The sequence below is a fragment of the Parasteatoda tepidariorum genome, chromosome 9, assembly GCF_982258835.1.
Source record: "Parasteatoda tepidariorum strain Cologne lab strain chromosome 9, Ptep-v5.0, whole genome shotgun sequence".
In the NCBI taxonomy this organism is placed as follows: Eukaryota; Metazoa; Arthropoda; class Arachnida; order Araneae; family Theridiidae; genus Parasteatoda; species Parasteatoda tepidariorum.
Window position 1 is genome coordinate 66,739,855 of NC_141763.1, and position 487,587 is coordinate 67,227,441.

Here is a 487,587-nt window from a genome sequence, read left to right on the forward strand (position 1 = left end):
TTTTCTAGCCTTAATTTATTCTAACTGCTATAACTTTTTCGATTTTTTTTGACTTTCGATAGGATACTTTATTTTTTAACAAAATTTTTTTTACAAAATTTGAAAAAAAAAAAAACCTTAAGTATTTTAAATTAACTTACTGGTTTCAATAATTTATCAGATTACTAAAAGATGGCAGCATAAGTATTAAAAGTTTTACTTGTAATTGTGCTTCAAACTTTTACAAGGAATAAAATCACTAACGATACTCCCTTTTAAAACTTCGCGGAAAAGATAATCTGCCCCGTGGCAATGATTTTTCTGGATTAGATAGATGAGGGACGGGGATTTTTTCTTCATTCCAGGTACAAATTTTTTCCCTTTTTTTATACATAGTTATGCAAACATTCGAATCATCGTCGAAATGAGCAAAACCGTTCAAGCAAGAATATTTGCAATTAAACTTCGAGATTTGCTCAATCAAAGTTCGAGTTTTTCTGGTAACAACTTTCCCGCCATTAAACTAATCAAGAATTTCGTTTTACGTCTTTTATCCCGGTCTCCCCTCTATACCTTAATTTTTTTTAACTTACCGCACTCGTCTTACGTCTCTAATGATAGATTTCAACTTTTTCATTACTCAGACGATAAAAATTTACTTGGTCGAGATCGAAGTGAAAGTTCATAATTTAGCCTAAAGCCTCGACATCTAGACTGATTCGAAACTAGAAAATTTATCGTTTGCAGTTTGAATTATTCCTTTATCAATGTATATGGAATTTTTTCTTCATTCGTAATGTTATACATATGTCACGATCTTTTTAAATAACCCTTCTCTGTCGTATAACCTATCTAAAATGATAATGGATTTTTGATAGAACATGAGTTGTTGTATTTGCTTATTTAATCACAGGATGGGAGAAACCCTTGATGGAAAATATATTTCACTAATGGAATGGCAACTTGGAGATTCAATTTAGATAAATTTTTGTTCCTGATTGTTGATTTCAGAATATTAAAATACGTTGGCACTTTTAAGGAAACCTGTTGAACTTACTTTTTCCCCGAAATAGGTTTTTCCAATTCAACTTAAAGGGTTTTTTTTTTTTTTTGCGAAATTTGGATGTGAGAAAACTTTTTAGAACCTTCGGGCAAGGTGAAAAGAACATATTTCAGTTAACAAGTTTTAACAGACGTTAAATTTAAATGTTAAAACTTTTACTTTTATTTTTATACTTTCTTATGTAGCTAAGAAATGTGTTCAAATAAACATTTAAATTAATTACTGAAGCAACGCATTTTTTATCGAAACGTAATTTTTTCCCGAATAGTTTAAGAACTCATTGATTCGATGGAACATACAGAAAATAAGATGCATCTTTTTTCATTATTTACTAAATAACAATGCAATCACAAACAGTTTTGATTGAAATGACGCAGTTCTTTTAAATGAGCGTAAACGGATCATAAAGACGCTCTACCATAACATCACAGCAACACATTTAATGAAGTTTCTTCTTTTTCTAGTCACAATAGAGCCCTCTAGCAACTCTAAAAGAAAACATCTGTTTGATGCTGATAATTTTATGAGTAGCACAGTAAAATTTAAAATTTAGTGTCTCTGTCATATTGTTATTTACACCTGATTATTTTTTTTTAACTATCCATATGAAAAAATCGGTATTGCTCTGGATTTTTAATGACAGTCCACTTTTCGACTTGATCAACTTCATCGACTAGATCATATTTAGTTGATGGTCAGATCTTTAACACCATCATCACAAATGAAAAGTTTTAAGAGTTATAAAGAATCAGGCTAACATAAGCATCAATAAAAGAAGCAGCCCATCAAGATCATATAAAAAAAAAAGGAAAAAAGCAGACGGTAATTTCGGAACTTCTTGGAGTTGATTGTTTTCCAGACGGAGTTATCGCATTTTATTTTCTCATGCGTGCATTTTTATTACCATTTGCACAGTATTAATTTAAGGTAGTTTTATGTTCCCTTTATGATTAATTTATTCATAATTACTGTATTGCCGAGAGACATTAATACAGATATGAATATTCAAGAAGGAAAAGAATTTTGTGTTGTCTTAAGATACGTACATAGGTTGAAATTGAAAACAAATCCAGCCCATTGGACGACAAGAAGACAAATACAATTGATAACAGTTTTAGAAACCTCTGACTTGAATTATGACGTTTATCACAGTCTATCCTGGAAAAAAAATTAACCAATGGGTAACCAGTAATCGTAATTATAAGATCGCAATTTTTTTCTTTTAATTTTTTTGAAGTGAGAGAAAAATCAATATTTCTAATTTATCAAAAAGCATTTATTTAGTAATAAATAAATACTATATTTATTCTTCGATTAGTTTTGGAGGATTAATGGCGCATGTAAAACATACAAATTTTAAAAAAAAATATTCAAATGCTAAAAATTTATTTAAATGGCCCTGATTTATTATGAACTATCATAGTTATAATTTTTACGTATTTCAGTTGTGAGAAATCCGAGTGATTTATATTATATACTAGCTGAATACCCGTTCTTCGCGCTGGATAAATAAGTTCTGAGAAACACTACGAAATAATGCTCTAAATTGAAAGGCATATACCGAAACAATTAAAGAGTTGGAAGGAAGAACCAGGTAAGTGACATTTGTAGGGGAATTAATGAATCAGAGAAAGTAAACTTTTTTTTCGTTCTAAAAATGTCATTTACCTAGCTCTTTCACTAAGTTTTTCAATTAATGTAGCTAAAATAACTAAAAATTTCTTTATTTAATATTATTTGTTGCCTTCATCTGTGGCTTTACGTTATTAAAGTAAGCAAAACTCGTTTTTTGTAGTTCATCCCAATAGAATAAAGATAAAATGTATTTAGCATGACTTGGCATGATGCTATTGCTCGCGGTCAACTCATGACAGTCAAAATTTACCACTATCAAGTAATTTTCTCCGGTACATATCCCTTTCGAGGGGACGTTAAACACTTATTTCCAAAGTATCCGTATTAAAACGGTATTCGTGAGCTTAGTATTGATGCAGTCTTAATAATCACCAATTATACATTAATATAATATTTTAAACCTATATTAGTATATTTGGTACTTATTACATAATCCTTCAACAAATAAGTTTTGAGTAAAATATATTTGTCAGTGGCAGCCAACAAAAGCCAGATTTTTTTAATAGAATTCTTTTTAGAAATTGATAAGGATTTTGGAGCAGAACCATTTCTTTACCTAACTTTTACGTTACTGTTAAAATATGTATAAGTAGTAGTAGAAAAAAGTTCTTTTAATTCGAATTTATTAAAATATTAATACACTATCTTTGCTACCATTGGAAAGAATATTTTATGAAACTACTGAAAACCTGTTGTAGAATTCTAAGCAAAACTGCATCATAAAATCTGTAGTACATACTACCGTTAGTAGTACATATTAATTAAGTGTCATCTAGGAATGGCGATTTTCTACCGTTTTCCTGAGCGAATTTCCTCGTAACCTCTTCTCCATTAATTTTTCAACACATAGCACATTTTATTTCAATTAATAAATATTATCAGTATTAATTAAGCATTAGTGTTAATAATAATATGGCGATTTTTTACCGTTTTTAACGAATAAGTATCTTTTCGCCATTATTTTTGCTTTTAAATACGGAATATTTTTTTTATTACAATTAATATGTATTACTAACACAAATTAAGCATCATTATCGTCAATATTAGAATGACGATTTTTTACGGTTCTTCTAGACGAATGAATACGTTTACTATATTGCTTTTGCTGTCTAGTACATAGCTTATTTCTTTTATTTTTTCCATGCATCTATTACTGAAATTAATCATTGGCGTCGATAATAATTTGAGGATTTTTTGCGTTTCAATATTAGTATGACGATTTTTTACGGTTCTTCTAGACGAATGAATACCTTTACTATATTGCTTTTGCTGTCTAGTACATAGCTTATTTCTTTTATTTTTTCCATGCATCTATTACTGAAATTAATCATTGGTGTCGATAATAATTTGACAATTTTTTACGTTTTTCTTAAACGAATTAGTACCACTTTCTCATCAATTGGGTACTTGCACTACAAGAAGAAGATTACAGATACCCTCGCATGTACCGATGACGTCAGCTCCAGCTGGTCGTTTCTAAGCACATCGCCGTATTAAAGCTAAGCTTTCTCCACATATATTGGTATTTTAATTAACGTGAAGTTATCTAAATACAACGCCCTATTGCACATAAATTTTATTGAAATATAATTTTTTTCCGCTTTCGTCTTCTACTTAACTTAGATTTAATATTTTTTATGCATTTCATTGCAAAAATAAATTTTTTTTTACGTACGTGACAACTTCGATACATAATTAGTTTGTTTATGCTCTATACGGTTTCACGTCTGGCTTTGTGTTAAGTAAGATATAAATAGTGAAATAATTGAAATATTTATGAAAGAATCTTTGCAAAAGAATATAAAATGTGTCACATAAGAGAATCGATACTTGATGGGCTTGACTTCTTTGAAATAGAATAGAAAGAACTGTTGCTAAAACAAATGCCACGCCTCAACAACCAATCAAGAGCGAAATACGCAACTTTCTCACTTGCTGGAAACCCATTTTGTTTTTGAATACATAAATATTTTTTCTATACAATTACCTTTGGTTTTAAAAAATTAAATTCTTAGAAAAACGTTTTAAAAGAATTAACACACAGAAAAACGCGTGGTATTCGAATGCTAAACGAATTTTTTTTGCAAAATTCTTAAGCATTATCTCTAATGATTTCACAAATGCAAAACGTACCAAGACAAAGATAATCATGTTAAACACGATTTATCAATGAATTCTTATTATTGAGAGAGAAAATATGACAACGACCTATTCCTTTCTCAAATAAATTCCCACTTTTTCTTTCATCAAAAAACCTTTTGAATATCCTTAAAAACAAAACCGGAAGTACTTTGCATAAACCGGAAGTAAGTATTGAAGAACCCCCACGCATCATTAATAAAAAGAAAAACTCCGCTTAAGATTAACGATTCCCTTTACCAAGTCAGATTAAGAATTGTTAAAGAGGGGGCTAACTTATTTTCTTCTACAATATTCTAGAATTTTTTTCCCCCCAACTTCCTCATAACTAGAATCTTTTCATAAGCGGTGTTATGTTGTCTAAATGTAAAAAAAGAGAGAAATTCCACCATTTGTTTCTATGAGAGTCTATAGGGGAGGATTATGGGAGCAGTATTATGTTAATACTTTTGGGGGATCATAAGTAAAAGGAAGTATGGGGAAAAAATTAAGCTTAGCTAAAAAACGGGAAAAGTAAAACAGTAAGCAGACGTGAATTAGTTTTGCAACTAGCTGCTTTTTCGATTGCATAACATTTTTGTGGCTTATTTTAATGCTATATTTTTATTGTGACACAAATAATATTAAAAGCTATGCTAACCTTTACTTGAAGTCTCCATATTATAAAAATAAATTGTTGTTAAGACCTTAAAAATGGTAATTTAAAAACGGTCAAACGGTTCAAAATGGTAAAACGGTTCAAAACTTTCAAACAGTTCAAAATGGTAAATGGTAATTAATGGTTAAGATCTTCAAAAGGTAATTTTTAAGATTGTAAAAAAGTGTCTTACGACAGCGGTTCCTAATTTTTTTCGACTATGGAACCCTAAATGATAAACCTTTAGTCAACGGAACCCCTGATTTTATAAATTAAATTCATCAGCTGTTGTGAAAATGCAAACCTAAGAAAGACTACTAATTATTAAAAGCTAATGACTGCTAAAGAAAATAGTAAATTATAAAAGACAATTGTGAATTTAATAATCAATGAAAGACTAGTTTATTTTAAAAATATTTAATAAGAGGAATGAATTTTTTTCGTCATTTTATCATTAATTATCTTAAATTAGGTTTTATGTCCGACAGTTGAGTTCGTAGTCTAGGAACAGAATCTAGTTTAGATATAAATTATAAATACTTATAATGCTACGGAAAACTGTAAATTGTAAAAGACAATTGTAAATTTATTAATCAATGAAATACTAGTTTATTTTTGGATTATTTCCTGGAACTGAATCTAGTTTAGATATGAATTATAAATACTTATGCAATTTTTTATAAATGCATTTTCTTTCAATAATTTATTCAATACATTACTAGAAAAATTATAAACATTTTTTTAACTAGAGTATTCGCCATTTCTTATCCACTGGCATTTTACTTACATAATTTTGTAAAGACGCCCGAAATATAAAGCAAACTAGCTGAATACCCGTTCTTCTCAAGGGGACAAAAATGAAAAAGTAAAGAATAAATTAATCAGTACTGAGAAACACTGCGAAATCATATTCAAAACTGAAAGGCATTTACCGACACAATTAAAGAGCTTGATGGAAGAAACAGGTAAATTAAATTTTTAGGGGAACAAATGCATATGAGAAAATAACAAAAAGGAGTGCATCACTATGGGCATGCTTAATGTAATAGAACTATTTTTGTTTTCACTTATATTTTAACATAACTAACCACATCAGTTTTTAGTATAATTGCAAGATTTTTATTTTAAATTAGGCGGTGGTAAATAAAATAATGCATATAATTATTAGTCCCTCTGTATAAAAGTTTCCTCTGAACTATTTTATTACCAAATTGGTAATAAACTAGTTCGGAGGAAAAAATTTTTCGTTCTGAAAATGTCACTTTCCTTGTTCTTCCACTAAGTTTTTCTATTAATATAGCTAAAAAAATTAAAAAAAAATTTTTATTTAATATTACTTGTTTCCCTTTTTGGTGACTTTACGTCTTTTGTAGCTTATCCCATTAGGATAACGATAAAATGTATTTAACCTCACTTCGTAAAACACTTATTTCCAAAGAATCAATATCAAAACAACTTAGTATTGGTGTGGTCTTAACAATCACCAAAAATATCAATATGATATTTTAAACCTTAATTAGTATATTTAGTACTCATTACATAATCCTTCAACATTTAAGTTTTCTGAAGAATACATTTGTCAGTAACAGCAGTAGTATATGGGGGGGGCTAGAGGACACTTTTGCCCTTCCCTATATACTACTATTGATTTCCTATTTTTTATATTAAAAAAATTTAAAATAGACCTATATTTTACATTTTTTATGAAATATTAAAGAAAATCAGCATATTTAAAAATTCTTATTTTTATATTAATAATTTTTATTTTATTAAAACCTTATTGAAAATATCGTTTTTTATTTTACATGTAATTCATAATCGTAATATTTATTTTTACCTTTAAAATCAAAAATATATTTTCCACTATTAATTTTTCTTATAGCTTTATCAGATAATTCACCATGACATTTCGAGAGATAAAAATCTTTCTCATCATTGTCTACTTCTAATCTAGCTATAATAGAGTCACCGTATTTTGTATTTATTTTTCTCAGCGATATTAAATTATATTTACCTATCTCGAGTTCATTTAATTTGTATGTTTCAGGAAATCGTTTGAGGTCATTAAATTCTTCCATTTATTTAAGAACATTTTTTGTAATATAATTTTATTATCTATATCTAAAAAATAATGGGGTCATAAAGTTATGCCATAAAGTTTTAACTGACGTTTTCTAGAACAAGGATAAGGAACTTGATCAAAAAAGTCTACTAGGTCTAATAATTTTTACTATTAATTAAAACATCACGATAAGAATAATTTTTACTATTTAATTAAAACATCATTAATTAATTTAGAAAAAAATGGCAAAATGGCCTACCGGATTGATGTACTGAGACTCCGATTCCTACAGCTGTTTACGAATTCAGGAACCAGAGTCCCAGTACACCAACCCAGCCTACGTGGCCGACATTACATATACATTATTAATACATTATTAATACATAAACAATATTAACACATAAACAATACAAACAACATTAATACAAACAACATAATACAACAACATAATAAACAATACAAACAACATTAATACATAAAAACATCCAGGACATGGAGCCACAAGTCTCCGCCCACCTCGATGACGCTCTGTGGGATGTTTTATAATATGGCTTTATAATGATCCCCCTATTGACGCTTAACGCAAATAACACTCCTGCTACTCACGAAAGCTTCTGGGGATCGAACCAACTATCTACGTGATGCTAAGCTTAGACTTAACCACAGAGCTACGGGGCCCCAGACTGAAGAAGAGCTTTTATTATTTTAACAAGAGAAAATGTAAAACTTTTTGATTTCCTTTGAAACAGTGGTGTCATCTAGTAGTATAAAAGAAAGACTGACATTAAATTAATCTTATTATCTACATCTATTTATAATCTCTAATTTCATATGATATTTTTTTAATTATTAATATAAAATTTTACCAGTAAATATCTTATGTAAATAAATGGAATCAGTTTATACAGAAATATTTGAACAAATTAAGAATAAAAAAATAAGTTACGATTCAGAAGAAGATGAATTTTTTTATGATACGAAATATTTTGATATTTTTTTAAAACAGAGATACAATTCTAGAATTAGTTTTTTTAAAAGGTTAAAACGGAAATTGAACTTGGTTTTTACAGTTGAAACAGATGAAATGTTTTTAAAATTTTTAGATTATATGTATTTTAAAAAGAGTTTAAATTATAAATATTTTATGAAAAAGATATGTGATTATTATAATATTTCTAACAATATTAAGTTAGGTAGTCCTAAAAAACAAATCATTTATGATGAAATTTGGAATTCGTTTCTTAAAGAGACAGAAAAGTATTTATAAAAACTCCATTTAATAAATGGAAGATAAATTTTGTTGCGATTGTAAGACTTTGAAATCAGTTGACGAATTTTACAAATATAAAAAATATTTATTTAAAAGATGTATAGATTGTGATCTTAAAAGAAAATATATATATTATGAATGCGATTGTGGTAAAAATTATACTTATTCGCATAAACAAAGACATTTTAGAAGTAATTTTCATATAAAACGTATGAACTCCTTTTTATAAAAGTATTTATAAATTTTCTTCCTTATAAATGAGTAACATGACAAAGGAGTTCAAACACTTGAGTAATGTACTCTCAACTTTCAGTATTAAAAAACTAAGAGAATTGATAACTAAATTTAAAATTCCTGTCCTGACTGATAAGAAATTGAAATCAAATATTATTGAATCAGTAGTTTCTTATATCAAAAGTACAGGAAATTATAAATCTATTTTATCAGATTATTTAGGATTGGATGTTTCTTATTATATGGAAAACAAAACTAAACTATTTAATAAATATCCTAAGTATAGAAATGAATTAAAAAAAGTTTTTGATTCTTATAATTTAAAATATAAAGATGGTAAATTTATACCAAAAGTAGAAAAAAATATAATAACTGAAACTAATTTAAATGCTTTGTATAGGCCTCAAAAAATAAAAGATAAGGTAAAAGTAGAGGTAAATCTTAAAAATTTCTTTAAACCAGATTATAAAATTATTGAATTCAGAGGTCAATATATTGAAAAATATAAAGTTTATAGAAAACAATATAGAGTGGTAGGATCTAAAATTTTACCTGAACAATATTATAATATTTTAAGAAATATATTTAAAAGGGCTATTGGAAATATTACAGGAAAAGTAGATGTAATTATACATAATCCTAAATTAAATGTACCTTTTCATGATAAAATGATGTCAACTAAAACTGCTTTTAATGAATACATTGATAAATTATCTAACCAAATTGAATATAAAGAACTCGATATAACAGAGTGTATATTTGATTTTAATGTCATCGAATTACCTCAAGGTGGTAGACACAAGGCTTTAAAAATGTATTATGAAACAGATCCAGCAAAAAAGAAAAGTATTTGTCAAATAAAAAATGATGATAATATATGTTTGGCTAGATCAATTGTAACAGCTTTAGCTATCCAAAATCCTGAACTGTTAAGTGATAAATTATGTACTGAAAAATTATCAAGTAATGAAATAATTTATATTAAAAAAGGTCGTGTTTTACAAAAAACATTAGCTATAAAATTACATGATGTATGTAAAATTCCTTTAGAAGTGTGTAGTTTAGAAGAAGTTAAAATATTTGAAAAATGTTTAGACATTCAGATCAATATAGTTTGTAGAGAAAATGGTAATGAAATTATATATAATGGTGATTATAAATCAACATGTATTTTTATATATAAGAATAGAAATCATTTCGATGTCATTACATCAATGACAGGATTTTTAGGTAAGAATAATTATTGTAATTATTGTAAAGTGGGTTATAAACGTTCAAATCAACATAAATGCCCTTTAAAATGTGATAGGTGTTTTGTTGAAGAATCTAATTGTGAAGGAGAGGAAATATTTTGTAAAACATGTAATCGGAAATTCTTAGGAGAAAATTGTTTTGATAATCATAACAAGAAAAATTCAGAAGGTTTTACTGTTTGCAAATTACTATGGAAATGTCTAAAATGTAAAAGAAATATTAATAGAAATGAAAGGAAAACAGAAGAACATATATGTGGTGAATATCGTTGTAATAATTGTTGGAAATGGGTTATGAAAGGTCATGAGTGTTTCATGAAATATGAAATAAGTAAAGGAGGTGTATGTAAAGATAATTGTGTAAAAAATATATGTAATAAAATAGATTGGTGTAAGAAATGTAAAACAGGAAAATACTTATTTTTTGATGTTGAAACCAAGCAAGATACAGGAATTCATGAAGTGAATCTAGTTATATGTCATGATTTTGATGGAAATGAAACAGAATTTAAAAATGAAAACGATTTTTGTGAATGGTTATTTTGCGAGGAACACGAAGGATATACAGTTATAGCTCATTATGGAAAAGGATTTGATTTTCAATTTTTAGCTAAATATTGTTTCAAAAAGCATATTAAAGTATTTACAATTTACCAAGGAAATAAACTAACATATATGAATGCTTATGATTACTATATAAGATTTATTGATTCTATTAATTTTACAATGTGTGCACTCAAGAAATTTCCTAAAACATTTGGTTTAAATGAACTGGCCAAGGGTTATTTTCCTCATTTATTCAACAAACAAAAGAATCAAAATTATATTGGTAAATATCCAGATAAATATTACTATGGATATAATTATATGGTTGATGAAGACAGGAAAAAATTTGATAAATGGTATGATTCCATTAAACATGAAACTTTTGATTTCCAAAAGGAATTTATAAAATACTGTAGATCTGATGTAGATATTTTAAGAAAAGGTTGTTTAGAATTAAGAAGATTATTCTTAGTAACTGTGAATATAGATCCGTTTAAATATGTAACTTTAGCTGGTCTATGTATGGCCATTTACAGAGATAAATTCTTGAAAGAAAACACAATAGCTATTGATGAAATTGTCATTCAAAAAGATCAGTACAGTAAAAAATCAATAGCTTGGTTAGATTACATATCAAAAAAGGAAAATATTAATATACGCCATGCTTTGAATGGAGGAGAGAAAAAATTACAATTAGGTGAAAAATGTTATAAGGTAGATGGATTTTATAAAAATACAGTATTTCAATTTAATGGATGTTTCTGGCATGGATGTACCAAATGTTTCACTAGAACAAAAGTAAACACAGTTAATCAATTGCTCATGGAAGATTTATATAAACAAACTAAGAAGATCAATAAAAATATAATTGAAGCAGGTTATGAATTGGTAAATATCTGGGAGTGTGATTTTGATAATAATAAGGATATGAAAAATTACATGAAAAAAGAATGGAAGAGAGATTTTATAGAACCTTTGAATCCTAGAGATGCTTTTTATGGTGGAAGATGTGAACCTACCAAATTAAAATATGAAATGAAAAGTAATGAAAAAGGTAGATATATTGACGTATGTTCTTTATATCCTACTGTAAATTATTTTGATAACTATCCAGAAGGTCATCCAATCAAAATATTTAATCCTAAAAAATACGATGAAAATTGGTATGGATTAATAAAATGTAAAGTACTTCCACCTAGAAAATTATATCATCCAGTATTACCTTATAAAGAAGAAAAATTAATATTTTCATTATGTAGAACTTGTTCTGAAACAATAAAATGTAATCATTTCAAAACCACTTTAGAAAAGAAAAAATGTAAGCAGTGTTATGAGATAAGAAATTCTGAGTGTAAACACACTGATAACGAAAGATGTCTAATAGGAACGTGGACTACCGATGAGATCAGATTAGCTGTTAAAAAAGGATATAAAATATTGAATATATATGAGGTTTGGCATTTTGAAAATAAAACAAATGAATTGTTTAAAGAATATGTTAAAACGTTTTTAAAGATTAAACTAGAAACATGCGATAAATGGAAAAACAATTTCAAAAATGAAGAAGAATACAGACAAATAGTTAAAGAAAAATTAGATATAGAATTAGATAAAATTGAAGAAAATCCAGGTTTGAGATTCATAGCTAAAATATGTTTAAATTCTTTATGGGGTAAGTTTGGTCAAAGAAATAACATGAAACAAACTGAATATGTGATGGAAATTAAAGATTTTTATAGAATTATTCTAAATGATACTATTAAAGATTTGAATATGAATTTTTTGAATGACGATTGTGTGGAAATGAGTTATAAAATGAAAGATATATTTGAAAAAAATAACTTCAATACTAATATATATATAGCTGCTTTTACAACTAGTTCTGCCAGAATTAGATTATATGAAATGTTAGATAAATTAGGAGATAAAGTACTTTATTATGATACAGATAGTGTAGTATATATAGACGACGGAACCAATAAAATTGAAACGGGATGCATGTTAGGAGAATGGACTGATGAATTGGGAAATGATAAATATATTACATCTTGGATAGCTGGAGCCTCTAAAGATTATGGGTATAAATTAAATGATAAATCTGTATATGGAAAAGTAAAAGGATTTAAAATGTCTTATCAGAGTGAAACCATATTAGACTTTGATAATAGGGCTAAAATAATAACAGGTGAAACAGATTATTTGGATGTAGAAATCAATCAGTTTAAAATCGAAAAAGATAGAAATATTTCAAGTATTAAAACAAATAAACGTTATACCTTTGGATACGATAAACGTAGACTTTTAGATAATTATGATACTGTACCTTTTGGCTTTTAAAAATGATTCCTAAATTAGTATAATATTTTTTTCATCTATCCAACTATTAAATTCTTCAGGGTAACCTAGCCATTTTACGAATAACTTATTATCTTTTCTTTTTATTACTTTTTCAATCTTATATGTTTCATTTTTCTTATTATATTTTACTAATTCTTTTTCATAATAAGTTCCTTTAATTTCTTCACCATTTAAATCTTTCACTCTATAAGTTATAGGATCTGTTTTCAATATTTCAGATATTATAAAAATTTCTTCTGTAAATGTAGGATGATAACCTCTGGTAAATGTTTCTTTATATTTTGAAATTCTAACTTTATCGCCTATTTTAAACTTTGGTTTCTTTATTTCTTTTTTAGAAAATAAATTATTGTATACGATACTTTCATTTTCTGTCCGACTGGCTTGTGAGGGTGTCATTTTAATAGATCGATGATAAGAATTATTATAATTATAAACTAATTTATCTAGTACTTCTAAGTATTTATTTGTATTATTTGTAGCCATATATTTTCTTATTTTTCCATTAATTGTTCGATTAAATCTTTCAACAATAGAACATTTTATTTCAACATTTTCAGTAGTAAACCATTGAATATTATTATCTTTGAATAATTTTTGAGTATCTTTATTAATAAATTCCGTACCTTTATCCGTTTGTAGTTTCTCTGGAATTCGTTCTTTAAATATTAACTTGAAAGCATTTGATACTTCTTCGCCTGTTTTTCTTTTTATTGGAATAGCCCAAGCATATTTACTAAACATATCAATAACTGTTAAAATATAATTAACTCCACTATTATATTTACTAAATGGTTTTATAAATAATAAATCCGCTTGCCATTGATCATCAATATGTGAAACGTAACATCTCCTTCTTCTAAATTTACGAATAATTGGTTTATGTCTAGTATAAACATCTTGTTCATGTAAAAATTCTGTAATTTGTTTTTGAGATAAACCTGTTTTTCTCTTTAATTCATTGATACCACAATAACCTTTTTCGGGATCATAATAAACTGTTTTTATGACCCCGTTTTCTTTAAAAAAGTACTTTTTTTAGATCCACAAACTTCACATATACCTTTCCTCGTCAATCTTCCATTTTTAGAAGTTTCTTCATAAACATCTTTAGTATTAGTAAAATTTTTACATTTTAAACAATAAATCATACCCATACCGAATGTTCTTTTGGCTTTGATAATAGGTTTAACAATTCCTCTTTCTATTCTTTCCCTGATTGTAGGATTTGGAATTGTATTTAACTCTTCTATCATATTTTTATCACATACATCATTTCTAGTTTTAGTATCTTTATTTTTAAGGTAACAAACATCATGTTTATATGCTATTTCATCTACTCTGTTAATGGGCTTACTCCATTCTTTATATGTTAAATCATCGTTTAATCTTTTCTTTCCATGTAATAATTGTGTTCCAGGTCCTGTAAATTGATGTCCTGGTAAATGCATTTCAAAGGGTAAATTATTAATTGCTGAATTGATAAAGCCAGATCCTTTTTGACCACATTCTTTACAACAAAATTTGAACTTTCCGTCTTTACTTAATTTTCCAACTTTGAATATATTACTTTTACACGTCATTTATAGGCAATAAAAAATTATATGTATTTGTAGCCATTCAATTGAGTTATAACTTTTTCTGTGAATAAAAATTCTTTTCTCCAAATATTCTTCCATTACACAAATTCTTTATTTCGGTACCTCATATTAGGATTGACTAAATCTAAAACTAAAAAATCATATGGTTTTTTGATACAGTTCTTATACATTTTATTAAATTCTTCTTTTGTTAATTGACCATCTATTTCTCGTATTATTTGTTTAATTTCTTTTTGTTTCATATCGAAAAATATAAAATAATTGCTGTTACTTCTGATGGTTATAGGTATTTTATAATAGTACTGACTTATATAGATAAGGGATGTATTTTTCTTTCTTCCTCGTATAAAAAATTCTTCTATAGATTGTTGATCTTTTTCACATATACAATCATCAAATACAACTAAATTCATATAGGAAGGATCCAAGTCATCTACGGTAATAAAATCCTCTAGTTTGGAAGAAAACAAAACTTGATCTTTTTTAAATTTTTTATATTCTTTCAAAACTTCTTTTTTATTCTTTAAACCTTTACATTTTTTAATATCTTCTAATTCTACATCTGTAAATTGAATGTATTTTTCTTGTAATTTTTTATACTTAGATTCAAATATGTCTTTTGTACACATGTAAAGTCTATCAAAATGTAAATAGTCATAAATTAAATTGATTAATAAGTTTGATTTTCCACTGTTGGAAGAACCATTTATGATTAATCTAAAGGGATGTATAGGCAATAGAGGATGTTGATTTGGATCTTTAAATTCATCTGGTTCATTATAGTCTTTAATTACAATTTTAGAATACATTTATTAATTAAAAAATAATCTACTACGAGTAAAAAATAATCTACTACGAGTAAAAACTATTATTAAAATAAAAATATTTTTTTTAAATAATTTATTCTTTTAATGGTTCATATAGCGGTACTCGTGTATTATGACAAATTTCAGCAAGAAGTATACAAACTATCTTTTCTTTGTTTGAATTATAAAATTCTTCTGGTAATATATTACTTTTATTTTTTATTAAAAGACAGAAATCTATTTTAGAAACAAATTCTATTACAAAGTCTTTATCAATATCTTGATATTGTATAATATAATCCCAATTTACATAATCTTGAAATTTTCTTATAAGGTTCATTGATAATTTTTGATATCTAGATACAACATTCATATTTAAACGGTCAGAATAATTTTCTATAAATCTTAAATCCAATTTTTGGAATCTTGATATTTCATACCAAGTCACTTTATCTAAATGTCTCTCAATAAAACGGATAGATAAGGTTTGGTATCTACATATTTTTTCCCAATCTACATCAGAGGCATGTTTTTCAATAAAAGGTTCATTGAGTTTTTGATATTGAGAAATAATATACCAATCATTTGGCTGTACATATCGTTCGATTAAAACTTCAGATAATTCAGAAAATTGAAACACATATTCCCATCTTAAATAATCTGCTAAACTTATAATTACATCTTCTGAAAGTTTCTTTCTAGAAAAGTCGTTCCAATTAATTTCATTGGCCATTTATTAAGAAGAAAAATTTATCTTTTCAATATGTAAATAAGGCTTTAATTTACAACCTCCTCCTGTTAACACTGATAATGTTAAAACTTCATTTAACTTTCCATACGCAAACATAGTTATTGAATCTTCATTAACATTTATCTCTTTATCAAGAAGTACTTCTTTCACTTTTTCTAAACGTATTTTTGGCTTTTCATTCATTTTGTCACAGGCTAAAAAAATTGTAATTTTCATATACATGTTTTGTGATAATTTCAAGTTTGAATCTAAAAGTTTTGAAGTAGTTTCGTTGAATTCAAAAGTCTTGTAACCCACACCTGTAAACTGAACAAGTCTATCTGTGGTAGCGCAAAAAGTTTTATTATCAACGTAATATTTATTAGCAACGTCAGTATCATTTATGGGCCATTTTACACTCGATATTCTTTCGTTGTGAGCATAATAACTTCTATTAATTTTATCCCACAGTATACAATAATAATCAAGATGTTTTTTGGTAACCACATCGCCTTCTTTTTCAGGTTCTTTTACATTTGATATGATTTTATTTTTAGCATCAAAATTATTTTCATCATGTATTAAACTTTTGTCTTTTAATTCATCGACATATTTTTTAGTTGAAGCATCATTGTCCTCTAGAGGAGTAGCTATATTTCTAATACATTTATTTTTAGAATTAAAATAACCATTATTACGAATCAAACACTTATTTTTTAAATCATCTACATATTTTTTAGTTGAAGAATCATTATCTTCCTGAGGATGTAAAACATTTTTTAAAAGTTTACTTTCCATATCATAATTACCATCATTCGTTAATTTAAATCCTACACCTGGAGGTCCTAAAGGTCCTTCTTTTATTTCATTGTCGTAAAGTGGATAATAAGCAGCCATTTATTAAAATAGAAAAAATCCTTTATGTTTTCAGAGTTTTAATCATTTTTATATCCTGAGTTGACATATTCAAGGAGCATTTGTTTCTTTCTTTCAAAATAAAGTAAAAAACATAATTTTTAGTAGTATTATTTCTCAACCTCCAATTGAATTCAATCATTAAATTACTCAAGTTCGTATAATTTTCATGGTTTACCAAGTTAAAACAAATTATAGGATACTTACTGAAATTTGAATAGTTTATCATACAACCTGTTTCAGAATTTATATTATTCATTCCTGATTCTAAAAGAGCATAATATAATCGATTATAATCATTTTTATTAAAGTCCATCATATAACTTACAGTGGGAACTTTAATGTTATTAATCATTAACCAACATTCTATCATATCCAAGTGATCAAACATCATATTATTTTGATTCATGTTTTCATTTCTATCTTCATATTGAGGAATGACATATAAACTCAAAACTTCATCAGATGTAGCAGGAATAGAATAAGACCCACTGGAATTTTTATAAAATACATTTGATTTGATAATGTTATAATGATCCCAATTTATTTCTATAGGACTATTTGATAATTTTAATTCATTGAATTTTACAGATGCGGAATTTTTAAATCTAACATAAGGTAACCAAAGTGATAAATCTTCAACAAGAACCTTAAAATCTGGATTTTGAATATCTGTATACAACATATTTTTACTATCATTTCTCTGAATTTCTATTTTAACTTGGAAACCTGTCATTACTTTTTTATATTCGTTAAAGAAATCAAATATATACTTTAAAGGAATCCATATTTTTACTGTTTGACTATTTTTAGTAAATTTACATCTTTTTGAAAATCCTTCATTAAAACTTTCATTTAGTTTAAGGTTTTTAAAAAAATCAGTTATTTTGGTAGTATCTATCAGAGTTCCATTATATTTGAAATTGTTTCTATCTACAGAATCAGTTGTATCTACATAAAAGAACATGTTAGTAGCTTCCGATGTTGAATAATCAGGGGTGAAGTGTATCATCCCTAATACTTGATTCATAATGGCTTTATAATTTATAGTGGATTCAACTTCAGTATTTCCTATAATCAACCTGTTTGAATTTATGAGACCTCCTCCATTCACTAGAGTAACATTTTCATTACTTATTACACCTCCATCTCCTTTTACAATTTTTAATTCTTGTTGCAGATATCCCGCAGAATATAAAATATTAGCATTTGTATCATTGATAAAGAAATTATATGTAGCATTTTCATGAATATTATTTCTATTTTCACTTTTTAATTCTCTATATTCAAAACTTTCAACGTCATTATTATAATAATAACTAGTGTCTTTCAAATCGTAAATTTTATCCATTTATTTAGGAATAAAAAATTTCAATCCAGTACCATGTTTTTTATTTTTAGAAAATATTTCATTCAATTTTTCTCTCACAAATTCCTTAGATTTATCTTCTACAATAGGACTTATAAAGTCTGAAAAGAAGCCTCTTCCTTGTATTTTTTTACTCTTTCTGTACAATCTTTGTTTATTCATTTATTTAGCAATAAATTTGTACTGTACTTCTTGTTTATTCAAATCAATTAGTTCACCTCTATGATTTGTAATTCTCATTCTAATTCGATTAATAGAATCAGATTTAACCGGAAAAAATATTAGTTTATCAAATTCTTTAGTATATAAACTTCCAGGAGGATTTGATGATGTAAAAGAATAAATAACTTGAGATTGAAACTGATTTATATAAGCACCATCCACTATATCACAGTGAATATAAATATTATCATTACCATTAGCTATATCAGCAATAAATTTACCTTCTTGCTCTTCCTCTTCATATATTTTGGGTTCGAATCCTAAAATTTTGTACAATTCACTTTTAGATAAATCAATTTTATAATTCTTCTCGAGTTTAATACTAAACCTTTGTCTTTCTTCTATTATTCCAAATAATATAGGTGAATCATTTCCAAAATATTTTACCATATAACGATTCAAACCTCTTATACTATAATGACCATTTGGAATAATAAAATCTTCCCATTTGGCTCCGTCAAAATATGAAAATTTATTGTTTTTCTCCGTAATATTATTCCATGAAATATACATTGAAAAAGACTGAAGAGCTATCTCTGTAAAATGAAAAGGTCTCGAATACTCAATGGTGAAATCTTCAGATTTATCTACGTTTTTCGAATCTAATATAATATACTTCATTTATAAAGAACAATTTTTTCATTTAATTTACTAGGTTCTTGAGTAAATGAATATAAAACTTCAAAAGGAGATTTATTTTTATTTCTTTCAGTTATATATTTCATACAATAGAAACCACATCTTACAGAACTCGGACTTTGTAAAAAACTATCGTTATATCTAATTTCTTTTCCAGAAGTATTTAAATAACTTAGTATGTTTTGAGGAAGAAAATCATTTTTTATTATTCTATTGTTATATTTATATTCTCCAAAAGGATCAAAATATTCAACAAAATTATATTTTGGATCATTATAATAACAAACCCAATGAGTTCCAGGACCTGTAGATACATCTAAATTTATAATTCCGTTTTCAAATTTTCTTATCTTTTTAGGTAACATATCTATAGTAAATATACCTCTAAATCCTTTTTCATTTTTCATATTGTTTTCAATCATTTTGTTGGATATTCCCATGGCTGATAGACTCCCTTTCCACAAGTTTTTTTTTTTTTACCTGATCCAGAAATTTTGTCCAATACTTTTTTAGTACCCCAACCAGCTGCTCCACTAGCTGCTCCTAATGCTAAAGTAGAAAGTAAAGGTACTAAAAATGGTAAAAACCCTCCATTCTTTTTCAGTTGAGTCTTTGATATTTTAATTCTTTTACCTTTATCAATTTGGTTAATTTGTGTAGCTGTTAAATGTAAATCAAAATTGGGTGTTTTACTTTTATCTATTTGTAAACTAAGTTCTTCACCATTTTTATAAGCTGATTTCAATTTAGAAATCTGACTGTCGCTCAAGTATACTTTTTTTACAATATAATTACTCATTTATATACTAAGAAATTTTCCATAGTATTCCTTTACCTGATCGTTTGTCATAGTTCCCTCTCTTAAAAGTAAATCCAACAAATCTACAGTTTTATTATACAATTTTTTACTTTTAGAACCTTTACAAATTTTATCTGTCAGATCAACTAAGATATTCAGTTTATCTTCTAAACCTTTTCCTGTGTAATGTCTACCTTGTTTAATAGCTGATAAAGCTTCTAAATATCTTTTCATCATATTCATTTTATAATCAGCATTATCAATCCTTTTCTGATACTCATCTTTGTTGTTTGTTAAATTTCTATTTTTGGTTTCATTTCCTTTTTCTCTTTTAAATTGATCTCTTTTTGCTTTTGCCCTTTTAATAACTTCTTCAATATCTTCATCAGTTTTATTCCACATTATTGAAGGTAATTCAAATTCTAATTCGTCTAATAATTCTTTATCTAAATTTTTGTCTATATCTATTTTTAAAAACATACTTCCTACATCTTCAGTATAATCTTCCTCTGACTGATTCTCTATCTGAGGTAAAGATCTATAGGTCTCATTCATAGTGAAAGATAAATTATCAACAGCATCTTTTATACCTATCAAGTTTTGTTGTCTAGAAGTTTCTAGTTTTTCCATTTGATGAAGTACAGGTTCGTGAAAATCGGCCAATGATTTTTGTATTCCTATATCTTCTTCTAATTTTATTTCATTATTTTTCCTAATTTCTGATTGTAGTTTAACTAATCTTAGATCATTTTTTAATTGCTCTAACAACTTTTTATTTCTCTCTTTTTCAATACTTTCCATTTATAGGTAGTAAAATGTTCTTAAATAAATGGATAAGATTACAGTCAGGGATTTATTTTTCCCAGTCGTAAGATTGTAAGAGAGATAGCATGTAAAATAAAAAAACGATATTTTCAATAAGGTTTTAATAAAATAAAAATTATTAATATAAAAATAAGAATTTTTAAATATGCTGATTTTCTTTAATATTTCATAAAAAATGTAAAATATAGGTCTATTTTAAATTTTTTTAATATAAAAAATAGGAAATCAATAGTAGTATATAGGGAAGGGCAAAAGTGTCCTCTAGCCCCCCCCATATACTACTAACAGCCAACTAAAGCATATTTAAAAAAAAAAAAAAAAAAAAAAATAGAATTCTTTTTAGAACTTGATAAGGTTTTTGGATCATGGCCATTTCTCTATCTAACCGTTAATTTACTGTTAAGATATTTATAAGTAAAGGAGAAACAAAGTTCTTTCTATTCTAATTCATTAAAATATTAACCTACTGTCTTTGCTACCACTGAAAAAATATTTTCTGAAACTATGAAAACCAGTTGTAGAATTCGTATTAAAACTGTACCAATTACCATAATACCAGTAGTAATACCATCAGTAGTGAATAATAAATAAGCGTCATCTGTAAATGACAATTTTCTACGATTTTCCTAAACGAATTTCCAATTAACATTTTCCCCTTTAACTTACCTTTTCATTACATTACTTATTTTATTTTATTTTAATTAATTCACATTATTAATATTAATAAAGCTTTAGTGTTAATAATAATATCACGTTTTTTTATAGCTACCTCAAATGAATAAATATATTTTCTTCATTATTTTTGCTTTTTAGTACATAAGAATTTTTTTATATCAATTAACACATTACAAACATTAATTAGCCATAATTCTCGTCAATAATATGGCGATTTCGTCTAAGCGAATCAGTACCACTTTTCCATTAATTTTGCCTTTGAATAGACACATATTTTTTTCTATTCAATTACCATTTATTTTAAATAATTATATTTTCTGAAACACATTTTAAAAGAATTGATATGAATAAAAAAGGCGCGTGGTATCAGAAACTATAAAAGTATTAATTTGGTGACGCAGATCACACGTGCTACCACGTAATGTTCTTTATTGAATTTATCTGACATAGCGAATTTATAATAATTAAATAGTTAAATATGCGCAATAAACTATTTTTTTTTACAAATAGAGTTATAAGTTAGAAATTATCAATGATGTTTTCTTTAAAATCTGTGAAATGCTGAATCAGTTAAGGTAAAATTTAAAACAATGACTAACGCATAATCAATCAGAAAATTCCATTCGTTTTTCGCTCATCCAGCTCGAACAGTTCATCGTAGAATGTTCTAATGTTGACAGTGACCTTTCTTGTACTTGGAACTATCTATTCGCCAAATTTCATCGCTTTCGGTTGGATAGTTCAGGAGTCTATATAGGACACACACAACAGACAGACATTCATTTATATACCTATAGATAATGATTTATTGATTAAATCTAACTATAATGATAATGAAAAAGTGTTAAAATGTTATGCTTTCGGAACCCTTTTACATCTTTCGCGGTACACTATGGTTCAGCGGAACACCATTTTTGAACCACTGTTCCATGAAACACTACAACTAAACATTTCCATAATTAGAAAATTTCAACAATTTAAATTTTTTAACTGTTTTAAATGCTAGACAATATTGGGCATCTGATTAATTTTGCATAACGATAATTTATCTTTTTTATTAGCCATCCATACATACTCTCAAATTTTCGGTTCCACTATTAGCTTTACATTTCTCAATACTTGGAACTCTTTTATGACAGAACATTGATTAATCCCATACAGTGCACTTTCAAAAATGCAAGGTATCAAAAAATTATGATATGATATGTTATGGTATAATATTTCACGGTAAAATTGGATTCTACGACAAAAATGATTTAATAATATTACATTTACGGCAAGCACATTCACAGCACACAGTACTACTGTTCAAAGTTTTCAAAGTTTACAGCACTGCATATTACAGTACACAGTACTATAGCGTAATTACATTCAGTATTTACAAATGTACCTAACCTGAAAATTATAAAAGCGTATCTATAGTTAATGACATTTATTTTAATTAATTGTGATTAAAATAATGCAAACGTAACAGACAAAGAGAATTACCTTGTTTTTTCATAATTTTGATATTAAGCATATTTCTTATAAAATAAATGTTTTTTTTTAAAACAGAATTATTAGATTAAAAGAAATAGAATTATTAGATAAAAAGAAAAAGTGCACACAGTAGTCGACGCGAGAAGGGATTCGTATCGACCACCCATCACTGGGATCGAACCCGGGTCACCTCATTGCCCTATCCCCTGAGCCATTGCGGATCTTATTTGTTTGTTTGGTCTCCGCAGATGGCCAGCCAACCCGCGAAGTGATTTTACGACTTTTGAATGAACCTACGCGAAATAACTAGTGCAGCACTCCGTCATAGAGTTGAAATAGATCCATCACTCCATCATGGAGCTGAACTCTATGCACTCCATATGTCCAAGAACCCAGGTCCATCGAGCAGGGTAACCACCGACCGCCACCCAGAAGCAATGCTTGTGGCCCCGTGCACCTATTGCCCAATCCTCCAACCCACCTCCTTCTGGAAGGCCCAACTTTAGTTGATAAACTTACCAGGAGGTGAGATTCATTTTTGGGAACACTGGCTCAATACTTTCGTGGAGCCCTAATCCCAATCTCAGCTCCAATCGGATAAAATACATGACTTTTAATCTAAAATGTTAAGAGGGCGTAAAGCTGTAAATAAGATGAAGTAAAAGATGTTGGGAAATTGCGGCATTAGTAGCATTTATTTACCATCTACGATAATAAACAAGATGAATCAATATTATCTAAGGTTTGCACACTTTTAAGCGAAAAGAAACGTCCTTGCTACTATAAGTTTATATTTATTAATTTTATTTATTGACTTATTTTGCATTAAAAATTTTTCTCGAACATATATTTCTCTCTGCGTCTCTGTTGCAGTTCATTAAGAAAAAAAAAAAACTACACAGTTGAACTTCCAAGTAGTCTTAGGATATATTTAAGTGTTCCTGGGACTATGTTTCGTTATAATAACCAACTCGTAAATAATAATAATAATAAACAATACAGAAAAAAAAGCTTCATGTAAATATCTTCTTTATTTCATGCTGATCTATGAAGATGAAATGATAGTTTGATAATTTTTTATCCTTCTGCATTCAAATTTTGATGACGCAAAATATATCTTTATATTTAATATATTTCAACTATCCCTATAAATAATTCGCTTCTTCAAAAATATTAATTAAAGAAAGAATACGGGTAAAAACAGCCTTTTCCCTTTGACAACTGGCAGACCGTGCGGGCTGTTATACTTTGTACAATTATAAAACAATGTATAGACAAAACAATTACCCACGAATCGTAACGAAAATTCAATTAGCTGTCTGAGATCAATGGGGAGCTGCAGAGCAATGAGTTCGTGAGGGTGAACCAAGCATTCAGAGCAATGCTACCGAAGGCAACTGGATCGCTGTGAATTATGAAGACATAAAACTAAGCTGGAACTGGTGAGCTTATGAAAGCGAACTGTCAAAAGCTGCTAGTGAAGAATAAACTTGTCACATTGAAAAAAAATTTGAAAATAGCATATACTACAGCAAGAATTTTTTATTTATTTATTGATATAACAACAAATATGAACTAGATATTTTATCTGTAAAGAAATAACAAATAAACGAAATTTTTTTAAAGTTTAGCACATTATTTAGACATTATATTTAATATTAATTTAATAACTGATAATGATACAGCAAATACTGAAAGAAAAATTATTGATCGATAAAAAATGCTCTTCAATTAAACGAAGCAAAAGAAAAAAAATGCTAAATATTTACAAAATTTTTCAGCATATTCATAAAATACATAATACCTTCTTTTATTATTCTACTTTAAAAGTTCTATAAATCATTTTCTTTGGTTTATTTCCAAGCAAATAATATACCTGTAAAAAAATATCAAATTTTCATTAATCAGTTTCAAAATGTAAAGCGATCTTTTACAAACAAAACAAAGCGATAAGAAGATTGTAAAATCATTTTACTTTCCCGATCTCCTAAGTCCCGTAAATCTCCCGTCGGTTTATTTAATTCCTCTTTTAAATACTAGAAGCCTTCTTCATTAAAGCGTCCATTTGTTTTCGATCTTAATCCATTCCATTATTCGAACTTCATAATGTCATAGTCATTTCAAATATCGTCTGCTTTCTTTAATCCAAGAAATATTAACTCAACTCTGCGAAAAGGCAAAAATTAAAAAACGATCGTATTTCCTGTCGATAATGCTCTGCTATCGTTTGCTCCAAAGCTTGACGAACGCAGTCTTTTTGTCTGTAATGATTGAGCTCCTCTTTGGCACTTTATTATAATGAGAAAAGATTGAGCAAAAAACGTTACTTAAATGATTACTTGTTTCCGCGAGATACTTAAAGTAATTCCTGTACTTAAAAACTGCTTTTTTCTTCGGTTCTTAAATTCAGGAATCGAGATTTGATTTCATCATTAGTAATGTTTGAACAAAAGAGGGAATATATTTGAATCCTATTCTTGTCCATTTCGTCTGTAATCCATGGCATTAGCGACCTAAACAAAACTTTTTACCCTTTTCGGGAGAATTTTTTTTTTAGACAAAACAATCTTATTTCTTTCTATAACAAACAATTGCATATCATCAATCAGATGATGTTTTTTAGAAACATTTTAGAATGTTTTTCCTGAAGTGTTTGATTTGCATATCTATAAGAACGAGTAATAAATCCTTGCTTAATTTTTTAAAGCGATTTAGGCAGAATTATTCATTAATAACATGCTTATTATTGTTGTAGAATCCAGCATTGAAATTGTCAACAAAAAAGGGCTTAAACAAATATTATAAATCAAATGAGATTTTGTCGTATTTTCGATGAGCTTTTTTATTCATATTTCAGGAAAAAGCACTTTTTGCATTTCTATTTTTAAGTAAATTACAATTTAAGGCTTGCACAGGCAACATAAGAGACATTGACTTTTGTACGTCAAATTTTGTTAAATTCATAATATTTATTTACTATTTTTTAAAAAATTAAATAAATATATCAATTAAAAACTGTAACACTAAGCTCAACACATATTACATCATTTTATTTTTTTCTGAAATACTGGTATCTCTAGTAATATTATTAGTAATATGGAATTTTTATTTTCAATAATCAAAACATTTTGGTTGGATTTCAAAAATTGCTTTAAAGCAATATTATGAAATCATATAGATTTTGTAGAGAAAAAAAAACACCATGCATGGAAATACATCAGATATCTTTATAAAAATATTTATTGCTCATAAAATGTAATTAATTATGTAGCATTTATAATAATTATCCACCTTTTTAAGATCTATTCAAAATGTTCACCTTTGCCATTTATTGAGACTTCAAAAATGAAAATTGCATGAATAATGCTGTATGGTTTCTTTAATTTCTGACTAAAGGAATAAACATTATTAATGCAATACTTTTGTTTTGGTTTTATTTTCCTGTCTGCCCTAATTATTCACACAAATTTCGGCAAAACTTTGGGAATCTTAATTCAATAATGAGACGAAACCTCAAAAATGCAACGAGCGCCTGGGGAGTTGGAACGTAAACATAGAAAAATTATTTTTCATTTTGGCAACAAGTTTCGTATTTGTTCATCGTTTTCAATCAACAGGTAAGTGAGAATATAATCCTCATTCCCTTTTTAACTAATCCCATTTAACTTTGACATAAATGAAGTTTTTTTTGCGCCAACAGCCTTTTCTTTTGTAACAGAAATTACGCCAAAACCTTCATTAGTCAAACAATGATATCTTGGGAGCTGACACCGCCGAAGACGCCAAAAATATTCTTTCATAGTATGTTTTGCCCCATGTCTTTCTTTAATTGCTCTCCCTTATTAGAATCGGCAAGCAAATTGTTGCCACTTTCTTCTCTCTAATTATTAAAATTAACGAAAGAATAAAAATATTATTTCCTGCATGCGGGAGTAATTAAGTATTATGAGAAACTTTCGAGTAATTTCCATTCCTTTCGGTTTTCCGAAATTCTCTTTGTGCACGGCGTTCTTCTTCTAGAAAGCGAATCCGCAGGAGAAGTAAAAAAATAACTCAACTCCACTCTTGATATCAGACGATAATCGAATTGTAGCTGAATTTGGAAGGATTACTCCGATCAGCTGCTAGTTTATAATCGCATTATCACCGGTTCCCTTAAGACAAAAGAAAACAAAGCAACACAGCGCGCGCGGAAGTCACCCCCCTCCTCTTTTAAAAATCATCCCCCCCTGCCATTTTCTCTCTGTTGCAAGTTTTCTTACTGAGGAGGTTTTGCAAGGAATGGAAACAAATTAGTTTGTCAACGCTTGTAAGGAAAGTGTTAATTCATAGATGCTTCTGTTAATTGCTTGTAATTTTTCTTCAGCAGCGGCTTCCTTTTAAAGTTCAACAGAAACGTAAGTAACTGGGTTAACGTAACTTCAAAAAGTTTTCGCGCGCTTTTAGTGAAATGTAAAGAAAGAGAAAGCATAGAAGGTTCGTAAAATTTCCTTGAAATTGGAGTTGTAGCAATCAACTTTGCATGAATAGAGAAAACTGAAAAATTTTCTTCCCTTTTCTACATGTTTGTTTCTATTTGCTTTCGAAGAAGTTAGAACTAATTTTAATTTTCGAACTTTAATTTCATGCTTTTGATGTTTGTTAGGCCAGTGTACGCCTGTGAAAACGAAGAAAAACAATTCAATTTGAAATTCTCTCTCGTTCAAATTGATATCTCTTAAATTTTAGAATTTTTAGAAATGCAATTAAAACGCTACCCTTTGCACTTTTAAGTACGATACGTAGTTAAAGTTCTGAAAAATAGTGACTTACTTGCAAGTTAATCCAGACACGCATCTGATACGAACATTAATTACAATATGGAGAAGATTTATCTGTGTTCCTGTTTACTTTTTATAGAACTTTTTAATAGAAAATTTATCTGCGTCTGTAGAAATAATGTTATACATTCGTTTCAACCCTTAAGAAAGTAGAATTATTCCCTCTGATGAATTAAAATATAATTATAATTTTTAATTTAATTTGTAAACGCTGGGAAATTGAAAGAACTAAGAAAAATGGGGACATAATTGAAAATAGAATGCAATTTTTTTGAAATTAAATGTTAAGCATACATCAGTGGTAATGAAACTTTTTCACTAGCAAATATCGTTAATTAAAAAAAAAATATGTACTTTTAACCTAAAAATTTTATATCTATATTGCATATAACAGATAAAATAGCGTTCTTGAACATAATATGATTAAAAATACTTCAAAATAGAAATCGTGCTTATAGAACTAGTAAACTTAGTTTCGAATCTTACCTCAAACCATAGTATAATATTTACCATTAACCAGATCATAAGAAATAAGTTTCTAAGATAAAGTTAAAATTTTAAAAAATAAATAAATAAGTAAAGTATTATTCTTATAAAAACTTGCAAAATGTAAAACATGTATAATAACGTGTAAAATGTAAAACATGTTTAATAACATGTAAAATGTTAAACATGTATAATAATAAAAAAATGGAATTTAAAGTTAAAAATGACACTATTTGTCACTATTTATCAAATGTGAAAATTTTTTATTCCGTTGTACTAATTATACATATTTCTACACACCGTCGTAATTTCAAGCTTATAAGTCTTATAGTTTTTTAGTTTTTACGTATTAAAACAAATTGTAACGTTAAGTTGAACACCCAAAGCGGAGGCGTTATCGGGCTCTATGATTTCTTAACTTATATCTATCTATATATCTATCTATCTATCTATATATATATATATATATATATATATATATATATATATATATATATATATATATATATATATATATATATATATATATATATATATATATATATATATATATATATATATATATATATATATATATATATATATATAATACATTAATAATTTCTTGTCTGTCCAAGAATGTAATTTTTATATTTTTTAAATAAGAACATCCCTTTACGTTTTGTTCGTGAGCTACGGTAGAATATCGAATAAAATATCACAAAATTAGTCTTATATTGCAATTTACCTCAAATTCTCGCATTCAAAAACATAGCACTATGGTGTAATGCATTCAAGCTGTTTCATTCTAAACGGCCCATTACTTTCCGACCCATGCCCCATATCTCTTTCACTTTTACGCCCCATGTCATAATTTGTGACCCTAAGTAAATGCCCCATGTATGAAGCGTTTCGAACGAATAGCAAGCCTCAATGTCGGAATGATGAAATATGGCAGTAGTCACTTGAGAAATTATGTTTTGCGTGTTGGCCATACATGTTTTATAGCGCCATCTGTGGGATAAAGATGATTAATATTGCCAAAAAATATAGTTCAATAAGTCGATAATGTGTCCAAATATTCACAATTTGCAACCACATAAAAATAATAAATCATGTGTTTCGGGAAAGAAAATATATTGCGCTTTCCTAAAATATGAAATTTCCGTTTAAAATACAAAATATATTTCGTACTGCTCATTTTATAATTACACTGCAAAATACCTGCGTAAGAAAATCTGTATTATTGGTTAAAGTAAAGGTTCCATTTTATAATAGTAAGTATTCGTTTTACAACGAAAACTATCTATGATACACTAGAAAGTATCCGTTTAAAGTGGAAAATGATCGTTTTATCGAAGATATTCGTTTGACAGAGAAACTATTCATATTGTTCTCATAGTATCAATTTAAAGTGGAAAGCTTTCGTTTTATCGAAGATATTCGTTTGACAGAGAAACTATTCATATTGTTCTCAAAGTATCGATTTAAAGTGGAAAGCTTTCGTTTTATAGAGAAAAATATTCGTATTACTGAGGAAAGTATTTGTTTTACAGTGGAAAATATCCGTATTACACAGGAAAACATCTGTTTAAGTAGGGATGAACATTGGTTTTAGAGTGGAAGGCTTCTGTTTTACAATAGAAAGTATTTGTTTTATCGTGAGAACTATTCATATTACACTGTAAAATATCCGTTTAAATAAAAAAAATTCGTTTTTCAGAAGACATTCGTTTTATGATGGAAACTATCCATATTACACTGGAATGTATTCATTTAAAATGGAAAATATTTGTTTTATGGAAGGTATTATTCTTAAAGAGAAAAGTATTAGTCTTACAAATTAAAGTATTTGTTTTGCAATGGAAAGTATCCGTACTAAGTTATAAACCATCAATTTTAAACTTAAAAGCATCTGTTTCCTACTGAAAAGTAATTGATAGAGATAGTTATTTTTTTCCTGTAAACATTTTTTTCTTTAATATTGAAACTAGAATTTTTTTTTTCGTGTTGAGCAAATTTAATAATAGTAAAATAATTGAATACATTGTATTGATTTGAATAATTCAATATGTATTGAATTAATAATTCAATGCATATTAAAGTATTCGTTTTGTACTGGAAAGTATCCGTATTAAACTGGAAACTATCGATTTTAAACTAAAAAGCATCTGTTTCCTACTGAAAAGTAATTGATAGAGATAGTTATTTTTTTCCTGTAAACATTTTTTTTTTAATATTGAAACTAGAATTTTTTTTCTGTGTTGAGCAAATTTAATAATAGTAAAATAATTGAATACATTGTATTGAATTGAATAATTCAATATGTATTGAATTAATAATTCAATACAAATTAAAGTATTCGTTTTGTACTGGAAAGTATCCGCATTAAACTGGAAACTATCGATTTTAAACTAAAAAGCATCTGTTTCCTACTGAAAAGTAATTGATAGAGATAGTTATTTTTTTCCTGTAAACATTTTTTTTTAATATTGAAACTAGAATTTTTTTCCGTGTTGAGCAAATTTAATAATAGTAAAATAATTGAATACATTGTATTGAATTGAATAATTCAATATGTATTGAATTAATAATTCAATGCATATTAAAGTATTCGTTTTGTACTCGAAAGCATCGGTATTAAACTGGAAATTATCGATTTTAAACTTAAAAGCATCTGTTTCCTACTAAAAAGTAATTGATATAATAGATAGTTTTTTTCCGGAAAACATTGTTTTTTAATATTGAAACTTTAAATTTTTCTTTTCCGCGTTGAACAAATTTAATAAAAGTAAAATAATTGAATTTTTTTCGAAATAAGCCTGTTGTAATTGCAAATTGTTTTTATCAAAATGAATAAGATCCAAATTAAAGTGTAAATACTTACCAACCTTTTCAAAATAGATTTGGTTTTTAGATTTAAAAAATGCACAACCTATGTTCACTTAAAGTTATAATTAAAAGTGCTTCAAAGTTCAACTACTAAAATCTTTATTTAATTATTTCAATCTCACAAAATTAATAATATTTCACTAGAGCATTGTGGAAAATGAAAAGTTCTTGAAGTCAAACAAAAACAAAGAGCTGTATTTATTGCTTGCAAGTGAACTTTCTCGTAAAAGAGAGATTGTGTTTAATTAAAATAATGCAATAATTTTAATGTTTCTAAGCGCTTGTGTTTTAATTACAAAGTAAATGAATATTACTTCGTTTAATTTTAATTAAATTTTCGAGCCTTTTACTTATTTAGGAAATTGAATCACTACGTTTCAACTTTTACTAAGAGATTCTTTCTAATTAATAAGAAAAACAATCTTTCATGAGTTCTGATTTTCCTTTGTAGCTGAATTTATGAAGACGTAGATCTATTCTGTTAAAGTTTGTTGCACTGTATTTCCTGCTTTAAATAATACTTTTTAGTAAATAAAAGATTTCATTATATTTAGAGATCAATAACTGTAGTGTTTAGCTGCAGCGTTTAATGACATTTTGAATTTCGATGATTTTTATGATTGCTTTCATAATTAATATAACATTCACCTCGCATATGAGTTAATTCAAATTTCAAATTTTCGGAAATATTTAAAATAAATAACAAATACTTATGTTACGAAAATTACTTTTAAATGAAGAAAGTTTTTAAAAAACTTTTAAGCTACTTTTTTTTAGAAAAGATTTTTTTCACCATATTCAGCAAAAGCTCGATATAGCGAGTAAGCTCGATATCGCGAGCATATAACGAAAAGCCCGCTATTACGACAAATATTTAATTCACCATCCGTCAAAATGCTAATATTAAGGATACAAGCATTGTATGCTTATATTATACAGCTAAATATTGTTTACTTTCAGTTATTGCGATAAGTATTTTTAGGTTTTTTTATTTATTTTTATTTCATTTTATAAATTTATTTACTTATTTTTTTCAATTCCTACTATTAGTTCTCACTCTGCCTATATCTTGTTTAAATTTTCAAACGTTAATAAAATACTTTTAATTCATCCACTTTTAATTCAAATTCATTTTTTTAAACTTCTAGAGGAATGACACTTGATGTTAGTACAGTTTTTTTCATCAAATATTAATTTATTAATCAAATTTAATTAATCAATTTCGAATCGGATTTAGAATTTAATTTTGAGAAAAAAGTTTAATTACTTAATAAAAAGTAACTAAAATTGAATTTTTATTTGTTGGCCTAAGTAGGTATTGATTTTAATTTTTTATTTATTTTTTATGTTACTTGCTTTGCTGTTTAAGTGAGCAATATTAAAAAATAAAGGACAAAATAAAAAACGTTTTTATTTCATTATATATTGTATTATTAAAGAACTTTTGTTTATTTCTTTGTAAAGTGGAGTATTGTTTATTTCTTTATTTTTTATTATTACTATTTCATTTTATTATTATTTTTATTTCATTTTATTTATTTTGTTGCTTAAGTGAACAATATAAGGCAATAAGTGATAAAATAGAAAACGTTTTTATTAAGATATTTTTGTTAACTTTAAGATATTTTTGTTAATTATATTAAGACGTTTTTGTTAATTTTCAATGCAGAAAAGGGAAAAAAGGATCATAATTCATAGATTTTGTAATAGAATTTCTCCCACTCCAACAATAATGGTAACCTAATTTCTACCCTTAATGCAATATGTAGGTAAATTTTCACGCATGTTCCATGAAGCTGTAATAGCGTTAACGTTAGAGTTAGGAGAGAAAGTGATATTTTGAAAAAAAATCTCTCTATGGTTTGTCTACGTAAAGAATTCCCCTTGCCGTTTGTCTAGAGCATTTGCGGTGACTAAGGTTTAACTGTTTTACGTAGGGGTGTTGGGTTATTATTTAAGACAGGTTTGGCTTGGTTCGGCGAGAGAACGAGTACCAGAGGAAAAAGAAGCTCTCCACTTTGAAATGCACTTGTTTTTGTTTCCATAACATCAGATGGCCTTAAATTTCGTGGTGAGAGAAGTTCTTTCGATCGATAAACTATTCTTTCGTAACGTAATTACTAAAATGAAAAGCATGAGTACATGTACAATCTCAATAAGTCATAAAAAAATTATCTAAAACTCACATTCATTTCTATTAAAAAAAAATTTATGTCATTCTATTATGCAATATTATTTGGATCAGAAATATTCCATGGTGAGCTTTGCACCACCGCAGTGCTAAGAGAAACATTTTATTGCAGCTTTGTTTAAAAAAAATAAAAAAAAGCATGAGTATATGAGCAATTTAAATGCGTTATAAGATATTCTATTGCACACTCATATTCATATTCTCAACAAAAAAAAAAATTATTGCAGCATTATAACATAATTCTTCTAAATATTTTGGTAACAAAATTTTTCTTGGGATCAAAATTATCTTAATACACTATTTTGTAACATCGAAAAATATTATAGGGCTATTTCACGGTAACTTGCGTAACATTCGCATAAGCTTTATTGCACTGAGTACTTAGAAGCAAAAAAATAATACTAATACACACATTAAAATAAAGTGATTTATTAAAATTACTATCAAAACCAAAAGGAACCTAATTAGAGTAATTAATATTTTTCAATTTAAACAGTGTAAAAATCTAAAATTAGTGTGGTAACTTACGTTAAAGAAGAAGGAATCGCATAATTTTGCAATATGCTTGAATGCAAATTTATGTTCTTTTACAAACGTTAATTGATTTAGATTATATGCATCACTTTACTGACCTTCTTAAATATTTCTTATGCCTATATTTAAGATTTTATTTCAAAAGTTAAATTAAATATAATTTTTTAAATGGGTAACTTACGTTACGAAATTCACTTTGCATCAAACTTTGATTCCAATAATGTACAAATGCAAATTAAGATATTTAAACAGTATAGTGCAAGGGAGAAAGAGTGTACCTGAACTAAATTCAGAAACTTTTGATTTGCACACTTGATTCACACATTACTATGCACGCTTATAACGCCCTCTGTTATTAACTAGTACAGAGGCTCAATTCTTTTTATCATGCTTTCTTTCTGGTGGAATATTTCATCTCTTTTAGCCTGAGGCAATTTTCAATAGATTCCCACAGCAACCATTACACTGACTTCAAATTCTAGCTTTTCAACAGACATAACCACACCAGGATATAACATGTCCTCGTATCTAACGATATACCAATATCCAGCTTTAATCTTGGATTCATCATTTTGTTTTTCAACATCTTTCACTAAAAACACCTCTTTGGTATGCTTTCTTGTACTTTTAAATGGTGGATCTGCTTAATGTTTTTAATCTGTGGAGCTTTTGAGACTAGACAGATGAAACTTTTTCTGGCGCTTCTTAATATCTTCTGGTGTAATTTCTAACAAATTTATTTTTGTTGAATGTTCTTGTGTTGCTACCGCAAACTCAGAGACATTGGTGACAATATGTTTTCTTCTCAATACGACATTTCTCACACTCCTTTCAATAGATCCACCTTTCCCATCAACGGAACCTTTGCTGTGTGACGGGGCAAAATAATTCCACGTCAGTATTTTCCCATAATGAAGCTCAAGAACAGGTAAGACCGAAGCTATATATCGATTCTTGAACTGGTATTCTGGATTTTTTTCTCTAATCATTTGATGCATTTCTCGAACTGAATGAAGAAGATGCACTGCTTTCTTTCTGCCACCTTTAGCATCTCGAATTATAATCACATCCTTAACTCCTGGTGCTTGTCGAGAGATTTCGTCGACTTTGACAACATATGAATGCGAACACCCAATTAAATAGCTTAATGCAAAGATTTTCAATAAAATTAATATCTTGCGGCAGTGTTTATTTATTTTAACTTCGGTATTGCAACGGGATACATCTTATTTAGTTTATATGCTAATTTTCAAGAGAAATAAACTCATTTCACATTGGTAACTTACATTACATGCAAGTCCGTAACTTACGTTACACATATTGATTAGTGCACAAAACAATAAATAAATAATATTTGAAAGGAAACTATTGCTGCTTATTTAGTGCTAACCTCTAAGAAAGAAAAAAATATTATTCTTACTTTTGGATTAAGTGTTCTTTTTTACACATAAAAACTTTTCCTAGTTTATGGTAACTTACGTTACATGCATTAATGTTTAGTTGAAATTTATATAATTAAGTGAATATAACAAGAAAAACTTATTTTAACACTACACAATATTTCTATTAAGTGTAATAAACAATATTTATTCTTTGAAACATTTCGAAAGGAAGATAATGTTAACTTACTGATTTTCAAAATCTGGCTATATTTTCCCCCCAAATCAGAGCAAGCAAATGCCAATATTCAATGGGTTGCCAACACTAAAAAACTAAAGTCTCAAGAAAAAATTATTATAAATTATCAAACTTCAAACCTTTCTAATTCAGAAAAAATTCAACATAATAACATTATTCTTATTAAAATTTTCCAATACTTTTCCCCTTTTTCATGGAATTGCCCTATACCATTTAAATATGATATAAAATATTGTATACAATCCACTATTATTTCAATTGAAAAGATTTAATCCAGTATTGAATAGTGCTTGCTTTATCTCACAAAGAATTTAATCAAAACATTTGTTCGATGTTCCCATGCACTTTACTTATTTTTCGAATCCTTGCTATAAAATTAAAATATGTTCATTAATTTTCCCAGTTGTTCCTCTTAAAATCAAATTAGTCGGCAAAACCTTTTGCAAAGTACACCCTTTTTACTGTCCCAGAAGAGTTTCTTTTCATTAAACAAAACGCGTACTTTTCCCCGTCTCCAGACGTCAAAAAATAATGATAATTTAATTAGTTTCGAAGGAACTTTTCCTATCAGGAACTTTTAAAGACATCTTGTTGAGTTCCATTTTTGTCCATTCACAATCAACAGATTTCTATAATGAGTGGCAAAAATTGTTGCGAATGTTTCAGTTCAGTTTTATGAAGCACTGTAACCCTTTAACTCAATTAAGCAACTGGTTCCTTAAATGTTGCTTAAAAATTTTTACTGTCCGTTTCTAAAACAAGTCCCCTAACTCTTTCATTAATCAGAAAATATGGGAACATATGTCCGCTGAATTGGCACCCTTTGATTAAGTCATGGTCTTGGTCCTTGGAGCAATAACAAATACTCATCTGAGTATTCCCGATATTCTCATAAACATCATCCGGATCCTCGTATCCGGCAAGAACCCATTAAAAACGTTTGGATAATTACCGGATTTTAAGACTTCCAAAGGTACGTAAAGACAAGGCGCGCGAGGAAGCCCATTAATTAACATTATTGCAAGGGCCGCCATGTTGGCTGACGTCACTGTCTACTCTGGAAACAGGCATTTATTTAAGGCAATTTGAAATGCTGTGCAAGTCGCTGGCGACATATTTGGTCACTATAACGGATTTTAAATTTCTGTTATTTCCCCTTTTATAATAACTGTATTTGGTAAATTTGTTTATTACATTTATTAATTTAAATTTAACATTTTTATGCACAAATTAAAGTAAAATTTTATTTATAATTTCTAAAATAGTGTAAGGAAATTAATAAAAAAAATTGTAATAAGAATTGATCTTTTGTTATTGCGTTTTTCTTAAATGTTCTTGTATTTATTTAATTATTTTTCCATTTTCTTAACATCAAAGCGATTATAGAGTATTTATGAAAAATAATTTAATGCATTTAAGTAATTTAATTCAAAATTACAAACCATATTCATATTCTAAAACAAAGCAGTTCCTTCAGAGAGTAAAATAATGAAGAAAATCTTGCTGAGAAACGCAATGGTCATGAGAAAAGCTTAAGGGTTTGGTATCTAATTGTAAAAACTAGTAAATCACTTTTAAAAAAATTTTATTAAAAAAAAAACTTTTGAAATCCTGAACTTACTGCTTTTAACAGTAATTTTAAAAACACGAATAAAAAATAATAATAATTCAATGGTAATAGTACTTGTAAAACCAGGCAGCTGTTTTTCATAACAAATGTTTAAAAAATTGCCTGTTATTATTATTATAATTTATTCTTTTAGAAAATAAAATTCATAAATCGCCTTCTACATAAAAAAAAAAAATAAATAAATAAATCAGCTGCTAAAATGTTTCGAAAAGAAAAAGATGTATAAATCGACCTCTATAAGTCTCCTTTAAAAAAAAAAAGGGGGGGGGAGGGTGTTTTATGTAGTTCAATGAAGATCAGATTGATGTATTTGATAGTTTCGGTTGATTAAAACTCGAAATTTAAAACGATTTAAGTGGTGACGTAAATACGAGGACAAGATCTGATTGGTTTTAAATAGAGATAGGTTTTATATCTATCAACCTGTAATATTTCTTTTTCTGTGAGTGCCGGTTTCTAAATTATAGTTATAACACTATCATTTGAACTAATTGTTAAGTAATAAATTTTTCTCATATGAAAAAATTCACTCTCATATGACTCATCAAAAATGTGTTTGTAAATGCTTAAAAGTGTAAGTGTGAAAATTTATCCGCTCAAACAATACGACTCGGTATTGAAATCGATTTTTATAAATTAAATATAACAATGTAAAGATGATTAATTTGTAATAATTTTTGCTTTAAAAGAACCTGGCCAAATAATCAGACGCACTATAACATTCTGTGTAAAATCCTAATTATAAGGAGATACTATACAACTTATACATTGTTTTGACGCAGCTGAATTAAGTTATACATAGTTTTGACGCGGTTTGCACTTGTTTAAGTTCGGTTTGCACTTGTTTAAGTTCAGCTTGCACTTGTTTAAACCGGTTTGCACTTGTTTAAGTTCGGTTTGCACTTGTTTAAGTTCAGTTTGCACTTGTTTAAACCGGTTTGCACTTGTTTAAGTTCGGTTTGCACTTGTTTAAACCGGTTTGCACTTGTTTAAGTTCGGTTTGCACTTGTTTAAACCGGTTTGCACTTGTTTAAGTTCGTGTGTCGATTGATTAACATTGTAATGCAATACATATAGGAAGTATATAAAAAATCTCATGAATAAAAGCCCATTATATGTATGTTTAAATATAGAAGTATTGCATATAAACTCGTTAAAAAAATGTAATTATTAAAAAAATCACAGTTAGTCTAATAATTTGGTCTAAGTATTATACATAATACACTAATATAATACCTGATATAATAAATATTCTATATTTATATAATATATCGTCTAATTTGTCCAATCGTCGAATTTATATTATCTATCGTCTAATTTAACCAATTGATACACGAACGTAAACGAGTGCAAACCGGTTTCAGTCACGTAAAAACTATAAAACTGTATAGTATCACCTGATAATTAAGATTTTACATCGAATCTTATAGTGTGTCTAATAATTTGGCCAAGGACTGTAATAGAAAGCATTGAAAGACTATACAAAGTGGATCACATGTTCAAAACATAATTATTAAACTCTAATAATGTTACAATTATTACGACATAGGTCGGGATAGCCTGGTTGGTAGGGCACTGGGCCTATGTCCAATAGTTCGTGGGTTCGATCCCCACCGGCGGAAGACTCCCTTGTAGTAAATGGTGACTGATGCACTTTAAATCTGTCGAGTCGCAAAGTCCTCCATATTCCCATAACAAATCAATGCCTCTGGGGGTACTGATCCAGGAGTTTCCTTATCTTCTGGATTGGTTCAAAATTACAAAGCTACGGCGTTGAACATTAGTAGTCTTAAACCCAAAATCGGGTCTGTTGTTCAACGACGGATATAAAATATAAATTATTACGACATAAAATGAATTTTTTTAACCTAATAAGTAATTTTAACTTAATAATTAATTCAAACTTAAGAATGATTTTCAGCATCATACAGAATTCGTCTAAATAATAATAACTGATTTTAGGAAATTAATTTATGCATCTTAATAATATTTTTTATTATGTGTCCAAAGATGTCGTCCAAGTACCTCTCAATATTTTCTTCCAAGTCATCGAGCGGCATTTATTTTTCCTATAGACGCCATAAAGCTGCTAACGAGGCTATCAGGCCCAACTGTGACCTGCAGTAAAGCAACTAATAAGGGGGTGGAGTGCTGAGGCATAAAAAGGCTGTTGTTTCAACAATTGTGCCACGATACGAAAAGGGGGGTGAGGGTTGTCAAAAACATAGGGGGTGTTCGAAAACAGAATCATCACCATCATCTGCTCGCTCATTTCGTAAGAAATTGGGGATGAAGATTGGGAATGTGTGGATCAGTGTGATAATATTTCGGACTGCCTCGAGATTTACGAGGGCTATTGTTTACGGGTGCTTCTTTCAAAGGGTGTGAGAGTCGATCTTCCAATTAGAAATAGAAAAATAGAACGGTCAAAGGATTTAAGGACTAATAATATCAGATTTTGTGTATCGGATGTTTAATTTGTTACAAAATTGGTTGACAATTACGTTAGATTGTTGCTTCGGTATTAGCGGGGAGGTATTAACCATAAAAAATAATTAAACGTTGGTATTTTACTTAACAGAAGTATAATGCGAAGGTTTTTCTTTTTTTCGTCCACTTGGGTTTTAGGTTAAATTTGTTTATTTTTGTTTTCTTTTTTATTTTGATCTTTAATATGTTGATACAAAATTGGTTGAGAATTATGCTAAATTGTAACCTCTGTATTAGTGAGGAGATATTATCCATAAAAAATAATGAAACAGTGGCATAATAACGAGTTCTTTTTTTTTTCTCACCAACTTGGATTTTAGATTACATTTTTGTTTCGCGATTTTTTTTTCTTCCTTCTTTTGATCGATTCTAGTGTTTCCCAAACTTATGACTTTTGTGTGCCCTTTCTATATTTTTTGTAACGCTGTGTACCACGAAAAAATTTTTTTCTCCTTCTTTTGATCGATTCTAGTGTTTCCGAAACTTATGACTTTTGTGTGCCCTTTCTATATTTTTTGTAACGCTGTGTGCCACGAAAAAAAAATTGAATGTATTTTTTACAATAAAAAAATTGCACTAAAGTTAAAAATCACAATTGGCTGTTGACACCACTAATTAACTGTTAAATCTGCAAAAAAAAAGCCTATAGGAAAATCCGTAATCGTAAATTTTCATGGCTAGCTTTGCTTTTAAATAAAATTTTTTGAAATATTTGTTTGTTGTAAGATATTTCGCATAAGAACTTGTATCCCCTATAAGCTGTTCCCGTACCCCTGGGGGTACGCATACCACCACACTTTGGAAAACACTGGATTAAATGAAACATCTTCAATCTGCAAGTCTATTTTTATTTAAAGATCTCTTTACTCACCATATTGAACTTATGGTTAAATCTTTAATTTTTTGCTCGCTCGATATTTTATAGCTCTTAACAAGTCTTTGATGACAGAGTATCATTCAAAGCTAGAAGAGCCGTTGAGATCATTTTGATCTTTTTTTCGCTATTTTTTGTGTTATTTTAGAGCTTCATAGCTCATTTTTTTACTTCTACTGAATTGTTTCTAAACATAGCATATCAAAATTTCCTGCCTTTCTGTTGATTAGTAAAATAAATAATTATGAAAATACTTAAAACATCCAAAAGGGATCATAAGAAAACGTTTATTTTTGACGTTTTATGTCTGTTTTAGATTTTGCAGAACTGCAAACATTATAAAGATGAATTGGAGAACCGAAATTAGGGTCCACTAAGTTGAAAAAAAAAGTAGCATACAACAGTTTTCGCGAAATTATGGTATCTTAGATTCGTTTACTGAAGTAGCTTAGTTGAGTTCTTATTAAATTATAATTTCGTTTTTGTGACTGAAAGAACCCATGTCTATGCTGATTATAAACAATTATAATTGTTATAATCGTTAATAAGAAAGTATCGTGGAGGAACAATTGTTGTCATGAAAGTAATAATGAAAATTCATTGCACGACTTTCAAGCTATGTAATTTTAATTTCAACTGATTTAAAATTTGAAAATAATTTTCTTAATGGTTATCTTTATTTGTAAAAGTTGAAAAATGGGCAAATGAATAACAACCTGAGGAAAGTATAATGCTCCAATTATTAAACACTCTTAAACTGCAGGCGCAGCAGCATTACTGTCTTTGCGTCAGTAAAACTTGCAAATTAAAAAAATACATTGCAGAAGTAATACGGTTGAACAAAAAATAAAATTTTCCTCCTAATTCCAGTGTCTCTTCTTCGTCATGACATTCATTTTTTGCTCTAGAAAATAAAACTATATAATTACTATATAGATGAGAAAGAAAAAGAGTATCAGTATTCTAAATAGTATTCGTGCGAATGTGTTAACAGATTGGCACAGAGAAGAAACCAACATCTGCCCCTTACTTCAATAGTACGAAATGTGAAGTAGGTTTAGCAGACTAGATGCTAAATAATTATTCTACAAGAGGTGAAAGTTGCAGTTACCTTGCATTTCCTTACAACGCTAGTGATATTGCTGTCCTCAATGCTTGAATTGTTTTCAAGGAATATTTTGCCCCCCCCCCAAAAAAAAAAAATATTCACTTCAAATTCCTTCTTAAGTTTGTTGAAGAACTACAAATTAATACCTTGCAAACCAGACATCTCCTAATTTTTATAATTCAGTTTCTAAAATATAAGAAACATGCCTTTTAACATCGCAAAAGCGCAAGACAAAACGAATACTAGACAGAAGAAATGCTAGAAAACAATTAGTCGATCTTTTATTGTCACTTTTACGTATCTGGTATATACTGTATACGCCTACGCTAATGCCTAACTAATGATTGAACTTAACATTTTAAGAAATGTTGCGCTATTGTGTATTATTTATATATTTATATCGTTTGTTTATTTAGTATTATTTGCGCATTTGCGATCAGTAATACAACAATAAAAAAAAGAATTTTTTTTTCTGTAATCTCTTAAAAACTTTTGCAAGCTGTAATTTTTAACAATATTCATCATTTAAAAAATCATTTACTTTGAAAAAACATCAATTTTTTATGAGAGTCAAATTTACACCAAATGGCTGTTTTAGGTAATTCCAAAATCCAGCTGTTCTAGTGCTAGCAGTACCATAATTTCAAAAATTTGTGAAAAATATAAAGTTGCTGGTTCATTATATGAATAACAATAGCGCTTGATAATTTCTAGAACTTCTATGGATTATTTTTAAAAGGTAAAGCAATATAATGATCCGGTTAATAATTTTGAATAAGTAATCAATACTGCTTGGTTATCTGCTTTTAGAGTTTTTAAAATATAATTTTATTATTGCTTATATTAATAAAAACCAATTTATGTGATGCTGCAAAATTATCTTAATGCAAATTGCTCAAAACAAAAATAATGCAGCAAAAATTGATAAATACTTAATCAAAATTGGTGGCAAGGACGAATCACTTTTAAAACTGTGCTAAAACTTCAAAAATGGTGTCTTTAGGATTGTTTGTTTAATGGAAAATTGAAGTAGCGATGACGTCATGAAAAGGGAATATTTTTAAAAAATGATCACCTTTGATGAGTGCTGTGACTTAAAAAAGCTTTTGTGCTTTCGTGATGGTGTTTCGAACGTTATAAGTGATTACTCACCTGTCAGAGTTCCTTTTTATTCTGAAAAAAATCGTCTTTGGTGGTGACACAAAGAGGCTGTGGAAAGGGGTGTGTAAATAGTAGTTTTATTAAACAAAGTTGTTCACTTTCGGTTTTCTTAAGTCGAAGTTATTTTATTGTTAAAAGATACTTTTGTCTTTAAATACCTATTTCGTCAATGCGTGTTCCCCTGTGATCACAATAAAGTATCCTTTTTCAAAATTTCAAGTTACACAAGTCTGAAATGGCGCAAAACAAAGACGTGGAATTTAAAGTTAAAAAACATTCCATAAAAAGTGTTTAAAGTATTACTTTAAATACACTTTGTCTACAAATATGCATTTTTTACAAAAATTGCACAAAACTAGTTTTATTTGCCTTAAATATTAATGTTTTTAATATGTTGCTTTTCATTTTTTGCAAAACAGCATGAAACTTTTCTTAAGATAACTGAGCAAAAAGCACATTTTAAGCAAATTTTTAATATTTTGAAATTGTGCTAGTTCGTTTTTAACGTCTTAATTTTCCATAATGAATCAAATTTCTGGAATGCAAATACAATGTTGATAAAAATATTTTTATATCTAACTAAAATTTGCGTATAATAGTGTATGAAGATGACATAATTCTAATTTTTTCTGAATATCGTTCAGAAAATATCAGCCTTTTCATTAAATAGCTATTCTTATACACTCACAGGCTATCCCCTACCCCTCCCTACATACAAGTTCCAACCCCCAGATATTAATCCTCTTTAGCCATTTAAGAAGAATGCTAATTAAACATATTTTTCTTACTTTTTTCAACATTTTGTATTAAATTAGGTCCAAATCAGTGAAACAATTACAGTTAGCTTTTTAATAATTTATGGTAATGAAATGCAACATAAAACACTGGTGCTTTTTTTTTTTTTACGTTAAAGGCAAACTTTTTCCAACACGAGTCACTTCCAAACAATAATTTTCAAAATTGCACTTATTTACAGTTATTTAGATTTAAGAGAAACAGTTTTTTCATGATTGAAATTTCCTTAATTTACAAAATCAATTATTGATAAATTTTTGTATATTCATGAAAAAAAATATTTTTTCAAACTACTTTTTGGATTTTATATTTTACTACAAATATAATTCCAATAATCTAATAGATATTTTTTAGTAACTATTAGACTGTTTTTAATAATTAAAAAGTATCAAAATATACTTTTGCTTGCAATCAGAGCGTCAGAAAAAAAATATAAAAATATGAAACCGGCGTCTCATCTGAGTCAAAGGGTTAAAATAATGGATTTGTTTTATTTGTTTTTCCTTTAAACACTAATTTTTATGTTTTTTTTTTATGTAATAACTGTTCTATCCTACTTAGTTTTTAAATTGCACCTTTGTGTTGATTGTATTGATTTTTTAAAAAATACAACTGGTATATAATTGTTCTTTAATAAATTCTTTCCCGTAATACAAATAGCTTTTATATATCCACAATTAGAAAATATTTTTCCTCCAAATAAATTTTATAACAAATGAAATTACGAAATTCTTTAAATGCGAGTTCAAAAGTTATATAGTTTAATAGAAATCATAGTTACTTTATATTTCGAAACACTTAGCGGTACGAAAGGGATAAGGTACTAATTCCTCATATCTAACCATATAGAATAAGTTTGACTAGGTAAAACCCTTCATCAACAAGGTCCAGACTTTATGATCAATGCAAAGCATGAATATGATGGAAAGGCAAACTAAACTTTCCCATGTTGAAATTTCTGCCATAGACTTTGAGTCTAAATCTTCGCCATTTCGATCCTAGCCAATGGAGCGGACTTCGCCAAAGATAATTAAACAACTTTTATGCTCCACAATTAACAGCTTTAAGACCTTCACAGTGTCAAAGGCAGTCAAGGGATAAGAAAAACAGCTTCTCTGGACGCTTTCGGCTTTTCCCACATTGAGCAACAGCTGCGATTAAAAACCGTAGCATGTTGATGAAGTTTCTGTCGTTGGCGCGATAGTAATTCTTGGCGCTATTAAATAGGACAAGTGTATAAGTTCTAGGAAACCATGGCCTTTAAAATGTGGAGAGGGGTTTGCTTTATGGGGGTTTTCAGTGCACGAAATTTGTGAGGTACTCATTGAGAGTTCCTGGGGATTTATAAGTGTTGTTGTATTAATTTTTGTTATAATTTGTGGGAGGGAGCCTGCGTGCGTAAAATTAATCTTTCGGAATTAAGACTGTTAATTATAGTTATTTTATAGGGAAGTTTTATACTTTTTGGTGCGAGGATTAAATAAATAATTGAGAATAACAGATTAATAATTAATGGGGAAAATTAATACTCGTTAAAATGGGAACGAGTTCGTTAAGGAATCCGTAAGAGATTTTAATTTGGAAAAAAAAAATTCTTTTGCATTTCTTAAAGATTATTTAATTGCGCTATAAATAATAGTACTTAGAATGTTCTAAATAGAGTTTGTTTCAGTTTAAGAGTAATTTTAAGACGAAGTTTCAACATGCTATTTATGCTTTAAATAATAAGAATACTTTTAATACAGACTGGAAGAAATTGTTGTTACTGTTAGAAAAAAAAAGGGGTGGTGTAATTAATTGTTGTGTTCTGCGAAACAGTTTGTTCATGCCTTTTCTCTGAATTTCTTTTTTATAATATCAACAAATTACACTAAATTTTAAAAGTGTTTTAAATAAATTAACAAAAGGTAAAATAATTTTATTTTATTACACTTGAAAAGGAAAATGTGGAGCTCATTACTATTGAAAGACGGGGGGGGGGGGGATTTTTAGCGATGAAAAAAATTTCATTAAGTGGCACACCTTACGTGTTTTGTTTTAGGTCAGACAAAAATAAAAATATTTTTTCCTGTTTTGCACCTATAAAAACACCTTTTTTTTTGGAATTTTTATGTTTCATTATTTTTTTCTTTTTAGTTTTTCATATGTTTATTTTAATCAAAAAAATTTCGAAATCCTTTAATGCTATAAAAGGGGACAAACAAGAAAATATTGAAAATTTTCTTCAACATATTCTCAAAAATCTCTGGCAGTATGAAATACTTTTTTTTTCTTCTAAACAATAGACTACTCCATAACTATTGTGAATTTCTTAACAGCACCATTTATGCTTGTTAATTGAATTTTGCGCAAAATGTCAATATGAAGAAAAACCAGTCTCTTAAAATAAAAAGCGCTTATTATGTAACTTTATAAAACTTGAAAAGTTACCCTATCGCTTCATGTTTTCGACTCAAAAAATATACAGAAATAGAAAATTATTCATAAGTCTTAATGATTTTCACCTAAATGGGAAAATGTAACCAAATTGGCAATTTTTCGGTAAATTTAATAATTTTTTTATATATAAGAATATTTGTATGCTTTATAGTACAGTTAATCCTTCTTAAAAATGCTGTTTATCAAGTACAAAAAATTGAAGTTTGTGGCCGTAATAGTCTGATTGGTAGGTCGCTGGGCCCATGTCCAAGAGGTCGTGATTTCGATCCCCGCAGGGCAAAGATTAAACGTGTAGTAAATAGTGACTGGTGTGCGTTAAATCTAGCGAGTTACAAAGTCCCAAAGTTCCCATGATTAATCAATATCTCTGGGGGTACTGAATAAGGGATTGACCGTTAGATCAAAATTACGATCTGCGGATGAATGAATGGGTCCGCCCTATATGACGTGTGCGTGGCTGAAGTAGTATTCTTAGTCATAGACGACGCAAAAAAAGAACAGGAAACGAACCCTATGCCTTAGATTCGCTTGGTTTCACCAGGCAGGCTTGCTGATATTGGCCAGTAGCATTAGAAACAACAACAAAATTGAAATTTTGCTAAGGGTTTAATGCCCTCAAACTGTTAAACTATTTTCTTTTTACTCAGTCCACCAATGCTTATAAATTTAAAGACATTTCGTAAACATTCAAAAAATATAGAAAAAACATGCGCGAATAAAGAACTATGTTGTACTATTAATGCAGCATAAAATAAATTTAAAGGCAAAAGGCGTTTTATTAATTTATTTTCACGTAAATTACACAATTTAGGACAATAAATAACAAACAAATGAATAGTTTTCCCTAAGTAACCTTTTTATAATTTAACATTTATGAACTTTTTAGCTCTTAAACGCAACTTTTTGCTCAACAAATATCATTTCAACCACTTAAATACCCCACCTTTTATAGTAATACCCAATGAAACTCTAAAAATAAAACTAATCTTAAAATATTCTTAATCATATAATTTATCTCGCTGCAGTAATTTAGCAAGAATACTTTCTAATGTTCTTTTTCTTTTAGAACGATACATTATGAGAAAATTTCGTAAATTAAAGAGTTTACTCAGTTCATTTGTCCATCATGAACTTTCACACGAAATTTTCACGACTCTCTGCTTAATTTGCTTCTTGTGCCACTAAATAGTGCTTGCAAATAAGTTTTTTTTCCCTCTTACTCGAAAAAACTTTTATATCACGCAGACCATCTAACAAAAACTCGCCAAGGTAATTTTTTTTTCATTTTTTACTTAGTGTAAGAGCTCCTATTAACAGTTTGTTAATTTGGTTTCTTATAACGGTGAATCTGAAAAAATAAATATTTGTGGAGTAAAGAGAAAGTGTTTAATGAACAAATTCCTCCTCATTTTCTTTCATTTTTTTGTTTTTCGCCAAGCGTGATATCGTGCCAACACGCTATGTGTGACACTTTCTTCTGGAGTTAAAAAAAAATTTCATATACGTCAAAAATTGCTGTGAAATGCTTCATTAAGGTAGTTAGATATTTTTGTTCCACGCGAATAGAAGACATTAAAAAGAGGATAATTTTTTTTTCATCCATAGAATTATTTTTCACTCTAAGTAAAAAGTTGTTTAACGTAAATTTTCTTTTTATTGTTGCGATAGAAAGTGTTGGTTTATATATTCTTTATTTATTTACATTAACTTTGATTTTATTCTTGCAATGCTGCATGTAATTAATATGTTATTACATAATTGATGATTGCTTGGAATGTTTGGGCTTAAGGATGCAGATTAATTTATATAGTGATTAGATGCGTTGATATATTGAAAAAATAAATATTTGTTAATATGTAATATAATAATAAATAATAAAATAATAAATAATATAATAATAAATAATTTTTTAATAATAATTAATTCCAGCTTGACCAAGCTAACTGTTGTTTTATTGCATGCTAACGTAATAAAAAATTAACTTCATTTAAATATTATAATAAAATAAAAAGTTTTTCAAAACCACTTTTCAAAAAGACTTGGAAGGTGTAAAATAATTTAATTTTTGTCTAACTTAAAACAGAAAACGTAAAGCATTTCACTGTCGAAAAACGTGGGGGATAGATATTAGGCAAGTTAGAGTATTAGGCAAGTATGAGTATTAGGCAAGTACTGCATCTCATGATTTATACTTTGGGTTTAAAATTTAAAATTGTTTCTCCTTCCAAGAAATCTCCTTAAAAACTTATTTTTTAAATTTATTATTTAATTCCTTGTAATTTTAATTATGTTTACTACTTTTCGATAGACAATGCTATAACTTCTTCTTGTAGAGGTCAGTAAACAATTAAAACCCGTGTCACCAATCAGGGCTACAGCTACAGCTGAAATTTAAGCCCTCTAGCTAATCATATTGTGGTCGAAATTTCGATTCGCGATAAATTCTGCTGCGGCGTGAAACTTCCATTTTCATCCAGTTCATAGCAATTGAAAATTGAGCATTATTTTTATTAACGATAAATGCAGTCTTAAGCGGTCAGGAGGCTATTATAACTTGTATTATCACAAGACTCTGTGCTTCAGTTAAATGTTAAGCGCTTTAGATATTTAATAAGGGTTCAGAATTTTGATTCGTGATATATTAGATTTTGGAAAATTAAGTGAAATAAATCCTGCTTGTGGTGCGCAGTTTACAATTATAACTTCTATTGGCTTCAAGTTTGAAATTCAATTTTTTTAATGCCACTTACAGCTTCTTTGACAGAGTTTTCTATACTAATTTCCTAATCCTCGCCTTTCTATTCAAAACAGTAGTGAGTCAAGAAATGAACCCTTTTAAGAATGAACGTACAGTTAAAGTAACAGTTAATGGGGGACCAAAGAGCATATATTATTGTTGTAAGCAATGTGAAATAATGCATTACACTCAGGGGTGCAAAATTCTAAAGAGAATAGATGTCGGGTTCGTAATCACCTCATGATTAAAACTGGGGGTATTTATTCAAAAATGGAAACGAACTGCTTTTGTGCATCCTATTAGTTGTTCTGGGATTGCTTTCTAATTCGGAAAGAGCTAAGATAGATTGACGTTTACGCAGGAAATTCTTTTAGAGAACTCTTATTTAAAATTGCATATCTTGAAATAGTCAATCAAAATCCCATCCAATGAAAAACTGGGTAAAAAAAGAGGGGATGTATAAAAATTGCCTCATAAATTAATAGTCTTTAATTGCTTTCTTATTATGGCAATGCTAAAGATACTCAAAACTTTCAATGAAATGCTTCAATGCAAATACAAGTACAAGAGCAGCGATGGCTCAGGGCATAGAGCGTTCGCCTTCCAATGCGGCGAACCGAGTTCGAATCCCAGTCGATACGAATTCCGCATCCGACTTGCACCGACCACAGTGCTGACGTGAAATATCCTCAGTAGTAGGCGGATTATAAGTTAGAGTCCCCTTGCCGTCAGGTTAACTGTGGGAGGTTCTCGTGGTCTTTCTCTCCAAGCAACGCAAATGCGGGTTAACTACATCAAAAAGTCCTCCACGAAGGCAAATTTTTCCCAATACTCGATCCAGGAGTTCCCTTGTCTTCTGGATTGTTGTACAAAATGACAAGTCTACGGAGATGAACATTAGTAGTTGTAAACCCATAAAATTGGGTCGGCTGTTCAACGACGGTTATAAAATAAAATAAAATAAAATACAAGTACAAGGAGCCAAAAGAAAAAAGATGTCCCATTGAATAAATTTTGTTCTATTAATCGTATTTTCACGTAATGAAATAGTGACTTAATTAACTAGTGCTGTGTTGTGGTGGCTCAGGGGATAAAACGCTCATCTCTCAATGAGGTCATCCAGGTTCAAATCCCAACGTTAACTGGTCAATATGAAATCTGCACCCAGCTCTCACCGACCACAATGCTGACGTAAAATATCTTTGGTTGTAGACGAATCATGGATTAGAATCCCTTTGCCGTCGTGGTGGGAAGTTTTCGTAATTTTCCTTACAAAAGTGCTCCATGAAAGCTAATTTCTCTCAATGATTGATCTAGGAGTTCGCTTGTCTTCTGAGATGGGTTCAAAATTACTAGGCTACGGAGTTGAACATTGGTAGTCGTAATTTCAGAATTCGATCGGCTGTTCAACACTGGTTAAAAAAAAATAATAATAAATTAATTAAAATAAATAAAATAAATTAATTAAAATAAATAAAATAAATTAATTAAAATAAATAAAACAATATTAATATTAAAATAAATTAATATAAATATTGTCAAGTTACAAAATAAGATGAAAAAACATACTTCCGCTTATTAAACACATAATTTTTTTCTGAAAATATGTATTTTTATCTATAAAAATATAGGAGGTAGCCTTACTTTGGAAAATATGTAAGTTGAATTAGAGAGCGGTCGAAAGTTAAAGTTTCAGAATGCTAACTTCATTTTTTGAGTATTTCGATAAATCTAAAAAGCTTAAAACGATTCCAAAACTTTTTACACACAATTAAAAACACGTTAATCTAAATTTAATTCCATCAAAAATTAATTTTTAACAAGTATTTATTAAATATCGATATTTGATATAATAATAGTTGCAAAATTTTTGAATTGAAACTTATGCAAATTCTTACACAATTGTAAAGCTATTTTATTTTAAATTACGAAATACAAGATCTGAACGAAATCGATCGAATAGATTATTTTGAGTTATAAAATTTCAAATAGGTCGTGGTGGCAAATTTTCTTTTTTCTAAGTCAGTTCAGATAAAAAAAAAAGGAATATTTTTTTGTAATAGATCGGTAAAAAAAAATCTTAAAGAGAATTCGAAGGGTAAAAATCATATTAATCGTTCATGTAGAATAGTGTTTCCCAAACTTATGACTTTTGTGTACCCTTTCTAAATTTTTCGTTACGCTACGTACCACTAATAAAATAATTAATGTATTTTTTTAAAAATATTTTTTCCCTCTTTTGGTACCAAATTTTGTAGATACTAACCAGCGATCTATATTCTATGTTAGGGATAAAAATTATATTTTATAAAAATAATCAAAATAAGTAGAATTTATTACAAGCCTTTACTGTAAAAAAATTGCACAAAAGTTAAAAATCACAACTGGCTCTTGACACCACTAATTATAACTGTTAACTCTGCAAAAAATAGCCAATCGAAAAATACGAAATCGTAAATTTTAATGGCTAGCTTTGTTCTTAAATTTTTTTTTTGAAATTTTAATTTGTTGCAATATATTTCGTATAAGAACAAGTACCCCCGCTAAACTGTTCCCGTACCCCTGGGGGTACACGTATCACACTTTGGGAAACACTGATGTAGAACATGCATACATTTAAAAAAAAAACTGAAACAGGTTAAAAACTAAGTTAACCGAACTGGTTTTGAAACTTTAACGACTCAAGTGATAGTTTTCATTCATCAAAAAGCTGATGAAAGCGTTCATACAAAATTTTAAATGCAAGTGCTCATAACGATTTCCCATCAATTCAGAAATACGCATATAAATATTAACTACTTACACCGTTCTATGAAGCACCCCTCCACCTTAAGTATTAAGCATTTCTCAGAACTTTTGCAATAATTCTCAAAGAATAATTAATAGCCAGCCTAAATGTGAAAATTGCAAATCAGTAAGAAGGAAAATATGATCAAGGTAAGGAGTCAAATTAGTATTCTATCCCCTTTGTGGAAAATAGAATAAATTTTCTTGAGAGTGGTCATGCAAAAGATTTCGTTTAAATGCATCTACATTTCGGAGCTTTGTATTTCTATTCAAGCTCTGGAATGAAATATGAAACACTTGGCCAATCTAAGTGAGGAATCGAAGAATTGAACTAACTGTAGAGGGAACAAGACTCAACAACTTATTGAATTTCTTGACTGGTTGCGAGAATTATTTATAAGGTATAACCTTCTGAAGTTGCGACAGAAAATACAAAAGGATGAAAATAAATTATTAATAAAAAAAAAACAAGTGTTAGGTAAATATAGAAATCACAGTTTTAGAGCAACACTCAATTTTTTTAGCGAAGTGCAAAGTTTTAATCTGATTTCAAGGCTGAATTTTAAGCAAAATGAATCGGAGCTACGACAAGTCTTAAGCTGAGTCCAAATCTTACTTTAAAATTAAATGCTAAATTCTGAGTGCAAAGCTCGTTTGTATATTTTAATTTTAAACTATAATATCTTGTTAAGAAAATTGGCTGGGTTTAAACAAAGAAATATTTAGAAAAGTTATTAAAATTTTTTTAAAAAAAAATTGCCATTTTAGCGCGATTTATCACCTTACAAAAAAATAAATAAATAACTTTTCAAACACTAAAAAGAGCGTAAATAAACCGTAGGCTTGCTTGCTTTCGTATGCCTGTTTTAGGCAAAGGGGTGCGATTGTTCTTGTTTTTCAGTGGCGCTATCTATGGCCAAGAATTCGACTTCTGCCACACCATGCGTCTCACCCGTTTATAGAGCAGACCCATTCATACATCCGCAGATCGTAATTTTGACCTGAATCAGAGAACGATTGATCTCCAATCCAGTACCCCCAGAGGTTTTGATTTGTTATGGGAACATGGAGGACTTTGAGACTCGACAGAATTTAACGTGCATCAGTCACCATTTACTACACGGGGATTCCTCTGTCGGCGGGATACGTACCCACGAACTCTCGGACATGGGCCCAAACCGTAGGCTGAAGCTCTCAATTTCTTAAGTTTGATCTGATGAAAAAGGAGCTACCTAGATTTCATAGTGCTTTAAAATGCAAAATTTATAGATCAATATAATGCCCGCCGCATATTAAAATCATGTCCGTTCTGGAAATATTTAATTTTATAAGGAAGCTGATTTTATTGGAATGTCTTATACTTAGAAAAAGAAAACCTCTAATTTGAACTTACTAATACAATGAAAGGTTAATTTATTACTACATTTAAATTTTAATTTTTTGAATCTAAATTTAACTTATGGCCTACTTTATAAATATATGTTTAAATATCATAGTAATCAAAATCATTTTAATCACATTTCTTCAAATAAGAATAACGTGTGAGTATATAAATTTTGCTATCACTTCAAATATAAAAAATTTCCGGAATATCTAGAAACGTTGGCAGGCATGGAATTGCATGAAATGGTTGGCAGACTTGAAACCACATCACATCTGATTAAAACTAATAAAATAAAGTTGATGAGTAAACAAACTCTTTTAACTGCAAACAATTAATTTGCAGTTATTCTAAAAAAATATATAAAATCATAACTGCACCCAAAGAATTGAATTCGAATTGTATTAAAAATAATTTTATTTCATAAAAATATTAACGTTCATATGCAGCTACTGATGGTTATTAGTTAAACAGGACATTGTTTTGGGTTTAAAGGAACATAATTGTTATCACTTAAATACTCTTTTACTTTCGATATTAAAGCATCATCAACTTCTTTGAGGTCACAATATTTTTCAAACATGTCGCAAACTTCAAACAAGGGATGGTATCTAATCCCTTCCTTGGGCAAATTAACTTTACCTCCTTGGTTTCTATCAAGAACAGCAATACAATCAGTAACAATTAATCCTTCCTTTCTTAGAACCCTAGCAGTTTCTATAATACTCGAACCACTGACCACTACATCTTCGATAATTAGACAGCGATCACCCTGCTTGTAGATTCCTTCTAGAAGTTTCATGGTCCCATATGACTTGGCTTCTTTTCGTTTCATTATTAAGGGAATGTCATGCAGCACTGAGTAGACAGAAGCAGTTGGTAAAGATGTATAAGGTACTCCACACACTAAATCCATTGTGATGTTTAGTTCGTCTACTTTGGATTTTATAGATCCGACGATTTTCCGGGCTATCTTAGGGTAGGCTATAACATGTCGAAGATCGATGTAGATAGGTGATGCTCCACCGGTTTTTAAGTTAAAATTACCGACTTTGAATACGTCAATGTTCAAGAGCTCCGTTAAAAGATCTTCGTTTTTAACCATGACTTTAATTATCTTGTGTCTCACTCGAAACCAAATGGGACCTTGGAATTAGTTTCCCCGGAAACCTGAAAAAAATTTAAAAAATAAATAAATAAGGCACAAATTAAGGAATAACTAGTTCTGCAACGTGAAGTTCCAAGGATAACGCAGCAAACTGAAGATATTTATCTCATTTCGTTTTATTTAAATCGTTTTTAAATCATTCATCATTTTTGGTACGTCCTGTAGAAAAAAATTGCAAGAATTGTTTTTCAAGTAGGGCTTTCAGGAAAAAATTCGTGCTGTGTACAATATAGCATGCAAAGAAAGAGGGAATATATAAATGAATAGAGCCATCAGTAAAATAATACTGCAAATACATGCGTAGTGCATTACAAAGTAAAATTAGAATTGTATATTTGTATATAAACTTTTAATTTGGATATGGCCATTGACTATGGATAAACTGCTCCAACTTCACGTGATATTAACTAATAAATGTAGGGAGATCTAACGGAGCTACGGACTGAGTTTGACACAAAAAAAAAAAGCGGTAGAAAGCTGCTTGAACTTATTTCATAATGGCAAGATGGTATATACAGTTTAAAATTACAGCTTTGCCTCATGTGTAAGAAAGGTATTTAAATTGTGGCTAATAAGACGAAATATTATTGGATTAATAGTATTATTTTTTTTTTAAAAAAAAAAGAATGGTTTAATATTAAATAAGTGATATTTTTTGAACGGACTTAACGTTCATCACTGTACAATGTTTTTTTTTCTTCTTTTTTTAAAGCAACAATTATTTTTTATTTATTTAATTTTTAAGCAACAGTTAATTTATGTATATATTTGTTTTTCTTGGCCCCAAAAACGAAGGTATTTTTCTCTCAAAGTCGGCAACAAATAATGTAATTAATTGTAAAGTACACAATCAACCAATTTCCATCGTTAATATTTTCCAAATAATGAATAAAATTATTGAGAAGTTTAAAAAAAAATTATAATGTTTAATGCGCGCAATTTATGATACATGTCACACCAATATCTAAAGGTAAAGTATTTTTTTAAAACCATGCAGATATAATGCTGTAATCCAAAACTTTAACGATGTTTTCGAATTCAGGTAACATCTTTCTCAAGGAAAAAAAATTAAATATACAGAAAAATTTTGGTTCTACAAGAAATTTTTAAAATTTGAATCATTTTATAAAATAATTGAGGCAAACATGAAAACATACTTCGCAACGAGTTTTAAGTTTAGGAAAATAAAATTACGTTTTTATTTACTTTCCCTCTCTTTAAAAAACTGATTTTTATTTATGAAAGTTAATACATAGTATAATTAAATATTATCCTGCTCATGCTAGCTTTCGAATCACCAATTATAACGGACGGATGATAATTGGTCTTTCCGAGATGAGATGAATAGAAAATTTTGAAAAAACAATTTTTTTAAACTCAGTTATAAAAATAGCATATTGTTCACAAAAAAGTGTTATTTTATGTGACGACAGAGCTTTCGTTAAACAAGACGTCTGATGTGAAATGTTAAGGATTAAAGTAGAAAGGAATGCTATAGAGCAATTAGAGACAGTTATATTAGAGACTAATTAGTTGGAAATTATATTAGAGACATTTTCAACCTTTTTCAATTCTCTCCTGGTAAAGTCCTAGCACAGGCTGCGTAGCCAAATTATTCAACAAAAAATAAGCTTTTTTCAAGCACTCAAAAAATATTTTAAAGCACTTTAAAAAAATATCATAACTAGGCAGGGTTGGAAAGATTTTGACAATTGGCGGTTTTATCTTGTTTTAACCGTCATGTCAAAAAAAAAAAAAAAAATACCTTTTGGCATTGCTTATGACATTTGTCAAAAATCATTAAATCTTGAATCATGTAAAACGAATGGCGTTTTCATACGCTACGGACTGACAATACGCCGAAATAGATTGGGTTTGAATTAATTGTGAAAACGCTGAATAAAACAATGTGAACTGGGTCTTTTTGCATAATTCGAAGCGAAAATTGGCATTGTAAAGGAAAAATCTCATTTTGAAAAAAGGGAAAATTAAGCATTTTTTAAAAACACTCAATGAAAAAAGCACCTTTAAAGGCTTTTAAAAAACGAAAGTCAAAAATAAGCACCTTTAAGCACTTTTTAAAAACGCCACGCACCCTGTAGCATACGTTACACGCTTGGTGCTAGACCTGAAAATAATCATTCGCTACGTGGCGTATCCACAAAAAAAAGAGGGGATTTGAATTAAACTAGGAGGCTTCGCCCCCTGCTCGCTGTCGCTCGCCAACCACAAAACAACTTAAAGTCCTCAAATTTAGCATGAAGTTGTAAAATGTAATGAAAGAGGGTCATAGCAATAATGTAAGTAGAAGTAAAGTTAGTACTGTAAAATTAAAACAATATTTTTAATCAATGAGCCAAGTTCTTCAAGAAGCAGTTGTAGAAGTAGGTTGTTTATTTAAAACTTTTTATAGAATTTCCTTAAAAACACAATTGTTAATCTGGGCATTTGGCGATACAACACTTATAGAATTGAAGGATTTGTTACGTCAAGTGCTCAGGTATCATAATTTTGATCTAGTTGCGCTTCTATGTTATTTTGATTTATGTTGCTAAGTTAACTTCAAAAAATTCTATGGCTGGCAACAGCATTTAAATTTTTTAAGTTGTTTATTTTTATATCTTTTAGAATTTGTTCTTTTTTTAGCGAAATGTTTTTTAACCTAACAGAATTCTTTGCCGACTGTTCGCTGTATATATGAAGAAAATAAAGTAAATATTTAAGTGTTGTGAAAAGAATCTTATTTAGTTGTACAAAGTACTTCATTAAAAATGAAAACTGTTGCCACCAGCGGAAAAGAAATACAGCCAAAATTTGGGAGCTACGTAAGAGAATTATATATAATAGATAATCAACCAGTCACTTTTTTCTATCACTTTTTTTTAGTTTTTGAAAATAATTTAATGATAAAAATTTATAAATGCAGAAAGACACAGGAAAATAGAATTTTTTATTAAAATGTCGAATGTTTTCATTCAAAATTTTGATCCTTCACAATTGGGTATAATATAACAAAAACACAACTACTTTCACTTAGTAGGAATAACATTTACCATGACGCAATGCTAAATTCTATGCCACTATCCACATAAATGCCACTATCCACATAAATCAATTATTTATCAAAAATCGAATATCAATTACTTTTCTTTATAATGCAATAAAATCTGGCGAGCAGCTATTTAAACGATCAAACACTTCGTTTGTTTATTTGTGGCTTGAAGTTAGGCTCGCAGAAAATGCCGTTCATGGGTTAAATTTAGTAGGAATAACACAACTTGTGACGTAGGCTATAGTATACCCAATTGGGTATACTATAGTCTACGTCACAGGTCCTGTTATTCCTACTAAATTTAACTTGTAAACAGCATTTTCTGCGAACCTGATTTCTAGCAACAAGTAAACATTAAATGAAGTGTGTTGTTATAAGTCGTTACTCGGCAGGTTGGATTTGTATTAATCTAGTTCCTTTTGAAATAATTTATTTTGTCGTTTTATCTAAGTTTATGAATTTAGTAAACATATTTAAAACTCAGCTTATTAATTAAACTAAAAGGTAAATGTTATTCCTAGTAAAATTTTCGAAGTAGAAGTAGTTGTGTTTTTTTCATATTATACCCAATCCATCAATTTTTGTTGAAAAGATTCATCTGCCTCTTTAACTATATTACATATTTCAAAGTTATAATGCATACATTAAATGTATTTTGCCTCCTCAAACATTTTTTAATAAAGTTCCTTAAAATCAGTATGTTTAACTAAATTTTGTCTTATATTTATATATTTTCATTGTTGAATTAACTTTTTATTGCCGTAGATTATTTCTGATATGAAATTTTCAAAAAAACATAATTTAATCCAAGCAAAAAAAAGTTTGCGGAAAGTGGCTATTAAATTAAAAGAACCTATCGATATCGGTCACCGACTCATTAGGCTTGTGAAATAAAGTGGCTACTTAAATTATTAAAGTCTACTGGCAACTAACTGAAAATTTAAATTTTCTGCTCTACTTCGTGCGATTTTGAAGAATGTCGCCAACACAAAAATGATGCGTTGAAGCTTGTCGCCAAACTGTTTCCAAACTGTTCCACACTAATTCCAAAATGATAATGCAAAATAATCACTGAATCTCGCCGAATATACAACTACAGATTGTAAATTTTTCCCCCTCCCAAATTTCGTCAATGGGGCCAAATCCTAGATGAAACGCATATTAGGATCAAGCATCCCTCATTATGTACATGCTTGAATGTTTTTTTAAATTTCAATTAATACCATTGCTAAAATTGATAAAGCATCATTGGCTTCAACGAGAGTATGGTAAATTTTTTAACGTTTTTTCTAAACGAATATCACATCTCTACATTAATTTTCTTTTCGGTACAATGGTAATTGAAATAAAAAATAAATAAATAAAGTTAAGCAAAATTAATGGAACAATAGTAATTAATTAAGGGAATAATAGCGTAATTTATTAATTATGCATTTTAATAAGTAATTCATTTTTTGCATTTTTAATTTCAATCTCCGTTGCACAAAAAAGTAAAACTATGGGAGAAAAGGTATCGCCATTTCATTTGTAAGGTCGGTGCTGCTCAATTAATTTTAGTACTAGGTACTAATTCAAATAAAAAATTAAGCTATGTATTAAAAAACAAAATTAATGGAGAAATGATACTTATTCATCTAGGGCAGGGGTGGCGAACCTTTATACACCAACGTGCCATTTTTTCTAAAAAATTGCTTAATGAGGTCGTAGACGTGCCGTCAAATAATTTTGACATCGTGATTATTGGGAAAATAATAATACTAAATACTATCAACTTAAAACTCTTTATTTACATTGAAAAAAAAATTGCAATGTTTCAGTTATACACGTAATTCAACTTAAAGTAACATTAATGTGACTTCTGATTAGATTCAGATTAGATGACCAATAACTTATATTAGGTTGTAAGATGTTAGTTTAAGCAGGACTGTTGATTTTTTTCACTAGTTATTTATTGTTAACTCGTTTTTTACGGTTATTAATTGTTTTTCTAGTATTAATTTTTAATTTTTCATTAATAATTGTTTATTATTTTGTTTGTTTTTTGTGAATTTTAATTTAATTGTTACATATGCTTCATAGCGTAATAACATTTGTGTAATAACAATTCATGGTGTAACAACAATTGCGATCGGTGGAGTGTCCAAAATATTGTGTCGCGTGCCATAAATGGCACGCGTGCCATTGATTCGCCATCCCTGATCTAGGGGAACCGCAACCATCGCCTAACTACTATTGATGCCATTGAAGCCTAATTAATCATGGTATTAGGTAAAGTAATGGGTGCAGTTTTAAAAAGCACCAAATATACTAATAGTACATTAAGATCTATGTCAGTGTCTAAGATACCTATGTTAGTTTTAATAAGTACTAAATATACAATATAGGTACTTAGATACCTATGTTAATATATTTGGTAACTATAAAAACTGTTCAAATACAAATTGCAGTTTTTATTGTATAGATATTGTGGAAATAGGTTTTTTACGACTTCTCGAATGGTATAAGAGACGGAGAAATTGTTTGATGGTAACTAAAAGAAAACATGACGGAAATGATAAACTTAATGTGAGTGGCAACAATATATATAAATATCTGGCTGTGTGTTCTTTGTAGACTCCCAAACAATCAAGCGATGAAATTTGTCATACAGATAGTTCGAAGCACGAAGGTCACTGTACACATTAGAACATTCTATGACGAACCGTTCAAGCGGGATGAGCGAAAATTATGATAGGTTAAGCATTAGCCATTGTTTTAAATTTAACTATAGACAGTTCAATTTCTCAAATATTTTAAAGATAACACCATTGATATATGCTCGCTTATAGTTTTATTTGATAAAAAAAAGTTCTATCTCACGTACTTTAATATTTAATTAATTTATATTCGCTACGTCAGATAAATTCAATCGGGTACTTGCACTCCAAGAAGAAGATCCCGGATACCCACACTTGTGACCTACGACGTCAGCTGATCGCTTATGAGAAAAATGGCGGCTTAAAGTTGATCTCAGTTTCTCCACAAAAGTTAGAATGCTAACTATCGTGAAGTTAATTAAATACAGTACCGTATATTACATCGAATTAGTAGAAATATAATCGAATTAGTAGAAATATAATCGCCTACGTGGTTAAATGAAATCACTATGTGCTGAAATTAAATTAATTATTTGTCTACGTATTTTATTCTAAACGAGTTATATTTTTGTGTCGTGTACCTGGCAACTTCGATTCATAATTAGTTTGTTTACATTCTACATGGCTTCGTGCCTGGCTTTGTGTTAAGTACGAAAGATATAGTGAAAGAATAGAACTCTTAGTGAAAGAATCTTTGTGTAAGAATATAGAATGAATCACTTAAGAGGATTGATACTTGGCGAGCTTGGATTATTCGCAATAGAATGGAAGAAACAATTGCAAGCGTAAACAAATGTCACGATTCAATAGCCAATCAGGATCGAGATACCCACATTACGTCACTAGCAGGTATCCCATTGACACCATTATCGTCGTAGTATTCGTGGACTACGTCACCAAATTAATATTCCAAAAGTTATTTGATACCACGTGTTAGAGTAATTCTTTTAAAACGTATTTCTATAAAAATAAATAATTTAAAATTAATGATAATTAAAACGCAAAAAAAATTAGCTATGCATTTCAAGGCACAATTAATGGAAAAGTGGTACTGATTCGTTTAGGATAAGCTTACAAAATTGCCTTACTATTATAGACGCCAATGATTCTTAATTAATTTAGGTAATGTATGTATATTGAAATAAGCTATGTACTAAAAAGCAAAACTAATAGAGTAAAGGTTAGGTACTAATAGAGTTAGGTTAAAGGTACTTATTCGTTTTAGACTTTAAACGAGTAACATCCTTTAGAACCGTAAAAAATCACCATACTATTATTGACGACAATGATGCTTAATTAATGTTGTTAAATTGAAATAAAAATAACTAAATAACCTAACAACTAAAAAGCAAAATGAATGGAAAAGAGATACTTATTCGTTTTGAGGATATTATTATTTATTCACTATATTACTGATACCAATGCTTATATTCTCTTATAAATCAAAAATACTGATAAATCTGTATAAATATTCTACCTAGAAATATTACTCTCTATCGATGATTAATTTCTCTGCAGATTAATAACAAAAAATGTTTCAGACTGAACAGTGTCGAATTGAGTAAAAATAAGAAATATTTATGAACCATGACTTTATTATATTATTTAAAATATATATATATTTAAACAATAGCAATGGTTAGGAATTACAGACTTACTTTTTCTCCTTATGAAAACTTCATTATAAAATTTAAGAAATGAAAGTATTTTCAGAAATCAAAGTGCAGATAACAAATTACAAACTTAGATACTTTTGTAAAGGAAACTTAGAAACTTTTTGTTAAAAAAATAGAAACATTCATAAAGATAAGGAATTGAAAATTTATATCCTTTTTTAATGAACGTAAGCAAACTATTCGAAGAGAAGTTTCTATTATTTATTCAAAAGAGCAATGACTTCTATAACTTGAATGCAGATAACACTGAATAAATTTACACTTAGTTACCTATCTTCGCATTTTATCTCTTCCATCTTTGTCTGTCTGTCTCTCTTTATATATATATTTATATATATATATATACAGCAAAATAAATAAATACAAAAAAACACGTAGAAAATTACGAAAAACAATAAGTTTCATTTGGGCTGATGAAAAGATTATATCTTTTATTTTCCGAATTTTTAAAAAAAATTTTTATCCTTTTTTTCCGGATTTTTTTATTATTGTTTTTCTTTCTCCCCTTTTTTTCATATGTCTGTAATTTTCCTTTGTTTTATCTTCATATATATATATATATATATATATATATATATATATATATATATATATATATATATATATATATATATATATATATATATATATAAGTTCAAAATGAAGAATAAAACAAAGAAAAATTATAGACATATGAAAAAAAGGGGGTGGGAAATAATAAGTAAAAAAAACAACAAACATTTTATTTAAAAAAAAAAAAAAAAAAAAAAAAAAAAAAAAAAAAGTGAAATGTTAATTAAAAAACCGGAAAAAAAAAAGATATAATCTTTTCTTCAGCCCACACGATTATATCCGCAAAACAGAGTGCTTTCTGATATTGTATCAATAAAGCCAAAGCAAAATATATTAATACAATAGTGTGAGGAGCACTCAAAAAAAATTTTTTATAAAATAACTACATAAAAATAGATCATAAAAAGTAAATATAACATGTAAAAACAGATAATAAAATAAAATAAAAAGAAAAAATAAAATAAAAAGAAAAAACATTAAAAAGGGGGGACTATAAAGCGAGTAGCAAAATCATAACAACTTACATGGACAGTTATTTTTCAAGAATGATTTAAAAATGTTTTCGCAGAAAGATTGCCAGATTACAAAATATGAAAACAAAAGATGAAAACAAAAGCGCAAATTGAGTGTAACAAAAGGGTTCTAAAGTGTCGTTCTTACTGCACTGCTGAAGTGATTTGTTATTCTGAGTTTTGATTTGTTAGTTACCAAGGATGGGCCCGAAATGGATGTGCACAAGGTAATATTATACTGGATAATTTTAAAAATTGATCATAATATCAGATACAATATCAGAAAGCACTCTGTTTTGCGGATATAATCGTGTGGGCTGAAGAAAAGATTATATCTTTTTTTTTCCGGTTTTTTAATTAACATTTCACATTTTTTTTTTTTTTTTTTTTTTTTTTTTTAAATAAAATGTTTGTTGTTTTTTTTACTTATTATTTCCCACCCCCTTTTTTTCATATGTCTATAATTTTTCTTTGTTTTATTCTTCATTTTGAACTTATCTAATGAGTGCTGTTTACTTGCAGCTTAAGCGCAATAAATGTTACTTATTGTTTTTCTTAACTTTCTTAGTGTTTTCTTGTATTTATTTATTTTTATATATATATATATATATATATATATATATATAAGTTCAAAATGAAGAATAAAACAAAGAAAAATTATAGACATATGAAAAAAAGGGGGTGGGAAATAATAAGTAAAAAAAAAAACAACAAACAATATTTTATTTAAAAAAAAAAAAATAAAAAAAAAATAAAAAAAAAAAAAAAAAGTGAAATGTTAATTAAAAAACCGGAAAAAAAGCCGGAAAAAAAAGATATAATCTTTTCTTCAGCCCACACGATTATATCCGCAAAACAGAGTGCTTTCTGATATTGTATCAATAAAGCCAAAGCAAAATATATTAATACAATAGTGTGAGGAGCACTCAAAAAAAATTTTTTTTATAAAATAACTACGTAAAAATAGATCATAAAAAGTAAATATAACATGTAAAAACAGATAATAAAATAAAATAAAATAAAAAGAAAAAATAAAATAAAAAACATTAAAAAGGGGGGCCAGATTACAAAATATGAAAACAAAAGATGAAAACAAAAGCGCAAATTGAGTGTAACAAAAGGGTTCTAAAGTGTCGTTCTTACTGCACTGCTGAAGTGATTTGTTATTCTGAGTTTTGATTTGTTAGTTACCAAGGATGGGCCCGAAATGGATGTGCACAAGGTAATATTATACTGGATAATTTTAAAAATTGATCATAAATAGTTTTAGAAGATAGATGTTTATTTAAGAAAAAATATAAAATAGAAAAGAGAAACATAAATTGCCTGCTTTGTAAATAATTTTAGCCGCAGATTTGCACGATATGGATTAGTACATAGAAAAATTATTTAAATTATCAAAGAAAAAATTTTAATAGATAATTTTTAACACAGATTTGCCCGAAATGGATTTGCACATATATATATATATATATATATATATATATATATATATATATATATATATATATATATATATATATATATATATATACTAAACTAGTAATAATATAAATTTAATCAAAAATAATTTAAATATAATTTTAAAAAAAAGAAGAAAAATTTAAATAAAGTTGTGTGTTTACAACACGCAGTTAAGACAAACACACAACTTTATTTAAATTTTTTTTTTAAATTATATTTAAAATATTTTTGAGTAAATTTATATTATTACTAGTTTATATGATTTCAATTTGGTTTTAGCTGCCTTGTGCGCTGTTCCAATTTGAATTTGAATTAATGTAGTTATGGTTATTTTTATTTTTCTACCTCCTGTTTAATTAATTTCACTTAAGAATTTGAATTTAGGTTTGGATGGATATATATATATATATATATATATATATATATATATATATATATATATATATATATATATATATATATAAAGGCGAATATCTGAATGTATGTTCGCTAATAAGCACAGAACAGGAGCAGCAATTTGGATCAAATATGCAGGCTAAAATAAGTTATAGAAAATTTGAGGAAATGTTATATTTAACCGCCACTGGTGATTTTTAACTTCAATGTGTTTATTCTTTTTCGTCCAAACGACATTTCAATTTCAAGGCTTTTAGATTTATTAAATTCTTTACTAAAACATTTCAATACTAACTATAAATAGAAATAATTAATTGTTCAATTCTTTTTTTTATCTCGAATTTTAAATTCTCATATTTTATATAAATCATTTAAATAAAAATATCATTAACTTCATAAAAAAAATCAGCATCTGTTAAAATGAATCATCATCGGTTATCGGTACCATGAAAGCAAGTTCGCCGACAAGTAGAACAACACCCGGTTCTAATTTTCACAGGTCACCGACTGCCGAAAATACAGATCAGTGCATCGAATATCGAATATGACAATATCGTGAATATTGTACAAAGCTATAATTATTGAATACAATACTGTGAATGTTGCTAAAATTTATTTGGGTAACAAAATTACTGACACCAATTTAGAAATTAATTAATTGGGAAATTATCGCTATATATTTTTGACAATACAGCATGGTATTAAGATTTGTACTTATTTTATTTATATTAGGTGTATTTATATTAGGTTCGTGTGAGTAACAACTCGAAAAAGCATTCGCCAACTTCGTTATAACGGATGGCCGTAATAACCGATAAGTAGAAGATAAATGGTTGAGTACCAATCGCGAATAGATGCCCCAAACGTAAATAAATTACATAGTTAAGCACACAGATTTAAGACTTAGATCAATTAAGTCTCGTGGGTCTCAATATTGAGAAACAATTTTAATAGCAAAAATCTTTCGTCTAGGTTTACAAAAAATAAAATGAAACTGGATGACAAGCTAAAATCCATTTTAACTTCAAACTGAATGTGTCAAATAAATGTAAACACGGATTTTAACTTTTTAAAGTAAATTCTCATTTACTTGGTCATATTGTCTTTTAGTACTTGAACAGCACCATTATGCAAAATGATTTTCTTAATGTTTATTTTTTTGCTTTAAAATGTATTGTTTACTGTTATTGTTATTACTTGTTTTGTTATTGTTTGTTTTAGATCTATGTATTCTTCTAACTTAAAATTATAACAGTTTAAGTTCGTTTCGTTTCGGCGAAAAAACCCTTCATTAATAATTATAAATAAGTGCACAACTTTATTTTGGTAACATTGCTTATTTGATTTATTATCAATCAAAAGCACCAGTTTTTTAAATGTTAAGATATGTTGCACTAATCATTTTAATAATAAATTCACCACGATACCACAGACGAAGATGTTAAGAGACAAAAATTAAATCCACACTCACTTGAGCAATAGGAATTTATTTTTGCTTATTTGATTGATTATCAATCAAAAGCACCATTTTTTTAATGTTAGGATATGTTGTACCAATCATTTTAATAATAAATTCACCACGATACCAGACGAACATGTTAGAGACAAAAATTAAATCCACTTTCACTAAAGCAATATGAATTTATTTTGCATAGTGTCCTGATTTAAACGATTATTTTGCATAATGTCCTGATAGTACGATTTTAAATCTCGAAATACTTAATTAAAAAGGCAGACCAGCTCGTCGCCAGAGGCAGGCTAGTATGTAATAAAATAAATACATCTTTATAAATCAACACCACTAAAATTCCTTATCAACACTAGAGATTTTTCATAATCACTAAAAAGAATCTCAAAAATCAAGTATCATTTTTCAACACATTAAATTTTTTTGCACTAAATATAAATTAAAGCAAAATAAACGTTCGTTTATTAACTCAAAATATCAAACAAAAGTAAACTCACCGTGTATATGCGTAGCTGTCGCCAAATAGAAAGACTACAGCGCCACAACTTTACACGTGACGCCAACGGATGTGACGTAACAATGATTAAATTAGAAAAAATTTCCCCAAGTCGTTATTACGCCTAACTTACGTCCAAGGTTTTCTTTCAGCCGTGTTAACACTTGAATACGATTGAATTTGATGACAATAAAATAAACTTTATTGACAAATGTAAACGTTTACTTTGTAGGCGTACGCTTTACTCCGAATCAGTGGCGAAATAAAAATCAAATGAATGCCATAGCGAGTGAGTTGGAAGGGGGGGGGGAGTAGAGGTAAAAACCGGTACGTGAAATATTTTGTCTCCGTCTGTTGTGAGCCTGAATAAATAAAAATTGTTCGATAACATTTGGAACGTAGCAGTTTTTAAGAAAATAATTTTTTTAATAATAATTTATAGTCAACATTGAAAATTTTATTTTTTTTCTTCTTCTTAAAAACTTTTACGAATTCTCAAACAATATATTTTCATGTAATCTAGTTTTTCTCATACAATTTAAGGTTCTTTTAAGAGCATAAAATGGTTTTCAAATAAACTTAGGCTATAAAAGAAAGTTTATAATTTTTCAAGCGTTGTTTTCAAGTTCTAAAAAATATCACAATAAAAAAACTATAATAATAATAAAAAATTAAAAAAAAACTGGAAAAGTTACTTTTTTTTTATTTGTCTTTTTAGTTATTATAATTTCGAAGTACCTTTTCTTCTTAACAATACGAAGAACGAAAAGTAAATTAAACTATAAAAAGACAAAAGTTTTCCCCATTTTGAATACATTTTCAAACCATTCCAACACAAAAATCATATCGTAAAAATTAGTCTTTCTAATAAAAATGAAGCACTTTCTGTTACATAAATAATAAATCTTAGTTTTAATATAAATCTTAATTCAAAATAAATCTTAATTTAAAAATAATTCTATCACATGTAAAATATTGTTTTATTAACTTTATTTCTAAAAGACTTCTGACACTAAAAGCATAAAACAGGAAAATGAAGAAATTTTATTCCGTTTAGAATATCATTCCTGTAAATTATTAATAACGACTTATTAAACGGAGCACTTAAGTTTTTCTGCTTAACTTAGCTTATTTCATTTTTAGTGAAACTTTTTTCACCAAATTTGCTACAAACAAAAGGAGGGATAAAAATAAAATTCGGGGGATAAAAATAAAAAATAGAGAAAAAAATTCTATAAGGTTTAAAAATAATTTTGATTCTTTAAGATTTGTAGATTTACAAACCTGTTAATTTCGTAGAATTTAATTTTCCTCATAAAATTTTTTATTATTTATTTTTTTCAGATGCATAAGAAATTTTCGAAAAATATTTAATTAAAAAAAGTTAACTTTATATACATAACTTTACAAATATTGTTCGGGTAAGCTATTAATAATAAAAAAAAATAGAAGATTCAATTTTGTCTGCTTGTCTTTTAATTATTCATATTTTGTTTTAATTTTTTCACCAACAATGCTAAAAATGGATAATATTGAAAAAACTCCTTACGATTTTTATTTTTTAAAAGAAAACAAAAAGCAGTCAATAAGACATTGATGAATGTGGGAAGGATTGGTGTTTCATTTGTGTGACCAAACTATTACATCATGCTTAAATTTGAAACACGTTTTTCTCGAAACTTTATTTTCCATGCAAATTCAATCAATGACAAATAATATTTGTATATTGTGTGACAATAAAAAAAAATAATTTTGTCTTCCTTCTTATTCGCGTGATCGACCAATGTTTGTTTCCAAAGACTTGGAGAACCCTTAAAATTTCCTGTTGATTTGACAACATCTAAAAAGCAATTACTATTTAAAAAATTTAAATTTAATTAATGTATATTAATTAAATATAAAATAAAAATAAATATTAGATTTAGTTAAATTAAGTTTTTATTTTAGATTTAATTTCTATTTTTGAAAAATAAAACAATCATCACTTGTTTAAAATATCAATTAACTGATAATTTAAGTTTTAGTTGAAAATTTGTTTGAAAAAGAAATAATTCTCAGAATATGTTAAATTAAACAGAAGGTATCTAATCACAACATTTATTTAACTTTTTAATTTAAGATTTATCTTAAAAAGTAGCATTTAGTATTTTTATGAACAAAAATGGACAAAAAAAAAGCGCGAAAATACTCAAAAATACGTTGGGGCTTATTTATTTTTGCAAAATCATCATTATGTGTTCAGCGAACAAATACATATTTACTTTTTAATTAAAATTTGTTGCAAAAAACAATGAAAATAAAAATAAGAATTAAAAATGAGTAATAAAAGAATAACAATGAAATATCTTTTTGATTTCGTTATTCGTACTCGTTTTGGTAATCTTTTGATGCAGAATTTTTTTTTGAATATATTTTCCTTAATTTTTTTTTTATTTTCTATTAATTTAGGTTCAAATAATTGAAAATATTATATTTAGCATTTTAATAATTTATAATTATGAAATACAGCATGAAACAGCCTAATTAATTTGTGTAAAAAGTGAAATCGTCCTAACACAGCTCACTTTCAACAAAAATTTTTAAAATTGCACTTATTTACAATTATTTAGATTCAAAAGAAGCAGTTATTCACAGCTAAAATTTTTTAAATTTACCAAAAAATCAATCATTGATACATTTTTGAGCATCAATGAAAAAAAAACTTTTTTTAACTACTTCTTTTGGATTTTATATTTCAGCACAAATATTATATCCATAATCTAATAGAATATTTTGGTAATTATTAGACTGTTTTTTTATAATTAAAAAATACCAAAATATTTTTCATTGTTATTAGAGAGCCAGAAAAAAAATATAAAACGGTCACCTGCGTTCCATCTGCGTCGAAGGGTTAATAAGTTTAGTTTGCTGGCGTGAATATAATTTAATGATTGGCCTATTAACGGTAAAAGGAAATACAATCTGTCTTGTTATTAAAACATCCTACTGCTGGTCATTCTTGAGCAAAATAGAAACTTTCCTCCCAGTGATTTAATTCAAAAGTAAAATTAACTGGGATGAAAAATTTCTACTCTACTCCAAGACTTTATTCTTGATGATTTCGTTTGACTCTATCAGTTTCAACACTGTTTGCATGGACAGTATCTGAGTTTGAATCACGATCTTTTCAGGTTCTGCAAAAAACTGTAAAAAGAAACACCGTAATGATGCTGGATATCATGCTGTAAACTGATCTGTAAGGAAAGTCTGTTGCCTAATTGTCATGAAAAAATATGCATATAATTATTCAAATAGAAAAAAATGAAATCTTTTAATTTAATATTACATTTATATTTTATATAATTCCTTTCACTGTAAATTTATTCATTTAAAATAATTCAGTTATCTCATTTGAGCTTAAACTATTGGTTCTATGATAGATATTTTTTTTACAGCATTATTCATTTACATAAATATTTGAAACCGATAAAAACCAAGGATAAAAAGTTTGCGAAATATTTACAGCTTCAAAAAAATATCTAGTGCTAAATTTCCACCATAAACTCATTTTAAATTTCTAAAGTTAATATTAAATGAGAGTTATAACCTTGACGATAGTTAATGACGATCTAGTTAATTCATAGATTCCTTACTAATTCCTTGTCAAATATTGTACAACTTTCAATTATAATTACTCTTTATGATTTGATACAGAAAGCGTGTGCACTGTAAGGCAAATATATTCTGATTGAATAGACGATACTTGTGACCATTCTCGTCTGCCGAAAATTGGAAGCCTCCATTTAAACATAAATAATTGCTATTAAACTTTACCTCAACTTTTCTTATTATAATATTATTAAATACATTTATTTCAACATTGATTTTTTAAAAAAAATAACTCTTTGTTTTTATTCTCATTAAATTCACTGTAAAAAATAACTGTTAATTCTGCAGGAAAAAAGGCATATTTTTTTTACAGAAAATTAAAAAAAAAATTAATATAGATTACCCTTGCGCTACAAAAAGAATCTCGTTTTTTTCTCATATTTGACGATTTAAAGCTGCTTCTTTTTTTTAAAAAAAAAAGTTATTTTTCCCCTAATCATAAACGGATTGAAGCTGTCAATTTATATTCTAGTTTTTGCCATGCAGTTTTGCAAATTGTAAGATAACTTTTTGTTCATTAAAATCATTTTACGATTATTTTCTATACTTTCTCTCACTTTTCAGGAATTATTCCGTGGTTTTGAACATCGCATAAATAAAAGTGTGATTCGACCACTGTAAAAAATAACAAACAATGTAAAAAATAACCTTAAATTCAACAAAAAAAGAAAGACTTACTTTATAAATACTTACATAGAGTTTCTTTATAAATACTTACAAAATATCCGTCCGTTGCAAAAAAAAAATTCCGTTTTTTTCCCTTTTTTTGCAGATTTTCTCCCTTATTTGACGGTTTAAAATTGTTTTTAACAAAACAGTTTTATCTGTTTTTTTTACCTTAAGTATAAGCAGATTAAAACTGTCAATTCAAATTCTAGCTTTTGCCTTGCATTTCTGTTAACCTTAAAATAACTTTATATTTATTCAAATCATTTATGATTATTATTGATACTCTATCTAATTATTATCTGTCTTCAGTTATAATTTTCTGTTAAGTTAAACTGCCAGAAATTTTTAAAAGAGTGGGCCAATGAATTTTTAAACTTTTTTACACTTAATTATGATTTAAATAAGTAAAACCTTTAAGCTTAAGACTATTTAAGAATTTCCTTCATAATCAAATACTAGACCTGCTGTGACTCAGTGGACGGAGTGCTTGCCCGATTCGAATCTCGGTGTTGCCTGGTCATGAGAACTCTGCTCTTGGCTCGCCCACACCACAATGCTCTCATAGTCATTTTTATTAAAAAAATTTTGGTTAAAATATTATTTCTAAAATAACAGTACTTATCTGCGTAAACTGGTGCCCGTTCTTAAATAACAGTATTTTTCTGTGAAATAAACTGTTCTATTCTGGCACACCTGCAAATTTAACAGATCTTTTTCATAGTCTTCGCATTGCTTACAAGATGGCTTAAATAGTCGAGATACACAAGTACCGAATAGACTATACAGTCGTATCATCTTCATAAATTAAATTTCTACATCAAAGCTAGGTACTTCAAATCTTAAGTATAAATTAAAATTCTTTCCAGCTTGAACCGTCAACTACTAAAAACTCAATTAATTTAATACCAACACCATCTAATGAATAGCAACTGTAAATTAACTTGAGCATCACTATAAACACAATTTTCAATAGAAATTCATAAATTTATATACATACAAAATAATCTATTTTCTAAAGTTGCAAAATAGTTTAAACATAGAGTTATTTCTTAGTGTTATTTTTCCTTTAATTCTACTGAAAAAACATCCTACCTATTAAAAGAATTTAGTTGAAATCAATGTGAAATAAACGTTGTAAAATAGACAGGCAACTAATTAAAAAGAATTGCAAATTAAAAAATTAATTTAATTTAAAAATAATCAAAATCCTGAAAAAGGATATCTTGTTGAGTGTGAACTAGTTAACAATAAATTTGTTTATCATTAAACAGGTTGAAAACACATCCTTTAGTTTCGGTGAAATGAAGTGATGAAACGATAAATATCCCATAGAGCCAATCATTGATGATAAGCTAATCATTGATGATAAATATCCCATAGAACCAAAATAGTTCATCCGGTGACAATTTTAATTTTGAGTAACCAGATAAAACTATTTCGCTTCCATTTAGATATTCATTGCTTTGTAATTTTCTCCATCATTTTATCTTGGTTGATATTAGTCAAGTTGATAAGTAGTTGATAAGAAGTAAAATTCATTTTTTTCAGAAATTAATTCTAGGTTACCTTATTTTTTCCTTCATCTTCCCATCCAGCAATTTTCAGTGTTTTGATCACCATTTCAGTCTAACACCAAATCTTGGCCTGTCCTTTATTTCGAATGCCAGCCGGTAGGTTTGGTTATAAATACCTTTTTCTATTTTCGTAATTATTAAACCAAAACTTAAAGAATATTAAAAATTATCTACAATTAAACTTTTTTGAAACAATAAATTGTTTAGGTCAACAAAAAATTTAAAACAAATTAACATGCTAAAGCAGTCAATTACCTAACTGAATAACATCCGTTCTAAACATATTTGATTTGTTAAAGAAACAAGCACGTCATTTTAAATTTATTTTTAAAAAAGAGAAAAAAGCAATAATAAATAAACAATAATAATGAACAATAATAATCATACTGCTTACCGTTATTATTCTTTGAATAATACTACAGAATACAAATATGACCGATATTAAGGAAGTAACCATAGTGGAAGAATCATAGTGAAAGAAGTTACCATAGTGGAGGAACATAGTGAAAGTTACTTAGTTGTTAGTATTATGAATAGAAGCAAATCTATTCTCCCGGTGATTTTTAAATAAGAAATTACCGTAGAGAAAGATTCGATTCCATCCATTCAATCTCGATTCCATTCAGTCCCATTCTTTAAGTCTGAATTCAATTCCATTTATTCAATCTCCCTTCGATTTCAATTCATTCAAGCCCAATCATGTTTATCAATCCATTTAAGTCATCAAACTCCATGAATTTAGTTTCAGTTTCATCCATGAAAGCTATCAAATTCTATCCATTCAGTTCTGAAAACTCATCCACTTTACCAGTAGGGAACCGATTATCCGGAACGATCGGGACCATCGCTATTCCGGATAACTGATTTTTCCGGTTTTTTGAATCGCTACAAAAAGCCGTTTTTTTTTAATTGTTAAACCCAACTAAAAAAAAAATTTGGAAATAATCTTAAAAAGAAGAAAAAACGATGAAGTAATACACTAATGATTATTTACAAAATGATGGTAAGGTAAACATCTTTCAAAAAAGAAAGAAAAATCCTAAAATCTTATGAGGAAAAAAAAATTTTTTTTTCAAAAATTTCGGGAAAATTTATCGAATTTCGTTCCGGTTTTTTGGTTTTCCTGCTTTCTGATTTTCGGATAACGGGTCCTGTACTATAAACCCTATTTGAAGAGGAGGGAAATCTGAAAAAATTAACAAATAAATAAAACAAATAAATAAAATTCTTAAAAAACATTGGTGCTGTATTTGGAAACCATTTTGCTGACGATCTATTTTCTTAATGAAAGCAAATCTTTCACCCGGTGATTATTGAATCGAAATTACCGAAGTGACAGATTCGAATCCATCAAAAAATACACAAAACAGGCACGATTCCTGATATTTCATTTCTTCAATATCGATTCCATCCGTGAGAACCTTCAAATGCCATACACTGAGTCCTATCACATTTTTCCATTCATCAAAGTAAGATTTAATCTCTATAAATAAAAAGATCAAACAGAAGTATTATCAAAACATAGGTATTGTATTTGAAAGCCATCATGCTGAAGACTCTGCTGCAGACAAATTCTTCAATAAAAGCGAATCTTTCACCCGGTGATTATTCATTATAAATTACCGAAGCGAAAGACTCGAATTCATCAAAAAATGCTCAACATAAAAGTTCTGTACTTCGTGCTAAACAAGATCCAGCCGGCAAAATTGAAAACATACGGAGAGTCAACAACATTCTTCCCAAAAGTATCTGTAGATTTGTTTGCAATAAAAGCAAATCGATCACCCGGTGATTATCAGATGTAAATTACCGTGTGAAGGATTCATGTTTATCAACAAAAATTACAGGCAAAAGGAATTACAGATAGCTTTCCGATTTCTCAACCTGTATCTGGAAATTTCTTGTAATAAAGTAAAAAAAGTGATTATCAGATTTTAAAATACTATTATTCTGTGATTATCAGATATGAATTACCGTGTGAAGGATTCAAGTTCATCAACAAAATTACAGGCTATAAGATTTACAGATAGCTCTCCGATTTATTAACCTGCATCAGGAGATTTGTTTGCAATAAAAGCAACTTAATCACTTCGTGATTATTAGATATGAATTACTGTGTGAAGGATTCAAGTTCATCAATAAAACTAATCACACATAACTTTTCAATTTTTTGACTCAAGAAAAAACTTAAAGTACCACACTTAAAGCTATTTTTCAAAGGCTCTGTGGTTGCATGAAATTATCCTTTTGTAGCGAACAATGTTATATTTTTATAATTGTTGAAAGTTCACGAGAGTTATTTATGCAAGTTACGTTAAGTTCCTTCTTTAATCAACGCATTCTAAATTAATTATGAAAACGGCACACAATGTCAATATAAAGAAAAGATATTGTTTTGTGAAAATGAAAAACGTTTGTAATAATTTTTTTAATGTTTGAAAAGTTATTTAAACACTGAATTATCTTAAGCTATTTGTTCAGTCAAAAACCCTGATAATTCTTTTGGACTAGAGGATAAATATAGATTGCAATTATAACTTTGCTTCGATAGGCATTTAAACTGTGGCGTAAGAGCTCGGAAAAAAGATCTTCAAAAATATTTCACAAAAATGGTGCAAAATTCAGAAAAGTGTAAGCTGTATTATGACGTAAAAAATAATGACAGAAGGCTTGACCTACTTTTTGCTGATTTATTGTAGCCTCGGATAGTTTAACATCAGATTGAATTAAATGCTCAATTTTATGGCCTGAACTAGAATGCAGTTATGTTGCTTCTTTGTTGTTTTTAAAATAATATGCAAAAGTACCTCATTTTTAATTTATTGTGCCTTCCAATAAATCTTAGATGTTTTCTTTCCAATAGATGTTGTGTGAGTGTTTTTGAAATATCGGAAGTATACTTACCACCGATTAACTGCTTTGGTGATCAAGAAGAAGCTGCTGTTATCTATCCAACGGATGCAAAATGTCTCACCCGGTGATTTGCATAAAATTACCGATGTAACACATTTTTCCTCCGCAGAACTTGAAAAAATTTTGCATCTTAAACTAGTTTTGCATCTTAAACTAGTTTTGCTTCTTAAACTAGTTTTGCATCTTAAACCGCTTGCAATAATCATAAATACATAATGGGTGAATTTATCTCCGAAGGAGACGTGCATTTTACCCGGTGATTATACAATTTAAAAAGCACCAGGGCAAAATACCCAGCTCCTATGAAGAAATCTGGATGATATTCTACTGTGATAAAGAATTGAAAAAATGGAATTGCAGAGTACTTAGAAAATAACGAAAGGTAACATGTATTAATAACGAGTATAAATAACGTATATTATAAATAAGAATAACGAAACGAAAATAATAACAAGTTCTACCTGAAAACTATCAGACAAAAAACGGCCCATTTTTGTCATCAAATATAAGAGACGGTAGATTGCTTTTAATTGGCTAGATTTTAACATGGTTTTTCGAAGCTCAATCGCCCAAGAAAATAAAAAAAACACAGTTTATGTGTTTACACTTGAATTAAAGCTAAAATTTTAAATTATGTATACCATCTTATAATGAAGAATTATCTGGGTTTTAGAACGGGAAAATAACCTTAATATTTTAAAAGTTAATAAATCTTTTTAAAAATCGCTAATTTGCCACATTTTTTCAACCTGATAAAAATTATCAAATTCACTGCCTTATTCTCAGTTTTTGAACATTTTCATGAGGCCATTTAATGTAGCATTACAATAAGTTTTTAAATATTGAAAAAATTAAACCACAAATTCTTTTCATTTTAGCAAAACTGTGGGGTCCTTTTTCTCTCCATATTGACGCTTTGTGCAATTTTGAGAATAGGCATAATGTGATGGCTATAGATTGGCTAAATTTGACCTAACAATAATAAATTTATCTTTGACCTAAATCTAAATTTGACCTAACAATAACAATTTGACCTAAATAACTGTTGCAAACTCACAGCATCTATAAAAGTAGCATATTATTCTTTAAAAAAAAAAAGAAAAAAAAAGAAAGAAACATAATTTTGTATGACGACGGAGACTTCGAAAAACAGTCTTAATGGCATAAAAGCCAAATGAATTTCTTGTGTATTAAAAAAACAAACAAATATTGTGATTCTAAGTCTCTTTTTGATTAAAACAATAGAGAGTTCTTTTTTTCTTCAGGAAAGTAGAATAATTGTTTTAATCACTTAAAAAAATAGCGAGCATTTGATGAAACCCTTTTATTAAAACAGTAACATTGTTTGTTTCTTTAACAAAAACTGTTTTAGTTTAAACCTTAACAATTTTGGTAATAAGTTTTTCTCGTATATTTAAAAAAAAATGGGCAAATAACAATTCATTTAATTGTTATTTCACCCTATTCTAAAAAACATTCAAATAACTATAAATATGATTGTATTCAAGCTGTTAACTGCGAGAAAACCGTTTATTAACTGCTTTCACCTAATATAGTTAACAAGTGGAATTTTTTGCAACAACTAGGCCAACATAAGAAAGCCACATCGTTACTTGCAGCTAAGTACATATTCTGTCAATCTCAAGACTGGCAGAATGGGGGTTTTGATCCAGCGATGACACCACAATATTTGATACATTCCTTTCAACACACGAGCACTTCCCATTTTGTGATCCTGGACTCTTAGAATACGATACTCTCACTCACGAAAAGATGGCAGCACCATAAAGCTGCTTAGCGCAAAAATGTCTTCCATTTTGCATCGCTTACGATAGGGGAAATAACTAATTAAATCACAAACAAACAAACAACAAACTAATTAAACCACATTTTGACGGTTATTTGTCAAATATAATTCAGTCGCAATCCAACTCTAATGCCCATTACCTAACGAAAAGTCTAACTCCAATGTCCAGTTAAATTTCTTTTTTACGGTTTTGAAACCATGCTATATTACGTTTCACCTTAAGTTGGCACTGCAGGAATGGGTAGGAAATGTAATACTCCGCCTTTGAAAAGTAGTTCTTCGCTATTTCGGAATTAATTGCAGTTTAAATGCGCGTACAAATATAAATAAATGTTGTATAATAAGACAACTTTATCTTGAAACACGCATTAGAAGTTTTTCATGTTTAAATGTATTTAACTTATAAATACCTTCTCAGTAAAGCGAATGTTCAAAGAAGAAGGAGGTGTTTTAGTTTGGCGCTGGATTAGTTTTCAAGGCCAAGGAATTAGCGCGTTGGTTTGCCTTTGCCTAAGTGACCTATCTCTTGTGCAGTTCTTATTCCGCTTTCTTTTTGTATTTGATTATTTAATTTTCTAAAAAATAATCTCATGTGTACAATATTTAATGAAAATCTTTTTCCCTTCAGAACGAATGAAAAAAAAAACCCAAATAGACAGATGAATATTATTAAACTGATGACAGTTGAGCATATTTGCTGTGTAGCTAATTCAACATGTAATTTTATTATTATTTTTTCACGACAAAAGTAAAAATTGTTTTCGCTTTATTCAATCTCTGTAAAGATTCAAATTTTGTGTCTTTTGCGCCATCTGTAGCTCTGAATCACAATTCGCTTTTTATAGGAACTTTGATTATGGGATGGCGGAAATTTAAGATTTTTCGTTTGTTTAATTCAAGGGACTTTTAAATATTATGTGAAATACAAATTCCATAATATAAGTGTGCAAATCCGTTAGTTATAAACTATTTAAATGCATAGGAATTGAAATAATTTCAAAAAATCTGACAAAATATTTCGAGACTAATTCTACTATACTTAAATAACTAATTATACGGATTTTTCTCTTAAGCCTCCTTTCCCCCGCAAAGATCCTGAAAAGTAAAGGAAGATTCTGATATTTTAAAATATGTATTTTCTGTTGAAGAAATGCGCCTAACCACCCAAGTAGAATTTCTCCTGATGAGAAATTGTGGATTGAATTTAATTCAAGGCGACCTCACGATGAGTTCGCAGAAGGAACTGTCAACTGTTAAAATATTAAATGAATAACATGATAACCACCAGGATAGGTTGTTATCATGTTATTCAAAGAGTTCCTGTTGAGTCTAAGAGGGTGGGATGTGGTAGATGAAAACATAGAGGGGGGGGGCGTACAAGCAGTGCGCGCCCCCTGTGTGAGTAATACTAATTTTTGAGAATTATTTTTTTTAGGTAAGTTCTTTTGTCTCTTAGAAGCAAATATATTTCGGAAAGAAATTATTTTTATAGTAAAAAAAACTTTTCTGAAAACGAAATTTGAATTTTTTGTTTATAAAAAAAAGAACAGTAAATATTAAAAAAAACATAGGTATGATATTTTTCATGATCAATAATTTCCTGCCTATGCTGACTTTCCCTTCCCCCCAAAAAACAATAAGGTGTTTAATAAGAGGGATAAATTAATGTACATTAATCTACAAAAAAGAAGAATATAAAAATAAATATTTAAGACAAAGTATTTATGCGCATCTATGCATTTCATTTTTTTTAATTAGATTTCAGCAAAAAAGAATCTTTTTAAATATATATTTTTTTTCTGTTGCTTAAAATTAGTTTCGTTTAGTTAAAAAATCATAATAAGAAAATCTGCTTTTTAAATACTAATTAAAAAATCATCTTACAACTAGTATCTTAAAATAGTAATTATTAGAAATTCTCTAAAAAATCGTGTTCTTTTCCGTATTCTGTTCAAAATTTTAGTAGTACGATTCTTGGTTTTAAAAAAAAAATCGGCGTTTTGCTTTCTTAAACGCCAATGATAACGGCTGTAATCCGGTCTACCTGCCTTTCTCTCCAGTGCCAACTTAAGGTGGAATGGACTATAGTTGACATGATTAAAAAACCGTAGAGTTTTGTATTCAGGTTTTCTTAATCATATTGATTAACATAGCAATAGGTATTAAAAAAATATAGGTGAATTTGAATACAAAGAAAAATGTTTAAATAATTGGTGGAGTTAAACTTGCAATTGAAAAGCTGAAGAAAGAACATGTTAAGCAGATTTGAAAAAAATAAATTATACAATGTATACAATGCATTGTAAAAGCTGTTTAGAAAATAGAATTTTGCATCTAATACAGCCTTGTTTAAGATGGCAGAAAAATTTATTTTCTACAATTACTGTAGATAATAACCTATTTTTAAAATCGGAAATTTAAATGTTTTCAAAATGTTACTTAACATACACTTCCACTTGACTCTTAAATAATGTTCAAGTGAAATATTCTTGTAAGGTTTAAAGACTGTACAAGCAGATTGAGGCAATTAATATTTAGCAACGAAAACATATTAAGTATTCTACAAAAATGGTTTTAAACTCTATTGGCAAGTATTTTGATCTAGGTAGTAGTATTCATGACCTGAATAATAAAAGGATGCATCAGCTATAACTATATTTCCCCATTATACTACATATTTTACATAAAAATTTATTAAAATTTTGAAATATAATAATAATAATAACTTCTTTTAATAGGTAAACTTTGGTGACCCACCTATTTACCTATATTTATCATAACACATTTTATATCGCAATAAAAAATATTAATTAAGTAAGAGTGTCCATATTTAACTTGAGCTATTGGTGTGTGATCTAAATTCTTTCAAGTTTTGAAAATTAAACAACCGCTTGATTGCAGACTTTCTAAACAAACCTGTTCATAGTTTCTACGTGACGTCATAATTTTTATATAATGAAAGTTTTTTTATCAATATTTTTAATACTGCCAAAAAACCATTTACTAAAACAAAGATTAAAAACCCTGAAGAACTATAATAATTAATTAACGAATTTTAGAAACATAGGAAATATTTACTGGATCTGATAAAACTAGTCTGCCTGACTTCTTGCATCAATCAGAACCTTAAATTTTCTAATGCATATTTTAAATAAATTTTCTCAACTTTTAAATAAATTTTCTCTCTTTTAAAACTCAAAAAAAGAAGGAAAAGATAAAATAAAATAACAATATTACAGAATAACATTATCCATTATAAATAAAATTTTGCAATTTAAGTATTTATTTCAAAACTAAATCATTAGTTAACAAAAAAGGGAGATATTATCTTCACTATTTTGTTTAAGGTTACGCCCAATTAAACTTTTTCAACGGTTTCAACCACTTCAAAGATTCTAGAATGCGCTCCAAGAGAGGAACTCAACCAATTTTTTTTATCTAATCCAAAATATTTCAAATAATTCTTGAACTGAGCACTTGTAAAGTAATAAAAATATCGCATACATTAGAACAAAATGTACATGCATAAAATCTCAGTCATTATGTTATAATAATTGAGCTCTCAAGGAAAAATGTAATATGGCACGAGAAATTTTTGAAGATATATTTTTAGTATAATGTTTGATACTTATAGATGACTATAAAATGTCCTAATTGTAAAAATGTTGAATAAGAAGAGAATAATTAGAGAGATTTTTAGAACCTACTTCAATAAGTTAATCAGATTTCTGCGAAAGCTAAATTAGTACAAATTAAAAAATGCATAGAACTTCAGATTTCTACTAAAACAGTTTAACTTAATACAATTAATAACGTAGACATTAAATTAAATTTTGTTGCTTTTACAAAAAAATTAGCAATGTATTCTTGCTATATTTACGTTATGTACAATTTCTTTTCTAAAAAAGTCTTTTTTTTCTCCAAGAAATTTACTTGCAATAAATAAATGCTATTTCTTACGAGAGAAGCAAGCTAAATTGACGAACAAATTAAGATACTTTTTTAAAGCATTTTGTAATGCTAATTTAAAACACATAACAATCAACTTTTTTTGCAAAATATTGCAGTATTCCGCCAAATCTTTAAATTGAAATTTCAATGGTAAAATATAATTTGTTATTTTTATTCTTAAAAAAACTTTTTTTTTTCTAATTCATTATTACTTCACCCAATTACGAATTGAAATTTTAAACAACTAATATATTGAACAAAACTGAATTGTTTTATTTATCTAAAAATTTTTAAATCAAATTTAATTTCTAAGGATATTTGTAGAAACTGGCAACTTTGCAAATTATAAACATTTTACAATTTAATTACTACAATTTCGATAATAAACTTATATTTCGGAAGAGCATTTAAAGTTTTTTAACATACCTTCAGAAACTATTTAAAAATTTACAAAAAATTTAGAAAAAAAGCAATTGGTTTGATACCACTCAATTATTTTAATAAATTTTTTTCCTTAAATTTTAAAAATTCTAAAACTTAACAGTGTGGAATTTTTATAAAGCTCATTTATAAGTATATTAGAAAATTAACACCACTTCCTTTATTGAAAGTGCATACATATCTTTGCATTAATGAACAACTGAGAACAAAAATTTACATCTAAGCATAGCATTAAATGTTTTCGTCAAAATAATTTAAATTTCACGTTTCTTTTTTTTTTCTGTAGATTTTAATAAGCATATTAGTTACAATACAAAATACACTATAAACTAAATATATTATTTGTTTCCTAAAACCAACAGAATATTTAAGTATTACTGCTGAAATCCTATTAATTGAAACTTATTTTACTTCTATCAAAAATTTCTTCAATATAATTTCCTTACAATCAATAAAATATAAAAATTTGACCGAAATTACCTTACTTATATACTTATATAGTGAAAAACAAACAAACAAAAAATAGTCATGCAAAATCTAACTTGAAAATTTATCTCGTCAATTAGCTCGTCTCGTCTCTTAGAGCACGCCATAAAAAGTGTATTATATACATTATAAGCTTCTAGGAAAATTACCGTGCTGAGTGATAATTAAATTTCTGATAAAAAAGACATAATTCTGAACAAATATATATGATATTTAAATCATTCATTTGGTAATTTTACCGTTCACATAACAAGGATTTACAGGAAGTTTTGGTTTTCAAAATTATAGATCTTATTAGCTCACATTTAGTATAAATTCAAAATCTAAAAAAGAACTATTGGTAACTCTGAGGCAATGTGATAAAATTTTCAAATTTTACCACATTTACAAAATTTAATCACATATTATAAAACTATATTTATTGTTAATTTTATCAAAATCATTACCAAAGCGCTTCGTTAAAAACTACCGAGCTTTTTGGTATTCCCATAAAGTTAGAAGAACTGTAAATTTTAATATATTCATGTAGTAGTGACCATAACAACTTTCTTATTAGCGTACATTTTTATTGTTAAACATTATCAAGCGAGACATTAAATTTTTAAGTGCCTAAAAAATTAGCAAACATTATGGCTTACTTACCCAAAGAGAGATTTCTATGGCTAAATCTTTGATCACGGAACAGAAAAAATGAAATCTCAACTTCACTTGTTTTAGGTAAACAGTTGGTATAACTTTTCTCAGACAAAGAGAAGAGTTGAAGAACTAACATTTATACCAGTTTTAGGTTTGATAAAAAAGGGGTGACCATGATCTTCGAAATGACGCATCCCTTTATCGAATGTTTTTACTTACAGATAACAATTAGAGGTCAGTTGTAATCCCACCCCATATGGCTATAACCAATCGTGAGAAAATCTTTTAATTCTACAATTTTGAAATAAAGTAATAATACAACTATAGTAATCTATAGATATATTTTTCTTATATGATCCATAAAAACGTTTATTTCTTTATTTATTGGAAACACTTGAATTAATATTCCTTTTTTAGATTAATAAAGTAATAATTGAAGTAATGTTAAAAAGTTAGTTTGTCGTTGAGCATTTATTTAGATTCATTTTGTTAGGTTGTAATTTTAAGTAGTGTTGAATAAGTTAGTTATAAGTTAAATATTTATCTATCTATCTATATATATATATATATATGTTACGGTCAATGAGAATAGTCGGTTATTATTAATACTAACCAATCAATATTAATAATAACCAAACATGCTGCTTAAAGGGAATAATTTAAGCGAGTTTATCACATTAACTAGTTATTATTAATAATAACCATTAAAGTTTCTTGGTCAATTTCATTCTTTCGAGTTTTCGTTGGGGATTATACGTATCGTGATCTGCGACGTCAACTACAATTGCCAAGGTGCAAAAATTTTAAACTGTAAAAATTAAAAAAAAGAAGAAAAAAAAAACATGTAGATGTTTGTCCGGGCATGAGTACCCTTCAAGTTAGTTCCTTCCTGTGATGCTTCTTTTTTTTTTTTAATTTTTTTTTTATTATTATTAAAGTTTTCTGTTGCCCGGAAGTTGCCAAGACTTGTGATTATTCTGACACAGATACGGAAATCTCCCTTTTTTTATTTCTCACTTTGACGAAAAGAAGCGATTATTATTAATTTTGACCACTTAGTATTAATAATAACCGGACTTATAATTTTAACCGTAACACATATTCTAAGGGGCCAAGTTAAGGGGCATACCTATGTCCCAATGCTATGGAAACCGTTTAATTGCACTGATCATGCTTTATTGGTTATTATTAATAATAACTGGTTAAAGTGAATAAGTCACGATATTTCTCAGTTTGACCAAATGAGGCTGTTATTATTAATATTAACCGGTTTGTAATAATAATAACAACCGGTTTATATGTTATAGGATTTTTATAATAAAAAATTTTACTTGCAAATAATTTTTTTCTTATTTGATGATGATTTTCGATAGAATAGTTTTCTACGTCCAATTATAAATGAAAAGCAGCATGAAAGCTTTCGTTATTTTAATTTAAAGAATTTTTAGAATCGTTTTTTTTTTCGTAAGCATTCTTTATTTTACGTTTTATAGTTTCTAAATAGTGATTTTTATTTAAACTTAAAATTTTTTGATAAAAATTGTCAAAAAACTTTTTTTGTAAAATTAAATTATATAAAATTATGAGTTTATGTATACTTTTTGCTTATTTTAATGTTTGAAGTAATATGATTCTTAAAACTATGGCATGTAAAGTTTAAATAGCTTTTCATGTTACATCATTAAATTTAGTAAAACGATTTATCAGGTTTTAACTCTAATAAGAAGATACGTAGTTTTTTCCTGTTCATTTACAAATATTTTTTGATGTGTTTTGGATGTTCCTTCTCTAAAAAAAAAAGATATACTATTTTGTTTTTGCTTGCATAGGAAAGAATATAAAAAGTTTTTCATTTTTAAATTTAATTAGCCACAATAAAGAAGGAACGTTACAATGCTACACCGGAGACGTCTTCAGAGCAACTGAATGACTGTTCATATAGAAATCGCAGAAATTCGTCTTATGCAGCAACGCCCCCTATAGTTCATTAAGATCGCGAATTGAATTGAAAAAAAAATATATTTACGTATTCAAAAGTAAAATTAATGGGAAAGTGGTACCAATTCGTTCAGGAGGAAAGTAAAAAATTGCCATATTATTTTTGACGCCAATAATTAATTACTTAATTTAGGTAATACAGGCATATTAAAACAAAATAAAAAAGCTATATACTAAAAAGCAAAATTAATGGAGTAAAGGTTTATTTATATGTCTAGAACAGTGGTTCCAGAACTTTCTTGTCTCGTAGACCCCTTGCCATGTTTTTCGATTTTGGGTAGATATTGATTTTTTGCAAATTCATCAATTTCAAATGTATTTTTGACAGCTGGTATAGTGCTACTCACTGTGGAAGATTTAAATTTTTAACTTTAATGAAGTGTAGTGTGAAAAACTTAAGAAAGAAACACATGTCAATTTTATACATCTATTAATTAAATTCAAACTAATTTAATTACTAATTTCCTTTAATTAATATGTAAATGGAATAAATAGTGTATTGTAAAACCCGTACTCCGCTACTAATATTATAATACCTGAAATAAGTTTGTATGCAAAACCGTAGTAGTGTATTGTCTAGCTAGCTAAAGAGTTGACACAGGCTAAACTACAATTTACGATGGAAAAATACTTTTTTGTTACAAAATAAAACCTTACAAGCTGACAAAATAAAAACATGCACGGGCGGAGCTGCAGGCAACTGCTAGTTTATAATAATTCAGTTTCATACATCAAACAATAATCCTAATAACTTAAATTTCAATAAAATTTATATTTCATAGCTACTTTTATAAATTATGTAGAATGCAGATAGATATATGTCTTTATATTATAAAGTAGTATAATGTAAGTAAATAGGTACTATCAGTGTATGTTGATTGTTCCATTCATGAAATGCCAAAATTAAAAGTCACGACCTGCTTATATGAGATCCACTATCGTTAACGCTCAATTTTTTTTTACTTGACATGGATCCCTTGCAGGTTGTCGTCGACCCCTGGACGTCGATATAGACCACTTTGGGAATCACTGGTCTGGAAGAACCGCAAAAAATCGGCATACTATCCTTGACGACAAAGATGCTTAATTAATATTGGTAATATGTATTAATTGGATGCATGGAATAGAATTGTAGAACAAACCAGGACCAACAAAGGACTATAGAGCTATTTTGCTGATAATTGATTTGGTTTGATTGTTGTAATGTCTTCAAAATTCATTAAATTAGAAGAAATGTCGATAAAAAAAATAGTGCGTGGAGTCCCTCCGCGCGGAAGAAGTTAAACTTCGTAACCTGCGACGTTAATTGTAGAAGAATCACCAGTCGTAGAAGGATCACTAGTTCTATTCAACGACTCTTTTTCCTTCTCCGCTCGCTTCCGTGCTCTGTAATCACGGTAATATTGTGCATTTTTCCCTCGTCGACCTCTTGTACCAGTGGAAGTGCTTGTGGTTGCCTCCTCGTCTCACCATGGAAAATGTATTTGTATTAATAATGCATATGAATGCGTTATAATTTAATTTCAAAAGAGAAAACCTAACTATCATTTGATATTCACAAGAGACGTACCTTGACATAATCTTAAATCCGTCGCATTGTCCGTGGGGTTGTTTTCACTCATTTTTTGCATTTGTTATCCACTAAATTTGAAAATAAAAAATACTATCCTATTAAATTATATGTGTATATCTAATCAAACTAAAAAAATATCTATAGAAAAACAATACTTTTATTACTTTTATGCTAGTGAGAACCAAAGTAATATGGAAATAAATGAGGGAAAACTGGATCCTACCACGTGATTTCCCGGTCAATAAAAATGTAGCGTTAAACGTTTAACGCAACCTTGTTGGAAGTCGCATAAGAAGTATAACTTCAAAAAATCGGGGAACAATTTCCATTGTAGTTCCAAAAAAAATTATTTTCAAATTTTTCATTTTTTTTATTTTTATGTTTTTTGTCGCTTTTAAAGTTGAATTGGCAAGCTATATAATTTCCCCAATTTGGCAAATGGTTAATTAGCAAACTATCCTAACAATCCAACTAGTATAATTACTATTTATGACTTTATTTCATAACAGACAAACTAAAATAGGAGAGTTAGCACAAATAAAGGAACCGTATATTATAAAGAATTGTACAAAAAGTTAAAAGAAAAATATATGTATAGCAAGTTTTTTCTCCGGCTACATATATTTAGTGTGTAACTCTTGTGTTACAAGACAATTATCTAATCTGCAATCTAGTTCATTCCATGCATTTTGTAGTTTTACGCTGTCAATGAGTTCCGATGCTACACGATATCTTAGAGCATGGCATAAAAACCATTTATTCTGTTAAAATTACTTTTCAGTTTTATATTTTTTGCTAAATTGTGTAACAATAAGAACTACAATTTTAAAAACCAGAATTTCCGGTAAGCCATTATCATATGAACAGAAACCGTTACCAAATGAATCACTTAAATACCGTATATTTTGGTATTAATACCAGAATTAAGTTTCTTTACTAGAAGTGTCTTTCAAATGAATGAACGTTCCAATTGAACGTTCATTCATTTGAAAAATGCAACGTTCATTTTTTTTCTCGATAAATTTTGGTTAAAAATCTTAAGTAAAAGTTTTCCTATGTACAGTAAACGAAAGAGAAAAAAAAAATTAAGTAAATAAAGGTATGAACTGGAATAGCTTTTGTTGGAATGATAAAATATTTTAAATAATAGTCAAAAAAGTTCGACTATTACGGTACACAAATTCTTACGTCACTTTAGGCCGTGTAATTTTAAAGGTCATATTACAAGTTTTGGGCGAATCGAAAAATTATTGAAGAGTTAAAATTTCAAGACATGAATTTTTTAAAAATTTTATATTTCAGATACTGATATAATAAAATTTATACCGTACAATTCTAATTTTTTTATTATTAAATATTATAAAAATATTAAAAAAATATTGAAAGTAGTTTTTACACTGAATTTCCTTTTGATTAACGAATTTAATTATTGTGTGTAAAAAATTTTCGATTCACATTAAAGTTAGACAGATACGGCAAAATAAACTAAAAATTAAGTTTCAATAGAGTGAAAATCCGATTATTAAAACAAAATTTATGCAAGATAACATATTTGCTTGACTCACTGTTCAGCTAAACCAACGGCGCCAGTAATTTTTAAGTTTGTTGGAGAAAAAAAAATTTCTACAATATATGCGAATTGCAACAAATAGGATTTATTTCTTGATGAAAATTTTTATAATGAAGTTGTTTAATTTAAGTTTAAAATTTCCTCCCAAAAAATCATTATAAATCAGTTTTAAAAAAAATAGCTAGCTTTGCAATAAACTGAAATAAACCTACATACTGCTCTGAAGAATGTATAGAATGCATAGAATGTAAAGAATGTATATATTAACTGTATAGAATGTAAGGAATGTATCGAATGTACGTATAGAATACTTCGATGTTAAATGTTACTTACTGTAATACTTAAATGTTAAAAATGTAAAGAATGTTAAATATGCAGTTTAAGTTGAAAACAAATAGATGGACGCCATGCTGGACTTATGAGTTCGACTCATTTAAAAAATGAATTTAGGAGAAAAACACCTATGTAGTTTTGTGGTACAAGATTCATTGTGGGTGTCTTACTTAAGCACAAAAATATTTATTTTCATGTGTTTTAAGTTATTTAAAAAAATATTTATTTAAATGGTAATTTCCTTTTTGATTCTTGAAATACTAATTTTCATAAACATGCTAAATTTATAACTATTAATTGTTTTGTTGATGCATATTTTCAAACTACTTTGTTAAAGCATATATGAAATAATTTTTGATAAAAACTTAGCCTTTGTTAAGATTATTATTTATTTTATTTTTGGTAATCTTGACTATTTAAAAATATCGTGGTGTATTTCAATTATAATAAAAAAAATTGTAGTTTTTTATTATTATTTAACATTCATCTCACTTTTGCTAAGAATTTTTAACAATAGCTGATAGATTGTCTTTGTCTTCTCCCCCCCCCCCTGCTTCTTTTTATATACCTTAGTGGTAAGGGAAAAATTCCAGTTCTTAGAATTACAACAACTGAAAACTCGAGTACTTCGATATTTTATTTGATTTAAAAAATTTGGTTAATAAGTTATATCTTTCAAGGAAAGATATTTGTTTCTTAAAATTCTTCAGTGGTTTAAATCTTTTTCCATTTTTATGTTAGAACAGTTGATCTACGTCATTTTTGCTTTTAGATTTTACAGAAAAGGAAAAAGTATTTTTCGCGAAATTTAAAGGGTTGAACAGGAAAGATTTTTAAATTAAAGATAATTTCCGTTACTGATAGCTTTTATTTACTCTAATCTGAACAAAGTATCTTTCTTACTATCATTATTTGCATACTGACTGGTCTTAAGAACACAGATATCAGCTAAGAATTCGATTAGATCTTGTATCAATTGATCTCTTGTAGAAAAATCAACTATAGATAAGATGTTAAGAAATGGTTTATCATCTTTTTCGTAATTATAAAAACAGTTTCTCTTTACTAATGCACGATAAGCAAAACACTACTGGATTTAGTCATTATTTCATTCAGATTTCTATTATATATTAGAGATATTTCATTATTAGTCCTGAATAATTATAAATTAATCATTGATATCTCGAATGTATTGGATGAACATACAAAATGTAAAAAAATGTTTTAAAAACTTTTAATTCCAATTACAGTCTTGCTATCCGTTAGTGAAGCAGAATAAACAAAATTGTAATGTATTTAGTCACTGTTTCATACAGACTTTCATTGTAGATCAGGGAAATTTTACTATAAATCAAAGATAATTATAAACTAACCATTGATATTTAAAACATATTAAATGAACATATGAAATGTTACGAAATGGTCTATCACCTTTTTTTGAATTGTAAAATTGACTCGCTTTCGTTTAGTAATCCATGGTAAACAAAACTGTAATAGATTTAGCCACTGTTTCATACAGATTTTCATTATGTATCAGGGATATTTTTAATATTAATCATAGATAATTATAAATTAATTATTGATATTTCCAACATATTAGGCGAAGATTTCTATCATTGGGCCGACTCCTTTGTTAGGCAAACTATATTATTTTGTAGTTAATGACAGCTGACGTTCTCTGTTGACTGTTTAGTATACTTCGTAAAGTTTGAAAAACGCCATCTTGACTGTTTAGTATACTTCATAAAGTTTGAAAAACGCCATCTTGACTGTTTAGTATACTTCATAAAGTTTGAAAAACGCCATCTTGACTGTTTAGTATACTTCAAAAAGTTTGAAAAACGCCATCTTGACTGTTTAGTATACCTCATCATAAAGTTTGAAAAACGCCATCTTGACAGTGAGTTAATTCACGTTCATTTCCTATTCTTCTACCTTTCGAATTTAAACAAATAATGAATAACAATAAGATGTTAAGTGTGTTTTATTATTAAATTTGTAATAATAAACTAAAAAATAATGTGTTTTATTATTAAATTTGTAATTTGTAATATTATAATAATACTATTAAATTTGTGTTTAATTAGCATTATTTAGGCACATTGATAATTTTTTTGATTTTTTTAAGAAACAGAATCTACGAATGTATTACTTGCTTCATTCGCTTTAAAAGTATACAAATTGGGAATACCGGTTGGCATGCTTTAAGCGCACCCTATTTTCAACATTAGCCAGATGTGAATGAGAAGAAACAAAAGTGAAATTGATATATAAAACTTAAAGTTGCCAACTAAAGAAAAAATGGTAAAATAAAAGGTGAGAAACAAAACTAGAAATACTGCAGTAGTCGAAAGAAAAAAAAGAGGGAAAAAAGGTCAAGAAAAACCAGAGTGGCAGAGAGAGGCAAATTAGGGCAAAATGTATTTCCAACTGCGAATTTCTACGCGTTTTGAGTGCGTGAAATATGTCGGCTGTTATATCCGATTTGTACATTTTTGAAGTGAAGGAAATTTTTAATCAAGCAATATCTTACCATTTCAGTATTTTGGGATTATATATTATTACGCATGTCTTACAGATTATATGGAAGAAAAGCATAAAAAGAAAAAGAGACTGTTGTATAGGTTTTAGTAACAAGACATAAAAAGAAATTAAATCTAAATAGTATCTAAATTAGATAATTATCTAATACAGTCAAACCCCGCTATAGTGAACCTTCAAGGGACCGAAATTTTGGTTCACTATAACCGGGAGTTCACTATATCTGTTATGCGGGCAATTTCACTAATGGTTTCCAAACTCCTCCCTTTTATTACACATTATTCAAATAAATAACTGAAAAATATTATGCAGTCGCAAAGAATGTGTTTTTTTTCATTTCTTCGTCTTGCGTACAAAAAAAAATTAGTAATCTTTAGCTGATGAGCAATCCTCAACATCAGATATGGAAACACTTCCCGAATCTCAGATAATTTTTCCTGAATTTCCGTTATTCCGCTTTTTAAACCTGCAATTCGAGCACATAAAAGTAGTCTCATAAAATCGCTTTGCAAATTCATCGACATTTGTCCAGATACTGGAAGATAGCGGCTTCTTCGTTTGGTGGACCACTTCAGTAATGCTTCTTCAACATCCTTGTGATCTGCTTTTCTCCACTTTTTTCTGCCATCTAAATTTTTTTCATGAGAAAAAATTAAATGCCCATTTTTCCATATGTTACAAGCTGCAGATTTGGATAGTTTATATTCCCTGCAAATATCAGCTTGATTGCATCCATTTTCAATTTTTCTGATTATGCTCATTTTACCATCAATGGAGAGTTTTACGTTTACTGCTCACCATAGTTAAATTTGAGACACTTGTTTGCAGGCTTTTTTTAACTGAGCTGAGAGCAAAAAGGAGATGAAATGAAGGTCTTATCAACACAGATTAGCATCCAACCCTTTGACCAATAATGAATAATTACTCAATCCCTCTGACAGAAAATACATATTCATCCCACTGACACCTTACAGGTGCATCATTTGCCTGGGTTGGGAACATCTGTTTGGTTTGTTTAGGGATGGGAAAGTGAAATAAAAGAAGCAAACAATAAAAAATGCTTATCGCTACATTCCTCTATATAGCTGGTTCTAAAAATGAGTATATGTATTTATTTTGAAGTAGAAATTTCAAAATTATTGCAAAACATTTTTAAAAAAAATCAGTTGATCACTGAAAAAAGTTCATTATATCCAACTTCCTCACTTTTTTGGTTCACTATATCCACATAAAATAACATTATACATGTATAGCAAGGCACGGGACCGAACATTTTGTTCACTATATCCGGGAGTTCACTATAAACCGTGTTCACTATAGCGGGGTTTGACTGTATATCTAGTTCAAACATTTTATTGCTACCTATATCTACCTGTTCTTCCTAGAATTCCCAGGCCCTATGGCGATGACCGATTTCTTTCATTGAGCCGATGTCAGTTATTTTTATTTTTTTAATATTTACTTAACACTTTAGTATTACATCGCGTATGTGCTGACGTAACATATCGACCACAGTGCTCACGTAAAATATCCTCAAAGGTATGGGTTTCCGTCCGCTTGCCATTAGGCTAACAGTTAGAGATTTCCGTGGTTTTCCTCTCCATGTAACGCAAATGAGGGGTTAGTTCCATCAAAAAGTCCTCAACGAAGGCAGATTTCGCCTAATACTTGATCCAGGAGCTCTTATGTCTTCTGGATTGGAATCAAAATTACAAGGCTACGCAGTTGAACATTGATAGTCGTTAACCCAAAAACTGGATGGCCTATTCTACGACCATCATATACGTAGTATGGAATGAAATAATTACCTGGCGAGTAAAAAGAAATTCTTTAGCCAAATTTGGTACCAAAACTAAGGAACCCAGCAGTAGCAACATTTCCAATCTAGCTTATTTAGTCTTTCAGTTAGTAAACATTATCTAACTATGAATATTTCTAAATTGAAGACCAATGGGGAGAATGGTTTATGCCATTCTTCACAAAATAACGATTGTATAACCATTTGTTGCATTTTAAGGATTACTGATTTTTGCTCAAATCAATGCAGTTTAAAATCGATTCTTCCTGAGAGTTATTACATATTGAAGATAGGCCATGCCGGGAAAAATGGTTTTTGCTCACACTTAGACAAGACTAAGAAAAGCATAATGCAGAGGACGACGAAATGTGGATAAAAAATAAAAATTATTGACTATAAATATAAAGGATTTGAGCTCGGAATCTCTCGCATCCGAAGCAAAAATTGTGAACATATAGTCCGTGACAAAATTATTAAATGCAAGATTCTATGTAAAATCTTGATAAACAGATGATACTATACAGCTTTATTGTTTTTATGCGACTGAAATCAGATTGCACTTGTTTACGTTCGTGCATCAATTGGTTAAATTAGACGGTATATAATATAAATTTAACAATAGGATAAATTAGACGATATATTATATAAATACAGAATATTTATTATATCAAGCATTATATTAGTATAGTATAATGATTAGATCAAATTATAAGACGCACTGAAGTTTTTTAATAATTACATGATTCGCACGAGTTTATATGCAATACTTTTATATTTAAACATACATGTCATGGGTTTTTATTCAGGAGATTTTTTATATACTTACATACTTTCTATTTGTATTTATTTTTAACGTATTGTATTACAATGTTAAGGCCTGTTTAGACGATCCAATTTCTTGGACAGAGATTGATTGATATTGATGGAAACTTGTTTTGCTTTGAGCTTTGATCGTGTAAACAAACATCCGAGAACTTGGTCCAACTTCTTGGACGATAGTAGAGCATGTTCTACTTTCCATCCAAGTTTTCACTGCCTTAACCAATCAGCGTCTTAGGTTTTGTGACGTCAACAATCAGGCAGCAAATTATGTCATCTTCTTGTCTGTTTTCATATATTTTAGTACAAATAAATTGATCTGTTGCGGTTTATTTGTGTAATTATGATTTTATTTGAATTTATTTAGTAATTTTAAACTTAAGTAAGTATTATTTTATAATGTTGAATATGAACAATGCGCATGCGCAAGTTTTTCTTTCAACGAATCAGCGACATTCAAGAACTTGGATAGTGTCAACGAATCATCCAATTTCTCGGATTCAAGAAATTGGACCGTGTAAACAGGCCTTTAACCAATTGATACAGGAGCGTAAATAAAAGCCAACCGGTTTCATCGGAGTAAAAGCAATACAGCTGTATAGTATCAACTTATAATTATAATTTTGCATAGAATCTTATAGTGCGTCTAATAATATTGTAGTGCACATAGCATTTTAAAACACATAGCATTTTAGTATGTGGGGAAATTATTGGATCACTTAAATTAATCGTTTTTAATTGTATACAACAGTTTAGGAAAATATCTATTTTATATGTAATTTATAAAATGTGATATTATAAAATTTATCTTGATCATTATCTACCCATGGGTCGCAAGTTTAAGATAAAAATTAAGAAGTGACGAGTCGGATTGGGGAAAAATACTGTTATTTAATCCTCCTCATGGCGAAAAAAAGAGCTTTATTAAAAAAAGGTAAAATAAACTACTTGGGCTCGGCCGGGATTTGAACCCGGGACCTCTCGCACCCTAAGCGAGAATCATACCCCTAGACCACCGAGCCACAAGGTTTCCTGCGATACTGTTTATCATACGTGAACTTTGTTTTTATTCCCGCACACAACTCCGTTAATGAACTTATCGTACTTTCTTTAGTCATATATATGCAAAGATAAGCCATTTTTTTCAAAAGTGCTTCTAAAAATAAATCTACTGACCTCTTTTGGAGAAACGTTCTTTCGGGTGAATATGACAGACAACTATTGATAGTTGGATATGTGAAAGCTTTTGGTAGATCTTGTCTCAAGTTACAAAAATTAAAAAAATAATTATTAAAAAAAAAGAAAATTAGATTATTTGAACAGAAAACCGGTCATAATGCCGTCATTTTCTAAAAATAAGTCTTAAGAACACTTTAAATTTCACAGTGCAGGTCAAAATTACAACGCTATGACGTGACCCAGGTAGCAAAATAATACTACCTAACATTTAGAAAGATGCAAAATAATACTGCCGGGCTAGAAGACGATAGATACCAGAATCCTATCTAATAATATATTTCAGCTTATATTATATAAGATTAAATAGTCTACAATCTAACATTCGAACTTAAAAGTTTCTCCTTGCATATTCCAAAAATTAAAAACAACACAAGATAATAACAAAAAATACAAAATCAAATATTATGTAGCATAAAAACTGAAGGGAAAATAATATTACGGCGAACGTTAGATAATATTAGTTTGCATAGAATCTAATATTATATAATGCAGAGCAAACGGATACCTTTTGTATCTTTCTTATATTAGAAATTGTGCAACATAAGGTTAAATTTTACTGATTTTCTGACCTAATATTAGATGCCACTAGGGGAATGAACATTCAATGTCATAAAGCCTCTATGTGAATCGCAGTTAAGAAACAGAGATAAAATTAAAACATTTATGATTTATCAACTCCTTATTTAGTTTGGAAATGCGTAATATTTTAAAGTATTACGAAGTCCTTTTATTCGTTAAAGTTTGATTTATCATATACTAATTTAAATTTCATTCTGAAAGCTGTTACGCTACTAAGTTAAGCAGTTTACTGACATTATAAAATTTTAGAAAAAAAAAAAAGAAAAACTTAAAGTCGACAACTTAATCACCTTTTAACGAAAGTAAGTACATCAATTAAAAGGGTATATAACTACTATGCCTCGGGTGGTATTTGAACATGGGACCTCTCACACCCACAGCGACAATCATACCCCTAGACCACCGAGTCACGTTAAACTCTTTTATTCTATTTATGAAGCATAAATGGATACTATTCTAAACAGTTTATTATTATTTTTTTTAAAAAAAAGAAAAAGTCTCAAAATTTAAGTTCTGCTTGAAAAAAACTCTTTCCTGTAAAAATTTTGCATGACTTAGAAATTTTGCCTCCTTACCTTAAAAGTTGGAAGATTTTTTTCTAATTAATATCTAATCGGGCTCGGCCGGGATTTGAACCCGGGACCTCTCGCACCCTAAGCGAGAATCATACCCCTAGACCACCGAGCCACATTAAAATCTTTTATTTTATTTTCTAAACTTACATGGATACGATTCTTATCAATACATTATTTTTTTAACAAGAAAACAATCACGAAAGAGAATTTTTTTGTTTGAAATCAACTATAACCTGAAAAATATTAGCATGATTTAATTGTTTTGCCCCCACGTCAAATAAAAAGAGGAAAGCCCTTTGAGATTGGTTTTATCAAGAGAAAATTATGGAGATATTTGAAGATAAAAAGTAGACAATTTATTCACCTTGCTGCGAAAGTAAGTACATCTATGAAAAGGATAAGTAACTACTAGGGCTCGGAAGGGATTTGAACCAGGGACCTCTCGCACCCTAAGCGAGAATCATACCCCTAGACCACCGAGCCACATTAAAATCCTTTATTTTATTTCTTAAACTTACATGGATACGATTCTTATCAAAACATTATTTTTTTTAACAAGAAAACAATCACGAAAGTGAAATTTTTTGTTTGAAATCAACTATTACCTTAAAAATATTAGCATGATTTAATTGTTTTGCCACCACGTCAAATAAAAAGAGGAAAGTCCTTTGAGATTGGTTTTATCAAGAGAAAATTATAGAGAAATTTGAAGATAAAAAGTAGACAATTTATTCACCTTGCTGCGAAAGTAAGTACATCTATAAAAAGGATAAGTAACATCTAGGTCTCGGCCGGGATTTGAAACCGGGACCTCTCGCACCCTAAGCGAGAATCATACCCCTAGACCACTGAACCACGAAAAAATCTTTTATTTTATTTTCTAAACTTACATGGATACGATTCTTATTAATACATTAATTTTTTAGCAAGAATTTTTTGTTAGAAATCAACTATTACCTGAAAAATATTAGCATGATTTAATTGTTTTGCCACCACGTCAAATAAAAAGAGGAAAGTCTTTTGAGGTTGGTTTTATCAAGAGAAAATTATAGAGAAATTTGAAGATAAAAAGTACACAATTTATTCACCTTGCTGCGAAAGTAAGTACATCTATGAAAAGTATAAGTAATTACTAGGGCTCGGCCGGGATTTGAACCAGGGACCTCTCGCACCCTAAGCGAGAATCATACCCCTAGACCACCGAGCCACATTAAAATCTTTTATTTTATTTCTTAAACTTACATGGATACGATTCTTATCAAAACATTATTTTTTTTAACAAGAAAACAATCACGAAAGTGAAATTTTTTGTTTGAAATCAACTATAACGTGAAAAATATTAGCATGATTTAATTGTTTTGCCACCACGTCAAATAAAAAGAGGAAAGCCCTTTGAGATTGGTTTTATCAAGAAAAAATTATAGAGAAATTTGATGATAAAAAGTAGACAATTTATTCACCTTGCTGCGAAAGTAAGTACATCTATGAAAAGGATAAGTAACTACTAGGGCTCGGCCGGGATTTGAACCCGGGACCTCTCGCACCCTGAGCGAGAATCATACCCCTAGACCACCGAGCCACGTTAAAATCCTTTATTTTATTTCTTAAACTTACATGGATACGATTCTTATCAAAACATTATTTTTTTTAACAAGAAAACAATCACGAAAGTGAAATTTTTTGTTTGAAATCAACTATAACGTGAAAAATATTAGCATGATTTAATTGTTTTGCCACCACGTCAAATAAAAAGAGGAAAGCCCTTTGAGATTGGTTTTATCAAGAAAAAATTATAGAGAAATTTGATGATAAAAAGTAGACAATTTATTCACCTTGCTGCGAAAGTAAGTACATCTATGAAAAGGATAAGTAACTACTAGGGCTCGGCCGGGATTTGAACCCGGGACCTCTCGCACCCTGAGCGAGAATCATACCCCTAGACCACCGAGCCACGTTAAAATCCTTTATTTTATTTCTTAAACTTACATGGATACGATTCTTATCAAAACATTATTTTTTTTAACAAGAAAACAATCACGAAAGTGAAATTTTTTGTTTGAAATCAACTATAACGTGAAAAATATTAGCATGATTTAATTGTTTTGCCACCACGTCAAATAAAAAGAGGAAAGCCCTTTGAGATTGGTTTTATCAAGAAAAAATTATAGAGAAATTTGATGATAAAAAGTAGACAATTTATTCACCTTGCTGCGAAAGTAAGTACATCTATGAAAAGGATAAGTAACTACTAGGGCTCGGCCGGGATTTGAACCCGGGACCTCTCGCACCCTGAGCGAGAATCATACCCCTAGACCACCGAGCCACGTTAAAATCCTTTATTTTATTTCTTAAACTTACATGGATACGATTCTTATCAAAACATTATTTTTTTTAACAAGAAAACAATCACGAAAGTGAAATTTTTTGTTTGAAATCAACTATAACGTGAAAAATATTAGCATGATTTAATTGTTTTGCCACCACGTCAAATAAAAAGAGGAAAGCCCTTTGAGATTGGTTTTATCAAGAAAAAATTATAGAGAAATTTGATGATAAAAAGTAGACAATTTATTCACCTTGCTGCGAAAGTAAGTACATCTATGAAAAGGATAAGTAACTACTAGGGCTCGGCCGGGATTTGAACCCGGGACCTCTCGCACCCTGAGCGAGAATCATACCCCTAGACCACCGAGCCACGTTAAAATCCTTTATTTTATTTCTTAAACTTACATGGATACGATTCTTATCAAAACATTATTTTTTTTAACAAGAAAACAATCACGAAAGTGAAATTTTTTGTTTGAAATCAACTATAACGTGAAAAATATTAGCATGATTTAATTGTTTTGCCACCACGTCAAATAAAAAGAGGAAAGCCCTTTGAGATTGGTTTTATCAAGAAAAAATTATAGAGAAATTTGATGATAAAAAGTAGACAATTTATTCACCTTGCTGCGAAAGTAAGTACATCTATGAAAAGGATAAGTAACTACTAGGGCTCGGCCGGGATTTGAACCCGGGACCTCTCGCACCCTGAGCGAGAATCATACCCCTAGACCACCGAGCCACGTTAAAATCCTTTATTTTATTTCTTAAACTTACATGGATACGATTCTTATCAAAACATTATTTTTTTTAACAAGAAAACAATCACGAAAGTGAAATTTTTTGTTTGAAATCAACTATAACGTGAAAAATATTAGCATGATTTAATTGTTTTGCCACCACGTCAAATAAAAAGAGGAAAGCCCTTTGAGATTGGTTTTATCAAGAAAAAATTATAGAGAAATTTGATGATAAAAAGTAGACAATTTATTCACCTTGCTGCGAAAGTAAGTACATCTATGAAAAGGATAAGTAACTACTAGGGCTCGGCCGGGATTTGAACCCGGGACCTCTCGCACCCTGAGCGAGAATCATACCCCTAGACCACCGAGCCACGTTAAAATCCTTTATTTTATTTCTTAAACTTACATGGATACGATTCTTATCAAAACATTATTTTTTTTAACAAGAAAACAATCACGAAAGTGAAATTTTTTGTTTGAAATCAACTATAACGTGAAAAATATTAGCATGATTTAATTGTTTTGCCACCACGTCAAATAAAAAGAGGAAAGCCCTTTGAGATTGGTTTTATCAAGAAAAAATTATAGAGAAATTTGATGATAAAAAGTAGACAATTTATTCACCTTGCTGCGAAAGTAAGTACATCTATGAAAAGGATAAGTAACTACTAGGTCTCGGCCGGGATTTGAACCCGGGACCTCTCGCACCCTGAGCGAGAATCATACCCCTAGACCACCGAGCCACGTTAAATTCTTTTATTCTATTTTTTAAACTTTCATGGATACGATTCTTATTAATACATTATTTTTTTAACAAGAAAACAATCACGAAAGTGAAACTTTTTGTTTGAAATCAACTATTTCCTGAAAAATATTAGCATGATTTAATTGTTTTGCCACCACGTCAAATAAAAAGAGTAAAGTCCTTTGAGATTGGTTTTATCAAGAGAAAATTATAGAGAAATTTGATGATAAAAAGTAGACAACTTATTCACCTTGCTGCGAAAGTAAGAACATCTATAAAAAGGATAAGTAACTACTAGGGCTCGGCCGGGATTTGAACCCGGGACCTCTCGCACCCTGAGCGAGAATCATACCCCTAGACCACCGAGCCACGTTAAATTCTTTTATTCTATTTTTTAAACTTTCATGGATACGATTCTTATTAATACATTATTTTTTTAACAAGAAAACAATCACGAAAGTGAAACTTTTTGTTTGAAATCAACTATTTCCTGAAAAATATTAGCATGATTTAATTGTTTTGCCACCACGTCAAATAAAAAGAGTAAAGTCCTTTGAGATTGGTTTTATCAAGAGAAAATTATAGAGAAATTTGATGATAAAAAGTAGACAACTTATTCACCTTGCTGCGAAAGTAAGAACATCTATAAAAAGGATAAGTAACTACTAGGGCTCGGCCGGGATTTGAACCCGGGACCTCTCGCACCCTGAGCGAGAATCATACCCCTAGACCACCGAGCCACGTTAAATTCTTTTATTCTATTTTTTAAACTTTCATGGATACGATTCTTATTAATACATTATTTTTTTAACAAGAAAACAATCACGAAAGTGAAACTTTTTGTTTGAAATCAACTATTTCCTGAAAAATATTAGCATGATTTAATTGTTTTGCCACCACGTCAAATAAAAAGAGTAAAGTCCTTTGAGATTGGTTTTATCAAGAGAAAATTATAGAGAAATTTGATGATAAAAAGTAGACAACTTATTCACCTTGCTGCGAAAGTAAGAACATCTATAAAAAGGATAAGTAACTACTAGGGCTCGGCCGGGATTTGAACCCGGGACCTCTCGCACCCTGAGCGAGAATCATACCCCTAGACCACCGAGCCACGTTAAATTCTTTTATTCTATTTTTTAAACTTTCATGGATACGATTCTTATTAATACATTATTTTTTTAACAAGAAAACAATCACGAAAGTGAAACTTTTTGTTTGAAATCAACTATTTCCTGAAAAATATTAGCATGATTTAATTGTTTTGCCACCACGTCAAATAAAAAGAGTAAAGTCCTTTGAGATTGGTTTTATCAAGAGAAAATTATAGAGAAATTTGATGATAAAAAGTAGACAACTTATTCACCTTGCTGCGAAAGTAAGAACATCTATAAAAAGGATAAGTAACTACTAGGGCTCGGCCGGGATTTGAACCCGGGACCTCTCGCACCCTGAGCGAGAATCATACCCCTAGACCACCGAGCCACGTTAAATTCTTTTATTCTATTTTTTAAACTTTCATGGATACGATTCTTATTAATACATTATTTTTTTAACAAGAAAACAATCACGAAAGTGAAACTTTTTGTTTGAAATCAACTATTTCCTGAAAAATATTAGCATGATTTAATTGTTTTGCCACCACGTCAAATAAAAAGAGTAAAGTCCTTTGAGATTGGTTTTATCAAGAGAAAATTATAGAGAAATTTGATGATAAAAAGTAGACAACTTATTCACCTTGCTGCGAAAGTAAGAACATCTATAAAAAGGATAAGTAACTACTAGGGCTCGGCCGGGATTTGAACCCGGGACCTCTCGCACCCTAAGCGAGAATCATACCCATAGACCACCGAGCCACGTTAAATTCTTTTATTTTATTTTTTAAACTTTCATGGATACGAATCATATTAATACATTATTTTTTTAACAAGAAAACAATCTCGAAAGTGAAATTTTTTGTTTGAAATCAACTATAACGTGAAAAATATTAGCATGATTTAATTGTTTTGCCACCACGTCAAATAAAAAGAGGAAAGCCCTTTGAGATTGGTTTTATCAAGAGAAAATTATAGAGAAATTTGAAGATAAAAAGTAGACAATTTATTCACCTTGCTGCGAAAGTAAGTACATCTATAAAAAGGTTTAGTAACTACTAAAGCTCGGAAGGGATTTGAACCCGGGACCTCTCGCTCCCTAAGCGAGAATCATACCCCTAGACCACCGAGCCACGTTAAAATCTTTTAGTTTACTTTTTAAACTTTCATGGATACGATTCTTATCAATACATTATTTTTTTTAACTAGAAAACAATCACGAAAGTGAAATTTTTTGTTTGAAATCAACTATTACCTGAAAAATATTAGCATGATTTAATTGTTTTGCTACCACGTCAAATAAAAAGAGGAAAGCCCTTTGAGATTGGTTTTATCAAGAGAAAATTATAGAGAAATTTGAAGATAAAAAGTAGACAATTTATTCACCTTGCTGCGAAAGTAAGTACATCTACAAAAAGGATAAATAACTACTAGGGCTCGGCCGGGATTTGAACCCGGGACCTCTCGCACCCTAAGCGAGAATCATACCCCTAGACCACCGAGCCACACTAAAATCTTTTATTTTATTTTTTAAACTTTCATGGATACGATTCTTATCAAAACATTATTTTTTTTAACAAGAAAACAATCACGAAAGTGAATTTTTTTGTTTGAAATCAACTATAACCTGAAAAATATTAGCATGATTTAATTGTTTTGCCACCACGTCAAATAAAAAGAGGAAAGCCCTTTGAGATTGGTTTTATCAAGAGAAAATTATAGAGAAATTTGAAGATAAAAAGTAGACAATTTATTCACCTTGCTGCGAAAGTAAGTACATCTATAAAAAGGATAAGTAACAACTAGGTCTCGGCCGGGATTTGAAACCGGGACCTCTCGCACCCTAAGCGAGAATCATACCCCTAGACCACTGAACCACGAAAAAATCTTTTATTTTATTTTCTAAACTTACATGGATACGATTCTTATCAATACATTATTTTTTTAACAAGAAAACAATCACGAAAGTGAAATTTTTTGTTTGAAATCAACTATTACCTGAAAAATATTAGCACGATTTAATTGTTTTGCCCCCACGTCAAATAAAAAGAGGAAAGCCCTTTGAGATTGGTTTTATCAAGAGAAAATTATAGAGAAATTTGAAGATAAAAAGTAGACAATTTATTCACCTTGCTGCGAAAGTAAGTACATCTATAAAAAGGATACATAACTACTAGGGCTCGGCCGGGATTTGAACCCGGGACCTCTCGCAGCCTAAGCCGGAATCTTACCCCTAGACCACCGAGCCACGTTAAATTCTTTCATTCTATTTTTTAAACTTATATGGATAAGATTCTTACTAGAACATCTTTTTTCAAAAAACATTTTTTCAAAATTTGACTGGTTTTTAAATATTGTTTTTATTGGATTTTCCCTATGAATGTCCAGTTAAGAATAATTTGATGTGCTTTCATTTTGAAACCACGTTTTTGTTTGCAATTTATTTAATTATCCAATCATTTGTTCAATTTTGGAAATTTGTAATGATGTGTTTGTAATATAAAAAACAACAGCATTACGAAATGTAAATTTTGCAATTACGAATGTAAAATACGTAATGTAAATTACGAATTCTGAAAGCATAATTCTTTTAATCTATTGAACAGTTATTATTATGAAAACTACAATCATGCACTTGAATTTTTTTTTCCTCTCAAATATCCGGATCGCTGAAGGAAGGAATTTTTTATTCTTTCTTTTTTGCTTAAAGTAGCTAAATAGTTTCTTAAAAAAATAATTATTAATTGTGTATAATTATAATATTTATTAATTATAATAAATAATAATTATTAATTCTTGAATAAAGATTTGTATATAATTTTATAAAATGTAGTAATGTAATAATTAGTAACATATTATATCAATGTATAATATATATTACATGTAAGACAAAAATTACGACTGACTTTATATGTTGTTTTATTCCTATCACTGAATTACATCACTAACTTTTTCTTTGAAGCCATTCATATCTCTAATTATTTTTATCCTTAATATTTTATCCCGAAATAATCTTATCTTAACTTTGGTCAGTATCTCAGAGTGTTGGGGAAAAAAGCTAACTCACGCAAATTCAGACTCAACTATACAAATTTTGTTTGCACCAGCAGATTTGAAGTTAAATAAATTTCAATCTTTTATAATGATGTCCTTTCATATTCCTTGATCATTTTGCAATAATTTTGAAATGTTTCCTGAAAAGTAAAAAAATTTACTTAGTGGAAAAAAACTCATTGAATTTCTTCAAAGAAAATAATGAAAATTTTAATCTTTTTTTGATAACTTAATTTACAAAATAAATTAGTAGGAAATGTTAATTACTGGGTTGAATTCAGTCCACTCATCTTTTCAAGACCGATTTCCGTCCTCAGGTCTGAAGAATGCACCCATGTTACTAAAGTATCATTCAATATATATATATATATATATATATATATATATATATATATATATATATATATATATATATATATATATATATATATATATATATATATATATTATAATAATAATAATAATAATTATAATAATATAATTATCAATATTATAATAATAATATAATTATTAATATAATATTATAATAATATTATAATTATTAATATAATATTTATAAAAATATAATTGTCATCATAACAATTATAATAATATAATATTAATATTATAATAATAATATAATTACTAATTATGAATAATAATTATTAATAATTCTTGAATAGAGATTTAAGAACGTTAAACCTAGCTCTGAGTTGTACTATTTAAAAGGTCCCATTTGTAATGAAAGAACTATTGTTTCTCGCAAAAAAAAAAAAATGATGAAGTGTTAAATTTTCTTTGGCGATGATTATTAAAATATTCAAAATGTATCCATGCTTTTTAATCTGAACTATGTTGCCTTACTAAAACGAAATTCTTTCTTTTCCAGATATAAATTTAAACGTGATTCTCTTATCAAAGTTATCTTGATAGTTATCGTTCCAGTACACATACTTTCCCACTTTATTCAATCAATTTCAATTATCTTGAACTCTGAGTTTTTGAACTTTCTTTCACCATCTTATCATTTGTATATTTACATTGTTACTGAGAGATAATCTAAAAAGAATTTTTATTCTTACTCTTGCAGAATTCGTTCCGTTATCGCTTCCTTAAATTCTCACTGAAACAAATTATATAATATTTTCGTTTAAAAACTAGTTGGCGAAAGGAGAAGAAGAAACTTTGCATTTCAAATTTGACTGAGTAAATTTCTTTTTCTTAGCCTGAATTGATATTAGAAGCTGGAGCTGCAGCCAAAAACATAGTTGCTATTATTCATTTCAAACAGCATTTCAATACTTCATTTCAGTGTTCCAATTTTAAAAAAAATATAACGAAGTTTTCTGTATAGTTTGAGAAATTATAATCAAATATTTCAGCAAGTATATTTCGCCAAGCAGAATTGGTTACTTCTTTTGACATAATAATTAGGTTTTAACATAGGAAGGAGTATACTTCATAAAGTAATAAAATTGGGGTAGAGGCTTAACAGTGGCAACTAAAAAGTCCTTTCTTCATTTTTGCAGATAATTATTTTAAATAATTGCAGTATTACAAAAATTTTTCGGAACTTTTTCATGTGGAGAAGTATTACTAGAAGGGCATAAAAACGATTCTCGACCCAAACTTTTTTTTTCCATTATTTTTTAAAAGCCATCTTCCTTCGCCATCATTAATTTCAATCAACACTTTTGTGCAAAGCGTGGATAGTCTATCTTTTTAACGAATCACTTTTTCAAATTTTTTTTAAAATAATTGTTATTGAACAGCCGACCCAATTTTGGGTTTACGACTACTAATGTTCCCGGAGCCTTGTAATTTTGAACCCAATCTAAAAGACAAGGGAACTCCTGGATCAAGTATTAGTGAAAATTTGACTTCATGGAGGATTTTTTTCATGGAACTAACCAGCATTTGCTTTACGTGAAGAGGAAGACTATGAGAACCTCCCACGATTAGCCTGACAGCAATGGGACTAACGAATCAATTTTAAAAGGGTCTTGTTCATATCTCTGAATAATCTTTTCACTGACATGATTATTTCAAAGACCACTTATATCGCAGAGAACTTATTCAGCCAACACTATAAATTCAACATTATTTTTGTAAATTTTTTTTTGATTAGGACATGAAAATAATTCCTAACTCAAACTATTTTTTTCAGTATTTTGAGCGAGCCAGTTTACTTGTTCATATGTCACAGCGCTCGACATTTACTGTAAATTTGGCATTTTCTTTACGAAAATTAATTCAATATTTTGGTACAATAATTTCAAAAACTCTTGACAAATGTAATATTTTTTCTTCAATTTTTGATAATTTTCATTGTTGTTCCTTTTCAAACCAAATTGTTATAACGATTATTTTCAACAAAAATACTTTCCTAAATAAGGAAAATTTCCCGAATGAAACTTTCCTTAAACATTTTAAATTAATTTTTTTGAAAAGGTATTTTATAAATTCAAAATTAACGTTGCAAACACTTCATTTCTTCACTCCACAGTGCAATCCAAGTCCTAGCAATTATTCAACTTCTCAGTTAATATTTTATTTAATAACATAGTTACAGGTAGGTAGGTACTTTATTTGCGTCACACTAGAGCTGCACAATGGGCGACGGTCTGGGAAACATACCTGAGGATGATCCGAAGACATGCCATCGCAATTTTGATCCTCTGCAGAGGGGATGGCTTCCCTGATTTGGTCTGCGTGCGAAGCAGAGCACTGAAGTTAATTTTAAGTTAAATTTGGTAACTTTTATTGATATTTTAAATTTCTTTTAAATTTGGTAACTTTTATTGATAGAGTATCATTAAATAGCACTGTAGCTTTCATAAAAGATGGAAAATAAAGTGAACTGTTTTTTTTTCCTTCAATATTTTTTATTCTTGATAATTTTTTGAGCTTCCATGGACATTTTAGTTCTTACCAAACTTTTATGGATACATGAGTGCCACTGTAAAGACTGAACTTGCATTTTAACTACTTAGCACAGTCTAGCGTTATTAAGTAGATTTTTTCAGAAATTTATGTTATGTTTAAAACATTGTTATTATTAGATTTAAAACTTTTATTGATAGAGTATCATTAAATAGCACTGAAGCTTTCATAAAAGATGGAAAATAAAATGAACTGTTTTTTTTTTCCTTCAATATTTTTTATTCTTGATAATTTTTTGAGCTTCCATGGACATTTTAGTTCTTAACAAACTTTTATGGATACATGAGTGCCACTGTAAAAACTGAACTTGCATTTTAACTAATTAGCACAGTCTAGCGTTATTAAGTAGATTTTTTCAGAAATTTATGTTATGTTTAAAACATTGTTATTATTATGTTTAAAACTTTTATTGATAGAGTATCATTAAATAGCACTGTAGCTTTCATAAAAGATGGAAAATAAAGTGAACTGTTTTTTTTTCCTTCAATATTTTTTATTCTTGATAATTTTTTGAGCTTCCATGGACATTTTAGTTCTTAACAAACTTTTATGGATACATGAGTGCCACTGTAAAAACTGAACTTGCATTTTAACTAATTAGCACAGTCTAGCGTTATTAGGTAGATTTTTTCAGAAATTTATGACTCACTTTGCACGAGAATTGCCAACATATTATATCAATAATTTCAATTTTTATAAATAAAATTTTAAAAATTTTCTTTATTTTACTTGTTTATTTTTTACTAACAAGACAAAAATAGCATACATTGTTTTGCTACTATCACTGAAATACACCACTAAGCTTTTCTTAGAGCCATTTATATCTGATTTCTCACTTTATCATCATTAATATTTTATTCCAAAATAATTTTATATTAACTGTGCACAGTGTCTCAAGCTGTTAGGGGAAAAGCAAACCAGCAAATTGAGATTCAACTATTCAAATTTTGTCTACGCAAGCACGCCTGCCAACATTGAAGAAATAAAATAACGGAGATTTTACTAACCGACCCAATTTTGGGTTTATGACTACTGATGTTCAATCAGTAGCCTTGTCATTTTTAACCCAATCCAGAAGACTCCTGGATCAAGTCTTGAGAGAAACTCGTCTTTGCGAAGAACTTTTTGATGGAAATAACCGGCATTTGAGTTACATGGAGAGGAAGAGCACAAAAACCTCCAACTGTTAGCTTGACGACAAGGGGACTTAAACCCGTGATCCGTCTACCACTGAGGATTTTTCACGTCATCACTGTGGTCGATAGAAGCTGGATGTGATATTCGTATCGACCAGTCATCGTTGGGATTCGAACCTGGGTTCACCTCACTGGAAGGCGAATGTCGATCCTCTGAGCCATCTTGGCTAGACTAATTAACACTCAACATACTTCAGTACTGGTAATAGCATCATCTGGTGAGGAATAAGATAAAATATCCATTAATGGCGAAAAATACTTATCAAATTTTTTTTTAATTTCTTCAACAAATACGGAAAAATTTGAGAATATACAGGTAAACAGGAGATAGTCGTAAGTTGCAGGAGTCTTCGCTAGAAAACAGGAGACTTGGCAGGTATGTACGCAAGCATATGTTGGTATAAAAGTAAATTTAATTCTTTCATAATAATGTCCTTTCATATTTCTTGATAATTTTTCAATAATTATGAAAAATAACAATGTTTCCACAGAAAGTAAAGAAAAAAAAAAATTTTTTTTATTTGAAAGGAAAAAATTGGTTAATATTTTCAAAGAAACAATGAAAGTTCCATTCTTCCTTTTATTTTTTTTTGGTAGCCACTTTTTTTTTGGCAATTCTAAAAAAAAAAAAAAAAAAAACTAGAGAGAAATATTAATTGGAGGGTAGAATTCAGTCCGCTTATCTTTCGTCAAGACTGATTTCAGTCTTAAGAGCTGAAGAAGAGACACCCTGTAGTATCATTCAACGGTATAGCAGTCATGAAAGATGGAAAATAAATGGAATCTTTTATTTTCCAATACTGTGAAACTTTTCTGGATTTTTTTCTCAAAAACGTAATAATTATGCAGGAAGTAATTTTGTACTGTACAATTGCCTTTGCTTAAATTTACTTTTATTTAAATTGCTGCTGATAAATTCTTAAACCTATATAAAGTAAAGATACTTATAATTAGGTGATAGTTTTGTGACTTTTTTAAGGTTTGAAAGAGACAAAAAAAGTGCTTATCTTCAGTTTATCTGTAAAAAAAGTCTGGTAAAATATCAATTAAGCACGAAACGGAGAAAAGGGGTTTGTGATTTGCTTATTTTTGCTATTTGCTAACAAGAGGTAAGGAAGGGTATGAGCAGCCTACACTAAAATCCCAACATTATAATTTTCTTAACAAGCAAAATATATGTAATAAAGAAAAATTACAAATAGAAAGTTTCAACTTTCAAATGAAAGTTCCGGAAAAAAAATTTGGTGATTTTTGTTTCTTTTTTTTCTCTCCTTTGAATGATATAAAAATAATAATTCTGAATTGATTACGTTGCACTAATTTTAAAGCAGGGTGGCCAGTCAACAAAAATCCCGGAAATTTTCAGACTAAGGAAAAATTCCGCACCTTGTCAAGATTAAAAATGATTCTAGTAGTTTGCAAATTTACGCACATATTTGAATTTATTACGCCTTAATAGTGAAATTTTCATGAACTGAACTAACATGAACTGAACTTTCTAAACTGAAATTTTCATAACAAAAGTATTTTACATTATGTTTATTATGTTATAACATTATGTTTAACATTATGTTATTATGTTATAACATTATCCTTTAATTATTAATTCAGGCTTTAGGTATGCCTTCTTCTTAATATTTATTGTCCTAATGTCGGTGCAAGACTTAAATTAGTCGTTGAAAACTAAAACTATGTTACTAAAATAACACCCATGACGAGAAAAAGAAATGAAAGTTCGATAGAATAAGTTTTAAACGACGCAATTTGATACATAAAAATGTCAAATAATAAATTGAATTACTTAATTAAGAAGTGGCGTTCAATTCATTGAAATGAATATGAAACAATACTAATTGCTGGTATTGCGAAAAAGTTAGAACTAAAAGGGTCTTTGATAATTCAGGATTTTTCGGGGGGAAATTTTTTAATTACCTGAGAATTTTAAATTCTTCCCCCCTTTTAGAATGAGGGACCGCCCTGTAAACGTGATCAAATTTTGTAAGAAAGAAACCGTGATTTTTTTTCCTTTCCTTTTTTAAAAAGAAAATCAATTAGCAAAGAAATTACGGCAAAATCAGTTGCCGTTGTGAAGAGGAGAAGTATTCTTGTCAATTTCAAGTTTGACCATGACCAGCTTTTAATGAAATAGTTTATTGATCTGATGGCATTAACTGACATTGAATAAAAATATTGCTACCAGAGCTACTTTATACTAAATAGAGCTACTTTTTACTAAATAGAGCTACTTTAGAAAGTAGCTCTTCCTCAACCGTTATTCTGCACCAAAAGGATGAAAAGTTTGCACTTTTATGGATGGCATCTTCTTACAACCAGTTTTTTGGGAATAAATTTTTGTCTTACACTAAACAATCTTACAATTAAGTACGATGTACCGCACTAGCCATTTTCGACAATTGGAAACTGGAAGTTTAAATCATAATTACGCATAATTACTCCATTACTAAATTTCATAAGACATCTCAAATTCCGGAAATCGCTAAAATAAAATCTGGGCCACCAATTTTCTATTGAGTATCAATCACAGGAATGCTAAGCGTCAGATTGCTCAACATTTTGTTCATCAAAAGGAAATGATATATTCGACACTCTCAAAAACATGGGAATAGAATACTTTAGTCATATTTTAGTTATGTACGTGAACTGTTAAAAAAAACTTTCAAAAAAGGAAACTTTTCTTTATCTTAAACATGTGAAGAATAGCGAAAACACAAAAATAAACACGCTAATTTAAGCTGAAATTTTTATTGATCAGGATAAACAATACAAATTAGTGATACAACGAATAATTCATACTTGGCGCAATACAAAAAATGATCTGAAATATAATAAGTCTAAATGTTAACAAAACTAAAACGAAATTTATTACTTAGAATTTATTCATGTTGACTAAAATATTTTAATTGATAAAATATATGTCAATTAAAATTATTTAACCGATACGTGCCTGTTCTTAATTCCCCTAGCTAAGTATCAGTAGTTTGCACTATTGTTTCCTTCAACAGATTGAAATCATACTGATTTTAGTAAATAAATTGAATTCATGTAAAGAAAAAAAATTAAAGTTTTTCAGTACTGAATTGGATATATTTTGAGAGAGCAAATTGAATAACTATGGTAACAATTAGAATAGAAGTCAAGAAAGAAATTCTGATCTCCCAACCATATTTCCACTGAAAAATATATCTGCAAATTTCACACCTCTGTGATATTTATATTTTACCCCCAGAAGCTATTAAAATTACAAAACGTTATTTACAAATTACATACAGTAAAATTACAGTTATAAGAAGTAATATATTAGGTAAAATAAAAATTAAATTTCAAAATATTTACGAAAAGGCTTAAAAATTTCAGTTTTAGTTTGCTTTAGAATTATTTTTTAAATAAAGGAAAATATGAAACGAGTAGCACATCCGATATGAAAACTTGTTCCAAATAATATGATAAATCATACCGAAGACAATTTTCTCGTCGAAATTTGCATTTGTTGATTAAATTCAGCAGAATAACCAAGTTGGAAAATTTGTAACCGAAAAAAAATTCACCAGTTCTTTAGATCATTCGCTTCTTCAGCTCTGCTCCATCTTAAATTCTGCCTTACTACAGGATAATTGCACATATGATAGATCAGTCTTCAAGTTCAAATTTTCCACCCGGTGATTAACAAATATAAATTACCAAGGTGAAAAACTTGCACTAGAAGAAAGACTTGACAGAAGAAAGACTTTCTTCAGACTTGATGGATTTAGGCTCTTTTGTGCTAAAGTCCTTATCTAGCGTCCATGCTTTGCCGATATTTCAACAAGTTCTAGAGATTGCATCTGTCATATTGCCCGGTGCTAAATCTATTACCAGGTGATTGATAAATATGTACCTCCTAGGTGAAAAACTTGCACTAGAGGAAAGATTTCTCCAGACTTGATGGATTTAGGCTCTTTAGTGCTAGTCTCCTATCTAGCATTCATGCTTTGCCGATTTTTCAACACATTCCGGAGATTGCTTCTGTCATACTGCCCGGTGCTAAATATATATGTAGAAACACAAAATATAAAACTCGTTCCATGACACTAATATTTTCCCCGGGAATTTTTTAGTTTTGACACTAGATAAAAGAAAGTCGAAATTTTCTACTAGAACGAAACAGAAAAAGAAACTTTGAAAACATACCTAAGTCGGGAATCTTTGAGCTTCTTATGTCTGCTTCGACCATAATGAGGAGAGATGACGTATCTTTTCAAAATGTAATCGTTCTGGACAGGAACTTTTGCTTTCGAAACTGAACAGATCTTCGATCTTCATTGGCACAGTAATGGAATAAAATTTAGTAACTGCAATCTGTAAAATACTAATACAGTATATTTAAACTCTAAAAGATTTGTCAAACAAAAAATAGTAAGTGTCAATTGACAATGAGGTTGGAGAAATTTCACACTTTCTTGAATGTCTAGTAGATTTGCTTCTGCACAGAGGCAAATTTTTCACCCGGTGATTTTCAAATATAAACTACCGCAGCGAAAAATTTCATTCCGTGAAGAAATCAAAACGAGCACTTTATTTACAATGGAAATACTGTAAGTTATATTTGGTTAAGTAATAAGTTATGATAGTTTATTGAAGAAAAGCTTAGCCTAGGCAATTAAACTAGTTTCTACTGAGACATGTCAAAAAATGGCTAACAGACACGTCAAAAAAGCAATCATAAGAAGAAATAATCACAAGAAATATTTAGGATGTATTGAAAAAAAATATACAGCTAAAATTTTAAAACAGAAGCAAACTTTTCACCCGGTGATTTTCAAATATACAAACCACCGCAGCGAAAAATTTCATACTGTAAGAAAATTAAACCCAGCATTTTGGATGCAGTGGACATTTTCCTTCCAATAACTTATGCCGGATTTTATTTTATTGTAGGAGATAAAAAGATTGGAAAAAAAATTATACCTTTTCAAAATAGAATCATCCAAGAGTTGTAGTTTTCGCTTTCAAAAAGGAATAGCATAATTTCTAATCATCGTTCAAGTGATTTTAAATCTTTAAAACTTACAGTACTAAACTACTCTATAATAATAAGTATAATTAAAATATAGAATAATGGAAATCAGGCATGTTTATATTGAAGAATGGCAATGATAAAGGACTTTTTCACTCGGCTAACATTTTTGCGGATGTATTTCTTCTCAAAAGCAAATTTTTCACCCGGTGATTATCAAATGTAAACCACCGCAACGAAAAATTTTGTTCTGAAAAAAATTAAACAGAACATTTTATTTGCGTTAGAAATTTTAGAAGCCATACAGGAATTCTGTCTGAAAACTAAATGCTAAGGAAGTTTACACTCAACTAAAAGTTCTAACAGATTTATTTCATCACAAAAGCAAACTTTTCGCCCGGTGATTTTCAAATCTAAACCACCGCAGCGAAAAATTTTGTCCCGTAAAGAAAAAAACAGAGATGAAACATAACATTTTAGTTGCATTAGAAATTTAGAAGTTAGTAATTTCTTTGATTAAGCAAAGTACCTCCCGGTAAAATCATGATAATTTACTGAAGAGGAGCTTTGCCTAAACAAAGAAATAAGTTTTTGCTGAAGGTACGAGTTCTTCAATCTTGCTTCAGGCGGTGCAAATTGATTCTGCTTTCTTCAGACTGATGAATTTCTCAGACGAGTGGAACAGTAGCTTAGGCTCTCGCGAAATCCAATATTTTAAATGGTGAAATTTAATAAAATATAATCTCATCAGAAAAAATATTGTTTTTCACGAAAGAACTTAATACCATCGAAAAGAATAAGACTGAAGGCTTGATGTCTCACTACTCAAACGAAAAGACAATCAGCAAGCCTGTTCATAAATACAAATTGTAACAATTGGCGGTTGAAAGGGGCTACAGGTGGCGTAAAGCAGAATTCTCTACCTATGGCAACACTTCGCATTCTTTTACCGTTAGCGTGTGGAGAGTCATAGATGAAGGAAGTACGTCAGTTTATTTCTTGATTTTCAAATAGATAAAAAATCTTTTAAATTAGGAAAGTATATGGAACTGAAAACTACGTTAAACATAGTTCTAAGAGAAAGCGTCATGGAAATTTCAAAAAAAATATTTTTGTCAATTAAATATAAAAAATATTAAGAAAAGGAAAAATATCGCAGTACATTCCTATACAACTGAAAAGAGGAAGGGTCAAAGGCTTGGAACCGGTCTGGTCTTCTCCCCTGAAAGCTTATTCAAGCGTTGCGATTGCCTATAGCTAATTTATTACTGAATGTGAAAAAAGGTACTACAAGAACTCAAAATACTGAGATTCATGGTAAAGCCATTCAGAAAATGAGATTTTGAGAGGGAGAAACTAGGTGCAACAAGCAGTAATTATCTGGATCCCTGATAACAATAAAGAATTTTAAAAAAAAAAGCATAAACTTTTAAAAACTGTTAATATATTTAAAAATGCGTACCATTTTGAGGATTTTAATCTCCATAGATTGCAATATTCCACTCTTACTTGTTATGGACACTAAAAAAATAAAAATACTTGAAAGTTTGATTTCAATCATTCAGCACTTGATACCATATAAAAACGAATATATTAATTACATATATTATCCTTTCAGCAATACAGATCAAGTAAAATAGATTTAGTAATATACTAATCTTAATAGTAATAGACATATTATATTGGAACAATACAATGGACATATAAGGAATTCATATCTGCATGAGTTGTTTGATTACTTTTAAAGCTAGTACAATTTTCAAGAATTAATATCAAGATTATTACACAAAATCTTTGTATCAAAGTTAATTCACAATTTTGAATTAAAAATAGAATTTAAAAAGTAGTTTATATACATACAGATAACGAGTAACAAGTGTCAATTTCATAAATACCACTGAATTGACTTCGTCATAAAGTTGTTCGGTCGTTGTTCTGATTATTGTAAACAGAAGCATGGCTATGGCTACTTCTTTAGTACTAAATTCTACTAAAACATGCAAGCCAAGGTGTAAAATTTGTTATTTGCAATTCTTTTAAAACTGAGACAATTTAACTGACAAAGTAGAAATAATTGATCTTGTTAAGTAAATACATCAATTCCATTAAAGGTACAAATTAGCAATGCCTAAGATTAATAATGAAGAAATTTTTATCCTTTTGCTTTTCAAATATTAACTATATCTGCGAAATTTTTGTTTTAAAACACCAGGATCTCAATAAGTTTAATTAGAAAGTTAGATACAAAGATAGACGATTTTTCTAAGGAAAAGTGTTTCGAATGATGTTGAAAAATTTCCCCAACTTGTTGTTAAATATTTCTTTGTAAAAAGAAATTTTTCACCCGGTGATTTTCAAATATAAACCACCGCAGCGAAAAATTCCATTCTGTAAAGAAAAGTATGCACAATAAAAGTTTACGTGTATATTTGTTTATTGAAGTCCACTGAAACATGTCAAAAAATGTCAAGCAATCATTACAGTACCTGTCGAGAAAAATATTGGATGATTATGTTGAAAATTTTATTTAGATCAAATTAAATACAAAGACATGAGTAAAATAGTTTTAAAAAAAAGCAACAAAAAAAAAAATTTTTGAAACAAACGTTTATAACTAGTAGAAGGCAATTTAACTTCAACGGAGTCATGTTAATTAAGCAATCTTGTCACAAAAAATATCCATGGTTGAACTTGTAGATTTGTTTCTTTACAGAAACAAAATTTTCACCCGGTGATTTTTAAATTCAAACTACCGCGGTGAAAAATTTTGTTCTGTAAAAAACGAAACAGCATTTTAGTCACAATGGAGATTTTAGAAGTAAGTAATCCCTTCGATTAAGCAATGCACCTCCCGGTAAAAGTTATGAGAATTTACCGAAGAGGAGCCTTGCCTTAACAAAGGAATGAGCTTCTGCAGAGCAAGGTAGTTCGTCAATCTTTCTTCTGGTGGCTCTAACAGAATCTGCAGTTTTCTTGCTGAGATTATATAGTTATCAATTGAAACGTCAGTACCTACATGAAAAAATTAAATAGAAACAAGTAAAAAACTGAAACTTGTAAAAATATTTAACCACATTTTAAATATCCGTAGCAGATAATGCTAGATCAGTAGTTTTGGCTTTCACGAAATCCAATACTTTAACTGGTGAAATTCAATAAAATTTTAAACTCATCAGAAAAAATATTGTATTTCATAAAATAATTAAATCTCTTCGAAAAATATAGAAGAGAATCTATTAACTATTCCTCTAACAAATTCTTGATTAATCAAGACTCTCACGAAATCTAATATTTTAGGTGGTGAAATTCATTTTAAAATTTAATCTCATCAGGAAAAATATTATATTTCATGAAGAAATTCAAGTTTGTTACTGTTTATGAATTCTGCTGGAGGTTTGTTTCATTTCACACTGATTTCTGCTGGAGGCTTGCTTCATTTCTTACTGAATTCTGCTGGAGGCATGCTTTATTTCTCACTGAATTCTTCAGAAGGCTTGCTTGATGATTACTCCATTGAATCTTCTGCTGTTGAAAAATCAACTCAAACAAAATGAATATTTTAAACGATGATTTTGTTTAAAAATACAAGTCAACCGTATGAAATATTCTTTCCGTCAGAGGCAAGCAGCCCAATAGTTATCTCTTTTCACAAATGATTAAAAAGTAAAAGACACATACAAAAAAAAAAAAATCAGAAAAATTTAGCTGTATGAAGTTTCCAATACTTTGAACTGCAACTCAAAGCAGGACAGCGGGGTCATAATTGTCCTTTTTTAAAATTCGAAATTTTTTTAAATCTAATTCAACATCAAACTATCTGAAAGGACGTATGTTAAACTGCTTTTTGGTGTTTACCTCCAATCGAAATAAATTAACAAAATACCAGATTCTGTATAATACTAATACAAATACTAAAGTAACCAGATCAAAAAATTGCTTCCCAAGATCAAGTTCTAAGATCAGGATTGAACAATTCGTTTGGGCAATCTAGAAATTAGATAGGAGAATTTTAATGACTAATCTATAAACACTACTCGACCGACATTTTTTGAATAGCTTCTACTTTTCATGAAGAGCAATAATTTACCCGAAAATTTGTTGCAACAACAATCACAAGAGCAAAATATAGTTTTCCATCTTTTATTTTGCATTCAGGAAGCCAGAACATCGGATTTTCAATTTGGGAGATAAATAAGGTAATTTGGGTATATGCAGCAATTACATCAGCAGGTGGATTTCTAAGTTACATATGTGACTTACCATCCAGAGTGCAAGGCTACTATTGGCGATTTGTTATTATAACTACAAACTAAGTTAGAAAAAGTGAATAAAAGAAAAGATCAAGTTGGTACATACAAGTTCAAAAAATCAGATATTCTTAAAAATTTATAAATTATTTATAAAATATTTATAAAACAAACTTTTATAAGACATATTTATAAAAATACTCACTCCAATATCTTATGCAGAGGATTTTCACTTTCCATCAATTGCAATATTTCACCCGGTGATTTGCTATAGCTAAAATAACCAGAGTGAAGAATCACATTGCATGGAAAGGCCATTTCAAATCATTCAATTGGTTAACAATTGGTTGCTTCAGTGCTTTCCTGCTTGAAATTAGTTAAAATATTTATAAAAATCCTCCTCCCATTCTTCTTATGCAAAGGATTTTCTCTTTTCATAGATTGTGAACTTCACCCATGATTTGTTATAGCTACAATAACCAGAGTGAAGAATCACATTCCATGAAAAGACATTTCAAACTCTAACTGATGCTATGTAAAGGACGACCATCCTTACATTTGTTTTCTTGTTGCTTTGGGAACTTTTTAACCGTTTAGTTAATGATGTAGGCGTAATGTTATGTTTCATATTTTGCATCTGGGCACCTTCATTTACAGTTGATGTTCATATATTATGCTCCAGATTTTATTGTCCAGCCCTATAGGGCATGTATTTTCTGTTAATTTATATTACGAAATTAGTTGCAGCTTGGAACTCTGTAAACAGTACAACTTTACATGTGTACATTTACACCCACGCTACACAGGGTTCATTATTCTTCATTCAAGTTCTCCTTTGTTCAACAATCTATTCGCGTTTTCATGTACTGATATGACACAGATGTGCATACCGAAATTTTATTTATTTCCAAGATGATCCCTATTGGGGCCGGGTGGCTACTTTAAATAAAATTAAATTATTCAACATATTAATTTGCAAATTACATGTACTTTAGTGAATTTTTAATTATTTTAATAGTTGCGTAAACGTGTAATGCATAAAGTGGTATGTATCACATTGTTAGCGAATTGACTGGAGAAAAAATATTATCCCTATATTTTTGCATTGGTGAGAATTCATCTAGTTCATTGAAGAAAAGTATTATTAGAGTGTTAATACAAAATAGTTTAAAGAAACCCATATACCTACAAGTGAAGAGTAGCAATAGAAAAATCCATGGATGCGGTTTCATGTAATTCATGTAACCCAAGCCATAACAAAAGTAGCAGTATTTTATCTTTAAATCTGAAGTACTTTCGATTATGAAAATAATTTTTCTGACGGTTATAAAATTTACAAAGCATTTTTGTAACAAGTTATAATTGATTTAAAGACACAGATTCCATTTAAAGATCCTCAACATAGAACTTATAACGACAAATTTTGTTTTATCACATAGTCCCATTTAAAGTCCATAAAGTCAGGACTGGAAAAGTGTAATCAAAATGCAACCAAATATTGCAGGCCTAATTCCATACTTTCCTTTCTTCCATACTTTCCTTCTGCAATAATTTGCCTTCTGATATTTTGAAAAGAAATTTAGCATCTGGAACTTCATGGCACACTCTTTATTAATCCTCTAAGGTCTTCTTTAAATCTTGTTATAGCTACTTATTAAATAAATATGAAATTAAATGTATCTACATATACCCTTTACTCCTCTTTTATTCCTTTAACTATCAAAATTTTACCTTTTTCTTACACAAAAGCTCATAAATTTGATGGTTCTAAATTTGAAGGTTTTAAATTTGATGAACATCTAGACAGGATGCCCTTCATTTTGTGTGAAGTGTGTGAACTTGAAATGATCGACAAAGTAGTTAAAATCAAAAATTATTTTATTTAAGCTTAAAAAAATATTTACAAAATTGCAGCTTTGTATGAAAGGAAAATTCATGCATCCCAGTTCCTATAATTAAAAAGAAAAAATTGTAAGGTAATTTATTATTTAAGGTAGGTATCATTAAGAAGTGAGATGCGATTACAACCCAAATTGACAAATTTTAGATTTCTCAACAAAAAAATTTATTGAACCAAATTGAATTTGCAATCCCCCAATTTTATTACGTGAGCATATTTCGCGTACTTTTGGATTCACTCTAAGTTAAAAACATACAAATTAAAAGCATTGCTTTTTTCTTAAATTTGCAAAAAAAGTAAAAATTTAAATTTTTGTTGCATCTGGTGCTTCATATAAGATATAAGCACTCATAATCCTCCTCTTTTGCCAGCAAAAATAAGCTAAGCATATGTACCCTCCCTCTTTAAATGCTTTTCACAATATTTGAATGTCTCCATAGCATTTACAAACTACTTACATGATATTTACTACATGATACTTTATACTAGATGCATGATACTTACATGATATTTGATGTCTACACTTATATTTGCCAACATGTAACACTTAACTTACTTCCAAGCAGCGTTTAAAGATGTTCAAAAATTATCAAGTATTTAATAAAATAAAAAAGTTGTCAGAACAATCTGAAACTACACCCTAAAGAATTTGTTCGAAATAGTTATAAAATTTACAAAGATTAATTCAGAGCATTGTCGAATTCGGGCTTGAAATTACGAACAGAAATTGCAAAAAGAAAAATAGGTTAAAATGTTATGTGGTTTAAAACTGTTTTATGAGGTAAAAAATATTAAATTTAATTCAACAATTCATTATTGTTGCATAATTTTTGTTTAATCTGAAACATTGTTTAATAATTTATAATACCTGATAATCTACATTTTCAAAATGAATATCTACAACAAAAATGCAGAACAGATGATATTAAAAAAGCTATAATATTACAGAAAATGTAAATTTTCCTTAATGAATATTGGAAGCTTTGATTACTATTACTGTGATTACTATTACTACTGTTCAATGAATGAATTCTAATACACTAAGTTCTAATACACTTTCGTATGAACTAGACTAGAGAACTTTCGTCCGTGTTTTTTTATTTACAACCATCTTATAATTAAATGAGTTTAAAGAAAGGAAAAATGACAAGAAGCACGTATTGCCCTATCCGAAAGAAAATCCCATGCCTGAATACTAAATAAAAATATAAAACACATAATAAACTGAAATAGATTCATTCATGACTAAAATTTACCTGGCTATTAAAAAATATCAAATCATTCGGCGAGTGATTCTTCAGCCTTTTACGTTATATCTGTTACAGTGGAATTAACCTAGGAAGATAATTAACACCTTAGACACAGAATAACAGAATTTTATATCATAGGGGCATAAATTCGCAACAAAATATCCAACAAAATTCGTCAAAAAGATTTAGCCTCAGATAATGTTTTCTTATGAATTTCAAAAAATTAAAAATAGTTATTTGAAAATTTAAAATAAAATTTGTAAAATAGAAACTGAATGGATAGAATGGATAGGAAAAAAACCAGTAGATCTTACGAAATTTAAATATTATAATAACTGCAGCATAATATATTAAATATTTTACATATAGAGAATTTTAGGGACTTTTATTGTCTTCAAAGTACAAGAACTTTATTACACTGATAACTATAAATGGTCTACAATATTTTACATTTATGATTGATATTAAATGAACTTTAACTTGAAATGCTTCTTATTATATTCACTCATAATTTTGAATAGTAATAGACAATTTATTATTGATATTTTGAAACTGGTCACTATGAATAAAGTTTTTAACTGTGAATGAGCCCTTCATCATTATGTAATAGTAATACTTATTTAAATACTTATTATAAGTATAATACATATTAACAATAAATTGCGTTAAAATTTTATTTCTATAGGAAGGACAGGAGAAATTTTAATAAATCAGATGACCAGGAAAAACTGGCAAAATCCATTTGTCTACTGGTAAATCGAGTAGAGTTGGCAGCTATGAAACTAGCATTCGGAATACAGGACTGACATAGAATGAAATTGTTGGTAGAAGTTGTTTTACATTTAGATTATAACCTTTAGATTATATATTTTAAGCATAGAATTTAAACCTTTAGATTATGCATTTTTAACAAAAATTAGTAAAGATAGTAATTACCATTGGTCATCACTGGACAATGCAACGATCAATAGCGTTTTGGACTGTTGTGGTAATAGTTTCTACTACAGCTGTAGATATAGTTTCAGCTACTGTTGCAGCCCTAAATAAGAAAAATTATAGAAATGCAGTGTATCATAGTAAAAAGATAATGGTAAAAAAAAATTTAAATACACTATTTTTAAAATAATGAGGTGTTGGTTCTGCATGCACTGAAATCGCTAAATATGAAATGGGTTCTTACTGTTCAACTTGTTCGGTTTCTTCCATAGGAGCCTGTACAACTTCAGTAGTAGATTCTCCTGCCTCTGACCTAAATAGAATATTCTTTAGTTCTTCTATTGCAAAATTCACAAAATACATATTTTTATGTACTTTTATTTACCGGGTAGTATCTGGATTTGCTGGAGCAGAAGCTTGCACAGAGCTTCTGAAAAATAGGAATAGTACTTGAAATTACAAAAAATGCAAAATAAAATTGCAAAAATTACGGAATTCATTTTAACATTTAGATTTTAGATTAAACTGGATTGAATGTAACGTTTCAATCAAAGCTGTTTTTATAAGAAGGTATGGCGATATTGTATCAAACTCAATCGACAGTTTTATCCAATTGCTCCCATTTTGCATTTTTCAACTCACTAAATAATTGTACGTAGTTTTATAGTAACTTTTGTAGCAAAATGTTTCAGAATTTAATACCAAATCTACTAAATGAATTTGAAAATAGCCAATAAACTTTGATTTTTGTAAGAAAGAAATGGGGGAAAGGTACCTAGCATATTTTAGGATACATTAAATCTATTAGAATTTTATTCAGACTATTGAGCATTAAACATCTTTATTTTCAATTGTTATACTTCATAAATATTAATTTCAAGAAAATTTCGTAATCAGAATTTCACGACAATTTGAAGAAAGCTATAAAAACAAAATAGGAAAGATTTAGTTAATGCAACCCCTTAAAAAATTGCTTTATGTTTTGTTTGACCATGATCAAAAACATAAAGGAGGAAGAATTCTGTCAAGAAAAAAAAATTTGAAAATTGTCAAGACAGGAGAAGTAGACATCATGCAATAAAAAATTAAACAGTCTGATTTTTTTTTTAATAAAGAAAATTGAAAAATACGAATTGTTAAGAAAAGAATTGTTATACTCACTCTTCGCTTAAACTCAGACTCACTTCGTCATCAGACGTTTCCGGTTGCTTAAATATATCTCTTGACTTAACAACTTCATAACCAGACTTTTTACAAGTTTTGGCATAAGCTTCATTCATCTGAAATAAAAATATTCATCTTTAGTGGAGGGTTTACTGTTTACTGTTACTTACTGTTTTTCTTGATAAAACAGATTTTTTTTTTTAAACTTGGAATGAATCTACTCTTTAAACTGAAGATTTAATCAACAATCTAGAATAGCAATTACGCTAGTTTTAAGTATTAATGATTCTAAGCAATGGCTGAAAAAAATCTCTTTTTTTCTTAAGAGATCGCTATACCACGTGAAAAATTTCTCACGACCAATTCTATTTCTCCTCTCCATACGGAAAAAATCAGGTTTGACAATCCTAGAGTGATTTATGAAGTTTCAAACCTAGAAAATGAATATCGAAATGCAAACAAATTATGAGAGAATTTTATTGTTATCAATCGAAATGCAAAAATTAAATTGAGGGATATTTTGAAAAAAATTGTTTAGCATTTGAAGCTGCATGGCTTACTCTATGCATGTCAGAGTTTACTTTTATCTTAACTGATAGCTCTAATTTTAATACACCAATATAGTTCTCTAATTTATTCAGCAATTGAGATGAGGCATAATTTGCAGAAAAGTTTAGTACCCTCTTAAACGAAATGAACTAATCTTAAATGAACCCTTCAAGGAAATTAGAATTCGGTATTTCAAGATTTGCTTGAAGTTGAACTTTAAAAATAAAATGTTTTTGCAATTTATAAACTACAAACGAATAAACCCTAGTTTAGCAACTTTCAATCTATTAGTATACACTTCTCTTAGATAGAATATTTCAAAAGTAAACATCTTTCCTTTTTTAGAGAAATTTTCAGTTTTCCTTCGGCAAAGGACAAACAGATACACTGAGCTGAAAATCTGCTTTCCTAGCGCAACTTTTAATCAGTAAACGAATTAAACCACTCTAGAATTCCTAAAATAAAAAATATATTTTCCAAATGAATGATTTGGATTGATTGTAGTGAAAGGAGTTATCACTCCATGAAATTTGATTTACTTATATGGTTTGGATTAACTCATAATGTAAGCATATACTTTTTGTACAATACCACGTGATTTATACACAAAGCGATAGTGGTGCAAGTTCAATTTTGGAAATTTGCCTTAAAACACATTGTTGATAATTTAAATTATTCGTTTTTTTCTTCTTGAATCTGGACAGCTGAATTTAGACATTATCTCTATGTTAATAAAAATCAAAAAATAACCATACCAAAAAAAATTGCAAAGAGAACTTTGGGAAAAAAAAAGAGTTCCTACGCAAGATAAAAGCTCATAAATTTTTCCCAAAATCTAGGAATTCCTGAAATAGCTTAAATATAAGGCAATAAAATTCAAACTAATAGTTCAAATCACTAACTGCTGTATTTTCCATTTATGATTTTTAACTCTTTCCTATATGTCGTATATGATTAAACATCATAAATTTTTATTACGTTTAAATTTCGCAATTATTATATTTTACTCACTTTGTTACTTTACTGATTTAATAATTTAACTCTCACCTTCTTTGATATATTTTTTACTTTGTTTTACTTTATTATAATTTTAAATAAAATATTTTAAGAATCTTTCTTGACTTGTGCCACTATTGCAATTAAAAAGATTAATTTGGGTATAAAAATATCAATCTCTTTACCATATTAACACCTTTCCTAAATCTTTGATAAAAAACGTTTCCTTACCAGCATGTTTGCCTAAACGTTGTAAATTCAATTACAAAGACTAGATACATCTTTGGTAATGAGGTATTTGCTCTTGTTTTTAATTAGAACTTACATCTTCGCATAAAAATATTCATAGAATATTTTTATCATAAAAGCTACAGCAAACAGAAACGTAACCTTCAGATTTAGACATATTAATATTAACTTCGTTTGTTCTTATAATCAAAAGAATAATAACTAACTGAGCTAAATGAACTGAATAGGTTTGAAGTTTGGTTCGTTCGGTTTGTTTCATTCGGTTGATTCATTAAACGAAAAAAACTTATTTGCTAAGAAGAACCGTCTTCACTACATTAATTATATCAGCAAAGAACATTCCTAATTTCTAAGGAACGTGGCCATGTCTCAATTCAAGAAAAGTAGTGCTCTAAAATAATTTTTTTAGAATTACACGTACTTATTTACAGCGCAAATTTTCAAAACTCTGCAGTCATTTGAAAATCATTTAATTATTAATAAAGACTGAGAAGTTGGGTGCACTTATGTACCAAAGAAATTAAAATTTAGCACTAGAAAGACAAACTTAGTGTATATTGCTCAAAAGCAGTCAAAATTACTGGATTAGGAAAGAACAATTAATGTGTAAAAAGATTTAAAATTAATTTTCAATATTTTTTTACATTATTTACAGTTATATAGCAAGTTATTAGTAAATATCAATAAAAAAAATAATTTGTTGCACAAAAAGTCACAAAATTGAAATTGCCTCATTTCATACCTGCCAACATTGGAGAAATAAAACAACGGAGCGTATGCCAGTGATATTTTTTAGGCTACGAGTTAAGTTTTGATACATCATGTAAGTCAAAAAGTGAAATTCAAATTTGGAAATTATATAAGCACTTACATTTATCAAAGTAAAAAATTTATATATTAATCTTAATCTAAAGACGATTTTTTAAACCATTATTTATAATTATTTAGACTATTAACACTTAACATACTGCAGCACCATCTGTTGTGTAAAAAGAGAAGTAGTTTTGCCATCAGTCGATATTTTATCCCAAATTTGAGAAATTTGAAGAATAAATTGGTAACAGGAGATAGTCGTAAAAAATAGGAATCTTCGTTAGGAAACAATAGACTTGGCAGGTATGTTATATACATCATTGTTTTTCTAATTGAAATTAAAAAGCAGTCAAAATGACTTCGTTGGCCAATCCAGTGTTAAAGACAAATTCTCAACGCAAATATTCTTTAAAAAGGAAATTTAAAAAAGAAAAACTCATATTTAAGCAAAGAAACTTCTTGACCTAATCATTGAACATTTTTATAAACAGTATATTTAAATTGTCTACAACTTTACAAACACTAAATCATCGTGATTAACAGCACTAAATCTTTATAAATTATAAATATTGCAGATCTTTATATTTTTTTATTTTTTACACAAGTTAAAATGCATGAAAAAAATAGCAAAAAATTTAAAAAAATATTATTTTTGCTTAATGCAAAATTTTTATTAACTTGTGTAAGCTATCAATAAGAACTCATCAGTTGTATCATTTAACACTTAACGGCGTTCGAAATATTTTAGTTTAATTTTATACATTTAAATTAATTTATACTGATTTCTACTATATACCACTTTATATTCAATCTGAATAAGAGGCAAAAATATTCTGCTCAAAGGAAAAATTTTAAAACAGTTTCTTTCGGTTAACTATGTGTAGTACCGTATTGTCAATAACTTTTTAAATCAAATCAATCTGGAAAATTTAAATAAATTTTTAATATATTTAACTACTTTTGGACATAATCTTTTGAAATGTTTAGAAACATTTAAACACAAAATCATTACATGAAACAATACACAAAGTAGTTGAGCTTATATCACAATTTTAGCTAACTCGCAAAATATTCCAATTACCCAATTGAATTCTTATTTTTCTGTACTTCCCTAACTTCTCACAAAACTTTCCATCCACCCCCATTCACTGTAATTAAAGAAATCTAAACACTCTTTACAAAATGATCTTTTCATTAGAATCTTCAACGTTGTTTAATTCATCCTTAACCCATCAAGTCTTAAAACTATCCATAAAAAAACGCGAAACTGTAGCCTCGTTTCCCAATTAGCAAAATCTACCCACAATCCTCTTCGATTTTAATTCGATCCTTGGATGGTAGAAAACAAATCTCAATCCTTAACTCGATTAAAACTTTTCGGGGGGGGGGAAGTGGGTGTTGCAAATTAGCAATACTTAAAACGAGGCTCCAGATTTTATGCCACGATGGACAAATAGCTAAACAATGGAGGGAAATATTTTGAAAGGGGGTGTGCTATTAATCACGTATCCTTTATTGGGCACGTGGGAATAAGCAGACGGGCTTATTGTAAGTTGGCTAATTCGGGAATCCTTATTTGAGATTTGCTTTTAGGATGGCGAGATTGGCGACAAAATTATAAGACCATATTTGCTATATTCCAACTAACTAATATTTTTAAAATAGCTTACCAGATTCAAAGCATATTTTCAGCCTATGCGCAGTCATCAGATAAAAGAATTAAAAATTAAATCCATCTTACATTGCTGCATTGTTTTAATTTGAAGTAGATTCGGTGTAGAGAAAAAGTGTTAATAGATTCCGTATATTGTTAAAATTTAAGCTATAAGACTTATAGTTTTACATACAAATCAGAAACTCGCAGCCAAGATTTTTTTTGAAAAACCTCGAAGCCTAGAATGTTTTTAAATAAACCTCGAAGCCTAGAATGTTTTTAAAAAAACTGGCAGCCTAGAATGTTTTTAAAAAAACTGGCAGCCTAGAGTGTTTTTAAAAAAACTGGCAGCCTAGAGTGTTTTTAAAAAAACTGGCAGCCTAGAATGTTTTTAAAAAAACTGGCAGCCTAGAATGTTTTTAAAAAAACTGGCAGCCTAGAATGTTTTTAAAAAAACTCGCAGCCTAGAATTTAAAAAACTCGCAGCCTAGAATTTAAAAAACTCGCAGCCTAGAATTTAAAAAACTCGCAGCCTAGAATTTAAAAAACTCGCAGCCTAGAATTTAAAAAACTCGCAGCCTAGAATTTAAAAAACTCGCAGCCTAGAATTTAAGAAAAACTAAAATTTGGTCAGTCAAAAATTATCAATATTCTAGCCTAACACAAAATGTACGCATTATAGCTCATAACATAGGTTTCGTATAAAAAAAATCAAATGTCTGGATAAAATGCTGCTATAAAAACTGAGCTATAAAAGAAAAAAAAGCGATCGAAATAAGTAAAAAAGAAAAAAAATTCAGACTAAATTACACTTAATTATTAACTTTAAAACTATAATACTAAGAATTTCTTCATAATATTTTGTACTTTATTACCCACATTTTTGCGAATTTTTTCATTATAAAAAGGCATAATTAACATGAGAAAAATTTCATTTTAAAGCGATACAAATCCAAATATTATACACTACATTTGGCAACCCTATACTTCTGACAAATCATCCAAATTAGAAAATACGGACGTATTCTTTCCCACATTTTCAACAAAAAGATCTAAATGTGATACAGGAGGAGCCTACCCCTGTTACCGGAGAAGGTTATTAACGACATAATAACAAACCCTATTCCATCACAAATTAATGAATTTCGAACAAAATTACTATAGCCATTGCCCATTTCGAATTCCGCGTACAATTCCAAATTAATAGAAAGAAAACTCATTTCCAAAACCTGATTACTCATCTATTCTTATGGTCATCGTAGAATAATCGAAAGATATTCATAAATGCAAAATGAATTAAGTATTGGAGATTTTGATGGAAGCAAAATTTACGCCAAATGTCTGTAGTAACAATCAGACGTATATAAAACATTTCTAAATGTTTGATGCTCAGTAAATGCTTTACTCAAGTGGTAATTTAAAGAGTTTCGTAATCGTTTGCTTTTCCAATTAGAGCGGGAAATGTTTTTGGGGTAGGGATAGAACTTTTGGAACTGTATTTTTGTTCGAATGAGTTTCTTTTGTATGTCTTTTAGAAGATCGAATTAACGTAGACCGATTGAGAAAAGATGTCTACGAATCGTTATGTCTCAAAAATTAGAAATAGGTTTTGAAAGAAAGATAATTTTCTTTGGAATGAATGGGAAGTAAATTTATCAATAAGCGCTGCGAAAATAAACAGCTGACGGAAAAGAAAAATAAAGTAACAGTCTTCGGAACAAAAAAAATGGATTTTTGTTGGTAATAATCACTTGAGGAAAATATTCAGTTTTGGTCCTAATGCTGAAAAAGATTAATAAGTATAAACGTTTGCAGTTCAATTGAGAATCAAAAAACTTTATTTTAAATCTCATTAATAAACATTCAAGATTTTCGTAACAAATTAAATATTAAAAAGCATAATAAAAGAAGTAAATATCGGACATCTTACTGATCTGAAATGTTACTTTTTAACTAACTAGGCATATGGACTACAGCTATGTACAAAATAAATTTTACAGTTTAGTACCAATTTGTAATTATACTTTTCAGTAACTCGAGAAAGTTTCAATTTATCTTCTATACATTGCGTTAAAATTCGAAACATTGTTTTTTAAAACTTTTTCAGCCATCACTTATAATAAAATAAAAAAAACACTAAAAATTCTTTGTAAAACATCTTTAAACAAACTAGTTTCATAATTGTGAGTATTGATTGTGGAATTACAAAACAAGGAGCAAAGCGGAAATTAACATTTAGAGTTCTAAATTTTAGATAAAGTCAAGAAATGTTATTAAACTTGCGCAAAAAAATACTAAAATGGCAAGGCGATTTACCAATATTTAAAAGATTAATGTATTACTACATAAAAAATTACTGAATACATATAAAAAATTAAATAAATATGAAATCATTAAAAATCAGGTAAATTAAATCTTTTGCATTTACATTAGCTTCCCTCACAGGAACTAAATAATTAATATGATTTGATTCGAATGTTAGAATTCAATTTTTTGAACAATGAAAACTTGAAATTTAGCTCATTAGAAAATCTAGTCAAGATTTTGGTACACTAATTATACTTTTATTTGGTAAACAAATTAATTTGGTTCACCAATTTATCACACTAATACCATTAATTAACAAAAACTTATGTTTTGTTCAATGATGATTGTTTAAGTGCAAATAGTAATTCTTAATTACGTTTAACTTAATGCGTTAATGCATTAATATGTTATCGTAGTAATACATTACCTTAATTCAAATAATAGATCTTAAAGATACCACTTTTTTTTCTTAAATTAAGATACCACTTCTGAAAAACTAAAGTAGTCTATAGTTCGAAACGAAAGATTTCACGATATTATAATTCTTTGTAAATCTGATTTATTGTTAAAAATTTTCTAGATATGACTGCACACTATCAAGCAATTAGGGGTATTAAAAACTGGAAACAAATTTTTTAAAAAAAAAATGGACAAAACATATTTTAAACAGAAAATGTCAAAATTGGAGATAAATATTCAGTAAATTCTCCCTATCCAGCACTTTCCTGCGGAATCACTCTTAAAAAGGTAAAAACACTTTTACGTGGCTAGAAGAGTTCGAATAAAAAAAAAAGATATATGTACATACACTTTTTCCAGTTATTCGTCACGATCTTAATTTAATAATTATGACAAAGCCGTTTTTACATTTGAAGTTAACAAAAATATGGCATCTGTATTGAAAACTTTATTCTCATAATTACGTTAGTTCTAAATTTACAAGACCAAATGAAATTCCTCATCTAAAAAAGTTATTATCCCTCCCCCTCCCATTTATCTTACTCCCTCAGATTTATCTTACAGCTGATATAACTCAAAACAGCCTTCTGAAACTGCCGGTCCAAGTGAAACGATCTTAATTAACTCCAGTAATTATCACTAGTTACGGCCAATCCAACGCCAAAACTTAATATCGTCTTACTACCCATCCGCATTAGAGTTCACGGCCCTTCAAGTATATTAAATACCATATTTCGTGGAAACTTCAATACTCTAGAACACTATAGAATCCTGGAAAACTGTGAAACTGGACTCGCAAACGATTCCCCAAATATCAGACGATATTCCGAGTCATTTAAATCTGCCAATTGCCCAAAAGAGGCTAATTATTAGCGGCAACAGTATCCTCTCGTCTGCGCTTAATTGTACGAAGATGATGAATGTTGCCACTTTTCGGAAGCTTAATTGGTCTTCGCAAATTTTCCCTCCGCAGAGGCGGCAAGCCTTGGGTTTAAGAGGTTAGAGGAAGTGTAAACAGAGTCGATTTATGATTCCGGAGAGGAGTGGTTTCACTTCATTTCGAGTTTGAGGAATTAATTGTTTGAAAATCAGAATGCATTCGGTTAATTTTAGAAACTTCTCGTCTTGCGCTATGACAAGTTTTAATTTTTGTTTCGGAAATAGGAACATTTATTAAATAAGCTTATTCTATTATCCTAGCAAGAAATTTTAAATAAGCAACTTTAAATAATATTCAGAAAAATCTAGTTTATTTTATTGTTCTGTATTAAAACAAAATTAGCATTAAGTGTACTGAAGTGTAAGAGACATGAAGATGTTACATACCTTTTTAAATAGAACTTCATAAGAAAATGCATAGACTGAAATACAGTAGTGGTTGTAAACGCAACAAGGGGGACCAACCACAAATTAAGAAATTATGAATCTATATTACAAATCTATATTAGAAAAAGATGCCATTAGTTATTAAAATGCTGATCTAAGGTTGAAGCTGTACAGGAATAATTTAGTTTTTTTTTTAAAGTGGCATTAGTTCATTTGAAGCTAAAAAATAAAAATTTTTGCAGTCTGAATTTTTAAATTATAGTGTTAAACACATCACTCAATCAACCTTGGACAAGATTTTTAAACTTATTCCTATACTAAATTTTAAAAGCATCAGACTTTCCTAACTTCCTAGTGAACTTTTTCTATTTTCAAAAATAAAAGCACACTTTTCTTCGTTTTTATATTTGTGAACTAAACACACCAATACCTTAAACATCATTTCATCTGATGCTTTACCTAAACCAGACTAAAAAGAAAACGTTGGACTAAAACAAGTGATCAGACATCATTAGAAAGATTTCTTCAGGTGGAAACCGCAAATGAAAAATATCAATGTCATCACTTCAATACCTTAAGAAAATTAATTTTGAAAAACAAAATTAAAAACCAAAATATAAAAGCAACCCTAGCTAGTCACCAAAATTGAATTCCTATGCATACGAACAAATTATTAAAATTTGAAGAAAATCATATACGAATCATGATAATCAGACATCATTCAGGTATCATTAAGGTTATTCTTTCAGGTGGAAACCGCAAATGAAAAAATATCAATGTCATCACTTCAATAGCTTAAGAAAATTAGTTTTGAAAAACAAAATTAAAAACCAAAATATAAAAGCAACCCTAGCTAGTCACCAAAATTGAATTATTATGCATACAAACAAATTATTAAAATTTGAAGAAAATCATATACGAATCATGATGATCAGACTTCATTCAGGTATCATTAAGATTATTCTTTCAGGTGGAAACCGCAAATGAAAAATTAAGGATGTCATCATTTCATGTGTAACAAAACTCTTTCCTGCGAAGTATACACAAAATGTCTAATTTTTTAAAATTAATGTATGAAAAATTTTAGGAAATGGTTTAATATACAATTAGGTATTAAAAAAAAATAAAATTATAAAAAACAAAGAATTAAAAAACAAATATGAATGTTTATTTTTTGAACAATCCCAAAAAAATAAAATGAAGAAAGATACCATTAGAATAAAATTTCTATCAACAAAAAAAACTTCCAAATTTTTCTTAAATCACTTTAAAAACTTACAATTACTTTAGCACAACAGCTTTTAAATTAAAGTATTCGCATTTATTAAAACAAATGTAAAGCACATTCCCTTCACAATCCTTACAAAAAATTAGATTTAAAAATTTTTTAGTGTAATTAAGAATAAACTGTTATGGAAGTTAGATATTAGCCGTAAGTAAATGCATCTTTTTTTCATCTCATTATTTACGAAAAAAGAATTCATTCTACGCTTTACAACTAAACTCCAATAAAATATAATTTTCGGCCATGGAAAAACGCTTTCGAACAAAACAAGCATATTCCATATCGTCTGCTTGCAAAGTTAATTACGGTCACAAATTCGTTGCACCTGTCGTTTTCCAAAACATTCTGGACAACTAACCGCCATCCTTTTCTGCTTTTTTTTCTCAGAGCATCCACAAAGAATGCAAAAAACAGCCCCTACTTTCTTAAAAGAAATGCTATTAATGGTGGTTAACAGGCCAAAAACAAATAGGACGGTAATAAAAGCCAAGTTTGCTTTTTGTTGTCTTTTTTGCACATGTATTTATTTCAACCCTTTGTGATATTTTTTTTAGACCTCTCCCTCAATAGCGGAAGGTGAAAAGGGTGATAGGGAACGAAAAAAAGAACGAATTCTCCCTTGCGCCAGATGGGAAGAAAGTGATTATAACCATAAGTTCTTCTCATTGAAAATTAACGCCACATTCTCTAAGAGCAAAATTAGAGGAAAAGCGGACTGATAAAATTTCCGGCATAGCATCGAAATTTAAGAAAGACAAATTAAAAATTTAATATCACATCAAAATTTGAATAAATTACTTATATTCAACAGCGATATAAGAAATTCTAGAAATATCGTATGAATTGTGTCAAATTAAAAAATTAAAAAAATTAAGTTTGCATAAATATCAGGTATCATTTTAAAAACTATCAATTTTAGGTTCTTTTTTTTTCATTTAAAGGGTGAAGCGCCCTGTAAAATTATTTTATTTTTATAGTTGCAGTATTTCTTTAAGTGTTAAATTATTTCTTTAAGTGTTAGTGAACGCCTCAAAAAAGTATGATTTTACTATTATTCATAGTTCGAAAAATCATGCTAAAACAGTTCTAAGTATAAAACATACTAAATACAGTAAAAATTGTGCTAACACAATAAAAAATAAAAAAGTTTTACACAAAAAAATAAAAACATTTTTGCCCAATAAAAAATAAAAACATTTTCGCCCAATAAAAATAAAAACATTTTTACACAATAAAAAATAAAAACTTCAATAAAGCAACACAAAACACTAAAATACATTTTTATTTAGCCTCTTGTAAATATTAATTATGTGTTTGAAAACATACATATAACTTAATACTGGCTGAGCATATTATTTGGATTGATTAACAACGTAGAACGATGTTCAACATCAATGTTTATCTGTGAGTGAAATAATGATAAACTTAAACCACTTTCGAGCGAAAGGCAAGGAAATCAAATGCCTTTAATTTTTTTCCAGCTTGTAACTCTAAGCTGTATAAAAGTAATTAGTAGAAACAGCTTTAAGAAATGCCAGAAAAAGTGTTTAAAGAATAAATTCTTTCTCCCCAATATGCGAATGCTATAAAAACATTGAAAACAAATGTAGCGTTGAAGATAAAAAGCTTCCTTAATGTAACTTTGTTACGTTACCACTTACGCAGATTGTTTTTTCTCACACAAAAAAAAATTAGTCTTGAATGACTTTAATATTAATAGCGATGATAGAAGACTTTAATAAATAATTAATGCTAGGAAATTAGTGCGGGTTTTTTAGACAATGGCGTTAATTGATTGATTTTTCTAAATTAGCTCTTTAGTGGTTTCGCTGAAGATTATTTTCATTCTTGCTTATATGTTCTGTTTTCGGTTGAAATTTGCTTTTCTACGGGTGAAAAATAAAATTACTTTCTACGAATAATAATGCATTTAAGAAAAACAGATTGATTCAGTTTAAAACTATTTTTTCTACTGAATGCTTATGATTCAAAACCAACCAAGTAAAAAGAGCAGATATTAAGTAGCTGCTTAAGTCAAGCCTTAAGATACTTTTTGAAAAGGGTTCGCTCATGCGATTTTTTACTTACCTAAAAGAAAAAAATTATTGCGTAACTTGAGAACAGCAGAATATTTTTCCCATACATAATTTGTATTTTGACATTTAATAAAAATATGCTTAATTCGTATGATAATTATTTAAACTAATTTTAAAGTAATATTCGTCTAAAATCCAAGACTGAAGCACTGGATCTATGTATCCCTTTTTACACTTCGTCGCAGAGGGTACACCGGTGTCAATTTTATATATTTTTTTACACTAATTACAAGCAAAACTATTTAATTTGGTATTTAATAATTACTAAAAAATCCGTTATACTATCAAAATCATATTTGTATTAGTATAAAATTCTAAAAAGTAATTTTTTTCATTCAGATTCAAAAATTTATCAAATTAATTATATAAATTAAAGGACAAACACATAGATTGGATAAAAACCAATAGATTTTAGAAAATTTAAATTTCATGATAATTGCTGTATAATGTACTAAATATTTTACATTTAGGGAATTTTAGGGATTTTCATAGTCATCAAAATAGAAAAACAGCATTATTTTCCAGTTATAAGTGACATTATGTCCACTCATAATTTTGAATAGTAAGTCATTTAATTTATCAATTTAAAGGTAATTAATTTATTAATTTAGTTACCAATTGATTTATTAATTTAAATAGGGAGTTCTGAATTAAAATAAAATTGAACATTTTAGAACAAAAAAAAAGTTTAGAACCGATTTCTATCAAGTATGTATTTGATTTCTATGAAGTAGTATTTATTCAAACATTAAAACAAGCAATAATCTGTGCAAAAATGCTATTTCAATACGGATTTTTTAAGGAACCGAAGTCAATTTTATGGAATTAGGCAAAAACTGGAAGAATTTATTACTAGAGGAATTGTTACTAGAAGAATTAGACAAAAACTAGAAGAATAATTAAGCAGGAGATCAGAAGAAATATGCGAGAAGAAACAATCCAGCAGAGTTTGCAGCTGTTTTTCTACAAGGAATAAGTCTCTTAGATCTAAATAATGCGAAATTTGCGAATTGTTTCTCGAAATAACTGCGAATTTGAAAAATTACTGTTTGGAAGTCAGCCGTGTTTGGAAAATTGCCTTTAACTCAGAAAAAGACAGTTGTTTCAGGTTGTATATCAAAACCACAATTTATCAAATGCAAAATATATTTTTCACTTATTTGAATCTAAAAATTAACTTAAAATTATGAAAAAATGGGAAGAATATGTTTAATAAAAACTCTACAAAGGGTTATACAGATTAGTTAATATTTCTAATCAGCTCTATCATGCTGCCTGCCATGTGTTAGGTCTTACAGCAGTATTGGCTCTGAAAAAATAAACAAAAACAAGCAATAATTTCCTCGTTTAAACCTAATAATGTTAAATCATATATGAATTGCAGAATTAGTGAAGGTTTCAGATTTAATTAATGTTTGGTAGATAAAAGTTGTACTTTACATGGTCTGTCCCAGCAGTCATGGCCCCAAAAGGAACTATGAGCGATAATGGAATATGTAAAGTTTTGGCCTTCATCAGCCAATAGCTGGAGACCTTTTTGTTTTAGGATACAGTGGAGAGAAATAACTACACTGGTAGCTTCCAAAACCACAACAGTTACAAACATCAGACTCGAAAGCAGACGTTGGTAAAAGCAATGCATCCAATGGCATATTATATTTATGAACTTTCTGTAATAATTAAAATACAAAAAAAAAATTTTGCATCAAGAGGCAAAATATTTGGAGAGAAAATATACATTTTTCAAAAGGAAATTTTTGGTGGAAACATGATCGCAAATTTATCAGAAAATTTAATAAGGAATTACATTTTTGGTGCAACATTTATCTGGGGGAAAAAAAGTCCAGACGTAAAACTCTTCATAGTTATGCAAGTCTCTTTTGTAAGAACAGATTTAAAATATTGTCTATTCATTAAGCTGTGCATTATTCTCGAATAGACAAAACTTCACATTTGAGTTGTCTTAATGTATAGTTTTGCCCATTCCTTGCATTATAAGGGGGAAAAGTTTTAAAAATAATCAACTACAAAGAGCCGAACTTTTCCGACTATTTTAAAGTAAACGAGACAAATATAATAATTTAGTGTATTTTTTTGCAGTAATCACTGAATAAATGCACTGAGCATTCATGTCTACTTATTTTTCACACAATTGATTTTTTATCTTAGCATTTCAAAAAACCGAGAGAGGAAGGCAGCAATATATATGAAAAAGTAGTACTTTTCTTTTTTGAAGAAAATCATTTGAAGAAAAAAAAGGAAATTTTTTTAAAATATTCAAAACAAATTCGAAATTTATTTTAATTTGATGACTATATTCAGACCACTGACTTTTTCAGGACTGATTTCAGTTCTGAGGAGTGTCATCCATGCATTTAAGTTATTTTCTCAAATTTAATCTATTTATCTCTAGCTATGCATGAAGGTTAATAATTACTAGATTCTATTGACAAAATCAAAAATTTATGCATTGTATAAATATTTTAATGCTATTTTATGATTAATTTAAAATCCCGTTTAAGCAGTCAAGACTGTCTTCCTTACTCATACTTTAAATTAACTGCTATTAGATTATTTATACTCAATTTACTTTGCAATTTAAATTCAAAATACCATAAATTTCTTTACACTAATTAATGTAAACAACTTTAGTTGAACTTGCAGGCCAACATTAAGGATAAATAATGCTCCCAAATAAATTAAGATAACAGAATTAAATCTTCAACATTTCACAATCATAATTAAGCGCGCACTAACTTTCCTGAAATAATAGGTTTCTCATACTAAATTGCAATTAGATTTTTTTGGGGGTTTAATTTCAGCAAAAAATTAAGGTTTTTTTTATCTTAAAAATCTCTCCTAGGGCACCCCAGGGAGCAGTTTCCGTCACGACAAATGAGACAATAAGAACCAATATCCTTCATTCTGCGTAAGAGAAAAAAACTGCTAAGTAGTGTTTAAATGTATACACAGGGTTGAAAAAGCGCAAGAAAAAAATTGGGGCCTCGGGGGTAGGGAAAGTATAAATTAAGGGGTAGTGGAAATAATTTCCAGGTTTGAGATTAAGAGCTTAAAAAGAAATATAGTTTAAAAGAGCCATTAAGAGCAAAATGGAAGGGTACAGTAGCCAGAGTAATTAATTTAGTAACATTAAACTTTAATGTTTAATGCAATAGAAGAAAGCTCCCTTTCTGGGGCTTATCTCCCAATATAAATGGGGAACAGGATTATAGTGGTAGATGAAATTGCTTTCTTATAATGGATATCACTGAAAATAAAAATTCTTGTTAGAGTATATCAGGATTTCATCTAGGCATAGAATGTATATCCAACCCTTTTTGAGAACATTGTGAAATTTTAGGCAATTTTTCTTCTGCTCTTTAAAACCTTGACAAACCTCAAGCAAAAGTTTAAAAAATATTTTTTAAGTTAATAAGAATAAAAATTCTGCTTGGTTTTTATTGCTAATGTGTATTTTCCAAAATATTTTCAGCCGTAAGGAACCTCATGGATCTTCATAAGATTTCATAAAAGTTTATACGGAAACACTACATATTTTTTTTAACAAATACAAAGTCATTCATTTCATGAACTATAAAATAAAATTGACTGCAATATTCTAAATCTGTGACAGATTAAACCTTATAAAAAATGCTTATATTTTTAATCTATGGTATCAGTTTATTTTATACTCATTTGAGGAAGTTATTTTATTTTAAAATTTTAAAAATCTGAATAAAAATAATTCAGCCTATTTAGTAGGAAAAACTAAAGCAATGAATTAGGACATTGGCAAACCTCAAGCAAAAATTCTAAAAGTATTTTTAAAGTTAGACATGAATAAAAAACCAGGTTAATTTTTTTTTCTAACAATTGCATTTTCCAAACTTTTTATTTTTCCAAAAATTGGATACTATTAAAAGAGCAAGGAATACTTTGAATTCACGGTTTACATAACTACTATAAAATAATCCTCTAAAATGTATAAGGGGTATTATAAACGGAAAAGTTTATATAAGCAGCATATCAGAAAAATAGAAAATCTAAAATTGTGCAATTTCACGAACATGTGCTTATCGTACAATTAATGATATTTGCCATGGAAATAGTCAAATGCAATTATAATAAGCAATACACAGAGAGATTTAAAATCATTCTTATTCTGAAAATTGCCTTTCTCAGCAAAATATTATTTTCATAAACAAATTCAATAGTTGAACATGGTTAAACATCATTGAAAGGCAGAAGCCCTTATGGCTCGTAAAAATAAGGAAAAGATAATTCCGTAAATGGAACTGTTATTTCTTTCTTTTTTTTTACCTGGATATAACATAAAAGGCTTACAAATATTGCTATTTTCGTTATTAAATCAAACAATGTCTTAACTTCATATTTTAAATAAAAATTAAAATGGGCAAAAACAATTTTTTTTCAATTGCTTATGACTTCCACACAAAATTGAGCTCCAATAGCAAGAAAAATCGCTAATAACCACCATTTGCTTACATTTTTTTTCCATACATTCCTGAACTATTTCTGCACTAATGAATTACATATTTCACTAATGATGTATTTTAATCACATTTAATATCCACAGGATTAGGGTACTAATTATGAAAAATTTCATGGGCTATATTCTAAATTTGATGATTTTGAATAATTTAAAAAAAAAATTTTTTTTTTCCTCCGACGAAACTGATAGAATTGAGACCGAAAATCTACTCAAAAATTGGACGAATAGAGCAGTAGTTTGCGGCAAAATATTTTCTTGTTTATTTGAACTATTTTCTTGTTTATTTGAACTATTTAATTTTTAAAAAATGCATTCAACGCTTACCAAAAAATTCTAGTTTTGCAAAACAAACTTTAATTATAAAATAAAGCATAAACAAAATCTAAGTTCAATTCTCCATCCAAAAATCAAAGAATAGATTTCATAGACCAAAACGCATCTCAATTACAACTTTCCCTTTTTCCTTTCTCCAGGAAAGAGGAATAAGAGGGAAAGAGCACTAATTAACATTAATTACCGTTATTTTCCTCTCTTCCCTATCAGACGTGCGAAGTGGAGAGAAAAATAATGCTTCAGTTTGGAGTCTGCAATTAACGGTAAAGTCCCTTCACGGAGTCGTCTAATTTTTTACACTGATTTCTTTTTCACAGCTTTTAGAAACAGGAGAAACTACTTCTGTTCATTTTTATTTTTACTCCTGTTATTATTTTTTACTATTTCCTGTGGGAATAACACTTGCAGGAACCGAGGCTTGAGACATCTTCACCCCTTTCCGAGAATATGAGGGGCACGTCACATATTGCAATAATGTATTTGTAGATTGATAAAAATTAGAATAGTGTATGTGTTTTAAACTGCAGCTTACAACTGCGACATTAAAAAAAAAGTATGAATTAAATTTATACGAAGAAACAACTATTAGATAACCATTAGAAAATTTTACACTTTTCCCTTAAAAATGCACACTAGGATTATTCGATGAAATTTCAACTGTAATGAAATTATAATATCATCGTACACTTTCAATAAAAAAGCAACTTCTGCCGTGATTTAATTTCAATAAAAATTAACTAAAGATGGTTAATTGAAACAGCTATTTTTCTTGGTTGCCATAAGCATAAAATTAACAGGTCAGGTATTGCTTCGTTATAAAATCTCATTTCAAACAATAAATTGTATTTACTTTTATTTTAAGCATTGGGTAAAACTGTTCAATCCACATAAGAACTTATAATACTAAAAAAAAATTAAATATTTGTAGGAAAGGCATTACTATTTAATGAATTCTCTTTGGTGAAATATACTAGAGTATTTAATGAAATTTAAAAAAAAATGCAGAGAAAGTTACAAACAGGAAAATTTACAAGGAAAAACTATTGTGCTCACAAATGGGTCTTCACAGAATCAGATACAGGAAGCATGAATGGGAATTCAAGTGCATACATTTGTAGCGAATAAACAAAAACATGAACTGAAAATGGACTCAACTCTGTTCGCCAAAATAAAAATGTTCCAAACTTTAAAAAGTAAAAAATGTTCCAAACTTTAAAAAGTAAAAAATGTTCCAAACTTTAAAAAGTAAAAAATGTTCCAAACTTTAAAAAGTAAAAAATGTTCCAAACTTTAAAAAGTAAAAAATGTTCCAAACTTTAAAAAGTAAAAAATGTTCCAAACTTTAAAAAGTAAAAAATGTTCCAAACTTTAAAAAGTAAAAAATGTTCCAAACTTATGAATATTTTTCCAAACTTAAAAAAATAAAAAATTTTCCAAACTTTAAAAAATAAAATTAAACTCAATTCAAAAAACTGTACTCGTAACTAGATTCGAAAAGATTCATTTGACTGTACTAGTTTCAAACCACATTTTTCACCTTATTCAATTAGCAGAAGATCCCCTAAAATTAAATCATGTTTGAACAATAACAGAAAAAACTAAGCAACGAAAATCGTTTGCTAAACGTAGCATTTGAGACGGAGGCCAGATTAAAAGAACTTTTTCGTACTTAAGAAAACGGGGTGTAATTAATGTTGATTAAGATAATTAACTTTTCAATGTCAACTTCCGAACGTTATAATTAGTCTACAAGATATGCAATTATTTAAGCTAATTGCAGATGTTCGAAATGCATATCGTCAGTTGATTAAGAAGACGCCAAATACTTAATTGCAGACGTCGCTGTGGCTTGCTTTTTCTAAACATTTTTTGTAAACACTTTTTTCTCAAGGAAGAGTATATTACAACTAATCTTTTTTCAAGAGATTTAATCTTGTAAAATCACCGCCTCCTTTGGCCCCATGTTCGAATTTATAATCATAGGGTGTAATTTTTGCAAGCAAATGTAATAAACTAGTGTTTTGAAAGGCTAATTTTTAGCCATTTTTTTTATAGATTGAAGTTGATAATTATGCTCTTGTTTAAAGAAAAGTTGAAATCTTCGCTAACATAGCATTTTTTATCCCAAAATGTTTTCACTAAATACATATTGTTAAGGGTTTTTTATTCTAAGATTAACTGACACTTTAAAAAGTTCTTTTAGAATGTTTTGTGGATGAGTTAATAAGCATCTGAAATTTAATAAAAAGTAGGTTTAGAGTAATTATTTATCCGAGAAAAAAAAACAGGGCCTCAAAAGGAAAGGCTTTAGAAAAAGCTTAAGTATAAGATATCTTGGCTGCGTTTTTGTTCTCATCCTGAAGTTTATTAATTGTACAAAGCTGAGGAAAGCGAAGATTATTGAAGTTTGAAAATATTAATTGTTGGCCTAACGCCAATTAAATGTTTTTGTTCTTTTTTGTTTCGTGAAGTCAATTTCCTGTTCTTATGAATTCCTTTAAGATTAGTTTTTTAATGCATAAAAAAATTCGATTCATAATTCATTTATTTTTTAAAATTAAAACTGGCGTTCTTTTACTAGAAAAGTAAATTTTTCAAAAATTCAAAATAAGCTGTATTATCAGACATTAAAAAAAATAACTTAATTGCTTGTATGTTCTCCTAAAACTAACGCGGAACAAGTTTGATAACTTAAAGTAAAAACTTTAAAAGAATACAACGCCTTCTACATTCTTACACCTCTACTATATAAAAGTTTCTTTTTTAAAAAATCAAACTAAAAATTTGTTTAAAGACAATCGTTGTGCAGAAAGTAACAAAATAACGTTTACTTAAAATGAACGTTTTATTAATATTTATTGCTTTTTTTAAAAATGATTCTAAGATATTATTTTAATGTAAGATCGGGTACATTAATAACTATAATTTTAATGCAACATTGCACTGCATAGTAAAATTGCGAAATCAAACCCTTAAGTATTCAGTGCAGGGTGAAGAGAAAATTCTTACAGTAATTAAAGGGGGAAGCACCTAACGTCGGTGCAAAAAGAATTAAAACTCTTTCGAAACGAAAACATTTCGAAGAACAGCATGAAAGAATTAGTGTATGCACATCTTTACTCAACTAATGAACGTTAAATAAAGCAAAAGGAATTCATAAAACTTTAAATTCGAAATGTTTAGATAAAATTAATGATTAGATCATATTCAAATGTCAGATAAAATAAAAAGGAATCAAAAAATACCAAAAAATCTTAATTTGAATTACCTAAAAATCTTACAGAAATAAAAATTCAAGCAAAATTCTTTCAAAATATTAATTTCAGTTCAAATATACAAAATGTTCTTTTATAGGTTAAAATTCTCACAAAAAATAAAAATTATGTCGATAATTTTTTAGAGTTCGCTGAATTAGGGAAAGAGATTTAAACTACAAAAAAGGAAAAAAGTAAGAAAATATTCAGCATGTTTTCAGCAGCAATATTCCGAGTTTCTTAAATTACTACAACACAATCACATTTTCTGAGCAGATTAGTTACAGACCCGTTCTAAGAAACAGAGGGGGGGGATAACACGTGAATGGCATTTCCTTTGCCACAGTGGACAATGAGGGATGGAATAAGGGGAGGAAGGCCTCAAAAATGACACCGAAGGTGATAATTTTCTTCAAACTGACTCAGTGACAAATGATGAAAGAGTACTACCCCTAACAATAAGGAAGCTTTTGAACAGGTACTGATAGCAAGCAAAAATACTTTTACAAACCTGAAAATCGAAATATGTATGAAAATTCAAATTAGCTGTTAAAGACATTAAGTAGTAAACGACATCTTTGCTGTTTAATAAGCGTTACATAATTACTTTAAGCGTCACATAATTACACGATTACTTTAAGCATTGCGCAATTAACTTAAGTGTTACATAAATACTTTCAGCGTTACATAAATACTTTCTGCAAAACGTACAATGAAACGCAGGAAACTCTTTTTTTTTTTTTTTTTTTTTTTTTTTGAGTTTTGATCTTTACCGAAATTACTTTTATTTAGATCACATTACTAAACTTTGTCTCAAATATGCATTAAAATCAGATATTTTCATTCAAATATTTTTAGGATGTCGTTGCTTTCCTTTTAACACATCACATCTTAAGATTTGAAAAACTGACCTATATTTCACGATTAATTATACAAAAATTCTATCTTTTAAATTTGAAAGCATTCGGTATTCCACCAGAATTCATAAAAGGATACGAAATTAAGCTCGAATTAATTAAATTAGGATAATTAAGAAACAAGAAAAAAATAATCGTATCATTTTCTTAAAATTTTTTGCAGATCTGCTTGTTTTTTGAAGGCGCTCATAACATTATAATGCTAGACATCAATCTGCCGCCACCACCATATAATAGTGGCCAAGCCATGGAAACGAAACCGCATATGGAGCTAATTTGTTGGTCTGAAATTAATATTGAGCAATGCAAGATGTTATAGATTAACTACCACTTTTTTAAAATAGTTATAAATTATATTTAAATTTCAATCACTCTAAAAACATTATGAGCTACAAATAGTTATTTAAACGATTTAATCATTGGAGAAGTTTTCTAATCATGATCACGAAAACAGAGAAATGTCAGCATAATTCTTTGCATTTAAAATATAAAATTGAAAAGATTCAAACCACTAAATGTGTTTGCATTATTACAAGTATTTTATTTACTAAAAGTCGCTATATAATCATTTTTTGATCTTGTAAACTTTTTGAATAAAACCTAAGAACAACAATGGCAGTCATAAAACTCATCTAGTATAGTAGTTATTACGTTGTAAATCTCCTTGCCATTGAATCACTGTCCAAAACCTGATCATAATGCAATACAAATTATTTAACTTATTAAACTTTTGAAACTTTTCAAAAAGAGAATTCACGAGAGGAATAAAAATTCTAAGACTTCCTTTGAAAAAACAAGTCAGTTTACTTCACTGCGCGGACACTCTTAAAAAGGGGAAAACACTTTTACATGGTAAAACGAGCCAGAAAGAATATATTTTTAGATCAAAAACAATTCCACCCTCCTATTTCATAAGAATTAACTGTTTCATCAAACAGGGAAGACCATATTATGTCGAAACGAAATTCTGAAAATAAACATGAAAAAAATAGACGTGAAGAATTTTAAGACAATATAAAAGATTTTTTTCCGCTTCACAATGTATATATAAAATTATAAACTTGTTTTACTCTTTCAGGTCGAACAAAAGATCAAAATTTGAAGAAAAACTATAAATATAGTAAAAATTGGTGATATTAAAAATTGGCTAATATATATGTGATTATAGGCCGGCATACTCAAAGAAGCCTGAGATTTTTGGTGACCCGGACGTAATGCAATAAGCAAAATAAAAAATAAATTCACTTTTGTAACATTTTAGAACTTTTTCGATCCCAAAATATTAGTGACTCAGTAAAAATTTACCATTCAAGAAATTCAATTTATTTCGACAAGGAAAAAAAAATAATGTGATTTTTTCCTTTTCTTTTTTTTTTTTTTTTTTTTGCGAATAAGTGTACTTTACGTGGTCACATAGGGTAAAGGAATGGTTAATAGCAGCATTTACTTGAACAAAAACTACTTTAAACTTTAATTTTGATACTTACTAGTCAATTCAGACAAACTGTTTGATCAATAATTCTAAATTTGTAAGACACTATGTAAATCATCTAGATTTGTGTAAGACACTAAGTGCTTAGTTTAAACACTAACAAAAGTTTAAAGAAAACTCTAGCAAAGCAATAACTCAGTTCATTAGAAAAATTGTAATTCAATATACATTATTGCCATTCATATGACTTAAATTTGAAGAAGGAAAAAATATTAGACAAGAAGTTAATAAAGTTCGATAGCAATAAATATTCTATTTCTATAAAACGCTTTAATAAAAAAATAAAAACTTAAACTAAACACATTACGATTGAGATGTCATAGAATTGCTTGAAAAGACTTACTTTTATGGAGAGACGAAGGAAACGAAGGAGAGCAAGGAAACTTGGAGAAAAACTCCTTAAGCAAAATTTAAAGTTCAACTAATACTAAATATGAGTTTGAGCAAGCTTTAAGAAAAGGAAGATTACCCCCTGGTGTGGTTATCTATAGTTCCTGGTAGACAAAGGTAAGGCCCCTCAGATTGGATGAAATCAACGGACAGAGTGACCGTTACAGTGTCAAGACTATCATTTGCTGTTGTGACCTGTCCATTAACACACCCCCTTTTCAACTGTACCACCTCTTTTTTTTGAATGTCTAATTTTGAAATGGGGGAAAAAATCTGGTTTAAACTAGGTTTTCAGTGGCTTCCTACGTTTTTCTTTATTTATTTTCCATTGTAGTTAAAAATAGCAATAAGTTAAAGTTTTGCGGCATTCTGAAACTGATACACTTTACGTAAAAACACCTGAAATTTTTAATGCAAATTACTGTTATCAAGGATTTTCAGCTAAGATTTTGCGTAGTTTCATTAAAATTTCTTATTTTTTAAAAAAAATTAAAATATACGAACAATTAAATAAATTTAACTCTTATTCATGTTAGCATTTTGTCCTAACATTTTATTAATTTTTTTTTCCAAATATAAAATATTTTGGTGTTAGCTATAACTAATAATCGAAAACAGAAAATCAGCAAAATAACAAAAAATAGTTCTGAAACGGCAATTTTGGGTTGAGAGAGGAACTTCATGCAACCAAAAAGGATTTTCAACAATTCTCCTTGTTTGAGTTCCTTTTTCGCCATCTTGAATTTTAGATTAAATTACAAAAATACATGCCAATTACATCTTTCAGTAAAATACATTTCTTAAAATCTAGAGAAAATACTTACGTTTATTAGATTGCGAGAAAAATGCAATTTTTTAAAAACAGCGATTGTTCTCAAACATTAACGCAATAAAGCAACTGTGCGCAATTATGGATTGATTGGTAGATCAGTAATGTGCTGTTTGCTGGTTTAATTCATTTACTTTAATTTTTGATTAAACCGATAAAAATTCAATACGGTTGTGGCTAAAAAAAATTTAACTGAAATTATACAAAACAAAGATATTTTTCAAAGCCCTAAAGTCCCCTTCGCAGAGGATCAAAATTGTGATCGCATGTCTTCGAATCATTCTCAGGGATGTTTCCCAGACCGTCGCCAATAGCCCATTGTGCAGCTCTAGTGTGACGTAAATGAACAATAACAACACCAAAATCCTAAAGGAGAATAAAATTATATCATTAAATAGAAATATAGAATAATATAGAGAAAATTACCAGTGCAGTGTCCGACATTTTTTGACGAAATTGAAAGTCCTTTAATTTTCGACTGGACGCTTGGGCTTGAAACTGTAAGCATTTATAAATATCAAAAATAGACTAATTTATGGTTACACAACATATATATATACGAACTTGTGTGCATATCGTGTCCTACAAGCAAAAGACTCGGCACCCAGTTGAACACCAAAGTCAAGCATCACTATAAACTTTCAGTTTAGCGGGTAGGTAATCATTTTGATCAGCCGACGAAAGAACCGAGGGTCTGCGTTATCGGACCTCGTTAAACTATTCTATCGTGAGTTGCTCAATTTCGCGTGCAGGTGTAAGACTACCAAACTAGGAATGCCATGGCCTTTACAGAAGAACAAAATTGTGATGCCATGTCCTTGGATCTTCCTTAGAGATCTTTCCCAGACCGTTGTGAATTAGTTTATTGGAATTTCATGAATTTACAGACTTGGGTGCTCAATTTAGGTTTATAAACCTTTGTATTTAGAAAGCTAGCACGAAGATACATCCCGGGTAACAGCGAGATTCGGACCCGCTACCTACCTTTGCCATTAGTCCATTGTGCAGCTTAAATAATGTAGTTGTGCGACTTATGGGTGCCAATCGTCAGGGCAAATGAATCATGAGAAAAAATAGTTTCTAAATTTAGTCTTCCAGTTAATATCTGTTTTCAATTTGTTCTTTAAATTTTTCGAAATTTCTTTCTTCCTTTCTTTAAAAAAAATGTGACAAATATTTTCTATTAAAAGTAAATAAAAAAAATATTACTTTTTCTTAATTTTTGCTATGATCCCCCTCCTGGTGTTTCTAAATGATGGGGAAAAGATCTTTTTTTAATGAAAGATAGTTAATTAAGATCAATTTTAATGAAATTTTTAGAGTCAAGATAAAAAATTAACGATGAAGTGAAAATAAGTAGAGATATGAAGGACTTCAAAAAAAAAAAATTAGTGTTGTTGTTGTGTTCATTTACGTCTCACTAGAGCTGCACAATGGGCTATTGGCGACGGTCTGGGAAACATCCCTGAGGATGATCCGAAGACATGCCATCACAATTTTGATCCTCTGCGGAGGGGATGGCACCCCCTCTTCGGTAGCCCGACGACCTGCACGGGAAGTCGAGCACTTTACGGTAGAACAGTTTAACGAGGACCAATACCGCACACCCTCGGTCCCTACGCAGGCTGATCCAAGTGGTCACCCACCCGCACACTGACCGCAGAGGGTGATGCTTGACTTCGGTGATCTTCTGGGAACCGTGTCTTAACGATCAGTCCACTGCGGGACAAATAGTTAGTGATGTACATATTTAGTGATTATTATAAAATGATAAACTAAGTTAATTGTTGCGTTAGTTTGCTGTAAAAATAGACTAATGAAATAATGCGTCGGTCATTCTCGTGGAATGGCACATTTTGCAGTCAGTGAGCTATTTTTGAAAATTCTGCTGAGCAACGCTAGATCGTATTAATTAGTCAAATAAGTTGAGTGTTGGCTTTTTTTTTAAAGTGGCACCCTTGGGGACGTAATACTGAGGGATAGCACAAGTAGGGGTTACGGTGAGATTCGAACCTTCTACCTCCTCACTACAAAGCATCTGGAGTGTTAATTTCGGGATCGGTAGTTCAGAGGGGCCTAAAACTTTAACGTCCCGAATCCTTATTCAGAAATCCCGCAGTGGACTAATCATTAATACACGGTTCGTAGATCACCGAAGTCAAGCATCACTGGCTAAGGTCAGTGTGCGGGAGGGTGACCACTTGTATCAGTCCGCGTAGGGACTGAGGGTGTGCGGTATTCGTCCTCGTTAAACTGTTCTACCATAAAGTGCTCGACTTCGTGCGCAGGTCGTCGGGCTACCGAAGCGGCGGTGCCATCCCCTCTGCAGAGGATCAAAATTGTGATGGCATGTCTTCGGATCATCCTCAGGCATGTTTCCCAGACCGTTGCCAATAGTCCATTGATCAGCTCTAGTGCGACATAAATGAACTACGACAACCTTATTCAGAAGTGTAATTTTTTTCGATATTTTGTTTCATTCTTTCAATTTTTGATGAAAAAATAATGAATATTTTGAGGAAGAACCTAACTTACCAATATTTCAAACTGTGCTTCAAAATTTGTATTAACACACTATTCCTGCGACTTGCTTAGAATGGAACAGCTTAGAATTGTATAAAACGTAAAAGTTGCGGGTTCGTAGCTCAGCGAAGTACTTGGCGACGCATTTACTCTAATACTGCGCTATTTTTCTGAAATTTCTTCAATATCTATATGTCTTTCGATTTGGCAAAAACAGACAAGCAGTGGCATACAAGTATACAAGTTTAATAATACTTTTGCGAGCTTTGTTTATTTTTCGGTAAAATCGGGTTATGAACCTGAGACTTTTTCAGTCTGTACAAATAGGTAATTTTTCAAACATTACACAAAAATACATTTTGTATTTATTTACTCTATATTTGAGTGATTATATATATATATATATACATCTATATATATATATATATATATATATATATATATATATATATATATATATATATATATATATATATATATATATATAGAGAGAGAGAGAGAGAGAGAGAGAGAGAGAGAGATTCGCGTGGATTACAATGGTGGGTTTTGGCGTAGGGATGTGGGGATTTGACACACGGGTTTATCCAGAAAAATATGAAAAAGCTACGTATTTTTGATGGCTCCTGATATTTAAACAGGGATTCTGAAAGAACTGCAAGAATATCCTTAACTTAATCAAACGTCATTCAAATGAGAAAATTTAAGTGATTCTGTTATGTTCCAAAGATGCCGCCATTTTCACGATAGGTAATTTTCGGGACTTTCATAATGAGTATTTTTTTAAGAATTATTATCCATTAACTTCAGAAAATAATCTTTTAATTGGCATCTTGGCTTTTTATGGCTCTTTGAGAAAGAACGATTTCTACGTCTTAAAATTATTAAGAGACATCTACTTTAAACTTATGATTTAATACAGAAAGACTCGTATGAGGTATTCTTGACTTTTGGAAATATTGATAAACATACATTAGCAGGCAAAAAAATTAAGAAAAAAAGTGTTTTTTATTAATAAGGATCAAGCAAAATTTAAAATGTGGTGAAATTTGTAATTAATGACACAGACTTGCAATATAAAATATCAATTAAAATTTAACAGATAACACTCCATACAGCTTTAGCATTTTTTCATGTACTTTCAACTGTAGTTGTATTAAAGCAATAGTATTGTACAAAATAAATTTTTATTTAAGAAATGAAAAGTTAAAACGTGTGGCATACGACTATGATATGTAATATTAAAAGTTTGATTGATTATTAAAAGTCAGCGATGTAGTTTAAATATCTTAAATATTAGCATCAATATATGAAAACATAAAAACTGTGTCATGCAACATTGTTTATAAAATCAATGTCAACGTTATAAAAGAAGAAAGAACTTTGCAATATTTCTTAATCTCGTTTAATTAAATATTTTTGATTAAATATTTTTAATTAAATACTTTTAATTAAATACTTTTAATTAAATATTTTTAATTAAATAATTTTAATTCGAGAAATTTATTTTATTTTATTTATTTTTAAAAAACCTCTTCATTCTAATTGTTTTTGTAAATAACACATCTTAAAAAGATTCTACAAACTTCTTTGATTGATTTAAAGGGTACTTTTTGTTTTAAATTAAAATGCAGTAAATGTTTTTAATCTGATAACTGCCTTTTCTTTCGCAGTTTTCGTACTTATTTGTTAATAAAAAAAATCTTTTTTGAGAAAATGTTTTTAGAGTCTGTTATTGACGCAAAGAGAAGATAAGCAATCATTTTGGTTGAATTTGTGATTACCATTTATTTTGTATTGCGATTAACCTTAAATATGTTAAAGGAAGAGAAAAAACCGAAAAATTGTATAATTTAAAGTTTAAATACTTCTGTCTAAGGAAAAAAGAGAAGAAAAACAATAGAGTGTGGGTTAAAAAATAATTTTGTTAAGTAAAAAACAAAAACTCTCATCTCTAAAAAATTAGATAGAAGAGGGTTACATTTATATTTTTAATTTATAAAGAAAATTACCCGACATGAAATTATTCAAAGAAATATAAATTCAAATGAATGAATTATTTTTCAAGTTTAGTTAAAAAGAAATCGTTAGTATTTTATTTTTTACAAGTCAAAATGTGAATACATTTTTATAACTTTGAAAAAGATGCCCCTTTTATAAAAGTTTTGACAGCTGAATTGCTATTTCAAACTTGAATGTCTCCAATAAAGAAAGGAAAATTAATGAATACAACTGCATTGCCACTTGCACTGAAAGAACATGCAGAAGGAGATTGCAGATGCAGTTTTCATCAAGGGTGGTCACTTTCAAGAAAAGCAGAAACTAGTTTTACTCGGATGTCTCCATGGAGACTAGAGACAGACCTCCATGGCTGACCTTAGTATCCATGGGTAGGGTGCATGAAGGTTGATTGAGATAAACCAAAATTTGGAAGATCTAAAGTCGTTAAAAATACAAAAGTGTTTAAGAAAATTTCAATATTCTTATTTTCTTGAGGAATATTTAATTGAGTCATGATTAGAGATACATCATTACAGAAAAATTATAGGGTGTTAGGTTTTAAATTATTTTGCACACGCAATAATAAATTTGCTACAACTTATGAAATTTTAAGTTCTACTGTTTATGCAAATCAAGCTTCTTATTTTCTGGTGGAATATCAGACTGAATCGCGGCTACAGAAAACTCTTTTCTGAAAAATTATAGGGTTTTACGTTTTGAACTATTTTGGGGAGATAATCACAAATTTGCTACAAATTTTGACATTTCAAAAGTTCTACTGTTTATGCAAAAAAAATAAAAATAAATTCTTTTTAGGATAAAAAAATGATATTAATTAGAATTTTACTGAGTGAAATTTTTTGATTACATCGATCAATTCGGAAAAAGCTTAAAATCTATAGTTCAATACATTATTCAGTTAAAGCAGTTATTTTATTATTAAAAAACGAAAAGTATCCCATATTCGTTGGAATTATTTAAATTAAGCTGTTTGTTCTACATATAATAATTAATTTGTTCTACATTTTATTCAATTATAACAGTTACTTTTATAATTTAAAAAAAAATCCTCCTACATTTGTTGGAATTATTTAAATTTAACTGTTTGTTCCACATTTTTTCAATCTTCTTTTTAATAATAAACTGCAATAATGCTAAAAAAAATTTGCTATACTTCTTCTAAAAATATAAAGCTTTAACGAAATTAATCATGGATAGACAAATTTTTTCTGCAGTGGAAAAAATACCTTTGTGAAAAAAAAGTAAGTTTCCTTCAAATGGAAGAAATTGTTTCCCGTTTCAAAATTGTTTGAATTTGAATGATTTTGACTGAAGATTAATATCTTTAATTGTCATTACTACCTGTTCAAGCTACAGATTTATAAAATAGGTAGACTGCTACACGCGGAAACCAGAAACCCTATCACGTGACTCGTTGGTCAGTTTACTCGTTTTGTGGAACCCCCCAATGTTATTTCTAACAAGAGGCTTATCTTTTTCCATAATTTCCAAAAATTTGCTATACTTCTTCTAAAAATATAAAGCTTTAACGAAATTAATCATGGATAGACAAATTTTTTCTGTAGTGGAAAAAATACCTTTGTGAAAAAAAAGTAAGTTTCCTTCAAATGGAAGAAATTGTTTCCCGTTTCAAAATTGTTTGAATTTGAATGATTATGACTGAAGATTAATTTTTTTAATTGTCATTACTACCTGTTCAAGCTATAGATTTGTAAAATAGGTAGACTGCTACACGCGGAAACCAGCAACCCTATCACGTGACTCGTTGGTCAGTTTACACGTTTTGTGGAACCACCCAATGTTATTTCTAACAAGAGGCTTATCTTCTTCCATAATTTCCTTAATTATAATCACACAATGAAACACAAAGCTAAGATTTTCTCTCTAAAAATCAGTACAACTTATAAAATCCAAAAATAATGATTGTGTATAGCAAATGAATTATGTGAGTTATTAGATAGGGTCAAATCTATTGGTGTATACTTCATTTCAGTTTTTAAAGTTTGCAGTGGCAATATGAGTTTATATAAACAAACATTAAACTTAAAATTATTCATAATATTTTGTTTATGTTGTAACAGATTGTAATAACTAATTTCATTATCTGCAATTGTAGGCAAAATAAATAAATTTTTGAAAGAAAATTATTGATACTCAATTAAGAAATGCAAGTATGTAATGGAATATAAATACATTCATTTCTTGAAATTATAAATCATTTACAGTTTCAATTTAATTAGACTAGTAATTTATGAGCTGTTTGGAAAAATCTTTATTTGAATCTATTTTATCAAATAATTTAACATACTTTATGTGATTATATTTGCAAGTAACAAATTCTTCAGCTAATATATGCAAAACAATTTCTCAGTGAAAAATTGAGAAGGAATTCAAAGATTCGAATTAAAATATAAATACCTTCATTTACCGCAATAACATGTACTTTAAAGATATGCTTAATTTTTAAATTATGAATCATTTATTAGAAGTCATTAAACTTTGCTCAAAACATTCTAAATTTTTAATCAAGTTTTTAAATGCTAGTGATAAAGTATACGAATGAAAGTTGAATAATTTAAATTATTAGTGATATAGAAAATATCGTGATATATCGGAAAATATCTCATTATATCATATAAAAATTATCGATATTTTTTTTAGGTATTTTAGATTTTTTGTCATATCTTCAAATTAAAATTTTTGATATTGACCATCAAAAATTCACATTTGTCTTTAAGTCCATTTGACCTAAGGTCACCTTGAGATCAAATGAGAAGCTCCAATACTTCTTTATTGGTCTTCCTTATGACGATGACGTTTAGTGATGAGGAAGACACGTGGCTCCCTCGTGGCGGATACTAAAAAAACCATTTAACTATTGAAGCCATTTAACTAGTACCACACACGTGAAATGTTGGATGTATTTAGTAGTGAAGCTGTAAGTAATTTATTATAATTAAAAATTATTCATTATAGATAGTTCTGAATTATATGTTTCTTATTCATTTGTCTCTATATATTAAAAAGACGCAAGCACCACCAACAAATATTATTGTGGGTGTTACTTTAAATTGTATACTAAATGACTTTTTTTTTTAAACACAAAAAATTTAATAATCTTGAAATTAGAAACGTAAAAGGAGCTCAATTAAATAAAAAAAGAATTTAACACTCCGTAATTATTAGCCGTTGAGCTTGTAGTAAAAAATACCATTGGACGACTCTCCAGCCCAAGGAAATACATTTACAGAGTTGAAATTTGACTTCTTTTTTGTTCGATGTTCACAACAATGCTAAGTGCTTTTCCCCTCTTTAAGTTATATTTCTACTTTTTTCCCCTCATATTTTTTTGCTTTAGTTTACATTTTGTAATAACGTAGGTGTATAGGAAAATGAACAAGAAGTACCATTACATAAAAAAACATTAAAAATAAGAAGAGAAAAAAACAAGATCGAATTATAAGTTTTATTATGAACTATGAAACTTGTAGTAAGAAAGAAAAGAATGCAAGACAATCTTACAATAACCGAGCGGAAATTTGACGTGCTAAGAGAGTTATTTTCATTTATTAAGTTAACTTTACTCGTGTTTTTTTTTAATTATTTTTGAAGTTAACTTAACACTTGTTTTTTCTTTCTTTAAATAAACTTAACACGTGTTTTTTTCTAAGTTAAATTAATACGTGTGTTTTCTATCTTCCTAAACTCTAATTTGTTAGAATGCTTTTACACCTTAAAAGGCTATTTTGTGATTTTTTTATTTATTTTTATTTAATCAGTGACTATATATATATGTAAAGAAAATTTATCCCTCTGGAGGCTTTCATTTTATGAGCTCACACTTGTCTTGATGTGGCCAAGCATAAATCTTCACATTTATATCAAAACTTTTACAAATAAAAGATGTAAATATTGAAATGTTATATTCTATATGGTTATCTTAATATATTGTTCACAAGGTAAAATTCTAATTTATTGTTTCCTATTGTGTACCACATTCTATGTGCCTAAGCTTAATTTTTTTTTTTTCAAGTACGTTTTTTTTTTTTTTTTTTTTTTTTTTTTTAAATCAAAATAATCATTTATTTCGCGACGATTGACACATAAACAATATGTTCTTATTTAAAACTATAGTAATCAATAATCATACGTTTTAAAAACAGTATTTTTCTTTTTTTTATTTAAGTATCGTCTTCGGTTGTTGTTGAGCCGAGAGAATGTAGATAGCATGCAGCCATCTGAAATTTTAAAAATATTATCAAAATTATTCATACATTTTTCATTTATATCATCTAATAACTATCAATATGTAATAATTAGTGTTTATTAAGTCGAGCATAAATAAGTTGTTTGGGAAGTGGCATTAAAAGAACAGAACTAAAACTCCAATATTTAAAAAAATAAATGTGTAGCCAAATCTACCACTACAGATTCCAAATTTTATCGCCTTCCCAAACATCGCCAGTATCGCCAAATCCACCGCGTAACATATACTAGGATTAAGTCATCTTATTTTCAATACATACGCCACCATATGTACTTATTTTCAATACATACGCCACCATATGTATAGTATATGTATTTTTTTTATTGTCAGTATTAATTTAGAATGCTATGATTAATTGAATACACTAGAGAAAGCAATATAATTGAATAATATTCTAGATAATACAATCTAACCCCGCTATAATGAACCTCGGATACAGTGAACACTCGGTTGTAGGGAACATTTAGTGATCTGGTTTGGACTGTTATTAAATTAGCATTGTTTCATGCACTTATAGTGAACAGCTAATAAATCAGCGATTATTGAGGACTAATTTTTTGTAGTTATCGAAATAAACAATACTCTTCAGTTTAAGTGTTTACTCCAAAGGTATATGACCTTTGAGCCGCGATGGCTCAGGTGATAGAGCGTTCACCTACCAATGAGATGAACCGGGTCCAAATCCCAGCGATGGCTGGTCGATATGACTTTCGCATCCGACTCGCACTAGCCACAGTGCTGACGTAAAATATCCTTAGTGGTAGACGGATCATGGGTAAGAGTCTCCTTGCTGTCAGATTAACCTTGTGAGGTTTTCGTGATTTTCCTCCCACGTAACGCAAATGTGGGTTAGTTCCATCAAAAAGTCTTTACGAAGACAAATTTCTCTCAATACTTGATCCAGGTGTTCTCTTGTCTTCTGGATTGGGCTCAAAATTACAAGGCTACGGAATTGAACATTATTATTAGTCGTAAACTCAAATTTTGAGTCGACCGTTCAATCACGGTTATAAAATAATATGATCTTTAATTTAAAATGAAGAAATTCACGTTATAAAGGAGTGCTTAAAATGATTAATCTCAATTAAATGAATAATGCTTGTGGTTCCAAAACTAGTCCATGGAAGAGCAAATTGGTTGTCCAATGATTGGAATTACAGCTTTTTTCGAAAATAATGTACAGCAATCGGATAAGCACTTAATGAAAATAAAATAAAAACTCCGAAAATGACGAAAATTGAAAAGATAAACGTCTAAAATTTTCTAAAAAAGTTTTGATATAGGGTGACAATCACTTCATTATACAGGGAATATTTTAAAAGTTATTAGCTATTCCTATTAAAAGTTTCGTTGTAGGAAGAAGTTCGGTATAGGCAAACTTCATTGTAAAAGGACTACATATTTAGTTAGTTAATAATTTATAAAGTAAATTGCGTACTCTTTCCGTCACTGTTTCCAACAATGGCACAGGATTTTTTTCCCTCAAAGATTTTGACTATAGTGGACTTATTACTTGAGCTCCAGATGGTTCAATATAGCAGGGTGTGGCTGTATTCTGATTTTTTTTTTTTACTTTGATTTGCTGTTTAAACAACAGACCTTATCACAATTAGTAGAAAAAGCATGACTCATACAGAACAAAGCTTTGATTTTTTTACACATTCTTGTTCGCTTAAAAATTAAGTCTCCGTAGAAGAAACACAGATTTAATACGCAGCAGAATAGAGATAATTTATACTTATCTAAATTATTTTCCGAAAACCTAAAATATAGTATTATAATAATTTCACTTAAAATAAAAAATAGAACAAATAAGAGTGCAAGCAATTGATATTCTGTTGAGCTTAATAAACATCGGACATTTCATACAGATAGAAAAAATGGACAGATTATATCAAATATTCTTTAATATAAGAAACGTATTCAGAACTATCTATAATTAATAACTTTTAATATTAAAATATTTTCTCATTAACAATTTGAGAGCATCACTATTGAGTATTCCACATGATGGTAACAGAAAATTAAAATTCAAAAGAAAAATGTATAAATAAATAAGGATTTAAAAGAAAAAAACATTTGAAAAGATAAGAAAAGAAAAAGAGTTATAAAATACCACATTTTATTATACAGGGTGTCCCAAAACAACCGCATAAACTCTGCACAGTTAGATTCTTCGTTGGGAGTACATAAAAACTGCCCAAAGAAGCATTCCTGTACGATCCATAGCTTACGAGAAAAATACGAATAACAAAGTATGACATCACTGCCAGTGCAAGAAAAAAACACTTTATTGGAAATATATACACTGCGTGCTCAAGCCTGCCTCGACATGCACGGTGGACACTTTGAACATCTGCTTTAAATTGCGCATAGTATACTGCTGTTGATATGTTCAATAAAGTGTTTTTTTCTTGCCCCGGTAGTGACGTCATACTTTGTTTTTCGTATTTTTCTCGTAAACTGCGGATCGTACAGGAACTCCTCTTTGGGCAGTTTTTATGTACTCCCAACGAAGAATCTAGCTGTGCAGAGTTTATGCTGTCGTTTTGGGACACCCTGTATTTATTCAGAAGACTTAAGAGGGTAAATTTAAAATTTGCTTTCAAAAGATAAAAAAGAATATGGAATGGTTTGAAATATAATGTATATACACTTACATATTAAAAGTAGGCATTGAAAGGGTTATTTTTTGTACTTTTAAAATGAAAATTACATTATTTTAAGTGCTGCATAATTAATTTAATGTATTTTTGTTTGTCTTTGAAAATTCATAAAGATGTTTTTATGAGCCATGCGGTCATGGAGGTTCAGCTTACAGAAATGTTATGACCAACGTCATGGCAGCAATGCGCACATTGTAGAGTTTTAATCAGAATTGCACACAATGCCACCTTTACTTCGCGAATGAATCTACAAATATACATTAAAGTATAATACACACAGGTAAAGAATACAATTGAAAATAATTTCTAAATCTGAAACAAATTTTTTAAAAAAAAGTTTTTTTTAGAAAAGATATGGACAACTAAAAAGTTTGCTTTGCAGTTAATTTTTTGATAAAACCATAAATATTTAATAGTAATAATTTTATCAACAAATTTAATAAGATTTAAATTGTAGATTAGTATGCTCAAAATATCTTTTTTTTAAATTTCCTGAGCTAAAATTATATGCACTTTTACATTTAAATCTCTCTTTAAATTTATCTTTTCGGGAAGGTTTCAATCATTTACTGAGCACTTCATACACACTCCCAAGAGCCTTGGTGGCTCAGGGTATAGAGTGTTCACTTTACAATGAGAGGATCCAGGTTCGAATTCCAGTGACAGTTGATCGATATGAATTCTGCTCCCAAATTGAACCGGCTATAGTGCTAACAAAAAATATCCTCAGTTGTAGAGGGATCATGGGTTGGAATCCCCTTGCTGTCCGGCTAACCATGAGAGGTTTTATTGGTTTTCCTCTTCATGTAACGCAAATACTGGTTAGTTCCATCAAAAATCCTTCCATGATGGAAAATTTTCCCAATTGCTTCATCCAAGAGTTCTCTTGTCTTATGGGTTGAGTTCAAAATTGGTAGGGAGCTGAACTTCGATAGACGTAAACTCAGAGTTAGGTCGGATGCACAGTGCCGGTTATAAAAAGGAAAAAAAAAAATTTCAGGTTCGAAAGTTTATTAGGTTTTGCTTCTGGTCGTCTATTCTTTTGGCTCAGATCTCCTTTTGGCCTTGTATAGCATACGCATCACTAAAACACTTTGTCATTTCTTGGTGAGAATAGATCTGTAATCTTTCCTGTTACATCATCTTTGATAATTCTTTATGCCTTAGATAGTGTCAGGCTTATTCTTGAGTTTTTAGATGTGGCAATTCTTTTGTTAACATTAACAGAGAGATTTTTTATAACTAAAACAAGTACATGGTAAGTATAAGATAGGTTTTGACCAAAATAAATAGATAACAGTATAGGCAAAGACCCTGATTATATTTTAATTCAAAAATAAAAAGACCACTCATCTGTTACTTCACCAACAAAATCTTCAATTATTACTTGAGGCAAGCTGTCTTTTGACAGACAATGTAGATTGTACAGATTATTTGCTCATTGTGAGATGTGAAATCTGTACATTTTACGAAACAAGATTACTGTGTAGAAAGAAAAAAAAAATTTAGGGATATTTTGTTAATATAGGATATTTTTAATGCTTTAAAAAATATATTGAAATATAAAATTCATAGGAAGACTTTGACCTACGTACACTGCAATGTAAAAAATGCAACTAGCTCCATTTTTGCTAATTAAACATTACAATTTCACAATCCTATTTTGCATTTCCCTAATAAAATTTAAAGTAAGCGTAAATTGCACTGTGTGGAATCAATGTTTTCACTACAGCGCGAGAACGTGAGAATCTCGCATATTTTCTTCTTTTCTCGCATTAAAAAATGATTACCGCGAGAAATTCGCGCACTCTATAAATTAATTTAAAAATTTCTCGCATTTTGGAAAAAGCTTCGAATTACGCCGTTTAGAATAAAATCCGTTTCACGTTTCTTCCTGGATTTTTCATTATTTTCAACATCTGCTCCGTTATCTAGCTTCCCTATTTACCAGTAATGTTCAGAACCTTTTCGAACAACAGAACACAACCCCTTTCAGAACACATTTCTCTGTAACCACGTGTTTACAGTAGGTAAGGTTTCTTCATGTAAGACGTTCAAATTTTTTATGTACTAATGTAAGATGGACAAATACCTTGTATAGGCAAAATCTTCTATGATGATGCACCAAAAATATTCAATGCTTTAAAAAATAGAAGACGTTACAAATATATTATAATTAAAGAAATGATTTTTTTTTCAAGCGTTTTTGTGTTTTTTTAGTTTTTAGAAATCAGACTTAACTTTTTGAAATCTGACTCTGTTTTCGAGAAAGGATGAAAAATTCTCACCCATTTTTTTTCTATGATAAAAAAAACACTGGTTGAATACAAAATTAGTAGAAAATATTTGAATTGAGTGTCTATTATTATTTTGTAGATCTCACACTTTTTACTTTACTTGTAATGTCGCAAAATCAGTTTAAGATATATTTCCTTAGAACGTAAAATGTACTGACTTTAAACAGGAGAGCCACTCTTCAGTCCTGAGGACTGAAATCAGTCTTGTGAAAAGATCAATGGGCTAAAACCCACTCACCTTACTAACATCTATTTCCAATTTGTTTACTTCCAATTTTCTAAAAAATTTAACTATTTTCGGCCAAATGAATAAAAAAAAATATAAGATCATTTTTAAAAACATGAACTTTATAGAAATAGGATATAACTTAATGATGCAGACTGGAAAAATAAGTTGAGGTATGAATAACACCAAAAAAAATTATGGCGTAATTTAGAGATTAGTGTAAAAAAATAGGTTGACTGTTATTTTTGTTTTGTTTGTTGTTTTACAACAAACAAAACAAAAGTAAAATGAGGAAAATAAATGTTTCTTTTAAAAAAAGTAGTTAAGTCATTGATATAATATATGGATCGCTCTCATCCAGAGTGAGCTATAAGTTTCTGAAAAATTCTGCTAAATAAAGCCAAGCCGTGTTAATTTATCAAAAAATGAGTTCTGTCTTAAAAAAATTTTTGGACTGCTTTAAGAATAAAAAAATTCTCAAAACATAACGATAAAAAATGTTAATGAAAATAGCTACATTAAAGTTGCTACCGATCCTTGTGCCTAATATTATTACTTGTATGTATATATAAGTGTATAAAAAAGAATAAATTACTATTACACAACTAACAGAACTTAATATAAAAATAAAATTAATAAAAAATACATTTTTTCTTTAACTTGATGAAGCAATTAGATGATCTCAATAGGTTATGATCAGTTCATTGATTTTAATTAAGTTCAATATGTGAAAAATATACATATCTTGACACGCCTACAAATCACAAACTAAATTAAACAATTAAATTAAAAATAAGTAAATAAATAAAAATAAATAAATAATAAAAAACATAATCACAATATTAATTTTTAGCAGAACAAAAATGTCACTATTGTATAAATTGCATAAATGTCACTATTGAGTTTGAAAAAAAAAAAAAAAAAAAACAGGATTAAAATTAAGAATATTTTTTGACAATTGAAATTTGGGAAAATAATTATATTTATACCAAATTTAATTTTTTTTATGATAAATTAAAATTTTTGAAGAAAAATTGTAGGTGAATATTTATTTACTGAAAAATATATAATAATGGGATTTTTTATTATCACATTTAATGCCCAAAAGATACATTATTGTGTCACGAAATCATTTTTTCAATTAGAAAAATATTTCCTCTTTTCCATTTACTTACTATTTTTCAAAAATATTGCAATCATTGATTCTTATGTTTAAGCTAAGATCAAGTGTGTAGAACCACGGGAATAAGAGGATCGAAATTGGTTCGTAAGTTCGTATTATTACGATAATCTAAATTCGAAAAGTAAAGAGGACACTATAGCACGGGAAAAGCTTTTCTTCACTAACTCTTTCTCATCTTCATAAGTAATTCAACCTTTTAGAAAAATTAAGTTTAGGCTAACCTAGAGTAAGGCTTGAAGTTTCAATTAATGAAAAGAAATTTTCATAAGGAAAATAAATTATGAGAGAATAACTTAGGATTAGTTAATGGGGAAATCCCCTTCCAATAATTTTCTTGCATTTTGATTATTTTTTCAACAATTGAAATTATATGGCTTACTAGCTGAAGCAGAATTTGCGATGAAAAACTTCTATCACGTCGCTAATCCGCTATGAAACCCTTCATAGCAAAGTATTTTTTTTCTACCTACAGTAGTAATATAAAATTTAAAGTAAAGAACGTAGTGAGTTCTTGTAAAATATGGAGTTTTGAATGCTGATTTTTTTTCCTTCAAAATATCAAAACTAATTATGTAAAGATTTTACGTTAGCATTTTGAAAAAAAACAGACACTTTCAGCATTTTAAACTTTATGATTTGCTAATAGTTCAACCGAATTCGCTTCTTTCTAGACTATAAAATTTAAATTAGTAATGTAGGAAAACGTGAAGAAGCTCTTCTTTTGTGGTACAAATAGCTGGAATTGATTCAAGGCCAACCAGTTTTGACCTTTTGACCGCAGTTCTAAAAAAAAAAAAAAAATTAGAAAAGGACTGAAAGAAGATCCATGTTTTCAAGGAATTTCCAAGAATGCTATAATTATGCAGCTACAACATGACAACTTTGTCACAACATGACAAAGAATTCGACAATCATCTGTTCTGTTGAAGATAGTACTTGGCCGTTGTAAGTACGATTTTTGAAAGATGTCTTCTTTTGAAATATTCTAGTTTCACATGAAGTCAAACATGCAAAATGACCTTGACATTTCATGTTTCGTCTTTACATTATCCTTCGTCGCCGGTCTCCCGGTGTCTCGCAGGTGTGGCTGCATGTTGAAAGGAAAGGCATGTTGAAAGATGGAACCATTTCCATTCTTATGGAAAGAGGATCCTTTGTCATTCTCTGTCGAAAAGGAGACTAGTTGTGATAATTAGTCACAACTAGCTGTCTCCCTTTCGATTTAATTTGAATAATAATCTGCTGGAAAATTTAGGTTCCGACAAAGAATGTATAATGTGACATGCGAAGATACTTTCTATGGTTCCACGAATTTTTCCATGGCTTATATCCATAAAAATAGCTATATGGTGGAAAGAAAACTTACTTCCGAAACTCCAAAATAATATTTATTACGATTAAAGTTAGAGGGGGAAAAAATTTCGAAATAAGAACACGAACAAAATGAAGTAAAAGTTGAAAAGTAAATAATATGTGGAAAAATTAAGGTACAAACATAACTAAAACTATTTGAATTAAAAGTTTACACAGTTACGAATTAAAATTAATTGTCTATATTCAAAAACAAGAAAGGATTGTTTGTGTTCTGTATATTATGTGTCTAATTCGTCATTTTTTAAATGGCCAAACAAAAAGCACAACACAATATAAATTTTCCTCAATTCAAAATCGGGGTGCATACACCTTCTTCAAAGTCCAGTATCCTGCCAAAAGTTCTTTCAATAACAAAGTGGTCTACAGTTTTTGGCATGATGTTTTTACTGTGCTTACTTACTGTGCTAACTTACTGTGCTAAATAGTTTGTTTGCTTTTTTTCAAATCGATTAGACTGTAAAATGGTTCACATTGAATGAAAACATTGTTTAAATCACAATTTAATGCCAGATAACATCCCCTATCAAATTGCAAAAAAATGCGGCAGTCACGGGTACTCATTTGTGAAGTCACGTGTACATTTTGAAGCGTCAATGTGCAGTAAGATCAATGTAAACCCATAGTAACAACACAATTTGACGACAATCAGTGGTTAACATGAAACCACTATGAAACATTCAAAGTTGTAGTGACGTCACGAAGGGACGAGTGGCATATTCATATCTGAACCTAGTCATAGTGATGATAAGAGATCAGATGTGAATGAATTACATATTCGTCACAACGTGTCGTCACTGCAAAATTAAGTGTTTCATTGTGGTCTCATGTTAACGTCTGGGCTAATTAATTAATTATTTATTAATTTGATTTAATTATTTATTTATTTTTTGCAATGGTAACGGTATTATCTTCGTTATACCAAATGTAGCTCAATGTATTATCTTAATTGTATCAAATGCTTAAATTGGTCGCTGGGGTTTAGGTAGTTAAAATTAATAATAAGAAATAAAAATAATAACGATTATCTCCACATCTAGGCTTACTTCCTCAGTCTGAATCTATTGATTAACTGCATTTTTAGACAAGTAAAAAGTTCTTGGGATGTATTAGTACGAAAAATCATTCTATAGCTATTACAATTTTTAAATTCTTGTTTCTCTGGAGTAAAGCTAAGACATAAGATGTAAATTGAAGATATATAGATTAAAGATATACGAAACTACGAACAAAATTTTTTTCTTTCGATAAATAAAATTTCAAAAGTAAAATCAATACAAAGAGAGAAAAATCGGGATAATTCTTCTACAAGCACTACAGTCGATTGCCAGCAATGGCTGTCTCAAGCGTTTTCATTCGTTTTGATCAGTTTTTTTATACTACACGCATGCGTAGTATAAAATAGAGTGCCTGTATTGCACTCTAGTATAAAAGAACTTCCTTCAATACTTATATCTTGCAGAGTTTTTAACTATTTTTTTAAAAAAAAACATTTTAATTAAATAATTTTGTAGTTAATTTTAAATTGCTCTAAAAATATTGTTTGATTCCATTGAATATTTATAAAGTTATAGCAAAAAAAAAAATTTTTTTTTAATATATAAAAATGTCCTTATCTCTATAAATATTTACTCTAGGTTTACGAAATTTTATGCTGTTATTTAAAATAACAACTAAGTAAGTAATCATTGCAAGTTACAAGGCTATTGGTTGATTTTCTGGTATAGAGTGTTAAAAAAATACTTGTTTTTTTTTTGTTGTTTTTTTTCGTAATTTATTTTCAAGCTCCCAAACCTCTGAAAGCTTTAAATATTATTGATAAGTATGGAAAATTGCATGAACGAAACATCTCTAAAGTTATAAATTAATTCTATTCTTTGAGCATTTCTTGAGAAATTTGTATATATATATATATATATATATATATATATATATATATATATTAGGTTATTCGATTAAAAGGGGAATGCATTATACAATTTTAAGTGCTTAATTTTTATGAAATTGTACTTTTTAATGCTATCTAATGCATGTTATAGTGTCTTATCATATTAAAAAAAACTCAATTTTATGATCAATAAACAATTATGATTTAAACTGGCTTTTTTAGTATTATAAAATATAAATGTCATTTAAAGTTATATAAAAATAAATTTGTGCTAATGAAAAGAGCTATGCAGATACTATACTACTTTAGTATAATTTTGCTTCTTCCGAAACGATCTGTATTTGAAGACTGTTTTTATAACCGTTTAATTTGTCAATTTACCAAAATACGATTTTCCCCTTCGTTTTTTACCGACTTTCATAAGTTTGCGTATTTCTTACGAATACTTTTAAATTTTTAAAAAATTTTTTTGGTCTTCGAAATTTGAGAACTTCTAAATTAATTTGCTATTTAAGTTTGGCATTTTTGAAATTTAAAAGTTGCTAAGTCTTATAGCTTTTTTGCAGTAAATCAAATTGTGACGTAAAATTGAGAATTAAATGAAATTATGAATGGTGAATTAATTTTTATTAATTTGGATTAGCGGCTCTTAACAATTTCTTAATAGAGTAACTATTTCTAGGTGATTTACTTCTGAGAATTTTCATATATTGTTTTCAATGCAACCAAAAACTGTGAAAAGCAATAAATCAAAAACTATTACGCAGTTCTACAGCTATAAATAGTGGTGAAAATTTCAATTCTCATTCTAGCCTTATAATTGTTGGTTCTGCTAATCCTTCAACGAGGAAAACCTCCTCAAAGAAAAGCTGACCAGCCGCTGTTATACTTAGTAATGGATTTGAAAAAAAATTAATTTTTGCAGCTCAGTAACTGTAGAGAATAAAGGACAATTTTTAGAATATTTATTTATTTCATTCTCCTAGAAAAATATTTCCTAAATATCCTTTTTTTCTCCTCTGGTGTCCTCTATATCTTTGGAACGAAGTACCCTTTCTGTCAAACTCTCCCATCCCTCATTAAATTGTCATAGAGTTTACTTTTCGTGAAACTTGAATAGAAACTTCTGAGAATAATTTACTGACAAATGGTTTTGTGAGAAAATACATTGGCGGTGTTACTTGCGTTATTTTCACTGCTGTTGGAACTGTGGGAAACTTTTGCCAACAATGCGGTACAATTGATGTTTGGTTAGTGTCTTGACAGATAATCAATTTTCTTGGATGGTCATTTCAAAGTGTACCGCTCTCGGTAAGCTGTGAATCCTACTTGATGATGGTTAAGGTTAAAGAAACGTATTTAGCTACGGAATGAATTCGGTCAACTTTGTTTATTTGATTCTTATTACCTCCTTTTTGTGTGAAACAAATGAATATAGTAAGAAATAGAACACGTACATTGTTTTTCTTCTCAATACATCTGTATATAATATAAAAACATTCATATCCAACACAGTTTTTTGGTGCATATTAATTGTCCGGAAAATCCTATGGTTGGTGGGATCTAGTTTTCTTACATTAATTTCCATTTTGCTTTGGTTATCATCAGCAATAAAAATTGTAAGTCGAAAGGGTATTATTTTCCTAGAAATATTTTTCCTTCCCTAATTTGCAGATATTTGCCAATACTGCTATTATTACATTTTTGACTTCGAATGTTTAAAAGTTAAAAACTAAGAATTTTTTAAAATTTTTTTTTTATCATTATTACTATAACGTAATTCTATGTTACATTATAAGATAACGTTGTTTTAATCGGTTGCTAATGTTATGAATCGCTTCACAATTACTATTTTTTGTGCAAATTACGTTAATATAAAATTATAAATTGTAATTAAAGAAATTCGTCAAATGATTTAGAACTTAATAATCAGATTCATGCACAAAATTTAATTCAATATATCTGTCCGTTTGGTAAGTGAAAATATTAAATTGCGGTCGTGAAGTCCTCAAATTACAACATACTTTTAATACTACAATACAACATACATACTACAATAACAACTACATACTTTTTATTTTAAATATTGTTTTAAAAATGAATTACTTAGAAAAATTAATTATGCTTACTAATACATCGTAATAGAATATGGAAAATATTTGGAGGGGGGAAGCAGGAGGTGAAGCATGAACAAATAGAATTCTTTTTAGCGCATATATTTGAAGTGAATAGTTTCAACTTTTGTAGAAAAATGGATATGCTGAGAAACCAAAATAATTGCGAAGCAATCATCGAAGTTGGTGAGCGGGAGAGAACAGGAAGCTTAGCCCCCTAGAATTTAATAAAATAGGCTTTTAGGGCCTAATTTATAGGAAACGAAACAATGGTACTTATGTAAAAAAATTTCTTTGTCACAGTCGGGTTGTTTAAATATTACTTAAGCTTTTAAGGAGAAAATGAGGTTAAGGTTTAGCTTAGTTTTGCAGACAAAGAGACAGGATAATTATAAGTAAGAAACTCAAGTCTCACTATTTTAATTTCTTTAATATAAAATAAATAAATAAAATGATGTAACAAAAAATTACACTTGGAAAATTTTCAGATTTGAAATAAAAATTATATTTGATGAAAGAAATTGCTGTAAAAAAAATTTTTTTTCATCACGTTTTAAATTTTTAATAAGTGAATTAAATCATAGATTTTATTTCATGCACAGTTTTTTCAGTTGAAAGTTCATTTATTTGAACTGAAAGTTCTTAAAACTAAATTGTTACAGTAAAAATAAAGTTAAAACTAAAATTAAAAAAAAAAAAAAAACGGACAAAGGGAATAGCGATTTTCACACATATGTATGGAACGGGTTTGTAAGTTTTGTTTCATTGATAAGGGGGTGGGTTCCAAAGCTATCAAAGTCAAGTTAATGTAATTTTTCAACAGAAATTCGAAGAAAAAAAATTTAAAAAACATCTTGCAAATTCTATTACAGAGTAAAAATTTACTTTTGTCACTGCAATTTTATTTTTAATGTTCTTAATTTCTTAAAATACTTTTCTTAATTCTATCCATACTTTATTAGAGAAAGGAAAACAGTTAAAATAGCGAATAATTCATAAATTTTTTTAAACGCGAGGCATGCATCAAACGAGGAGACTTACTGAGAGATATTTAAGCTCATTAAAATAAAATTAAATTAAATTATAATAATAAAAAATATTTACTAATTAACTGCTAGGAGGCACCCGTGTAAAAACCGAAACTTTTGGTGAACTTATTCTATAATTAATTTTTTTCTCTTCTATATTCGTAGTTGTGACATAGTTTCAAAGTTTCGAATATTTTCTGTTTTTTTAATATTTTCTGTTTTTTAATTGTTTTCTCTTTTTTGAAGGCTCCGTCATAATATGAAAAGATGCTTTTTTTAAGAATAATATGCAATTTTAATAACTACTGCAAGTTTGCAATTGTTACTCATGACTATAAGGTCAAGTTAAGCCTAACAAAAACCAGCGCTGTGAACGCTTATTTTGAAAATGGCGCAAAACGGCAGTATAAAGAAGGTCTTTAGTTTTGTGAGAAAGAAAAGCGTTTGTAGTCTCAATTTTTAATACTTAAAAACCTATTCCAATGCTGCCTTACCTGGGCTCTTAAAAATTTGCAAAAACTAAGAATGAGGCAGTGATTTTGATAATGTTCATTTAGGTGGAAAAATGTCCACAAATTGACAATTTTTAAAGACGTTCAATAACTTTTGAACTATTTAAGCTATTTATCTGCTCTATAGCCCAGATATTTCTTCACGGCAAGATTATACATATCACTTAAAATCATCGCATTGCTTTAAGTGTTAGAAACTTAAACTATGGTTTTTTTTTTTTTTTTTTTTCCCTTAGCGATAGAACTTCGAAAAACAGCGTTCATTACCTCATGTTACGAAATGGAAACTGTAAAAAAAAAGTAAAAATAAAGTTACCAGTTGTATACCTGGGGGTCATGGAAGTTAAGGCTCTACGTTTTAGTTACGAATGGCATGAGTGTGGCAGTGTGGTCAGCAGGGCGCACAGGCCACCTTTACTTCCAAAACAATCTCATGCTAATTGAACTAAAACTGGATGGCTTCAAGCCACCCTTGATCCAACCGAATAAGAGCGGCTATAATAAAAACAATTAACAATGATGTGGCTCTTATGTAAATTAAGCAGAGTTGATGTGTGGTATGTGATGCATTTATTTATTTATTTTCAAAATAAATTATAATATAAACTTTAAATGGATAAATAATTCACATTGCATAGTTAGAGGAAATAGAAACCGTGAAAATAAAAACTTGTGCCGAACTGTTATGCAGCGTCCGTGTTTTCTGTGTGTTACACGAACTTCCCCCTCTCCCCCCCCCCAAAAAAAAATAATAGTTCATTAATTTCCATTGAAAGGTTGTATAAAATACATAAACTCCGAAAATAATATTAAGTAACCAACATGCTGAACCGTTGTTGTTACATATCTTTATTTATTTATTTAAAATAGTTCTTTTCATAAACTTAAGGGACAAATTTCTGAACTTCGGAGACAAATTTCTGAAATTTTAAATTTAGAAATTTTTTTTTCGAGTTTTGCGTGTATTGCACACTAAAACATAATTTGATAACAAAAAAATATGAAAAAAAATTTCTTTAAGAATATATGGGGAAAAACTAGTAAAAAAAGTGCAAAAATCGACCTACTTTATAAATAACATAACTTTCTCAAAATTTATTATTTTTGCTTTAAAATACTCATAAAATCTCCATTAAGGAAATAATCTATGCATTAGACATAATATTGATATTTGGAAATGTTGGGGCTACTATCGTAACTTATTCGGCAAAAAGAGCTAAAAAATTCTATTAATTAATTTTATTTTAGCCGTAAAACATAAAATAATAGTTGAATTAACTATTCCATAGTCTATTTCTTAAACATATATTTAGAAAACATTCATGCAAAATTTCAAGTGATTTGAACTAATGTATTTTGTGATATTGCATTTAGAATGAAGGAAAATATCGGAAAAATTAGTTTTGAGAAAATGGACAAAAAAGTATCAATATTCAATGTATCAATATATAATTCATTATACAACAGGAAATATTATTAAAATAATATTATCTGATTTTTCTAATTTCCAAAAAATATATTTGCATTTTTGTAGATGATTAAAAAAATTTTTTTATAAAACTATTTATATCAACTCGAAATAAGAGATTAAATTGTATTTTCGTATTTGCATATACACTAGTTATGTAATAATAAATCAATTAATTATACAACAATAAAGCAATAACTCTTAAATTAATACATGCTGTAAAGTTACAGAAACCAGAAAACGTAAAAATACTAACCAATACCAAACTGCGAAGCGACATCCTTGTTTTTAAGTAAGATGTATGAGCTTCTTTACTCATTGTTAAAAGATTAAAGAAAATTTAAAAAAAGTTCAGAAAATATTGTATAACTACAAAGTGACACCTTTATAGAACGCAGTCACTTCGGGTGTGGTATAAATGAGCCCTTCTAATTTTTTTTTTTTAAATTGTTAAATTTAATACTTACTTGACAGCTAGAGAAAATAGAAACTGTAAAACTAATGATATTTGACAGCCACGTGGCACCCAAGTAAAATCTAGAGACTGACTAGAGCATAGACTCTTGCCAAACTTCTTTTAAAATGTTTTTTAATTTCTTTTAATTACTCCATTTGAGTCGCGGTGGATCAGGGGGTCGAGCATTCGATGAGTGATCCAGGTTCGAACTTAGATAGATGAATAAGTGCCAGGTGATAAAAACAGATGGTTGACTCGCACTGAGCACACTGCTGACGCAAAATATTCTCAGTGGCAGACGGATGATGGGCTAGAATCCCCTTGCCCTCTGGCTAACCATGGACGTTTTCGTGGTTTTCCTTGCCATGTAATACCGATGCAGATTAGTTCCTTCAAAAACTCCTTCACGAAGGCTAGTTTATCCCAATGCTTGATGCAGGAAGTTTCATTGTCCTCTGAGTTTAAAATTGAAGGGCCATGAAGTTGGACTTTGATAGTCGTTGACTCAGAATTGGGTCTGCTATTTAATGCCGGTTATAAAATAAAATAAAATATTAATCCTAGTGAAGGTAAAAGCCATAAAACAATAATAAATAACTTTTATTATTATTATTATTTGTTTATTTATACACTAGGCACTCGCATAAAACCTAGAGCCACATCGCGAAATTTGCCTCTTAAAACAAGTAATTAAATATTTTTAACTATTCCATTTCCTTTATTTTTTTGAAATAGCTCTATTTATTTATTACTCCACATAAAAAAATTAGCAAAAATAAAAACAGTAAAAAAGAGACTCAATTTCGTTAATTGTATGTGGATTTTTAGTAAATTTGTTTATTTAATTCATGCGTCTAGTTCAGATACAAAATCAAGCTGAGTACACTTTCAAGGGGGGGGGGGCTGGAAAATCAATTTTCCTCTCAGCTGTAATTCAAATGTAAATCAAATCCGTTAATATTCAATAGAATAATATGCCAATCTTAAAAAAGAAATCTGTTGAATACACTTAGTTATACCCTCATTTCTGAATCAAAAATAGTGAATTTGCAGTTTTTGCAACTGGGCAATGCATTTTTCTTTAGTATTTTATTCATTTCTATATTCAGAATATTTACTGAACAATCAGCACACGCTCTTGACCACCCTAGTTGAAGTGGCTGTAAACCTATATTGGATCAATTCAAAATTTTACCATGATGTTCTAAGTATGTGGTCCAGGTTTGCACACCTAAGCAGAAGGTCATTATTTATGATCACGTGATGAAGATCTGTTTATTATAGCAAACCTCACACGAAGATAAACTAGGCCACAGTTATGATACAGGTACATCTCTCAAGTAGGTAGGCTTTAACATATGAATAAAAACCAATCAATCAATTACAATCAGCCAATAGCTATTGATCAATAACACTACATAAAAATCTAAATTCCTTATCTAGATTCCTTATCTTGCTATCTATATTCATATTTAATCATTATTTTGAAACTTTTGATCACTTTCTTGAATTCTCATTATTTTTTTGAATACAGAGTTTTGAAGGAGTGAAATTGAATTTTGTTTATTCTGATTATTTTTCTTGAATTATTGGCTTCGAATAATCTTTAACATTATTAAATTGAAATTATATTTGAAGTAAGTAAGTGCATAATGCATAGGTGCATTATTTTATTTATTTCACTTGATAAGCGTTTTTTATTCAATAGATCACAAAAGTACAAAACGAAAAGAAAAAAACACGGATTACTTTCAATAACTTTTGATCTAATGATCGAATCTTCATGTTCAAGGATTTGATCTTAATATTTTGAGTGGTGACTTGGAATATGCTAATTATTTAGGGCATACGATATTTTAAGTTACGAAATCAAACCCAAAAACTTACTTTCTCTAAATAAACAAACTTTTTTGTCTACGGATTTGGATTTCTGACTCCAAAAATATGGGGGTTAGTCCCAAATTAGGAAATATGATCACAATACTCTGGTAAGGAGAAAGGACGGTTTAAAGTTTGAACCCCTTAATGTTAATATAGTTTTTGCGTATTTCGCTATATCTCGAGGACTTTTTTAACGAATTGAAATATTTTTGCACACAATTATAAAATTCGTTTATCCAATGATAATTCCATGAAAAAAATACATTTTAGTAAATATTTATTATTTTACTTAATAATGGTAAAAAAAAAATTTTTTATTGCAAAGTGCGCATTTTTTATATAATTTTTAAGAATGCAATTTCACATGGTAAAATGCCAAATTGAAATTATTTGAATAGTTCCTAAGAAGTCAAATTTTTGAAAACACGCCTTTCTTTAAATTCGACTTCTCAGAAAGAATTAAGTACCGTTATACTATATAAAGTACCGTTAAGAAACTATTAAAAAGAGCTATTAAGTGTCGTTATACTACATAAAGTACCGTTTATTATATCATGTATGCAACGGCATTTATTTCTTAGCACATCGATATACATTTATTTCTTAAAATCGAAACATGCATTACTATTGTTATGTATGCAACATTTTGCTTAAAACACTAGTTTTGTTTGTTGGATAAACAAACTTCATCACAGTGACCCTTCCAGTATAACGACCAATACGTTAAGTCCTGTTTGCAATATCATAGGTACAATATTTATTTTAAGCGCATTATAATGTTTGCAGGGACTCGTTTATTGCAATGTAACAAACAAAAATATGCATTTAATTCTGCAAAATTTTAAATAATTATTTCTTTTGGTGTTAACCATAGATTGAATATGAAGTATTTTGAATTCTTTTTGAATGAGGGGAAAAAAATTACAATATCCTAATTCAGGGGCCCTCAAATAAATTTACGTGATTCCAAACTAATTAAAAAAATTTTAATAGATCCAGAAAAAACTTATATTCCTTACTAGTTTTCTACAGAAAAGTGTACTTCTATCTTTAGACTGTTATCTATATTTTATTTTATTTTATAACTATCGATGAACAGTCTGCCCAATTTTTGGACTTACGACTACTAATGTTCAACTCCGTAACCTTGTAATTTTGAACCCAATCCAGAAGACAACGGAAATCCCGGATCATTAATTGGGAGAAATTTTCCTTTGTAGAGGACTTTTTTGGAGGGAATTAACTCACATTTGCGTTACATGGAGAAGAAAACCACAAAAATTTCCCATGGTTAGCCTGAAGGCAGGAGGACTCTAACCCATGATCCATCTACCACCGAGGATATTTTCAGCCAGCACTGTGGTCGGTACAAACCGGATGCAGAATTCGTATTGACCATCCATCGCTATGATTCGAATTAGGTTTACCTAGTTGGAAGGCGAGAGCTCAATCCTCTGAGCCATCACGGCTATTGTTATCTACATTATAACCATTGGTGAACAGCCGACCCACTTTTCGGGTATACGACTTCTAATGTTCAACTCCGTAACCTTGTAATTTTGAACCTAATCCTGAAGATCAAGTATATCTGGATCAAGTATTGGGAGAAATTTGCCTTCGTGGAGGACTTTTTGAGAGAACTAACTCGCATTTGCGATACATGGAGAGGAAAACTACGAGAACCTCCCACTGTTAGCCTGACGGCAAAGGGACTCTAAACCATGATCCGTCTACCACTGGGTATATTTCACGTCATATTGTTATCTATAGAATATATTTTGTACTAATTCATTTGAGTAATTTATACTTTCGAAAAAGGTTTGGTGGTTCTATTTCTGACCTAGACTGTGGTCCGCCTGCTGCTCTAAAGCAGCAGCTGCCTTTTAAAGGTGTTCCGAGTAACTCTTTGGTTCCGTGGAAGGCTTACAAGAGTTCCAGGAGTTATAACATCTTTCTGAAAAATCAATTATGATTATTAAAATCTGTTATGAAATGTTTATTTTCAAACAAAACAATCTATTTTTTATTTAAAATTTAGGTCTTTGATATGAAATTATTTAAGCAAAACATCAATGAAAGAAAAGGAGTTTTTTTTCATTTTTAAAAAATGTTTTTTCATATAACAATTCATTGAATAAATTATATAAACGATTAGAATTTATGAAAAATTCGCATTAATACTGTCAATCAAACTTTTCAATTAAAGACAATAATAACATTCAACAATTTAAAAAAAAATTTGTTTCTTTGATATGCATTTTCAACATAACAATCATTTAACGTTCATAATTCTGTTTCACTTCAACAACCACAATTTAGCCAAATTCAGAGCTTGACTACATACCGCTTCAGAATGAATTCCGAATGATGGTTTGTCTAGCATGAAATCTAATTTTAAGACTATTGTTTATTAAACAATAAACAAATTAACATTTATATTTTCAAAATTATTAGTATTGTTACGTTGATTAGATTTAAATTTACTAGTGAACCAAATAAACTTTATTTTTTAATTAGCTGTTCCACCAAAAGAAGTTTGATTGTGTAGGGTTTCACAGCCAGAAAAATTTGGAAACCGCTCTTCTAGATCAGCGGTTCCCAAATGAACTCTAAAGGTTCCGTGGAAGAGTTAAGGGGTTCCGTGAATTAGTACTTTTTATAACCAGTGATTGGTTTTGAAACCTCCAACTGTATTAAGGTCTAACCTATAATACTTAATTTATTTAATCTTTCGGTGTCCTTCTTGAATTATTTCAAATAAAATGCTAATGAAATAAAAATGCATTTCTTAAAAGAAAATATAATATTTCTATTTTCTAATAACAATATAATAGACAAGTTAGGAAAAGAACAAGCATTTATAAAATATTTCATTACATTATTTCCTATCGTGCTTTTCAAATCAAAACAACAAAACTCTTTAATAGAGAATTATGTTTTCCTAATAACCATTTTTAACGTTCACAACAGTTCTTTTAAGTTTTCATTTCGAAGTAAACCATAATTCGGTTTATTTTATTCATATATTATGTTATTTTCAGGTTATGTATATGCATCTAAAGCAAATTCATAACTAGACTGGGCATAAAACTGTCGAATATAAAACCTAATTTAAGATTATTAATGATAAAACAATGCTCGCTTCATTCCTCTGATTAAATATTTTAAAAATAGTCTTTTATAGTTTATAACGTTTCCTGTTATCTTAATAAATATTATTTCCGAAGTCGGTGTTCCGCAGAAAGAAGCTTGGTTTTTTACGGTTCCTAGGTTATTAGCCGGGAAAAAATTGGGAACCACCGTCCTGGATTATCCAAGGTGGTCGTAATCTTTGATCAAAAAGTTAAGGACACTATGGGGCACGGGCGCGTGACGTCACGATCTTTCTTTACAATCAATTGGGTGGCGAGCACTCTAATGTAAGTCTATGGGATTTTGATGTCATTAAGCTAATTTTATATTTTCTTTAAATTTTTGAAGTATTAACGGTCTATTTTCGTGTACAATAGAGTTATAATAAACTGTATACTAAGTTTTGGCTAAATTGTGTCATTCTTTGTATGAAAAAAGTTTAAATTTTTGTGGGTGGTGAGTAAAAGTTCTGTTTCTCTTTACAGTTGTTGTTTATTATGATGTATACTATAAATAATAGTTAAATTTTTGTTTAAATCCTAACAAATTAGATTAACTGTGATGCCTTCTTCATAAATAGGTCAGAATAATTATCAAATGTTTTTTACCAAGTGATGAAATAGCTTTGTTTTATGATTATTAACTTCTGGGTGGCAGAGCTGAAACTTAAATATTTTGCTGACATTCTTAGAAATTCACGTTATTATTTTAATCTTATATCTAGTAAAAATAGAATTAATTTATTTTTATGTATGCCCCAAACTTCTTAAAATATTCTAGCGATGTTTTGATAATATTTGTGTAAAAAAAAATTTGTGTTCTCTGGGTGAGTGAGTCTTCTCCTTAAAAAAATGTTTGTTTTGCATCAAATTAGAAATAATTGTTGATGTTTTACTTTAGATATTAATTAAGTATAATGCTTGTATAATAGATTGGTCAAAATAATGATAAAAATTTGCTTCAGTGTGTGCAAATTACATTGTTTTTGTAATTAAATTTCTGGGTGGCAGAGCTTTGAATGAATGAATTTTCCTGATATTTTTATTAATGCACATTATTATTTAATTATTTCGTTTATTAACGGTAGAATTAATTAATTTTTTTAAATGTCCTAAATTTATTAAAATAATTTAGTTAGATTTTGATGATATTGGATTAAATAAGTCTTTTGTTCTGCGGGTGAGAGTGTGCTCTCTCCTTAGAGATGTTTGTTTTGATTCATATAAGAAGCACTTGTTGATTTTACGTAACAATTATTTATTAAGTATACATTAATATAATATATTAATTAAGTATAATGCCTGTATAATAAATAGGGCAGAATAGGGATAAAAAATTTGCTGCAGTGTGCTTAAATTGCTTTGTTTTTGTAAATAAACTTCTGGGTGGCAAAGCTTTGAATGAAAGGATTTCTCTTTTTTTTAATTACATATAGGTACACATTATTATTTAATTCTTTTATCTGTTAAGAATATAATTAACTTATTTTTATATAGGCTCTAAACTTCTTAAAATATTTTTGTTAAGTCTTAATAATATTTGAGTAAAAGTTATTCTTTGTTAGTAAGTGTGTTATTTTTTGTCTCCTTAAAAGACAATGTTTATTATGCTTCATTTAAATAATGATTGAAATTTTGATAATAATGAAGTAGATATTTTGTATTGTGTTCTTTATAAATGGAGCAAAGTATTTTATTAAAATTTTGTTGCATTGTGTTAAAGTAACTTTGTTTGTGTTAATAAATTGTTGCATGGCTGAGCTTCTAATGTGTTAATTATCTTAATATTCTTGTATATACATACTATTCCGTAATTCTACAATACATTCCTTAACAGATGAATTAAATTAAAATTTATATATATACATTCCAAGAATTATAAGCTGTTTTAATCAGACTTAAAATAACTATGTTTTTAATATGCTGGGTGGGTGAACATTCATTGCATATATTTTTTATTACCTGTATATAAATTTATCTTATATTACTTAAATTAAGTTTCATTTTAGGTTCTTTAGGTTAGACTTCCATAATGGTTCATCATTGTTCTGCTTTTGGCTGTTCAAATCGCTTCGTAAGGGGTTGTGGAATTGGTTTTTATCGATTTCCATCAGATAAAAAACGACTGACATCATGGATCAAAGCTGTTAGCCGTGAAAACTTGATGCCAGGAAAAGATGCTCGTATTTGTGGAGCACATTTTCAAACAGGTACTAAAAAAAAAATTTACTTCTTAGTTTTAGTATTAATACTTGTTTTTTAGTTGCACACATTTCATAAAAAATTACTGCTTATATCATAATAAAAATTCTATGCATCCTTTGTTCACACATGAAATTGAAAAAAAAAAACAACGTTTTTCATGCTAGATTTTGAGAAAATCAACTTGACAACTTTTTTCCTTCACCAGGCAACACTGTCAGTGCTGAAATAAAATTTCATTAAATTAATAGAAAAATTTCTTTTCAGTTTGTGGCTTTTCAAACAAATAAAAATCACAATTTTAAATTTTTTTTCACGTATGCTGATTTTTCTATTGCATGTCGGTAAGTGAAAAAGTTGTATTTAAGTCTACATTATTTTAAAGATCATGTTTTAAACCGATCTGTGTCCAGGTTTGCTTACCACACATTATTTCTTAATTTACCTCTTGTTTTCTTTTAGCATATTCTTTAAAATATTTTTGCAAATGAAAATAACAAATGCTTTTTCTCTTATTTTTCCATTTTACTCAACACTTTTTAATTGTTGCTCGGCTGGTTGTTTTACACTGGTCTGTTATTGATTTTAACTGTTAATTATTCAACTTTTAAATGATTTTCTTTTTAATTTTTATACACAATTAGCTTTTATCCTTGATTTTGCATACCACCATTTTTTAGTATTTTTAAAAACACGCTTTTAAATTTTGATTTGCAAATATTTTAAAATTTTAAGGATTTTATAACATTTACGTCCCTTTTGGACGAATATATTTTAATGATTTTAATCTTAGGGTATATTTTATCTATACTTGTTATTTTATCAATTTTGTCTTTTTACATCTTTATCCTATCTTTTATCCACAAATAATTTTATATCTTGAAATTTTATGCATGTAAACGGCTTTGTACAGTCGATTTTTATTTTTAAACATAATGTTTTAAAATTGTAACGTTTGTAAAATTTTCATTTTACTGATTTATTCAAATTTTATGTCCTTTAGGACAGGCTAGTACTAATGTGTACTTTTATCTTGTGTGTAATTCTTAACTTTTTCCTTTTACCCAGCAACTAGCTCTAGCTCTCAATTCGATCCTATTGATACCTTTATTCAACTGTAGTATCTAGTAAGTAAAAATGAGTTCGTGATGTTACAAACATTTCGTTAGTATAAGGGTCTGTTGGCCTGAACGGTACAATACCAAGCACGATCAATATTGTTTTAATTTGTTTTCATGTTAAATTGTTGAACGATATGTAAAATTATAAGGGTCTGTTGACCTTCTTTCTGATGTGTTTCAATGTTTTCGAGGCTTGTTGCCATCGCTGTTACTGTAAAATTTTTAACATTTTATTTCTATATAATTGCTGTCAAATTAAAAATTGTGGTTCCACTGCATTCGGCGAATGGGCCTCTAGGCCGCTGTAAAATTTCCTTTTCTCTTATTAGGTATGCCATCACGTGATGCAGATCATCCCGATTATGTGCCAAATGTGTTTTCGTTCAAGAAAGGAAGAAAAACTGCATCCGTAAAGTGCCATAAAAGAAGGAAAGCACTACAAATAAAACGTAGTGAGGTACTTAAAGAGGATGATGAAATTGAATTAGTAGAGCCAATAATTTGTGAGGATTATTCTGGTATGTCATTTTTGTAAAAAAAAAAAAATTTAACACGACTTATGTTAAATTGATTTGTGTTTTTACTGTCATGTGAACTCAACTTATTGATTCGCATCTTTTTTTTTCCCCATCTTTTAAGTAGCATGTTATTTTATCTATATAATAGATCAAAAGTCTGTCCAGACATTTGGTGAAAGGTCAATTTTTGTAAAATTGTGAAAAAATTACCCATAATTTGTGAATATAAAATAAACGTTAAGTTACATTCTTTCATCCAGGGTCCTGCTGTTGTTAATCTTTGCAAATAGGGTCCTGTTATTGTAGAAAACTTTTTTAAAGGAGTTTTTAAATTGTAAAGACATACAAGATTATGCTCAACACTGTAAAATTATAATTTTAAAAAATAAACAGCAATTGCTGCTACTAAATTAGATATGCAATATACAAATATTTAGTATTTATCCTATACTGCTGCAGCAGAATATTCATTTCAGACGTATAAAGAAAGAAGCGCCTGCCAAAGACAAAACTTAATTCCTTTGCATCTGTCTTTCTCTCCCCCCCCCTCCCTCTTCCTGCGAAGGGCTTATTTGATTAACAAAACAATAATGAAGAGAATTTGTGAAGGGTTCGATTAAAAGATAAATTATTTTGTTAAGGGTCCGTTATTATGAAACAATATTTTGTGAAGAGTTAGTTTTTATGGAACGATATTTTGTGAAGGGTCCGTTAACAGACCCAAATTTCTTCTAAACAGAACCCTGTAGATATGTTAATTTAAGGAAAGCTTTTAATTAAATTTGTTTTTTTTTATTGCAGTGCCAGAAATGACTGATCAAGAAAAAATGTTTGAATCATTAAACATTGAAATAATGAACTTGAGGGCTGAAAAAATGAAGCTGGAGGAAGATTTGAAAAAAATTTCAAATTTAAACATCCTAGAAGATGAAAGCAAATTGAATTTCTATACTGGCCTGCTTCTTGGAGTGATGGCTTCTGATGTGCCAGACTCCATACAAACCATATCAAGAATTGAACAGCTGTTAATTGTTTTGATAAAATTAAAACTTAATTTATTTGCCACAGATATTGCTTATAGATTTGGGACATCCAGAAGGACCGTTGGAAGAATCTTTGACTTATGGTTAGAGCCACTTGCTGAGAAATTGAAATCTTTGATAAAGTTTCCCAGTAAGAAGGCTCTGAAACAAAATGTCCTCAAACCTTTAAAAACATCCAATTATAGAAACTGTAGTAAGATCAATGATCGTACTGAAGTGGCAATTGAGAAACCAAGCAATTTAAAATCGCAATCACAAACCTACAGTTTATATAAACATGGGCATACCATCAAATTTCTGGTAGCCACAACACCTTCTGGATGTATATCTTTTCTATCTAAGTGCTGGGGTGGCCGGGCATCAGATAAAGAAATAACAATCAAATCCGGATTTTTAGATCACGTTCAGCCAGGAGATGTTGTTCTGGCTGATCGAGGTTTTATTGTAAATGATTATTTTATAAACAAAGGAGAAAATTTAATTGTGCCTGCTTTTAAAAAAGGCGTAAACCAAATTAGCAAGTTTGATATAATGCGATCTAAAAACATATCTAATGTCAGAATTCATGTAGAAAGAGTAATCAAACAAATTAAACGCTTTAATATTTTGAAGGGAGTAATTCCCATTTCTTTTTTAAAATACATAGATTTTGCCCTAATTATTTGTGGAGCATTATGTAATCTAAATAATTCAATTGTAGATACCATAGAGTAAGGCAATATTTTCCTTAATATTTTAATTTGTAAAATTGGTGCATGGTACTTTAAAAGATAGGTTCATTAAAATTTTTTATTTATATTATACAAGTTATTGAAACAATTTTTTTTATATTAATAGATCAATTTTCAAGTACTGCTGCACATTCTTATATTATTTAAAACTATATCTGGATATTACTTTAAAACTATAACAAAAAAAATTTTTTCTCCTATTTCTTTTAGGATAAAATTTTTTTCTCGGAAAGTTTATCTAAAATTAAAGCTGCATTTTTGTTCCTTAATTTTTTTACATCACCTAAAGTAATCTTATTTACTTTTTTTAAATTTTCATATCAAATATTTAGTATATAGTTGTAAGAAAGAATTGGAGATACATTTAATGACTTTTTTTTATTTAATCATCTTAACTGAAAAGTAAATGTTATGTACTTATATAACAAATAGATTTGCTCTTGGAATTTAAAAGCTACATTACATTGTGTCTCCAATTTTTATATGGGTGATGGTTGCATGGATATTTGCATGACAAAAAAGGACTAACAGAATTTTTTTTAATAGTTGAACTTGTGCTTATTATTTTTGATTTATTACGTTAATACTTTTGATTTTATGAAATGTTGACAAAAATAACTGTAATGCTAGAAAATTTAATTTTTTTTTAGTTTAAGTTTCTTATCCAATAATTCTTTAATAAATTTTTTTCAATATTAATTAAATCTTAAAAAAAACTGCATGTATGTGTATCAATTTACTAACATATTCAAAGTAATATTTTCTGTTATTTCAAATTTCTTTGATCAAGTTGCATGGTTACTTGTTTTGGTGCTTTTTATATCGTAAGACGAAATTGGAGCTTCATCGAAATTAATTTTGTGAAATTATAAATTTTCTTATTGATGCAATACTTTAATTTTAAACTTAATTTAGGTTCTTAAAATGTAGTATTGCATGTTTCGGTAATATTTAGATTATTTCAATAATGTTAGATTCATCTCCAATTTCCTATTACATTTTAATTTCATATTGGTGGTGGTGTTTTACTAACATTTGCATGCTAAAACATTTGTTTACTGGCTTTGGCCTTGATATTTGGAAAACAAAAATATTTGATTTACTTTATATTTAAATCAGAATACTTTTTATTTTATTTAACCCTTTGTATACAGACTTCCAGACTTCTTCCAGACTTCTTTATTTTGTTTCACCCTGTAAACTGCAAAATCAACAGAAGTCCATATAATCATGTCACAGTAGTCTTCTTCTGTTACTGCTAATTGCCCCTGAATTTGGAAATAATAGCTGTGGTTGGTCCTGATTTTGCCATCAGTATCTAGAATAAAAGAAGAATCATTAATATTAAATGCCGAAACATTTTTATGCTTGAAAGGGCACTTAATTTCCACTATCCCTTTTCCACAACAAGAACATAAAACATGGGCATCAGGTGAAGCTCCTAAATGTGGAAACTTGCTGTTGAGGCAGAGGCCACTCCTGCGATGCTGGAAATTCGTGTGGATACTTTTTGCCTTCTGCACGTACATTCTCAGTGCAACCTCTTCATTTTTGCGCCCCCATTCAATCGCCTGAGTGCGTAATTCAGAACTAAAAATCAAATTGAATATTTGATCAATTTATTAAAAACAAAAGTAAATGAATTTCAAAACAAGGAAAATAATTACCGAGGAAAGATGAACTTTTGAGCATAGGAACTAGTTAAAGTTCTTCGTTTGAACACCTCTCCAAATTTCGAGACTGTAATGCGGCATTGGCGATGTTTGTGGCAGTGTTCACAGCTGCTTTGCTCTTTGGTCAGCAACTCAATCTCTTTACAACGACTCTTGCAGAAGTAGCCCTTCAAATAACTATCTTCATCTGGAACATTGTGGCTCATAATGTGTCTTACACATTCCACAAGAGTCATTGGGGCTTCTTCATTCTCTTCATCTGAATCAGTGTCCTCCGAGTCTGAAAATGAAGTAAAATAAACAGCATTTGGAGCTATCTTCTTCAGATTCTGGATATCACTAATAGTTAGAGGAGCCACTTGAATAGGTGAAGTTATCCCAGAGTTTGAGGAACTTCCCACATCAGACCATTTTGTTTTCTTCAAATTGATGCGTGAAATAGGAGCAAAGTTTACCTAAAAAAAATTTATAACAATAACTCTCTTTTTTAAAAGAACTACTGCATTTAATTTATGAAAAGTTTGACAAGACAAAAACAAGAAGAAACAACCTTTTTAGGATAAATATTGCATTTGACGCAAACATTACAAGCTAAAGAAATACATGAATAATAAAAGGATGAAAAATATCTTAGGACCTATCAAGATTTTGTGAAACCTGTATTTAACTTTAAAAAATTTGTAGAGATTTCATGCAATAAGAGTAAAAGTTTTATAAATAAAACTCTGTTATTCATTTCAAATATGTAATTCAATTTTAATATCAGCTAATCACTTCATACCTTTTTTGAAACCTTGCAATTTCACTGACAAGCAGTTTCTGTAGGAGCTTGTACATTCAATCCAAGGCGAACTGTTAGCTCAATTTTGAATAGTAAGGCAGCAACATGACTGCAAGTTTCTCCTAAACTGAAAGACATTTATGTTTAATTTTTTTAAGTGAAACATTTTTAAATATAGAACATTAAGATATTTCTAGCCAGAAAATGAAATAATTATGTTGAGTTAGTTCATTCTATAGAAATTTGCTCAACAAAGCAAAAAAGAAATTTTTTTTTCATAGTATTAATTTAAAAATGTTAGTTTTGTCTTTTAATTTTTTCCTGAAAAAGAGTTGGAAGTTTCAAAAGTGTTCTTGTATTACTTACTACAAAACAAGATTAATTAATAAAGAAGAAAAAAAGAATAGTACAGTAATCATGGAGTAATAAGGGCAAAATCATAAGAAGTCAAAGACTTAAATTACCCAGCAACACATGTGCAATGGCCACATTGAATTCTGCCATCAGTATGAGCCAAGACCCATGGCTTGTAGTTAGCATCACGAACTCGGAATGAGGGCTGAACTTCTCCAAAGACAATAATATAATCTTTCAAGCCCTTAGGCGTAAAAAACATGATATTACATACTTTACCTAGAAAAATAATCAGACCGTTATTTTTTTTAAAGAACATTGATTTATAAATTGCTATTCAATTGTTACAAAAACTGAAAGATTAATTGTTGCAGAAATGGGATAATGATGCCTTATATTTCAAATGCAGATCAATTTATGCCAAATAGATCCTTAAACAGTTTTTATATTCAAATTGTGTTGAGCTATGACATTTCTATTGCACAGCATAATTATTTAGTAATTTTCAAGCACACATTTAAATTTTTAAAAAATACAAAAATAAATCAATACCCTATTGTAAGGTTTCAAATTACTAAAATGAAACAGCCATAGGATTGTCTGTGTATAATTTTATACTTGGCCAGATAGTAGTTTGCATTAATTTTATTGCATACAACAATATTTAAAATACTTCATATACCACAGAAGAATTTTAAAATAATTAGAAAATGTTAATGGATGATGCACACCTGCCAATGGATAAAAAATTGAAAAAGAAAAAAAAAAGACTAATTAATAACATGACTTATCTTTATTTACTCATACTTATTACATAGCAAAGAAGATTACTAAGAAAAACCTATCCTTTGAAAAAGATAAGTAACATTCAAAATAAAATCAAAATATAATTTATAAATATTTCATAATGAAAGCCTGTTATTCTAAGTTTACAAGACCACATCATATTTTGATTTAAAATAAAGCTTAAGTAAAAGCCTGTTTGGAACTTACCTGAAGTTACATATTCATATGCTGACAAAGATTTATAATTCTTCAAACAGTCAAAATTATAGCCTCCTGGGTTTGATGTGAGATAGTTGAAGATATCTGGATATGTAATTTGAGGGCAGTACTTAAAATTCTTATAGCATTCAGTTTCGTTGACAGAGTAAGGGTCCTGAATAGAAATATTTACATTATTATTTTGTATTGTTAATTTGTCAAAATATCTTACCTTCGCCTCAACACTTAAATCTAACACATATTTGGAACACGATACAACTTTACTACAATAATCATGGTCTGAAAAATCCATCTTTACCTGAAATTACAGTTTACATCCAATTAAAAATTTAACACAAAATAGAAAGTCAGTTACAATGTAATTTTTTAGAATTAGTAGAATCATATTTATATTAAATGAGGTGCAAACACACTTAAACGTTAACATGTGTAAACACATTCATAATTTGAATAAAATTAGTGATTTAAAATGGATATTTATTTTGATAAACACACAAGCTATGTTTTAAATGTTATGTCCACGTGTGCACATGATCCAAGGTGAATCACCAAATTAGAGAATTAAAATGGTATTAATAAATCATAATTCAAAGTTTATAAGACGGGTTTTAAAAACAATATAAGAACTATTCAAAATAAAAAATACTATTAAGAAGAAATCCAACATGAATTCGAAAACGAGACTGGCTATGATATACTAAATAATGTGTATAGGATTTATCAGTCTCAAAATGAAAATTAACGCATAAAAAACAATAAAGCTTTAATCAAATTATTTATTTTAATATAAATATTATGTACATTAAATAGAAAACAAGTTGTGAGATAACATTACAAAATACGTAAGATACGTAAACAGAGTGGTCAAAAATAAATCATTAAATTACACCTCTTAAAATAATTTTTTTTATCAAAACTACTTTGATTTTACAAGTTTATCAAACTATCTTTCAGAAAATATAAGCAACATTCAAAATAAAATCAAAATATTAGTTATAAATACTTTATTTTCAAACTTCGTAATGTTAATCCTATGGAAACCTTGCCACCCAGGCCTCAGTAATTGATTGTTTGTTTACAATCAATGCCCGTGCCCCATAGTGCGGCTTTCAGGTGAATTCCTCCAGACACCCGCCTCGCGTCGTGGCGGTTACTATGGTTACGAGGAAAGGTCACTTCGAATAGGGATGTGGAGTGAATAATTTTGCCTTAATCTTAGCGTAGGTCGTCGTGAGTAAACCAATCGACACCTTTTTTTCTCCATTTTACCCCCATTAGAAATGTGCTCTAGCTTATTACCATAGCAGCAGACAATCCCAGACTTTTAGTCTGGAGGAATTCTCAAAGCCGCACCTGCACTATACTTCACATTGATAATCAAAAGTATACATTGTGTCCTCATGCGGAAGTCAGCATGAACTTTGGTATGCATTCATTAAGTTCAAAGGATTCATTCATTATCTTTGTAAATTTCATTTCAAACAGCACAGTAAATTTATCAGACATACTTTTCTTGCTTGAAAATACATGTGATCTTAGTTGTTATCTTCACATAAGTTTTTGATCAAAATTAGCTCCCCTACCAGCAGGGACCGATTAAGACAAATTCAGGCCCAAGGCCCACTAAATTTTCTGGGTCCCTTACAAGATATTTTGAAATTAAATTACTGTGGAGTAGTCCTAATAATAAAAAAGAATCTATTGAGCTGCATGATTCAAGAAAAGAAATTTTGAAAGCAGACAATTGAAGATTATTCTTCTACGATAAAGTTTGCGTATCCATAAATTAAAGCAAAATATAAAACAACAAAAAAATGTTGTATGAAAATAAAAATAGTTTGGTGACAACAAACAATTGAAATCAGTGATTTTTGCTTAAAGTCACTGCTTAGCTGAATTATTTTTTATTAATACTTAAACCAACTTTCTAGCCCAACTTTCATTAGACTTTTTACTAATTTTTGAGGCCCCTCAGAAATTGTGGGTTCTTGGCCCATGCCTATTAGGCCTAGGCTATAATCAGGCCCTGCCTACCAGTGTATTCCTTTTGATACATTTTTAGCATATAAAGTATTATTTCAAAGACTACTATTGCGTTTATATTAGCAGCTTAAATAAAAACAAAAGTATGTTGCGTTATTATCAATTTTCAGTTTGTTTTCTAACTCGTATTAAAATAAAGTATTACCACGATAAATTTTTTGATTAATTTAAATCTGTTAGTAAGTTTTGACAGAATAGAGAGCTCCCGTTATAACGTACGTTTTCGCCCGGACAGCAGGGATCGCTATATCGAACGAAGACTATACCTTCTCTCTGCACTTGATTCTAATACTTTCTACTTAAAACTGCTAAATTCTGATTAAAAAACTTTAAAATACTATAGGGCTAAGCCCCCTGTTAGCTACCGCTCACCAGCCTCCATGGTTGCTTCGCAATAAGTGTTGATTTTTTTAACATAAAACAGTTTTTTCTGCGAGGTTGAAATTATTCACTTAAAATATAATATGTTTTACGTATTGTATTTTCACTTAAAATATAATGCATATTATGTACTAAAAAAAATTCCGTTTGCTTACACTCCTGCCCCCACTTACCACGTCCAACATTCATTTCTTTAAAATTCATTTCTTTCAACATTCATTTCTTTATTTTTAAGCAATTTTGATTGTTAAATAATATGACAGATATCATATTATGTTATTAAGATCTATTATTGAGTAAAATAATTCTGCATAGTAAATGTAATTTTTTTTTTCGAAAAATAACTTTAAAATTAAAGGTATATTGTTTTAACAAATTTGGTGATTTTACAACAGTAATTTAATATTTTTGCTTTGCAAACATTCAGAAGCTGATCGTTAAGTTCTAATTAACTAAACAAAACCCTTTAACTGTAATTTATAATAGTATATTAATGTAATTTACACCAAAAAAATAATAATTGTAAAACGGTTAATGATATACAATGATTCAAATAAGTTTATCTTACAATGTGGAGCAAAATGGTAATATCGAAGAATTACGTTATAATAATTAAATCTCAGAAATCAGTAATCAACATAACTATTTCATTTCTTTATTACTTAGAGTTATGATTTAATTTAATATATTATACTAAATACACAAAACAAATTAATAAAAATGAAATATCTATATATATATTTCTCTTACACGGCGACAAAAAAAGGCCTCATTGCAACTCCCCGAATGGCAACGCTAGAAAATCGACCAATGATTGCCGCTAAAAATGTCACATGCCAAATTTAGCTGAGATGGCTCAACTTATAGCGCTTTTAAAAACGGAAACTGAAATAACCAGAGAGAGAGCATAAGCTAGGCAGAAGTGAGTAGTCTTTGTCGATAGATCTCTATTTTAGTATTTTGTTGAAAGCTTTTTTTCACGAATTTATATATTACGAATTTATTTGACGATTTTTGATTTATATCACGAATTTATTTGTTTATGCAGGTTTTTCCATTGCAATTCACTTATATTTAATATTTATTTTTAGTTAGTTATTTTTAATAGACTTATTTATAGCCAAAATTTTAAACTTTTTAAGGAGATATTAGTTTTAGAAATTTTATCTTAAGATTTTATACTATAGCACATTTCTAATAGGTTTAGCGAATTACATGTCATTTATTTGAATTCAAATTTATTTTAATGACTTAGTATTTACTAAAAAGATGTATTTTTTTTTTTAAAAAAGTTGTTATATGGATTTGACTGATTGTTTTGAATTCTTAGAATTTTGTGCATTTGCAATATACCTAAGTTATCAGCGAGCGAAGCGAGCTTGGTTTGCGAAGCAAACCATATAAGATTGCGTAGCAATTTTCAAGGGTTGGGGAGCGTTAGCGAGCAGGGGTCTCAGCCCACTAGTCATTAATACTGCTAATAATATAAGAACTTTTAGAAAACATAATAAAAAGTACATTCCCGTTAGTTAGGGGCAGATAATTTCAAGCATTTTCTTTATTTTTACATTTATTTATTTATCTCGTTTTGTGTTCAAAAAATAAGTAAAATTTACTTGCTTTCCCTTTGCCCGACTGCAAAGCAAGTAACCGTCGGAGGTAGTAAAGGGAAAATGCAAGTAACGGGCAAACCATGTGAGGTTTTTCTGGATTTACTTGCCATGTAACGCAAATGCGGGTTAATTTCATAAAAAAAGTCATCCACAAAAGTTAGCTTGTCCCAATGGTTGTTTATGAGATCCCTTGTCTTCTGGGTTAAGTTCAAAATTACGGAGCTGAAAATTGATAGTCGTTAACTCAGAATTAGGTCAGCTGTTCAACGCCAGCTATAAAATGAAATATAAAAAAGTAATAAAATTCATTCACTAAAGGAAAAGTGCTCAATTAAAAATTTAATGCAGGAAAATTATAAATATTAATCAACTTATTATTTCATTTCTCTAACTTAATAACAAAAATGGTACATTATTTAAATTTTTGGCTATGTCTCGAGCTTTATTTGATGTACTTTTTGTCTGAAAAGGTGCCTTTCGAAGCTCGGTAAGAAAAATGGAGAAAAAAAAAGAAAAAGAAAAAAAAATAAGCCTTTTAATTAATTTAATTTTAAAGCAAATCTGTATTTTTTAAACTAAATATATTGTAGAAAAGAACTCACTGAGTTTCAAATCGAAGAAATATTTCCGATATTCTAAAAACTTTTTTTCACTTTTTAAAGAATCGCCAGCTCCACAAAGTTTTGTAACCTAATAGAAATTCATTAAAATCAGTGACTTATCTTCATTTTTGTATAATTTTTTAAACTCGAACAATGTAGTGGTAAAGAATCTTTTCAAATATTAAGAAAATGGATTTTAAAAAAAATTTAATTTCCTAGAAATTGTGGTCTTATTTCCTTATTTTGTTTTGTGCGACTTAGAAATATCTTTGATAGGAAATGTCAAATATTTAAAAATTCCTATCAGCATAGGGGGCGCTTTCCAGAAAGAAGCTAAACATAATCTAAAAGTTATAAAAAACTTTAATAAACTCATACCAGTTATAGGAATATTGTATTACTCTCTAAAAAGTGTTATTTAATATATCAAAAGAGAAAAAAAATGAGCTTTTGAAAAATCGCTGGATTTTTTTTTTTTTTTTTTTTTGTGATGAAAAGTGAAAATATTATTTTATCATGTGCCTTTTGTAACATTTACCATATTTGTCTTGACAAATTTGCATGAAATTTAACAGAAACAATTCGTAAGAGTTTAAAATATTTATTGCTTTATTAATGCCATTTCTTTGAATCAACACCTTAACTCTCGTCCCTCAAAATTTAAGTATCTTAAATATTTTTGATGTAACTTTCAGTGACGTCTTCACCTTAGCTAGACGTGGAGTGAATTTCGGGTATGTCCACTTGAAATACGTAGTTTTTAAAGTTTATATTCTACTTTATTATATTCTTTCTTTTCTGTGATTTTGCTTTATTATGTCAATTGATTTTGCTTGTGTCAAAAAAAAGTCCAAATTTTAACTGTCGATAAAATTACTTGCAACGTTTAGGAAACAGGTGGAAATTTTTTCACTCTCATCCTACCCCAAGCTAACTAAGTTTTGTGTATAAATTATAACTAGTGTCAAAGGGTGGTCAAAGTTTTGACGGATCATAAATTCTATTTAGAAATAAGTTCTGATTGTAGCTGTCCGGAAACGACTGAAGTTTATAATGACATCAGGCGTAAAGCTCTTATCGAGATTCGATTACTTAGGTAGTCACGATAAAGTACCTATACCGGAATTTTACGATAAAGTACCTATACCGGAATTCATGATAAAGTACCTATGGTAGTATAAAGAAACAAATAAATTCTGATTGTAGCAGACGGCAAATGATGAAAACCTGAATTTTCTTGCAAAAAAATTTTTTATTAATTAATTAAAATTAAATTTAGGTTATTAAGTTACCGAAAAGTAGTCGGAATATTGATTGACAATGATGAGCTTTGGTAATAATTTAGAGACCAATTCTGTTTTTTTTTTTATTAAACTTGAACTGTCATGCAGCATTGTGTTCAGTTAATATTTGAGAACATTAGCTTGCTGTCTTTGTCGTAGGCCAATAAGGCAAGGGATGCGATGGTTCTTGTTTTCCAGAGGCGCCATCTATGGCCTAGAATTCGACTTCAGCCAAACCCGTGCGTCACCCCCGTTTATAGGGCTAACCCATTCATTCATCCATTTTTTTTATCCACAGATCGTGATTTTGATCTGAACCAGAGAACGATCAATCTCCAATTCAGTTCCCCCAAAGGTATAATTTGCTACGGGAACATGGAGCACTTTGTGACCCGTCGGATTTAACGTGCATCAACCACCATTTACTACACTTATTTAGGCCGGCTTTATTCAAACTCCCGTTATCACGAACGGCAGTACAGCCAAAGAATATATAATATATATTCTTTGGTACAGCGCCCAAATATATAATATATATCTTCTCTACATAATATATATAATATATATAACTTATATATTCATTGGTACAGCGCCCTGCCAACCAGCAACCAGGCTATCCTGACTCCGTGCATTAGATGTTGGAAAGTTATTCAAAATTTCAAGTAACGGTTTCCTTTTTTTATAATATCTCAAAAAATTCTGCTTATAGCTGTTAAGAAACAATTGAAACTTGCACTGTTGTCAGGCATAGAGTTTCAATAGAGAACTGAGTTTCAATAGAGAACTAAATTTCGATTCAGAGATTTCATCTTCGCACACAGGAAGGCGAGTTAATAAAGAAATATCTAGTGCTCAAAATAAAAATGAGCCCCCCCCCCCCTGAAAAACTTTTGATCTAATAATTGGATCTTCACGTTCTAGAACTCTGTCTTAATGATTCGAAGAAGTAACCTGAAATATGCTAATTTATCAGAGCAGACGATATTTTAGTGCACGAAATCGCACCCAAAATCGTAATTTCTCTGAATAAACATTTCGATTAAACTTTTTCGACGGTTTTGAATTTCTGACTCCCAAAATATGGGAGACAATTTATGTACAGTTGCAAAATCAAAATTTAATTCCCAGTAAAAATTTATTATTTTATTTGTCTTTTTCATTTTATTTAATAAAGGTCGAAAATTTTTTTGAATTGTGAGATAAATAAATTTTGAGTTTTCACTGTGTGATTTGAAATGACAAAATACATAATTTGTAAGAAACTGGCAGCAGTTCTTGATAAATAAAAGTTCAAAAATTCGAATCTTTTTAATTTTTTTCATTTCATCCAAATTTTCTATTTGATGCTGCTGTTGTGGCAAGACATGCTTGCTCAGGAGATAGAGCGCTCGCCTCCCAATGACCGACCTGGGATCGAATCCTGGCGTTACAAATTCCGCACTCGCTTCACACAGATCACAGTACTGACAAGAAATATCCTCAGTGGTAAACGGATCGTGGGTTAGAGTCTCTTTACAGTCAGACTGACCGTTTAAAGTTTTCGAGGTTTTTCTCTCCATGTAACGCTAATGCGAGTTAGTTTCATCATAAAGTATTCAGTGAAGGCGAATTTCTCCTAATACTTGATCTCGATGTTTCTTTGTCTTTTGCATTGGGTTCAAAATTACAAGGCTACGGAGTTGAACATTGCTAACCATAAATTCAAAATTGGATTGGCTGTTCAACGACGGTTATAAAGTAAAAATTTGTCAGTTATCATTCAAAATTGCATACGTTAAGATGACGTTAAAGTTTGTATACCTTATAACTCAATTTTTTAACTCTTATTAAATGAAATAATAAGAAAATTATTAAAAATTGTTTTTTATGTGGAAACCTATGTATGAAAAAAAAAATTTCGCTTCAAAAGTTCCCGAGTTGTGCCGAAATGCACAAAAAATGAAATTATTATTAAGAATCTAAAACTTTTGTCTGCTCTTCTGCCTATATTTGACGAGGCAAATTCACTACAAACAAAAACTATGTTTAATCAACATTTCGTGTCTGCTTTTGTAACTTAATTAACAGTTTTCACTAATTAATTTGCTTATGTAAAGTATTAATTTGAATATTTTTTGATAGTTAGAACAAAGCTTATTTAGGGTGAAATTTCTGTTTCTTCTTATTACTTCAAAATAGAATGTTTTCAGAACAAACTGTTTTTTTTTTTTTTTTTTTTTTTTTTTTTTTTTTTTTTTTTTTTTTTTTAAGGCGCTTTTGTTTCTTTAATTATTATTTCTTTAATTATTTCCCGAATTATTTATTTCCTCAAAAATTTTTTTTAACAATTAGCTTTTTGTTCGCATGATCATGATAGATCTATTTTTATTTGTGTTGTGTATTTAAAAGTTTTTTGTTTTTTTTTAATATTTTAGAAAAAACTTTATTAAAATAATGTGTATTTTATTATTCATGTTTGATATTTAGCCCAGTTACTTTTTCAATTTCATCAGAAAACAATATTAAAAACTAACCGATAAAAGCATATGGAAAATTCTTCTAAAGTTGCATCTGTAGTTGCTTCTCCTAGAAAGAGATAATTTAAGTTTTTTTGCCAACGACTGAAGTGCCATCTATTGGACCAACGTAGAAATAGAGTCTGAAGAAAATCAATAAGAGCATGTCACTTTTCCGATCTTGCTACTTGTTACTCTTGAAACAGAAAATTAATACAGTAAAATACGAATTGAAACTTCAAGAAAAATTTAATTAATATGAAAAGTAATCAATGTGATAATAAGAAAAGAAAATTACATCAGTTTTAACTAAACCATCGTTTAAAACATTTACATAATGCTTGAAAACATAATTTTTTTCTTATGAACAGCATTTTTTTTTTTAAATTATGTTTAATTAAAATAATCTTACCTTTAAAAAAAGGAAATTAATATTTTAAAAAAAGATAAATAATATTTATGAAAAATTATTTTCTTTTTTCAAGATCATTAAAAAGAATTCTTAATATTGCTTTTAATTCTGTCAAATACAATTTCCACTGTATCTATATACAACTGTTTCATTTTTCTTTTTTAAAATTCTTGTTGAACTTTACATTTATTTATATTATTTTAATTAGATTTAACCCAAAACAATGTGCAATATACCATGAAGTTTGCGAAGCAGATGAAAAAAAAAATTCTTTTCCAAATTAAATAGATAGACAAGCAAAGAGAAGTTAAATAATGTTTAAAAATTTAAGAAAACTCAAAAGCCATTAAAAATTAAAAAAATTCTAAGAAATCTAAAATAATTAAAAAAATGTATTACTTTTCAAGGAACATAAAACTGCTTTATTGAACTTAAATTATAAAGCAACTATAATTTAACTTAAATATAACTTATTTGCATTTAATCTAACTTTACTTGGATTATTTTATTTTAAACTAACTAGTATTAAAATAATATTAAAAAATAATTTCTCATCATACTAGTAAGGTAAGAAATAAAGGATGATTTCTAAAATATACTAAATTGATATTTTAAAGCTTTTTACGAATACTAAGTGCATCGATCAATATTATCGTGACGTTTTTTCAATATTTCATTCATTTTGTCAAACTCAACAAACAGTTGAGAGTATTTCCTCGCCATCTTAAATTTGAAGTTAAATGTTGGATTTCCGTTTGATTGATTTTTTTTTTCGCTTTTTAATAGCTGCACATTCGTTTGCTCTTGGATTTATTTGAGATAATTTTTCCAAACCTTCCTGCCATCTAGATATGCCAACACGCTGAAATCATTCCCCGGTGTTTCAATTCGGGTCTTCCTCTTGTTCTTTTTCCGTTTAGGTAAGTGCGACAGATGCTGTTTTCTTAGTGGTGATTCGTAAAACGTGCTCAAGGCAGGTCAATCTGCACATTTTCGTATTCAGTATTTTTCTTCCTTTCTGGCTTTTTTTAAAAAGACTTTCACTCAATATTTCATAGTGGGGAAAAAACCTTGTTATATTAGGCACTTATTTTATACATATTAGTTTCTCTACTTTTGTTCGTTTCCAGGTCTTAGCGCCAAATAAAATGACTGCACATACTATGGATTTATGAATTTGTATATTGTTCTAATTTCGATTCTCTGAGGTTTCCAAAAGTTGTTTGACCCTTGAAATTTAAATTATTTAAGAGTCGAAAAGTGTGTAAAAATGGGGCAAAATTAATATTTAAATAAGGAAATGTCGATTTTTTGAGCTTGTATGATAATTTATTTGTGATACAATTTTCATAATCGTTATCGTATTTTGTTATCAATTTTAAAGAACTGTTTTTGAATAAAATATGATACAGAAAACTCTTTTGAGGTCTTAAATGCATTCAAAATATTGTGAAAAAACACTGCACATTTGTGACTACCACGACATCATAATGGTTTTGAAGTTTGGCATAAATTGTCTACGATAAGAACCCTCCCCCGTCTCAAAGTCTGGGGCCATCTGTTGCTATGGAAACAAGAATAGCGCATTTCAGGGAGGGTAGCTTCCCTTTTCTTCGCTAACCCGAGTCAAAACCTGTACTAAACAATGACCCCACACCCCATTTGAAATAGTTATACTTCGTTACCATAGTCCACCACGGGTCCAGATGAATGGCTAGGGGAGTTCTTACTTTAGACAAACTATAGGTTGTCCATTAGAATTATAATAATTTTTTTTTCAGTGCCTGCCATTAGAAAAAAAATACATATATATAATAAATTTAAAATCATTTATAGTGAAAAAAAAATTAAAATGCTTAATTTCTAAAACAATAAAAGTACATCGCTATGGGATGATAGACTGTGTAATTCCCGATTTATATTTAGTTATCTTTATCTTGTAGACCGTACGAGATGCAAATTAAAAAAATAATTTTAATGCTTTTTTTTTTTTTTTTTTTTTTTTTTTAGAAATAATTTTTCAAATGTTAAAGTTTTACTATTGAATTACTCGTATGAGCAAAAATTACTTTTAATTAATCAACTTAACTAAATTATTATTATTATTTTTTTCAAATGCCGAATTCGCATCTCTCAACACTACCTCATACGTATTTTTACAGCTTTTGTACAATGACAATCAAATTAAACAAAGATTTTTGTTTATTTATTTGTGTATTTGTGTATTTGTTTATTATTGTAATAGTTTAAAGCGTGGAAAGAATTTAACTAAGGCCCTATACCCTCGTGTTTATAACTAGATGAGTGGTTTAAATTTTTGTCTGTGAAAAAGGGTCGTGCTCATTTCAACGACAATCACTTCATCGACACCACTTCCTTGACATCCCACATCGACTGGGACATTTCGTCAACAGGTCATTTTAACGATTGGGTCGTTTCATCGACAGCGTCATTTCCTTGACAAGTCATTTCGTCAAAAGGATTGTTTCGTTGGCAGTGTCATTTCATCGACAAGTCATTTCATAGACAGGATCGTTTCGTCGACAGGGTTGTGAAAAGATCTGTAGAAGTGATTGTTGATAAAATGTACCGGATCCTTGAATAAAATGTACCGGAACTAGCTTAGTATAACACTGTTAGAAATTTTGATGCATGTTGAATCCTAACATCGTGCAAATTTTCTGCAACCTTAATATGCTGCTAAGTTGAAACATATTGTCGTACTTTTTAAAAACATCATGATACTTTGGTTTTACTTGAACAAAAACATGGTTCAATTTAATACCTAATTAAGATCATATTGTCGTACTTCAAAATCTGAATTACATGATACTTTGGCTTAACTTGAATAAAGACATGGTCCAATTTAACGCTTTACTAAAACCATATTGTCATATTTCTTAAGCTGAAATTCTTAATACTTTAGTTTAACTTGAACGAAAACATGGTTCAATTAAATGTCTTGTTCATATTTCAGCAAATTTGCACCGGATTATGGTTCCATGAGCCAATAATAAGGTTCATCGTTGGATTTTCTTATGGTTCTTGAGATTGTTTCGAGAATCTAAGAAAGTAGATATGCATTTGAAGGGCATAAATGATTATAATTATAAGCCACGCTTTTTTCAAAGTGACATTTGTATATCAAACTGCTCCTTATTATTGTTTCTAGATAATTACACTACAAGCTTTTTATATTTCCATTGAAAGAAGCACAATAAAGAAGTATCTCATTGCCAGCATGGCTATTGTGCTTCCAAAAACTCAAAATTTGGAAATGTGACTTGTAATTTTTTTTAATCCCGAGAACTTAACTTAGTCTAGTTGAATGCTTTAAATCCAAATTAAAAACTTTTTCATAACAATAAAGAAACAAATTTTGAAAAAAAATCTCTATCGCATGGATAGTTTGTTGCACAAATATAATCATTGTATAGTCCCCTAATCTTAATTTACAAAACAGATAGTTTAACACTGGCTTTATCCTTTTCAAACCTGTAATTAAGTCTGGCAAATAAGAAAAAATGAATCTGCAATAATCAACTTCCCCGCTATTTCGCCATCTTACCTCCCCCGGTGTGGTTTTTAATTCTCGGCCAATCGTTTTATTTATTATGTTTCTAATGTCCGCCATCTTTTCTTTGTTTGCATTTATACCTTTTGCTTAAGAAAAGGGGGGGATTTGAGAATAATTCTTGGTGTAGGGGGGGGTGTCAAGGGTGGAGATGGAATAAAATGCGTGACTTGTAACCAGCAATTAAGCCAATCGACGCGGTTGAGATGAATTTTACAAAAAAAGAGGCGTGGTTGAGACATTTCAGAACAAAGAAAAATGGAGGTCGCTTTTTCTAATTACTAACACATCCCCCCCCCCTTAATTCTCTGTTTCATATCGAATGAATCGAATAAAAGTTATTTATTACTTTCAGAGATTTCGCTGTATCAGTGGGCGGTGATTGAAAATCCTTTAAAGTTCTGATAGCTTTAAAGGTGTGGAAGACGATTTATTGTGTAATGAGAGCTTTCGAACAAACTCTTTCGAATGTTTTCGAACCAACTCTTTTGTTTCGATGGTTAAAAGAGTCAATGATTTTTAACAATCTATGTGACATTGAGATTTTAGACTTTCTTTTAGGAAAATAGCAAGAAAAATAATTATGGTAAAATTCCACCATAAATTGTTCGCGCATGGACGTCGCTGGTGTCTAATTTTTGAGGCGGGCAGAATTAAAATGCTCAAAGTCACACTTCTTCCTTAAATATCACTTCTAAAATCACTAATTGTCACAAAAGAGTCGCGATGGCTCAGGGGATAACAGTCGTAGAGTGTTGGTTGAGGCAAGCTTGTTCAGATCACGTCCAGGTCACCAATGTGGTTATACTATACTTATTAATTACTCTGTGTAATATATAACATATTTATTAAAGAATAATACACAAACACGAACAAGAATATTGTCGCACCATAGCGAGAGTTGTTGTTTTTTACCAGCTCTCTTAGTTGCTGCCAGTTTTTACAATGTTTTTCAAATTGTATTATGAATGCCCCACAGCGTTCGCCTCACAATGCAGAGATGACACCTAGCGTAGGCTGGTTGGTAAGAATTCTGCGTCCTCCTCGCATTCAGCGCTAACGTAAAATATCGTCAGTGGTTGATGGATCATGTACTGAAACATCCTTAGTAGTAGCTAAATAATGGGTAAAAATCCCTTTGCAATCTGGTTAACAGTGACAGGTTTTCGTGATTTTCTTCCCCATGTAACTCAAATGCGGGTTAGTTCCATCAAAAAGTCCTCCACGCAAGCTAATTTGACCCAAGAGTTTAGTTGACTTCTGGGTTGGTTGTTTAACACCTGTTATAAAATAATAAAATAAAATAATGTAAAATGTCACAAAAAATTTATTTTACTGAACATCTGCAAAAATACTAACCTCTTTTTTATTTTTATTTTCCCTTCTATAAGTTTATATCGATGGTAATTCATGTAAATTTCCTCTTCATGCTTCAAATATTGAGGGTGATTTCAAAAGATTTCCAAATATTCAGGCAGACGTGAACCCAGCGTGTGCCCCCCCCCCCCAATCTCACCCATGTGTTCGTGAAACAATAAATTAAAAGCGTTCGAAGTTGTCCAACAAATCTATTTCTAAGAAATTTGAGCTAAGAATTATTATTTTTCTAAGCATATTTATAATTTGCAAAAAAAAGCTTGTTCCAGTTTTTAAGCCAAGACAAGGTTTAAAGTGCACATTTTATTATGTATACTCACCGGATATACAGTCAGTCACAAAAGTCTACATACACCCGCTAATATTCGCAGATCTAGCACTTTACTAATATTTTTGAATATACAACTTTATTTTCGTTAACATCTTGGATAATAACTCATATCTAACAAAAAAATTACGAACAAATTCGTTAAAATATAACAAAAATTAACAACATATTAAATTATATAGTCGCAAAAGTCTACATACAGAGACAGAACAATACTAACTTTCAGAATTAAATGCCAAAAAATGTAACATCAATATTTTGTAGGACCTCCCTTTGAAATAACAACTGCCTGAATTCGGTTTGGCATCGACATAACCAGATTTTTTGTCGTCTCAGGTGTAATTCCAGACCATGCAAGCTCTATTGCCATCTTTAGGGTTTCCTTGCTTGTTACCGATTGCTCCCGAACTCTCCTATCAACTTCCTCCCAAAGGTGCTTGATGGGATTAAGGTCTGTGGACTGTGGCGGCGAATGGAGCTGTTTAGGCGTTTTATAGAGTAGCAGTTCCTTAACAATCTTAGCTGTATGTTTTGGGTCGTTGTCTTGCTGGAAGACAAAGTTGTTCCCAAGTCCCAATTTTCGAACCGATGGAAGTAGATTGTCTTTCAAAATGTTCAGGTATTCAAATTGATTCATTATGCCATCAATAAACACTGAATTGCCAACTCCAGCGGCCGCCATTGCTCCCCTAACCATAACACTGCCTCCACCGTGTTTCACAGTTGGAGTCAAATTTTCGGGATTCATTTCTGCGTTTTTTTCCTCCAGACTTTTCCGTGGTCATCACTCCCGAACACGTTGAACTTACTCTCGTCTGTAAAAACAACTGTTTTCCAAAAATTAAAATCTTGGTCAATATGTGCAGAAGCAAAATCTAGTCTCTTTTGCTTGTTAGTAGATGAAATGAACGGCTTTCGCCTAGAAACTCTACCATTGTAGCCGGCTGATCGAAGAATTCTACGAACAGTTTCTGGAAGCACTTTCCTTCCACTAGCTGTTGCAATTTGATTCGCTAATTTTGGACCACCAATTTTCGGATTTTTCTTCACTTTTCTTACTATAGTTCTTGCATCACGATCATTAAACTTCCTTGGACGACCACATCAATATTTGTTAAGCACATTTCCACGCATAACATAATTTCTGTAGATTGTTTGAACAGTTGACCGAATTTTTTTTTAAATTTTTGAAATTTCTGCATAAGATTTCTTTTCACATTTCATTCTTACTATCATATTTCGAAGTTCTAAAGATGTTTCCTTTCCTTGACTCATTCTGTTGAAGTTACAATGTCAAAAAATCTCGGGAAATGAAGATTAGAATAGATAACGAAACATGTAACTTCAAACTAAGACAATCTTTCAAAATAACTTCGTATGCAAATTTTTTTCCGTCCGCCAATCAGGTGTATGCAGACTTTTGCGATTTTATAATTACTATACAAATCACAAAATTACCTAGAAATTATTATTTCTGAATATTTTTATTATTGAAAACAAATTTTTTAGAGAAAACTGAAGGAGTAATATGATTTTCCAAATTGAAATTTAATTGCTTTTTGAGAAACCTTTATTTTGATCAGTGTATGTAGATTTTTGTGACTGACTGTATAATCGGTTCCAGAATCGAATCAGCACCTTTCAATTTTCAACTACAGAATAAATTATATCACGCCCTTGCTCTTGCGCTGAAAATCGGATCGCCTTACCGTAGTGAATGTCTTAGAACACGATATAAAATATATTGCGTGAAATTTAATGTGAAGAATAACCCCACAGCTGAACCCGGTTCAGGGTAAGATGCTCGGGTTATTAGAAAAATTTAGCAATACCGTCCATTTTAGATTCATTCATGTTAACGTTTGATCTGCATTGAGCAATTACAGAACAGTCACTGTACTTCATAGAGCATACGCATATGGCCGAAATGACGTCACCATTCTGCAATATAGGCCTAAATCTTTCAACTAAGTATTCAGTGAAATAAAATAATACGAAACTAAAAAAGAAGTTTATTGGCTGCCTTGTTAAGTTGATTTTTATTCTATTTTATAACCGGCGTTGAAACCCCAATCCATTTTTGGGTTTACGATTCTGTAGTTTTGTAATCTTGAATTAAACCCAGACTCCAAGATATCTCCCGGATCATGCATAGGAGCAAACTAACCTTCTTGGAGGATGTTTTAATGGGACCCAACCCGCATTTTGTGTTACATAGAGAGGAAAATCACGAAAACTTCTCACGTTCAGTCCGATGACAAGGGGGATTCGAACTAATGATCTGTCTATCACCGAGAAAATCAATACACCATAGGAGTGGAAGACAAAATTTTTAATGCAATTAGTTTCCCAGGCTTAGTCTGACGCATATTAAACTTACAAAGCCGAGATTAGACTAATAGCAATCGTTTTGCTTTAGACTTCATGCATTATGAATGTCGTATTGCTAATTGAAAAATCCAGCTCTTTGCCAATGTCACCGGCATTCTGAAATGCTCCAATAGAATCGAAAAAGTCTTTATGATTTTTTAATTTGCCTGATATTTTTAGGCTTATTCCTTACTACTCTAGGCATTCTGGGTATTGCCTGGACAAAATCAAGTCAATCGGGCAATGAATGGTTTATATTCTAATCAGCTTTGGCTTAAATTAAATGATCTCACTGTGGTAAACCTTAAAACTGGGACTGATATTGGACAGTTATTAAATCAGTTTGGTACTGAAGGCTGTTTACAAAGAGCTGGATTCATCAACAACACATACATAGAATAATAAACAAGAATCATAACATAGAATCATAAGCAAAAATTTTAAAATATGATTCTCTTTTTTGCATTTTCTGATGATAATAGTGAATACTATATTATTTATCGCAAGCAAGATATGAATATTCGCGCTATTTTAAAACGCAGATAAAAGTCTGGGAATAAAGAAATGTAATTAGTAAATGATCCCTCATAAGTTGACCGCGAAAATGGCAGCAATATATAACAATTAGAAGCGAGTCCTGTGATCATGGTTGTGAGTGGAAAAAGCGTCTGTTATTTGAGGACCATTCATTAATTACACGTTTTGCTTAGTTCTGAAAACCGTGATTTCTCAGAGTCTCCTTCATGTTATTCGAATGCCGCTAATTGTTGGCTCGCATTACGATACTGATTCTTTATTCTTTTCTTTGCTTGTCTTTTTTTCTTTTTTCTTTCCTTTTTTTCCCCCTATTTCTTTTTCTTTATTTCTAATCGTTTTATCGTAATTTTCGCAAACTTTTTTCACCACCTAGTTTCCTTGCCTTTTCCAGCCGTTTTAAATCACGAAAACACCTAACTAAAAAAATTTTTTATTGCTTTTTCAAATAGACGGAGTTTTTTTGAAAAGTTAGGAAGAAGAAAAACGTGCAGCTGAATGTGCAGAAAAATTTGAAATTGCTTAGGTAAGGTTAAAATATTATTTATTTCAGAAATAGTGACTTCTTTTATTTAGTTATTTAACAAAAACTAAAATAAATATTTTTTAACGAACACATACATTATGTGGTTCATTTAAAAATAAAACCAAAAAGAAATTTTTTAGAAAAAATCAACCCCAGATTTCAAAATTTATTTCTGAACTATTTAATTTATTAAGAAAACTGCTTTATTTTTATGTAATTACTTTATCAAAAGAAAAAAAAAATTGATATAATACTACGGTATGATCGAGTATTCACTAAATATATAATTTGTAATTGTTTAACTCTTTAAATTCGAGCCCAATAACTTAAAACTTTTAATGAATTATAACATTTTGATTTATTCCTCCCCCCCCCCCAAAAAAAAAATGAACTCTAGATTTCAAAAAAAAAATAATAATAATAACGTTATAAAATAATTTTATGTGGAATAAGATTACTGTTAAGAAATATTAATTGAAATTTAAAAATTAACCGTAGTTATTAAAATATTTACTTTACTAAAAAAATATGATTGCATTTTCATTGATAATATATTGAATATATTATTTAGCATTTTCATAGCAAATCTTTAAATATTTTGATCCAGGCTACATTATTTTAGATTTTAAGATAAATTTTGGATTTTGTTAAAAAATAAGAAAAATAATTAAAATCAAAAATTTTTTTGGAAGAAATAAGTTATTGAGATCCAGCTTAGGTAAAAATGAACTAGTAATAGTTTGAGCGAAAACAAAAATAGTTTAATTTCAAATTAAGCATCTATTTATGTCTAAAGTTTAAAAATAAAGTGAAGTTTTTTAAAATTAATAAAATTATTCTTTGACTTAAAATATGGGTTGTTGTTTTCATAAAAAAAAATACATGAATAAAAAGAAACACTGAATAATAACTTTAAATACGTCACCTGTATAAATTTTCATCTAACTCTTAAGCTTAACTTAGCAGTGAAAAATAAATAATAAAATAATTCAGAAATAAGTAACTATATAGATATATAAACATTTTGAATATAATCTTTCTATCAAAAAAAAAATGTTAATCATAGTACGTTATACAGTTTTTTATGGATGATAGTTAAATTCTTTTTTCTTAATGAGTTTTATTTTACTTTAAATTTAGCTGAATAAAGTTTCTGTTCTACTGTCGCTAATTATTATTTTTTAAAACATTGCTGATTTATATTAACTTTAATTTATTTATTTAAAGTAAATATAAACTTCAGATTTTTAAAAAAAATTGTAGTATATTAACTTGAAAAAATATTATTAAAATATAAGAAAAGAAGGTAGATAAAAAAAAAAAAAAAAAAAATGTTTTCTTGTGTTGCTGCATTTGGGAGGCAGATGGCAGCAGTGGTATCAGTTTGGTATAAAACTCTTCATTATTCAATTTCTCTCATTTGCAAGGAAAAAACAAACAAAATTTGAGGCATTTGATAACGCAAAATGTCTAACATTCATAATAATTAAAATAATAAAAGTAGAAATTCACAGCTTACGTAAAAAAAAAACTAACATTTTAATTTTCGTTAGGAAAAAAATTGAAGAATGTGATTTGGCGGTAGAATTTCATCAAAAAGGAGTTTCGTAATTGGCACTGTACAAGTGAATGAGCTAGAAATAAAATAAAGTTTCATTCAAAAAATCAATTTTATGTTATTTTATCTCATAAACTTTTTCTATCAATATTGTATTTTTTAAAAATTATCAATAGAATTATTATCCCGTGCTTTAATTTCAAAATCAATAATTTTCAAATTTTATAAGGTAATTTAGAAGGGTGTTTTTCCCACCTTATTAGAAGAACTTGTTTTAATTAATTATAACAATATTAAAAAAAAATGCAAATTTTGTATGAATAACATTTATATGTTTTACCTTTACCTATTTATTTTGTTTAACTTTTTTATTCATGTAGTTTTAATCTATAAATTTTTTTAGATGTGTATTTGATTTATATTATATTTTAGTTTTGTTTTCTTTAATTTTATTGATTATGTTATGCAGTGATTCTCAACCTTTTTTTTGTGGCGGCACACTTTTTACAATTTCAAAATTTGACGGCACACAATGAAAAAAATTAGTTTAAAAGTTGTTTACTTACCTATAATACACTGTGTTAAATAGTTTGTGATAATAATTTTGAATGTGAAATAAAATAATATGTACTACAAAAGCACATTTATTAAGGGATTAATTACTTCTTTCGACTAATTTTTGATTAGTTAGTAAAAGTTTTTTTTTGCTAGTTATTAATTGTTAACTTGTTTTCCATAGTTATTAACTGTTAGTTTTTTACATTAATTATTATTTTTTGTGATTTCTTGTTAGTTAGCTTTTTGCTAATTATTAATTGTTAGCTTATTTTTTTGCTAGTTATCCTTTGTTAATTTGTATTTATAACTATTAATTGCATAGCTTACTTTAATGATTAGATTTTATTTTCGCTTGGAAGTTAGTATTTAGCTTGTTTTAGCCTTTGTTAATTAATAATTTTAATAGTCATTAAATTTCCTAATAATTTCAACATTTTTTAAAATTGTGTGTCAAAGACAATTTAAGCACTTCCTTCTTATTTTAACTTATTTTAATATAGTCAGAGACAAGACAATCGCCCACAAAGCTCGTTCGTTCACGCGGTTAAAGCGTGGAAAAATTATAAAAAGTATATATATAATATTATATATCTATACACTTTTCTTTAGTTTAAACTTCACTTGTAATAAAAAAAGTAATATAATTTTTATTGTCTCATTTCTAATATTTGGTGGCACATTTTAAGAATTTGGCGGTACACAAAAGTGCCGCGGCACAGTGGTTGAGAATCACTGTTATATTGCTTAGAAAATAAACATCACGTATAGAAGATAAGATATTTTTATAGAATAATAATAAATAAAATAAGAAGATGCATAATTGCAATGTTTATTTATCTGTGAACAGTGCTTAAAAAAAAAAATTTTAAAAAAAAAAAAAAAAAAAAAAAAAAAAAACAGATCAACTCATATAACTTTTGATCTAATGATCGGATCGTAACGTTTCAGGACTCAATCTAAATGATTCGATCAGATTAATATGCTTACTAATTAGTACTAGCAGACAGTGTTTTAATTTACGAAATCAAACACAAAAATCTACTTTCTCTGAATAAAGAAACCCTTTTATCTAAGGATTTGGGTTTACGACTACTAATGTTCAACTCCGTAATCTTGAACCCAATCCAGAAGACAAGGGAACTCCTGGATCACAAGTATTGGAAGAAATTTGCCTTCGTGGAAGATTTTTTGATGGAACTAGCCCACATTGGCGTTACATGGAGAAGAAGATCACAGGAACCTCCCACGCTTAGCCTGACGGCAAGGAGACTCCAACCCATAATCCGTCTGCCATTGAAGATATTTCACGTCAGCACTGTGGTCGGTGCAAGCCGGATTACATAAATTAATTTTCTTAATTCACCTCATTGGAAGGCAAACGCTCTATCCCCTGAGCCATCACGGCTCAGGCCTCTGCGCTTTGGGGGGAAGTAAATTTTATGGTAAGTGAAACTACCCTGCATTTATATTACATGGAACGTAAACTTACTAAAATCTCCCACGGTCAGCCCGATGACGGAAGTACTCTACATAAAAAACCGACTGTTATCAGGGATGTTAGTGTAAGTTCCATGATCAGTGGACGACAGTAGTAGTAACATTTCATTTGCATTAAGCATCTTATTGCACTTAAATTAGACCTCAGATTTAAATAGTATTGCTTCTGCCACGGAAGTCCCTAGGCCGGGATAGTCTGGTCGGTAGGGAGCTGGGCCCATGTTCGAGAGTTCGTGGGTTCAAACCCCGCCGGCCGAAGACTCCCCGTGTAGTAAAGTGACGTTAAATCTGTCGAGTCGCAAAAGTCCTCCATGTTCCCGTAACAAATCCATACCTCTGGAGGTACTGGATTGGAGATCGATCATTCTCTGATTCAGGTCAAAATTACGATCTTTGGATGAATGAATGGGTCCGCCCTATAAACTGATGTATGGTGTGGCAGAAGTCGAATTCTTGGCCATAGAGGACGACACTGGAAAACAAGAACAATCGCACCCCCTCTGCCTAAACAGGCATACGTCAACAACGACACAACGGAAGTCCCTAGCCAGCGTGATATGTGTGTTCCAAGTTCAATAAGCCAGTTAGAGCAAACGAGGTATAGTCTGTCCATCGAAAGAGCACCGCTCGCCTGTCGTCAAGAGCACAGTGAATGGTTATGGTTACGAGGTTGAACTATTTAAAGGACTGGTGTTGGGTACATATTTAGAACAAGTTTTAGCAGGATAAGGTCAGAGAATAATCAAAAGTTTCTTTCTCTTAAATGTGCTCTTCTTTGTTTTCATAGCCAGAGTCTGTGGCGGGAGAAGTTCTTCAGATAGATAGACTATATTAACCCCTTCCTTCTTGCTCCCGTGAAAATGACGGGGTGAGGTTTCGCCCTCTATTTCTAGTTCCCGTGATATTGACGGGCTGGAGTGTTCAGTAGTATCACGCCAATAAGAATAAAACTATTTAATTTCTTTTGTCCCTAAAACATTTTATTTCTCATTTTGCACACCAGATGGCAGTACCAGGATATTTTTAAAGTAATTGTATATATAGTTAGTTTATTTTAAACTAGATGTCAGCAGTAATCAAATACGTAATACAAATACAAAAATCAAAAAAAAATAGGCACTTTTATGACCATTTTTCTGAAAATTAACCAATCGTTAAGGGGTTTACGAATGCACAACGCGAATGAAGTAGAGTCTCTTAATTGTTTCGGTTTGAATATTTATGTTTGGATCATAAGTAAGGAGATCTTCGAAGCAAGTAAGGAGGTTCAACCGGTTCTATTATGTGACAAACTCTGCTTTGTCAGTAGCGAAATGTTTGAGTCGCTCGCTTCAGAACCGGTTTTTGTTTAGATTCAGAACAATAATTATTAGGGAAAGAAAAAGTACTCTTATTAAAGTATTTACGTATTGATTTTAAGCTCGATTAACAGCTAACTTGACTACGCGACAAAATGAAAATTTGTCTAGTTGTCCATTAAGTAGCCTTCGCGGGGATTCAAACCTGGCTGGCATCATTGGTAAGCGATTTTCTATGCAAAATGCCAATCCCCGATGGGAAGGGGGTCCAGTGTCAGCAGCGAGAGGGCCCTTTCCAGATGGGGCACCACCTTTGTCTATACATTTGTTATTGAAATTCTGAGAATATTATCTTCAAAAATATACAATATAAGCAAGGGCACCCATAGAAATTTTCTCAGGTAAAGGAAAAGTACTCATTAAAATATTTAAAAAATCACGTATAAATTATGTTTTTTTTGCTAGTACTCTAAAAAGATTTCTTTTTCTAGTATATATTAAAATATTTTTACAAGTTTTATTTAATTAATAAATTTAACTTGCTGAACTTACATTTTTAACAATGCTTAAATTTTAATACCTAAAAAATTTATGAAAATCATATTTATTTAAAATGTTAATTAAATAACTCAGGAAAGAAAAAAAATGTTTTATGATTTTTTAATTTTCTCCTGTTTCTTTTTTAAATATCTTTTAATAAGAAAAAAATAAACGATAATTATAGCATTGAATCTAAAAATGCAACTTATAAGCTAAGTTTATGAGTCGTAATAGATATAATATGATTCTCTGTTCAAAATTTAAAAAAAAAAAAAAAAAAAAAAAAAAAAAAGAATATTTAAAAACATAATGTACTTTTTTTTTTCTGGAAGGTGCCCCATGAATGCAATAATTCGTAAAATTTAAAAGAATACTGTACTCGATAAAAAACTGGACAAATCTTTTTTTTTCTCTTCTTATCTTATTCATAAATACTTTTCTCAAAAGTTCTAGAAAGAAATCTGTATATGACTGAATTTTTACCGAAACTTATAAATAAAAAGGAAAAATTGAGTTAAAAATTAAGCATTCTTTGCCTTATGATAAAGAAAAATTTTCCGAAACCGACTGAATAATTCGAATTTATCCATGCTGCGGTTTCGAATTTTGGAACACTTGCGCAAAAATACTTCAGAAACCGTTTAAGAGGAAATATAATCCCAAGTTTACGCTTTCTACCCCATCAGCAAAAACAAGACAAAAATTTTTTTTTTTTCTTTTAGGATCCGGCAAATCTTTTAGAATAACTTTAATAAAATATCCAGAATTTTGATTCTAAATATAACTTCTCACATATAATCGTAGATTCTAAAATCTAGAGAACGGAGCATAACATTTCTAAGTTCTCAAGAACAGAAGTGTTATCTATTCAGGCAGCTGTTATGTATAAAAAGAGATTTTATAATAGAATTCTCGAGAATAAAAAATATCTGTGTAAAGTGTGCATAGGGAGGTATTTCGGTGGTAAAGGGTACACAGGAAAAGTATAGCTACACAGATGGACGTGTTTTAGATTTTCTTTTGGAATCGCTTAATCTGGGGGATAAGGGGATATCAAGAATTGTGAGGGGAGGGGAATAAAGGGGTGGTTGAAGAAATAGTGCGGACGTAAACGATGTTCGAAATTGAAAATATTTTCCTTTTGGATAAATTCGAGATCGTCTTCAATTGGTCTCAAGAGCCACATTTGGCGCAAAATTGCTATTTGAGGCTGAAACTTGCAACAATCGTCAAAAGGAGTATTTTTTTTAAAAATTTAATTAATTTATTTTTTATTTGATCTTTTTCGATGAACAGCTTATCAAAGTTGTAGGTTTAATACCATAACGCTTACTATTGTACCTTTGTAGTTTTGAGCCCAACTCTGAAGACAAGGAAACCCGATGTAAATATTGATTTTTAACTGGCGTTAAAAATACGATATTTTGGCTAAATATTAATTTCTTATTCATGACATTTTTGGAAATAATAAACTCTTAGCTATCTAAACAGACTTAGTTTTTATTTTTTAATAAACAAAATGCAAAAGTATTGACAAAAGTGACTAAATCTTTGACGTAGAATTTTTATTAAATTTTTTTTTTCATTATTTTGTATTAATTTAGGACAAAATGAGGGAAAATATCATACTATGTAGCGTTGTAATAATTTATGGTTATGAACTTGATATTAAAACATATTACTATATTAAGACACAGGTGTCTCTTTCTGCGTTAATGGTAATATTTTCTAAAAACGGCTCACTTCCAAACAATAATTTTTCAAATTTTGCACATATTTGCTGTTGTTTAGATCTAAAAGAAGGAGTTATCCATCGTTGAAATGTGTAGACTATGACTACGAGTCATAGTCAATTTCTTTCGCATGGTCAGTCAATCTTTTTATTCTATAGTCAATCCTAGTTCAAATCTAAGCCTTCTTAAAGAAAATTAAGCATTCCATGTCTTTTGAAACAAACCCATTTTCATTAAGAAGTCTTTGAAAGAAATTTCTAGTTTCCGTTGAAATGAGAGGAAAACCTCTCGTGATTAGTACTACCGCAATGGTACTTAAAACCAGCACCCTTTGACTCCGTCACCGACTGCGCTCTTTGGTAGCACAGTCGGTGAAGCGAGTTTGATTCTGGCATCCGACTTAACAACAGGAGTGTATACGTTGAAAGGTGCACGCTAAATCTGTCGTAGCATTTTGTTCATTGTGGTGTGAATGTCAGGAGAGAAGGGAACCAGCTCAAGTGCTGTCCACTTCGTCTGACCAGGGTCCAAATCGCGTCGCATTCCTGTCATGGCTGTTGAAAGATAAAGCCCTTAAAACGGGATAGATAATTGGGTGGTATGTGTGGCACTTAAAACTATCATTGACATAACGAGTTTAACAAATCTTATGTAACAATGTGGAAATAACATGGCAATCAAAAACAATGAAACCTGCCTAGAAAAAATATATTGTATATTCTCGATATAATTTTAACGAATTCTTTTTAACACAGCCATATAATAATGCCCCCATTGAAAAGTTACAATGCAAGCTAAAAGCATTTCTTTTTTTTTTCTTTTTTTAATGAAAATGCTTACTTTTTTTTCACATGAAAATACTTAATTCAGTATTTTTCTTCCTTTTCCTATGAAAATACTTAATTTTTCTTCCTTTTTCACATGAGAAAGCTAATTGAGATTTATTTTCCTTGAGTTAGAAAAAACTAACTTATTCTTTTAGTATGGTATGAAAAGGCTTACTTCATTTTATTCTCTCTTTTCGTATGATGAAGCTTACTTAGTTTTTAAAATGCTTTTTTCTTTCTTTATCGGTGAAACGTAACTATAATGAAATTTTTGTGTGAACTCGTAAACTAATATCTTACTTTCAAAACACTATTCCAAAGCAAAATACAATCACGCAAATACATCAAATGCAAAACAATATGGAATATTATACTAAACCTATTAACAGGTGCTATTTTCTAAATAGAAAAAATTAATAGTTTGTAACATTATGGCGATAAAAAAAATTTTTTTTATTATAGAACAATTATAAAACAAAAACTAAATTTTGGCGATTAACTGAAAAACACTTCTCCAAAAGTTTCGAGCAACCCTACGAAATTTGCCAATACATTACCATCTTTGCCAAAGTAACAACCAGCTCTTGAATAGTCAATGGGTTTTCTCCGCCAAACTTGGCTTAAAACAGTCTCAGCAAAGAAATCCGCATTGCATTATGGATGTTTAACTGTTTAAAGTAGACTGTTTTATGCTTTTTTTTTTTCTTTATACATTTCCGATCTGATTTTTCCTATAAGCATCGCGGACTAAACAAGTTTAACTAATAGTTTTGGCATTAATGAAATGCTGAAGCCGTTTTATCAACAAAAAAAATAAAAAATGTAGGGACGAAAGCATTCAACTACAACTGCTTGAGAAAATAAGAAGCAAAGACATTATTTTTTAGAAAAAGAAAGATATATTTTATTCAAATCTTTAATTTTATCAGATATAATGAAAAAATTATTTTGTAACTCAATGACCGTAAATCTCAAACTCACTATCTTTGTTAAATAATTCCAAGAAACAGAAGAGGTAAAGAAACAGAAGAGGATATTACTTAATTAAAAACTGTCGCTTAAAATATAAACAAACTGGAAATAACAGTCGATTTGTTTCGAGCGCTAAAAAAAAGGCTCACATTTTCAAGACTTGTCAGACGTGAATTAGAAGAAAACAAAGTTATTTAAAAAAGAAATAATAAATCGTAAAATTGGCAACGAAAACTAGATGCCCTCGAATCTTGCTTTATTCATATAAATGATAATTCCTTTGTTAACGACATTTGTTTCTGATTTGACATTGTGAAAATGCATCCCTCGGCCACTGTGGTTTTTCGTGTTCTGTTTTTCATCTTTTTTCTCTCTCGGCTACTGTGGATTTTCTTGTTTTGTTTCAATTCCAAATACATAAATTGAAGAATTATATAAAGTTTCCGTTCTATTTTTCATCCATTTCTTTCTCGGCAATTGCGAGTTTTCTAGTTTTGCAACTTACCTTGATTTTTCCATTTATTCAGAAAACCTAAATATTGAACTTAGTTTTCGTTTTATGAAAATCTATAATAATTATAAATGGTATTAATAATTTACTTTGAAAGCATATTATTATTAACAGTATTCATATAAATAAATTTTTGGAAAAGGCTATAAGAGTATTTTTCTATTATTATTATCATTTTTTTTTTTTTTAATCAAAGCTTAGAGATATTTACGACTTTAACTCGTAATCATATAAAGTATAAAAAATGGTTTTAAAAATTTTGTTATAACATTATGCTAATTTATTTTGAGTTTAAAATTTTGTACAAATACTATATTAAATTTCTAAACATTGTGTAACCTTATAATTTATTAAAATATTTTCTTGAGGCTTTAAAAAAATAGATGGTAGTGCAACTTCAACAATTTTGCCACGATAATAATAAATATTATTAGAAACATTAATTTTTCGAAATTAATTTAATAAATTTTTTTTCATTGTACTACTGGTGAATTTATATCCAAATTTCTTTATCTTTTTTAATGAAACGGGAATAATTTATGAGTTATAATTAATAAATTCTTGAAACATTTTACGCCCGTATAAATTACCCATTTATGTATTTTCAGAGCTCTTGCTTCGTTTCACGTATTTCTATTTTTAATCCATTTGCATTTATATATAACCAAACAATATTTTTCACTATTAAAAAATAACAAATTCAAAGCAGACAGTATCAAAAAAAAAAATTTCTTTTTTCAAAGCAAAAAAAAAAGTACATTTTGGAGAAAAAAAATATTTCAAACTAAATTAAAAAAATAGAATTAAATACTTTTTATAAAGTTTAACGGGGAAAGATTAAATAAAAAAAGAATAATGGTAAATATTTTTATCAATTCGTTGAGTGTTCTTGAAGAAAAAGCTCTCAATCAAAAATATATTCAATAAAAAAAATAAACATTTTTTCCAAAGCTTTTTGGTTTTACCAAATTTGTGTCTACAATCAAACAGCATATCTAATTTATTGAGCACTTGATCACGTCCATTATCCATTCTAGCCGACAGATGTCACCCTCAACATAACGAAGCTACTGCTGCCAGACGCAATAAATAACTACGAATTATTTTTTCACAGCATCTTCTTAATTACAAAATGACACCAACGTTAAATTTAACTCATTACACTAAAAGCCCAATTAACGGAGAAATTAGCGCATCTGAAAAGGGAAAAAATATTCTACATGGTATCTCCTAAATAGAGATTAAGTGCTTTGAGTTCCGTAATAAAATATGTGAATATTAATTATTACTTTTGTTTTTCAGACGATACTTTTTTCTACTTTTTCTCAAAGATCGTTTGAAAGTGTTAAGTATTAATTAAAAATGAAACATGAATACAGAAGTCGAATCAATTTTTGGAAGTGAAAAAAATTTTATTTGTGAGATATATTAATTTGACATTAATTTCTTGGATTAGTAATAAATCTAAGGAGAATTTTTTTCCCCATCAAAACAAAGGCATAAAAAATGTCATTTTATTTATGAATAATAAATAACTTTCATTTCTTTAAGCATTTTTGATTGTTGTTTGCATTTTTAAAAATGTCATTAACAACAAAAAGCGCAGTCTTTTTTATAACAAAAATCCAAAATGATTTTAGTAATGAAATGTACTGAAAAAATAGCATAAAAATTGGATAAATGATATTCCTGTAAAAAATAAAATGGAAAATGAATTGTATGCTGCTGGTAATGGATATTATGATACAATTTATAAAAGTTATAAGTAGCAAGAAAAAAAGAATTTTTATATTCTAATGCTAGTTTGTATTTTTTATGGAATTTTTAATACAAAATAAATTGATGTTCATTTAAAGTCTTGGATTTTAATTTCTTTTTGTATCAAGTAAGATTCTTTTTTAGTTAAAAGAATGCCGCATGACATCAATAATAAAGGATAAATGCTTAATTGCAAACTTTTTTTTCCTTCATGTGTAAATATTTTTAACAAATTTTATGAATAATTTGATTAAAAAAAATTTCATGCCTTAAAAAAAAAAAACTTAAGTGTTACTTATGAGATATCAGACGAGTTTTTCCCTCTCTTTTAAGTATTTATTTTTCCTGATATTTAGAAATAATAATAATTTAATGTGAAAAAAAAGTAAAGGTAGATACAATCAAAGTAAAAACACATGACTTTGTAATAAAAATTACGACTTATTACTTCAAAGCAAAAGCAAATGAAGTAGATGTTATGGGTTTTATAAAAAATATTACTTGTAAACAATTTTGAAATAGCGCATTAACTTTAATTTAAAAAAAATAAACAAAACAAAATGAAAATATTTTATTTTATGTAATATAATCGGCAAAATGAATATATATTTTATATCTAGCGTTGGACAGCTGACCCAGTTTTGATTTTACGACTATCACTGTTAAACTCCGCAGCCTGTAATTTTGAAACCAACCCACAAGACATAGGAACTCCTGGATTGGGAAAAATTTTATTGGAACTAACCGGCATTGACGTTACATGGAGAAGAAAACCACAAAAACCTTCCCACGGTCAGCTTGACGGCAAAGGAATTCTAACCAATGATCCATTTACCACAGAGGGCATTTTATGTCAGCACTGTGGTCGCTGCTAGTCGAGAGCAGAATTAGTATCAAACAACCCCAGCTGAGATTCGAACTTAAGTCACCTCACTGACAGGTGATAGCTCTATCCCCTGAGTCACTGCGGATAAAAATAAATAAATCATTTAATATAAGAGCCACAACGCAATATTCAGGTTTAAGTATGATAAGTCCATACGCCAGGAAAGTTATTTTAATTGTTACAGCAAGAAGAGTACTTATTTCAAGAAAATAGTAATAACACAAAATTGGACAACCAGGTCTAAACTGTGATCTATTCGGCTTTCAATAAATATCGTGTTGGTAGTTCTTGCATTATGTACAAAGCTGAATACAGACCATTAAATTAGAGCATGCCTTGCTATCTAGAACAGTTATTACTGATGAATTGATGCCTTGAGTTGCAACTCATATGGGTGAAGGATGTCACGAATGTACCGCTTGGCTGCCAAATGCCGTGGATCAATATTAGGAATATTCCTGCCTTGCGATTGCACCCATTACATCACACCAGTTGTAAAGGCTGAATTGACACCCATCATTGCCTCCGTTTGGAGTAGTGTCGTTCTCGACTGGATTGGATTGTAACCGAATGGAACCAGGTCGTCGCGAGCATTAAGCCCAGATTTAATTTCAGCAGTGTTGGCAATCTTATACAAATGTGGAGGCTCCATGGTTAGTGCCTCTATCCTACTTAGCAGCACACTGCTTTTACAGCTGGTGCGATGGTATGTGGTACTCTTGCATACGACGCAGGAAACGCTCCTAATATTGAGGGACGTCGCCATGACAGCTTAGCGGTACGCACCAAGACACTCTTCAGCCACATTTGTTGCCACTCCTAGCTGGGCTTCTAGAAGCCATTTTTAAACAAGACCATGCTCGGTCACACACTGCAAGGATGTCGCATGATAGCCTTCTCACATTACCACTCTTCTCTGGTCTGCTCGATCTCCAGATTTGCCACCGAACGAACATATTTGAGACCACTTGGGAAGGCAAATTGTATGCATCATTGCCCGACCGTATGCCAACATGTATTCGCGCTAGAGGTGGCCCAAGAGCTTACTAAAACCTCTATTCATATTTTTTCTTGCAATAAATAATCCTTTTCCTTTTATTCACTTACTTAAATCAATGTTATTCTTACTTACGTAAAATTTCGTTTTATTTTGACAACTCTTTCTAAGTGCTGTAATATTTATGACAATGGGTATATATATACAGGGCTATTCATAATTCCTGGACTATCGCATTGACGTATGCCGTGTGACCAAGGGTCCACACATAGAACACCTGTGATTTATGTAAGTAAAACTTGAATAGTTTCGGAATAATTTCTTAAGTTTCATTTTCGTCTTCTTTCTTTTACGTTTCGAAACCCCGGAGGGAATTATGAATAACCCTGTATGTATATACATATATAAGCGTCACAAATCTAGCTATACTTGAAAGTAATACCTAACACTAAAACAACTAATTCACAAACAAAAAATTGCAAACCAATTAAGGTTGGGGAATTGCTAAAGTTTTTAGCTATTTGGTAGTTGCAACTATCATTTCGGAAAAAAAAAATTAGTTCAGGGCCTTAATTGTTGGTATCTACATCAAATACTAAATTCAATGCAAAAGTAAATATACATCAAAAATGTTACAATCAAAAGAAAATTTTAAAATTTTTTTTATTTCATATTTATAGAAAAAGACTGCCACAACATTTTTAAATAAAGCACTCGAAAGGTTGTTAAATGTTGATGCTTAACCAAAGTCACTTCAGGTCATAACAAGAAGCAATAAAAACTGTAGCGGAATAAAGAACATTTATGACAGTTGTAGAAAAAGAGGCACCTGGGGTCAGGGACCCATGCCGGACCTCCTACAGAGTTGGTCCGGTCTTCCTAACCGGGGTGCTAATGTGTCGGCAGTGCGATTACTATCAAACAAGTTGGACCAAGGATCCGGCTCGCACCTTTCAAATTACTCCTCATTATTTGTTAGCTTTAAAGACAGCTCCTCCCCTTTCGGATATTTATCTCTGCCAGGGTAGTTAATCACGACATTTCGTGTGGAATTCCCCTTCCCCTTTTATCAAATCAGAAGAAGAAAAAATCAAATGCAATATTTGTGAAGCACAATTCACTGTAAGAATAGTGTTAAAATAAATTGTCTTATTCACTAATTAAAATATTTAAACTAGAGAACAGATTGCGTGAATACTGCAAGTATATTTCAACTATGAATATGTAAGTATCTTAAGAATGACTATTATATATATCTGCTCCTTTTGCATCTTTCAAAAATGACAAAACATTATGAATTTGAGACCATAAAATCGAACGTTATTCGTAACTAAGTCTAAAGGAAGTAGATACCGCATATCATTGCCAGTCTTGTAATTCCAACAACTGAGAGACTTGGCATTATCTTTAGAACTCCATTCTCATACGGTCAAGTGCGTATGCTCTGTGGAGAAAAATGATTGTTCTGCAGCAACTGAGTAGCGTACGGTGCGTGAACGCGAGGGATATGTAATGGTTTGCAAAATGTCACAATTACTTTAACGTACCTTGTAATTAAAACAATGTTCAGATTGTATATACCCTCAGTAACATAAAGCATTCAAACAACAACCCATTATACGTCATGGAGCTTAGGCATAACCACCTGGAGTAGAAGGCCTAGTATTAAAAAAAGTACTAGAGTAGAAGGCTTAGGTGCTGGTTTCCACAAATTTGGGATCAAAGGAAAGATGGTAATGTGGTCTGCATTGCGCACAAGCAGTTTTTACTACCCAGAGAAGCTAGTTGGCTTCGAACCGCCAAAGAGGATCGAACTCAGTTCTTCTCAATGACAGGCGTTTAACCACTGAGTTATAGCTGCTCTAAATGTCGATGCTTAATGTAAAGAAGAAGAAAAATTTTTTTTTTATCAGGTAGAACAGTAAAATTACAAGGATAAAGGAATGATTGGAAAACCTTTTTAACGAATCCAAATCAATGTCACATTACGAAAACAAATTAAATTCGGAACATTTTGATATCAGTTGGGATAGAGATAAAAAAAAATCTTTAAAAATATGTAAATTTTTAGGTGGTTTACGAATTATTAGGTATAAAAGTTATTGGAATGATCTATAGTGGGCAGGACAAAAATGGAACACTCAGAAAAACTTTAGTTTTAATGATTTGGTAATAATGGTTTGAAGGTTTAATTCTAAATACGCTAATTAATTGGTGCAGACGATATTTTAAGTAACGAAATTCGATGAATAAATACACATTTCTCGGATTTGGACTCGTGGCCTACAAAATATAAGGACCATATTCTCCAGAATGAGACTACATCCCACATTTTGAAGGTCTGGAATCAAAAAAGGTAAGTTATTCAAAGGTTCCTTTGTTTTGCTTTTTTGGGAGTGGGGCTCTCTTCACAATGTGTTTTCTTAAAAGTTAAAAAAAAAAACTATTTTATATTTAACTTTAAAACAAGAAATATAATATTTTACACTATTTTTTTTTTTTAAAAATTGGACATCAAATTAAATCCTAACATTAAACAGAGGGAAGCTTATCTGTTAATTTGCTTTATTTTATCCAACAACAAAGTAAAAAATTGTTTCCTTAAACATTTTTCTTCCTTTTCACTTTAAAAAAATTAATATTGAATGAAATAACTCATGCAAGGGAAAATTTTGAATTTACAGAATCATTCGTCAATTTTGATGTGGAATGCCAAAGTTACGCAAATATACAAATGTTAAGTTTTTTATTATCATTATTATATATATAGGTTGCTTTAGACAAAATCAGGCAGTCCTATCACGTCAAAAAATGAACAATTATAAAACGAAAATATCTTATTTTTGACCATTAATATCGCTATTCGAATAATCGGCATATTTTTGAAACCAGTCATTCGAAACGAAATATTCCATTTAAGAATAATTTTCTAAAAATATCCGGATCACGCAGAATACCAACAAGATAGTTTGCACGCATCTAACGGGTAAGCATAAAAACAACAACATAAATATATCCTGTTAAATAAACAATACATTTAACACACAACCAGGCTTCCTACATAGTCAGCTCAAATAACCGACGAAACAAAAAAAACTCGCATCACAAAATAATGTACGTAGAACATCAGGAAATGAACTTATTTCAAAAATGCCCTCTATAACTTATTTCCCTTTCAATTATTAGGCATCTAACAATGCAGAAATAATGGATGTTATTCTTTTAATTCTCCATTAAATAAAAATATGGAAAAAAAAATCACGCCAAACTAACCGCGAGATGAGCTATTAAAAAACGACGAACATTGTAAACGAACCACCTTTCTTTTCTCTCGCAATAGTCAAAGAGATTCATTCATGCGTTCGTAAATGACCACCTAATACGATTTCATAACGACGGAAAGTATTGTAGTTGTAGTAAAGTTGAACTCTGTGACCTGAATAGAAACAACCCGTTAGAGTTTCTTTATATATTTGAACTATTGTACAATATGTAAATGGCGAGTACGGTATGAGATCTTTGTTTCAATAAATAGTGCTAGTTTGTAAATGTGAAAAATACCTCAACAATTGGATTAATTGATGTTTATCCACAATAAATACGTTTAGATATTAAAGAATTTTATTTTAGACCAGCTATCATTGAATAAAAATTATAAGTGTGTATAATTATTAACAAATTAATATTTATTATACAACACAGATAATTGATGGTGGTTTTAACTTTTTCGCCTTATGATCTTTCCCTATGGCTAGAGGATAATTCCAACCATCTACACTATATTTTGTTTAAAAATTAACAATTACATATAAAGTTTAACTTAAATAAAGATAGTTTTGTATATTTATAAACTTCATATTAAACAAATAATTAAAAACAAATATATTATATTTTAATATATTTGTAATATATATTATCCATACTGTATCTCCATGCAGTATGGATAATAAGAAAGAGAAAAAAAGCTGGATTAAGCATCCTTGGGTAAAAAATAAAAAATTTAGAATTTTTAATTTAAAGTATTTTTGATAATTCAAAATAAATGGTTTTTAAACTCGTACAAAGGCCAGGTCTAATATTTCAAAAACATTTGGAGTTGTGCCCACTTTTCTCATTTCATAAATTAAATTATAGCAAGTTATCATCTTTCTCTGAAGAAAAATTAGTTTTATTATTTTTAGTGCATAAATTACTTACATCTTTATTTTTTTACTAAGTCTTTAAACTACATTTGTTTTGCTACAGGAAAAAAAAAAAAGATTACTTTTTTAAATAAAAAAATAAGTAAAATTAAATAATATAGAAGTCTTTTTTATTTAAAAAAAAATACAAATCAAATATTGAAAATTAACATTTAAAGACTTTCCTCCCGAAATATGGACTCACTGCTTTAAAAAAAAAAATAGTATTTGGAATAGGCTCAAATTCAACCACAAGAGTATGCCACTGATATTCACAAACCACTGTTTGCCAGACAAAATGCTTTATTAAAAAAAAATTTTCCTCCCAAGATTTGTTAAGGAATGGCAATTAAAATTTTGTTCGGAGTCAGACTGAACTATGATCACACAACCAGGAACTTATATTTATAGCATATAATGAGAAGTGTTTTTCGTATAGACTTAGCAATAGAATATATAAAAGTAATAGTATACCCACTTTCAATAATACGAGTTTAAGTAGAGGAATAAAGAGGTAACTGGTTTAATAGTTGGAAGATTTGGATGAAGGAGGTTTGGAACAAGGATACAAAGAAAATTTTGGGAAGCTTGTTTTTAAAGCCCATTTTACATTTTGCTTCCATAACATAAGGCAATAATCTATTGATCTATCTTTGACAGCAAAGTTGCTTCTGAAACAGTTGCAGGTCACTATTGCGTTAATACACCAGAATAACGTTGTGACTAACCAATTTTTCTTTCTTTTTCTCTTATAAGTCTGATGCTTCTTCTATCTACTCATAATCAACATTATAGTCAAACTGCTTAATGCTGGAGCAAAAATAAATTAATCAAATATTCAGTTCGAAATATAATTTTATTACTATTGTTTTATTATATATTTATATTCGTTTAAAAATAAAATTTTATTATTATATAATACATACTTTTCTTCTGACACACACTTTTTCTTTTCAAAACTAAATGAAAAATTTGAAACAAATCACAACAAATATGCATATTAATATTCAAATTTAGGAAAGATTATAAATAACTCAGAGATAAATTTGGATACATCAAAAAACCATTTAAATGTCACTACAAATATTAGATAAACATTGAGTCAATATTCAATAAGAGTTTTTAAAAAAAAAAAAAAAAAAAAAAACTGCCATTAGTAATATATTTTATGGGGAATAACTTTGGCTGTTAATTTAAAATGTACAGAATCTGTTTGACAATAGCTAGACTAAATTCCGCAAATTTTTATTGTAATTTTATAAATTGAAGATAACATGCACTTTATAATAAGATTACAGATTGTAAGTAATTTTAAGTTACTTGAATAAATCCACTTTTTCTATATGTACCATAAATTGCCAAATACATGCCAATTTCAAAGAAAATGAATGCATGCAGTTGTAGATAGTTATTGAAATACTTAAGCAACACAATTAATTACCATCCAAACCATATTTCAGCTTTTAATTTAACTTTTATTTGTCCTGTTTTTGTTTTAATGAAATTAACATAGAAGTTTTATAAAAATGTCTAAAATATCAAAAAACAATTAATAATTGAACAGTTAAAATTAAAAGTTATGATTAAATGGCTAAATTTATGGCTAATTTCTTAAAAATCAATTCATTTTTGTAATTGCACAGTTTCAAAAATAAATAAGCAATTAATAGGCATCATATGTAATACAGAGACAAAAATTAATTTTCCTAAAGATAGAACATTTAATGGTTAAATTCTCTTCAGATCAAAAAATAAAGGAAAAAAAAAGCCTTATTACATAGCATAAAATAATTACAGTATCTAAAATAGATAAGAATTTTCTCTATGAATGCTTTAAGACTAACTTTTCATTTTCAAATCCCTTGAAAAATCAATAAAAAAATTCGTTTATTAAATAAATTACTAATAAAGAACATAAATAATGAAGAAGAAAAAAGATAAAAATCTTTTTTTAAACAACTAAGATGTTTTTTTCTATACATTTATTAGAAGAAAAAAAATAAGAATATATATTAGAAATGAAATTTTATTATTTTTCAGTCAGTTTAATTATAACAGATAAAATAACAACCAAGAGCTAGTTTTTTCTTCTTCTTTATCAAAATCATCATAAAAAGTAAAAGTTTACACATAGACTGTTAATTTTTTTCTTGAGAAATAGTAACTTTTTACTTCTACACTTACAAGACTTTTTTCAGCTTCTTCAAACACACAGAAATTTTTAAAAACATGCACACAAAAAAATGTTCTATTTAGGTTTCTATTTCTTCTTAATGAATATTATAACAGCAGTATTGCATATTACTCCTGAAAATAAAAGATTATATTAGTTATAATTGTTAAAAATTTTCTTAATGGAATCAGTAATAAAAATAATTTTTTGGTCAAGAGTCTCATAATCAGAGTAATAAAGCTTAGATCAGAGTTGAATATTATTTAACTTAATGGAGCTTAAATGCTCACTCACTAAAATATTTTAAGTACTTGCTTATTAAATAATATAGTTGTTTATTAAATAAAATAAAAATATTGATGCATATTAAACAGTCAGTAAACAGTTTCAAAATACTAAAAATAAATTTGCAATTCATTATTATTTTTATACTCATTAATGAGCAATATTCATAACATATTTGAAATTTTTAATTTACTTCAATGTCCATACAATTTTTAAACCACATTAAAAAATATTTGATCATGTTATCCAAAAATATATTAATTTTATTTCACAAGAACTCCAGTTAAAATCAGATTAGCTTTTAAAACTAAAGACCAAATTAAAAAAAATAAAAAATCAAATTATTAGCTCTACAACACAAATCATTAATAATAATTTTAAATAAACAAATAAAGTTAGTCACTGTCACACCAAAAATGAGCATAATATATGCTCTATAATAAAAAAATCCTATTTCATTTGATTCACTATTCAACAAAAATATCAATTCAATCTTTTATTCAGTATAAATGTATTTGAGCAGAAAATAAATCCAATCCTGCAAATAAAACAAATATGTTTATCCCTGTTTGGCATGACAGCAATATAGTGTCTATGTGAACATTAAAATGAAATATATATACATAGCTGCCAACTCTACTGGACTTAGTCAGTTTCTCCTGGTTTAATAAAAATTCTCCTAGTTTTTGTAAATTTTAGAAAATTCCTTAAAATTGAGTAAGTTTCTTAAAATATCCCTATTTAAATAAAGTCTTGCACAGATTATGGCTTATTTGAATATTTAAACAGGTATTACTAATACACAATGAAGCGATCCGCATTAATAAAAATCAATTAACAACTTTTTTTGTTCTATAATGTTCAGTTTATAAGGAACTAACTTTCAATTAAAGAAAAAAAAAATCTTTTAACTATCTTTTGTTGAATTAAATGCTTATTGAAAATTTACTCCAACAGTGCATTACTTTGGCCTTCAAACTGTGACTTTATCATTATTATTTATTATTATAATTTTTTTCTGGGCCAGAAAAGTGCTTCAAAAATTGTTTAATATGGAAATGAAAAATCTATCATTATTGAGACTGCTAGTACAATGAACACAATAGAGAGAAATTTTTCTTAATTCTGTTTTAAATATATCTAAATAGATGAGGGTTAAATATACACACTATAAGAAAAATAAAACAGAAAATAACATTATACAGCCTCTTCCCTTCATTGCAACCTCGCATTACAGCGACCTTCGTTATAACCACTGATACATAAAGTCCTGTTTTCTACTCCATTGATGCAATGTTATTTTAATGTTTATTAAAATGCCCACACTGAATCCTTTATTCCAACATAGCAATCAAAATTCACTCATTTAATTGAGAAAAAGCTTAAAAAAATTACTTAAACTATTATTTTCTTTGATAAACATAACAGTAAACATAAAACACTTCGAATCGCCCTAGAATGAAGAGAGAATGTTAAATTCTTATCTTAAGGTGGTGGATAATTCCCATTTTAAGTTGTAGTAATTTATGGTCACTTATAACATGAGTAACTTTCTTTTCAGGGATACGATAAATTTATGAATCATACTTTTCTTGTTTGAAAATAACATTCCCTCTTTTTTTGTGAAAGGTCGGTCTTTTTGCATGGTTTATTTTTGAGTTAAAACATGTGTTCTTCGCAGTTATTTTGATGTATTTTATGTATCAAAAATGGCAGTCCCAAACCAACATATTACTTTCAATGCATTTTCCAAATATGAAATATTATTTTAAAGATACCTTTTAAGCATATATTAATAAATAAAAAAAAGGTTTGCGTTACAACAAGCTATTTAGTTAGTTAGAAAATTATTATTAAGGTAAAGCAATGCTTTGTGAAAATTAGTCATCTCATTTTAGCTATGAGTTTATTATTTATGGCATATTTGTACACTTATGATACAACAACCTCACGGTACAATATAAGGTCCCTTTTAGCCCTGACCACTAGGGTTGTTATATTAAGCGTCTACTGTAACAGCTAATCTTTTAAAAATTAAAATTGGGAAATCCTTTACTTCAAGGAATTAAGCAATAAAAATAAAAATAACTACAGAAGAAAAATTTTCATTTTTTTCCCCAACGAGATTAATTTATTACAGAATATATTTTTTAATATTAAACATTTATATAAATCTTCAGTAAGATATTTATTTTTGCATAAAATATTTTGTACTAGAAATAAAAAAAATTCTTACACAAAAAATAAACCTTTGTTTTCAGAAAATTCTAAAATCTTGTACAATTGGCAAAGAAGAGAATTTTGATAAAATACATTGTTTTTTAAATTAATATCATGTAAGTCACAAAAAGATTAAAAAAGTTTAACAATAAAAATTTCAGACGTGAAGTAATGTTCTTTAAATTTTTTTCCTTACTCAAATTTAATTAATAAGTATTTCAAAAGGAAAAAGTTTTTAGTTAATATGAAAAGCAAAAATAAATATTTTTCAATACTCAAATTTCTAGAATAAGGACTTCTAAAAGTCTAAGAATCTTGTAAAATATTAAAAGCAAAAATACAAAACTCTTAAAAACAGAGTCATTTTAATTTAACAAACAAATACTACTATTGCAGAACAGAAATGACGTCTGAATTATGAATGAAATTATGTCTGATCATCACTCTAAATGAATAGCTTGTTATCTAGAATTTTTATTCATTTAGTTGCTTTAAAATATAGAACATATGACTAGTAAAGGGTTAGTAGAAAAGATTTTAAAATTCTGAAACTATTGCACACATTACAATAAACGATACACAAAATCAAAGAAATTTAACAAAGTTGCTCTTTTTTTTCCCCATGACAAATGTTGATGTGTGACCCTTTTGTTACGCTATAAACAACTATCATTGTATTATGAAATAAATGGAAGAGATGTTACAATTGCTATTAAGCTTTCTCTTTCCTAAAATTTTTCTTAATAACCTATTCTTAAATATACATTATATGGATAAAATTTTACAGCAAATTATTATTTGAAAAAGCAGGCAAATACCTCCAAGAAACGAAAAATGAGACAAAATAACAAAACCATGAAAATAAAATAATAGAAAAATGGAAAAATTCAAATTGATGAGATAGAATAGTTTTATTTTCATAGGCCCCAAAATTTATGATTATAAAAAAACATGATACAATTTATTTATGAAAATGAAATATAATTGAAATAAAACAGAATAATATCTGCTCCACAAAAGATCTTTAACATTTTCTAATAATACATCTAAAAATAGAAATTCTCAAATAACAGAAAGGTTTTTCAAAAATATGCTGGGAAATCCATGCGTGAACTTTAAAATGGACAGACGTACTACTGCAGATATCATAATAAGAATTAAACTTCCATTGGCCCGCCCTTAAGACAGAAGTTTAAAACTCTTTTTTTCTTATCTTCTACTTATATTACAATGTATATGCCATGACCACCCATTCTTTTAACTCTCTAAGTATTTAGTAACTGTTAATGTGACTTTGCTTTGATTGTGTTACTTTTTTTTTAACAGAGAGATCATAAGTCACTTTAAAAAAGTTAGAATTTTCATCATTCTAATTATTTCAAGTTCAACAAGAGGTAAAAGATACAATGTGTGAAAGCTTACCTATGCATCTCACATTCAAGCTATCTGATACCATTTTCAAAAAAGTACCTAGTACCACTTTCACTTTTCAACCTTCTAAAACAGCACTGTGAGAAAACAAGATTTTGTGTAAGTTATCAAATTAAAATGGCTAAAAAACAAAAATTTAATAAGTTTATGATTGATCCGGACATGAACATATTTAAAGCGATATTGTCCACTTAAAATGCGTGATTGATAAAATTACACGTTCAATTATCACAATTTAATATTTCAATGTTTGATAAAATTCAATCTCTTTTATTTACAGAAGCCTTAGTCTAATTACTTGAAGTCAATGATGTAAAAATTAATGTAAAATTGTTTTTTCTTTATTCATTGTTAACAAACGATTTTTGATAGCTTCAATTTTTGATACTTAAATTTTTTTTCTTTTCTTTTTCCAAGTTCAATATATAAACCGTTGATTGTTATAAGTTTCTGAAATGCATTTGAAATACCAACGCTTTTATATTACAGATTAAAAATTAAACAGTATTTTCATTACTTCAACTTTACTGAGTATACAAAAAAGGTTCATACACCAGAAAGTTGTATGTTTTTGAAGAAAGGAAAAGAAACAAAACTCTCAAAAGTATTGGTGCCAGCAATTTACATAACAATTCTGAACATTGCCATTTCAGTAGCTAAATATATTCGTAATAAAAGCACACGATTTTCATTCTAAATATCACAAATGAATGCAAAACAGAACAAGATTTTCTTCTTTTTTTAAAAATACTTTTTTCTTTGAATTTTAAGTAACACTGTAATTCACTCAACCTAAAAGGATAGACTTACTCATTTTTCATAGATTTTCGACCAATCCGAATGCAGATCTGTGAATAAGTCAAAGATTAATTCATTTTAAAGACACTTAATGCTCTTCAATATTCAAATCTTCCAAAATCCATACCTCAAACGATCTGAATCGAGAAGGTTCACCGTACACATCATTCACTATAAAATAAGACTCACAATTAAAATGGAAATAATCTGTCATAAAGTTAAAATCAAATTAAAGAATAAGCTTACATTTTTAAGTATATTTAAATTCATGCTGATTAAGCTATTAATAGATGAGAAATTTTAATACATCATTTTCTACTACTAATGGTTACTGAATGGTCACAATTACTAATGGTTACTGAAAATAAAGATTAAAAAACACCTAAGTCAAGGTTAAAAATAATAATCGAGAAAATATAGAAAAGGTAATTTGCCTGAAGGAAAATTTAGCCTACAATGATCTGCAATAAAAAGTTGCAAAAATTTAATAATAAATTAGAAAATGTAAAATGAATTAAAAAGAATAAAAATATGAAGATCGAGACTGTAAGACAGATATTTCGATGAGTTTTAATAGTTTTATGTGATTTATTGAAAAAATAAGACACTTCTGTTAAATAGTTTTCAATATTCATTTTTACTCATTTATTATTGATAGATACAGATTATATATCATATTTTTTATTTGACTTATTCTAAAGATTTTTTTCACAAAGTGAATCTTGTTTGCACTTTTCATTGCAACTAAGCAATCTAACATTTGGTCATACAAAACATACACTGTTTTAAAAATGGATAACATCTTATTATGTATGACCAACCATTTACCTATCCTAATTATATTCTAATATTTATACATGAATAAAGATATAAAACTATTTGCTAAGTTTGGAATTTAAAGAAATACAACATATAAAAACTGAATAAACTATTTTTAAAATCTGCAGTAATTTAATTTTTACAATAATAAATCTAAAAAAAAAAATTTCAAAAGGAAATGTTTTTTTTTTTTTTAATTAAAAAAAAGGGAGGTTTTTCAGGAAGGGGATTAGGGAACTTATTTCAATGATTCTGTTTTTATTGCATTTTTCGATAATAAAAATATTAAAAAGAACTGAAATAACAAATATTTATTTATTAATTAAATGATAAAAATCAAATAAAATATGCATTGAGCTTGTACATTTGCAAAAATTATAAAAAAAGTTTAAGAATTATAATGCAATAAAATATTACCCCATACTTTACGATGAATTGGTAATCATTCCTTTACAGCCAACTTCATCTCGCAATCTTACAAAAAGATGAAGCTCTTAATTTTCGCTTCATAATACATGTTAAAATTTCACCACAGCAAAACAACATGGCAAATTTTCTATTCCACCTAAAATAATTTCAAAAATTACAATTTATGTAATTAAAAATAATTTTAAACTTTCAAAGATTTTAAATGCATTAGAACGTCAACAATATGTTCAGATAATTGGATTAAAGAAACTACCATTACAGAAATCTGTTGTTTCTTACTATTTCCAAGCTTCTGATACACTTATAGGAATGGTAAAACAGTGATAATTTTACATTAATACCGTGGATTAAAAAAAAAGAACAGAGAAACTACCATTACTACAGCCTTTTGAGTATTCTGTGATATACTTGTAGAGAAATGACAATACATAGTGATACTTTTATTAATGTCACGAATTTAAAAATTAGCATAGAAAAATAACCAATTATTTAATCTGCTGCTTTGTATTATTCTTGTGCTTGTGTTACACGCAGAAATGCTAAAAAAATAGTGATACTTTAGTGCAATGTTCCACATTAAAAAAATTAGATCAGAGAAACTACCATTACTGCTGTTTCTTATACTTATACTACACTTTTAGCGATACCAATGAATAGTGATACTTCAATATAGTGTCACTAATTTAATAATTAGAGCAAAGGAACTTCCATTATTCTAATTTATTGATTCATACTATTCTTCAGCTTATAATACATTTCCAACAATGCCAATTTATAGAGATACTTTTTTTCTTTTAATTGAAGAGGCATTTTTAAGCAAATTTCAAATAAAAGCATTTATTTGATAATAAAATTTGCTCTATTATTATGAACTGGAAGAAAAAGTCAGATTCATATAAACTATAAAAAATGGATACATATTTAATAATTAAGAAAATAAATAATTTTGCATTTCAAGCTGAAAAATGTCTTTAAATTGCAAAGTAACTAGGAAAAACGGTATCTGTTCACAAAAAAGAAAAAAAATAGTTGCACTTGAAAATAGTTGAGTTAAACAACACAAGAGCTGGAATCTGTTATACTCTGCAGGTATTAGTTACATAGGTTCAAAATAGGTAATTAGCTTCAAAAATAACTGTCAGCATGTTTCAAGTGCTCAGAAATAGGTGCTCATTCTCAAGATTTGCCAGACGTGAATGAAACAAAAGTAATTTGACATAAAAACGTAAAGTTGCCAACAAAAAATAGAAAAATATAGTTTAAGAAACAACATTGATGGAACTCCTGGTGTTTAGGAGCCGATTTGAAGTTGTAGAAGGGACCAGAAAAATAAAAAGGAAATAAAAATCAGAAAATTAAATATTTTGAAATTTATAGTTAGGAATAAATAACACAGTATTTATAGAACCAATATCCCACAGTATTACAGAAAATCCTTAGTAGTTGATATTCTGCTATTCTAAATTTGGTAGCTTCTACACTGCAACATATTTTTATAAAAATCAAGATTAGTTACAATTAAAGAGCAGTTAGTGAAATTGGGATTCCGAACCGTTTAGACTTATTAACTATACCTAAATTAACTATTTTAGCAATATAATATTAAATATATAAAGCATGAGCAATATAATATTAAATATATAAATACCGTAGTCACTCTACTGTGTATTTTTCTCTATATCATACTTCTTTTAAATAAAACATAATAACATTTACAGTATTCTCAGCACAACAAAAGTTGTCTCTTTATAATGATTTTATTTTTCAATTGGAAGTTGGAATTTTGGAATAGAACATTAGGAGGGTACTGAAGACTAAGAGATATATTCTTTTTACAGATGGACGAAGAATTGTTAACTTTTTGAATGATAGGTAAAACATGAAAACACGGAGGAAAGTTTTCAATTGCAAAATGTAAAGCAATATATGTCCTCCTCAATAATAAAAAATCTCAATAAATCTTCCTTAATATTCAGAAAAAATGAAAATGAAATTCAGAATCATCATCACTTTAAATCAAACAATTAGACAAAATTTCTACACTTTTTGTAACTGCATTTTTAATTTTTTTATTTTCCTTAAAAGTTGAATCTCTGCAATATCCAAGGTGAAACTAAAATCTAAGTTTTTCAAGTAAAATGAATACAAGGTACATATCGTGCAGCTTAAAGGAGAATTAATCCAGACTAAAAGCCTGAGGCTGTCTGCCGCTATGGTAACAAGCGAGAGCACATTTTTAATGTGGATGCAATGGAGGAACGAAGGTGTCGATAGGTTACTAATGCTGACCTATGTCAAGATCAAGACAAAACTATTCATCCCACACCACTACTCAAAGTGTGGGATGAATAGTTTTGTCTTGATCTTGACCACAGTAGGTACCCACCACGACGTGAGACTGATGTCTGAAGGAGTTCTCTTGAAAGTTGCACAATACTAGTGCATAGTATTTTTATAATTAAGGAATTTAGTTTCTTGAGTAAGCATTTTATTTATACAATAAAAATTGACGAATTTATACTATGCATCTTCAGAAAATAATGAAAAAAAAACACATTGATGTATGATATTAATGTATTTATAGGTAAAACTTACCCTATTGATACTTTACTAATACTAAATATACTTCTTAGGTTCATAATTTCTAGCATCTAATAATTCTTATATTTTCTGGGTCCTAGAAAAAAAAATATAAATAAAAATTCAAATTTGTTTCATGAAAAAATTTGTGAAGTTCTCATGTAGTGTACAGAAAGAGAAAATGTTACATGTAAAAAATAGTATAACACAAGTGATATATCTGTTTAACAGACTGTGTATGAAATAATTGTCTAAGTGACAAAATCTTTCTCTTTTCTTTTATAAAATAAAAATCTATAGTTTGTACATAATTCTATACATTTAAGTTTTATGTTTAAAAATCTAATAAAGTGGCTAATTTTAATAAAATTAAATTAAAATTCACTGAACATTTAGTAGGTTAATTTTCAACAAAACAATGGGAAACCCACAACCAAGGTACTGTTTTTTCCACTAATTGCTTTGGAGTACAAAATTAAGTCAATTTAGTCTCTACTAGAGATGTGACGGTAAGTAGTGCGTCAGTAAGTAGTGAGTACAAATATTGGACAGTAGCCAAAATTAAATATTGAATAAAAACGTATAAATGATAACGTATATAAACTAAATATCAATTTATACTTTATGCTAGAAAATGCATATTTATGGTATACAGTATTCGTGTATACATTTACAGATAATAAGCACTGCACAATTATACATATTATGTGATATCATTCACCCATTGTGATCTTTAAAATCAATGAAAATAAGAAATCTTTAAAATAAAAATTTATTAACTAATAAATAATTATAATTTCATTAAATATTTTTCTAATTTTATTTTGAGAAAAAATCAGTATTTCCAAATATATATACAGTATCCGAAGCAAAAATAGCAATTGCTCAGCACTTTTAGATAGAATTCCGTACCTTCACTGTTCATAAATGATGCCTGCTTCAAAGAAAAGCACAGACTATAAATGCTGCTAGCAGAAGGATAAAGATATTTTTTGTTATTTTCGATAAAACAAGAAAATAATTTGTTGCATAATTTTTTTTCCAACATGTATTTTGTGCAAATGTATTTTATGTTCATGTGGTAATGTATTTTGCGCAAAGACATTTTTTGAAAGATATTAATTTAATACAGTTAATTCATTAATATCAGGTTAAGCAATACTTTATGAATACAGTAATGCAGTGTTTCCCAAACTTATGACTTTTGTGTACCCTTTCTAAATTTTTCGCAATGCTGTGTACCACTAATATTTTTTTAAAAATATGTTTATTTTTCTTTTTTGGTACAAAGTTTTATTAAAAAATTCATTTGCATCAGTAAGAAGGACGATATTGTTTTTACTGTGATAAAAAAATTGCACAAAAATTAAAAATCACAACTGGCTGATGACCACTAATTATTAACTGTTAACTCTGCAAAAAATAGCCAATAGAAAAATACGTAATCTTAAATTTTCATGGCTAGCTTTGATTTTAAATAAGACCTTCGTTTGTTGCATGATATTTCGCATAAGAACACGTACCCCTGCTGAACTATTCCCGTATCCCTGGGAGTACGCGTACCACACTTCGGGAAACACTGCAGTAATGTATTAAATTGTCCAGTAATAAATTACTGTCATTAGCTAGTTTGGAAAATAATGACCCAAAAGCATGCATTATCTAGATTCTGAAAATCTATTTTAAATACCCCATCCTTGGTTTCAATGTAAGGTAATAACAATGAAATATGTTTTATGTAATATGTGTAGTTGCTTAGAAATTTAGAGTAAATTTCATTTAGTTAAAAGTTTTTTTAAAAAAAGAAATAGATAAAAATATGAACAAAAAGATATTAATTTAGTCTGATACCATTAAATTTTAAAACGAAAAGAAAGGTGGGGAGATACTGTCGCCTGATACAGGATATTAGGCAAATGGTAGATCCATTGCATCTCTAGTCTTCACAATAACCTTTCTTTTTTGTTTATAGGGAATTTATAATCATTTAAGTAGTTTTTTTTTATATAATAAAGATTAATAAAGAGATATGCATAAAAGAAAAAAAAATAACAGATTTATAGTTAATAAATAATAATAACACCAAATATTCAATACTATATTTCACTCAAAAATACAATTAAACTCACACATGAATAAATACAATAATTAAAAAGTTAAAATGTTTAATAATATCATGTTAAATATTTAACCTAAAATATATTAAAGACAATCAATAATACAATATCCCAACTAAACATTTTTACATGTGTAACTAAATATTAAAATATGTTATTGGTAATTTAAACAAAATTTTGAAAATAGATTTAATTTTATTTAGTCTCATAAACAAACAAATCAAAATATTCACGTTATGCTTCGAATATTTAAAATAGCACTAATGAAAGTTGGTTATAGGTTTAAATTATTACACCGGAGTATATGATTGTGAAATTCAATATTCCTTTAATTTTGCAATTAAGTTAGTACTCAAGGTCATAGATTACAACAAAATTCTCGTAGAAAGGATTAAAACTAAAACCAGTATTATCCACCACACCAATATGAGTTGGTCGGTGTTTGGTGTGCTGCTAGAAATTTTTTGGGGTACCACAAATTTAAGTTGTACTTTTTATAAGAAAATAAAAATTTGCATTCCTTCCTCTTCTTCCTTTAAGAAATAATTAATGAAAACAAAATTACTCAGTTTTTTAGTTTTTAATCAACATCAATAGAACTATCTGAAAATATACACAAATAGTTTTTTTTCTTCTGCAATACTTCATACAATAACATTGCAATTAGACATCTTTATCAAAGTATTTTCCATATTGAGATTTTACTGTATAAAATATTAGAACATAATAGTAAGCTAATGACTGAAAACAGTATAAACAAACACTACTTAAAGGAGAAAAGTACTCAAAACTGTAATGTACAGAACAATCGAAGCTCTACAGAACAACTGTAACAAAACTAGTTATGTAAACAAAAATGTATGGCCAAATCCTAACAAAAATGTTAGATGATGTAAATTATATTTGTTTCATCATAAAGGCATTAATATATAACTAGCACATCTGTTTGCTAGGCTCAATAACTCTCAAAACTATTCTCGCCGTCTCTTTTGGATTGCTTCCTTATCACTCTAATTTTTTCACTTGGTCTTTGAATACTTCTTTATTTTATTCCAACTTTGTATGAAAGCAGATACTTTTTTCTAAAATAAAGTTCTAAAAGTAGACAACATTCTGAGAATACATTAAGATTTTATTTACATAAAATAAATCTCAGTGCTTGAAGACACGATATACTATTGATTTTTAAACGAAATTATAATAACCTCATTCTATCATAAACTTGCAAAATGAATAAAAAAAATCTCTCTTCTACAGTAATTATGAAATATCATCAAAGCTAATATTCGGCTCTAAATTATATTCGAACATGCGTAAATCGACAAGCATTTTTAAAAACATTTTGTAGAATAGAATAGTTTGCTGATATAACCTGTTCATTACCTTCCAACTTAAAGCTCAGTTTGTTTCAGCTTTTTGTTATCTATTTGAGAAAAGAATTTTCATTCAGAAATGTGTAATAAACTTGTATGTTTGAGCATTCATAATTATAACTGCTCACCCACTTGATATTTCATTTCTTTGTTGATAATATAAAATAAATAAACAAAAGACTAATTTTTTTTCTCCTTAAATACAAAATATTCTAATACAAAGTAATGACCAATTCAGATATTTTTTTTTTAGTTTGCAAAATAAATTAATTCACTATGTAAAAAAATGGTATAAAACTAAATGATAAAGATTGATTTTTAACAATATTCACAGAACATTTGTAATTATCAAGTCTAGTTGCAAAATAATTCTTTGCCTAGAAAATATCAAATTATATACTAGACATAATTCTTTGCCAGGAAAATATCATACATAAAGAGCTAATTGAAAAACAGAGACATGAAAATATTCATTCTGAAAACGTTCAAAACTTTTGTTTTAATTTTAATTGTATTAGTTATAGTATAAAGATTCAAATTTTAGTCAGTTTAAGTAAAGATCATTAATATTTCTGCCAAATCTTTGGAAACACAATTTTCAGTGGAAAAACATTTGTTTGATTACAGCTTCCAATAGATATATATTTTAAATTTAGGGAAGATTTCTGTAAATCACTAAGATAGAAAGTGGCAGAAAAATATCCAAGCCTTGGTAAGTTCAAGAAAGCAGTCAACAAGAAACTTAAAAAAATAAAATCTCAGAAAGGGACTAATGTGAAGGGTATATACACACATCCAAGCAAACCTCCTACATATTTTTTTTTAATGTTAGTAAAGCAACATACAAGTTTAAAAATTAAAATCCATTTGGCACCTTGGCGATTGTAGTTCGCATGACAGATCAGGATGCAGAAATATCTCCTAAAATGAGACCCTTAACTTTTTTTTTTTTTTTTTGAAGTAATCTTAAGTTAACTTTTTTTGTTTTGTTAGTGATTCATAGTTTTAGAAGGTTAGGAACAATCCCAAACCCATAGCAAGTAATAAATACTGCTGTAGAGATAGTAAAACTCAGAATTAAATAACGTATCCGACTTTTTCAATCGCTAAACAAACCATTAATAGCATTAAAAAGCGTACTCTTAATCCTAATTTTGAGAGCCATTGCAAAAAAAAAAATTATTAAAAAACTTTTGATTCATTTTACAGACAAAGCTTTATTGCGTTGATTCAGCTTATCATTAGTAATTCTTCACAGGTTTATTCTCATTTTAAGAGATAATCTGAGAACAAAAAGTTATGAATTAATTTTTTTTTTAAAATGAAAAATTATTAAAATGGTTTTCTTAATAACGTGATTTAAATCTTTTTTAAATTCTATTATTTGAAAGAAAAATGATAGCACAAAACTGACTAAGAAGTTAAACATTAATTTCGAAACATAATTAAGAAATTAAAATAGATAACTAGTCCCATAAGTTTTAATAAGACAATCTTAAAAAAAAATAGTATTTCTAAAATAAAAAAAAATATTGACTTACAAACGTAAACAAACACAAATTTAAAATCGTCTATCTACTTAATAGAGTTTTTAACGACTATTTATCAAAGATATTAACCACTACGGATGTGTGAAAGATTCATTAGACGGTATTTAAAGTACCTTTTAATAGCAGTAAGAAATAATAGCATGAATTGACAATAACAATGCGACTTACAAAGCTCAGCTACCAACGCCAACGGCCATAACAATCAATCTCCCACAATGCCTCTGGAGAAAAACCGAACACCAGATGGTGTCGAGGCGCATGCGTAGTGACAGTTCGGAGGATGCTAATTAGTAGAATCAAAATTTATTCCCGAAAGCAAAGATGTTGTTTACAAACGCTGGTCTCGCTGTTTGCGGAGAAGTATCTCTAGTGATTTCTCCCGGCGCCGATCTTATTGCAAATAAAAATAATTTTCTTTTCTTCTTTTAATTCTAACATGAACGTGGACTATCGAGAGAGCTCAGATTTCAGACAAATAAAATAAAATATAAAATTATTTACGAAAGAAAAACTTCTTCTTTTAGAGAATCAAGTTTGTGCTTTTATTTTTACGAACACGTGTGTTTAGTTGGATATCAAACATTCGGATTAAGAATTGATTGACTGGAAATATGCTCTTGGCAAAAACAAACTGAATTTGTTGAAACTTTGACAAAAATAAGAGAATCAGTAGTATTAATTTTTTTTCCAAGACCTAATATAAGGAACTTTCGAATGATTTCTCTCATCTTCTAAAATTAAAGAAAATTCTATCGTAGTTCTTAAAGGTAAGGAATTTTTTTTTTTTCCCTAGGAGCTCGTTTTAGTCTTTTTTAGTAGTTTCGGAAAGTTTATAGTTGTCGGCAGTTATGAATAAAATTGAATATATAATTTTTTTCTGCTGTTTATACCAATTATGATTCATCTTGAAATTTTAAACAGATAAAAATGACTGTCAAAACAAGACGCTCAAATAAACAAAGTAAAATAATTTAAATAAAATTATATTTTACATATTTGTAAACGTTATTTCTAAGAATTACAATTGAAATAAATATTTTCCAACAGCGCAGCGATATCGAACGCAGTATTAAATACGCGAAATTCGCTAAAAACTTTCCAACTTTACATAATTTTATATTTCAAAAATTAAAAATTTTGAGAAACTATGCTTCCACGTTATCCTTTATAAACCGTTATTTCTTTTTAAATTATGACTTATAAATACAATTTTTGAAGATTTCAAATATTTGTTAGCATTCCATAGTGGAACTATTGATTACTTTTGAGTTTTATGCAGCTGCCTAAAAAGGTTAAAAAAAATGTACTCCAATAACAAGATAAATAACGACATTTTCCTCATAAATATATGGATTTATTTTAACTATTATAAATTTGAATTTTGATAAGCTAGTCTGTCCCTTTCAGAGGCACTTTACTCAATATTTTATCGATAAAGTGGAATAGTTTTTAAGCTTTTCTCAAACTATATATTTCAAGATAATGATTTTAAGAAGAAAATTTTCAGAATCGCTTTCACCTTTACAAATAAAAATTATTGTTCCTCAATAATTCGAGATTTAAAGTCTTTCACTTTTTGGATATATATCCAGATTTTATGTTTACAAATAAACCTTTATCATCCCAGAAAGAATTTCTTATACATTCTTCTATAAGGTAAAGTATATAGTTTTACAAAAACACTTGACATTTTAGTATTAGCAATCGTTAGCATTTAAATCAATAGCTAGTAAAGCTAGTTAAATCTTAAATATCTAATCCATTTAATACAATAGTTCTATCCCATTTTTTTGTTATAACTGATTTGTATGTTCAATTTTTACTAGTCTACATCGAGTATTATAAATTTAACCCAATTTCTTTTTTCCAAAGATTTATATACATTATATAATTGTAACAATAAAACTTGGAATAAGGGCATATAAAACTAATTTATAACATTGATTTATAATTAGATTTTTTTTCAATGAAGTGAGATTTTATACAAGTGCTCTACTTATAAAATTTCTTTATTATATCATGCATAAAAATAACTACGATTAATGTCATATTCTTATGATCCTATTCTAGAATTTTCTATGGTTTTAAATTCTAAAATGTAATTACTATTTCAGTTTACTTTGATTAGAGTTAAATGTTACATCGAGTACCCTTTTATGAAGTTCCAAGGATCTCATTGTCATCTTAATAATCGTTTTTTTGGACCGGATATTACTTTCTGCAAAAAACACTATACTGTACTATAACATGTAACGCTATATCTTATAGCACATAACACTATAACAATATATACTATAACGTGCAACACTACATCTATAACATGTCGAAATTTTACAGACTTTAAAAGGCGAATCAAAAGATCAAAGGTGACAATAAGTTTTCGCAATAAGTATGTTTTAAAATCGTTACTCTTATTATTAATGAAAAGATTTAAGTGTCACCTTATAGAAATTATAGTAATTAAAAAAATCGGAATAATTTGCTTCGAATTAATTTTAAACATCTTAATTTGAATAAATTATGACGTATAAAAATTTCGATTGGTTGAGTTATTTTACTGTAATATTTCTAAAGTTGTGTAAGAGTTTAGTTATAATTTATTATTTTACTTATGATTATACTATGTCTGATATGAATACAGTAATGGATGAAAACTTTGTTCAACAATTTTATACCACCATAACTATTTGGTTACATATTGTGACGTATATTCATCATTTTATGTGCTATTAGGGTATAATATTATGCAATAGTATGTCTATCTTTGTATGATGTCATGCAATTAAAGCGCAAATCCTGAACAATACTTTCGTCGACTTATCGACTCGATTTTCGACTATTATTTGCAAGTAGTCTGAAGAATTTTTACATAATTCTTTTTTTTTTCTACGACTACATGGATTTTCATGTTACAATAAATGTTTTCATGTTTTTCATATGACGCGGCATAATTTTTTACTTATTAGGGTAGAATACATAATTCTTTACTTTGCTATTAGGGTAGAATATTATGCAATACTAAGTTTATCTTTGTATGATGTCATGCAATTAAAGCGCAAATCCTGAACAATGCTCTCGTCGACTAATCGACTAGATTTTCGACTATTATTTATAAGTAGTCTTAAGAATTTTCATACAATTCTTTTTTCTTTTTAACGACTACATGGAGTTTCATGTTACAGTAAATTTTTTATTTTTTCATGTTTTTCATATGACGTGGCATAATTCTTTACTTATTAGGGTAAAATACATAATTCTTTACTTTGCTATTAGGGTAGAATATTATGCAATAGTATGTCTATCTTGGTATGATGTCATGCAATTAAAGCGCAAATCCTGAACAATAAATACTCTCGTCGACTTATCGACTCGATTTTCGACTATTATTTGCAAGAAGTCTTAAGAATTTTTATATATTTCTCTTTTTTTCTTCCAACGACTACATGAATTTTCACGTTACAATAAAATTTTTCATATGACGCGGCATAATTCTTTACTTATTCCTGTTACAATAAAGACAATATAGTTTAATTTTCTTTGTATTATTAATTTAATTTTCTTTGTATTATTAATTTAATTTTCTTTGTATGTTAAAGTTGACCGTATCTGTATATCACGCGCTATTAAAAAAAAAAAAAAAAAAAAAAAAAAAAAAATATAAAGAAAAAAGAAAAAACTGAATGAAACTAGTTTAAAATATACTATTTGATTTAAAAAAATCACTATTGAGTTATCAAAATTTCTTTTATTCCTTTTTTTCAGTTCATGAAGTAGTTAAGAGTTTGCTCAACCAGGAAATACGTTATCATACCTCATATTTAATTTAGCACAATAATATATCAGAACTCCGATACTTCTCGGTGAGCCGCTTGTCTAAAGAGTTTTAAATGGACTATTCGTGGTGGAAATTTTAATAATGGAGTTTGAGATCTTAATACATTTTTAATCCTCGGTTACTTTAATCTAAGCGGCATATTATTACAGTATATATTTATCATGTATGAAGTCAATTTTTAATTATTAAAAAATCAATTATTTTTTAGAAAATTATTTTTCTTATCTCCCTTTTCCCATATATTGAGTTGTGTATTATATATTACTGTTTCTTATGTTTGTCTCTCAATACTAATAGATTAATTAGTAGCATATTAGTTTTCCGTGACATTTAGCGAAAAAAAATTACTTGAGTAATGATTTTCAATACTTTGTTCTTATTTTAAAAATAAATTAGTTTTTTTTCCCCTTTTATTCATAAATAGTAGTATAATAGTAATGTTGCCGCTAAGAAATCAGTTATTTTACAGTTTATTTAGCTAATGCTCAGATGGATTGGTATTACCCGTTGAAGTCCCAAAAAATTGTTTCACTTCTTAAATTACCCAGGTAATTTGCAAATTACTTAGATAATCTGAGCATTTCTTTTTAGGCACTCTCTAAAGTACTAAAAAGAAGTGTTATACTTTTCAAATTACCTAGGTAATTTGCTAACAATTTAGATAATCTGCACATTACTTACTAGGCACTCATTAAAGTGCCAAAAATTGCTTCACTTTTCAAATTATCTAGTTAATTTGCAAACTTCCAAGTTACTATACATATTACCAACTAGACATTCGTGAAAGTGATTAAAAACAGTTTCACTTCTCAGTTTTTGTTAATTTGCAAATTGCTTAGAAATTCTGCACATTACCTACTAGGCATTCGTTAAAGTGCCAAAAATAGTTTTTACTCACAAATTACCTAGGTAATTTGCAAATGACTTAGATAATCTGCACATTACCTGCTAGGCACTCGTTAAAGTGAAAATAAGATCTTTCATCTCTTATTAACGTTTCTAAACGCTAACTTAATAGTAGTTACGCTTAAATTAACGTTAGAGAGAGAGAGAACGAAAGAGAGAAAATGAAAGAGAGTGAATGAGAGAAAGTGAGTAAGAGAGTATGAGAGAGAGAGAGTAAGAGAGTATGAGAGAGAGAGAGAATGATTTCAAAATTACTAATTAAATTTTATTTCTAATATAAGTTGTTCGTTTATCCTAATAGAGAGAGTTGTATGCATATTTCGAATAATGAATTCGAATTTTACTAATATAAGTTGTTCTCAATCATTGATAAAACAAATGCAGATGGAAGAAAAATCTTGAAACCAAAAAATTTATATTTTGACTAGTGCTACAGCTTAGAAGATTACGTTCATTAGAGCAATCACAACTTTCTAAAACATTTACATTATTCATCAAATTTTAATGAAATTATCTAACAACGCAATCCGGGGTAGGAAATTATTGTCAGAATCTGAATTAGAATATGGGGTCTGTTTCGAAGTTTATTCTAGATTCAGTCTAGAAGATAAATAAAAATAACACGTTTCGAATAAATTTGAATTGTTCTTGAAAATATATCCTCGAGCATTTATTATATGTATTTCAGGCGTTTATCAACCTACATCAGGCGTTTATAAATCTACGTTGAGACGTTTATCAACATATATTTATATAGAATAAGAGGCTTTTAATTTCCAAATCTGTGGTCTAGCAATTTTGAAATCAACTCAAAATCCAAGAAAACTTTTGTAAACATCGGAACAAACTCAATCTACCTATATCTGCGTTCCATCAAGAAGCGAGAAAACGTCCTATAGTTAGGCTGATCTCTAAGGAATAATTACCCCATCTACCACTCCATATATTTTTTCTCAGCACTGTGTTTGGTGAAAGCTAGGAGTAACATATGAATCAGTTAATCTTCATCTAAATAGAATGAAAATGATCTAAGAAATGAATGCTCTATAACCTAATTTTTCCCGGCTTCTTTAGGTGAGAATTAATGCATTTTTTCTTGAACAACATAGATATTTTTTCTTTTCATCCAGCGATTGATAGCCAATCTCCATATCCTAAGAGCTCTTGTAACTTTAAAATCGAACTCTGAAAACGAAGTCTGAAAATAAGCCTACTTAATTTGAATATATACTTGGTTATAGTATTGATAGTACAAAGAAGAAAATGTAACAAAGATATGAGAAATATGCACTACCATTCGCTTTTCATCAAATGGAATCAAACTTGAGACCTCTCTACCCGAAAAAAGTGAAGGATAACGAAAGAAGCTTTCATAATTTTTATTCAAATTCGTCTCAACCGTAGTAGACATAGAATTTTGTTAAGTGTACGCCGAACATTTGCTGTTTTAATTTTTCACTTTTAATATTGAAATGAAAGATTTACTTAGTAGATTCACAGCTAAAAAATTACTTTTATTAAAATGAGTACAACTGGAATTTAACTTGAGAACGAATTTTCTGTCTCAGGACAAAGAAGATAGCGAGCAAATTTCATAACTTTGATCAAAATCTGGTTCTCCTGTATTACAGATAGTTTTATTTCCTGTACGCTTACCAGTTACTTTCTTATTAATAAGGATTATTTAACAGTCTCCTTTGAGGATACCAGATTCACAGAGTAGATTAACAGCAATACAGCTTCCTTTTATTAAATTTGGTGTTGATTTCCTGGTATAATAATTTTGAATATTACTCAAAAATTACAACCCCTGAGTCAAGAAATTGGAGTGTATCCTTCTCAGATAAATTCTTTGTTTAAATGTTAAACGAACTTTCGTTTGGTGAGAAGAAAACCACGAAAGATTTCACAAGTAACGAAACGGTAACAAAACTTAGATTCACTTATCATAAGCGATATTCATTGCAACTATAGGGGGGGGGGAGAATCACAAAGAGTGACAAGATATAAATTTAAAAAATAAACATGCCATTTTATAAAACTATTTTTCTTGAAGAGATTGAAATTACAAAACTCTCCTTTATACTTTCTCCCTCAGAAGTATAAAATACAAAATAAATAACTTAATGAATAGGAAATATTTATTGTTAGAGTTCGTAAATAAATTAATTTATATAGACAGTATAATCGCATAAACTACTCTGTATAAACTAAACGAACAGAGTTAATTTTTTTCAAAATTTATCCTTGAACATTAGCAGATTTCAGCTTACATAATTATCAACGTCTACTTTCAGCTGCCAGAAAAGTATAAAAGTGAAATAAAAACACTCTAATTAGTAAGTAGCTAATTAAGAGAGTAATTAAGCTTAATTAAAGCATTTCCGTCATTTCGCTCTCGTCTAATTAAATTTTTAATTGTATAGCTGAATATTAATAAACTGTCTCGGAGAGCCTGTCTGGAAGACTACGTCATAGCAGCTCTGCAAACTTTATTTATTTAAATAATGTGTACTTTTTATTTTTATTTTAAAAAGAAAATGATTATTAAATGAAGATGATAAATTAAGAAACTTTTTATTATGCATGCGAATCTTAAGTTCGGATGACCTAGATGTTTTAGAGGTTATTGAATTATTTGCACTTTAAAAGTTCCAGTTAAGGTCTTAATATATATTCTCTAATGAACTTAGAGTGAGATGAATTTTTTTTAACTTAAAATTTAAGGGACTAAAGAGAGGTCATAATCTTTTTTTTCACTTACTGATTGTCAACGCCTTGGGATGAGTTTTATTTTAAATATTAGGGATTGTTGAATTCAGCGCTCGACTTTAAATCTAATTACGACACATTTTCATTAAAATTGTATTTATTAGTCTGTAATACATTTTCTATAACTGTCTCCAGACGGTTTATAAATTTTCAAATTCTTACTTAAAAAATACTGTATAGACAGAGAAAGTCGCGAGGATATGTTTGAGTTCTTCCGCAAATTTTTTTTTCATGAATTTATTTTATCGAGTTCAAAGCAGATAAAAATTTTAATAACAAGACAATCTTAATTAAGGGGCAATATCAGGAGAATAAGGTGGATGTTAAAGGATTTTTCATTAAACTCTTTAGTTTTTGCTGCACCTATTAAATGGTAGGTAGTTTAGCATTCGTATGGTTAAAGATGATACCTTTTTGATTCAGCAAATTTAGAAGTTCTGCTTGAATTACAGCATTTTGTAGTTGAATAGAAAAACTTTTTCGTCTTTCATTTACTGTTTATGTGATGCATGAGCATTTAAGGCAGCTTAAAAATATTTCTAAAGTCAAAATTAATTAAAAGACCAACGAAAATAATCTCTAGAAAAATTGTCGGTGCTATAAATATGGACGACATATTGAGACAACGATACAATTTTGAATTATATAGGCTATTCGTGGAAGTTGATATCAACAAGTACATCAAAATAGGTAGCTAAAGGCTTGCGGATTCCATCTGTCGAATGGATCCATCTTCCTTGACATTTGAGATCTTCGATTACAAACCAATGGAAACTAGAGTTAGAGGCAGGCCTAAGATCAGATGACTCGAGAGCGTGGAAGAGGAGTTCAAAGACCTAAGAATTGCAACTGGAGAGCAATCGCAAATAAAGAGCAGAATGGAGGAAGGTTATAGGGAAGGTTCTGGCCCACAAAGGGCTGTCATGCTTATTTTTGTTTGAAACATTTTGTATCGATAACCAATGGGCTTTTCAAATATAATGTAAGTATCTAAGGGGGGGGGGGAAGGTTATGATTTGCTAAGTTGATTTTTATTGGCAAGAGAGGATTAAGAAAGGTTTTTCGAAATAAAAAATACTACGAGTGATGCTTAGATTGGATGTTAAATATATTCCTTTATAAAAGGAAATTCCTTTACAAAAGTAATTAATTTCAGAAAAAAAATTAATCTTGAAAAAATATTTGAAAAGAATAAGAAATCCAACGCAAGTACAGGAAGGGCTGAGGTGTTTTTAATTTTTCCAACCAGGGGAAGAGGGTAAGAAATTATCCTTGAGTAATCCGTAAACTAATGAAATTTCAGAGCACTTTTAGTCTGAAAAGTAATTTCAAACCATTGGCCTGGATAGCCTGGTTGGTAGGGCTCTGGACTCACGTTCGTAAGAACGGGAGTTCGAATCCAGCCGGCCGAAGATCGACTGGATAGTGGAGTTAAGGATGACAAGTGCACGTTAAATCTGCTGGGTTACAAAGTCCTCCATGTTCCCATAAAAAAATTAAACCTCTGGGGGTACTGCAGTGGAGAAAGATCGTTTTCCGGTTCGTGTAAAAATTTCGATCTGAGGATGAATGGTTGGATGTATGAATGGGTCAATTCTACAAACGGGTGTGACATATGGGTGTGGCAGAACTCGAATTCTTGGCCGTAAAAAACGAGAACAATCGCACCCCAACGTCTTAATGGCCAGCTACGACAACAACAACACTCTTAGACCATTTGAAGATTAGTTTCGTGTTGCGATTATTTAGTAACAAAAATATCTAAAAGGTGATAATGTGGCACTGCCAGTGGGTGCTTAAGAATCTAAAAAGACAAATCAGCAGTGCCATGAAAAACTAAAAGAATTTTGTAAATAAAACTTTCGACCTTTCATTCAAAGCAATGGATTTAATTAACAAGAGTTGGAAGCCAATAATTAAGGCAACAGGATTTCGCCTTTTCTTTTTTCGCAAGCCATTTTATCTTACTGAAACTTTTAAACTAAATATATTAGCTACTTCAAGCTTAAGTTTTATACAAATGGTTTGAAATCGTACATAAAAATTATGATAGAGGGTATCATTTATATTGTCTATTAAAAAATTACGAATATAAGAAAATGTTCGTAGAATGTCAAATAAGTTTATAAAAAATTACGAATTTAAATTTTAAGAACATTTTTATTTTAAAAATGTATATTTTTTGTAGTTTAAAATTCTGGAATATTCAAAAGTTTTCACAATTTTGAAATTCAAAATTTTGTTATCTATCAGACTTTCGGATAAAAAAATATTCATTTAGTAGCTTATTTATAGGAATGCCAATCCCCTTATTAACGATATAAGCATCCCTCCAAAGTGCTTGGAAATATAACCTAATCTGATTTGCCTATCTCGGATACCACGGTTTTATCTAATTTTGTTTTAAAAAATTTTTTTCCTCATCCACATTTGGTAATTTTTAGAATGGGTGCGGTGCATATTTTTTGAAAACGTGTTGAATTTTTGAACATTTATAATTTTTTGAAGGAATGAAGATTTTACGCTAAGTTTATCTATCCACTTAAGTTTTTTTTGGATTATTTATTTAATTTAAACGATACTATAGTAATACTTATTAGGATACATAGTGTAATTTAATTAGGTTGCAAAAAATTGAATTACATTATGGTTTGCTGTACGAAAATTATGGTTCAACGTTAAATTGATTCTTCTACAAAAGTACTTTAAGAAACTAACTTTAAAAAAAAAAAAAAAGATTGAATTTGTTATAAAACTAAACATCTCTTATTAAAGATCACAAATATACATAATCAAATTTTGACATTTTCATAAAATTGATATTTTCAACTCTTTCATCCAATGTTTTGGTAAAATTTATTCAAAAAAAATATTGATAAATTTATCGCTTTCATTTTCATTTGTGACGTTCTTTTACTTCTTTATATTTCTGAAAGTCATTTATTTTTTGTAGAAAATTCATTACAATACTTTCTTTAAATAAAAGCAACTCTCGCTTTTAGTCTTTTCTTTTTCCTTATTTACTACTTAAGTCTACAGGGAATATGAAATTATTTCATATTTCGAAGTAAGATTTTAGTCTCTAATGAATGCATGAAATTGAATAAACTTATCAAATATTTTGTGTCTATATTCCATATCATTATTATTGTAAAAAGTGCAAATACAATTTTACAACATTGCTAGCTCTCACTTGTCTCTAGCTCTCTCTCTCTTTTTAAATCTAAAAGGTTTAAAGAAAATTGTAAAATATGTTTTTTTAATTTTTTTGGAATTAAAGTTTATTTATTAAATTTATAATTCAATAAATTTTATGTTAAGACGTCAAATATTTGCATGCTTTTTTGAGAGGTCATTCTAGCAAAAAGTTAAATAACTAAAAAAAATTCTAAAAATATCTTGATGTTAGAATGTATTTTTTAGCCTACGTTTAATAAAAGCTTCTTCATACTAATGATGAAGTTTTCTATTTTGAATTTTTTTTCTTTAAGTCAGTAAAAAGATTTCGAGTGTTTAAGGTTGTTGTTTTAAAGTTAGTAATTAAACTCTTTATTAACCCTTAAAGGTCCAGAAAAGTTTGAAATTTGTTTTCTGCTTGGTTCAAGCCATTTTCGTAACGCAAAAAAATGATAATTTCTAAATAAATTATTATTAAATTTTAATAATCATCTATATAATTGTAATTATAAAATAAGTTATAGATAAATAATTTCTAAACATGACATCAATAATAACAATAAAAAAATATTTTATGAGGGTCATTCTTTAACTTGGTTCACTTCTACTTGGTTCAAGCTATTTTCGTAGCACAAAAAAATCATATTTTATAAATAAATTATTATTTAATTTTAATAATTAACCATTTAATTGCAATTATAAAATCAGTTACAGTAAAATTATTTGTAAGATGACAACAATAAGAACAATAAAAAAATATTTTATGTGGGTCATTCTTTAAAAAACAGCGCGCAGTTAAAAAATTTGTCTAAAAACTTCCAATAATTTAGAATTTATGCTCAATCGAAGCTCCTTAATAGTAATGGTTAAATTTTCTATTTTTAAAAATTCGGAGCTTTTTCTTGCATTTTTATTTCTATGAGGCTAAAAGATAAATTTTGATTAATTAGGTTTACGTTTTAAAGTTAGTAAAATTAAATATTTCTTTTAAATAATCCACCACAAATGCACAGGCACTTCACATTTAATTTCTACGACAGCTAAGATGTTTTTCATACAAAAGAAAATTAATAATTATTGAAAAAAAAGTTTATAGATAAACTGATAATTAATTATATTATTATAAACAAGTAATTATAATTATATAATTAATTATAATTAAATAAATTGCAGACATGTAAGCAGTGAGTTTGATAAAAATAATGGTGGATTTTGAAGCCATCTATGCACCATTGGACCCAATGAGTTCGTTAAGGGTAAAATTCAATATATTATTTATCTCAGGTGTGGGTTAAACTTATTAATTGACTTTTTAAAAAACTAATTATGATACCTATGGGGTGGAGGGGGCAAGGGAACTTTACTAAACTTCAATCGAAAAGTTTTATTCTGAAGAAAATGAAATATTTCTTCCTTCCTTTTCTATAATTATCTAAGGATAATTTAACATGTTTTACCTATCTTTGGAAGCATCAATGCCTACAAACCCAAGTCAAAATTTTTGATGGTCCCATCAAATCATTTTGATGGTTTATGTTGGTTTCAGTGCGATTCATGATGGTCCAACATCATTAGATGGTCACCATCATCCAACATTTTTCATTATGCTTTCATGGTATTTTATATGCCAGCAAACTTCCATCATTCCATGATGAAATTACACAAGTAATGTTAATACATAGGTAATGCTACTGTGATACTATGATGGTTAACCATCAAGAGAAGTTTGATTCTCATGGACCAATTATCCGCGATGATCCATGATGGTTCCAACTATGCATTTCCCTGATGGTTTAATGGGAATTCTCGCTTGTTCTCAGGAATCCACTAGAACGATTGGCATAAATCAGTCCGAATTCCTACATTGCGATGATGGTTGTTCATGATCGTTCCAACCTTTGATTTTTTAAGAAACTATGGTGGAAATTCCTGAGGGTTTAACACGAACAAACCACCAAACCGCTAGCTTTTTCAGTTGTCGAGGCAGACAAGGCCTGCAAGGGGCTGCCGCGGTGACAAAGAAGGAGAAGAAGTAGTAATATTTATTTATTAAAAAAAATAGTCAGACTTCACCAAACCTCAATTAAAAACTACGGTTATCCATCAAATGAAATATTATATTCAATATAAAATCATTCAGTTAATTGTGTACTAAGACTATTAAATATGTTTATAGAAATTTTTTTTTTTTTTTTTTCTAGATTAATATTTTTGCCATGCGCGAATTCAGTCTGGGCAAATCCGGGGCAACAAATATTAAAAATAGATCCGTACTATATTGTAAATAGTTTAAAATTTTATTACTGACCACCAACCTCCTCCAATATTCAGTTAGTAATTAGTATTATTAAATAAATATTAGTAATTTCTATAAAAATTAAGGAATTAAAATGTTTTATTTAGACTTTGACCTATCATTAATTATAAATGTGGAATTCCTCAGTATGATATATTAACTTGTGCACATCCAGTTTTCGGGCCAATCTAACGCAACGGACAAATCAATAAGTCATCTTTCTCCCTTTTTGCTTTAATCGTGTAAATTGTTACTTGAATTTTTGTGTTATTTTAATTTGATAATGATAATATTATGCTTACGAATCATTCTCTCTCGGCGCTCATCTCCCTAGTGTATTGATATATTTTTCTTTGGTTATATAAATTCAGTATAGGAAAGCAACATTTTTGCGAATATAATCGTGTATGACGAGATTATATCTTTTAGTTGTTAATTTTCTTTAATTTTTAATATTTTTTGATAATTTTGAAAATTGCTATGATAAATTAAATAAAAATACTGTATATATGTCCAATAATCTGAGAAATTATGAAATAGGAAAGAATTGACACTGTCGGGGATATTATTAAATTTTGGTTCACTAGTTGAGTTCAAAAATTGTTAGGGAAACAACATTAACAATTACCATTATTATTTTTTGCAATATTTTATAAAAATTCAAATCGTTTGAACTTGTTCGTTGAAACTTGTTCGTTGAAACTTGTTTATTTTCTCATGACTGAAAATTAGATTGGGCTTTGGGTATTTTATAAATTTTGGTGGTTTTAGTTAATTTTAGATTATTAGTACTTGTTCGATTTAGAGTATTTAATAATGATTAAAAATTTAAATTTAACCATCAAATATTAAAAGATAGTTTTCTTAGTCACCTTGAATGAACATCTTATTTAAGTAGTTATTTAAGTTTTGAAGGTAATAAATTATTATTTTTGCATATTGTAATTTTAAACATAAATAAGAAGATAAAAAAATTAAAATTAATATTTTTAATTAATTTAATTAAAATTAATTTAATTTTTATTTATAAACTTAATTTTAATTTTTATTAATTTATTAAAAATTAAAACAATTTTTTTTAATTAATTAATTTTTGTAAAATTTGTTTTAAAAAAGTTTTATTAGGCACCTTTGATGAACATTGTATTCACCTAGTTGATTTAAGATAATGATATATTTTACTTATTGTAATTTTGAATTTAAATAAGAAGAGAAATAAATATTTGAATCTAAGTACTTGAACAGTTCATAAAAACAAACTATTGCACTTTTTTTTTTTTTTTTTTTTTGCATTTGTTTATTAATTTATGCAATTGACCTAATAATGTGGAGCCATTATTTAGTTTTAATGATCTTTAATAATTGATACAAAACAGAAATGCGTTTGATTAATAAAGATCGACCAAAAATATGAAGTTCATTGATTCTATATATTTATATATTTTTAAACTCTGGTATATTACCTCCATTTTTAAGTAATTTCTTACTGCGTTCCTTTCCTTTTTTTTCTTCTTAGCCCTTTATTAAGTTTTTGTAAGAGTAAAGGACTCATAACTGTCTTCTCCGAACGCTGAAATCACACATATATATATAAGTTATTTAATCCGAATATGACTAGTATATATTTTAAAAAATCGTAGTGGCCGCCCACGCTGTTTTTAGTGTTCAACTTATCTTTGCCTTTCTTTTTTGTTTCGCAAAAACTATAAGACTTAGAGACATGAAATTGCTTAGTTGTGTGAAGAAAAATGCACGCGGATTGAGATGAAATAAAAAAATAACATTCGATAATTAATTCAAAAATTACTAACTTTTCAAAAATAAAATATTGTTGGAGAAATACAGAGTTTCAAGTTGTTGAAATCAACACAGAATTGAAACTTGGCATGATGAAAAGGCTACATTTGGTATATGAGTTTAATATTTTACATGAATATTTTTTTGTATATGAGTTTGTTCTTTCAAGATTCTAATTTGTTTGAAAATAATTGCAATTTTAAGTGCTTTTTTTACCAATTTTTTCTTGTTTTTTTTCTTTTCACTACATTTTATTTTGCAGCTCAAAAACTTTAAAACTTATAAACTTGAAATTACGATGGTGTGTCGAATGTACAAGAAATGTGCAAGAAATTTGATGGAATAGTAAATTTTACTATTCAATTATTAGTTTGAAATTTATTAGTTGTTAAACTTGTAGTAAAAAAAAACCATGTTGGTCGATCTACGACCCACTGAACTGCAACTACGGTGTTGAATTTGATGAGTTGATAGAGGACCATATTGAACTATAAAATTAACGTCAATTTTTTTAAATCAAAATTTCAATTTATTCAAAAATAAATAATAAATTTGCGGCAATTTTAAGTGTTTCTTTGTAATTTTCTTATTTAAATAATTATTTATCCATTGTTGTTGAAAAAAATCTCTCACGCTATTTTCATTTCATGAAATCCCTCTTGACTTGATGTCAAAATTAACAACAACAACAAAAATAATAATAAGAGAGATTATATGTAGCCAGATATAAGACTTAATATTCGTGTTGAAATTTTAAAAATACAAAGACGAAAGAGAGATAAAAACTGCTTCTGATGTGAAACTGTTATATGATATATTTTCACCGTTATATATTACTATCCTTCAAAATTAATTCCCATTTATTATTTCGTATTGTATCTGTACTCTTAAGCTTAATTTTTCTTTCAAGTACAGCAATTTATTTTCCAAACCCAGGTATATTTAACATATTAATAAAACATGCTTACATAAAATTACAATAAATACATATTTTATAAACAAAATGATCTTTTTTTACCGACTTTTAAGATAAAAAAATATTCAGTGATGAATGAGAAGCTACTACTAAGGAGGCTGGAGAGTGGAGTGAACAAGGAAGGCAGTCTTTTTGTATAAATATAAAGTTATAATGTACAGAAATAAAATCACACTGCATATACAGTGACTGTAATAGTTATAATCCCAATGTTTTACAGTATGTACATGTTGCATGTTTTTAGACTTCATTTTAAAGATAGTTACTATCTTGAATGCAAAGCGTAAGTGAAATATATAAGTATTCAATGAGGGAGCGAAGTAATACGAACGCAGTTCAGGGGTTAAGTGAGAACAGTAAGCATTGTAAAGTCCTCTAGTTTTTAAAATTTCCTTAAAAATATTTAAAAAATTAAATTGGTGTGATATTTTTATTTATTAAAACTGGTGGATGAAACTATTGCTTTCAGATTTCTTCATGCGTTCATATCAATTGATTTTCACCGAATTTTTTTGATGTAAATGTATTAAAGACAATAAAAGATATTTGAGTATATATTTACTTTTTATTTTTTAAGTATTGGCAATTAAGCGTTCTGTAGATTAGAATAAAGGGGCAGTAGAAGTATTTGACTTATTCTTTTACGAATCGTAAAACAATTTCAACAATTAAATACATAAGTTGCGTCAAAAGAACGCAACATATATAAAATTTATCAGGAATTTGTGTCTGCGACACCATTTTGATAGAAATAATCATCGTAACTTTATATTGCTTGCTAACAAAAATTTAGAGGCTATATCTATATATATAAAAATCTCTTGTCACAGTTTTAGTGGTTAAACTCCTCCTAAACGGCTGGATCGATTTTGATGAAATTTTATATGTATATTCAGTAGGTATGAGAATAGGTTTATAACTAATTTTTTTTTCATTTTTTGGACAGATTTAACGTATATTTTAAATATATCTTTATTTCATCGTATTCCAATCCAAGCTAGACATAGAAACATAACAATAAAAAAACAATATTCACGCACGTTGCAACAAGTCATATTAAACTCTAATACTTATGCTCGCCCTCAAAAGAAGAGCATCAAATATATTTGCAAGCATGGCAGTATTTCGAGTTGAAAATACCAATGTGACTGCTCTTCCAGTGAATAACAACGACGAAATAACGCTGTACCAAATTGGCCGGTGCATCAGCTCCAATGAAGCTGTTTGGCGCATCTTTGTATTCCCAATTCATGAACGGGATCCAACCGTTATTCATTTAGCCGTCCATCTTGAAAACGGTCAGAGCGTATATTTCACGAGCGAGACAGCGATTGACAGAGCTATAAATCCACCAAAAACTACACTCACAGAATTTTTTTTTTAATTGTGTAATCGTGTGGATGCTTTTGGTGCCTTTGCACGGATATTACTCTACTCAGAAGTACCACACTATTTCACATGGTCTCAAACAAAAAAAATGGATACCCCGCGAGCAAGGCACGCCGGTTGATGCCTGTCCCGGTTTATTCGAATCAAACGCCTTGGGGAGAGTATTTAAAGTCAATACAAGGCAGACTGAGTGCTTTTATTTTCGACTGTTGTTGGTTAATGTCACCGGCTCATTGTCATTTCAAGATATACGTGAAGTCAATGGACATCCGCATCCAACGTATAAAAATGCATGCCTTGCATTCGGCTTGCTGGAAGACGACAACCAGTAGGAATGTATGATTGCTGAAGCAGCATTGAACTGTACTGCAAAGCAAATTCGTCTACTATTCTGCATCCATCGAAAGCATCTGATTCGAAATCGAAGTGCATCTGATTTATTAAACACTGACATGAATCGTGACCTTCAATACAATACGATAGAAATGGCAGCGATTGTTACTCGCAATATTCCACTAATGAATGAGGAACAAAGGAACATTTATGACCGCATTATGCTCGCAGTTTCGACAGGACAAGGTGGATTTTTTATTGGATGCACCAGGTGAAACTGGTAAAACATTTATTATTTCGCAAATTCTAGCTGAAATATGATCAAATAATGGCATCGCGTTGGCCGTTGCATCATCTGGCATTGCGGCAACTTTATTGGATGGAGGCAGAACAGCTCATTCAGTATTTAAGCTGCAACTAAATATTCAAAACAACCCAGATGCAGTGTGCAACATAAAAAAGCAATCGTCTATGGCCACAGTGTTGAAACACTGTAAAATTATCATCTGGGGAGAATGCACTATGGCACACAAACATTCGCTTGAGGCGTTGAACAGGACATTAAAAGATATAAAAAACAATGACAAATTATTTGGCAGCACTCTATTACTCCTTTCAGGTGATTTCAGACAAGCACTTCCCGTCATTCCGCGTTCAACGTACGATCATGAGATCAATTCCTGCTTGAAATCATCTCCACTGTAGCGTAATGTTGAAAAAGTTCAACTAAAAGTAAATATGCGAGTCCAAATGCTTTATGATCCATCTGCTGAAACATTCTCAGAACAATTGTTAGATATCGGTGATGGAAAAACTACTAAAGATCAGACTGGATGCATAAAATTATCGGACGATTTCTACACAACCATTGATTTACAAGATGCTCTCATTAACCTAATATTTCCCGATATACACACGAAATACATTCATCATGAGTGGTTGGCTGAAAGGGCGATCTTAGCAGTAAAAAATGTGGGCGTCAAAGAATTGAATCTGAAGATACAACAGTTATTGCTAGGTAACGTGGTGACATACAAATCCGTTGATGCAGCTTGCGATCCCATTGAAGCTGCAAATTTTCCAACAGAGTTTTTAAACTCATTGGATTTCCCAGGCATACCACCGCATAATTTAGTACTCAAATTTGGATCTCCAGTTATTTTGCTTCGTAATTTGAACCCACCACGGCTGTGCAACGCAAGCGATTAGTCGTTAAAAAATTAATGAACAACGTTATCGAAGTCATTATTTTAAATGACAAATTCCGGGGTGAAAGTATGTTACTTCCACGAATCTCTATTATACCCACATATGTGCCAATTCAATTTAAACGCATTCAGTTCCCCTAGATTGGCATTTGCAATGAAAAGGCCAAACAATGCCTGTTTGTGTCTTAGATTCGAGCACACCATCCTTTCACGGCATGCTCTCGAGTGGGCAAATCATCCAGTTTATTTGTGTTAGCTGGAGATGGAATGACAAAAAATATAGTACACTCCATTGCACTAAGAGATTAATATTGTTGACTAATATTTTCAGAATTCGTTGTATATATAATTTATTAAAAAAAGTTGACATAAATTTAAAAAATTATTATTTGGTGTGTTGTTATTTTCACATTCCGTCATCGTTCACCGCGCTCTATGGCTCTTCCACTCATATACCACATACGCAAGCACTTATAATAAATAAAATATATTTTCATACTCTAGAAATAATTCATATAGCAAAACAACGTTTGCCGGGTCAGCTAGTATATATATATATATATATATATATATATATATATATATATATATATATATATATATATATATATATATATATATATATATATATATATATATATATATATATATATATATATATATATATGATAAAATAACGTAGCTTTGAAGAAAATATTGACTAGAAACTTTAAGCGCCGAGTCAAATAATGAGTTTCATGGTATGAGAACTGGAATCGGTTTGACTTTGACTGTGCCAAATCGGAATAAATCAGGCAAAAAAGAGAGGATATGATAACTGGGTTTCTTTGTAGTCTAGAGACCTGCGTTTACCTGCAAAAGGAAAGCCTTTGACAGGATAATAAAATGTTTTCATGAAAGCAGAACATTTTAGTTATTTTGGATTACATTCACTTGTATTAAATGTAATGTTTTTGAGTTCAAATTACAACTCCCTAAGCAAATTATTAACCAGAATAAGTTTAGTTTTAGAGTGATTGATTATAAAAATTAATCTTACTAGAAAGCAAAGTATAATTATGAAGTATACGTACCTTTAATAGATTTCAATATTTATCCTATAAAAATATGAAATATCCACAAATAAATAAATCTAGTACTTCCGAAAAGAAAATCGCCGAATAGCCGATTGCTTCCGACGCCAAATCCAGCGCCATAAAAAAATGTTGAAGTAGGAAATAGTAAAAATGTCGGTTCAGAATGCGCCGAAAAAAAAAAAAAAAAAAAATCAGGAGGGGGCGTTTCATAAAAGCGATTCGGCATTGGTGGGTGGGGGGAAAGTGCCTTGAATTGTGCTGCCTTGGGGCAAGGTCGTTTTCCCGCGCAAGGCTTGCGCTTACTATATACGTATATTTTTATATCCAGGATTTTTTTCCCCTTTTTTTTTCTTCTGCAGACGCGGAAGTGTGTACTATCAGATGGTAATGCTACTGCTGGTTTTCAATGAAACCGTCTGGCTATCAGAAATTATCTAGGTGGTCCTGAAAAGTTTGTGTACCTGTGGATTTTATGTTTGTTTTGAATTTCTTCAAAGTGCTTTTTTTTATTTTTGATGAATGTTACTGGATGAAAAATGTTTGGATTTATCACTATCAGAAAATTTTTTCATTGATCTGAGTGTGGAGTATACAGTAGGTATATAACTTATAATTTCGAACGTTACAATTAAAATTATTTGAAGTGCATAAAAGAATTATTTCCAAATCACTTCATTGTGCACACGTGTAACGACCCTATTTAAAAGCATTACTGCGAATGCATAAAAAAAAATCGCAGGAATTATTTAATAGTTTTTTGACACATAAATAATTTTTGAGTTTTTATTTCTCTTATAATTATATGATGCTTATGAAGTTTTTGGTTACTAATTTAGCTTTTGTTTTTATATTAAATTCCGGTAACAATATATATTTCAGAACCTTACTTGAAAGTTTTCTAATTTTATTTTCAGGATGCGTTATAAAGGAAGAATTAATCCGTAAGCTTTAACATAACTTTGAGATGAATCTGAGAATGCATAATAATCTCATTATTTTTTTCCCCCTTTTAAAAATATCTTTTACAAAAACGATTTTATGTGTTCAACACTTCTAAGTTTTATTATAAGTGAGTGGTTATTTATTTGCCTTTTTTTTTATTCTATTTTAAAATAAATGGTAATATACTTCAGCATCTTACGTAAAAGTTTTTCTAAATGTTGAGTACTGCATTATGTAGAAATTAATCTATAAATATTGCCTCCTATTTTGGGTATGATTTTAAAATTGAATCACATATTCATAGAATTATTTTAAACAATTAATTTTAAATACCCTATTAATTTCTTGAAATACAGTACATATCAAACGCAGCTTTCGGGAAAAAAAGATAGTTTTTTTCATCTTTAATGTTTTGAAAATAGTTTTATGAACTAGAATATTTTTTATGTTAAGATTACCTCAAAAGAGATATATCTTTATTGGCAATTTTCTAAATATTGAGTCATTTCAGAAGGAAATAAATTTATAACTTAACTAAGTTTTTTTTTCCTTGAAAAAAAAAGTTAATTTTTTTTAAAAATATGTGAAACACTTGAACCAAAAAATGATTTTGAACAACTATTGTCTATTGTATTTGAACCTATGTCTTTTTGAAGGTAGAGCATTTTAAGTAATGTGGGAAAAAAGCTTTTTCATTTTTTCGGTACTTTGCGAGTTTAGCTTTGGTTTTATTATTGTTGTTATTCTGTTGGCTAAATGCTTTTTTTTTTCTTTTTTTTTAACTGTTATTACTCTTTTTGATTTTATTTCATCATTTACTTTTACTAAATATTTACAAAACAGTTAGTTGGAAATCTGTGTTGATAATTTTCGAATTTTTCTTAACACGTAATTACATTTTCATACATCATGTAATAGATATACTTCTGAAAACCTGTGCTCTGATTTCTATGCTATATCTGTTTCATTGGTTTATCTGAAGGTAATTTTCTTTTCTTCTCTATTTATAAGTGTTTTGGTTTAAGATTTGCTATCTATCAAATAAAACTAAATAAATTAAATCCGAAAATTACTTTTCAAACAAATAGCTCAAACAAAATTAGTAGAATAAGTACAACAAAATGAAATAAGATTTTTCATAATTGTAATTTCTATTTTCTTTTTGTTTCCCTATAAAGATATCTTCAAAAGTGTCCTAAATGATTTCAAAACTAGTATATCTTTGAAACTAGAGTACTATATTTAAATTCAATTGAAAAAAAAAAGTGCCAGAAATCGCATTAAATAATTCCGAAAACTTAATGGCTGAAATGGTTAGCATGGTTGTGTCAAGATTAAATTTTGAAATTATTTTAACATGTCATTTTATCATCTATTTCAAATGAAGGAATATTAATAAACAAAAATGAAGTTTAAATCCTAAAACTATATTGATCATGGTATTTTAATCTTGTAAAGAAAATAACCAAACGCACGGAGAAGAAAAAATTCTGTTAAAATTACCACACTATATGGTAATAACATTTCTACCAAAAAGAAAAAAAAAACAATTCTAACAAAAACTAAAATACATTGTATTTAAGCAATTCATTTGGTAATTGTACAGTTTATATGGTAACGGTTTACTTAAAATTCTGGTTTCCAAATTGTAGATCTTACTACCTACTACCGCATATTTAGAAAGAAAAAAAATATACAAAACTGAAGCGTAAATTTAACCAAATAGATAGTTTTCATGCCATGCTCATAAGCATCATGATAAAATCATCAAATTTTACCACATTTACCAAATTTTATCACATATTATAAAACCTTATTTTATTGTTAATTTTACTAAAATCATCGTCAAAGTGCTTTGGTAAAAATTTCCGATCTTTTCGTTGTTCCCAAAGAGCCAGAAACACGATAAATTTTACCATATTTTGCTACTTTTGACCATACTTTTTTCTTGGTGATGTTTTTGAACAACGATGAAGTTTATTAAGTTCCAGCATTTTGGAAAATTAACCAATTTTTTAATGATATAAGCTATCAATATCTATTAAGATTTCGTGGATATAAAGCTTCGAAATACTGTATAAGTTGTTTTACTACAAGGGTAGTAGCTACGCAGGAAAAGCAAAATGAAGTAACCGTATGAAAAAGCTACGGATTCTCTAGAAAGGGGTAGTTCGTTTAAATGCTGTAAATCGTACAAATGGGAAGAAAAAAAAACTTTAATTCAAAATTAATTAATTTAATATTTTTAAAAAATAAATTTCAAGCATTTTCATTTTTATAGAAAGAAATTGAAAACAATAAATGTTTACTTTTTTTTCTCTAGGACGAATTCATTAAGCCTTTTCGTTGAAAAAAAAAGAAGAAAGATACATTTATAATTTTTTTTATGGATGAGCTGCATGAGTTGTTTCAATAAATTATTAAGTTAAGTAATAATTATAAGTATAATTAACTATAAATTTTAAACTGTATCCGTATAAGCATTTAAATTTTTAAAAGAGATATTTTTCGAGTAGGAAGCCATTGAGCTAACTATTCTCTTAAAAAAAAATCTGTGATAAAAATTATGCATGTATGAAGAGGAGGCAGATGAATCACTTAAAAAAAATACATCTATAAAGTTGATGTGAATGAATCACTTTAAAATACTTCGAGTTGCTTAGATATTTTCTCAATGTTAGAGCGAGTCATGATGGCTCAGGAGATAAAGCGTTCGTCTTCCAATCCGGTGAACTGAGTTTGAATCCCAGTGATGGCTGGTTGATATGAATCCGCATACTGCTTGCACCGACCGCAGTGCTGACGTGAAATATCCTCAGTGGTAGACGGATCATGGGTTAGAGTACCTTTGACGTCAGGCTAGCAGTGGGAGGTTCTCGCAAATGAGGGTTAGTTCCATCTAAAAGTCCTCCACAAGGGCAAATTTCTCCCAATGCATGATCCAGGAGTTCTCTAATCTTCTGGATTGGGTTCAAAATTACAAGGCTACGGAGTTGAGGATTTGTGGGAGTTGATTGTAAATCGTAGACCCAAAAATTGGATCGGCTGTTCAATGATGGTTATAAAAGGAATGTTAGAGCAGAAAATGCAAAAATGTGTAGTAAAAAATAATAGATTGAAACAAGTAAGGGAAATATGCATACATTTTATTATTTTTGAGAGAAATTTTTTACTCTTATTGTGAAAATTTAATTGTTTCTCTTTTTATGAATGGGCGATATTTGTTTTAATATGAAGATTTTTCTGCGGTAAAACTCTGTATTTTGCCCTTATGAGAGAGAGAAGAAGCTTATGAAAAGTACCAGAATATGAATATATAAAAATATATACAAAAATACCAGAATATGGGTAAAATTTACTGCGTTTATGGATCTTGTTGGGTATTAAATTTTGCATTATTTGCCTTATTTTAACCAAACTTTTGTCATAAGCAGTTTAGTCATGAATAATTGTAACACTTTTCTCACTGCAAAAAATAAGATTTATAGCACTAAAACTATTCAAAATAAACACTTTGATAAGTCTTTGAGTATTTTTGTCAATTGGTCTGAAAAGATTTGTAATAATCATAATTTTTCATTACATAGCTTACAGCGAAAAAAATATGGTGCAAACTACTAGAATATGATAAAATTGACCGTGTTTTTGACTCTATGGGAACACTAAAATACTCGGTTATTTTTTCCTAAGCTTGTCGGTGATGATTTTTATAAAATTAACACTGAAATATGATTTTATAATGTGTGAAAAAGAGTTTTAAATGTGGTAAAATTCGGTAGCCTTATCATGATTCTCTAGAGTATGAGATAAAAAAAAACATTTATTTGGTTAAATTTACTTTTCAGTTTTGTATTTCTTATTAAATGTGAGGTAGTAAGAAGTATAATTTTGAAAAACAGAATTTCCGGTAAACTGTTATCATATGAACGGAAAAATTACAAAATGCTTAAATATCATATACTTAGGTTTCATTACCACAATTATGTTTTTTTTTCTTTTTTTAAATATTTTTTTAGCCAGAAATGCCATTACCATACAGTACGGTAATTTTACCTGAATTTTTCCTCCTTGCAGGTTTTGAATTTTTTAAGTATTTTAACTTAATTTTTTTAACCAATCATACGTTCACTTGAACGATAACAATTAGGGGCATTGATTAATGATTATACGCAACAACAAAAATTTTAATTATGATTAGTTTTTTTGGGAGATTTAATAATATTAAGTATAAATTTTTTAGTTTCATTGTTATTATTACCCAGCTACAAGCTTGTCTGGCCATTGAAAAAGATTTTGTGAAATAGTAGTATAATAATACTCAAGGTAATAAAATTTTTCTAAAATATAAGCTACTTCATTGAAACTTGAAAGCATCATAGCTGAAATAACATTTCTTATATGCAAAAGTTTAAATCATTGTTTTGCCATGGTCGGTAAAATAAATTAAGGTTTAGCTTTTAAAATTGAGATTTATGAGAATTTCACACATATATAAGTAACATAACTTTTGCATAAACATAAATATTGCAACCGCTAGAGAAATTTTTTCACCACGGCTTTACAAGTTAGCACAGTAATTACTAATTTTAAAGTTTCAATTATTGCATGCCAAGATTTATAAGAAAAATGAAATTAATAGTTTTCAGAAATCATTTTCAAAATATAACTATAACTACTTTCTCAATTTGAAATATTTTATCTTTTATTGCTGCTAATTAGGACATAACTGTTTAATGAGTTTGAAGACATTATAGGCTAAACTTTATTTATCCTCTAATGAAATTTTAAAAATATTACCTTCATTTCGAAAAGTCTTTTAAAGAATTAATTAAATAGATATAAGCACTAAGAAATAGCACTTAATTGTCATAAATCTCTAACAGTTTGAATAAGAATTTTAATTTACCATAAATAGTAGTTGCGGCATTTCACCAGGAATTAGCTAAGTTTTTTTTGATATTTTTTTTTATTTTTATTTTTTTTTACCTATGCTGTTAGAGATTTTGAATATCTAACAGCATAATATTCACACTCGGTCGATGCATGTATTTATATATCGATGTATGTATAGGTGGATGTATGGGTGGATGCTATTCAATGAAAATAGCTGCTTATAATCATATGATATATGTCATACTTGGAACAGAAACTAAAAAAGGTTTGAGGAGTAACCTATATTATCTTTAAATTTTATTGCACAGATGAGCATCCAGTTTTAACAAGTTTACACGATATAATGTCTTAAAGTTTAATTATTATTTTTTGTTCGCTGGCAAGTGTGGTATAACCAGGTTTCATATTATTAGTTTTAATTTTATTTCATGTTGAGGTTTTAGGTTTCGTTCCTTAATGATAAATTTTTATTTTTTGCTTATGATAATATTTTTTTGATGCTAATTTGTTTATGGATATGTTTACTTTTTTATAAAATTAATATTAGTTTAAAAATTGTCTGAATGTTTCCTTATACGGAAAATATTTTCTAAATGTTTATTAAATTAAGTGCAATGTCGCTTTTATTTGATATTAATTTACCTTATCCCAGGAATTAAATGGATGCTAATATTTTTTTCTGCAGTTTAGTTAGGTTGATTTTTGCTTTTTTTTCTTTTGTTACAACATGGAGAATTTTTCTTAAATATTTTTTGCTTAAAAGTATTTTACTACTTCTTAACATTGCACGGATCAAATCGCACAGTCTCTATAAAATAAACATAACTTTGAAATGTCAATTAACGTCACATTGAATGATTGTTTATCTTGAGGCAGTATTTCTCACTCCTACCAGTATCAGCATTAAGGCAGTATTTTTCTATATAAGGGAGTATTCATTTACCCTATTGCAATACTCTTTTTGAAAAGAATTTTATATTTTTAAAACAGTTTACTCAAAAATTATATCAGATTTATTTATTTCTTTTATGATCGAGGTTTTATTTTGTCAGAAGATAGTCAATGAAGTTTGGAATTGTATTAATAAGAAAATAATGTAAAAAATGCTCATGTTAAACATTTGTGTCCAACTTACATAAAAAATATCAATCGCTTTTTTTAATAACATTTTATAAACTTCCACTAAAAACGCCTTTGATGCTTTAATTTCAGAATTTCAAATTTTTCAACAAAATTATTATCTTTATGGCTATATCAGGCTGTAGTAGTAGTATGTATATCAGGCTGTGTAGTATGTAGTATCAATACTTTATGGCTATAGTAATTAAAAATATATTTATTATTTTTCCATTGACTACAATTAATATTAATTTACACTATGATAAAGTTTATAATTCTAAACCTAATTTAATTTTTGAATTATACTTTTTAAAAATATATTTCAGGATTAAGAATTACTAAAATGTTTACAAATTGTACATCTTAAGAAAAGGCATAGTTTCCCCACTGCAATTTTTCCTAGTTTAATATGAGCTTCTAAATATTTAAAATCAACTTTGTTAAGCCATTAAATGTGTATCTATTATTTTTTTAAAGTTAATTAGTTATTTGAACTATTTTTAAAATGAATTAAGTAGCAGTTAACTATTTGAATATGAACCGCATTTTAATAAAATCGTGTTCCCTTTTTAAATTGGTTTCATGTGGTTTCACACTGTAAAATATTTTGGGGAATAGCTGCCTCCAGTTTTGGTGTAGAAATGAACTAAAATTTGTGCATACATTACGTGCATGTAGTCACGTTTTTTTATTTAATTTTTACTTTTATAGTTTTATTTACTTATTTATTCCTTTTCTTATTTGTTTATTTACTGATAAAGTAAATTTTCACGCCCATTAGAATTAATTGATGTCTTCATTGCAAAAACATTTAGTTTGCAAAACAAAAATTTTTTTATTTATATATTCACACTAGTTCTTGCAACCAATTCTTATTTTGTCTCATTAGTTATTTTTTGCGCAATAACTGCAGCTCTGTACTCGATATGCACTATACACCATACACCAAAACTTTTTTAGGTGTAATTAAAATCTAGTTCGTCAACTAAGGAGGGGCAAGAATTCAGTTCTTATTTAATACACAAATGTCTCAATACTAGCCCTAGTACTTATTAATTATCTAAATTTTTCAGTACTGTGAAATTTTATTTATAATATATATACTACCTACAGTATATAATTATATATACCACAGGGCTGCCAACTACTACGTTTTTTGCAAAATATTTTATAGAGTGGTAAAGAATTGGAAACTAAACCTCTCAGAATTTTTAGTAATTTTTCAAACATGCTCGTTTTAACACTTATTACTAAGAATTACGGATTTCAATTGAAAAAAAAAATTCTAATTATTTTTTTAATTATAAAGTTTGATTTAATCTCTTAATAAGATTACGCTATTAAATATTAAAGCGCAAGAAAAATATTTGTTCTCAATACCGAGAACAACAGAGAAAAGTCTGTAAGAGAGGAAATATATGTATATATAAATAAGTAAATAAATAAATAAAAAATGTTCTTAGTTTAACTTTTTGTGCTGATATGAATGGTGCAACATTATTTACATCAAATTTTTGTTTTAAGGGAGTAAAATGGCTAAGATCTTTAATTTGTAATTAAATTATTTTGCCATTTAGTATGCATTTTGTACTTTCAATATATGAATAAAATAAGTAAATTACGATGAAAAATGTAATGGTTTAAAAACGATACGCTAATCCTATTTAACTAATAATTTTTGACCGAAAACAGTATTAAATCCTTTATGAAGCAATATTGCAAATAGTCTTTAGGTTTGCTTGATTCGTAGCTTGTGAAAAAGTACCCTTTCCAAAAAGTATCTTTTTTTTCTTCAAAAAATAGCTTTTATGCAAACAAATAAAATTTTTCATTATATGTTTCTAGTTAGTTTCACTTATTCATTCATCTATCAATATTTTTGAAAAATTTATTTATTTTAGTTAAATTTTACAGGTCATAAGTATTATAATAATTGCTTAAATCTATATGGAAACATTGAAATATTTTTACCTTATGAAATGCAAAAAATAGTTAATTTTGACAGACTTTAAAATATTCTACGCACAAATCCGTTTTAAAACTTGGTTTTCACACTATTTAAACAAAATTTCATCTATTACAATGAAAATATATAACAGAAAAACGTATGACAATACCAGATTTTACAGGAACGACAAGTAAAACATTTTTCACCTCCATCTCTAAGCTACCCAGGAAAGTATAACAGCTGTTATTATTTACCAAACTTTAGATCTCAATCTACCATTGGTTTGAAGACAATTCGATGACTTAAAGTCGTGAAACTTAACGTACTTACCTCGCTTTAACTACTAATCCGTAAAATACAGCAATCCATGAAGACAACAGAGCAATAATACAGACCTACTGGTCAGTTCAGCTGGCCTTTGGCCATCTGCCTATACATACGTCCATCGCCCCCTCCAATTCTTCTGCTCAATGTCCATTGGCTGAGATCTTTAGTTGCTCTCAAAACCATGTCGATGTGTGTACTACTACTGCCTTGTCGAAAGCAATAGTAGTTCGTAGCTACTACTATTTTTTCTAGCGATATATTTTTTTGTTGTTGTGGCGCGCGCCCGTAAGGACTGGTACCTTTTTTCCCAACCTACTTTCTTTTTTTTCTTTTCTTTTTTTTTATCTCTCGCTCTTTTCTTCAAGTTGTGGGACAGGGAATATCTTTTTTTTCTTCTTCTTTCCCCTGTATAAATCCGGGGGTATTTTCCGGTGTGACGTCACGAAGGTGAACGTACTTTAGTTTTGTTTTCTTTTGAAGAAAACAGGTCATATGTTTTCTGTTCTTGGGTTGTGAATCAGGGTAAGGTTTGCCCTTCCGTTTTGATTCTAGGGTGAGAATCTGCATGAAAATAGCAATTAAATATTAAAATTGATGATTTCCGATATCACATGGTTTGAATTAAAAGTGTTCTAACCTTTTGTTTTTAAATGCAAATTAGCTAACCACTAAGTTCAATGTAATTTTATATTGCGATTCTCTGCTCTGAAGTCTATTTAAATTTCACTATTGTGTTAATAATTTTTTTGTTGATGCAATAATGAATGAAGAGATACGTGTTGTGTTATTTTTATCTTAATTTATATAGCGTCAAAATTCTTTTTCTTCACAATTGTTTATATTTCGATGATTTTTCAAAGCAGTTTACTAAGATTTTTAATTTTTTGATTGAAAAGATTGGAAATTTCCTGATACTGTTTTAATTAATGCTTTGTAAATTAATTTAAAGAAAAACTCATAGATTATGAGTCGCTATTCCTTATAATTCATAGTATCACAATCGTCTAATTATTTTTTAAAAGTTGTTTTTTAATTGTTTTTTCTAATTTATAAATAATTTTTATTTGCATATTATATGACGTTTGACAAAGAATTTTTACTACAAAATGTTGTGTCAAGGAATTGCTTTTTCAGTACTTCAGGTATGAACCATGTGCTGTGTTATACTATAAATAAATAGTGAGAAATTTGATTTATCTAATATGTTGTGAATGAAATCTCTAACCAGCAAGCAAATTAATCTAAGATGCTGTAAGTTCTATATAGATCCTGTAAGTTATTGCCGCTGACTAGATGCAAGTTGCAACTCTTTCCACACGCAATTTTTAAGCAAAATCTGCATTATGTTGTTGTCTTAAAAGGTTCACGTATATTTTCTATTCTAAGATCAAAAGTGTTCAATAAATAACTTGTGTATGAGTTAATTATTTTTCAATTAAATACTACGTAGTATATGTTTTATTATAGTCAGTCACCAACATCTAAGTCTTATTTATGCTTAAGTGCAAGTGTTGAAATGCAGTGCTGTTTTAAACTGAAATGTTTTGATTTGTTCTCTTGCACATAAACTTAATTTTTTTATTGTATATCTAACTAAAATAAATTTAAATGAACTTCATAAGTATTTAATGTATATATTTTGTGCATAAAATGTATAGTATTTCCAATATATGCCTTCAACCCTTCTATAAAGTTTTAAAACTTCTTAAGGAGCAAACTTTCATCAGACCGTTTTACTTTCCATTGAAAAAAAAAATTGAGAACTTGACTCCATCTTTTCAGCCGAACTAACTTTTTAAGAGGTATACGAAGTAAAAAAAAAAAAAAAGAATGGGACTAACGGAAAAGAAAAACTTTTTTCTGTCTTTCCTGAACTTCCGGTCGAACATGACTTCACTGTCGACTAACAAAAATGCTAAAGATGTGACACTATGCTACGATGAATGCAGAAAGGATTGAAGAATAAAAAGGGAGGGGGGTGAAATTTAAGCGGGGGAGGATACTAAAAAATTCTTCCAATAAAAAGGCGGGAGCCGATGCTAATGGCGTTCTATCCTACATTGCTTTTGGGTAAAAACGGCAGCCAATCTCGATGCGAGACTGGGCATTCATTTATGTACAGAAGCCCATTTGAATATCATAATGAGGCACAGGTCTCCATGGTTACTTGTGGATGACAGCCAATCATTTTTAGGAGTAGCGCGCGCCAAAGACGCTCCTGCGCTCTGGCTTTCAATTTTTAAAAAAAAAAATTTTTTTTCGACCCTTTATTGTTTTTTCTCTTTCTTCCCCCACCCTGAAATCTCTCTCTCTCTTTTTTTTTAACTTGAATTTTTTAACGGGATTGCTATTGTTGTATTCGGCATAGCAGCGCTCAGCTTTTAGATGCGGACCACTCGTTGTTGTGGGTGAACGTATTGTCCGTTTCTTGTCGTTTCACGGAAGTTTTTGTTGACGTTTTTTATTTTATTACTACAATTTTTTTTTGTTATTTTATTATTGGCCCTTGTGGAGCTGAACGTCCGAGTCTGAAGTAGACTGGTATTTTATTCACTATTTTGGATTTCGGCTGACGTATTGTGTCTTCGTAAACTTGTGATTTTACCTGTGTTCAACTTGTGCTCTGGGATTTTTAACCCGTGTTGCCAACTTGGGCTGTGAAAATAACTTAGTGCATTGGAGTGTGGTAAATATTTTTCTTCCGCCTCTAAAGTTTTAACTATGGATTATATCGACTAAATTAATGAATCTTTAAACGTTTATTAGTTGTTCAACTATTAAATATCATGATTAAAAGGAGTTTAATCAATAGATCAGATAAACTATTTGCTTTGGTTATCAAGACTAAATAATTCCACATTTTTCTTGAAAAGTTATCTGAATTTTAAAGGAAAAGACATTTAAAGATAACTATAGGAATTAAAGATAACTATTTTTTAATTTCTTTTTTGAGTCTTGATATTTTGATTGCTCCAGTCCATAATAAAACAAAGGAGCTCGTTTGTGATATTATATGGTTAAGGCATTTTTAATCAACTTAAGTAACTTTGTTTTGATTTTAATATTGAAACATTCAATAGTCTTAGCTTTCTGGACTTCAAAAGAAAATTTATATTTAGTAATAATGAGGAATTGAAGATTAAGTTTCTTAGTAACTTTTTTCAATTGAGTCATCTTTACTTCGTCGAGACTCCAACAAAATGAAAGAACAACTGCTCGACTTTGAAATTACTATAAGTATAAGATGTTTCAATCAACTCAAATAATATTACATAATTTGTTTTGGTTCTAATATTCTAACATTTTTAACATTTAATGGTCTAAAAAACTACGTAAACTTCAATTGAAAATGGACATTTCAAGCTAATGAAAGGAATAAATATTTTATTTCTCGTTTGAGTCGAGATTTACTACTTTGTTGCCCCAAAAAATAAGAGCAGTTGCTCGACGATGAAGTTACAGAAATAAGGTGTTGCAATCTAGCTAAGCAATTTAAATCATTTGTTTTGGATCTAAAATCCAAATATTTCTAGCATTTGATTATTTTTAAAGCTACCTGAACTCTCAAAGAAAATAAACATTTAAAGATAGGAATTAAAGTTTATTTTTTAATGATTTGGGAAAACTACGCCATGACTCTAAGAAAACAAAAGAGTTGTTCTTTATCTATAAAATTAGTTAAGTCTGGAAATTTTTCACTCTAACAAAATAAAAGAGTTGCTGTTTAACCACAAAATTATTTGAGTCGGGAAAATTATTTTTTGACTCTAATAAAACAAAAGAGTTGTTATTTAACTATAAAATTATTAGAGTAGGGAAAATTAAGTTTTGATTTTAACGAAACAAAAGAGTTGTTATTTAACTATAAAATTATTAGAGTAGGGAAAATTAAGTTTTGACTCTAATAAAACAAAAGAGTTGTTATTTAACTATAAAATTATTAGAGTAGGGAAAATTAAGTTTTGACTCTAACAAAACAAAAGAGTTGTTATTTAACTATAAAATTATTTGAGTCAGGAAAATTAAGTTTTGACTAACAAAACAAAAGAGTATTTATTTAACTATAAAATTATTTGAGTCAGGAAAATTAAGTCGGGACCTTAACAAAATGAAAAAGCTGTTGTTCGATTAGGAAATTATATGAACACATTATTTCAGTCAAGTCAAGTAACATAACTTACTTGTTTTCTCTCTAATATCTAAACATTTATAACAATTGATGTTTTTAAAAGTTATCTGGATTGCAAAAGATTATAAACATTAGATTAAAGATGAAAATTTAGTTAATTTTTATTCGAAATGTCTTAGTTAAGTTATGTCCAACAACAAAATAGTAAGAAATAGTACTTATCCTCAAAAGACAAGCACAACAAATTAGTACTTATTCAATTAATTTACTATACAGAAACGAAGTTTCAAACAGCTAAGACAATTATTTCTTTTACTTCGGTTCTACTAGTTAAACATTTTCAACATTGCATCATTTTACAAGGTAAGTTAAATTAAAAAGAAACAAACATATTTAAAATTAAAACAAAACGGTGCTTAGAGATTAAAACATTTTCAAATTTCTTTCGTATTGATATACTTTGAATACGCTGATACTCTAAATCAAAGAAATAAATACTCTCAACAATTAAACTTCATAAGTAAAGGGTTTTAAACAATTTAAATATAAATGAACTATTTATTTTGATTTAATAGTTTAAATATTTCCAACATTTAACGAATTTAAAAGATTACTTGAGTAAGAAAATATACGTTTAAAGATATTAAGTAGGGAGTTGATAATAGACAAACTTTTTTTTCCGTTGAATTTTCTTAGCTACGAAAGTATAACAATTGAGCAAAATTAGTTGCTCAACTGTCAACTTTAAAGAACAAATTTTTTTTTAATGATTTTCAAAAGTTAATTGAACGGTAAAAAAATAGATATCAGAAAATAATAGGAAGAGTAAATTTTAAAATTTTTTTAAGTCCAGTTGAAAGATTTGGCAGATGTTTCATATGAAATTAAAACTAAATTTTGAAATTAGAGAATAATCTTAATATCCGTTAAATAACTTTGAAATCGAAATTTTGAGGAATTTTCTTTTTGGAAAATTGTTTTCCATATATGTTATTCAACTATTATACTGGTTATTAAGTAATGGGTTTACTAAGATTTTACCATCTTTGGTTTCATATATTAGTACTCAAATTAATTAGCATAACCTTGTTAATTATAAACAGCTTTAAATTTATAACTATTTTTCAAAAAATTTAATGTCATTAAAAATTTATATTTTTTTATAAGGAGCATCAAAGAATAGTATTTAAGACACTCTTAAATGTTAAACTTTTGTACAACAATAAATTGCATAAAAAACGTCGCATTCACAGTTTAAATATATACTTTTTTATTTCATGAAACAAAAAAGTTTAAAGCATTTTAAATAAAAACTTTTCTTTTATCAAAACTATCACGCAAAAAAATTTATTGTCCCTTACATATATTAAGAGTTATTATAAGATTTCATACATTATGTCACTGTAAATTTTAATTATTTTTATAAGTTAAACTTACTTCCTTTACATAACATTAAATATTCATAATAAATGGTATTGAGTCAGTATGCCTAAAATTTTAAACATGAGGAGCATTTTACTGTCAAATTCAAATTTATAAATTAGATAATTGATCCAACGAAATTTTTACTTCTCAAAAATAAAATTGCGTTAAATAATTTTGCTTTGTGTTGTCATTATAAAAACAAGGGCTCTGAAATCATAACATATAAGGAGTCCTACAGGAATGATGTACTATTACATGAACAAGGCTTGTTGTCCATACCGAAATTTTAAAATAAAATTTAAAATATAAAAATAAATGCAAAACGGTTTTTCTAAAATGATGATATCATAACCGAATTAAAGACCTTAAGCTGAATTGATATTTGAATTTTATACAAAAATGAAAACTTTTAGCGGAACTTTATCTTTAATATCCGTTCAAGTTCTCATCTTTAATAGGAGAATAATAAATGAATATTATTTTACACTGATCTTATTCACATATTTTGTTGGATACCCATCAGATATTTTAATGAGGGTGTTGTTTAAAAAGATTTTTCTAAGTGGCAGGAACGAGCCTAATTTGAGAAACATATCCCGAATTTTAATATTTTTTTTATCTAAACCATAGAAATTTTTTCGAAAGCTTCAGAAATTTTACTTCTCTGAAATGCATATACCAAATCAATTCAGTTTATTTTCCTATAACGAAATTTTTCTCAAGTTTTGAATGATCACTATCAAGGTTGTTAATGATAGTGCTGTTTATTTGTTTTTGTTTTTTTTCAATTTTTTTTTTTAAACAACAAAGATAAAATATAAGAGACTATTTCCTTACATAACAATTTTAGAAATATCTTTGTCCTGTTATGGCTATGTCACTGAAAGCAGAGATTTTGTTTCTTCTTTCTTGATCTAAACTAGAGTTTATCCAGCTGTGAGCAGGGACACTGCAGCTGGAATGGAATAATCCGGGATTATTTTGAGATCGAATAATCTTTGGGTGAGTGTAAAATAATCTATGACCACCCCCGTCACTTTTCACGTTTTGTTTCGAATTAGGGTCATTCTTAAATTGTTATTCGTTGATAACTAGCTAAAACTCACTCTCTCAAGCATTAAACTTTCAGGACTCTCAAAGTGTTTGAAAGTTCTGGAACATGACTAAGGATCAGAATTTTAAGGACATAGAAATATTTAAGGTATTTTTAGAGGCTTTTTAAGGACTTTTCAGACATTTTTGAAGATATTTGGGAAGTGAATATCAATAAAAATATTGTTCTCTCCCTAGAGTTTATTTTTAATGCATAATAGGTTATACTTAAATTGACTGGGATTTTAAGATCTGGAATAAGAGTATTTTTAGTGGCTTTTTAAAATTTTTCAGGCATTTTTATGGAGATTTGAGGATTATCAATAAGAATCTTTCCCTAAACTGTATTTTTAATGTATAATAGGTTGAACTTAAATTGGTAAGGATTTCAAGGAATATTTAAGGTATTTTTAGTGAATTTTGGGGGATTTTCCGGCAATTTTAAAGGATATTCAGTAATAAATTATCATAAAGAATATTGTTTTCTCTTTATAGAGTGTATTTTTAATGCATAATAGGTTGAGCTTAAATAGAATTGCTGATATATTTTTACACTTAGTTTTGCATGGAATGATTATAAAATACTTAATATTTAAGTCATGCAAAAAGTAGCAAATATACTTCTAAAATTTTCGGGCTTATTCTTGTTGAGTATTAAGCTTTGTTATATTGTTTTCCTTTCTTAACCAAACTTTGGCCAGATATATTTCAGTCATGAATAATTGTAAGCACTTTTTTTTACAGCAGAAAATAAGATTTATAGCACTAAAATTATGTAAAAAAATTTACTTTACTCTGATAAACTTTCGAACATTTTTGTCAATTAATCTGAAAATATTTTTAATAATCGTATTTCGCCATTACAAAGTACACTGATTAAAAAGTATGGTTATAACTACCAGAATATGATAAATTTACTGTTTTTTTGGATCTTTGAGAACAAGAACAATCTCGGTAATTTACACTAAAGCACTTTGGAAATGATTTTTGTAAAATTAACAATAAAATATGGTTTTCTAATGTATGATAACATTTCGTAATTGTTCATGATACTTTAGAGCTTCGTATAAAAAAATTTATTCGGTTAAATTTACTTTTGAGTTTTTACATTTTTTACTGATGAAAATAACAGTTTAAATTTAATCAATTCCAGATTAAGCAATTAACTTATATGTACGGCTGTGTTTGATTCTTACGTCTATTTATGAAATGAGAGCCCTGATTATTCGTGAGTTCCGCGGAGGGATTTAAAACTATATAGCACGTGCTTAATAATTTTTTTTCCAAGTGTGTCTAAACATTTTTATGTATGAGCACTTTTAAGAAGTATGTATGAACTATTTGCTTCTTTCACATTCGTTGTTTCGGACATTTAGGAGCCGAATTTTGCTGCATGTTTAATATATATTCATGTCGAAATACATTAAAAAAATTTTTGTATAAAATTAAATTGTTTCCACCTTACTTTTTGAGTTTTTTGGAATTACCTGCGACTTTTGTCATCCGGGATGCCACCCAATACCGCTGTAAATAGGGGCTGTACTGTAATTTATTTTTCAATTTCTGGAATTTTTTTTTGTCGGTACGTTATACTCTAAATTTTCTTACAGTTAATATGAATACATGATTTTGTAAACCTAAGCTGTTGGATAGTCATATTTTTGAATTTATGCTTAACCATTTGAATAAGTATTTGCGATCAGTTCAACTAAATTTAAAACATTCCATTTTTCAACATTTTCCAAAAAATTAATTGGAGAGAGAATGTTAAGGTTACCATTTCACATCATAGTAACCTTAAATGTTTAATTATTTTGTGTTCTTTAAACGACAGATTGCAATTAAAAATTCACTACAATAAGAACATCAAGTTCAATTTAATAAAATATATTTTATTAAGAAATTGAAGGGAAATAAAGCTGCAACACATAACCATTTTTAAGGCTCTTAACAGAAACATACTCTTATTTTATAGCATTATACAGAAATAATTTTTTCTTAATATTCACAATTTAATTATACAAAAACTCAATCTGAAAGTGCACAGCCATAGAATTTCAAAAAATGAGAACTCCTTAGGGGTAGAATTGTCTTAAATTTTTTTTTTAATAAAATCCTATCTTCAGTAATTAGTTAATTTTGCGGAAACATTATTTACAGTACACACTTTAATTTACTTTTCAATCAATAATAACTTTTTTAGTATTCCTGAATTTTTATTTTATTCACGACTCAATTTTTTTCATTCCGTTTTCCAAAATTTCTCTGTTTTCGTTAATAAAGGCTATATATATAGTAATGAAATATTGTTTTTCAGCTTTCATAAAAAAATAACTGCTATTTTTTTTCTCTTGGTGAGAAAAACAATGTGAACAGCTTTTCATTTCATGCAAAAAGTAGAATTTGATTATTTTAATTTACCGTGACGGATATTACGTTTGATTTTAAATGGACAAAATTTTTTTGCTCAATTAAATAATACTTTTTAAACTATATAACTTATTTTCATACAGGAATACAGAGAAAAAAATTATGATTTTGGAAGAATCTTTTTTTTCCCCTTTTATTGTGGCAAGCTAAAATACATACTTTTATTTTTTATCATCTTAACCATATACCGTGTTTTAATTATTGTACTGCATCATCTTCAGAAATAATTAAAAGTGTAAAGAATTATAAAGAAACTGATAATTCAAAGAAAATTATCATTTTCCTTAAAATTATTATCTTCAATATCTTTGCCTACGTATTTGCCTCGATTTTTTTTAGTTAAACAATGTAACATTATTTAACTTTTTTTGTTTTCAATTATGTTATTCCAGTTAAAGTTTCATTAGGAAAATTACAAATGGAAATATGTAATGCTAAACTGTACAAAAGCGATTGAAAAATAATTTGTAAACACAACATCTGAGATGTCTTAATAATTTTATGACTTATCTTATAGGAAATTCTACCTAAATCGTTTATCATAAATAAATCCATCATTTAATTAAATCATTTAATTAAATCAAGGAATTAAGTATGAATCTTTCATTTATTTGATTTATTTGCTATAAAACAAAGTGGAGCTTCCTTAAATTAGAAAAATAACATGGCTCAGAAATGTTTCATTTTTCTAATTCTACAAATATTTTTGAACCTGCAGTATTTCTAAAATTCTAAATAAAACAAAAAAATTAACAGAACTCGTGGACAGCTGATATATTTAGTAATGTTTTCTTTCAAACACATTTGTTCTTTTCTTCTGCTTGTACTCGAATTTTCTGTAAGGAAAAATAAAAACATGAAAATGTGAAAAACATAACATATTGCTTATGACATGATTCATCATAATATGATATTGCTCATTAAAAAAATTATCTTAGGACGTGTAGCTGGCAACTGTAATATAGAATATATTACAGTAATGAAATAAGCAAAAAGTGAAATAGAATAGTAGTGAAATAGCAGAAAATTCAAAGGGAAACATATTAAGCAAAAAAATAGAAAATAAAATTTCTAGAAAATGCAGTATAAAGCACAAACTGTAATATATAAAACGAATACCGAATTCAAATGTACTTGCACTTACCGGCATCTTTCAGAAATAAATTAAAATATTTTCATAACTAGTTTATCAGATTTCAATATACGAAAATTGAAGCATAAATAGAGGATTGTAGGATTATTTTATTTAGCGTTCTTACTGAAGTACAGAAGCGCATTTGATTTGTTAGTTACTTTAGATTGGCCTGAAACTGGATGTGTGCAAGGTAATAATATTATACTGGATAATTCAAAGTTTATAATTAATAGGATTTAATTTCAATTAAAAATTTTTAATATTGATGATTTTAGAGAAATATGTAGCAGTTATTGAAAAAAAAGAATTTTTTTTTTTTTATATTGCAAGATTTTTAGCGATGGATTGGTCCTAATGGATTTGCACTTTGCAAAAATATAAATTTAGCTAACACAAAATTTAAAAAAATATTTATTAATTCCAACATACAATTAATTCAATGATTTTATATAGAATTGAATTACATTAATTGGATATCCATTTTTTTAAAATTTTTTTTTTGAAAATTAAAGATAGTTCCATAAATCTAAAAACAAATTTAATATTAAGAATATTTTTTTTCATAATAGGACAAAGATAAGTTAGCTGAAAAACTAGATTTTATTCCCTTGCCTAATAAGTTTTATGTAAAATGATTTTACCATGTCATATAAGATGTGCAATAATCACATGACAATGATTTTAATCTATGGCAAAATTAAAAATAGTTTTATTTGCTTAAGCTTTAATTTTTTCTCCCATCACAAGAGGAAAATCTTTCGCAAAACGTGTGCAATTTAGCAAATTTAATATGTAATTCTACAACATTTTAATATTTTAAGAAAATATTTTTCAGTATAAAAATAAAAGATCTTGGCTTAGTTTTTATTTTTAAAAATTAAATAACATTTTAGAAACATTTACTCTTTAACTTTATTTATCTGATACATTGTATTTCCCAAAATAACATTTCAAAAATTTTTCTCTGGCTGCGGAATTTTACTTTAACTTCAACCAGTTATTGATTGGGTTATTTATTACTGCTTGTGCTTTGATTGTGTTGGAGAATTTCTTACCAACTTTATTGGTTTTCTTCTGTCTAAAAACGAAAGAAAAGAATAAATAAAAAGAACAAAAAAAAATTTTTTTTTTTTGGTCATAGGTATTTCCTCTTACATAGTCGTAAATTTTTATGATCCGACTTCGACGAATCTCTGTTGTGTAGAATTTTTGATCTACAGAAAAACTATATAAATATCTTTCTTTTTTGAGAATAAAGTAAATGTAGATATGTTTTACTTTTTTTCCTATTTATCTACTTTTTTAATATTCTATCCGTTTATTACAATGCATAACCAAGTAATTTTGTAACACGAGAGGGGTGAGGTGCTGCTCTTTTTCTTAAACTACACTACTTTTTCCACATAATATAAAATTATAACATAGATAATTTTATATTATACTTATTGTTTGAATATAAAATTAATGCTTCTTATTGTTATTATTGAAATTCTTTATCTCCTTACTTATTATTATTTCTTTTACTTAATTCATCTAATTTAAGGAAAGGTGGTATGAAGATACTGTAAAATGACTATGGATTCATTGTCCTTGATTATTAATTTTTAGTATTAGTGAATGCTGAAAAACTATACTAAAAAACTACTGAAAAACTGTATAAATATATTTCTTTTTTATGTATGAAGTAAATGTAGATGTGTTTTACTTTTTTCCTATTTATTTCTTTATTTTTTTTAAATATTCTATCCGTTTATAACAATGCATAACCGAGTTATATTTTAATTTGAGATGGGGAGGTGCTGCTCTAGTTCTTAAACTACACTATTTTTTCTTCCACATAATATAAAATTCTGACAAAGATAATTTTTTATTATAATAATTGGTTGAGAATAATTATTATTTTAATCATACAAAATTATTTCCTCCCATTGTTTATTATTGAAATTTTTTATCTCCTTATTTATTACTATTTCTTTTACTTAATTCATCTAATTTAAGGAAAGGTGGTATGAAGATATTGTAAAATATCTACGGATTCATTGTCCTTAATTATTATTTTTATTGTTAGTGAATACTGAAAAACTATACTAAAAATCTACTGAAAAAATTTGAATATATTTCTTTTTTAAGTATAAAGAAAATGTAGACATGTTTTACTTTTCTCTTATTTATTTATTTGCTTTTTTGAATATTCTATCCATTTATAACAATGTATAACCAAGATATTTTGTGATTTGAGAGGCGGAGGTGCTGCTCTAGTTCTTAAACTACACTATTTTTTCAACATAATATAAAATTCTGACAAAGATCATTTTTATTATAATAATTGTTTGAATATAATTATTATTTTAGTCACAGAAAATTATTGTTTCTTATTGTTATTATTAAATTGTTTTATCTCCTTAGTTATTATTATTTCTTTTATTTAATTCATCTAATTTAAGGAAAGGTGGTATGAAGACGTTGTAATGTCTATGGATTCATTGTCCAGAATTATTAATTTTTAGCAATTGTGTTTTTGCAAAATGAGATTAAAAAGCTGGTTAAATATCAAACAACCAGAAAGAGGCTTATGTACGAATGCTATTGAGAACATTTAGGGGTTTGCAACACGCACTTTTTACTGCTAAAGCAAAACGCAAAGAATACACTTTATAAAATTTCTGATCAAATTATAGAAGGAAAAAAAGAAAAACGTACTTTTTTCCCAAAAATTACGTAAAAGTTTACGCAAGACACTTTCTATAGACATTTCATAACATTATGTAAATAAAACACTCTCTGGTTATCGGAAAAAAAAAGAAAAAAAAGGAAACTACTTGAAAATTCCGTATGACTTATTCAAAAAATTATATTCATTTAAAAAAATCTTTTTAAATATTTTGGTGTTGTTACTTGAGGTATTTTCGCTTATGAAGGGCAGATGATTCCAAAATCTGCAATGACATGCAATATAATATTCAAAATGGTCTCAGAGATAAAAGCTTAATGTTTTTTTTTTTTTCAACTATGTTGGTAAACTCTTGTATCAGTCATATATTTAATGTAATAAATAAAACATTTTACATAAACTTACTGAAGGGGGAGAAATTATGTTTTGCAGTTCGTTCAAATTTATGTTCGTTATTCATGCTCGTTAAAATCATTAAAATGATGCATGCATTTAAATAGTTTAATTAAGGATTGTAAGAAAAATAAAAAACAAAAATTTAAAAATACGATATTGGTCACTTTTTTATTATTTATATTTTTACCTTTGTCAAAATGAAAAAAAGAATGCATATAATTTAATGGTAAAAATTTTCCAGATTCAAACTATTTCTCAATTTTGTATGATTTAAAATTTCAGGTTAGTAATATGAGCAATATTAACTTAATTTTACAAAAGAAAAAAAAGATTTTCTCTGTAGAATTAAATACAGCTTTGCATCATTTGCCATTTTTACCTCTTGTTATTCGATATAAATATGCTATGAATTATGATATTTTTTACAAACAATGCAATGCTTAGAATTTTCCCTTTTCCTCAAATCGAAAGACTTTTTGAATTTAATTTTTAACAGTGTTTAATTTAAAAGTGATTCATATCTTTATAATATAAAAAGAAATCTCTATATTGAGAACGACAAGTTCATTTAAAAAAGATCAGAGCATTTTGAAATAATTAAATGTAATACTTTGACCTTTTGATATTTTACATGTTATTACAATTTTGAATTTCAAGTGAGTATTGATACTTTAACCAGAATTGGGTGGGGAAGGGGTGGAAAACTAGTTGGTATTAATTTTAACAATGAATTAAGCAGTACAGTGTAAAAAGTTACGCTTCAATTGTAATAATTACCGTAAAATCAATGAATCACTCTAATTAAATAAATATTACTGTTAAAGTGACGGTATAATATTTTAACTTAAAAATAGATTTTACGGAAGATGCACCCAAAATGCCTGTACTTATTCCGTAATTTGATACAAAATTCTTTACCCTGTACTTGTATTTTACATGAGATTGCTCTTTGCGCGTTAAAACATTAAATTATTAAAATATAATAAATAAAATTAAATAAAACATCAGATAAAAATGCAATATATTTAATTTTATTATTTTCCTCAACGCTTACATCAACAGAGAATGCTTAGATATTCAATAAACTCTAGTTTGAAAGCAGAAAAAGACATTTTAAAATTCCTTTCAAGCATTAAAATTTAATTAAAACTAATGGTGAAATTGATTTTAAACATTTGCATGATTCTCACGTGATTGCTATTTAGAGAAAATTAATTTTAAAAAAAACGAAAACAGTTGTAAATACAACAGATTAAACATCGTATACACATATATTTCATTTCATATTTCTACTTGCTTTTACATCCTCACCCCCACCAAACAAATTTGGTTGCTCCCTAAGCTCCCACCCCCTCAAATCTTCTTGCATAGATATATATTTCTGAGGGTCAGGGTCATAGGGTGAGGTGCAGGGACACCCCTCCCACCCACGCCTCTGCATCTTGCTACTACTGCTACTATATATCCCTAGACTACATCGTTAACTAGACTATTGGGGGAAGGGGGCAGCACAGATTTTTTTTCGCCCTTCTATAAGTTATGTTTAGGGTGGGGGAGAACTGTCGCAGGAGGTGCTGAATGACGTCATTATTGCTTTCCCCTTATTTTCCCGAGGGGTTATAAGTGTGGGTGCTTGTAGAGTCTGGTATAAAAAATTAACTTCCTGGACTCAGAGTGACTGTTTTTTTTCTAGGGGGCATGGCTATTTTTGGTGCCTTCTCTATACCAAATATTGTTTTGTTTACATGATAACTTAATTTTTGCTTTGCTTCACGTGAGTACATTTAACAAGAAATATTCCCCGAATTGCAAAACATTTATATTGAATATGTTGAATTATTTTTCTGAGGTCTTTTGAATCAGCTGTGTGCTCAGAAAAAACGGTGCAAAATTGCACCATAATATCTTTACAACAGTAACAGTACTAGTTTTAAGGTATTAAATTTAACTGTGTTTCCATTCAAGAGAACTGAACCATATAATAGTGTAATCAAATTTAGGAAGCACGATTATTTAGTTTAATTTGCTGCCAATTTCTATTAAATGCAGCCTTAATAATTTTCAATTAAAGTTGCACTGTAACGAAATAAAGAGGTCATAATAAATAGAATCAATAAGAGATCATCCTCTTAAAATTTCTGACTGTATTGTGTAACTGTAGATTTCAAAGTAAGAAACAAATAAAAGAAATTCATCAATTTTCAAAGTTCAATACAAAACAATTTTTGGAGCTATTGAAACATAAAATTTTAAAAAGTAATTTTTTTAAAAAATTTCGAATATTTTTTTTTTAATAAAAAAACTTTTTCTCCAAAATTTGTTTTTAATGTTAAAAAAACCTTAACTTATCTTAAATTAAAAAAAATCAACCCCTCTTTATTGTTTAAAAATCATAAAAGTGGTGAATTTTTAGTAGAAAACATGTTTTCCCGTAAATTAAAGAATAGAAACAAGTTATAGTTTATGATTTGATTTTAACACCATTTCATTTCAAATAGTATTATAACCATGTGCTAGTAAAGTAAGAAAATAATAAAACAATATCATAAAATACAATAATAACATGATATACAATAATATCATAAAATAATTAAAAAAAATTTAGGCGCTAAAAATAACTCAAATATATTATGAAGATGGAGAAATGATCGCGGCAATTTACAACCTGAGTATGCTATTACTAAATTTATTTCTTGCCTTGTATACATTTCAAGTACAATACAATTCAAATTTTTAGTAGCAATCGGTATTTATAAAAAACATATATATTTTTTAAATATATAAACATAAATTCATTTATAATACATATTGATTTATAATTAACAAAATTCGATTAGCAGCATTTTTAAAAAATATTTCTTTATATATATTTTCGCAAAATAAAAAATATTTGTGCTAATCAATCAATTAACTGAAGTTTTGAAATACGGAGGAAAAAAAAACGTCGATATTGACATTGGCACACATTTTATAAAGCTTCTAGTCTCGAGTCCCCAAGTGTCCCTCTAGCTATCGAGAGGGGGTATTCAAGGGGATGGGGGTGTATTTTGAAGGTCAAAACGTTGGGCACGCGAAGCCTGTCTGTTCTTTTTGCTTACCAATTTATTGAAAAACGAGGAGGAAGTGTAATCAGTGCGTACGTACTACTCTTCCTATTTTTTTTTCCCATATCAGTTGTAAAAACTGTTCTCGATTTTTTTTTTTTTTTACTCCTCACTTGAACATTAGAATTATTCTATGTTAGGTGCTCAAATATTGAATAATTCAAGTATAGCTGGAAAAAAATAATTAAATCTAAATTGTTTCTATCCACTTAATCCACTATCAGAACAGATTTTTCAAATCTTTGTCAAAAATGGTCATTAAAATATACTCTTTACGAGTCGGGAGATGAAAATAAATTAATAAAAAGAATTAATTAACATTTATCAATTTGTTATGGACATAAATTAAATAAAGTGTTGAATTAAGATTACCAAAAAATAAATAAGTCATTACAGTTTAATGATTATAACAAAAATTATTATTTCAGTTGATAAGCGTTTGCTTTTCATTAGAAAAACATTTATTAGTTTCATTTAACGAATAAATTGGTTTTTTATTCTTTGAATTCCATTTTTTGATATGATTTATTTCGATAACGGTTCATCCAACTTTAGTGGCCTTTGCCCCCTTGTTTAAAATATTACTTTAGATCCACACAAGTGCAAGTTTTAATGAGTTAATTTTTGAGAAAGTTATTACTCATTTAGGACATATAAAACATTAAAGTGATTAACATTTAGGAACTATTAAAGAACGACCTTCCTAATTTTTTGTATTGTATATTATGGATTGAACCATAATATCATTGTTTCATATTCTTACTATCGTTCAACTTGACGGATACATATGTTTATCATTACATACGTAGACTTAACATTTTGAAAGTGACATAGTTCAACTTAACACCTTATTATGGTGAGAGCGAATTACAATTGCATTATAGTTTAAGGTACACATATTATGGTTTAAAGTTGAACCAATCTTTTTGATAACTCAATGAGCAAAACAAATTGACCTTAGATAATGAGCAAAACAAGTTTTTGGATTGTATTTTATGGATTGAACCATAATATCGTTGCTTCATATTCTTGTTATCGTTCAACTTGACGGATACATAGTTTTATCATTCATTACATACGTAGTCTTAACATTTTGATGGTGACATAGTTCAACTTAACACCTTATTATGGTGGGAGCGAATTACATTTGCACTATAGTTCAAGGTACACATATTAAGGTTTAAAGTTGAACCAATCCTTTTGATAACTCAATGAGCAAAACAATTTGACCTTAGACAAATATTTTAAATGGAAAAGACATGAAGTTTAATTAATAGTTATCAAAAAATTTTAATTATTTTTATATTCATAATTAAATAAAATATATGATTTTTTTCAAGTTCTTCTCAAATCAAGTGCTTACACCGAGTTCTTCAGAGACGACTTAATTAATTTCTTCAATATTTATACACCCACCACCCATCTCAATCTAGTTTGAATTAGATTGCAGAAAGAAAGAAATTTATATGAACAATGAAACTCCATATCGCGATAAAACATGATTCGATCCACTATCGAGATTAAATAAAAAGATAAAACCAGCCACTGTAATAAAAGGACTAAATGATACTAACTTATGCACTGTATACATACAAACATGTACCTGCATTCTAGGAAAACTCATAAATGCCGTTCTTTTCCTGTCGGAGGCCGATAACGAAGCATAATACAATATAATAATCACATTAGTCGAACGCCGCAGTAAAGTGTGGATATACATGTATGGGTCCCTTTATTTGGGGCCCTGGTCGACAAATTGTCACGCACATCTCTCTACCTGGAAAATCAGAAAGAGATATTAATAAAGATGGGTATATAATAAGTGAATTGGTTCGATAGTTTTGGCAAATTGGGTAAAAAAATGGTGAAATATTTTGTAATTTAATATTTATGATGGTTTTTGTAGTAAGGTTGTTTTCTTAGATGGCTTCTAAGCTGTTCATTGTTTATTAATATGTGGCTAAGTATATCTTGCTATGAGGTGTTGACCTATGTTTATAAAATATAAACGTATTGAACTAGAAATAAAATTTAGATTTTTTTTTCCACCTTGATTCAGTTACAGTTTCGTTACCAACTGATAACCGTTTAAAACGATAACTTAAGTTAAAAATCAGAATGGAAAAAAATTATTGCAATATTTTTCAAGAAAACAAAATAAAAAATTATTGTAGATAATAAAGAATTATTTAAAGTAATCTGGTTTAGAAAGAAATTAATGGAATTAACAATATAGTTGTTATGGTTCGAAAAGAAAAGCTGAAGATTGGTTTTAATTTTGTCGGAAAAAACGCAATTTTGGAGTCTATTTTGAAAAGTGACCAAATTGCTGGGTCTACTGGGAGCTCTTGTTAAAATATATATATATATATATATATGAATAAAAATGCACATAATTTTATTCATATATGATATGATTTTAAATTAAACAACTATCGACTAAGATTGGAAACAGGCTCGAAATTTAAATCTGGGTTATAGCTGTTGAACTACAAAATGTTGATAATAATGCTATTATGAAATATCTCCAGTTGAAAGTAACCAAATCATGACTAACCATAGAATATTTATACGGTTTTCAATACGGTATGAAATATCTCCAGTTGAAAGTAACCAAATCATGACTAATCATAGAATATTTATACGGTTTTCAATACGGTATGAAATATCTCCAGTTGAAAGTAACCAAATCATGACTAATCATAGAATATTTATATGGTTTTCATCTCATACTCAAAGTTTTTTTTTTTTTTTGTAAGGGTGAGTGCTTGTCTTTTGAGATGGTATAAGGCTTAATGAAACGTCAATCACTTTAATCATTAAACTCAGTTTTATGACTCACATACTGTAAGAAAATAAAGTATCTGCGTCGAAATATTTTGTTTACTAATGTTTTGAAAGCTTCGAGTCTGCAGATTGTTTTTTTATTTCTTCAAGCTCAAAGCAGTTTTCTAGCTTTGCGGACCTTATTTGCAGATTTGTACCCAATGTTAGATTATAATTAGTTTGTAGATGCATTGCGGATGTGCAGAATGGGATTTAATTGTGATTTTTTGTGGTTTCTGTCGCCTACCAGCTGTGCGAAATTAGACTACACTGGAAAGCAATGACAGGATTCACGTTGACAAGTGTAATATTATATCCTCTTTTGAAGAATTTTTAAATTGCTTTTTTACTATCAGCCATTCGAGATATTTTTTTCAAAGTGAGGCGTAATCACAAAATAGAATTTGATTTGAGAAAATAATAATTGGTCTAACTGGCAAAAATCTGTGACCAAAATATGACATTGCCATATTTATATTGTTAAAAAGATGTAATTTTTTGTGAAATTACATGGTAAATAAGGTTCAGTAATTTCACAAAAAATTGGGTAATTTTTTGAGAAATTATTGAACCTTATTTACCATTTAAGTTAGTATTTAATCAACTTGATTTCATCATATTATGGTTGAATTTTGATATTTATTACGAGTTGCATCTTTTGACACTCCATACATTATGTTTCAAAGTTAAATTATTTATTTATTTATTATTATTTTGATAATATATTTGCAATTTTGCTTAGAAAGGAATTCCAATATTTCAAATAAGTACTAAATTGTAGTTATGTAATGAATTAAATACTGTGAATGTTCAGTGGCGTGCAGATTTTAGCTTGAATATTCTTATAACTTCCTTCAAATTTTAGTTGTTTATTCATATTATTTAAGAAATCTTTCTAAAAGAAGCGTACAAAAACCTTTCTGTATTGACAATATAGGGCAGTTTTGATAGGAAATTATTTTTATAGCATTTTTTGTTATCAAATTAAAGAAATAATATATTGGACGAAGACTTTTGCAATTTACTGCATATACGTGACGTGACTGAAATATGAGTCAGTATAATAGATGGATTAAGATAAATTTTTTTCTTTCAAAATAGTTTAGTTCTTATGTAATTTCGAGAAAGTATCTTACCTTAAGTTGCTTTTAAATGGAAATAAATGATTTTTGCTAATTTTGGCACTCGAATACAACAATAGCAGTCAACGGTTTCAGCAACAATTCAACGGTTGTACTTTCCTTAAAAAATTAAATGTTTATGAAAAATTAAAATTAATTTTAAAAAAAATAAAAATCACTTTGAAAACAAATTAAAATCACATAAAAAATAAGTTGGGTTCACTTGTGGAATTTATGTTAATTTATTTATCTTGGGGGAAAAAAGCTTTTTTCCCTTATCCATAAGATTTTGCACCTGAAACTGAAAACCATTCTTCAATAATGCAATTACTCAAGTTTTTTTAAAAAAATGGAATGCTAGCAAAATTTAATCGGTAAAAAATATTTTTTTATTAGTTTTCGATAAGTATATGTTTTTTGTTTTAATTAAAAAAGTATTTGTCTAAATTATTTGCAATATTTTGCATATTAGATTGAAACTGGTTTTAGCTATTGAGAATGGTATGGCAATTTATTTCATTGCAAAAGCACGTGATTCTATATCATTGGCCTCCATGCATTGAACATGCATGATAATGGAGCCATGAAAACAGTTTAAGAAAAGATAAAACAGTTATAAACATCAGAACAATAAGAGTAAATACATGAAAACAAGAATAATAAAAAGAGTAAACACAAACGAAAGTCAGTCTCTTAACGTCAATCGTATATCAAATTACGTTGATAAAAGTATAATTATTTAAAAGTCACATTAAACATTTTAATTTCTTTTTATCAAAATCATATTTTTAAAATCTTTAAAAGAAGAATCATATTTCAATTATATTTTTAAAAGAATCTTTAAAGAAAAACAGCACAGAAGACGACAAGAACAGTGCCTCAAATTAAATTGAATCACTCATACCAGTTTTAAAGATTCGGTGACTCCCCTAGTCAATGAATCATTGATTCACTTCTTTCTTTTTTTTTTTTTTTTATATATTTACAAGTAGTAAGAATTGCCATAGCTACGCGATATACATAAAAAATATTAAAGGAGGATATCGTTAGTCCATATCATCTTGCTCCAAATTTACATAGTTGCGTTAACTTATGGCAAAAGAACAATACAAAAAAAAGCCTTTCTGTCAACATAAACTACTTTAAACGTCTTAATGAAGGTAAGCGATTATTCGCAATAAATAACAAAGTTTATACATTTTTTTTTATGGAACTTCCAACTTAAATCATTTTACGTAATTAATCCACACACCTTTCCAGAAGAATTTAAGGTCTGGAGAATTAATATCAGCTTTAGATAATCTCCTTTTTTATAATTAAGTAAAAATGGTTGGCAACACCTCGACAAGATTCAGGTCAGATGAATAAAGATGTCTCTCGTTTCTTTCTTTTTTCTTTTCTTTACTTACCTATATCAAATCTACGCTCGAAGATGATTAAGAATTTATAGCTCTAATCACAAATTGCTAAACCGAAATCACAACGTGGGAATGAATTATTGTCTGATGACTTTGGAGGTCTCGTAAATTATCGCCCATCTTGTGAGTTTCTGTTTGCCAAAAGTTAGCAATGGATTGGAAGGGGGGTAGGGACCTCCTTGACCCCTTAATCCAACTGGAGTGAGTTGTAGAGAGAAGAGTTCAAGTGCAAAAGAAACTTCCCATAAATAAGAAAGTCGTAAAAAAAGAAGCTTATGTGGGAGAGGTCTTCATGGGTAACTATAGATCTAGGTACTGTTCTTCAATAAAGTCGAACATTCTTGTTGCCCGGATGTGTTCTGTTTAGATATAGCCGTCTACAAAAGGGACATCCATGAAAGTCTGTCTGGTTGTGTGTGGTCTTTGGTATTGAATCAGAAGATAGCTTTAGAATATTTACAATGGCGGGGTTGTGTTTTTATGAAGCAGGTTTTAGTAAGATGTAGAATTTAAAAATAGAATTTGAGATTGATATTTAAAATCCGTGTCCTTAGTCACTGAAATTGTTATTGGATTAATCATCACCACCGCTACATTCTGAAACATGAGTCTTTTTGCTTTCAAATATTTATTTTATATATTAATTTGCACTTTTTGTATAAATCCACAGATCAAAGTAGCATGAGATTATTTATTTTCGTATTTACGTTAATAGATTGAAAACCTAGGAAAATACATGGGAATGAAACGAAATCGACATTTTCTTTTTCAGATATTAGCAGAAAAATTCTATTAAAATTTATTACTCGGACAATGTAACATCTCTAGAGTTTTATTAAAAGTAAATTCCTGACCTACAAGCCCGAGGGACCTAAGAAATCTTTCTTCAATTTTATCATTTCCTAATTTTTTTGCCACAGATTTAGTTTATAACCCAGTTTGATCTCACCAAATTACTTAAATTATGTTGATTGAGTTTGTCGTGAGACATATCCAATTTCAGTCCTTATTACATTTCTTTCAGGAGATTGAATCCATTGTTGAATTTTGTTATGTTTTGAATCGTACGGGCAAGGAATAGGAGTAGTTATCGCACAGTATTATGTGTTAATTAAAAGCATACAGCTATTTCTACTCTATAAACAAGCATTATATTTAGGATATTGAATGATTTTTCTGTTCTGAAACCTCTAATTCTTTGCAACAAAGAAAAAATTTCACAAATTTAGCTATTTTTATTCATGGTGCTTTCGCTTTCATGCTGGCTGTTACGAAATGATCTACTTTAATATATATATTCCTTAAAATCCTTGTCAAAAAGGAAAGTAAAGTATACACATAGTCTTCTTTTCACACAAATTCCCATTCTCTCTCAAATTAACATTTGATCGAGGAAAAAACAAAACTGCTTTCGAAATCAAAAAAATTACAATGTAGGAAGATGGTTTTAGAAATTTTTTAAAGCCTGTTTGATTGCTGGAGGAAGAACTCCAGCTTTCAACAGGTAATCAAGCAGGTTTTGGTGTTTTGTGCACCTGTCTTTATTATTTGTTATTTAATGAATTTCGAAAGCATTTTAGTTTTTTCCTCTCTTAAATATAAATTCACGTCCTCCAAATGTGCGTACTTAGTCTTTATTTTTGAAAAAAAAATTCGAAAAACTACACATTAAGGATGGTCATTAGTGAATACCCTGTATACAGAAACATTAATTAAAATTTATTTTACTGCATAAAATTCTGCTTCTGTGCTAGAATGTTTTCAATTAGCTTCCTTTGAAAAAAAAAGTTGTAATGGCTATTAAACATTTGTTTAAAACTTATTTAGTTTTCTCTGGCGTGAGAATATTAATCAGTTTTAAAAGAAACTGCAGATCTATAATCACCATTTTCATCTTAGCGATGTGAGCTTTGAGTTTAATGGCAGCAATAATAATAAAAAGAAAATTGTGAAGAATTTAGCGACCAGGGGTGAAACGAACACGATTTAAAATGGAAAAGGAAAAGTAATCTTATTACAAGAATCGATTAGTCTGTCCATTTTGATTAACACAGACTGCATTTAAAATATCAAAAATTCATAACTTGGTAATTCCATTCAAATAATAATGAAATCATGATTATTTGAATTTAAATTGTACGATCGAATTCATTAACTAAGCCTGACTACAGCAGTCATAATCCCATTCGAATCTTTCATTCCATCTCTAATGTATTCAATCGAATCATTACCCTCTCTTTAATGTTCTTCACAGTCCACCCTGGGGTTCGAATAAAGCGATTATGTTCCTTCAGAGTTGAAGAAACGTTGGAATAATAAAAAAATTGATAAATTCATGCTGAAAAAAAAAATGTATTCTATGCATGCACCAGTATATTCCAAGTAGTTTTGAATCGTGAGTTACAAGGGAATGGCTTGATTCCTGGAGATGTGAAGCCAGTCCTTTTAAGTATTGCTAAGATCCTCCCCAATCCGCCTTAAATCACGACTTTTACGTCATTGCTCGCCTCCCCCTCCCTTTTTCTATCACGTGCTTCCTTCTGAGAAAATGCTCATATTTTGTTAAAGTTCGCACCCTTAACTCGGTCGTAAATTCTGATGGTTAATACACTGTGTATAAGATATTTTTCTTTTTATTTGTTCTGTTTTAAGACCCCACCCCTTGAGGTTGTTCTTTTTGGAATGTTTGTTATGCTTGGCTTTTTTTCTTTCTCTTCCATTAGACTGCTTATCGGGAATGGATAAAGAGAATATCTATTTGCAAAGCTTGAAGTAAAGATTTTAAGAGATTGTGTTTTTTCACCTTTGTATATTTTAAGGAGTCGCAAGTCTTTTTTTTTTGCTTACTGTACCGCAGATCTCTAATGGTTTAAAAAACATTAAATTTTAAATTTAATTTTGAGTATATTTTGCTAGGAAATATACTAACGAATTCAGTGTTTAAATTTTCTTTTCAATTTAATTTCAAAGGTGAGGAAGTTCTTCTATTTTTATTTGATTTTTCCTAGTTATGTAGTTTCTTCCAATAGATCATTTTTACTTTATTTTATTTTATTAGCAGCCTTGAACAGCTGACCAATTTTTTGAGTTTACGACAATCAATTTTCAACTCCATAGCCAGCCTTGTGATGTTCAACCCAACCCAGAAGACAAAAGAACTTTTAGATGAAGTATTATTTTTTTTTATAACTGTTGGTGAACAACTGACCCAATTCTGAGTTTACAACTATTAATGTTAATTTTGTAGCCTCGCAATGTCGAACCCAACCCAGAAAACACGAAAATTCCTATATCAAGCATTGGAAGAAACTAGTCTTCATGGCGGACTTTCTGATGGAATTAACCCGTATTTGCGTTATATGGAGAGGAAAACCACGTAAAGCTCCCATGACGAGTCCGACAGCAAGGGGATTTTAATCCAAGTTCCGTTGAATATTAGGGGTATTTCATGTCAGCAGAGTGGCGGCGAAAATTAAAACAAAAATAAGTATCAAGCATTTAAAAAAAATACTTCCAGTGATAATGTGTCGATTCCTTTAACATATATTTCAAAAACATTATCAAAACTTCTATCTCACATTAAGCGGGAAACACCTTGAATTCCATTTGAATGAACAAAAAATCACACATTCATTCTATCTATTCTATCCTGGATTATTCTATTCTAAATTCCAAGTTTCTTATCCTTGGAGGTTAAGTTTATTTTATTTTATAACCGTCGTTGAACAGCCGACCCAATTTCATGGGTTTACGACTACTTACGTTCAACTCCGTAGCCTTGTAATTTTGAACCAATCCGGAAGACAAGGAAACTCCTGGATCAGTACCCCCAGAGGTATTGATTTGTTGTGGGAACATGGAGGACTTTGAGACTCGACAGATTTAACGTGCATCAATCACCATTTACTACACGGGGAGTCTTCGGCCGGCAAGGATCGAACCCACGACCTCTTGGATATGGGCCCAGCGCCCTACCGACCAGGCTATCCCGGCCCGAGGTTAAGTTTAGTAATTTTGGGATACTATTCTGTGTTTTGTATAACGTTGTTTACTCATAACGAGCGTCCCTTTTTTATTTGGATAAAAATGATTGCTATATCGAGAGTATACTGTACAACAAAATTTTCGAACAAATTTTTCTAGTTGATTTTACGATATTAAATATAAAGCGTGATACACTAATATCATTAAAAAACCTAGGTCATTAATAAGCTAATTAACATTTTAAATTATATATATTCCACGAGGATGTGCATACGCATTATTAAACATCCATTCGTGTGTTCCATTAAAGAATAGAACTGTTCTAGAGAATAACGAGTAAGAAACAGTTAACAGAAATCACCGGGGCGTATAAAAGCAAACCGGGATTAACATGGTCTTTGCCATCGAATAAGAAAAGAAAAAATAGAAATAGAAAGAGAAGAATTTCTCCCCATGGGTTTCTCTGCCGGGTGATTAGCTTTAATTAACGATCTCCTAACAGCATTCCGAAAAGGCAATTCTCGCCTCTTTTAATTGATAATTGAGGCCGAAGATTAGGTTAACCGACTCGGGCGGCCCATTGGACAGACGATGGATTTCCGTTTAAATGTGACTCTGATTTTGGTCACGAATAAATTTGATTTCTTATTCTTTTTTTTCTTTTGATTCCATTGGAAAGTGATATCAGAATGGATTTTGACTTCCTAATTGTTTCTATTAGTTATTATATCTCTTTTTAATATGTAGAAAGGGTTTAATACCCATCATTTTATTCTCTATTAAACTGACAAGAACAAGATTTTGACTTTGTCACGTCGGATAATTATCGGATATCGTACCATTTTATTTTGTATATAAATATATTTTAAATTTGCGATATATCCCTAAGAAATATTGGTCATGAATAAATATGCTTTCTTATTCTCTTTTCTTTGATATCAGAATGGGTTTGATTTCTTATCCTTTTTTTCTTTTGATTCCATTGGAAAGTGATATCAGAATGGATTTTGACTTCCTAATTTGTTGTATTAGTTATCATATCTCTCTTTAATATGTAGAAAGGGTTTAATACCCATCATTTTATTCTCTATCAAACTGACAGGAACAAGATTTTGACTTTGTCACATCGGATAATTATCGGATATCGCAATATTTTATTTTGTATACATACATTTCAAATTTGCGATATATCGCTAAGAAATATTCGTCTGAATAAATATGCTTTCGTATTCTCTTTTCTTTGATATCATTGGAAGTTGATATCAGAATGGGTTTGATTTCTTATTCTTTTTTTCTTTTGATTTCATTGGAAAGTGATATCAGAATGGATTTTGACTTCCTAATTGTTTGTTTTAGTTATTATATCTCTTTTTAATATGTAGAAAGGGTTTAATAGCCATCTTTTTATTCTCTATTAAACTGACAGAACAAGATTTTGATTTTGTCACATCGGATAACTATCGGATATTACAATATTTTATTTTAAATTTGCGATATATCGCTAAGAAATATTGGTCATGAATAAATATGCTTTCTTATATTTTTTCTTTGATATCATTGGAAAGTGATATCAGAAAGGGTTTTAACTTTCTATTTGCCTGGTTTAGTTATAACTTGTCTTTTTAATAATGGCTTAATAGTTTTATTTTAATCCTGTATTAAACTGACTGTACTAGAACTTGACTTTATCACATTTGCGGTATATCGTCAAAAAATATTGATATTTCATGGTGTATTGGGATGGGTTTTTTTAATTTGAACTAATTTACATTATTTCATAGCTGCTAATTTTACTAGATTCATCAGTAGACTATTGTAATTCAACAGTTTCTCCTAGTCTATTGGTTTAATAAAAATTCTTCTTTTTTTTTTTTTTTTTTTGTACATTTTAGAAAATTTTCTAAAATTGAGTAAGTTTCTTAAAAAAATTCCTATTGAAATAAAATTTCTACACAATTTATTGCATACATACATCAGAGATGCCAACTGCTCCGCACGCGACAAAATAATTTTAAATACGGTATCTAATTACAAACTAAATTTCGCATATAATTGGTTAAATTTGCTTACGTTTTAAAAGGTTTAACATGACTGAACTATACGAAGTAGCGAACCTTTTAAAATTAAAAGAGAAAAAACTTTCATTTATCAGTAATAAATTATTTGTCGATTACGATTCACAATTATAAATTAACAAAATGAAAAAAAATTCAAATTAAAGTTCATTTAATATCAATTATTAGTGGTAAATATTGAGGACTATTTATGGTTATTAGTGTAATAAAAGTTTTGAATTTTGAAGAAAATCCCTAAAATTCTCCATGTAAAAAAAATTTAGTATATTATGCAACAGCTATGGTGAAAATTACATTATTTCGTAAACAATGTTGGTAACTACTTTATTTTTACACATTAAACAATATTTTCGCAACTACAATAATATTTGATAACATTCATGGTAATACTGAATTAAATAACTATTGCTATCGATAATAAGAGTGATGTTTTCGTATTCAATACACATGGCGGTCAATAATCATTGCGATATAATTACACCAGTTAATTATTGTTATCGATAATAAGCTCGATATTGTAATCGATTTTATCACTCCTTGCAATTACTTCAATATTATCGTAGCCCATATTTATTGTATATTCAATGTGAATCATTCAACGCTGAGCGGATTTTTCTGAGTATTTTTAAAACTATAAAAAATTTTGAAAATTGAGTAGATAATAAAGCATTTAATTTAATAATAAAGCCTTTGAATGGCAGGGAACATTTTTATTTAGTGGACCTTAAATGCTTTTAGATTGAAAATTACAAAAGTACAAACCTAACAACAAAAAAAAAAAACAAAGAAAGAAAATTTAGTAAACAACTGCATTTTATATTTACTTTAAAATTAATAATAGATTAGTTCTTTTTTTTTTTATTATTATTTATTTAAACTATAATGGCAGAATATTCATTTATAAGTACATGCATTTTAAGGGAAAACCTCAGATTTAGGAACTTTAAAGAATTTCTCAGAAAGTGGTTTTCAAATGCAAATTTCAAAGCAAATTTTGTAAACCACATTTTTTTTGTCATAACAATTTTAATGTCGTTTTACTATTCATAGAACTAGCTTCGTATCACAGAAAAAATTAACGTATCACAGAAAAAATTAAATTAAAATTAAAAATTAATTAATTAATTTTAAACGTGGAACAAAAGTTTGAAATTTTACATTTGTTTTTAAAACATTTTTAAAACATCTTTTTGACGTACATTGGTTGTTATTAATCAATGTAAAACACTTTCTTGCTACCAGTCAGTCTAAGAACAGGCTTTTATATAAACTTAATTCAAGGCCAAACAACGTCATTTTTGGGTAAAAAGATGTATAATTGATTTAGTAAGATAGTTGAAAAAGAACATATACTTCTTAAAATAGCCATCCGGTATACATTTGTTGTTCTTGCAATTTGCAAATGCAAGATGCTTTCTGGCAATTAGTGAATACAAGAATACCTTTTTTCATTAACTTAATTCAAGAATACTTACTAACAAATATATCACATATGATATGAAATAGATCTCTTGAGATTTTCTAAAAATCTAGAAACTTAAAAAAAGCCTTTCGCATACATTGGTTGTTCTCGCAATTAAGGAATGCTAGAACAAATTTTTGCATTAACTTAATTCAAGAACACCCTTTGTCAGGCCCATTGAAAAAGATATGAAAAAGACAGACTTCTTAAGATTTGCTACGAAATTAGAAACTTTTAAAAAAAGCTTTTTGACCTACATTGGTTGTTTTTGCAATTAAAGATGTCAATACAAGAACATATTTTTACATACAATGCAAGAAAATATTCTGTTTTCAATATGTCAATACAAGAACATACATGTTAATACAAGAGCACTAGGCAGTATTAAATAAATGCAAGTCATTGTTATTTAAATGTAAATTAATGTGTTCTGCCCAACAAAAAAAATTTTTTTTCTCTACTTTTATAAGCTACGAAATCCAATGTAATATTTTTTCAAGAAATTTGTTAACTCATTATATGACTTTTTGCCATTGGTCGTTCTTGTATCAAACAACAGTTTCAGCTCTTCTCTGCGTAATGTTTAAAACATTTCCGTTTCATAAGACAATTCCAGTCATACATAATATCATTGTCTGAAGAAAATGAAATCTTTTTTTTTCTCTTCGGAAATTCGCGACTAATGCTTAAAAAAATCCGGTGTGGAAAAAAAAAGAAAAAAGAGGGGAGAGCAAACGAAGAATTTTATCCAATGAAAATAAATCCAACCTCTTCGCTTATATTAATTATAGATTTGTAGTATTTGAACCAAAACAGTTGAAATCACTTTTCTTCTTTTTGGCGTGAAATTACTGGTTTTCCACAGAATCGCTATTTTGGTTTCCAAGAACAAACAAAAGAATTTAGAAATGGACACCTTTTTTTGTCATTTATTTGTTTCTATCATGTTTATTTTTTTGTTATTTTTCTTATACTTACTTGTATTTAGTGGGAAATTCCTTTTCGCAACATCAATACTTGATATGAAAGGAGAAGAAACAATGTACCAGTAAGGGAATAGAAAAAGTATGTGTTTATATATTTTTTTTTGTCTCCTAATAGTATTTAATTTTGTATTTTGGCAACTGCTGTGTCGTCTATTAAAAAGAATTTTTGGCTGATTTCAATGATGCGAGAATTCGTATCAATACATTGCAAATGACATTTTTTTTTATCATTCACGTGTGACTATTTTAAATGATTTTGTCAGCAGGATTGTTTTTATATGTGTATCAATTTTATACGTTAATGATTTTCCACGTATGCAAATAAGTAGATGAAATTATTCACATCTTGTACCGTCTCTATCTTGACGATTTTTTTTTAGCTTTGTCTTTTTTACTTCTAATGCTTTTAATTCAGATAAGTTGAATAGAAATTGTGACATTTATGATTATTTTTCACCTCTATAAGCACCCGGCAAATTCAAAAACTTCCAAGTAAGTCATTAATCTGGTAAGACATTAATTTATTCATTAATGACTTTCCATTTAGGAAAATAGATAGAAGACATTATTTATATCTGGTATCATCATAATTTTAATGATTATTTTTCTTAAGCTTTGTATTATTTTTTATTTCTAACATTCTTAATTCAGTCAAGTTGAATTGAAATCTTGACATTTGTGATTATTTTTCAAAAACTCAATAAATCCCTTTGAAAATTTGAATAAATATGGGAAATTATTTACTACTTTTATCGCCTTTATAATTATATCTTAAGCTTTGCGTTATTCTTTTATTCCTAATGCTTTTAATTCAGGTAAATTTAATTAAAATAGCGTTATTTGTGATTATTTTTGACCAAGTCAATGACATCCCCGCTCTTCAAATTCAAAAATTTTTTATCAATTTAAGCAAAATTATTTCTCTAATCTTTAAATTTAAAAAAATTCTATAAATATAGACTTTTAATTTAATTTTCGAAAACATTATTTAATTTTATATTTTGGCAACTGATGTATTTAGTTTTATAAAGAAGTTTTGACTAATTTGGATGATGCGAGTATTTGGGTATAACAAAACGATGCAAATAATTTTTTTTTTTTTTCAACTCAAATATAACCATTTCAAATAATTTTGTCCATAGAACTTGTTTTATATTTTAAAAGTCCTGTACTTAACATTAATGATTTTCAATTCAGCCAAATAAATAAATGAAATCGCATGCAAGTGTAGCAGTTTGGCTTTTTATTAAGATTTTTGTCTTAGAATTTGCCATTTTTATTCCCCAGTTTCAGTAACGTTAATTCGAGTTTGGCATTCATAGAGTTTTTACATATAACTATAGAAATTCTCAAATTGTTCAAGAATACTATATCAACATATCTGTGCACTATTAATTTTGAATTTATAAATCGCTAAGATTTTATGAACATATTTATTGCATTCAATTTTAACAAGTATAAATTGCAAATATTTCTTCGACATGTTGCACAGGTCAATTTTAACTTGTATTGATGGAAAACACATAAAATTTGCACACACAACTTAATTTTCAATTACATGACTAATATGAATTTGATCATTCAGGTTTTATCAACATAAATGTTCAATATATTGACCAAACACAAATCATGAGTGTGAAAATTAAACCTCTGTGCTTAATTAATTTTTCAGACATAAATAAAACAATTTTGATCAACATATTTGAAAGTTTCACACATATAAGTAAAAAATGAATTCACGTATAATGTATGATGAAAAAGTATACATGAAAATGTTACTTTTTCATCATATATTACGTTTAACGTTCATAATGCTATTTCCTGATTGAATTTTAAATTTTTTTTATGGCTCTTTATGGCTCGTTATCAGTAATTTATCTTTATTTTTTAATAAGGTTTTAATTGATTAGAAAAATTTTAATCTTAAATTTATACTTTCGTAAATGACAAACATTAAACAATATATTTTGGGGTAGAAATCTTGGCTAAAGCTGATTTGCATTGAGCATAATTTATTATTATTTATTTTATTTTCAATGCTCACCTGTGTTAACATTTCGTCAATTCAGGCATTTACAGGGAGGTTTCTTGGTCACCATATTAGGTGACCACTTGGTCTTCGTCTTTCAGGGGCACCATATTAGGTGGGCCAACGTTGCTCCCACAGTAAGGACAGATAGTACAGAGAATGAAAAAACATCCATCCCGGATTCGAAGAACCTTTCTGATGCAAGGCCAGTTCCCTGACTCCCACACAGTCCGGTCGACTCCTTAACCATAGTACTAATATAGAATATTTGGGTTATGGATTATCATAGGATGGGTTTTGCGATTTTTTATACATTTATTTTTAATGCAATATGCCGACCGGCCTGTGTAGGGGTCAGGGAACTGCCCTTGCATCAGAAAGGTTCTGGGTTCGAATCCCTTGAAAGGCATGGATGTTCTTTCCTTCTCTGTAGTATCTGTACATACTGTGGATGCAACGTTGGCCCGCCTAATATGGTGCCCCTGAAAGAGTGACCAACAAATCTGCCCTTCAGATGCCTGTATGACCTAGGTCCTTATCCAGTTGGGCATTGGACAAAAAAAAATTTTTACAGCAATATTAATGTCGATTAATTTTACACAAAATGTTAACCAAATAATGTGAGTTTGTATTAACAGAGTATCAATTTCTTTAGAATTGAGCTCAAAATTAATAGAAAAATTTCTTCAATACTATTAATGGTATATGCTGTTCGATGACGGAGATAAAATAATATTAGATTAAAAATAAAAACAATAGTTTGGTATGTTTATGAAATTTCTTTCTACATTTATTTATTATTTTTGACGATTGAAAACAAAACATTTTTTGTGCCTGCGTTAACCAATTTGAAAAATCCAAATTCTGAGCTTCGTTGACCATAGTGCAACCATAAAATATCTCTATTGGTACAAGGATCATGTAATCAGTTATACCTCTTAAATGTGGATGGATCCTTTGATTTCTTTTCTGTGTAAAATGAAAATGCGGATTAATTTTACTCAAAACATTCGTGACTAATATGAGTTCATAGCTGTCAACTCTATTGGGTTTTTTCTGTAGACTACTGGATTTTGCTGGATTCTCCCATTCTACTGGTTTAATGAAAATTCTTCTGGTTTTTGTACGTTTTAGAAAATTCCCTAAAATTGAAGTTTCCTTAAAAAATCTCTTGAAATAGAACGTTTGGGCAGATTATTGCTTGATTGAATATTTAAATAAGTGTCACATATGCATAAGGAAGAGAGCCTCATTTATAAAATTCAGTTAACTACCTCTATATTTGATAAATTAAATGTCTATTACTATTCAAAATTAAGAATAAACATAATATGTAATATTTCAAGATCATTTAATGTGAAATCATAACTGGAAAAAATTGCAGCCAATTAATCATCAAGAGAAGTTTGATTCTCATGGACCAATAATACCGTGATGGTTCCAACCATCATGATCTGTGATGGTTCCAGCCATCATGATCCGTGATAGTTCAAACCATCATGATCCGTGATGGTTCCAGCCATCATGATCCGTGATGGTTCCAACCATCATGATCCGTGATGGTTCCAACCATCATGATCCGTGATGGTTCCAACCATCATGATCCGTGATGGTTCCAACTACACATTGCCATGATGGTTTAATAGGAATACTTCTTGGGTCTCAGTAATATACCATCAAAACAATTGAGGTTTTTTATTTTTTTTTATTTTGGACCATCATAAATCAGTTTCTACATTGGAACGATAGTGGTTCGTGATCGTTCCAACATTTGATTTCTAAGAAACTACGATGTTCTAAATTTCTGATGGTTCGACGTGGACAAACCATCAAAAAAATTTGCTATTCTTATGTTGGACCATCATAAATCAGTCCAAATTCCTACATTGGGGTGATGGTTTCCCATGTTAGTTACCATCTAATATATAATGGTTCATGATGGAATAGAACACAATCAAGATTGTGTTCTTTCATTAATGGTAAACCATAAAAAATTTCGACTTAGGTGACGATGATAAAATGATATCTGAGTAATATACCATCAAAACAATTGAGGTTTTTTAAATTTTTTATTTGGGACCATCATAAATCAGTTCCTACATTGAAACGATAATTGTTCGTGATCGTTCCAACATTTGATTTCTAAGAAACTGCGATGTTCTAAATTTCTGATGGTTCGACGTGGACAAACCATCAAAACAATTTGCTATTCTTATGTTGAACCATCATAAATCAGTCCAAATTCCTACATTGGGGTGATGGTTTCCCATGTTAGTTACCATCTAAAATATAATGGTTCATGATGGAATGGAACACAATCAAGATTGTGTTCTTTCATTAATGGTGAACCATGAAAAATTTCGACTTGGGTGACGATGATAAAATGATATTGAGAGAAAAAATATTAGCCAAAATTTTGAGCAATTGATTTTGATATTTATTTATTATTCTAGATGACTGAAAACTAAATTCTTCTTATGCCGGTGTCAATCATATCAATTTGTGGCATCCAAATCCGACCTCACCGAAAGTAGAATTGAAAAATAAATCATGTCTGTTTTCTTCACACCATTGGCGTTTCGTCGAAATTGGAGAATAAAAAGCTATAGATATTTTTTTTCTTCCCTTTTTGCAGATTCCACTTTTTTCCCCGTTTGATATCCAAGGCAAGAAAAAGCAAATATTTTATCAGAATTTGAAAAACTGGTTGTGGAAAATTGTCAGCCATGCTGAAACACTTCCATGGTTGGTTGACTAAGATCACAATTATCGCACAGAAAAGAATTTTAGTGTCTTTTGGAATTACGATTTCATAGAAAGAAAGGTTTTTGTCTTGTCTAGCTTTTTTCTTCCATTAAATTTCTGTAATTTTAGGGCATGGTACTAGTTCTTTGCAATATCGTGACTTGACTATTAGTGTCAAATACAAATTTTCATACTTATTTTCTCAAGACTTAATATTTTGCTATTTTTTCCCTCCTAAAGTACTATCGTAAAGTCTAGTTAAAAATAACTAGAGTAAATTTTGCATCTAATATTAGAGATAACGATAAATTATTTTAATGCCAATATTGCAGTTTAAACATTGATCGAAATATATATATTTTTTTAAAAATTTAAAATGAAATTAGTAATTGTATCATTTTAAATTAATTTTAATCACAAGCATTCTTTTTCTACCTGAAATTCAAAAGCGGTTTCGTAACTCACTTAAAATATTTTATTTTACAACTGGTGTTGAACAGCAGATCTAAATCTTAGTTTATGACTATCTATGATCTACTCTACATAATCTCGTAATCATGAACCACACCCAGAAAACTACTGGATCAAGCATTCGACTAGCTTTCGTTCGAGACTTCTTGATGGAACTAACCCGCATTTGCGTTATACGAAGAAGAAAACTTCCACGGTTAGTTCGATGATATGGGGATTCTAACCCATGACCTGTCTACCATTAAGGATATTTTACGTCAGCACTGTGGTCGTGACAAGCCATTATCAAAATTCATATCAACCAGTCACCTCTGGGATTCGAACCTGGTTCACCTCATTGGAAGTCGAACACTCCACCCCCTAAGTCACCTCAGCTCTTACTTAAAATATAGGAATTTCTTCAGGAAAGTAAGTTTCATTTCTGTTTGTGGAAACTGTGCGCAAAACGCAAATAAACAAGTTAGAAAGATAGTCAGATATTTCGGTACTATAAACGACCAATATTGTCAATGCATGATAAAAAAGAAAACACAGATTATTACAGAGAAAAGAGAAGGTAAAATTCTGGTGATTAAAACTAATTTAAAAGGCTTCCCAGAAAAGATATAATAACGCCAAAAAAAAAAGAAAAATTCCAAAATAAATGAGTTGAAAGTCAGATTGCTTTCCAACTCGTGGGCGAGTGCCATATATGATAGAATATATGCAGAATATATATAGATATGATAGAATAGATGCAATATAAAAAGGAAGGACAAAAGTGCTTCAAAATCTTTAAATTCGTTTTTTTTTTCTTTCTAAAAGCTAAATTTTATTTAAATTCAGTTTTTAAATTCAAAATTTTAAAAAATTCAGTAATTTTAAAACTTTTAACGAATTATTTATTTTTTGTCTTAAAATTAAAATATTTCATTAAAAAATTCCAAAAGGCAACGGAGCGTTCAATAAACTTAACTCCCCCATACAATCTTCTTAAGTTTTGTACACGAGTATAAATAAAAAAGTTGAAATAGTTTTTTTCCTGAAACCCTTCCCTTACCAGCTGAATCAATCCTTTTCCGCGTGACGCGTGGGTAGCACCTGTTACCTCTTGGAAGTGCATCCTGCCACACGTTTCCCATCTTGCCCTACACTTGCACCACCCCTTTGAGCACGTTTTACCCCTTTACCCTTTTTAGTCCCTCATGAAATATCTCAATATCATAGGAGGTAAGGAATCTTACCTGCATTAATATGGTTCGATTTTTTCGGTGTGAAACTAAGACCTGGTTTGAAACTAAGTAAGCTTACAGAACAGTTGTTTTGGGAAAAAGAAATGACTATTATAACTGTTACACTCACAATTTAGTTATATTTATTGTGAATTTTGTTTGCTTTTTTTGAAGATTGAAATAGCATTAACAAATGATTTTTTTTATTACTTTGTTATTATTGTCAAGGAACAAAATTACTATAACACAGCAAGTTTGGGAACCTCAGTTACATTTTGAAAAACAAAAACTACATAATAAATTATGAGTTATCCCAATTTTAAAATGCGAATTAAAATAATAGCTTCAATAATGAAAATATTTAAAAATTATTCGCGATTTTTCAATATTTAAGAAATGGGACACTAAGAAGATATGGAGCGTCGTGATTAAAAGTGTGAAAGGTGCAATTTCATGTTTCTTTTATGACGTATCAAAATTTATTTTTTTGGTAAACATGAATTGAAGTACAACTTTGTCACTTAAGATGCATTTAATATGTCCAGAGTTAAGACAATATGAAAATTCAAGTTAATCACTTATTATTACCTGAAACTGGTCAACTATCAAGAGATGAAATAATATGAAAATACAAGTTAATCATTTAATTATTACATGAAACTGGTACACTATCAAGAGATGAAATAATATGAAAATACAAGTTAATCACTTAATTATTGCCTGAAACGAAAACTATGTCAGTAATATTATACATGCTGTTATATTTTCTAGCAAATTGATTATAAAAGTTATCGTATCTGATTTGAGTATATTGCAAGAAAAGCTATTTATTTATTATTGCATGATTTTAAGTTTATGCTATCATAAAAATTACTTTGTTACTAAAGTAGTTGAAATACTATTAACATTAAAAGAACGTTTGTATTAAGCATATAGATAATTTTTCATCAAGTTTTTAATGAGATAATTTAGAGAGTAAAGTAAACGATAAATTTTTATCCATCTATATTATTTTGTATTTACGTATTAAAACCCTCAAGACGAATACATATAGATCAGCCATTTATAAGAGAAAGTATAGTTTAATATGAATAATTTAATATTATAAACAGCAGTTTTAAAAGCATGCGTATCTTAACAACAACAAAAAAGTCTTAAAATCATGAATAATTAAAATGGGAAAAAATAAGGGTTTATTTATAGCCTGTGTTCTATAATAGCAAATAACTCTACACAGTTTAATTATCGGTATTTTTAAATTTTTGTGCCGTGCCTGAACTTTTCAAAAACTGTTTTTAAACATGCTTTTTATAGTTATTAATAAGTGAAAAACTGAAGAAATCATTAAAATAATTTTCTCTTCCAAAAGAAAAAAAATTCTTCAACCTAACGAAATAGTATGTATTTCATAAATGAAAATGTTGAACTTTAATGATATCCAGTATGCATATTTTTTCTTATTTATTTGTAAACTTACATATCTTACTACCAGCTTCACATTTCTCCCTTGAAAAAGTTTCTTTCACGTTTTCTTTTCCTTTTGATTTAAGAAACTTCTTAAATATTTATTTAATTGCATAACGTTGCGCTTTCAGTTAAATTTTGCTATCTCTAAATTTTTGAAACTTAACTACTGTAACTTGTTTTTAAAGCTTTTATAATATTGAAATTCCATAATCAAAAACTTCTGTAACCGATTTGCATTAAAACTATTTTCCCCTGACTTTAAAAGTTGAGAAAAACTCTGAAATCACATTTTCTATTAGAAATACATTGATATTATCTTTCAAATATTTTATAGATTTTAAACTATAGTTATAAAATATTTTATTACTTGGGCTTTTTTTACGATATTTTAAAGTAAGAAGAAAAAAAAACTAAACTCAATCTATAAATTGTACCTTTCAGATATCAATTTTTAATGTTAAACTCGAATAGTTTTTGAATAAAATGCACTAGAACACTTTTTCTTTTGTTCTAAATTATTGAAAGGTAATATTTTCCTAAAATTGCAGAATATGAAAGAAAATTTTAGTATATTTTTCATTAATAAAAAAATCAGCAGCATTAAAATTATGAGTAACATATGGAACAACAGCCTTAAACGTATAAGTAACCTAAAAACAGTTGCATGAAAGTATAGGTAGCTTACTATAAAAACAATAGGTTTTAAAGTGTGGGTAATTCAACAACAAAATATAGAAAACTTAGCAACATTAACTAAAATTAATTTTGAAAGTACCTGTCATAAAAATTTAGAAAAAATAAATCTTTAAATCAAATATATCTTTCTAATATGTGCCTTATTTACATGTATGCTTAGTAACATATAAAATTTGCGAATGCATTAAAATTTAATGTTTTGAATAAATACAATAAAAATAGAAGATTTTTGGCAACACACATTTAAAAGATCTGAGTTATATTTTATTCAAGTTAATATAATTAAGTAACATGAAAATGCAAACAGTGTGTACACATTTCTATGTATGTAACTTCTTTAAAAAAATATCATAATATTAATATCTAAAGAAAATATGCTAATTTAAAATGTAGCTAACTGTCCTAACAAATGATAAGCTAACAAAGAGATATAACATAACATGTAAGCTAACAAAAGATAAAAACAAGTAAAATTTTCATGAATATATTATCTAAATTTAACCCCTAACAATTAAAATATGGAATAATTCTTCATAAATGCTTTTAAATTTATCGAAAATTATACTTAAAATAATTTTTTTTTTTAATAAATGCCATGAAAATGACTAATTCTCCAAATGTAAATAAAGTAGAAGATTTTTCGCGTATTAGAAATGAACGATTCGAATAATCTCTGATAAATGTACTGAAATGTTTCACTCTGAAATTGAAATATTTTATAAAAATTCGATTTAATTGACGCATTTAAACGACAAGCATATAGCTTACATTTATAATGCAAAAATCTTGCGTTGTTAAAACATTTATCCCCTTATACATTTAACCTTAGTGAGCTCTTATCTTATCATATCTTATCCATTTGTGAAAAAAATTAAAATACGATAAATTTTTTTTCATAAAATTCAATTAAAATAAACGATTCGTAACTAAAGTAATTAAAATAAAATATTCGGGATCACATATCATTAAAATTAAAAATTTTTAGCAAATAAATTTAAAATGTTTGAATTTGAAAAAACTATAATAAAAATTTAACTGAATTAAGAAACTTTAAAAAACACAATGCTTACATAAGATCTTATGTTATTAAAATATTTATATCCTTTAATACTTACTAAACTGGTTATTTTTATAGCATATAGAGCACTTAAAAAATGAGTCTTAATCAAAGGCAATTAAAAGATTCTTTGTTCAATGCGATGAAAATTAGATTCTTAAAAAGTGAACTAAAATGACAAATTCACTGTCAAGTACACTAAAAAGGATAAGTTCTTGGCAAATGAAATTAACACGTTTGAATTATCTAATTAAAATTAGATTTAATTAAGTGACCTTTACTAACAAACAAATTATTTACATTAAAATTTATGTTCATCAAAATATTTATCCCCTTGTATATATAGCATCATAAAATTAGCAGCTATAACCATAACATCTAGAACTAATAAAAATATTCTTGTCTAAAATGCAGTCAACTAACCTCATACAAAAGATAATAAATAAATAAAAATCCTCTCACCTTTTCCCAACGCAATCAGAATAATATTCTCAACAATAGCGATTGAAACAAAATATTTGGACTGATGCAATTAAAATGAAAAATTATTGTCAAAAGTTATTAGCATGTTTGAGTTTGAAATATTCCTTAAAATCCGCTTCGAGAATCCCAAACAAAAAGCAAACCTAATGTTTTATATTCTGATTTCAAAAATTTCTTTGCAAATTCTTGGTAAATGTCGCTAACTTATTTTAATTCGAAATAATTAATCAAGAGACAAAATGTATACATAAAAATTTTATTGATAAAATATTTATCCCCTTGTTTACTTAGCCTCATAAAAATAGTAGCTATTACCATAACATATTGACTTAATAAAAACATGTTCGTCTAAACTATAGGCAACTAACCTCTTGTAAAAGAATAAAATAAATAAAAACTTAACATCATTGCTCAATACAATCAAAAAAATATTCTTAACAAATACGATTAAAACGAAACATTTAGATAAATACAATTAAAGTGAAAAATCTTTGCCAAAAGTTATTATCATGTTTTAGTTTGAAATTTGGTTGAATTGTGAGACTTAAGTAAGCAAAATGTTTATATTTATAATATGAAAAGATATGTTTGCAAAAGATTTATCTGTTTTACATTTAACCTCATTAAAATGGCAGCTTTTATCTCAACTTACGTATTGTATCAATTGATCACGAAAATTTTCGTGATTAAATTTCTACGATTTGCGAGAATTTTTGAGTTAATTTTTAAAGTACAACTTTTTTAGCGAATTTGATATTGAGGAATAGGAATTAGTTTTAAAAAAAGAGGTTGTAATTAACAAAACCACTAGAAGAAATTTTTGTTTGAGATTCTCGATATAAACCATTAGAAAAAAAAAAGGATTCTTGATAAAAATGCTTAAAAATTCTTTGTTCAATGCAATTAAAATCAAAAAATTCTTTAACAAAACTGAAAATTCTTTTATAAAGTACAATTAACTTATTTAAATTAGAAATACTTAATCAAGGGACAAGATGTTTATGTAAGGATTTGTGTAATCAAAATATTTATCCTCTTGTATACTTAACCTCAAGAAACAGCAGCTATTACCATAACATCTAGACCTAAATAAATATGCTAGCCAAAACTGTAGCCAACTAACCTCATACAAAAGACAAAATAAAAATAAAATCTCCACGCCTTGACCCCCACAGTTAAGTCCTAACAACTTTGTGAAAGAATATACGCTGTGTGAAATATTGGAAATTATCCATTTCAGCAGGTGAATGGCCCAGCTGTAATATTTTGGTTGTTGATCTCCAGAAAGACCCGAGCAATTTTAATACCCGGGTTTTTGGTGAGTGTCTTCATTGTTTGTGAGTGCGCGTGTACGTTGTCGTTATTTCTCGTAATGGTCTCAGCAGGATAGAAGAAAATAATAATAAAAAAGAAATCACAACGCATGACTTGTCTTTGATTATTGCATCCATTGGGTAGCTTATAAAGAGTGAAATCGTGATTTACCTGTGCCCAGGGTTAAAAATGCGTGCTATAGGTGTGTTAATGTCTTCAAAGACCTTCGGTGGTTTTGGAATTATGGAAAAATATATTTAGTGTTGGGTTGGCGGAATTTGAGGTTTGTCGGGTGTTTTTTATGAAGCAGATGTGTTTTAAAATAAACAGCTTAAATAGTTATGGGGAGTTAACTAGTTTGATTTTCATTTAGTCTTTTGAATGCGACTTGATATAAAACAATTTTTACATGAGAAGAAAAAAAAATTAAGATTACTGTGCTGCATAATTATTTCTGGTTTAAAATAAATAAATGAAAAATACTTGTAATTAATAAAACCAAAATATACGGTATTTAAATAATTCTTAAAAAATTTTTCGGCTCATATGATAACGGTTTACAGAAAATTCTGGTTTTTACAATTGCTTTTATTACCATATATTTTGTAAAAATTACAAAACCGAAAAGTAGATTGAACCGAATAAAAGGTTTTTATGTTATGCTCTGAGGTATCATGATGAACTTACCAAATTTTGTCACACATTATAAAATCATATTTTATAGTTAATTATATCAAATCAATACCAAAAAACTTCGGTAAGAATTACCAAAAATTTTTGTATTTCCATAGAGCTAGAAATACGGAAAATTCTACCATATTCTGATTGTTTAGACCATACTTTTTTTTAAGTGTATTATACATGGGGTATAAAAGTGAAAGGGGTTGTGGGATAAAAATAATACTACATTCATAACACTGCAAATAAGTTTTCTACAATGCTGTCGTAATTAATTTTAATTCACAAAACAAGACAAAGATTTACCTTTTTCTGCCAAGGAATTGCAATTCCGAGGTTCTTTTTTGTAATGACTAAGTTTTTTTTATATCTGTTAAACTAAATCATACACATATCCAACATGGTTGGTCTATTTTTTTTTTAGAACTGTCGTTGAACAGTCGACCCAATTTTGGGCTTACGACTACAAAGTTTCAACTCTACTGCTTTGTAATTTTGAACTCAATCCAGAAGACAAGGGAACTCCAGGATCAAGTATGAGAGAAATTTGCCTTCGTGGGGACTTTTTGATGGAACTACCCTGCATTTGCGTTACACGTATAGGAAAACCACGAAAACCACCCACGACAAGGGGACTCTAGCCCATGATCGGTTTACCACTGAGGATATTTTACTTCAGCACTGCAAGCCATTGCTGAGATTGGAACTCGGTTCACCTCATTGAAAGGCAAATGCCACCACAGCTCAATGGTTGGTCTATTGAGGACAGTGAAGTATAGACCGGGTGATTACTACAAACTGCTTTCTGATTATAACTGTGATAGTATAATTTACTAATAAATTTCAGAAAAATATTAAGTGTCTCATGAAATTAAGTATCCAATTATTTTAAAATCTCATGAATTTTATAAATCTTTCTAAAACTTTATATGAGTCAAAGTAGAAGTTCATAAATTGGTACTTTTTCCCTGAAACTATCTTTTAAATCGCTTACAAATTTTCCCCATCATTGGCCAATATCCTCGGACAATACCTGTCTCCTATATCTGACATACGATTTATAAAACCTTTGAGTTTATATCCACAGGAGGTGGAATGGATGTTTATTATTCTAGAGTTTTGGGGAGATGGGACAGATGGAATAATTCTTTATTCCTGACCTCCTCCTCACTGGGTGGTCTATCTCTCTTGACCGTTGTCCATTATTTTTTGTAAAAGTTTCAGATAGTACCGAAGTGGGGAGCCTGATGTACAAAGTTTTTCTGCAACTAGTGTCCATTTTGAATGCTTAGCTAAAGATGTTTATCTGAATCGGAAGAATGATGAACAGAAAATAGCAGATCTTGCGGAAGCGAGGAGATTCTTGTCATTATTGTCTTTTTGTTAGGATTTGTAAAGAGGAAGCCATTTTTTTTGTTTTGAACTAAAATATACAAGATGTATCACAGGTTTATAAAATATAAGGCATATTTAACTAAAGTAATAAACATGATTTACATTTTCAAGACATTAATTTACTACATTTTGCACAAACTTATTAGATATGCGGAAAACTTATGCATCATATTTACCAGATGTAACATTGACAGCATATTTAGTAGATATGGAATCTGAAATTTGCCACTTTGTCACAGATAATACAAATTTAGAAAGTTAATAATCTAATGTCAATTTGATATAAAGTAAAAGCAATTCAACAATTTTACAGGATTTAACAAGTTCAGGAGAAGTAGGAAAAATTAAATTAGCACTAATTTACTAGATATAACACACCACTATAAAATGACCACAAATTTGCTGTATGAAACTTAAGTAAATCAAGTTAAGGACTAAAGTAGCAATCCATTTTGACATAAATTTCCTAAACATTACATGAATTTACTGAATATAAATTTCTTTTGTTGCAAAGATTTTGTTGAAGATCTAAATCAATTATAAATAAAGAACAAATTCATAAAATTATTTAATGAAAATAGAATTACTTATTTTGAAAAGATTTCTGCGAACAAGCACTTCTATCAGTAAATTTTACTAAATTTAAACTGTTTCGGTTTGTTATATCTTAAATTTTTAGTAAATATACTTTTTTTTTCAAACTTCTTTTTACATTACTAATAAAAGCTTGCGTTTACATAGACCTAGAAAATTTAATTTGAGAAGAAAATAGTTAGAATTACTGAATATGAAAAAGAAAGTATTCGCTGTTTTATAGTATAGAACAGTAGTTAACACGTTCAAATTTGATTTACCCTTTGACGCAGATGATGGGACACCGGTGTTCCTCTTATATATTTTTTCTGACACTAATCCCAAGAAAAAATATATTTTAGTATTCTTTAATTATAAAAAAACATTTAGAAATTTATTAAAAAAATCTTTTAAATTATCAGATTATCGGAATTATAGTTGTTCTAAATTTATAATATGCAAAAATAATAGCATGAATAAAAAAAAATTTCATTCATATTCAAAAATTTATCAATAAGAAATTCTAATGATAAATAACTGTTTCTCTTAGTGCAAAAAGTAAATAACTGCAAAGTGTAAATTTGAAAAAGTAATGCTTAAAAGTGAGCCATGTTTATAGGGTTTTACCTTCAATGCAGAAAAAGACACCGGTAATTTATGCCCCATTTCATAACCATAAATAATTAAAATATTAAATATAATATTTTCCCCTTATTTTGACCTAAATTAAAACAAAATAATATGAAAGTATGAATACGTTTTCCAAAAATTTTGAGTCAATCTGAAAAGTAATTGTCTGAAAATTAATTGTTTCTGAAAATTAATAGTTTCCGACTTAATTGTTTCCGACATTGAGGTGTTGCTGTTAAGAGTTTAATAAATTTTTGATATTTTACATTAAGTTGGAATAATAGTTTTTTTCTAGCATTGTAAGTTTCTTTCTCGCCAAATTATTTGATTCCCTCCATAGAAACCGGATAGTTTGAAAGGAGAATGATTTGATAATTACACATTTCTTGAGCTTTTGATGCTTAATTGTGGTTCCTTAAGCATTCGATTCCCATCCTACTTTCAGTTTTCACCTGCCTCTTGCCTCGAAAACTGTAGGTTATGGTTTTAATTGGCGATTTTTTTCTCGATTAATCATTTTTTCTTGTATTTTTTTTATTCAATATTTATCCTAAGGCTTTTATTGTAAATTTTTTTCTTGTTTTTTGTAAGCTTTTTTTTTTACTTTGTGATTCGTGGTACAAGGAAGCAGATGTTACGAAAAGTTTAAACGTATATGTGTTTGGTGAATTAATTTAGATAATTATGTATTTTGATTTTTGGCGTTATTTTAGTGATATTTTCCCCCCTTTAATTTGTAATGTTTTTTCTTCTTCTCGTGCGTTCGTGATTTTTTTTTTTACATCGGATATTGAATCAAAAGTGATTTTTATGCGCAAAACCATTGATAAAAAAAGGTTATGCGAAATTTATTGCCCATGTGCTTTTGCTATTAAAAAAGCAGATTTACTTTCATAAAGTGAACTTTTCGAAAAAATTGGTTACAGGTGTTTAACATGGTTTGAAACGTGCAACTAAAATCACTAAAAGGTGAACAAAAATAGAAATTTTCATATAGTCAATAAATTTATTGGAAAAGAGAAAGAAGGCATTAAAAAATTTGTGACATTAAAATCTAGATAATGTCATCTATAATGCATGCATATGTAGGCGAGTTTTAAGACGTAGACCTTTTTTGTAGTTGAACCTTTAGTAAGGGAAGCCTACGGAGAAAAAAATTCTGGTGAAATTACCTTACTGTATGATGAAGGCCTTTCTGGTAAAGCATAATTTTTGTTAATAAAATCGAAATTTATTTAAACAATTCATTTGGTAATTTTTCCTTTCATATGGTTTACCAAAAGTTCTTGTTTTTAAAATTATAGATCTTATTAAAACCCATTGAAAAAAAAAAAAAAAAAAAAAAAAAAAACTGAAAAGTAAACTTAACCGAATAAATGGATTTTATGCTATTCTCAAAAGTATCATGATAAAATTTTAAAATTTTAACAAATATTATAAGGCCATATTTTATTGTCGATTATAGAAAGATCATTACCAAAACGCTTCGGTAAAAAATATCGATTTTTTCAGTGTTACCATAGCCAGAAACACAGTAAATGTTACCATATTCTGGTAGTTTTGACCATGTTTTTTTCTCACTGTTAGAATCATTTTAAGAACTTTAATAACGATAATTAATAAATGTTGCAGTGGTGGACGTTTAAAATTTTCTTAAATGAAGAGTTTTCCGTCTTTTGTAAAAATTGGTAATTACAATATCGTATTCAATTTTTGACACAAATATTAAATATTTCATGTAGAATTTTTACCTCAGAGTAAAAAAATAATTCACAGTAGCTATTTTATTCAAATCATACAAAACGGAGAAAAAATTAATCATTAAGTGATTCGAAACATATAAATAATTTCAATTTATTTATATTAATACAAGTGCATTTTTGAATCAAGATATTTCAGTAAATGGATTCGAATAAATTTATTATTAACTTCATATAATCCCTGATTTGAGTCTGTACCAAAATGTGTTTTCAGGTGAATTTGGAATTTTCGGCCGACAGGTGGCCTAGTTACCCCCTCCCAAAGTTTGAAATCTTTATGGATATGTGAGTCTCTCCTCTTTGAAGTACCCCTTTTATCATTCTTTATTTCCAACTTTTATTATTTTTGATTTTTGATGTTAAGTTTTAGTTTAGACCAGCAATTGATTCTCTTCTTACAGTGGTACTTTTTTGTTTCGCGCAATATAACCGACACCGGCTCTACATTTCAAGTCAACTCACATTGAAAGATTGATTTTTATACTTAATTATAGCTTAGAATCATTTTAGAAACAGATTAACTAATTTCGTTAGAATCAACGAATCATCAACAACTCTTATAAATAAAGATGCATCAAGTAAATAAAGAAGAATACTTTTTACTTCAAAGTCTGATTTAAATATGATAACTCAATTCAAATAAGCTAACTCACTGATTAAAATCAATTGATGTAAGTCAATGTTAAAAAAAATATTGAGTGAACGACTCATTTAAATAATTCGAATCTCAGATTAAGTACCCAACTTTAACTAATCTAACTTTTAAGCTGACCTGGTTCTAATCTACCAATTTCATAACGCAAGTTGAAGAAATTAAGTCTTAGAAAGAATGTTTTAGTCAATGTTTCATTTAAATCATTCAAATCTCAGATACTGTGCCCAACTCAAAACTAAATAATCAGATTCAACTAAATCCAACTTATAAGCTATTTCAATTCAAATCAGTCAATTTATTAATTAAAATGCATTGAGTAAATCCAATGTTAAAATGACTATTTGAATGAACGACTCATTTAAATAATTCGAATCACAGATTCAGTATTCAACTTAAACTAGTTCAACTTTTAAGCTAACTCAGTTCAAATCTACTAACTCGCTAATTCAAATTGAATGAATTAGTCCTAAAAAGAATGATTTAATCAATGTTTAATTTAAATTATTAAAATTGAAAATACAGTGCTCAACTTCAACTCAATAATCAGCTTCAACTCAATCCAACTTATAAGCTGTTCCAATTCAAATCAGCCAATTCACTGATTAAAATGCATTGAGATAAGCCAATGTTAAAATGATTATCTGATTCAACGACTCATTCAAATAATTCGAATCGCAGATTCAATACGCAACTTAAATGCTTATTGTGGTCACCTGCCAAAAAGTTTACACTTTTAAGAGATATTTTGAAGGATTCGTTCCGAAATTAATAAAAAAGCAAGGCTACGAGATGTTTTCGAAGGACAAAAACAAAACTTTGCTAAAACATTTCGAACAAAAAAATATCACGTAAAATACAGCTACAACGCCAAACATTTTTTCCTTCATTTTTTTGGCGAATTTATGGATTAAATAATATCGCGCTTCGTCAATTTCGAATGATTCAGTCACTAGAATGTCACACTAAAGAACTGATTTATGTCTTCCAGACGCTGTCTGTTATTCAGGTGTATGAGCGATTTCGTGTTTCTGTTATAAAGGCAATAAGCTGTTAGAGGAAACATAGTTTGAGCGCCAAGAGTTCTATAAATAGTGACGCCTGTTGATTGAGATTTTTCAAAAACAATCGCCAAAACCTTTGAATAATCGATAAAATTACTATTTTAAAAATAATTTCGAAGTGTAGTGATTTATTAGTTTATTTAACGGGAATTCGATGCTTCGTGCTTAAAATCAGTTTAATTTTATGCTTCTTTTTTTTTTTAACGAAAAACTATAAATCTGTATTTATTAGTATAAAAATTAAGATTTATGGTTAACCGATATGCATGGCTCATTAATTATTAAATTTATTGATTGCTTATTTTCAATAGAAATTTCAAGTATATGATAGTTTGAATTATTTATTTATTTAAATACGGAATTATGTCATCAATTTTAATAATTTATTTGAATAGTTTTTTATACCCCAATAATGCGAATTATTATTGGGTGTATATTTGCTCTATTGTATACTGTATACTTGCTCCATTATTATACAAGCGTTATTGGGTATACAATATGTGCAAAGTAAGAAATTAAGATTATCAGAGAAATCATGGTTTAATTTTATAAGATAAGTTTGATTGGTTTTAGCCACTTGTTTAACAAAAATTGCAAAATTATTTTAGGTGCTATTTATCTAGTGCTCCACATGCATGAAAATAGGAGGACAATATATATATATATATATATATATATATATATATATATATATATATATATATATATATATATATATATATATATATATATATATATATATTCGATAGAATGCCAAATTTGAAACCGGCAAAGTATGAAATCTTCTGTGGCCATGCTAGTAAAGGTGATGAAATGCATATTTTGTGCAATATTTGCTTCTAAACTGAAAATAATTGTGACTTAAATGTGAATTTTTATACGAAAATTTTGTTTCCCTTATTAGGCATAAATTATGTTTTGTACAACTTTCATTTTTCTATACGCATTTTGAATAACTTTTTTTAATGGCAGGCTCATAAATTTTTCAGAATAACATTCTTATTTTTGAGAAATGCGCATCATTTACATAATTACCTCATCAGGATGCTTATTTCATACTTTGCCTAAATAGCATTTGTCATTCTATAGAATGCCTATGTATTATATGCAATGCCTAGGGAAAGTATCTAATACTTTTTTTTAAAAAAAAAAGCAGTTGTTTTTTGTTATTTTTTCTTTTTTCATTATTATTTCTCTCCCCCCCTTTTTTTTCCATATGTCTATAATTTACCGTTGTTTTATCTTCATTTTGAACTATATATATATATATATATATATATATATATATATATATATATATATATATATATATATATATATATATATATATATATATATATATATATATATATATATATATATATATATATATATATATATATATATATATATATATATATATATATATGTATATTTTGAACTATATATATATATAAAAGAAAATAAAACGTGAATGTTTTTTAAGGCGAAATTTCCATGAACAAATATGAGATATTTTAATTTAAAATACTTCATGTGTAACAATTAACACAATTTTTAATTATGCTCTCCTCGTCTAACCTGTACACATTAACCTACCAAGAAAACGCATGGTAAAAAATAGATTTAAGCAAACGATTCGATAAAATAGTCCTTTTTATAACTTTTATAATGCGCATTTGATAATTTTAAACCATTTCAACAATTGCCGTAAAATAAAGCAGGTAGAAGTTGTTTACAAAATCAATTCACAAATCAAGTACATTTTTCTCTCTAGACCTAGAATTGCACAATATTTTAATATAAATCAAGCTTTCCATTTTACCTTGTGTAACACAATATGATCTCAATCAAAATATGATCATTTTTATACCTTTTTGTAATGCATGTTTGACAATTTTTGAATCTTTTTAACCTTTTCTATGAGATGTCACTAATCATGTACATGTATTTCTTAGAATCCAATCACAAAGCAAGTATTTTTCTTCGGGGGGGGGGGAGGGTAGAGCTATTACGCAATGTTATGATCTAAATCATTCTTTTCATCTTACTTAAGGCAGATTTTGCATTTCAACTTTAAAATTGTCTTTATTACTTCTGTAATGCGCATTTGATAATTTAAAGTCATTTTAACAATTGTCATAAAATGGAATAAAACATGTACACGTAATTCTCGGAATCCAATCACAAATCAAGTTTTTTCTGAGAGTAAGATTCTAAATGTATTTTGAACACCTGTGTAAGTGAATTCAATCAATGAAATTTTCATTTTATAGCAGTTTAATTACAACATAAACCTTATATTAAAAATAAACTTGAATCATCATCCAATTAAATAGTATCTTGGCAACAATTTTTATGTCAATTTGGCTATAAATTGAGTTTTAACTATATTCTGATCAAATTAAATCATAGATATTTTATGTCCTCTTAAGTGCGTTAGTTGCAAAGGTGATATTGAAGGGCAAACATAATTTGGCATTTAGCAACAAATATTTGTCCTCGTTAAATTAAATGTTGATTGAATTATTTTTTATTCCAAAAAATTGAAAAAGTTCAAATACAAACTGATTAAAGTAACTAGAATATTTTATAAAATAGTATTGGAATTTGCATTTCCCTCTTGAGCGTTCATGAGTGTTCGAATTCAAATTTGTATAAATAAATTTGCTTTTTACAAAACTTGTTTTAAAAAATAAAGAATAAACATTTAATTATCATTTATAAATTTTTTTTTCATTTTAAACTTGCTATAAATTTGCCTGCAACTTTATTCTGATCAAATAAAATAATAGACATTTAATGTCGTTTTGAAAACCTGATACTAAAGGTGCATCATTTGGAATTCATCTCCAATTGTTTAATCTCCATGAACTAACTATGGATGAAAATAATTTTTTATACTTAAAAAACTTAGAAATTAAGGTATAAAAAGAGAAGAAAAAAACGATTTTAAAATTACTTTAGACACAATTTTTTTACATTTAAAAAGCATAAGAAATCAGTTTCAAAAAGAGTAAAAAATAAGGGCAGTTTTTTAAAATACATAGAATTCGTAACTGCAATTTGCTGTTGTATTCACCTTTGTAGATAAGATTTAGAAATTAAATACAGTGAAACCTGCGAAGTCTAAATTTATCTTTAATATCAAGATTAATTACAATGATATTGCAATGACTTAATTGCAATGATAACTAATAAGAAAAGTTTAAAGTTTGATTCAAGTAACTTTGGACAATATTATGGGTAATGCCTTACTATTTAAGTTGAGTGGGTTTTACTTCATGAGGAAAATATCAAGAAATGCATAATTAAAATTAAAATTTATAATTTCTTTATGCAAAAATTAGAAATAGTTGAAAAATAATTAAGTTTAATTAATTGAACTATTTAGATAAAAAGAAAAGATTTATATAGTATTTATGAGACCACTTTCTTCTATGGTACAAATTTTTAAATAAAAATCACATTTTCTGCTGTTATTCAAATCTTAGGAGATTTGTTGAGATAAAAGATCTTGCATGGATATAAGATCTGAAATTAATTTTCATAAAATACAATCTTCCTTAACCTCACACTTTATTTATTATTTTACTACCACATAGTAAAACCCATATTAAGATTGATAGAAAAGAAAAACTTTCAAAGAAGAACAAAGTTTTTAAGATTTATTAACTGCGCATAAGCTGCTAGTATATAGAACCTATAATGTAAGATAATAGCACAAAGAAAACGAGAAAATAACACAGAAAACAAAAAATGGAAGGAAAAATTTATTTAAAAAAATTTTAAACGAAAGAGAAAAAGAAATCATTAATGTATTTTAAATAATTTTAAAAAAATTTAAAAATTAGAAAAATTAACTGTGAAAATATTTTATTGATATATTTTGCTGTGACTTAATTAATACAAGGATATAACGGAACGAATTGATGAAGAGGCCAGATCTTTTCGTTCCTAATCTCTGTATTTTTAAATTTTTTTAACCATATGAATAATTTTCTTTCCTTACTTTTTATTTAAAATCCTTCTTAATAATTTTATAATTTTTTCCCTTTTATTTTCCGTGTTATTCTTCTCTCTCCGTGTATATATATATATATATATATATATATATATATATATATATATATATATATATATATATATATATATATATATATATATATATATATATATATATATATATATATATATATATATATATATATATATATATATATATATATATATATATATATATATATATATATATATATATATATATATATATATATATATATATATATATATATATATAAAAACTCGCTACGATATTAAAAATTCCAAGGGTCTATGGTATTATTAAACTTATTACTTCCAGTTATTTATGCCAGTTTAAAAATTGTTTTGTGCATTTATTCTTTATTCTATTTGTGTGCCATTCCAAAAGTAAATGTTTCCTTTTTCCTTAGGAATCTTATTATTCGAATCGTTCTGTCCATACGAAGTTCATCATGTTGTAGGTAAGTTTTATAATTATTTATAAATCTGGTAATGCTGTAGACACAGAAATTTCTGCGAACAAAAAAAATATTATGGCCTTCACTTTTTTAAACCTGACAAGATAGGTACCGCTCAAATCGAACTTCTTTCATCAGTTGCTAAATACGATTCAATACAAAGCTATATCTTTTTTTTAAAATGGTTTCCGCGAAGTAATTTAAATGCTTATATCTTGCTTAATTTTCAACTATTTTTTTTTTTTTTTTCAAATTTCGGAAGGTTCGTTATGAAAGTTTGTTATTTTCTAAAAATTGCTCCAAAATTTTGCTTCATTTTATTGCAGGTTTTAAATTTATAAATAAAAAAATAAAATAAAAAATAAGGCAAAATTAGCTCTCTAAAAATAAGGCCCGTATCTCCATAAATATTTGAACGCGGTTTGCGTAAGTTTATGCAATTATTGCATATAATAACCAAAGAAATCGATAAAAGTAGTAAATTTATTGCTTTGTGTTCTGACATAGGCTGTTCAAAAACACTTTTTTGTTAGTAATTTTTACCGGTCCCTTACACCACTGGAAGCTATAAACTTTTTTGATAAGTATGAGAAATCATAGGACCTAAAGTTATTAAATAATCCTCAAGTATTTTTTTAAGAAATTGAAGAAAATAACAAAAACTGAAATTTTCACTTCAATTACTGCTGGGTAGTGTATGTTCTATTATAAATTATAGTTACATAATTTTCTATTGCATCGATTGAATCAACTAAATATTTGGACAATACAATATCCGGAAAGACTTATAAGGTGAAAACAGCTTTAAAATTACTGAAATAAAATTAAAAAAAAAAATAACTACTGTTGAAATAAATAACAGATTTTGAAATAAATAACAGAGTACAGATTTTTTTTTTCTTTTGTGAGATAGTGGAGTAACCAATATTCTAAAAAATATTTTTTTACACTACTAGTACATCGCAAATAGTCATTCTGAAAAAGAGATACAATATAATACAAGATGGTGGTTGTACAGTTTTCCTTTTTGAAGCTTTTTTTTGTGTGGCATACTCATTATTTTAGCAGCATACACATCGATTTATGTTCGAATAAAAATAAAATTTATTTTCAATTGGAGTAATTAAAGTACCTAAAACTTTTTAATTACTCAATCTAACATTTTAAGTTTTCTAACCAGAGATTTTATTTTGGTTCTCTAATCTTTGCAAGAATGGTACATGTTAGAAAAAAAAAACAGTTTGAAATTTCAAATTGCTTATAGCAGCAATAAAAATTGTACTTATAACGAATATAATTTTTAATTTACAGTTTAAATAGAAGAAAGTCAATCAGTGAAGATTTGACAGATTTACGGAACTTTCCCTCTTAAAAAATTCAGTTGCTCAAAAAATTCAAAATTTGAGTATTTAGCTTAATTTTCTGTTTTTGTACATATCGTATTGTAATAAGGCATCTTTTAAGGCAGTGTTTCCCAAAGTGTGGTACGCGTACCCCCAGGGGTACGGGAACAGTTTAGCGGGGGTACGCGTTCTTATGCGAAATATCTTGCAACAAACGAAAATTTCAAAATTGCTTTATTTAAAAACAAAGCTAGCCATGAAAATTTACGTTTACGTATTTTTCCATTGGCTATTTTTTGCAGTTAACAGTTAATAATTAGTGGTGTCAACAGCCAGTTGTGATTTTTAACTTTTGTGCAATTTTTTTATAGTAAAAAATACATTAATTTTTTTATTAGTGGTACACAGCGTTACGAAAAGTTTAGAAAGGGTACACAAAGGACATAAGTTTGGGAAACACTGTTTTAAGGGAGCAAGATCTGAAAGAGGCTTACTTTTTCGGGACCATTTTAAGTAATAAGGTTTTATTTTCTTACACTCTAGCTTTATCAAAACTTTTTAGCACACCAAGATGTTGATTGTACTTTTAAAAAACTAAAATTCTTATTTCTGCCCATATTAAAAGTAATATTAAATAATATAAATTACATTAACGGCTTTAGGCGAACATAGTAACAGATAAAAATTAGAAATTAAATTATTTACCAAAATTGAAAATTCTGCAAAAATGCAATGTTTGGGAATACAGTGACTGTATCTCTTCCATCAGCATCCTACTCTTTACCTTCATTTCTTTTATCAGCACATAGGCGTCGGCAACTGCGAAATAGTATCTGTCTGCTCAGAAATTCCAGATTTCAAAAAAATCTGTGTTTCATCAAAACCAGGACCACCCAATGCATCCCTCGCACCCCTGTTGTTTCCTTTTAACTGTATGGCCCATTGCAGAGTGTGACACAGACAGTCTCCTCATAAGTATCCTTTGCTTTTAACTAGAATTGCCTCCCACTCTGAAAATCAACTTGAGTGACCCTTGAGGGGGTTGATGGCATTTTATCTCTGATCCTTATGGGGTGTTGGTGCCAGTTTTAATTGAAAAGTCTGGCGACTGTTTTAGCATTTGCCATAGTTTTTAGACTTTGATAAAGAGGAAAAATAGCGGAATATTATTGAAATGTATAATTGTAATTTAGTTTAAACTCCTGGAAAAGTTTGAATTTACTATTGGGAGAACTCAACCGAAACAGAATTTATACTCATAATAATGTCATGGAAAATTTTATTTTCTATTCCTTGCAAGTGTAATGGAAATTTGTATTTTACACACAGCGAAACTGTATTGGAAAAATTTCTTTTCTATTCCTTGCAGCGGTGATGAACATTTATATTTACCACCCCTTAAAATTGTATTGAAAATTTTTATTTTTTATTCCTTGCAACTGTGATGGAACTTTACATTTTCCGCTTATTGAAACTGTGTCAGGAAATTTCTTTTTCTATTCCTTGCAACTGTGATAAAAAATTTACATTTTCCGCTTATTGAAACTGTGTCAGGAAATTTCTTTTTCTATTCCTTGCAACTGTGATAAAAAATTTACATTTTCCCGTCATTGAAACAGTGTTGGAAAATTTTAATTTTCTAACATTTCAGTTGCTTTGCAGTTTTTTTTTTCATTTCCATGCATTGTACAATTTACAAATTTCTCACCACTGTGTTCTTTCTGTAAAATTTTAATTTCCACTAAAATTACTCAGCATGCACATTACCTATAATGATGATAGTTAGAGCCTACAGTTGATTGAAATCATCTCAATTCATTTTATAGTTGAAATTGTTTGATCTATGATGCTCATAATAAAACATAATTTTTTATAGTTTAAAACTAGTCCTTTTGCAGTAAAAAATATATATTTTATAGCTGAAAATATTCATTATAAAGTTAAAAAATATACCTTCAATAGTGAAAAATATTAATTATACGATTGAACATGCTGAAAAAATATCCATTTTATGGAATAAAATATCCATTATATAGTGGAAAATATCCGTAATATTATAAAAAATAAGTCTATACTAAGAGTGATACTGATTTTTTAATGTTAAAATAATGCAGTAACAAACAGTCACACTTGACTGTTTAGCCAGAACAAGTGGTTTAAACAAATTCTTGGAAAATTAATTTTTATTAAATGAAATTATTTTATTTAATTTAAATTGTATTTATATTTTATATTATTAAAAAATTAATTTCTTCGAAGTATAACGGATGTAATACTGAAATGCATACCATGATGATTGCATTATCAATTAGAACCTGTATTATATTTCGCATAAAATGTATCAGTGATATTCGAAAAATGTACTCACCTACATCAAGGGTCCATGTAGTTTTCATCCTCCTTAAAATATAAGAAGTTTATTTTAATTAAGTATATTAAGGTAAATATTTAATTCTACTTCTACCAATAATTATTATTTTATATATTAAACTATCAACAATATTTAAGAAGCATTGTTAATCAGTATTTTAAAATGTAAAACAAAGCTGACAAAATAAAAGTTTAGATTTCTTAAAGCAAAATGATTTTATGATGATTATCAAAATCGCGTATTGTATATATAATGATTATTATACTTTTAGAAATCTCCAGGATCTTAAATTTCAAGATTATGAGTTGCTATTTAAATGTTTAAAAAGCCTTAACTCAATTTTTCCATTTAAATAGTCTATTACTACTGATCAAAAAATCGTCTTTAAAGCCAACACAATCACATCTATTCGTTTTTTCATGGAGAAAGGGAATTTATTTTATATTTTTCTGCTTTATTTGAGTAAAAACAACTTTCCTTTTCCAATACATTATCTTTCTCCATATCACATTTTTTCCACGTCATATTCCATATTCACCAAATGAACTAATTCAATTACATAAATAAACAGTGACTAATTCACGCAGTTATTAACGATCTGCTTTTGTCATTAACCAACCTCTATTCAAAGCTTTAAAGGAAAATTGTTAAAAATTGTCTGCCAAAAAATATTTGAATCCAAAATTACAATAATGTGTAGTTAACAGAAAAATATTATTCCCAAATTACACTTTTAGAGGGAAAATATTATACGTCCACTTGTTGAAAAAACATAATTCAATGAGTATGAAGCTCACTATTATTCCAAATATAATCCCTTACAAACACAATGAACTTAGTCTCATCCCCAGAAAAATAAATTTAATTGAACGTTTAACATATTTTTTCATGGCAGTATCATTACCTCCTCGTTGAAAGTTAACTTGTGAACGGTGCTAAATCTGAACTGTCTTTCGATGCATTCACATAAAAGCTTAGGTTTCAGGCGAAAGTTCATGTCTAGTGAAAAAATTACTGAACGTGTGAAAGTTATTGAATTTTCACAAGTTCAGTTTTCAATACCTAATTTTTCTGAGAATGAAATAAATAAAAAAACTTCAAGTGGATTTTGAACCATAATATTAATCAAATTTTCCCCAACCTTAATATGGCTCTCAGTTGAACCACATAATCGTGCTTGTTACTTTGTTATACTTTATTAAGCCTGGCAGAAAAAACGGTTCACTTTAATACCTTATTAAAGTTACAGAAATTTTCCACCTTATTATGACTAAAAGTTGAACTTATTTTTCAAATACTTTAGTATTGCATTATGTAAGAATTGCACAGAAAAAATGATGCACCAATGTAATCAATGAAGGCGAGCATTAATTTAAAACATCATAGTTTGCAGCTGTTCCTTTACCAATGAACTTATATTAAGTTCAATTAACCCATTGTTCGATTAACTCTATTCAAAATAACTAAACTTGAAGAACGGAAATTTATGATCCTATTAAAACCTCTCATGATTTACGAACGAAAAAATTCAAGCTTGATATGAAGATAATACTTCTATTAAAGAAGATCACACTTTCTTTTAATAAATATCCTGATTGGTTGTTTAAAATCAAAACAAGGGTGTGGTGTATGATATGGGTTAGGTCATAATGTGTCACCCAAAACTCTATCTCAATCAAGGCTGCTCTTGATAAGGCACCGCCTTTTTTAACGCCTTAATGACGAAAACTCGAAATAAATTGCAATCACGAAGAAAAGAATAGAAATACAACCACTTCGTCCGAGCAAAAGGGATCACGTGATCGACACAGCTGTCTATTTTTTTGTCTTACTCTTACTCTTAAATCACGACCTTTGTCGCGTTCTGTCAAAGGCGGGGTTCAGGCCGTAATTGTCGTTGGACCCTTTTTAAGGAGCCTTCCTCAGGCTTTAATTGTCATTTACGCTCGTCATTTCCTCTTTAGCCTGAATGGATCGCCTTCTCGGTTTTTAATTTAATTCTCATCTTCTCAGCCATTATGATTCTTTTTTTTTTTCTATGGTTATTTTCAAACGAGTGATATAGTTAGTATGATTTGTTGCTAGGCGAAACTTAATCATTCGCAAATGATTGGAATATTAAATTCCGTCAATATTCATATCTCACAATATGAATTTTTGACATCGGCATGTCTAAAATGAGTTCTTAAATTTAATAAAAATAGTTCGGGAAGAATCTTTTTATTTAGAAATCAGAAGAGTTTTTGAAAAAGCATCTTCTATTCTATTCGAATAAAGATGAAATTAAAACAGCGATTTGGTATTATTTTATTTATAGGGAACCTCCTTGCCAATAATTGCTAAAATGCTAAATAAAATAATATTATTATTTTGTTTAGTATTTAGCATTGAGATTTGAAGAATTTCATTTGCAAACATAAAAAATTAAAACTTAATCTCGAATTGAATTGCGCTGGACAGTAAATAGATTAATAGCACATAAATCAGAATCGGCTGCACTGCCACTGAATTTGAATAATATACCAGGCGTGACGGAAACCAAGCAGTGTTATAAACTAAGTCTGACAAAAAGTTGTCGAAAAAAAGAATCAGGAGATATCATGTAATAGCTGGGAATAAAACTCATGCTGGGTTGAAGAGATACGCCCCCTGGTGGAAATTCGATTAAAGTACATTTAAAAAGACTTAAAACTTAAATCAAGACTTTAATAATCTAATTCACTAAAAATTTTGACAGTATTCACATTTATTAAAAAATTAGTATTTGCAATTAGGATTGCCTGATTAAGTCACATTTATTACACTATTTATTTAATTAATCTTAGGATTAATTAAAGGAAATTTCGTTGTAAAAGGTAAAAAGTATATAAAAAGATAATCTGTGTACATAAATGATCTATACTTAAACGTTAGGAAGTTTCATTTACAATATTTTATGAATATACATTTGTATATGAGTAATTAAATATGAACTAAAGCTTGAGAAAATTGAAAAGGATAACGATTTCATTTGTACTTTTAATTGCTCAATAGTAAAATTTCAATTGATTCAAAAATTTTCTGCTTTTAGTGAATTCAAATCACACCATTAATCACTTTTGAAAAAATTTAGTCTGAATGAAAATAATTTATATCTCATTTTTAGGCTCATAACCTGATTTCTTAAAATTTTAATTTTACATTAATTGTGTCTTAATTGTATATAGAATTAAAATATCAAAAAGTTTATAATAGGAATTTCCCCCGAACTAATAAAGTATATTAATTTTTGAAAATTAATTATGGTCTAGGAAATTATGAAATTATTTTTTTTAAAAATTATTATTCTTTAGATTGCAAGATAACGAGGGGATTTTTGAACAAATTGCATAGATGTTAGTTAAAAAATTATTGATAGGTTAGAAAAATATTTCTATTTTAAAAGCTAAGAGCAAATATCGTTTATCTCTTGGATGCATTTAGACAAGTAAATCATAACTTCAAAATTCAAAAATTACATTCAATTTTGGTTCAATAAAACTTCTGATGTTTATTTTTCAGGTGCAAATATTCCTTTTGTAAATTTAATTGCCTGTATTTCGACTATATTAATTCTTTTCTGTAAGTTTTACTTACTTTCGAAATACTTTTACGAACTTACGTGAAATACTTGGAAATACGTACTTAAATTCAATTTTATCGAACAAAACATTTTAAAACACGCTATTGAAATTTCTTTCTAAAAATTTTCTTTCTTAAAATTTTAAGAAATATAAAAATTTCTTCTCGATTGTAATTTCTTTTTCTATTTCTTAAAAAAATATTCAATTTTAAATTGAACAGCAATATATATACTCAGATATGTTTTCCCAACTTTAAATAATTTAATTTTTTTGTGCATTTTATATTTTTCTTGGAAAAATAACGCTTAATAAGCAGTCGAATAAAGAACTAATAAATTTTGTACTTATATATGTACAAGCTTCTTAATTTGCATAAATTAATTTACAATTGAAATTGAGTGCAAAAATTTCGACTAAAAATCTTTATCCTATAACTATCCAACTATTAAGAAATTTAATATTTAATTTTCAAATTAAGCACAAAGAAGTTTTCTTTTTAAATATCAGAGTGTTTGAAAACGGACAAGTATTAAATAATTTTTCATAATTTTAAAATTACATTTAATTTTGTGTCAATAATAGTTTTTTTCCAGGTTCAAATATTTCCTTTTGCAATTTCATTCGACGACCTTTCCTTCAATTCGTTATTCCTTTTCCGCAGCCGATCTTTACGAGCAAGCATACATTCCAAAATAAATATCACATTCCTAATTTCGATTTGATCAAACGAAGTATTTTAAAACACGCTATTGAAATTTCTTTCTTAAAAAAAAAAGATATCCGACGTTAATTTAAAACCAGCAATATATTTTTGCATAGACATATTCTCCCAACTTCAAAGAATTCACTTCTTTACGCATCTTTTTTTTATTTCTCTTTCATGAGAAAATGACAAACAACAAAGAGAGCTAACTAAAAAGGTAAAAATTCAAACGCTGATTGGCGATCCTTAGTGGAGCTTCTTTACAATTCAGTCTTGGTTTTAATTACGCTGCTTTCTAGAATAAAAGCATTTTTTTTATCTGAAGAAAGCTGTATACCGTAAAGTTTCTTTTTAATTGCGCTTACACTCGCCTCCGCTTAATATTGTTCTAGAGCAAAATACGAGCATCTTTTGTTAGTTTAATATTACAAATGGTCTAACGAAGTCTAATTAAGCATATATGTAAATAAAAAGCTTTTCAATTATACATAAGAGCTCTTCTATTTTAAATGTTACATGTAATTAAAGTATGCACACGTCTCTAAAGTAACTGGTTTCAGTGGACCGTAACTCATAAGGAGTGAAATTTGAAAAACTCTGCGTTCAATTTAGAGGTAGTTTTTGATACATCGTCTTGCTGTTTAAAATTTTTTTGTTGACTTTTAAATGCACGCAAAAAGTAATTTTTCATTTTACCTTTTCAGAAGCTAATATATTAAAAATAAATTGTTTCCACTTGTTCTTTTCGTTCTTTTAACGAACAGGAAACAGTAAGTTTGTAATAGAATATTTTAATCTGCTTTATAAAATGAAGCATTTTTAAAGAATATTTTATAAAGGCTTATAAAATATGTTTTTATTTAATATATTAATAAAACTAATAATATTGAAAGTACATATTTTGCTTTAAATTTCAGTGTTTTATATTTCTGTTTGATATTCATTAATTCGTGTGTACCATGTAGTACAGTGTTTCGTATTTATTATTTCGTGTTATTTCGTTTATAGCGTACGAAATAGTAAATACGAAATACGGAATAATAAAAACGGTGTTTTGTTATTACTATTTCGTATTTATTTCGTGCATTTTGATAAAGTTACAAACATGATATATAAGTTATATAAATTTTTTAGTTGACATATTAATATCAAATTATGTGGTAAATGAAAAAAATTATAGTATTTATTACGATACATGAAAATATGAAAAAATTATAATATTTATTGCAATAAAAATTGAAATAGCATGTGATCCTCGTATTTATTTTTTTAAAAACTAAATTCTGGAAACGAAAAAAAATTGGATATAGTTTATATTTATGTAATTTAATACCATATTTTGTAATTATCATATAAATGCATATTTCATGAGAAATGAGATATATATATAACATGATTAAAATTATAATATGCAAGCATATTGTTGCTTGACATATTTAATTAAATTATGTTGAAAATAGGATCTACAACATGAAATAAATTATAATATTTATTACAATACGAAATAGAGATGATAAATATTATGTAAGCCTTTTGTTTTATTGTGCCTAGTTTTAGCTTAAATAAAGTCTTGAGACAAAAAATAAAACAATACATATAGTTTTATATTAATTTAATTTGATACCACACTTTTTATATATTATATAACTACATAAAAATATGAAAGAAATGAAATTTAAAGCATGAATATATTTTAATCAATAGGAAAATAATGTGATTTTTAAACATATAGTATAATATACTTTCATAATATTTTCTATGTATTCTCTTTATGAACATGGAACAGTAATATTAAACGCGGAGCAGTAATATTCTGCAATTTAATTTGAGATGCATATTTAAACACTTATTTTACGAATTTTAGCAAATTTTAGCACATTTACTGTTTTAGCAAAATTAAACACACAGACTTCCATGAAAATTTCTTACGGCTAATATGTTAATTAAAATACACAAATATTCGCATTAGCAGAACTTGCGTATAATATTAATCACATGCTATATATTTCAAAATAATTATCCTAAGTTTATTAAAACAATTGACGATTTCCGAAGTATTATGTTAGTATCTCTCTTTTTTTTAATGTTTTTAACGTTATAAAGAATAAGCAGAGGATAGCATCATGCATTGAATAAGATTGCATTGCATAACACCATGCATTGAATAATTGCAGAAACTTGATAATAATTTGTAAATTTATCGTCAATATTTAATTTTTTAAAATTTTTTTTAAATATTTCGCTATTGTTTTTTTTATCAAATAATATATTACACTAATTTGAATGATCCATATTTAGATAATCAGTTGTTTAAATATTTTGCTATTAATGTTATTATTGTTATCATTATTTTGAATTTTTGGTAATCAAATAATGTATTACAATAACTCGTTTGCTCCATTTTTATGCAATCACTTTAGCATGGTTCTGTAAAAATTATCTAAGTCCACTCTGATGACTCTTCTGAAATTATTAAAAATAATATTATATTTAAGTGTATTTTTTTTTTGATAAATTAATTATTACCAAAATATTACCCGTAAAGATAATTACTTTAAAATTATGAAACAATATATTTTACTGTGAATTTAAATTTAATTAAAGACGACTATTTTCCACATTTATGCAAATTTTTCAAAATTTAATATAGCTTCATAGAATCAGAAGCTTTTTCTCCCCTATTCTCGACACGCCTGCGATTTGGTTGCCACAAAAGAATAATTAATTTTTACAACCATTTCAGTATAAAATCCATACATTAGGACTAATGTACAAAAAGTACTTGATAACTTGTTTTCTTTAAAGAACAAGCTGCTCAAGCTCAATTGAGAGACAATGTTCTTCTTTCAAAAGTGGTAGCAATTGAAGAGAAGATTAATTACGATTCTTCTTGTCATCTTCCTGTTCCCTAGATGAAAGAGGGTGTGGCCAGATTCCAACAACCCCAGATTGATTCTTATTAAGGCTTTAATAATTTTGTCCCAAGCGTCGTTGCCTCTTTTTTTTTTTCCTTCTCTCATTCTAGTTCTAACTCGCTTTAATTTCGCCGCGTTAAGCAGTGGTAATGATGATAACCGTAAATACGTATCCAATTGTGTAAGAGCAGCGGCTTGACTTGTTTGCCTCTGTTGCTTATGTGATACATCCTGCACGTGCACAGGCCGTGTTAACTCTTAATTGTTGTAATTTAAGATTTGACTCTGCTCAAAACTGTCCTGTAATTTGTGTGTGTGTGCGTGTTTTTATTACTGTTGTTTCTTTGTTATTGTTGTTAAAAAGATTGTTTTAATAATGAGTACCGAATTAGGGCATTCTAGAAACAGTTTTTTTTTATAATTAAATTGTAGGATTAAAACGATGTAAAATAATAAGAAGATTTGTCCTCCAATATCGGCTCAGACCATGATTCAAAAACACCAATTTAAGGGTCTCAATAAAGCCATAGCAATAGGATAAGCTACCAACTTGCAACGCGTGCTCAGATTCTACTGATTTTTAATGATTGCTATTTTAGAGTTTAAAATTGATACTGCGCAAAACTGTCTGCAATTTGTGCTTTAGTGTTATCTCGTCGTCTGTTATTGCTGTTAAAAATCTTAGGGTAAATAAAAGATCTATAATTAGGATATTCTAGAAGAATCTTAGTTAAATTAAATTGTTAGATTAACTCTCTGTCTCATTTTTATCTCAAACCATCAATAAAGCCGTAAAATTATTAGGGATAAAGGACTCAATAGTTCTCAGAAAGCAACTCAATCCATCCATTTACTTTGTTTCTGTTCTCATTTTCCATTGTTATCATTTTAGGTTGATTCTGCACAAAAATGGCTGCTGTTTGTATTTGTTAAGCCTTTATTATTTAATTTTAATTACTGCCTGCAAGATCTAAAATGAAAGAATTTTAGAAGCATTTTTTAACTTAATTATTGGATTGACATAATACAAAACAATAAAAATTTAAATTTTGGTTCAGAACATGATTTTGAAGTCCTTAATTAATCGGTCCCAATAAGGCCCTAAGAATAGGGTAAGTGAATAATTTGTGTTCAAAAGCTACATGATTTATTCGCGTGCTCAGATTCTTCTTATTCTTAATTGTTGTTATTTAAGAATTTAAGATTGATTCTGCACCAAATTGCATTTTTTTTTAAAATTTATTTGTTATTGGTGTTAATACAGATGATGGTAAATTATTGCAAATAATTAATGTTTCTGGATGTAAAAGAAAAAGATCAATGTCACTTTTTTTAGAACAGATCATACTTGTAAATCCCTCTAATTTAAGACTCTGAATAAGGTCATACAATAGGATAAGCGAACCATTAATTTTCAAAAGTAACTCTAAACATTCACGCACCTAAGCCATGATGGCTATTAATCACTACGATTTAAAATTGATTTGGCACAAAATTGTCAGAAATAAATGCTTTTACTGCTTCTACGTCACTTGTTATTGCTGTTAAAAGAATATTGTGGTAAATAAAAGAACCCTGAAATTGAGCATTCTAGAAATGATTAAGCAAATTGTTGGATTAACAAAAAAGAATAAGCAATGGCTGTAAAAGAATAGGCAGATTATTGTCCTATTTTTGGAACAGAACATATTCTGAAAAATTGGCATAAGCGTTAGATTGTCTTTCTAAAATTCCAAAACAAATTCGGTATCAACAATGAAGTAATAACATGTTTTTATTAAAGTTTAGTTTTTAGTTAAAGATTTTACTAAAAAAAATTCTGAAATCTTAAATATTTTTTTTATAAAAATTTATAATGAGTATTTTATCCATTTACACATAATTTATTACAATTTAAGTCGTAATTTTGTAATTCCTAAAATACATAAAAGTGCTACAATTAAGGATGCATTATGTTTTTTTTTTTAGTTTTTCCCAAGTCGTAAAACGTATTTATTTCAACCAAAATTTTTCGAAAATGTTTATCCAAAGTTTTAAAATTATTTTGCAACTAAAGGAATATTATAAAATTATATTATTCCTTATAAAATTATTATAAAGGAATATTATATATTATTACCAGTTTACCTGAATTTTATCTACCATTTATTGAAAAGAAAATTAAATTTTTTTAATTTATTTTTTTTAAACACTTCATGACAAAAAAAAAATAAGCGGCTCATAATTTTTTTTTATTAAAAAGCTTTTATTGTATGCTTAAAGTATCAAAAGATAAATAAATTTACAGTTAAAATAAAAATTTGTTCATATAAAAAGACATTATTATAAATTAAATATATCAATTTCTTAAATAGTATTCGTGGAAAATATAGCAAAAAACATTTGATGTGTTTTCAATGTAAAAAAACAAAAACAAAATGTTCTTTCTTCGATTATTTTGTATCTATGTTTATCCGATTTGGTTAAGCAGATTAACTTTCCTACCTGAGATCAAATCTCATTTGAACAATAAAAGTCTGTTTTTATTTAAATACATTTTCTATGAATATGCCTCATTATATTTTGCAGTATTTTATTTAGTGTTTTTTTTATTCCTATGGGTGAAAACTACTATATAACAATTTTCGACAGTTTCGATATTTCTTGTTTATTATTTGAACTATTTTACGATGAATATAAAAGTAGTAAATTTTGCACAGAGTAGTATAATTATAGTGGCACTTTTTTAAAGCCATTTTGACTGTTTTTCTTTATAAATGATGGAGAATCATACAGTTATAATCGACCTGGAGCCGACTGAACTGTGTAGGGGTCAGGGTACAGGCCTTGCATCAGAAAAGTTTTGGGTTCGAATCCCGGACAAGGCATGGATGTTTTTCATTCTCTGTACTATCTCTTTTTACTGTGGGAGCAACGTTGGCCCTCCTTATATGATGCTCTTGAAAGAGAAAGAGTTGGTAATTTTGATTAATCTTGAATTGTCTAAATTATCTTATACTTACAGGAACGCAGTGCATTAAAGTAGTTTGCTATACTTTTTTTCATTTTTTAATACTATTTTTGTAAAATATGGAAGAAAGAAAAAAACAAGAGTTTATGCGAAATACTTTGTAACTCATCAAACTTTGAATTTTAATGCAACAGATATTTTTTAAATTTGCACACTCTATATTTTACAAATTATCAAACAAAATTAGTTAAACAGTGATACCATTAAACAATCTCAAATTATTAAGTAAATTTTGAACTCTAAAAATATATAAGAAATTATAGATTTTTTCTCAAAATTTAAAAATTTATTTTTTCTCAGCTCTTTTTCCTATAGTAAAAAATGCTTGCTGTTTAATTAAACCTTACATTTATTCAGTTAGTTAATACTCTTTCACTTATAATTTTTTTGCTCTAATCAATGTCAGGTTATAAAATAAAAATATGTGAAAAGTAAAAAACAAAAAAAAAAGCAAAAAAAATGATATAACTAATACATAATGCATGCTATAAACTCGTTTACAATTTAGTAAAGCATGTATTTTTTTAAAGTAAAATATAGTATTTAATAAAAAAAGAAGTATAGTATTAAAATATCTTTATTTAAATGTATGAAATTGGAGGTTAAAATCGCCAGCAACAAACTAGAACTCTTCCTTTTATTAGTTTTGTTAGAAATAGCATACAAATTTGGTCACGATCAAATGAAAGGGTAGGCACCTAAACTGGTATCCCCATCCCTTAAGTGCTACATCACTCAAATATGAAATGCTGTTTCCAAAACAGCCTTATTATATGTGTATGTTGAATTTTTGTCCAAATGGACATTATGCGTCAGGACTTAACTAAATATTCTTCGCATATGAGATTATATTTTTGCGATTAGTGATTACTATTTTTTAGAATACGTTTTTGTTGAGCTACATATTTGAAAAAAAGTTTGTAACATAAATATAGTTTTATGCATTAGATTTTCCTTGTCTCAAAAATTAATTTTAAAACTTTAAATTTTTTAAGGGAAATTATGATTTGTTCTATTATAGATGTCCTTGAGTCTGTAATTTTTGTCTACAAATATAAAGGAAGGTATTTGCTATCTAATTAATTAATATCTTGATAAGAAGTAGAAAATTTAAAATATTTTTTTCTCGAAAAAGTTGAAATATATTATATCAGTCAAGGTGATTACGAGTGCATTTTATAATTCCGTATTAATTCCATATCTCACAATGACGTTCGTATTATTCGTCATTTGCGCAGTTACTAGCTTCTGGTATTGGATATTGGCGATTTTCATTACGTTCTTTAATTATCAAACAAGCGCCAATACTCTCGTATAATATATGTCTTGAATTCGTAATTTAATGAATTTGCATCTTTATAAACTAATAAACAATTTAAATTATTAGATATAAAAGCTTGGAATGCAGAATATCATTAAAGTTGATTGCTTATGTATTTCATATATAATTACATGGCGTTGGCAACACTCGTCGTTGGCGGTACTCTGGGATTTCTTCCAAATATTGGCGATCTTCATTACGTTTCTTGATTAACAAAAGAACGCCAATACTCTCGCATATTTCGAACTCTTAATGAATTTTTTTCCTTTTTTTTTTCCTTTAAAAAAGCTTTTCCGAAAAAACCCAAAATATTAACCGTATTTCATTTATCGATTCTACTACCATTTATTCATCGGAAATTACAAAAATTGCGAAAGAAAAAAAAAACATATATGTATTTTAACTCGATCAACCAGATGGCGCTTTTTTCTCTCCCCGGCCTAGCACATTTTAAAATCTTTAAAAAAATGTAAAAAAATCGATAAAACGTATCCTCCACGAACATATTCTCTCTTCTGCCACCATAATGGCTTCCACTAGTCGATTGCTTGCTTCTTATAATCGATGAAAATGATGGTGCTTCTTTAGGCTTGCTTCTTTTGACATGGCGGTTCTAGAATACATGTTTAATGCGCAAACGTGGGAAAAAATATTAATTTTGTCTTCCTCCACCCCCACACTCCACCTCCACCTCCTTTGCAAAAAATAGCTTCTCTTCGTTTAAAAGAATGTGTCGTAGCTCTACGAAATGCATAATTCAAACGCTTGGTTTTTAGCAGAGCTGTTTCATCCTTGTTGAAGGGCCTATGGTAAAGTTCTTAATTTTTGGGGGGAAAGAATGTAATTGAAGGAGGTCCCTTTTTTTTTCCATGAGTACTAGGGAGGTGGGATATTATCAGAAAATGTTACAGCGAATCGATAAGAGTTGTTTGGTTTTTTTTTTTTACTTCAACTAGTTCTGTATGGTTGAAATAAAGCGAATTGAGACAAGCTTGTTCATATGAATGCATTTTGATCTTTGCCGTAGAAATATAAGCTTTAAATTTTAAAATTTTGGTTTTTTCGTGCTCTGGTAAATGTATAAGCTGAAAGAACGGATGTGTTTATATATTGTATTGCGCTATCACTTTTTTTTTTCTTTTAAAAAAGTAGACTTTCGCGCATTCATTTTTACACAAAGCACGTATCTTTTAACGTTATCTTTACAAGTTAGAAATTTTATTCAGTCTTTTTACTGAACATAAAAATCTTCAATAAAAGGAGTTCTTTAATTATTTAGTTTCTTATTTGATGCATTAAAAATGTGTAATTTTTTAAAAACAATTTATCGCGTCCTAATACGTGTGTAAGCTAAATGTTATAAATGAACTTATGTGATTATATTTTGTTTTTACTATTAGTATTTTTTCTAGAGTTAACTTTTTGTGCGTTCATTTCTGCATCGAAAGTTATATTTATGAGTTAGAAAATTTATTTAGACTTCTTATTGAAACTTCATATCTTCGAACTAAATCTATTTATTGCATTTATTTTAAATTATTCTAATTGTTCATTTTAAATAAGTTAAGAATATTCAGAAACTTTTATTATGCAAATTAATTTATAAAATAATTTTTTATGGTTTTAATTTTATTTCAGATTCTAATTTTATAATTCGGAACTACAGATTACATTACTTATATTAACAAATATATTAGAAAACGTTACGAACAGCAACAATTAAAAGTAGTTTAAGGAAAAACAACAACAATTGAAATTGTATTTGAATCAAACATACCTTATTACGAATTAAAAATTTTCTCAATTGTGCTGGATTTTTATTATCAAGTATTGTTTTTATGAAGTGTATTATTTTATGTAATTCATTACTGAGCTTTCATTTCGCTACATATTTTATTAATTATAATCCGAAAATAAATAAATAAAATAAAAATATAATTATTAAGGGTCGTGCACATTTCAAAATTATGAATCATTTTCTATAACAAAAAAAAAATTCAGCAGAAAAAATATACATGAAATAAAAACAAATTATGTTTCATAATTTGATATTTTTTATTAGATATTATTGGTGTTTAAACATTTTTTATTATGTTATAAGTTACAAAATCTGTATCATGTTAGTATTAAAGTCACTAAATAAAAAAAACTATTTTCTCGATAAATACGACATTATAATTTCTTCTGATAAAATTGTTATTATGGTATAATATTTTAATGGATTGTAATATATAATAAAATATCTTACAAAATCCCCAAAGTTTTTCAACATAAGATAAACATTTATAAAGGATTTAAATTCATACAGAGTTCAGCATATCTTTAATAAGCTATTATTTTGTTTTATATTGAAGTAATAGGAATAGAAATTTAGCGCATAAATAAAGCTTGTATCGTGTAAAAGTATATAGAGTTTATAAGGAAAAATAGTTTATAAGAAATACTTAAATTCAAAGCGCAATTTTTATTATGGTGCGTATTTTAATTAAATTTTATTATGGTAAATAACAAAACTTACTTTTTTTTATGACTTTGCTTAATCAAGATATCGTTGATTATTAGTTGCGTGCTCTGCTTATAGAAAAGATTTAAAACTTTTAAAAATATGAAATAATTAAAGCAATATGAGAAACTATCCAATAAATCAAAGTTAATAATAGAAGACACGATACTAGCAACAAATAAAGCACATCTTAAGAATTTTGTTAAAAGTAAACGTACATTTATCAATTTAGTTAAGTAAATACACATTAGTTTCAATGACATAAAAAAAAATTTTTTTGAAACATTATACAAAAGAAGAAAGAAACTAAAGTATTTTTTGTAGTAATATATTTTTAATTATTTTTAGAATTGTATGAAGAGAAAAAAATCGCTTTTATAGAAAATAAATGAAATAGAAGAGAGTGTTTTTTTCTTAATCCGAACTTCTAAAGGAAGTTAAATAAAAGGCTTTCGATTAAAAATTTATAAAAAAAATAAAATGAATAAATAAATAAAAAATAAAAAGTTAGTTGATAAATACATAGATAGCGCTCGTTTAAAAAATAAATATCTTAAATGTTTGATGATTTTTGAATGCCGTTTCTCGAAGCAACAACTAAATGAGCTATAATCAGTACGCTGTACGGACAAAATAATTATGGCAAAACTATCGCATTGTATAGTAAAAATATTTCTGGTAAAAAAAAGACATCAATTCTGGTAATAAAATCAAAATATACTGTTTTTAAATCATTGATTTTGTAATTTTTCAGATTACATGGTAATGATTTACCGGAAGTTTTGGTTTTCAAAATTATATTTTTATTACACGCATTAAATAAAAAATACAAAACGGAAAAGTAAATTTAACCAAATAAATCATTTTTATGCCATTCTCTAAGGTATCATGATAAAATTACTAATTTCTATAACAAATCATAGTGATATAATGTGTCGGTAAACTTATTCTATCGGCAAATCTATTACATTATAAACTTCGGTAAGAATTACCGTATATAAATTTTGCTGCAAACATGGTAAATTTTACCACATTTTGGTAGTTTTGACCGTGTTTTTTTCTCACTGTAAACATTATAATAGTTACACAAGCTTTACTTTTAAAATATTAGAAGGAAAATAAAATATTTTTGCTATTTATATGTATCCAATTATTTTTTAAATTGTTTAAAAAATAGTTATAGTATGGCGAATTGTTATTAATTATGATAACGGTTTACCAGAAGTTTTGGTTTTCAAAATTATATTTTTATTAGACACATTAAGTGAGAAATACAAAACTGAAAAGTAAATTTAATCAAATAAATCATTGTTATGCCATTCTCTAATATATCTGGATAAAATTACTAAATTTTACCACGTTTACTAAATTTTATCACATATATCACAAATCATTGTGATATAATATGACTATAAACTTATTATATTATACGCATCGGTAAAAATTACAGTGTGTAAATTTTGATGTCAACATGGTCAATTTTATCACAATCTGGTAGTTTTGACCATACTTTTTTCTCACTGTAAACATGATACATAGTTACACAGGTTTTAGTTTTAAAATATTATAGAAAAACTAAAATATTTTTGATAATTGTAGGTATTTAACTATTTTTAGAAATATAGAAAAAAGTGCGAAATAAACCAGAAGAAGTTTTTTTTTGGAATTTTTGATGGGGACTAGAAATGGTTTTAGAGCCAAACGCCTTAAATATTTAACACTAGAAAGACTGAAACTTAGTATATTGCCCAAAAGCAGTCAAAATGACTGGATTGTAAAAGACTAAATAATGTGTAAAGAAATTTGTTTAAAATTAATTTTTAGTATTTTTCATATTATTTACAGTTATATAACAAATTATTAGTAAATATTAACAATAAAAAAGTTATATGACGCTCAAAATTCCAAGAAATTTTGTTATTATATACATCATTGTTTTTCTAATTGAAATTAAAAGCAGTCAAATTGACTTCCTTAGGCAATCTAGTGTTAATGAGTTTTTACATTTATTTCTACCATACAAAAAAATAGCAAATACTAGCTTAAGAAATTAATATATTTTTCCACTTTCTAGATAAATAAGATCGTCATAATAAAATAATTAATTCTACATTGTCTGCGCATTGTATAAAAATAATAATTTACAAATGTTCCACACAGTCCCTGAATCAACTTATCAATCTCTTATCGATATTCTGCATCGATAAACGACTACATGAAATTCCAAATTAATCGAAATAAATGATAGACTTAAGCTTGATTAGAGCAGGTGCCTTATTTAAGTAGCCAACCAACGTCCTCTAACATATAGGACGTTGACTTAATCAGAAATTTTTATAGCGAAAAGTGATTGGGAAAGCTTTTGCTAATCGTCTACCATTACAAGGTTCTATCTAACCATGTTTGGAGAAGGAACAGGTGCTATTTAAAAGGTGTTGGTTTCAACCCAGGACCAATAATGCATCATTATTACATATATATTTGATATTGTATACATAACTTGGATAGGAAGTTTTAATTATTTTCTGGCTCAGTTGAATCATGTAACGTACTATAATCATTGTTTTATTACCTCTGAGAAAGCTAAATATTGGATTATTGTGCTATTGGGAATTATGATTGGTTTTTTTAAATTTTATTTAATGTAAAGTGATTGGAGTAAATATGTGTTTCAAAATATCAGTGAGTATTTGACAAAATGTTTTTTATTTCTCAACTTAATTTACTTCTCTTATTTATGCAATTAATGTTATTAAAGGTTTTGACGATACTAAGTTTATTTTTAAAAGTAATTCAACAAATAAGTTTATAAAATTATATTATTGATAGGTCCTCTTTTGATAAACGAATTTTATGAAAGGCCCCATCCAAACCCTGTGCATTTTATGTAATTCTGAAACTTTATATTTTGGCTCAATAATCAAAGGCATAAACTTTGCGACTGATTCATAAATACGAAGACCCTAGACACAAAACTATAGAGGGCCCATTGCTCCTCAAACTTATATGCTGTTTATTTACAAAATGCTTTTAAATTTTTTATAATGTAAGCAAATTATAATATACTAGTAAATTTGTGCTTATATTTATTTAAATTTTTGCTAACTGTTTTGTAATTTGTGCTTATATTGTAATTTGTAATTCTAATAGATAATTCTTACGGAAAAACTTACAACAACAAAAAAAACATAACATTCAGGGGAGCCCAGATATGTAGGGACTCTAGGCCCGGGTTTCTCGAGTCTTATTATAAATTATTCCCTTCGTACACTGTAAAATATTCTGTATCAAATTACTGTAAAAAGCACGTCCACCCTGCATACATCATCGAAAAATTCCTTTTACCGCAAAATTCATTTTTTCATAGTTATGTTATACTGTATTCTGTAAATATAATATTGTAGTTTTTACAAAAGTATTATTCAGTGGTTTCACAATAAATGTTACGTTAAAAATTACAGTGTTTTGGATTTTTGTTCCGTAAAATCTTACCGTAATTTGTTACAAATGTTTTTTACAGTGCAACGTGGAATGAATTAAAATGGTTTATTTCATTATAAAAGACATTATAATCAGACTGTATAATTTAAAAACGTTATAATTAGACGCTATAATTATTAATCAGACGTTATAATTTAAAAAGCTTCAAACTAGACTTTATTTTTAACCGTTTATTTTTAACCTTTATTATTAAAAAGACTTTATTTTTAACCGTACCTTAAAAGCATTTTAACACAAATATGTTATGTAGACCGGAATAATAAGCTGGATTGCTATACTTATAAGAAATGTCACAATTATTTCGGGGAGCTCCGGTTCTGGGTAAGCAGACCCTTAGGACAGATCCATGAACAACAATTTAAGAACCTTTTGATCAGTCAATTAATTGTAAAATCGATTTTTAATAAAATAATTACTATAAAATCAATTATTATTAAAATATTTTATATAAAATTAATTATTATAAAAATATTCAATCGAAAATTAATTATTATAAAATTAATTATAAATTAATTATAAAATTAATTTTTTTTAATTTTATAATTAATTATAAAATAAATTATAAAATCGTTTTATTTTTGTTTCAATAAAAAATACTATTTGTTTCATTACGAATAAATTATGTAGACTTTTTTAATGGTTTCTTATTTTTTATAGTTTTAGAAAAATAACTTGTGAATTGGACAAAAAAGTCAATTCAATATTACATGAACTTAAATTAAATGCTTTTAAATTATCTGATTACTTAAACATGTAAAACAAACAGTTATTGTTGTGTTCTAATCAAAATAAAAGTGCTTAAGGATTTATTATGTTTCTAATTTATCGTCATTTAGTTTGACACGATTAATACTTTGATGCCACTTTACATTAGATACGCAGTGGGAATTCTAGTCCCCTGATGAACTTTGACAAGCTGTAAAATATAAAAGGAAACGAATAGTTATGCCATATTAAATTCATCTCTGTAAGTAAAGATATAGTTGAATCAAATTAGCAGTTTCAGGTAAAAGAAAGTAAGAAGCTACGTTATAATAACTGAAGTTAACGTTAAATAACTGAAGTCCTTATGAAAAAATAGTTAATTTATGTTAAGAGTGAAATAAAAGTAAATAAAATTTTGCATTAATTGAAGAAAAATCATCGATTCATAAAGCTAAAGAAACGCATCGAAACATGAGTGAAAAATAAAGTACATAAAGCGTCACAAAAATTGAGTTAATAAATGAAAATATAATAATGCTACTAGTTTTACAAAAACTTATTTAAAGGCCACATAAAAAAAAAACTTTCATTCTATAAAATAATGTTACATTTATCCTTATTAGTTGCAAACACAAATTATAAAATGTGAATTTACGATTCCATGTTATTTAATATTTATGTTTAAAACCTCTAACTCTCTTTGTGGCATTCTATACCATTTTCTCACTTTCTTTCGCTCAAATATATTTTTTCTTTAACATTAATAACTATAAAAAAAATAAATTTAAACGTAACGGATTTCGACTAGGGAAAGAAAGTTTACAGATATAAGAAAAATCTGAACTACAAGTTTAAAAAATTTATTAAATTGTATATTTAATATTTTTCTAAGTAACACAAACTAAGCAATAACCATTAAAATCGTGCACAGAGGATTAATTCTATCATCAAAGCATATTTTCAAGATATCTGGAGAATATATATTTTCTTGTATCGTAAGGCGATAACTGTAGCTTGTTAAAATATATTTCAAAAGCAAAGCTTTTAAGGAAAACCGATATTTTCTTTTGAGATATTTCTTTTGCAAAACGAAAAAGGATATATTGGAAAATTTGTACCAATTATTTGAAATAAACCTTCTATCCCTCGAGAAAAGTAGAAAGTCGTATTTTTTATCAATATTTTTACGCACATTTTATTTTACAGGCTTCTAAATTTTAGAATTAGGCTTACTCTTTTCAATCAATGCATAATGTTCTTATGAGTGAAGTTTTTTAAATGCTCAAAATGTTTGCTAGTCGTATTGAAAAATGTATTTGTTTATATTTATGTGTTTTGAATAGTTCAGATTTTGTATTAAGAATTAAGAAATATCATTAAATATTTGTCAGTGAATAGTTCTAAAATTCTATATGCTAATTTAGTTTGTAATATATATAAGTGCTAAATTTTTCACGGAATTCAAGAGATTAGTTAATTAAAAATAAGGGAATATTAAAAGAATTTTTTTTATACATGAATCGTATGCAATTTTTAACGACAAATTTATTTATAAGTTAATATATTTTATAAAATAAATTGAAAATATCATAAATTTCGTAATAGATTTTGTATTAAGGATATTATTCGATGTTTTATGTATAAAAGTAGTGGACAATTTGGATTTAATTTAATTTCGTTCTGCTTTCAAGTATTAAATATAAAATGAGAAAATATTTTCTTTAATATGTCATTTAACTTTAAAATAAGGAAAAAAAGCGATAATTTATTAACTGCTAAGGAAAGTCTCAAAAAATGAAATTTCTTTAAGGAAAATTGATTATTGGATTATCATTGGAATAAACAATTTAAATTGAAATAAATTGACATTAATGCTCACCTAACCATTTTTTTCTCTGTTTAACATTTCCTGATTTGATATAATTTTTTATTCTAATTTTAAAAATACAAGGTAGATAGTCCAATATAAGTTGTAAAGTTTGATGAAGATTATTTTTACTTACAAATGTATTTATTTGTAATCTAATAATATTTTTGTGTAAATCATTTTTTTAATGAATTACGAATATTTTAGTGTTTTATGAAATGATGTAAAGAATATAAACTGTTTGTAATGCATATAAAATGAAATTAAACTTGAATATTAACAAATGAATATTTGAATAACATTTGAATATTTGAATTAAAAACAAATATTTTTGTCTAATATTGTGTCACAAATTAAATATAATTTAAGAATTTAGAATTCCTATGAAGAATTCTTTCAAATACACTGAAACAATAGAATAATTTAATTAACTTAATTTTGTATGTTTTTGTACAAAAAGGATTTTTTTTTTTTACTTACTTATGCAACTACGTTAACTTTTTTAGCTCTCAAATGTGAAATTTTTCTTCTTATTAACGTGTAAAATTTTTAAGCGAATATGAAACAAACTTTCAAGTCATAAAAACACTGTGCGATAAATCTAATGAACTAATGTAACTTAACTAGAAATTAAATATAAAATATATATATATATATATATATATATATATATATATATTTGTAATTTTTATTTATAATATATACATATTTTATAAACCAAATTAACAAATAAAATCTGAACTAGAGGTTTAAAGATTTTATTAAATTGCGTATTTAATATTTCTTAAGTGACACAAACTAAGCGATGACTGTTAAAATCGTGCAACAGAGGATTAATTTTATCATCGAAGCATATTTTCAAGATATATGCAAAATATTTATTTTCTTGTATTCTAAAGCGATAACTATAGCTTGCTAAAATATATTTTAAGAGCAATGTTTGTAAGGGAAGCCTATATTTTCTTTCAAGATATTTCTTTTATAAAACGCGAAAAGATATATTAGAAAATTTGCACCAATTATTTGAAATAAAACTCCTATCTCGAGAGAAAAGTGGAAAGTCGGTAATTTTTATCATTATTTTTGTTCACATTTTATTTTACAGAATACTAAATTTTAGAATTAGACTTACTCATTTTAATCAATGCATAATTTTCTTATAAGTACATTTTTTTAAATGTTCAAAATATTATAAAATATTGAAAAATGTATCTGTTAATATTTAGGGATATTGAATAGCTTAGATGCATTAAAAAAAAATATATATATCATTAAATAATTGTAGGTGAATATAGTTCTAAACTATAAACAAATATCAAATTTTAACAAAGCCCGAAGCAGTTATGCTATCCTCAATAAATTCTGGAAAAACAAAACAGAACAAATTCAACAAACATTAGAATTTTCAATACTAATGTTAAATCTGTCCTACTATAAGGATCTTAAACATGGCACTGCAATAAAAATAATATGAAAAATCTTCAAGCATTTATTAGCAACTGTTTAAAAAGAATCTTGCGTATCAATTCCCTCCGTAAAATTTATAATGCAGAAATCCTTAGAAAAGCAAAACAGAAACCAATTGATCTATAAATTTAAAAAAAAAAAAACAAAAAAAAACATAAGTTGAAATGGATTGGTCATGTTTAACATAAAACTGAAAAAATTAAAATAAAACAAGTTTTCGATTGAAACCCTCAGAGCTAAAGAAAAAGAGGAAGACCAAAAATTTGTGACACAGGACTATTGTAAGCGAATTTATTGAAAGCAATAGGCAAAACATCTTGCCGGAAATAGAGTGAGATGGAAAAATGATAGAAGCCCTATGCTTCAATTAGGAGTGAAGAGGAATAATGTAATGTAATGTAAAAATTATTCTAAAATTCTATATGTTAAATTGGTTTAAGAAATACATATATATTTTACATAAAAATATTTTGAAATACTTTTTGATTGCGCAATTTCAATCTTAATTTGAAGATAGACGAACGATCACTCAAATTTTTTTTATTTTTACAATAAGTAAAAATTAACCATCTGAATAAAATATTTTGCATCTATTCGTGAAAAAATAAATGTATTGAAATTAATATTTTAAAAATAATCTAAATTAAATTCTTTTAAAAAACTTGCAATAGCTTGCAATTATGAAAATTTCTGAATCTTGAGTTTCATATTACCATTACTAATATAAGTTAATTTTGAATTCCTTATTGAGTAACTGCATTAAATATGGTATTGTTGTGATATATATACGTATATAAATATTATATATATATATATATATATATACACACATTCGTATTTTTCAATTGCATTTATATGCCTTGTCAATGTCAAAGCTTTAAATTTTTTTAATGTTAAAATTTAAATGTATTACGAAATTTTGAGCATTTTATTAATGCATTACACAATTTTGAACATTATTTTAATGCATTACACAACTTTTGTATTATTTTAATACATCACATAATTTTGAGGCATTATTATGTACACATACTTATTTTTTAATTGCATTTCATATTTTCAAGACTTTATTTAAATCTTTTAAATAATGCTAAATGGCATAATTTTGAGCATTGGATTGAAGCAACTTTTTTTTAAATTTTTTATTATTGAATCTTAAAACTTTGGTTTGAGGTTAAAGATTGACACATTTTTAATAAAAACAAAAAAGTATATTTCAAGTTTTTCCTGTATTAATAAAAAACTATTTAAATATTTTTTTTTTCCTTTTCTCTCATTATCAATGAAAAAATTGAAAACCAACCAATGAACATCCTACAACAAAACTACCACTTCTTATCTTTTCTTTTTTATTCTTTTCCTGTTCAGTATATAGTTTAGATTTCTAAGAATTAGAACTCTAAAACTGCTATTTTAATGATGCGTTTTTTAATAAGCTTATTTTAATGACACGAAGCTTTATTAGACGTTGATCTTGGTTTCAAGACGAAACGAGAGAAAAAAAAAATAGTAATAATTATATCAAAAAATAATATCTAAATAAAAAAATTTAAAAAAAAGTAGGAAAGCAGTTTTATTTGCTGAATATTCCAGTTGTTTAAAGTAACAAATATTGTAAGAAGTAAAAGAGATCTGAGACTCTATAAATGATTAGATTTGGTAATATTTTACCTTTTTGTTTCAGAAGCAGAAACATTTTAAGGAGAGAGTCATATATAGGCGTTTCTGGCTCGAACCCATTGATACGGCTAATGGATACATACTGTATGCTTTAAATATCATGCATATATAGCTAAAGTAGTAGACGAATCGTGAATTCAATTCTTTATTCTACCTTTAGAAAATTTTATTGTTTTTTTTTCTATAATTACACAGAAGATAGTAAGTTAATTTAATTCAAAATATATTCTAATCGTAGAAGCTAATTTTGACATTTTAATCAATAGTATCTTTTTCCTCTGATAAATAACAATAAAATTTAAGAATTTATTATTTCAAATCCACTATAAGAACATGCTATTTACAGAGTTGGGGATAAAATAAAATAATTATTTCATAATGAACCACTTACAGACGGGGAAAAATTTCCTTATATTTAAGGGAAATTCATTGAGAATTTCCCCGCTTTACTACTTCACAACATGATTCAATATGAATGTCTAACTTATCATCAAATTATAGGTAAAATTAAATGATACAAGCATTTTTATGCGAACTTCTTAACAGTAAATTTCCCTTATTTTAGAAGCATATCGTCGTGTACTAAAGCTCCTCTTCAAAATTACTTTTCCTAGTGGTGACCAAGTTAGTCTCTCTTTACATAGTTGGGCTTTATTGTTCAATAGAGATTTATTTATTTCTTCATGGCTGCTGAGCTTGGGTTTATAATAAGCAACTCTTAACGCTGGTAGAAACTCCATAATCCAATTTTAAGAGACTTCTTGGACAAAGAGAGCTGGAAGCACTCACAAACTCCTCTGCTTACCGTTAGGTCCCGAAGAATATTAGATTTCTTCGAAAGATGAGGCTTCCTTTTTTTTTTTCTTTTTTACAGACAGGTAATTTTGAAAGTGCGTAAATAAAGTGATAGTTAGATCAGGTGTTTACTACGCAAAGCCGACAATGATGGCATATACTAAAATGAAATAAATAACAATCAAGTTAATTCTCTCTGAAGCTTGTTGCAACGTGTGTATGCTTTAATGTAGCTCAATGTAAAATTAAACAAGGAGATTTAATGATTTTTTAAAAATTTATTTAGTTAGAATATTATTGGATTCACTTTTATTTATATAATCAAGCATGAATGATTATTAATTTTTAATTACGCATGTGCACATTTTGTTGTTTTTATTAGGAAAATGGATAATTTAAGCCAATTTGATAATATAATTTCAAAAAAAGTAGGCCTCATGATCACTTAAAATGTCTAATTAATTTGTCTTAAAAAAATCTATTGAAAAAATTGTTCTTTTTTAAAATATAAATTGCTATTTGTCATTAACTAATGATATCTACACCTATAATATTCATGATAGTTTGGTATTTTGTTTCTACTAATATAAAAATACTTATACAATATACTTACATAACTGTATTTCTATATTATTATAAACATAATATTGTCTATGATTCAACAGAAATATAAGACGTATTATGATGCATGAATCTATTTCGATTACCGAATTCACCTGTATACCTTAATAAGATTCAGTCATAACTTTGGAATTTTTTTTATAGAAAAATATTTCTTTTTAGAAAATAAAACTTTTTTTGTTAGCAAATAAGTAATGCAAATAATTGATGCAAATCTTCATTTTTCTATAAAATTGCAGTGAAAAAAATTTTGAAATTCATAATGCTTTAAATAAAATGTTTATTTTATTTAAACTATTGATAAAAAAAATAATATTTTAGCCAAGAGATTTTTTATTTTAGTATGAAATAGATCAATCTGTAAATCAATTTTTAGCTATATTTGAATGAAAAAATTATGATTTTTTTTGTAAATAGTTGTATAAACATTACAAAAAATGCTTCATTTCTATATAAGACTTTAATGAAATCAAAACCCCAATTTAACTTTCTTCAAGTCTTTTTTTCTTAATTCAATTGCAAATGCTCAGAATAAAACGAAACATTTACCAATGAAAATAAAATACCATAACAATCAGTTACGTTAAACCATAAAGATTTTACAATTCTTGAAAAAAATAAAAATAAATTTTTTATCACTTATATGTTAAACTAGGCATTTGCGTTTCAGAGTGCTAGTGTTGCTGCATATTTTTGTATAAACATAACAAATAGGTGAACTGCATATTTTATATTGCGCATTTGAACTGCATATTTTTTTGAGTGCTGGTATTAATTTTCCAAAAGGTACAGTCAGATTACAAAATAAACTGTAATAAATTGGAACAATATGCCTAAATTTGTAATAGCTTTTCAGTTAATTTCACCGATCAAATAAGAAAGTTAAATTTACTCTTATAGAAATTTTAAATCAAAATATTCCCAGATTATAATAAAAATCTGAATTCCACAGCATCAAATAACTTTTAACTAAAGTGATTATAATATGAATTTTTGCTTTTCAATTTGCAATTTGTTGGACAAAGCAACTTATGTGATCAAGAAATTTAATTGACCAACAGTTAATAATCGTACATTTTGATCTCAATGTCAGCAACATAGAATGATGGGGAATCACTTATGCTTTTATCTTACTGAGTAAAGCGGATAAAAGTTTGTTTCTATCAATTTCAACCATTTATCAGGTCGCGAGTTTGTTAAACCACTATTTATCAAACTAACAGTTTATCAGACCAATAGTCTAAACTCGTAGTCTACGATTTCAATGTCAGCAATAAAAAATATCTAGGGCTCCGTTTATGTGGGAAGTGGATAAAAAAACAAAAAAAAAACAAAAAAAAACTAAGAAAAATTTGTGTATGACAATTTTAACGCAAAGTACACAATTTTCAGATCAACAGTTTAATAGACAAACAAGCATCAGACCAGCAGTTTGCTAGATCAATAGTTTATACTCGTAGTTTACAATTTCAATGTCAGCAACAAAAAATTTCTAGGATTCCGTTTATATTTTTAACTGAATGTGGGAAGCGGAAGAAAAATGTTGAATTAATTTTTTTTCTATATGGAAATAGCTTACATGAAATAAGTAGGTCACGCCACGTGCCGTACCTGAAAATTACCCCTTGGGCCCCCCTTCCACAGGTCCCTGGAAGAAAAGGGGGCCCTCAAACAGTGGCTAGGTTGGCACACAGCAGTTGGTTACTGATTTTTTTTTTTCGCTTTTCAATATCATATCTGTTTTTTTCTTCTATTTTTTAAAAGAGATTTTAACCTTGGAACCCCCTATTTTCCATAAAAAATATCCTTGTTTAGTTTTTCCGGCAATATATTGGAAAGAAAAAAAAACCCAAAATATGGGGAATGTCGATTTTTTAAATAAAAAAAAAATTATACTGTTAGGTGGTTATTTCATTTTTATTTCCTCTTCCTGATGTTTATTCTGAAATTAATTCCGCATGTGTATAATGCTTTGAGTAACAGATTTTGAAAAAGGTGCTTTAAAATTAACAAATTTTACAAATTAAAGCATCCTTAATTGATAATTTTTATCGTAAATGTACGCCTAATTATCTTATTAAAATTTGTTAGTTTTAAAAATATTATTTTTTTCATTGCAAAATAATTGTTTTGCTTGGTTGTAATAGCCGGTCAATTTAAAATGATATTTAAGTGTAAATAAATTTTTGAGAGTAAAGCAATGCAACTTTTTCATTTTTCTTTTTATTCTAATAGTTTAAAATTTAAATAACATAAAATAAATTTAATTGTTATATTTGGACGCGCTATGTTGTAGCAAAATATTTCGTTTTCTTAGTGCTGGCATAAAATCTCTAATGGATTTGTTCTTACATTTATGGATTTCATATTTTCATAACTCAGTATTTTTTATTTGTTTTTTTATTTACTTTTCTTGTTATTTTACATCTTGGTGGTTCCAAACAAATAATTTTATCTTGTATGATTATATAAGATAAAATTATCTTATATGATAATCTTTATATGATTACGATATATCTCATATGATTAAAATTCTAAATGAAATCTTCGATCATATGATCACCCTTTAATTTTCAAATCTGAAATTTGTCACACAAATTTTATAAAACGTGTCTTATTCTTCCCGTTTTCAAACATAAAATGTAATCATTAAGCACCGATTAAAAAACTCTACTGCTTTTGATCACCCTGCAGCTTATGTGACTAAAATGACTCTAAAAAGAGGGCAAATCATTAGATATAATCATATTTTCCTATTATCATACTATAATTCCTAAGATAAAAATTCATGAAACAGACTGTTAACCATAATATGTGATTATTTCATCTTATGATCACGTGATAGTTCATAAGACGAAAATTTCGTTACAAAAAACTGCAAACCAAACGAAATGATCATGTTATCGTATGATCACACGATTTTTCATATGTTTAAAACTTCACTAAAGAAACTGCAAACCGAAAAATATGATAAAACAATAAGATATGACAGGATATATTTCAACTAAAATGACTGTAAATCATTAGATATTCATTAGATATAATCATATCACTGTATCATCATACGATAATTCATTAGATAAAAATTCATTAAACAGACTGCTAACCATAACATGTGATAGTATTATCCTATGATCTTGCAAAAGTTCATAAGACTGAAAATTTGTTTTAAAAAATTGCGAACCGAATGAAAGTATCATGTTATCTCCTGACGACACAATTGTTCATATGAATAAAATTTCGCTAGAAAGACTGCAAATCAAAAGATATGATAAAACTATAAGATATTTCGACTAAAATGACTGCAAATCGTTAGATATAATCATCGATATTTCATAAGATAAAAATTCATAAAACAGATTGCTAACCATAATATGTGATTATGTTATCTTATGATTTCACACTAGTTCATATGATTTCACACTAGTATTTTGTTAAAAAGACTGCAAACCATGTAAAATATGATAAAACCGTACGATATGATTCTGCTAAAAATACTACAAAACATTAGATATAATCAATCATATTATCCTACATTTTATCCATATTATCCTATTTTTAATTATTTAAAATATTATTTAAATACTACTTAATATTATTTAATATTATTTTAAAGTTTAATATTTTTTTAAAATATTTTAGATATTTATTCGTTCTAAAGACCAGATACTTCTTTATAGCAAGAGGGCATATATAGCTAAAAATTATAGCTTTGCTTCAAATATAAGGCACTTAAACTGGGGCTTTTTTTATTATCCTTGACGAAGCAGTTTCGAAAAACCATGTTAAATGTGTGCAATTATTTATTAGATTATTTTATATCGATTTAAAACAGTCAAAGTTAAAACCCATTTTACAGTTAAATGATTAATGACAACTATTCAGCACTAACTACCACGTCAAAAATTATTTCATAATACACTTCCCAGTAAAGAATATGTCAAAATTTTAATTATGATGGAAACCTCTTTTATGCCTGAACCAAGGATATGTTCCTTTCCTCATTTTCTCTTTATGTGTCGTTTCATTGTCTGAATGCAGCCAAACGTTTATAAATGCTTTTTGAAAAACGTCAGAATAAAATAGCACATTTTACACTAACAATGATGATAATGATATTATTTAAATTCCTGTTCCTGTTCTTTGATTTCATTATCAGAACTTTTTTTTTTCAATGATGGATCAGTATAAATGTAGTAAAATCGGTTTTTTATTGCCAAAAGCTATAATTTTTATTTTATCTGCAATAAAGTATTGAAATTATTCCTACGCTAAAATGAATTTAACTTTTAAATAAAGTATGCAGGTGCATTGCAAGTTCCACGTATTTAACATATTTGACATCATGAAATTAACTGTTAACCTTTCAGATTTGTTGGCCTACTTATTTCGTAAACAAGCACCTTAATCTTTACGTACAATATGATTAAACAAACACATTAAAATATGTATAAATGCTTATCTCTAAATAGTATAAATAAATTTTTCTCCTATTAAAAAATTTCAACATTAAGCCATGTTCTTACTTTTTTTATTATTTGTTTAATTATTTTTAAACTTATTTATTTATTTATTTATTTTTATCATAATTACGGCTCAAAAAATTTAGCCCGTTGTAGATATCAATTTTAAGATTACAAGCTTATGACTCACATCTTTTTATATTTTTCTTCTTTCAAGGCACTACAGCCCGTTTTAGACCAAAGCCGTCCCAAGTAGTTTTTGACATTGGGTGTTCCATTTTCTCTTAGTTACAATATGAATGTTCTTCCCCACCGAGTGAATATATATATATATATATATATATATATTATATATATATATATATATATATATATATATTATATATATATATATATATATATATATATATTATATATATATATATATATATATATATATATATATATATATATTATATATATATATATATATATATATATATTATATATATATATATAGATAGATAGATAGATTTTTTATATTTAATTTCAAGTTAAGTTACATTAGTTCATTAGATTTATCGCACAGTGTTTTTATGACTTGAAAGTTTGTTTCATATTCGCTTAAAAATTTTACACGTAATAAGAAGAAAAATTTCACATTTGAGAGCTAAAAAAATTAATGTAGTTGCATAAGTAAGTAAAAAAAAAATCCTTTTTGTACAAAAACATACAAAATTAAGTTAATTAAATTATTCTATTGTTTCAGTGTATTTGAAAGAATTCTTCATAGGAATTCTAAATTCTTAAATTATATTTAATTTGTAACAGAATATTAGACAAAAATATTTGTTTTTAATTCAAATGTTATTCAAATATTCATTTGCTAATATTCAAATTTAATTTAATTTTATATGCATTACAAACAGTTTATATTCTTTGCATCATTTCATAAAACACTAAAATATTCGTAATTCATTAAAAAAATGATTTACACAAAAATATTATTAGATTACTAATATATAAATTTTTAAGTAAAAATAATCTTCATCAAACCTTACAACTTATATTGGACTATCTACCTTGTATTTTTAAAATTAGAATAAAAAATTATATCAAATCAGGAAATGTTTAACAGAGAAAAAAAATGGTTAGGTGAGCATTAATGTCAATTTATTTCAATTTAAATTGTTTATTCCTATGATAATTCAATAATCAGTTTTCATTAAAGAAATTTCATTTTTTGAGACTTTCCTTAGCAGTTAATAAATTATCGCTTTCTTTCCTTATTTTAAAGTTAAATGACGTATTAAAGAGAATATTTTCTCATTTTATATTTAAACCTTGAAAGCAGAACGAAATTAAATTAAATCCAAATTGTCCACTACTTTTATACATAAAACATCGAATAATATCTTTAATACAAAATCTATTACAAAATTTATGATATTTTCAATTTATTTTATAAAATATATTAACTTATAAGTAAATTTGTTGTTAAAAATTGCATACGATTCAAGTTTCAATACACAAATGTAAAAAATTCTTTTAATATTCCCTTATTTTTAATTAACTAATCTCTTGAATTCCATGAAAAATTTAGCACTTATTTTAGAAATAAGACACATTATTTTTGCGTCGAATTGATATCATGCTCCAGTTAAAATTAAATAAATGTATTTATGCATACGCTTTGAATTAAATTTATAACTTTTTTTAAATAATTACTGTGTATAATACATGATTTATGAGGATAAAAGAGTTATTTTACAATTTTAACTTTTAAGAAGCTACAAAATTAATAAAGTGTTTGATTACTTTACTTACTTTTAGAAACTTAATTTAAGAAAACAATAAAAACTTTAAATAAAATGTACAATTTTATTTAAAGGAAATAAATCCTTTATATATACCTTTGCATATATATATATATATATATATATATATATATATATATATATATATATATATATATATATATATATATATATAAAGTTTAACATCATAAAGTTAAATCTGATTTCATACTATATATAGATATTTAATTTAAAATTTTAAGTATTAAAACAATTATAATTTATCAGAATAAAGTTAAAAACTCTCTCAATGTCAGAAAAGGGCAAATGACTAAGTTATAACTTTTTTAAAGAAATAACGAAATATCTAAAATGTCGAATGTATTTAATTATTTTATTCCACATTTATTCAATAAATTTAATTCAAATTAACAAGACAATGGCCTGTTCAGCACAGTTTCTAATTTTCTTATATAGATGCGCACTCACAAACTGTAAATTAAAATATTAGCATTATCTAATGCACTTATTATTTTAAATTATCGAAAATATTGCATCGAAAAACTTACTTGGAATTATAAAGGCTTAGCAACATAACAACAATAACAAACTGGTCAAACAGATGACAAACTAGCTCTTAAACTATAGAATTATACATTACTTAAAACAGTGTATTTTTATCTATAACTTGAAGTTTGAAACTTAAATCGCAACGTTAAAATGAACACGTTTTCTTTGAATGTGAAAGGAAGGGCAAATTACAAAGTAATAACTTTTAAAGGAAATACTGTTTAACTGTCTAAAATAATTAATTATTCTGTCTCGTAATTAGTTATTTTATCTAACATTTATTCAATAAATTTAATTAAAATAAATAAAAAGAATTCTGCATAGTAAATTTTTTGGATCAAATTACGGTAAAAAGCTTTGACTCCCTGGTTGAAGTTTCCGTAAAATCCATTTTACTTCAAAATTCATTTTTACCGTACAATGTTATATAGTAATTTTTACAGTTATATTTATTTGCTTACAGTGATTTTACAATAAATATTATTGTAAAAATTACGTTTTTTGTATTTTTTTTCTTCCATGAAACATTAAGCAAAAATGGATTTTACGGTAAAAAGTACTGGCACCCTGAGTGCCGATATTTTTTTACCGTAATTTGATTCAGAATTTCTTACAATGCTCAGCACAGATTTTAATCTTTTTCAGATATGTACACACAAAGTAAAAAATAAAATATTAGCAGTGCAGTGCAAAAAAATATTTATAAAAATATAATTAATGTTTTAAAACTATCTAAAATGATATTTTGCATTGAAAAACTTACCCAAATTTCCGAATGCTTGTTGATATCGAAAAGCAAAATTTACTTTTAGGTTCCAACTATCTCTAACAGTTGATCTACTAACCTAAAATCTCCGTTATTTCAAGGTCCCTGTCTATTGAAGGTCGCCTAACTGATTTCATGGTGAAAAAAAAAATAGAATTTTTATCCCTTTCTGCACCTCACCCACAAAAGAATTTTTTTTGGTGAATTTCGAATGGTGAATACAAGCCCTCCTCTACAAATGAGGCATATGTAAGGTCGCCACGTGCCTTGCACAATACTTCCGCAAATGAGTTTTTTCCGCATTTTTATTGCTATTTTTTTATTCAATTTTAGACCATCCCCAAAATATTATACTTGCTGCTTAGTCATATTTTTTGAATTTGAAGTTGGTGCAATATTTTTGGAACAGTTGCAATCATGGAGCCTAACGCATGTTTGGTGCGTTAGGCTCTAATATCGTGTTAATTTGATAAATTTGTCCATATTAAGTTCTTTCATATATTATCTAGGTATGTATGTTTCATTTGTCAAAAATTATTTTTTGTGAATTATTTCAGTTTTTTAATTGAGTTCTTACGTCTTAAATTTGTAAAATTAAACACACAAAAACTGTTCCCTTTTATTAAATGTACATTATTTCTACATATATTTCTTTTACTCAAATTTGTCCTTACATCTTACATTATCGTAATATATATTAACAAATTCGTCCATTAATATGCTTGTAATAATTCCTCAATTTCCATTTCTTAAACAAAATAATTTTAAATTTTTAATTTATATTTTAAATTTGAATTAGTGAAACCCTTTCGACTTGTTGTGCCTAGTTATTTTTTTAAAAAAAATTACTTAAAACAAGTTTTCCATGATTTTAAACTTAATCAATTCTTCAAAGTACAATGAAAATAGATATTTTCAGAAACTTAATGTTTTATGTGTTTATATTGTTTAGAATTACAAACAAAAAAATTAAAAAATCAGCGTAAGATTTGTACATCTTTTGAAAAAGGGTTTTTACTTCAAAATATCAACTCATCTTTTAATCTGTCAATTCTCAAAATTTTCTACTAAAAAATAGTTAATAAGAAAAATCGTATCTAATGATTTCATTTGAACTAATTTTTTTGTAATTACAAAAAGAGAAATTTTTATCATCCACTGTTTCTAATCAATCTTCTTGATTGTTTTAGTTTTATAGTCAATAACCCATATTTCTGTTTCACCTTCTGACACAGAATTTTTTTAACATAATTTTCATATTTTTATCATTATTCTGTATTAATTTAAGTTAAAATAAGTGAAAATATTATATTTAGCTTTTTAATTACTTACGATTATGAAATACAGCCTGAAATACAGATGTCTTTTTCTGCGTTATTGGTAAAATCCTCCAAACGTGGCTAACTTCCATACAATAATTTTTTAAAATTCGTATATATTTGCAGCCATTTAGATCTGAGAGAAATTCATCACGGAAATTTCTTTAATTTACAAAATAAAGTATTAATAAATTTTGGAGTATGAATGACAAAAAAAATATTTCCAACCATTTTTTCTTAAATTGTATATTTTAGAACAAAAATAGCTTCGATAATACAACAGAATTTTAGTAATTAATATATTCGTTTTATATAATTAAAAAATATAAAAATATATCTTTGCTTGTAATTAGAGCCTCAAAAAATACACGAAAAGAGCAGCGTTGTCCATCTGTATCAAAGGGACAAACACTTTGTTGAATAATAACTTGTTTAGTTTAAGAAATAGTAATTTAAGTTTAACTTATTTTCCACTTTTTTTGTTTATTTAAAGCATACTTAAAAGATTATATTAACTATTAGATTTCAATAGCATCAATGCTAGTTTATGTGAAATCAATGCTCACAAAGTTGTTTAAATTTATTATTAAAATTATTTCTATTTGTTTTTCATATTATATATTGAATGTGCCATATAAGTCATTAACTGAAAGAGTTAAAATTAGGAATTCAAAATTCATCAGAAATTATACACTTTTCCGAATTGTATTCCGAATGCAGTAATATGTCTGTTTTAAGTTTGCGAATTCACACTAGGTATATCAGTACAAAATATAAAAGTTCAAAAAATTATGGAAAGAATTAAAATAAAAAATTAAATTTTTTAAGGATGAAATATATGCTTATAAAAACATTAGAATATATGCACCTTAAAGTTATATTATAGAAAACACACATTTCATCCAAGCTTTATTGTTAACTAGTAACTGTTTCTTCAAATAGTTTATTTTAAAATATTCACATAGATGAATTATTCATTAATTTGGTCAAGTATGATTCATATTTGTCAAATATGATTCATATTTGTCAAATATGATTCATATTTGTCAAATATGATCATATTGATTTGATACAATCCCTTTAAATAAATACCACAAAAACAATATCTTTTAATAAAAAAAACCCTTTTAGAGTTTAACTGCTATTTTGATCTAAAACATTAAATTTTTAAGTGAACAAAAATAACTGGTAGTGTACGAAATTGATATAGTGAATAAAAATTAAATAGTATTAGTTATTAAGATAAATAGCTTAATTTCAAATACTTTTTTAAATAGTAAATTTACTGAAAATCGTGTATCGTAATGAAAAAAGAGTACCAACAACTCAAATATAAATAAATAAAAGAAACAATTAAGAAAACATACTAATTACCTTTTACAAAAACAGAGCTGGAAGATCTTAGTCTGATATGATTTATTATTTGAAGATATAGTTAGGCAAAACGTCATTGATTGTCCACAACTAATCCTAGAGGAAAACAAATTAATTAATAAATAAATAAATATTTTAAATATTTTAAATATTTTACTATGTTAAAGTTTTATGAACTCCTAATAAATTACTGAAGTAAACTATATCGAAATATTTTGTAAAAATATTAAAAATATTTATATTATAGTAAAAATATTTTGTAATCTTGCGAGCAAGATATTAGATTATTAGGTATAATATAATTATATATAATAGAGAGATGATTATACAGTTTCGTTAAATCTTAATTTTAAGAAAGTTAGTTGCTTGAAATGTTCTTTTGCACTGCGTTAAGATTCATGAAAATTTTGTTGAAAAAATTTATCGGTAAGATTCTGAAAAAATTTAGAGAGCTTTGATCCTAAATTTATATCGTTGAATATCACCAATAAGCTATGAATTCTGTTTACTTTTTGTTGTTGAACAAAAGATAAAATCTGAATTTAATATGCATAATTTTGAGCATTTTGGAGCTATTCTATACGCAATAATAATTACGAACAGAGAAAACAATAATTAGACCCAGATCAATAACAATTTTTTTTAGTGAGATCAAGAGATTCGTAAATTAAAAGCGTCATCTAGTAGCATTAGCATCTTGAAACATTCTCTTGTGCCTCATTACAATTCATGAAAAAAAAATTTGAGAAAATTTATCGTTAAAGTTTTTAAAAAATTTTTGAGAAGTTAGCGTACATCGTTGAACTAAATGGAACTAGAACTAAAATTCAAACATCGTTGAATATCAATAATATGCTTGCTATGAAATTAGTCTGTATTTTTATTTTAATATAAAATCTGAATTTTATAAGTGCTGTTTTGAGTAATTAAAGAGCTATTCTAAAGAAGAAGAAAAATTACTAACAAACAAAACAATAATTAAGAATAATAGTGGGATCGAGAGACTCATAAATTAAAAGCATCATCAAGAGGAAGCAGTTTCTTGAAACATTCTTCTGCAACGCATTATAAAATTCGTGAAAAATGTTGGAAAAAAATTTATCGTTGAGGTTCTGAAAAAATTTTGAGAACTTTCCTTAGTAATTTAAAAACTGTTCTAATAGCAAAATTAATTACAAACAGATAAGACCCATATCACAAACTTTTTTTAGTGGGATCGCGTTTACTCATAAATTAAAAGCATCATCAAGAAGAAGCTGCAATTAAAAGTATTCTTATGCAAAAGGGAAAAAAGAATTATAGATCAAAATTAATTTTAAAATAACACTTTATACATAGTTTCCAATTAATGCGGGAAAAAAAAGTTTGAAACAGAATTAAATCTCTTTTACTTGCTTGCATCTAAAAAACCCGTTGATTAATTATTGTTGTTCAATCACAAATATTAAACTAATTTAAAGGTTCTGTATCGCTTTTTAAGAAATATACAAACTAATTTATTAAATTGGACCAATAATTATAATTGCAAAATTTAGTGTCTTCAAGAAATTTGGATTATGAGTCTGATAATAATGCCATTAAAAAAATATAATGCAGTCTGATTATTCGCTTGATACAGGATTTTTATTAAAATTATTTTTCCTATTTTTAAAATATTTGGCATTTTAATAATTTATGATTAAACAACATGAAAAACAATTTTTCAAAATTGCATTTATTTGCAATTATTTAAATTTGAGGGAAACAGTGATCCATCGTTTAAATTTCTTTAATTTACAAAACCAATTAGAAGGAAATTTTTAACACGAATGAAAAAAAAAAAACTTTTCTCAAACTACCTTTTTTAGATATTTTTTAGTTCAAATTTAAATCCGATAAACTGAAAGTTTTTTCAGTAATTACTAGACTGTTCTTTGCAGTTAAAAAATACCAAAATATATTTTTGCTTATAATTATAGAGTCACAAAAAATATATGTAAGAAACAATGGTGTCCCATCTACTTCAAAGGTATTTTTGTTTTTTTCTTAATTGAGTCAAAAATATTTTTTTATTTGGAGCCTTTTTCCTCTTGATTAGGAAATGATCAACTGCGAATTTAATTTTTGCAAACTTCTTAAAATTGCATTTTATCACACACGTATAATTTGCTTGAACAGGTTAAAAACTATTTAGAATTATTTAATTATTAATAGTTTATACTACCTAAACTCATTTTTAAAAAATGTGTTTTTATATAATTCATATTCTTAAATTTAATAAATTTGGTTATAGTTGTAAGGTTTTTTTTTTTCATTTCATTCTTTATAATTTTTTATTTAAATTTTAATACTTCGTTTCTTATTGCTAGTTATATTTTTCGTTTCTTATTGCTAATTATATTGATAATTAACTTTTCAAATGAATTTTGCACTTTAGAATCAAAATTTAATTGATAGTTTATGCTACCTAAACTCATTTTTAAAAAATGTGTTTGTATATAATTTATATTCTTAAATTTAATAAATTTGGTAATAGTTGTAATGTTTTTTTTTCATTTCGTTTTTTATAATTTTTTGTTAAAATTTTAATGCTTTGTTTCTTATTGCTAATTATTTGGTAATTGACTTTTCAAATGAATTTTGCACTTTAGAATCAAAATCCAGCTCCTAAAAAGAAATTAAAATTAGTTGAGAATGATCCAAACAGTAATTTTTAAATTACACTATAAACAACGATGTAATATTATAAAAATATTTAGAAATCTCTCATTTGATAGCAATTAATGAAAAATTTATTATTAGAGAATCAAGGAAATCATTATAAAGTAATTTTATTACACTATTTTTCCATTTCTTTTTCTGCAATAATTTGCATAATTCATACTTTAACCATTCATGTAATTAAATATGCCTCACAGCATTAACCATTATTGGATTGTGATGGAAGTTTTAAGCGAATACGAAACATTAGAATATGCTATAATATAAGGCTATAAATAAGTTTAAAAATTATCAATCCTTAGTATTGTTTTATAGAAATTTCAGAAGAAATAATGGAAAATTACGGAAAATATTATAAAAATGCTATTTTTTAATATTTAATTTTTCATGAAAGTGTTTATAAATCCTGTCCTAATTCTTTGTACCACTAATAATATTCCATATCATTATTAGTTTGTCATTCAATAAGTTTTCTGACAAGATCTGAAGCATTGGAATTGTTCAAATTATTAAATTTAATAATTTAAATTGATTATATAAAAAAATTTACAATATCAAAATTATAATGGTATGCCCTTAAAAAAACTTTGAGAATTCCTTAAAGTTTAAGAAATGATCTAAAATAATAAATAATTCTTAAAATTATCTCTCAATATTGCTTTTTTTATAATACTTTTTCTAACTATTTTTATTTTAGCTACTTTTTTCGATTTTTTCCTATTCATACAATATTTTATCCTTAATTATTGCAATTTTTCTCTGATATTTTATGTACATTTATAAACAAGTTTCAACAAAATTTCTTTACTAAAAAATTAAGGAACATTTCCATTCCTAAGTCTTCTAGTTTAAATAATTATTGTAATATTTAATAATTATAAAAAAATAATTATCGTGTTTGCAAATATGTGTTTTTTAAAATATTTTACATGTATCTATCCAAAAAAAATTTGTTGAAATTTCTTATTCTATCTTGCTGAAATTCTCGTTATTATCTTTTTAAATTAAGAAATTCGGTTAAGCATTTTCGAAGTTTTTTTTACCATCACAACAAGACTTTTTCCATTTCAAAATTTTAGATCCAGTTTTAGATTAGTACTTATACAAGTACACACTGAATTGAATTTTATAAATAATGAAATATTTTAATCATTTACATTTATTAAAAATAACAAATTATTCTCTAGTTGACCAAATATGAATCAAATATAATGAGAAAATTTAACGGTTTTTTCTTGATAATTTACTTTATTTATAATAGTAAAGATATTAAATATCTATTTTTTATATCAATGTTTAATTTACGCGATATTTCAAACTAAAGAGAAACTGTTTCTAAATTCTTTTCCATTTTTATGTAGAAATTTACTTTAAAAAATTTATCAAGGAAAATGTGAAAATTTTGATTGATTAAAAGAGGTAATAATTTAAATGTTTTAAATATGTATGAGAAATGTAATATTTTGATATAATTTACACAAAGGGAAATGTTTTGAATCAAAATATTATAGACATGATAGAAAGCAAGATTTTTCTTACATGTAATATTAAGGAAAATGTGAAAAATTTGATTGGTAAAAGAAAAAAAAAGCAATTTTTTAAATGTTTTATTTATGTATAAAAATTTAATATTTCGATTGCATTCACGCAAAGGACAAGGTTTGTAAACAAAACATTAAAAAGGTGATAGTAAGCAATATTTTTTTTAAAAATATTTTCTACTAATAATTTCAAATTTTTTTTCCCACTGATAAGAAATGTTGAATACTGTTAAAATATATTTCAATTATTCAAATATTTTTAATTGAAAAAAAAAATAAACGACTTTAAGAAGCAATAATTTTTGTATAAAAAAAAATAGCGTATTTTATCTTAGTTGAAAGAAATAGCACTTTTTTTTTTCAACATCTTACGATGTTAAAAAAAAATAACAAGTGCTTTAATTTTTTTTCTATATGCAAAAAAATTTTTTTATATATTAATAACCTGTTTATTTTTTTTAAAATAACTATATAAAAAAATGAACAAACGAAATTGTTCTTAAAAGCACTAAAAAACGCACTTCCTAAACGTAAGATACCATTGTCCAGCAAGCGCATCTCGCAAACCAACGCCAGAGTCCGATATCCGCGATAACCTGGGGAAGAAATTAGTCGCGAAACGGCGCGTAAATTTCTTTTAAGCCTACTTTTTTCGCCCGCGCTTCCGTTCTAGAAGCCCATCCCCTCTCGTAACACATACCGCGACGACGACATTTGATACACCGGTCTTCGAGAAAAAGAATTTTTTATTGATACCCGTCATACTCTTCGAGAACAATAGATGGCGGTGCTTATCCACATCTCTCATGAGCAGTACAACCACCCTTCCTCCTCTTCCATATCGTCTGCTCTTTCTTATCCTCGCCGCTTGGCGACGGAATCAGTGCTCCACTGGCAAGCGAACGTAAAGGAACGGTCGCGCGGTGCGGCCACACTTACATTGTCTTTAACGCTCGTCGGAATAGATAACAGAACTAAAATATATTTAGTGTTGTTCTCGTGTGCCATTCTTTTTGGAATTTTTTCTTCTCTTCACTCCAAATCCTCTTTTTTTCTTCTTCCTTCTCCTTGTTCCTGGTGAGGGATATGTGCTTGGACATCAACCACTGGATTTGCGGTAGGAATAAATTTTCGTTATTCTTCTCTCCCTTCCTTCACCCACCCCCGCAATCCTCTTGTTTGTGTTTGTGATGTACAGTGAAACCTCCTGTTATGGACACTCCGGCAAAACGGACGCCTCTCAATACGGACATATTTTTAATTCCCCGGGAATCTTCTATGAATAAACCATTATGTACATTCTCCGCAAAGCGGACACTCCCGTAACCGGACGCGGACAGTCATTTTGATCCTGAAACGTTGTTTTTTATCTCTACAATCCGGACACTACTTTTTCTAAATAAATTTCAAGCTAAAAAAATGCAACTTTTCACCATTTTTAAGGCATGTAAATAAAACTTTTTGCCTTATCCATAACTAAAAATATTGTTAAGCTATTTCACCACCGAAAAATCAATCTTTCTCCAGTCACCTTGCCTTATCTTTGTAAAGAAAGAAGAGAAAATGGTACGGCACTCCTGAAATAATTCTGACATCAGCATCTTTTGATCTTTTCATCTGGACCACACAGGTTATGAGACCTCTCAAGTTGAAATGACTTCTCTTAATGCTTCTTCCCTATTGAAAATTTATTTAATTTTCTTATCAATTTGAAGACTGTATTTAACACAACTGGGGTAAAAAAAAAAAAGAGAACAGAAGTATAATCTTTGAGGTGTTTATATAAATGAAACATTTATTCAGACGCTTGATAGCTGATCAATTGTGAATAATCATCTCCATAGGTCCTCATGACTTACAGGTATGCATTACTTTTTTTTCTGTGAATCATGGGAGGTTTATTTTCCAAGAAGGTATTAACCATGTTCCCTATCAAATGATAAGTAGGTGTAAGGGGATGAGAACCTAATAATTGAAACGGACTGAGGACAGTACGCTCCTATTTGGTATCATATGTCTAACTTGAGTATCTATACTAATAGGAAAATTATATTTATTCATCTGTAGCTACTTCCAGAATTATGTATTTATATCAAACTTCTTTATATATTCTTTTTTATCTTTCTTATTGTTTAAATAAGTATTCTTGTAGATATTTACAGTATCCTTGTAGATATTATTTAATTATTATTTAATTAATTTCTACATCTTTGAGAAAATTCCAAGAACAATTTTCGGGGTTAAATTTCGTTATTAGAGTACCCTTCCCGTAAACGGACAACTCTCATAAACGGACAAATTTTTTGGTCCCATGAATGTCCGCTTAACGGAGGTTTCACTGTAGTAGCCGTTCGTGTCGTTTGGGTGTGTATGGATTTGTCACCGGCAGCTTCGTTCGACCGGTCGACGACTATTCACGTTGTTTTCATTCAGTACAAACAGTATAGAGCTTTTTTTTTTACTTTTCGTGCCTGTTTATTTTTATGGTAGAACTGTTATGGTCGAATAACAACAGGCAATGTGTCAGTCTTCAAAACGCAAACGATTTTGGATATGAAGCAGGATATCGTGAAGATAATTTGGCAAATGACTAATTTGTCTACTTTAAAAATAAAACACATTTGATGGAAATAGCACGTGCACTTTGTGAACATCTTAAGACTTAATAATTTATTGACAAAGCTACGTTATTATAAATCATTTTATATATTTAGTTTAACAATACAGTCTTCAATACGCAGACGATTTTTGATATGGAATAGGATATCGTGAAGATAATTTAGCAAACGATAGATTTTTCTACTTTTCTTTTTTAAAAAAAAATTGAAAAAAATAGCACGTGCACTTACGATTTTTTTAACGTTAAGACGTTTGCTTCAAAACTATATATCGATTTAAACGCAGTTTTTATTTCTAAATTTTTATCCTACTTCCATCTTTTTAATACTTGACGAGAAGTTTATTATTTATTTGCAGATATACTTGTAAGACATAAAACGTGCACATGTATAGTGAAACATGTATAGTTAATGTCAAAACCACATTTTATTAAAACAAATTTGAATTCTCAGTATACAATTCCATAAAACTAAACAGAAACAAAAATATAAACAAAGCAAATTTTTTCAGCAACTAATAAGTATTAGTTATTTTTTTTTCATAGATAAGAGCAAGGACAATAATTGGCGCATAACTCAAAACCTAACCATTTTCTATTTAGGTTACTTTACTAATGAACGGTTTTGATACAATTCTTTTTAATAAGCCTAACATTCCTTCCGGCAATCGTAAATTTGAACAAAAAATGCGTTTTTATGTTACGTAGCAAAAGCAAGAGGTACACTTCATTATATACATTTTTTAATCCTACTGCTCTAAACTTTGTTTTTAAATCAACACAACTATGTTCAAATTCTTTATTTTTCGTATTTCACGGGATTTATTTTTTATTTCTTTATTATAATTTGTTTATGAAAATTAAAAATGTAGAGCAATAAATTTTTTTTAAACAAATAGCTGTCTTACAGTATCTACTAATTGAAACGCTACCAAACAATATACAATTCTTAATTTCATTTATGTTTTCGTTGAGAGTAATTGACACTTTTCTATTCACTTTAATTTTTTCTTCCTTGATACAGTTTCTTTTTCTTCGAACTGCAATAAGAGATTTATCGTAGTAGAAAAATCACATTTCCGGATTGCTGTTGGCCTGATACATATTTCTGACTTACATGTAATATATGTTTCGTCAATCATGACTGTTTAGAAACCATGAAAATTTAAAAATTGCAAAAAACATCATGTTTTTTAAGTATATACGCACGCATTTGCATAAAAAATGGATAAATGTCTGGTCGAATTATTATTTAATTAATAATCAGATTCTAGAACAAAAATGAGAATGCCCTTTCATATTGAAGATTTTTTTTATAAATAAAAAAAAATAGGCCATTTAAAAAGAAATAATAAGTTTATTAATTTTGAAGAAATGAGAAAGGATTTAAGTGAGTTAATAGGAAAAACAATTAATAAACTGACAGCACATTTTTAGACTTTCTTTGTTTATAAAATAACTTTATATGTAAAAAAAAAAGAAGTTTTTCAACATGAAAAACATTACTGTGCAAAAATTATTTGCTATGTTATTTTAGAAAATTCTGCTTCGTCATTTCAGTTTAAAAGTACTCGATTTTGTTATAAATTAAATAGTTTAATAGTAATTAAGGAATGCAGTTTTTATCAAGGGACTAAATATGAGTTTCCTTTAACGTTATTTGGACAAAAATGTTATAGAAAAAAATTTAATAACATTTTAAAGAATGTTTCTCCGAGTATGTGTTTAGCCAATTGCGAATAGTCTTGAACATTTATTAATTCAGTCAAGTTTTAAATTAAAACCAGAAAAACGTTTTAGAAACATTTTCTGATACTTATTTGAACTCAACGGTTATTTTTTCTCAAATTTTTGAAAATGTTACTCAACTTGTCCTTCCTCTAAGTTCTTACATGTTTTTTCAAAAGTACATAATATTCGATTAAGCCCATACATATTTTTTTGAATTATATGGCATTCCAAGAAAATTTTATGTATTCGTTCAGAAGCACGTGAAGTCCTACTAAGTTCTTACATACTTTTTAGAAATATACAATTTTTGACATAGCTCTTAAATATTTCTATAAATACATGATATTCCACTACGCTCTTGTAAATTTTTTTTTCTTAGAATAAGTATTTTAGAAATCTATTTGTCGACATTTTATTTAATTCTAAATGTTTACAGTTAGAAAAATAGTTTTATGTGATTTCGGTTGTATATTGTAAAATATCATTGACAACTTTCAAATTTTTCTGGTAGATAAAATGACGTTTGTCAGAATTAAAACGAATACTAGACGAGAATTTTCTGGAAATATATAATTGTTTTTTTATTCGTACAAATATTAAAATGAGAATCGCAGAGTTATGTAGACAAGACAAAACACTTTTTAACAAAAATTCTTTTCCCTTTCTGTTTTTTTTTTTTTTTTCTATTTACGATTCCTATTAATTTTCCAGCTTTTGGTCTTCGATTATCTGATATGTTCTAAATAATATCAAATACTTGATCTCAATACATATCAAAATGGCAACCTAATCATTTTACTTTTAATAACAACATCACGCATTAAATATATTGATAATATAAAAATATTGATAAGTGAATTTTTCGGAAATAAAAATATAAAGTATTGAAAAATACCTATTTTCTGTAATAAAATTTTAAAATATTGCAAAATCATTTAGTGCATGTATTTCCGAACGAAAGCATAAATAAACAAATTCTACTTCTATATGATCTTCCTTTAATGTCACAGGTAGCAAAAAAACTGTCTTTTTTTTTTTTATTTATTTTCTCCTTTTTATAAATAATTTGGCAAGGTGGCGATTTTTTTTTTTTTTGAGGGGTGTTTACATTGGTGATAGTATATATAGCAGTCTAACTTATCAAGCTATTACTATTACAAGATTATCTAATATATAGAACATGATTTATACATTTCCTCTCCAAACGAGATCGAGTATTCGAGTAATATTAGGTGTTTAATATTTGGCCTAGTGTCAGAGCCTGGTATATGCGTGTTGTGTCAATAGATGGCGCAACAGTGCCATAAATCACTGTGACTCAAGATCTCCTGAATCACTGATTTAGTGTTCATTGTTATGGCTGTGAGAAGTATGATCTATCAGATTTTCTTTATCTTCTTTTGCTTTTATCGATATTATATAAAAATAAAATTCATCAAAATAATCAGGATTAGGATAAATACTTCTCTTACTAGCAGCTGTCATTAAATAAAACTACGTTGTTGCTTTGATATCATACCTTTTAGATTTTAAGTTCTAAAAGCATTGGAATTATCATAAAAAATTCGCGTAAATTACTAATAAATGGAAATTATATCAAAAAAGAATGAATATAAAAGAATATCAATGGATGGATTAATAAATAAACTTGTTTAAAGCGAAATTTTATTATTACTTTTTAGTAAGTACCGTTTTATATTGATATCGCAAATTCGTTTCAAGATTTAAAAAGTACAATTATTTATCTTGCTCATATCACACATTTTCATTAACCTGACGCATTTTGCTAGTTTTTAGGAATAAATTAGCTTTCATAAAAAATAAAAATCACCTGGGAAATTAGAAATTGGACGAATCAAATATATTTGCATTCCACATATTTTTCTTCTGTTTATTTATTTAACACAACACCGAGGACAACCGTAGAGGCTAGGGGGCTGTTACTCCTTGGTTTAAACTTAGTAAACAATTTACATATAATTTTTTCCTGCATTCTTACCTACACTAACCTATGTCTAGTATCTATCTTTAATATATATTTTTCTTTATATCAAAGCTTTTTTGATGTTCTGTCGCTAAGGAATATAAAAAAAGGATAGTTTAAGTGATTTACTCTTGAAGCAATGTGATGAATTTAAACTATACATATAATTTTGCCGTGAAGAATTATCTGGGCTTTTGCCTATTGGTGACATTTTTCCAGATAGATGAAAATTATCGAAATCATTGCCTTATTCTCAGTTTTTGCACATTTTTATGAGTGTAGCATTGGAGTAAGTTTTTAAATATTAAAAAATTAGACAACAAGCACTTTTTATTTTCACAAAACTGTGGTTTTTCTCCATATTGACGTTTTGAGTTATTTTCAAAATAAGCGTAGATAGGCTGAACTTGAAATAACAGTCATGAGTAACAGTTGAAAACTCACAGCAGTTATAAAAATAGCATATCATCCGCAAAAAAGCCTCATTTCATAATACGATGAAGCTTTCGAGAAACAGTTTTAAATTTTAATGAATACAAGCCTGTTCAAAAACAGGTATAAAAATTTAGTAATTGCTTGTTTATTATAATTTATTCCCTCGAGAATAAAATATAATAGATAAATAATTATCAAAAATTACTTCCAGTGGGTACTAAAGTGTATAATATTTGCGATAAGATACAGCTGTTAAAAAAATTTATTGATATGAAAGGTTTTAAGTTATTGTTAAAATTACGCCAAATATTAAAATTGAGATATTTTATATTCCTCATGTTACATGGAATGCATGTTCCATAATGACATTCCATGTGGAATGCGTATATGCCGCTTTGATGTACTTTATTCTAACTGTTCCTATTCGCAAGTGCTAGTCTTAGTTATAAGACTATATATTATAATATTATAAATGCTATATATTATAATATATATGTAAAATATTATACAATTATGAAGGTAGTTATTGTAAACTCGTTGGAGAATTCGAATGATTTCGTTGAATGAAATTCAAAAACTGTTATTGAACAAGCTGAGGGATTCGAATGTAATCAAAAACAGGATTTTCAATCAAAATTGTATCCAATCTGCAAGAAAGAGAAAGTGTTGACTGTTCCAAATTTATTGCCCAAACTCCAATCAAGTCATAATGCTGATTGAAGCGTGATAGCTCAGAGTATAGAGCCCTCTCCTCCCAATGGGTTGACTGAGGTTCGATGCCCAGCGATGGCTAGTCGAAAAAAATTCCATACTCAGTTTGCACTGACCACAGTGCTAACATAAAATATCGTCAGTGATAGACGGATCATGGGTTAGGGATCCCTCCCTTTACCGTCAGGCTTACTATAGAAGGTTTTAGGGGTTTTCCTCTCCAAGCAAATACAAGTTAGTTCCATCAACAAGTCCTCCGCGAAGGCACATCCAAGAGTTCCCTTGTCTTCTGAATTGGATTCAAAATTACAAGGCTATGGAATTTAACAGTAGTAGTCGTAAACCTAAAATTGGGTCGACTGTTCAACGACGGTTATGAAATAAAGTAATGCTGATGAGATTTGTGCGACAATGTAAAAAAAACTTTGACATTGGTTATTGGTTATTTTTAATTTGTCATTGCTGATTTTTTAAGGCTCATTTTTGAAGGCTCTTTCCTACCAAAAACGCTATTCAGTCTATTTTCATAATTGTTGTGTGTTTGTTAAAGTTACTCATAACTGTTAGATTTTGTTTGCTCCGCTTTTTATAGTCCTCTATTTTAATTATGAAAATAGTATTAAAAATTACTATGAAAATAGCAATAGTATAAAACATCATGTTAAGTAAATTTCCAGTTTCGTAAAATTAAAAGAGCTCTATTCCAACATTGCACTATTTCAACTGGTAAAAATATATTAAAATAGACATTTTTCCATTAACTAATCGGCTTTTAAGTAGGTTAAAAAATTTCGCCAAACTGAAATGTTAGTTTTTTTTTTTTTTTTTTTTTTAATTTAAACTTTTTGTTCTTTTTAACACGCAGAAAATTCTTTATTACAAGCTAGTGTATAAAATTTCAAAACTAATGATTTTATTCCAACTTAAAGTACTGAAACTGTTACCTTTTTTTATATATATATATTCCTTTACAACAATACTTTAAGAACACCATTAGCGAATTTCTCATAGGCTTTCAACCCTGCTCGTTTTTAATTCCAGACGCATAATGTTTTTGAACCCAATTGCGCCATCTTAAAGTCAGGTGACGATTGCTTTACGCCTACGAAATAATACCTTTTAGATGACCTATTGGTGACCATTCTCCCTCCTCCTCCACCACCTTCTTCCTTTTGCATCATCGTATTTTTATTAACAACGCATTGTCTTTGAGCAATGAGAATGTGTTCGATTAATGAAGAAGTAGAAATGTAGTTGACGATTTTTCTTATTCTTCATTCGACGCTACTACCTCATTATTCTTTAGGTATGATCATTAGGAATACGACACAATCTGTTTTGTTTTTTTACATCACGATTTTATTCTTTTTTGGGGGAATGAAGAAAGAACAAGCAGTTTTTCCTGCGCATTTATAAAAATAAAATCATCATTTGTAGGCTTAACAGACACTAATTTTTGCTTTGGAGATTTTCTTTTAAAAGCAAAAACGCAAAAAAATAATATTGAGTAAGTGGATGTAGACGTAATCATTAAAATTCGGGAAAAAAATTTAGTTTAATTTAAATGAAAGACAAAGAAGAAGAAAAAAAAGCAAATTTAAAAAAAAAAAAGTTTTTAAAAATTTTAAACTTTGCCATTAAATTCTTGAGAGTACTTTCTTTGCTTCAGTGATATTTCTTTTTTCTCTTTTCTTTTTCTCTTTTTAGTTATGTTTCACATCTAATTAGATGTCTAATGGTGAATTCACGCGTAATTTAGTTTGATACGAAATTAAAAGATAACGAAAAAAGACTAAGACTGCTAAGAGCGTATGAAGATTACGAAGAATATAAAGCTTAATTAAATTGCAATTTGTTCTTGTGAAAGTAAAATTCTTTAATTTTGTCGCTAGAAAAAAAAATTTTTTTTCATAATATTTTTAAAGTTGTGGTTGTATTCTTGGGTATGGACATAAGCATTAAAGCTCGAAGAAAAGTCTAGTTTAAAATAAATAACTTAACGAGTAGAAATTAAAAATTATTTAGGGATGCAAAGCTTTAACTTCAAATTACGCATATGATTATGCTTTCTATTTTCTGATATTTCACGTTTTCCTTTACAAAGAATTTTATTTATTAAAATTTGAGGTGTTGTGGAATTTAATATAGCACTAAGATACAAAGGAAATAAACAAACGTTAAATGATTGTGAATAAGAATGTGAAATTTTACAACAAAACTTCAATTTTCAATTCTTTGCCTGCATAATATTTTTTTTTCCTAACATGATGCAGCACATAGGTTTTTCAAGAAGAAATGAAAAAAACAAAAAAAAAGAATTGAATAATGATAAATAAGAAAGCAAAGCTATACAGTTATACTTCGATTTATGATTTTTTTAATAGTACAGGGACCACAAGGATTCCGAGATCTAGGGGGGGATTTTTGAAACCAATAATGATTTTGGTTATATCCTATAAATAATAAACAATTTGTAAAATGTTTCGATTATATAAACGAGATTACTTATATAAAATGCTAATGGAAAAAAGTAGAAAACTTTAAAAAAATATTTTTAAAATTTTTTTTTTGAATTAATTATAAAAAAAAATGAAAGTATTTTTAAAAAACTACATAGGTGGTATTGCTCATCGAACTTCTCAATTCAAAATATATTTACGAAATTTAAGAAATATGTTTCACTGTTAATGATTCTCAACATTTATAGCAGCGAAAAATCATAATTCATAGACCAGCAAATAATTTCAAATAAATCGAGAATTAATTTAGAATTTAAAATATTTCATTCTTCACATTAAATATTTAGAAAATAATTAGATTTTTTTTATTTAAGTTTCTTATTGTTATTATTTTTTTTAGACACATCAGCTTATTAACTTTTTTATATGATTGTCAGCGTTCCGCGAGAAGAAGCTTGATTTTTGAAAGTTCCATTAAAAAGAAGGAAAAAAAATGGGAACCCCTGATCTAGAGCAGCAAAGTTTTGGAAAAAGTAACATATTTCTTAAAGAGGACAACCCCATAGGCAAAGTATACCAATTTAACAATGATACGATTTTGCAAAAAGTGTATTTACTTTGCAAATGGAACAACAATTTTATAAAACAGGAAGGAATAATAATAAAATTAACAAGCATGGAATCAATTATATTCATTTTTACTACGTTTTTACACGATAACTATAAAACGAAGAAATAAAATTACATTATTATTATTATGGCTTTATGACTTTGGTATTTTTAATAATAATATTGATTTTAAAAAGCGATACCACAAGTTACTAACCTAATTATATTCAAGCCAATTAACAGCAGCAGAAAACATAAAAAGCAAAATATGATGCTATAGTTTTGTTAAGAAATTCTTCATGACAAATTTGGAAAAAAATAACTATTAAAAGATATAACTTGTCTCACATTAATACATCTATTCAGCTGATTCTTAAATTTTTTTACTTTGCTCCAATTTGGAGATAAAATGTTTGTAACGTTCGTAAACTTTGTAAAACTTGCCAGGTGAGGTTCCATATCTTGAAAAGGACTTAAAAGTTTTTGAGGAACTTAGTAGTTTGATTATTAATTTTGAAAACATATTCTCATCTTGTGAGAATTCTGATTTTTTAAAGACACCCTTTTTAATTGCAATAATAATCTAAAAATTTATTTCAATTTTAAAGTTTTGTGAAAAAGTTGTTGAAAGCTAATATTTAATTTTGCTTTAAAAAAAATTGTCAAACTTTTATAAGTTTAGGGACATTGTTTACAATTAAAAACCGTTATAAAATTTTTTTAATTTTAATTTAACTTCCCGTTTTATGAATAGCTTTCCTTTTTGAAAATATCAATTTTTTATATTATTATGCACATTTTTTAAAGTAATTAATTTTTGAAATACCAATTTAAGAAAATATTGCCCAAAAATATTCATTTTTCATAGGATTTTTTTTAATGTTACTTTCTGTTCTTTCTTAACTTTTTGGATCTTTCATCTTTGGATCTTTACTGATTATCATCTTCGGGAATTTTTTTCCTTTTTTTTTGTGAGAAGCTTATCGAGCATTGCAATCATATTGCTTTAATAAGGAGTACAATTTCAAAGACTTAAAACTGTTAATAATAGTTTTGATAGTAAAGATATTTTTAAGAGTAATTTATGAAGGCATATTTCCTGTATTTATGAAATGACTCATTAGAGTTGAAAATTTAAATGATCAAGGCTGTCTGGCTTTAACTTTTAATGCATATATTTTAAAAAAAATTTAGAAATAATGGAAACTTCTCTTTGCAAAAATAAGGAAAGTTAATCATATATTATTTTCCCTGTTCAGATAAATTAAATCATTTATTTTTGTTAGTTGTTAAAGCACTAATTTTATTAATGACATTTTAATAATTTATATCTTTATGCTATCAGATTAATCAAAATAATAATGAATTAATCTATTGTTCTGCAGATTGAATAATATGAGATAATTTCAACAAAGCGTCATTGTTTTGAGAAATTTAATAAGCATACTTTGAGCATACAGGATGGTTATATAACTAGTTTGTTAGCTAGGTTGTAGTTTACTTTTTTGAAATATTTCCAATCTAGTTTTTATTTAAAGTAAACTATAGTTTAATAAAATTGAAACAATCCGTTAATCTGTTCTGTTATTCTGTTTCAAACATTCCATTTTAAATAAAGTAAATAGTTTTAAATAATTTTTAGCTAACTTGGCTGATTTAGGGTAAGTTTATTTTTTCTAAGTGGGCAGATTTAGGCTATTTAGCAATATCACATGCTTATTTTATTGATGCAAACAATTCACATCACTTTATTTTTGTCCTAAGTATAGCTATTTATCCCGACATTTATAACTATCTGCATATCTCATAGCATGTTCTACTTGGATATTTTGTCATTAAACCACAGCATATTCAATTGAATATTCTCAAAATTTTATTGAAAAATTCCTTTTTTCGATTTTTATTTTTCAATTTTATTCTATTCCATGTTTCATATTATAAATTTTCCAACAATATTCGACTTTATGAATTCGTCATTCAATGTTCCCTTTTATAATTTCTCAATTTAATTTATTTACTACATGTTCGATTTGATTACTTAATTACTATTTGAATGCCATTTGTGGGAACTTCTATTTGAATAGCATTTTTTTATTAAAATTTTGCTACAATACTTTACATAGTAACAGAAGTAACTGCGCGTTCACAAGAGTTATTTTTAAGAAAGATTACTATTTTTAAAAAATAAATCTGAAAACAAAAAACTAGAAAATATATGAATTTAGTGATTATTATCATCAGTTTAAATATTTCCATCAATTCATATCGAAATTAATGCCCCTAAATTTTGAAAATTATACTCTAACATTTTAAAGATTGATTAATTTTTAACATGGATAAATTAATAACATATTGTAAGACACCACTCATTTCCATTTTGCTATTTATTTCTCATTTTATATTAAAATGATTTATTGAAATGGAAATAAAATTTTTTAAAACTCAATTTCAAATCAGAAACTTAATAGGTCATAATCTTATTAACAATAGATTGAAAATCGGTATAATCAATGCAAACTATTTCATTAAAATCACTCCGAACTAATAAATATAAGCATAAAAAATGTTTGGTTACTTTTTAAACAATGCTTGCTGTAATGCATTTTGCCTCACACTAACAAATGCATTGTTTAGTTTTAAGTCCATTTAAAACACATATGTAATAAAGAATGATTTTTGCTTTATCGTTAAAAAATGCTTTTCGCAGGTGGGTGGTATTTACTTTATTGTGGATTGTGAAAATTATTAACAGAATTATAATACCCAATTATTTCAAGATTGTGAAATTTTAATTAAATTAGAAAATAATTTTAATGGATAAAATATAGCAGGAAATAAGACACAGTAACACAATCATTAAGAAAATGTATTTACGTACATAACTTAATGAATGTAACATTCCATTGTAGTACATTCATCATAAGAGTCATTTCTAAAAAACTACCCCTTTCTATAAATTAAAAGGGAAAAAAAATACCAACTAGTGGTACACTAATAAAAATATTTATAATTTATTTGCTACTGATAGTATCATATTTTAATAACAGATTATTATTCATAGATAGTAATGTCAATTATTACTTTTAGTGCCAACAGATTTTTTAGCCTTATAGTACTTTTAAATCCACCAGATTTTCAAACTGAATTTTGTAATTTTCTTATCGTTTAGTTAAGATAAAAGTAAGTAATAAAGGTAGATGAAATTAGTGATGTTATTATTTGCAAATTTCTATTAATTAAAAAACTTTTGAGTAGTGTAACATCAATTTGATCTTGACTTTCTCTAATTTTGTTTGATATTAGATTAAATTACGTTATCGGCTTTTTTTTTCTTGTTGAAAAAATGACACGGTGCTGAAAGAAAAGAAAACAATAAAAATAGTCTAAAAAGTAACCGTTTTTTTACTTTTCTATTTCGTATTTGTTATCACCATAGCCTTTTCGTTTCAATTCAATATTTTAGAATATTTATAGGTAGCTCTATCAAGAGAAAGAGAGGCTGATTGTTTAATAAATATCTTTCTGAACATAACGCCTCAAAACATTCCGTTTTTTTCTTCATTGAAATTTATTTGGATTATTAAAAAAAAATAGATATTTGAGAATTCTTAAAATAATTTTTAATTTCTCGTATCTGTACGATTGACAAGCGTAAACAGTATTTTAGCCTAAGTATACGTCATGTTTTCTTTTTTTCTTTCTTCTACCTTTTTTTCTTCTGCACGAGATCTCTACACTTCCATCATACGATGTAATTTCGTTGCTTTATCTCCTTCACGGCGAGTTGATAGTGACGCCAAACAAATCGCCAAAGAGGCTTCGGAGGTGTCGAAAAAGCTATAATAATAGTAACCGCCGAGAGATGGCGTAATTGCTCCAGAGATGTCAGACTCAAGCCGATCGTTTTAGCCTCCCCCTCCTTTCATTTTCCATTCCACCCTTGTCTCCTCTCATCGCTCTCTCCAGAAGTAATTGTAACCAATAAAAAGAGAGGACAGTATTCGCGCCTTTCTCCCATTGGTTCCGTCCCGGCAATCTCAAAAATTAATTACAAAAAAACTGTGTTTCGCAGCCGGCTCCGTTGTTTCTTCCCTATCAGTCCAGTTGCCCATGTAGATCACCGAGGGTGTTAGTATAAAGGAATTTCTTCAAACAGTTGAAGGACTGATTTTTTTTTATAATTTTATTACTTTTCGTTTATTTCTTCGTAACATCATCTTGAGATTGTGCTTCGCCCACGTGACGGATAATTTTAAATAGTGTGTGATATTTTTTTTTTGAATCATCAACATTTAAGGATTTATAAAAGAAATAAATAAAAATTAACTCCTGATGTCGCGGAATGGGTTGTTTCCGCAGCAGCTGTGAAAAGCATCCTCTGATCCTCAGCGGACCACCCCTGTGTTGTCAATATCGTCTGCTGGAAGTGGGGTCGCGCTCTTACCGCCTTCCTTCAACAGGTCAGTTCCTTTTGTGATATGTTTACCTTTGAATTTCGTAAGGGGGGAGTGGCTGTGCGGGGAGGAGTAGGGAAGAGAATTTTTGCTCTTTCTTTGTTATGGGGTGCTATTTTTTATGTTTCATTTATTTATTTATTTTTTTTCTTCCGAGAAACGATCAGGTTTAAAAATAAACCTCTGAGATAAAAATTCATTTTATATAATCTAAAGTAGCATAAGCTAAGTCTGGGATTTTGTGGTTTTAAACTTCTGTAGTGTTTTATAATCGTTAAGTTAATTTATCAACCATATTTAAAAATAATAAAAAAATGTTTCAAGAAAAATAAAATCGAATGCAATTCTTGTGTTCAGAATCTATGTAGGCATTTTTATGAGAATTTGCAGATGAACATTTTTGGTGCACAAGTTTGTTTAATTTACAATTATTATTATTTTTTTTATCGATATGCTCAGCTCTCGTATCTACATAATTTCTTATAATTTTTTTAACTAGTAAAAAAATTACAGTAACTGTTAATACGTGACAAAATTTGCATTACACGCAGATTTTCAATTAAATAATTAAGAGTACATTTTATTATTAGTCTATCAAAAATTAACTATATATTCATATTAACTATATATTAACTATATAAATTAACTATATATTCATATAACTATATTTAACTATATATTCATATATTAGTTTGATTTCATATATCAGCTATAAGATATCTTTTGATATAAAAGAATTATATATACAGTGATTTTTAATACATTTAATAACGCAAGATTCATTTTTACAATAATTTTTAACTCTAGACCAATTTTTAACCAAGATCCAATGACATAAGATTAATTTATATGATATATTTTAATACAATTACTAATACAAGAATTAGTTATTCAGTAACTTCTATTACGTTTTATTATTTAATATAAAATTTAGTTACACAATTTATTTCAATGTAATTAAACAATTCAAGAATTAAATACACATTAGATATAATAGCCAATTAATGACAATTTTAAATTCTATTTATTTAATTATTAATTAATGAAAGGCATTTTGAAGTTATAATGAATATTAAAAACATTAATTTTGTCCTCAAGCAAAAGCTTTTATCTGACAAAATCTTACCGCTTAATGTAGTTTGCATTGATTAAGCCATAGATCACTTCTCAAGTTTCAAAAGTGGTTATCCTTGTAAATTTCATTATATATGATTAAAAAATTCAAAAAGGAACAATGTATTCATATTTGTCTGTTATTATGAGTGATAAATTATTATAAAGTTTTAATGGCGTTGTTTTTTGTAGTAAGTCATCATATTCTTTTTCCTTAATTTAATAAACATTTCAATTTTAGGCATCTTCAAAAAATTAATTGGCAGGAAACGTCTGCCATTGTGAGTGATAGATTGAATGAATGATAAAATTAGTTATTTGTTTTATAGTAGTTTATTTTTTTCAATTGTCATAATTCTATCTACTTTTTTAATTCTCACTCATTCTACTATACTACTGGAGTTAGTACTTATACTAATACTACTGAAGTTAGTACTTAATATAAGTGATACTACTGGAGTTAGTACTTAATATAAGTAATACTACGGGAGTTTGTACTTAATATAAGTAATATTACTAGAGTTTGTACTTAATTTGCATTTTAAGTATCGCTCATTTTGCATTTCGCTCATTTTATTGCTTATCGTTATCATAATTTTTGTCCTTTGTGTATTATACGATCTAATGTGTACTGCATATTCAATTCATCCTGATACTTAGCTAGCCACTCAAAGCCCTTGTTTGGCTTGTTTTTTTTTTTTTTTTGTTTTTTTTTATAGGACCACAAGTACGTTTATTGTTGCAAATTTTGAACTATTTTTTATAAAGAAATTCAATTAATATAAATTTTAAAAGAATGCTTTTTGATAGAAAAAGATCGGAAAATATTAATTTTTTTGATAAGTGATTCATTTTGTAAAAAGATTATGAATTTTTTAAATCTAACAAGTAGTTTAGTTTTCGCAAACAAAAACGTATTTTTCGATTCATAGAAAAGTAACAAAAAGTAGAAGATTCGCTTTATAGCAACAAAATGCCCGAATCATATTCTTACTACAGTACCATGCTTGAAAATTTCTCATCTGTGGGAAGCGGGAACTGTATTTTATAGCATTTGCTATGAAGTGCCATCTAGGTACGAAATATTGAACTACTGTATTTCTGTTTAGCAATACTTACCATAAGTATTTTAAGAATCATAGAGCGCATTAGTGATTGGTTTACATAAATATAATATTTCTATTGATTAAAAATATTCAATGAATTTCTGCTGCATTTTTTGTATAAATATAATTCAATAATACTAGAATTATTTTACTTTATTTATACTTTTTTTAATGCTGAGTATTGCTAACTGCATAAATTTTTAGATAAAAAACTCTCATACTTTTATATTAAATATTATTTATAAAAACATTGTGTTATAGCTGCTGCTTGACAAAGTTTCCAGAAAGTTTTGTTGCGCATTACGACAGCATATATGTGATTAAACTATCGGGTTAATCATAAACAGTTATTAAAGAATCTAATTACGCCCTAAAAACGTATCATAGTATTAAGATTCTATCTAATTTATTATGAAATGCCCTATCATGAAAAAAAGTATTTAGGCTGTCTAAGACTTAAGTTTGACTTTTAAAAATCCAACTTGATCATTAATTATTTTGTAGCAAAAATTAACTAGGCCCTAACAGTTAGTTTAACTTTAAAAAAACTTATTAGTTTTCCTATGCATGGGTTGGCATTTAAGTGACAAACTAATCATCGCGAGTAAACTATCTATTTGTTAATTAAATGCCTTACATAAAACTAACTAGTTAGGCTGTAAAAACCAAATTAGGCTGTTAAGAATCCAGTTTGCATTGTTGATTATGAATTGTCTTACATCTAAATTAACTACTTTGGCCATAAAGAAATATTTTGGCTTTATAGTATCTTACATCACATTATCTTACATACATTGTCTTACATCACGATTGAATGTCTTACATGAGTCACGGGTGTAGACGAATTGTCTTACATAAAAATTAACTACATAGGCATTTAAAATATTGTTTTACTTATAAAAATCCAATCAGCAAGAGTAAATATTTTGCAGAAGTTAGTTTTAAGTCGCGAGTGTTCATAAAGGACACGAATTGTCTTACATAAAAATTAACTACACAGGCATTTAAAATATTGTTTTACTTATAAAAATCCAACTAGTCAGCAAGAGTAAATATTTTACAGAAGTTAGTTTTAAGTCGCGAGTGTTCATAAGGGACACGAATTGTCTTACATAAAAATTAACTACATAGGCACTTAAAATATTGTTTTACTTATAAAAATCCAATCAGCAAGAGTAAATATTTTGCAGAAGTTAGTCTTAAGTCGCGAGTGTTCATAAAAGGTCTTACATAAAAATTAACTAGGTAGGCCATAAATACGTAATTTGGATGTTAAGTATCCAGCTATTTGTCTCTTGTAAACTACATTGTTGATTATTGTCTTACATAAAATCAACTACTTTGACTGTAAAGGAATGTTTCGGTTTTTAAGTTTCCAACAAGTGATTGACTAATAATGTTGGCTGCAAAGAGGTAGTTTGATTCATTAAGTATTCAATCGAGTGAGTGTCTTATATTAATTAGTCTTACAATAAGTTACGAGTGTTCATGAAGTGTCTTACCTAAAAAAAATAACTATTTTGACTGTAAAGACTTGGTTTGGCCAGCTATTTCTCTTTTTTAAACAACATTGTTAATTAAGACTTGTCTTACATATAAATTAACTACTTTGGCTGTAAAGAGATACTTTGACTTTCAAGTATTTCGCTCAGTTATCGCGAGTAAATGTCTTACATAAGTCCACGGGTGTCTTGGGGGTGAATTGTCTTACATAAAAATTGACTACATGGATAGATTGACTTTTAAAGTGTCCACTTAAGTCAAACCGAGTTTTATGAGTAAGTCTTACAATAAGTTACGATTGTTCATGAAATAGCTTACATAAAAATAACTGTTTGGGCTACAAGGACATAATTTGGCTTGTTTAGAACCCAGCTATTCATGTCTTATAAACTACATTGTTGATTATGAGTTGTCTTATATAAAAAAAAAATAACTACTTATGCTGTAAAAAGATAATTTGGCTTCCAAGTATTCAACTCAGTTATCGCGAGTATAAATTTTTACACGAGTTTCGAGAGTACATGAACTATTCTACATAAAAATTAACTATGCATGCTGTGAAAAATTAGCTTGGCTTAAATGAACTTAACTATTAACCTATGTAGTTGATCATGACTTGTCTTGTATGAAGATTTCATAAGCTTCTGAAACTTAATTAGATTTATAGAAATCAAATTACTAATCACTGGTTATGTAAGTTTGTAATTAAACGTAAAAAAGTTGGTTTTAATAATATAATTTTAACTATAAGGGTCCAATTAATCATCGATGAATCACACAACCGGAAGTGATGTAATCTCATAGGATGTGATGATTTCTTTACTATCAGGGGTGCCTTGAAAAAATAAAAAAAAGAACAACCAATTTAGTGTGAAAAGTTTCTGAGCATAACATAGAGATAGGCGAAGTGGGTGATGTCTGGGGTTTGTTTATGTCGCCTAAACGCCAGAGAAAAATGTGCTTTTGGTCTCCAAAAGCCAGTCTCTCCCCTCCCCCTTTCTGTTGAAGACCCCCACCACCCGGTTCCCCCTGTTTGTTCCTAAGTCCCCCACGCCATCTGTGACGTCTGGATATAAAGAGTAGGAAGCGTGATGGTTAGCAAGTGTAACATGATGGTTTGGCGTTGATTTCCTGGATTATCCTCTGGGTTTTCGCACTATTTAACTTGGACGGAATTTTTTAAATTTATTACTTACGATACGTTTTAATCAATAAAACTGAATTTAATCGAGTTAAAAAGTAAAACTGCATTCAAGAGTTAATAATTACTTCTTCGAAATAATAAAAATTCATATTTCTTAACAAGCAAAGTTATTAATTTACACTTTTACGAGAGTCTAAATGGAAAAGTTCGAGCTTGTTCGAAATAAATGTATACATTTAAATTAAATTGGAAGAAAAAAGATGAAATAAATTTTTGCAATTTAAGTTCATTAATCAAATTTTATCTTGTGTGGTTTTATTGTTTGTTAGTATTTATTATCAGAGGTGAATTAAAGAAATAGAAAAGAACAACCGATTTAGTATGAAAAGTCTCAGAGCATAACATATAGTTTGTCTAAGGTAGGAACTCCCCCGACCACAATAGAGGTAGGCGAAGTGGGTGATGCATGGGATTTGTTTATGTTTATAAAAATTACTGAAAAAGAAAGAAATTTTATGATTAATGTCAAATCTGCAACGCTTATACTCTTGCAAAAATTGAGAATTATTAATTGATTTTAAGGTTTTCATAATTGTGGAAAAATGTTGCTAAATTGTTTTTTAATGATAGCTATATTATTTTGTAAACATTCCAATTATGTGTAACTTTTTGAAAAAAAATTATTCAGTTACCTTCAACAAGATTGTATATATGATTTAAAATCATATATTTGCTTTGAATTTTTAAAGCATTCAAATTGTAAATTTGAAAGAAAGAAAAAAATTTATAATTTTTTTTTAAATAACTAGCTTAAAAATTTTTTAAACCTTTTTAACTTTTATTAAAATTAGACCAAAAAAGACTGTTTAATCTTTTATTTTCCAAGAGAAAACAGAGCAATTAGATTTACTTAAATTTTACGAATAAAACTTCTTACGACAGCCTACAAACTCATCACACAGTTTCGATGTAACAATGATATTTCTGTCTTGGCGGCGTATGGTATTTTTACAAACCCATTCCGGTTTAAGAATTAGTAAGAATTTTTTCTTTTCGAAACTAAGAAAACATACCTTTCATTTGTTTGAACTTTAAGGTTCTTTTTTTACTTGTTAATTTCGTACTTATTCGCTATGTTTGTGGTTTAAGATGATGTGTTCAGACTTTTAAAGAGACATAACTTCCAACAAGGATGTAGTTATTAGATGTTACCTTTTTTGTTTTGTTTTCAGTAATTATTTATATATCTGTTCTCATTTAGCAAATAGAAGTGATTGTTTTATGATAACAACATTGAATTACGTAATAGAAATGGAATTTTAATTTAAAAAGCATGTTTAACTGCTGCATCGTAACCGTAATTGCTTGTTAATTTTTCGAAAAATACCTTTTCAATAACACAGCAAATAACTTTTGAGGGCAATTAATAGTTTTTTAGGGTATATCTTGACTATTTTAAAAAATATTTTAGATTATTTTTAAAAAAGAATTAGGAATTATAAAAAGTTTGCTATTAATGTAAATGTTTATTTCAAAGGCATGTTCCATTCCTTTATTTTACAATAAATTATCAAAAGTTAAGAATCACTTCTTGGCGTTCTAATTTACTAACGTTATATTAGGGTTAAACTGTGAGCTCAGTCTCCAAGGAAAATAAACAAGCCATAGTTTAAGTGCTTTACTCTTAAGGCAATGCGATGATTTTAAACTATATATATATAATCTTACCGTGAAGAATTGTCTGCGTTTTAGAACAGACAAATAACTTAAATATTTTAAAATTTATTAAACTCTTTAAAAATCGCCAATTTGGAGACTGAAATGAACATTATCAAAATCACTGCCTTATTCTCAGTTTTTGTACATTTTTATGAGTCCAAATAAGGCTGCATTAGAGTAAACTTTTAAACATTAAAAAATTAGATCACAAATGCTTTTCTTTTTCACAAAACTGGGTTAAAAAATTACGGTAATTGGGTTCACCTTGGGATTATATTAAGGTTGTTGCACACGTGCGATATTAGGGCTCTAAATATAGTAATTAGGGATCAACTTTGAACCATAATATTTTCTTTTCTAAAATATAGGGTGAATTGTCAGTAACTTTAATGAGATGTTAAATTAAACCGTGTTTTGGTCAAAGCTGAATCATAACTTAGTATAATCAAGCTTAGAAATTACTATAATTTGGTTAAACTGGGCATTATATTAAGGTTATTGGAAATTTGCTCGATATTAGGTTTCAAAGTTCCGTTATTAGGGTTCAACACTGAACCCTTATATCGATCCTTTGAACTATAATATCAGTTTTTTGAACCAAAATATCGGACAAATTGGTAGTAACTTTATTTAGGTGTTAAATTGAACCGTGTTTTGATCAAAGCTTAATCCATAATATAAAGCAATCAAGTTTCGAAACTACGATAATTTAGTTTATTTAGGTATTATATTAAGTTTGTTACAAATTTGTACGATATTACAATTCAAAATACAGTTATTAACATAATACATTGAACCATAATATCCGACAAATTGGCAGTAACTTTAATGACGTGTTAAAAAGAAGCGTTGTTTGGTCAAATCTGAATCATAATGTTATATATATTCAAGTTAAGGAATTACAATAATTTGGTTCAACTTGACATATCGTTATAGTTATTGCAAATTTGAACGATATTAATGTTCAAGGTATCAATATTATGGTTCAACGTGGAGTTAATTTTTCTGAATGCATGTTTAAAGCAAATGATTGAACTGTAGATATTATTGTTAGATAAATTTGTTATATACCGCCTCCAATAATTTAAAGCCATACGTCAGTTGTGCGTTCATAAAATCCATTAATCAACTATAACTAAATAAACTCAAAAATTGGTTCAAAAAAGTAAAATTTCGTATCGAGTTTAGCGAACAATTTAAGCTCTATTTTTTTAATAATGTTTTAACTCAAATTTATTGTAAGCAACTTTTTTATAATTGCAAAAGAACTTGGCAATATTATACAGAATCCGTAAACAAATATTCTTTCCTGCAGAAGACCTACACTAAGAGAATAATTTGTACGTTGGTTTTCTCCGTTAATTCTATTTAAAAACTGTGTGACGCATCTTACCATCTTCACAATTAAAACTTCAGCGGTTAATGAAATTGTGTGGTTTCGTACTCCAGGATTTCATTTCTATCTTAAGCCGCGTTGGTGATAGATAAGTTGTGATAGATAAGCCTCAACTTAAGCTTTATTCTCAGCACGTTTTAGTTCATCGACGTGACGTTACTTGCAAGAAAAATATTATAAAAATAGAATATCTCTATTTTTAGCATCATAGTAACATTTATATAAGCGCGTAAGTAATATAAACAGTTAAATAGGATATTTTTATATAGTTCTTTCGTAATCGAGTTAGAATTTAACTTTTTTTTATTTATAAAAATGCAATTATTTGATACTTGTAATAACTTTCTTACTGAAACAATGGTCTGTGAAATGTCTTACAGATTGAATATCTTTAAAGTTATAGAACACTCATATAGTTATAGTTACATTTATGTATCTATTTAGTTGCAATAGTTCATATTTATCAAACTTTCTAATAATTTTGTGTTGTGTATTTGTTTTTAGTTACTGATGATTCATTAAACTATGCTGAGTTTAGAATTCAATTGTTACAACTACTCATATTTATTAAATATTTATAGAACTATGCATGGCTATTTATTGACTATACTTGAAAATTCTAATTCATGTTATAAAATTTACAATTTTTGTGTTATGTATAGTTTTAAGCATCAATTTATTTATTTAATTTTTTTTCTTCAAGAATTTGGGAAATATTTACCATCAACCATTAACAATAAGTTAATTTATGCTTTTTTCCTCAAATCAAAATTCAATTCCCAATATCTATTTATCAGTATAATTTTATTCAAAAAGAACTCTCAGAACGTGCTTCCAAAACTTTCTATCAATTTTCATTTACATTCCAAGTTAAGTAGCCTGAGTTGTGAACTTTGAACTTTTAACAATGCTAGGTTGTTAAATGGCATAAAAATGGAGCATACTTCTCAGAATGCCCTTTTTTTCGATATCACTGGAATAAATTACTCGAACAATAATAACTAAAATTAAACACTCTAAACAATAATTTCGATTATGAGGAACATTAAAGTTCCATATTGCACGATGATCGTTATTTATCACAAATAAAAGTGTTTATCACACTCTTATTCTAAATTCCATCTGCCAGTTCGTTTTGCTAGAAAAGAGTTAATGGTTTGTGCGTGAATTATTAATTCATAACATTTTGATAATATAAAATCTGTACAAGATAAATCTAAAATCTTTTACTCAGTGAAAAATAATTGAATAGAACAATTTTTCTTCTGCAGGGTTATTAATCTTGTACTGTAATTCTTGTTTCCATAAAAATTATTGGAATGGCACAGAATCCGCCAAGTCAAATCTAACTAATGGATCTGCTCCAATCAAATCTGTAGTCGGTATCACGATTTCAACGCTTACTAACTCACTACCGACCCCTCATAGTTGTTCTAAAACCTATCAAATTTTCCTCTAGTAACCCTATCGACAGATAAACGCATTAGCGTAGAGTCTACGCCGTAGACGTGTAGTCGAAATGTGCAGCAATTAAGTGTTCTATCAAAGCCACATCTACCGTTACTAAGCACACAAAGGTATTAATCTAAGTAAACGGCCTTGGACGGACGATAATTGTTGGATAGAACTTTTACAATTGCTTCGGCCAGTTGTGCTTCGTTTTTTTTTTCTACCATTATTATCTTCTGTCGTGTGGATACTGGTTCTGACGCCTTCGGTGTAAGTCCGGCTAATAATTTTTGCCCAGTACAGTCGGCACCGCGTCTAGGAACTACTACTTATTGTAATTACAATCTTCAGAACACAATTTTTAAATGTAGAAATGAACCTAAAGAAATGAGAACTCATTTCATTTAACTTAGAACTTCTTAAGTCTAAAGATTCTTTTATTCATTAAGTTTTAATTAATTTGAAAACATTTAATTAGCATATTCGAAACAGTATTTTGATATTAAATAAAAAAAATTTCTCTTCCTTTTTTCGCCGAGTACATTCGGTGTCTGAAGAACAACTAATTTATTTAAAAAGGATTGCAGTTTTGTAGATCTTACTGGTGTTACGTCACAAATCCATGAGGGAGCCGCAGCATGGATTACTATTGTAATTATGATCTCAAAAACATCGTTTCGCCATTTCGGAACTATTATAACGAAGAAGATCTTAACGAAAGGAGAAATGATTTTCTACAACTTATTACTTTTTAAGTCTAAATTTTTTTTTTTTTTTTCACAATATTTAGATCTCACAAAGCAGTAAATGTTTTTTTTACGATTTTTTTAATGAAGTCGAAAACTGTTTAGTTACATTCAAAACTCTTTAGTAAAGCTAGAGAAAACATTTAATGTTCTTCGCAATTCTTGAAAACAGAAAAGTTTTTAGTTTTATTCACAATTCTTTGGTGAAGTCACAGAAAACAGTAAATGTACTTAATAATACAATTTTTGAAGAAGTCGCAAAAAATTGTTTCGAATCATTTTTAATTCTTTAATGAAGTTGCAGCGACGGATTTATTAATTGATATAACCGAACTGATTCTGAGTTTATGACTATCAATGCTCAACTCCACAACCTTGTAATTTTGAACCTGATCCATTGGGTTCAACTCATTGGATGGGTCAAGCATCAAGACAAACTAGGTTTCGTGGAGGACTTTTAGGTGGAACTTACCCGCATTTGTTTTCATGGAGAGGAAAAACCACGGAACGCACCCATGGTTAGCTCGACGACAAAGGAATTCTAACCCATGATTTTTCTTCCAATGAGAATACTTAACGTCAACACTGTGGTCGGTGTGAGTCGAGAGCAGAATTCGTATCAAACAGCCACCACTGGGATTCGAACTTGGGATACCCGCAGCAACTGATTATTTATAACCATCGTTGAACAGCCGATCCAACAGTGGGTTCATGACTACTAATGTTCATCCTCGTAGCCTTGTAATTTTGAACCCAATCCAGGGAACAAGGGGGATCCTGGATTTGGAGAAATTTGCTTTCGTGGAGGACTTTTTTCATGGAACTAACCAGCATTTGCGTTATATGGTGAGGAAAACCACGAAAACCTCCCACGGTTAGCCTGACGGCAATCGACTAATTAGTCTCATTTAAAAATTTTTAGCGAATTCATTAATTCTGATTTAATATTCAACACTAAGCATACGTTTTTCATTATCAAAAATGTCGCCAAAATAAACTTGCAAAAAGGAGTAGGAAAAATTGTTCTGTGGTTAAAACTAATCTGCATTGACATGGTCTTGCACTTCATTTTAGTTATATTTTTATGATGGAATCGGAAATTGTAAACTATTCACCCCCTTTTAATATCTTTATTATCTTTGGAATGAAAAAAGAAAATTGAAGATAAAGAAAAATAAGATAATGGAAAAAGAAATCTAGATATTTCTTAGAATGGGCTTTTGTTATATCTCTGAGGACAAAAGACATAATGCATAATTTTTTTTTCATTATTCTCTTATTTATATGAGATATTGCGTGAGTGCTATGCCACCCGCCCTTCGGAATTTTTAATGTTTCCTGAGAAATTGTCACTGTCGTGTGCTCCCGATGGGAATTCTGGGTAAAGGAAGGTCAACAGCACCCTTTGAAAACTTTTAACAGGGAGACGAATCAGACTTTTATTTGATAAAAGAGAGTCATCGTTGTATTATTCATTTAATAATATTTCATGATCTAATTTGGTTTTGTATGGGTAATGCTTATTTGACTTGTTTATTGATACATATTCACAGAAATGGTCATTTGAATACTGCACGGTCTGAACGTTATGCGTGAAATGTTTTTTTTTATTCCTCAATTTCTCATTTGAATATTCCAAATTATACGCCAAATATGATCTGCTTGAAATTATTTATTTGTATACTTAGGTTCATGGAATAAAAGTCGTAGAAAAGATTAAAACGTTGAATTAATTTTCAACTGTCCTAACTGTCTTGAAGCAGGTATTCTTTAAATTTACTCCTTTATTTGATACTTAAAAACCGTGAACAAATAAATAGGGTTATGCCAAATATCTATTCAAAGTAATTCTAATAGAAAATACAAATATTCGACGATAAATCACAAGACTAAGTTTAAAATTTGGACAACTGTAGTAAACACAGAAATTTAGAATGAAAATTGTAAAGCAAAAAAACTTTATAGAAACACTTAAAACATTTATACTGTTAATATTTTAGTTAAGAAACAAATATTACAAACAAAAATAGAATAAAATAAAATAAAAATTACATTTTAAATATTGAAATAGCTATTAAAAAATTACGTTATAGGGAAATCTAGATTGAAATTCACTTTGATGAATTTTCAAATTCAAAAGTGCATAAATCTATAAAAATTGATTCTACGTGAATTTAACGTTTTAAAAGAAAGAACGACTTAAAAATTTTATTATTACAATTTAGCCATGTATTATACTTAATTAGCTCATTTTTAATTTATTTCACGTGACTATCACATCAGCTTGAGCTCGTTCATGATAAATATAGAAAATTAATTTTTGAATTTCATTAATTTAGGAATGTATAATTAATGATGAACATAGAATCAAAGCATTTTCAGCTCCTTTGTGATAAATCAAACAAAAAAAAACTTATTTCTTAAAGAAATAATTGCAATTTGTATTCCTTAACAAAATACAAACTATAACTGTGAAACTAAAATAACAGATATAGTCTAAGAGTTTGAAAACAAATAAATAAAATAGAAAGATGTGAGCTTTTCTTTCACAAACTTACTATTTCCCCACCCCCCTTATTGTTTTCCCCTATCCTGGGAAACTTACTTTTGAAGGTTCTCCCAAAATTTCCTTTTTAATATCCTCGCTTAAATAACTATACGAAATACAAAATCTATAATATCAAACAACCAGTGATTCCATATATTTTCTCACCTTTTCTCGAACCCGATACCTTGGTATCGTTTTCCTCTAATCACAGCAACTAAACCACGTCCTCCTTTCGATCCCAAGTATCATCCCTTCGTCTGTATCATGATCCTTGTCATTGGAAAGGCATCCGTAGATTCGCTTGCGCATCTTTTCCTTCTTTTTTTTTCTTTTCTCGCTAAGATTATTCATCATCGGTCTTCATTCTTGTGTGTAAGTGTCGTACCGCCATTACACGCCGTATGTATACGGTTTTTCTTTGAAAGAAATTGATTATCGTTATCTTCTTTGCGTTTCGATAAGAAATTTGAGGGTAAGGTGTACAGGGAAAATGATTATTGTATGGCTGTCATAAGTGTTTCTATGTATCAAATATCGTTTTCGTTGGATTTTGTTTTAGTAATTAATATTTTTTTCTTTTAATTATGAGATATTAATTATTTTTAAAATTAATTTTTCTTTGGAATCGTAATGTATCAACTTCATTTTCAATGTATTTTTTTTATGTTTTGTCAGTATTTTATTATCCTACGCTGTTAAAAAGGATTCGAAATAAATGAAACTATCGTCACATTTGTTCTGCAGGTTTAAGTGATCTGATTTAATAAAAAAATAAGGAAATTATTTATGTATAAGAAATGTAAAATTATTTATGGTTTGTTAAAATTTATTTGACCCGATTTCAGGCTTCAGTGGAGCACCTTACGAAGTTAAAAAAAAGAAAGAAAAAGTTAAAGCTAAATAATTTAATTAATTTTGGTACCTTTACTACATTAGAATTGCATAGTGGATATTTTAGCTATCTTGTCACCCTATTTATTAAATTTAAAGTAAATATGGAGATATTATTATTATTATTTTTAATTTTACTATATTTTAATTTTATCACATAAATTTACTGCATTTAATTTTACTTCATTTTTTAAATTTCAGTTCATTTTTTTAAATTGTATTATTTTTTTAGTTATACTTTATTTTTTTTAAAAATTTTACTACATTTTCAGCTTTCTACAATTTTGAATTAAATTTAAATAACATTATGTTTCACCTTGATATCTTACTAAGTTTGAATTGGAGTTAAACGATGCTATGGTCATTCATTTTGATACCTTACTAACTTTGAATTTGGTTTCAACGATACTAGTTTTATCTTGACATCTTATTAAGTTTGAATTGCATGTGGGCGAAATTATGGCCTTACTAAGTATTCATTTAAAATTAGTTCTTTCATATTTAGAATTATCATAATCATTGCTTTAAAACAAGGTTAAAATTGGATTTCATTATAGTCATAGTTTAGTAATAGTTTTTCATAGTTTTCCAATTTGAAGCTATTGTACAAGACATCTTTTTTGCTGCATTGTTGCAAAAAATATCAGATACTCTTGCAAATACCATTTTGATTTTTGAAATTGGTCTTCAGCTTTTTCGACTTTTGTGTATCATATTTCACCATTAACAGTAATACAACATTTTAGTGCTAATTTTTTTTATTAAAATTGGATTTATTTTGGTCGTAGTTTTTAGTGGGGATACTATAAAGTATCCTTTCTAATTTTCAGTTTATTACAAAAAATATAAGATGCACTTACAAATATCATTTTGAAATTGATCCGTAAAGGTAATCTACTTTTGGAGTTGGTCTTCATATTTTTTTTTTTCATCTTTTCTAGAGCATTACTGTGAAAAATATCAGATACACTTGCAAATTCCATTTTGTTCTTCTGAAATTGGTTGTTATGGGACATCTTTTGGTTCATTTAATAAGCTTACAGTTTCGATCCCAATTTAGAAAATCTAGTTTCTTTTAGCACAAAAAGCAAACTGCATAAATTCGCAATTATTTTAATTTTGCCCCATACAATGAAAGGAAGTTTATGGGCAACTATTCAATCATGTGAATGAGCTGACGATCTATAACATCAACATCACCCCGCCGCAGAATAGTAGAGAGGGTACTAGGCTTTGTTTGAGGGGGTAACGCCTGCCCAGTCAACAGAGGGGCATTAAAGGCAAGCCATCTGTCTGTTCTTCATTAATTACACGATCGTTAACAAAAGAGATGGGAGAGAAAGTGTGTACATTTTTTATTATTTTATTTATTTATTATTTTTTCAGCTCCTCGATTATTTTTCTTCTGAGGGGTTGACGGGGGGGATTTCTCACACTTCCGCGCGTCCGTATCTGTTCTAATTATTTCCTTCTGTGATGATCCTCGCTGATAACCTTACCTGTTCTCTCTCTCTATAGCCTTCTTCATCCTCTATTTTTTTGCATTTTTCATTCGATTCTTCGTCTTCGCTTTTTCTTCACGATTCTTGACTCCGATTTTGGAGTTTGTTATTGGCGATATTTTGGTGAAGATGGCTGTATCTGATAAATATTTATAAGATTATTTCTTGAGTAGTGTTTCTTTCTCTCTCGCTCTCTTTTTCTTTTATTTTGTTTTCTCAGAAATATCTTTAAGCTACGACTTTTGTTGTTGTTTATGTGTGTAGTGAATTAAGTTTCATTACTTTCTTGATTTATTTTTGTGGGAAATTGCTTTATTTATTTTATGTTTTAACATCTGTTTCTTCAATCTTTAAGGAACCAAACAATGTTAATTTGCTTTTTTTTCCTTTTTTTCATTGTATCGTATAACCTTTATCGGATATGAATTTATCGGAATTTCAAAATGTTTTGTATTTAAAAACTTAGAATTTAAAACAAAATATCAGCAAGAATATTAAAATTATGAAATTACGTTGATTAATATCTAGATTAAAATTAACTGATGCATTTTCCTATTCAAAATTGCATAAATCTATAAAATTTATGAAACAAAAATTTTGGAATTGTGACAAATTTAGAAAAAAAAGCTTTACAAGTAATTTGTTTCAATGTCAATATTTATAACCTACCACATGCAAATTGTTACAACAATATCGACACTTTTATTGTAAAATAACGTAATTTAATTTCAAATGCAAATATTTGGAACGGATTTGTTTTCTATTTCAAGGCAAACCTATTTAATGAAGTTACAATAAATATAATGTGCCTTATTAAAGCATCATCATTATTATTATAGCATTATTATTATTATTAAAAGCGGAAGAAGCTTGTGTAAGCTTTAAATATTGACACATGTGAATATTCCTTGAGCAGTCTTGAAAAAAAAAGTATAAATGATAAAAAAAAAACATAATGATCATAATTAAAAGCATAAAAATAATAAATTATATTTTAATTTTATTATTTTAATTTAGGTATTTAAATTTGGATTATATATGAGTTCATTATAACATCTAAACATGTTATGATTTAAGTTATTGAATTTTGTGCGCAATTTTGAAATGAAGTATTTTTTTTATTTTATTAAAATAATATGTATAATTTGCATTGTTATTGTTAATTATTTGCATTGTTAAATATTATTCTCTTTTTTTTTTTTTAAGGAAAAGTAAAGAAGCTCTTGTTTGCTTTAGTTAGTGCTATATTTTCCCATAATACTAGTCAGCAATACGTGTCTAAAATATGTATTTCTTAAAAAAGAAAATAATAATAATAAAAATAATAAGAATGAACGTGCCCAATGCAAAATTCGAGTAGTCTCCCATATGTTGTTTATACTTCATTTCTTTTTTCTATGAATGACGTCATGAACTATGGAAGGGTGCGAAATATGGGCGGGATAGAGGGTTATCTTCGCTACCTACCCCCCTTGCCAGGTGGAACCTAATTTGTTCTCATTAAACTATATAAAAAAACGAGGAAATGGGGTAGCTAACTGTTTCTCTTTTTGACAGATGGTGAACAAGGGGTGTTCGGAAAAAACACTGTTTTTAGATCAAGATATATCGGGGTCTTGTATTAGCGCTAATTATTTTTTATGGTGAATCTTTTTCTTCTTTAAAATTTGCTTAAATCTTAATGTTAAAATAGCTTTTTTTTCCTATCTACTTTTTCATCTATATGGGACAAATAAGGCAGGGAAAAGAGGATAATGATCATTTTTCTTCATTTCTATTGTCCCGTCCCGTCTCAAGAGGGTTTTACATCCTTCGATAGTGTAGAGTCATTTTTAGGGATTTTTTTTTCTTCCCCTTTCTAATACTGCGTGTGAAAGTCTTCCATTTTTTGGCACTTAATCTCTTGAGAAAGTTTAGAGATATTTTTTTTTTTCCAAAAAGAAATAATCTTTGATTATGAAAGTATGAGAAACTGAATTTCGGAATTAATTTCCGATAGATTTCGTAAAGGTGCGCATTTTGTAATTTCATTTGAAGAATTTTTTTAAGCCATTCTTAAGATTTTTCGTTTAAATTTTTTCTTTACAACATACATTTTTTGTTTTGGATAATTAAATACTTATTTTTAGTATGAGTTCTTTTTTTTAAATTTTGTAAATAAGTTCAGATGGTTTTGAAAATGAACTAGTGAAATCCAGAACAATGAATTTTATATTTATATATTTTAAAAAGTATATATTCCTCTTTTTGTAATATTTGTTGATTTCTTTAAATATAAACTGCTGTTTGTAGAAAATGCAACACCATGAAAGAATCATCAGAATCAAATGAAATTTAATGCAGAAACGACTTGTACTGATACAAATAAATGATGAAATTTTCAAAACAAAAGAAACAAATTAAGCGTCCGAAATCAGTATTTGGTGCAGCCACCACGCGCTGCAATAAGTGCTGCTATACGACGTGGCATGGAGTCAAACAGATGTTGAATATCTGCTTGAGGAAGAGAATTCCATATCGCTTGTATGCGCAACCAAAGTTCGTCTTTGGAAACTGCAGGACGCGGATCACGAGTGAGACGCCGACCAACCATATCCCACACGTGCTCAATAGGCGACATATCCGGCGAATAAGCAGGCCAAGGAAGAAGTTGCATGCGTTGTGCTGAACAGAAGTCTCTAACAGTCCGCGCAACATGTGGGCGTGCATTATCCTGCTGAAAGATAGCTCCAGGGATGCCTTGAAGGAAAGGAACGACTTCGGGCTGTAGCACTTCACGGACGTATCTGTTGCTATTGAGATTACCCTCAATTCGTATCAAATTGGATCGTCCATGATACGAAATCGCACCCCAGACCATAACTCCGGGTGTTCGACCACTATGTCGTTCAATAATACACTCAGGAAGGCAGCGTTGACCGGCATAACGTCTAACACGAACACGGCCATCATGGGTCCACAAATTGAAGCGTGATTCATCTGAAAAGACAACTTGGTGCCAATCAGCTCGCCAGTCTCTGTGCTCAAGAGCCCACTGCCGACGCAGCCGTCGATGATCCGCCGTGAGGGGAATCCTGTATAATGGCACCCTTGCACGCAATCCACGGCGCAGCAGACGACGACGAATTGACGAAGCCGACAATTGTACACCTGTAGCAGTAGACCAATGTGCTGCCAGCTGCCTGGAGGAAGCTGTGCGATCATTCACCGCCATGCGGAGCAGGTGTCGATCATCGCGCTCTGACGTCACCTTCTGTCGTCCAGTGCCTGTTTTTCGAGTTGTTCGGTGCTCGTCGGTCCACTGCTTCCAAACTCGCATCACTGTGGAACTGGTCCGCTGCATACGAGCTGCTATTGCGCGTTAGGAAAATCCTCCTTCTCGAAGGCCGATTATCCTCCCTCGTTCAAACTCCGTAAGTTGCTTGAATTTCTTATTCTTCCGTCGTGAAGGCATACTCAGGTCTCACTAAACGTTTGCCACTAACAAATAATCATAGACTATTTTCAACGTCCCGCTACAGCACTTTATTTATACGCTTTCAGCATCAATTCAGAGGGCGCTGCGCGCGCCACGCACGCGCGATTGCTCTGAAACTTTATTAATTTGCTTAATATCCTATAATTGACATTTGCTGCGAATTTCATTTGATTCTGATGATTCCTTCATGGTGTTGCATTTTCTACAAACAGCAGTTTATATTTAGACCCTGTCGTAAGTTTTATCACATTTTTTTTTCAAAGTAAAGAATCTTTAATAATTTTTATACACTTAAAGAACTAACAAAAAATTCCTTCTCTAATATAGCTTTGAAGCACAATTGTGCGTCAAAGCTATATTAGTTGTCAACGTATATAGTTCGAAATTTAAATCACCAAATATCATCTATTTCACCAAAGGAAAAAAAAACTATATGCATAAATAATGATAATACTATATGTATAAATAATAATAAAAAATAAAAATAACCAAAAGTCTGCCTTTTTTGTGAAGGATATGGTTTTTGCGAATTTGGGAAATTTTTACTAATGATTATCGGAATCGGTTGTTAAGGTAGAAAAGATTCTTTTTGTCAGAATCCTGTTTTTGTGAATATGTCTGTCAAAGATTATTCAGTTTTCTTTTTGACAGAATCCTGTTTTTGTGAATATGTCTGTCAAAGATTATTCAGTTTTCTTTTTGTCAGAATCCTGTTTTTGTGAATATATCTTTGAAAGATTATTCAGTATCACGAATTAAAGACGCAATCAGCTTTTTTTTTTCTTCTTCCAAAAGTAGAATTTTGTGAAAGGTTGAGTTTTAACGATAAATTTCGTTAAAAATCCGTTAAAAAACCCAAATATCTCCAAAAATGATCCTTGTAATATATCTTAACTTTTCTCTGAAATACAGGACCATCAAGTTTATATTTCGTTTCTTAAAAGTTACTCTTCAAATTTTTAAGAATCTATAAAAGTAAAGCATTAAAACACTTTCAAGCACAGAAAGAAGCGTCATGATCATAAATCTAAAATCTTTTTCAGGTTTTTGATTGTTCCGGACAACGATTTTCTTGTCTATGTTGTTAAACCCAAATAATTATTTCGGGATGCTGTAATCTTTAAAAAGCAACGACTTTCCATTGTAAATGTCTACTTTTACCTTTTCTTGTTTCGTGTTCTACCACCCTCACCTTTCCATCTGTAGTTCAACTTCTAGATCTTTATTTTAGTGCCAGTGGTGGATTATTTCATATTCGACTCCATTTTAATAAATATCTCAACAATTCTATTATTTTAATTTGAGCATTAATATCATAATTTCATCTTATAATACTTTTAATTAGTTTAAATAAAGATAAGGTAAACAATAACTACTAACTGCCAAGGAAGTAAAAACATTTGACTTTTATGGTATCTTGATTCACTCGTTTTGACTATTTTGATATCTTGAGTAAATCGTTTCTGGCAACTAAATCTTGATTCAGGTAGTTTTGACTGTTACAGATCGATTCTGACTTATAAGAAATTTTGATTCACTCGATTTTGACTTATTATAATATTTTTGTTATATCTATTTTGACTGTTATGAATTCTTGATTCACTCGATTTTGACTATTATAATATCTTGACTTTATCTGTTCTGTGAAATCTTGATTCATTGGATTCTAACTATTGACATATTGACAGTATCGATATTATTAGGTAATTTTGATTCGCTAGATCTTGACCACCACAAATTTGTCGCTTATGAAATCTTGACTCACTCTATTTTGAGTATTATAATATTTTAGTTAAATCTATTTTGACTGTTGATTTTGATTATTGTGATATCGATTCTGTAAGTTTCCAGAATCACTTGACTACAATTTAAAAATCACTACAATTTAAAAATTATAATATCTTGACTTAATCGATTATGACTTCTGAAGTCTTGATTTAGACTTTGATATCGATTTTGAAAATTTCGATATCTTCATTCTATACAAACTGCCAGACATTGTTCTTTTTTTTTTTTTAATTGCAGATTTCTTACTATCATTAGTTTTTCAAAATTAAAAACACAGTAACTGAAATCTAAAATTCCACTTATCAAATCATTCTTGGAAGACACCTCCATGTGAGGTCCCAATAAATCAGTTAAAAGATGCTTGCTATCTTGTAAACGTCATCAGCTATCTATAGAAATAGAATTTTTCTTCGAAAATTTTCCTTTATCTCATCGCTTGGCATTCTTAAACTAATTGCTTAAACGAAGTTTGGCACCGTGGCTAATAGGTGCGTCGAATTCCTGCCAAGCTGGCCATTCATTGAGGCAATGAAAAGGGGGGCAGAGAAGTGATTGCTTTATTTTTATAGGCACCACCAGCTGGTGGGAATTGCTGGTCTTTTCCTCTTAATTGGTTAGTTTCTAGAAGTGTATCGTTCTTGAATCAAGTCACTTGGCGACGTTTGTCCCAAAGTAACAATTAAAAGACCCCACTTTTTTGCCAAGGGGTGTTTTGGCCATAAATTAGCTCCTTTTTTTTTTTCAATGAGATGGGGGAGCTTTTTCTATCTGGTGTTTTGTTTACTAGTTTCGATAAGGGCTATTCTAGTATCATTGAAATATATATGGTTGTGTGCAACTGTGGTATTCTCACGTTTTCTTTTTGTTCAATATGGTAAACATTCAAACTTCTATTTTTAAAGTAAACATAATGTAGCAAAAATAAACTTTATATGTATTCTAAGTTACGTTACTTTTCTTTTCATAGTTAAATTGAAAATAGTATTATAAACTGCCATGAATTATTAATTAGGATTTAAATTAATATGTGTTATTTAACGTTTAGAAATTAAATATAAAGAATTATCAACTTTTTATTTATTTTTAACTGTTTAGAAACTTGTTATTGGTTTAGAAAGCACTTTTTTTAATTTTGGTTTAAAAATAGTATTAAAAAAATCTAACAATTTCGTACATTACCTTGTTTTAGATTAGTATCCATACCTACAAACTTGTACGGTCTCTGAAAAAGATTTTACCAAGTGGTAATAAAACAACAATTAAAGTTTGGAATATTTTCCAAAATTCAAACTACTTAAACATTTAAGAACTAAATAAGCTAACAAATAGATCATATGTAAATATACATACTCTTTAATTATTGATTTGTCTTTAAATTGTTGATTTCTTATTCTTTAATTATTGAAATTCTTTTTGAAACTTTAAATTGAAGATTTAATGCGTCAAAACACTATAATATTGCTACCAAAAAATGTGTAGTTGACTACTAAAGTACTACTAAAAAATGTGTAGATGTTAATAACTATAGTATTCTTAAGTTTTAGATAATTAAAACATTAAATCAAGTAATCTATTGTTATTTTACTGTCATACTAATATTTTTAAAGAAGAATATGAACAATGTTAGGCAAGACAGTTAAAATTATTTAATTTTTCGTGCAATGTTCTTTCATTGTTCATCAGTCTAAGATTTCTAAAAATTAGTTATTGTGAAAGTCGATATATTTTTATTACCTTTAATTTATTTGTTTACATCTTAATTTATTTATAAAACAAAATGTATTTTAGAATCCTTCAGTTTTGTATATAAAGTATTAAATGTCTTTCTATGTAATTTAGTATTTTTTCAGATGCATTTTTAAAGGAGACTGTAAAATAATAACACAATCATAATTAACAATTACATTAAAAACACGATGCATCGTAAAATGTTCTTCCATTGTTTAAATCATTAAATCTCGAATTCTAAAAATTTATTATTGTCAGTTGATATTCGAAAATATATTGATCCGCAAAATGTGTTACTGCAAAATGTGTGTATAAAAAAAGAGAAAAGAAAAGAAATAGGATTTTAGTTAATTATTTGTTAACTAAATTAAATTAAACTAAATTATTTGTTTAAATTATTTTTACTTGTTTACAAAACAACTATTTTAGCCTTTTTTAGTTTTATAGAGAAATCACTAAATTCAATCTTGCTAATATAAATAAAACATTTTTAAAGTAGCTATAAAATTATAAAATATTTAGCAATTACGTATAAAATCCCAATGCTGCGTGATATATATTTTTTGATAAATTCGAAATTCGATAAATTTTCCAAATAAACTCTACAATTTATAGCTATGTATATCCTCAAAAAGTGCAACGAAAGCAAACAAAATCATTTATTTTTATTGCGATTAAATTCCGATTCCATCAGTTTAGGGTCACATTTAAGAAACAAAAGGAAAAAAAAAAAGAATATTTCATGTACTCAATGATACTGCTAAAGCCGCATCACCCAATAAAAGGAACTGAAAAAAGACATTTCAATTAAACCAGACATTTGGGTCAACCGAAGCAACTTTTTCAAAAATAACACCAATTTTCCGGTTTATTTTTGTAGTAATTGCTCAAGAGTTGAGCTTCGGTAGAAATTACAATTGATATCGTACAATATAATTTGTTTTGCGAACCTAATGCAATCATTTTGATGCATTTCGAGTTCTTGGAAAAATTTCACGCTTTGTAAAGTTTTTTTTTTCGCATTATTTGTTTAAAACTAGGTAGTAATAATTTTCATTTAATTAAATCGACTTAGTGATAAGGGTACAAGGTTGTGGGTTGGATTCCCAAAACAAAATAATTACTTAATCATTTTTAAATGCACTACTATGCGATTACATGGTTCTGCTATATCTATTGAGATTAAAATTGAGTTTTGTTTCGCAGGAATTCAAAACGTGAACTACAATTGTGTGAAAAATTTTAATATCCATTTGTTTTATTTTGTAATAACAGATGTTTATGAATATTATAATGGCTTTTGTGGAATTTTGAAATTTTTAATATTTAATGCGGAAAAACTAACTTTTAACGGTGTTTTAATATGAAAAGCAACAAATATTGCAACAGCAAAAAATATTCATTTTTAAAATACATAAATAAATAAAGTCATTGTTCTGAATTTAAGTAAATATTCTCAATTATCACAAGTTAATTTTTAAAACCATCTGAACTTATTTATAGAAACAAAGTAGAACCCATACGAAAAATAAGCATTTAATTATCCAAAACAAAGATTTTATATTGCAAAGAAAACATTTAAACCAAAAATCTTAAGTATTTATAAGAAAGGTTTAAAATTATATCAAATATTTTCATTAAACATTTTATTAAAATAATTCTTTATAGTATTTTATTCGGGATAAATATTAAACCATAATTTGATATATTTTTTAAATAATTTAACAACATTTTTAAATCAATTCATTCTTTAAATTAAACCTCACACAAGAGTTCGTTCAAATACTCTGTGCGCACCTAGGGTTTTTAGCAATTCGCTAACTTTTGTGAAAAGTTGTTATAACAACAAGTGTAAACATGTTATGAATTCTCATGACTGCTTTTACTATTTACTTTTTTATTTGTATGAAATGGCATAGATTTATGTTGAACAAAAAATGTCATGGAGATTAATGTTTATTAGTTAGTTCATTGTGTAACAGAATACTGATCACTATACATCATTACAAGTTAATTTAGGTAAACCGAATGAAAAACGAAGCAGTTACCGATACCATAGGTACATAATTCAAATGCTTTTTTCGTGTCATTTCGAATAAATCCAAAACGCGTTATACTATTGTCCTTTCTATGAGTGGCAAGTTAGGTTTTCAAAGAAATTTCCAAAAATTTTTTCTTAATAAAAAAAAATACTTGACGCATACTGTCTAATTATAATGTAAAAATCAACAAAATTAACTGTCAAATTATTCAAAAATAAAAATAAATTGATTGTAAAAAAATCCGCACTGTTTTATCTTAATGTACAAATATATTGCATTTTTTTTATATTTATTTTAAATATTATTTTGGAATCTAAAGTTCATTTGTTTAAAGGCCACGACATGTTTTTCTTTCAAAATGTGAAAATGCAATATTTTCACTTCTTTTTTCCTTTATAATCGTGCTCTTAAATCAAAGTGTGGACTGTAGTTATGTATATAGCCGGACGGACACGGTCTTTTATTTGGGCAATTTTATTATCATTATAAGCATTGCGTGCACTCGCAAAACAGTGAGCAGGAATTTCGTATTGTTCATCTGAGCCTACTCCTCCTACACTTTTGTTGATTTTTTTTTTACCATCCTTTTATTTATAATCTTTTTTAATACGTGCTATCGCACGCTTTATTTCATTCACGCAATTTTAATTTTCTTTTATTTATTTTTTGTATTACCCTTATTTATTTATTCCAAACGTATAGAACTTTATGAAATGTAAGCTTAAAGCATAACATCTGTGATTTCTTTGAAATATGTAATATTATCATTAAACCAACATTTAAAGTTCAAAGTTAAAACTTTTATTTGTTTGTTTGTATTACTTTTTACTTGTAAGTACAAAATGACCAAACGTATGTTATATATATATATATATATATATATATATATATATATATATATATATATATATATATATATATATATATATATATATATATATACTGGTTTTAAGTTGTAAGTTATAGCTCTTAGTAGGTTTAAAACTTTATTGTTGCATTTTATTTATCTATCGTTTGTTTATTATTTTTTTTACAATTATGATCAAAGAAGCGAAGAAGACTCAGGTTCGAATCCTAGCAGTAGCTTATTGATACGAATTCTGTTTCCAACTCGCACCGACCACATTGCTGGCGAAAAATATCCTCAGTGGTAGACGGTTCATGGGTTAGAATTTCCTTGCTGTCAGGCTAACCGTGGGAAGTTTTCGTAGTTTTTATCTCCATGTAGATGTGAATGGCGCAAATTCTGGTTATTTCCATCAAAAAGTCCTCCACGAGTAGTAATAGCCGATGTACGTGCTACGGAAGTGACGTCATCACTCAAAGTCAACCGGAGCTTATTTCTGCCCCAACCGGAAGTTGCTTATTTCTGCTAAACCGGATATTGGTTATTTCTGCCCGCTTATTAACCGGAAGTTGCTTATTTCTGCCCATGTGCTTATTTCTGCCCGTCTTAAATCGAAACTTCGTCTGCAGCGCCATGGGGAGCTTATTTCTTTTTTTCTTAAGCCTAATATATTTTTAGTTTCGGTTTCTGTTTTTAATATAGTTTCGTTTTTTAAATATTATTTTCATTTATTGCTTTTTTGAGGATGGCAACGCATAATAATTTCAATATTAGTTTTTAAGGGATGGCAACACTTATAAACTTTGTTATTTGGGGTGAAATATTGTATATTATGAAGTAATGACGTCATCTTTTTATTACTTAATACATAAATGATATCATGCTTTTACTCTAGTGGCGCCATCTATGTGGGGATGATGGAAATAAAATAACTTTGAATCTATTTTAATATTTAATTCTGTTTTATTATTATTTATTAAATATAATTAAGGCTGAGGATCGAACTCACGCCAATCAAAAAGCCTTCGTGGGTCAGTAGTTGGATATCATAACCACTGACCCACGAATGCTTGGTTAGATATGTGTAAATAAGTTAAACTTTTGTATTCTGAGCACGTGTATAAATGAAAAGGATTTTATATCGATATCATCCTACAGTTTCATCGATATATTTTCACTTGGCAGTTATTAAGTAATTATTTCTGCCCCTCGAAAGGATATTATAACTTTCTCTGGATGGCAACGGTACTGATCATACACGTGCTAATTATTACATAATAAATAAATGATATCATGATTTTCACTCTAGTGGCGCCATCTATGAGGGAATGTTAGAAATAAAATATCTTTAAATCTATTTTATTATTTAATTTAAATATAATTATTACTGAGGATTGAACTCATCATGTGGTGATAAGAGATAACGATAAAAAGAGGTGCCGAGAGGTTTATTACGAGAGGTTTATTAATACTATAAAATAGTATTCATCGAGTTTTTAAAAAATAATTAAGGAATATCTCCTTTTAATCTTACGAATATATTTATCCTAAAATTTATAAATGACGAATGTTAATGAGAGAAGAAAATTTTGTGCAGTTTCATAATAAAAATGAAGGAATCCTTTATATAGAACGGTTTCAAATTATTTAATTATAATATTCGTATGTTAAGAGTATTATTTTATATTAAATATTTCTAACTTAACATAAATTGGATAAATAATTAAATTTATAAAAAATATTTTTCACAATTAGTTCTATTTTATAATATTTTATGTTTTTGAATTGTATTTAACAGTATGAAATATGTTTAAAATTAAGTATTACGAATGGATTTACATTTTGTCCAGAGTGTGGGGGGAGGGGGGAGGAGTCATACACTTGGAAGGGGGGTGAAATTTTAAAAAATTAGAATGAAATGCAATTATTTCAAATGATTATTTAATTAATCTTATTTTAAATGAGTATTAAATTGACTTTATTTTTAATGATTATTTAATTGATCTTATTTATAATTATTGTTTAATTGATCTTATTTTTAATGATTGTTTAAATGATCTTATTTTAAATTATTATTAAATTGATCTTATTTTTGATGAGTATTTAATATTTTTTTTAGTTATTATTTTATTGGAAAAATAACGAAGATGAATAAAATAACTCACGGGAGAAACGAAAAACAGCTCAGGTACAAGATAATACAAGCTGAAGCATGTGCGATTTTCCCACGATACCACCTTTATATGGACCCCCCATAGGTTCCTATGAACAAGCGAAAACAAGATTTCTCTCTTGCAATCCCATGAGTCATCGAATATCAAGTCATTGTTGCGAATAGTTAAACTACTTTTGGACTGTTCTGACGTCATCACTCAAAGTCAACCGGAGCTTATTTCTGCCCCCAACCGGAAGTTGCTTATTTCTGCCAAACCGGAAATTGCTTATTTCTGCCCACCTATTAACCGGAAGTTGCTTATTTCAGCCCGCCTGAAATTGAAACTTCGTCTGCAACGTCATGGGGAGCTTATTTCTTTTTTTTTCTTAAGCTAAAATATTTTTAATTTCGGTTTCTGTTTTTTAATATAGTTTCGTTTTTTAAATATTATTTTCATTTCTTAGTTTTTTTTGAGGGTGGCAACACTTATTATTTTTAATATTAGTTTTTAAGGATTGCAACACTTTGAAACTTTGTTATTTGGGGAGATATTGTAGTTATGACGTCATCTCTTATTACATAATAAATAAATGATATCATACTTTTACTCTAGTGGCGTCATCTATGTGGGAATGTTAGAAATAAAATAACTTTAAATCTATTTTAATATTTAAATCTGTTTTATTATTATTTATTAAGTATAATTAATGCTGAGGATCGAACTCACGCCAATTAAAAAGCCTTCGTGGGTCAGTAGTTGGATATCATAACCACTGACCCACGAATGCTTGGTTAGATATGTGTTAATAAGTTAAACTTTTGTATTCTGAACGCGTGTGTAAATGAAATGGATTTGATATCGATATCAGTCTACAGTTTCATCGATATATTTTTCACTTAACCTTTGACAGTTATTAAATAATTATTTCTGCCCCTCTTAATGTTATTATATCTTTCTCTGGGTGGCAACGGTACTGACCATACACATGTTAAGATTTGACGTGTTTTGTGTGATAACACAACTACTGGTTACAGAGCGAGTCATTCTGATAACATATAACAAGCTAGATCTTGTGCTATGACGTATGTGTTGAATTCAGTTCCTTTCACTTGCGCTGGTAAATAGTTAAGCATGTGACAGTTTAACATTTTTCTGATTGGTTGTTAGAGTTACATTTTCATGATTTGGCAACTAGAAGGATAGAGTGACTTAAATTCCCTAACCCCCTCTTATATTAGTATTTCACTTGTTCTTCTGTTGTGTCTCGATTAAGTTTTTGAATGTTTTTCAATTCACCAGGTCGTTATGGACGGTTATTTAAAGAGAAAACATGCTGAAACTGAAGTAAGTACTATTGATTTCTTAGTAATTTACTATGCTTTTTAAATTTATTGTTAATAGAATTGTTTTATTTTAACTTCTAGCACTAATTCGTTTTTTTAGGCAGAGCATGTGACAAAACTTAGTTAACTTTAAAAATTTTATAACTGCGTTATTTTTATTATATTGATGATAAATAGTATATTGATAATGTTAAATAGCATTATTCATAAAACTACTGAGATGCGTTAATCTGTATCTTTAATTAGCCAAGAGAAAGTTAATTGTTTCGCACATTTTAATTAATTATTTTAATTTTATTAATAATAAAAATTACTCATCTTCTTAGTTACAAATTAGGAATAGTTATTATTTTTTTTTTCATTACGTAATCTAAATAAAGTTAATATTTGTTAAATTAACTTTCCATTTGTTAAAATTTATTAAGTACGTCTACTGTGAATATTAAAAGTATTAGAATTAAAGGTATATTAATTTTAAATCAATAAATATTAGTTTATACGATTTTATTTTTATCCCCATCGTTTGGATTTACGGCTATCAATGTTGTCATTTTTGAACCCAAAAGACAATGAAACTCCTAGATCTTGAGACAATACATGTCTTCGAAGTGGACTTTGTGAGTACCCACGTTATATGAGAAGGAAAACTACGAAAACCTCCTACTCTTAGTCCGACGACAAATAGTGGGATTGGTTTCGTTAAACAGTATCCTGTGAATGTACAGAGATTAGAGGAAAACTTAAGGTTTTAATAATATAAATTTTAATAATTTAAAAAATACTATATGAATTCTAATGGTGTCATCTTAAAATGTTAGAAACAGACTATATTCATAACTCTTAGTTTTAGTTATTTTTTAACATAAATACAGTTGATATAAATGACTATAATTATTATTTACCTATTCAATATTACCTATTATTAACCTAGTCAATAAAAAAATACACCCTTTAATAATTAATACAAAAAAGTTTTCATAATTATTACAAAAATATAAAAAAATTTTGAAAAACTAGAAATTTTTTACAAAAATAAAATTATTTTCTGAAATATTAGAAAATCTCCCTCAGTAATAAAAATATTTTCTAAAAAACTAGAGCATTTTGTAAAAAAGAACGAATAACGACATATTTATATTATCAATTAAATTTCCTTAAAATTTCAAATGAATTATTTTAAATCTAAGAAACATGTAATGGGAATTTTTGCCGCTTTAAATTCATTTATATTAAAAACATATTCATTTTATTATAATTTAATATTATAATAATGCAAATAACTTACTTTATTTTTAAATTAGGAGTTAATTTAAAACTAACTATAGCCTTTCTATTTGAAAGTATATATTTAAATGATACTGATTACAGAACTTGAACATGTTATCTATTTCTCACAAAATTTTACAAAGATAATGTCTGTCCGGGACGTTTTGGGCTTATCCACGTTTTATCAATTAGCCATAATAACATAGTGCTTCATACTTGTTATAGAACGTGGGAATAAAATTATTTCTTAGGAAATTGTTAAGAAACATATGATGTATGCTCGCAGAAGTGATTGGGTGAAACTTTGAATAAAATGTTATTTATTTTATTAAAATATATTTTGTCTTTATAGATCATTTTCACATGCGAAAAAATTTATATTATCGAGAAAAAATTACACTCTTTAATAATTAATACAAAAAGTTTCAGAAAAATGTATAGAATTTTCTGAAAAACTAGGAGATTTTAGCAAAAACTTTCATATTTTTATAAAACTAACAAATTTTTAACAAAAAAGTAAAAATATTTTCTTCAAAGAGAATTTTTTTTTGTAAAAGCATAAATATTTTCTTAAAAGATCGAAATTTTTTAACAAAAAGTTAAAATTTTTAACAAAAAGTCAAAATTTTTTCTTAAAAGATCGAAAATTTTTCTAAAATCATAAATATTTTCCTACAAGATAGAAAGTTTTTTACAAAAAGTTAAAATATTTTTTTAAAAGACAAACTTTTTTGTAAAAACGTAAATATTTTCTTAAAAGATAGAAAATTTTGTGAAAAAAGTTTGAATTATTTTTATAAAATTAACAAATTTTAACAAAAAGTTAAAAAAAATGTTTAAAAGATGGAAGATTTTTTGTAAAAAACATAAATATTTTCTTAAAAGACAGAAAATTCTGTTAAAAAGTTTTAAATACTTTTATAAAACTAGCAAAAAGTAAAAATATTTTCTTAAAAGTGAACGTTTCATATTCGTTTTTGTAAAAAGGTTTATTTTAGACAGAACTCAGGAGGTAAAGACTTTTACTTTGCAAATAAATTCTTAATCGTAGTAATCAAAAGGAGTTATGAACATTATCATAAACATTTTAACTGTGTGTTGTTAATTATTTTTCTTGGTGACTCAAAATTTTCTCTTTTTTTATTGTAGGAAGGAAACAGAAAAGGATTCTCAGCTTTAGTCATTGATTTTGAAGGTTTTCAACTTTCATCAGGGACATATATTGTCAAAGAACTTGCTTTTCATGCTGTAAAAGGTAATCCCATTACCGGAGTGTGTATATTCCAACCACCGTTCCCGTTTGAAGAACTTCCAACATAATAGAAAATGCAATATTCTTGGATAGTCCGAAATATTCATCAAATGGATTGGAACCAAGGAGAATTGCCCTACATTAAATTTCATACTATGTTGACTTTTTTGTGTGATATGTATTCACATATCTATGTGAAAGGACTCGAGAAACGGAAATTTTTAGAAATTCTAGCCGGCAGAGTGTTTTACAGTTTAGAAGATTTTGGCTGTCCGAAAGTAGATGAACTGATACCAACTTTTTCATCGTGCACTATACATTCACCAGATTTTAAACATTGTGCTCTCGTTAAGGCGAAAGCATTTGGACGATTTCTACAAGACCTATAAGTAGGACAAGCACTCGGAATTCAACATAAAGCTGTTCCTGGAAGTAATATAGTAAATCTTATGAATGACTTTTTTGCGAAATAGAAAATCAGCTCCAGTGGGGAGAAATGTATTTTTAAAACCATTAAACGATGTTCAATTACCAGCAAATTTAGATGTAAATAAAAAAATTGTATAGTAAAAATAAAATTTTTTAGAAAGCTGTAATGTATGCTCGCAGAAGTGGTGAGGTGAAACTTTGAATAAAAATGTTATTTATTTTATTAAAATATATTTTGTCTTTATTGAGTATTTTCACAGTTGAAAAAGTTTATATTATCAAGAAAAATTTCACCCTTTAATAAATAATACAAAAAGTTTCAGAAAAATATCTAGAACTTTTTGAAAAACTAGGAAATTATTACAAAAAAATAAATATTTTCTTAAAACACAGAAAAATTTTGTTAAAAATTTGAAATATTTTTATAAAACAAGCAAATTTTTAACAAAAAGTAAAAATATTTTCTTAAAAGAGAAATTGTTTTTATAAAAACATAATTACTTTCTTAAAAGATAGAAAATTTTTAACAAAAAGTTAAAATATTTTCTTAAAAGAGAAAATTTTTTGTAAAAACATAAATATTTTCTTAAAAGATAGAAAAATTTTGTTAAAAATTTGCTAGTTTTATAAAAATATTTCATATGCATTGCATTGATACAATACAAAACACTTACCACAGTTTGACCACAGACTATATCGATATAGTAATATTAAAATAAACGAATATCTATGCAAATTTTATTTACTAGATAACTTAAGAAATGGCTCATTCCAAGTCAGATCGTTCAAACTAAAATAAAAAATAAAATTTATTGTAGAAAGGTCTTAGACACGAAACGGCTAAAATAATTTTTTTTCAGAATTCTTGGACCAAAGCTATGTCAAGAGCACCATTTTGAAATTTGATTCGATTTACGAAAATGGCGAAACTGAAGACTGTGGCTTATATGTTAAAAATGCCTATATCTTTTTTATTTATATTAACCAATTTTCATAATTTTGGCTTCTCATGTCTAAGACCTTTCTACAATAAATTTTATTTTTTATTTTAGTTTGAACGATCTCACTTGGAATGAGCCATTTCTTAAGTTATCTAGTAAATAAAATTTGCATAGATATTCGTTTATTTTAATATTACTATATCGATATAGTCTGTGGTCAAACTGTGGTAAGTGTTTTGTATTGTATCAATGCAATGCATATGAAATATTTTTATAAAACTAGCAAATTTTTAACAAAATTTTTCTATCTTTTAAGAAAATATTTATGTTTTTACAAAAAATTTTCTCTTTTAAGAAAATATTTTAACTTTTTGTTAAAAATTTTCTATCTTTTAAGAAAGTAATTATGTTTTTATAAAAACAATTTCTCTTTTAAGAAAATATTTTTACTTTTTGTTAAAAATTTGCTTGTTTTATAAAAATATTTCAAATTTTTAACAAAATTTTTCTGTGTTTTAAAAAAATATTTATTTTTTTGTAATAATTTCCTAGTTTTTCAAAAAGTTCTAGATATTTTTCTGAAACTTTTTGTATTGTTTATTAAAGGGTGAAATTTTTCTTGATAATATAAACTTTTTCAACTGTGAAAATACTCAATAAAGACAAAATATATTTTAATAAAATAAATAACATTTTTATTCAAAGTTTCACCTCACCACTTCTGCGAGCATACATTACAGCTTTCTAAAAAATTTTATTTTTACTATACAATTTTTTTATTTACATCTAAATTTGCTGGTAATTGAACATCGTTTAATGGTTTTAAAAATACATTTCTCCCCACTGGAGCTGATTTTCTATTTCGCAAAAAAGTCATTCATAAGATTTACTATATTACTTCCAGGAACAGCTTTATGTTGAATTCCGAGTGCTTGTCCTACTTATAGGTCTTGTAGAAATCGTCCAAATGCTTTCGCCTTAACGAGAGCACAATGTTTAAAATCTGGTGAATGTATAGTGCACGATGAAAAAGTTGGTATCAGTTCATCTACTTTCGGACAGCCAAAATCTTCTAAACTGTAAAACACTCTGCCGGCTAGAATTTCTAAAAATTTCCGTTTCTCGAGTCCTTTCACATAGATATGTGAATACATATCACACAAAAAAGTCAACATAGTATGAAATTTAATGTAGGGCAATTCTCCTTGGTTCCAATCCATTTGATGAATATTTCGGACTATCCAAGAATATTGCATTTTCTATTATGTTGGAAGTTCTTCAAACGGGAACGGTGGTTGGAATATACACACTCCGGTAATGGGATTACCTTTTACAGCATGAAAAGCAAGTTCTTTGACAATATATGTCCCTGATGAAAGTTGAAAACCTTCAAAATCAATGACTAAAGCTGAGAATCCTTTTCTGTTTCCTTCCTACAATAAAAAAAGAGAAAATTTTGAGTCACCAAGAAAAATAATTAACAACACACAGTTAAAATGTTTATGATAATGTTCATAACTCCTTTTGATTACTACGATTAAGAATTTATTTGCAAAGTAAAAGTCTTTACCTCCTGAGTTCTGTCTAAAATAAACCTTTTTACAAAAACGAATATGAAACGTTCACTTTTAAGAAAATATTTTTACTTTTTGCTAGTTTTATAAAAGTATTTAAAACTTTTTAACAGAATTTTCTGTCTTTTAAGAAAATATTTATGTTTTTTACAAAAAATCTTCCATCTTTTAAACATTTTTTTTAACTTTTTGTTAAAATTTGTTAATTTTATAAAAATAATTCAAACTTTTTTCACAAAATTTTCTATCTTTTAAGAAAATATTTACGTTTTTACAAAAAAGTTTGTCTTTTAAAAAAATATTTTAACTTTTTGTAAAAAACTTTCTATCTTGTAGGAAAATATTTATGATTTTAGAAAAATTTTCGATCTTTTAAGAAAAAATTTTGACTTTTTGTTAAAAATTTTAACTTTTTGTTAAAAAATTTCGATCTTTTAAGAAAATATTTATGCTTTTACAAAAAAAAATTCTCTTTGAAGAAAATATTTTTACTTTTTTGTTAAAAATTTGTTAGTTTTATAAAAATATGAAAGTTTTTGCTAAAATCTCCTAGTTTTTCAGAAAATTCTATACATTTTTCTGAAACTTTTTGTATTAATTATTAAAGAGTGTAATTTTTTCTCGATAATATAAATTTTTTCGCATGTGAAAATGATCTATAAAGACAAAATATATTTTAATAAAATAAATAACATTTTATTCAAAGTTTCACCCAATCACTTCTGCGAGCATACATCATATGTTTCTTAACAATTTCCTAAGAAATAATTTTATTCCCACGTTCTATAACAAGTATGAAGCACTATGTTATTATGGCTAATTGATAAAACGTGGATAAGCCCAAAACGTCCCGGACAGACATTATCTTTGTAAAATTTTGTGAGAAATAGATAACATGTTCAAGTTCTGTAATCAGTATCATTTAAATATATACTTTCAAATAGAAAGGCTATAGTTAGTTTTAAATTAACTCCTAATTTAAAAATAAAGTAAGTTATTTGCATTATTATAATATTAAATTATAATAAAATGAATATGTTTTTAATATAAATGAATTTAAAGCGGCAAAAATTCCCATTACATGTTTCTTAGATTTAAAATAATTCATTTGAAATTTTAAGGAAATTTAATTGATAATATAAATATGTCGTTATTCGTTCTTTTTTACAAAATGCTCTAGTTTTTTAGAAAATATTTTTATTACTGAGGGAGATTTTCTAATATTTCAGAAAATAATTTTATTTTTGTAAAAAATTTCTAGTTTTTCAAAATTTTTTTATATTTTTGTAATAATTATGAAAACTTTTTTGTATTAATTATTAAAGGGTGTATTTTTTTATTGACTAGGTTAATAATAGGTAATATTGAATAGGTAAATAATAATTATAGTCATTTATATCAACTGTATTTATGTTAAAAAATAACTAAAACTAAGAGTTATGAATATAGTCTGTTTCTAACATTTTAAGATGACACCATTAGAATTCATATAGTATTTTTTAAATTATTAAAATTTATATTATTAAAACCTTAAGTTTTCCTCTAATCTCTGTACATTCACAGGATACTGTTTAACGAAACCAATCCCACTATTTGTCGTCGGACTAAGAGTAGGAGGTTTTCGTAGTTTTCCTTCTCATATAACGTGGGTACTCACAAAGTCCACTTCGAAGACATGTATTGTCTCAAGATCTAGGAGTTTCATTGTCTTTTGGGTTCAAAAATGACAACATTGATAGCCGTAAATCCAAACGATGGGGATAAAAATAAAATCGTATAAACTAATATTTATTGATTTAAAATTAATATACCTTTAATTCTAATACTTTTAATATTCACAGTAGACGTACTTAATAAATTTTAACAAATGGAAAGTTAATTTAACAAATATTAACTTTATTTAGATTACGTAATGAAAAAAAAAATAATAACTATTCCTAATTTGTAACTAAGAAGATGAGTAATTTTTATTATTAATAAAATTAAAATAATTAATTAAAATGTGCGAAACAATTAACTTTCTCTTGGCTAATTAAAGATACAGATTAACGCATCTCAGTAGTTTTATGAATAATGCTATTTAACATTATCAATATACTATTTATCATCAATATAATAAAAATAACGCAGTTATAAAATTTTTAAAGTTAACTAAGTTTTGTCACATGCTCTGCCTAAAAAAACGAATTAGTGCTAGAAGTTAAAATAAAACAATTCTATTAACAATAAATTTAAAAAGCATAGTAAATTACTAAGAAATCAATAGTACTTACTTCAGTTTCAGCATGTTTTCTCTTTAAATAACCGTCCATAACGACCTGGTGAATTGAAAAACATTCAAAAACTTAATCGAGACACAACAGAAGAACAAGTGAAATACTAATATAAGAGGGGGTTAGGGAATTTAAGTCACTCTATCCTTCTAGTTGCCAAATCATGAAAATGTAACTCTAACAACCAATCAGAAAAATGTTAAACTGTCACATGCTTAACTATTTACCAGCGCAAGTGAAAGGAACTGAATTCAACACATACGTCATAGCACAAGATCTAGCTTGTTATATGTTATCAGAATGACTCGCTCTGTAACCAGTAGTTGTGTTATCACACAAAACACGTCAAATCTTAACATGTGTATGGTCAGTACCGTTGCCACCCAGAGAAAGATATAATAACATTAAGAGGGGCAGAAATAATTATTTAATAACTGTCAAAGGTTAAGTGAAAAATATATCGATGAAACTGTAGACTGATATCGATATCAAATCCATTTCATTTATACACGCGTTCAGAATACAAAAGTTTAACTTATTAACACATATCTAACCAAGCATTCGTGGGTCAGTGGTTATGATATTCAACTACTGACCCACGAAGGCTTTTTAATTGGCGTGAGTTCGATCCTCAGCATTAATTATACTTAATAAATAATAATAAAACAGATTTAAATATTAAAATAGATTTAAAGTTATTTTATTTCTAACATTCCCACATAGATGACGCCACTAGAGTAAAAGTATGATATCATTTATTTATTATGTAATAAGAGATGACGTCATAACTACAATATCTCCCCAAATAACAAAGTTTCAAAGTGTTGCAATCCTTAAAAACTAATATTAAAAATAATAAGTGTTGCCACCCTCAAAAAAAACTAAGAAATGAAAATAATATTTAAAAAACGAAACTATATTAAAAAACAGAAACCGAAATTAAAAATATTTTAGCTTAAGAAAAAAAAAGAAATAAGCTCCCCATGACGTTGCAGACGAAGTTTCAATTTCAGGCGGGCTGAAATAAGCAACTTCCGGTTAATAGGTGGGCAGAAATAAGCAATTTCCGGTTTGGCAGAAATAAGCAACTTCCGGTTGGGGGCAGAAATAAGCTCCGGTTGACTTTGAGTGATGACGTCAGAACAGTCCAAAAGTAGTTTAACTATTCGCAACAATGACTTGATATTCGATGACTCATGGGATTGCAAGAGAGAAATCTTGTTTTCGCTTGTTCATAGGAACCTATGGGGGGTCCATATAAAGGTGGTATCGTGGGAAAATCGCACATGCTTCAGCTTGTATTATCTTGTACCTGAGCTGTTTTTCGTTTCTCCCGTGAGTTATTTTATTCATCTTCGTTATTTTTCCAATAAAATAATAACTAAAAAAAATATTAAATACTCATCAAAAATAAGATCAATTTAATAATAATTTAAAATAAGATCATTTAAACAATCATTAAAAATAAGATCAATTAAACAATAATTATAAATAAGATCAATTAAATAATCATTAAAAATAAAGTCAATTTAATACTCATTTAAAATAAGATTAATTAAATAATCATTTGAAATAATTGCATTTCATTCTAATTTTTTAAAATTTCACCCCCCTTCCAAGTGTATGACTCCTCCCCCCTCCCCCCACACTCTGGACAAAAATGTAAATCCATTCGTAATACTTAATTTTAAACATATTTCATACTGTTAAATACAATTCAAAAACATAAAATATTATAAAATAGAACTAATTGTGAAAAATATTTTTTATAAATTTAATTATTTATCCAATTTATGTTAAGTTAGAAATATTTAATATAAAATAATACTCTTAACATACGAATATTATAATTAAATAATTTGAAACCGTTCTATATAAAGGATTCCTTCATTTTTATTATGAAACTGCACAAAATTTTCTTCTCTCATTAACATTCGTCATTTATAAATTTTAGGATAAATATATTCGTAAGATTAAAAGGAGATATTCCTTAATTATTTTTTAAAAACTCGATGAATACTATTTTATAGTATTAATAAACCTCTCGTAATAAACCTCTCGGCACCTCTTTTTATCGTTATCTCTTATCACCACATGATGAGTTCAATCCTCAGTAATAATTATATTTAAATTAAATAATAAAATAGATTTAAAGATATTTTATTTCTAACATTCCCTCATAGATGGCGCCACTAGAGTGAAAATCATGATATCATTTATTTATTATGTAATAATTAGCACGTGTATGATCAGTACCGTTGCCATCCAGAGAAAGTTATAATATCCTTTCGAGGGGCAGAAATAATTACTTAATAACTGCCAAGTGAAAATATATCGATGAAACTGTAGGATGATATCGATATAAAATCCTTTTCATTTATACACGTGCTCAGAATACAAAAGTTTAACTTATTTACACATATCTAACCAAGCATTCGTGGGTCAGTGGTTATGATATCCAACTACTGACCCACGAAGGCTTTTTGATTGGCGTGAGTTCGATCCTCAGCCTTAATTATATTTAATAAATAATAATAAAACAGAATTAAATATTAAAATAGATTCAAAGTTATTTTATTTCCATCATCCCCACATAGATGGCGCCACTAGAGTAAAAGCATGATATCATTTATGTATTAAGTAATAAAAAGATGACGTCATTACTTCATAATATACAATATTTCACCCCAAATAACAAAGTTTATAAGTGTTGCCATCCCTTAAAAACTAATATTGAAATTATTATGCGTTGCCATCCTCAAAAAAGCAATAAATGAAAATAATATTTAAAAAACGAAACTATATTAAAAACAGAAACCGAAACTAAAAATATATTAGGCTTAAGAAAAAAAGAAATAAGCTCCCCATGGCGCTGCAGACGAAGTTTCGATTTAAGACGGGCAGAAATAAGCACATGGGCAGAAATAAGCAACTTCCGGTTAATAAGCGGGCAGAAATAACCAATATCCGGTTTAGCAGAAATAAGCAACTTCCGGTTGGGGCAGAAATAAGCTCCGGTTGACTTTGAGTGATGACGTCACTTCCGTAGCACGTACATCGGCTATTACTACTTCCACGAATTCTAGTTAGTCCCAATGCTTGCATCCAAGCGTTCCCTTACCTTCTGAGTCGTGTTCAAAATTACAAGTTACGGAGTTGAACATTGATAGTCATAATACCTTAATATATTTGTGAATTTTATTAACGATAATTTAGTACAGATTTAATTAAAATCTCTTCTTAGCGGAATAAATAAAAACTTTTATTAATTTTCTGTAAACAATAGCTGACATAACTACTGTTTCGGAGCTCTGAAAATCTATTATCACAGTACTTGTAATAGGTACCTATACTGGTGTATTTGTCTACTATTACCACAATAATCGGATCTATTATCCCAATTATCTAAGCTTTATTGGTGTCAATGATAATTTGTCATTTTTTTTTTTTACGGCTCTCCTTTAAAACAGATACTTATCTAATTTAAAATAAGGGTTACATGTATGAAAAGCGTTTAATAAAGCTTCACAAAAATCACATCAATCATAAAAATCATAAAATTAACAACTGAAATAATAATTTTGAATTAGAATGACTATTTAAAAATACTAATCAATATGTATTTTTCATTGCATATCAATTAGTTTATTAAATTTCACACTATTTTTTTTTTTTTTTTTAAATATTGAAGCTTTTGCCTTTTAAAAGAGGTTCAATTTGCCTCAATAATCATAATAATAAAAAAGTGCTAACGTATTTTCTCCTTATAAAACTTTCTTATTGATTCAAAAAACAAATAAAAAAAATAATAAATATAAAAGTAATCACATATTTTTTTATGGTAGTGTGATCACCCAACATACTAATTACACACGCCGTTGGCTGCAAACTAACTATACACCCCCCGCCGACCATTCTCGAAATTAAAAAAAAATACATATATAAATAAATAAATAAAAATAACCCCTTCTCAACACCTCCCACCCATCTTTTTGACCGGTTTCGCCCACACTCAGCTATGTGTTGTATCGCTCTTCTTTGCGAAACGGAACTGGCCAAACGATTATCAAGAAACACGTGATTAGATACCCCCTCCCTCCTCAAACGACTTTTCTGTTGAAATGTAATTTTTTATAGATCCCCCCATTTTTGCTTTTCCCTTAACAATCATTTTAATGTTTATCATTCCAATATTCCATCGGTCAAAAATATATCCACCCCCTGTATCCCCTAATTTTTGCGGAATAATTTTTTTTTCTCTGTATTTGGCGAGTGTTTAAAACCGGCAAAGCGTACACAATTACATAATTATAACGTACAGAACGTGTTATTTGCATTTAATCGTGAAACTCTGAATATTTTTTTACCGAACTGGTATTTTTTTCTTTTCTTTCTTCTTGGTATTATTAATTGCTTTGGCAAGAAGTCTGATACTCGCTTCTAGTACTACTTATCGACCTTACTTTTCGCCGTTTATGTAAGGATTTTATTTATTATGTTTTACTAGATCCGCTTTCTCGCTGTTTTTGATTGTATATTGTTTTAATTTGTCCAATGTATTGGAGAAATAAATGTATATTTTTTTAACGATTTATTTTCTTGCGAAACATTAATTCTCAGGTTATCAGTCAACATTTTGTAGATAATCAGGGTTTGATGAATGCAGGATAATCAAATAACGACAGATCATGAAAAATAGGCTACTGCTTCGGATGCGTTTTATTTACTTTTTAGTGAAATTACATGAAATGATAAAAGTCTATTTAAAGCCAGTAAATAACAAATAATGTTTAAAATCAATAATTTTCTTCTTTAATCCAAGAAAATCCAGTCTCAATAAATAAATAAATACAAAGAAAGGGTTTAACGTTGAACTATAATAACCGTAATTTGAGCCGTAATACGGTAAAAATTTTATCTTTCTTTAACGAGAAACGTTCTATTCAGAATCACATAAAAATCATAGCATATAAATAACCTTTTGTTTTGTCGTAGTGTTTTACATAAAATACTTTTATTTAACATTAAATTTTGTGTGATTTTTTTTCTCGAGAATATTAGTTTTGTATTTTTTCTTTTATTAGAAAGTATACGTCAGTCGATGGTTCATATTTATTTTTATGCGAAGAATTTGTTTAAATTAGCTATTATCTACAACTTGTAAATTGATTATAAAAATTATATGCACTACAGAAAAGTATCTAAATTAATAAAAACAATAAGTAAATAAGTGAAATAATAACATAAATAAATAAATAGCATAAGTAAATAAATATTTTATTATTTACTACAAGGACAATATTAAAAAAAAAGAAAAAGATCAACTATTTCATTAGCAAACGATTTATCACACTCAATCGATCACACGATTTAATCCCACGATTAATCGTAAATTTTAAAAAATCGTTTTCTAACTGTTATCTAGCATTTTTATATGAATTTTACTATTCAAGAAGAACTAATAAAATTCTACAACCACAATTTAAATCACGTAAAACATAACAGCTTTCTTGCAAAATATTTCCTATAAAAAGATGAGAGTAAAGTTGGTCTACATATTATAAAAACAATCCTTCAAACTAAATAAAACTCCAAATTTGACGCAGAGGAGGTCAAATTTAAATAAAAACCAATGGTTCTAAACGAAGCTCATTTCTCCAACTGATTCTTCCACGGGGGGGGGGGAGGGGAATTCCAGCCGCTAAGTCACTGTCACCGTAGGCACGTCCTACCTGTGGCAGAAGAGGCATTAAATTCGAATCAGCCAAGACGGTGGGTGACCTTGCTTTATTCGAATGTCAATTGCCCGAAAGGTGAGTTTTGAAGTATGGAAGTGCTCCACTGTGTGATTTGCAGAGCTATACTTTTCTTTACCTGTCCTCCCACGCCACCCCTCATTTATTTCGAGATTTGTAACCCTCATAAATGTAATTTACGCCGTCTTCTCTTAATGATTTTTCACAGCGGATGTTACGTGTCACGAATATCTGTTATTTGTGACGCTGCACTCCGATATTTATTAATATCTGATTATTCGTTAATGCCCTTGCTTAATATATATATATATATATATATATATATATATATATATATATATATATATATATATATATATATATATATATATATATATATATATATATATATATATATATATACGTATATATATATACGTATATATATATATATATATATATATATATATATATATATATATATATATATATATATATATATATATATATATATATATATATATACGTATATATATATATATATATATATATATACGTATATATATATATATATATATATATATATATATATATATATATATATATATATATATATATATATATATATATATATATATATATATATATATATATATATATATATATATATATATACGTATATATATATACGTATATATATATATATATATATATATATATATATATATATATATATATACGTATATATATATACGTATATATATATACGTATATATATATATATATATATATATATGCGTAAATTTACATGTATATATTATACATGTACATATATATGTAAAATTACAGAACAATGAAAAAGGGGGAAGAAAGAAAAATAAAAATAAAAATAACGAAATACGGCAAAAATTTTTTAAAACAATCCGGAAAATAAGAGATATAATCTTTTCATCAGCTTACACGATTATATTCGCAAAAAAGAGTACGGATATAATCGTGTGAGCTGATGAAAAGATTATATCTTTTATTTTCCGGATTTCTTTAAAAAAAATTTGTTCTTTTTTTCCGGTTTTTTGTTATTTTATTATTATTTTTCTTTTTTTCCCTTTTTTCATTGTTCTGTAATTTTTCCCTTGTTTTATCTACATTTTGAACTTATTTTATTACTTATTCTATTTACTTGCAGCTTTTGCGCAGTAAATAGAACTTATAGTTTTTCTTAATGCTTTTTTTGTTTTTATTTATTATATATATATATATATATATATATATATATAATTTATTATGATTACTTTATTTTCGTTGGTAGATGGCAGTGTAAACGTGAGGTGGAGATAGCGTCTATGACTTGCATTTTTAGATTCGACTCGGAAGACCAAAGAGCTTTTGGTTGAAGCACATGCCTTTGTAGAGGGCTTTTGAAATGAGACTAACCCACATTTGCGTTCCATGGGGAGAAGAAGGCAAATATAAAGCTATTTAAGACAAATATAGTATGCTAGCTATTCGACCTATACTAGCTGCTAGATTGGTGGTCTATTTAACAGCATTAGCGTAAGCTATTAAGTTAAGCATTTTGGGAAGTTGATCACATACCTAAATTAACCTCTAAAGACAGGAATCAAATGTGCAAAACAGTTGCATTATCACATAAGTTGGCCACCTATGCGAACTACGAACTTGGTTCATCGCGAGTGGTCAGCCTGCAATTTATCAAATGCTCAACTTATAAATTCCTATATTTTAATCATTTCTTTCTCCCTTTTTTTTGTCACCGTTGATAAGCAGTTTCTCACCAGTTATGTTAGACACTAATGTGCATCCAACGCTGAAGATAACGAAACTCTTGGGTTATTTTACTGAGTTAATTCAGTTAACTGAAGAAAACTTAAAAAACTTGCCTTCCTTTAGGTTTTTTATTTATTTGCATATTTTTTTAATTTGGTGTTCGTGAACTAGGAAAAACTTTCATAACGGGTCGATTGCTTCATTTAATTTTTTTTTTTTTTTTTGAAGAAAAATAAAATAAATAAAAAACTTGAATAATGTGTGCTTAGAGAGAAAGAGAGGTTTACAAAATCAACAAAAACTAATTATAACACTTAATCAAATTAACTTTCCTTTTACCACTAAAAAATAAATACTGGAGCAGTCGAATCAAGTACAAAATGAATCCTTAGATATGTTACACTCCATACTAACACCCAGTACGTAGGTATTTTAGCACTTCTGCAAAATTATTATTCACAAATAATTCTCTAGTTTTGGAATCTCTAAAGTAAAATAACAATAAAAAAAATGAGGTATACTATTTTGCTTAGCCTTTAAAATCTTTTGCAAGCATTGTTGATTTCTATCCTCTGATGAGAGCACCCGGAGGCGTGGTCTGATGTCGTCACGATTACGTCACGGCTTCCCCCATCTCGCATCTACCCAGACATCAGCTGTAAAGCTCCTCTTGCTTATCCAACATTGGAAATAGTGAAAAACACAAACGGAATCTTTTTTTTTTCTTCATCATATATGTGTATTGAGCAAGTAAATGTTTTGCGGTTAGATGTTTTCTTTCTTTATTTTTATCCCATTTTTTTTAACCAACTCTACTGTTTGCGTAAGGAATTTCTTTGCGGGCATAAATATTTTTATTTTTCTACGCAATAAGTTCAAAAGGGTTTGTGACGCTTTGCAATTTTTATTTAGATTGAAATCTGTTTTCTAATTTGTTTAAACCTAATTGAAGTTTGAAAATATGTTTTTTTTAAAAGTAAGTTCCATAACTATTTTAAATACGTAATAAATTAAATTTCGCAGAAAAAGATAAGTACATTATTATACTATAACAGGCGCTAATGATCGCAAACATTAGCAATTTAAAATCAGCATTCCGAATTCGACACATAATAAAAATGTGTATTTGAAATTACTATTTGCATTTAAAAAATTGAATTTAACATTAGAAGTTTGAAATAAAACTGTTTTAACTGAAAACTGAAGTTTGTACAAATTTAACAAATCTCAAAAATTTAATATTGAAATTGATAATACTTTAAAAGTTGAAAAATAATAATAATATCAAAATTTAAGCATCAACATTTGATTATCTTAAACCATGCCATTTTCAATAGAAGTTGATTAATTATTTAATTATCATGAAAATTGCTGATTAAATAAAATCTTTAAACGTCATCTTTTATTTAAAAAAGAAAATGAAGGCTGGAAATTTTAGCATCATCATCTGATTAATCAATATAATTCATTAATCATTATTTTGAGAAATGCTGATTATTCACCCAAAATAAATAAATAATATTCATCTAATGTAAATATTAAGGGTCAACATTTTAAATTTTAGCTTTTAAATAAGTCAGTAAAAAATCTATGTCCGTTATATTGTCCATTGTTTCATCACTGTAAAGCACAATTTGTGGTTATTATAATTCAACCTAACGAATTAATAATTTATAGAATAATTTTGGATGCACTTACCAAATACAAGTTTTTAGATTACGTTAAATACTTCCTAATGATTTAAGCATTTATAAATCATTTTTTTTTTCGAATCTATATTTTACTGATTTGCTATGCAGATGCAATTTTTTGTCTGTTTAATAAAATCGATTTATTGTTTTCATATATAACAGAATAATTATGCATCGATTTGCTACAATTATTTTGTAATTGTCGTAAATAAACCAGTTTATTTAAACTATTACTCATAGTTCTAATGAATACCGTTTCTGTAAATCCTACTTTATCGAACAACGAAACCATTCATAATGGCGAGCAGCTCATTTGCATTTGCACGCAATCTTTAAAAACCAAATCGTGTTGTAGCTGTTTTTTGGAGTCATTTTGATACCTTCCTTGTTTTGCGCTGTTTTTTTCTCTTTGTTGCGTTGGTGTCATGTTGTTTTGATATGACATTTTTTTTTGTTTGTGTATTTCCCCTTTTTATTCAATTATTCTATTCTTTTTTTTTTCTTCTTATTTTCATCTATTCATCCGCGACAAACCGTTTTTACACGTCACTGATGGTTCCAAGTTTAACAGGGTGATACAAACGCGGAAATGCACATTTAGATGCAAATATTTGCATTTTTTATTATTTTAGTTCACCGCTGTTTGTCATTCATTCGGTTTCGTGTGGGAATATATTTCATTTTAATGGACATAAATTTTTTATTCTCTTTTAAATCGGAAAAATATTATTCTAAACACTGTGAAATATATTTAAATATGGTTGTATAAATGATTGCATTTTAATTAAACATTGAATAGTAATTTGAATACTTTTCAGTATAAAGCTGATGTCCTAATCTTGTGTTGAACACTTTGCTCTATATATTCATTCATGCTTAGTTCAGTGTACACTTAAATATTATAGATTTCATAATTTACTCTTGGTGCAACTTATATTTTTATTTCGATACTTCCCATTATTTATTTGTTTCTTAACACTTGGTGCAATACGCTGTTTAATTTAGGTACTTTGCACTATAAATTGTTTATAAACACTTGATGTAAAAAGCATTTTAATTTCAATACTTCGTATTATTAATTTATTTCATAACACTTGGCGCAATATGCACTTCAATTTGAATATTTTGTATTTTTGATCTGTTTCTTAACATTTGGTGCAATACGCATTTCAAATTTGATTAATTGTCATTATTAATCTGTTTCTTAACACTTGGTGCAATAAGGGTTTCATATTTGATTTCTTGGCATTATTAATCTGTTTCTTAACATTTGGGGCAATACGCATTTCAAATTTGATTACTTGGCATTATTTATCTGTTTCTTAACATTTAGTGCAATAAGCATTTCAAATTTGATTACTTGGCATTATTAATCTTTTCTTAACATTTGGTGCAATAAGCATTTCAAATTTGATTACTTTGCATTGTTAATCTGTTTCTTGACATTTGGTGCAATAAGCATTTCAAATTTGATTACTTGGCATTATTAATCTGTTTCTTATCATTTGGTGCAAAATGTATTTTAGTTTGAATATGTTGCCCAAAAATTCGTTACTGAACACTAACTTTAATCTTTAAATCTGGTGCTTTGCAGCTCGTACAATGTTTATTTTAATATGAATAATATTCATTCTGAATCAGATATGAGCTTTTAGGCTCTGAATTACTTGCTGGAAATTGCTGAATTTTGTAATTTCATAGACTATTTAAGTAAATGAAATTAAGAATTTAACGGAAAAAAAGCAAGGAAAAAATTAAAGTTGTAATATAATATGAAATAAGTCTGCTGTGCTTAAGATAATTTTTTTTCTCTGAAAATTTTGTTAGCTAATTTAATGTTACCCCACCTTTTTTGTTATTAAATTTCTAAATATAAACAAATATATATAAAATTTATTTTCTAAGCTTCCTGGAACGATTTAATTTCCAGAGCTTATCAATAAGTAGTTATATATGATTAGTAATGCTATAATTTCATTTTGATCAACGGCTTATTTCTTTGATCTGCTATCACTAAACAATCGTTCTTTTTTCCTTGTATCCTAAGTCCAAATTCACGAGAAAAAAAACACTATTTTTCCTCTTAAAATTCGAAAGAAGAAAAAAGAAACTGAAATTAGATTGCTTAATTTGTCCACCTCCGATATAATTTTTTTTGAGAATGGGAGCACAAGTTATAAGAAAGTGATTAACTTTAACAAAAGAAATAAAAAAAATAGTTCTGAAAGGAAAAATAAAATTAAAAAAAAACGTGAGGAAACTAAAACTCTATCTTGGCGAAACTAAATATTAGGCCTTTAAAAAATCATCGGCAAATTCATAATCCATCATTACTTGGACAGATTGCAATCGCCAAGCTGTATATGTCCTTTGTTTTTGGATTCAAAATGGCGATTCGAAATTGCCAATGATGATATGAATGTAACATAATACCTTTCACGCTGTAAGCCCGTGAGACAAAGGGATGGAATAAAAAAATAAAAAATAATGCCAAGTTGGCGGGGGTGGGGGACAGTCATTTGGCGTGTGATTATAACGTACTTTAGGTGAATGAGTTCTCTTGGCTATGATGGTGACTGACCCAGAAAGTTGTAACTCTTTGAATTACTTTACTAATGTGAGCGGGTTTTTAAATGATATCGATGACAAACATCAGCGACAATCGCAGTTAAGCCGGATGTGCATCTATTATGTTGAATAGAAACTGAATAAAGCAGCAAAACATGACTTTAATTTCTTTTTTATGTTGGTCTCTTTTTATTAATGTTGTTGATTTTTATCCTCGAAAAATATGATGTTCTTCCAAAGATTTATTCAGATGATTTCAAATCACAATAAAATGTGGTGTTTTAATGCAAGTTTAAAATGCATAGTTTCGTGTTAACATTAAGGGGCAGTTCATATATATATCATGTAGCATCACCTGAAGGAGAAATATGCGATTTACTTATTTTTGATTAAAAAAAATTAAAAGTGAAAAGGAATAATGCTTACGTAAGACACTGAATAAATTTTGTCTGGAAGAAATCATTTTCAAATTGCAAACAAAAGCGGAGAATATTGAGCCGTTAGAATGTTGCGTAAGCATCTAATGGGGGGAAAGGATAAGCTATTGCTTTATTTTTGCGGACAAACAGAGGGCTAATGCTTACGTAAAACGTTTGATTCTCTTATCTGAAAAAAAAAAAAAAACTTTTCATAAGTTTATATTTTTGAACATTCATAATTCTATATTTCTGGGAAAAAATAATAAAGGCAAAAGAGAGGGAATGAGTTAGTGATTTGCTTTTTGGCTGACATAGAGGAGAGAGAGTCTAAAATCACTGAAAATATGCTTACGTAATATTTAATTGGTCGAAAAATCGTTTTCACTGGAAAACTGATTTCCAATAAATAATTTTTTTCTTTAAAATTGAAACTTCTGAAAATTTTACATAATTATTCAAATATTTACGGAACTTAAATTTATTTTGAAAATATTTGTATTATAACTGAAAGTGTGGAGATAAGTTTGTAGTAGTTTCAAAAATGTTTATTTCAAAAAAAATATAGCTAATTGGAGTTACGCTAAATACTCATGCATGATTCTTTTTTAATATATATTATACAGAAAATAATTCACAACTCACTAACAAAAATAATTCCATGAAAAAACGATTACTTAAAAAAGAACGTTAATGGGGGGGGGGGGGATCCCTCAAAAACCAATGTCAAATTCGTAAATATCTTTTTCCCTTTCTCCCAATGCTCTTATGAAATCTATTACAGAGGTGCGCCATCTATTGACAGTAACACACATTTTCTCCTGCTAAAAAAAATATTAGGAGGAGCAATTTCACTGTGATTGACAGTCAGATGTGGCGCCCTCTCTCGACATCTGACGGCGTTTCTGTCATTCAAACGGTATGATGATCCGTCCCTAGGAAAACAACACTCCGTCCGCGTGGTGAGGGAGCAGTTCCGGATTCGCACGGAATCTTTAAAAACACTTGCTCCTGTTTTTACCCCCCGCCTACACCTTTTCTTGGAATTTCATTGAATGATGCAACAAGAGTTGAACTCGTTTCTTCCACTCATTGTTTGCAAGATGAAGCTTTTACCTGTAACTAAAAGGGTAAGTTGGATATCATTGCTCGGATGATTACGTTTTTAAGCTAGTTAACCACAGCTGTTTATTACTTAGTTTTTTTAGTTCTTAGTACGCATTTAGTTTGAATTTAAATTATTTATTTATTATAAGTTTTTAATTTTCAAAAAATTAATACTACAGAAATGCATGGTAATTCTGATTATAAATGTAGTCAACAATGGTTGAATGTTTTCGTTTTCGAACTATTTATCTGCAGGTATTTTGCTTTTTTTTTTTTTTTTTTTTTAGCTGATTTATTTCACTTTAAACTTACAAGCATTTAATTTAAATTTCAAATAAAATTTAATTAAGTTGTTTAGAATTTTTTTAAAAAAGAAATAAATATTTAATTGTCTTAGATTTTTTTAAAAAACTTTACTGCGTTTATTTTTGTTTTAGCCACGTGATACTTTTTTTACCGATACGTTTTTACAGATTGTTTTCAGACTCATAAGTTCATAAAATTTACTTATGGAGTGCAAAAACTTTGCTGATGTAATTTTCTTATAAAATTTAAAAAAAATTGAATTTATATATAGATTTTATGTTGCGTTTGTATAAAGCCATAGCCGTAGTATTATAATTCTTAGTTTTGATTTTGAAACATGTAAGCTTTCAATTACATTGTTCTATTAAGCTTTTGTTTACCTAAACATAATAATTTTCATTTTTAGTAAGTTGACTTTTAGTAACTGGCTTATTAATATTTAATTACATCATTACTATATTATTACAATTTTATTTACTAAAGATATAAGAGCTAAAAATATCTGCAACCTCCTTAAACTTATAATGTACACGTTTTTCTACCGCACTTAATTTATTAGCCGAGTGTTTTTAAATTTGATGATTTTCGTTTTCACTATTTCTTTGATTCTCGTTAAGTTAAAATGTTAGCAATTCCAAATTCCCTTTAAAAATTACTGTTTCGTAACTTCATTATTTGAGATAGTTTTTGCAAAAAAGATTTATTATCCATTTTTACAGCATTAAAAGCACATTTCATATCTTGCTTCCTTATTAGTCATATCTTCGTTTTTATAAGGTAGTCTAAGATTTAACCACTGCTATGTCTGAACAAAACATTCCAAACAGACCATTCCATTCCAAGATCCATTTGCATTTTTAATAATTTTTTTTTTTTTTTTTTTTTTTTATGATTTAATGTTTAAGTTTAATTTTTTTTTTCTTCAAATAAATGCTAAAGCTTGAAATTCGCATATGTTTTGTATTTAAAACATCGATATCTTAAAGGAACAAGCGCTACATTTTTTTTAAATCTCCATACTACATTTTCTGAATTATAAGAAAACGAGCATACTTTTTGTTTACTTTTCTATGTGCTATTTATTTATGAACTTGATAGCCTCTTATAATTATAAAATTAGGAAGCTGTTGCATATTCCCACAAAAGCCATTCTACTCTGAATTCTTACATCAGGTATGTAAAAGAGTGTTCGAATTTTAAGCCGGTAACGCATAATTAAATCCAGTAATGAGGTTTTTTTTTCTATTATTATTATTTCTATTTAATCTGCTTCTTTGAAAAGGTAACATAAAAATCGCTCGCATGTCAATTAAAGTTAATTATACCCGCTTTCAGAAAACAGAACCGGATTAAGCAAGATTTATTATCTAGCCAAATTATGTAACTTTCTTTTTTTAGTTTTTAGTGTTCCTTCTAAAGTATGATTGATACATACAGTATGTGAAATAAATTTGTTTTAATATTTTTCTTTAACAACAATTTTATATACTGGATTAAAATATTTTTTATTTGTAATTTTGCAATAGTAGGCATTGTAGTTGCTCTGGCACCGTTGAAATATGCACTGAGATAAAAGTATGGTCAAAATTACCGAAATATGGTAAAATTTTCCGCATTTCTGGCTCTGTTAGTACATCAAATTGTTCCGTAAATTTTACCGAAGCACTTTGGTAATGATTTTTCTGAAATTAACAATAAAATATGGTTTTATACGGTGTGATAAGGTTTAGTAATTTTATCATGTTTTCTTAAAGCATACCATAAAAACAATTCATTTGGTTAAATTTACGTTTCAGTTTTGTATTTTTTACTAAAAGTCAGGTAATAAGAACTATAATTTAGAAAACCAGAATTTTCGGTATGCCGTAATCATATGAAAGGAAAAGGACTAAATGAACAATTACTAATATTTTGGTTCTTTTGACCAGAATTATAGTTACTTTTGTCAGAAATATCATTACTATACAGTAAGGTGATTTTACTAGAATTTGTTTCTTCGTGTGTGGTTGATAATTCAGCATAAAATTTTAAATTCAATTATTATTGTTTTTTTGAATTGCCATTCAACAATAAGTCGATATCAACTTCAACAATAAATGGATAATAATACGTAATCAAAACAGTTTTTAATTCAAATATTCATATTATTTCTGATATGAATCTAATCAGGTTATCCGAAATATTAGTGATTCAAATGTGTGAACAATATAAATCAGTAATTTAAATCTGCTGATGGGAATCAGCTTTTTCTAGTTCTGTAATTGCAAAGTAATATCACTGTAAAATGAATCAAATTATAAATTTTATTAAAAATTGAAATGCATTAATAAACCTCTTTTTCGTAGATTATAACCTCTATTTTCAGATCAAAAGGCGGAAAATTTATTAAATTTATTCTTAACTTTATTTAATATTAATAAAAACTACTCGGGTACGTATATTCGATACATAACCCAAATTAAATTCGTTAAGTGCAATATCCGGTAAAAAGCAAACAATTCGAATAAATTGGAGTAAGTTTCTTGGAATATTGGTATTCATATAAATTAACGATTCAAATATTTGTATTTAATGCTTTCAAATCGATTCATCTCATTTAATCATTCTGTTGATTTGGCAATTTAATTCCAAAAAGGGTACTAAAATGGCTACTAAAGGCTACATCTTGTTAAGGTTACAGCACCTTCAGACAATATTATGGTTCTACGGGGTCTGATATATTTACAAGTGTACTTACGGAGCCGCCGTGACAGGAGATAGAGTGATAGATGACTCAGGTTCGAATCCCAGAATTCCCCAGGTGGTCGATGCGAATTCTGCTCCCTGCTCGCACCGACCACATTGCTTACGCAAAATGTCCTCAGTGGCGGACGGATCATCAGTTACAATCCCTGTGCCGTAAGCCACGATGGCTCAGGAGATACAGTGTTCGCCTTCCAATGAGGTGAACCTGGTTCGAATCCAAGCTATGGTAGGTCGATATGAATTCTACATCCGACTTGCACCGCCTACATTGCTGGCTTAAAATATCCTCAGTGGAAAACAGATCTTGGGTTAGAGTCCCCTCGCCGTCAGGCTAACTGTGGGAGGTTCTCGTGGTCTTCCTCTCCATGTAACGCGGGCTAGTTCCATCGAAAAAGTCCTTCACAAAGGTAAATTTTTCCCTACACTTGATCCAGGAGATCTTTTGTATTTTGAATTGGGTTCAAAATAACAAGGCTACGGATTTGAACATTAGTAATCGTAACATTAGTAATTTGAACATTAGTAATCGTAACATTAGTAATTTGAACATTAGTAATCGGCTGTTCAACGACGATTATTAAATAAAACATAAAATCCCTTTGCCTTAATGGGAGATTTTCGTGGTTTTCCTCTCCAGGCGTATTAGTTCCATCAAAAAGTCCTTCACGAAGGCTAGTTTGTCCCAATGCTTGATCCAGGAGTTCCCTCGTCTTCAAGGTTGGGTTCCAACTTACAAGTTTAATATTGAACTCTGAATTGGGTTCACTCTTCAACGCCGGTTATAAAATAAAATAAAAAAAAGTGGACTGCATATTCCAAAAAGGAAATCAACATAAGACATAATTAATAATTTAGGATTTTCTTCCTAGTTGGTGAAATTAGAAAATTTCGCAAACGAAACCGCATTTCATATTTTTCTGATTCCTTTCGAATGAAAATTATAATCGATTTTCTTAATAATTATTGTTCGCTCGCCCACACAAATCTGCCCAACTTAATAAACTCAGCTTAACTCTTTCATTTCTTAAACGAAAGAATCAGCAAAATCAAAACCTTCCGATCAGATCATTCACCCAATTTTTCAATACAGCGGTCATACCAGATAGGCTTGGCTTTTTCCAGTAATTGCTGCAAGTCCAATCCACAAGAATTGTGGGAGGATCCAATCTCGGAATTGAAAGCCATTCCAAAGACCACCACAAAAAAAAAAAAAAAAAAAAAAATGCCGGAACAACCAAGTTCTTTAATGACACTTACCAGGTTTATTGGCTCGTAAAGAAGTGAGGCAACCGATTAAAATGCCTGGCTTGTTGAATAAATTTTAAAAAAATAAATAACAAAATATTAAGAAGAACGAAGCAAAAAGAGACGATATCGTAAATTCAGCCTGACTATATTTATGCCAGGCAGACTTGCGATTAAGTTATGATTTATGCTCGCATTATGCGGTTCATGTGACGCGGCAGTGAGACGAGTTGCGTTAAAGTCCTATTGTTTCCATTTTTCCTAGAGTTCTTTTTTTTTTGAAAATTTTTATAAGATTTTATTTAATAATCACTGCGAAATTGAATGGGGTTCAATTGTTTTCTAAGGAAGCTATTATTTTCAATAAATTGAATGAACTGTTTGTTCAAAATGCTACTATATTTTATGAGCTTGATTATTATTTCAAAACGAATATCAAATTTTTCCAAAAAAATATTATTTCAAAATATTTACGGTACTGTTTTAAACATAAATTTAATGCATGGAGGAAAAAATTCTGGTAAAATTACCATACTGTATGTTAATGATATTCCTGTTTTTTTATTTTTTCTAATAAAAAAAAACAAAATATTCGGTACATTAACCATTAATTTACTTCGGAAATTTTACCTTTCACAGGTTTGCGGTTTAATAAAAATTCTGGTTTTTAAAATTATAGATCTTATACCACATATTTAATAACAAAAATGCAAAACTGAAAAGTAAATTTAACGGAATAAATGTATTTCATTCTATACTCTTAGGTATCGTGATAAAAATACCAAATTTTATCACATTAACCGAGTTTTATCACATATTATAAGATCATATTTTATAGCTAATTTTACAAAAATCATTACCCAAAGCACTTTGGTGTTCCCATTGCGTCAGAAACGTGGTAAATTTTACCATAATCTGTTATTTTTTACCATACTTTTTTCCTCAGAGTAGATTTTGTGTAGGTACTTTTTTTTTTTTTTCTTCTCCTGTCTCCCTCCTTTAAGACAGTCTAACCGAAGAAGGAGACCATGTTTGCTAAGTACCACACACTTCTTTTTTTATTTTCTTTGCGTCAGACATAGTTTCTTTCTCTATTTTTCGTAAGAGTGTCGCTTCTACACCTGCCAACTCTACATGCAATCTGTATAATGGTATTTGTTACTCGTTATGCCTGTAATATTACCGTTATCGATATTTATCATGCAGCATGATAGTCACAATATAGCATAAAAACGTTTTTAAAATATAAGGTAAAGAAAATATAAATATAGTCAACGATATATCGCTTTCTGCTTATTAATTTAATGACTTGCATCGTTTTTGCATTTGTCAATATTTTCAAATGAATCGTATTGCATCTAAATATCTTATTCGATAATTATCGCTATCGCTGCTACTTACAATATTATTGTTATTTATACTTATGTTTGAATACGATTTTCATGATTGAACGTGAACGTACCAAAAGATCGTTATCGCGATATTTAACAAATATCGAATCACGTTGTATTTGTTGCTTACTTCGAGTTATAGTAATGGCTTTCAAAAATTTAACTGCCTAACTAATGTTCGTTAAAAAAAAAAAATTTCTTTTAAATTGCAACGAAGAATGATTTTGTAGATGGAATTTGTAATTTTCAAGTATTGCACTTAACAATTTATTCCTTAAAAAAAAAAAAAAAAGATAAATTTTGTGTCAATTATCCATCGGCCAATGAACTTATAGGAAATAAAACAGATCAAGTCTTGATATCTCAAAGAATTTTAAGTTGCGCAAGAATATTAAATGAGCCGTCACTGATTTAAGATACACGTGTTGGACCTATTATGGAAATATTAAATGCAATCAAAACGAAAAGGGTGAGTGTCTGAAAAATAAGGTGTTTTAAAATCAGTTTTTAGAATATGGAATTGTTTTGTTGCTTTGCTGATTCATATCAGTGTTAGGCGAAATACATAAAGCTCTCTTAATATCTCCAATTTGAAATAATATTACTTCAGTGTCTATGTTTTGTTATTTATTTTCTTATTTTACTCTTTGGGTTGATTCAAAATATCTTCTTTATTTTATATCAATAAGTTGTCAGAGTAGATTTTTTTTAAGTAAACCTACACTGGGGACTGTTTTAGAATAAATTTTCTGACATTTTCAGTTGTTTTTTTATTCAAAACTATCTTATTTAAAAAATCGAATTAAATTAAGCATCTTAAAAGTGTGATTAACGCAATAAAAACATTTTGTATTTAAGCCCTTTTGATGTTAATCATAAATGAAAAATGATGCAGTTAATTTATATTTAGTGTAAAATAATTTTGGTTCTGTCCTGTCTATTAAACTCCCATAATTTCCTTTCTTCCAAAATATTTAGTATATTACACTCTATTATTTAATTAAAAACTTCGTTCGCTTAAAAATATATCCACTTGTTACAGTCCACTTGTTACAAGCACTCAAAAACATGATCCCGTTTTCAAGACTTGCCCGGCGTAAATTAGAAGAATCTAAAGTAATCGCTTTAAACATGTCGACTGTTATTTCCTATTTATATATTTTTGAAGCGAATGAAGCTTTAATTTCTTGGGACTATTTATTTAATATTTCGCACTAGTTATCGTCTAATTCATACTATTACTTTATCAATTATAATATAAAGTTGGCCGATACTAGTATTGTTTTTTTTAATGTGTTATTAACTTATAATATCGTCAAATTTTTATTACAAATTATATTTCATAACTATGCATTAGTTATCGTAAAATCCACTGGATTTTTTTTTCGTGTTATGTTTATGATAATTTGTCTCTGACAATTAGTCTATGATGTTGTCTATGACCAATTTATATGCCATGTATTTAATTTTGCAAGTATTGCGAAAATTGTCTATTGTACTCTGCAATGAGCTTACAAAATTTAAATATAAAGTGCTCAATGTTTCTCTTTTCGACAATACGGAGAAAGCTGCTCGGCAACTGGTTGTTTATGAACCAATGTTTGATCAAATCCTATACTTTTATATGTTATTAACATGACAAATTTATATTAAAAATTTATGTTGAGTAATTTCACAATATTTATCGCCAAATTTATTTTTAAATTTATATTTTATAACTACGCACTAGTTATCGTCAAATTTATATTACCGTAAAATCCACCGGATTTTTTTTTTTTTTTTTTTGTTAAGCTATGCATTTTAAATCACTAGCAGTGCGAAAAGTGTAGCAAAATTTAAATATAAACTGCTTTAAAAAAATATTGTTTCGATTTTCGACAATGCGGAGAGAAAGTTGCGCGGCAACTGGTTGCTTACGAATTAAGGTGTTGGTCAGATCCATTCCATCACCCCCACAAAGCAGGCGCAACATTCACCTGGTTTCATTGAAGACGAAAACGAGTTGGAAGTTTTCAGGCACTTGATCGCGGGGTGGGGTGTGTACTGCGGGCGCCTTCACCAGCGGAAGCGATCGCCGGTAATTGTACGCGTTTTCTAAAAAGGGTTTAGTTCTGCTACAGCGAGAAAGATGCGTTTGTGAAAAAAGGTAATGTTTTAGGTGGTTTGAGGGGGAATGGGGGTGTAGATAAGGTCTCTCATCCGTTGGTCATTACAATCCATTTGCGTGTAGTCTTCGTTTGCTACCTGCAAAAGCTGTATCATTGCTAAAAGTCAGTGATGCGTTACCTGGTTCTATAAATTCGTATGCAAACTTCGAAAATTCTCGTAATTTTGATTTCGTTAGTATTCCGATGCGATTTTTTATTTATTTTTATTTCTTTCCTATCTGGCTTTTAAATATGTTCTCTCACGTTTTGACCATTATTAGAAAGGAAGGGAATTGGTTATTGAGGGCTGCTTGAAAGAGAAGCGTATAATTTAAATTTTTGTGGGAGATTATACATAATACTTTTTTAATGGCGGTCTCTGCTTGGAGCTATTTAAGCGGAAAATTATGTGGATAAAAAAATCGCTTTGACAACTTTCACAAAATGAGCCACTAGTTTTTAAATTGCTAAATTTTAGTTCGGAAAGGATTTTGTTCTGCTTATTTCAAGCTCGACAATTAGGAAATTCAAGCTTATGTTCAATCTTAAGAGAACCCTATATATTAGAAATTTTTCTGTTTTAAATGTATTTAATTTATAATATCTAAATAAAGCCAACTCATAATATCAATATATAAGTAAAGCCAACGCGTAAAGATGTCATGGACAATTTTAAATATGTAATATTTGAATAGACTTGTGACAAAAAACGTTATCCATTTTATATTTTTAATTATATTTAGAAAAACAGTTCAATTTTTTTTTAGCAGAGTATATTTTTAAACTGTCGACTGTTGGTATAGAACATTAATTTTTTTTTTGTACTTATCGTAATTTTATTAAATGAAAGTCGTATGCAGCATTTTAACTGCCAAGTAGTAACAAAATAAGTATGTCATATGACAAACTTTTCCTGAATTATTGTGTTATTGGTGATGAACACTGACCCTGACATTTGTTTTCATCAGATACATAAATTTGGGGATATCACTCTAGAACTCCTTACAGTCCATTGCATATCACCAGAAAAGTAAAGATAAAAAATGTATAGCTTTGCTTTTATGTATTTTCAAATCGTGATCGACTTCATTATTATTTATAAATAAAGAATGATTCATTTCAAAATAAATAAAATCTTTCACAACTGTTTAAGACTGCATTAGTGAATTCATTATCGAACATTCCATTAGGAATTATGATAGAGTTCAATTATAAAAGCGTAAAAAAATATCTACTTTTCAGTCGATAAAAATCAACCATACAGCCCAAAAAAAAGATCTGCAAATTAAAAGTTCACTAATGATAAAGAGGTATATTTTCTGAGTTATAATAACCTCGCAAAAAAATTATGAAAACCATGAAAAAGCTTTATTATTGTCTCGTGCTTGGAGCTTAATAGCTGCAATTAAACCATAGAAAGAAAGTGTCCGAAAAAAAATAGTCGAGCACGCGACCGGTCACCTTTTTGGATGGAAAACAATACAAGTTTTGTGTTTAGCTGCTTTCTGTGGTTGTTTAATTATCGATCGCTTCTTGATGGCGTCGACCAGTATGTAATTTTTGTCCTACTCCTACCATCCATCTTTGTCTGTCAAAAAGTGGCTATTAGCAAAGTAGTGTAAGAGATGATATTTTGACTTGATGATTAATAATTTTTGGAACAGCGCAATAGACATACTTTCTACACTAATATTGTAAGATATTACATTTTGTATACATTTACTATGTTCACCACGCTATTATTTTAACATTTTTTCATTGTACGTATGAATCTTATTTTTGATAATTATAATATAACACGAAAATATTTGCAAAGTAATGCAGCGTAGTTTATATCAAAGTAGTAGCAGTTTAAGTAAAGATAAAAGTAGTTGATATGAAAGAGAAGATAATAGTTGTTTAAGTAAACATAAAGAGTAGTTTATAGTAAAGTAGTATAAGAGATAGTATTCTGACTAGATTATAATAATTGAAAGATTAAAGAGTGCAATTGCTATACTTTCTTCACAAATAGTGTAAGATGTTACATTTTGTATATTTTTGTTATATTCTGCACGCTATTATTAATGCAATTTAATATTTTTCATTTGCTTTTTTATTGGACACGTGAAAGCTTTTTTTAATACGTGGCGCTAAATATTAGTAAAGTATTATATAGAGTAGTTTATAGCAAAGAGGAGATAATATTAGTTTAAGTAAAGATAAGGGTAGTATATAGCAAAGTAGCATAAGAGATAATATTTTGACTTGATGATCAATAATGGGAAAATTGAAAAGTGTAATACACTTTCTATTCAAATACTGAAAGATATTACATTTTGTTTGATCTTGTATAACATTGCTATATTCTCTTCTATTATTGTTGCAAATTTTAAAATTTTTTCATTACGTTCCTGTTGTTAGTATGAAACTTATTTTTAATAACTATCAAAGAAAAGATAATAGTTTAATAAAGCAAAAGTGTTAGCAAAATAATGTTAGAGTTGTTTGTATCAAAGTAGTATAAGAACAGTTTGTAGCCAAGTAGTATAAAAGATAATAGTTTGATTTGATGACTAATAATGAGAGAGAGCAATAGACCTACTTTCTACACAAATATTGAAAAATATTGAATTTTGTTTCATTTTGTACTACTTTGCTTAGTACAATATGGCTATTGCTGTATTCTCTATTATTATTGCAAGTTTTAGCATATTTTTTTACTTTATATATTGTACTCATAAAGCTTTTTTTTTTTTAAATAAATATATGACGCGATGATATTAGCTGAGTAATACAAAGTAATTGATAGCAAAGTTGAATAAGAGTAATTAATATTAAAGTAATATAAGAGATGAAATTTTGACTTGGAGATTAGTAATTTTTCGAAGAGTTTCTGCGGTAACATTGTAAGATATTGCATTTTGTTTAATCTTGTATACCACTGTTATTCGCTTCTTCCCATTATGATTTTAAATTTGAACATCGCTCGTTTTTCAATTTATAAAATTCTAAGCACATTATAAGTAAGTGTTTCGGTGTAATATTTTATAATTATAGATATAATATTCTATAAAGATTATATAGCTTCATATCAATTAGCAACACAATGGCAAGATTTAAAAACATATATTTAATAGCTTTCGAAGGTATTTAATATCAAAAAACGAAAGAAATTTCATCAATCAACAACACATGAAGCAAAATTTAATAATTCGTTTATTCGTTTTCTTTATCTATTAACAACAACACAATAAACTGATACAAAAGCACGCATGTTAAATAATCAGACCTTATGCCAAAGCACAAAAATGACCCCTCCGACACTTGTCCCCGTGTCCAGAAACTTTTTCCAATCCAAATGACACATTAAAGATAGTAATTAAAGCTCAGAATCACACCCTCAATCCATTCAGATCACGAATTTGATTTCAATCAGAACAGCTACAATGCTCTTCAATTATCAATTAGCCTTTTATCTCCTAACACATTGATTTGAAGCTTCTTTCTACATCGCAAGGTCCAAATGTAAACATTTTTTTTTAAAAATCTAAAATGACTACCTGTACATAAATTCCAAAATGTGAACCGTATCACAAACACGCAATAATATGTACCGCTTAACACGTTAGTGAAGTTGCACCAAATTAAAATGTTATTACGATTGCATATTAACATTACAAGAAAATTTTAACAGTAATGTCAAACGAAGCAAGAACTGACATGAATTATTAACTAAGTATGAAAAACAAGATTTATAAGCAAACCGTGTATTCATTTTTTTTAATCTATTAATAACAACACAAAGAACGGATACAAATTCATGCAGATTAAGCAACCAGACCTTATTCCTCAGCACAAAAATAACCCCTCTGACATTTGTCCCCATTTCCAGAACCTTTTCCAATCCAAATGACATATTGAAAATAGTAATTAAAGCTCAAGAATCGCACCCTCAACCCATTCAGATCACCAATTTGATTCCATTCAGAACAGCGACAGTGTTCTGTTCAATTCTCAATTAGCCTTTTATCTCTCTCCAAACCCTATTGTCTTGAAGCTCCCTACTACGTCACGAGGACCAGATGTAAGCATCTTTTACCTGAGATGACTTTACCTGGAGGTTCACCGTGGGAAAGGGGGTCACAATCAGTTGCCACATCATCATGGTCGCCTGCGTGAACGATTTGGAGATGACTTCTTTTTTTTTTTATATTCTTATTCTTATTTGGAGCCTCCTACACTCACGAGCGAGCTCACCACTCGCTCACGAACACCTGGGATATTTCCTTTCATTAGATTCTCATCAGAGGCATTAAAGGGGTGAAGAAGTTAGACCAAAGAATGAAGATAATATGGGTGTGTGCTCGAGGGGTGATGCTTAAAACGTTCTTTGTTTCTGTGGTAGCTATGGCTTGAATTCCGTGTTGCTTTGCTATGTGGGGCAGATATCTTTTTTGAATTGCATTGCTTGCATTTAATTGTCTCAGTAATCGTTTTAAATTTGATAGGGATGTTTTAAACTTATTTCAAACGCGTGCTTTGTTTTCTTTCGATTCAAATATGTAAGAACAATAAAGCATTCAACTATTGCCATGAACGATTTTAGCAATTAATGATTACGGTGTTTAATTGTTGCCTTAAATTGTTAAAAATTTATTTCCTAGTCCTTTCCCTGAGAATCCCTCTATTAGACTGTCGCTTAGTAGCCTGCAGTGATTGATCCTGCTGCGACAGTCATAGTGGATCTTTTTGACACTTCGTAGTCTGTCTTCTTATTTATTTCACTTTCACCAAAATTTAATCTAAATAAATAGAAAAATAACATCTACTGAATGGTGAGTTTGTAACAGTTATTCATGACTGTTAGGCCAAAAAAGATGAACAAACTTAACAGTCATGAATAATTGTTGCCAGTATCCTTTTTCTTATTTCTAAAATCGTACAAAATTTTAATACGACTTTTAAAAAAATTAAAGGTTTTTTTTTTGAAAAAAATATTGGTAAAATTACTTCCTTGTTTGAGCTTTATTAAAATATTGCAAAAATTTAGAATTATTCTTACAGTTATTCATGACTGTTAGGCCAAAAAAGATGAAAAAACTTAACCTAACAGTCATGAATAATTGTTGCAATAAACTGTTGCATTGCTCTTTAGCCAGTATCCTTTTTCTTATTTCTAAAATCGTACAAAAATTTCAATATGACTTACTTTTAATAAAATTTAAAAAAGTATTTTTTTCTTTCTTCTTTTTTTTAAAAAAAGTATTGGAAAAATAACTTCCTTGTTTGAGCTTTATTAAAAATTTGCAAAAGTTGAGAATTATTCTTGAATTTTATGGCTGTTTTCCGATGGTTCCGTCGTTGCATGAAATGTTTTTTTGAGAATAATATGCTATTTTCATAATTGTTGTGAGTTTACAACAGTTACTCATAGCTGTTATGTCAAGCCAAAACTCTGTATACTTATTCTGAAAATGGTACAAAAAGTCAATATGGAGAAAAACCACAGTTTTGTGAAAAAGAAAAACATTTGTGATCTAATTCTTTAATATTTTAAAAACTTACTCCAACAATACATTATCTGGGTTCATAAAAAATTTGCATAACATGTGAATAAGGCAATGAATTTGATAATTTTAATCAGAGTGGGAAAATGTCTCCAAATTGGCGATTTTTCTTTAAAAAAAATTAAGACTTTTAAAATAATTAATTTGTTCGTTCTAAAGTCCAGATCATTTTTTTACGCAACATGTTATCGAGTTTTAAATTATTGCTTTGCAGGTAAATAAACTGTGACTTTTTTATTTTCTTTGACATAAAATAAGATGGTTCTCAACAATTCTTAGATGGAAAAATCTCGCCAAACTGGCTTTCTTATTAAAAAGTATATTTTGTTTAAAATTAAGATCGAGCTAACAGGTAACTTTTTTTTTTCAGAGGTGTTTTTTAAATTTATTATGGTTCTAAGCAGGCGTATTAGTGTTCAATATTTAATCTTCTTTTTTGTTAATGTTTGATTGAAAAAAGCCTCCTGGCGTTTTTTTTTTCTTTTTCTTTTCTCCGCTTCTTAATTTATCACGCCAAATTGAAGATTTCCCTACCAACGATCAACAGATTCACTCCAGCCGGAAATGAGATTTAATTGCTTGTTAATCTGGCTCCAGCAATCAGCGAGACAGGACCACATTCATTAGGGCTCTAATAAGTACCAATTGAGGCTCCTTTTTACCATTATAAAGCTACCTGTAAAGCCACAGGAAATGGTTTAAAATGAGTAGGGGGTGGGACAAATGGGAGGGGGAATTAGTACTGCCTTCCCCCCTTCAGAACTAGTTTCTTGATGACACAAAAAACAAAGAAAACGCACTTCTTAGACATCTTTAGTTCGAGGGAAAGGCTCTCTCAACACAACATCCGGGCTTCTTTCGGTTAATAAAATGTCTCACCTTTCAGTAAGGGGCTTAATTACCTGTGACCTTGAAGACGGACCGGCATAAGAAACGTGTCATTTTCTTTCTTTCTTTCTTTTTTTTCAATGAACGGTGCGGAGATGACTAACTTAATCTCTGGCTCTGGAGGGAGAGGGGGGAAATTTCGAATAAATGTGAATAGTGTGGAAAATAATTAAACACAAGCCAAGGACAAATTCGGAAGTTGTGAGGATTTTTGAATGGAAAAAAAAAAGAAAAGGTTCTCATCAGCACCTGGTTTCTCAACTAGATTGAAATGACAGTAATTCGTTGAAAGATGTATTGAAAAAAATTGTTGAAATCAGTGTTTACATGATCTGCTCATGAGCTTCAACGAGATTGACAGATGGTGTGTTTTGGAAAGATAATTTTTCTCACCTTAAGTGGTGTGGAAACGAGATTTTCTGCTTTTCTTGTTTTCCTTAATGATTTATAAACATAGGGTTGCGTATACAGAATATTCATTATGCTTTAACGTCTACTTATTTTAAGTACAATGAGCTTCATGATTTCATTAACGCAATGCGTCACGTGATGTCACCATCAGCTTACAGACATAAATTAATATTTTCTGAAAAATTAATACTTAAAGATTACTCCTGTAAAATCACGCCTTTTGTCAAAATTCCAACCAAGTGTAAATGACTTGTGGGAATTATATAACAGCTTGTGAATAGTTTCGCTCCCTTAAATATCAATTATTATTTATTAGATATTTGCTCCGTAAAGTATAAATTTAAATTCGTATTTTTTAGCTTAATAAAGTAATATAAAACATTATTTTTGAGATTTCTGTAGGATTTTTTTAAGTCGACAATTTAGTGTTAGTATTTAAGAATTTAACACTAATAGACAATAGTCCAGTATTGTTAATATAAAATTAAAAAATAAATTAAATTTCCGAGTTTGCTTGTTTTAAAAATAAGGCACTTATTTCAGCTCCAATTTCTACTGTAAAAAGTTTAAAATTTGGAAGATTAAAAAAAAAAAAAAAACTGTCGCTTAACCCATTGCAGTTAAATAAATAACGGGATATCTTAAACGCATATAAATAAAAGAAATATAAACAAACATTTAAAGAAGAAAACATAGAGCTTACATGACACGATGCCTGATAAGGCGGGTCAACATCGTGACATGTAGTGGGTGTTACTTGTTAGAGTAGCTATCTTCTTTGCATTTCAAGCTATTGTTCACTTTTAATAGTTAAGCCTAATTTCGTTGATGGATTCGTTCTTTTCTCACGTTTCCGATTTCAAAAGATTGTAGATTTCCTGGTGCGAAGAAAATTTTTCTGATAATAGGGGAAAAAATTAATTTGAAATGAAAAAAAAAAATTTTATATGTCGTTTTTCAAAAGTGTTGTCTTTCTCTTAAATTGTATCTTTCTCCGAACAATGACGTTTCTGCTTTTGAGTTATATGTTCGAAAAATGGTGTGGCACAGTTTAGGGTGGACAATGAAAGTTTAAGTAATTTGCATTGTACTTTTGATAATGCGTACTGCTTTTCGATTATTAAGTTGGATTCGTTTTATTTTTCTGTCATGGTTCATAAGACTCATTCTAGTTTAGATAAATTAAGTGTCATATACTTTTTTCCTATTTCATTTATTTATCTACTTTTTTTTATTTTATTTAAGTTTTGCAGTTATTAATAAAATTACCGTCATTAGTAAGATAAAATCTTTATTGAAAATATTATTACTGAAGCATTTTATGTAGGAGTATTATTTCGGAAACTTTTAATTCTATTATGAAACAACAAGAAATGCAGGCTTTTGTGAAGTATAAATGTGTGTATTGAATATTTATTTATATTTAAATCACGTTTTCAGCGTTTATTATTATTATTTATGTTAGAAAACATATGATTACAAGTGGATTAAAGCTTTTAACGTAATAGAGTTAAATATTACGTAAACACACGAAAAAATAAATATTTGGGATGTGCTTAAATTTACTGACATAAGGGAATGAGTTGAGTCATGATCATGTAAGAAAATAAATTTGTAAATTGTAAAAATTGGCAAATTTGGAGGGCTTGCGATTTGTTAATTTTTCCAAAAATCACACAAAAAATGTGCTTACTTTATCACCTTACATTATATATTTAATAGGTACATACGAATAATTGAAAGTACAACTTGTTTGTTTGGCATTTTAAATCACTATATACGTACGAATTGCTTTAAAATAATTTGTTTTGAAACATTTATTCAACTTATGTTATTAAATTTTCGTAACGGCAAATAATGAGATTAACGACATCAGTTACTTAAATGTAAACCTAAAAAAATGCAGCCAACATACAAATCCAATCCTTTTTTTTCTCTTTAATTTTATTTATAACGATTCTTAGGTACAAAAGGCATGTGTATTAAAACCATGTAAGACATTGTTTAAATTTATTACTTCTTAGATAAATATTTAAAAAAATGTTTGCGAAACAAATATATTAAAAACATAAGAGAATTTCAAAAAATGCATTACTTAAAAGAATTATGGTATTTCATATAACAATACATAATTCAGAACTGAACATCTTTTCGTTTACACATTACAAAAAAGCGTGTAATGTGATTTAGATATAGTAAAGAAAGTATATCTAAACAATTAAGCATATTCAACTAACTTTTTAGAAAGTCTTTATTTTTTTTTTTTAGTAATTTTCGAATTTGATTACCTCTTTTTTTTTGATGTGATAATCTACGGTACACTCATCATAAAGAAACTAGCAATTACAGGCAGATGTTTGAAAATTATACAAAAAGGGGGTATGAAGAAGCTAGTATATGCTTTATGATCACGGTTATAGCTTTATCTAGGCCGGTTGGAAATGGTGGACGAATAACAAAAACTCTTTTGAAATTTATTTCTATATAAATATCACACTTTCTATGCTACCCACTTCATTAATGAAAGATTAAGTTAAATTTACACGCAAGGATTTTGAAATGTTTTTTTTTTTTCGGCGTTTCTTTTGTGTTTTTTGTCCAAGGTTAGGTTTTTGTCTAATGTTTCTTTCTTTTTCTTTCTGGAGAATCGTGGCTATAGTGGATAAAAGGAAATCTAAAATTATAAGGTAGATAACGAAAAAAATAAAAGTTAATTATTTGGTTCGCTTTTTGCGAAGAGATGTGAATGTATAAAAAATTTGAAAAACATATATGTAATTAAAAATTATTAAGTTTTAATTTTTATATATATATATTTTTAAAAAAGGAATTTTTTTTTAAATTCTAATAACGAGTCATGTCAGGAAGTGATCAAAAGTTTCCTTTTAAAATGCTAAAAAAATTTCATAATGAAATGTCACTTAAAATTCATAAAATTTTCAAATAACAAAATAAATATTATTCAATATTTTGTAATGTGTAATTTTTGATTTGTAAATATTCTTGACCGCCCCTACTCTTACCTGGATGGCAAGATTAAGTTCATTGACAATATTTTCCAAAATAATTATTTTTCTAATTTACCGAAGCTTTACAAAAATCTAGTATTTAATTCGATTTCTTGCATACATATATGATAGTAACAAAAGCTAATATAGTCAGAAGTAAACTTCTTGAAAAACATGCTAGCTGTCTTTTATTTATTTAATTTTTGTAAAAATTTTAACGAAATGTGCATTTTTGCTTTTAATTTTATTAATTAAAAAAATGCACAAAAATTCTATTAAATTTTTAACAAATAAAACTTCTTTATTTTATTGTTTGCTTGGTTTAATATCGAAATATTATCGTAATTTGTTATGTGTTTTTATAATCTAAATTTTAATTGCAATTGAATGACTACTAAATTTTTAAAATATCTCGAATTTCACTGTCTGCTACTTGTTTAGATTTATCTTGTTGATAATAAACATTTACATATTTTGTTTTTCTGCGATTTCGTAATTGTGAAATTATCTCGTCTCGTGCCCGCACCCCTTCCCCTCCTTTCGTTTTAAATGCCTTTTTTTCTGATAATTTTTCTGATTTCTGGAAACCCTTTTGGATAAGTAAACAGTCTTATCTATTTTTGAATTGAAATGAAAAGCTGGCATTTTTAAACGTTAATTTCGGACGGAATTTTTTTTTAAAATAAATTTTCTACGTTGGCAATTCATTTCACCAAAGTAAATTTGAAAATAAATTCGTTGGTGTATTTTTATTCGAAATTCTGTGATGGTTATTATTCCTGATAAGTACTATTTGGGATAAGCTAAAATGAAGTCGATAAAAATAAAAGGTATCTATGGTTTTTTTTTGGACCTATTATATCCTGAATTATATTGAAATAGATTCATAAAATAAGTGTTTATTTCTTCTCCCTTTCCTGTTTTGATTTAGTTATAAATACATTTTATAAAATAATTAATGCTTATGTTTGCTCGTGTTTCGTTACTTGAAGTTTGTTTTATTTTTAATTTTTCTGTTAATCCTAATTCTTGACTAGCAAAAATTGGCGAAATATAATATAATTAGGGCCTATAGTAGTAATATTACAATCTCAGTTTAGTTTCATATAGCTTAATTAGATACTTTTCAATTTAATGGAACTGTAATTTATTATATTGCTTATAATAAATTTGATTTTTTTTATTTTTAGAAACGATGAAACTTAAAAAATCCGTATTAATTAAAAATTTATTTATATTAATACCAAATGAACAATTTAAAGAATTTATCGTAGTTAATATTTTATATTGTTTTTTTTTTTATTATTTTATACCAATATCATATAAAATTGTTATTGATTATTATAATTATATAAATTATTTAAGTGATTTATAATATTTATTAATTTATAATTATTTTATTAATTATAATAATTATATAATTTTTTTTGAACTTTTCAAGAAGTGAGGAACTTTGGAGTTCTCTATTAATTAAAAATTTAGTTATATCAACACCAAGAGAACAATTTAAATCATTTATCATAATTATTATTATCATAATTAACATTTTATTTCTATTTAATTTTCATATTTTATACCAATATTATACAGAACTGTTACTGATTATTATAATTATATAAATTATTTTAGTTTATTATTTATAATCTTTATTAGTTTATTAATTATTTTATACAATTTAAAAATTATATAAATTATTTTTTGTGCTATAAGTTGCGGATGGAGTGGATTTCAGCAACTGTGTAGAGTAATTATGAAAAATAATATATAATTTTTTCTTCAGAACTAAAATATTTTTTGTTGAATTTCCACTATTTTGGCTGCCCCCCACCCCCACAATAATTAAGTTTATTCTTAAGGTTGCAATTTTTTATTAATTAAAGCAATCTAATAATTTTCGTTGCTTTAAGCTTTTGCTTATTATTTATTTACTTTTGTTTGCTAGTAGTTTTATCAATAAATAAACAATATGCTTTATAAATTTATTAATATATATTTATAAGGAGCATTCGATTTTACCAAAGTTCTAGTCACCTTTTATGTTACTTACATAATGTTTTTTTTTTTTTTTAGCTTGCACTGAAAGAATCTTATAAATAAAATTGTTACACTTGATTTTTTACCCTTCCCTCTGAATACCCCCTCATGTTAAATATCATAAATTATCTATTAAAAGTAGGGACATTTGAGGACACTTGAAGGTCGTGATTGGACAATGGTCACTTGGTCAGAGGACATTGACTTGATTCGTGTCAGGGGGTCACCAATAAGAAATATTTTGTCCTGTTCTGGGTGGGGAAGGCTTTGTTCAACTCTTTTGTATTTGAAAGTTTTGTTCAAAAAGTTTAGGTGGTAGTGTTCATTGAGTGTTTTCCTGACGAAACAGGATTATCTTCCAGCTGATGAATTACTGCCCTATGACCACCTGGTCAGTTTTCTTTTTCTTTTAGGGACTGAAAAGCTTGATTGGTGGGCTTTTTAAGGGACCACCTGGAATTAATAACCACCTTGTTACATTGAAAAATGTATTTATTTTAGATAAAATTAATTAGTCAAATCAAGAAGTAATTAGTTTAGAGTGTTCATTAAAGGAAACTTCTTTTCGTTTTTTAATTTTTTCATCTATCCATTAATGATATTTTTACTACAATTATACACTGCAAAATTAAAAATTTTTGTTAGTGTTGTACACCATTTGCATCAGCTTAGTAACCTTATTATGGTACCTAGTACCTATATATGGTACTAAGTTGAACCTTATGAGACTTTTGGATCAAATTATCTCTTGAGTCATCATAAGTTTTTCTTGAATACTCAAATTATCTTAATATTGAAATATTTATTCAAATTCTTATTCAGAAAATTTTAACTAATAAATTTTTTTTATGTTGATAAACTAACAAAATAACTAGCCTTTTCAGGCATGAAACAGAAATATAAATCCATAACTAATGATAGATAAAACCAATTAAATTTTAAATGACTTTGGATAAAATCTGTAAAAATTATAAATTTTGTGTAAACTTCTTTTAATTAAGATCGCAAAAGTGATTAATAAATCATCTTTAATAAAAAATGTACTTTTATATTTGATATTAACTTACTGCAACTTTTTGTTTATTTTTATTCGTGTATAGTTTATTTTCGTATTGTAACCACAGGACAAATAAGGAAGTAAAGAGAAAAATAAAATAATAATTTAATACATAAATATTCTTATTTTATTCGTACGAACTAGACTCATTAATATTTATTCGGCTATTAATTAAAGTCTTTCGAATATAAGATTTTAGATAAGATATGCCTTGTTATTCATTAAAAATATTAAGACTGCAAAATATACTGTCATTGAGTGATTTTTAATTTATTCCATAAACATTGATTGAATTAATTTCCTTTTGAACACTTATCATTGATCTGACGAGTATTTTTTTAATATTATACTGTTAATTTTTTTCATTTCTTATAAACTCAGATAAAAAAACTATTAATGGTTTTTAATCTTCTCCTTTTTTACGAACTCAAATCAAAAGCTATTTCTATACTGCTTAATTTTTCTAATTGTTTAGGAACTCTGATCGAAAAACGAGTTTTTTCGGTTTATATTGTGAAATTTTCTCTTTGTTAATGAATTCTGACCAAGTAAAGCTATTTTCATCTATCTTCAATTGTTCCATAATTAATGCCTTTATCAAAATTCTTGTCGATTTTGTTGACTTCTGATTTTGAATTACCAGAACCAGTTTTCTTTAAATTCTTCACCCTACCCCTGTGCGAACCCTTGTAAAAATGTTACGACAGCAATCTCTTAACTGGGGTGTTTTTATGGGTCGTAAAAAAAGATCAAGGAAGGCAATAGGAAAAGAATAAAAAATAATAATAACAAACCGGTGGGTGGGTGTTTTCGAAAGATATAGCTGGAGACTCTACTGTTGAGTTAAATGGACAAGCTAGCATGGACTCTGGATGTGTTATCATTCATTGACCTAACTCCACCCCTTACGAATTCATCATTCTTAAGAGATTGTCGACCCCCCTTTTTATCCATTATATTACCTCAGTCGGGGATTTTTCTTTTATTGTCCTCTATGAATGCTTGGAATTTTGTTTTCTTACAACTTAACAAAGTATATTTTTGGTTGACACAAATGCATAGTTAAAAATAATTACGTTTATTGATCTTTTAAAAAAATTAATTACGTTTTTTGATCTTTTAAAAAAAATTAATTACGTTTTTTGATCTTTTAAAAAAATTAATTACGTTTATTGATCTCTTAAAAAAATAATTAGTTTTGATTTAGAAAATGAAAACTAATAAATCTGATACTAATAGAAAATCGACAAGGATATTTTTTCTTATTATACTCGACTATGAATGCTTGGAAATTCATTTTAATGCGGTTAACCGAAGTATATTTTTAAGTAACGATACTGCATTATTAAAAATTAATTACGTTTATTAATTTTTCGAAATCAATTAGTTTAGATTTCGAAATCATTTGATTCTTAGAGAAATTCAATGGGATTTTTTTTTTATTGTCCTCTGCTATAAATGTTTGAATTTTTCTTTTCGTACAACTCAATGAAATACATTTTTAGTTGACGTACTTTTTTAGTTGATTTATAGTTAAAAAATATTTATATGTGTTAATTTCCTAATTGAAATTAGTTTTGGTATTTGAAATCATTTGACTTAGTGAGAATTCGACATGCTTTGTCATTATTATTAGTGGTGTTTCGTGGTTGAATCGTGGAGCTACATTTTAAATAAGATATATAATATTTTATTATTTTAATGTTTTTTTACATCACAGTTTTGAAAAAGTTTAAATCAAATAAAGTACCAGAATTTAGTTTTATAAAAAAGTTATTAAATTAAATTAACAAGTTCTAAACATGATGGTTGGTTGAATGCGGAGTTTAGTGATAAGCACTTATAAGTGCATTAAAAACAATTAGACAGTTTTAACTAATTTAACTATATTGAAAATATGAAATTAAACGATATTATGAACTAAGTCTGATGGACGTTAGAAAAAAAAGCATTTCTAGAACTGTAAAATGCGCTGTAAAATTTCTTAGTTGCATTTCTCCAATAAGTTTTTTTTTCCTCACTTCCCAATTAAAGGATTTTTTTTTCTGTATAAATCTATAATGTCTAGTGTGAGTAAAACAGTATAAATGAGACTTATAACAACAGAAACTTATATGAACAGAATAAATGAGACAGAAATATTTATGATAAAATCAGAGATAACATCAATAAGGTTAAAAAGCGTTTAATGTGTTTTCGTTAAGTGGATATAATCATTTTTCTAATTTGCAACATTTGAAATAAGCAACTAAAAAAAAAAGCTTATAAGGCTGAATTGTGTCCACCTGTTGCCATTCTTGAAATATGACGAATAACTCGAAAATAAATTACATATATCAAGGGTCTGTTTAGAAGAAATTTGGGTCCGTTAACGGACCCTTCACAAAACATTTTAACTTAAAAACGGACCCTTCACAAAATGATTTTTCTTTTAATCGGACCCATCACAAATTTGTTTTATCTTCATTATTGTTTTGTTAATTGAATAAACCCTTCTCAGGGCAGAAAACAAGAAAGATGGATGCAAACGAATTAAGTTTTGTCTTCGGCAGACGATTCTTCCATTATTCGTCCGAAATGAATATTCTGCGTTCATCAGTATAGGCTAAATACCAAATATTTGCATGTTGCATCTCTAATTTAAAAACAGCAATTGCTGTTTATTTTTGAAAATTGAATTTTTTTTTATTATAATTTCACAGTGCGTAGCATAATCTTGTATCTATTTACAATTTAAAAACTCATTGAAAAAGTTTTTTGCAATAACCGGGACCCTATTTGCACAAATTCATAAAAGCGAACCCTGGTTGAAAGAATGTGAGTAATTTTTTCACAATTTCACGAAAACCGGACCTTTCACAAAATGTCTGGACAGACACCTGTATATGCTTAATTAAGGTTAAACTTGATTAAGAAGAATAAAAGACCGTAGTGGCTTTGGATTTTATTAATTATGTACGTAGTGTTTATTAATACATGGTTTTAAAATATAAAAAAACATAAGTTATCACAAAGGTAGAGTTGAAAAGAAGGGGAAATTCAATTTCATTTTCGACATGGTTGATTAAATCCCATGAAAGCCAGTAACTTCCATTTTCAATCCACCTGGCTCTTTAAGATTATTGCTGTTTTTGCAAATTTTGAAAAGGCTTTTTATTTTTGGGACTAGTATCCCCCTATTTTTCTTGTCCCCTAGAAAAATTACAATACTACCCATGGGACAAATATACAAAGGAATTTGCGGTAGTGTCGGGGGGTTTTCTTATATGCTTTCGAACAAAACAGACTACTCTTAAGTACAATTATAGGATTTTTCTGAAGACTAGCTACCCATTGGATGGAAGGATTTTGCACCATTGTTATAAGTAGCCAAGCAAGCACATGAGCAGCTGTTTGGTCTCTTTGACAGCATCGCCGGAATTAATGGGTCGGTATTGAAGAAAAGCACCCCCTTCCCCTAATATGAAACTCTCCTCATTTCTATCATTGTTATCTTTTCCTCTGAGTTTTCTTGCAACAAAAGGTACTCTGATCTATAGGTTGTACCAAAGAATGATATTTGATATTTCAAGACTTAACTATCCGAGGAAAATTATTGGGGATTAAGTTTGATTGAAAGTTTGAGTTGACTGAATTGTACTTCAGAATTGATATTGAACTCGAAACCATTTTTTTTTTTAAGTAGAGTAAAACAACCTAAAAATATTTATTTCTATTTTAAAAGTAATATTTTCTTGTCAAAGTCTAACCTAATTTACAATTTACATAAAGTTAAATTTTTCATGTATCCAAGGTGTATCTTGTACTCGGAATCGCATTTTTACAAGAAGTAAAAATTTTTATATTACCTAAATTGTATCTTGGTACTCGAATTGGGGATGACGCTTGGACTTAGGGGATTTTAAGTTTGAGTTTATTGAAGATGTTGTACATTGAATTTTGAAACCTAACTTTTTTTTTTTTCAGAAGAGTAAACCAACATCAAATTATCTATTGCTATTGTAGAAGTACTGTTTTCTTAAAAATATCAAACTTAATTAACATGAAGTCAAAAAAATTTAAAACATTACCTAACCTAAACCAAAAACATAACCTAAATTGAATCTGGTACTCGTAATCGCATTCTTACTTTAATTTTAAATGTTACATAGTTTGCATCTTATATACGAAGTCGCATTGTTACATAAAATTAAATCTTTCATATAACTTAGATTGTATCTTGCACTCGAAAGAGCGCTCATACGTAAAGTCATATCATATTTTAAACTCAATTCAGTCATGTTTTAAACTCTTTATTCATATAGTCATATTTTAAACTTAAAATAACAATTTTTCTCCTTAATTTATTCATTACGAGTTCACAAAATTTTATAAATCTATTGCTTTACTTGATTCAGGAACTTAAATTTTAATTTTGATTTAATCATCAAAATCTAAATTGAGAATAGTAATAATTTGCCCCATTGTGAAGCTAATGTTTCCAAATTTCGGGTTGCAATTTGAAGTTGAAACTGCAGATACCAATTCATTGTGAAATCAGCAATACACTTTTTTTTCTTCATATTGTCGAATTTTTAAATATTTAGATATACATGACACTGAAGTATAAAATTTTACGAATTTCAATTGACCTTTCATATGGCATACCTTTAATACAAAATTTGAATTTATGTGACTGTTCCAAAGAAAATTTTTTAAAAATTTATTTTCTTGAATCGAACTACTTGATCAATTGCTTTTGAATTCACTGTTCTCAAGCAATGATTTAAGTGTAACTATTTATTTGTGCCTCACTCATTAAGTAGAATCGCCGAAAATTAGTTTTGGAATCGAACTTCAAAATTCATTGCTTTTGAAGTGGTCATCCAAGGTTTTAAACTTATCAGTATATTTGACCCTTATTACTCTTTCATATAGCAGAGTGCTCAAAAATTAATTCCTTGGACTCGATGAATGTTATTGTCTGAAGTCATATTTGTGACTGAAACTTTTATTTATTACACCCACTTCAAAAGGGGGAAAAAAACGAGTTAAGGATTTTTGTCCAATGTCAACAAACTATTCCATTCGTGACTTTGTCACGCTTCGTAACTGCAACCGCATCTGCGTGAGAAAAGAGGGAGAGAACTTGCCCTCGATATTAAGGCCCACAATAAAATAGTTCACCCAGCTAATTGATAACACCAAGTCTCCTGGAGAAATATCTCGCGTTCTGGCCCTCAGGCCCTAGAACGTCCAGTAGTGGTCATAAGTTGGACGTCATCGAAATATGTTCCCCACTGGTAACCATGGTAACCGCTTGACGACCCCATTCGCATCACTGGGCACCGGTGACGTCAACTTATTAACAGTCGAACTGTCTGCATTTCTGCCGCATTTTGTTTCTCGTTATTAGATATGGGAATATTGGAGAACTGTTGGCTGCTTCTTGTCAGGAAGATAACTTCGATTGATTGGTTCGGCGCGAACTAATAATTCTCCCTCTATTATACTTTTGTTTTGAAAATGGTTTTCATTTGATTAACTAGTTCCAAATCTGCACGTGATTTCCTGGGTGTGTTTTCATTTCTCATTATTTCTCTCAACAAATTACTCCTAGAGGCTTCCACATTTATCCAACTTACATATTATTTTTTTCTTAATATTCCGTAATATGAATTCTTTTCCTTTCCTTGTTAAATTAAAACATATGATTTTTAGGTGTGATATCTAAAAATTGTCGGCTTATTGAATGTTGTCATCTGTTATGCTGCAATTAGATTTAATTACATAATCAAATCTCATTACAACTACCAAATAATTTGGAAATACGATTGGAATTTTACTGATTTCTCTAATTTTTCATTAATGTATTATTACAACATTAAAGCGACAACCAAACCTTGTTAGTAATGATCAGTGTTGCGAGTATCTGATCCAAGGTTAATACTACCTGACTATTTCAGAACAATCAAACCAATGCAAACAATAGTTCAGGATATTTTTTTTAGTTTTCTGGTGATGCTTCGTTACAATTCAATTATAAAACCAATCCATAGTACAGCATTTTTAGTTCGACCAATTCTTAGTATGGCATTCTTTGTTCAACTAATCTTTTGAACAATCAATCTTTAGATTGTTTCTCAAAAAATTAAACATAAACAACACGCATTTGTTTTTTTTTTTAAATTTTAAACATTTTTACAGTAGAATGTATAGTTACGTTATAATTTTTTTCTTCTTTCATAAAAATGCAAATTCTTGTCTTTTGATAACACTGAATTATGCACGAAAATTTACAGAGATTTTCAAAAGTCAGGTTTGTTTTGAAATTGTTTTGATTCCATTAAATGTTTTTATGAAACTATTAATTCCTATGTTGATTAAAAACCAAAATTTAATATTAATTGGTAAAAAATCTTTACTCCCAAAGAGTGATTTGATAAATCTTTATATAGTTTAAAAAGATTTCTTGTTCAAAAGATTTTATACATTGCTAATCTTTGAAATCGTTATTTTATTTTTGATTATGAACAAAATGTTTGAAATTGTCTTATCAGGCGGGTAAAAATCAAATAAGAGAAATAGAATAAAAAGTTATGGTTAAAGTTGAAAACTTATTAAGAAAGAAAACGATTTCTAATGTTTCGCACAAAAAAAAATTTGAAAAATAAGCGACTTATAAAATCGTTTGAGCAAAAATCTTTATTTGTATTTATTATTTTACCAATAGATCGAGTAGAAATGAAATATGATTTTCATTTATTTTCTATAACATAAAACGCTAGGAAAAGACATCTTTAAAAAATATAAACACATTCCAAAACAAACTTTCGAAAGAGCTTATCATTTCTAGCAACACCGTGATACAATTTTTCTGTGTTCTTTTGTTTTGTTCGAAAACTCGAATCTTGGTTACTCATAGCGGAGTATCTCCTTTCCTCCAGACGCTTCAATCTGCGCAAGCGTTCCTGTGTGATTTTACGTCACAAAACTCAGCTGATCATCAGTGTCTACATTTTAGCCAAGGGCGCTGCTCGTGGTATAAAAAAAGAAAAGGAATAAAAATGCAAGTCGTCTGCTCTTTTCTGAATATCTTATCGACGGCCGATGTTTCTTTTTCTCTTATTTCCCTCTTCACTTTTCCCTTTCACTTTTGTTTATTTATTTATTTTTTCCTTTTTGCTAGTCTATATTGTTGTTGGCAGTTTGCACGTTTATCTGAAACTGTGTTTTTGTTTTATCATTTCATTTCAGATTGATTAAAAAAACATAGCGCTCTATTTTATACAACAATAGTTCTTTTAAGGATTAAAACTAAACTGATCAGACAAAAACAACTGAAATTCAATAATAGATTCATATTATAAAAATTAGGGAAAACATTTGTTATAATAATTTTTATATTTATTTATGAATTATTACTATAAAATTATTATATAATTTAAACATAAATACTGATGTTTATTTAATTATAATTATAAATACATCATTTTAATTTAATTAATTTCACATGAGGCTTAAGTTAATAATTTTATAAATTTCATTTTATCAAAATTAAAAATTATATTTCTGTTGCATTGTTTTAACAAACGCATTAAGCATTAAATTGTTAATAAATTTATAGTATAATAATTGAGATTATAGTAATTAATTTGAGATTTATAGTATAATAATTGATTTTTCAGCTGTATCTGCTGTTTTGAGAAAGTCTTGTCTTGATTAACATATTAATCGCTACTAATTGCTCTGTACTATATATTATTTATTGCATCGTTTGAAAATAAAAAGAAGCAAATAGTTTTAAATAATATATCGATATATATCAGCGATACGATATTAAAAACAATTCAATATAAGTAAGCACTTATTCAAATTTCTCTTCCCTTTTTGAAAATATACAGTTTGTTACAATTACTAAGCAATTTAAAACTAATATGATGTTCGAATTCAAAATTTGTATGAAACTCGACAATGAATGCATAATTAAATTCGCAAAACATGAAACTACATTACTCTTTTCCATGACTAAGTAATAACAATTTTGCGTTATCACGTTTATGAAATATTTTCCACGCATATATTATTTTGCATTACTAAATGAAATTTAACTTAAATATAGAATTAAATGCATTAAATGTACGTGCTTAGTGTATTTAAAAAAGTTGCCTTCGTTTATGATTTTTTAAAATTTCGCTGCCAAACGCTCCCTAATTGGCAATTATATTTGCAACTGAGACATTTTCATTATCGAAACCGCTTTTAACTCCGCAATATTGTTTAATAAGCCTTCATTTTCCACTTGGATTATCTCGATGCAGATTCGTTGGCGAGATATCTTCATTTGGCATACTACTGGGCCACTGCATATTCATGCTTTATCAAAAGAAATTTTATATTTATTTCCCGGTATTTAATTAAGGCGTGACGCATTATATTCATTTCATGTCATTTGAAATGTTACAGTCCTTAATTTTTTAAGTTGTATCCTCTTTGCAAGTAAGTTTTATTTCAATATACTTCATTAATTTATCTGTATAATTTATTCATAAGTATTAGAATCGTGTTCGCATGCCGCTAAATTAACACAATGAATTTAAAATATTTGAATACAAAAGTTTATGTGGAAACTTTATGTATTCAAAATGAAGTTACCCCAGAAATAACTTCAAAATCTTGATAATTTAATATTAATTTTTTTTCTTATTGTTGGGTAAGTAGTTTACTTTAATTGCAATGGCACTCTTTAATTAAATTATCTATGTCGTTGTAAAATTAGTTGCCTTTCAAAAATACTGTGAAGTACAAAAGCAGCGTATTGAATATAATATTTGCTAATTGCTCATCTGAGAATCTCGTAGCCAAGAATACCAATATTGCTGAGCTTTAGATTTGTTTCTAAATTCCAGTTCTGCAATTTCTGCCGAAATAAAACTGCTTAATAAAATTAATTGCAATACTTTCCAACCATTGGTTTCTAAAATTGTTTTTTGATTAATACTTATCTAATTGATTACTCGTAATGGTCGTATTGCTAATGTTAAATAAAAAATATTTTTTTAGTTTATATAAATATTTTTTATAAAAAAAAAGATTCTGTTGCAGAAAAAAATTGATTTTCTTTACAATACTTATAAATCCACATCCCACATTATATATGCAGCTTAGCTTTTTGTTCAATAAAAATACATACTGCTGTTGTAAAAACACCAAATTTGAACATAATTGATTTTCTGAAATTTAGTCAACTACTTAATGATATAGTTTTAATAAATTTGTATATTTTTTTAAAATTCGATTGTAACGTAGCATTAGTAATTCTAAATTACTAAATTTTGAGATTTCGGTACGAAATGATAAACGTATTTACTATTAAAACTTTTAATTATATGGTAATTGAAGTTAACCCTTTCCTTATCGGTTATGTTTAAATTAAAATATGGTTTTAGTATGTTTCTATGATAATTTCCCCCTTGCCAACATAAGTACACTATCGCAAACCCGTCCTCTTTGTTAAGATTAGTTTCCCCCCCTTCCAGAATGCTAATTTTTCTTTATTCTTTTTATCCTTAATTTTTGTTTGCTACCAGAAATTTTTAAGGAAAAGGATAATTAACTTAAGAGTCATGTTAGGATTAATTTTAAACGGAAATGAAAATTTAAAAAATTCAAGGAAGCAATTAAAGAGAAGAAAGAAAGGTTTAAAGAATTTTTCATCAGCTCACACGATTATGTCTACAAAAATAGTGCTTTCTAATACTGTATTAATATTGCCGGAGCAAAATACACCAGTACAATGGTGTGGGGAGCATCAAAGGGAGGGGGGAAAAAGAGAGATTGAAATTTTGCTTTAAATACTTATAGCTTGTCTGAAAAGGTGTTAAAAATCAATTGAATTTCTTAAAGATCATCACTTTCCATCTTGGCAATAAAATTTATAACGATGACACAATAGCTATTTTTAATATGTAATTTCAAATGAACAAAAATTTTTACCTGGAAAGAAAAAGAACAGAATATGAGAATGATATTTGAAGATATACCTTTTTTTTTGGAGTTATTAGTAATAAAGTCAAGGTCACTAAAGGTCTTTTTTTTTTCTTTTTCAAATTTATGATTAGTCTTTTTTGACATTATTAAATGTGTTTTAGAAATATAGTAGTAGATCTATGAAAATGGAGTGATTTATTTTCTTAATAGCTCGTAACAGAAAATAGAACTAAAGGAAATTTGATTAATATTCTTTTTTTATGTATTTCCTGTTAATCCTAAAATTGCCTGCTTTTTGTTATTATTATTAATTTAATGCAATGTTTGCATTGTTTCTGCAGTAGAACTAACTTTTTTTTACACAAGTATTAAAAAAAGTATTCATTAAAATTTTATTATTATTTGATTAAAAGAATTTTGAATAATCAGGAAAATGAGCAAATCACAAACTCCTTATTTGCTTTTCTTACTTAAATTATTTATGGAATAGACTTCTATTATACATTTGTAATTTTTAACTTTTGTAAAATGACATTATTTTAATTCTGTTAAATCAACTCTAAGGCTATCTATTTTAATTCAAATCAACTGATGGACAGGTTTTTGTTTTAAAGAACAGAAAAAGAATATTTCAGTATATTTTGAAAGGAACTGTTACAAAATTAAGTCATTAAATGTTCTTTTTTTCTTCATTTGCAGTATTGCTTATTCACTCGTGCAAACGGAGGTTTTTCTTTGTTTCAGTTTATATTTGCCGATTGCTTAACTTACAGATTATCTATGCAAATTTCGATTACGATCTGCCTTATCATTTTTTAAAGCAGTTGCATTTTTCCCGTTTCATAAATTCCAAAGATCATAATGCTTTTCTTCTTTTTTTTTTCTCTTAAATTAATGTGCGTATTAATAAAAACGAGGAGACAGTATTTGCTAATAGCATTACGCAAATGCTTTTCGAAAAAAAAATAATAATAAACTAGACGCTCTTAAGTCCTTTATTATCTTCTGTTTAGGCTTAGTTATTGTCGAATAGAAAAAAATAAAATAAAACTGGCGAAATAAGTGTAATGACGACACATAAAATGCGACAAAAGCCGCCTAAGTCACTCAATTCGGCCTCTGTTTACAAAGATTTTCTCTTTTCTGAAGAATTATCGGAGTTTATTTATCATTTTAAAGTAAAAACAAAAAGAAATAAAATAAAAAAATTTAAATGCGACGCGACTACCCGTCAGCCGTTTTTAAGTCATTTTAATGTGAAATAATATTTATCCTTTCTGTGACCCGAAGCGTCTCAAATGTCAGGGTTAATTGTCGTCCCTTTCGATTATTTGATAAAACTGTTTTAATCAATAGTGTTAAAGATCACTAGGTTAAGGATTACTATTTCCTTAACCACTCAAAAATTATTTTAATCAAGCTTTAACTTTTCCTAGTTTTATTGAAAAATTTATTTATCTATTTTTTTCATACCTTAGTCTGTATTTTAAAATTTTAGACTATTTCCCCCCCCCTTTTTTTTCTTATATTTTTTTCTTTTTTTTTTTACTGGGCATTTTTGGAGAATTTTGGGGATGTTTTTTCTTATTTTGAGGCTTTATTTTATTGAATTTTTGTACTCCCCCCCTTAAATGGATGCCCTCATTAATAAAAACGAGGAGACAGTATTTGCAAATAGCATTACGCAAATGCTTTTCGAAATAAGAATAATAATAATAAGCTAGGCGGTTTTAAGTCCTTTATTAGGCATAGTTATTGTCAATTTATTTTAATTTAAATTTTTTAACCCTTTCCTTCCTTCTTTTTTTTTTTTTTTTTTTTTTTTTTTTTTTTTTTTTGTTAAGGCATTTTTTGAGAATTTCGGGAGCGTTTTTTCTTATTTTGAGAATTTAACTTCATTTTATTTGTATTTTGTACTTTTATAGCAAGATTGATTTTCTCTTTCTTTATGTGGCTCTTTTTCATACAAAGTTTTTCTAATATTTACGTCCGTTATAACGCAACTCATGGATAATGGATATGTGATTATTATATAAAAATACGGATATTATATAAAAAATCACTGATACTAATGCATTTTTCCTTTGTTTTATCTTTTTTTATTTTAGCAATTAACTTCGATTTTAACCTTAAATGAAAATTGTATCCATATACATGCTTATAAAATTATATGCTAGATGTAAATTTTAGAAGGAAATTATTCAAATTTAAATTCTTGTGTAAGGGAGGGAATTTTTGACGGATTTTTTTTTTTACCATTTTAAGAAATTTGGGTTCTAATAATTAACGTTGACTATTTGGATTTGCTCTTATTTTTATTTGTGGTATTCTTGTTTTGTCAAGGTTTTTAATTACTTTATAATTATTATTATAGGAGTTCTTTTGCTTCAAATTAGGTTTGAATAAATTTTTATGTCATTTAACTCTTTTATTATAACTTTATTTATCTTTTTTATATAATTATTAAAAATTATTTTCATTTACTGCACTTTATTTTGGATCAAATCTTAGATGCCTTTTTCAGTAGTATAGTATGAAATAAATTAAAAAATTATGTTTGTAAAATATATTAAATTTCACAATTTCGGAAAAACAAATTTGTATAGCTGATCTATCTGATATTTATTGCTAGTTACTCGATATTCAGTTAATTATAATCTGCATGATACATCCAAAAATAGTATTTATTACGGTGGGAGGTTTCGAAATCATACTAAATTAGTACTTAAATTAAATGTAGAATTTTTATTTAAATGTTTTTATGTACATTTATGTTTTGCAATTTAAAATTTTCTTCCAATTAAGGGGTAAAAAGGAAGTAGCTTAACCAAAATAATATTACTAAGCCTCAGACAAAAAATAGGTGTAAAAATAATAAGCTATTCTATTTAAATCTTCACATACAATTTTCCAGGAAATTTTTTTTTATTGCAGTATTTCTGACTTAATATAAAAAAAAGAAATGTATATTTCATTATAATTAATTGTCTATTCTATTCGCAAATATTAATCTCACAAATTGCTGTTCGTCATTAAACTTTTTTTTTAATGGCCAAGCCTGTAGCAATAAATGTATATAAGGGTGGGTCATTTCGATTTACTATAATTTTCCTTTAATCGTTTTCGAAAGTCCGAAAAATCTCACTAATAATTTTTCGTTATGCTTGGAAAATGCAGGGGGAAAAATAATTTGGCGTCTTTCTCTTGCAACCAGCGCTCTTGAAAAAGCGCCAATTTTGCCCTAAGGGTAGGGGTGGAAAAGGCCATGTTGTTTTAAGTAAAGTTAGGAATGTAAAGTCAGAACAATGAAAATTAAAAATAACGAAAGATACAAGAAAAAAACATTTTTTTTCACCTAAAATCAACATATCTGTCTCACATTTAAGCATGCAAGCACTGTGTCGTATTATTATGAGGAATTTGGCACTTAAACTAATGAGCTGTAGCCAATTGCAGTTACTTTCCCCCTTTCTTTGTCGCCCCCCGCTCACTTTTCGCAGAATTCGCCCGAACTATAAACACTGGTTGTCATGGTGATATTAAAGCAAACATTATTATATAGTTGGAAAGTGAAAAAAATAGGCTTAAGATATTTAAAGGGGGGGAAAAATCGAGAATATAGGTAAGGAAAAAGATCGGTAATTTTGTGTTGGGTTTTCTATCTATGTAGACTAAATAAATTTTTTTATAGACCATATTTATATTAATTTCCTTACTTTTTTTTTACAATTCTTTCGTTTAAATACATTTTAAATGAGAATTGTTTTTATACAAACAAACGTATTATAAATATTGATTACTCTTGTCAAATATTGTTTGGCTTCATTTCAGATTATTGTAGATAATTTATTATTATTATTATGTTTTTGTTCACTTTTAACCGATGTATCATGTAACTACACTCAACAAGGATCGGCTTGCTCAATAACATGATTCAACGTGTTCAATCGTGCAACTGTTTTAATTTTAAGGCGAAAAATGCTCTTAAAATTTTCAGAAGTGCAGGTATTTATAGAAGGACCTGCAGTTTATACTTCACCAGTTATATAAATATTAATTAGTTGAAATTCTCGAAATAAGTATTCGATGGTTATTTAAAGGCGACTCTCATGTTGTCAGTCCTTGACATGTGTTCACATTTTTTATTTTATTTTTTTAATAACCGTTTTTGGACAGCCGACCCAATTTTGGGTTTACGTCTACTAATGTTCAACTCCGTAGCCTTGTAATTTTTTGAACCAATCCAGAAGATAAGGAAACTCCTGGATCAGTACCCCCAGAGGTATTGATTTGTTATGGGAACATGGAGGACTTTGCGACTCGACATATTTAACGTGCATCAGTCACCATTTACTACACGGGGAGTCTTCGGCAGGAGCGAATCGAACCTGCGAACTCTTGGACATGGGCCCAGTACCCTACCAACCAGGCTATCCCGGCCTGCTCACATTTCTTTGCCTTAAATCAGTCCCAAATTAAAATCATTTTACTACTGCTTTGAGCTTAAAGCTAGACATGAAAATAACCGAACGCCACTCATCGCCTGGCGAATCATTAAAAAAAAAAAAAAAAAAAGGGTGGCGACTTAAATTAAATAAGCTATCGGCCATTTTTTCCCGTCGCTTATTTTTATTTATTTACTTAAAATTATTCAATGATAAAAGTACATTTATGTAATAAGACTCGGAAAAGCAGAATTTTCATTAAAATATTTTCATTCAAAATTTAAATTTTTCTGAATCCATTAATTTGTGGTTTAAAGATTCATGTGGTTTAAAGAGAGTTCTTTAATACCGGTGAATGTCAGCAATCACATAGTCGTTTTGGTAAATGTCCGAAATGTTTGTTATATCCGATTCTATATGAATTTATTTCTTGATATTATTACATTTATTCGATATTTTTATATCAGCTTAGGATAAATCAGAAGAAGCATCAGTGTTTGAAGTACCTGTTAAATGCATACTGGGCAGTGCATACTTGACCTTACCTGTTAAATGCATACTTGACCTTAAAAAAACGTAGATGTAGGGCATACCGGGCAGTGGCACTTAACTAAGCTTAGTATATATTTCAGACATTTACCGAAGCGACTATGTGATTGTCAACATTCACCGGTGGAAGTCAATAACCACCAATTTAGGTCATTCACAGTAACGTATGGATTAGTCTGCATAGGAACCGAGGGTGTGCGGTATTGGTCCTCTTTAAAAACTGTTCTACCGTAAAGTGCTCGACTTCGCGTGCAGGTCGTCGGGCTACCGAAGCGGGGGGTGCCATCCCCTCTGCAGAGGATCAAAATTGTGATGGCATGTCTTCGGATCATCCTCAGGAATGTTTCCCAGACCGTCGCCAATAGCCCATTGTGCAGCTCTAGTGCGACGTAAATTAACTACAACAACAATCACAGAAACATATGCATTAAATATAATTCGCCTCCTTTGAATATTTTTAATTAAAGTACTTTAATATTAGTATGTTTAATAAAATTTTGTCGCATATTTATATTATTTTTTTTGTTGAATAAACTTTTTATAAACATAGATTATTTCTAATAGAAAATTTTTTTAAAATATATTTTATTCCAAGCAAAAAAAAAGTTTGCAATAAGTAGCTATTAAATATAAGAGACTTGTCTACATCAATTACCTTCTCTTTGTGTTGAGGAAAAATTGTCTATTAAGTTATAAGAAGCCTCTGGCTACCAACCGAAAATTTAAAATTTCAAGTCTACTCAGAGTTTTAAACAAAAAATTTTTAATATCAATAAGTTGTAACAGTTTACCGTGTCTGATCCGAATTCAAGTGAACTTTTAAACTAAAGCTTGCAATAGAATGTACCAGGTGTTGGTACTATATTCGAGGACAAAGCCACTAAGAATAATAGTTAATAAAAAAAAAGCTGTGCTTAGTTTCTAGTACGTTGTTAAAAAGGAAAAAGAGTGCCCGCAAAAAATAATAATAATAAAAGAGGTCGTTAATAGAAGTTCTCCCATGGCTTGTATGATGATGCCTCAGACAGCTATTGTCACATCCATAACAAGGGGCTGGTAGACACTAGGGGACAGATTTTCCAGGGGACAATAGAACACTTTTTTTTTTATTCTTTTTTACTCTAATGCGCATATATGTATCGTCGTTATTATTTCTACTTCTTGTTTCTTGGGAACAAACCTAAGCAATGACTAACATATTGAAAAGAATTAAATAAAAAACATTTAAGAGGGATTGGAGCATAGAATGAAAAAAAATATTCTAGAATGAAGAGGGGGGTATTCTACAAGAAAAAGCATTAGACTTTTCGAATATTCCGTGGGAAAATCAGATCCTGATTAGCATCGGGCGCCATTTGTCGATTGTGCTTAGAGAGACCCTTATAAGGGGGGCTTCATTCTAAATGTGCCCCCCTTTTTTTTCTTAAAATCTTTTCTTTCAGAGGGTCCCGCCATGGAAAGGTGACACTTCTGTGCTTTGCTGTATATTAAACAAAAGCCATATTCCCCGCCAAACAAAAAAGGTAAAAAAAGAAAAGCATATTTTACCCCCCTCCCCATCAAGACATCCAGGTGTTGTCCGCCAATGATATGCTCAGGATGTGTACATACTTCGTATGTTCATTGAAGAAATAGAATGAGAATCTTGAAGGGGGGCGGGTAAAGTCTACCGAATTTGGGAGGGGGGGTGCTTCTAAGATGTGCGGTTATGCCCAAACAAAAGAAGTAAATACTGGTAGTAGCTGGAGGGGGGGAAATCAAGGTAGGACCAAGGAAATAAGCAGAATTAAAAACTGATTTTTTTTTTCTTATTATTTTTCATTCAGTTCGCTTTTGTCAAAAATTTTTGGGGTTCGGTGTTTACCAGACGGAAAGGAAATTTTTCCCTATCCCTTTTTATACTTATATTGTTCCAGATGTCTGGACAATTCCATTTTTTGAAAAGGAGGCGACAGTGCTCAAAAAGAATTGGACAAGAAGAAATGAAAGTAAAAATTGTTGGTGACATTTTGGTTGTTCTGATGTATTACGTTGGGATTATGATTGGGGTGAATAAGTAGGGGCGAATTTATAAATATTCTGTACATTTTTAATGTTTTTATTTAACCCTTTAGATAAGTTAATTCTAACATAAGTCCAAATTTGAGTTTTGATGGAAATTAATTTGAATGTAAACAGGACACAGTCTCAAATAGCAGTAAAGGTTTTTTTTTTATGGGTTTTGGTTTTTATTTTAAAAAAAATAATAAGTATCGTATATAAAGAACTAGATACAATACAATGATAAGTCACATTTTAAAATTCTTGGGGAATTTTTTTTTTTAGACAAACAATACGATTTTATTTTCATGTGTTCATTTTAGATGGTTCCGTTCGTTTGTGTTGTTATCTAATGTACATTTTTGAAACTCATAAAGTACCTACTAATACTAAGGATCTGTTAATTTAAAAGTGGCCCCCTAGTCTTTCATATATACATAAAGAAAATAACTGAAATATTAAATACTCTGCTGCCATAATTTTTTTCCTGTCTCACATAAAATTTAATAATTTCTAATTTATTAATTTTTTTCTTTGTTACTTGCTTGTTAAAAAGTAATTTTTTTCAAAAAATGAATCTGCAGTTGTAGCTTTAAACTTAACTACTGTAGAAATATTTAAACTATAAATAAACAGCTTGGGGGACAATCTAGTTATAAGATTTTGATACCAAACTTTTCATTTGTATTGTTTACAGAAAGATAATGTACAATTTTCGAAAATTTTATCTAAAAGAATAGACTAAGGAATATTTTATTAAATGGAAATGTTTTTTTCGCCAAATGCTCTCCAGTACAATTAAAAAATCTGGTTTATCATTACCTTACCTCAACCCCTTAATTTTTTTTCGAATAATTTACTTACGTTTCAAAACAGCATTGATTCACAAACCGCAATTTTTACTGTATTAGATAGAGAAAATTTTATACCAATTGCATATCTCTAATATCAGTAGAGTTAGAGGGAAAATAAAAAGTAAAGTATTGTATTGGGTATAAAATTTTCTAATTGGTCTACAATACTTTTAGTATACAATTCTTTTAATAAAACTATTATATATTGAAAGCATTGTCTTTTGATATTAAAGTATTAAAGGTATTGTATTTTTTTCCTCCGAACTCTCTCCTGGACAATTTCTAAGTGTGGCTTATTGTTTATATTGCCTCAATCACTTCATTTACTCTCCTCCCCCCCAATAATTTACTTACATTTCAAAACAGTATTAATTGACACACCACAATTTTCACTATACAGGACATAGAAAATTTTATACCAATTGCAAATTCTTACCTTCAGAGGAGTTAAATAGAGGGAAAATATAAGTTCTACCTGTATTGGGGGGTCGAAAAAAGAAGGTGGCTAAAAATTCCCGAATTGTTAACTGTTGAAAAGAAAAACTGAGATGCGACCTGTGATTGGTAGATGGGGGAATTTACTCAATGAAAAGGATGAATGGAAGTGTGTGCAAGACTTACTATTTTTTTTTTTCTCTTCAGTATCACCTGAAATTTCTAAAGTTACTTGGTCGCCATTACTGTCATGGTTTCCGCTTTATTTTATGCACGTAAGGATTACAATGTGGCTTTATTTTACAGTGTCTTGACTCGGAATTAATTCGTGAAAAGTTAATTATTATTTTTGGATTACTAGGAGATTTAACACTTTCTTGGGATTAATTCATATTAAGGTAATTAGAGCATTAATTGCTATTTATTTATTTCATTGTTTCGCTTTGATATTATTGGATTATTAATAGATTCATTAGTATCTTGGGATTAATTTATGTTACAGTAATTAGTACTTCAGTTGCTATTTATTTATTAATTATTTCCACTATTGGATTACTTGTCGATTTATCAATCTAGTTACTAATCTAATTAGTGCCCTCATTTATTTTTTTATATTCGATATTTAGCCTTACAATAATGAAGTTTAATTCAAGATTAGTAAACCTATTACTGAACTGACAATAATCTGGGAGTCAACTATGTAAAAGTGTGAAATATTTCTTTTAAATATCATTGGATTGCTAGTAAATTAATTGCCTTTTGGGATTAATTAATATGAAGAAAAAAATTAATTGCACCTGAGTTGTTATTTGTTTTCTTTATCATTTTTTATTCAAGATTTGATTTAGCTATCAGAATAAGCAATTAAGACTACTTTAAGATGAATAAACCTATAATTGGTTTGATTATAAATTTTGACCTGCTTTGTTAAAAGTATATTAATTATTATTTTATATTACTAACGATTTAACAAACATCGTAATATAATCTTGTATTAAGGTAATTAATGCTTTTGTTTGTTTATTTTCATTTTAATTTTTTATTTGAAATTTGATTTAACAATGCAAATCAGTATTTACGCCTCATTTAGTATGAAAAACTATAACTGGTTAAATTATAAGCTTGGAATTTGCCCTTTTTAAATGTGTACTAATTATTTTTTTGGATACTATTCAATTACTAGTAATTTAATCAGCATGTTAGGATTAATTTAAATTTATAATGAGTTAATTTATACTTTTTAATAATTTATTTATTTACTTTATGATTTTTGTATTCCTAATTTAGAATCAAAAAGTAATATAAAACCAAAATTTGCAATAAATTACCTGCGATTTGGTGTAATATAATTAACTACATTAGGACTTTATTATATATATTAATCTTCATTTATTGATTTGCATTAAACAAAACTAGTTTGTTATCAGTAGTTATTTGGTGCAGTTTTGTCTTGGAAAAATAAAATTTTTTGACTGTGCCATTTATTTTGATGTTTAAAGTAACTCTTTTGTGAAATTTAATTATAATTATTTCTTTGATAAATAAAATGCATTAAAAATAATTTTTAAAAATAATTTAATAAAGATCATATGATAAACTTCAATTGAATATTTGATTTTGCTTAGCGGAATCAAACTAATTTGTTGTCAAAAGATCTTTGATGAAATTTAAGTTCTGAAATGAAAAATGTGTTATTATGCTATCTATGAAACATAATTTTCCAATTAATAATAATATTTGGTAATTTGATAGCAAAGTTATTAATTTCCCAACGCTAATTATTATTATTTTTTTAGATTTATTTGTAAGGCGATATAATCAATAAAATGAATCATTTGGTCAATTAGCTTTTCTTTGCTTATAAATAAAACATGACAAATAATTTGAATTTCATTTAATTAATTTTATTCATTTTGAAATATTTTACACCTATTTAATACATTTCATAAGAACATGTTTATTAACTAATATTTCATAGGTTAATTATGTTGAGCTTGCCTTTTCTTTTAGTTTGAAATGCAATTGAAAGAAAAAAAGTATTTCATCATAATTAGAATCCGCTGTATATCATGTATTCATATTAAATTTTTTTTATTTATTTTATTTTATTCATTTACTTTAAAAAATTTCAAGGTCAGCTATTTCATTAAGATTAACAGAATAGAAGTTCGCGTGTATTTTTCTCTCCTCGAATTATATTTTTTATACAATAATTATCAGTTTTATCTTTTATAAATTATGTTCTGGTACCTAATTAAATAAAATAATTTCTTTTCTAGACTTACGTAATTACCGATTGAATCGTCCATTTTAAATAATTATATTAATTGCTGTGAAGAACGCGGAAAAATGACGAATTGTTTTCGGCATTAATAACTTTTTTTCCTGCTTTTCATTGAAAAAATAATTATTTCGGCATATGTTATTATATACAATAATTAATGACATTAATGTCGAGATGATTCTGTTATTTTGCTTAGTGATGAGCTTTGTATAAGAATAGACTTTTGGAAGATAGAGTGATAATATTTTGATTCTTATTTTTATGGCTTATTTATTTTAATTATTAAAAAAGAAAACTAAATTTATGCAATAATTATGTAGTTATATTTTTTTAAAAAGTCGCTGATGTTATATTAAATGTTATTTAAAACTAAAGCAGATTATAACAGCTTTTTTGATGACAGGGTTATAGCTTTTTTAATTGCTTATGAAATATGATTAATAGTAAAACATAAATAATTAAATAATTGCCTATTGCGAATGTCATCCGTTTTTTTTTTCGTTTTTTTTAAAAAAAAATAAATTAGACGTTCTACCAGATATTATTTGTTAAGTTTTCAATGTAAATATGGATATTTTAAAATTAACATGTAATAGGCAAGCGTCTGTTACTTATTCAAAAAACGTTCCAAATTTTATCTGGAAAAATAGTACGTTTGCGTTTAGAGAGGAGCTTCGTCACACGTTTCTAAATTAACATTTCGGTTATATATACTCGCATTGTTCTATAGCGTCCAAAAATATTACATTAAAATGTAATATAATAATATATTAAAGGTTATTAAAAATTTGTGTCTGAAATTAAGTAAATTTTGATATGGATAATTTTAATTGTTGTGTTCAGTTTCGAAGATTAATGTGACTAATTTTTTCATGACCGTATACCAAAGTAACAATTGAAAAATGTAATTTTCTTATTTTTCGTCTTGTAAATTTGCTGAGATATGCATGAACATCAGTTATTTATTATAATTTGATTTACCACGGATAAAATTAATTTTAGTTTTTGATTTTACTTCCAAATCATACCTTTTTAACGATAATACTTAATAATATTTTTTGAGGTATGAACGCATTAATATTAAAGTAAATATAATGAATACAACTGGAAATAAGTTAATTGAGATGATAGCTTTAAAAATAGTATCCAAATCATGATAATATCCAAATATAATATCCAAATTCCAAATATATATCCAAATTCTTATTTTTTTTTTCTACTTTAAAATTTTTACCATGCATTTACAAAATTTTGTTTGCAGTAATATTTTATTTTCTTTATTAATGTAATATGGCGGTTTTGTATTCCTCATTTTTATGAGAATAACTGTTTCTTAGCAAAATATTCTAGCTGATCATTCTTTCTGACTCCTGCTTTTTCTATGATTTCAGTACATTTCCAACTGATAATTAGCCAGACCCACAATGAAATGAATGTAAATATGTATTTTCTTGTTTGATCCTGCTCCAGTAGCAGGTGTGGTCCGGGCTATTATCGTTTGCAAATTTTGACACTATTGTTACTTTTGATGTATTTTGATTTTCTACAATTCCTTCTTTTGCTCTGAATTTATACTATTCCAAAATGAAAAATAAAAAAATGGTTTGTCTTATCCTTCAAAGGATTTTCAGTTTCGATTAAGAACAAAAATGATACATTAAGAACAAAATCGTACATTTCTTGACTACCCTTGGTGGTCTAGGAAAGTTTACAATATAGAACACGCCTCTCTCTAACAACTTTCATTTTTTCCCTCGAAATGTTCTATTAATAACCAATCCTGTTTTCTTAGCCTGACATATGCCTTATTCTATGAAGAATGCATGTATAAAATAACCATTATTAATTATGCTCGCATTTTTTCTTTCATAGAGCACTTGATTGCTTTTGATTATTATTATTATTGTTCATTTTTGTAATTATTCTTTTTTACGCGTATACATTTTAGCTGACTTAAATAGTTTCATACTTTATATTAATAAACCTTTGAGTATAGAAGATGGTTAAATTATGCAAAGATGATATAAAAGTTAAGTGGTATATGTGCAGTTGGAATTCGCAAAAGATATAGTTCGAGAATTAATACGTTGGATATGTTAATAGGTAATATACCTTTCGTTTTAAGCAATCTATTTGTGCAAGATGCGTATTCTCTATTTAGATTTCTTTCCCCTTTTAAACTTTTGTCGCCGTTGGGGTAAACAAATTGAAATGTGATGTAAAATTAATGAGCTTTTCACTTCGTTTTTGAATTCGTCTGATAACGGGATAGAAAAAATGTCTTATGTAGAAGGCCAACATCACAAATGAAAATACAAAATTTAGACATATTTAATGGAAATCTATTATTTTTCGTAAATACAGTGCATGTTCAACACTAAGATAATTACAAGCTTTGATTAAATGAAATTAGAATCCGATCTCGTCAGGACAATAATACAAATTTTGAGCCAATGTACAATGCCACAAATATAGTACGTGTTCTACGCCACGATAATTGCAAATTTTGATTAAATGAGATTTTAGTCTTGACCTCATCATTAGAATAATACAAATTGTCAGTCAAGATGTAAAATTTCAATAACTTAAATGGGAATCTGTTCTTTTTCATAAATATAGTACGCGTTCAGCGCTAATTTTGATTAAATGAAACTGGAATACGATTTTTTAATGTCAACGTATTCTGCGGATATGTAAATGTTTGATTTGGCTTATTTTAAATGGAATACGATCTTTTTTATATAGAAGGGAGTTAAAGTTAAGAAACTATATTCAAACAATAATAGTACTTACTAAATCGTTAATCATTCAACTATTTATATCATTCAACTATTTATATTGAAATTAGGCAATTTAGTGAGTCATTCCTTGAATCATTTTGGTTATTCACAGACATCTAATTTCAAACAATTGTCTAAAGATGAAAAGAAGAAGAAGAAATTTAAGTAGACAGACAAAACACGAGCAGTAAACAATACTACCTGTTCTTTGTCTTCCAAATATCTCTGACATGAAATTACGCGAAAATTACTTTTGCTCATTGAGTGAAGTATAAGTACAAAATAAATTTCTTGGCTGGTAAAATTCGTGCAAATTTTTCGCCAATGTCTATCGGTCAAACTCATTAGCGACAGGGGCAAACTGTTCATAAATCACCAAATAATGAATTTGGCGCACTGCACGGAGAATGATTTCATAAATTTTCCATTTTTGAGATTGTGATGCGTGGATTTTTTATTTATTTTTTGACCGTCTATTTGACCTCTTTTTCACTATCCTTTCATTTAGTTTCATAGAAAAATGTAGGAATTGGCGGAAAATGTCTATTTCCGGGTTATTGAATTTAAATATTTCTTTTTTTACTGTCTGTGCGGGTTCAGGCTTTTGTTTTTGTAAAAGAAAACTGAATTTGAAATTTATTTAAACGATGCTTGATTTTGCTGAGGAATGCCAAAACCTGTGGCTCACGGGCCAACAATGCCCCAGGAAGCCTTATGATATGACTCATAAACTATCTTAAACATTAATAAAACTATAAAATAAGTAACAAAAAGAATCCTCTGATATCTTTACCTACAAATTTGTTGTAATAATTCACTTTTGTAATAACTATATCTGTCTTGATTTCAATTTATTAATATTTTTAATAATTTTTTATCGTCTGCAAGTGAGTTAAAGAAACATGGTTATTTATAAGTCATTAATATTATATCCAATTCGAATCTAAATGTACCCTAATTCATACGATTAAAGCTTCATGCTTTAGCCCTCTTTATGATATTTTCTGTCTTTCATTCTTATTTTTTCATATATATAGTAATGTTACATTTCCACTAAAATAATGTTGAATGTATAAACATTGAAAAAATAATCTTTACTCTATTATTTACATGCATTATCTATTTAAATTTTTTATCATTCAATTTGCTTTGCAATTAATATAATTTGTTACGGAATATTAAAGGGGAAAAAAAACTTTTCAATGAGATTTATAACTTTTAATTAAGGTTGATATAAAGACATTTATAATTTTCATTTACAGTTAATTTAAATGACAATTCTAATTGTCATTTTAAATTACATTTATAATAATCATTTACAGAATGACATATTTGAACTTACTTAAGTTAATTATTTGTCTAGTCATTTTGTTCAATTTTTTTATTTATATTTCAGAAATATTTGTTGTGTATTACTAATGTCAAGCTTCAACGCTAAATTTCAACTTATCCTCACTATAATTCAACTTATTTTTATTTTTAGACCATTTTTATTTATAACATTTATTATTAATGTCCAGCAACAGCACCATAATTCCACCCAGAATCTTTCTTAAATTGCCTTTTTTCACTGCAAATTTTACTTACTAAATTTTAAAATAATCATTGGTCAATGCAATGTCTATTCGGCAACTCTTTCATTGTATTCTCCTTTAAACATTATTGATTTATTTTGTCATTTATATCCGATGTCCGGCTATAGTGCTATAATTCAATTCATCCAGACATCCCCCATGTTATTCGAAAGGATTTTACGCTCCTCCGATGAGAGTAATTATTAGGGACAATGGATAATATCTCCATTGAAAAGTTGCACGGCGAGTGAGAGTTCTACTTTTTTTTCGAAAGGGTATAGAGGGGGTAGGCCTCAAATTTGCGTCTGGCCCCTCGTTTGCAACCCTTTCACACTGCGGGACGTTTGCACCCATTTCCTCCCCTTAATCCAAGTTGGATCTTTTATAACATCGCTTCCGATGGGGCATTGTTTGAGAAGTTGCAATATGGGTTGGTTCGCTACTTTACTCTGTTGCATTCGTGTTCGTGGTCTTTACTTATTCGGTAGTGAAATTGTATTTTTTCCTGAGATCACTGGCGTTAATTTTATCTGAAATTACTCTTGAATGATCGAAGAATTGAAACTGCTTTGGTGGAATAAAAAATTGTGTCTAAAATTTTGCAATGTGAAAGACTTGTATCAGTATCCAGTCTAAATAGACAGGTAACTTAATTTCTTAAGCCCAAATTATTTGCTGTAAAGACCAAAAAAATCAAAATGCGTTCTTTCAATTGATTTTCCATTGTAAAATTCAGAGGCTGCCATCCGAAGCATATTTAATGTTTCTACTCAATTCGAATTTCCTTTATCTTATAATTATTTTTTAGCTGAGTTTGATGTATTTTTAGGAATACAGTAGTTTATTTTTTGCTTACTGTTTCAATTATTAAAATAGTTTTATTTATTTTTAGGATCCTATTTGAATGATGCTCCGGTAATTAGAGTCCATCCATGGACTTTGTTCCCGGCAACGATACGGGCCAGTATCAGAAGCAAGGTGTCGACTCGGGCCCACCAAAACTCGTTGTGATGACTGCTGGTGTGAACGAGCCATCCCCTCAGAACACTACAAAGAAGAAAAAAGGAGGGGTCGACGAAGAGATGGAAGAGGGTAGTGGCGATTTCCCACCTGTTATAGCAATGCAACCTCCAGAAGGTGCTGGAGATGAGTCTGTAGGTGCAAATATGCTCGAAGATGAAGGCGATGCATCTAACAACAGTTCTGCCAGTGATGTTGAGACCTTCAACGGAAAGATCGTTTACAATCCTGATGGTTCTGCTTACATCATAGAGGGTGTTGATTCCGAGCTTAGTGATGATGAGTATGGCGGTCGAGACTTGCTTCCTTTCCTGACACCAGGAAAAAATAGCAGTGTTCGTTCGTCTTCCTCACCCCGACCTGCCAACCAAAGCCCCATCGAGTCTCAACCTCAGTTGGTCAATGCCCTACACATAGCCAGGCACCCAGCGCTGTTTGGCGCTATGTGTGGACAATTCAACAATTTCCTCCGGGAGAACAACCATAAAGTTCCTGAAATACCAGTTATGCACAGCTATCGTGTGTTTACTGTCAAAGATAGAACTGACACAGATGGGGCAACATCCCCTTCATCATCATCATCAAATGTGCCGTCTTCGTCGGACACTGCATCATATTCTGTATGGGACTGTGGCACCGTGCCAGTTAAGCCCATTCTCATGTGCTTCATTTGTAAACTGTCCTTTGGGTTTACGAAGTCTTTCGTAGCCCATGCAACAGGTGAACATTCGTTATCTTTGAATGACGCCGAGAAAGAGCTGGTCTCGCGCAAAAACATTTCGGCTGTGATCCAAGGGGTAAGTGCCGAACCCCTGCTCTCGTTCCTAGAGCCCATTCCTCCTACCAGTATTGCTACTACGTCTCCATCGTCTGCTCAGATGGTGAACAATGGCAACTGTATCGGTAGTGCGGCATCGTTCGCATCTACGTCCTCAACGCATGGCTCAGTCTCAAGTTCCTCTTCACACATCGTCCAATCTGCTGCCCGGCATGACGATCAACAAGTCACAACGACTTCCCCTACCGCTGTCACAACGGTAGTGTCTGCCAGTCTTTGTCCGGTGACAACAGTTCCTGAACTTTCAGTTTCCACATCTACCGGAGAAGCAGCTTCGCTTGCACCCTCGTCATCATCCTCTGCTTTCAATTCGTCTACATCTAGTTTCGGAGACACGTCTCTGGTCCCTGAACTCGAAGACCTAGCGAATTTGGAGAAAATGGCCGAGGCTGCAGCCGCCGCTGCTGCTGCCGCTGTCGTTTCAGTTCCTGAATCTTCTAAGTCCTCCCCTTCACCGCCCGTTGCTAACGGATCATACGATGCTACAGCAACGTTGCGAACTCCAAACCAAAGTAATGCTGAAAGAATGCCAAATTCCTTATCACCTCCTACAAAGAACTCACTCAATAGTCATCACCATCAACAGCAGACGAGTCCAGTGTGTAGTAATTCAATGAACACCCTAGAGGAAAATACAGAAAACATTTCACCTAAAACCAATACGAGTCCATCACCACTTGCAGTTGCTTCAACACACATGCCAATTGGCACTTGCTCTCATCACCCAGAAGGCAAATTGAATGGCGTTGAATGTCCGAAGTGTGACATGATTCTAGGCTCTTCGCGATCTCTAGGTGGGCATATGACAATGATGCACTCCAGGAATTCGTGTAAGACACTGAAATGTCCAAAGTGTAATTGGCATTACAAATATCAAGAAACATTGGAAATACATATGAAAGAAAAACATCCAGAGAATGACATGACCTGTCTTTATTGTTTAACTAATCAACCGCATCCTCGGCTGGCCCGTGGTGAGACTTACACTTGTGGATACAAGCCATATCGATGTGAGGTCTGTAACTATTCCACAACAACCAAAGGTAATCTTAGCATACACATGCAATCAGATAAGCACATAAACAACGTGCAAGAGCTTCAAAACGGTAGCTTAACTCCAGAGCACATTGCTGCTTTGCAACAGCAATCTCAACAACATCCTCAAGCGTCGGTTACTTCGCCATCTTCAACTGGACTTGCAGTGCCGTCTTCCACCTCAACTTCCGAGGCCCTTAAGAAAGCTCAAATGGCACCAAAACCGAAAGCAAATTGGCGCTGTGATGTTTGTAATTATGAAACAAATGTTGCACGCAATCTGAGGATACACATGACCAGTGAAAAACATACTCACAACATGATGGTTTTGCAACAGAATATGAAGCATATTCATCACTTATCTGCAATGCAACAAGCGCAAATAGACCCGGTTTTCCAATTTCATCCCGGTTTACTTATGCCTGCTGATGCTCAACTTCAACCTGAAGCAGCCATCGCTGACATGGCCTATAACCACGCTCTTCTCATGATGGCTAGCCAACAGCAGCAACAACATCAGCAACAAGCGCAACAGCAACAACAAGCACAACAACAACAGCAGCAACAACAACAGCAACAAAGGGCTATGGCAGCCGCAGTTGCCGCCGCTGCAGCAGCTAATTCAAAACCTCCGCATCTAGGAGGACCTGGCCCATTAAACCTCTCAGTTCCTGCTTTGGATCTAGAACATCCTGATCCAACTGTGAGACCAGATATTCAGTATGAGGACAATATGAAACTGTATTTATGTTGCGTCTGCACCATCTTTTCTTCGAACTCCCTTGAAACTTTGAATCAGCACGTTCAGCTTGACAGAAGCAGATTACGTGAGGACGAAGTCTTGACAGTTGTTGCTGGTACATCAATCTGCAAACTCTGCACTTACAAAACCAACCTGAAAGCTAATTTCCAGCTGCACTGTAAGACTGATAAGCATTTGCAAAGGCTACATCACGTCAATCACGTTAAAGAAGGTGGTAGCAAGAATGAATGGAAACTGAAATATGTGAACGTTAGTAATCCTGTCCAAATTCGATGCAACTCATGTGATTATTTTACGAACTCATTGCATAAACTTCAAATTCACACGACAAATCCCAGACATGAAGGAAACAGCCGACTGTTTTTATTCCTAGAACGAAGCGCATCGTTTATCAAAACTGAACTGAAGTCTTATCATTGCACTATGTGCAATGTATCAGTGAGGACAAAAGTTAGTCTTATCCAACATGTGAATTCTTTAGCACATATGAGGACTGAAAACTTGAGACAAATGCAAGGGGAAAGCGAACCTGATTTGAGGGATGTTTTTATAGTGAAGGAAGTGAAACAAGTTTCTAGTGATTCTCTGAAGGCAGCTGAACTTACAGATGATGAAAAAGGTAAGAATCTTATCTTCAATTGAAGAAATAATTGTAGAATTAATAAATATTTAAGGAAGAATAATTTAAATTAGTGTTGGTTATTATACATATTGTAAGAATATTAGTTTAAAAAAATGTAATAAAATAATAGTTTTAATTAAAAATATGATAAAAGTAATTTTGAAAATGTAACATAAAATCTAACCTGGGAAAGCGCTAAGGCAGCATAAGCCCAAAATTTATCTTCAAATATATTTTTATATATACAAGAATTATATTTAAATTGAAGTAGAAAATTAAATTACTATTTCAATTTATGTATAATTCTCTAATTTCGTATAAGTTTATAATTTACTAATATTAATGAAAATTAGTTGTACCAAGTTAAAAATTGTAAAGATAAATTATGTAAAATGAGGGAAAAAAAGTTATGAAATTGTACAGTAATACTATAATTTTTTTCACACAATTTTACCTACCTGAAAATATTCAAAAATCTGAATAATGTATGAATAAAACAGACCCTAGTTATAAGCAGAGTGTGAATTAATTGCATTAAAATAATTACAGACTTTCCTCTAAATTGCGAGGCATATCAATTTTACCTACAAAGAAAAATGTACAAAAATCTGAGCAATGTATGAATAAATTAGACCATAGTTATAAGCGGAATGTGAATTAAATTTCTTAATGTAATTCTAGATATTCCTCTTAATAACCATGCAAAAAAGTCCATTATCTGGATAAATATTTTAATTGTGCATTTTATAGATAATTTTTGTGATATAGGAGTAATTTTTGTGATATTTAAGAAAAATAACAATAGAGCTGCATTTTGAAATGTTGATAACTGTTGTTTTTTATTCAAAATTACTGTGAGAGCTAAGTTATTTAATTGTCTCTACTTTCAAAATGATCTAAAAAATAGTAACTAATTTTATTTATACGTTATATGTTCAAATGATTTGACCAAAAATGCATTTGTCTTTAAAATTTTTAAATAAGTATTTTATAATTTTTTTCCCATTCATTAAAATTTAACCAGCTAGTTAAGTTTTGCCTTTCCCGATAATAAATATGAATGAGATCATCATGCTGCATTAATGATTTTTATCTAAGTTGATTAATTAAAAGTAAAAAATAATTAAAATAAAATAAATAAAATCTGTCTAATTAAAGTAATTGTAATTATTAAAATATTTTTAATTATGAACTTAATATTCTGCAATATGTTTATTTCCTTCAATTCTAAGAAGGGTCCTATAGATCATTCTTTTACTTTGTTTTTGCAACAGATTTAGTTTATAACAGAAGTTGGTGTTCTTATCTTGAAATTTTATATTTGTGTAGCACCATAAAATCTTACTTTCAATAGGAAAAATATAGTTTTCATGACTTATCAAAACTCTCGTTATATGTGTCAGACATTGTGTCTACCATGATTTTAAATTTTTATAATTAGATACTTAGTATCTTCATTTTTTTAGCCTGGCTTTTGGCGCAGTTTAGCCGCATTCGACTTTTGGTCAAGTTAAACTCTAATTTTTTTTAATTTAAAGAATTAAACCTGTTCATAGTTCATTTTTTATTCAAATTACTTATCAATTATTTTTATTGCATTATTTTTCTTTTAAATTACTCATTATTAATTTTATGTTATCCACTTTTTATAAGGGCACAACAAAGACAACAGTAAAATAAACCAATAAAAAAAGCATTTCAAATTCAAAGCATTAAATATTTTAAATTCGGATTTTTTTTTTTTCAAGTTTGGTTTGAGTTGTGTCTAATGAATCGCTTCAAATTTAAACTGAATAATCAGAATAAAAAAAGGCTAACAAACATAAGTATATCCTTTATACTGCAAATTACATATTGTAATTTGGGCTTTTATTGTATTTTATCTGAAAATTGGTCACCCGTTTTTTATATCATTATCATTCTAACCAAAATAGCTTCTTTTAATCAGATAAGTATTTTAAATTACAAATTTGATTACGTAAAATCCGCATATTGCGTGATCCTTACATTCGAAAGTTCTTTTTGTGACATTGACGAAGCGGGAATAACTTTGAAGAATTACAGCTCCCCCAACAGCTGTTTGTAATTCACTGTTCCTCTTCGAGTCAAACAAGGAGATCAAGAGTTTCAGAAGTGACTTTTCCTCATGAACAGCACGCAAAGGTGTCTGGAAAGCACCTCAACTGCATAATTGTGACCAACCAATTTGCAAATCAAACGTGAGCTTTTAATGCGATTCGTGTGTAAATGAAGGGTAAATCGATACGTGAGAATGCGTGTAACTTCAGCATCAGGAGTCATATTTTGGTGAGCTCCAACCGATTGTGTTGTGGTACTACTTAGTATCGCATTTTGTGGTGAAGATTTCTGCCTGACCAAAGGATTTGTAAGAATAATGTCCTGTGGATTTAAACCGATTTTGTTGAGGTACTAAGTATCGCATTTTGAATGAAATACTTCTGTCTGGGGATTTTATATTAAATATTTCCGTCTACCTCGTTTTTACACCTCTGTTTGATCAACTTACCCTGCATCTTGGTGCGGTATAGCCGATGCCGGCTTTTGTTCCATTAAGCTCAACATTTATTTAAATTGCAAAAATATTGTCTAATTGCAATTGCTTGTTGTAATTGCAGTTCACCAACTTAGTAGTATCTGTTTTTTTAATTTTTTTTTTTAAAGTTACTTCTGAATTTATCGAGTGCAATTAGAGTGCCATTTTAGCAGCATGGATTCTGTTTTCAGACTTGTTGAAGCATTAGATTGTTCATACATAGCTATTTTTTTTTTTTTTTAAATTCATCCGAAATTGCTTCTTTTTAATAAAATCTGATAAACTTCGATGCATGTTGTTAAAAAAAAAAAAGATATCATCGGAAAAGCGTAGAATTAACTCTCTGGCGGAATAATGTAAACTTTATTTATTTTTTCTTCATAGTTGTTATTTAAAATACTCTTTTTTCTTCTTTTTTTTAGAAAAGTAAAAGATACCCTTGTAATAGCTGTATACAGAGGTTGTTTAAAAACACTGAATTGGTAATAAAACACATATTTTAAGAGATACTGTGCATTTTAAAAGCAACTTAATGATTTCCTGGTTTAAAAAAATTTATCGTTGCTTTAGAGATCCAGAAATTTTTGGATTTTAATGCAATCATATTTAATATGTTTTAAAATGTTTCATTAAAAATTTTCTAATTTTTGGATGTAAACAGGCTTAGCTGTTTGGGTCTTCAGAAACTTAACACAATACACATTGTTCATTAAAATATATTTAATTTTATTTTATTTACACATTATATTTTAAAAGCTTGGCATTTTCTTAGTGAACGCAAGTTCATAGAATTTATATCTTAAATAATTCTAATTGATGATTATTTTCTTTCGTTTGCAGATGCCAGCAGTAGTGATACAGGAAATGATTCTTACTTACATTCAGATGAACGCACTAAAGAAGAGATAAATTCAAAAACATCTGATACTTCAATGCTTAAGCAAGCCTTACTGGATCGTAGTACAAGCGAAGTGAACAGTCCTGAAACAGTACATACTTGCCCTTTTTGCAATTTCACAAGCAATAGCGAGGTACGAATACAGATGCACGTTGTTTCGCAACATTCTCAAAAGCCAGTGCTTCTGAAGTGTCCATTATGTTCAGAAGGCTTAGGAGATATGGATCTTCTTGAGAAGCACGTAATGGATACGCACTTTGTCAGCAAAGAAGTAGTCAAGAATCTTCTCAAGCTGGTCGATACTAGTGAATGGGAAGCAGCAAGGAAAAATGCCATTCAAAAGGAGGCAATCGAAGAAAAGATCTGCAAAACCGAACCTGTAGAAAACTCTCCGCCTGCAAAAATCATTACAAATGGCCCCACTATTGAAGAAGATATTAAACCACCTGTTTCTACTAAAGATAAAGATGAAATTGTTCTAGACGATTCGATGGACATTAAACAAGAATATCAAGATATGGACTGCAAAAGTGATAGTAGTGATTACAAAGATGAAGAAGATTTTGCTTGTGCTACTTGTGGCCGAGTTTTCATGCAGGTGGAAGATCTGTTTTGCCATCAGAATGAAATGGGACATTTAGAATATAAAAACACTCCCAAAGGAAATGGTTTCTTCTGCTGGAAGAAGGGCTGCGGTCTCTTCTTTGGTACCATGACGTCAGCTCAATTCCATTTCAAAGAAATGCATGCCTTGAAATCTAATATACCAATCTCTGAAAGGCATGTATACAAATACAGGTGCAATCAGTGCAGTCTTGCATTCAAAACTTCAGAAAAGCTAAAGTTGCACTTGCAATACCATCTGATTCGAGCTGCAACAAAGTGCGTATTGTGCGGCAGAAGTTTCCGTTCAGTGTTAGCCTTACAAAAACATGTTGAAATATCTCACGCTGATATGACAAAAGATCAACTAGAACTTTACAGAGCTAGTTTGATGAATAATCCTCTACTTGCTGGAAACGGAGGTGCTAGTGGTGGTATTTTAGATCCACAAACAACTGAGCTGTTGAAGAAAGAAAGCAATCGTGAAGAATTAGAAGACGATATTCCTGACGAAGTCATTAGTCTTCCTGATGAATCTGATGCCTTAGAAGACGCAGAAGACATAAGTGAAGTTAAAGAACACCAAGTTTTAGAAGATTACATTAATAGTCAAGCTATGGCTGAAGACAGTTATGCTGATCCTAATCGAAAGTACAAGTGTCATCGTTGTAAAGTTGCATTCACTAGGCAAAGCTATTTAACTAGTCATAATAAAACACTTTTACATCGTAAAGGTGAGAAAATGAGCTATCCAATGGAAAAATACTTAGATCCAAATAGACCTTTTAAATGTGAAGTTTGCAAAGAATCATTCACGCAGAAGAACATTCTATTGGTCCATTACAACTCGGTTTCACATCTTCACAAATTAAAGTTAAGCATGAAAGAAAATAGCACCCCTAATACTACAGTTGCAGCAACAATTGCAACTGCTTGCACAAGTGTTCCATCTCCCGTATCTTCTGTGACTTCTATGTCTACAACAACCAGTAGTTTATCAAATTCAACCTCAACAAATTCAAGGAGCAGCACAGTTGTCACCAGTGCTGTAGAAAGTAATGATCTAAAGCCTTATAAATGTAACTTATGTAAATTGTACTACAGCCAGGCTTCACATTTAGACGCACACGTTAGATCTGTTCTACATCAGTCAAAAGCTTCCAGAGTTCAAGAGCTTGTTCTATCCGGTGAATTGGACTTACGAACGCCGTTAGTGGAACGGCCCGATTCAACTCCTCCTGCAGAATCGACTACAACTAAGCAACCTGATGTTCCAACCAGTACAGCTGTTGTCGCCCCAGAGATATCAACCTCATCTCAACCTGTGGTCAACACTCTAACTACTAAACAATCTGAGACACCGGCACCTCAAACTTCCGTTACCTCTCAAACAACTTCTACCTCTGCTCCTAGTATTTCTACAGTTACAGCAACCCCACAATTTCAGTTTCCGTTGCATCCAGATCATAACAATATCATGCAGCAAGCAATGAACCTTATGCAACCTTCCCAACTATCACATACTCTACCGCCATTCTCATGTTCTAAATGTGGATCAATGTGTTCATCACAGGATGCTCTTGTGCAACATCAACAGTTGTATTGTTTTTTCGCTCAACAACCTCAAACTCCAATGATACCAACTTTACCTCAAGTTCAACAAAAACATCAGATTGAACGCGATGAACCAAGTGAAAAACAACCTCGATTATCTATAGTACCTCCAGAGACTACCCCAACACCTGCAGTTAATCATTCAAACATGCAAAGAAGTCCTACACCAGGGCAACAAATGTTCAAAAGTAGGTTTCCATTCATAAGACCAAAGCCTCTAATATTTAGACATCTACTTGAAAGTTTTGGTTTCGATGTCGTAATGCAGTTTAACGAAAATTCTCAAAGAAGACCAAAGAAGGATTTAGAGAAGAAAGATGATCAAAAAGAGAATTCTGATGTGAAGCAAGAAAAGAAAGAAACTGAGGACCAAAAGAAAAAATTAGATCTCCCAGAAATCAATCGATCAACATGTAATAAATGTGGAAAAGGATTTTCAAGTATTTGGGTATTAAAGGCTCACCAGGAAGAAAATCACAAAGACATTGTTCCTATTAAAAGTGTAGAAAAGTTTGCAGAAGAGTTTCGTGAGGACTATGAGCGGCGTAATGCATCCTTACCTGTCGTCGACGATGCTAACAATATGGCTGAAGCTCCTTCACCACCTTCAAGTGGCGAATTGAGCACTGGCCCATCAACAACTCCTGCGACACCATCTGGTGTTACGCCATTGCCTAACGCCGTGACTCCACCTGTTACCTCGTTAGGATCGCAAATGCCCGACGTGGCATCTTCGGTGACAGCCAACCAAGCTATGGCAGCTCAAATGCAGTTGAATCAACTCCTCATGAGTCTCAGTATGGGTCTACCTATGCCCATGAACTTAGGAATGAATATGAACTTACCTTTCGCGGCGGCTATGAATATGCATCCACCTCTTATTCCACTTATGATGCCTCCACCTATCGACCCATTGATGGCATCTGCTTTCGGTCATCCAATGATGCCTGGGGCAGCCGTCGATCCCAACTTTTTTGCTGCTCAGCAGAAGCTGCTTCAACAACAGCAACTCTCCCAACAGCAGAAAAGAGCTAGGACTAGAATCAACGACGATCAGCTCAAAATACTAAGAGCTTACTTTGATATTAACAATTCTCCAACTGAAGATCAACTGCTTGAAATGTCGGATAAATCTGGGCTGCCTTTGAAGGTCATCAAACATTGGTTCCGAAACACCCTGTTTAAGGAAAGACAGAGGAATAAAGACTCTCCTTATAATTTCAACAACCCACCTTCAACATATTTGAACCTTGAGGAATATGAAAAAACCGGAGAAGCCAAAATTACTCCCGTATCCGCAGACAAAGAGTGTGATCAAAAGAGCATCGAAACAATAAATTTAGAGAAGAAAGAAACACTGCCTGTTAGCAACGAAAAAAACGAAGATTTTTCCGATGTCAGCACTACTGAAATCAAACTGGAAAAATGCCTACCTAATGATTGCCCTAAGGTTGAACAGTCTTCACAAAGTAAACAGATATACAACATGAATCCATCTGCTTCTGAAATGCTTAATATGTCTGAAGCTCTTAATTGTGCCGTTTCATGTCCTTCTTCATCTTCGGCGATGATGTCAATGGATTTGAGAACATCCTTAGCTGATAGTTTTGGAAGTAATTTTAATCCTTTTGTAAATGCCTCATCAATGATGTCTTTGATGCCACCGGCCTCTGTTTCACCTCCAACATCGGAATCTCCACATTCTACAGGCACGCCCAGCAGTACTCCTACACCTTCCTGTTCATCTTCCGGAAAGCGAGCGAATCGTACGAGGTTCACCGATTTTCAAATCAAAGTGCTGCAAGAATTCTTCGAGTCTAACGCTTATCCGAAAGATGACGACTTGGAATACTTATCCAAACTTTTGACATTGAGTCCCAGGGTGATTGTTGTGTGGTTTCAGAACGCTCGTCAGAAAGCTCGGAAAGTGTACGAAAACCAACCGCCCATAACAACTGAAGAGGAAAACGCTGGTAGATTCCAGCGTACCCCCGGATTAAATTACCAGTGCAAAAAATGCTTACAAGTTTTTCAGCGATATTATGAACTGATTAAACATCAGAAAAGTTCTTGTTTTAAAGATGAAAATCCTTTAGCCAGTCAGATCAAGGTGATGTCTGAAGAACGATCTCAACCATCCACCCCTCCTCAATCGAATCCCATGACCCCCGTCTCCTCCCGTCCATCTGAAAAGGTTTCTACTGCTCCTAATAACAACCAAAATGGTTCTTACAGATGTGACAAATGCAGTCTTGCATTTTCCAGATTCGATCTGTGGAGAGAACATCAATTAGTACACATGATGAATCCAACACTTTTCAGCGGATATCAACCTTCAGCTTTCCCAGTTATGCAATATGATTCCTCCCCACATTCTAACTCCCTGCAGTTAACCCAGATGAAACGTAAACTCTCTGATGACGAGGAATCCCAAAGCGATCACCCAAGGGATAAACGTCTCCGAACAACCATTTTACCTGAGCAATTAGATTATTTATATCAGCAATATCAACTTGAAAGTAATCCCAGTCGGAAGATGCTTGAGAATATAGCAAGAGAAGTTGGATTGAAGAAACGTGTTGTTCAAGTTTGGTTTCAAAACACTCGAGCTCGCGAAAGGAAAGGACAATTTAGAGCACACCAGCAAGTTATACATAAGCGGTGCCCCTTTTGTCGTGCATTATTCAAAGCTCGGTCTGCTTTAGAATCACACTTGGCAACAAGACATGCTGATCAGTACACTAAAGGTGATATAAATATCGACGCACTTCCTGACGGAGAAGGAGATTCGAATCAAGAAGAGCCTGAAAGCCCATCAGACGAAAAAATGAATACATCTGATGCATCACCCTCCCAAACTTTCATTTCAAACCCTGCTGATTTGATGAATAAAACGATGATGAAATACTATCAGGATTCCTGGAAAAGGTTTTATGATGAAGTTGGTGATCTGTCTACACACAAGGATAACAGCAAGGAGCCAACTTTAGCCTCAGATTTATCATTTACTAATAAAACTGGTGAAAAGTCAACAGAAAGCAGCCCTACGAAAGAGCATCCACTTGACTTAAGCAAGCCTCTTAAAGCTTTGATGGAAAAGAGTAATGGCACGCTCCCCGAAAAGTTCCACTTAGAAGATGGGTCTTCTAGGGGAGCTCTGCTAGACGATTGTCATTCTGAAACATACTCCGAGTCAACAGACAACATGGATGGTGAGGAGAGCAATCCAACCTCACCGTCCAGTCGCTATTCTTCAAACTCAAACAAACGTTTTAGGACTCAAATGACAACCATACAACTAAAAGTTATGAAATCTATTTTTGTAGACTATAAAACTCCCTCTATGTGCGAGTGTGAATCTCTAGGTAAAGAGATAGGACTTCCCAAAAGAGTTGTTCAAGTCTGGTTCCAAAATGCACGAGCAAAAGAAAAGAAAGCTAAACTAGCTTTTGTAAAGACTTTCGGACATGAAATGGAACCGCCAAAAGTGAGCGAAGAGTGCAATTTGTGCAACGTCAAATACAACTTAAAATTTTCACCATCCACTCTTCAGGAGCATATATTCTCTAGGAAACATATTGAGAATCTTAAGATCCACATCGATAGTTTGAAGAAAATGACCGATGGGCAGGATTCGGACACTGCCCCAAGCTTCGATTCTCCCGCAACACCTAATCACGTTATGAACTGCACCGCTTCTAGCTCACTCACACCTGTAAACTCAACGCCAAAATTGAATGCTGGTCTTTCTGGCGGGTTACCGAACTTCGGAAATGTTACACCAACGAGTACGGAGTCCAAAATTAAGAGTGAATCTATCGACGGTCAACGGAAAGAGCCTCTGACCAACGGTGAAATAAACTTTTCCAGTAAAGGCAAAAATGAGGACAAAGAAGACGGTTTTGTTCCAACAACAGCTTCCGCTCAAGAAAACCACAATTTGGCAGACTTTGTACCGCCAACGACGTCGGCAGAATCGCCTTCAACGCCGTCCTCAGCGCCTGGACTATTTCCCTATATGTATTCTCCATTTCCTGGCTACTACAATGGCATGCCTGGCGCCTTTCTTCATCACGCCATGTATCCAGGTAGGACTAAACTCTAATACTTTAAGACTCACATAAATGTCAAGATGTGAACTTACTCAAATGCATCTCTTTGATCCCTAAAATAAGGGTGATAAAAAAAAAAGTTCCTAATATTTGGTGAACAACCAGTATATGTGTAAAACATTGTGTTCATTATTATTTTTAAACCATCGTTTATATCATCTTTGGAACTGTAATTATTAAACCATCTGTTAGTTTTTTTAATAAATTTTAACCTCTTGGCCGGATGCAAAATTTAACTGAATTTGTTTTTTATCATGAGGTTTACTAAGTGGGGTTTTCACAAAATCTCACAAATATGCTTTATATTTTTAAAAAATCTTAAATTGTGTTCATATTTTAAATTTTTTTTTTTTTTCATAATTTGACAATTTCGCTGAAGTGGAATTAATTGAAAAAGTTTAAAATTTTTGCTTGTTCAATTATGTATGTTTTGTATGATAGTTTTTTTTTTTCGTTCAAGAAGTCTTTCTACTTGATCTCGTATCCAAAGATATATTTCTACTTTTGATTTGTAAAAAATAATTGTATAAGCTATGCATGTACATTTTACTGCCTTAGTAGCAATCAAAACAGTTTCTTAAATTAACTATATTTCTTATAATTATAATAAGCGTCAATATTTTTCTTTTTTATTTTGATGAAAGAGACATGTGTATTTTATGCAACTTTGAGCATTCTAAATACCGTACGATTTAAAAAAAGAAGAAGCAAATCATTTAAAATTTTATTATGACTTTTTACATGTGCAACAAAAAAAATTTAATTTACTGTGATCTTTCACAAAAACTATTTGCAATTTTAAAGTTTTCGCTCAGGGGTGTTTAGGTTAGCTGTCAAAAAGCATTTTGTGATAGTTTATAAATAAAAAACAAAATTTTTTGCTTTGACTGCTTAACTAATTTAGTTAAATTTCTTGAAATGTGTTGTTGTTTTGAAGTAGTCTAATTATTGCTTATTATCTGAATAGTTAATTGTAAGCATATTTTTAAATAAATTTTTAAATATTTAGTTGTAAAACATAATTTTAAGTATTTTAATTACACCGCCAATAGTTAGATACACTAAAGCCGTTCTATTTCAGCCGAATTTTAATAAAAGATTGTGTGCATACTAATTAATATTATTTTTGTTGTTGTTAATACTGAAAAAATAGCTCTTAAAATCAGTTTAATGATTACTGTTCATAAATATTTTTTCAATTTATACATAAAAAGTTTTTACTCACTGTCATTCAAATATTTTAATTATTTTGTTTAAAATAATAATTTTATAAGTACATAGCTGCCCACTTTACTGGATATACTAGTAGAGTACTGGATTTAGCCAATTTCTCCTGGTCTACTGATTTTGAAAAAAACTCTCCAGGCTTTTTTACATTTTAGAAAATTGCCTAAAATTGAATAAGTTTCTTAACCCTAATAATCTACACACTAAAAATTCCTATAGAAATAGAATTTATTGTTAGCTTGAAAATTGGGATAAGTATTACTAATACATAATGAAGCCTCCTTATAGTGATCAGTTTGAAGCTTTTTAAAGAAAATTAACTATCAAAAATAAATTACTTGTCTATTACTATTCAAAATTATGAATTAATATGAAAGAAAAGCATTTCGAATTCATGTTCATTTGATATCAATCATAACGGAAAATATTGCACATTATTCATAGTTATAAGTGTGATAATTTTTATATTTTGATGACAATAAAAATTCCGGAAATTCCTAATGTTTCGTTCATTGTGCAACAGTTATCAAAATTATATTATTTCGTAAAACCTATTGGATTTTTTCCTATCCAAATCGGCATCTACAAAAAATTTTTTTTTAATATTATTTAATTCGGTTTATTTGATTAATTATCTTATTCCAATGATTATAACCAAATTATTGCACAAGACTTTAGCGTTGTAAATATTAGCACTAGTCATAATTAAGTTAAATATGATTTTAAAAAAACATACAGGCTGAAATAGATCAAACATTTTCTTTACAAAAACAATTCATTTTTAATGACTAATTACCTCAAATTGTTAAATTTTTGTATTGCTTATTGTGTGAATGTATAGTGCATGTTACTTTAAATCATAGCATGGCAGATATACAAATTATTGCATGTGCCTTAATATCATGTAGATTTTTATTATTTTTTTTAGTGTTTGTGTTATATTTTTGTGTATAAATCCCCTATGATTTTCAGTTTTGTTGTTGTTCATCATGCAAGGTGTTAGAAACAATAAGCAGTTAGTATTTATTTATAAGTTTAATTACGTAAAAGCATTATAGCTTTTGCGTGCGTGGTAGATTATTTATTTCGCCTTTTTATTTATTAATGGTGAAAATTGTTAAAATTTGTGAAAGAGACTGCCTTCTTTTTTCTAAACACCTCGTTATTGTGCATTTTATTTGTTTGTATAAAGAACTCCTTTTATGTATAGTTTTTTTCGTTTAATGGCGGCAATTGACAACTATTTTGTGTGCCATTTTTGTGTAAATATTTATGGAATGCTTAGTTGTAGTTCATCATTCATTGCTCTGACTAAGATTTGTAAAATAAAAATATTGTTTCATTGATGCGTAGCTTCTTTTGATTTTATTATTTATTTTACCATCCCTATAGTAAAAGTAGAAAAACTTTATTTCGCTTTTAAAATTACTAATAATTTATGGATAGAAATGATTTTGCATGTGTTTAGTGTATATGTTCATTTCATAAACATTTAACTAGTGTATTGTTTTAAGTTTTTTTTTGCTCTTCAAGAAAGATGTCTAGAAAAATCGCGTTTAACAAGATAAATTGGAACTTATCAAAGACGATGTGATAAAAATTTGCTCTAATATTTGCACAATTATAAAATAAAATAAAAATTGAGCTGTTTCAGCTGCTTTGATTTTTTTTTTAATCCATTACACTTGATTTGCTCATTTTTTTCTTAACCAATTAGTTTAAAAGGACTAAAAGCAACAATTGGAACAGTTTATTGCTTCTAAAGTAAACGAGCAACAGTTTTTTTTTTTTTTTTTTTTTTGCCATTTTCGGCAAAGGCTAAAATCTTTTTATAAATTTTGATAGAATCTCAAAACTTTCTGCGAGAAAATTGTATATTCGATCTTGTTAAATAGTACTATTTAAAAAAAAAGGATAGAAATAAGATACCATTTTGTATTCTTAGAAATGTTCCATACCCTTTTTTTTCTTATGCGTTCTTGGGGGAAAAACTCTTTTGCCATGAAGCAATAAGCTTTTCCTGTGTATTGTGCTGCTAGTCAGGGAAAATATCAGAATGTTGTGAAGTATCTATTTGTAAACAACATTTAATGTCCCAATTAAAAAGACGTTGCTTATCTTTATATTACCTCAAACCTTTTATTTATTTGATTTTCAAAAATTTTGGAGAATAATTGTTAAATTTCTTTCTTAGTTTTATTCGTTTTACAAACATATAAAATTTTAAGATATGTTACATCTGCCAGTAATTTTTTTTTTAAAAATCTACGCACATGAATGCGTTTTTAGTGTAGATTCTC

The 487,587-nt window shown here is 28.4% G+C and overlaps 6 protein-coding genes, 2 long non-coding RNA genes and 16 other non-coding genes across 41 annotated transcripts; 2 read left to right on the top strand and 22 right to left on the bottom strand.

The window, feature by feature from the left end:
- Nucleotides 1–53,577: 53,577 nt before the first annotated feature.
- On the bottom strand, nucleotides 53,578–66,889 carry LOC107443540 (uridine 5'-monophosphate synthase). Of its 2 annotated transcripts, none has more exons than XM_043038689.3 (2): nucleotides 66,600–66,889; nucleotides 53,578–54,348 (listed from the first exon to the last, which is right to left on the bottom strand). In XM_043038689.3, the coding sequence occupies exon 2, from the start codon at nucleotides 54,281–54,283 to the stop codon at nucleotides 53,645–53,647; it is 639 nt and encodes a 212-aa protein (XP_042894623.1). In that variant the 5' UTR covers nucleotides 54,284–54,348; nucleotides 66,600–66,889; the 3' UTR covers nucleotides 53,578–53,644. The 2 variants fall into 2 exon arrangements, with proteins under 2 accessions (XP_042894623.1, XP_087008175.1); XM_087152049.1 differs by lacking the exon at nucleotides 66,600–66,889 and adding an exon at nucleotides 66,106–66,591.
- A 27,416-nt stretch (nucleotides 66,890–94,305) lies between these two features.
- TRNAP-AGG (transfer RNA proline (anticodon AGG)) lies at nucleotides 94,306–94,377 on the bottom strand. Its single transcript has one exon. It is a non-coding gene; the product is annotated as a tRNA-Pro (tRNA).
- Nucleotides 94,378–95,788: 1,411 nt separating this feature from the next.
- Nucleotides 95,789–95,860, bottom strand: TRNAP-AGG (transfer RNA proline (anticodon AGG)). Its single transcript has one exon. It is a non-coding gene; the product is annotated as a tRNA-Pro (tRNA).
- Nucleotides 95,861–96,883: 1,023 nt separating this feature from the next.
- Nucleotides 96,884–96,955, bottom strand: TRNAP-AGG (transfer RNA proline (anticodon AGG)). Its single transcript has one exon. It is a non-coding gene; the product is annotated as a tRNA-Pro (tRNA).
- A 300-nt stretch (nucleotides 96,956–97,255) lies between these two features.
- Nucleotides 97,256–97,327, bottom strand: TRNAP-AGG (transfer RNA proline (anticodon AGG)). Its single transcript has one exon. It is a non-coding gene; the product is annotated as a tRNA-Pro (tRNA).
- Nucleotides 97,328–97,627: 300 nt separating this feature from the next.
- TRNAP-AGG (transfer RNA proline (anticodon AGG)) lies at nucleotides 97,628–97,699 on the bottom strand. Its single transcript has one exon. It is a non-coding gene; the product is annotated as a tRNA-Pro (tRNA).
- A 300-nt stretch (nucleotides 97,700–97,999) lies between these two features.
- TRNAP-AGG (transfer RNA proline (anticodon AGG)) lies at nucleotides 98,000–98,071 on the bottom strand. Its single transcript has one exon. It is a non-coding gene; the product is annotated as a tRNA-Pro (tRNA).
- A 300-nt stretch (nucleotides 98,072–98,371) lies between these two features.
- On the bottom strand, nucleotides 98,372–98,443 carry TRNAP-AGG (transfer RNA proline (anticodon AGG)). Its single transcript has one exon. It is a non-coding gene; the product is annotated as a tRNA-Pro (tRNA).
- A 300-nt stretch (nucleotides 98,444–98,743) lies between these two features.
- On the bottom strand, nucleotides 98,744–98,815 carry TRNAP-AGG (transfer RNA proline (anticodon AGG)). The gene has a single exon. It is a non-coding gene; the product is annotated as a tRNA-Pro (tRNA).
- Nucleotides 98,816–99,115: 300 nt separating this feature from the next.
- On the bottom strand, nucleotides 99,116–99,187 carry TRNAP-AGG (transfer RNA proline (anticodon AGG)). The gene has a single exon. It is a non-coding gene; the product is annotated as a tRNA-Pro (tRNA).
- Nucleotides 99,188–99,486: 299 nt separating this feature from the next.
- Nucleotides 99,487–99,559, bottom strand: TRNAP-AGG (transfer RNA proline (anticodon AGG)). Its single transcript has one exon. It is a non-coding gene; the product is annotated as a tRNA-Pro (tRNA).
- Nucleotides 99,560–99,858: 299 nt separating this feature from the next.
- Nucleotides 99,859–99,930, bottom strand: TRNAP-AGG (transfer RNA proline (anticodon AGG)). The gene has a single exon. It is a non-coding gene; the product is annotated as a tRNA-Pro (tRNA).
- A 299-nt stretch (nucleotides 99,931–100,229) lies between these two features.
- Nucleotides 100,230–100,301, bottom strand: TRNAP-AGG (transfer RNA proline (anticodon AGG)). Its single transcript has one exon. It is a non-coding gene; the product is annotated as a tRNA-Pro (tRNA).
- A 299-nt stretch (nucleotides 100,302–100,600) lies between these two features.
- TRNAP-AGG (transfer RNA proline (anticodon AGG)) lies at nucleotides 100,601–100,672 on the bottom strand. Its single transcript has one exon. It is a non-coding gene; the product is annotated as a tRNA-Pro (tRNA).
- A 299-nt stretch (nucleotides 100,673–100,971) lies between these two features.
- Nucleotides 100,972–101,043, bottom strand: TRNAP-AGG (transfer RNA proline (anticodon AGG)). The gene has a single exon. It is a non-coding gene; the product is annotated as a tRNA-Pro (tRNA).
- A 299-nt stretch (nucleotides 101,044–101,342) lies between these two features.
- On the bottom strand, nucleotides 101,343–101,414 carry TRNAP-AGG (transfer RNA proline (anticodon AGG)). Its single transcript has one exon. It is a non-coding gene; the product is annotated as a tRNA-Pro (tRNA).
- A 671-nt stretch (nucleotides 101,415–102,085) lies between these two features.
- On the bottom strand, nucleotides 102,086–102,157 carry TRNAP-AGG (transfer RNA proline (anticodon AGG)). The gene has a single exon. It is a non-coding gene; the product is annotated as a tRNA-Pro (tRNA).
- A 16,788-nt stretch (nucleotides 102,158–118,945) lies between these two features.
- LOC107443537 (uncharacterized) lies at nucleotides 118,946–146,441 on the bottom strand. Of its 9 annotated transcripts, none has more exons than XR_015429287.1 (8): nucleotides 146,384–146,441; nucleotides 146,240–146,295; nucleotides 122,333–122,451; nucleotides 121,557–121,601; nucleotides 121,416–121,484; nucleotides 121,172–121,274; nucleotides 120,242–120,320; nucleotides 118,946–119,034 (listed from the first exon to the last, which is right to left on the bottom strand). XR_015429287.1 is itself a non-coding variant. In XM_087152050.1 (7 exons), the coding sequence occupies exons 1-6, from the start codon at nucleotides 146,424–146,426 to the stop codon at nucleotides 121,181–121,183; spliced, it is 426 nt and encodes a 141-aa protein (XP_087008176.1). In that variant the 5' UTR covers nucleotides 146,427–146,441; the 3' UTR covers nucleotides 118,946–119,034; nucleotides 121,172–121,180. The 9 variants fall into 9 exon arrangements, 2 of the variants coding, with proteins under 2 accessions (XP_087008176.1, XP_087008177.1); XR_015429288.1 differs by having other exon boundaries at nucleotides 146,362–146,386; XR_015429289.1 differs by lacking the exon at nucleotides 121,557–121,601.
- A 6,616-nt stretch (nucleotides 146,442–153,057) lies between these two features.
- LOC107449029 (uncharacterized) lies at nucleotides 153,058–182,856 on the top strand. 3 transcript variants are annotated; one of them, XM_087152053.1, is made up of 4 exons: nucleotides 153,058–153,277; nucleotides 176,838–177,038; nucleotides 178,481–178,669; nucleotides 179,471–182,856. In XM_087152053.1, exons 2-4 carry the CDS (start codon nucleotides 176,861–176,863, stop codon nucleotides 180,424–180,426), a joined length of 1,323 nt encoding a protein of 440 aa, XP_087008179.1. In that variant the 5' UTR covers nucleotides 153,058–153,277; nucleotides 176,838–176,860; the 3' UTR covers nucleotides 180,427–182,856. The 3 variants fall into 3 exon arrangements, with proteins under 3 accessions (XP_087008179.1, XP_087008178.1, XP_087008180.1); XM_087152052.1 differs by lacking the exon at nucleotides 153,058–153,277 and adding an exon at nucleotides 175,149–175,285; XM_087152054.1 differs by lacking the exon at nucleotides 153,058–153,277 and adding an exon at nucleotides 175,149–175,285 and having other exon boundaries at nucleotides 178,502–178,669.
- LOC147804161 (uncharacterized) lies at nucleotides 181,580–182,701 on the bottom strand. Its single transcript, XM_087151451.1, has 3 exons — nucleotides 182,687–182,701; nucleotides 182,111–182,571; nucleotides 181,580–182,033 (listed from the first exon to the last, which is right to left on the bottom strand). The coding sequence occupies exons 1-3, from the start codon at nucleotides 182,699–182,701 to the stop codon at nucleotides 181,580–181,582; spliced, it is 930 nt and encodes a 309-aa protein (XP_087007577.1).
- Nucleotides 182,437–185,961, bottom strand: LOC107449030 (uncharacterized). The gene is made up of 5 exons (XM_071186476.2): nucleotides 185,260–185,961; nucleotides 184,245–184,554; nucleotides 183,362–183,530; nucleotides 182,898–183,024; nucleotides 182,437–182,571 (listed from the first exon to the last, which is right to left on the bottom strand). The coding sequence occupies exons 2-4, from the start codon at nucleotides 184,546–184,548 to the stop codon at nucleotides 182,919–182,921; spliced, it is 579 nt and encodes a 192-aa protein (XP_071042577.2). The 5' UTR covers nucleotides 184,549–184,554; nucleotides 185,260–185,961; the 3' UTR covers nucleotides 182,437–182,571; nucleotides 182,898–182,918.
- Nucleotides 185,962–221,122: 35,161 nt separating this feature from the next.
- Nucleotides 221,123–235,177, bottom strand: LOC107457541 (uncharacterized). The gene is made up of 6 exons (XR_001585846.5): nucleotides 235,054–235,177; nucleotides 229,861–229,942; nucleotides 227,254–227,401; nucleotides 226,030–226,188; nucleotides 225,211–225,296; nucleotides 221,123–221,417 (listed from the first exon to the last, which is right to left on the bottom strand). It is a non-coding gene; the product is annotated as an uncharacterized LOC107457541 (long non-coding RNA).
- A 1-nt stretch (nucleotide 235,178) lies between these two features.
- LOC107457539 (zinc finger homeobox protein 3) lies at nucleotides 235,179–486,633 on the top strand. 7 transcript variants are annotated; one of them, XM_087152056.1, is made up of 5 exons: nucleotides 235,216–235,652; nucleotides 294,136–294,212; nucleotides 316,792–316,842; nucleotides 470,894–474,276; nucleotides 477,674–486,633. In XM_087152056.1, exons 4-5 carry the CDS (start codon nucleotides 470,934–470,936, stop codon nucleotides 484,051–484,053), a joined length of 9,723 nt encoding a protein of 3,240 aa, XP_087008182.1. In that variant the 5' UTR covers nucleotides 235,216–235,652; nucleotides 294,136–294,212; nucleotides 316,792–316,842; nucleotides 470,894–470,933; the 3' UTR covers nucleotides 484,054–486,633. The 7 variants fall into 7 exon arrangements, with proteins under 7 accessions (XP_087008181.1, XP_087008182.1, XP_087008183.1 ...); XM_087152055.1 differs by lacking the exon at nucleotides 294,136–294,212 and having other exon boundaries at nucleotides 235,179–235,652; XM_087152057.1 differs by lacking the exons at nucleotides 235,216–235,652; nucleotides 294,136–294,212 and adding an exon at nucleotides 266,263–266,565.
- On the bottom strand, nucleotides 418,711–422,684 carry LOC147804162 (uncharacterized). Its single transcript, XR_015429296.1, has 2 exons — nucleotides 421,585–422,684; nucleotides 418,711–421,409 (listed from the first exon to the last, which is right to left on the bottom strand). It is a non-coding gene; the product is annotated as an uncharacterized LOC147804162 (long non-coding RNA).
- Nucleotides 486,634–487,587: the final 954 nt, after the last annotated feature.

Excerpts from the sequence above, each read along its gene's own strand:
- LOC107443540 (XM_043038689.3), bottom strand. The coding sequence starts at position 54,283 with ATGGTTAAAAACGAAGATCTTTTAACGGAGCTCTTGAACATTGACGTA.
- LOC107443537 (XM_087152050.1), bottom strand. The coding sequence starts at position 146,426 with ATGCTTGACTTTGGTGTTCAACTGGGTGCCGAGTCTTTTGCTT. Across the intron at positions 122,452-146,239 it reads TTTCAATTTCGTCAAAAAAT|ATGAATGAAGCTTATGCCAA; the intron begins GTCGGACACTGC and ends TTTTTATTTCAG. Across the intron at positions 121,275-121,415 it reads GAAACCGAACAAGTTGAACA|GGCTGCAACAGTAGCTGAAA; the intron begins GTAAGAACCCAT and ends TTTCTTATTTAG.
- LOC107449029 (XM_087152053.1), top strand. The coding sequence starts at position 176,861 with ATGGTTCATCATTGTTCTGCTTTTGGCTGTTCAAATCGCTTCGTAAGG. Across the intron at positions 177,039-178,480 it reads TGGAGCACATTTTCAAACAG|GTATGCCATCACGTGATGCA; the intron begins GTACTAAAAAAA and ends TTCTCTTATTAG. Across the intron at positions 178,670-179,470 it reads AATTTGTGAGGATTATTCTG|TGCCAGAAATGACTGATCAA; the intron begins GTATGTCATTTT and ends TTTTTATTGCAG.
- LOC147804161 (XM_087151451.1), bottom strand. Across the intron at positions 182,034-182,110 it reads CAAAAGTTCATCTTTCCTCG|TTCTGAATTACGCACTCAGG; the intron begins GTAATTATTTTC and ends TTTGATTTTTAG.
- LOC107449030 (XM_071186476.2), bottom strand. The coding sequence starts at position 184,548 with ATGGATTTTTCAGACCATGATTATTGTAGTAAAGTTGTATCGTGTTCC. Across the intron at positions 183,531-184,244 it reads ATATGAATATGTAACTTCAG|GTAAAGTATGTAATATCATG; the intron begins GTAAGTTCCAAA and ends TTATTTTTCTAG. Across the intron at positions 183,025-183,361 it reads CATTGCACATGTGTTGCTGG|TTTAGGAGAAACTTGCAGTC; the intron begins GTAATTTAAGTC and ends AATGTCTTTCAG.
- LOC107457539 (XM_087152055.1), top strand. The coding sequence starts at position 470,934 with ATGGACTTTGTTCCCGGCAACGATACGGGCCAGTATCAGAAGCAAGGT. Across the intron at positions 474,277-477,673 it reads ACTTACAGATGATGAAAAAG|ATGCCAGCAGTAGTGATACA; the intron begins GTAAGAATCTTA and ends TTTCGTTTGCAG.